The sequence below is a fragment of the Pleurodeles waltl genome, chromosome 1_1 (genome assembly GCF_031143425.1).
Source record: "Pleurodeles waltl isolate 20211129_DDA chromosome 1_1, aPleWal1.hap1.20221129, whole genome shotgun sequence".
In the NCBI taxonomy this organism is placed as follows: domain Eukaryota; kingdom Metazoa; phylum Chordata; class Amphibia; order Caudata; family Salamandridae; genus Pleurodeles; species Pleurodeles waltl.
In genome coordinates this window covers 434,990,459-435,428,507 of record NC_090436.1, presented here as the reverse complement: position 1 = coordinate 435,428,507, position 438,049 = coordinate 434,990,459, and the positions used below count along the sequence as shown (strand labels likewise).

Sequence of the window (438,049 nt, the reverse complement as noted above, 5' to 3'; positions counted from 1 at the left end):
CACTTCTTCTGGATGGCCGCTCATCACAAGAGTGACGGATCTGTCACTTCTGTGAGTTTTGGTTGGGAAAAGGAGAGAGGTCTGTCGCTGACCCAATTGCGCTTCATTATTCACCACTGCAAATCTTTTGCAGGTCCTTCCAAGTTCTGAACCAGAGAGATTCCCCTGATCCTGTGCCCATTGGAACTTCAGGTCCCACTGCAGAGCCCACATATTTCAGCAGGCATGTGTCACTAGCAGGATGCATGAGGCTATGAGCCCCAACAGCCTCAAGGTCTGTCTCACTGAAATCCAGGATAGATGCTGAAACATAAGTATCATAGCCTGAATATCCTGAACTCGCTGTTCAGGAGGATATGCACGAAACTGCATAGTGTCCAGAACAGCTCTGATGAAAGGAAGCGTCTGAGAGGGAGTCAGGTGTGACTTTGGCATGTTGGTAGTGAACCCCAGAGAACAGAGGCGGTCCACTGTAGTCTGGAGATGGGAAACAACAGCCTGATACAAGCCCATATAACATGACCAGTCTTCGAACTAGAGGAAGACTGGCACCCCTGATCTCCACAAATGAGCTGTGCCCCACCATCACTTTGGTGAACACCTGAGGGGCACTGGTAAGGCCAAAGGGGCGCACAGCAAACTGAAAGTGCTCATGGCCTACTGTGAACCGCTGGTAATGTCTGTGGACAGGCAGTAAGAGAATGTGGACATATGTTTCCTGCAAGTGCAATGCTACCATCAAGACTCCTGGGCCCAGGGCAGATAGGACATGAGCATTTTGAACTTCTGCTTCTTGAAGAAGTAGTTGAGGGGCTGTAAGTCTACAATAGGACAAAGGCCTACAGCCTGCTTTGGCACCAGAAAGTCACATGAATAGCAACAATAACCCACTTCTGGCGTCGTGGCTGCTATTTGGGTAGCGTGGTGAGCAAAATAAATGATGGATTAAACCCAGATGTGTGACTGAGGGTGAATGTTTGATTTGGTCAGCGCTCAGTCCATCATCTGTTCATTTTGCTTCTGCCACCCTAAGTGGGAAGGGTATGTCCAGACGTGGGTCCTGTGCTCACTGTGCCACTGGATTCAAGCTAGTCTGGCTGATGAGGGGTGATACCCTGAAACCAGTCCCAGGATGCTTGTTTCCGATCCAGGGATGACCTGGCCTAGCAGTTCAGGGTGGACTAGTCCCATGGGGAACATGGTCAAAACTGATTTGCTTATGGCTGGGTCCAAACAGGGGTGGAATGGTGAGCAAAAAAAAACGTACTCATCTCTACTGCCCTTAAAGCGCTCCAGCACCAAATCCGTCTTCAAAGGGCATGTCCATAAGAGATGATTGGACATCCCCGAAAAGCTAGTCATCCTCAACCAGGCGTGGCACCTCACGGTCACCGTTGATGAAACTGCTTTGCCCAGTGAGTCAGTTGTATCAAGTCCACAACGGATGGTGAACTTTGCTGCATCTCCCCCCATCTGCAGCAGCCTGGGAAAGCATGGCCTGTGCCTCCTCCCGGATAGTTGCCAGCACCTGAAAAACCACATCCCTCAGATCATTGTATTGGCAGCACAAAAGGGATGGAGTGTTCACGGAATGCAATGCCAGGCTAGTGGAAGAAAATATCTTCTTACCGGTTGCAGCACCTCTGTCAAGACATTATTCTTGACTGTCACGAGGGCAACTGAAGGTCAAAGACCTCACCGCCCTCCGCACCACCATTGTAAATGATTTTTCAACTTCCGTAGCCACGGTAGGATGAAAATGCACACCAATCCCTAGAGAAATATCAAGTCCACTGACTTCACCCAGTTCCTCACACAAGGCCATGTTGGGGTCTGGTATTCTTCAACGTCCAGTGACTCCCCCCACTCCTCCCTGAATCCTGGCCTGTAGGAATAGGACTTAGGCTCTGACCTGGAAGGTATGGCTCCAGAAGGTGCCAAAAATGGCATCGATCTACACCCCTCTGGCACCGTATAGGAGTCGGAGAGCAGGATTGGGATGGCGGTGCCAACGAGAGTGTCTGCATCAGGACCTACTTCGGGGAAGGTCGAGGTGGTATAACCTGTGCCAGTCTGGATCCAGAAAAGGATTCTCTGGGCCCGACTGGAGCCAGGGCTGAAGCGTGGAACCAGAAGGGGCCCCTACCAACTCCTCAGGGTCTGAAGGTGCACCAGAGGAGTTGCTTCTCCCAAAAATGAGGTGCACGGCCCATAAAGGTTTTTCATTTGGGCAGGGGTTGCTTGGCTCCTGGAAAATCAGAGAGATGGGGAGCCAACCCAGGTGCAGGCTCAACTATGGAGCCAGTCCTTGATGCACAACGCTCCCTCGTCTCATCGGCCGACAGACCAGATGAAGTTGAACATCTATTTGACTACTTATGTCGGGACTTACCCAAGTGGCCTGATGACTTGGAATGCGATGAGGATCTCAAACTCCATGACCACTCCTGGGACCTTAATCTTGACCAGCACCTCAAACATCACAGCGTTGCACGACAAGCTACCAGGAGTTTGAGGAATTGCTCCCTCAAGGCCTTCGGATTCATGACACGACAGTCGAACCACACCTTGGCGTCATGGTTGCACTCGAGGCACCAAAGGCATACAAGGTGTGAATCTGTCACAGAGATCAGTCAATAACAGGCACCCCATGGCTTGAAGCCGGCCTTTGATGACATCCCTGCCACACCAGGTGGAAAACCTTTAAAAAAAAGACTTGACAGGGCGTGGCCAAGGCATAGACCCGCAAGATGCATCTCCCCTGAGCTCCCGCATGGTACCCCTTCCCCCCCATGACTGCCGTGGCTGGTAGCTGGCATCCATACTCCTCGCCTCCTCCAGGATGGAGCCCAGAGACGGGTGGAACCCCACGGAGGGCTATTGGGGACAAGCAGACCATCGGTGCTGGCCATCTTGGAGCCGCGGCTGAGCCTCGTAGTACAGGCAGCCCTGGCGTGGGTTGACCCAGCTGGGCTTAGCTGGCTGCGGCGCTGAAGCGGTCTGCCGGAGCGGTGGCCAGGCAGTATGGGCCGCTCCTACAAGGGACCGGAGTCGAGTACAGGCTTCTGGGCCGCCAGAGGAGACATCGCAGCCCAGCGGCATAGCGGGGACGAGGAGGCGATGCATGGGCCCGCAGGCCTCGCAGAGGAAGGGCGCCATGGTGCCCGTAGAGATTCGAGGTGTGGCTGTTTCCCGAGGGACCTGTTGTTGCGATCTCTCTGGCTGCCATACGCGACTCAGCCTGCTTGAGGCACTGTGGATGGATGTCGCCCCACTAGGCTGCTGCTTCTAACATTAGGGCTGTAATATTATATCTTGCACCTTTCTCCTTGCTTTAGCCGGAACGGGGCCTTGAAGTTATCTAGGGTCGTATATCCAGTGTCTTCTCGGCCATCCGTGGATGCACTCCTGGGCTCGATTGGTGGCACCCCGGGCCTATCTGCGCTTCTCTTGCATTATTTGGCCCAGTACTATTGCTTCTGGTGACTGCTTGTTGCGACTTTGTTGCTTGCTGTTGTTTGCGCTGAGCTCTTTCACTTACACACGGCCTGATTGGCTTTGATGAAGTATTGACTGGGACTGTCCTAGCTTTCACGAGGGCCACCACATATCTAATTTGACGCTCGAGATCTCCTGGCCCAGCGCAAGGGCTATTCCTGGCTCTTCTCAGCTCTATGAAGGCCACGATGACCAACCACACTGAAACCCCTCGAAGTACTTCCATTAAAGACTTGCTACCAAAGCTGGACCTGAACGTTCGGTCACAGTTGGGGATACTCTTTCCCCCCTAGCCAGCTCTCAAAAACTTCAGCCAACAATCAGACTCCAGCAACCGAAGGAGGTATTCAAGTTTCACTGGCTGAGTTTCGTAACGATATCAACATGCTTTGCCAGGATTTTACAAGTACCCTTTTGGACCTTGAAGAATCAGTCCGACAAATAGACTCATATCTGATAACAGTTTAATCGGCTTCTGCTGACCAGGTCTTGGAGAACGTGGATTGCACAGCACGCATCGAGAAACTTGAGGCAAACTACAACCTCTTGCAAGGCAAACTGGACGACCTGGAGAGCTGGTCCGACGCAACGTTTGCATTAGAGAAATTGATGTGGTTGTCCCCACCACTGGACCTCAAGACCCATGTTCAAGACCTCTTCACCCACCTTCTGGGCCCAGACTTTGATCAGCCGGTGCTTATAAATAGAATACATAGGGTGTTTTCACAGTACCAGCAACAGAAAAACCCTCTTCCTGACTTCTTCACCAGGGTTCATTACTTTCATACAAAAGAGAATATCATGCAAGCGGCCAGGTGACAGGAACCGGTAGTCTTCAGGGGCAATAGCCTCTCTATATAACAGGATGTATCTATCCATACCTTAGCCAGATGTAGAGAGTTTTGAGATGTCACACTCAACCTGCATGAGCACAAGATTGTATATCGTTGGGGTTTTCCTCTGCGTCTACATTTTACTTATCAGGATAAAAGAGTTTTTGTGCGAACTCCGGTGGAAGCTGGCGAGGCACTCAAACTGTTGCCAGGACCTGCTATGCCATCCCTGGTGGATTGGGGGGTTGGGGGGATGGTGATATTCGAACTCAAAGAGTAAAAAGAAAAAAGCTTGCTTGACACCTGCTTGATGTTAGTGTTCGCCTGGTGACTGGAATGGACTGGATCAAGACAGGTGGCGGCGGAGCACACATGAGAGGCTGCTATATGTGTTGTGAACTCCCGCTACATGGTTTTGTGGTGGGGTTGGGTGGCGAGTTTCACAGTGGGACTTGTCCCCATATTTCTGATATCTCTCCTAGTTTGAGGGATTTTTGCTTTATTCCATGACATATTGCTTGTTATTCTCAGGTAGGCCCACATGGTCCCCACTTCTGGTGGGGCGAGTCTAGGCCCTTTACGTTGGTGCATTAGGCAACTTTGTTTGGTTATTGTTTGATGTTACTCATGTGTTTGGTTACATGTTGTTTGACACATTGACATGTCTAGGCCAATCTTATTATGGGAAGACACGCAACGACCCTAGTGTTGGTCTAACTGGGATGGAGCTTTCTATTTTGTTAGCTTATGGCACTTAAGTTGGCTACTTTGAATGTACAGGGCCTAAATTACCCCATTAAACACAGGTCGCTGACTCACTGGCTCCGTCATCGGGAAATTTACCCTGCTTTCTTACAGGAGACACATCTGCTTAGGGCCTACACGAGACGTCTGCGATCATACCGGTACCCTACACAATTTCACTCATCTTACACTTCTAAAACACAGGGGGTGGCTTTGTTGTTTCATAGGGGACTTTCCTTTCAACTTGACGCTATTCATAGGGATGCGGAGGGGTGCCTGGTGGGTGCCAGGGTTTCTCTGGGTCCTCCTATAGTTACCTTAATGTCAATATATGGCCCCACTATCGATGGTGACTTCTTCTACACTACAACCCACCATCTCCCATTTCTCTCGCGGACCGATTATTCTGGTGGGAGATTTAAATGCCACACTCAATCCTTACGTTGCACAGATCTGGAGAGGAAGTGGGTGGGAGACAACTTCCCTCTGCTTTACTTCAGGGAATGACCAATCTCTCCCCGCTTGATGCTTGGAGACATCATCATCCTTGAGAACATTATTACACATTTTACTCCAGTGTTCATAAAACTTTCTCACACATCGATTACTTTTTGGTCTCCAATAATTTGGCTTTGTGGCTCCTCGATTCTGCGATTGGAGTCAGGGCCCTGTCAGACCATGCACCTGTGTATTTAGATCTAGAGGCCGATGCCCCTCATCCTTGGGTGATGAATGAGATGGTGTTTCGAGATAGGATTAAAGACACAGTAGAACATTACTTTAAGGAAAATGACACAGGGAATGTGTCCACCACAACCCCCTGGGACGTGGCAAAGGCTGTTTTCAGAGTAGAGTTGATATCACACACAGCTGTGTTTGAATGCATGGCACAATTGCGAAGGTAGGAATTAGAAACAAATATGGCTGTGGCAGAAACACCTTCCTCCTCCTCCCCCCACCATAAGCGCTTGGGTATGACTCGCACTCTGAAAGACCTCAGAAACATTAGGGGAGAGTTGGAGCACCTCCTCATGAAAGAGTTAGTTAAGAAACTCCTTTACATTGGTCAGACATACTTTGAGCGGGGGGGAAGGCAGATAGATTATTAGCACACAAACTACGTCTCCACTCTACATGTAACCACATACATGAAATCTGGGATGATGAAGACCATCTGTTCTCCTCTCCTCTGGACATAATGAAGGTCTTCCACGACTACTATCCGGTCTTGTACCAGTCTCAGGCTCTGTCCGAGCGGCTGCAGGACGAATACCTGGATGGGTTTGAACCCCCTGATTGCAGGGAAAATTTATTACAACTCGTGTCTGAAATTAACTCAGAAGAGGTCCAATCGGTCATCTCGGGGTCACCTGTGCAGAAGGCACCTGGCCCGGACAGGTTTTCAGCTACGTTCTAAAATGCCTTTGTTCATCTCCAAGCCACACCCCTACTATTTCTTAACTACCGGATCGGTCTCTGACACAATGATGGATTCTCATATCACTGCTTTTAAAGCCGAACAAACCTCCAACTAGATGCACATCATATCGCCACATGGCCCTCCTTAATTGCGATGTTAAAATGTTTGTCTCTTTCTTGGTTCAGCGTCTCATATATATCTTACCCTGCATGATCGCCCCACAACAGTCGGGCTTCATACCGAATCGCCAAGCCAATGACAAGACCAGCTTGGCTACAGCCCTTATGGAAGTGGCAGAACGCACTGGTCAGCCCTTGCTCCTTCTTTCTTTAGACACCGAGAAGGTGTTTGGTAGGGTGGATTGAAGCCACAGTATAGCTCCTAGTAGTGCTTGAGGACCGCCCGTCTGGCAGCTCCTGCTTCCTTCCCTTCGGCAGATAGATACTGACCCATGGCCCTGCTTATTGTTTATTGCTTATCACTGTACTTGGTGCTACCTCACCCATCCAATGTGGTAACATACTGTCATTGATAATGCAAATTGTCTTTCCGTCTTATCTTGATATGCTGCTTTGTCTCCTCAAGGCTGATTGTTTTGATCAATGTGTCATGCTTATTATTGATTGTTAAAATGCGAAAATAAAGCGTTTTTTTTTTCTTTACAAAACCTTGAAAAAAGTTCAGTCAAGATTGTGGCTGCTGGGGTAGCATTTCTTCGGAACAGCACTGGCTTGCGCGGAAAGAAAAGAACATCAGTGTGCTTAGGTGTCACCTATATAGGTGCCTCGGAGGTCACTTCCGGCATGGACAATCAGTTGACGCACGTGGAGCCAAATGACACCACCTACCAGTGTGCTGGAGTACTGCTCACAAAAATCTTTTGGATTCAGCCTCACGCCTGGGAAAATTTGAAGGTAATTCAAGAAGTCTCTAGTAGATACAAGGCATACACTACAAAGTTTGGCTACATTTCGTTAGTCAACCAGAGCAATAATGTACTTGCGGATAAACATAACAGACAGAATCCAAAGGTTGTGTCTGAACTTTTTGGCAAAAGGGGAAAGGGGTGAGAACTAGCTTCAGACAAGACTTCCTGCCCCTGAAACTGGCGGGAGGTGGGATTTAGGGACATCAGATCGTACCACTTTTACAGAGTTCCACTGTGATGATACACATAGGACTGCTGTAGAGCAACAAGAAATAAACAAGGGTCTTTTTTGTTTCTATACAGACCACATGCTTGCGGGGAGGTCCCTACACAAGATTCTAAAGCTTCATCAAGTTGATAGACCCCACTCAGTATGATAGACACTATTTTGGGACACAATACATCTTACAAAACATGCAACTAGCTATCCCTCGCCAATCATCTCATTTTGAAATACAGATTGCCAACAAGGCTTAGGTGAAAAAATGCTTCGTGCTTGGAAAAATAGTAGGCTTATGTGAAAACGTTTTCAGTGCATGGAAAGAAAGGAGATACATAAAGCTAAGTCAAATATTCCAGAAAAGAAACAAAACATTTCAGAAAATCAAATAAGATTTTGAACTAACAAAGGCAGAAAGATTTAGATATGTGCAACTGCGTCACTGGGCTATACATATAACAGCAAGAAAAGAGGCCTTAATAAGTGTCATTGGTTCAATCTTAACGTTTTACTTGAGCACACTTATTTTAGCTCTAGGCCTGCGGCCTGTGCACTTTTACCTGAGTAATTTATTAATTTTATTATATTTCAGCATGGCTTGCTTTTAGCAGGGATGCTTTTATTTTCTAATCAACTGCTTTTCTGCGAAAACATTGTTGTCAGTCACTTTGCACAGCATTTACTCTTCTGCCTCTACTCAAGGCTGTACATGATAGTTTACCTAGTATTGCCAGCCCAAGAGTACGGAGCCAACCTTCTAAAACATAAACAAAGTATCACGTCAGGCTTGTTTTCAGAACATGTTTTAAAAAAAAAAAAAACACACAGGCCAAAGGAGGTGAGAGGGGATTCCAGACAGAACCATTGCATGCTGTCTCCATCTTATCAACAGCTAAACTGGCCCTGGTTTTGTCTTCCAGCTAGTCTGGAGGAATGCCAGCAGAGTATCAGACAGACTCCTCCCACACTCCAGGTATGGGGTCGGGACTGCTCCTTTAGACTGTGATGGGCAGGTGGGCTACATAACAACATGCTCTCGGGTTTAGAGATTAGTGCGTAGGTAGGAATCACTATATTCATGTTTATTCCAGGATGTTGGGACTTTTCATATTTTTCACTCTAATGGTCTAAAGGAGGATAATGAGGATAATGAGACATAACAGAATAAGGACTGTGAAGATCAGTGATGTAAAGATGAATAATCCCAACATATTGCAATAAACATGAATAAATGATTCCTACCTAACAACTAATCTCTAGCCTATAGCGAAAGCAGGGAAGTGTTAGCCCAATCTGTCGTTCACAGTCCATGAGAGGCGCACTCACTCCTGTTACCTTGGCACAAGGGACTGCCGTCAGTCTCCTGATCTGTCTGTAGAGACAAGGCTGAGGTCGACTGTAAAATGGCGTGCAGCATGGATGAAAATTCCTGGCCCAAAGGCCCCCTCTAACAACGGAGACTAGGTAAACATGTTTTGTTCTGAAAATCAGGCCTGGCATGAACATGTGCCCAAGTAATAGATTGTTTACGCAGTCTTGTGGCAGCAATACTAAACATTATCTTGTACTGTTCGCATTCTGTTCTGGTCAACCCTAGGGCAAGGAAAACAATGGAAAATGTCATACACAACAATGATAAAATGCTTTTACTAAATGACAAGTGATAACAAAAATAAAACATCAGAGCTGTAAAGCAGGCCATTCTAAAATGAATAAATGAAAACAGAACAATGTATCTAGGTAAAAGGGCACAGGTCGCAGGCCTCAGCTGAGCTAAAATAAACATGCCCAGCAAAGACTAAAATGGACCCACAACAGTATTCTTCAGATGCAACACAAACGGATAGAATAATTTACTACGAACCACCAATGGATACATGTACAAGTTATCTTTCATCTGCACCGGCTCCAGTTTTTGTACAGACTGCTTATTGTTACTTTGCCAACATAGATGACTTCTCTTCAAACTCTTCAGCATCAGCTACAGTACATGCATCAAAAGCACGTAAACTCTTTAACTGGCTTAAGTGTAACTATCTTATTCGTCCATGGTCCTACCTGTGGATACCTCTAACTTTGTTTGCCTTTGTTTTTTTAATTGGCTTTGTCATTGTTTTCTTTCTGATGATAATTGACCACTATCTTCCTAAGAGCTTTGTTGTTGAACTGGTGGATGAGGTTTTAAAACCTTACCTATACTCATATAAGGTCTGAAGAGACTTGTCCCCTTGTGAACATTTCAGCTGTTCCTGATGGAATTGTTTGGGATAAAGTACCATTTGATATCTTTGGCCCTACGGAAAGGATTCAAATTCCATATGTATTTAAAGTAACAATGAATGATATTATTACACCAAGGGTTTTTTCTGATAACTGGGATGTAAAAACAGTTGATTTTATTCTTTCTGAGCTTGAATATTATTCTGTATTTGAAAGGGAAGATCTATATATGACAACAGTGAAATATGGGGAAATATTTTGTTATCACCATTATGGACATCATTTTCTGCACCAAGCTGGTACCCCAAGAGTAGTTTACAATTCTACACAATGGGAACATTGTCCAAATCCACCAGTGGGGAGTTCCAAAACATATATAATAAAGTTTTCATATTTTACTGGGCATGACGTTAAAAATGCGGAGTTCTATTTTTTAAATTACCCTCCTTCCAGAGCAAGGAAAATATTGCTAACAGATACTAAATTAATGTATTCAATTTCCTTTGTTTCTAGTTGGCTATAGAAGGCTGTGAGTATTGGATGAAATTGATTTAAAAAGTGTGTGGGGAATGAAAGATTGGAAAATACAGGGTAGGGAAACTTTATTTAGTGCATACCTCATTCCATTACAAATTATATTTCCCAATGACACCATTCAGCAGACAAATGACTGCGTCCAGTATTCTTTCGCCCGTTAAATTTGATAATTGGCAAAATATTCTAAATGTCACTGAAAAACAGCTCAAATGGTTGGTTCAGAATGGCACCCTTAATTCAATACTTTTAGGTCCCAACAGGGGGTTATTGTGGCCAGCGGACACAAATGCTGGTCATGCATGTTTTGTTAACTCCACACGGGGTTTTAGAGCGAGAAGACCTGACCCTCGTTACATCACCACACAACACTCAGGTATTGTAAGTACATATAGCGTGGGCAAACTTAGTCAACAATGGTTTAAATCTTCCACATTAGCAGCTGTAAAAGAGCACCTCAGTCTCCATTTGTCAACATCAGCACAGTGCGCGCTCTACGGGCGACAAAAATGCAAAAACCCAGTCTTTATGCAATACCATAATTCATGCATTGTGTTTATATGCAGTATGTTAACCTTTTGCATTGCAGAGTTTAACCTTGAAAAACACTATTAATGATGTTTGCAATAACTTCATTTGCAAGGTATTGCTGTAGGCTTACTGAGTGTGTTAGGGTGTGGTCCCTTTCTAGGACCTTTTAGAAGCTTTCTCTGCAGCATGACTGGGTGTGGTTTGTGGGCTGGGCCAGAGTCTATATAAGAGAGCCAGCCCAGCTCCACGTGCTCACTATTCAGAGGTCCCGGTGCAGAGCAGCAACAACTTTCTGAGCTCCTGTTCCGGCGGCCTACCTTGATGTTCCAGGCCTGCCCTCAATATATTGGTGATCCTTGAGCACGGCGGTAAGGGGGAGGTCAGGCACCGCTGACTCTGTTCTCAAAGACTTTCAAGTTTTGGGCCTACTTGTGAAACTTTCAGTGTGAGCGATCGTTTCCTGGCATTTGCATATTCTTGTTCAAATCGGCAGTGTGCGCGATTCATTCCTAGCATGTAAACCTTAACGTTCAGATCGGCAACAGTGTGCGCGATCATTTCATGGCATTTGCATATTCTTGTTCGAATCAGCAGAGTGCGCGATTCATTTCTCTCATGTAAAACTTGGCATTCAGATCAGCAACAGTGTGCGCGATCAATTCATGGCATGTGCATATTCTTGTTTGAATCGTCAGAGTGCGCGATTCATTTCTCTCACGTAAACCTTGGCATTCAGAACGACAACAGTGTGCGCGATCACTTCATGGCATTTGCATATTTTTGTTTGAATCGGCAAAGTGCGCGATTCATTTCTCTCATGTAAACCTTGGCATTCAGATCGGCAACAGTGTGTGCGATCATTTCATGGCATTTACATATTCTTGTTTGAATCAGCAATAGTGTGCACGATTCAACCCGGGCATAAAGCGCTTGGCTCTTAGTTCAACAGTGTGCGCGATCATTTCATGGCAGTGAAAACTTTGGTGTGTTGTGTTTGTTTAGGTGCACACATTTATCCCGAGCTTTTGGATTTTCTGTGAAGATGCTTAATTCAAAATGCGACATTCTTTGTGCATATTAAGTCCCTAGCATAATTCCTCTTGTTTCCAGGGAATGTTTCAGATAGCCTTTGTCCTCATGTAAAAATGCAATGTTTGTTCTGAAAAAGTATTCTAGAAGGTTCTTGTTTTCTAGACAGTATGTGATATTTCATGAAAAGCTCATATGAAGCATTGTATTAACCCATTCTTGATTTTTTCCAGGTACCTAGATTTCTTGAGGTCTAGTTATAGTAATTTCTTAGATTATCCATGGTTACAGTATGAGAACGCTTAGAACCGTAGTCTATTGAAAGTCAATGTGATTTTATCTTGATATTGTGTTGTCTAACCTCTTGCTTCCTACAGGTCTCCTTCCCAGCTGTTCCCTAGCTAATCCCCTTTTCCCCCACTTGGACTCTCTCAGGCTCTGTGGTATTTCTATCGGAGCTTTGGAGCTGTCTAGTGGTGGACATGTTGGGAGCGTGCGCAGCCCTGAGGATCTGGTCTCGCTGACAGAATAGTGAGCCCACAAATGTAATATCTTCCTGGTTTGCGTGTGTTCTCAGCATGGCCACATTGGACGAGCTAGTCAAAGTTATCACGAAGCTCCAAGCAGAGGTAGTGTCATCTAAGGATATAGCAGCCAGCTTAGCTGAGAGAGTGAGTCAGTTGCAGGAAAGGGTAGAAAAGAAGGAACAAAGTCCTTTGGGTGTGTCTTGGCCTGGTCCTCCTTCTCAAGCTTCTGGAGGTAAGCCTCCTACGAAGATTTCCCTCAACGTTCCCTCAGCTATCCCCCTGGCTCCTCCAGAACATTTTTCAGGCGATCCCCTGAAAGCGCAATCTTTCTTGGTTCAAGTGGAATTACATTTTACCTGCCGACCAAACACTTTCCCTGATGCCCAATCCAGGGTGGCCTTCTTGTTATCTTACCTAATGGAGGACGCAGCCACCTGGGCAATCACTCTTGTGCGTAAAGGCAGTCCCCTGCTTTACAATTGAAGAACTTTTGTCCGTGAGTTTGATTAAGTGTTTGAATGAAGGACAGTGACATTGTCGGCAGATCGTGAACTATTAGACTTGCGACAAGGTAACCAAGATCTAGGGCCAGATGTAGCAAAGTTTTGCGAGTCGCAAATGGCCAGAATCGCTATTTGCGACTGTACAAAATCGGAAATGGGATGCAAAAATCCCATTTCCGACTCGCAAAAAGCGATGCGAGCCGTTACCGACTCGCAAAATGTGCGACCCCATTTTGCGACCCGCAAATAGCAAGTCGCAATTTGCGAATCGCAAACCATATGCAATAGCAACTCGCAAATTGCGACTAGTCGCAAAAAGCCCAGTTTGCATGTCCCATTTACCACTAACTCAGAGCAGGTGGTAACCATTACCAAAGTATAAAAGGAGACCCAGAAGGCATCTGGGTTACTCAAGATGGCGGAGATATACCTGATAGCAGTGAGGAGGAGAGTCCACGCAGCCCAGCAGAGGAGGAGGAGGAGCCAGAGACAGGAGAAGATTTATAGAACAAGGCAGACTCTGTTCCAGCAAACTGAGGAAGAGATATACGATAAATACCGCCTTAGCAGCGCAGCCATACTAGAATTAATTGAATTACTAAAACCACAGCTAGAACACCAGACTCTGCACGGCTGCGCCATCCCTACGCATGTGCAAATGCTATGCTCACTGCACCTCTTGGCCTTAGGGAGCTATCAGGGGGTCATTGCTGTGGCAGGTGGGGTATCTCAAAGTGCAGTGTCAAGGTTCCTCAGGGCCTTCCTAGATGCCATACTCACACACATGTCTCACTTCATAAACCTACCCAGGAATGAGGCAGAAATTAACAGCACCAAGCTGGACTTTTACCGGATTGCCAACTTTCCCCATGTCATAGGATGTGTAGATGGGACACATATTCAAATATGCCCCCCTGCAAACCTGGAACATCTGTTCCGCAACAGAAAGTGTACCCACTCACTCAATATTCAGGTTGTTTGTGATGCCTATTATGTCATCACTGACATTGTTGCAAAATTTCCAGGCAGTACCCATGACTCCTACATTTTTAGGCACAGTGGGATACACCAACGCCTGGAACGTGGGGAGTTTGGAGACGGATACCTCCTAGGTAGAGCTGCATACACCTTGCAGACATACACACAAGTCACTGTGCACACCAACCAGGACTTTCTAACAGTGTAATGTTTGTGCCCAACAGGTGACAGTGCATATGCTCTACGGCCATGGATAATGACTCCGTTCTTAACACCCAGCAATGAATGTGAGAGGCGATACAACAGTGCACATAAGAGGACCAGGAACCTTATTGAACGCACCTTCGGATTACTGAAAGCAAGATTCAGATGCCTCCACCGCAGTGGAGGTGCCCTCCAGTATACCCCCATTACAGCATTCAAAATTGTTGTCGCATGCGCCATCCTGCACAATATTGCCACCCGACGTGGGCTACCTCTCACCCCTGCAGACCCAGATCCTGAGGATGAAGAGCAAGAGCAACCACATCGCCATCATGGGGATCGGAGTATAGCTAATCAAGGCAGACTGAGACGGGAACACATCGCAACCCAATACTTTGGAAGGTACGTGTCAACTTCAACCATACTCACCTACTGACCAAAAACTCCATTTGTTAAGTGGAACAAAAAAACTATTTAATATGTGCAGAAATACTACTATTTACAATTACTAACTGTTCATGGTCATCTAAATGCAAACCATGCATGGGGCACATTGCTGTCATGTGCCATATCATCAGGGACAGTGTTATGTCTATGTCCTACGGCGGCCCCTGCCAGCCTGGCTGGTCCCTGGTGGTTCTGCAGTGCTCTGCCTGGTACTCCCACTCCGGAGCACCCTAGTGTCACTGGCAGAGACACTGCTCACTGTAGAGCCCTCCTCGCTGTCCTGGGGTGTGTCCCCTGTGCCCCTGGACAGATGCCGTGCCTCCATTAAGTCAATCACGTGTGTGATCCGGCCCAGGCCCCTAGCCACATCTCCTGCAAAATGGCCCATTTCGACTTGGAGGCCAACTGTCCTTCTCGACAGGCCAGTGGTGTTCACAGCCAGTCTGCCAATTGATGTGGCCATCCTGTCAAGCCTCTGTAGCAGCTGACGGTCCCTGCGCCGCCCACCCTCACCCTGTGCCAGTAGTCCTGCCACCAGATCCCTCACAGACAGGGCTAGGTCCCCAGTGTTTGTGGCAATAACGTCTATTCGGGAATTTAGCTGCTGCATGCTGGCCTCGTTGTTTCTGACAAAGCGGTGCAGCACACCACTAATCCGCCCTAATATATTGTTTTGCAGCCGCTGACCACGGAGCAGCTGTGCCTCGCTGTTGGTGGTAGATGGACGGCTGGACGCAGCCTGCAGCCCTGCTCTCCTGTACCTGCGTCGCCTGCGCAGCGGTGGCTGACCTGTGTGCTCTACTGTGGCACTCCTGCCTGTTGCTGGCGCAGCCTCCTGAAACACAGTTGCAGCAGGTGTGGACATCACAGGGATGGTGTTGGTCGTGCAGGTGGGAGTGGTGGAAGCTCCTGTGCTGTCCTCATGGGGCTGGCTGCTGTGGGTTGTGGTGGTGTCTTGTGGGAGACCCGTGGGACATGGGGAACAGACTGTCAGTGTCTACTATCTGTTGCACACTTCCTAATAAACAATTGCCTATGAACTGCCTACTTGACTACATTTCCCATAATGCATCATTCTGGTGTTTGCTACCCTGAAATGGAGCTATCTTGGTTGAGCATTCCCCAGTGTACATGGTGGGTGGGGTTATGGCATTGATAGGGGTACAGGCATATCACATGGTACTCACCGGTTGATGTAGTGGGCTCAGAGGTGTCCAGATCTCCAAATCCTGACACTGCCTCCTGCTCCAGGTTCTCCTCCACCCTTTCTTACAGGGGTGTGGGTGGTGGTACAGATGATGGTCCCCCTCCTGTGCCTCTCATCTCCCGGAGCCTTTCAGCCACCCTCTCCTTGGTCCGGGAGCGGAGGTCATACCACCGTTTTTTTATCTCTTCCACACTCCTGTGGCTCACCCCCAGGGAGTTAATTTTTTCTTGGATCTCCTGCCAGAGTTGTTTTTTGGTGGCTTCTGGCACATTGAGGGCTGCCTTTCCGAATAGTTCATCATAGTGCTGACAGCATTCGTCTGTCAGCACCTCCAGCTCCTTCTCTGAGAATTTTAGTTTTCTTTTTCTAGGAGTTTCTTCCATTGTAGCTGCTGTTCCTCCTGTTTGCAGTTCAGCAGTTTAAAATGGGTGTGGTCCTCCCTCCTCCCAGGTGTATTTGTAAACTTCCTGGCTGTGATATCATCATCATGTGCCAGGAAGTGTTTCTAGAGTGTTCTGGAGTGGTTTCTGGAGTGTTCTGCAGCACCTGCAATCAATTTACATGGTACTCGCAATTTGCGACACCCACTCGCAAATTGCGAGTTCGTTTTTTGCGCGGTTGCAAAAAGCGACCTCGCAAACAGCAGACTCGCTATATGCGTTGCGACTCCGGGTGCGAGTCGCAAATTGTACACGGACATTGTACCTGCATTTCTATTAGCGACACGCAATTTGCGAGTCGCACGTACTCGCAAATTGCGAGTCGCTAATTTTTTTGTACCTACATCTGGCCCCTAGTTTCCTACTTAGCTAGCTTTAATCGTCTGGTAGCAGAGACATCCTGGCCTGAAGAAAAGCAAGCAGCCTTGTTTTACAAAGGACTCAAGGATGAGTTAAAGGACATTCTTGCCCAGATAGATCCGCAGCCTACAGATTGTCAAGATCTAATAAACCTTGTTTTGAGACTAGATCATCGTCTTGCAGAACGAAGGGGAACACGCAAAAAGACTGAGAAATATTCCTGGCATGTTCACGATCATAGAGAATCCAGAACTCAGAAAGAGAGAACTCTGGAACCCATGGAAATCAGAGCTATCAGGAGACCTTTGACCAAAGACGAAAAGGACCTACGTAGAAAGAACGGACAATGTCTTTATTGCGGGCACAAGGGTCACTTTGCCAAAGATTGTCCAATCAAACCAAAGAGCAAATGAGGTCCTGTCCAGAAAATTGCAGCCAATGTACAAGTTGAGCCGGAAAACTGGACCACCCAAGATGTAAAGAAGGGTTGCTCTTGGGTGTCACTGTGTACTCTTCACAGTCTAGGCATCTCAAGCTGGGCATTAAAGTTCAAGTAAAGAAAAATAACTATTTCAAGAACGCCCTTGTAGATTCTAAGGCTACCAGGAACTTTGTTGATGCCCAATTGGTTTGCGCATGGGGGATCCCATGCACCAAGAAGAAGACTCCAGAGATAATACAAGCACTAGACGGAAAACTCTTGACTGGAGGCCCAGTAACTCTTCAGACTGTCCCCTTGTGAGTGATCTGTGATGGGGGGATCAAAGAACCAAACATGACGAGAAGCTCATCTTTGACGTTATCCATGCTCCTCAGTATGGAATTATCCTTGGCTTACCATGGTTAACTCATCACAATCCTGAGATTAATTGGGCAGAACGGAAAGTCGTGTTCTCTTCCGCCTTATATAATGAGAAATGCCTCCAGATGTCTTGAGTCACCAAAAATTGCAACTCTCACATAGCCACTGCAGCCCAGAAAGAAGTAAAGTTGCCCAGGCAGTATTCATCCTATGAAGATGTGTTCGATGAAAGAGAAGCAGAAACCTTGCCTCCTCATAGACCCTATGACTGCCAAATTGATCTAACTCCAGGTGCGATTCTCCCTAGCTGTCGTGTGTACGCCTTGTCAGAACATGAAAATCAACACTTACGAAAGTACCTAGATCAATTCTTAGAGAACGGCTTCATCCGCCCTTCCAAGTCTCCTGCAGCCTCTGATTCCTGTCTTGTTGGATCAAGTGAAAAAAGCTAAAATCTACATTAAGCTCGATTTACGAGGTGCTTACCATTTAGTCAGAATGAGAGAAGGTGACGAATGGAAATCTCCGTTCAAGACAAGATATGGTCTCTTTGAATACACCGTCATGCCCTTTGGACTGTGCTCCAGCAGCATTTCAATTTTTCCTGAATTACATCCTTAGAGAGTATCTAGACATATTTGCAATAGTCTATATCGATGATATTTTGATCTACACTGACAATGAAGCCGAACATGTACAACATGTCAAGAAGATTCTCACAGCTCTTCAAAGCATCATTTATATTGCAAACTAACCAAATGTGAATTTCATGTTACCACAGTTGAGTTTTTAGGGGTTATTCTTAACCCTCAAGGTATGGTCATGGCTGAAAAGAAAGTACAAGCAGTATCCGATTGGCCCACTCCAAAGACTGTTTGAGATGTACAGTGCTTCCTGGGTTTTGCAGACTTTATCGCAGGTTTATAAACCAGTTCTCTCAGACAGTGGCGCCAATCACCAAGTTATTGAGAAAGAAAGAAACGTTTGTGTGGTCTCCAGAAGCTGACAGAGCCTTCTCAACTTTGAAAGAAGCTTTTTCCACTGCCCCAGTCTTGACTCACCCTGATGTGGATCCTCCATTCATAGTTGAAGCAGATGCCTCAGATGTGGCAATTGGTGCAGTCTTGTCACAACAAAGTAAAGACACTGGCCAACTTCATACTGTAGCTTACATGTCTCGAAAACTGAACGAAGCTGAACAGAACTATGTCATTGCTGAGAAAGAACTTCTGGCAATCCGTGATGCCTTTAAAGAGTGGAGACATCATTTGTTAGGTGCCAAGTACACTATCACAGTATATACTGATCATCGCAATCTCCAGTTCTTGAGTTCAGCTAGACTTTTGACTCCTCTGCAATTACACTGGATGTTGTTTTTTGTGGTAACTTTTCATCCTGGTAAAGATAATCGCAAAGCAGACGCCTTTTCCCACCAAGAGTCTACCACGTTACTTACAATCCAGCCTTCCAGAGCTATCATTGCTCCAGACAAGGTCCTCTGCATCATAAGGACCGAAGACTTCTTTAAAGACATCCGTAATTCCTTCACCATTGAGAAATGGCAGGCATGGGCTCAAGCAGATCCCAAAAGATCAATCAAGCAAGGACTACCTTTCCATGACGCACGTTTGTTCGTGCCCACTACCAAGCTTCGCAAGTTAGTATTTAATTGGTTGCATGTGATACCAATGGCAGATCACCCAGGCACTCCTAAAACTCTTGAAATAATCCAGCGATACCTTTGGTGGCCTACTCTGACAAAAGACATTAAAACAATGGTCACTAACTGCGAAGTCTGTGCTCGCATCAAGACAAGTCATTCAAAACCGAAAGGTTTGTTGCATCTGCTCCCAACTCCACTTCGACCTTGGGAACACATCTTGTTAGACTTCATTATAGGTCTACCAGTTGTTCAACAGCACTCAGTAATCCTTGTGGTGGTAGATAGTCTCACAAAATATGGACATTTCATTGCCTGTAAGGAATTGCCCACCTCTAGTGAACTGGCAACCATCCTACTGAGTGGTCCGTTATCACGGGCTGCCGAGAATGATTCTCTCTGATTGAGGATCGCAAGTTGCCCCCAACTTCTTGAAAACGTGGTGCAAAATGCTTCAAGTTACATCCACACTATCTACTAGCCATCATCCTCAAACAGATGGCCAAACAGAGACTGAATCAGACATTGAAACAATACCTGCGGGCTTACGCTGAGAAATCACTTAATTCCTGGACATCAATGCTCTGGTTAGCTGAACTAGCCTACAATAACTCGTTTCACACCTCCACTGGTGTCACACCCTTTTTTGGCTTGTTTGGCTACCATCCTGATACCTTGCCCATCACGATTCCTCAAGAAAGTTCTCTTACACCAGCTGTGTCGGAACCATTCAACAACTCCACCAAACCCAGAAACTGATTCAACAGCATCTAGAAAAAGCTAAACAAAAATACAAAAAGCGCTACGACAAGAATCATTGTGAAGGACCTCAGTATCAACCAGGTGATAAAGTGTGGCTTTCTACAAGACATACTGACTTCAAGAAAAAGCACATGTTTAATCCCAAATTCATAGGTCCTTACACTGTCCTCCAGCAAATTAATCCAGTGACCTATAAGCTGCAGTTGCCCCGGTCACTGCGTATTCAACCGGTGTTCCATACTTCCCTCCTGAAAAAAGCAGTCCAGAAGGTACGCTCCCAACCAGCTCCAGTTCTAGTCCAGGGGGAATTGGAATACGAAGTTAAACAGGTGTTGGATTCCAAACTTAGAGGTTGTAACCTGTGGTATCTGATCTCTTGGAAAGGTTACGGTCCTGAAAGCAACTCATGGGTCTCCGCATCTGACATTCATGCTCCACGACTAGTGAGACATTTTCATCGCCTTAACCCCGGCAAACCAGGCCCTAGAGCGCATTTGGGAGAGGGGAGTACTGTCAACATCAGGACAGTGCATGCTCTACGGGTGACAAAAATGCAAAAACCCAGTCTTTATGCAAGAGCATAATTCATGCATTGTGTTTATATGCAGTATATTAACCTTTTGCATTGCAGAGTTTAACCTTGAAAAACATTATTAATAATGTTTGCAATAACTGTTCATTTGCATGGTATTGCTGCAAGCTTACTGAGTGTGTTAGGGTGTGGGCCCTTTCTAGGACCTTCTAGAAGCTTTCCCTGCAGAATGACTGGGTGTGGTTTATGGGCTGGGCCAGACTCTATATAAGGGAGCCAGCCCTGCTCCACGTGCTCACTATTCAGAGGTCCCAGTACAGAGCAGCAGCAACTTTCTGAGTTCCTGTTCCAGAGGCCTACCTTGATGTTCCAGGCCTGCCCTCATTATATTGGTGATCCTTGAGCAGGGCGGTAAGGCGGAGGTTGGGCTGGGCCCCCGACCCCGTTCTCAAAGACTTTCGAGTTTTGGGCCTACTTGTGAAACTTTCAGTGCGCACAATCATTTCCTGGCATTTGCATATTCTTGTTCGAGCAGTAGTGTGCGTGATTCATTCCTAGCATGTAAACCTTGACGTTCAGATCGGCAACAGTGTGCGCAATCATTTCATGGAATTTGCATATTCTTGTTCGAATCAGCAGTGTGCGCGATTCATTCCTAGCATGTAAACCTTGATGTTCAGATCGGCAACAGTGTGCGCGATCATTTCATGACATTTGCATATTCTTGTTCCAAACGGCAGTGTGCGCAATTCATTCCTAGCATGTAAACTTTGCCATTCAGATCGGCAACAGTGTGCGCGATCACTTCATGGCATTTGCATATTCTTGTTTGAATCGGCAGAGTGCGCAATTCATTTCTCTCATGTAAAACTTGGCATTCAGATCAGCAACAGTGTGCGCGATCACTTCATGGCATTTGCATATTCTTGTTCTAATCGGCAGAGTGCGCGATTCATTTCTCTCATGTAAACCTTGCCATTCAGATCGACAACAGTGTGCGCGATCACTTCATGGCATTTGCATATTCTTGTTTGAATCGGCAACAATGTGTGCGATTCAACCCTGGCATAAAGCGCTTGGCTCTTAGTTCAACAGTGTGCGCGATCATTTCATGGCATTGAAAACTTTGGTGTATTTTGTTTGTTTAGGTGCACACATTGATGCTTAATTCAAAGTGCGACATTCTTTGTGCATATTAAGTCCCTAGCATAATTCCTGTTGTTTCCATGGAATGTTTCAGATAGCCTTTGTCCTCATATAAAAATGCAACGTTTGTTCTGAAACATTATTCTAGAAGGTTCTTGTATTCTAGACAGCATTGATATTTCATGAAAAGCTCATATGAAACATTGTATTAACCCATTCTTGATTTTTTCCAGGTACCTAGATTTCTTGAGGTCTAGTTATAGTCATTTCTTAGATTATCCATGGTTACAGTATGAGAACTCTTAGAACCATAGTCTATTGAAAGTCAATGTGATTATATCTTGATATTGTGTTGTTTAACCTCTTGCTTCCTACAGGTCTCCTTCCCAGCTGTTCCCTACCTAATCCTCTTTTTCCCCACTTGGACTCTCTCAGGCTCTGTGGTATTTCTATCGGAGCGTGGAGCTGTCTAGTGGTGGACATGTTGGGAACGTGCACAGGCCTCGAGGATCTGGTCTCCCTGATACCATTAACAAGATGTAGACTTAGATTTCTTGCTAGGTCCTAGAAAACCTCACACAAAACGTTTCTTCTATGCAGTATATAAGGAATTTTGGAACCTTTCCCAAAAGGAGGCACCAGCCCGATTAAGGCAAATAGATCAGGAAAACTTGCAGAAAGCTCCAGCTGTTGTCGATAATGGGATTAAAACACCTTGTCCAACGGCATTTACACTGTAAACAACATTGTGTCACCTGCAATTTACATAATTCAAAATATGTCACTTTTACACCATGAGCAGAGTCAACTTAGGTCCATTATGCAGATGAGTTGGACATTACAGGTTCTTAAAAGGGGTCAAGTGCCCTGGCAGCATGTTAACGCTACAAAATTATCTCCCACATTTAATTCAACATGGAAAAAGCAGATCACGGATAAGAAAGAAGCTAGTTACATCATGCTTAATACTGAAAAGTTGCTTTTTACTGTGGCGGAAATTCCATCTTCAGTGTGCATAATACATGGAGTGATTAATTGGCCCATATCAACATTCCAATTCACTTTGTTTGAAATATTTTCCTGTAGGCAGTTTCGAACAACTAGGAGACAGTTGCATACCTGAGGTGTGAGAGCTGCCCTTCGATTACAGATGTTTCAATGGCATGAAAGAGGTCTTTTTTAGCGGTAGTGAATGCAAGACTTCAGTAAGCCATTAGATGATTTATAAACAGATGTTCTTGCACGGAGCATGCAAAGCTTCAATTGCGAATTTCATTTGTTATCTGAAGGGTACCCCTGTGCCTTTGGTTCGCTCTGTGTTCCAGTTGCTCTTGAATGGGACTTACATGAAGCTGAGTGATCAAGGCTGCTGTAGTATGAGACACAGAATTGCTTGTGTAATTTCAGTCTCTAAAATTGTGACTTATTGTGAAAACATACTTTCACCCCATCCATACATGAGATAAAAGTACCAGACATAGCAGATAACTGGTCTCTGTCATTACATTTCAGCTGGGCCTGTTTTTAGCAAGGATGTTTTTATTTTCTAATCAACTGATTTTCTGCAAAAACACTGTTGTCAGTTCTTTTGACGACATTTCATCTTGTGCCTCTGCTCAAGGTTGTACATGAAAGTTTACCCAGTATTGCCAGCTGGAGAGTACGGAACCAACCTTCTACAACTTAGATATAGTGTCACGTCAGGGCTGTTCCAAGAATACGTTTTGTTATTAAAAAACAAATACCAGACAGGCCAAAGGAGGTTAGAGAGGATTCCAGCCAGAGCCATTGCATGCTGTCTGCCATCTTGTTGACAGCTACACTGACCCGGTTTTTGTCTTCCAGCTAATCAAGAGGATTGCCAGGAGAATAATGGACAGACTCCTGCCACACTCTAGGTATGGGGTCAGGACTCGTCCTGTAGTCTGCAATGGGCAGAAGGGCTACATAACAACATGCTCTCAGGTTTAGAGCTTAGACCGTAGGTAGGAATCACTATATTCATGCTTATTCCACGATGTTGTGATTTTTCATGCTAATGGTCACAATCATCTATGTGCTGTTTCATGCTATCAACTACAGCTCATGCTTCACATATGAAGATGCAGTTACTTCAATAACATTTACTGAAACTTTCCCTGCATCTTTGTATTCACCTTCATGTGTATGAGACCTTGTGCATGTGAGAGAATGGGGTGTAATCGGTCGACCACAAATTCCCTGAGGAGTCAAGAGTATCATCTGTCAGGCTGCCACAAATTACCTTTACTTTCTAGGTTTGGGTGAGGTGCTGCTAGCTAACCAGGAAGGTTAGGCTGACAACTTCCAGATGGTGTGGGACTTACTCTGTCACACACACGTGGTGGTGCTGCTGCCCAAAACCTCAGCAGTCTTAAACCCTTGTTAAGAGTCCTATGACAGCAGTTTGAAAAGTGATGCAATACACAGATTAATGTTTAATATCTAAACTGTACACAATCATACACAATACTATGCACAGAAGAGATATAGTAAAAATGCAGTTTTCAAGTGGTGTGGGAGAAGGAGCTGGTCTCCACCATAAATGATAAACAATGAGTTGACCTTGAGTACTCATCCTACAATGTCTCAATTAATGCTATTAGTAGGGAAGCAACCTTGAAAATATTTTATAGATGGGATTACATTCAAACGAGACTTCATATCTTCAATAAATACTAGTCACACAAATACAGGGGAGAAGGCAGATGACAAGGAAACCTATCCCATATCTTTTGGTTCTACCTAAAACTCAAAAGGGTTTTTGGTGTTCATTGAGATACATGATACTATTGGGACTGAAGTGCCTTTCACAGCATTAGGGTCACTGCTGAGTTGAGTGGCCAAGATAAAATGGTAATCTAACAGGGGTATGAAGAGGCTATCACTCTGAATACTACTTGCAGAGCTAAGCAAACATTTTTGGAAAGATCGAGATGAGCTGCCCATCCCATACAATTACAATGGTACCAAAGACTTTGGCTAGAGCTGTGAATTGTAAAGATTGCTCGTCATATAGCAGGCAGGGAGAAGGAATTCAGTAGTCAGTGAAGTGCATTGCTTGATTTCTTTTCCAGACACATTGGATATCTCTAATGTCCAAAAACATTAATGGCAATCCCAAAACCTATTTGAAGTTTTTGCTCACTTGTCAAGCGACTACTTTTAGCTTCTTTATAAACAGCGAGCATATTAAAATAAAGTCTTATGGAGCATCTTGCGAATGAAAAAGGGGCAGGAAAAGGGATGAAGAGCCAGAGACCGTAGACATACTTGTTCATCTGATTGCTTGAAAAGGAAATGGAAATGAATGAAAGAAAACAGCATTAGGTCTGGGCTGAAAATGAGGATGATAATTAAAAATTGATTTAAAAGAAACAACTTAATTCCTTTTGAGAAAATTTTTTACAGGTGTAGCCCCCTATATGGCTTGCCAGGAGAAAGCGCCTAAATGTTACAAATTCTCCCTACAGAGATTATTGCTACCTAAAAGATAGTCTTTCAAGTTAGCAAATCTAGGTCGCAAAATGCTGTAAGGTTAAAAAATATGAGCATGAATGATGCCAAAACCAAGTTCATATACCACAATAGAAAAGATTGCATCAACATGAAAACCTTAAAAATTATCTTGCACAATTCAATTGGCCAAGAGAAATGTCTCAGGTGTGGTCAAATATGCTGCAAAAGTTCTTAACTAATGTTTACAGGAATCATACTTAAGGAATAGGCCAAAATGGAGAAGAATATGAAATGGCTACTTACCTGGACGAGTAGTTTTGAAGCTTAAAGAATTTCTTCACCATCTTCAGAACCTTTTTCCCAGTTGGTGATTTTTACTAGTCCTTAGGCTTCCTATTTGCAAGTCACCTCATTTTTGGGCAGACGAGAGGGTTGCATGTAAATCAAGAACATTATTTCAGCTGCAAAACTACTCCTACAGGTAAGCAACCATTTTGTTTTGCAGCATAAATCTTTTCTGGATTCAGATGCTGTGCATTGATTTTGAAGAAGTATTCACAGTCCTTGGGAGTCTGGGTTGTAATAAAAGTGCAGTTGCAAACAAGTGTATTAGTACAATCCGTTCCACTTGCGCTTACCCGTTCGCTTGAATGTCCACCCAATGTCTTCTGAAAAGATGTATGGATGGACCCTGCGTCTGTCATGCATGTCATTCATTGAATATTTGGGGATGAATGCTAGTCTGGCTTCCTTTTAACCTTGTAGAACACACATCGTTTCTCTCCCCAATGTTAATACCGCTGTCACATTTGGATTGTTTCCACTATCCACCTTGTAATAATTCAGCTGGTTAATAGCAAGCCCTTACTTGCTGAATCACAGGGAATTAAGAATTGGGTTCCCGTCTTGATTTGTCTTATTTCTTGCAGGAAACACGATTGCCCTTATGACATCCAATATGTTTAGGGCCCTTTCTGCTTAGGTCTTCCGCTATTGGAAAAAGGCTTACAGTTATTGTAAGGAAATGCCTCCTTGGCATGGTTGCCCCCTGACTTTTTGCCTTTGCTGATGCTATGTTTACAATTGAAAGTGTGCTGAGGCCTGCTAACCAGGCCCCAGCACCAGTGTTCTTTCCCTAACCTGTACTTTTGTATCCACAATTGGCAGACCCTGGCATCCAGATAAGTCCCTTGTAACTGGTACTTCTAGTACCAAGGGCCCTGATGCCAAGGAAGGTCTCTAAGGGCTGCAGCATGTCTTATGCCACCCTGGAGACCTCTCACTCAGCACAGACACACTGCTTGCCAGCTTGTGTGTGCTAGTGAGGACAAAACGAGTAAGTCGACATGGCACTCCCCTCAGGGTGCCATGCCAGCCTCTCACTGCCTATGCAGTATAGGTAAGACACCCCTCTAGCAGGCCTTACAGCCCTAAGGCAGGGTGCACTATACCATAGGTGAGGGTACCAGTGCATGAGCATGGTACCCCTACAGTGTCTAAACAAAACCTTAGACATTGTAAGTGCAGGGTAGCCATAAGAGTATATGGTCTGGGAGTCTGTCAAACACGAACTCCACAGCACCATAATGGCTACACTGAAAACTGGGAAGTTTGGTATCAAACTTCTCAGCACAATAAATGCACACTGATGCCAGTGTACATTTTATTGTAAAATACACCACAGAGGGCACCTTAGAGGTGCCCCCTGAAACTTAACCGACTGTCTGTGTAGGCTGACTAGTTCCAGCAGCCTGCCACACTAGAGACATGTTGCTGGCCCCATGGGGAGAGTGCCTTTGTCACTCTGAGGCCAGTAACAAAGCCTGCACTGGGTGGAGATGCTAACACCTCCCCCAGGCAGGAGCTGTGACACCTGGCGGTGAGCCTCAAAGGCTCACCCCTTTGTCACAGCCCAGCAGGGCACTCCAGCTTAGTGGAGTTGCCCGCCCCCTCCGGCCACGGCCCCCACTTTTGGCGGCAAGGCTGGAGGGAACAAAGAAAGCAACAAGGAGGAGTCACTGGCCAGTCAGGACAGCCCCTAAGGTGTCCTGAGCTGAGGTGACTCTGACTTTTAGAAATCCTCCATCTTGCAGATGGAGGATTCCCCCAATAGGGTTAGGATTGTGACCCCCTCCCCTTGGGAGGAGGCACAAAGAGGGTGTACCCACCCTCAGGGCTAGTAGCCATTGGCTACTAACCCCCCAGACCTAAACACGCCCTTAAATTTAGTATTTAAGGGCTACCCTGAACCCTAGAAAATTAGATTCCTGCAACTACAAGAAGAAGGACTGCCTAGCTGAAAACCCCTGCAGCGGAAGACCAGAAGACGACAACTGCCTTGGCTCCAGAACCTCACGGCCTGTCTCCTGCCTTCCAAAGATCCTGCTCCAGCGACGCCTTCCAAAGGGACCAGCGACCTCGACATCCTCTGAGGACTGCCCCTGCTTCGAAAAGACAAGAAACTCCCGAGGACAGCGGACCTGCTCCAAGAAAGGCTGCAACTTTGTTTCCAGCAGCCTTGAGAGAACCCTGCAAGCTCCCCGCAAGAAGCGTGAGACTTGCAACACTGCACCCGGCGACCCCGACTCGGCTGGTGGAGATCCAACACCTCAGGAGGGACCCCAGGACTACTCTGATACTGTGAGTACCAAAACCTGTCCCCCCTGAGCCCCCACAGCGCCGCCTGCAGAGGGAATCCCGAGGCTTCCCCTGACCGCGACTCTTTGAATCCAAAGTCCCGACGCCTGGGAGAGACCCTGCACCCGCAGCCCCCAGGACCCGAAGGACCGGACTTTCACTGGAGAAGTGACCCCCAGGAGTCCCTCTCCCTTGCCCAAGTGGAGGTTTCCCCGAGGAACCCCCCCCTTGCCTGCCTGCAGCGCTGAAGAGATCCCGAGATCTCTCATAGACTAACATTGCGAACCCGACGCTTGTTTCTACACTGCACCCGGCCGCCCCCGCGCTGCTGAGGGTGAAATTTCTGTGTGGGCTTGTGTCCCCCCCGGTGCCCTACAAAACCCCCCTGGTCTGCCCTCCGAAGACGCGGGTACTTACCTGCAAGCAGACCGGAACCGGGGCACCCCCTTCTCTCCATTCTAGCCTATGTGTTTTGGGCACCACTTTGAACTCTGCACCTGACCGGCCCTGAGCTGCTGGTGTGGTGACTTTGGGGTTGCTCTGAACCCCCAACGGTGGGCTACCTTGGACCAAGAACTGAACCCTGTAAGTGTCTTACTTACCTGGTAAAACTAACAAAAACTTACCTCCCCAGGAACTGTGAAAATTGCACTGTGTCCACTTTTAAAACAGCTATTTGTCAATAACTTGAAAAGTATACATGCATTTTTTATGATTTGAAGTTCCTAATGTACTTACCTGAAATACCTTTCAAACAAGATATTACATGTTAAATTTGAACCTGTGGTTCCTAAAATAAACTAAGAAAGGATATTTTTCTATACAAACACCTATTGGCTGGATTTGTCTCTGAGTGTGTGTACCTCATTTATTGTCTATGTGTATGTACAACAAATGCTTAACAGTTATATAGCTTGTCTGACATAAAAGTGTGAAATAACCTTTGGGAGAAAATGCATATTCTTTCTGACGTACCTATGCATCTGCAGGTAAGGTTCTTATATTGCGATTGCATGGAACTCACTGACCTGACACAAAGAAGTGATGGCAATATTCGTTCTCATGTTAGGTTCTTGTATTGTGATTGCTTGGAACTCACTGAACTGACACAGAGAAGTGATGGCAATATTTGTTCTCGCATTCCTATGTATCTGTAGGTAAGGTTCTTGTATTGTGATTGCTTGGAACTCACTGACCTGGTGAAGTGATGGCAATCAAAAAAGCTGTCTTCAGGGTTAAGTATCCCAGTCCTATTTTATGAGTGGGCTCCATGGCCTACTTCATTAGATGTCCAAACACCATGTTCAGTCTCCCCATTAGTGAGGGTGCCCACCTTGGCAGTGGCATTATTTTTCTTCTTCTAAGAATCTTTTGTTGACTAGTGTATTGAATAAACCTCTTAATTATTATTTTACCAATTTACCCCCTACTCTTCCTTGGGACTTTTTAGCAGTCTAGACAAGCTCCTTTGAAGGTGGTTGGGCTGGAACTTCCGACTTCGAGTTATATTACCTTGTGGCCCAACTGAAATGGCTGAGCAAGAGGCTTTCTGGCCTCTCCCTTGATGAGACACATTCAGAATCATGCCCACTCCAGCTCTATGAACTAAATGGTCTCCTGTTCACAAGAGTTCGCCTTCAATCTCATCCTGGCCTCCTTTGTGTCACATTGTAGTATTTTCATGGCTTATGTCTCATCAAACAGATGATCCTATACACGCTAGCAATCCCCCTTTTGGGCCTCGCTTGTACAGGTGGCCCCCTTAGGCAGAGGCACTTAACCCACTGGCACACTGCATGCATGACACTGGGCCGTCTGTTTGGAGATAATTGCCTTTTCGTTCAAATAACTATTAGAGCGATTCAATCTCCATCTGGACCAATTTCTATTGCCCCGCACCATACAACATATTCGTCACCAATACTGGGCCATTTGTGCCACTGATCCTGAATCACACTCCCTCATACATGCCCTCTTCACTATGGGGTGGGGATTAGGCACGTTACTTGGTTTCATAAGCCCCTACTTTCTCATTGCTCAATGTCACTAACGTTTTTACAAGAGAAATGGGAGCCAGACGGAAGCAGGGCGATTCCTGGAAAAAAAGAATTGTAAAAAACTATAGATTTCCCACACTTTGTCTCCCAAAATGCTAAATTCAAGTTCATACAGTACTTTATCCTCCACAGGGCTTACTTATCTCCTGCAGCTATAAATAAATGTTTCCCACAAGCAAGCATCGCTTGCCTTCGCTGCTTGGCGACAACAGCTGACTTCTCTCATGTGCTCTGGACAATGCAGTCTCTAGGACCTTACTAGACCCAAACTAACTATCCACTCTCTCAGATAAACCCATCCCCCAAGGTTAGGCACTAGGAATCTACAAACGGTCTAAGAAAGATAAGACTGCCTCTCGCTTTGCTAACCTTGTCCTCATCATTGCAAAGCACACCATCACCTTATATTATAAGGCTAAGTCCCCTCCTTCATTTGCGGTGTTGTATGACACCTTCCTCAAATGGGCTGAAGCAGAAAGCAGAGCATTACACGGAAAGGGGAGAAGCCTTCATATACGTCCCACAGCCAGGACCACAGAAATACTGCTGAAGACCTCAGACTGGAATTGTTCCAACCCAGCAAATTATACCCCCCATTTCTCCATCCCGCTCACCCCCCCCCCCCCTCCAACCGGGCAAGGGAGCAGGAGACACCTCCACTCAACATCTAACCCCAAGCAATGCATTTCAACCAAGCACAATATAAACTAATAGTTGGGAAATCGATGAGCGCTATCTGAAGCCTGTGGACTACATGTCCCAACAAGCCTGCACTCACGGAAGGGTGCAGGAGGAGAAGCCCTGCGAGGCCATCATAGAGCACTACATAGCGCATTGTGGCCCCGCGGCGCCTGGAAATCAACTGGCACCACCTGAAGCCTGCAGACTACATGTCCCAACAAGCTTGCACTCACTGAAAGGGGGTGGGAGGAGAAGTTCCCGTGACACTGTCATAGAGCACTACATAGGGCATTGTGAGCCCCCACAGCACAGGCCGCACCTGGGCCAAGGGCTGGCCTGTCCTGTACCCGCCAGCACAAGGAAGAGGCAGGGCTACCCCCTTGGCTTTACCCTAAAGCTCCCTTGGACTATCTTCCCATTTGAGAAAGCATTTCAAGAGTAAGGTGAGTGTTGGAGGTCATCTGGTCTCTTTACTTCCTAAATGGGGGAAAGCAGCGAGTCCCTCCCTGGGAAAAGGAAGAAAAGCTCCAGGGTTGTTTCTTGTGAGACGAGACCAAAGCTATCCACATAGCTAGCAAAACGCTGGAGGATATAGACACTCTTATTGAGGCGTTTGAGACTCTTCTACGGGGGACCAAGGCTTCAGAAGGAACCAGGCAAAGAAAGGTGGTGGGGAAACTGTTCCTATGCTTTGGTGCGAAGGTCGGTGCTAATCAGTCGCCTACACTTATAGACCATGGAAGTGTGAATGCCACTCGGACAAGCGAGACTCCGCTCTGGCTGGTGGAAAGGTTGTCACTTCCTTGCCTGACTGTGCATATACCACATTGATAGCAGAATAAAATAGGGGAGAAACCACGTTGTTACATCTGGTTATCCCCCTTCTCATAGCGTTTATCCAGAATGTCAAACAGTCCCCGAGGTATGCTCCACAGGACCACGTTCTCAGACACTCGCTTCCTTCGCATGTTTTATCTGAAGGAACCAAGTGCACACTTGGAAGCAGGAGGGAGTGGCCTAGGGTGGGTTTTCCCCCTTTGCAACCAGTGCATAAGGCCTGGAATGCAAGGGGCCTATATAACTGTGTTGAGAGACTAAACATTGTTTTTTTTGCCTAATATTCCTAAAGTGATCAAGAGAGAATGAGGACTCAATAATTAATAAATATGTCTATTGTATAAGATCTGCTCTGAACTGTTATTCAGTAATCTGTTCTGATATTCTATATCCTAAAATACATCAGGATCCATTCCCCAACGAAGGTTCCACTGAGTGCAGACGAAAGGACCACAAATTGGCAGAAGGGCTTGTGGGACTGGAGTTGCTGAACCAAACCCCTCGGAGGGGCTGCTAATGCAGTTTAAATCAGCCACCCCTCACCCTCACCCCCATAAACGCTACTGGTGATGCATATCCGAATAAGGATCTGGAGCTGTCAGTGGCGGACTGACTTAGAGACAGGCGTTATCCTTCACCAACTAGAGATGAGGAACCCCCGATAAAAGTATATTATTTACTTTATGTAACACCTGATCCACCATACTTACCCCCTTTTAGGTGGGGGGGACTAACATTTCTAAAATCTGGCCAGGCTAAGAAACTATCTAATATAAACATCTTGTCCTGGAATGTTGCAGGATTAGGTTCTAAGATTGGCGATGAAGAATGGAATTTCTTTATTGATCGATTTGATATTTGTCTGCTCAAAGGGACCTGCTGCACAGGCCCCATCCATAGACCAGGTTATGTTAGCTTTTTTGTTCCAGCTGCCTTCACTGGAAGCAGGCGCCCTTCAGGAGGCCTTGTAGTATGGGTACCTCTTTGAATGTAGTATTGAGCCCCATAAATACTTAATCTCCAGACATACAGTGCATAAAAAAATACAGGGGCAACTAATTTTGAGGTGTAGCTGTACAACGTGCACAATCAGGAAGTCAGCGGTGGTGCAGAGACCCTGACCCTAAAGCAATTAAGGGAACATAGGGAACAATTTGATGTGCACAACACTGATTATTGCGGGTGATTTTAATACCACCTCTCAACCCATGGACAATGAAGATCACAAATTAATTTAGGCAGAGGATGAGGAATGGTGAGGGTGGGGGCTTCTCTTCACATTCCGCCAGTGAAAAGATGGACTGAAGCTACATACCAATTGCTTTCTTTTACATTCTTCTATGGTCTGAGGGCGTGTATTGGGCGAGGAAAATCTGATTTGCAGGCCCTACGTACGTATAATCAAACTAACTAACAGCAGGATCGACTATATTCTACTTTCCTTGCCTCTGTGAAAAAATTGTAGTAGTAGATAGAACAGTCATCAATAGGAGCAACAGTGATCACAATGCTGTTTTTTGTAAAATGACAAACTTGATTGGGCACCAGGAGCAAGTTACATTGATGTGCTCTATTATTCCAAATCCAACAAATGACAGGTGTAGGCTTAAATTGGCAAACGGAGTAACTAGGCCAGACATTTGGATGATCATGAATATTGCCCTGCAAGAGGCGATTGACCCTAAAACATGTCTCAGCTATGCAAGCCTCATCCCAGGAGGTTGTGGCAATCCATGAGAACCTTTTTAAAACTCAGGGGAGTGCTTTGTGCAAAGGCGCCCTCGAACTAGACATCAGGAGATTTCAGCCATTGCATGGCATAACAAAGATTGTTGGGCAGCAATGCGGGGGCTATGCTTAGCTTTGAAGGGTGGAGACCCTGTGCATATTAGGTCACAAAGAAAATTATATAAGCAGGCAAAGGCACGTGGTAAATGGGAAAGCCAGATTTGGGATGAGCTAAATGAGGCTGGGAAATCAAGTGACAGTAAGAGATTCTGGAGCCTGGTAGCCAATGGGGGCCAGAGTGCTAGAAGATTCCTGGCAAACTACCCACCTGAGACATGGTATAAACACTTTGCCAAGCTATTTGATCAATCTTCGGGTCTGGATCCAGGGGGCTGTGTGCCAAAGGAGCTGAGTCTACAGGTATGTTCTCCGTCATTAAGTATTAGGCAAGGAGAAGGTATCTCCTGTTAGTTGTGTTGCTTTGGGGAAAGCGGAGGGACCGGATAGGGTCTTGGGTGACCTCTTTCTAGTGGACCCAGAGAACTGGGCAACATATTTAAATATGCTTTCCAATGCAATCCGTAAGGGGCAGAGATCCTATCCAGCTGGAAGGCAGCCGAAATGGTTCCGGTATATAAAACGTATTCCAGGGTCTCAGCCCTAAATTACAGACCTATTAGCCTGATAGATGTCGACCAGAATATATTTTGAAGGCACATTTTAGATAGAATAAAGAGTTGGATAGAAGAGAAGGAGGACTTACAAGGTGGTTTTTGGAGTGCCAGTGGCACTATTGGCCACGTTTTTAGATTTATGACCATATACTGGAAGACGGTGATTCTTCGGAAATTGCATCTATATTTGGTCTTTGTGGATCTTAAGTCCCCTTTTAACCTGGTCCCCAGCAAAAACTCTGGGCAGTGCTACAAGGTAATGGGGTAACTGACGATTTGTTAAGCACCCTGATGAGGCTGCACCAAGACACCTATGCATAAGTTTAATGGGGCTCCTTGGGGGAAACTACGAAGATTCATAGAAACACACAAAGGGGCGAGGCAGGGGTGTGTACTCGCCCCTATCTTATTTTCTCTCTATCTCAATGATGTGGTGGCCTATCTGCAAATCTGTGATAGCGATGCCCTAAAGATTGCAGGGCAGACAATCACCCTACTTTTGCTTGCTAATAATACCCTGTTGGTATCTAAGATACCAATGGGTCTGCAGACATTGGTTGATCGCTTTTGAGGCCTTTTACATGGAGAGGGTTGATAATAAAACACGCAAAAACTAAATTTATGTCTACCTACCCACGTAAGTCCTGTAGAGGAGCCATTACTCTTGAGTGGAGGGATCTTGAAAGAGTGGCAGAGTTTAATTATCTTGGTATTAGGGTGAATAGCAGCATTCTATGATCCTCTCAGGTAAAGAAGAGCAGTATGAACCTGTCTCACCGTGCATCTGGGGTACAGAGACTGTATCAGGCTTCAAAAGTAAACAGATATCCCCTGCACTCAAGAGTATATACTGTAAAGGCTGAAGGTAGTGTCCTATAGGGAGGAGAACTGTGGTGCTTCACAGGGCTGACTAGTCAATGGAGAGCAGACAACAACGTCCTAGAATCCTTGACAGGCCTCACCAAGAGTACACCCCTGCTACCTTTGTGGTGGGACTTGTGTGTTAAATCAATAATTCACAAGGCCAAGCTAAGACCTATACTGCTCTGGAAGAGGCTTAAATCTATCCCAGCCCGAGTACTATTGTGACGCTCCTCATTTAAAAAAATGGAACTTGATAAGAACTCCATTTATTGGATATGCATCATCAGGGACACCCTGTGCCAAACTGTTCTGGAGGATTCCTGGAAAGACAATGGTCATCCTCTGAAGGAAGCGTTTTGGGCGCACAAATGGGCATTAAAGACGAGCAATAAGAATGATGTTACCCTTACTGCAACCTTATTAGATTTAAAATCCCACAGCATGTGCAAACCTTCTCAAGACTACATAATGGTTACGGTAGCAAGGCTACTGTATGTTAGATTCGGCATGGCACACTCCCACTCCAGTCATTCTGTGCAAACTGGAAATCCAAATTAAACTAGACTAGGGCTTGCCCCCTATGTCAGTATGCTGATGAGAATCTGCAGAACTTCTTATTCTTTTGCCCCGAGTATGCCAAGCCTAGGTCGAGCTGGATTTTGCCTATTTGCAGACAGTTGGCAGTTAGGCAGTGGGGGGTAGGCAGTGTATGGTGGCCCGGTGGCTATTGGAAGCAGAGACTAAGAAACTTTGGGCCATATGTACGAACACTTTTTCCCATAGACACATAATGGGTAAAAACCTTTGCTACATCTGGCCCCTACTGTCTGCACAGTTGCAAAAATATTGTCGTTGGGAGTATCAGAGCCAATGGGATAAGAAAGTATATTATCAACACTTAACAGTCATTTGCAGCTGCAGTTTACCCCTAGGTTTTGTTGCTCCGTTTGAAGATAAGCAATAGGTGGGCTAAATGAGGAGCTTAAGTAACAACCCGCACTTTGGTACTCCGGTGTGGTTTTAGTAAACCCTTGGTCTTGCCTAACCCCTAGACTAAATCAATTATATGTGACTGTTATGGACATGGGGGAAGTTTACCAGAAAGATCTTGTGCTGATATAAGCGTGCAGACTCCATGTGCAACGTGCTTAATGAGAATACCTCCCACTAATGCTATCATTTGATCAAGGAGGTTTTTTTTTTATATGGATTGTACTCCATTTCAGGCAATTGTAATGGTTTTATATGATGGTATTTTATATGCAATTTTATATTTTTAACCATTGTATTTATTGTGTGTTATACTTTAATGGTTTATATGCCAAATAAAGTATTTATGAAGTTAGCTACAGTACCAACCCTTCGCTCTTTGCCTTTCCTGTTCACAGAGAAGTGAACATCCTGCCTATAAAATTTGCACCCCATCGGACTCCTATTTTGACCAAGGTCCTGGCACCTTCTCTCAGTCCCAGGTTGGAAATTCATTCTTACATTTTCATTGCATACTACTGAGCAAAATACAAACGGGACAGAAACTTCCAGTATTTTCTTTGAGACAGTAATTTCCCCAACTTTTTGTAGTTGAATAATGTAATTGCAAAATTAGTGATATGTTTCCTCATGACACAACTCTGTTCAAAATGTGACCCTCTGCTCTGGTAATGCTGAAGTAAAAAAAGGACTATTGACTTGGGGTTCTGTGTAGACTCCTAAACCCTCAATGAGGTAATGAGGACAAATGCCCATCCATTCCAGAGAGCAGATGAGCTTGCATATCGGTTAGGTGCTTCGAAGTACTTGAGCACCTCTGGTTTGGGCAGTGGGTTGCAGGAGATCACCTTAGCACCAAATGCCAAGTAGAAAACTGGATTTTCTATGCCCGAGGGGTCATATCAGTTTATGGTAATGCCCTTTGGCTTGAAGAAAGCTCCTGTCACTTTTCAGGACCTTGTGAACCATGTTCTCGCTGGGCTGGAAAAGTCTTGTGGCCAACCTGGATGACACTTGCAGGGCCACCTGAGGCATCTAAAACAGGTGTTGGCTAGGATACAGGAGGCGTAACTGACCATCAAAGTGACTGCCAGGTGTGGCAGCCCTCTGTAGTATACCATGGGTATGAGGTGGTGTATAGGGCAGCTTAATCCACAGGATGCCAAGATAAAGTCTGATTAAGTAGGGGTGTCAGCTACCTAGACTGAGGACTCATGGGGTGTAGGAAGTTGGCTCTGTATGTGCTATTTCAAAGTAAGGAATAGCATGCAGAGTCCAAGGGTTCCCCTTAGAGGTAAGATAGTGGCAAAAAGAGATAATACTAATGCTCTATTTTGTGGTATTGTGGTCGAGCAGTAGGCTTATCAAAGGAGTAGTGTTAAGCATTTGTTGTACATCCACACAGGCAATAAATGAGGAACACACACTCAGACAAATCCAGCCAATAGGTTTTGTTATAGAAAAATATATTTTCTTAGTTTATTTTAAGAACCACAGGTTCAAATTCTACATGTAATATCTCATTTGAAAGGTTTTGCAGGTAAGTACTTTAGGAACTTTGAATAATTACAGTAGCATATATACTTTTCACATAGAACACAAATAGCTGTTTTAAAAGTGGACACAGTGTAATTTTCACAGTTCCTGGGGGAGGTAAAGTATTGTTACTTTTAGCAGGTAAGTAAATAACTTACAGGTCTCAGTTTTGGGTCCAGAGTAGCCCACCGTTGGGGGTTCAGAGCAACCCCAAAGTTACCACACCAGCAGCTCAGGGCCGGTCAGGTGCAGAGGTCAAAGAGGTGCCCAAAACACATAGGCTTCAATGGAGAGAAGGGGGTGCCCCGGTTCCAGTCTGCCAGCAGGTAAGTACCCGCGTCTTCGGAGGGCAGACCAGGGGGGTTTTGTAGGGCACCGGGGGGGACACAAGTCCACACAAAAAGTACACCCTCAGCAGCGCAGGGGCGGCCGGGTGCAGTGTGTAAACACGCGTCGGGTTTCCAATGGTTTTCTATGAGAGACCAAGGGGTCTCTTCAGCGATGCAGGCAGGCAAGGGGGGGGGCTCCTCGGGGTAGCCACCACCTGGGCAAGGGAGAGGGCCTCCTGGGGGGTCACTCCTGCACAGAAGTTCCGTTCCTTCAGGTGCTGGGGGCTGCGGGTGCAGGGTCTTTTCCAGCCGTCGGGATCTTAGAGTCAGGCAGTCGCGGTCAGGGGGAGCCTCGGGATTCCCTCTGCAGGCGTCGCTGTGGGGGCTTAGGGGGGACAACTTTGGTTACTCACGGTCTCGGAGTCGCCGGAGGGTCCTCCCTGAGGTGTTGGTTCTCCACCAGTCGAGTCGGGGTCGCCGGGTGCAGTGTTGCAAGTCTCACGCTTCTTGCGGGGATTTGCAGGGGTCTTTAAATCTGCTCCTCTGTAACAAAGTTGCAGTTCTTTTGGAGCAGTGCCGCTGTCCTCAGGAGTTTCTTGTCTTTCTTGAAGCAGGGCAGTCCTCTGAGGATTCAGAGGTCGCTGGTCCTTGGGAAAGCGTCGCTGGAGCAGGTTTCTTTTGGAAGGCAGGAGACAGGCCGGTAGGACTGGGGCCAAAGCAGTTGGTGTCTTCTTTCTTCCTCTGCAGGGGTTTTCAGCTCAGCAGTCCTCTTCTTGTAAGTTGCAGGAATCTAAAGTTTTAGGTTCAGGGAAGCCCTTAACATGCTGATAAAGGTGGTGCTATTGTAATTGTGCTACTGTAATCATGAATTCTACTGATTACAAGCATGAATGCCTATGCCTGCTAAGTGACTCAACCTATTATGCTAAGATCAGACATGATTCCACTACTAGATTACAGACTCGTATTAGGATTCTTATTGAAGAAGCTAGGAACAACCTCTGGATTTCACCTAAAGAGGCAGAATTTCTTGATAATCCCCATCCCCGTGTTTCTTACTTCTACTGCTTACCAAAGATTCATAAAGGCACTACACCCCCTCCAGGACGTCCCATTGTATCGGGAATTGGTTCACTTTTAGAACCTCTTTCTGTGTTCTGTGATCATTTTCTACAGGAACTTGTAAAAAATTCCTCAACTTACTTGAAAGACACCAAGGATGTCCTGAATTTGATCGAGTCCATCAATGAATCTATCACTGTACAAGGAATAATCACTATGGATGTTGAGGCATTATATACCAACATTCCACAGGAAGCAACATTACAGGTCATTGAATCTGCTCTTCAGGAGTCACCGAATACTCTCTCAACTCCAGTTCCTTTTATTATGCAACTTGCCAGACTGGCGTTAACTGAAAATTTCTTTCAATTTGAGGATCAGTTTTACCATCAAATCCGTGGGACATCTATGGGCAGTACTTTTGCCCCGAGTTTGGCCTGTTTATACATGTTTGATTTTGAAAAGAAATTTATTCTTGCACCATCTAATCCTTTCATGAACCATGTGGCATTATGGCGCCGCTACATTGATGCCATTCTGATCATTTGGAATGGTCCCTTACCTTTAGCTGACCATTTCACTACGTGGATTAATACTCCGGACCCCTTTTTGAAGTTTACTACTACTATATCGTCCACACAATTACCTTTTCCTCACCTAATGATTACGATTCATAATGGTAAATTATCCACCACTGTTTACCATAAACCTACTGACCGCAATTCCCTCTTACTTTATGAGAGCCACCATCCGAAGTCACTACGAGATAATTTACCCGTAGGCCAAGTTTTACGGCTTAGACGAAATTGCAGCTCTTCCCCTGAATTTGATCGTCAGGCTCTCGCCCTTCAAGAAAAACTGTTGGCACGCCACTACCCTTCCAGAATTGTGAATCAAGCACAGAAAAGAGCCAAAAATCATAACAGGGAGACTTTACTAACAAATTCTGATAAAACATCTCAAACAAGGATAACATGTGTTTCCACTTTCACTCCTCTCTCTAACTCTATCAAAAAACTGATCAATAAAAGATGGTCTATTCTCACCAGTGGAGGGTGTGACATTCCTAAACCTCTTTTCTCCTTTAAACGATCAGCTAATATCAAGGACATAGTGATCCACATTCGACCACGCCTACAATCCAACATTCAGACTCAAAAAACATTATGGGACCTTCCCCCCGTTGTGGGCCATCATCCCTGTGGAAACTGTAATGTTTGTTCCCTGACTAAACACTTATCAACTATTACTCTAGACCCAATAGGTATATGGTATCTTAAGAAGCATACCAATTGTAACACAAGGAACTGTGTCTATATGATCACTTGCCCTTGCGTTACATTGGTATGACAACGAGGCCGGTCAAGAACCGCATTAATGAACACCGTAGCAATATTCGATGCCACAGAATCACTACCAAGCTCAGCACACATTTCTTGGCTGTCAAACACTCCCCTGATGACCTCTGGTGGGTGGTATTAGAGACGCCAAATGTCCGATCTCAAGACCCAGGACACCTCTTTAAAACTGAACAAAGATGGGTGTTTAAATTGAGTACCAATACTCAGGGTCTCAATGACGACATCCCTTGGACAAGTCTTACATATTAATCTTTATCTTTAACTAATTGGAATCTCTTAAGTATTATCAAATAATTTTTAAGAATTCTAACAGAAAAAGTTTTGACGCAACCTTTTTTCAATTAATTTTTCAATCATTTTATGAAAAAAGCACTTAAATTAATTTTTTGACCTTGAACTGAATATTTTTATAAATATGTATTTGATTGACATGACTCAAGAGCCCTGTTATCCAAGAGTATGGATAAATATTCCACCAAGTTCAATACCCACACTTATCTTTTTTTTTCTACATTGACGTTTGACACATGAGCCTTTTATTGGCATTTGTTTTTACTAGCACTGGTAATCTCTTGAACCCATAATTTTTGTTTATACACTCGAGTTTGTGAGTGGTTGATCTGCATCGGACTCTACCAATATGGCCGACTTTAGAGTCCTTCTTTGATCTTGATTGATCTTTTTCAGTGCCTTTCACATACTGGTGAACGCGCGCGAGTATTTCGTATCGGGAAGCGTCCTCTTGTAAACGTCGCCATGACCACGGATACACTTCCGGGTCTCAGTGGCCTTGATAACGCTCCGTGTACGCCTACCGCGTTGTCTTTGCGGTTGGGCGTTCACGGAGGGTAGGTCCCGAATCAGGACCGACACGGACACAAGTAAGTGCAATGCCCACGCGCCTTTTTCAGAGCAGGCGATGGGAGGGTGACTGTTCCCCGGCGATTTGGTTCTTACGAAGAGACCATTATTTTGTAACGAAACACCCATGGCACTATGATCGTGCCAGTCTTCCCTTTTTCTGCAAAATGTTTAAAAATGTTTATAAATGCTTGGACCCGTTTTTTGTGACCAACTCTTACACTTTATGATTACAATCACAGCATTTGACAAGAGGTTTGATTACAGTAATTTCCGTTTATGTCGTTTTGGGTAACAGACATTCTCCTTTACAATAGAATGGGTTCTGACATGTGTTCTACTAAAACTATGGATGTTGTGAACTGAACACCTGACTGATTTTCATTTGTGGATGTTTCTTTCCTATTTTTATTTCCTTTGTATATTACATCTAGTAATTGTCCGCGTCCTGTGAACGCACTTACCAAGGAGCCTGATCCTAATTTGGGGGCGGTAAGCTCATGTGCATTGTTGGAAATATTTTTTCCCCCCTCTTCTTTTTTCTTACCACCATAATATATATTTTTATGATACATTCGCTTGCATGTTGACACTTGTGACCACTGTTTGGGTACATTGTGGTGTTATGTTGTATTATCTATTTCTTTTTCCAGGGCGACCGGACCACGACGTAGCTTGTTTACTATAATGTAAGTGACCAGCTGATATCCCTCTCTTTTTTTTTTAGAACTTATGCATTGTCACATGTTTAGGATTTAGGAGAAGAGCTGACTAAATTTTTGGTCCTGATGAAGCGTCACCGGATCCTCTGGGACCACATGACGCGAAACATGTCGACCTAGTTCAGGGGACATCTAGAATGACATCCCCTTGAGTTTATTGTTTGTGAAAGTAATTGAGCATTGATACTCAACTGATGACTTTCCCTTGTTTTTAACCTTGGTTTCATCACTGGCTATTGATTAAAATTATGAAATATGTAGTGATGTAGAACCAATTTTATCTCTATTTCTGTGTTCTCTCCTTCGTGCGTCTGTGCCTGAATATAGACACAGTCGTTGAAGATAGCTGATATTTATCAGTTACCAGTTAGAACAATACGGCTGGCTGCTCCCTGATTGGGGAGCCCGTCAGGCATTGCATTGCCAGTCTGACGTGGAGTATTACCCGATGATGATGCGAGTCATCCATTGTGAAGCTTGAGGGTTTTACTCCTGACTGTTCAGGTCTTCCTATTGTTTCTGACATGGACATGGACCTTTTCGTGTTTACACCCTGAGGGGAGTGCCTTGTCGACGTACTCATTTTTTTCTCACCAGCACACACAAGCTGGCAAGCAGTGTGTCTGTGCTGAGTGAGGGGTCTCCAGGGTGGCATAAGACATGCTGCAGCCCTTAGAGACCTTCCCTGGCATCAGGGCCGTTGGTACCAGAGGTACCAGTTACAAGGGACTTACCTGGATGCCAGGGTGTGCCAATTGTGGATACAAAAGTACAGGTTAGGGAAAGAACACTGGTGCTGGGGCCTGGTTAGCAGGCCTCAGCACACTTTCAATTCAAAACATAGCATCAGCAAAGGCAAAAAAGTCAGGGGGTAACCATGCCAAGGAGGCATTTCCTTACACAACCCGCCCCAAAACAAAAGAGGATGAGACTAACCTTTCGCAAAAGAGACTTCATTTTCTAAGTGGAAGAACCTGGAAAGGCCATCTGCATTGGCATGGGCAGTCCCAGGTCTGTGTTCCACTATAAAGTCCATTCCCTGTAGGGAGATGGACCACCTCAACAGTTTTGGATTTTCACCTTTCATTTGCATCAGCCATCTGAGAGGTCTGTGGTCAGTTTGAACTAAGAAGTGAGTACCAAAGAGGTATGGTCTCAGCTTCTTCAGGGACCAAACCACAGCAAAGGCCTCCCTCTCAATGGCACTCCAACGCTGCTCCCTGGGGAGTAACCTCCTGCTAATGAAAGCAACAGGCTGGTCAAGGCCATCATCATTTGTTTGGGACAAAACTGCCCCTATCCCATGTTCAGAGGCATCTGTTTGCACAATTAATTGCTTGGAGTAATCTGGAGCTTTTAGAACTGGTGCTGTGCACATAGCTTGCTTCAGGGTGTCAAAGGCCTGTTGGCATTCTACAGTCCAGTTTACCTTCTTGGGCATTTTCTTGGAGGTCAGTTCTGTGAGGGCTGTCACTATTGATCCATATCCCTTCACAAACCTCCTATAGTACCCAGTCAAGCCAAGGAATGCCCTGACTTGAGTCTGGGTTTTTGGAGCTGCCCAGTCCAGAATAGTCTGGATCTTAGGCTGGAGTGGCTGAACTTGGCCTCCACCTACAAGGTGTCCCAAGTAAACCACAGTTCCCTGCCCTATCTGGCATTTGGATGCCTTGATAGAGAGGCCTGCTGATTGCAGAGCCTTCAAAACCTTCTTCAGGTGGACCAGGTGATCCTGCCAGTTGGAGCTAAAGACAGCAATATCATCAAGATAAGCTGTAATAAAGGACTCCAAGCCAGAAAGGACTTGATTCACCAACCTTTGTAAGGTGGCAGGGGCATTCTTTAAACCAAAGGGCATAACAGTAAACTGATAATGCCCATCAGGTGTGAAGAATGCTGTTTTCTCTTTTGCTCCAGGTGCCATTTTGATTTGCCAGTACCCTGCTGTTAAGTCAAGGGTACTTAAGAATTTGGCAGCACCTAATTTGTCTATTGGCTCATCAGCTCTAGGAACGGGATGGGCATCTGTCTTGGTGACAGAATTAAGTCCTCTGTAGTCCACACAAAACCTCATCTCTCTCTTTCCATCTTTGGTGTGAGGTTTGGGGACTAAGACCACTGGGCTAGCCCAGGGGCTGTCAGAGTGCTCAATTACTCCCAATTCCAGCATCTTGTGGACTTCCACTTTGCTGCTTTCCTTAACTTGATCAGACTGTCTGAAGATTTTGTTTTTGACAGGCATGCTGTCTCCTGTGTCCACATCATGGGTACACAGGTGTGTCTGACCAGGGGTTAGGGAAAAGAGCTCAGCAAACTGCTGCAGGACCTTCCTACAGTCCGATTGCTGTTGGCTAGAGAGGGTCTCTGAATAGATCACTCCATCCACTGAGCCATCTTTAGGGTCTGGTGAGAGGAGATCAGGGAGAGGCTCACTCTCAGCTTCCTGGTCCTCATCTGTTACCATCAACAGCTTCACATCAGCCCTGTCATGGAAGAGCTTAAGGCGGTTCACATGGATCACCCTCTTGGGGCTCATGCTAGTGCCCAGGTCCACCAGGTAGGTGACCTGACTCTTCCTCTCTAGCACTGGGTAAGGGCCACTCCATTTGTCCTGAAGTTCCCTGGGAGCCACAGGCTCCAAAACCCAGACTTTCTGCCCTGGTTGAAATTCAACCAGTGCAGCCTTTTGTTCATACCAAAACTTCTGGAGCTGTTGGCTGGCCTCAAGGTTTTTACTTGCCTTTTCCATGTACTCTGCCATTCTTGAGCGAAGGCCAAGTACATAGTCCACTATGTCTTGTTTAGGCTCATGAAGAGGTCTCTCCCAGCCTTCTTTAACAAGAGCAAGTGGTCCCCTTACAGGGTGGCCAAACAGAAGTTCAAAGGGTGAGAACCCTACTCCCTTCTGAGGCACCTCTCTGTAAGCGAAAAGCAGACATGGCAGGAGGACATCCCATCTCCTTTTGAGTTTTTCTGGGAGCCCCATGATCATGCCCTTTAATGTCTTGTTGAATCTCTCAACAAGGCCATTAGTTTGTGGATGATATGGTGTAGTGAACTTATAAGTCACTCCACACTCATTCCACATGTGTTTCAGGTATGCTGACAGGAAGTTGGTACCTCTGTCAGACACCACCTCCTTAGGGAAGCCCACTCTGGTAAAGATACCAATGAGGGCCTTGGCTACTGCAGGGGCAGTAGTCAACCTAAGGGGAATAGCTTCAGGATACCTAGTAGCATGATCCACTACTACTAGGATGTAGATATTTCCTGAGGCTGTGGGAGGTTCCAGTGGACCCACTATGTCCACACCCACTCTTTCAAAGGGGACCCCCACCACTGGAAGTGGAATGAGGGGGGCCTTTGGATGTCCACCTGTCTTACCACTGGCTTGACAGGTGGTACAGGAGACACAAAACTCCTTAACTTTCTGGGACATGTTGGGCCAGTAGAAGTGGTTGACTAACCTCTCCCACGCCTTGGTTTGTCCCAAATGCCCAGCAAGGGGAATATCATGGGCTAAGGTCAGAATAAACTCTCTGAACTCCTGAGGCACTACCACTCTCCTAGTGGCACCAGGTTTGGGATCTCTTGCCTCAGTGTACAGGAGTCCATCTTCCCAATAGACCCTATGTGTTCCAGTTTTCTTGCCATTGGACTTTTCAGCAGCTTGCTGCCTAAGGCCTTCAAGAGAGGGACAGGTTTCTTGTCCCTTACACAACTCTTCCCTTGAGGGTCCCCCTGGGCCCAAGAGCTCAACCTGATAAGGTTCCAGCTCCATAGGCTCAGTTCCCTCAGAGGGCAGAACTTCTTCCTGGGAAGAGAGGTTCTCTTTTTGGTGTTGTGTTGCAGCTGGTTTTCCAGCTGACTTTCCTTTTCTCTTGGTAGGCTGGGCCTTTCTTCCAGACTCCAGCTCTACTTTTTCACCATGTGCCTTGCACTGTGCCCTTGTCTTGACACACACCAGTTCAGGGATACCCAGCATGGCTGCATGGGCTTTCAGTTCTACCTCAGCCCATGCTGAGGACTCCAGGTCATTTCCAAGCAAACAGTCTACTGGGATATTTGAGGAGACCACCACCTGTTTCAGGCCATTGACCCCTCCCCACTCTAAAGTTACCATTGCCATGGGATGTACTTTAGTTTGATTGTCAGCATTGGTGACTGGATAGGTTTGTCCAGTCAGGTATTGGCCAGGGGAAACCAGTTTCTCTGTCACCATAGTGACACTGGCACCTGTATCCCTCAGGCCCTCTACACTTGTCCCATTAATTAAGAGCTGCTGCCTGTATTTTTGCATGTTAGGGGGCCAGGCAGCCAGTGTGGCTAAATCCACCCCACCCTCAGAGACTAATGTAGCTTCAGTGTGACACCTGATTTGCTCTGGGCACACTGTTGATCCCACTTGGAGACTAGCCATTCCAGTGTAAGCTGGAGTGGAGTTAGAAGTGGTATTTTTCTTGGGACAGGCCTTGTCTCCAGTTTGGTGTCCAGGCTGATTACAGCTACGACACCAGGCCTTTTTGGGATCAAAGTTTTTACCCTTGTGCCCAAAATTGTTTTGTGAAGAGGCTCTGGGCCCACCCTCCTGTGCAGGTTTTTGGGGGCCTGTAGAAGATTCTTTACTATTTTTGTTTTTGGCTGTCTCACCACCCTTCCCCTGGGGAGGTTTTGTGACCCCTTTCTTTTGGCCACCCCCTGTGGAAGTTTTGGACACCCTAGTCTTGACCCAATGGTCCGCCTTCTTTCCCAATTCTTGGGGAGAAATTGGTCCTAGGTCTACCAGATGCTGATGCAGTTTATCAATGAAACAATTACTTAATAGGTGTTCTTTCACAAATAAATTGTACAGCCCATCATAATTACTTACACCACTGCCTTGAATCCAACCATCTAGTGTTTTTACTGAGTAGTCCACAAAGTCAACCCAGGTTTGGCTCGAGGATTTTTGAGCCCCCCTGAATCTAATCCTATACTCCTCAGTGGAGAATCCAAAGACCTCAATCAGGGTACCCTTCATGAGGTCATAAGATTCTGCATCTTTTCCGGAGAGTGTGAGGAGTCTATCCCTACACTTTCCTGTGAACATTTCCCAAAGGAGAGCACTCCAGTGAGATTTGTTCACTTTTCTGGTTACACAAGCCCTCTCAAAAGCTGTGAACCATTTGGTGATGTCATCACCATCTTCATATTTAGTTACAATCCCTTTAGGGATTTTCAACATGTCAGGAGAATCTCTGACCCTATTTATGTTGCTGCCATCATTGATGGGTCCTAGGCCCATCTCTTGTCTTTCCCTTTCTATGGCTAGGATCTGTCTTTCCAAAGCCAATCTTTTGGCCATCCTGGCTAACTGGATGTCCTCTTCACTGGAGTTATCCTCAGTGATTTCAGAGAGATTGGTCCCTCCTGTGAGGGAGCCAGCATCTCTGACTATTATGCTTGGAGTCAGGGCTTGAGAGGCCCTGTTCTCCCTAGATAGGACTGGTAGGGGGGAATCATCCTCCAAGTCACTATCATCATCCTCTGTGTTGCCATCCTCAGAGGGGTTGGCCTTTTCAAACTCTGCCAACAGCTCCTGGAGCTGTAGTTTGGAAGGTCTGGGGCCCATTGCTATTTTCTTTATTTTACAGAGTGGCCTTAGCTCCCTCATCTTAAGATGGAGGTAAGGTGTGGTGTCGAGTTCCACCACATTCATATCTGTACTAGACATTATGCTTCTAAAAGTTGGAATACTTTTTAAGAATCTAAAACTAGTTCTAGGTTCTAATTCAAACTTTTCACAAACTTTTAAACTCTAAAAGAAATGCTAACAGGGACTAACACAAGGCCCTAGCAGGACTTTAAAGAATTTAGAAAAATTTCAAGTTGCAAAAATCAATTTCTAATGACACTTTTTGGAATTTGTCGTGTGATCAGGTATTGGCTGAGTAGTCCAGCAAATGCAAAGTCTTGTACCCCACCGCTGATCCACCAATGTAGGAAGTTGGCTCTGTATGTGCTATTTCAAAGTAAGGAATAGCATGCACAGAGTCCAAGGGTTCCCCTTAGAGGTAAGATAGTGGCAAAAAGAGATAATACTAATGCTCTATTTTGTGGTAGTGTGGTCGAGCAGTAGGCTTATCAAAGGAGTAGTGTTAAGCATTTGTTGTTCATACACACAGGCAATAAATGAGGAACACACACTCAGAGACAAATCCAGCCAATAGGTTTTGTTATAGAAAAATATATTTTCTTAGTTTATTTTAAGAACCACAGGTTCAAATTCTACATGTAATATCTCATTTGAAAGGTATTGCAGGTAAGTACTTTAGGAACTTTGAATAATTACAGTAGCATATATACTTTTCACATAAAACACAAATAGCTGTTTTAAAAGTGGACACAGTGCAATTTTCACAGTTCCTGGGGGAGGTAAAGTATTGTTACTTTTAGCAGGTAAGTAAATCACTTACAGGTCTCAGTTTTGGGTCCAGAGTAGCCCACCGTTGGGGGTTCAGAGCAACCCCAAAGTTACCACACCAGCAGCTCAGGGCCAGTCAGGTGCAGAGGTCAAAGAGGTGCCCAAAACACATAGGCTTCAATGGAGAGAAGGGGGTGCCCCGGTTCCAGTCTGCCAGCAGGTAAGTACCCGCGTCTTCGGAGGGCAGACCAGGGGGGTTTTGTAGGGCACCGGGGGGGACACAAGTCCACACAAAAAGTACACCCTCAGCAGCGCGGGGGCGGCCGGGTGCAGTGTGTAAACACGCGTCGGGTTTCCGATGGTTTTCTATGAGAGACCAAGGGGTCTCTTCAGCGATGCAGGCAGGCAAGGGGGGGCTCCTCGGGGTAGCCACCACCTGGGCAAGGGAGAGGGCCTCCTGGGGGTCCCTCCTGCACAGAAGTTCCATTCCTTCAGGTGCTGGGGGCTGCGGGTGCAAGGTCTTTTCCAGCCGTCGGGATCTTAGAGTCAGGCAGTCGCGGTCAGGGGGAGCCTCGGGATTCCCTCTGCAGGCGTCGCTGTGGGGGATCAGGGGGGACAACTTTGGTTACTCACGGTCTCGGAGTCGCCGGAGGGTCCTCCCTGAGGTGTTGGTTCTCCACCAGTCGAGTCGGGGTCGCCGGGTGCAGTGTTGCAAGTCTCACGCTTCTTGCGGGGATTTGCAGGGGTCTTTAAATCTGCTCCTCTGTAACAAAGTTGCAGTTCTTTTGGAGCAGTGCCGCTGTCCTCAGGAGTTTCTTGTCTTTCTTGAAGCAGGGCAGTCCTCTGAGGATTCAGAGGTCGCTGGTCCTTGGGAAAGCGTCGCTGGAGCAGGTTTCTTTTGGAAGGCAGGAGACAGGCCAGTAGGACTGGGGCCAAAACAGTTGGTGTCTTTTTTCTTCCTCTGCAGGGGTTTTCAGCTCAGCAGTCCTCTTCTTCTTGTAAGTTGCAGGAATCTAAAGTTTTAGGTTCAGGGAAGCCCTTAAATACTAAATTTAAGGGTGTGTTTAGGTCTGGGGGGTTAGTAGCCAATGGCTACTAGCCCTGAGGGTGGGTACACCCTCTTTGTGCCTCCTCCCAAGGGGAGGGGGTCACAATCCTATCCCTATTGGGGGAATCCTCCATCTGCAAGATGAAGGATTTCTAAAAGTTAGAGTCACTTCAGCTCAGGACACCTTAGGGGCTGCCCTGACTGGGCAGTGACTCCTCCTTGTTATTCTCATTATTTTCTCCGGCCTTGCTGCCAAAAGTGGGGGCCGTGGCCGGAGGGGGCGGGCAACTCCACTAGCTGGAGTGTCCTGCGGTGCTGGAACAAAGGGGTGAGCCTTTGAGGCTCACCGCCAGGTGTTACAGCTCCTGCCTGGGGGAGGTGTTAGCATCTCCACCCAGTGCAGGCTTTGTTACTGGCCTCAGAGTGACAAAGGCACTCTCCCCATGGGGCCAGCAACATGTCTCTAGTGTGGCAGGCTGCTGGAACCAGTCAGCCTACACAGATAGTTGGATGCAGTTTCAGGGGGCACCTCTAAGGTGCCCTTTGGGGTGTGTTTCACAATAAAATGTACACTGGCATCAGTGTGCATTTATTGTGCTGAGAAGTTTGATACCAAACTTCCCAGTTTTCAGTGTAGCCATTATGGTGCTGTGGAGTTCGTGTTTGACAGACTCCCAGACCATATACTCTTTTGGCTACCCTGCACTTACAATGTCTAAGGTTTGGCTTAGACACTGTAGGGGCACAGTGCTCATGCACTGGTGCCCTCACCTATGGTATAGTGCACCCTGCCTTAGGGCTGTAAGGCCTGCTAGAGGGGTGACTTATCTATACTTGCATAGGCAGTGAGAGGCTGGCATAGCACCCTGAGGGGAGTGCCATGTTGACTTACTCATTTTGTTCTCACCAGCACACACAAGCTGGCAAGCAGTGTGTCTGTGCTGAGTGAGGGGTCTCCAGGGTGGCATAAGACATGCTGCAGCCCTTAGAGACCTTCCCTGGCATCAGGGCCCTTGGTACCAGAGGTAGCAGTTACAAGGGACTTACCTGGATGCCAGGGTGTGCCAATTGTGGATACAAAAGTACAGGTTAGGGAAAGAACACTGGTGCTGGGGCCTGGTTATCAGGCCTCAGCACACTTTCAATTCAAAACATAGCATCAGCAAAGGCAAAAAAGGCAGGGGGTAACCATGCCAAGGAGGCATTTCCTTACATGGGGTGTTATAGGAAATGTGTGGCTACCAAGGGGTGTACAGTTGCCCCACTGACAGCACGGACCTCCAAGAAGTAACCCAGGAAAATTATTTGCACTGATGAGTGTCAAAGGGCGTTTGAGGAGCTAGAAGGCCATTTAGGAGTGCCCTGCAGTAGTATGAGCCTTGTTGAAGTTCCACACTTGTTTGGGACTAGGTTTACAATACAAATGGATCATAAGCCATTTAAGTGGTTGGTGGCTTTGAAGGGGCAGAATTCCAAGTTGCTGAGATAGTCTGTTTAACTACAGGGTGAGATTAGGTAGTAGAGCACAATGCTAGATTAAATCACAAGAATGCAGATGGGCTTCCCTGTGTTCCGATGACTCAACCTCTCCAAGTTGGAAGTTTGATTGGGGTAATCAGTTGTGACACAAAAGTCCTGTGCATAGTAACAGGCATGCACCGCTGCCCAGAGCACAACAGCTGCATGGATATCTGCACCACTGGTAACAATTTTTGGTAATGGCCAGACACGGATCATGAATGTGCGCCATGACCTAGGCCTTTCAAGGTAATGCAATCTTGTTAGACAGGAAGGAGCACATAAACTCTACCCTCAGAGTAGAAGACGAATACTGTCCTGACCTGGAGTTTAGTGATACGGGCACAGTGGTGAAAGCACACCAGTTATGTGATCGGCAGTGCGAGCAGGCTTTTTTTCACCTATATCACATGAATGGTACCTACTGGTCTACTCATGTAAAGTTCTGTACTGTGTACCTAACTCACTCTTGGCATACATGGATTGTGTAAAATGCCGGACACCATAAAATACTTGCATGTTCATGGTACAGAACATGGAGGCCTCTGGGCTTGGAAACACTGGGAGAAATGAGATATGCATTACTGATAGTCCTCAGTGCTGGGTTTGGAGCACAAACTGGAGGCAAAGGAGTAGGGTATCCTCTGTGCACGTCTATTTGATTCCAGGAAGTTATTAGTCAGTGTGGCCTTGAATGTCGGGGAGATGGTAAGACTGATAAAGCTGGTACTGTGGACAAGGAAGGCATATTTCAGTGGAGGCTGACAACCAGGCATCATACCCTTGGCCTGTGTTGGGGGTCAATCGTAATGGGACTACTTCTGCTGTGACACATTGTCCCATTGACAAAGGGCAGTGCGGAGGAGAGAAAAAACAAATCAGAGGAGCCGACACCCACAACTTGAATTTCAAACCCTCGGACAGTAAATCATGTGCCTGGATTTGGACTATAAAGGTGGGCATGAGTCTCGCACTTTGTTCAGTAGCACTGTTCAATAGGAAACAAGATCACCACAACCTCTAGCTGCTGGAATCAGGACGAGGGATCAGGGTCTACTAGTCTCCCTGATGGGTGAGTAGCCACCACTGAGGAAACCTACTATTTGCCCTGAGTCTAGAACACCAGCATTCTGCCTGGCAAGACCAAGACCAGTAGACACTTTGAAGAGAAGGAGAGTGCCGGGAATGAAGCGAGGCACAGCAGGAATCCTACAAGTGGACTCCAATGAGCAAAGTGAGATACGCAGTCCAGTTGGGACTGCTGCATGTACAAAGTCAGCATTCACTGCATGCTAGTTGGGGGGGGCCACAGTGATGTAAGGATCTACATCCTTTGTGCAGAACCAGTCGGCGATCCTGTGTGCTAAGTGGGGTACACCATAAAATAAAGGGTGTCGCCCAGTCGTCAACCTCTGTGTGCCAGGAAGGGACCAAGATGAAAGCACAGCAGTTGCCCTGGATCATCACATCAAAACTGGCGTGAGGAACACTTACCAATTGCAGAGTGACGAAGGAGGATGTGTCACACCAACAGGTTTCCAGAGACTGAAGGATACTAGATGCCTCAACGAAGAAAAGCCACAAGAGGTTGAGGACCTCGAGGTTAGCAAGCGTGTTGGGGAATTGCACAAACTTAGCAATTGCTCAAACCCCCTACAGCTGAGATTCAAGTACTAAAAGGAGCAGTATTTGGCCCAGTTATTCAAGACAAATAGTAGTTTGGGTCCCAGGACCTCAGGAGTAATATGCCTCAACCCCAAAGGTTGAGGCTAGTACCTCCTGCTTTCCAGAGACACGCCAAATGGGGTTTTGACATTTAGGAGCATAATGAGTTCCACCAGTGGCAACAGATGCTTACTGACTACAGGTACAGGTTGGGGGTTGCTAGCAGGTTGGATGACGTCAGGGAGGATTGGCTAGTTTGACTACAGTCAAATCTAGGGTGTTAATAAATTAAAAAAAATATTAAGTAGGGCACAGTCATGCAGTTTACAACGTGATGCTCCATTTAGGTATTAATGTTACTAGAGACCCATCTGCTGGATACTAAATGTGGGTTCTTGGGCGGGCATGGGTTCTCAAGAACAATGCTGATGTCATAACCTGTGATGAAGTGGGAGGTGCCTCTACCCCGACTGTAGACTCATGGGGTATAATAGGAAGTGTGTGGCTAACTAGGGATGTATGGTTGCCCTACTGACAGAATTGACCTCCAAGAAGTAGCCCAGGAAAAAGATTTGCTTTTAGGAGTGTCAAAGGGCATTTGAGGAGCTAGGTGGCCACTGAACGGAAGGGCTTTGCAATTGTGTGAGCCTTGCAGAAGTCCCGCCCTTATTTGTCCAGGACTAAATTTGTAGTGGAAATGGATCATAAGCCATTGAGGGGGTTGGTGGCATTCAAGTGGCAGAATCCCAAAATGCTGAGACAGTCTTTCGAGATTTTGTAGTGGAGCACAGATCCAGATTAAACCAAGAGAATGCAGATGGACTTGTTTTGTTTTGTTTTACTGTTCAGACAACCCCACCTCTCCAAGTTAGGAGTTGGCCTGGTGTAATCTGAGGAAGCGTATGTTGTGATGTGATGAAGAAGTCCACTGGCCGCCTGGAGGGAGCAAGGCCCAGTGTGAATCCTTACGAGTGCATCCCAACGAACAAAATGAGATACCCAGTTCAGTTGGGACCACTGCACAGACAGTCAGCACCCACCATATGCCATTTGGGGGCACTGTGAAGTAAGGCTCAATTACTAGTATAATGTGTCAACTATATTCTTCTAATTGCCTATGCAGAATTTTGAATCATCACACAATCCTCATGTGCTTTAAAAGTTACAGCTTTTTTTCTTGGCTCATAAACAAAAATGGAGAACAGAAGATGCAGTTGGTACAATAACTTTCTAGGGGCAGACAACTTTGACAGTTTATGTACAACACATGCAGCCATAAAAATGACCTTACAGTGCTGTAGAGTACTACTGTGTGGTACTAATATGATGGCTGGTTTCACAGAGAAGTTATCACCACTTATGTGAGTATCACTAGTGAGGGGTCTATGCCCCACACACACGTTGGGAGTTAGGAATACATGTTTTCATTGGGCAAAAGTTGTGTTCTTCCACCAAAAAGTGTTTGTCCTTCATGCAGCTTTGATCATTTTATTCATCCTGTTGCCTGAGCTCGAACCTTCAGGGTCACAAACATGATATTTGCATTGATGTAAAAGTGCCTTAGATAACAAGATAATTAATGGTGTTGGAGGGCAGCCATTATGAATGTATTGCAGTACCAGCTCCCCTACCTTCCATTATTAACTTTAGACTTCAAAATGCAGAATTGTGCTCGAGAGCGATATGGGATAGCAAGTGTTAATTAATTCTACATGGATTTTCATGTCTATTATGAAACCAGTTGACCGGAACTACTTATTGTGAAAAGCTTGTGTTAAAGACAACAGGCTTTTAAGAAAAGGATTGTCATTACACTGTGCTTAAGCCTGTAGACCTGTATTTTCTTTTTCACAAAGTACTGTACTAGACAAGGGTTTTGGTGTTTGTGACCCGAAAAAACACATGGCTTAGAAGATATGCACTTCAATAATCAATTTTAGGCTTTTTTTTGGAGATAATGTATTTTACTTTGCCAATTGTAATTTTGTTTACGTTCGCAATTTTATTTTATTTTTTTACAGTATGCCGGATGGTTGTCCTGTAGGAAAGCTTACACTCAGTGTAGTAAACCTCAGTTGGTTATGTAGGCAAGCCAATGAGAACACCTTATAGGCTTGTTTGGTGTGCACAGGATTGTATTCCAGATGTCACAGGTCTGGCCAGTGTATCATTAAAAGTTATTACAATGGCAGTATGCCTGGCTTATATATTGGGAAAAGCATAAGGTAGATCCATTAGAACACCAAATGTCCCTACGTAAATATCTGGTTACAAGTAATCTCACAGCTTACTATAGTTAGCAAGGGTTTTGGTGTTGGACACTCAGTCCAACAAACCCATGGAGCAGAATTTCACTGTGCTGATTCTTGTTAGGCCTTACTGAGAGGGGTTCTTGATTGTTTTGCCAACTGTAATTTTGTAGAGATTTGTAATTTTACCAACGTGTGCATGATGGTTGCCAGCGTATGCACACTTCAGTAGGCCTGTGTTCTATATAGTGTCAAGCCACTGATAAAGGATAGAGGCCTAATAGGTTAATTGGGAAATGTTATTCCAGATTCCTGAGATGTGACCCGTTTATAAGAAAGGTTATGGCAAAGCAAGTAGGCCTCACTTGTGAAGAGGATGTCTTAAAGGCAATAGGCATAAGGGCAAATTATTCTTAAATTGCGTTAAAGCCTGGAGGCAGTTTTATTTTTCCTTTTTTACACAGACTCTCACAGATCACCATAAAAGGCAAGGGAGTTCACGAACGTCAATTCACTGAAATGCCAGGGGTAGCGGAAGTGACACAAGCCCTTTGACCTCCACTTTCACTCACACACTTACATGCACCCTCACTCACATACACATTACTGCCAGCATGCACACAGCATACATTTAAAAGCATTTTTTTTTTTACTTGGCTCAGCTGCCATGGAAGGGCATATTACAGCTAATTGTACTCCATTTTTATTACACTACTAGTGAATAATATATAAAAATTCACTTTTAGTGTAATAACAAAATGACAGAAAAGAAAGACAGTGGGCCCCAACTGATGTCCATGAGGATGAGCTGCCAATGTGTTCCTTGAACTGAATTTGCCACCTCTGAGGCCAGGGGTCGCAAAGGCAGTGCCAGGAGTAGCAAAGGGCAAGCCAGGGGTCGCAGCTGCGACCCCTAAATGACGTCCATGAGGGTGCTGGTGACTCACTTGAACAAGCTATAGACAATTTGCACTATACAAACCATTGGCAATTTGCATTATAGTAATCCTTATTAGGATCTATTAATAAGGATTTTATATTGTTTTGACAACTGCATTTTGAACATATTTGTAATTTTATTATGGTATACCTGAATGGTTGCCTAGCAGGGAGACTTACAACTAGCATAGTAGGTCTGACCTGGCTAGTGAGACAAGCCAATGAGAACAGAGAGAGGCCCGACTGGCTCTATAGGAAAATATTTCCAATGCCACAGATCTGATCTGTTTATTATGAAAAGTTATGATATAAGTGGAGGCCTGAATATGGATTGAGAAACACATATGTTAGAGCCAATTGTTATTTAACGGTGTAATGTTATTTATTTGTATTAAAGCCTACCAACAGGTATTTTATTAAATGAAATGTCACAAATTACCTATGGAGGGAAAGATTTTAAATTTGGTTAACACCTTTCACAAACTCTAAGGGGAGAATATTTCCACTGTAATCATTCTTGCTACAATCTCTTCTTAGCTGCTTGCTAGGATCTTGTAACAAAGAAAAACATGAAATAATAAAAACACACACACACACACACACACACACACACATACATACATATAGTACATAGAAGGCACTTGGGTCAGCTCTGTTCTGCCATTGGTCTGTTCGAATGTCATTTACACAAAAGTTTCATCCATGACAGCATACTGTATGGCATACTGGTTCATTTCACATCTGTCATTGGCTCTCCTGCACCGTGAACAAGGACATTTTCTGATCACATGTACATCCACCTGAAAAGGAGTGTGCTTCAGTGTCAGAACCAGTTGGCCAGTACTTTATTTTCCTCCTTTTATAATTCTCCTTTTATTTTCTTCTCTTTTTATGCTAATATGTCTTAGTATGATACTACAGCTCTCCAGGCAGTGCCAACAAGTCACTTCCTTGCCTCTCATTTCATCTGCAGCTCACATGCCCACTTTAAACAAGAAGACCATGATGGAATGCTGTTGTCCATAGAGTATCACTGTCTTACCATCCAAAGAGGGCCAACACGTTGGTTTTAAATGTGGCAGCCATGCTGGTAGTTTAAAATGATGAGAAACTCTTTATATCCAGCTGCAAGACAGTCACTCGCTGCTATGTTTAGTTTTGTTGTTGCAAACATGTTCCCGCTGTGTTTAAACAGCAGAAGGTTTTTTTCTGCTCGTCTTCATTTAATTTATTGTGCATATGTTAAGTTTGCGGTTGCGATTGTGTAAGAGGGTAAATGCAACAATGAGTCAGTGGTTGAATGAATGGTGGTATGAGTGTAAAGAGGAGTGACAGATTACATCTGAATACAAGTATGATGAGCTACTGAGTGGATAAACCCATTAGTGACACAAGAGGCACTTTCATTCCAGACCCATTGGTATTGCCAATGTTTTTTTTATACAATATTGTTAGCAGTGAGCATAAATCATGTTGATCTCAAATAACTTACCAACTGCACATCAAAACACCATACAATGATGGCACAATAATCCTATACCCAAAATAAATGAATTTATGTGACTAGGTTATTCCTAATCACATTTTTAGATTACAAAAAAGTACTTTATACAGCGCTGATCAACTACCCTTGAGAAAAGATGGTTGATTTGTCAAGATTTTAACTTTTCAACTTAGAGCGAAATATTCTTTTAATATTAGCATCAGTGTTACACATGGAAAGGGAATAATGTTTTAACAGGGACTTAACCAGTGCATTCCAGCAGCAGGCTGTCCCAACCACCCCTCTTTCAATGGAAACCAAGCGAGAATATTATGAAACGATTGCACCTTTAATATTGTGTTTAGGCTTTAAAAAGAACTTGTCATTTTCTGTACAGAATCTGCATACCTTCTACATAACTGCTCTTTTTTCAATGACGCTTTACATGTTTAAGACAACAATGGCATTCAAAATACTGAAATAATTATTAAGTTTGTAATCATCGGTTGCTTATAAAGAAGTATTTTTTTATTTAATGGTTATCTAAAATTTAAAAAGTAAATAAAATTAACATGTTTTATTCACTGCAAATAGAAATATTAGTGAATTGATAGGCTAAATCTCCAGAGAGCCTCTTCCACGTCTTTCTTGTACAGAACGTTCTTTCCTTTGTTAGCCCTGAGCGTACACCTGATTTTTGCCTTAGAACCAACACACAACATGCATCTGCACAACAGTTGCTAAATAAATCATCTTTTGGTCACTACAGCTCAAACATCGAGAAACAGTATGTATCCTGCACAAATACAATTGAAGCTCTTTTATCCTTTGAAACGTTAGGTCTCAGTGGCTCGTCTTACAAAACACAGGTACAAGACACTGCCACCAAATGTGAGCCTATATACCATATCCTTTGAAATATCTGTGTGGACCCTCTTATTAACCGTATAGAAGGTTTTAAGTAAACCACAATATTCAAAGATATTGGAAAGAAGGCTGCATAATGTAATTCTTTACTTTATCCAGTTTACTGGAGGTTGACATTTTACAATACTCTAAAGAAGGTGTCATCGAGGACCAGTATAGTACAACTAATAAACTAATGTAGCTGTTCATTGGTTGTGCTGTCATCAGTTTGCCTTCTTTACAAAATGAAGTCTTCGGTCACATCAGTCACAGCACAAAATATATACCCTCTCCTTGGGAGAGACAGATGCCTGCATTGGTATAGAAAAATAAAAAGAAAGATATAGTTAATTAGGGAATTTGAATTATATATTTTTTATTTACCTAGGTCAAAACTTCATCTCAAAGTTTACATGCAAAAAAAGGTTTCTTCTAGAATCCATAGCGAGGGTACTTTTTTCCACTTAAGTTGGGTCTGTTGCAGAGGGTACACTTCAAGAGCTTAGTGCACAAATCAAGAAATGCAGACATTCTACCCACTATGAATAAAACCAAGTATACAAGCAATACTAACAAAATGTAGCTGTATGTCAGTGAGCAAGTTACAGACAACAACCTTTGAAGCCACAAAATAAAATACAGACTTTCTGCAGAAAAAGGCAGCACACTGGCCATTACCCTAATTATCCGATTCTAATATTCCACATGTATCTAAATCAGTTTATTTTACATTCTCGGAATTCTGAAAGGCTAAGTCAACATTGACCAAAATTTGCAGACTAAATAGTTGTGCATTAACCAAATAACCAATCTAAACTGTTTCTTTAAGGTAAGCAACTATATCCTTTCTAGAACAGTTACTATGGGGGGTCATTATGAACCCCGGCGGTTCAGACCGCCATGCCGGCGTGAGTGCAAAGACCGCCACCGGCATGGCGGTCTGAACGCCATGTAATGAACACAGCGGCCCTTCTCCACCGCCAGGCTGCCGCCGACAGGCAGCCTGACGATGGAGGGAATCATTTTCCGACAGGGCAGCTCCGCCCCCTCAGATAATGATCCCTTCTGCCACCAGCCTTTCCCTGGTGGGTTACCCCGCCAGGGAAAGGCTGGTGGAAGGGGTGCTCAGGGACCCCCTTGGGGGCCCCTTCACTGCCCATGCACTTGGCATGGGCATTGCAGGGGCCCCTGTGCAGTGCCACATTGCGCTGGTCACTGCCTGGTTTATGGGCAGTGAACTGCGCTACAGGTGCAGCTGCACACCAACATTGGCAGCGGCTCCATTTGGAGCCGCTGCTAATGTTACGGCCCAACGGGGAAAACATTATACGCCGGCAGTCGCGCTGGCGGTCTTCTATTGACCGCCAGCGCAGATCTCAGAGGTTAAAACCGCTGAGATCCTAATGAGGGCCTATTTCTGTATTAAAAACATTAATACAAAATGAATTCACAATACGTTCGCATTCTCTGTACAGCACAGACTGCACCAATACATAAAGGAGAAGGTACTTACCTTTGGTAACAGTCTTTATGGTGGATACTTCATTTAGCCACAAAGTATTCACCCTGTCAGTATACGCCAGGGGTCAGACTATATTGAGAAAGTTAAAAGCAAAACCTCTGCATGCCGGGAGGCAGCGTGCAGCTCTGTGCAGACATCATTGTGTTGCGGAGGCGATGAGTGGAGTGACACATAAGTGTCATCCAATTGGGACCTTTTGAGATGGAAAGCAGTAGAGTTCATAGAATGGGGAGGTGTGGCAGTCTGGCTGGGGATGGGGAAAGGTAGGGGAGGGCAGGTCAGTGAGTAACTTGTTCTTCTCATGGATACTTTAACCCAAAAATCCTCATCTTGTGAATAGATACCATTGCAATTCCAGGTGGTGGGTCTGAACCGGCTCAGATCACAAAGTCCTGCAGGACCGAGCAGGCAACATGGCCTTCTCGACAGACCTGACCTTCAAGGCTGTAGTGCTTGGTGAACGTATGTACAAATACCCACATACCTGCCTGACAAATGATCACAACAGGTACTCTGTGTGCTAGTGCAGTGGTGTCAGCTTAGCTCTGGTAGAATGCGCTTGGAAGGTTTCTGTAGCTTGCTTCTTCGCCAATGTGTAGCAGATCTTAAGTGCGATAGGCAATCCATTTTACACCATGTCATTCCTCGCTCCTTTAGGATCTAAATGTTGATACCTCTCTTCCCCGAGGGAGGGGGAGCAAAGAATGCCAGAAGAGTGACAACCTGTCCAACATGAAATGAAGCGACCTCTACTTGCAGAAAGAAAACTAGGGTTCTCAACATCAGCTTTACTTGGAAGAGTGCTGTATTATATAAGGTGGGTTGACAAGAGCATGCAGCTGGCTCACACTTTTAACCAATGTTAAAGAGATTGGGGAGTCTTCACTATCAAAAGTCCTCATCAAAAGAGGTGCACATCAAAAAAAGTGAGGACTAGTTTCATGTCCCACTGTGGCATCACAAAAAGTTTCAGCGGTAAATAAATGCTGCAAACCTTTCACAAATCGCATCACAGGTGATTTAATAAAGAAGGCTGATCTGACAAACGCAAACACGCCACAAGGGCTGACAAAAAAGCAAGTCTTTGCTGGATCACAAAAAAACAAAAAAACATCAGCCAGCTTGGCTTGTAGTGGATCTATAGGACAGGAAAGGCAGGAAGGTATACAGGAATCTCAAGCTCCACTCCAAAAGGAAAATGTCACTTACCCAGTGTACATCTGTTCGTGGCATTAGTCGCTGCAGATTCACATGCTGTGCATAGTCCGCCGTCTGGTGTTGGGCTCGGAGTGTTACAAGTTGTTTTTCTTCGAAGAAGTCTTTTCGAGTCACGAGACCGAGGGACTCCTCCCACTTCGGTTCCATTGCGCATGGGCGTCGACTCCATCTTAGATTGTTTTCCCCGCAGAGGGCGAGGTAGGAGTTGTGTATGCTAGTAATAGTGCCCATGCAAAGGAATGAATACGTATGTACCTAATGAAGGTTAAAGTAATATATTTACAAATGTACAAATGTTGAAGATATACTTCCAAACGGCTACAGGCTCCCAGGCAGGCGGGTGGGCGCATGTGAATCTGCAGCGACTAATGCCACAAACAGATGTTCACTGGGTAAGTGACATTTTCCGTTCGTTGGCATGTGTAGCTGCAGATACACATGCTGTGCATAGACTAGTAAGCAGTTATCTCCCCAAAAGCGGTGGTTCAGCCTGTAGGAGTGGAAGTAGTTTGAAATAAAGTTCTCAGTACGGCTTGCCCTACTGTGGCTTGTTGTGCAGATAGCACATCTACACAGTAGTGCTTAGTAAATGTATGAGGCGTAGACCATGTTGCTGCCTTACATATTTCGTTCATTGGGATATTTCCTAGAAAGGCCATAGTAGCACCTTTCTTTCTGGTTGAGTGTGCTTTTGGTGTAATAGGCAGCTCTCTCTTTGCTTTAAGATAGCATGTTTGGATGCACCTAACTATCCATCTTGCAATACCTTGTTTTGAAATTGGATTTCCTGTATGAGGTTTTTGAAAGGCAATAAATAGTTGTTTTGTCTTTCTAATTACTTTTGTTCTGTCAATGTAGTACATTAGTGCTCTTTTGATGTCTAATGTATGTAGTGCCCTTTCAGCTATTGAATCTGGCTGTGGGAAGAACACTGGTAATTCTACTGTTTGATTTAAGTGGAACGGTGAGATAACCTTTGGTAAGAATTTTGGATTTGTTCTTAGAACTACTTTATTCTTGTGTATTTGAATAAATGGTTCTTGTATGGTAAACGCCTGTATTTCACTTACTCTTCTTAGAGATGTGATGGCAATGAGAAATGCAACTTTCCACGTTAAGTATTGCATTTCACAAGAATGCATGGGTTCGAAAGGTGGACCCATGAGCCTTGTTAAGACAATGTTGAGGTTCCATGAAGGAACAGGTGGTGTCCTTGGTGGTATGATTCTCTTTAGGCCTTCCATAAACGCTTTAATGACAGGTATTCTAAACAGGGAAGTTGAATGAGTAATCTGCAGGTAAGCAGATATTGCGGCGAGATGTATCTTTATGGAAGAGAAAGCTAGATTGGATTTTTGCAAATGTAGTAAATATCCTAGTACATCTTTTGGAGACGCATGCAATGGATGAATTTGATCATTATGGCAGTAATAAACAAATCTTTTCCATTTACTTGCATAGCAGTGTCTAGTGGAAGGTTTTCTAGCTTGTTTTATGACCTCCATACATTCTTGTGTGAGGTCTAAGTGTCCAAATTCTAGGATTTCAGGAGCCAAATTGCTAGATTCAGCGATGCTGGGTTTGGATGCCTGATCTGTTGTTTGTGTTGTGTTAACAGATCTGGCCTGTTTGGTAGTTTGACATGAGGTACTACTGACAGGTCTAGTAGTGTCGTATACCAAGGTTGTCTTGCCCATGTCGGTGCTATTAGTATGAGTTTGAGTTTGTTTTGACTCAATTTGTTTACTAGATATGGAAGGAGAGGGAGAGGGGGTAAAGCGTACGCAAATATCCCTGACCAATTCATCCATAGAGCATTGCCTTGGGAGTACCTGTGTGGGTACCTGGATGGGAAGTTTTGGCATTTTGCGTTTTCTTTTGTTGCAAATAGATCTATTTGAGGTGTTCCCCAAATTTGAAAGTAAGTGTTTAGTATTTGGGGGTGAATTTCCCATTCGTGGACGCGTTGGTGATCCCGAGAGAGATTGTCTGCTAGTTGGTTCTGGATCCCTGGAATAAATTGTGCTATTAGGCGAATATGGTTGTGAATTGCCCAATGCCATATTTTTTGTGTTGGGAGACACAACTGTCTCAAGTGTGTCCCCCCCTGTAGGAAGTTGGCTCTGTATGTGCTATTTCAAAGTAAGGAATAGCATGCACAGAGTCCAAGGGTTCCCCTTAGAGGTAAAATAGTGGTAAAAATAGATAATACTAATGCTCTATTTTGTGGTAGTGTGGTCGAGCAGTAGGCTTATCCAAGGAGTAGTGTTAAGCATTTGTTGTACATACACATAGACAATAAATGAGGTACACACACTCAGAGACAAATCCAGCCAATAGGTTTTGTTATAGAAAAAATATATTTTCTTAGTTTATTTTAAGAACCACAGGTTCAAATTCTACATGTAATATCTCATTCGAAAGGTATTGCAGGTAAGTACTTTAGGAACTTCAAATCATAAAAATTGCATGTATACTTTACAAGTTATTGACAAATAGCTGTTTTAAAAGTGGACACTTAGTGCAATTTTCACAGTTCCTGGGGGAGGTAAGTTTTTGTTAGTTTTACCAGGTAAGTAAGACACTTACAGGGTTCAGTTCTTGGTCCAAGGTAGCCCACCGTTGGGGGTTCAGAGCAACCCCAAAGTCACCACACCAGCAGCTCAGGGCCGGTCAGGTGCAGAGTTCAAAGTGGTGCCCAAAACACATAGGCTAGAATGGAGAGAAGGGGGTGCCCCGGTTCCGGTCTGCTTGCAGGTAAGTACCCGCGTCTTCGGAGGGCAGACCAGGGGGGATTTGTAGGGCACCGGGGGGGGACACAAGCCCACACAGAAATTTCACCCTCAGCGGCGCGGGGGCGGCCGGGTGCAGTGTAGAACCAAGCGTCGGGTTCGCAGTGTTAGTCTATGAGAGATCTCGGGATCTCTTCAGCGCTGCAGGCAGGCAAGGGGGGGGTTCCTCGGGGAAACCTCCACTTGGGCAAGGGAGAGGGACTCCTGGGGGTCACTTCTCCAGTGAAAGTCCGGTCCTTCAGGTCCTGGGGGCTGCGGGTGCAGGGTCTCTCCCAGGCGTCGGGACTTTAGGTTCAAAGAGTCGCGGTCAGGGGAAGCCTCGGGATTCCCTCTGCAGGCGGCGCTGTGGGGGCTCAGGGGGGACAGGTTTTGGTACTCACAGTATCAGAGTAGTCCTGGGGTCCCTCCTGAGGTGTTGGATCGCCACCAGCCGAGTCGGGGTCGCCGGGTGCAGTGTTGCAAGTCTCACGCTTCTTGCGGGGAGCTTGCAGGGTTCTTTCAAGGCTGCTGGAAACAAAGTTGCAGCCTTTCTTGGAGCAGGTCCGCTGTCCTCGGGAGTTTCTTGTCTTTTCGAAGCAGGGGCAGTCCTCAGAGGATGTCGAGGTCACTGGTCCCTTTGGAAGGCGTCGCTGGAGCAGGATCTTTGGAAGGCAGGAGACAGGCCGGTGAGTTTCTGGAGCCAAGGCAGTTGTCGTCTTCTGGTCTTCCTCTGCAGGGGTTTTCAGTTAGGCAGTCCTTCTTCTTGTAGTTGCAGGAATCTAATTTTCTAGGGTTCAGGGTAGCCCTTAAATACTAAATTTAAGGGCGTGTTTAGGTCTGGGGGGTTAGTAGCCAATGGCTACTAGCCCTGAGGGTGGGTACACCCTCTTTGTGCCTCCTCCCAAGGGGAGGGGGTCACAATCCTAACCCTATTGGGGGAATCCTCCATCTGCAAGATGGAGGATTTCTAAAAGTTAGAGTCACTTCAGCTCAGGACACCTTAGGGGCTGTCCTGACTGGCCAGTGACTCCTCCTTGTTTTTCTCATTATTTTCTCCGGCCTTGCCGCCAAAAGTGGGGCCTGGCCGGAGGGGGCGGGCAACTCCACTAGCTGGAGTGTCCTGCTGGGTTGGCACAAAGGAGGTGAGCCTTTGAGGCTCACCGCCAGGTGTGACAATTCCTGCCTGGGGGAGGTGTTAGCATCTCCACCCAGTGCAGGCTTTGTTACTGGCCTCAGAGTGACAAAGGCACTCTCCCCATGGGGCCAGCAACATGTCTCGGTTCGTGGCAGGCTGCTAAAACTAGTCAGCCTACACAGATAGTCGGTTAAGTTTCAGGGGGCACCTCTAAGGTGCCCTCTGTGGTGTATTTTACAATAAAATGTACACTGGCATCAGTGTGCATTTATTGTGCTGAGAAGTTTGATACCAAACTTCCCAGTTTTCAGTGTAGCCATTATGGTGCTGTGGAGTTCGTGTTTGACAGACTCCCAGACCATATACTCTTATGGCTACCCTGCACTTACAATGTCTAAGGTTTTGTTTAGACACTGTAGGGGTACCATGCTCATGCACTGGTACCCTCACCTATGGTATAGTGCACCCTGCCTTAGGGCTGTAAGGCCTGCTAGAGGGGTGTCTTACCTATACTGCATAGGCAGTGAGAGGCTGGCATGGCACCCTGAGGGGAGTGCCATGTCGACTTACTCGTTTTGTCCTCACTAGCACACACAAGCTGGTAGCAGTGTGTCTGTGCTGAGTGAGAGGTCTCCAGGGTGGCATAAGACATGCTGCAGCCCTTAGAGACCTTCCTTGGCATCAGGGCCCTTGGTACTAGAAGTACCAGTTACAAGGGACTTATCTGGATGCCAGGGTCTGCCAATTGTGGATACAAAAGTACAGGTTAGGGAAAGAACACTGGTGCTGGGGCCTGGTTAGCAGGCCTCAGCACACTTTCAATTGTAAACATAGCATCAGCAAAGGCAAAAAGTCAGGGGGCAACCATGCCAAGGAGGCATTTCCTTACACAACCCCCCCCCAAACGAAAGAGGATGAGACTAACCTTTCCCAAGAGAGTCTTCATTTTCTAAGTGGAAGAACCTGGAAAGGCCATCTGCATTGGCATGGGCAGTCCCAGGTCTGTGTTCCACTATAAAGTCCATTCCCTGTAGGGAGATGGACCACCTCAACAGTTTAGGATTTTCACCTTTCATTTGCATCAGCCATTTGAGAGGTCTGTGGTCAGTTTGAACTAGGAAGTGAGTCCCAAAGAGGTATGGTCTCAGCTTCTTCAGGGACCAAACCACAGCAAAGGCCTCCCTCTCAATGGCACTCCAACGCTGCTCCCTGGGGAGTAACCTCCTGCTAATGAAAGCAACAGGCTGGTCAAGGCCATCATCATTTGTTTGGGACAAAACTGCCCCTATCCCATGTTCAGAGGCATCAGTCTGCACAATGAACTGCTTAGAATAATCTGGAGCTTTTAGAACTGGTGCTGAGCACATTGCCTGTTTCAGGGTGTCAAAGGCCTGTTGGCATTCCACAGTCCAGTTCACTTTCTTGGGCATTTTCTTGGAGGTGAGTTCAGTGAGGGCTGTCACAATGGATCCATATCCCTTCACAAACCTCCTGTAATACCCAGTCAAGCCAAGGAATGCCCTGACTTGAGTCTGGGTTTTTGGAGCTACCCAGTCCAGAATAGTCTGGATCTTGGGTTGGAGTGGCTGAACTTGGCCTCCACCTACAAGGTGGCCCAAGTAAACCACAGTTCCCTGCCCTATCTGGCATTTGGATGCCTTGATAGAGAGGCCTGCAGATTGCAGAGCCTTCAAAACCTTCTTCAGGTGGACCAGGTGATCCTGCCAGGTGGAGCTAAAGACAGCAATATCATCAAGATAAGCTGTGCTAAAGGACTCCAAGCCAGCAAGGACTTGATTCACCAACCTTTGGAAGGTGGCAGGGGCATTCTTTAAACCAAAGGGCATAACAGTAAACTGATAATGCCCATCAGGTGTGGAGAATGCTGTCTTTTCTTTTGCTCCAGGTGCCATTTTTATTTGCCAGTACCCTGCTGTCAAGTCAAAGGTACTTAGAAATTTGGCAGCACCTAATTTATCAATGAGCTCATCAGCTCTTGGAATTGGATGGGCATCTGTCTTGGTGACAGAATTGAGCCCTCTGTAGTCCACACAAAACCTCATCTCTTTCTTTCCATCTTTGGTGTGAGGTTTGGGGACTAAGACCACTGGGCTAGCCCAGGGGCTGTCAGAGCGCTCAATTACTCCCAATTCCAGCATCTTGTGGACTTCCACCTTGATGCTTTCCTTAACATGGTCAGACTGTCTAAAGATTTTGTTTTTGACAGGCATGCTGTCTCCTGTGTCCACATCATGGGTACACAGGTGTGTCTGACCAGGGGTTAAGGAGAAGAGTTCAGGAAACTGTTGTAGGACTCTCCTACAATCAGCTTGCTGTTGGCCAGAGAGGGTGTCTGAGTAGATCACTCCATCTACTGTGCCATCTTTTGGGTCTGATGACAGAAGATCAGGGAGAGGTTCACTCTCTGCCTCCTGATCCTCATCTGTTACCATCAACAGATTCACATCAGCCCTGTCATGGAAGAGCTTAAGGCGGTTCACATGGATCACCCTCTTGGGGCTCCTGCTTGTGCCCAGGTCCACCAGGTAGGTGACCTGACTCTTCCTTTCTAGTACTGGGTAAGGGCCACTCCATTTGTCCTGGAGTGCCCTGGGAGCCACAGGCTCCAGAACCCAGACTTTCTGCCCTGGTTGGAACTCAACCAGTGCAGCCTTTTGGTCATACCAAAACTTCTGGAGCTGTTGGCTGGCCTCAAGGTTTTTGGTTGCCTTTTCCATGTACTCTGCCATTCTAGAGCGAAGGCCAAGTACATAGTCCACTATGTCCTGTTTAGGCTCATGGAGAGGTCTCTCCCAGCCTTCTTTAACAAGGGCAAGTGGTCCCCTTACAGGATGACCAAACAGAAGTTCAAAGGGTGAGAATCCTACTCCCTTCTGTGGCACCTCTCTGTAAGCGAAAAGCAGGCATGGCAAGAGGACATCCCATCTCCTTTTGAGTTTTTCTGGGAGCCCCATGATCATGCCCTTTAATGTCTTGTTGAATCTCTCAACCAAGCCATTAGTTTGTGGATGGTATGGTGTAGTGAATTTATAAGTCACTCCACACTCATTCCACATGTGCTTTAGGTATGCTGACATGAAGTTGGTACCTCTGTCAGACACCACCTCCTTAGGGAAACCCACTCTGGTAAAGATACCAATGAGGGCCTTGGCTACTGCAGGGGCAGTAGTCGACCTAAGGGGAATAGCTTCAGGATACCTGGTAGCATGATCCACTACTACCAGGATATACATATTTCCTGAGGCTGTGGGAGGTTCTAGTGGACCAACTATGTCCACACCCACTCTTTCAAAGGGAACCCCCACCACTGGAAGTGGAATGAGGGGGGCCTTTGGATGCCCACCTGTCTTACCACTGGCTTGACAGGTGGGGCAGGAGAGGCAAAACTCCTTAACCATGTTGGACATATTGGGCCAGTAGAAGTGGTTGACTAACCTCTCCCACGTCTTGGTTTGTCCCAAATGTCCAGCAAGGGGAATGTCATGGGCCAATGTTAGGATGAACTTCCTGAACAGCTGAGGCACTACCACTCTCCTAGTGGCACCAGGTTTGGGGTCTCTGGCCTCAGTGTACAGGAGTCCATCTTCCCAATAGACCCTATGCGTTCCATTTTTCTTGCCTTTGGACTCTTCAGCAGCTTGCTGCCTAAGGCCTTCAAGAGAGGGACAGGTTTCTTGTCCCTTACACAGCTCCTCCCTTGAGGGTCCCCCTGGGCCTAAGAGCTCAACCTGATAAGGTTCAAGCTCCAAAGGCTCAGTTCCCTCAGAGGGCAGAACTTCTTCCTGAGAAGAGAGGTTCCCTTTCTTTTGCTGTGTTGCAGTTGGTTTCCCAACTGACTTTCCTGTTCTCTTGGTAGGCTGGGCCATTCTTCCAGACTCCAGCTCTACTTGTTCACCCTGTGCCTTGCACTGTGCTCTTGTTTTCACACACACCAGTTCAGGGATACCCAGCATTGCTGCATGGGTTTTTAGTTCTACCTCAGCCCATGCTGAGGACTCCAGGTCATTTCCAAGCAGACAGTCCACTGGGATATTTGAGGAGACCACCACCTGTTTCAGGCCATTGACCCCTCCCCATTCTAAAGTAACCATTGCCATGGGATGTACTTTTCTCTGATTGTCAGCGTTGGTGACTGTGTAAGTTTTTCCAGTCAGGTATTGGCCAGGGGAAACCAGTTTCTCTGTCACCATGGTGACACTGGCACCTGTATCCCTCAGGCCCTCTATTCTAGTCCCATTAATTAAGAGTTGCTGTCTGTATTTTTGCATGTTAGGCGGCCAGACAGCTAGTGTGGCTAAATCCACCCCACCCTCAGAAACTAGAATAGCTTCAGTGTGGACCCTGATTTGCTCTGGGCACACTGTTGATCCCACTTGGAGACTAGCCATACCAGTGTTACCTGGATGGGAGTTTGGAGTGGAATCTTTCTTGGGACAGGCCTTGTCTCCAGTTTGGTGTCCATGCTGTTTACAGCTATGACACCAGGCCTTTTTGGGATCAAAGTTTTTACCCTTGTACCCATTGTTTTGTGAAGAGGCTCTGGGCCCACCCTCCTGTGCAGGTTTTTGGGGGCCTGTAGAAGACTCTTTACTATTTTTAGTTTTGGTTGTCTCATCACTCTTCCCCTGGGGAGTCTTTGTGACCCCTTTCTTTTGGTCACCCCCTGTTGAAGTCTTGGACACCCTTGTCTTGACCCAATGGTCCGCCTTCTTTCCCAATTCTTGGGGAGAAATTGGTCCTAGGTCTACCAGATGCTGATGCAGTTTATCATTGAAACAATTACTTAACAGGTGTTCTTTCACAAATAAATTGTACAGCCCATCATAATTACTTACACCACTGCCTTGAATCCAACCATCTAGTGTTTTCACTGAGTAGTCAACAAAGTCAACCCAGGTCTGGCTCGAGGATTTTTGAGCCCCCCTGAACCTAATCCTGTACTCCTCAGTGGAGAATCCAAAGCCCTCAATCAGGGTACCCTTCATGAGGTCATAAGATTCTGCATCTGGTCCAGAGAGTGTGAGGAGTCTATCCCTACACTTTCCTGTGAACATTTCCCAAAGGAGAGCACCCCAGTGAGATCTGTTCACTTTTCTGGTTACACAAGCCCTCTCAAAAGCTGTGAACCATTTGGTGATGTCATCACCATCTTCATATTTAGTTACAATCCCTTTAGGGATTTTCAACATGTCAGGAGAATCTCTGACCCTATTTATGTTGCTGCCACCATTGATGGGTCCTAGGCCCATCTCTTGTCTTTCCCTCTCTATGGCTAGGATCTGTCTTTCCAAAGCCAACCTTTTGGCCATCCTGGCTAACTGGATGTCCTCTTCACTGGGGCTATCCTCAGTGATTTCAGAGGTGTTGGTCTCTCCTGTGAGGGAACCAGCATCTCTGACTATTATTTTTGGAGTCAGGGTTTGAGGGACCCTGTTCTCCTTAGATAGGACTGGTAGGGGGGAATTGTCCTCCAAGTCACTATCCTCTTCCTCTGAGTTGCCACCCTCAGAGGGGTTGGCCTTTTCAAACTCTGCCAAAAGCTCCTGGAGCTGTATTTTGGTAGGTTTGGGGCCCATTGTTATTTTCTTTATTTTACAGAGTGACCTTAGCTCCCTCATCTTAAGATGGAGGTAAGGTGTGGTGTCGAGTTCCACCACAGTCACATCTGTGCTAGACATTTTGCTTCTAAAAGTTGGAATACTTTTTAAGAATCTACAACTGGTTCTAGAATCTAATTCAAACTTTTACAAACTTTTAAACTCTAAAAGAAATGCTAAACAGGGACTTAACACACAAGGCCCTAGCAGGACTTTTAAGAATTTAGAAAACTTTTCAAATTGCAAAAATCAATTTCTAATGACAATTTTGGAATTTGTCGTGTGATCAGGTATTGGCTGAGTAGTCCAGCAAATGCAAAGTCTTGTACCCCACCGCTGATCCACCAATGTAGGAAGTTGGCTCTGTATGTGCTATTTCAAAGTAAGGAATAGCATGCACAGAGTCCAAGGGTTCCCCTTAGAGGTAAAATAGTGGTAAAAATAGATAATACTAATGCTCTATTTTGTGGTAGTGTGGTCGAGCAGTAGGCTTATCCAAGGAGTAGTGTTAAGCATTTGTTGTACATACACATAGACAATAAATGAGGTACACACACTCAGAGACAAATCCAGCCAATAGGTTTTGTTATAGAAAAAATATCTTTTCTTAGTTTATTTTAAGAACCACAGGTTCAAATTCTACATGTAATATCTCATTCGAAAGGTATTGCAGGTAAGTACTTTAGGAACTTCAAATCATAAAAATTGCATGTATACTTTACAAGTTATTGACAAATAGCTGTTTTAAAAGTGGACACTTAGTGCAATTTTCACAGTTCCTGGGGGAGGTAAGTTTTTGTTAGTTTTACCAGGTAAGTAAGACACTTACAGGGTTCAGTTCTTGGTCCAAGGTAGCCCACCGTTGGGGGTTCAGAGCAACCCCAAAGTCACCACACCAGCAGCTCAGGGCCGGTCAGGTGCAGAGTTCAAAGTGGTGCCCAAAACACATAGGCTAGAATGGAGAGAAGGGGGTGCCCCGGTTCCGGTCTGCTTGCAGGTAAGTACCCGCGTCTTCGGAGGGCAGACCAGAGGGGTTTTGTAGGGCACCGGGGGGGACACAAGCCCACACAGAAATTTCACCCTCAGCGGCGCGGGGGCGGCCGGGTGCAGTGTAGAACCAAGCGTCGGGTTCGCAGTGTTAGTCTATGAGAGATCTCGGGATCTCTTCAGCGCTGCAGGCAGGCAAGGGGGGGGGGTTCCTCGGGGAAACCTCCACTTGGGCAAGGGAGAGGGACTCCTGGGGGTCACTTCTCCAGTGAAAGTCCGGTCCTTCAGGTCCTGGGGGCTGCGGGTGCAGGGTCTCTCCCAGGCGTCGGGACTTTAGGTTCAAAGAGTCGCGGTCAGGGGAAGCCTCGGGATTCCCTCTGCAGGCGGCGCTGTGGGGGCTCAGGAGGAACAGGTTTTGGTACTCACAGTATCAGAGTAGTCCTGGGGTCCCTCCTGAGGTGTTGGATCGCCACCAGCCGAGTCGGGGTCGCCGGGTGCAGTGTTGCAAGTCTCACGCTTCTTGCGGGGAGCTTGCAGGGTTCTTTCAAGGCTGCTGGAAACAAAGTTGCAGCCTTTCTTGGAGCAGGTCCGCTGTCCTCGGGAGTTTCTTGTCTTTTCGAAGCAGGGGCAGTCCTCAGAGGATGTCGAGGTCGCTGGTCCCTTTGGAAGGCGTCGCTGGAGCAGGATCTTTGGAAGGCAGGAGACAGGCCGGTGAGTTTCTGGAGCCAAGGCAGTTGTCGTCTTCTGGTCTTCCTCTGCAGGGGTTTTCAGCTACTCAGTCCTTCTTCTTGTAGTTGCAGGAATCTAATTTTCTAGGGTTCAGGGTAGCCCTTAAATACTAAATTTAAGGGCGTGTTTAGGTCTGGGGGGTTAGTAGCCAATGGCTACTAGCCCTGAGGGTGGGTACACCCTCTTTGTGCCTCCTCCCAAGGGGAGGGGGTCACAATCCTAACCCTATTGGGGGAATCCTCCATCTGCAAGATGGAGGATTTCTAAAAGTTAGAGTCACTTCAGCTCAGGACACCTTAGGGGCTGTCCTGACTGGCCAGTGACTCCTCCTTGTTTTTCTCATTATTTTCTCCGGCCTTGCCGCCAAAAGTGGGGCCTGGCCGGAGGGGGCGGGCAACTCCACTAGCTGGAGTGTCCTGCTGGGTTGGCACAAAGGAGGTGAGCCTTTGAGGCTCACCGCCAGGTGTGACAATTCCTGCCTGGGGGAGGTGTTAGCATCTCCACCCAGTGCAGGCTTTGTTACTGGCCTCAGAGTGACAAAGGCACTCTCCCCATGGGGCCAGCAACATGTCTCGGTTCGTGGCAGGCTGCTAAAACTAGTCAGCCTACACAGATAGTCGGTTAAGTTTCAGGGGGCACCTCTAAGGTGCCCTCTGTGGTGTATTTTACAATAAAATGTACACTGGCATCAGTGTGCATTTATTGTGCTGAGAAGTTTGATACCAAACTTCCCAGTTTTCAGTGTAGCCATTATGGTGCTGTGGAGTTCGTGTTTGACAGACTCCCACACCATATACTCTTATGGCTACCCTGCACTTACAATGTCTAAGGTTTTGTTTAGACACTGTAGGGGTACCATGCTCATGCACTGGTACCCTCACCTATGGTATAGTGCACCCTGCCTTAGGGCTGTAAGGCCTGCTAGAGGGGTGTCTTACCTATACTGCATAGGCAGTGAGAGGCTGGCATGGCACCCTGAGGGGAGTGCCATGTCGACTTACTCGTTTTGTCCTCACTAGCACACACAAGCTGGTAGCAGTGTGTCTGTGCTGAGTGAGAGGTCTCCAGGGTGGCATAAGACATGCTGCAGCCCTTAGAGACCTTCCTTGGCATCAGGGCCCTTGGTACTAGAAGTACCAGTTACAAGGGACTTATCTGGATGCCAGGGTCTGCCAATTGTGGATACAAAAGTACAGGTTAGGGAAAGAACACTGGTGCTGGGGCCTGGTTAGCAGGCCTCAGCACACTTTCAATTGTAAACATAGCATCAGCAAAGGCAAAAAGTCAGGGGGCAACCATGCCAAGGAGGCATTTCCTTACACCCCCTGTTTGTTTAAATAATACATTGTCGTCATGTTGTCTGTTTTGACAAGAATGTATTTGTGGGTTATCATGGGTTGGAATGCTTTCAACGCTAGAAATACTGCTAACAGTTCTAAGTGATTTATGTGGAACTTTCTTTGATGAATGTCCCATTGTCCTTGGATGCTGTTGATTGAGGTGTGCTCCCCACCCTGTCATGGAAGCATCCGTTGTTATAACGTATGTTGGCACTGGGTCTTGGAAAGGCCGCCCTTTGTTTAAATTTGTATTGTTCCACCATAGAAGCGAGATGTATGTTTGGCGGTCTATCAACACCAGATCTAGAAGTTGACCCTGTGCTTGTGACCATTGTGATGCTAGGCACTGTTGTAAGGGCCGCATGTACAATCTTGCGTATGGGACAATGGCTATGCATGAAGACATCATGCCTAGGAGTTTTAATATTATTTTTGCTTGTATCTTTTGTGTTGGATACATGGCCTGTATTACCTTGTGAAAAAGGTTTGAATTCTTTGTGGACTTGGAGTGGCTATCCCTTTTGTTGTGTTGATTGTCGCTCCTAAGTATTGCTGTGTTTGACACGGCAAAAGGTGTGACTTTGCATAGTTGATGGAGAAACCCAGCTTGTGAAGGGTTTGTATAACATAATTTGTGTGATGTGAACACTTTGTTAGCGTGTTGGTCTTGATTAACCAGTCGTCTAAGTAAGGGAACACGTGTATTTGCTGCCTTCTGATATGTGCAGCTACTAATGCTAGGCATTTTGTAAAGACTCTTGGCGCAGTTGTTATTCCGAATGGCAACACTTTGAATTGGTAATGTATTCCCTTGAATACGAACCTTAGGTATTTCCTGTGCGAAGGATGTATTGGTATATTGAAATACGCATCTTTTAGATCTAATGTTGTCATGTAGTCTTGCTGTTTGAGCAGTGGGATTACGTCTTGTAGTGTGACCATGTGAAAGTGGTCTGATTTGATGTAGGTGTTTAGTGTTCTGAGATCTAGTATAGGTCTTAGAGTTTTGTCTTTTTTCGGTATTAGAAAGTACAGTGAGTAAACTCCTGTGTTCTTTTGTCGACTTGGTACTAATTCTATTGCGTCCTTTTGCCGTAATGCTTGAACTTCTAGTCCTAGAAGGTCTATATGCTGTTTTGACATAGTGTGTTTTCGGTGGGACGTTTGGAGGGAGTTGGAGAAATTCTATGCAATAACCATGTTGGATAATTGCTAAGACCCAAGTGTCTGTTGTTATTCCCTCCCAAGATTTGTAGAACTGGGTCAGTCTTCCCCCCACTGGTGTTGTGTGAAGGGGTTGTGTGACTTGTGAGTCACTGTTTATTTTGAGGTGTTTTGGGACCTTGAAATTTTCCCCGGTTTCTTGGGAATTGTCCCCCTCTGTATTGCCCCCGAAAACCTCCCCTTTGATATTGTCCCTGGTAGGTAGGTGGTCTTGTTTGTGAGGTGCTGGTTTCTGTGGGTTGACCTCGAAACCCTCCCCTAAAAGTTGTTTTACGAAATGTGCCAAATGTGCCTCTGCCCTGCGGGGAGTAGAGTGCGCCCATGGCTTTGGCTGTATCGGTGTCCTTCTTTAATTTTTCAATTGCAGTGTCCACCGCCGGCCCAAACAATTGTTGTTCATTAAACGGCATATTGAGCACAGCCTGTTGGATTTCGTGTTTGAACCCAGATGTGCGCAGCCATGCGTGCCTCCTTATGGTGACTGAAGTATTTATTGTTCTTGCAGCTGTATCCGCTGCATCCATAGAAGACCGTATCTGGTTGTTCGAGATACTTTGTCCCTCTTCCACCACCTGTTGCGCTCGTTTTTGGAACTCTTTGGGGAGGTGTTCGATGAAATGTTGAATCTCATCCCAATGAGCCCTGTCGTATCTCGCTAGAAGTGCTTGCGAGTTGGCGATGCGCCACTGATTTGCCGCTTGTGCTGCAACCCTTTTTCCCGCTGCATCAAATTTGCGGCTCTCCTTGTCTGGAGGTGGTGCGTCGCCTGATGTATGCGAGTTGGCTCTTTTATGAGCTGCTCCCACAACTACTGATTCTGGTGCCAGTTGTGATGTGATAAAAGCAGGGTCTGTGGGCGGTGCCTTGTATTTTTTCTCCACCCTTGGAGTTATGGCTCTGCTTTTAACTGGCTCCTGAAATATCTGTTTAGAGTGCCTTAGCATTCCTGGGAGCATGGGAAGGCTTTGAGTGGAGGACAGGGTGTTGAAGAGGAAGTCATCCTCAATAGGCTCCGAATGTAGCGATACATTATGAAATTCGGCTGCCCTAGCTACCACCTGTGCATATGATGTACTATCCTCAGGTGGTGAGGGTTTAGTTGGGTACGACTCCGGGCTATTGTCCGAAACTGGAGCGTTGTAGAGGTCCCATGCATCCGGATCATCCGGGCTCATTGTGGTATGAGCTGGTGAGTGTGGTGGAGTTTGTGCCGGTGATGCATGAGTTGACTGTGGTGGAGAGGGTGGTGGAGTTACCTTCTTTACCACCTTTGCTTGTGGTTGCTTGTCTCCTTGCTGGAAGTCAAGTTTTCTTTTCCTTTTGATTGGTGGAAGAGTGCTGATCTTGCCTGTATCCTTTTGGATAAAGATCCGCTTTTGCGTGTGATCTGGTTCTATTGTTTGTAATGCCTCCTCAAATCTGTGTTTTTTTTAGTTGAGAGGATAGTCCTTGTTCTTCTGAGTCGGAACCGGTTTTCGGTTCGGTTGCCGGGTGTTTCGTCACCGAAACCGTGTCTCTGGATTTTTCCGGCTCCGACAAGATCTTTCTTCTTTTTGGCGTCGTGCCCTCTCGGTGCCGACCATCTTCGGTGCCGCTGTCTCTGTGCCGAGCAGCTTCGGTGCCGCTGTCTCGGTGTGGACCCCTTTCTGCACCACTCTCTCGGTCCCGAGATTGCTGCGTGCCTGTGTCTCGACCTGAGTCGGACGACTTCGACACCAGCTCGCCCTTTTTCGGTGCCGATGGACGGTCACCTACTTTCCGGGTTAAGCCATGGCCTGTTGGCGGTGGCGTCCCCTGGGCTTTGTCAGTTTTATTGTGTGATTTTTGTTTCGACGTCTTACTCACGGTTGGTTGTTCTTCGACGTCGAATTCTTCGGAATCCGACTCGTGGATGGAGAAAGTCTCTTCTTCCTCCTCCTCGAACCGTTGTTGTCCTGTCGGCGTGGACGCCATCTGCAACCTCCTGGCTCTTCGGTCTCTGAGGGTTTTCCTCGACCGAAACGCGCGACAGGCCTCACACGTATCCTCCTTGTGCTCGGGGGACAGGCACAAGTTACAGACCGAATGTTGATCCGTATAAGGATATTTATTATGGCATTTAGGACAGAATCGGAACGGGGTCCGTTCCATCAGTCTCGATGTTGCACGCGGTCGGGCCGACCAGGCCCCGACAGACGATCGAAATTACCCCGAAGGGCTACCGGAGCTCTTCAAGATTCGGTGTCGACTTGTTCTAACTAACCCGATACCAAACGAAACAATACCGACAAATTTTTCCGTGATTCTGACTAACTTTCCGACTCGAAACACGGAGCGAAAAGGAACACGTCCGAACCCGACGGCGGAAAGAAAACAATCTAAGATGGAGTCGACGCCCATGCGCAATGGAACCGAAGTGGGAGGAGTCCCTCGGTCTCATGACTCGAAAAGACTTCTTCAAAGAAAAACAACTTGTAACACTCCGAGCCCAACACCAGACGGCGGACTATGCACAGCATGTGTATCTGCAGCTACACATGCCAACGAACGGGAATTATCTCCAAGAGAGCCTTCTGGGAAACTCCAACATAAAAAAAGTGCAGACGTATTCCCAGAGGCAGCAAAAAGATTGAGCGAGGACTCATCCTGAGCCAGGATGATGTCCTTTCCCACCTACGAGTGACATTGCCATTTATCATCCCCTAAGCGTCAGTGGCTGGCATCGGTGTTTAAAGATCCTAGCAGGTGACTCACCACCAAAGAAAATTCCTGGTCATCCAGCCACTTCCAAAGGCGCAGAGACTCCTGACACACAGCCCACACCCACCTTGCTCCGCTTGTTGCAATACCACATGGTGGCAGAGTGCTCCGTGAGCACTTGCACCAGCCTTCCTCCCTAGTCAACAGGAAGGCCTTCAGCACCATGCTAATTGCCCTCAACTCCATCAAACTGATGTGGAGTTGAGTCTCTGCCTGACACCAGAGGCCTCTGATCTTCAGCTCTCCCTGATGGACTCCCTAACCCAGAAACAATGCATCCGTCACCACCATCCACTCTGGGTGGGACAGGGAGAGTGGCCTGTCACTGACCCAATTGCAGTCGAGCAGCCACAATTGCAGATCTTTTGCAGTCTTCTCTAAAATCTGGATACTAGATGCCTAATTTCACTGATGCTGTGCCCACTGGGACTTGAGGTCCCTCTCCAGAACAAGCATGTGCCACCTGGTATATTTGGATGTCAGGATGCAGAAAGTCAACAATCCCAGCAGCCTTAGAGTCATACGTACTGAGATCCAAAGGGTGAAACATCAGGATTATAGCACAAATGTCCTGGAATCTTTGAGGGATAGGTACAAAACAGTGCCATATCCAGAATTGCTCTCATGAAATGATGCATCTGCGAAGGAGTCTGGTGTGGCTTTGGCACATCGCCTAACCTCAAAGATGTTAGGTTTGCTGTTGTCTAGAGGTGGTTGACTACTTCCTGGGGCAAGTCTGCCTTAGCAAGCAGTCGCTGAGGTAGGGAAAGACTGGAACTCAAGCCTCCACAGGAGTGCTGGGACCACAACCATCATTTGTACTTGTGAGGCCAAAAGGGAGTACTAAAAGTGAAAATGCTCCTGGGTCCACTGAGAACCAGCCGGTAGAACCTGCTGGTCTGCAGGGCAGGAAATAGGTGTGCTGCAAGCTAACACCACCATCCAGTCCCAGGGGTCTAGGGCTAGTGTGAGCATCTTTTATTTGTCCTGCCTTAGGAAGGCTTTGATAGGGTGAAAATCTAAAATAGGACAAAGACCGCCATTCTTTTTCAGCACAAGAATGTAGTGGGAGTAACAAATAGTTTTGTTTTGCAGCATGAATCTTTTCTGGCCTCACATGCTGTTGTATCGATTTTGTAGCAATTTGTTATTCTTGCAGTGGTTGGGTTGAAGATGGATTTAAATTTGTAAACAGATGTTTTAGCACTTTTTGTCCCACATGAGCTTCTTTGTTCATTTGAATGCTGATACAGTAGTGTTTTGTGCACGTGCGTAGAGGAGACCATGTTGCTGCCATACATATATCTGGTAGTGGTGTGTTTGCTAGAAAGGCAATGGTTTCTCCTTTGTCCCTTGTTGAGTGTGCGTTTAGGGTTGAATTTAATTTCATCCCTACACCTCTGTGGCATAGTTGAAGGGTTTGTGTGATCCATCTGGCAATAGTCCCTTTTATCACAGCCTTCCGTCTGCAAAAGACAAATATAGCTGATTTGTTTTCCTGTTTGTCTTTTCAATGTAGTACATTATTGTAGGAAGTTGGCTCTGTATGTGCTATTTCAAAGTAAGGAATAGCATGCACAGAGTCCAAGGGTTCCCCTTAGAGGTAAGATAGTGGCAAAAAGAGATAATACTAATGCTCTATTTTGTGGTAGTGTGGTCGAGCAGTAGGCTTATCCAAGGAGTAGTGTTAAGCATTTGTTGTACATACACACAGGCAATAAATGAGGAACACACACTCAGAGACAAATCCCGCCAATAGGTTTTGTTATAGAAAAATATATTTTCTTAGTTTATTTTAATAACCACAGGTTCAAATTCTACATGTAATATCTCATTTGAAAGGTATTGCAGGTAAGTACTTTAGGAATCATTACATTAGCATGTATACTTTTTACATAAAACACAATAAGCTGTTTTAAAAGTGGACACTTAGTGCAATTTTCACAGTTCTTGGGGGAGGTAAAGTATTGTTAGGTTTCACAGGTAAGTAAGTCACTTACAGGTTTCAGTTCTTGGTCCAAGGTAGCCCACCGTTGGGGGTTCAGAGCAACCCCAAAGTCACCACACCAGCAGCTCAGGGCCAGTCAGGAGCAGAGGTCAAAGAGGTGCCCAAAACACATAGGCTTCAATGGAGAGAAGGGGGTGCCCTGGTTCCAGTCTGCCAGCAGGTAAGTACCTGCGTCTTCGGAGGGCAGAGCAGGGGGGTTTTGTAGGGCACCGGGGACACACAAGTCAGCACAAAAAGTACACCCTCAGCAACGCGGGGCGGCCGGGTGCAGTGTGCAAACACGCGTCGAGTTTACAATGGTTTTCAATGAGAGACCAAGGGATCTCTTCAGCGTCGCAGGCAGGCGGGGGGGGGGGGGGCTCCTCGGGGTAGCCACCACCTGGACAAGGGAGAGGGCCTCCTGGGGGTCACTCCTGCACAGGAGTTCCGTTCCTTCAGGTGCTGGGGGCTGCGGGTGCAGGGTCTTTTCTAGCCGTCAGCAAATGGAGTTCAGGCAGTCGCGGTCAGGGGGAGCCTCGGGATTCCCTCTGCAGGCGTCGCTGTGGGGGCTCAGGGGGGACAACTTTGGTTACTCACAGTCTTGGAGTCGCCGGAGGGTCCTCCCTGAAGTGTTGGTTCTCCACCAGTCGAGTCGGGGTCGCCGGGTGCAGTGTTGCAAGTCTCATGCTTCTTGCGGGGAGTTGCAGGGGTCTTTAAATCTGCTCCTTGAAACAAAGTTGCAGTTCTTTTGGAGCAGTGCCGCTGTCCTCGGGAGTTTCTTGTCTTTCTTGAAGCAGGGCAGTCCTCAGAGGATTCAGAGGTCGCTGGTCCCTTGGAAAGCGTCGCTGGAGCAGGTTTCTTTGGAAGGCAGGAGACAGGCCGGTAAGTCTGGGGCCAAAGCAGTTGGTGTCTTCTGTTCTTCCTCTGCAGGGGTTTTTCAGCTCAGCAGTCCTCTTCTTCTTGTTAGTTGCAGGAATCTAAATTCTTAGGTTCAGGGAAGCTCTTAAATACTAAATTTAAGGGCGTGTTTAGGTCTGGGGGGTTAGTAGCCAATGGCTACTAGCCCTGAGGGTGGGTACACCCTCTTTGTGCCTCCTCCCTGAGGGGAGGGGGGCACATCCCTAATCCTATTGGGGGAATCCTCCACCTGCAAGATGGAGGATTTCTAAAAGTCAGAGTCACCTCAGCTCAGGACACCTTAGGGGCTGTCCTGACTGGCCAGTGACGACTCCTTGTTTTTCTCATTATGTCTCCTGGATTTGCCGCCAAAAGTGGGGGCTGGGTCCAGGGGGCGGGCATCTCCACTAGCTGGAGTGCCCTTGGGCATTGTAACACGAAGCCTGAGCCTTTGAGGCTCACTGCTAGGTGTTACAGTTCCTGCAGGGGGGAGGTGTGAAGCACCTCCACCCAGAGCAGGCTTTGTTTCTGTCCTCAGAGAGCACAAAGGCTCTCACCGCATGGGGTCAGAAACTCGTCTCTCAGCAGCAGGCTGGCACAGACCAGTCAGTCCTCCACTGAACAATTGGGTAAAATACAGGGGGTATCTCTAAGATGCCCTCTGTGTGCATTTTGTAATAAATCCAACACTGGCACCAGTGTGGGTTTATTATTCTGAGAAGTTTGATACTAAACTTCCCAGTATTCAGTGTAGCCATTATGGAGCTGTGGAGTTCGTTTTTGACAAACTCCCAGCCCATATACTCTTATGGCTACCCTGCACTTACAATGTCTAAGGTTTTGCTTAGACACTGTAGGGGCATAGTGCTCATGCACATATGCCCTCACCTGTGGTATAGTGCACCCTGCCTTAGGGCTGTAAGGCCTACTAGAGGGGTGACCTACCTATGCCACAGGCAGTGGGATGTTGGCATGGCACCCTGAGGGGAGTGCCATGTCGACTTAGTAATTTTCTCCCCATCAGCACACACAAGCTGGTAAGCAGTGTGTCTGTGCTGAGTGAGGTGTCCCTAGGGTGGCATAAGACATGCTGCAGCCCTTAGAGACCTTCCCTGGCATCAGGGCCCTTGGTACCAGGGGTACCAGTTACAAGGGACTTCCCTAGGTGCCAGGGTTGTGCCAATTGTGGGAACAATGGTACATTTTAGGTGAAAAAACACTGGTGCTGGGGCCTGGTTAGCAGAGTCCCAGCACACTTCGCAGTCAAGTCAGCATCAGTATCAGGCAAAAGGTGTGGGGTAACTGCAACAGGGAGCCATTTCTTTACAATTATCGCTCACCTTGTGTCCAGCATATGTAAGCACTCTCTTTGGGTTTTGGAAGAAACTTGGTATTTATATAGTTTGATTTCAGTGGAACTATGATACTATCTTGGGTAGAAACTGTGGATGTGTCCTGATGACTGCTCTGTCTTTGTGAATTTGTAAGTATGGACCTTGGAGTATGACTGCTTGTTTTTCATCCACTCTCTGGAGGGATGTTATGGCCACTAGTAACGCGGTCTGTAGTGCAGTCTTTGGTGTGGCTTTTATGTAGAGATTTAAAGGGCATTATCATTAGTTGAGTTAGTACCACATTCAGGTTCCGTGCGGGTACTTTCCCTGGTGGTGCTATTCTTTTAGCCCCTTCTAAAAATCTTTTGACTACTGGAGCTGTGAAAAAACTTCTTCATATGTGAGCTCTTGTGTAGGCCACCAATTGCCGCTAAGTGTACCTTTAAAGATGCATATGTTAACTTGCAGTGTAGCAAGTGTGTTAGATATTTCAACCTTGTGTTTTTCTTTGAAAAACCCTGTTTTTGATAATATAAGGAGTATCACTTCCATATTGCGATGTAATATTTTCTTGTAGTTGGCCTATATGCCTCTCTGAGGACTGCCGGTGTGTTCTCTGGCAATCTTAGATGACCAAACTCTAGTTCTGTTGTTTCTGAAGACCTTGTCGTGCACTTCCTGAATGATCTCCCATTTGTGAGAGCATGCTACTTGTCTGCTCAAGCTGTCCGCTTGAACATAGTCCATGCCTGGTAGATGAACTGTTGTTATCCCTATTCTCATATGAATTGCCCACTTCCAGATTTTTTGAGGTAGCTTCAACAGCGCAAAGGAATGAGTCCAACACCTTGCTTATTCATATAAAACATTGCTGTTGTATTGTCTGTTTCAATCAATACTTGTAAGGAAATGCCTCCTTGGCATGGTTGCCCCCTGACTTTTTGCCTTTGCTGATGCTATGTTTACAATTGAAAGTGTGCTGAGGCCTGCTAACCAGGCCCCAGCACCAGTGTTCTTTCCCTAACCTGTACTTTTGTATCCACAATTGGCAGACCCTGGCATCCAGATAAGTCCCTTGTAACTGGTACTTCTAGTACCAAGGGCCCTGATGCCAAGGAAGGTCTCTAAGGGCTGCAGCATGTCTTATGCCACCCTGGAGACCTCTCACTCAGCACAGACACACTGCTTGCCAGCTTGTGTGTGCTAGTGAGGACAAAACGAGTAAGTCGACATGGCACTCCCCTCAGGGTGCCATGCCAGCCTCTCACTGCCTATGCAGTATAGGTAAGACACCCCTCTAGCAGGCCTTACAGCCCTAAGGCAGGGTGCACTATACCATAGGTGAGGGTACCAGTGCATGAGCATGGTACCCCTACAGTGTCTAAACAAAACCTTAGACATTGTAAGGGCAGGGTAGCCATAAGAGTATATGGTCTGGGAGTCTGTCAAACACGGACTCCACAGCACCATAATGGCTACACTGAAAACTGGGAAGTTTGGTATCAAACTTCTCAGCACAATAAATGCACACTGATGCCAGTGTACATTTTATTGTAAAATACACCACAGAGGGCACCTTAGAGGTGCCCCCTGAAACTTAACAGACTGTCTGTGTAGGCTGACTAGTTCCAGCAGCCTGCCACACTAGAGACATGTTGCTGGCCCCATGGGGAGAGTGCCTTTGTCACTCTGAGGCCAGTAACAAAGCCTGCACTGGGTGGAGATGCTAACACCTCCCCCAGGCAGGAGCTGTGACACCTGGCGGTGAGCCTCAAAGGCTCACCCCTTTGTCACAGCCCAGCAGGGCACTCCAGCTTAGTGGAGTTGCCCGCTGTAAGGAAATGCCTCCTTGGCATGGTTGCCCCCTGACTTTTTGCCTTTGCTGATGCTATGTTTACAATTGAAAGTGTGCTGAGGCCTGCTAACCAGGCCCCAGCACCAGTGTTCTTTCCCTAACCTGTACTTTTGTATCCACAATTGGCAGACCCTGGCATCCAGATAAGTCCCTTGTAACTGGTACTTCTAGTACCAAGGGCCCTGATGCCAAGGAAGGTCTCTAAGGGCTGCAGCATGTCTTATGCCACCCTGGAGACCTCTCACTCAGCACAGACACACTGCTTGCCAGCTTGTGTGTGCTAGTGAGGACAAAACGAGTAAGTCGACATGGCACTCCCCTCAGGGTGCCATGCCAGCCTCTCACTGCCTATGCAGTATAGGTAAGCCACCCCTCTAGCAGGCCTTACAGCCCTAAGGCAGGGTGCACTATACCATAGGTGAGGGTACCAGTGCATGAGCATGGTACCCCTACAGTGTCTAAACAAAACCTTAGACATTGTAAGTGCAGGGTAGCCATAAGAGTATATGGTCTGGGAGTCTGTCAAACACGAACTCCACAGCACCATAATGGCTACACTGAAAACTGGGAAGTTTGGTATCAAACTTCTCAGCACAATAAATGCACACTGATGCCAGTGTACATTTCATTGTAAAATACACCACAGAGGGCACCTTAGAGGTGCCCCCTGAAACTTAACCGACTGTCTGTGTAGGCTGACTAGTTCCAGCAGCCTGCCACACCAGAGACATGTTGCTGGCCCCATGGGGAGAGTGCCTTTGTCACTCTGAGGCCAGTAACAAAGCCTGCACTGGGTGGAGATGCTAACACCTCCCCCAGGCAGGAGCTGTAACACCTGGCGGTGAGCCTCAAAGGCTCACCCCTTTGTCACAGCCCAGCAGGGCACTCCAACTTAGTGGAGTTGCCCGCCCCCTCCGGCCACGGCCCCCACTTTTGGCGGCAAGGCTGGAGGGAACAAAGAAAGCAACAAGGAGGAGTCACTGGCCAGTCAGGACAGCCCCTAAGGTGTCCTGAGCTGAGGTGACTCTGACTTTTAGAAATCCTCCATCTTGCAGATGGAGGATTCCCCCAATAGGGTTAGGATTGTGACCCCCTCCCCTTGGGAGGAGGCACAAAGAGGGTGTACCCACCCTCAGGGCTAGTAGCCATTGGCTACTAACCCCCCAGACCTAAACACGCCCTTAAATTTAGTATTTAAGGGCTACCCTGAACCCTAGAAAATTAGATTCCTGCAACTACAAGAAGAAGGACTGCCTAGCTGAAAAACCCCTGCAGAGGAAGACCAGAAGACGACAACTGCTTTGGCTCCAGAAACTCACCGGCCTGTCTCCTGCCTTCCAAAGATCCTGCTCCAGCGACGCCTTCCGAAGGGACCAGCGACCTCGACATCCTCTGAGGACTGCCCCTGCTTCGAAAAGACAAGAAACTCCCGAGGACAGCGGACCTGCTCCAAGAAAAGCTGCAACTTTGTTTCCAGCAGCTTTAAAGATCCCTGCAAGCTCCCCGCAAGAAGCGTGAGACTTGCAACACTGCACCCGGCGACCCCGACTCGGCTGGTGGCGATCCAACACCTCAGGAGGGACCCCAGGACTACTCTGATACTGTGAGTACCAAAACCTGTCCCCCCTGAGCCCCCACAGCGCCGCCTGCAGAGGGAATCCCGAGGCTTCCCCTGACCGCGACTCTTTGAACCTAAAGTCCCGACGCCTGGGAGAGACCCTGCACCCGCAGCCCCCAGGACCTGAAGGACCGGACTTTCACTGGAGAAGTGACCCCCAGGAGTCCCTCTCCCTTGCCCAAGTGGAGGTTTCCCCGAGGAACCCCCCCCTTGCCTGCCTGCAGCGCTGAAGAGATCCCGAGATCTCTCATAGACTAACATTGCGAACCCGACGCTTGTTTCTACACTGCACCCGGCCGCCCCCGCGCCGCTGAGGGTGAAATTTCTGTGTGGACTTGTGTCCCCCCCGGTGCCCTACAAAACCCCCCTGGTCTGCCCTCCGAAGACGCGGGTACTTACCTGCAAGCAGACCGGAACCGGGGCACCCCCTTCTCTCCATTCTAGCCTATGTGTTTTGGGCACCACTTTGAACTCTGCACCTGACCGGCCCTGAGCTGCTGGTGTGGTGACTTTGGGGTTGCTCTGAACCCCCAACGGTGGGCTACCTTGGACCAAGAACTGAACCCTGTAAGTGTCTTACTTACCTGGTAAAACTAACAAAAACTTACCTCCCCCAGGAACTGTGAAAATTGCACTAAGTGTCCACTTTTAAAACAGCTATTTATCAATAACTTGAAAAGTATACATGCAATTTTTATGATTTAAAGTTCCTAAAGTACTTACCTGCAATACCTTTCAAATGAGATATTACATGTAGAATCTGAACCTGTGGTTCTTAAAATAAACTAAGAAAAGATATTTTTCTATATAAAAACCTATTGGCTGGATTTGTCTCTGAGTGGGTGTACCTCATTTATTGTCTATGTGTATGTACAACAAATGCTTAACACTACTCCTTGGATAAGCCTACTGCTCGACCACACTACCACAAAATAGAGCATTAGTATTATCTATTTTTACCACTATTTTACCTCTAAGGGGAACCCTTGGACTCTGTGCATGCTATTCCTTACTTTGAAATAGCACATACAGAGCCAACTTCCTACATTGGTGGATCAGCGGTGGGGTACAAGACTTTGCATTTGCTGGACTACTCAGCCAATACCTGATCACACGACAAATTCCAAAATTGTCATTAGAAATTGATTTTTGCAATTTGAAAAGTTTTCTAAATTCTTAAAAGTCCTGCTAGGGCCTTGTGTGTTAAGTCCCTGTTTAGCATTTCTTTTAGAGTTTAAAAGTTTGTAAAAGTTTGAATTAGATTCTAGAACCAGTTGTAGATTCTTAAAAAGTATTCCAACTTTTAGAAGCAAAATGTCTAGCACAGATGTGACTGTGGTGGAACTCGACACCACACCTTACCTCCATCTTAAGATGAGGGAGCTAAGGTCACTCTGTAAAATAAAGAAAATAACAATGGGCCCCAAACCTACCAAAATACAGCTCCAGGAGCTTTTGGCAGAGTTTGAAAAGGCCAACCCCTCTGAGGGTGGCAACTCAGAGGAAGAGGATAGTGACTTGGAGGACAATTCCCCCCTACCAGTCCTATCTAGGGAGAACAGGGTCCCTCAAACCCTGACTCCAAAAATAATAGTCAGAGATGCTGGTTCCCTCACAGGAGAGACCAACACCTCTGAAATCACTGAGGATAGCCCCAGTGAAGAGGACATCCAGTTAGCCAGGATGGCCAAAAGATTGGCTTTGGAAAGACAGATCCTAGCCATAGAGAGGGAAAGACAAGAGATGGGCCTAGGACCCATCAATGGTGGCAGCAACATAAATAGGGTCAGAGATTCTCCTGACATGTTGAAAATCCCTAAAGGGATTGTAACTAAATATGAAGATGGTGATGACATCACCAAATGGTTCACAGCTTTTGAGAGGGCTTGTGTAACCAGAAAAGTGAACAGATCTCACTGGGGTGCTCTCCTTTGGGAAATGTTCACAGGAAAGTGTAGGGATAGACTCCTCACACTCTCTGGACAAGATGCAGAATCTTATGACCTCATGAAGGGTACCCTGATTGAGGGCTTTGGATTCTCCACTGAGGAGTACAGGATTAGGTTCAGGGGGGCTCAAAAATCCTCGAGCCAGACCTGGGTTGACTTTGTTGACTACTCAGTGAAAACACTAGATGGTTGGATTCAAGGCAGTGGTGTAAGTAATTATGATGGGCTGTACAATTTATTTGTGAAAGAACACCTGTTAAGTAATTGTTTCAATGATAAACTGCATCAGCATCTGGTAGACCTAGGACCAATTTCTCCCCAAGAATTGGGAAAGAAGGCGGACCATTGGGTCAAGACAAGGGTGTCCAAGACTTCAACAGGGGGTGACCAAAAGAAAGGGGTCACAAAGACTCCCCAGGGGAAGGGTGATGAGACAACCAAAACTAAAAATAGTAAAGAGTCTTCTACAGGCCCCCAAAAACCTGCACAGGAGGGTGGGCCCAGAGCCTCTTCACAAAACAATGGGTACAAGGGTAAAAACTTTGATCCCAAAAAGGCCTGGTGTCATAGCTGTAAACAGCATGGACACCAAACTGGAGACAAGGCCTGTCCCAAGAAAGATTCCACTCCAAACTCCCATCCAGGTAACACTGGTATGGCTAGTCTCCAAGTGGGATCAACAGTGTGCCCAGAGCAAATCAGGGTCCACACTGAAGCTACTCTAGTTTCTGAGGGTGGGGTGGATTTAGCCACACTAGCTGTCTGGCCGCCTAACATGCAAAAATACAGACAGCAACTCTTGATTAATGGGACTAGAATAGAGGGCCTGAGGGATACAGGTGCCAGTGTCACCATGGTGACAGAGAAACTGGTTTCCCCTGGCCAATACCTAACTGGAAAAGCTTACACAGTCACCAACGCTGACAATCAGAGAAAAGTACATCCCATGGCAATGGTTACTTTAGAATGGGGAGGGGTCAATGGCCTGAAACAGGTGGTGGTCTCCTCAAATATCCCAGTGGACTGTCTGCTTGGAAATGACCTGGAGTCCTCAGCATGGGCTGAGGTAGAACTAAAAACCCATGCAGCAATGCTGGGTATCCCTGAACTGGTGTGTGTGAAAACAAGAGCACAATGCAAGGCACAGGGTGAAAAAGTAGAGCTGGAGTCTGGAAAAATGGCCCAGCCTACCAAGAGAACAGGAAAGTCAGTTGGGAAACCAACTGCAACACAGCAAAAGAAAGGGAACCTCTCTTCTCAGGAAGAAGTTCTGCCCTCTGAGGGAACTGAGCCTTTGGAGCTTGAACCTTACCAGGTTGAGCTCTTAGGCCCAGGGGGACCCTCAAGGGAGGAGCTGTGTAAGGGACAAGAAACCTGTCCCTCTCTTGAAGGCCTTAGGCAGCAAGCTGCTGAAGAGTCCAAAGGCAAGAAAAATGGAACACATAGGGTCTATTGGGAAGATGGACTCCTGTACACTGAGGCCAGAGACCCCAAACCTGGTGCCACTAGGAGAGTGGTAGTGCCTCAGCTGTTCAGGAAGTTCATCCTAACATTGGCCCATGACATTCCCCTTGCTGGACATTTGGGACAAACCAAGACGTGGGAGAGGTTAGTCAACCACTTCTACTGGCCCAATATGTCCAACATGGTTAAGGAGTTTTGCCTCTCCTGCCCCACCTGTCAAGCCAGTGGTAAGACAGGTGGGCATCCAAAGGCCCCCCTCATTCCACTTCCAGTGGTGGGGGTGCCCTTTGAAAGAGTGGGTGTGGACATAGTTGGTCCACTAGAACCTCCCACAGCCTCAGGAAATATGTATATCCTGGTAGTAGTGGATCATGCTACCAGGTATCCTGAAGCTATTCCCCTTAGGTCGACTACTGCCCCTGCAGTAGCCAAGGCCCTCATTGGTATCTTTACCAGAGTGGGTTTCCCTAAGGAGGTGGTGTCTGACAGAGGTACCAACTTCATGTCAGCATATCTAAAGCACATGTGGAATGAGTGTGGAGTGACTTATAAATTCACTACACCTTACCATCCACAAACTAATGGCTTAGTTGAGAGATTCAACAAGACATTAAAGGGCATGATCATGGGGCTCCCAGAAAAACTCAAAAGGAGATGGGATGTCCTCCTGCCATGTCTGCTTTTCGCTTACAGGGAGGTACCACAGAAGGGAGTAGGGTTCTCACCCTTTGAACTTCTGTTTGGTCATCCTGTAAGGGGACCACTTGCCCTTGTTAAAGAAGGCTGGGAGAGACCTCTCCATGAGCCTAAACAGGACATAGTGGACTATGTACTTGGCCTTCGCTCTAGAATGGCAGAGTACATGGAAAAGGCAACCAAAAACCTTGAGGCCAGCCAACAACTCCAGAAGTTTTGGTATGACCAAAAGGCTGCACTGGTTGAGTTCCAACCAGGGCAGAAAGTCTGGGTTCTGGAGCCTGTGGCTCCCAGGGCACTCCAGGACAAATGGAGTGGCCCTTACCCAGTACTAGAAAGGAAGAGTCAGGTCACCTACCTGGTGGACCTGGGCACAAGCAGGAGCCCCAAGAGGGTGATCCATGTGAACCGCCTTAAGCTCTTCCATGACAGGGCTGATGTGAATCTGTTGATGGTAACAGATGAGGATCAGGAGGCAGAGAGTGAACCTCTCCCTGATCTTCTGTCATCAGACCCAAAAGATGGCACAGTAGATGGAGTGATCTACTCAGACACCCTCTCTGGCCAACAGCAGGCTGATTGTAGGAGAGTCCTACAACAGTTTCCTGAGCTTTTCTCCCTAACCCCTGGTCAGACACACCTGTGTACCCATGATGTGGACACAGGAGACAGCATGCCTGTCAAGAACAAAATCTTCAGACAGTCTGACCATGTTAAGGAAAGCATCAAGGTGGAAGTCCACAAGATGCTGGAATTGGGAGTGATTGAGCGCTCTGACAGCCCCTGGGCTAGCCCAGTGGTCTTAGTCCCCAAACCTCACACCAAAGATGGAAAGAAAGAGATGAGGTTTTGTGTGGACTACAGAGGGCTCAATTCTGTCACCAAGACAGATGCCCATCCAATTCCAAGAGCTGATGAGCTCATTGATAAATTAGGTGCTGCCAAATTTCTAAGTACCTTTGACTTGACAGCAGGGTACTGGCAAATAAAAATGGCACCTGGAGCAAAAGAAAAGACAGCATTCTCCACACCTGATGGGCATTATCAGTTTACTGTTATGCCCTTTGGTTTAAAGAATGCCCCTGCCACCTTCCAAAGGTTGGTGAATCAAGTCCTTGCTGGCTTGGAGTCCTTTAGCACAGCTTATCTTGATGATATTGCTGTCTTTAGCTCCACCTGGCAGGATCACCTGGTCCACCTGAGGAAGGTTTTGAAGGCTCTGCAATCTGCAGGCCTCTCTATCAAGGCATCCAAATGCCAGATAGGGCAGGGAACTGTGGTTTACTTGGGCCACCTTGTAGGTGGAGGCCAAGTTCAGCCACTCCAACCCAAGATCCAGACTATTCTGGACTGGGTAGCTCCAAAAACCCAGACTCAAGTCAGGGCATTCCTTGGCTTGACTGGGTACTACAGGAGGTTTGTGAAGGGATATGGATCCATTGTGACAGCCCTCACTGAACTCACCTCCAAGAAAATGCCCAAGAAAGTGAACTGGACTGTGGAATGCCAACAGGCCTTTGACACCCTGAAACAAGCAATGTGCTCAGCACCAGTTCTAAAAGCTCCAGATTATTCTAAGCAGTTCATTGTGCAGACTGATGCCTCTGAACATGGGATAGGGGCAGTTTTGTCCCAAACAAATGATGATGGCCTTGACCAGCCTGTTGCTTTCATTAGCAGGAGGTTACTCCCCAGGGAGCAGCGTTGGAGTGCCATTGAGAGGGAGGCCTTTGCTGTGGTTTGGTCCCTGAAGAAGCTGAGACCATACCTCTTTGGGACTCACTTCCTAGTTCAAACTGACCACAGACCTCTCAAATGGCTGATGCAAATGAAAGGTGAAAATCCTAAACTGTTGAGGTGGTCCATCTCCCTACAGGGAATGGACTTTATAGTGGAACACAGACCTGGGACTGCCCATGCCAATGCAGATGGCCTTTCCAGGTTCTTCCACTTAGAAAATGAAGACTCTCTTGGGAAAGGTTAGTCTCATCCTCTTTCGTTTGGGGGGGGGTTGTGTAAGGAAATGCCTCCTTGGCATGGTTGCCCCCTGACTTTTTGCCTTTGCTGATGCTATGTTTACAATTGAAAGTGTGCTGAGGCCTGCTAACCAGGCCCCAGCACCAGTGTTCTTTCCCTAACCTGTACTTTTGTATCCACAATTGGCAGACCCTGGCATCCAGATAAGTCCCTTGTAACTGGTACTTCTAGTACCAAGGGCCCTGATGCCAAGGAAGGTCTCTAAGGGCTGCAGCATGTCTTATGCCACCCTGGAGACCTCTCACTCAGCACAGACACACTGCTTGCCAGCTTGTGTGTGCTAGTGAGGACAAAACGAGTAAGTCGACATGGCACTCCCCTCAGGGTGCCATGCCAGCCTCTCACTGCCTATGCAGTATAGGTAAGACACCCCTCTAGCAGGCCTTACAGCCCTAAGGCAGGGTGCACTATACCATAGGTGAGGGTACCAGTGCATGAGCATGGTACCCCTACAGTGTCTAAACAAAACCTTAGACATTGTAAGTGCAGGGTAGCCATAAGAGTATATGGTCTGGGAGTCTGTCAAACACGAACTCCACAGCACCATAATGGCTACACTGAAAACTGGGAAGTTTGGTATCAAACTTCTCAGCACAATAAATGCACACTGATGCCAGTGTACATTTTATTGTAAAATACACCACAGAGGGCACCTTAGAGGTGCCCCCTGAAACTTAACCGACTGTCTGTGTAGGCTGACTAGTTCCAGCAGCCTGCCACACCAGAGACATGTTGCTGGCCCCATGGGGAGAGTGCCTTTGTCACTCTGAGGCCAGTAACAAAGCCTGCACTGGGTGGAGATGCTAACACCTCCCCCAGGCAGGAGCTGTAACACCTGGCGGTGAGCCTCAAAGGCTCACCCCTTTGTCACAGCCCAGCAGGGCACTCCAACTTAGTGGAGTTGCCCGCCCCCTCCGGCCACGGCCCCCACTTTTGGCGGCAAGGCTGGAGGGAACAAAGAAAGCAACAAGGAGGAGTCACTGGCCAGTCAGGACAGCCCCTAAGGTGTCCTGAGCTGAGGTGACTCTGACTTTTAGAAATCCTCCATCTTGCAGATGGAGGATTCCCCCAATAGGGTTAGGATTGTGACCCCCTCCCCTTGGGAGGAGGCACAAAGAGGGTGTACCCACCCTCAGGGCTAGTAGCCATTGGCTACTAACCCCCCAGACCTAAACACGCCCTTAAATTTAGTATTTAAGGGCTACCCTGAACCCTAGAAAATTAGATTCCTGCAACTACAAGAAGAAGGACTGCCTAGCTGAAAAACCCCTGCAGAGGAAGACCAGAAGACGACAACTGCCTTGGCTCCAGAAACTCACCGGCCTGTCTCCTGCCTTCCAAAGATCCTGCTCCAGCGACGCCTTCCGAAGGGACCAGCGACCTCGACATCCTCTGAGGACTGCCCCTGCTTCGAAAAGACAAGAAACTCCCGAGGACAGCGGACCTGCTCCAAGAAAAGCTGCAACTTTGTTTCCAGCAGCTTTAAAGATCCCTGCAAGCTCCCCGCAAGAAGCGTGAGACTTGCAACACTGCACCCGGCGACCCCGACTCGGCTGGTGGCGATCCAACTCCTCAGGAGGGACCCCAGGACTACTCTGATACTGTGAGTACCAAAACCTGTCCCCCCTGAGCCCCCACAGCGCCGCCTGCAGAGGGAATCCCGAGGCTTCCCCTGACCGCGACTCTTTGAACCTAAAGTCCCGACGCCTGGGAGAGACCCTGCACCCGCAGCCCCCAGGACCTGAAGGACCGGACTTTCACTGGAGAAGTGACCCCCAGGAGTCCCTCTCCCTTGCCCAAGTGGAGGTTTCCCCGAGGAACCCCCCCCTTGCCTGCCTGCAGCGCTGAAGAGATCCCGAGATCTCTCATAGACTAACATTGCGAACCCGACGCTTGTTTCTACACTGCACCCGGCCGCCCCCGCGCCGCTGAGGGTGAAATTTCTGTGTGGACTTGTGTCCCCCCCGGTGCCCTACAAAACCCCCCTGGTCTGCCCTCCGAAGACGCGGGTACTTACCTGCAAGCAGACCGGAACCGGGGCACCCCCTTCTCTCCATTCTAGCCTATGTGTTTTGGGCACCACTTTGAACTCTGCACCTGACCGGCCCTGAGCTGCTGGTGTGGTGACTTTGGGGTTGCTCTGAACCCCCAACGGTGGGCTACCTTGGACCAAGAACTGAACCCTGTAAGTGTCTTACTTACCTGGTAAAACTAACAAAAACTTACCTCCCCCAGGAACTGTGAAAATTGCACTAAGTGTCCACTTTTAAAACAGCTATTTGTCAATAACTTGAAAAGTATACATGCAATTTTTATGATTTAAAGTTCCTAAAGTACTTACCTGCAATACCTTTCAAATGAGATATTACATGTAGAATCTGAACCTGTGGTTCTTAAAATAAACTAAGAAAAGATATTTTTCTATATAAAAACCTATTGGCTGGATTTGTCTCTGAGTGGGTGTACCTCATTTATTGTCTATGTGTATGTACAACAAATGCTTAACACTACTCCTTGGATAAGCCTACTGCTCGACCACACTACCACAAAATAGAGCATTAGTATTATCTATTTTTACCACTATTTTACCTCTAAGGGGAACCCTTGGACTCTGTGCATGCTATTCCTTACTTTGAAATAGCACATACAGAGCCAACTTCCTACACCCGCCCCCTCCGGCCACGGCCCCCACTTTTGGCGGCAAGGCTGGAGGGAACAAAGAAAGCAACAAGGAAGAGTCACTGGCCAGTCAGGACAGCCCCTAAGGTGTCCTGAGCTGAGGTGACTCTGACTTTTAGAAATCCTCCATCTTGCAGATGGAGGATTCCCCCAATAGGGTTAGGATTGTGACCCCCTCCCCTTGGGAAGAGGCACAAAGAGGGTGTACCCACCCTCAGGGCTAGTAGCCATTGGCTACTAACCCCCCAGACCTAAACACGCCCTTAAATTTAGTATTTAAGGGCTACCCTGAACCCTAGAAAATTAGATTCCTGCAACTACAAGAAGAAGGACTGCCTAGCTGAAAACCCCTGCAGAGGAAGACCAGAAGACGACAACTGCCTTGGCTCCAGAAACTCACCGGCCTGTCTCCTGCCTTCCAAAGATCCTGCTCCAGCGACGCCTTCCAAAGGGACCAGCGACCTCGACATCCTCTGAGGACTGCCCCTGCTTCGAAAAGACAAGAAACTCCCGAGGACAGCGGACCTGCTCCAAGAAAGGCTGCAACTTTGTTTCCAGCAGCCTTGAAAGAACCCTGCAAGCTCCCCGCAAGAAGCGTGAGACTTGCAACACTGCACCCGGCGACCCCGACTCGGCTGGTGGAGATCCAACACCTCAGGAGGGACCCCAGGACTACTCTGATACTGTGAGTACCAAAACCTGTCCCCCCTGAGCACCCACAGCGCCGCCTGCAGAGGGAATCCCGAGGCTTCCCCTGACCGCGACTCTTTGAATCCTAAGTCCCGACGCCTGGGAGAGACCCTGCACCCGCAGCCCCCAGGACCTGAAGGACCGGACTTTCGTTGGAGAAGTGACCCCCAGGAGTCCCTCTCCCTTGCCCAAGTGGAGGTTTCCCCGAGGAACCCCCCCCTTGCCTGCCTGCAGCGCTGAAGAGATCCCGAGATCTCCCGTAGACTAACACTACAAACCCGACGCTTGTTTCTACACTGCACCCGGCCGCCCCCGCGCTGCTGAGGGTGAAATTCCTGTGTGGGCTTGTGTCCCCCCCGGTGCCCTACAAAACCCCCCTGGTCTGCCCTCCGAAGACGCGGGTACTTACCTGCAAGCAGACCGGAACCGGGGCACCCCCTTCTCTCCATTCTAGCCTATGTGTTTTGGGCACCACTTTGAACTCTGCACCTGACCGGCCCTGAGCTGCTGGTGTGGTGACTTTGGGGTTGCTCTGAACCCCCAACGGTGGGCTACCTTGGACCAAGAACTGAACCCTGTAAGTGTCTTACTTACCTGGTAAAACTAACAAAAACTTACCTCCCCCAGGAACTGTGAAAATTGCAATAAGTGTCCACTTTTAAAACAGCTATTTGTCAATAACTTGTAAAGTATACATGCAATTTTTATGATTTAAAGTTCCTAAAGTACTTACCTGCAATACCTTTCGAATGAGATATTACATGTAGAATTTGAACCTGTGGTTCTTAAAATAAACTAAGAAAAGATATTTTTCTATACAAAAACCTATTGGCTGGATTTGTCTCTGAGTGTGTGTACCTCATTTATTGTCTATGTGTATGTACAACAAATGCTTAACACTACTCCTTGGATAAGCCTACTGCTCGACCACACTACCACAAAATAGAGCACTAGTATTATCTCTTTTTACCACTATTTTACCTCTAAGGGGAACCCTTGGACTCTGTGCATGCTATTCCTTACTTTGAAATAGCACATACAGAGCCAACTTCCTACATTGGTGGATCAGCGGTGGGGTACAAGACTTTGCATTTGCTGGACTACTCAGCCAATACCTGATCACACGACAAATTCCAAAATTGTCATTAGAAATTGATTTTTGCAATTTGAAAAGTTTTCTAAATTCTTAAAAGACCTGCTAGGGCCTTGTGTTAGATCCTGTTTAGCATTTCTTTTAGAGTTTAAAAGTTTGTAAAAGTTTGAATTAGATTCTAGAACCAGTTGTAGATTCTTAAAAAGTATTCCAACTTTTAGAAGCAAAATGTCTAGCACAGATGTGACTGTGGTGGAACTCGACACCACACCTTACCTCCATCTTAAGATGAGGGAGCTAAGGTCACTCTGTAAAATAAAGAAAATAACAATGGGCCCCAAACCTACCAAAATACAGCTCCAGGAGCTTTTGGCAGAGTTTGAAAAGGCCAACCCCTCTGAGGGTGGCAACTCAGAGGAAGAGGATAGTGACTTGGAGGAAAATTCCCCCCTACCAGTCCTATCTAGGGAGAACAGGGTCCCTCAAACCCTGACTCCAAAAATAATAGTCAGAGATGCTGGTTCCCTCACAGGAGAGACCAACACCTCTGAAATCACTGAGGATAACCCCAGTGAAGAGGACATCCAGTTAGCCAGGATGGCCAAAAGATTGGCTTTGGAAAGACAGATCCTAGCCATAGAGAGGGAAAGACAAGAGATGGGCCTAGGACCCATCAATGGTGGCAGCAACATAAATAGGGTCAGAGATTCTCCTGACATGTTGAAAATCCCTAAAGGGATTGTAACTAAATATGAAGATGGTGATGACATCACCAAATGGTTCACAGCTTTTGAGAGGGCTTGTGTAACCAGAAAAGTGAACAGATCTCACTGGGGTGCTCTCCTTTGGGAAATGTTCACAGGAAAGTGTAGGGATAGACTCCTCACACTCTCTGGACAAGATGCAGAATCTTATGACCTCATGAAGGGTACCCTGATTGAGGGCTTTGGATTCTCCACTGAGGAGTATAGGATTAGATTCAGGGGGGCTCAAAAATCCTCGAGCCAGACCTGGGTTGACTTTGTAGACTACTCAGTGAAAACACTAGATGGTTGGATTCAAGGCAGTGGTGTAAGTAATTATGATGGGCTGTACAATTTATTTGTGAAAGAACACCTATTGAGTAATTGTTTCAATGATAAACTGCATCAGCATCTGGTAGACCTAGGACCAATTTCTCCCCAAGAATTGGGAAAGAAGGCGGACCATTGGGTCAAGACAAGGGTGTCCAAGACTTCAACAGGGGGTGACCAAAAGAAAGGGGTCACAAAGACTCCCCAGGGGAAGTGTGATGAGACAACCAAAACTAAAAATAGTAAAGAGTCTTCTACAGGCCCCCAAAAACCTGCACAGGAGGGTGGGCCCAGAGGCTCTTCACAAAACAATGGGTACAAGGGTAAAAACTTTGATCCCAAAAAGGCCTGGTGTCATAGCTGTAAACAGCATGGACACCAAACTGGAGACAAGGCCTGTCCCAAGAAAGGTTCCACTCCAAACTCCCATCCAGGTAACACTGGTATGGCTAGTCTCCAAGTGGGATCAACAGTGTGCCCAGAGCAAATCAGGGTCCACACTGAAGCTACTCTAGTTTCTGAGGGTGGGGTGGATTTAGCCACACTAGCTGTCTGGCCGCCTAACATGCAAAAATACAGACAGCAACTCTTAATTAATGGGACTAGAATAGAGGGCCTGAGGGATACAGGTGCCAGTGTCACCATGGTGACAGAGAAACTGGTTTCCCCTGGCCAATACCTGACTGGAAAAACTTACACAGTCACCAACGCTGACAATCAGAGAAACGTACATCCCATGGCAATGGTTACTTTAGAATGGGGAGGGGTCAATGGCCTGAAACAGGTGGTGGTCTCCTCAAATATCCCAGTGGACTGTCTGCTTGGAAATGACCTGGAGTCCTCAGCATGGGCTGAGGTAGAACTAAAAACCCATGCAGCAATGCTGGGTATCCCTGAACTGGTGTGTGTGAAAACAAGAGCACAATGCAAGGCACAGGGTGAACAAGTAGAGCTGGAGTCTGGAAGAATGGCCCAGCCTACCAAGAGGAAAGGAAAGTCAGTTGGGAAACCAACTGCAACACAGCAAAAGAAAGGGAACCTCTCTTCTCAGGAAGAAGTTCTGCCCTCTGAGGGAACTGAGCCTTTGGAGCTTGAACCTTATCAGGTTGAGCTCTTAGGCCCAGGGGGACCCTCAAGGGAGGAGCTGTGTAAGGGACAAGAAACCTGTCCCTCTCTTGAAGGCCTTAGGCAGCAAGCTGCTGAAGAGTCCAAGGGCAAGAAAAATGGAACACATAGGGTCTATTGGGAAGATGGACTCCTGTACACTGAGGCCAGAGACCCCAAACCTGGTGCCACTAGGAGAGTGGTAGTGCCTCAGCTGTTCAGAGAGTTCATCCTAACATTGGCCCATGACATTCCCCTTGCTGGACATTTGGGACAAACCAAGACGTGGGAGAGGCTAGTCAACCACTTCTACTGGCCCAATATGTCCAACATGGTTAAGGAGTTTTGCCTCTCCTGCCCCACCTGTCAAGCCAGTGGTAAGACAGGTGGGCACCCAAAGGCCCCCCTCATTCCACTTCCAGTGGTGGGGGTCCCCTTTGAAAGAGTGGGTGTGGACATAGTTGGTCCACTGGAACCTCCCACAGCCTCAGGAAATATGTATATCCTGGTAGTAGTGGATCATGCTACCAGGTATCCTGAAGCTATTCCCCTTAGGTCGACTACTGCCCCTGCAGTAGCCAAGGCCCTCATTGGTATCTTTACCAGAGTGGGTTTCCCTAAGGAGGTGGTGTCTGACAGAGGTACCAACTTCATGTCAGCATACCTGAAACACATGTGGAATGAGTGTGGAGTGACTTACAAATTCACTACACCATACCATCCACAAACTAATGGCTTGGTTGAGAGATTCAACAAGACATTAAAAGGCATGATCATGGGGCTCCCAGAAAAACTCAAAATGAGATGGGATGTCCTCTTGCCATGTCTGCTTTTCGCTTACAGAGAGGTGCCACAGAAGGGAGTAGGATTCTCACCCTTTGAACTTCTGTTTGGTCATCCTGTAAGGGGACCACTTGCTCTTGTTAAAGAAGGCTGGGAGAGACCTCTTCATGAGCCTAAACAAGACATAGTGGACTATGTACTTGGCCTTCGCTCTAGAATGGCAGAGTACATGGAAAAGGCAACCAAAAACCTTGAGGCCAGCCAACAGCTCCAGAAGTTTTGGTATGACCAAAAGGCTGCACTGGTTGAGTTCCAACCAGGGCAGAAAGTCTGGGTTCTGGAGCCTGTGGCTCCCAGGGCACTTCAGGACAAATGGAGTGGCCCTTACCCAGTGCTAGAAAGGAAGAGTCAGGTCACCTACCTGGTGGACCTGGGCACAAGCAGGAGCCCCAAGAGGGTGATCCATGTGAACCGCCTTAAGCTCTTCCATGACAGGGCTGATGTGAATCTGTTGATGGTAACAGATGAGGATCAGGAGGCAGAGAGTGAACCTCTCCCTGATCTTCTGTCATCAGACCCAAAAGATGGCACAGTAGATGGAGTGATCTACTCAGACACCCTCTCTGGCCAACAGCAAGCTGATTGTAGGAGAGTCCTACAACAGTTTCCTGAACTCTTCTCCTTAACCCCTGGTCAGACACACCTGTGTACCCATGATGTGGACACAGGAGACAGCATGCCTGTCAAGAACAAAATCTTTAGACAGTCTGACCATGTTAAGGAAAGCATCAAGTTGGAAGTCCACAAGATGCTAGAATTGGGAGTAATTGAGCGCTCTGACAGCCCCTGGGCTAGCCCAGTGGTCTTAGTCCCCAAACCTCACACCAAAGATGGAAAGAAAGAGATGAGGTTTTGTGTGGACTACAGAGGGCTCAATTCTGTCACCAAGACAGATGCTCATCCAATTCCAAGAGCTGATGAGCTCATAGATAAATTAGGTGCTGCCAAATTCTTAAGTATCTTTGACTTGACAGCAGGGTACTGGCAAATAAAAATGGCACCTGGAGCAAAAGAGAAAACAGCATTCTCCACACCTGATGGGCATTATCAGTTTACTGTTATGCCCTTTGGTTTAAAGAATGCCCCTGCCACCTTCCAAAGGTTGGTGAATCAAGTCCTTGCTGGCTTGGAGTCCTTTAGCACAGCTTATCTTGATGATATTGCTGTCTTTAGCTCCACCTGGCAGGATCACCTGGTCCACCTGAAGAAGGTTTTGAAAGCTCTGCAATCTGCAGGCCTCTCTATCAAGGCATCCAAATGCCAGATAGGGCAGGGAACTGTGGTTTACTTGGGCCACCTTGTAGGTGGAGGCCAAGTTCAGCCACTCCAACCCAAGATCCAGACTATTCTGGACTGGGTAGCTCCAAAAACCCAGACTCAAGTCAGGGCATTCCTTGGCTTGACTGGGTATTACAGGAGGTTTGTGAAGGGATATGGATCCATTGTGACAGCCCTCACTGAACTCACCTCCAAGAAAATGCCCAAGAAAGTGAACTGGACTGTGGAATGCCAACAGGCCTTTGACACCCTGAAACAAGCAATGTGCTCAGCACCAGTTCTAAAAGCTCCAGATTATTCTAAGCAGTTCATTGTGCAGACTGATGCCTCTGAACATGGGATAGGGGCAGTTTTGTCCCAAACAAATGATGATGGCCTTGACCAGCCTGTTGCTTTCATTAGCAGGAGGTTACTCCCCAGGGAGCAGCGTTGGAGTGCCATTGAGAGGGAGGCCTTTGCTGTGGTTTGGTCCCTGAAGAAGCTGAGACCATACCTCTTTGGGACTCACTTCCTAGTTCAAACTGACCACAGACCTCTCAAATGGCTGATGCAAATGAAAGGTGAAAATCCTAAACTGTTGAGGTGGTCCATCTCCCTACAGGGAATGGACTTTATAGTGGAACACAGACCTGGGACTGCCCATGCCAATGCAGATGGCCTTTCCAGGTTCTTCCACTTAGAAAATGAAGACTCTCTTGGGAAAGGTTAGTCTCATCCTCTTTCGTTTGGGGGGGGGGGGTTGTGTAAGGAAATGCCTCCTTGGCATGGTTGCCCCCTGACTTTTTGCCTTTGCTGATGCTATGTTTACAATTGAAAGTGTGCTGAGGCCTGCTAACCAGGCCCCAGCACCAGTGTTCTTTCCCTAACCTGTACTTTTGTATCCACAATTGGCAGACCCTGGCATCCAGATAAGTCCCTTGTAACTGGTACTTCTAGTACCAAGGGCCCTGATGCCAAGGAAGGTCTCTAAGGGCTGCAGCATGTCTTATGCCACCCTGGAGACCTCTCACTCAGCACAGACACACTGCTTGCCAGCTTGTGTGTGCTAGTGAGGACAAAACGAGTAAGTCGACATGGCACTCCCCTCAGGGTGCCATGCCAGCCTCTCACTGCCTATGCAGTATAGGTAAGACACCCCTCTAGCAGGCCTTACAGCCCTAAGGCAGGGTGCACTATACCATAGGTGAGGGTACCAGTGCATGAGCATGGTACCCCTACAGTGTCTAAACAAAACCTTAGACATTGTAAGGGCAGGGTAGCCATAAGAGTATATGGTCTGGGAGTCTGTCAAACACGGACTCCACAGCACCATAATGGCTACACTGAAAACTGGGAAGTTTGGTATCAAACTTCTCAGCACAATAAATGCACACTGATGCCAGTGTACATTTTATTGCAAAATACACCCCAGAGGGCACCTTAGAGGTGCCCCCTGAAACTTAACCGACTGTCTGTGTAGGCTGACTAGTTCCAGCAGCCTGCCACACCAGAGACATGTTGCTGGCCCCATGGGGAGAGTGCCTTTGTCACTCTGAGGCCAGTAACAAAGCCTGCACTGGGTGGAGATGCTAACACCTCCCCCAGGCAGGAGCTGTAACACCTGGCGGTGAGCCTCAAAGGCTCACCCCTTTGTCACAGCCCAGCAGGGCACTCCAGCTTAGTGGAGTTGCCCGCCCCCTCCGGCCACGGCCCCCACTTTTGGCGGCAAGGCTGGAGGGAACAAAGAAAGCAACAAGGAGGAGTCACTGGCCAGTCAGGACAGCCCCTAAGGTGTCCCGAGCTGAAGTGACTCTAACTTTTAGAAATCCTCCATCTTGCAGATGGAGGATTCCCCCAATAGGGTTAGGATTGTGACCCCCTCCCCTTGGGAGGAGGCACAAAGAGGGTGTACCCACCCTCAGGGCTAGTAGCCATTGGCTACTAACCCCCCAGACCTAAACACGCCCTTAAATTTAGTATTTAAGGGCTACCCTGAACCCTAGAAAATTAGATTCCTGCAACTACAAGAAGAAGGACTGCCTAGCTGAAAACCCCTGCAGAGGAAGACCAGAAGACGACTACTGCCTTGGCTCCAGAAACTCACCGGCCTGTCTCCTGCCTTCCAAAGATCCTGCTCCAGCGACCTCGACATCCTCTGAGGACTGCCCCTGCTTCGAAAAGACAAGAAACTCCCGAGGACAGCGGACCTGCTCCAAGAAAGGCTGCAACTTTGTTTCCAGCAGCTTTGAAAGAACCTTGCAAGCTCCCCGCAAGAAGCGTGAGACTTGCAACACTGCACCCGGCGACCCCGACTCGGCTGGTGGAGATCCAACACCTCAGGAGGGACCCCAGGACTACTCTGATACTGTGAGTACCAAAACCTGTCCCCCCTGAGCACCCACAGCGCCGCCTGCAGAGGGAATCCCGAGGCTTCCCCTGACCGCGACTCTTTGAATCCTAAGTCCCGACGCCTGGGAGAGACCCTGCACCCGCAGCCCCCAGGACCTGAAGGACCGGACTTTCGTTGAAGTGACCCCCAGGAGTCCCTCTCCCTTGCCCAAGTGGAGGTTTCCCCGAGGAACCCCCCCCTTGCCTGCCTGCAGCGCTGAAGAGATCCCGAGATCTCCCGTAGACTAACACTACAAACCCGACGCTTGTTTCTACACTGCACCCGGCCGCCCCCGCGCTGCTGAGGGTGAAATTCCTGTGTGGGCTTGTGTCCCCCCCGGTGCCCTACAAAACCCCCCTGGTCTGCCCTCCGAAGACGCGGGTACTTACCTGCAAGCAGACCGGAACCGGGGCACCCCCTTCTCTCCATTCTAGCCTATGTGTTTTGGGCACCACTTTGAACTCTGCACCTGACCGGCCCTGAGCTGCTGGTGTGGTGACTTTGGGGTTGCTCTGAACCCCCAACGGTGGGCTACCTTGGACCAAGAACTGAACCCTGTAAGTGTCTTACTTACCTGGTAAAACTAACAAAAACTTACCTCCCCCAGGAACTGTGAAAATTGCAATAAGTGTCCACTTTTAAAACAGCTATTTGTCAATAACTTGTAAAGTATACATGCAATTTTTATGATTTAAAGTTCCTAAAGTACTTACCTGCAATACCTTTCGAATGAGATATTACATGTAGAATTTGAACCTGTGGTTCTTAAAATAAACTAAGAAAAGATATTTTTCTATACAAAAACCTATTGGCTGGATTTGTCTCTGAGTGTGTGTACCTCATTTATTGTCTATGTGTATGTACAACAAATGCTTAACACTACTCCTTGGATAAGCCTACTGCTCGACCACACTACCACAAAATAGAGCATTAGTATTATCTATTTTTACCACTATTTTACCTCTAAGGGGAACCCTTGGACTCTGTGCATGCTATTCCTTACTTTGAAATAGCACATACAGAGCCAACTTCCTACAATACTGTTTTGCCCAACAGCTTTTTCTGAAATGCTTTTAAGGCTAGGAACACGGTCTTTAGTTCCAGGATACTGATGTGCTTTGCAGGATCGTGTTCCTTCCAGACTACTCGTACTTTGAGCGTGCTAATGTGTGCTTGCCATCCCATTTGAGAGGCATCTGTTGTAATGGTTACTGTCGGAGATGGTTGTGTAAATATTCTATCTTGTGTTGATGTGTTCCACCACTCCATTTTCTGGTGTGCTGTGTGACAACCGCTAGACACTGTTGCTTGTGACCACTGATTGTGTAGCAATTCTTGAATTGGCCCATGTGCAGCCTCGTATGTGGAATTAAAGGGACGCATGATGCCATTTTCCCTAACAATTTCCCCAGAGTCCTCACTGTCCGAGCTTGTCTCTTGTGGTAAAGGAGAGTTTCTTTCAACAGTGACTGAATTCTCCTGTCGCTTGGCTTTGAGTAGGTGTAACCCAAATATCACAAACTAGGCCAAAAAGGGGGCTTTGGGGGCGGGCGGGGGGGAGGGGTGATAAACACAAAAATAGATATCATCTAGCCCTTAAAATATCCTGGATATTTTCGTTACTAATCATACTTATTACAGCACTCTTCTTTAAAGCAACTGAGTCACAACTGTTCATAAATGAACTCGTATAAAAGCTTCACACTTCAACAAAGAGAATCTACAAGTGTTGCTCCATAGTGCTCACAGTGAACATTATACACTTTGATACCTACATCATCATGTTTAAGTAGAGAGCATGCAAGCTCACTTTCTATTCTTATAATATTGACTATACAAAGACAGTGGCAGATTACTTATTCCTCAAGTAGTGTGTTGGTACTTTAGGCCAATCTGATCAGAATTGATCTTCGTTTGCATAAGGATAATAGTATAGCTATATTTGGATAAAAAAATCTTCCTATTGATATTTAAATATCCTAAATATTTTGAAATACTTACAAAAAACGCACCCAGTCATGTTTTGTGTCCATGTCGATAAACGTAACATTGAAAATTTTATACTTGTGTATGGCCTGCTCTTTCCTGACAGAGGATCTGCTCTTCTACTTTGTTTTGTAAGGATTAGGGATTTGTGAGCTCACTCTATGGCCATGTATCAATACTTTGACTGGTGACAACTCAAAAGTAATAGTGAGTTTTTTTTAAATTATCTAATGGTGATCATGGGTTCTCCGAGTATTGTGTTGAATCGTGGAAGAAGATTGGAATATAACTTGGGATTGAGCCGTGGCTACACTGGCTGAATGGTTTATATAACACTGACGGCAGTGCAGCGCATCTGGGAGATCAATAGATCATGGGCCAAAGCACATGGCACTGGGTGCATGGTTGCTTGCTGCTCAAAAGGTGAGCTTTTTGCTGACTGAGGTTTCACAAATAAAACCAATCTTAGTGATACAGGATAATTAGAGCACATTGGACGGAAGGACTGATCTTCCAGTTGATATATTAATAAATATTACTATATAATTTAGTTTTATTAGCTTTGGGACCCCACTGTTCAACAAGTGAGCGTTGCTTTTAAATATTTTGAATGTTTTTTATTTAGGTATGTTTTTCTTTGCCAAATATACATGGAACTGACACAAATAGTTTTTGTTCACCATAGTTGGGCTTGCTCACCTGCTTTACTTCTTTTGGACGTTTTGGATTAATTTTTGTCACTCTGTTTTTAATTCTTGGTGAAATAAAGGGACCACTCATTAGTTTCGATTAACTCCTTGAGAATATGAATACATGCTTTACAGAGAATTTATTTGGCTGTGATCACTAGGCAGACTAATTTTGTTTCTTGCAATATTGCAGCACTACAAGATGAGTTATCAAAATATACTGCGTTTTTATTATGTCACAATGGGGCTCTGGCGATGGTCAGTTTGATATACAGTATGACAATTAATTGTACGCTTTATAGGCTATTCTAACTCTGAAGAAGTTGAAGCATATTCGCCTGTCTGAAACACATGTTGGTTAGAAATAAATTTGTGGATTTGAGAAAATAAAGAACAACCTATGTATACTTCAACAAAGAAAATCTAAGAGTGTTCCTCCATAGTGCTCACAGTGAACGGAATCCATTTGGACTGTGTTCCAGAATTTCAAAGGGATTTAAAGGTGGCCACTTCTTTCACCAGCTAGAGCACAATAAATACGTTTGTTGGAACAATTTAAATACACTGTTTTTTTTGCGCTGATATACCTGCTCTGGCTACCTTTGGCTTACTGTATCTATCCAAGTGTGTCTAATGTATCAGCTTATCTCTACGTAAATGCTGCTCAACAAACTATGGGGCAGGGCTATGCAGTGTGTACACCAAAATTGTTCAAAACATTTTGATAATTACTTTGTGGACGAAATTCTTAACTTAAAATTAATTCAGTGAGCAAGGAATCATATCCTAGCTATTCAAAACATACACAGTACTGTAATAAGCAACAAATAACTCATTATTTCTACATTCCGGGAGTACTATATGAACATACATCAGGAGGACGAACATGTAATTCATCTCAAATTATTTCTTACATAAAGTTAGCCAAGATAAAAAAAAAAGGGAACACCAGCACAGTAAAATATGTTGGATGCCTTCATTACAAGGCAAGTTAAGGAAAGCAGTAATGTGGCTTCCTTATGTAAAAGTGCCAGGGCTAGATTCAATCCCTGCAGAATTGTATAAGATATTCTTTTAAACTCTGGCCCTTGTATTTTTTTTTTCTTTTTTTGTAAACATTTTAATTTTATTATGTCAAGGTAAACAGCAAAATCAGGCACTAACCCGCACCCTGAATAATTGTATGACGTCAGAGGGAAGCAGGACAGCACAACATCTGCATACATAGACTCAGTATATAGCATTAAGCATCAGAGTTAAGGAAGGATAATAGTTAGGGATAACCTAAATGACATTCCAGTACAAACTTGGAGAGATCTCACAGTGAAGGATTCGACGTATCTAACTCCCCCAAATCCTTAGGAATTTATGTGCCCACCCCCAACTGTTATAGGTAACTTTTTTGGCCCCCCATGTACAGATCTATCCCTTCCTTCCATTACCCCAAGATCGAGACCTCTGGCACCCTCTAGCGACGTGACAAGTCTCTTTTAGCCAGCACCAGGTCCCAGGCTACAAAAGAGGCATTTAGTATTCAGTACATCCACATCGGAAGGGACACAGAGTAGAATATACTTGGGCTTGAAAGGAACATCTGCTTCCACTATGTTGCTGAGTACCCTCACCAACTGTGACCAATACACCTGAATAGCTGGGCAGCCCCAGAGTGTGTGCACAAATGTACCCCTAGCTCCTTTGCATCTCACACAGTACGAAGACATCACTCTCCCTATTTTGTGTAGTTGTTCATGGTCATAGTACACTTGATGTAATAGCTTAAGCCCTATCAGGTGCAACCTGGACTTAATGGTCATCTGCCTGGGGTGCATCAGGGCTGCTTTCCAGTCCACATCATCCATCTCTCCCAAGCCCCTCACCCACCTGTCTCTCAACTTACCCAGTGTATCTGGCATGTTGCTGTTGAGTGTTTTATAGGTGAGGGAGACTCCCTTTGGTTCAAGCTTTTACATGAGCAACCTATCCGCGAGGGGAGCATATTCGGGTACATCTAGTTCTCTCAGCCTATCTGCTTGCCAAGCATGTTGCAGCTGTGTGTATTTTAGGTATTGGTTCGGGTTCAGTTTTTATTCCCTCTGAAGGGAGGAAAAGGGCATTGGGTCTCAATCTTCCATGAGATCCCCGATCTGGGAGATCCTGAGTATATCCCAATGCCCTGAAGCCCTTGAGTCGTCCCAGTTCGCACATCCACGTTCCTTCCCAAATAGGTGTTAATTGGTTTACCTCACTTAGCCAGCCTATACAACTGGTAAGTTTCTTCCAGGCCTCCAATTCCACCTGCACTGCCATGCAGCAACTATCCAAAGCCCTTCCTTCTGTATATATTGTGTAGGTGTGAGGAACTGTGCTTGTTCCAACCTATATGCACGGTGACCCCGAGGTACGAAAATTCAATAGTTTACAGCCATCATTTGTGCAACCCAGTAGTAGGCCCTTACGTCTGGGATACTGATCCCAACATTACGCTGAAGTATCTTAAATGCTATTCAGGGTGCCCCGCGCTCCACAGTAGAATCCTCAAGTCCCCCTCTAGTTTGCCAAATATAACCTCTGGAATTGGAAAGCATGTGTTATGCAGGGCATATAAATGAATGGGGAGCATGATCATTTTAAAGACGGTTGCCCTCCCGAACAACGTCAGGGGCAGTGCATGCTAGAGCCCCGCCTCTTCTTGAAAAGTCAATAGTACCCATCCCAGGTTCCTGGTTAGAGACATCTCTCTATGACGAGTCACATATATGCCCAAGTACTGGAACCCATCTGTTTTCACTTGTAGCCTCCATGGGAGGGTGGTCGAATCAAACGAGTCATATGGGTGGCAAAGCATCGATTTATCCCATTTTTTGTGATAGCCAGGGAGAGTGCCATAAGTCACAGACGCCTGGAGGATGGCCGGAACCATTATCACAGGCTCAGTGACATACAGGAGTATATCATCCATGTAAAGCGAGACCTTTTCCTCCTCCGAGTTGAATGCCCAGGTATCTGGACAGGTGTGGACCATGCAGGGCAAGTGCTCAATAGTGAGGGCAAATAGCGGAGGGGGGTGGGCAGGGGACACCCCTGTAGGTTTCTCCTCCCAATCAGTTATATCGATGAAATAGTGGCGTTCAACATCACCAATGCTGTGGGGGCCTGGTAGAGTAACGCAATCCATTTTCTTTAGTTAGGGCGAAAACCAAACTTCTTCAGTGGCTGGTGAAGGAAGGGCCAGTGAATTGCATTGAATGACTTTTCAGCATCCAATGCAACGCTGTTGCACACCTCTGACATCCAATTATGCAACAGACGTAGGCGGACTCTGGTAGAGCTGCAGGGCATGAAGCCAGACTGATCTCCATGTATGAGCAGGACCACAACCAAAAGAAGCCTAGTGTCAAGTGTTGCTGCCAGCACCTTGGTTTCAATGTTCAACAAGTCAACTGGAAGATATAACTCGCAGCTAGTCACAGGCTACAGTGATGGTAGCGCATTGTACATCAGGTGGTAGTTCTCTCATGTCCTGGGCCTCTCGGAAAAATTTCAAGAAATACGGTCCCTGTAGGCTGGCATACTGCTTAAAGAATTCAGCTGGGAGAACACTGGGCCATGGTGTCTCCCCTAATTTCAGGGTGCAATGGCTGCCTTGACCTCTTCTTCCAGTGCTGTTCAGCCATCAGCAGGCACCACTGACATATCTAGGTATTCCTTAATGCGTTTGGCATCAGCCAGAGTGCGTGCCCTATAGAATGATTCATAGTACTTTGCAAAGGCCTCCGACTATGCCTCTATTTGTCAAATGGGCAGCCCCGGATTCAATAGTGATACACCACACCAAACAGGCCTCTGCTTCTCCCTTGCTCAACCATGCAAGCAAATTGCCCACCTTGTCCCCAGCATCATACAGACAATGTTATAGGTGGCAAACATTTGTTTCTTTGCCTCCCCCCTGCGCCCGATCGTGGTATTCTGTACGGAGCATCACAATTTTGTGGAGGACCTGCAGGTCCATCTGGGGCGGCCATTGTATGTTTAATTCATTTGACAATAATGGTCATGTAGTTCTTTTCTCTTGGAAGGAAAACTACATAACAGTATTCCTCAAAAAATTAGCACAAGCCTTTAAATCGTTTCTCATATCGCCCCATCTAAAAGATCAATTCAGACACCAAAATCCTAGATAATAGGTTGCCTCATGGTTCAGACAGAGAGTAGACTCTATGCAACATATCGTTGTACCCCAAAAGGATAACATGCATCATACTAATCTGGCTACATTGTTGTGACAATTTATCAATCCAGGATAATTCGGCCTGGATTATCCTGCTCAATGCGGAGGAAACACTTAACAGGGTCTCCTGACCATTCTCATGAAATTTTGGCTTTGGATCATTAATGACCAGTAAGTACTGTACAAGGACCTAACAGCCAGAGTGGTCTGCATGGGCACAATGTCTTGTGGCTTTCCAACACCTAACAAGGTGCCCTCTAGCACCACACCTTTTTGCACTATTATCTGGAAACATGTGTAAAATGTAAGCCAATTCTGAGTATTCCTCTGTTAATTTTAAATTGCGAAAGCTACATTTACTTCCCAAGCCCCATCAGACCTACCATCTACTAAAAAGGAAGTTGCATGGTTTTGGGCTCTCTCCTGGTATTTGCTAAATGTTTCTAAAACATTTGCATTATTTATTCAGTCAAAAATGAGGTACCATGCATGCATTCTCATAATGTATAATAGATCACAAAACTAAAGGTTAAAATCTCTACATGTTTGAATGAAATGTTTCAACTTAATTATGAAGCACTGTGGAAATCGACAATAACACAATCTTTCAGAAATGGAGCAGACTCCCATTCCATTAGGGATTCATGGCAGATGCAATGTCATTAAAATGAAAATGTTAACTAAATGAATAAGCTGCTCGCATTTGGTAATGTTCTTGCTGGTAGAGACTATTTAGTTGCAGATTACTCATTTTATGAATGTTACAGTGGCAGACTGGATCAGAAAACTTTTCAGAAGTACCTCTACACATCAGATGGTGCGCTGTACAGCTCCACACGGGCGCCATTCCACTCTGGAAATGACGTGCGGAGCCTACAGAGGCGCCAATACAACACTCATTTGCTTTCAAGAGTGTCTACACCCCGAAACACACAGCCCCAAAAGCAAAATGAATGTGACCAGTGTGCATATTCCTAGATGTGCATCTTATTAATTGATAGAGTCTAACATCTACCCGCAGCTTCCTCACCTTTTGAATAGAAACCAAAGCAGTGCTTATTTGGAGGTGGGCTTACTGGAGGTGGGTCTGTGGATGGACTCATACCATATTGTACTGCAGGGCTATGCAGGCAAAATGCCCCTTTTGGTGAACCTGACTGTCCAGACAATGGTGCTCCATGAATGTATTTAGCAACACTCACAGAGCTACCTGGCAAACGTCCAGGACAGGGACTGTGCAAACCAATGCACTAATAGCAGCTTTGGCCCTGATTAAATGAGCACACAGTCACTCTGGAGACTGCCTTTTAGCCAATGTGAAGCAAAGTACATCCTAGCAGGAGATGGTTCTCTTTTGCACAGCCTTGCCTTTTTCACTCCTGAGAGCTCCACAAAAAGCTGATAGTCTGCCCAGTGTTCACTGGTATGATCCACACAAAAACTCAGCACTCTCTTACAGTCCAAGGAATGGAGTCTCAGCTCCTCCTTAGATGTGCATGGTAGAGCGTAGAACGTTGGTATGTGACAATCTGACCATCATGGATCAGTGTCACAATTTAGGCAAGAAGGAGGCAAGTGTCCTCAAAACCAGCAAGCCTGGGAAGAAAGTGGTATATGGCGGGCTGACACAGAGAGTCTGAAGCAAACTTACAGGCCAGAACAATGTTATGGTGACGTGGAACTCTATTGTGAGGGTGAAAAGTGACAAGGAGCAGCTGTGAAGAAGTGTGCATCAGGAACACAAGGTCCAAGTTAAGGTACTACTGTGACATGACAAAAGGGAGAGCAAGGGAGAGCACATGTGGCCACCAAAACCATCACATACTGGGAAATAAAACCTGGGTGCTGGAGTACAGATTCCCCCAGAGCATTTTGAATTGATTGCTCCCAGATCTGGGTTGGCCCTCAAAGGTATTCAGATTTTAGGGGTGGGTGATTGAAGCATATTACCAAGGAGAAATCAAAGCTATTCTGTTAAATAGTGGAGAAGCTGATTCATTCATACAAATTGGAGACAGAATTCCTCCAACCAGTCATAACTCCAGTGTCTAGAGGATTGGTGAGGAAGGGGACTGCCCCCGCCCTTCTTACTGTAAGTGGGGTGGGAGGTTTTGGTTCAACTGACAAACCCTGGTGCTGAAGTGTGGGTGGAATCCCCAAAGGGCCCACCAGAACCTGCAAAGATTACAGCAAAGGGCCCAAATAATGTCCTGCTGATCATGAAACCAGGAAAGGAAAAATGGCAACATATTCCAGCTGATAAATTTTATTTGCGAGAATGACCATACTTGTTTCTTTTACAGATCAAATTACAGCTTGTTTTTGACATGAGTGTGCTGTGTGCTCTCCTTTTGGGCGTGTGTGTGTGGGGTTGGGAAAGACCTAACACCCCCAATCTCAACTTGATTGATCGACCACGTCAGGCAACACCTTTACTGCATCTGAATGACAACATTTGGATTCATTTGGCGCAGACCGTGCTCAAAAGATTCGACTTTTGTATGAGTGCCATGAAAAGCACTGTGGATGTTTTGTCAATATGTTTGATTGCCATTCCAATACCAACAAGTATTTTGTTAGAAATTTTCAATGCCACTAACCAGGATAAAGAAGTGCAAGAACATGACGTGGAAACCCACTTCAGTCACTATGAGTATTGCAGGGACTGTCAAGAAACAACCAATGAAAAGTGGGACAATCTCACTCAGATAATTACCTACAACATTACTACCAGTGACGTTTCTTTACATGTCCTGCAATTCTCGTGACACCGGAAAATGCATTCAATTGCATTTAGAAAAGAAAACATCAACCTCTCAAAACTTACCGTGGGAAAAGAGTTTTGTGCTTTTACCGAACGGACAGACATTGCAAAAACATGTCAAATCACACAGCTTATCATCTAGTGGTACTGCAAGTCGCATTAAACATGTCAAGTAGCCAGTTGGCTAGCTGTTCTCGTGTGGAAGCCACACCTTTACCTACATTCAAGCTAACATAACAGGCAGTCCGTGTGCTTTCACACGCCTGGGACTCACGATTTTTCCATCTAACTATACATACTCGTTATCCTAGAGACACTATGCAAGTAGATGAAAACTGCGACTCAGATATTCAATTATTATCCCAATCAGTATCTAAGCTTAAGTCTTTCTATTGTAGGCGTGCCTGGTTTAGCTGTATACAATACTAGGATGATAAACAAGTTAGCTTGTCTAATAGTTAAAAACATTAATCACACTTTTATTGCTTTATCAGAATTTTTATTAAATGTGCGCAGTACTAGAAAAGCTGCATTACAAAACAGGGCTGCTATAGACTACCTTTTGCTAAAACATAATCATGGATGCAATGCTTTTGAAGGCATGTTTTTGTTTTAACCTTTCCAACCACTCTAAAGCTATCCAGGCCCACACTGATACACTACATACATTAGTGAAAGGGGTAAAACAGGATATGGATCAGGGATGGCGGGACTGGTTGTTTCAGTGGTTACCTGATTTTGGACAATTTCGCAAAGTCTTGGGTGGAATTTTTGTGGTATTAGCTCTTATTATATCATTATGTTGCTATGTACAATGTATTCCTAATCTGCTTGCAAAATTTAGACCGAAAAAAGTTGATTTTAAACCTTTAGGCTACACAAGTCACTGGTCAAAGGGCGGAATGTAGTGATATTTGTGTTTTGACCACTGACTTTGTGTACCACCACTTTGCACTTGGCTTAGCTGTCCACCATCACAATAGTGATCACCAGTTACAGACTCCAATTTGATTCAGCTTAACCTGAGCTTCACTGCCACGTTAAAGGTACAAGTAGTTTTCTGTACAAACATTGTATGCAACGGGTTTTCTATTCTGCGTGTTCTTTTTTTCACCTAAGAGCTAGGACATAAGGTGGAGGAGTCCGTGAGCGAGATAAGGATGTACTCGACCTATGTTTATGGTACAGCAGGGAACGGTTTAGTTTTGGGAAAGACATCTCAGGATTTTGGCCAAGTCCTGACGTGTTTCTTTCAAAGCTGACCTAAAATAGCCAGCATTTTAAAATACTTTTTAATACTTCTTGCACAGCGGGAGAGGCTTTTCCAGAAAGCTCCTTCCTCATTTGTTTAAAATATATAAGAGACCCAGATCGACAGTGGAAGATTCAGAGACCTCAATCAGGATTTTAAACGTCAAATGCCTGATATATATTTCACGTGAGGGTAGAGTTCTCTCAGTCGAACGGGGTCATCGGCTTGCTGGCAGGAAAAAGACTAAGCTCCTGACAGGCCCTATGGCGATGCCTATTTCCTTTGCATTGTGTATGAATATATATATATATATATATATATATATATATATATATATATATATCACAATGTGAGTGTTTATATCCTTGAATGTATATATTTGCTGTTTATAGATTGAAGATTCTTTGTACATGGTCTTACTTCATTGTTGCACATTTTAAAAGTACACTTTTGGCTATTCAAGCCTTCCATCACAAGCCTTGCGAAAAGCTATAATAAATGTCGTCTTCAGATTAAGAAGTGCTTTCCAGCTAATCTTTGACTCCATTCAATGTGTGAATTTTGGCTCAGTCAAAAGTAAAGCAAAACAGGGTTGTCCGACATCAGGCAGCAAGGAGCTTCAGGTACAGTTCACACAGTGCCTTCAGACTAATTGTGCAGCAGTCCATGCAGGGTGTGGAGTCAAGGTCCTGCTCCAAACACCATAGGCAAACCAAATGAGGGTCGGTCATAGACATCTGCTTGTGACAGGCACCACATGGTTGAAAGACTAATGTCTTTTTAGGGGATGTCTCTGAAACATCAGGAAATAAAAATCTCAAAAAAGTTTTGACAAAATGTAGAGAAAAAAGTACAGCAAAAAACGACTTGCGGTAGCTCTCCTCAGATCTGCACTGACAGGTGAAGAAAGAAACTAACTGAAATCAGCACACTGGGGTGGCACCCATATAGGCAGAGTGCATATCACTTTCAGCGCAGACGCAGCCAAGCCAGAGCCAGGCACACACAGTGGTACTGCTTGAAAATTTCTGGATCAAGTGTGATACCTAGGGAATATTCTAAGGTAAGAAATCTGCTGCTAGACGTTTGTATCAGATAACAGTTGTTTTGTGGAGTGCAGATCACTACAGTGCAACCTACTGACCCACAGAGGTACTGCTGAGATTTTCCACATCCTGTCTGACGCCTTGAAAGATTAGGAATCTGCAGCTCAAAGTCTATTTCAGAATCTGACTTACTAAATTATGTAAAAACACTGTGGTCAGGGCATATCTCAAGCTGTTAGAACTGGGGCTAGGAAGACAGACAAAGATGTAATGGCACACTTCACCTGTTCCTCTAAATAAAACCTGCATGCAAGAGCGATTTTTCAGAAACAAATAATGTGGCTATTACGTGTTTTGACTGTACCCACAAAGAATTTAACTTTTTAAATTTTTAATAATTAAAGAAAAAATACTCACAATTGTCTCGGAGAACAACTCGGGACTGTAGTTATTTATGATGAGGAGGTCTTGATAAAGCAGCTTCCATTCTGCTCTGTTTTAGACCCTGTTAAACAGAGAAGAAAAATAGTTTTCACTTTAGCAGCCTTCCCCTCTGGAGAGGTACAAAGCTCTATAAAAAAAAAAAAAAAAACGAAGTCCAAGGAGTCAACCTAAACTAGCAATTTTCATCTTTGCTGCTGCTTAGCCTCTAAGACCTTAAACAGGGGAACTGTATTAAACGACTCCACTGGGACAGTTAGCAAGCCTCAGTGAAACTCAAATCAATTACTTATCCTTACCCCTTCCGCCAGAGGGCAGTTACTAGCATTTATCTTCCATTTTGAATACTGTATCCTTTGTGAGCTTCCCATGAAAATCTGGTTCCTCATTAACTTTTCTACAGTGTTTATATCCAGTGAGAGCCTTTAGGTTCCTCACACCTTCTCTATCTTCTAACAGCCTACACAGATTCAAGGTATTTAAAGACGATATCTAAGCAGACCTTATATCATCCTGGTAACTATTCTGGACTGGCCATGTTTAAGCCAGCAGTCTTCTTCCCAGACTCATGTTGCTGCAAAATGTTCTCCCTCAGCTGATACATACGCATCCTTGCCAATAAGTGTCGTGGGGTTTGCTCTTACTTAGAACTGAGGACTGTTACTGTTGAATGACTTCTACATGTCCTTCCCAATGGGCCAACTAAGATTTAGTAAATCCTTTTTCTTTGGTAAAAGACTTCCAAGCCCTATATGAGGGCATTTCCTTCAAGACCTACAATTTCATATTCAGGCTTCTATTTTACATGATATAAGAAGCTCTCAGGGAATGTCTCTTTCCTTGGTTGATATCGCCTCTGCGTTGCAAATGTCTTTGTGTAGCCTCTACTGTCCCCATGCACTAGTTCATAGTACGGTGTTGTAGAGGGAGATGTACCTGCCTGACAATGCTTCTGAGAAAAACAGTTGCCTAAAAACTTTAGACACCAATATCGGTTAGGGGTTTGTGAGTTGTTACAGTTGTCCCATAAACAGTCCCGACTGTTTGGTTTCATCTGAGAAGGCACATGGTTCACTATGACCCTATCTGTTGCTGCAGGGCATTCGTGGACAGTTAAGGTACAGCAGAAATGCTAACTAGGTCTGTATGCACCTTATCCGTAATTAAACAATAAAGGAAAGGAAAGCCAGGACAGACAGCCAGCAAGGTGTGAAAGGCGACAGTCGGGTGTTAGCACCAGTTAACAGTAGTTCAAATTGGCATTCATATCAAACAAAAAGGAGAGAAGGAGAAGATTACTGGAAGGGCACCGTAACGTCCCCAAAGGTTAGCATAACAAAATGAGAGGTCTTCAATTGAATCTCTTTCAGGAGATCAAAAATATAGTACTTATTGTTTAGAAGTAATTTCACCCACACTAATATGTGGCATGCTTAATCATGGAGTCCTTGCTTGGTACATCTTACATTAACAGGCAGGCTCCAACTCATTTGTTGAGGGAGCACTTGGGTGTTGATTTTGAGGATTCTGGAGGGATCTGGAAGGAAATTAATATAGCCTGCAGGTAAAACCATATCAAACGTATTCTAAGGGCACTTTTGGCAATTTAAAAACAGAGCAGGATGTATTAGGAGAAACTACTAATTCCAGCTTCCATTGGTCAACATGTTTCAGCTGGTCGGGCTCATCACCAAGGGTCATCCGGCTTTAATCAGTATCACATCAATCCCTATTCCATATGCAGACCCTTTTGTCACACACATTACAAAGGACCGCTCAGCAGAAGAGAACTACGGCCTGTAACTCCTACATGTAGCTTCCGAACACTAGCTACAGCATACAGGAGTTACTGGGCAGCAATTATGTGCTTCTGCTGAGCTATTCTTTGGAGTATGTGTGACCCAAGTGTCTAGCCCATTAGTTAATGTCCTATGGGGCAAAATCTGGACTTTTCCTCAATTCAGTTGCCTGGTAATGCTCAGTCATTCCGTGATGCAACACACCAGAACTTTATAGGGAGGGAGGGGTGGGGGGGGGGCATGTTGGGTGTGTGTGTGTGTAGCTTACCCAGTGTACATCTGTTCGTGGCATGAGGCGCTGCAGATTCACATGCTGTGCACATCCCGCCATCTAGTGTTGGGCCCGGAGTGTTACAAGTTGTTTTTCTTCGAAGAAGTCTTTTTCGAGTCACGAGATCGAGGGACACCTCCCCTTTCGGCTCCATTGCGCATGGGTGTCGACTCCATCTTAGATTGTTTTCCCCGCAGAGGGTGAGGTAGGAGTTGTGTATATAGTAATAGTGCCCATGCAATGGAGTAAAGATGTATGTACATAATGTGTTTTAAAGTAATATATTTACAAATTTACAAATGTACAAGTCAAATTTTTTCTCAACTTAAAACGGCTACAGGCTCCCGGGGAGGTGGGAGGGCGCATGTGAATCTGCAGCGTCTCATGCCACGAACAGATGTACACTGGGTAAGTGACATTTTCCGTTCGATGGCATGTGTAGCTGCAGATACACATGCTGTGCATAGACTAGTAAGCAGTTATCTCCCCAAAAGCGGTGGTTCAGCCTGTAGGAGTTGAAGTTGTTTGAAATAAAGTCCGTAATACTGCTTCTCCTACTATGGCTTGCTGTGTTGTTAACACATCCACGCAGTAATGTTTGGTAAATGTATGAGGCGTAGACCATGTGGCTGCCTTACATATTTCAGTCATTGGTATGTGTAGGAAGTTGGCTTTGTATGCACTATTTCAAAGTAAGGAATAGTATGCACAGAGTCCAAGGGTTCCCCTTAGAGGTAAGATAGTGGCAAAAAGAGATAATACTAATGCTCTATTTTGTGGTAGTGTGGTCGAGCAGTAGGCTTATCAAAGGAGTAGTGTTAAGCATTTGTTGTACATACACACAGGCAATAAATGAGGAACACACACTCAGAGACAAATCCAGCCAATAGGTTTTGTTATAGAAAAATATCTTTTCTTAGTTTATTTTAAGAACCACAGGTTCAAATTCTACATGTAATATCTCATTTAAAAGGTATTGCAGGTAAGTACTTTAGGAACTTTGAATCATTACATTAGCATGTATACTTTTTACATAAAACACAATAAGCTGTTTTAAAAGTGGACAGTGCAATTTTCACAGTTCCTGGGTGTAAAGAAATGGCTCCCTGTTGCAGTTACCCCCCACTTTTTGCCTGATACTGATGCTGACTTGACTGAGAAGTGTGCTGGGACCCTGCTAACCAGGCCCCAGCACCAGTGTTCTTTCACCTAAAATGTACCATTGTTTCCACAATTGGCACAACCCTGGCACCTAGGTAAGTCCCTTGTAACTGGTACCCCTGGTACCAAGGGCCCTGATGCCAGGGAAGGTCTCTAAGGGCTGCAGCATGTCTTATGCCACCCTAGGGACCCCTCACTCAGCACAGACACACTGCTTACCAGCTTGTGTGTGCTGATGGGGAGAAAATGACTAAGTCGACATGGCACTCCCCTCAGGGTGCCATGCCAACCTCCCACTGCCTGTGGCATAGGTAAGTCACCCCTCTAGTAGGCCTTACAGCCCTAAGGCAGGGTGCACTATACCACAGGTGAGGGCATATGTGCATGAGCACTATGCCCCTACAGTGTCTAAGCAAAACTGTAAAGAAATGGCTCCCTGTTGCAGTTACCCCCCACTTTTTGCCTGATACTGATGCTGACTTGACTGAGAAGTGTGCTGGGACCCTGCTAACCAGGCCCCAGCACCAGTGTTCCTTCACCTAAAAGGTACCATTGTATCCACAATTGGCACACCCTGGCATTCAGATAAGTCCCTTGTATCTGGTACTTCTAGTACCAAGGGCCCTGATGCCAAGAAAGGTCTCTAAGGGCTGCAGCATGTCTTATGCCACCCTAGAGACCCCTCACTCAGCACAGACACACTGCTTACAAGCCTGTGTGTGTTAGTGAGAACAAAATGAGTAAGACGACATGGCACTCCCCTCAGGGTGCCATGCCAGCCTCTCACTGCCTATGCAGTATAGGTAAGACACCCCTCTAGCAGGCCTTACAGCCCTAAGGCAGGGTGCACTATACCATAGGTGAGGGTACCAGTGCATGAGCACTGTGCCCCTACAGTGTCTAAACAAAACCTTAGACATTGTAAGTGCAGGGTAGCCATAAGAGTATATGGTCTGGGAGTCTGTTTTACACGAACTCCACAGCACCATAATGGCTACACTGAAAACTGGGAAGTTTGGTATCAAACTTCTCAGCACAATGAATGCACACTGATGCCAGTGTACATTTTATTGTAAAATACACCACAGAGGGCACCTTAGAGGTGCCCCCTGAAACTTAACCAACTATCTGTGTAGGCTGACTGGTTCCAGCAGCCTGCCACACTAGAGACATGTTGCTGGCCCCATGGGGAGAGTGCCTTTGTCACTCTGAGGCCAGTAACAAAGCCTGCACTGGGTGGAGATGCTAACACCTCCCCCAGGCAGGAGCTGTGACACCTGGCGGTGAGCCTCAAAGGCTCACCCCTTTGTCACAGCCCAGCAGGGCACTCCAGCTTAGTGGAGTTGCCCGCCCCCTCCGGCCACGGCCCCCACTTTTGGCGGCAAGGCTGGAGGGAACAAAGAAAGCAACAAGGAGGAGTCACTGGCCAGTCAGGACAGCCCCTAAGGTGTCCTGAGCTGAAGTGACTAACTTTTAGAAATCCTCCATCTTGCAGATGGAGGATTCCCCCAATAGGGTTAGGATTGTGACCCCCTCCCCTTGGGAGGAGGCACAAAGAGGGTGTACCCACCCTCAGGGCTAGTAGCCATTGGCTACTAACCCCCCAGACCTAAACACGCCCTTAAATTTAGTATTTAAGGGCTACCCTGAACCCTAGAAAATTTGATTCCTGCAACTACAAGAAGAAGGACTGCCTAGCTGAAAACCCCTGCAGAGGAAGACCAGAAGACGACAACTGCCTTGGCTCCAGAAACTCACCGGCCTGTCTCCTGCCTTCCAAAGATCCTGCTCCAGCGACGCCTTCCAAAGGGACCAGCGACCTCGACATCCTCTGAGGACTGCCCCTGCTTCGAAAAGACCAGAAACTCCCGAGGACAGCGGACCTGCTCCAAGAAAAGCTGCAACTTTGTTTCCAGCAGCTTTAAAGAACCCTGCAAGCTCCCCGCAAGAAGCGTGAGACTTGCAACACTGCACCCGGCGACCCCGACCCGGCTGGTGGCGATCCAACACCTCAGGAGGGACCCCAGGACTACTCTAAGACTGTGAGTACAAAAACCTGTCCCCCCTGAGCCCCCACAGCGCCGCCTGCAGAGGGAATCCCGAGGCTTCCCCTGACCGCGACTCTTTGAATCCTAAGTCCCGACACCTGGGAGAGACCCTGCACCCGCAGCCCCCAGGACCTGAAGGACCGGACTTTCACTGGAGGAGTGACCCCCAGGAGTCCCTCTCCCTTGATCAAGTGGAGGTTTCCCCGAGGAACCCCCCCCTTGCCTGCCTGCAGCGCTGAAGAGATCCCTAGATCTCCCATTGACTTCCATTACAAACCCGACGCTTGTTTCTACACTGCACCCGGCCGCCCCCGCGCTGCTGAGGGTGAAATTTCTGTGTGGGCTTGTGTCCCCCCCGGTGCCCTACAAAACCCCTCTGGTCTGCCCTCCGAAGACGCGGGTACTTACCTGCAAGCAGACCGGAACCGGGGCACCCCCTTCTCTCCATTCTAGCCTATGTGTTTTGGGCACCACTTTGAACTCTGCACCTGTCCGGCCCTGAGCTGCTGGTGTGGTGACTTTGGGGTTGCTCTGAACCCCCAACGGTGGGCTACCTTGGACCAAGAACTAAGCCCTGTAAGTGTCTTACTTACCTGGTTAACCTAACAAATACTTACCTCCCCTAGGAACTGTGAAAATTGCACTAAGTGTCCACTTTTAAAACAGCTATTTGTGAATAACTTGAAAAGTATACATGCAATTTTGATGATTTGAAGTTCCTAAAGTACTTACCTGCAATACCTTTCGAATGAGATATTACATGTAGAATTGGAACCAGTGGTTCTTAAAATAAACTAAGAAAAGATATTTTTCTATACAAAAACCTATTGGCTGGATTTGTCTCTGAGTGTGTGTACCTCATTTATTGCCTATGTGTATGTACAACAAATGCTTAACACTACTCCTTGGATAAGCCTACTGCTCGACCACACTACCACAAAATAGAGCATTAGTATTATCTCTTTTTTGCCACTATCTTACCTCTAAGGGGAACCCTTGGACTCTGTGCATGCTATTCCTTACTTTGAAATAGCACATACAGAGCCAACTTCCTACAAAAACCTTAGACATTGTAAGTGCAGGGTAGCCATAAGAGTATATGGGCTGGGAGTCTGTCAAAAACGAACTCCACAGCTCCATAATGGCTACACTGAATACTGGGAAGTTTAGTATCAAACTTCTCAGAATAATAAACCCACACTGATGCCAGTGTTGGATTTATTAAAAAATGCACACAGAGGGCATCTTAGAGATACCCCCTGTATTTTACCCAATTGTTCAGTGCAGGACTGACTGGTCTGTGCCAGCCTGCTGCTGAGAGACGAGTGTCTGACCTCATGCGGTGAGAGCCTTTGTGCTCTCTGAGGACAGAAACAAAGCCTGCTCTGGGTGGAGGTGCTTCACACCTCCCCCTGCAGGAACTGTAACACCTAGCAGTGAGCTTCAAAGGCTCAAGCTTCGTGTTACAATGCCCCAGGGCACTCCAGCTAGTGGAGATGCCCGCCTCCTGGACCCAGCCCCCACTTTTGGCGGCAAGTCATGGAGAGATAATGAGAAAAACAAGGAGGAGTCACTGGCCAGTCAGGACAGCCCCTAAGGTGTCCTGAGCTGAGGTGACTCTGACTTTTAGAAATCCTCCATCTTGTAGAAGGAGGATTCCCCCAATAGGGATAGGAATGTGACCCCCTCCCCTTGGGAGGAGGCACAAAGAGGGTGTACCCACCCTCAGGGCTAGTAGCCATTGGCTACTAACCCCCCAGACCTAAACACGCCCTTAAATTTAGTATTTAAGGGCTCTCCCTGAACCTAGAAATTAGATTCCTGCAACAACAAGAAGAAGGACTGCCCAGCTGAAAACCCCTGCAGAGGAAGACCAGAAGACAACAACTGCCTTGGCTCCAGAAACTCACCGGCCTGTCTCCTGCCTTCCAAAGAACTCTGCTCCAGCGACGCCTTCCAAAGGGACCAGCGACCTCTGAATCCTCTGAGGACTGCCCTGCTTCGACGACGACAAGAAACTCCCGAGGACAGCGGACCTGCTCCAAAAAGACTGCAACTTTGTCTCAAGAAGCAGCTTTAAAGAACCCTGCAACTCCCCGCAAGAAGCGTGAGACTTGCAACACTGCACCCGGCGACCCCGACTCGGCTGGTGGAGAACCAACACCTCAGGGAGGACCCCCGGACTACTCTACGACTGTGAGTACCAAAACCTGTCCCCCCTGAGCCCCCACAGTGCCGCCTGCAGAGGGAATCCCGAGGCTTCCCCTGACCGCGACTCTCTGAAACCTAAGTCCCGACGCCTGGAAAAGACCCTGCACCCGCAGCCCCCAGGACCTGAAGGACCGGACTTTCACTGGAGAAGTGACCCCCAGGAGTCCCTCTCCCTTGCCCAAGTGGAGGTTTCCCCGAGGAAGCCCCCCCTTGCCTGCCTGCAGCGCTGAAGAGATCCCTTGATCTCTCATAGACTAACATTGCGAACCCGACGCTTGTTTCTACACTGCACCCGGCCGCCCCCGCGCTGCTGAGGGTGAAATTTCTGTGTGGGCTTGTGTCCCCCCCGGTGCCCTACAAAACCCCCCTGGTCTGCCCTCCGAAGACGCGGGTACTTACCTGCAAGCAGACCGGAACCGGGGCACCCCCTTCTCTCCATTCTAGCCTATGCGTTTTGGGCACCACTTTGAACTCTGCACCTGACCGGCCCTGAGCTGCTGGTGTGGTGACTTTGGGGTTGCTCTGAACCCCCAACGGTGGGCTACCTTGGACCAAGAACTGAACCCTGTAAGTGTCTTACTTACCTGGTAAAACTAACAAAAACTTACCTCCCCCAGGAACTGTGAAAATTGCACTAAGTGTCCACTTTTGAAATAGCTATTTGTCAATAACTTGAAAAGTATACATGCAATTGAAATGATTCAAAGTTCCTAATGTACTTACCTGCAATACCTTTCAAACAAGATATTACATGTTAAATTTGAACCTGTGGTTCTTAAAATAAACTAAGAAAAGATATTTTTCTATAACAAAACCGATTGGCTGGATTTGTCTCTGAGTGTGTGTACCTCATTTATTGTCTATGTGTATGTACAACAAATGCTTAACACTACTCCTTGGATAAGCCTACTGCTCGACCACACTACCACAAAATAGAGCATTAGTATTATCTATTTTTACCACTATTTTACCTCTAAGGGGAATCCTTGGACTCTGTGCATGCTATTCCTTACTTTGAAATAGCACATACAGAGCCAACTACCTACATTGGTGGATCAGCGGTGGGGTACAAGACTTTGCATTTGCTGGACTACTCAGCCAATACCTGATCACACGACAAATTCCAAAAATTGTCATTAGAAATTAATTTTTACAATTTGAAATTTTTCTAAATTCTTAAAAGTCCTGCTAGGGCCTTGTGTTAGTCCCTGTTTAGCATTTCCTTTTAGAGTTTAAAAGTTTTGGGAAAGTTTGAATTAGATTCTAGAACTAGTTTTAGTTTCTTAAAAAGTATTCCAACTTTTAGAAGCATAATGTCTAGCACAGATGTGAATGTGGTGGAACTCGACACCACACCTTACCTCCATCTTAAGATGAGGGAGCTAAGGTCACTCTGTAAAATAAAGAAAATAACAATGGGCCCCAGACCTTCCAAACTACAGCTCCAGGAGCTGTTGGCAGAGTTTGCTAAGGCCAACCCCTCTGAGGATGGCAACACAGAGGATGAAGATAGTGACTTGGAGGAAAATTCCCCCCTACCAGTCCTATTTAGGGAGAGCAGGGCCTCTCAAGCCCTGACTCCACAAATAATAGTCAGAGATGCTGGTTCCCTCACAGGAGGGACCAACCTCTCTGAAATCACTGAGGATAACTCCAGTGAAGAGGACATCCAGTTAGCCAGGATGGCCAAAAGATTGGCTTTGGAAAGACAGATCCTAGCCATAGAAAGGGAAAGAAAAGAGATGGGCCTAGGACCCATCAATGGTGGCAGCAACATAAATAGGGTCAGAGATTCTCCTGACATGTTGAAAATCCCCAAAGGGATTGTAACAAAATATGAAGATGGTGATGACATCACCAAATGGTTCACAGCTTTTGAGAGGGCTTGTGTAACCAGAAAAGTGAACAAATCTCACTGGGGTGCTCTCCTTTGGGAAATGTTCACAGGAAAGTGTAGGGATAGACTCCTCACACTCTCTAAAAAAGATGCAGAATCTTATGACCTCATGAAGGGTACCCTGATTGAGGGCTTTGGATTCTCCACTGAGGAGTATAGGATTAGATTCAGGGGTGCTCAAAAATCCTCGAGCCAGACCTGGGTTGATTATGTTGACTACTCAGTGAAAACACTGGATGGTTGGGTAACTGGAAATGAAGTGTATGACTATGTTGGGCTTTATAATTTGTTTATGAAAGAACACATTTTAAGTAACTGCTTCAATGAAAAGTTGCATCAGTATCTGGTAGACCTAGGTCCAATTTCTCCCCAAGAATTGGGAAAGAAGGCAGACCACTGGGTCAAGACTAGGGTAACCAAAACTTCCACTGGGGGTGACCAAAAGAAAGGGGTTACAAAGCCTCCCAGGAGAAAGTGGGTGACACTAGAAACAAAGAAAAAGAGTCCCCTGAAGGCCCCCAAAAACCAGACCAGGTGGGTGGGCCCAGAGACACAACCCAAAACAAAGGTGGGTACCAGGGTAAGAGCTGGGATGCCACTAAGGCATGGTGCCATAACTGTAAACAGACAGGGCACCACACCAAGGACACTTCTTGTCCCAAAAACAAACCCCCTAGCAAAATCCCAGGGGTGACCAGTGTAGCCATTGGGGATGACTCCTCAGATGAGGTCTTCATAGCCTTCAACTGGAAAAAGGGCCCAACAGGTGAGTTGGAGATTCCAGAGGGAAGTAGACACTTCCACCACCTACAGGTGAATGGAATCCCAGCCACTGCCCTGAGAGACACTTGTGCCAGTCACACTATTGTGCATGACAGGCTGGTGTTCTCAAACCAGTACATCCCAGGTGAGATGGCCAGAGTAAGAGTTAGCCCAGACAGGGTCACTAATAGGCCTGTGGCTTTTGTGCCCATAGAAGTGGGTGGAACTTTTAGCTGGAGAAGGGTGGTAGTCAGTACAGACCTCCCCCTTGATTGTCTCCTTGGAAATGACTACCCAGAGGTTAGTCAGAGCCCAAGAGAGGAACTGGTCCAGTGCCAGTCCTCTCCCAAGGATTCTGGAGTGCCTGCCTCTGCAGTAAATGCAAGTAGGCCCCAGAAGAAAAAGAAAAGGAAACAGAGTAGGAAAGGTGGACAACCTTTAGCCAAGGTTCCAGCAAGCCAAGGAGATTCTGCTCCAGTAGGGGAGAACTCCAAAAGTGGCTCTGATAAAGTCCAACCTGACCCACAAGAAGTCCTGGCTAGTCAGGCAACTGTTAGGCCTGAGTGGGTGGCTCCTCAGCTAACAGAAGAAAGAGTGGAAGAAGGGTGTTTACTACAAGATGTGGTAACCCCCCACTCTAATACAGCAGACAGGCACCCTGAACCCAAAGAAGCCTGTAACTTAGCCCCTTCCCTTGTAGGTGAAGAGCTAAAGGTGTGGTTCTGGGCACTGATAGCTGTCAGTGGCCTCTGCTGGGTGTTAGCCTTTATGGCTGCACTATCCTTGGCATGGTGGTCTGACCCCATGCCAAATAGCAAGTTAGGCCCCCTGACCCTGTTGGTCATGGTGGGGTTACTCCAGCTCTGGGTAACCTCTTTGGGTAAGCTAGGGGTGACCCTGGCTAAGATAAGATTAGCAGAGGTGGATACCTCTAACCCCAAAATAGAGAGAATGGGTGAAGACATAAAAAGCACAGACAAGAGGCAGTTCAGACTAGGTCCTATCACTGTGGAAGTGGGTCAGTTCCCCAGAGGGAATGACCTGAACAGGAGGATGTAAGGCAGAGTAGGCCCTGCAACAAACCAGCCTATTTCATCTACTCTTCCTCGCCTGACAGACTAGGAAGACTCTCCCAGCTTTGGCTGAGTCTCCTGGACTGTGGGCTGGGGGGGGCTTGTGTAAAGAAATGGCTCCCTGTTGCAGTTACCCCCCACTTTTTGCCTGATACTGATGCTGCCTTGACTGAGAAGTGTGCTGGGACCCTGCTAACCAGGCCCCAGCACCAGTGTTCTTTCACCTAAAATGTACCATTGTTTCCACAATTGGCACAACCCTGGCACCTAGGTAAGTCCCTTGTAACTGGTACCCCTGGTACCAAGGGCCCTGATGCCAGGGAAGGTCTCTAAGGGCTGCAGCATGTCTTATGCCACCCTAGGGACCCCTCACTCAGCACAGACACACTGCTTACCAGCTTGTGTGTGCTGATGGGGAGAAAATGACTAAGTCGACATGGCACTCCCCTCAGGGTGCCATGCCAACCTCCCACTGCCTGTGGCATAGGTAAGTCACCCCTCTAGTAGGCCTTACAGCCCTAAGGCAGGGTGCACTATACCACAGGTGAGGGCATATGTGCATATGCCAAGGAGGCATTTCCTTACAAGGAGTCACTTGATCCTGTGACTCCGACAATACTTCTTCGAAGAAAAACAACTTGTAACACTCCGAGCCCAACACTAGATGGTGGATGTAAGGAAATGCCTCCTTGGCATGGTTGCCCCCTGACTTTTTGCCTTTGCTGATGCTATGTTTACAATTGAAAGTGTGCTGAGGCCTGCTAACCAGGCCCCAGCACCAGTGTTCTTTCCCTAACCTGTACTTTTGTATCCACAATTGGCAGACCCTGGCATCCAGATAAGTCCCTTGTAACTGGTACTTCTAGTACCAAGGGCCCTGATGCCAAGGAAGGTCTCTAAGGGCTGCAGCATGTCTTATGCCACCCTGGAGACCTCTCACTCAGCACAGACACACTGCTTGCCAGCTTGTGTGTGCTAGTGAGGACAAAACGAGTAAGTCGACATGGCACTCCCCTCAGGGTGCCATGCCAGCCTCTCACTGCCTATGCAGTATAGGTAAGACACCCCTCTAGCAGGCCTTACAGCCCTAAGGCAGGGTGCACTATACCATAGGTGAGGGTACCAGTGCATGAGCATGGTACCCCTACAGTGTCTAAACAAAACCTTAGACATTGTAAGTGCAGGGTAGCCATAAGAGTATATGGTCTGGGAGTCTGTCAAACACGAACTCCACAGCACCATAATGGCTACACTGAAAACTGGGAAGTTTGGTATCAAACTTCTCAGCACAATAAATGCACACTGATGCCAGTGTACATTTTATTGTAAAATACACCACAGAGGGCACCTTAGAGGTGCCCCCTGAAACTTAACCGACTATCTGTGTAGGCTGACTAGTTTTAGCAGCCTGCCACAAACCGAGACATGTTGCTGGCCCCATGGGGAGAGTGCCTTTGTCACTCTGAGGCCAGTAACAAAGCCTGCACTGGGTGGAGATGCTAACACCTCTCCCAGGCAGGAATTGTCACACCTGGCGGTGAGCCTCAAAGGCTCACCTCCTTTGTGCCAACCCAGCAGGACACTCCAGCTAGTGGAGTTGCCCGCCCCCTCCGGCCAGGCCCCACTTTTGGCGGCAAGGCCGGAGAAAATAATGAGAATAACAAGGCGGAGTCACTGGCCAGTCAGGACAGCCCCTAAGGTGTCCTGAGCTGAGGTGACTCTAACTTTTAGAAATCCTCCATCTTGCAGATGGAGGATTCCCCCAATAGGGTTAGGATTGTGACCCCCTCCCCTTGGGAGGAGGCACAAAGAGGGTGTACCCACCCTCAGGGCTAGTAGCCATTGGCTACTAACCCCCCAGACCTAAACACGCCCTTAAATTTAGTATTTAAGGGCTACCCTGAACCCTAGAAAATTAGATTCCTGCAACTACAAGAAGAAGGACTGCCCAGCTGAAAACCCCTGCAGCGGAAGACCAGAAGACGACAACTGCCTTGGCTCCAGAAACTCACCGGCCTGTCTCCTGCCTTCCAAAGATCCTGCTCCAGCGACGCCTTCCAAAGGGACCAGCGACCTCGACATCCTCTGAGGACTGCCCCTGCTTCGAAAAGACAAGAAACTCCCGAGGACAGCGGACCTGCTCCAAGAAAGGCTGCAACTTTGTTTCCGGCAGCCTTGAAAGAACCCTGCAAGCTCCCCGCAAGAAGCGTGAGACTTGCAACACTGCACCCGGCGACCCCGACTCGGCTGGTGGCGATCCAACACCTCAGGAGGGACCCCAGGACTACTCTGATACTGTGAGTACCAAAACCTGTCCCCCCTGAGCCCCCACAGCGCCGCCTGCAGAGGGAATCCCGAGGCTTCCCCTGACCGCGACTCTTTGAACCTAAAGTCCCGACGCCTGGGAGAGACCCTGCACCCGCAGCCCCCAGGACCTGAAGGACCGGACTTTCACTGGAGAAGTGACCCCCAGGAGTCCCTCTCCCTTGCCCAAGTGGAGGTTTCCCCGAGGAATCCCCCCCTTGCCTGCCTGCAGCGCTGAAGAGATCCCGAGATCTCTCATAGACTAACATTGAAAACCCGACGCTTGTTTCTACACTGCACCCGGCCGCCCCCGCGCTGCTGAGGGTGAAATTTCTGTGTGGACTTGTGTCCCCCCCGGTGCCCTACAAAACCCCCCTGGTCTGCCCTCCGAAGACGCGGGTACTTACCTGCAAGCAGACCGGAACCGGGGCACCCCCTTCTCTCCATTCTAGCCTATGTGTTTTGGGCACCACTTTGAACTCTGCACCTGACCGGCCCTGAGCTGCTGGTGTGGTGACTTTGGGGTTGCTCTGAACCCCCAACGGTGGGCTACCTTGGACCAAGAACTAAGCCCTGTAAGTGTCTTACTTACCTGGTTAACCTAACAAATACTTACCTCCCCTAGGAACTGTGAAAATTGCACTGTGTCCACTTTTGAAACAGCTATTTGTGAATAACTTGAAAAGTATACATGCAATTTTGATGATTTGAAGTTCCTAAAGTACTTACCTGCAATACCTTTCGAACGAGATATTACATGTAGAATTTGAACCTGTGGTTCTCAAAATAAACTAAGAAAAGATATTTTTCTATACAAAAACCTATTGGCTGGATTTGTCTCTGAGTGTGTGTACCTCATTTATTGTCTATGTGTATGTACAACAAATGCTTAACACTACTCCTTGGATAAGCCTACTGCTCGACCACACTACCACAAAATAGAGCATTAGTATTATCTCTTTTTGCCACTATCTTACCTCTAAGGGGAACCCTTGGACTCTGTGCATACTATTCCTTACTTTGAAATAGTGCATACAGAGCCAACTTCCTACAGTGGAATAATGCATAGCATGTGTATCTGCAGCTACACATGCCTTCGAACATAGATACACACTATGTGCATGTGTGCGTAGTAAGTGCAAGTTGGTTATCCACGATTATTAATGAGATTTTCCCATACAATAAGCTTCAATAAACACATATGGAATAGGGATTGGTGTGGTCCAGATGAAAGCCGGATGGCCCTCATGGCTGCGCATAACCAGTTGAAACATGTTGACCAGAGGATGCCAGAAGTACATAGCTGATCCCAATACACCCCTCTCAGTTTTTAACTTGCCAATGGTAAACAAAAGATAAACTTGATAGAGATTTACCTGCAGGCTATTTAAATGAACTTCCAGATCTCTCCAGAATCCTTAAAATCAACATAAAAGTGCCCTCTCCAGTATTGAGGTGGAGTGCGCCCAGTAATAGCAGATGTACCAAGAGACGACTCGTTGAGGAAGAATGAAAAATATTAGTGTGCTGAAAGTGCTTTTATTCATATTTTTCCTCTGCAAAAGGACAGTCAGACAGCTGTCAGTATCACAGAATGACAGGATAGGATGTGAAGTGTTCAAAGACTAGTGCACGTCTGTACATTGTCAGGAGTGATGCAATTATATTGTGCAGGTGTCAGATGAAAAATAATAGCACCAATAACTCTGTTGCAGGCCTGATGGATGAATTTATGCATGCCTTTTAGCAGATACTGAAAATCTACAACATACCATCAACATGATGGTAAGATATAGGATGTAGTATGTTTACTGGCGTGTAAACTTGCTTTAAGCAGCTCCATCAAAACATTTTTCTATGTACTTGGATGACGTAACCAGAAGGCAGAGCAACATCTTACATGGTACAGAATGGCCATTAAAGACCAATTATATTTAATTTAAAGGAATGTGTAAGCAAACCTTGAGGGTGGAAAAAAGGCTCTAGCTGGCACACAGATCCTTGGGACTGCACATGGAGTCAAAAGTTGTTTATCATCTTTGAACCTGATGTATGTCAGCTGCTGCATTATTCTTTCCTAGTTTGGAGGTGGCTCTAACACCTAGACCAAGTATGTCAGGCATTGCTAGGATCAACACAAAGATGTCAAGGAGAAGGATGACTGGTCTTCGCTTCTTGAATGATAAACTAGTGTATATCAATAATCATATAAAAAATAAAATAGCTTTGTGAAATCTGCAGAAATGTATTATCCAATTAATTTACATTACTATGGATGATCATGGAACTGAAATTGATTAAATTCATTAGCACAAAACACATCAAATTATCCATTTCATTTAGATCCCTCTGCGTTATTGTGTTCACTTTCCTAATCTACTGGCATAGGATATTGTTTATATGATTAATGGAAAAACAATGTTTATTGTTCAGGCAATGAAGACCATTATGAAAAAATATTCTAAAATATTGCAATTAAAATAATAATGATAAAAATAAATTACATCAGTTTTCATAAAGAATTGTATGAAAATGCATATTAAGAAAGGCCCATAGGCCACTCTCGATATGGCAGATTTATAGATGCAAAAAGAGACTTTAGAGCAAGTAGAGACTGTAACATCGTGCATTAATGTATAAAAACAAGACTCTGATAAAGTAAAAGAAGACAGTTTATGGAGATTCGGTTTAAGCAAGAAACAGCAAAGTCACATCCTTTACAAACATCAAAGTAGGACATAAAGCATGTGTTATTGGAAAAGGACGATACTCTGGACAAATAGTGGAGTGGTTCTGACTGAGGAGCCGGTAAAGGTCCAGTATTGATAAACTGGTTGGGCAGAAATAAAATTCTAATTATGTTTTAAATAGATTATTTTAAAAATGTGGTTTAGTTTCGATACTACACAAGCCAATTTGGTGAGTCTTACAAGGAGATGAGGTGGGTAGATCTATTATAAATGAAAGTGAGAATTGGGTAAAAGTTACTGTAATGTTTGTGTATATTCTTTTTTGCATGGTGAGATAAAAGGAAGAAATTGAGGAGGGATATTTTTCTCTTGATTACAAACATACAGAATGCACTGGGTATACAAAGATAATAATGATGACCTACATTTAATGAATAATTACAATAATGATCAGATTTAAAGAAGCAGCAATTCTAAAAACAAAATGCTGGTGATGAACTAATGCTAGAGATTCCAAACAGAAATGTACCCAATTTTTTTTAAAGACAGTTTTGCTGAATTTGACAACTTTGGTAGGGTTTGGGATTCTTCCTCTTCTGGTGGGCACCTGAGACACAGACTGGATTATTTCAACCATAATTTGGGAATTTGTATTACAAAAACACCGACTCTATACTAACTACCGATGTAAAACATACACTGACAAAAACAACATTTATAATAATAGATTAATAACATTGTAATAAAGATAATTATAAACAAGTCCTAACAGAGCTGGAGTTAGCTGCCTGCTTTACGGCTTTGTCAATGCTGATTTTGGTTCACTAAAACTTTATTGGTGGACAGGTAGAAATATTTAAGCTAAAATCACACATTGTCATAGTTCCTGGCACTGAGGGGAACAATTTGGTGAGTGGATATGCTCCTTGTGAAAGAGAAGAGTGCCATCACTCACAGTTAGCCAGTGGCTGCAACGGGCTGACCCAATTGCTAGGTGATAAATGCTGAAGCAGGTGGAAGAAATACACAAATGTTAAAAAAAACAGACCAATGGATAAAGGTGGTTTGGCTGAAGCCCCTGATATGTAACTATATTACATACATAATTTTACTAAAATCAAAAGATCTACTTAAAAATGCACTTTACCCACCAGATATGATATATTTCCAACATATTTAAATATAGGAAACCTAAGTTTTAATTACTTAACTTTTAGAAAGTGAGTGCTTTAACAGAGTGTATTTGTGATCCATCGTCCAGAGAATTTTTTTAGTTTCATGAGTACACTGTAAAGGAAAACAGAACTGAAGGACTACCTGCTCCATATCATGGTCTACCCATGACTGCTCCATGATTATGGTGGTCATTATGACTTTGGCTGTCCTCCTTGAAGACCGCCAAAACCACGGGTGCCAGAAGGCCACCAGTGCTGGCGGTCTTTCCCCCACCATATTACGGGTACTGCTGAATTCCTGCCACAATTTGGGCAAAAATCCAGCAGCGGTCGTGCTGCCAGGCGGAGCCGATGGGGCGGATCCACCGCCGCCCGCGCCACCTGAAGGGCACCGCCCGCCGTATTATGTGGAATGATAGGGCCTGGCGGTGTCCTGCTGGCGGGGCGCTAACGGTGGTGGAAGTGCCCAATCCTATTCCCTGCCGGACGACCTCCTCCCTGCACCAGGTAAGTTGATCGTCCGACAAGGGGAGGGGGGGGGGGGGGGGGGGGGGCGATGGTGCGAGGTGTTGTGTGTGAGTGTGTGTTGTCTGCGTATGTGCATGAATGTGTGTATGCATGGTTGTATATGTATCTGAATGTAGAAGTGAGTGCGTGTATGCATTTAAGTGTGTATGCGTGTGTGTATTCAAGTATGAGTGTTGTGGTGAATGCATGTTTGCGTGTGAGTAAGCATGTTTGGATCGGTGCGAGTATGCGTGGTTGAATGCGTGTGAGAGTGCTGAGGTGAATGCGAGTATGGATGCGTGTATGTAAGTGAAGGGGTGTGTGCGTGGTGCGAGAGGGTGTCTCTGCATCTATGTGTGGAGGAGGGTGCTGTGTCTGGATGGGTGGTGGGTGAATTGTCTATCGGTGACCGGGAAGAAATTCCCTGTCACTGGTAGTCTTTCTGCCAGGGTTTTCTTAACGGTGCTACCACTGCAGAAACCCTGGTGGAAAGGCAGCTCCTAATACCGCCAGCAGTCTTCTGTGGTCATGGTGGTATGAGTGGAGACAAGCAGGTTGGCAGAGGCCAACCTGCCACACTCAATGTGGCGGTCTTCACCGCTGACCTGTTGGGTGGTGAAACCGCCACCTTTGCATAATGAACCCCTATATCTTTTAAATTTAATCAGAGAGCTAATGGCTTGTCTTGATCAACTTCTCAGCAACTGTATACTGGCTGTTCAACTGCAGAATAGGCAAAAGGTTTTAAAGAACAATTAAGATAAAACTGGTCACTGGAAGAAATCATTCATTCTGGGAAAAAATCCAGTGGTTCTTTGTTTAAGAACTTTCTCAGGTGCAACCCAAAGGTAAAACTCTCAGAGCAGTCCTAGATCTAGAGCTTTCCCCATATCAAGATGTAACTGACAGGGGTGCTTCGTGTTTTGGTGAACTTCAAATTCTCTGAAAGCTCCTCTTTCAGCTAACAAACAAGGAGCACTGGTCACGGCTTTCTGCATTTAATCAAAAGTGGACTACCACAATGGCCTTTAATTGGGTCTTCCAGAGTAGGCATTAGTCAAGCTTCAGCAAATTCACAACTTCAAGCATGTGGTCTCAGCCAAACACATATCATCAAGCCTGTGAAACTTATAGGTTGCTGCAATGGCTCCTCTTCTGACAACAAATTTGCCTTAAAGGTCTCTGACTCGGCAAGAGAGCCGACTATAAATTTGCTTGCTTTTTTCAGCAAGAACACTCCTAATACAGTCCTGTGAGATTTCTTTGCTCAGAGTCTTCCTCTGTTAAGTCCTCTCTTTTAGGCATGTCTGATGCAAAGGTCAATGCTTGATCCAACCTAGCACCGAATTTCTCTACCCCTTCATCTTCAGCAAATGAGAGACACTCTTGATTAAAAAAAAAACCTTTGCCGGCAAGCTGAGGTCTAGTCCATCTCATCTTCCCAATCTCTGGTTAGAGATTTCAAAGGTGTATGTGCACTTAACTAGTACTTAAATAAATCACTCAACTTGAGCAATGAACATTTAGAAGTAATTGCTCTGAAGACAAAAAAATGTGGGTCCTGGTACTAGACAAAACAAACAACCACTAATGGTTCAATCCCCATAAACATATCAGAATGGAAAAAGGACTGCATCTTCTGTATGTAAAGAATCTTACCAGAAAGCAGTATCAGTCACCTACCAGATAGTAACCAGTGTGATAGCCACTCATGTACCACGCAATTAACATACTTCCCAAAGCATCATCATCTTCACTGGAATCTGGTCCTATTGGAGGCGGAGGAGGTATCATCTACAAAAACACACATTGGTTACATGAAATGTCCATCTTACAGGGTGAAATGTGTCTTAAAATGTGATGAAAAGCGGAGATGAGAAACTGGGTTCCAAAAGTATATTTTGTCTAAATAATGAAAAGGGATACCCAGCAGTCAGAGGACCAAACTGATTCACATTAGCTAGCAAAATCTAGAATATAACAAATTATTAACTTTTTAAGGAACCAACAAAGCAACAGAAAAAATACAGAAAAGGACAATGTATTATAGCTTTTTATAACACTAAAAAACAGCTTGTAAAACTGTGGCCAATTTAAATGAGAATGTCTGTTTTTAAGCTAACAAACTGAAGTGAAGACCTACCTGACGAACATTCTTAACACTTGTCACATGTGTAAAACACACCATTATATTCATGGAGCAGTTCTGCCTTCAGACACATCTGCTGCTATGAACTTTATGGAGATCCTCCAGTCCAGTGTTGGTGCTGGAGACCAAGGCTTGGATGAGGAGGGCCATAAGCAGTATGCAGTGGGTGGGGTGCAGTGAGGATCAACAGATATTGTGGTACCCAAGCATTCCATTAGGACGAAAAAGAGCAAAAGGAGTCGGTACTAGCACAAAGTGAGGCAGAGGATGTGGTTGTGTTTGCCTCATCCTAATTTTTGAAACCCAACACCTACAGCCAGGAGTGCCTTCTTAGTGCTTTTCCGGTCAGGGGCTGCTTACTTGCTGTGTCTGCTGCATCTAGTGCCAATTTTAAGCATGTGTTGGTTATAGTCTTACACGCTTCTATGAACAAGTTTGCTCCTTTTTGGTAGTGCTGTTGCAGGTGTTTCGGTAATTCTCCCACATCTTCCCAGTGTTGCTGGGTATTCCTATTTAGCAGGGTGTTGGAGTTGCAGTGCACCAAAGCTTTGCAGCTCCACATTCAAATAATTTTCACTCCCATCATCTAATTGCTTCTGCTCTCCTTTTCATGAGGTGGACCTGGTGACATTGGAACACTGTCCCTTTTCCTTGAAGTCTCCACAATGATTGAGTTTGTTGTAGCATTATCTTGTATATAGGCAAGGTCCCTTGAATAGTGTTTCTTTTCCACTCTTAACATTACCAGTTTGCACATTACTGGTTCCCAGAGTGCCTCTCTTGCCTGGTCCAAAATAGTAGGGAGCACTGGTAGTTAGTGGCGCTTGCTTTGCGATGAGGGTTTTAAGGAGGGAGCATGTTTTTGTCTTTTCCTCTACCAGCTGGACCCAATACTTGTCTGCTGTTCTCTTAGCCATTTTGTTTATGTCCTGTCATGTTGTATATGACTATGTTGTCCGGAGGTGAAGACCTCCACAAATGTGTCGACTCCCGATCCAGACACTTGATTTTCCATTTCCTCAGTGTCATGCAATAGCCCTGAGCCTCAGGGTTTTCATCATAGAATATTGTGTGCTCTTCTTGGGGCTCTGGTATCATTAGTGGTTCCAGGTCAGATGTATCCATCTCTGTGGTTCTTTTCCATCAACAGTTTCATCAGAATCCAAAATTACCAAAGGAAAGCAGCAAAATCTTTCTTATTCTGAAGAATTGCTAATGTCTCTGCTTTGAGCTGTCTTTTTTTTTTTAAACTCTACCTCAAGAGCGCTCTCTTCAGCGTTGATCCCACTCAACAGCCTTTTCTTCAGCGACTGTGTTTTAGCTGCTCGCTTCTTTGTCATCTCCTGCTCTTGGTCGTCCTCTGATGTTTTTCAGAGGAATGCTCTCCTGCAGTGTCTTTGTTTTGGGACCCAGGAGTTTCTTTTTTCTTGGTCTTGTCTTCGGTAGACTAGTACTTCAGCACCAGGACAGTCTTTGAGGGTTTAGAGTCTCAAAATCCTGGCTCGATTAACCCGTTTATGAATTACTTGTCTGCGTATCTTCATGGTTTTTGCATCTGTTCTTGTCCACGTCGAGGGTCTCCACCTCTGAGTCCAGAGCCTTCTTATTCAGCCCCCTTAGCAACTTCATCCTCTTCGTTGCTTGACCGACTGAACTCCCTAAGTGCTGAGCTGCTCTTTTGGGCCTGCATGGTGTAGTGTGCCTACCTCTGCTTCTCTGATTCAGAGTGTCTTTGGTTTGATTTTGGGCATGCTTCACAGCCCTCGGTGTTGTGACACCCCCTCGGATAGCAGAGATTGCAAACCTGGTGAATGCCTGGGCAAACTTGTGGTGGCACTTGGGGCAAAAACTAAAGGGTGCGTTTCCCATAACCCCAAGTGAAAAAGGCCCCTTGGCTGTGCATTCTCCAACATCCTTGCTCGGCTGCCCATGTGCACCACATATTTCTTGAGTGTTCCTCAGCGGATACCTCCAGTGGATATCTAATATCATCTATTCCGTTGCTTTAAGAGGTTGATCATAGGTTAGACAATCAGTCGCTTTATCCTCTTTTCTTTCGACATTCAAAGAGCCTTGGGCCATGGCTTCCAGACCCAATGGTGGAAAAAAGAATATGAAGGTGGCGACCATGCACAGTGGACTTCTGTCTGACCTCAGGAGAGGGATGGACAAGGCACCAAGTGGTAACAACAAACAACACTCTGCAGAAAAATAAAATTCCAGACCACCCACTAGATGGTGGAATAATGCATGGCATATGAATCCTTCCCAGGCCCAAGACGAAAGGACCAGTCTCAAACAGAATACAGCTCACAGTAAATTTCAAGTGAAGAAGAGACAACTGCATGTGAGAAAAGGGTCTGAGCGCAGAACTTCAGCTGCCAGATATATAGAAGGGCAATAACTATGCACAAAAAGCCCATATAAAGATACCTAAGCAAAATCATGCAGGTAACCCTATTTAAGAAATCACCATGTAAATAAACAGCAGCTTAATTAAAAAAAAGGAGAGGTCTTATCCCCAAAAATCTTCAGGGTGTTTCCCCACTAAAACATTGGTACAATGCTTAATCCACATACTTCTTTCACCAAATTAATGCAGCAAAAGTAACTGAGGAAGCCTATATCCTGGTTAATAACTGATGCTTTTAATTATGCTAGCCTCTACTGAGCCAGTTAAACCTCAGAGCAGGGCATTATGATTATTGTATACAGGTAATTTATTGCAATCCAAAAATTAAAAACATATAAAGACAAAAACAAAAGACAAATATAGCAAACTACTAAATAAGAGCCAACTTATTATGCTGTAGTGCAAATACAGCACTTTATAATTTCTCAATGTTTAATCAAATATATTGCCGATGGGAAGCATGCTTTCAACCACCAACAGTTCGGCCTACAAGCTCAATGACTTAATATTTTAATATTTGATTAAACTGCCCAAGCTGGATATACCTCAAAAGAGAGAAGACCAATAATACACTGATACACGAGGTATTGCAGCATATTATCAACAGTATCAATGCATGTATGATTGTGTCTAAGAGAGCTTGGTGATCAGTGGTGTCAAATCATGCACTGAAAACCAACTTGTTCTTTTGAAAAAGTCACCCTCACTTCTCGTCAGAGGTGGTCATCAAAAACACTTGTGTTGCAGATTCTGATCTATGGCCAGTCCTGAACCAAGACTGGAACATGGCAATAATGTAGGATGTTGGCTCTGTATGTGCTATTTCAAAGTAAGGAATAGCATGCACAGAGTCCAAGGGTTCCCCTTAGAGGTAAGATAGTGGCAAAAAGAGATAATACTAATGCTCTATTTTGTGGTAGTGTGGTCGAGCAGTAGGCTTATCAAAGGAGTAGTGTTAAGCATTTGTTGTACATACACACAGGCAATAAATGAGGAACACACACTCAGAGACAAATCCAGCCAATAGGTTTTGTTATAGAAAAATATCTTTTCTTAGTTTATTTTAAGAACCACAGGTTCAAATTCTACATGTAATATCTCATTTGAAAGGTATTGCAGGTAAGTACTTTAGGAACTTTGAATCATTACATTAGCATGTATACTTTTTACATAAAACACAATAAGCTGTTTTAAAAGTGGACACTTAGTGCAATTTTCACAGTTCCTGGGGGAGGTAAAGTAATGTTAGTTTTAACAGGTAAGTAAGTCACTTACAGGTTTCAGTTTTTGGTCCAAGGTAGCCCACCGTTAGGGGTTCAGAGCAACCTCAAAGTTATCACACCAGCAGCTCAGGGCCGGTCAGGTGCAAAGGTCAAAGAGGTGCCCAAAACACATAGGCTATAATGGAGAGAAGGGGGTGCCCCGGTTCCAGTCTGCCAGCAGGTAAGTACCCGCGTCTTCGGAGGGCAGACCAGGGGGGTTTTGTAGGGCACCGGGGGGGACACAGGTCAGCACAAAAAGTACACCCTCAGCAGCGCGGTGGCGGCCGGGTGCAGTGTGCAAACACGCGTTGGGTTTTCAATGGTTTCCTATGAGAGATCAAGGGATCTCTTCAGCGTTGCAGGCAGGCAAGGGGGGGGCTCCTCGGGGTAGCCACCACCTAGGCAAGGGAGAGGGCCTCCTGGGGGTCACTCCTGCACAGGAGTTCCGTTTCTTTAGGTGCTGGGGCCTGCGGGTGCAGGGTCTTTTCCAGCCGTCGGGAAATGGAGTTTAGGCAGTCGCGGTCAGGGGGAGCCTCGGGATTCCCTCTGCAGGCGTCGCTGTGGGGGCTCAGGGGGGACAACTTTGGTTACTCACAGTCTTGGAGTCGCCGGAGGGTCCTCCCTGAGGTGTTGGTTCTCCACCAGTCGAGTCGGGGTCGCCGGGTGCAGTGTTGCAAGTCTCACGCTTCTTGCGGGGAGTTGTAGGGGTCTTTAAATCTGCTACTTGAAACAAAGTTGCAGTTCTTTTGGAGCAGGGTCGCTGTCCTCTGGAGTTTCTTGTCTTTCTCGAAGCAGGGCAGTCCTCAGAGGATTCAGAGGTCGCTGGTCCCTTGGAAAGCGTCGCTGGAGCAGGTTTCTTTGGAAGGCAGGAGACAGGCCGGTAAGTCTGGGGCCAAAGCAGTTGGTGTCTTCTGTTCTTCCTCTGCAGGGGTTTTTCAGCTCAGCAGTCCTCTTCTTCTTGTAGTTTCAGGAATCTAAATCTTTAGGTTCAGGGAAGCCCTTAAATACTAAATTTAAGGGAGTGTTTAGGTCTGGGGGGTTAGTAGCCAATGGCTACTAGCCCTGAGGGTGAGTACACTCTCTTTGTGCCTCCTCCCAAGTGGAGGGGGTCACATCCCTAATCCTATTGGGGGAATCCTGCAAGATGGAGGATTTCTAAAAGTTAGAGTCACTTCAGCTCAGGACACCTTAGGGGCTGTCCTGACTGGCCAGTGACTCCTCCTCGTTGTTTTCTTTGTTTCCTCCGGCCTTGCCGCCAAAAGTGGGGGCCGTGGCCGGAGGGGCAGGCAACTCCACTAGCTGGAGTGTCCTGCGGTGCTGTGACAAATGGGTGAGCCTTTGAGGCTCACCGCCAGGTGTTACAGCTCCTGCCTGGGGGAGGTGTTAGCATCTCCACCCAGTGCAGGCTTTGTTACTGGCCTCAGAGTGACAAAGGCACTCTCCCCATGGGGCCAGCAACATGTCTCTAGTGCGGCAGGCTGCTGGAACCAGTCAGCCTACACAGATAGTCGGTTAAGGTTTCAGGGGGCACCTCTAAGGTGCCCTCTGGGGTGTAGTTTACAATAAAATGTACACTGGCATCAGTGTGCATTTATTGTGCTGAGAAGTTTGATACCAAACTTCCCAGTTTTCAGTGTAGCCATTATGGTGCTGTGGAGTTCGTGTAAAACAGACTCCCAGACCATATACTCTTATGGCTACCCTGCACTTACAATGTCTAAGGTATTGCTTAGACACTGTAGGGGCACAGTGCTCATGCACTGGTGCCCTCACCTATGGTATAGTGCACCCTGCCTTAGGGCTGTAAGGCCTACTAGAGGGGTGACTTATCTATACCTGCATAGGCAGTGAGAGGCTGGCATGGCACCCTGAGGGGAGTGCCATGTCGACTTACTCGTTTTGTTCTCACCAGCACACACAAGCTGGCAAGCAGTGTGTCTGTGCTGAGTGAGGGGTCTCCAGGGTGGCATAAGACATGTTGCAGCCCTTAGAGACCTTCCTTGGCATCAGGGCCCTTGGTACCAGGGGTACCACTTACAAGGGACTTATCTGGATGCCAGGGTGTGCCAATTGTGGAATCAAAAGTACAGGTTAGGGAAAGAACACTGGTGCTGGGGCCTGGTTAGCAGGCCTCAGCACACTTTCAATTCAAAACATAGCATCAGCAAAGGCAAAAAGTCAGGGGGTAACCATGCCAAGGAGGCATTTCCTTACACTATCCATCTTGATATGGTTCGTTTAGATGCTGCCTCTCCTGTTCTTAAATGACCATCATTTATAAACAAGTGGTTGGAATGTCTAATCAACTTTGTTTTATCCAAATAACATTTTAGCACTCTTTTCAGATCTAGGGAGTGCAACGCTTTCTCCGCCGGAGTCTCCGGATTGGGGAAGAAAGTTGGTAGAGAAATAGTCTGATTGATGTGGAATTCTGACACCACCTTCGGTAGGAATGATGGGTGAGTTCGCAGAACTACTCTATTGTCGTGAAAGACGGTGTACGGTTCTTTGGAGGACAAAGCCTGAATTTCACTGACCCTCCTTGCGGAAGTAATGGCTACCAAAAAAGCCGTCTTCCACGTAAGGTGTTGCAAAGAGGCTTTGTGTATAGGTTCGAAAGGAGGGCCCATAAGTTTTGACAGTACTATGTTCAGCTCCCATGGAGGGGAGGGTTTCCGAATGGGCGGAAAAACCTTTTTCAAACCTTCTAAGAAATCCTTGACTACTGGTTTCGTAAAGAAGGATTCCTGAGAAGGTGATTTACGATAAGCTGTAATGGCAGATAAATGTACCTTAATAGATGATACCTGCAGACTGGATTTTGCCAGATGGAGTAAGAAAGACAGTATGACCTCCTCCTGAGCCCGTATGGGATTCTGACCTTGCTGACAGCACCATATGTAGAACCTCTTCCACTTAAACGCGCAAGAACGCCGCATGGAAGGTCGTCTGGACTCCTTCAAGATGTTCATGCACTCCTGCGAGAGCCCTAGGTGCCCATACTGCATGAATTCAGGAGCCATGCTGTCAAGCTCAGAGAGGGTAGGTTGGGGTGTAGTACCCTGCCCCCCATCCTGCTCAGAAGATCCGGTCTGCACGGCAGCCTCCTGTGAGGTTGTTCCGATAGGTTGAGGAGATCTGTGTACCAGAACTGACGGGCCATTGCTGAGCTATGAGAATCATCCTGGTGCTGGCTCTGTAAAGTTTGTTGATCACTGCCGGTATGAGGTGGATCGGTGGAAAAGCGTAGAGAAATATCCCTGACCAGTCGATCAACAGGGCATTCCCTCGAGATCCCGGACGGTAGAACCTGGACGCGAAGTCTGGGCATTTCTTGTTTACCTCGTCTGTGAAGAGATCCAATTGAGGCCGACCCCATTGAGCGAAGATGTCTTCGACGACTTCGCCATGTAGGACCCAATCGTGGGCGTCCTCTAGGTGTCTGCTCAGGAAATCTGCTTCCACGTTTTGTTGACCTGGTAGGTGAACCGCTATAAGCAACATTCCCCTGGCCAGGAGCCAGTGCCAGATTGTTTGGGACTCCCGAGATAGGGGTAGGGATCTCGTTCCCCCTTGTCTGTTCAAATAATACATTGTGGTTGTATTGTCCGTTTGTATTAGGAGAGATTTCCCCTGAATCGATGGAGCAAAAGACTTGAGAGCCAGATGGACCGATCTGAACTCCAGCACATTGATGTGGTACTTTCTTTCGTTGTCGGGCCACGGGCCCTGAGCTTGAAGGGGACCTAGATGAGCCCCCCATCCCTGAAGAGACGCATCTGTTACCAGAGTGTCGGATGGAATTAGCTGGTGAAACGGAGCCCCTACTGATAGGTGAGGTCTGTGCATCCACCATTGCAATGACTGACGTGCTGCTATCGGCAGCCGCACTCTGTCCTCCCAGCGACCTGTCCTTTGGCTCCAGTTGTTTTCCAACGCCTCTTGGAGGGGCCTCATATGTAGCCTGGCATTCGGGACAATGAAAATGCATGATGCAATGGAGCCTAGCAGAGATGTCACCTGACGGGCCGTATGTGCGTCGGATTTTAACAGGTCTTGACACTTTTTCTTTATTGATAATAGTCATTCCTCCGAAGGATACACTCTTTGGAGCTCTGTATTTAGTATTGCTCCCAGGTTGTGGAGGTTCTGCGTTGGAATCAAGGTGGACTTTTGGTAGTTGACTTGAAGACCTAGAGACTCGAAAACCTTGAGCACAATGTTGTGATGGGTTCTCGCCTGCTCCGGAGAGGAGGCTTTCAGTAGCCCGTCGTCTAGGTATGGGTAAATGAAGATTTTTTGTTTTCGTAGATGTGCCGCTACCACTGCCACGCATTTCGAGAAAACGCGGGGGGCACATTTCAGGCCGAATGGTAGCACTTTGAACTGATAGTGCTGTGAGGCTATCTGGAAGCGCAGGAATTTCCGATGCTTGGGAATTATCGGGATGTGAAAGTATGCATCCTGCAGGTCGATGGAGCACATCCAGTCTTCCCTGATGTAGCTGAGGGAAAATCTGGTGAAGAGCCAGCATCCTGAACTTTTGCTTTCTTATGTACTTGTTCAGAAGCCGTAAGTCCCGAATTGGTCTGAAAACGCCCTCTCGTCCTTTTTTCGCCACCAGAAAATAACGGGCGTAAACCCCCTTCCCTCTGTGCGCGAGTGGAACCTTTTCTATTGCCTTCTTTCGTAAAAGGGCGAGAGCCTCTTTGCGCAATAGGCTGACGTGAGACGGATTGCATTTGGTTGGTGGCAAGTGCGGTGGAGGTTGACGGAAAAGAAGAGAGTAGCAATTCTCGACAATGTTGAGCACCCATTTGTCTTTTGTGATAGAACGCCACTTGTGAATAAAGTCTGATACTTCCCCCCACCGGAGTGGTGCACAGTGTTAAGGGAAGCGAGTCCTCATTGCTTGGCCGGCGCTTTGGGTGTGGACTGTTGTGGTCTACTTGACCCTCGTTCCCTATTGGCCCTACGAGACTGAAAAAGCGGGCGTCCTTGCCTCTGCTGTGGCCTCTGGGACCAGTGAGGGGTTTGAACCCTCTGCTGGAAAGGGCACCTGTCATAAGGTCAATACCTTCGCCGGAAGTCCTTCTTCCTCTCCAGGCCTACTGCCCTCATGGTGTCCGCTTCAGTCTTCATGCGCGCCATTTCTTCGTCCGTATGGGTACCAAACAGCGAGTTCCAGTTGAATGGAAGATTTAGGATGCACTGTTGTGCTTCCTGTTTTAATCCAGTCAGTCTCAACCATGAAGACCTTCTTGCACAGATCCCATGTGCATACCCCATGTGCAGCTAAGTCTGCCCCATCTGCCGCTGCGCTGATGACCTGGTTGGAGACCAGACATCCCTCTTGAAGGATCTCTTGGAAGTCCTGCCTGTCCTCTCTAGGTAATTTTTCTGTGAACCTGTTGAGAGGATCCCACAGTGAACGGTCATATCTGCCTAGGAGTGCAGACGCGCTGGAGACCTTCATCATAGATGCCGCCGTGCCGCACATTTTTCTCCCCAGAGAGTCTAGATGTCTGCTCTCTTTGTCCGGTGGAACCGTGGAGGATGATGCCACTGAGTGAGTTTTTCGGGCTGCGGCCAATATGACCGAGTCCGACGGCGGAACCGTTCTTGGAAATAAAGGATCTTGTTCAGGCGCTTTATATTTTTTCAAAATCCTAGCAGGAGCCGATTTGAGGGTGGCTGGCGCTAAAAAGGTCATGGTGTTCTCCGGAGAAAGGCAGTAGGAGAGTACATCCGTGAATACTGTGAATCCGGGGAGGCCGTTGGTCTGTTAAGGCTCTCCAACCATCTTGGTGACAAATTGATGGGTGAGACATGCCCCGACGATGCCGCTCTCGACCGAGATGAACCACTCCTTATGGAGACCACTGGAGATGGAGTTGTCTTATCTGCTGGCGGAAGCCGATGTTCTGCTCCTTGCAAGACAGGTAAAACCTGTGTCGACGTCGACAGCCGTAATGACGTCGAAGGGAGCGCCGCGGGTTGTTCCCGTCTCGACGTTGAGTGTCTTGACGTCGAACGGCGATCTCTGGACCGCGTCCTGCTTACCGCCGTGTGCTTTGGCGTCGAGCGGTGGGTGGCCGATGGCGGGTGTCCTTGCTCTCGCCGATGGGGCGATTTCGACGTCGTCTCTCTTGACGTCGAGGGGTGCGAGGCCTTCGGCGGCGAATGGGCACGCCGGTGATGGCTCGACGTCGATCGGCGGGTTGCCGTCGACGGAGATATGCCCCTGCGGTGGCCATGTTCTCTCGACGCCGTACCCTTCGACGTCGGTCGGGTCGCCGTTGATCTAGGACGGTGAGATGGTGGCAGCGACGACTTCGACGGGGAACAAACAGGTATCTTCCTACCTGCTGACGTCGATCTAGCCTGTCTCTCCTGAGAGTGGCTTGTTGGCTGCCTGGGAAGCGAAGAGGATGATGTTTTCTGCCTCTCATGAAGCCCAATCTTTTCTCTGTCCTTCAGAGTCCTCTTTGACATGTTCTTGCAGTGTTTGCAAGTGTCAGGGCAGTGACTCTGAGGCAAGCACACAATACATAGAGTGTGTGGATCTGACTGGGCCTTCTTCTTCCCACAGGAAGGGCATTTCACAAAAAGTGAAGGCATTTTTCTGTCAGGAAAAAACTTCCAAACTCAGACAATGATGTTAGATGTCGAGTAAAGTAGGAAAAAACGCAGTTCTAAAGTGTTTTTCTGAGGAAAACTCAGAAAAACTGAGAGCTCAATGCTCCAGGATCCTCTCAGAAGAAGCCGTAAAAAAGTACTGACCTAACTGTGAACCAATTGTCACCTCTCCTTCACCCCTGAGGCATGGTGGGATACTGGAGGTGCTCAGGGTCTTAAAGGCACGGTGCCAAAGTTTTTATGGTTCTCCTGTGTTAACCTGCATGCAGCCTATTGGCTAAGAATGCTCTAGTGTTTTTCAATGTAGTTTTTTTTATCTTTTTTCTCTGATGATTACTACTGCTGATTTCCCTGGGCTCAGTGGTGTGGTTTTTAATAGATATTTTTTCTCTTATTGTAATTTTGAGAACAATAAAAAAATTAAAAAAAACTCCATAGAAATAAAGCATTTTAGCCTGTTTATGATTATAGTCTGCATTGCTGTTTTACATGTGTATATATGAGTTTAGTATGAAAATTTGTCTACTAAAAATGCTATATATATTTTTCGTGCATATTTCATACTGTATATATGTGTATTTTATATATGCTCCGAGGTCCCCGCACAAGGGCGGGAATATTCAATGTTTATGACTATTGATGAGGATCCCCTGGAAGAGAACTTAGTTATATGATACCCAGATCCTGATCTAATCCAGTAGTTGAAGCATTAGAACACCTGGAAACTGGTCAGCAACTGTCAAGGACATGCATAGTTTAAGAGCTTGTCAGATCTCTGGAGAAGGGGTTGGTGGGACATTTTTCTTCACAACATTGTATTGGGATGGGTGTCTTTTAGTGATGTAAGGGTTCATGGGACGATTATTCATAAACATGGAAAGGGTAAGAGTGGGAGTCATGACAACAGTGTGAGGGAGGTGGCGAAGGTAGCTATGAGTGGAGCCCACAGAGGTGAATGGTGGGCTGTTAAGCGTAACCAAGCTTAAAGAGGGTCAGTAATTAGGTGTTTAGTCGGAGCATAGTGGTGTGGATTCAAGAGAATAAAGAGAAAGTGGTATAATGGAAGGTGTAGAAGTTTAAATTTCCAGAAAGTAGGTTTAAGAGTAATGATATATAGTTTGTAATAGGCCGTATGATGGCAGGATGTATGGGGTATAAGATGGCAGGATGTTGAGATGGGAGTCAAGAGAAAGAATAGACATGTCTTGCCTCAAATGCAACTGTGGATTGCCACTTCTTTCATGGTACGGGTTTCTGTAAGATTTTATAATCCAGCCGAAAGTGCAAAAAGAATTCAGAATGAGGGCCTGATTTGACTGTAAAATAGATACTGGACCTGAGACGATGAACAGAGGAGGATAGCATTGTGCAACGCAAAGGCGCCTGGCAGCAGGTCCAATTGTGATGTCCTAGTGTTGTGTGGCTGTAGTTAAATAAGTAAGAGTGCCAACAACGGAGTGTCAAATATTTGACAACGCTCAGTGAAAGAAGAGTGTTACAGCTTCCAATTTGGGACATATTTGCCCAGTTTAAGTTTGGTGACTCTCCACCGAGACTTTGCCTATATGCTGAATTTTCAGCATTACGTGCTTTGTGTATCTAAAACACCACTGAACATCACTAAGCACATCGCAGGACTGTAATTGCTTTTAGAGTTTTGAACATTTAATGGTTCTATAATATGTGGTTTTGGAACATTGCGTCCGAACATCCCCATCCAAATACTAACCAGTTGGCCTCAAGGGGGTTCTTCATCTTCATCAAAAGTCACAGTCCTGAAGATGGTCTCACGGATGTACGACAATAGAGACCAAAACACCGAAGCATAACCCAACTTTCTTTGAAAAATTGTTAACATCTAGGAAGAGTCTTGTATTTTTTTGGGAAAAACAGCCTTTGGTTGTATGTTTGAAAGGAGGCATATACATCAATAAATGTTATATAAGATTTTAAATGCATTATATCAAACATTGTCAATGTACATTGGGATTTACGTTTTGAACCCCTGTGATCATTTGTATAAATATCTGTTATTTCTAAACATACCATTTGACAACATACACACCTGCATTTTAGATACGTTTCTTTCTCCAATTGCTTTATACAAGCCAAATAACTATTCAACACTTGGAATGTCCTTCTTAGACATAAATATATAATACATTTATTGAAAAGACTGTTTTCAAGTAAATCTCTTGTTGGCACGCTTACTTATTTAACTATAGCCACCCAAGCCCACAAGGCTATATTGGGTTGTCTTTTTGTGTCTAACTAGTGTTGTCTTGGGGCACTGTGGATCTGGAAACAGGGTGCAAGTAAAGAACTCCAAAATGTGTCAAGGGTTAGGGTTTCATTCATGGATAAGCCAAACAGATAAAATATATCACTGTGCCAATTTTGCAACTTATAAAAAAGGTTCAACTTCGAGAAATGCCACATGGGGTAGTTGCAACTAAACATAGGTGCTCAAATGTCATCTTTCTCCCAGAACAGAACATTATACTTGGAAGGGTTCACACCTAGAATATCTTGAAATAAAGGTGCCTAGCACAAGAACAAATCCTGAGACTTCCAGATTCTTGGTACCAGCTGTTCAAACGAGCGTTTGCAATGCAACAGGTCTCACATTTTCTTGAGTTAGAGCTATTGGCATTGTAAATTTATAACTGGACTTTTCTTGCCACATAAATTGGTCAAACCAGCCTCATAATTTAGTCTTTTCCTGCCATATTTTTTCCAGTGGCCTAGCATGTAACTAAAGCACTTCCATTTACCTTCTTCCGCTATCTTAAAACATATACAATTATCATCTAAACCTTTATCAGAAATAAACTTTTGGCATAAGAGTGCAATGCTCCAAACACTATAGCAAAAATATAATTTGGGACAGATTGGAGGGCGAAAGGAAAGGGGGAGGCAGGAGTAAAGATGGAGAGGACAACTGGCGTAGTAAGGGTGTCATGGACCCTGGAGTAAGACAGGAAAATGGTTGACTGCAATTGTGGTAGGAAAAGACAGCAGTAATTAGAGTGGAGTGAGGTCCATACGTCTCAGCGCCTCGGTGCCACTGCACTTGCTGCTCCATTGATGAGAAGCCTCAGGACAGAAAGGGGATGGGGCAGAAAGAGAAGCAAAAGGAATACAACAGACAAAAGGAAGAAATAGAAGGGGTCACAAATAAATAAAAGAAAGAAGGGAAGAAAGAATGAGAAAACGAAAACACAACTAAGAAGAAATAGAGCAAATTGTGTGAGAACAGAAAAAGGGAAGCTAACGAACGAAATATAAAGAGGAAAAAAGAACGAAAAGTGTGAAAAGAGAGAAAAATTAATATTAGAGAAAAAAAGAGATGGCGAAAGACACAAGCAGTGAAAGAATCATGGCATGTATGTACTGACACATTTTCCCCAGTCAAAGTGGGAAAACCACTGACACTTCGGGTCCCGGCAAGTAACTTGCGGCTTCCACATACAGAAGGGAAAAAGAGGGATTTATAGTAAAACGTAAATTCACAGATACCAGAGAAAGGAAAGAAGAAAAATCTGAAGAAAACAAAAGTGAAAAGACGCATATCGAGTCAAAGGAATAAGCCAATTAAAAAAAAAAAGACAAAGTGTAGGGAGTTGGCTCTGTATGTGCTATTTCAAAGTAAGGAATAGCATGCACAGAGTCCAAGGGTTCCCCTTAGAGGTAAAATAGTGGTAAAAAGAGATAATACTAATGCTCTATTTTGTGGTAGTGTGGTCGAGCAGTAGGCTTATCCAAGGAGTAGTGTTAAGCATTTGTTGTACACACACATAGACAATAAATGAGGTACACACACTCAGAGACAAATCCAGCCAATAGGTTTTGTATAGAAAAATATCTTTTCTTAGTTTATTTTAAGAACCACAGGTTCAAATTTAACATGTAATGTCTTGTTTGAAAGGTATTGCAGGTAAGTACATTAGGAACTTTGAATCATTTCAATTGCATGTATACTTTTCAAGTTATTCACAAATAGCTATTTTAAAAGTGGACACTTAGTGCAATTTTCACAGTTCCTGGGGGAGGTAAGTTTTTGTTAGTTTTACCAGGTAAGTAAGACACTTACAGGGTTCAGTTCTTGGTCCAAGGTAGCCCACCGTTGGGGGTTCAGAGCAACCCCAAAGTCACCACACCAGCAGCTCAGGGCCGGTCAGGTGCAGAGTTCAAAGTGGTGCCCAAAACGCATAGGCTTCAATGGAGAGAAGGGGGTGCCCCGGTTCCAGTCTGCCAGCAGGTAAGTACCCGCGTCTTCGGAGGGCAGACCAGGGGGGTTTTGTAGGGCACCGGGGGGGGGACACAAGCCCACACAGAAATTTCACCCTCAGCGGCGCGGGGGCGGCCGGGTGCAGTGTTAGAACAAGCGTCTGGTTCGCAATGGAAGTCAATGAGAGATCAAGGGATCTCTTCAGCGCTGCAGGCAGGCGAGGGGGGGCTTCCTCGGGGAAACCTCCACTTGGGCAAGGGAGAGGGACTCCTGGGGGTCACTTCTGCAGTGAAAGTCCGGTCCTTCAGGTCCTGGGGGCTGCGGGTGCAGGGTCTTTTCCAGGCGTCGGGACTTAGGTTTCAGAGAGTCGCGGTCAGGGGAAGCCTCGGGATTCCCTCTGCAGGCGGCGCTGTGGGGGCTCAGGGGGGACAGGTTTTGGTACTCACAGTCGTAGAGTAGTCCGGGGGTCCTCCCTGAGGTGTTGGTTCTCCACCAGCCGAGTCGGGGTCGCCGGGTGCAGTGTTGCAAGTCTCACGCTTCTTGCAGGGAGATTGCAGGGTTCTTTAAAGCTGCTCCTTTGGATAAAGTTGCAGTCTTTTTGGAGCAGGTCCGCTGTCCTCGGGAGTTTCTTGTCGTCGTCGAAGCCGGGCAGTCCTCAGAGGATTCAGACGTCGCTGGTCCCTTTGGAAGGCGTCGCTGGAGCAGAGTTCTTTGGAAGGCAGGAGACAGGCCGGTGAGTTTCTGGAGCCAAGGCAGTTGTTGTCTTCTGGTCTTCCTCTGCAGGGGTTTTCAGCTAGGCAGTCCTTCTTGTTGTTGCAGGAATCTAAAATCTTAGGTTCAGGGAAGCCCTTAAATACTAAATTTAAGGGCGTGTTTAGGTCTGGGGGGTTAGTAGCCAATGGCTACTAGCCCTGAGGGTGAGTACACCCTCTTTGTGCCTCCTCCCAAGGGGAGGGGGTCACATCCCTAATCCTATTGGGGGAATCCTCCATCTGAAAGATGGAGGATTTCTAAAAGTTAGAGTCACCTCAGCTCAGGACACCTTAGGGGCTGTCTTGACTGGCCAGTGACTCCTCCTTGTTATTCTCATTATTTTCTCCGGCCTTGCCGCCAAAAGTGGGGTCCGGGGCCGGAGGGGGCGGGCAACTCCACTAGCTGGAGTGTCCTGCGGTGCTGTGACAAAGGGGTGAGCCTTTGAGGCTCACCGCCAGGTGTTACAGCTCCTGCCTGGGGGTGGTGTTAGCATCTCCACCCAGTGCAGGCTTTGTTACTGGCCTCAGAGTGACAAAGGCACTCTCCCCATGGGGCCAGCAACATGTCTCTAGTGTGGCAGGCTGCTGGAACTAGTCAGCCTACACAGACAGTCGGTTAAGTTTCAGGGGGCACCTCTAAGGTGCCCTCTGGGGTGTATTTTGCAATAAAATGTACACTGGCATCAGTGTGCATTTATTGTGCTGAGAAGTTTGATACCAAACTTCCCAGTTTTCAGTGTAGCCATTATGGTGCTGTGGAGTTCGTGTTTGACAAACTCCCAGACCATATACTCTTATGGCTACCCTGCACTTACAATGTCTAAGGTTTTGTTTAGACACTGTAGGGGTACCATGCTCATGCACTGGTACCCTCACCTATGGTATAGTGCACCCTGCCTTAGGGCTGTAAGGCCTGCTAGAGGGGTGTAAAGAAATGGCTCCCTGTTGCAGTTACCCCCCCACTTTTTGCCTGATACTGATGCTGACTTGACTGAGAAGTGTGCTGGGACCCTGCTAACCAGGCCCCAGCACCAGTGTTCCTTCACCTAAAATGTACCATTGTATCCACAATTGGCACACCCTGGCATTCAGATAAGTCCCTTGTAACTGGTACTTCTAGTACCAAGGGCCCTGATGCCAAGGAAGGTCTCTAAGGGCTGCAGCATGTCTTATGCCACCCTAGAGACCCCTCACTCAGCACAGACACACTGCTTACAAGCCTGTGTGTGCTAGTGAGAACAAAATGAGTAAGTCGACATGGCACTCCCCTCAGGGTGCCATGCCAGCCTCTCACTGCCTATGCAGTATAGGTAAGACACCCCTCTAGCCGGCCTTACAGCCCTAAGGCAGGGTGCACTATACCATAGGTGAGGGTACCAGTGCATGAGCACTGTGCCCCTACAGTGTCTAAACAAAACCTTAGACATTGTAAGTGCAGGGTAGCCATAAGAGTATATGGTCTGGCAGTCTGTTTTACACGAACTCCACAGCACCATAATGGCTACACTGAAAACTGGGAAGTTTGGTATCAAACTTCTCAGCACAATAAATGCACACTGATGCCAGTGTACATTTTATTGTAAAATACACCACAGAGGGCACCTTAGAGGTGCCCCCTGAAACTTAACCGACTATCTGTGTAGGCTGACTAGTTTTAGCAGCCTGCCACAAACCGAGACATGTTGCTGGCCCCATGGGGAGAGTGCCTTTGTCACTCTGAGGCCAGTAACAAAGCCTGCACTGGGTGGAGATGCTAACACCTCCCCCAGGCAGGAATTGTCACACCTGGCGGTGAGCCTCAAAGGCTCACCTCCTTTGTGCCAACCCAGCAGGACACTCCAGCTAGTGGAGTTGCCCGCCCCCTCCGGCCAGGCCCCACTTTTGGCGGCAAGGCCGGAGAAAATAATGAGAAAAACAAGGAGGAGTCACTGGCCAGTCAGGACAGCCCCTAAGGTGTCCTGAGCTGAGGGGACTCTAACTTTTAGAAATCCTCCATCTTGCAGATGGAGGATTCCCCCAATAGGGTTAGGATTGTGTCCCCCTCCCCTTGGGAGGAGGCACAAAGAGGGTGTACCCACCCTCAGGGCTAGTAGCCATTGGCTACTAACCCCCCCAGACCTAAACACGCCCTTAAATTTAGTATTTAAGGGCTTCCCTGAACCTAAGAATTTAGATTCCTGCAACTACAAGAAGAAGGACTGCCTAGCTGAAAACCCCTGCAGCGGAAGACCAGAAGACGACAACTGCCTTGGCTCCAGAAACTCACCGGCCTGTCTCCTGCCTTCCAAAGATCCTGCTCCAGCGACGCTTTCCAAAGGGACCAGCGACCTCGACATCCTCTGAGGACTGCCCCTGCTTCGAAAAGACAAGAAACTCCCGAGGACAGCGGACCTGCTCCAAGAAAAGCTGCAACTTTGTTTCCAGCAGCTCCAAAGAACCCTGCAAGCTCCCCGCAAGAAGCGTGAGACTTGCAACACTGCACCCGGCGACCCCGACTCGGCTGGTGGCGATCCAACACCTCAGGAGGGACCCCAGGACTACTCTGATACTGTGAGTACCAAAACCTGTCCCCCCTGAGCCCCCACAGCGCCGCCTGCAGAGGGAATCCCGAGGCTTCCCCTGACCGCGACTCTTTGAACCTAAAGTCCCGACGCCTGGGAGAGACCCTGCACCCGCAGCCCCCAGGACCTGAAGGACCGGACTTTCACTGGAGGAGTGACCCCCAGGAGTCCCTCTCCCTCGCCCAAGTGGAGGTTTCCCCGAGGAATCCCCCCCTTGCCTGCCTGCAGCGCTGAAGAGATCCCGAGATCTCTCATAGACTAACATTGAAAACCCGACGCTTGTTTCTACACTGCACCCGGCCGCCCCCGCGCCGCTGAGGGTGAAGTTTCTGTGTGGGCTTGTGTCCCCCCCGGTGCCCTACAAAACCCCCCTGGTCTGCCCTCCGAAGACGCGGGTACTTACCTGCAAGCAGACCGGAACCGGGGCACCCCCTTCTCTCCATTCTAGCCTATGTGTTTTGGGCACCACTTTGAACTCTGCACCTGACCGGCCCGGAGCTGCTGGTGTGGTGACTTTGGGGTTGCTCTGAACCCCCAACGGTGGGCTACCTTGGACCAAGAACTGAACCCTGTAAGTGTCTTACTTACCTGGTAAAACTAACAAATACTTACCTCCCCTAGGAACTGTGAAAATTGCACTAAGTGTCCACTTTTAAAACAGCTATTTGTCAATAACTTGAAAAGTATACATGCAATTTTGATGATTTGAAGTTCCTAAAGTACTTACCTGCAATACCTTTCGAATGAGCTATTACATGTAGAACTTGAACCGGTGGTTCTTAAAATAAACTAAGAAAAGATATTTTTTTTATATAAAAACCTATTGGCTGGATTTGTCTCTGAGTGTGTGTACCTCATTTATTGTCTATGGGTATGTACAACAAATGCTTAACACTACTCCTTGGATAAGCCTACTGCTCGACCACACTACCACAAAATAGAGCATTAGTATTATCTATTTTTACCACTATTTTACCTCTAAGGGGAACCCTTGGACTCTGTGCATGCTATTCCTTACTTTGAAATAGCACATACAGAGCCAACTTCCTACATTGGTGGATCAGCGGTGGGGTACAAGACTTTGCATTTGCTGGACTACTCAGCCAATACCTGATCACACGACAAATTCCAAAATTGTCATTAGAAATTGATTTTTGCAATTTGAAAAGTTTTCTAAATTCTTAAAAGACCTGCTAGGGCCTTGTGTTAGATCCTGTTTAGCATTTCTTTTAGAGTTTAAAAGTTTGTAAAAGTTTGAATTAGATTCTAGAACCAGTTTTAGTTTCTTAAAAAGTATTCCAACTTTTAGAAGCATAATGTCTAGCACAGATGTGAATGTGGTGGAACTCGACACCACACCTTACCTCCATCTACAGATGAGAGAGCTAAGGTCACTCTGTAAACTAAAGAAAATAGCAATGGGCCCCAAACCTACCAAAGTACAGCTCCAGGAGCTTTTGGCAGAGTTTGAAAAGGCCAACCCCTCTGAGGATGGCAACTCAGAGGATGAAGATAGTGACTTGGAGGGAAATTCCCCCCCTCCAGTCCTACTTAGGGAGAGCAGGGCTTCTCAAGCCCTGACTCCACAAATAATAGTCAGAGATGCTGGTTCCCTCACAGGAGGGACCAACAACTCTGAAATCACTGAGGATAACTCCAGTGAAGAGGACATCCAGTTAGCCAGGATGGCCAAAAGATTGGCTTTGGAAAGACAGATCCTAGCCATAGAGAGGGAAAGACAAGAGATGGGCCTAGGACCCATCAATGGTGGCAGCAACATAAATAGGGTCAGAGATTCTCCTGACATGTTGAAAATCCCCAAAGGGATTGTAACTAAATATGAAGATGGTGATGACATCACCAAATGGTTCACAGCTTTTGAGAGGGCTTGTGTAACCAGAAAAGTGAACAGATCTCACTGGGGTGCTCTCCTTTGGGAAATGTTCACAGGAAAGTGTAGGGATAGACTCCTCACACTCTCTGGACAAGATGCAGAATCTTATGACCTCATGAAGGGTACCCTGATTGAGGGCTTTGGATTCTCCACTGAGGAGTATAGAATTAGATTCAGGGGGGCTCAAAAATCCTCGAGCCAGACCTGGGTTGATTATGTTGACTACTCAGTGAAAACACTGGATGGTTGGGTAACTGGAAATGAAGTGCATGACTATGTTGGGCTTTATAATTTGTTTATGAAAGAACACATTTTAAGTAACTGCTTCAATGAAAAGTTGCATCAGTATCTGGTAGACCTAGGTCCAATTTCTCCCCAAGAATTGGGAAAGAAGGCAGACCACTGGGTCAAGACTAGGGTAACCAAAACTTCCACTGGGGGTGACCAAAAGAAAGGGGTTACAAAGCCTCCCCAGGAGAAAGTGGGTGACACTAGAAACAAAGAAAAAGAGTCCTCTGTAGGCCCCCAAAAACCAGAACAGGTGGGTGGGTCCCAAGACACAACCCAAAACAAAGGTGGGTACCAGGGTAAGAACTGGGATGCCACTAAGGCATGTTGCCATAACTGTAGACAGACAGGGCACCACACCAAGGACACTTCTTGTCCCAAAAACAAACCCCCTAGCAAAATCCCAGGGGTAACCAGTGTAGCCATGGGAGATGACTCCTCAGATGAGGAGGTCTTCCTAGCCTTCAACTGGAAACAGGGCCCAACAGGTGAGTTGGAGATTCCAGAGGGAAGCAGACACTTCCACCACCTACTGGTGAATGGAATCCCAACCACTGCCCTGAGAGACACTTGTGCCAGTCACACTATTGTGCATGACAGGCTGGTGCTCTCAAACCAGTACATCCCAGGTGAGACTGCCAGGGTAAGAGTTAGCCTAGACAGGGTCACTAAGAGGCCTGTGGCTTTAGTGCCCATAGAAGTGGGTGGCACTCTTAGCTGGAGAAGGGTAGTAGTCAGTACAGACCTCCCCCTTGATTGTCTCCTTGGAAATGACTACCCAGAGGTTAGTCAGAGCTCCAGAGAGGAACTGGTCCAGTGCCAGTCCTCTCCCAAGGATTCTGGAAGTCCTGCCTCTGCAGTAAATGCAAGCAGGCCCCAGAAGAAGAAGAAAAGAAAACAGAGTAGGAAGGGTGGACAACCTTTAGCCAAGGTTACAGCAAGCCAAGGAGATTCTGCTCCAGTAGGGGAGAACTCCAAAAATGGCCCTGATAAAGTCCAACCTGACCCACAAGAAGTCCTGGCTAGTCAGGCAACTGTTAAACCTGAGTGGGTGGCTCCTCAGCTAACAGAAGAAAGAGTGGAAGCAGAGTGTTTACTACAAGATGTGGTAACCCCCCACTCCAATACAGCAGACAGGCAACCTGAACCCAAAGAAGCCTGTAACTTAGCCCCTTCCCTTTTAGGTGAAGAGCTAAAGGTGTGGTTCTGGGCACTGACAGCTGTCAGTGGCCTCTGCTGGGTGTTAGCCTTTGTGGCTGCACTGTCCTTGGCATGGTGGTCAGACCCCATGCCAAATAGCAAGTTAGGCCCCCTGACCCTGTTGGTCATGGTGGGGTTACTCCAGCTCTGGGTAACCTCTTTGGGTAAGCTAGGGATGACCCTGGCTAAGATAAGATTAGCAGAGGTGGATACCTCTAAACCCAAAATAAAAAGAATGGGTGGAGACATTGAAGAAGCAGACAAGAGGCAATTCAGACTAGGTCCTATCACTGTGGAAGTGGGTCAGTTCCCCAAAGGGAATGACCTGAACAGAAGGATGTAAGGCAGAGTAGGCCCTGCAACTAACCAGCCTATTTCTCCTACTCTTCCTCGCCTGACAGACTAGGAAGACTCTCCCAGCTTGGGCTGAGTCTCCTGGCCTGTGGGCTGGGGGGGGCTTGTGTAAAGAAATGGCTCCCTGTTGCAGTTACCCCCCCACTTTTTGCCTGATACTGATGCTGACTTGACTGAGAAGTGTGCTGGGACCCTGCTAACCAGGCCCCAGCACCAGTGTTCCTTCACCTAAAATGTACCATTGTATCCACAATTGGCACACCCTGGCATTCAGATAAGTCCCTTGTAACTGGTACTTCTAGTACCAAGGGCCCTGATGCCAAGGAAGGTCTCTAAGGGCTGCAGCATGTCTTATGCCACCCTAGAGACCCCTCACTCAGCACAGACACACTGCTTACAAGCCTGTGTGTGCTAGTGAGAACAAAATGAGTAAGTCGACATGGCACTCCCCTCAGGGTGCCATGCCAGCCTCTCACTGCCTATGCAGTATAGGTAAGACACCCCTCTAGCAGGCCTTACAGCCCTAAGGCAGGGTGCACTATACCATAGGTGAGGGTACCAGTGCATGAGCACTGTGCCCCTACAGTGTCTAAACAAAACCTTAGACATTGTAAGTGCAGGGTAGCCATAAGAGTATATGGTCTGGGAGTCTGTTTTACACGAACTCCACAGCACCATAATGGCTACACTGAAAACTGGGAAGTTTGGTATCAAACTTCTCAGCACAATAAATGCACACTGATGCCAGTGTACATTTTATTGTAAAATACACCACAGAGGGCACCTTAGAGGTGCCCCCTGAAACTTAACCGACTATCTGTGTAGGCTGACTAGTTTTAGCAGCCTGCCACAAACCGAGACATGTTGCTGGCCCCATGGGGAGAGTGCCTTTGTCACTCTGAGGCCAGTAACAAAGCCTGCACTGGGTGGAGATGCTAACACCTCCCCCAGGCAGGAATTGTCACACCTGGCGGTGAGCCTCAAAGGCTCACCTCCTTTGTGCCAACCCAGCAGGACACTCCAGCTAGTGGAGTTGCCCGCCCCCTCCGGCCAGGCCCCACTTTTGGCGGCAAGGCCGGAGAAAATAATGAGAAAAACAAGGAGGAGTCACTGGCCAGTCAGGACAGCCCCTAAGGTGTCCTGAGCTGAGGGGACTCTAACTTTTAGAAATCCTCCATCTTGCAGATGGAGGATTCCCCCAATAGGGTTAGGATTGTGTCCCCCTCCCCTTGGGAGGAGGCACAAAGAGGGTGTACCCACCCTCAGGGCTAGTAGCCATTGGCTACTAACCCCCCCAGACCTAAACACGCCCTTAAATTTAGTATTTAAGGGCTTCCCTGAACCTAAGAATTTAGATTCCTGCAACTACAAGAAGAAGGACTGCCTAGCTGAAAACCCCTGCAGCGGAAGACCAGAAGACGACAACTGCCTTGGCTCCAGAAACTCACCGGCCTGTCTCCTGCCTTCCAAAGATCCTGCTCCAGCGACGCTTTCCAAAGGGACCAGCGACCTCGACATCCTCTGAGGACTGCCCCTGCTTCGAAAAGACAAGAAACTCCCGAGGACAGCGGACCTGCTCCAAGAAAAGCTGCAACTTTGTTTCCAGCAGCTCCAAAGAACCCTGCAAGCTCCCCGCAAGAAGCGTGAGACTTGCAACACTGCACCCGGCGACCCCGACTCGGCTGGTGGCGATCCAACACCTCAGGAGGGACCCCAGGACTACTCTGATACTGTGAGTACCAAAACCTGTCCCCCCTGAGCCCCCACAGCGCCGCCTGCAGAGGGAATCCCGAGGCTTCCCCTGACCGCGACTCTTTGAACCTAAAGTCCCGACGCCTGGGAGAGACCCTGCACCCGCAGCCCCCAGGACCTGAAGGACCGGACTTTCACTGGAGGAGTGACCCCCAGGAGTCCCTCTCCCTCGCCCAAGTGGAGGTTTCCCCGAGGAATCCCCCCCTTGCCTGCCTGCAGCGCTGAAGAGATCCCGAGATCTCTCATAGACTAACATTGAAAACCCGACGCTTGTTTCTACACTGCACCCGGCCGCCCCCGCGCCGCTGAGGGTGAAGTTTCTGTGTGGGCTTGTGTCCCCCCCGGTGCCCTACAAAACCCCCCTGGTCTGCCCTCCGAAGACGCGGGTACTTACCTGCAAGCAGACCGGAACCGGGGCACCCCCTTCTCTCCATTCTAGCCTATGTGTTTTGGGCACCACTTTGAACTCTGCACCTGACCGGCCCGGAGCTGCTGGTGTGGTGACTTTGGGGTTGCTCTGAACCCCCAACGGTGGGCTACCTTGGACCAAGAACTGAACCCTGTAAGTGTCTTACTTACCTGGTAAAACTAACAAATACTTACCTCCCCTAGGAACTGTGAAAATTGCACTAAGTGTCCACTTTTAAAACAGCTATTTGTCAATAACTTGAAAAGTATACATGCAATTTTGATGATTTGAAGTTCCTAAAGTACTTACCTGCAATACCTTTCGAATGAGCTATTACATGTAGAACTTGAACCGGTGGTTCTTAAAATAAACTAAGAAAAGATATTTTTTTTATATAAAAACCTATTGGCTGGATTTGTCTCTGAGTGTGTGTACCTCATTTATTGTCTATGGGTATGTACAACAAATGCTTAACACTACTCCTTGGATAAGCCTACTGCTCGACCACACTACCACAAAATAGAGCATTAGTATTATCTATTTTTACCACTATTTTACCTCTAAGGGGAACCCTTGGACTCTGTGCATGCTATTCCTTACTTTGAAATAGCACATACAGAGCCAACTTCCTACAAGGGGTGACTGACCTATACTTGCATAGGCAGTGAGAGGCTGGCATGGCACCCTGAGGGGAGTGCCATGTCGACTTACTCGTTTTGTTCTCACTAGCACACACAAGCTGGCAAGCAGTGTGTCTGTGCTGAGTGAGAGGTCTCCAGGGTGGCATAAGACATGCTGCAGCCCTTAGAGACCTTCCTTGGCATCAGGGCCCTTGGTACTAGCAGTACCAGTTACAAGGGACTTATCTGGATGCCAGGGTCTGCCAATTGTGGATACAAAAGTACAGGTTAGGGAAAGAACACTGGTGCTGGGGCCTGGTTAGCAGGCCTCAGCACACTTTCAATTGTAAACATAGCATCAGCAAAGGCAAAAAGTCAGGGGGCAACCATGCCAAGGAGGCATTTCCTTACACAACCCCCCCCCAAACGAAAGAGGATGAGACTAACCTTTCCCAAGAGAGTCTTCATTTTCTAAGTGGAAGAACCTGGAAAGGCCATCTGCATTGGCATGGGCAGTCCCAGGTCTGTGTTCCACTATAAAGTCCATTCCCTGTAGGGAGATGGACCACCTCAACAGTTTTGGATTTTCACCTTTCATTTGCATCAGCCATTTGAGAGGTCTGTGGTCAGTTTGAACTAGGAAGTGAGTCCCAAAGAGGTATGGTCTCAGCTTCTTCAGGGACCAAACCACAGCAAAGGCCTCCCTCTCAATGGCACTCCAACGCTGCTCCCTGGGGAGTAACCTCCTGCTAATGAAAGCAACAGGCTGGTCAAGGCCATCATCATTTGTTTGGGACAAAACTGCCCCTATCCCATGTTCAGAGGCATCAGTCTGCACAATGAACTGCTTAGAATAATCTGGAGCTTTGAGAACTGGTGCTGAGCACATTGCCTGTTTCAGGGTGTCAAAGGCCTGTTGGCATTCCACAGTCCAGTTTACTTTCTTGGGCATTTTCTTGGAGGTGAGTTCAGTGAGGGCTGTCACAATGGATCCATATCCCTTCACAAACCTCCTGTAATACCCAGTTAAGCCAAGGAATGCCCTGACTTGAGTCTGGGTTTTTGGAGCTACCCAGTCCAGAATAGTCTGGATCTTGGGTTGGAGTGGCTGAACTTGGCCTCCACCTACAAGGTGTCCCAAATAAACCACAGTTCCCTGCCCTATCTGGCATTTGGATGCCTTGATAGAGAGGCCTGCCGATTGCAGAGCCTTCAAAACCTTCCTCAGGTGGACCAGGTGATCCTGCCAGGTGGAGCTAAAGACAGCAATATCATCAAGATAAGCTGTGCTAAATGACTCCAAGCCAGCAAGGACTTGATTCACCAACCTTTGGAAGGTGGCAGGGGCATTCTTTAAACCAAAGGGCATAACAGTAAACTGATAATGCCCATCAGGTGTGGAGAATGCTGTCTTTTCTTTTGCTCCAGGTGCCATTTTTATTTGCCAGTACCCTGCTATCAAGTCAAAGGTACTTAGAAATTTGGCAGCACCTAATTTATCAATGAGCTCATCAGCTCTTGGAATTGGATGGGCATCTGTCTTGGTGACAGAATTGAGCCCTCTGTAGTCCACACAAAACCTCATCTCTTTCTTTCCATCTTTGGTGTGAGGTTTGGGGACTAAGACCACTGGGCTAGCCCAGGGGCTGTCAGAGCGCTCAATTACTCCCAATTCCAGCATCTTGTGGACTTCCACCTTGATGCTTTCCTTAACATGGTCAGACTGTCTAAAGATTTTGTTCTTGACAGGCATGCTGTCTCCTGTGTCCACATCATGGGTACACAGGTGTGTCTGACCAGGGGTTAAGGAGAAGAGTTCAGGAAACTGTTGTAGGACTCTCCTACAATCAGCTTGCTGTTGGCCAGAGAGGGTGTCTGAGTAGATCACTCCATCTACTGTACCATCTTTTGGGTCTGATGACAGAAGATCAGGGAGAGGTTCACTCTCTGCCTCCTGATCCTCATCTGTTACCATCAACAGATTGACATCAGCCCTGTCGTGGAAGAGCTTAAGGCGGTTTACATGGATCACCCTCTTGGGGCTCCTGCTTGTGCCCAGGTCCACCAAGTAGGTGACCTGACTCTTCCTCTCTAGTACTGGGTAAGGGCCACTCCATTTGTCCTGGAATGCCCTGGGAGCCACAGGCTCCAGAACCCAGACTTTCTGCCCTGGTTGGAACTCAACCAGTGCAGCCTTTTGGTCATACCAAAACTTCTGGAGCTGTTGGCTGGCCTCAAGGTTTTTGGTTGCCTTTTCCATGTACTCTGCCATTCTAGAGCGAAGGCCAAGTACATAGTCCACTATGTCCTGTTTAGGCTCATGGAGAGGTCTCTCCCAGCCTTCTTTAACAAGGGCAAGTGGTCCCCTTACAGGATGACCAAACAGAAGTTCAAAGGGTGAGAATCCTACTCCCTTCTGTGGCACCTCTCTGTAAGCGAAAAGCAGGCATGGCAAGAGGACATCCCATCTCCTTTTGAGTTTTTCTGGGAGCCCCATGATCATGCCCTTTAATGTCTTGTTGAATCTCTCAACTAAGCCATTAGTTTGTGGATGGTATGGTGTAGTGAATTTATAAGTCACCCCACACTCATTCCACATGTGCTTTAGGTATGCTGACATGAAGTTGGTACCTCTGTCAGACACCACCTCCTTAGGGAAACCCACTCTGGTAAAGATACCAATGAGGGCCTTGGCTACTGCAGGGGCAGTAGTCGACCTAAGGGGAATAGCTTCAGGATACCTGGTAGCATGATCCACTACTACCAGGATATACATATTTCCTGAGGCTGTGGGAGGTTCCAGTGGACCAACTATGTCCACACCCACTCTTTCAAAGGGAACCCCCACCACTGGAAGTGGAATGAGGGGGGCCTTTGGATGCCCACCTGTCTTACCACTGGCTTGACAGGTGGGGCAGGAGAGGCAAAACTCCTTAACCATGTTGGACATATTGGGCCAGTAGAAGTGGTTGACTAACCTCTCCCACGTCTTGGTTTGTCCCAAATGTCCAGCAAGGGGAATGTCATGGGCCAATGTTAGGATGAACTCTCTGAACAGCTGAGGCACTACCACTCTCCTAGTGGCACCAGGTTTGGGGTCTCTGGCCTCAGTGTACAGGAGTCCATCTTCCCAATAGACCCTATGCGTTCCATTTTTCTTGCCTTCGGACTCTTCAGCAGCTTGCTGCCTAAGGCCTTCAAGAGAGGGACAGGTTTCTTGTCCCTTACACAGCTCCTCCCTTGAGGGTCCCCCTGGGCCTAAGAGCTCAACCTGGTAAGGTTCAAGCTCCAAAGGCTCAGTTCCCTCAGAGGGCAGAACTTCTTCCTGAGAAGAGAGGTTCCCTTTCTTTTGCTGTGTTGCAGTTGGTTTCCCAACTGACTTTCCTGTTCTCTTGGTAGGCTGGGCCATTCTTCCAGACTCCAGCTCTACTTGTTCACCCTGTGCCTTGCACTGTGCTCTTGTTTTCACACACACCAGTTCAGGGATACCCAGCATTGCTGCATGGGTTTTTAGTTCTACCTCAGCCCATGCTGAGGACTCCAGGTCATTTCCAAGCAGACAGTCCACTGGGATATTTGAGGAGACCACCACCTGTTTCAGGCCATTGACCCCTCCCCATTCTAAAGTAACCATTGCCATGGGATGTACTTTTCTCTGATTGTCAGCGTTGGTGACTGTGTAAGTTTTTCCAGTCAGGTATTGGCCAGGGGAAACCAGTTTCTCTGTCACCATGGTGACACTGGCACCTGTATCCCTCAGGCCCTCTATTCTAGTCCCATTAATCAAGAGTTGCTGTCTGTATTTTTGCATGTTAGGCGGCCAGACAGCTAGTGTGGCTAAATCCACCCCACCCTCAGAAACTAGAGTAGCTTCAGTGTGGACCCTGATTTGCTCTGGGCACACTGTTGATCCCACTTGGAGACTAGCCATACCAGTGTTACCTGGATGGGAGTTTGGAGTGGAACCTTTCTTGGGACAGGCCTTGTCTCCAGTTTGGTGTCCATGCTGTTTACAGCTATGACACCAGGCCTTTTTGGGATCAAAGTTTTTACCCTTGTACCCATTGTTTTGTGAAGAGGCTCTGGGCCCACCCTCCTGTGCAGGTTTTTGGGGGCCTGTAGAAGACTCTTGACTATTTTTAGTTTTGGTTGTCTCATCACCCTTCCCCTGGGGAGTCTTTGTGACCCCTTTCTTTTGGTCACCCCCTGTTGAAGTCTTGGACACCCTTGTCTTGACCCAATGGTCCGCCTTCTTTCCCAATTCTTGGGGAGAAATTGGTCCTAGGTCTACCAGATGCTGATGCAGTTTATCATTGAAACAATTACTTAACAGGTGTTCTTTCACAAATAAATTGTACAGCCCATCATAATTACTTACACCACTGCCTTGAATCCAACCATCTAGTGTTTTCACTGAGTAGTCAACAAAGTCAACCCAGGTCTGGCTCGAGGATTTTTGAGCCCCCCTGAACCTAATCCTGTACTCCTCAGTGGAGAATCCAAAGCCCTCAATCAGGGTACCCTTCATGAGGTCATAAGATTCTGCACCTTGTCCAGAGAGTGTGAGGAGTTTATCCCTACACTTTCCTGTGAACATTTCCCAAAGGAGGGCACCCCAGTGAGATCTGTTCACTTTTCTGGTTACACAAGCCCTCTCAAAAGCTGTGAACCATTTGGTGATGTCATCACCATCTTCATATTTAGTTACAATCCCTTTAGGGATTTTCAACATGTCAGGAGAATCTCTGACCCTATTTATGTTGCTGCCACCATTGATGGGTCCTAGGCCCATCTCTTGTCTTTCCCTCTCTATGGCTAGGATCTGTCTTTCCAAAGCCAATCTTTTGGCCATCCTGGCTAACTGGATGTCCTCTTCACTGGGGCTATCCTCAGTGATTTCAGAGGTGTTGGTCTCTCCTGTGAGGGAACCAGCATCTCTGACTATTATTTTTGGAGTCAGGGTTTGAGGGACCCTGTTCTCCCTAGATAGGACTGGTAGGGGGGAATTGTCCTCCAAGTCACTATCCTCTTCCTCTGAGTTGCCACCCTCAGAGGGGTTGGCCTTTTCAAACTCTGCCAAAAGCTCCTGGAGCTGTATTTTGGTAGGTTTGGGGCCCATTGTTATTTTCTTTATTTTACAGAGTGACCTTAGCTCCCTCATCTTAAGATGGAGGTAAGGTGTGGTGTCGAGTTCCACCACAGTCACATCTGTGCTAGACATTTTGCTTCTAAAAGTTGGAATACTTTTTAAGAATCTACAACTGGTTCTAGAATCTAATTCAAACTTTTACAAACTTTTAAACTCTAAAAGAAATGCTAAACAGGATCTAACACAAGGCCCTAGCAGGTCTTTTAAGAATTTAGAAAACTTTTCAAATTGCAAAAATCAATTTCTAATGACAATTTTGGAATTTGTCGTGTGATCAGGTATTGGCTGAGTAGTCCAGCAAATGCAAAGTCTTGTACCCCACCGCTGATCCACCAATGTAGGAAGTTGGCTCTGTATGTGCTATTTCAAAGTAAGGAATAGCATGCACAGAGTCCAAGGGTTCCCCTTAGAGGTAAAATAGTGGTAGAAATAGATAATACTAATGCTCTATTTTGTGGTAGTGTGGTCGAGCAGTAGGGTTATCCAAGGAGTAGTGTTAAGCATTTGTTGTACATACACAAGACAATAAATGAGGTACACACACTCAGAGACAAATCCAGCCAATAGGTTTTTATATAGAAAAATATCTTTTCTTAGTTTATTTTAAGAACCACAGGTTCAAATTCTACATGTAATATCTCATTCGAAAGGTATTGCAGGTAAGTACTTTAGGAACTTCAAATCACCAAAATTGCATGTATACTTTTCAAGTTATTGACAAATAGCTGTTTTGAAAGTGGACACTTAGTGCAATTTTCACAGTTCCTGGGGGAGGTAAGTATTTGTTAGGTTAACCAGGTAAGTAAGACACTTACAGGGTTCAGTTCTTGGTCCAAGGTAGCCCACCGTTGGGGGTTCAGAGCAACCCCAAAGTTACCACACCAGCAGCTCAGGGCCGGTCAGGTGCAGAGTTCAAAGTGGTGCCCAAAATGCATAGGCTAGAATGGAGAGAAGGGGGTGCCCCGGTTCCGGTCTGCTTGCAGGTAAGTACCCGCGTCTTTGGAGGGCAGACCAGGGGGGTTTTGTAGGGCACCGGGGGGGACACAAGCCCACACAGAAATTTCACCCTCAGCAGCGCGGGGGCGGCCGGGTGCAGTGTAGAAACAAGCGTCGGGTTTGCAAGGTTAGTCAATGAGAGATCAAGGGATCTCTTCAGCGCTGCAGGCAGGCAAGGGGGGGCTTCCTCGGGGAAACCTCCACTTGGGCAAGGGAGAGGGACTCCTGGGGGTCACTTCTCCAGTGAAAGTCCGGTCCTTCAGGTCCTGGGGGCTGCGGGTGCAGGGTCTTTTCCAGGCGTCGGGACTTAGGTTTCAGAGAGTCGCGGTCAGGGGAAGCCTCGGGATTCCCTCTGCAGGCGGCGCTGTGGGGGCTCAGGGGGGACAGGTTTTGGTACTCACAGTCGTAGAGTAGTCCGGGGGTCCTCCCTGAGGTGTTGGTTCTCCACCAGCCGAGTCGGGGTCGCCGGGTGCAGTGTTGCAAGTCTCACGCTTCTTGCGGGGAGTTGCAGGGTTCTTTAAGGCTGCTTCTGGAAACAAAGTTGCAGTCTTTTTGGAGCAGGTCCGCTGTCCTCGGGAGTTTCTTGTCGTTGTCGAAGCAGGGCAGTCCTCAGAGGATTCAGAGGTCGCTGGTCCCTTTGGAAGGCGTCGCTGGAGCAGAGTTCTTTGGAAGGCAGGAGACAGGCCGGTGAGTTTCTGGAGCCAAGGCAGTTGTTGTCTTCTGGTCTTCCTCTGCAGGGGTTTTCAGCTGGGCAGTCCTTCTTCTTGTTGTTGCAGGAATCTAATTTTCTAGGGTTCAGGGTAGCCCTTAAATACTAAATTTAAGGGCGTGTTTAGGTCTGGGGGGTTAGTAGCCAATGGCTACTAGCCCTGAGGGTGGGTACACCCTCTTTGTGCCTCCTCCCAAGGGGAGGGGGTCACATTCCTAACCCTATTGGGGGAATCCTCCATCTGCAAGATGGAGGATTTCTAAAAGTTAGAGTCACCTCAGCTCAGGACACCTTAGGGGCTGTCCTGACTGGTCAGTGACTCCTCCTTGTTTTTCTCATTATCTTCTCCGGCCTTGCCGCCAAAAAGTGGGGCCTGGCCGGAGGGGGCGGGCAACTCCACTAGCTGGAGTGTCCTGCTGGGTTGGCACAAAGGAGGTGAGTCTTTGAGGCTCACCGCCAGGTGTGACAATTCCTGCCTGGGGGAGGTGTTAGCATCTCCACCCAGTGCAGGCTTTGTTACTGGCCTCAGAGTGACAAAGGCACTCTCCCCATGGGGCCAGCAACATGTCTCAGTTTGTGGCAGGCTGCTAAAACTAGTCAGCCTACACAGATAGTCGGTTAAGTTTCAGGGGGCACCTCTAAGGTGCCCTCTGTGGTGTATTTTACAATAAAATGTACACTGGCATCAGTGTGCATTTATTGTACTGAGAAGTTTGATACCAAACTTCCCAGTTTTCAGTGTAGCCATTATGGTGCTGTGGAGTTCGTGTTTGACAGACTCCCAGACCATATACTCTTATGGCTACCCTGCACTTTACAATGTCTAAGGTTTTATTTAGACACTGTAGGGGTACCATGCTCATGCACTGGTACCCTCACCTATGGTATAGTGCACCCTGCCTTAGGGCTGTAAGGCCTGCTAGAGGGGTGTCTTACCTATACTGCATAGGCAGTGAGAGGCTGGCATGGCACCCTGAGGGGAGTGCCATGTCGACTTACTCGTTTTGTCCTCACTAGCACACACAAGCTGGTAAGCAGTGTGTCTGTGCTGAGTGAGAGGTCTCCAGGGTGGCATAAGACATGCTGCAGCCCTTAGAGACCTTCCTTGGCATCAGGGCCCTTGGTACTAGAAGTACCAGTTACAAGGGACTTATCTGGATGCCAGGGTCTGCCAATTGTGGATACAAAAGTACAGGTTAGGGAAAGAACACTGGTGCTGGGGCCTGGTTAGCAGGCCTCAGCACACTTTCAATTGTAAACATAGCATCAGCAAAGGCAAAAAGTCAGGGGGCAACCATGCCAAGGAGGCATTTCCTTACACTGCCCCTATCCCATGTTCAGAGGCATCTGTCTGCACAATGAACTGCTTAGAATAATCTGGAGTTTTTAGAACTGGTGCTGAGCACATTGCTTGTTTCAGGGTGTCAAAGGCCTGTTGGCATTCTACAGTCCAGTTCACTTTCTTGGGCATTTTCTTGGAGGCGAGTTCAGTGAGGGCTGTCACAATGGATCCAAATCCCTTCACAAACCTCCTGTAATACCCAGTCAAGCCAAGGAATGCCCTGACTTGAGTCTGGGTTTTTGGAGCTACCCAGTCCAGAATAGTCTGGATCTTGGGTTGGAGTGGCTGAACTTGGCCTCCACCTACAAGGTGGCCCAAGTAAACCACAGTTCCCTGCCCTATCTGGCATTTGGATGCCTTGATAGAGAGGCCTGCAGATTGCAGAGCCTTCAAAACCATCTTCAGGTGGACCAGGTGATCCTGCCAGGTGGAGCTAAAGACAGCAATATCATCAAGATAAGCTGTGCTAAAGGACTCCAAACCAGCAAGGACTTGATTCACCAACCTTTGGAAGGTGGCAGGGGCATTCTTTAAACCAAAGGGCATGACAGTAAACTGATAATGCCCATCAGGTGTGGAGAATGCTGTTTTCTCTTTTGCTCCAGGTGCCATTTTTATTTGCCAGTACCCTGCTGTCAAGTCAAAGGTACTTAAGAATTTGGCAGCACCTAATTTGTCTATGAGCTCATCAGCTCTAGGAATTGGATGGGCGTCTGTCTTGGTGACAGAGTTGAGCCCTCTGTAGTCCACACAAAACCTCATCTCTTTCTTTCCATCTTTGGTGTGAGGTTTGGGGACTAAGACCACTGGGCTAGCCCAGGGGCTGTCAGAGCGCTCAATTACTCCCAATTCCAGCATCTTGTGGACTTCCACCTTGATGCTTTCCTTAACATGGTCAGACTGTCTAAAAATTTTGTTTTTGACAGGCATGCTGTCTCCTGTGTCCACATCATGGGTACACAGGTGTGTCTGACCAGGGGTTAGGGAGAAGAGTTCAGGAAACTGTTGTAGGACTCTCCTACAATCAGCTTGCTGTTGGCCAGAGAGGGTGTCTGAGTAGATCACTCCATCTACTGAGCCATCTTTTGGGTCTGATGACAGAAGATCAGGGAGAGGTTCACTCTCTGCCTCCTGATCCTCATCTGTTACCATCAACAGATTTACATCAGCCCTGTCATGGAAGAGCTTAAGGCGGTTCACATGGATCACCCTCTTGGGGCTCCTGCTTGTGCCCAGGTCCACCAGGTAGGTGACCTGACTCTTCCTTTCTAGCACTGGGTAAGGGCCACTCCATTTGTCCTGAAGTGCCCTGGGAGCCACAGGCTCCAGAACCCAGACTTTCTGCCCTGGTTGGAACTCAACCATTGCAGCCTTTTGGTCATACCAAAACTTCTGGAGCTGTTGGCTGGCCTCAAGGTTTTTGCTTGCCTTTTCCATGTACTCTGCCATTCTAGAGCGAAGGCCAAGTACATAGTCCACTATGTCTTGTTTAGGCTCATGAAGAGGTCTCTCCCAGCCTTCTTTAACAAGAGCAAGTGGTCCCCTTACAGGGTGACCAAACAGAAGTTCAAAGGGTGAGAATCCTACTCCCTTCTGTGGCACCTCTCTGTAAGCGAAAAGAAGACATGGCAAGAGGACATCCCATCTCCTTTTGAGCTTTTCTGGGAGCCCCATGATCATGCCTTTTAATGTCTTGTTGAATCTCTCAACTAAGCCATTAGTTTGTGGATGGTATGGTGTAGTGAATTTGTAAGTCACCCCACACTCATTCCACATGTGTTTTAGGTATGCTGACATGAAGTTGGTACCTCTGTCAGACACCACCTCCTTAGGGAAACCCACTCTGGTAAAGATACCAATAAGGGCCTTGGCTACTGCAGGGGCAGTAGTCGACCTAAGGGGAATAGCTTCAGGATACCTAGTAGCATGATCCACTACTACTAGGATATACATATTTCCTGAGGCTGTGGGAGGTTCTAGTGGACCAACTATGTCCACACCCACTCTTTCAAAGGGGACCCCCACCACTGGAAGTGGAATGAGGGGGGCCTTTGGATGCCCACCTGTCTTACCACTAGCTTGACAGGTGGGGCAGGAGAGGCAAAACTCCTTAACCTTGTGGGACATATTGGGCCAGTAGAAGTGGTTGACTAACCTCTCCCACGTCTTGGTTTGTCCCAAATGCCCAGCAAGGGGAATATCATGGGCTAAGGTCAGAATAAACTCTCTGAACGACTGAGGCACTACCACTCTCCTAGTGGCACCAGGTTTGGGGTCTCTGGCCTCAGTGTACAGGAGTCCATCTTCCCAATAGACCCTATGTGTTCCATTTTTCTTGCCCTTGGACTCTTCAGCAGCTTGCTGCCTAAGGCCTTCAAGAGAGGGACAGGTTTCTTGTCCCTTACACAGCTCCTCCCTTGAGGGTCCCCCTGGGCCTAAGAGCTCAACCTGATAAGGTTCAAGCTCCAAAGGCTCAGTTCCCTCAGAAGGCAGAACTTCTTCCTGAGAAGAGAGGTTCTCTTTTTCTGACTGTGTTACAGTTGGTTTCCCAACTGACTTTCCTTTTCTCTTGGTAGGCTGGGCCTTTCTTCCAGACTCCAGCTCTACTTTTTCACCCTGTGCCTTGCACTGTGCTCTTGTTTTTACACACACCAGTTCAGGGATACCCAGCATGGCTGCATGGGTTTTTAGTTCTACCTCAGCCCATGCTGAGGACTCCAGGTCATTTCCAAGCAGACAGTCTACTGGGATGTTTGAGGAGACCACCACCTGTTTCAGGCCATTGACCCCTCCCCATTCTAAAGTTACCATTGCCATGGGATGTGCTTTAGTCTGATTGTCAGCTTTGGTGACTGTATAGGTTTTTCCAGTCAGGTATTGGCCAGGGGAAACCAGTTTCTCTGTCACCATGGTGACACTGGCACCTGTATTCCTCAGGCCCTCTACACTTGTCCCATTAATAAAGAGCTGCTGCCTGTATTTTTGCATGTTAGGCGGCCAGGCAGCTAGTGTGGCTAAATCCACCCCACCCTCAGAGACTAGAGTAGCTTCAGTGTGGACCCTGATTTGCTCTGGGCACACTGTTGATCCCACTTGGAGACTAGCCATTCCAGTGTTACCTGGATTGGAGTGTGGAGTGGAACCTTTCTTGGGACAGGCCTTGTCTCCAGTTTGGTGTCCAGACTGACTACAGTTTCGACACCAGGCCTTTTTGGGATCAAGGTTTTTACCCTTGTGTAAGGAAATGCCTCCTTGGCATGGTTGCCCCCTGACTTTTTGCCTTTGCTGATGCTATGTTTACAATTGAAAGTGTGCTGAGACCTGCTAACCAGGCCCCAGCACCAGTGTTCTTTCCCTAACCTGTACTTTTGTATCCACAATTGGCAGACCCTGGCATCCAGATAAGTCCCTTGTAACTGGTACTTCTAGTACCAAGGGCCCTGATGCCAAGGAAGGTCTCTAAGGGCTGCAGCATGTCTTATGCCACCCTAGAGACCTCTCACTCAGCACAAACACACTGCTTGCCAGCTTGTGTGTGCTAGTGAGAACAAAACGAGTAAGTCGACATGGCACTCCCCTCAGGGTGCCATGCCAGCCTCTCACTGCCTATGCAAGTATAGGTCAGTCACCCCTCTAGCAGGCCTTACAGCCCTAAGGCAGGGTGCACTATACCATAGGTGAGGGTACCAGTGCATGAGCATGGTACCCCTACAGTGTCTAAACAAAACCTTAGTCATTGTAAGTGCAGGGTAGCCATAAGAGTATATGGTCTGGGAGTTTGTCAAACACGAACTCCACAGCACCATAATGGCTACACTGAAAACTGGGAAGTTTGGTATCAAACTTCTCAGCACAATAAATGCACATTGATGCCAGTGTACATTTTATTGCAAAATACACCCCAGAGGGCACCTTAGAGGTGCCCCCTGAAACTTAACCGACTGTCTGTGTAGGCTGACTAGTTCCAGCAGCCTGCCACACTAGAGACATGTTGCTGGCCTCATGGGGAGAGTGCCTTTGTCACTCTGAGGCCAGTAACAAAGCCTGCACTGGGTGGAGATGTTAACACCTCCCCCAGGCAGGAACTGTGACACCTGGCGGTGAGCCTCAAAGGCTCACCCCTTTGTCACAGCCCAGCAGGGCACTCCAGCTTAGTGGAGTTGCCCGCCCCCTCCGGCCACGGCCCCCACTTTTGGCGGCAAGGCTGGAGGGAACAAAGAAAGCAACAAGGAGGAGTCACTGGCCAGTCAGGACAGCCCCTAAGGTGTCCTGAGCTGAGGTGACTAACTTTTAGAAATCCTCCATCTTGCAGATGGAGGATTCCCCCAATAGGATTAGGGATGTGACCCCCTCCCCTTGGGAGGAGGCACAAAGAGGGTGTACCCACCCTCAGGGATAGTAGCCATTGGCTACTAACCCCCCAGACCTAAACACGCCCTTAAATTTAGTATTTAAGGGCTACCCTGAACCCTAGAAAATTAGATTCCTGCAACAACAAGAAGAAGGACTGCCCAGCTGAAAACCCCTGCAGAGGAAGACCAGAAGACAACAACTGCCTTGGCTCCAGAAACTCACCGGCCTGTCTCCTGCCTTCCAAAGAACTCTGCTCCAGCGACGCCTTCCAAAGGGACCAGCGACCTCTGAATCCTCTGAGGACTGCCCTGCTTCGACGACGACAAGAAACTCCCGAGGACAGCGGACCTGCTCCAAAAAGACTGCAACTTTGTTTCCAGAAGCAGCTTTAAAGAACCCTGCAACTCCCCGCAAGAAGCGTGAGACTTGCAACACTGCACCCGGCGACCCCGACTCGGCTGGTGGAGAACCAACACCTCAGGGAGGACCCCCGGACTACTCTACGACTGTGAGTACCAAAACCTGTCCCCCCTGAGCCCCCACAGCGCCGCCTGCAGAGGGAATCCCGAGGCTTCCCCTGACCGCGACTCACTGAAACCTAAGTCCCGACGCCTGGAAAAGACTCTGCACCCGCAGCCCCCAGGACCTGAAGGACCGGACTTTCACTGCAGAAGTGACCCCCAGGAGTCCCTCTCCCTTGCCCAAGTGGAGGTTTCCCCGAGGAAGCCCCCCCTTGCCTGCCTGCAGCGCTGAAGAGATCCCTTGATCTCTCATTGACTAACATTGCGAACCCGACGCTTGTTCTAACACTGCACCCGGCCGCCCCCGCGCCGCTGAGGGTGAAATTTCTGTGTGGGCTTGTGTCCCCCCCGGTGCCCTACAAAACCCCCCTGGTCTGCCCTCCGAAGACGCGGGTACTTACCTGCAAGCAGACCGGAACCGGGGCACCCCCTTCTCTCCATTCTAGCCTATGCGTTTTGGGCACCACTTTGAACTCTGCACCTGACCGGCCCTGAGCTGCTGGTGTGGTAACTTTGGGGTTGCTCTGAACCCCCAACGGTGGGCTACCTTGGACCAAGAACTGAACCCTGTAAGTGTCTTACTTACCTGGTAAAACTAACAAAAACTTACCTCCCCCAGGAACTGTGAAAATTGCACTAAGTGTCCACTTTTGAAATAGCTATTTGTGAATAACTTGAAAAGTATACATGCAATTGAAATGATTCAAAGTTCCTAATGTACTTACCTGCAATACCTTTCAAACAAGATATTACATGTTAAATTTGAACCTGTGGTTCTTAAAATAAACTAAGAAAATATATTTTTCTATACAAAACCTATTGGCTGGATTTGTCTCTGAGTGTGTGTACCTCATTTATTGTCTATGTGTATGTACAACAAATGCTTAACACTACTCCTTGGATAAGCCTACTGCTCGACCACACTACCACAAAAATAGAGCATTAGTATTATCTCTTTTTACCACTATTTTACCTCTAAGGGGAACCCTTGGACTCTGTGCATGCTATTCCTTACTTTGAAATAGCACATACAGAGCCAACTTCCTACATTGGTGGATCAGCGGTGGGGTACAAGACTTTGCATTTGCTGGACTACTCAGCCAATACCTGATCACACGACAAATTCCAAAATTGTCATTAGAAATTGATTTTTGCAATTTGAAAAGTTTTCTAAATTCTTTAAAGTCCTGCTAGGGCCTTGTGTTAGTCCCTGTTAGCATTTCTTTTAGAGTTTAAAAGTTTGTTAAAAGTTTGAATTAGAACCTAGAACTAGCCGGTCAGGTGCAGAGTTCAAAGTGGTGCCCAAAACGCATAGGCTTCAATGGAGAGAAGGGGGTGCCCCGGTTCCAGTCTGCCAGCAGGTAAGTACCCGCGTCTTCGGAGGGCAGACCAGGGGGGTTTTGTAGGGCACCGGGGGGGGGGACACAAGCCCACACAGAAATTTCACCCTCAGCGGCGCGGGGGCGGCCGGGTGCAGTGTTAGAACAAGCGTCGGGTTCGCAATGGAAGTCAATGAGAGATCAAGGGATCTCTTCAGCGCTGCAGGCAGGCAAGGGGGGGCTTCCTCGGGGAAACCTCCACTTGGGCAAGGGAGAGGGACTCCTGGGGGTCACTTCTGCAGTGAAAGTCCGCTCCTTCAGGTCCTGGGGGCTGCGGGTGCAGGGTCTTTTCCAGGCGTCGGGACTTAGGTTTCAGAGAGTCGCGGTCAGGGGAAGCCTCGGGATTCCCTCTGCAGGCGGCGCTGTGGGGGCTCAGGGGGGACAGGTTTTGGTACTCACAGTCGTAGAGTAGTCCGGGGTTCCTCCCTGAGGTGTTGGTTCTCCACCAGCCGAGTCGGGGTCGCCGGGTGCAGTGTTGCAAGTCTCACGCTTCTTGCGGGGAGATTGCAGGGTTCTTTAAAGCTGCTCCTTTGGATAAAGTTGCAGTCTTTTTGGAGCAGGTCCGCTGTCCTCGGGAGTTTCTTGTCGTCGTCGAAGCAGGGCAGTCCTCAGAGGATTCAGAGGTCGCTGGTCCCTTTGGAAGGCGTCGCTGGAGCAGAGTTCTTTGGAAGGCAGGAGACAGGCCGGTGAGTTTCTGGAGCCAAGGCAGTTGTTGTCTTCTGGTCTTCCTCTGCAGGGGTTTTCAGCTAGGCAGTCCTTCTTCTTGTTGTTGCAGGAATCTAAAATCTTAGGTTCAGGGAAGCCCTTAAATACTAAATTTAAGGGCGTGTTTAGGTCTGGGGGGTTAGTAGCCAATGGCTACTAGCCCTGAGGGTGAGTACACCCTCTTTGTGCCTCCTCCCAAGGGGAGGGGGTCACATCCCTAATCCTATTGGGGGAATCCTCCATCTGCAAGATGGAGGATTTCTAAAAGTTAGAGTCACCTCAGCTCAGGACACCTTAGGGGCTGTCCTGACTGGCCAGTGACTCCTCCTTGTTATTCTCATTATTTTCTCCGGCCTTGCCGCCAAAAGTGGGGGCCGGGGCCGGAGGGGGCGGGCAACTCCACTAGCTGGAGTGTCCTGCGGTGCTGTGACAAAGGGGTGAGCGTTTGAGGCTCACCGCAAGGTGTTACAGCTCCTGCCTGGGGGAGGTGTTAGCATCTCCACCCAGTGCAGGCTTTGTTACTGGCCTCAGAGTGACAAAGGCACTCTCCCCATGGGGCCAGCAACATGTCTCTAGTGTGGCAGGCTGCTGGAACTAGTCAGCCTACACAGACAGTCGGTTAAGTTTCAGGGGGCACCTCTAAGGTGCCCTCTGGGGTGTATTTTGCAATAAAATGTACACTGGCATCAGTGTGCATTTATTGTGCTGAGAAGTTTGATACCAAACTTCCCAGTTTTCAGTGTAGCCATTATGGTGCTGTGGAGTTCGTGTTTGACAAACTCCCAGACCATATACTCTTATGGCTACCCTGCACTTACAATGTCTAAGGTTTTGTTTAGACACTGTAGGGGTACCATGCTCATGCACTGGTACCCTCACCTATGGTATAGTGCACCCTGCCTTAGGGCTGTAAGGCCTGCTAGAGGGGTGACTGACCTATACTTGCATAGGCAGTGAGAGGCTGGCATGGCACCCTGAGGGGAGTGCCATGTCGACTTACTCGTTTTGTTCTCACTAGCACACACAAGCTGGCAAGCAGTGTGTCTGTGCTGAGTGAGAGGTCTCCAGGGTGGCATAAGACATGCTGCAGCCCTTAGAGACCTTCCTTGGCATCAGGGCCCTTGGTACTAGCAGTACCAGTTACAAGGGACTTATCTGGATGCCAGGGTCTGCCAATTGTGGATACAAAAGTACAGGTTAGGGAAAGAACACTGGTGCTGGGGCCTGGTTAGCAGGCCTCAGCACACTTTCAATTGTAAACATAGCATCAGCAAAGGCAAAAAGTCAGGGGGCAACCATGCCAAGGAGGCATTTCCTTACACAAAGAATGAAGGGAAGAGAAACAATAGTGAGAGAATTAACGCATGATGAAGAAAAAAAGAGTAACGAAACAAATAACCACGTTTTTCCGAGTTTGAAATAGGAGGTAGCAAGAGGAAGAGGGAAATAAAAAAGGGAGAGGAGTAGAAATAAACAGATGAAAGAAAGACGGTTAACATGTGGATTTTAAGAGCTGGAAAAAGAAAAGTGGGAGAGAAAGAAAACAGAGTAAAGGGTCCTCCCAAATAAAGTTGGCAGCTGTAAGGAAATGCCTCCTTGGCATGGTTACCCCCTAACTTTTTGCCTTTGCTCATGCTAAGTTTTGATTTGAAAGTGTGCTGAGGCCTGCTAACCAGGTCCCAGCACCAGTGTTCTTTCTCTAAACTGTACCTTTGTCTCCATAATTGGCACAACCCTGGCACTCAGTTAAGTCCCTTGTAACTGGTACCCCTGGTACCAAGGGCCCTGATGCCAGGGAAGGTCTGTAAGGGCTGCAGCATGTCTTATGCCACCCTGGAGACCCCTCACTCAGCACATGCACACTGCCTCACAGCTTGTGTGTGCTGGTGGAGAGAAAAAGACTAAGTCGACATGGCACTCCCCTCAGAGTACCATGCCAACCTCATACTGCCTGTGGCATAGTTAAGTCACCCCTCTAGCAGGCCTTACAGCTCTAAGGCAGCGTGCACTATACCACAGGTGAGGGCATATGTGCATGAGCACTATGCCCCTACAGTGTCTAAGCAAAACCTTAAGACATTATAAGTGCAGGGTAGCCATAGGATTATATGGTCTGGGAGTTTGTCAAACACAAACTCCACAGTTCCATAATGGCCACACTGAAATCTGGGAAGTTTGGTATCAAACCTCTCAGCACAATAAATGCACACTGGTGCTAGTGTGCAATTTATTGTAACCTACACCCAGAGGGCATCTTAGAGATGCTCCCTAAATACCAACCGACTTCTAGTGTAGGCTGACCAGTTTTTGCCAGCCTGCCACACACCAGAAATGTTGCTGGCCACATGGGGAGAGTGTCTTTGTCACTCTGTGGCCAGGATCAAAGCCTGTACTGGGTGGAGGTGCTTCTCATCCCCCCCACCCCCCCCAAGCAGGAACTGTAACACTGTAAAGGCTCACCCCTTTTGTTACAGTGCCCCAGGGCATCCCAGCTTGTGGAGATGCCCGCCACTCCAGCCACTGCCCCCACTTTTGGCGGCAAGGCTGGAGGAGATAATGAGAAAAACAAGGAGGAGTCACCCACCAGTCAGGACAGCCCCTAAGGTGTCCTGAGCGGAGGTGACCCCTGCCTTTAGAAATCCTCCATCTTGGGTTTGGAGGATTCCCCCAATAGGATTAGGGATGTGCCCCCCCCCCTCCCCACAGGGAGGAGGCACAAAGAGGGTGTTTCCACCCTCAAGGACAGTAGCCATTGGCTACTGCCCTCCTAGACCTAAACACACCCCTAAATGTAGTATTTAGGTGAACCCCAGATCCCAGGAAATCAAATTTCTGCAACCTGAAGAAACAAGAAGGACTGCTGACCTACAAGCCTGCAGAGAAGGAGGAAGACAACAACTGCTTTGGCCCCAGCCCTACCGGCCTGTCTCCAACTTTGAAAACCTGCAACCAGCGACGCATCCGACAGGGACCAGCGACCTGCCCTGGACTAAAGGACCAAGAAACTCCTGTGAGCAGCGGCCCTGCTCAAAACTAGCTACTTCTTTGCAACAAAGAAGCAACTTCCAAAGACTGCATGTTTCCCGCCGGAAGCGTGAGACTTCACACTCTGCACCCGATGCCCCCGGCTCGAGATTGAGAGAACCAACACCTCAGGGAGGACTCCCTGGCGACTGCGAGCCCATGAGTAACCAGAGACTACCCCCCTGAGCCCCCACAGCAACACCTGCAGAGAGAATCCAGAGGATCCCCCTGACCGCGACTGCCTGTAAGAAGGAACCAGACGCCTGGAACCAGCACTGCACCCGCAGCCCCCAGGACCTTAAGGAACTGAACCTCAGTGCAGGAGTGACCCCCAGGCGACCCTCTGCCTAGCCCAGGTGGTGGCTGTCCAGAGAAGCCCACCCCGCGTGCCTCCCTGCACCGCTAGAGTGACCCCCGGGTCCCTACATTGTTTTCTACCTGAAACCTGACGCCTGCTTTGCACACTGCACCCGGCCGCCCCTGTGCTGCTGAGGGTGTGTTTTGTCTGCCTACTTGTGTCCCCCCCAGTGCTCTACAAAACCCCCCTGGTCTGCCCCCGAGGACGCAGGTACTTACCTACTGGCAGACTGGAACCGGAGCACCCCTGTTCTCCGTAGGCGCCTATGTGTTTTGGGCACCTCTTTGATCTCTGCACCGGACTGTCCCTCAGCTGCTGGTGTGGTAACTTTGGGGTTGCCTTGAACCCCCAACGGTGGGCTGCCTATGCCCTAGAACTGAGACTTGTAAGTGTTTTACTTACCTCCTAATCTAACCTTTACTTACCTCCCCCAGGAACTGTTGATTTTTGCACTGTGTCCACTTTGAAAGTAGCTTATTGCTTTTATTCAAAGTTCCTAAAGTATCTAAGTGAAGTACCTTGCATTTAATGTGTTTACTGCAAATCTTGAACCTGCGGTTCTTAAAATAAACTAAGAAAATATATTTTTCAATATAAAAACCTATTGGCCAGGAGTAAGTCTTTGAGTGTGTGTTCCTCATTTATTGCCTGTGTGTGTACAACAAATTCTTAACACTAACTTCCGACCACACTACCACAAAATAGAGCAATGGAATTATCTACTTTTGCCACTATCTTACCTCTAAGGGGAACCCTTGGACTCTGTGCACACTATTTCTTACTTTGAAATAGTATATACAGAGCCAACTTCCTACAGCAACTAAGAATATATTTAATTGGTTCCCCCATGTCCTCAAACAAGACAGTGTGCAACAGCTGCGGGAATTGCAGAACTGAAGGAGGTGCATTACCAGAGTTGTATGCGAACCCCAATACCGCAATATTGGGGCGCTTCATATCAGGATTGGGGGTATAGACAGAGCTGTGTCCCGGACCAGTGCTGGAATAACAGAAAAGCATCTGGTGAGGAATGAGAAACAGAGCACCGTGTAATGCTTGGTATTGGAATAATGGGGCGTTGCAAGTTAGGGTTAAGGTGCACTGACAGTTGTATGTGGGCTGCAGTACTGGAATAGTAATGGGCACACAAGGTCAGAAGTGAGGTATGTTAATGGAGCTGTGTGTGGAACCTTATACTGGCGTGCCAGTGTTGCCGACCCTGGTGAATCTGCGAGAGGGGCCCAGTATGGGAGTGGCATTGCCTCTGCACCACAGAAGGAAGGAGTCCTGAAGTGTGTGTGTTTTAGCCTTGGTTGTGAGAAGAATAGTGCACTGAATGTTAGACTTGGTGGATTCTGGTGGAGCTGTGGTGGTTCCCATCAACAGTGGCGTTGGATGCTAGACTTGAGGGGCACTGGCTGAGTTGTGTTTTGCTCTTTTGGGTCCTGTATTGGCTTGGCAGTGGAAATAAATATTAGAATTGAGTTGCTGTAATGGAACTGTATGTGAGCAGGGTCCCAGTAAAGGAAAGGAAGTGACCTCACCTGGGTAGAGCTGAGGTGCACTGATGGAGCTGCGCCAAAGGTCCTAGTAGTGGCACCACAGAGTGTACCAACTGTAAGAACTGAGGTGTTCCAGCAGACAATGTGTCTGTCACGGCGAGGACTTGAAGTGTGTGAATTGAAGTGCACTGATGGAGCTGCACCCGAGGCACCAGTACTGGAACAGCAGAGTGTACTGACTAAGAACTGAGGTGCTCTGGCAGACACTGTGTGGGGTTCTGGCACAGCTGAGAGCTTGGAGTGTGTAAACTGAGGTGCACTGATGGAGCTGGGAGTTGGATCACAGTATGGAGCAGAAGTGGGCACTGTCTATAAGGATTGCAGAGCCCTGGTAGAGATGGGTGAGGGGCCCCAACACTGGAAAAGCAGTGGGCACTGAGTGCTTGGAAGGAGGTTGTAAGGAAATGCCTCCTTGGCATGGTTACCCCCTGACTTTTTGCCTTTGCTGATGCTATGTTTTGAATTGAAAGTGTGCTGAGGCCTGCTAACCAGGCCCCAGCACCAGTGTTCTTTCCCTAACCTGTACTTTTGATTCCACAATTGGCACACCCTGGCATCCAGATAAGTCCCTTGTAACTGGTACCTCTGGTACCAAGGGCCCTGATGCCAGGGAAGGTCTCTAAGGGCTGCAGCATGTATTATGCCACCCTAGAGACCCCTCACCCAGCACAGACACACTGCTTACCAGCTTGTGTGGGCTAGTGAGAACAAAATGAGTAAGTCAACATGGCACTCCCCTCAGGGTGCCATGCCAGCCTCTCACTGCCTATGCAGTATAGGTAAGACACCCCTCTAGCAGGCCTTACAGCCCTAAGGCAGGGTGCACTATACCATAGGTGAGGGTACCAGTGCATGAGCACTGTGCCCCTACAGTGTCTAAGCAAAACCTTAGACATTGTAAGTGCAGGGTAGCCATAAGAGTATATGGTCTGGGAGTCTGTCAAACACGAACTCCACAGCACCATAATGGCTACACTGAAAACTGGGAAGTTTGGTATCAAACTTCTCAGCACAATAAATGCACACTGATGCCAGTGTACATTTTATTGTAAAATACACCACAGAGGGCACCTTAGAGGTGCCCCCTGAAACTGAACCGACTATCTGTGTAGGCTGACTGGTTCCAGCAGCCTGCCACACTAGAGACATGTTGCTGGCCCCATGGGGAGAGTGCCTTTGTCACTCTGAGGCCAGTAACAAAGCCTGCACTGGGTGGAGATGCTAACACCTCCCTCAGGCAGGAGCTGTAACACCTGGCGGTGAGCCTCAAAGGCTCACCCCTTTGTCACAGCACCGCAGGACACTCCAGCTAGTGGAGTTGCCCGCCCCCTCCCCCCACTTTTGGCGGCAAGGCCGGAGAAAATAATGAGAATAACAAGGAGGAGTCACAGGCCAGTCAGGACAGCCCCTAAGGTGTCCTGAGCTGAGGTGACTCTAACTTGTAGAAATCCTCCATCTTGCAGATGGAGGATTCCCCCAATAGGATTAGGGATGTGACCCCCTCCCCTTGGGAGGAGGAACAAAGAGGGTGTACTCACCCTCAGGGCTAGTAGCCATTGGCTACTAACCCCCCAGACCTAAACACGCCCTTAAATTTAGTATTTAAGGGCTCTCCCTGAACCTAGAAATTAGATTCCTGCAACTACAAGAAGAAGGACTGCCTAGCTGAAAACCCCTGCAGAGGAAGACCAGAAGACAACAACTGCCTTGGCTCCAGAAACTCACCGGCCTGTCTCCTGCCTTCCAAAGAACTCTGCTCCAGCGACGCCTTCCAAAGGGACCAGCGACCTCTGAATCCTCTGAGGACTGCCCTGCTTCGACGACGACAAGAAACTCCCGAGGACAGCGGACCTGCTCCAAAAAGACTGTAACTTTATCCAAAGGAGTAGCTTTAAAGAACCCTGCAATCTCCCCGCAAGAAGCGTGAGACTTGCAACACTGCACCCGGCGACCCCGACTCGGCTGGTGGAGAACCAACACCTCAGGGAGGACCCCCGGACTACTCTACGACTGTGAGTACCAATACCTGTCCCTCCTGAGCCCCCACAGCGCCGCCTGCAGAGGGAATCCAGAGGCTTCCCCTGACCGCGACTCTCTGAAACCTAAGTCCTGACGCCTGGAAAAGACCCTGCACCCGCAGCCCCCAGGACCTGAAGGAGCGGACTTTCACTGCAGAAGTGACCCCCAGGAGTCCCTCTCCCTTGCCCAAGTGGAGGTTTCCCCGAGGAAGGCCCCCCTTGCCTGCCTGCAGCGCTGAAGAGATCCCTTGATCTCTCATTGACTTCCATTGCGAACCCGACGCTTGTTCTAACACTGCACCCGGCCGCCCCCGCGCCGCTGAGGGTGAAATTTCTGTGTGGGCTTGTGTCCCCCCCGGTGCCCTACAAAACCCCCCTGGTCTGCCCTCCGAAGACGCGGGTACTTACCTGCTGGCAGACTGGAACCGGGGCACCCCCTTCTCTCCATTGGAGCCTATGCGTTTTGGGCACCACTTTGAACTCTGCACCTGACCGGCCCTGAGCTGCTGGTGTGGTAACTTTGGGGTTGCTCTGAACCCCCAACGGTGGGCTACCTTGGACCAAGAACTGAACCCTGTAAGTGTCTTACTTACCTGGTAAAACTAACAAAAACTTACCTCCCCCAGGAACTGTGAAAATTGCACTAAGTGTCCACTTTTGAAATAGCTATTTGTGAATAACTTGAAAAGTATACATGCAATTGAAATGATTCAAAGTTCCTAATGTACTTACCTGCAATACCTTTCAAACAAGATATTACATGTTAAATTTGAACCTGTGGTTCTTAAAATAAACTAAGAAAAGATATTTTTCTATACAAAACCTATTGGCTGGATTGGTCTCTGAGTGTGTGTACCTCATTTATTGTCTATGTGTATGTACAACAAATGCTTAACACTACTCCTTGGATAAGCCTACTGCTCGACCACACTACCACAAAATAGAGCATTAGTATTATCTCTTTTTACCACTATTTTACCTCTAAGGGGAATCCTTGGACTCTGGGCATGCTATTCCTTACTTTGAAATAGCACATACAGAGCCAACTTCCTACATTGGTGGATCAGAGGTGGGGTACAAGACTTTGCATTTGCTGGACTACTCAGCCAATACCTGATCACACGACAAATTCCAAAATTGTCATTAGAAATTGATTTTTGCAATTTGAAAAGTTTTCTAAATTCTTTAAAGTCCTGCTAGGGCCTTGTGTTAGTCCCTGTTAGCAGTGCTTTTAGAGTTTAAAAGGTTGGTAAAAGTTTGAATTAGATTCTAGAACCAGTTTTAGTTTCTTAAAAAGTATTCCAACTTTTAGAAGCACAATGTCTAGTACAGATGTGAATGTGGTGGAACTCGACACCACACCTTACCTCCATCTTAAGATGAGGGATCTAAGGTCACTCTGTAAAATAAAGAAAATAACCATGGGCCCCAGACCTTCCAAACTACAGCTCCAGGAGCTGTTGGCAGAGTTTGAAAAGGCCAACCCCTCTGAGGATGGCAACACAGAGGATGAAGATAGTGACTTGGAGGGTGATTCCCCCCCACCAGTCCTATCTAGGGAGAACAGGGCTTCTCAAGCCCTGACTCCACAAATAATAGTCAGAGATGCTGGTTCCCTCACAGGAGGGACCAACAACTCTGAAATCACTGAGGATAACTCCAGTGAAGAGGACATCCAGTTAGCCAGGATGGCCAAAAGATTGGCTTTGGAAAGACAGATCCTAGCCATAGAAAGGGAAAGACAAGAGATGGGCCTAGGACCCATCAATGGTGGCAGCAACATAACTAGGGTCAGAGATTCTCCTGACATGTTGAAAATCCCCAAAGGGATTGTAACTAAATATGAAGATGGTGATGACATCACCAAATGGTTCACAGCTTTTGAGAGGGCTTGTGAAACCAGAAAAGTGAACAAATCTCACTGGGGTGCTCTCCTTTGGGAAATGTTCACAGGAAAGTGTAGGGATAGACTCCTCACACTCTCTAAAAAAGATGCAGAATCTTATGACCTCATGAAGGGTACCCTGATTGAGGGCTTTGGATTCTCCACTGAGGAGTATAGGATTAGATTCGGGGGGCTCAAAAATCCTCGAGCCAGACCTGGGTTGACTTTGTAGACTACTCAGTAAAAACACTAGATGGTTGGATTCAAGGCAATGGTGTAAATGATTATGATGGGTGTAAAGAAATGGCTCCCTGTTGCAGTTACCCCCCACTTTTTGCCTGATACTGATGCTGACTTCACTGAGAAGTGTGCTGGGACCCTGCTAACCAGGCCCCAGCACCAGTGTTCTTTCACCTAAAATGTACCATTGTTTCCACAATTGGCACACCCTGGCATCCAGATAAGTCCCTTGTAACTGGTACCTCTGGTACCAAGGGCCCTGATGCCAGGGAAGGTCTCTAAGGGCTGCAGCATGTATTATGCCACCCTAGAGACCCCTCACTCAGCACAGACACACTGCTTACAAGCCTGTGTGTGCTAGTGAGAACAAAATGAGTAAGTCGACATGGCACTCCCATCAGGGTGCCATGCCAGCCTCTCACTGCCTATGCAGTATAGGTAAGACACCCCTCTAGCAGGCCTTACAGCCCCAAGGCAGGGTGCACTATACCATAGGTGAGGGTACCAGTGCATGAGCACTGTACCCCTACAGTGTCTAAGCAAAACCTTAGACATTGTAAGTGCAGGGTAGCCATAAGAGTATATGGTCTGGGAGTCTGTTTTACACGAACTCCACAGCACCATAATGGCTACACTGAAAACTGGGAAGTTTGGTATCAAACTTCTCAGCACAATAAATGCACACTGATGCCAGTGTACATTTTATTGTAAAATACACCACAGAGGGCACCTTAGAGGTGCCCCCTGAAACTTAACCGACTGTCTGTGTAGGCTGACTGGTTCCAGCAGCCTGCCACACTAGAGACATGTTGCTGGCCCCATGGGGAGAGTGCCTTTGTCACTCTGAGGCCAGTAACAAAGCCTGCACTGGGTGGAGATGCTAACACCTCCCCCAGGCAGGAGCTGTAACACCTGGCGGTGAGCCTCAAAGGCTCACCCCTTTGTCACAGCCCAGCAGGGCACTCCAGCTTAGTGGAGTTGCCCGCCCCCTCCGGCCACGGCCCCCACTTTTGGCGGCAAGGCTGGAGGGAACAAAGAAAGCAACAAGGAGGAGTCACTGGCCAGTCAGGACAGCCCCTAAGGTGTCCTGAGCTGAGGTGACTAACTTTTAGAAATCCTCCATCTTGCAGATGGAGGATTCCCCCAATAGGATTAGGGATGTGACCCCCTCCCCTTGGGAGGAGGCACAAAGAGGGTGTACCCACCCTCAGGGATAGTAGCCATTGGCTACTAACCCCCCAGACCTAAACACGCCCTTAAATTTAGTATTTAAGGGCTACCCTGAACCCTAGAAAATGAGATTCCTGCAACAACAAGAAGGACTGCCTAGCTGAAAACCCCTGCAGAGGAAGACCAGAAGACAACAACTGCCTTGGCTCCAGAAACTCACCGGCCTGTCTCCTGCCTTCCAAAGAACTCTGCTCCAGCGACGCCTTCCAAAGGGACCAGCGACCTCTGAATCCTCTGAGGACTGCCCTGCTTCGACGACGACAAGAAACTCCCGAGGACAGCGGACCTGCTCCAAAAAGACTGCAACTTTATCCAAAGAAGCAGCTTTAAAGAACCCTGCAATCTCCCCGCAAGAAGCGTGAGACTTGCAACACTGCACCCGGCGACCCCGACTCGGCTGGTGGAGAACCAACACCTCAGGGAGGACCCCCGGACTACTCTACGACTGTGAGTACCAAACCCTGTCCCCCCTGAGCCCCCACAGCGCCGCCTGCAGAGGGAATCCCGAGGCTTCCCCTGACCGCGACTCTCTGAAACCTAAGTCCCGACGCCTGGAAAAGACCCTGCACCCGCAGCCCCCAGGACCTGAAGGACCGGACTTTCACTGCAGAAGTGACCCCCAGGAGTCCCTCTCCCTTGCCCAAGTGGAGGTTTCCCCGAGGAAGCCCCCCCTTGCCTGCCTGCAGCGCTAAAGAGATCCCTTGATCTCTCATTGACTAACATTGCGAACCCGACGCTTGTTCTAACACTGCACCCGGCCGCCCCCGCGCCGCTGAGGGTGAAATTTCTGTGTGGGCTTGTGTCCCCCCCGGTGCCCTACAAAAACCCCCTGGTCTGCCCTCCGAAGACGCGGGTACTTACCTGCTGGCAGACTGGAACCGGGGCACCCCCTTCTCTCCATTGAAGCCTATGCGTTTTGGGCACCACTTTGAACTCTGCACCTGACCGGCCCTGAGCTGCTGGTGTGGTAACTTTGGGGTTGCTCTGAACCCCCAACGGTGGGCTACCTTGGACCAAGAACTGAACCCTGTAAGTGTCTTACTTACCTGGTAAAACTAACAAAAACTTACCTCCCCCAGGAACTGTGAAAATTGCACTAAGTGTCCACTTTTGAAATAGCTATTTGTGAATAACTTGAAAAGTATACATGCAATTGAAATGATCCAAAGTTCCTAATGTACTTACCTGCAATACCTTTCAAACAAGATATTACATGTTAAATTTGAACCTGTGGTTCTTAAAATAAACTAAGAAAAGATCTTTTTCTATAACAAAACCTATTGGCTGGATTTGTCTCTGAGTGTGTGTACCTCATTTATTGTCTATGTGTATGTACAACAAATGCTTAACACTACTCCTTGGATAAGCCTACTGCTCGACCACACTACCACAAAATAGAGCATTAGTATTATCTATTTTTACCACTATTTTACCTCTAAGGGGAACCCTTGGACTCTGTGCATGCTATTCCTTACTTTGAAATAGCACATACAGAGCCAACTTCCTACATTGGTGGATCAGCGGTGGGGTACAAGACTTTGCATTTGCTGGACTACTCAGCCAATACCTGATCACACGACAAATTCCAAAATTGTCATTAGAAATTGATTTTTGCAATTTGAAAAGTTTTCTAAATTCTTTAAAGTCCTGCTAGGGCCTTGTGTTAGTCCCTGTTAGCATTTCTTTTAGAGTTTAAAAGTTTGTTAAAAGTTTGAATTAGATTCTAGAACCAGTTTTAGATTCTTAAAAAGTATTCCAACTTTTAGAAGCAAAATGTCTAGCACAGATGTGAATGTGGTGGAACTCGACACCACACCTTACCTCCATCTACAGATGAGAGAGCTAAGGCCACTCTGTAAACTAAAGAAAATAGCAATGGGCTCCAAACCTACCAAAGTACAGCTCCAGGAGCTTTTGGCAGAGTTTGAAAAAGCCAACCCCTCTGAGGATGGCAACACAGAGGATGAAGATAGTGACTTGGAGGGAAATTCCCCCCCTCCAGTCCTACTTAGGGAGAGCAGGGCTTCTCAAGCCCTGACTCCACAAATAATAGTCAGAGATGCTGGTTCCCTCACAGGAGGGACCAACAACTCTGAAATCACTGAGGATAACTCCAGTGAAGAGGACATCCAGTTAGCCAAAAGATTGGCTTTGGAAAGACAGATCCTAGCCATAGAGAGGGAAAGACAAGAGATGGGCCTAGGACCCATCAATGGTGGCAGCTCCTGACATGTTGAAAATCCCCAAAGGGATTGTAACAAAATATGAAGATGGTGATGACATCACCAAATGGTTCACAGCTTTTGAGAGGGCTTGTGTAACCAGAAAAGTGAACAGATCTCACTGGGGTGCTCTCCTTTGGGAAATGTTCACAGGAAAGTGTAGGGATAGACTCCTCACACTCTCTGGAAAAGATGCAGAATCTTATGACCTCATGAAGGGTACCCTGATTGAGGGCTTTGGATTCTCCACTGAGGAGTATAGAATTAGATTCAGGGGGGCTCAAAAATCCTCGAGCCAGACCTGGGTTGATTATGTTGACTACTCAGTGAAAACACTGGATGGTTGGGTAACTGGAAATGAAGTGTATGACTATGTTGGGCTTTATAATTTGTTTATGAAAGAACACATTTTAAGTAACTGCTTCAATGAAAAGTTGCATCAGTATCTGGTAGACCTAGGTCCAATTTCTCCCCAAGAATTGGGAAAGAAGGCAGACCACTGGGTCAAGACTAGGGTAACGAAAACTTCCACTGGGGGTGACCAAAAGAAAGGGGTTACAAAGCCTCCCCAGGAGAAAGTGGGTGACACTAGAAACAAAGAAAAAGAGTCCCCTGTAGGCCCCCAAAAACCAGACCAGGTGGGTGGGCCCAGAGACACAACCCAAAACAAAGGTGGGTACCAGGGTAAGAGCTGGGATGCCACTAAGGCATGGTGCCATGACTGTAAACAGACAGGGCACCACACCAAGGACACTTCTTGTCCCAAAAACAAACCCCCTAGCAAAATCCCAGGGGTGACCAGTGTAGCCATTGGGGATGACTCCGCAGATGAGGAGGTCTTCATAGCCTTCAACTGGAAAAAGGGCCCAACAGGTGAGTTGGAGATTCCAGAGGGAAGTAGACACTTCCACCACCTACAGGTGAATGGAATCCCAGCCACTGCCCTGAGAGACACTTGTGCCAGTCACACTATTGTGCATGACAGGCTGGTGTTCTCAAACCAGTACATCCCAGGTGAGATGGCCAGAGTAAGAGTTAGCCCAGACAGGGTCACTAATAGGCCTGTGGCTTTTGTGCCCATAGAAGTGGGTGGAACTTTTAGCTGGAGAAGGGTGGTAGTCAGTACAGACCTCACACCTTGATTGTCTCCTTGGAAATGACTACCCAGAGGTTAGTCAGAGCCTAAGAGAAGAACTGGTCCAGGGCCAGTCCTCTCCCAAGGATTCTGGAGTGCCTGCCTCTGCAGTAAATGCAAGTAGGCCCCAGAAGAAAAAGAAAAGGAAACAGAGTAGGAAAGGTGGACAACCTTTAGCCAAGGTTCCAGCAAGCCAAGGAGATTCTGCTCCAGTAGAGGAGAACTCCAAAAGTGGCTCTGATAAAATCCAACCTGACTCACAAGAAGTCCTGGCTAGTCAGGTGTAGGAAGTTGGCTCTGTATGTGCTATTTCAAAGTAAGGAATAGCATGCACAGAGTCCAAGGGTTAGCCTTAGAGGTAAAATAGTGGTAAAAAGAGATAATACTAATGCTCTATTTTGTGGTAGTGTGGTCGAGCAGTAGGCTTATCCAAGGAGTAGTGTTAAGCATTTGTTGTACATACACATAGACAATAAATGAGGTACACACACTCAGAGACAAATCCAGCCAATAGGTTTTGTTATAGAAAAATATCTTTTCTTAGTTTATTTTAAGAACCACAGGTTCAAATTTAACATGTAATATCTTGTTTGAAAGGTATTGCAGGTAAGTACATTAGGAACTTTGAATCATTTCAATTGCATGTATACTTTTCAAGTTATTCACAAATAGCTATTTTAAAAGTGGACACAGTGCAATTTTCACAGTTCCTGGGGGAGGTAAGTTTTTGTTAGTTTTACCAGGTAAGTAAGACACTTACAGGGTTCAGTTCTTGGTCCAAGGTAGCCCACTGTTGGGGGTTCAGAGCAACCCCAAAGTCAACACACCAGCAGCTCAGGGCCGGTCAGGTGCAGAGTTCAAAGTGGTGCCCAAAACGCATAGGCTAGAATGGAGAGAAGGGAGTGCCCCGGTTCCGGTCTGCTTGCAGGTAAGTACCCGCGTCTTCGGAGGGCAGACCAGGGGGGTTTTGTAGGGCACCGGGGGGGACACAAGCCCACACAGAAATTTCACCCTCAGCGGCGCGGGGGCGGCCGGGTGCAGTGTTAGAACAAGCGTCGGGTTCGCAATGGAAGTCAATGAGAGATCAAGGGATCTCTTCAGCGCTGCAGGCAGGCAAGGGGGGGCTTCCTCTGGGAAACCTCCACTTGGGCAAGGGAGAGGGACTCCTGGGGGTCATTTCTGCAGTGAAAGTCCGGTCCTTCAGGTCCTGGGGACTGCGGGTGCAGGGTCTTTTCCAGGCGTCGGGACTTAGGTTTCAGAGAGTCGCGGTCAGGGGAAGCCTCGGGATTCCCTCTGCAGGCGGCGCTGTGGGGGCTCAGGGGGGACAGGTTTTGGTACTCACAGTCGTAGAGTAGTCCGGGGGTCCTCCCTGAGGTGTTGGTTCTCCACCAGCCGAGTCGGGGTCGCCGGGTGCAGTGTTGCAAGTCTCACGCTTCTTGCGGGGAGTTGCAGGGTTCTTTAAAGCTGCTTCTTGAAACAAAGTTGCAGTCTTTTTGGAGCAGGTCCGCTGTCCTCGGGAGTTTCTTGTCGTCGAAGCAGGGCAGTCCTCAGAGGATTCAGAGGTCGCTGGCCCCTTTGGAAGGCGTCGCTGGAGCAGAGTTCTTTGGAAGGCAGGAGACAGGCCGGTGAGTTTCTGGAGCCAAGGCAGTTGTTGTCTTCTGGTCTTCCTCTGCAGGGGTTTTCAGCTAGGCAGTCCTTCTTCTTGTTGTTGCAGGAATCTAATTTTCTAGGGTTCAGGGTAGCCCTTAAATACTAAATTTAAGGGCGTGTTTAGGTCTGGGGGGTTAGTAGCTAATGGCTACTAGCCCTGAGGGTGGGTACACCCTCTTTGTGCCTCCTCCCAAGGGGAGGGGGTCACAATCCTAACCCTATTGGGGGAATCCTCCATCTGAAGATGGAGGATTTCTAAAAGTTAGAGTCACCTCAGCTCAGGACACCTTAGGGGCTGTCCTGACTGGCCAGTGACTCCTCCTTGTTGCTTTCTTTGTTAACTCCAGCCTTGCCGCCAAAAGTGGGGGCCGTGGCCGGAGGGGGCGGGCAACTCCACTAAGCTGGAGTGCCCTGCTGGGCTGTGACAAAGGGGTGAGCCTTTGAGGCTCACCGCCAGGTGTTACAGCTCCTGCCTGGGGGAGGTGTTAGCATCTCCACCCAGTGCAGGCTTTGTTACTGGCCTCAGAGTGACAAAGGCACTCTCCCCATGGGGCCAGCAACATGTCTCTAGTGTGGCAGGCTGCTGGAACTAGTCAGCCTACACAGACAGTCGGTTAAGTTTCAGGGGGCACCTCTAAGGTGCCCTCTGGGGTGTATTTTGCAATAAAATGTACACTGGCATCAGTGTGCATTTATTGTGCTGAGAAGTTTGATACCAAACTTCCCAGTTTTCAGTGTAGCCATTATGGTGCTGTGGAGTTCGTGTTTGACAAACTCCCAGACCATATACTCTTATGGCTACCCTGCACTTACAATGACTAAGGTTTTGTTTAGACACTGTAGGGGTACCATGCTCATGCACTGGTACCCTCACCTATGGTATAGTGCACCCTGCCTTAGGGCTGTAAGGCCTGCTAGAGGGGTGACTGACCTATACTTGCATAGGCAGTGAGAGGCTGGCATGGCACCCTGAGGGGAGTGCCATGTCGACTTACTCGTTTTGTCCTCACTAGTACACACAAGCTGGCAAGCAGTGTGTCTGTGCTGAGTGAGAGGTCTCCAGGGTGGCATAAGACATGCTGCAGCCCTTAGAGGCCTTCCTTGGCATCAGGGCCCTTGGTACTAGAAGTACCAGTTACAAGGGACTTATCTGGATGCCAGTGTCTGCCAATTGTGGATACAAAAGTACAGGTTAGGGAAAGAACACTGGTGCTGGGGCTTGGTTAGCAGGCCTCAGCACACTTTCAATTGTAAACATAGCATCAGCAAAGGCAAAAAGTCAGGGGGCAACCATGCCAAGGAGGCATTTCCTTACACAACCCCCCCCCCCAAACGAAAGAGGATGAGACTAACCTTTCCCAAGAGAGTCTTCATTTTCTAAGTGGAAGAACCTGGAAAGGCCATCTGCATTGGCATGGGCAGTCCCCGGTCTGTGTTCCACTATAAAGTCCATTCCCTGTAGGGAGATGGACCACCTCAACAGTTTAGGATTTTCACCTTTCATTTGCATCAGCCATTTGAGAGGTCTGTGGTCAGTTTGAACTAGGAAGTGAGTCCCAAAGAGGTATGGTCTCAGCTTCTTCAGGGACCAAACCACAGCAAAGGCCTCCCTCTCAATGGCACTCCAACGCTGCTCCCTGGGGAGTAACCTCCTGCTAATGAAAGCAACAGGCTGGTCAAGGCCATCATCATTTGTTTGGGACAAAACTGCCCCTATCCCATGTTCAGAGGCATCTGTCTGCACAATGAACTGCTTAGAATAATCTGGAGCTTTTAGAACTGGTGCTGAGCACATTGCTTGTTTCAGGGTGTCAAAGGCCTGTTGGCATTCCACAGTCCAGTTCACTTTCTTGGGCATTTTCTTGGAGGTGAGTTCAGTGAGGGCTGTCACAATGGATCCATATCCCTTCACAAACCTCCTGTAATACCCAGTCAAGCCAAGGAATGCCCTGACTTGAGTCTGGGTTTTTGGAGCTACCCAGTCCAGAATAGTCTGGATCTTGGGTTGGAGTGGCTGAACTTGGCCTCCACCTACAAGGTGTCCCAAGTAAACCACAGTTCCCTGCCCTATCTGGCATTTGGATGCCTTGATAGAGAGGCCTGCAGATTGCAGAGCCTTCAAAACCTTCTTCAGGTGGACCAGGTGATCCTGCCAGGTGGAGCTAAAGACAGCAATATCATCAAGATAAGCTGTGCTAAAGGACTACAAGCCAGCAAGGACTTGATTCACCAACCTTTGGAAGGTGGCAGGGGCATTCTTTAAACCAAAGGGCATAACAGTAAACTGATAATGCCCATCAGGTGTGGAGAATGCTGTTTTCTCTTTTGCTCCAGGTGCCATTTTTATTTGCCAGTACCCTGCTGTCAAGTCAAGGGTACTTAAGAATTTGGCAGCACCTAATTTATCTATGAGCTCATCAGCTCTAGGAATTGGATGAGCATCTGTCTTGGTGACAGAATTGAGCCCTCTGTAGTCCACACAAAACCTCATCTCTTTCATTCCATCTTTGGTGTGAGGTTTGGGGACTAAGACCACTGGGCTAGCCCAGGGGCTGTCAGAGCGCTCAATTACTCCCAATTCCAGCATCTTGTGGACTTCCACCTTAATGCTTTCCTTAACATGGTCAGACTGTCTAAAGATTTTGTTTTTGACAGGCATGCTGTCTCCTGTGTCCACATCATGGGTACACAGGTGTGTCTGACCAGGGGTTAGGGAGAAGAGTTCAGGAAACTGTTGTAGGACTCTCCTACAATCAGCTTGCTGTTGGCCAGAGAGGGTGTCTGAGTAGATCACTCCATCTACTGAGCCATCTTTTGGGTCTGATGACAGAAGATCAGGGAGAGGTTCACTCTCTGCCTCCTGATCCTCATCTGTTACCATCAACAGATTCACATCAGCCCTGTCATGGAAGAGCTTAAGGCGGTTCACATGGATCACCCTCTTGGGGCTCCTGCTTGTGCCCAGGTCCACCAGGTAGGTGACCTGACTCTTCCTTTCTAGCACTGGGTAAGGGCCACTCAATTTGTCCTGGAGTGCCCTGGGAGCCACAGGCTCCAGAACCCAGACTTTCTGCCCTGGTTGGAACTCAACCAGTGCAGCCTTTTGGTCATACCAAAACTTCTGGAGCTGTTGGCTGGCCTCAAGGTTTTTGGTTGCCTTTTCCATGTACTCTGCCATTCTAGAGCGAAGGCCAAGTACATAGTCCACTATGTCTTGTTTAGGCTCATGAAGAGGTCTCTCCCAGCCTTCTTTAACAAGAGCAAGTGGTCCCCTTACAGGGTGACCAAACAGAAGTTCAAAGGGTGAGAATCCTACTCCCTTCTGTGGCACCTCTCTGTAAGCAAAAAGCAGACATGGCAAGAGGACATCCCATCTCCTTTTGAGTTTTTCTGGGAGCCCCATGATCATGCCTTTTAATGTCTTGTTGAATCTCTCAACTAAGCCATTAGTTTGTGGATGGTATGGTGTAGTGAATTTGTAAGTCACTCCACACTCATTCCACATGTGTTTTAGGTATGCTGACATGAAGTTGGTACCTCTGTCAGACACCACCTCCTTAGGGAAACCCACTCTGGTAAAGATACCAATGAGGGCCTTGGCTACTGCAGGGGCAGTAGTCGACCTAAGGGGAATAGCTTCAGGATACCTAGTAGCATGATCCACTACTACTAGGATGTACATATTTCCTGAGGCTGTGGGAGGTTCCAGTGGACCAACTATGTCCACACCCACTCTCTCAAAGGGGACCCCCACCACTGGAAGTGGAATGAGGGGGGCCTTTGGGTGCCCACCTGTCTTACCACTGGATTGACAGGTGGGGCAGGAGAGGCAAAACTCCTTAACCTTCTGGGACATATTGGGCCAGTAGAAGTGGTTGACTAACCTCTCCCACGTCTTGGTTTGTCCCAAATGCCCAGCAAGGGGAATGTCATGGGCTAAGGTCAGAATAAACTCTCTGAACGACTGAGGCACTACCACTCTCCTAGTGGCACCAGGTTTGGGGTCTCTGGCCTCAGTGTACAGGAGTCCATCTTCCCAATAGACCCTATGTGTTCCATTTTTCTTGCCCTTGGACTCTTCAGCAGCTTGCTGCCTAAGGCCTTCAAGAGAGGGACAGGTTTCTTGTCCCTTACACAGCTCCTCCCTTGAGGGTCCCCCTGGGCCTAAGAGCTCAACCTGATAAGGTTCAAGCTCCAAAGGCTCAGTTCCCTCAGAGGGCAGAACTTCTTCCTGAGAAGAGAGGTTCTCTTTTTTCTGACTGTGTTGCAGTTGGTTTCCCAACTGACTTTCCTTTTCTCTTGGTACGCTGGGCCATTTTTCCAGACTCCAGCTCTACTTTTTCACCCTGTGCCTTGCATTGTGCTCTTGTTTTTACACACACCAGTTCAGGGATACCCAGCATGGCTGCATGGGTTTTTAGTTCTACCTCAGTCCATGCTGAGGACTCCAGGTCATTTCCAAGCAGACAGTCTACTGGGATGTTTGAGGAGACCACCACCTGTTTCAGGCCATTGACCCCTCCCCATTCTAAAGTTACCATTGCCATGGGATGTGCTTTAGTCTGATTGTCAGCGTTGGTGACTGTATAGGTTTTTCCAGTCAGGTATTGGCCAGGGGAAACCAGTTTCTCTGTCACCATGGTGACACTGGCACCTGTATCCCTCAGGCCCTCTACACTTGTCCCATTAATAAAGAGCTGCTGCCTGTATTTTTGCATGTTAGGCGGCCAGGCAGCTAGTGTGGCTAAATCCACCCCACCCTCAGAGACTAGAGTAGCTTCAGTGTGGACCCTGATTTGCTCTGGGCACACTGTTGATCCCACTTGGAGACTAGCCATTCCAGTGTTACCTGGATTGGAGTTTGGAGTGGAACTTTTCTTGGGACAGGCCTTGTCTCCAGTTTGGTGTCCAGACTGACTACAGTTTCGACACCAGGCCTTTTTGAGATCAAAGTTTTTACCCTTGTACCCAGGATTGTTTTGTGAAGAGGCTCTGGGCCCACCCTCCTGTGCAGGTTTTTGGGGGCCTGTAGAAGACTCTTTACTATTTTTATTTTTGGCTGTCTCACCACCTTTCCCCTGGGGAGGTTTTGTGACCCCTTTCTTTTGGTCACCCCCTGTGGAAGTTTTGGACACCCTAGTCTTGACCCAATGGTCCGCCTTCTTTCCCAATTCTTGGGGAGAAATTGGTCCTAGGTCTACCAGATGCTGATGCAGTTTATCATTGAAACAATTACTTAACAGGTGTTCTTTCACAAATAAATTGTACAGCCCATCATAATTACTTACACCACTGCCTTGAATCCAACCATCTAGTGTTTTTACTGAGTAGTCTACAAAGTCAACCCAGGTCTGGCTCGAGGATTTTTGAGCCCCCCTGAATCTAATCCTATACTCCTCAGTGGAGAATCCAAAGCCCTCAATCAGGGTACCCTTCATGAGGTCATAAGATTCTGCATCTTTTCCAGAGAGTGTGAGGAGTCTATCCCTACACTTTCCTGTGAACATTTCCCAAAGGAGAGCACCCCAGTGAGATCTGTTCACTTTTCTGGTTACACAAGCCCTCTCAAAAGCTGTGAACCATTTGGTGATGTCATCACCATCTTCATATTTAGTTACAATCCCTTTAGGGATTTTCAACATGTCAGGAGAATCTCTGACCCTATTTATGTTGCTGCCACCATTGATGGGTCCTAGGCCCATCTCTTGTCTTTCCCTCTCTATGGCTAGTGTAAGGAAATGCCTCCTTGGCATGGTTGCCCCCTGACTTTTTGCCTTTGCTGATGCTATGTTTACAATTGAAAGTGTGCTGAGGCCTGCTAACCAGGCCCCAGCACCAGTGTTCTTTCCCTAACCTGTACTTTTGTATCCACAATTGGCAGACCCTGGCATCCAGATAAGTCCCTTGTAACTGGTACTCCTAGTACCAAGGGCCCTGATGCCAAGGAAGGTCTCTAAGGGCTGCAGCATGTCTTATGCCACCCTAGAGACCCCTCACTCAGCACAGACACACTGCTTACAAGCCTGTGTGTGCTAGTGAGAACAAAATGAGTAAGTCGACATGGCACTCCCCTCAGGGTGCCATGCCAGCCTCTCACTGCCTATGCAGTATAGGTAAGACACCCCTCTAGCAGGCCTTACAGCCCTAAGGCAGGGTGCACTATACCATAGGTGAGGGTACCAGTGCATGAGCACTGTGCCCCTACAGTGTCTAAACAAAACCTTAGACATTGTAAGTGCAGGGTAGCCATAAGAGTATATGGTCTGGGAGTCTGTTTTACACGAACTCCACAGCACCATAATGGCTACACTGAAAACTGGGAAGTTTGGTATCAAACTTCTCAGCACAATAAATGCACACTGATGCCAGTGTACATTTTATTGTAAAATACACCACAGAGGGCACCTTAGAGGTGCCCCCTGAAACTTAACCAACTATCTGTGTAGGCTGACTGGTTCCAGCAGCCTGCCACACTAGAGACCTGTTGCTGGCCCCATGGGGAGAGTGCCTTTGTCACTCTGAGGCCAGTAACAAAGCCTGCACTGGGTGGAGATGCTAACACCTCCCCCAGGCAGGAGCTGTGACACCTGGCGGTGAGCCTCAAAGGCTCACCCCTTTGTCACAGCCCAGCAGGGCACTCCAGCTTAGTGGAGTTGCCCGCCCCCTCCGGCCACGGCCCCCACTTTTGGCGGCAAGGCTGGAGGGAACAAAGAAAGCTACAAGGAGGAGTCACTGACCAGTCAGGACAGCCCCTAAGGTGTCCTGAGCTGAAGTGACTCTAACTTTTAGAAATCCTCCATCTTGCAGATGGAGGATTCCCCCAATAGGGTTAGGATTGTGACCCCCTCCCCTTGGGAGGAGGCACAAAGAGGGTGTACCCACCCTCAGGGCTAGTAGCCATTGGCTACTAACCCCCCAGACCTAAAACACGCCCTTAAATTTAGTATTTAAGGGCTACCCTGAACCCTAGAAAATTAGATTCCTGCAACTACAAGAAGAAGGACTGCCCAGCTGAAAACCCCTGCAGCGGAAGACCAGAAGAGGACAACTGCCTTGGCTCCAGAAACTCACCGGCCTGTCTCCTGCCTTCCAAAGATCCCGCTCCAGCGACGCCTTCCAAAGGGACCAGCGACCTCGACATCCTCTGAGGACTGCCCTTGCTTCGAAAAGACAAGAAACTCCCGAGGACAGCGGACCTGCTCCAAGAAAAGCTGCAACTTTGTTTCCAGCAGCTTTAAAGAACCCTGCAAGCTCCCCGCAAGAAGCGTGAGACTTGCAACACTGCACCCGGCGACCCCGACTCGGCTGGTGGCGATCCAACACCTCAGGAGGGACCCCAGGACTACTCTGATACTGTGAGTACCAAAACCTGTCCCCCCTGAACCCCCACAGCGCCGCCTGCAGAGGGAATCCCGAGGCTTCCCCTGACCGCGACTCTTTGAATCCAAAGTCCCGACACCTGGGAGAGACCCTGCACCCGCAGCCCCCAGGACCTGAAGGACCGGACTTTCACTGGAGAAGTGACCCCCAGGAGTCCCTCTCCCTTGACCAAGTGGAGGTTTCCCCGAGGAACCCCCCCCTTGCCTGCCTGCAGCGCTGAAGAGATCCCTAGATCTCCCATTGACTTCCATTACAAACCCGACGCTTGTTTCTACACTGCACCCGGCCGCCCCCGCGCTGCTGAGGGTGAAATTTCTGTGTGGGCTTGTGTCCCCCCCGGTGCCCTACAAAACCCCCCTGGTCTGCCCTCCGAAGACGCGGGTACTTACCTGCAAGCAGACCGGAACCGGGGCACCCCCTTCTCTCCATTCTAGCCTATGTGTTTTGGGCACCACTTTGAACTCTGCACCTGACCGGCCCTGAGCTGCTGGTGTGGTGACTTTGGGGTTGCTCTGAACCCCCAACGGTGGGCTACCTTGGACCAAGAACTAAGCCCTGTAAGTGTCTTACTTACCTGGTTAACCTAACAAATACTTACCTCCCCTAGGAACTGTGAAAATTGCACTGTGTCCACTTTTAAAACAGCTATTTGTGAATAACTTGAAAAGTATACATGCAATTTTGATGATTTGAAGTTCCTAAAGTACTTACCTGCAATACCTTTCGAATGAGATATTACATGTAGAATTTGAACCTGTGGTTCTTAAAATAAACTAAGAAAAGATATTTTTCTATATAAAAACCTATTGGCTGGATTTGTCTCTGAGTGTGTGTACCTCATTTATTGTCTATGTGTATGTACAACAAATGCTTAACACTACTCCTTGGATAAGCCTACTGCTCGACCACACTACCACAAAATAGAGCATTAGTATTATCTATTTTTACCACTATTTTACCTCTAAGGGGAACCCTTGGACTCTGTGCATGCTATTCCTTACTTTGAAATAGCACATACAGAGCCAACTTCCTACAGCTAGGATCTGTCTTTCCAAAGCCAATCTTTTGGCCATCCTGGCTAACTGGATGTCCTCTTCACTGGAGTTATCCTCAGTGATTTCAGAGTTGTTGGTCCCTCCTGTGAGGGAACCAGCATCTCTGACTATTATTTGTGGAGTCAGGGCTTGAGTAGCCCTGCTCTCCCTAAGTAGGACTGGAGGGGGGGAATTTCCCTCCAAGTCACTATCTTCATCCTCTGAGTTGCCACCCTCAGAGGGGTTGGCCTTTTCAAACTCTGCCAAAAGCTCCTGGAGCTGTACTTTGGTAGGTTTGGGGCCCATTGCTATTTTCTTTAGTTTACAGTGACCTTAGCTCTCTCATCTGTAGATGGAGGTAAGGTGTGGTGTCGAGTTCCACCACAGCCACATCTGTGCTAGACATTTTGCTTCTAAAAGTTGGAATACTTTTTAAGAATCTAAAACTGGTTCTAGAATCTAATTCAAACTTTTACAAACTTTTAAACTCTAAAAGAAATGCTAAACAGGATCTAACACAAGGCCCTAGCAGGTCTTTTAAGAATTTAGAAAACTTTTCAAATTGCAAAAATCAATTTCTAATGACAATTTTGGAATTTGTCGTGTGATCAGGTATTGGCTGAGTAGTCCAGCAAATGCAAAGTCTTGTACCCCACCGCTGATCCACCAATGTAGGAAGTTGGCTCTGTATGTGCTATTTCAAAGTAAGGAATAGCATGCACAGAGTCCAAGGGTTCCCCTTAGAGGTAAAATAGTGGTAAAAAGAGATAATACTAATGCTCTATTTTGTGGTAGTGTGGTCGAGCAGTAGGCTTATCCAAGGAGTAGTGTTAAGCATTTGTTGTACATACACATAGACAATAAATGAGGTACACACACTCAGAGACAAATCCAGCCAATAGGTTTTGTTATAGAAAAATATCTTTTCTTAGTTTATTTTAAGAACCACAGGTTCAAATTTAACATGTAATATCTTGTTTGAAAGGTATTGCAGGTAAGTACATTAGGAACTTTGAATCATTTCAATTGCATGTATACTTTTCAAGTTATTGACAAATAGCTATTTCAAAAGTGGACACTTAGTGCAATTTTCACAGTTCCTGGGGGAGGTAAGTTTTTGTTAGTTTTACCAGGTAAGTAAGACACTTACAGGGTTCAGTTCTTGGTCCAAGGTAGCCCACCGTTGGGGGTTCAGAGCAACCCCAAAGTCAACACACCAGCAGCTCATGGCCGGTCAGGTGCAGAGTTCAAAGTGGTGCCCAAAACGCATAGGCTAGAATGGAGAGAAGGGGGTGCCCCGGTTCCGGTCTGCTTGCAGGTAAGTACCCGCGTCTTCGGAGGGCAGACCAGGGGGGTTTTGTAGGGCACCGGGGGGGACACAAGCCCACAGAAATTTCACCCTCAGCGGCGCGGGGGCGGCCGGGTGCAGTGTTAGAACAAGCGTCGGGTTCGCAATGGAAGTCAATGAGAGATCAAGGGATCTCTTCAGCGCTGCAGGCAGGCAAGGGGGGGCTTCCTCGGGGAAACCTCCACTTGGGCAAGGGAGAGGGACTCCTGGGGGTCACTTCTGCAGTGAAAGTCCGGTCCTTCAGGTCCTGGGGACTGCGGGTGCAGGGTCTTTTCCAGGCGTCGGGACTTAGGTTTCAGAGAGTCGCGGTCAGGGGAAGCCTCGGGATTCCCTCTGCAGGCGGCGCTGTGGGGGCTCAGGGGGGACAGGTTTTGGTACTCACAGTCGTAGAGTAGTCCGGGGGTCCTCCCTGAGGTGTTGGTTCTCCACCAGCCGAGTCGGGGTCGCCGGGTGCAGTGTTGCAAGTCTCACGCTTCTTGCGGGGAGTTGCAGGGTTCTTTAAAGCTGCTTCTTGAAACAAAGTTGCAGTCTTTTTGGAGCAGGTCAGCTGTCCTCGGGAGTGTCTTGTCGTCGTCGAAGCAGGGCAGTCCTCAGAGGATTCAGAGGTCGCTGGCCCCTTTGGAAGGCGTCGCTGGAGCAGAGTTCTTTGGAAGGCAGGAGACAGGCCGGTGAGTTTCTGGAGCCAAGGCAGTTGTTGTCTTCTGGTCTTCCTCTGCAGGGGTTTTCAGCTAGGCAGTCCTTCTTCTTGTTGTTGCAGGAATCTAATTTTCTAGGGTTCAGGGTAGCCCTTAAATACTAAATTTAAGGGCGTGTTTAGGTCTGGGGGGTTAGTAGCCAATGGCTACGAGCCCTGAGGGTGGGTACACCCTCTTTGTGCCTCCTCCCAAGGGGAGGGGGTCACAATCCTAACCCTATTGGGGGAATCCTCCATCTGCAAGATGGAGGATTTCTAAAAGTTAGAGTCACCTCAGCTCAGGACACCTTAGGGGCTGTCCTGACTGGCCAGTGACTCCTCCTTGTTGCTTTCTTTGTTCCCTCCAGCCTTGCCGCCAAAAGTGGGGGCCGTGGCCGGAGGGGGCGGGCAACTCCACTAAGCTGGAGTGCCCTGCTGGGCTGTGACAAAGGGGTGAGCCTTTGAGGCTCACCGCCAGGTGTTACAGCTCCTGCCTGGGGGAGGTGTTAGCATCTCCACCCAGTGCAGGCTTTGTTACTGGCCTCAGAGTGACAAAGGAACTCTCCCCATGAGGCCAGCAACATGTCTCTAGTGTGGCAGGCTGCTGGAACTAGTCAGCCTACACAGACAGTCGGTTAAGTTTCAGGGGGCACCTCTAAGGTGCCCTCTGGGGTGTATTTTGCAATAAAATGTACACTGGCATCAGTGTGCATTTATTGTGCTGAGAAGTTTGATACCAAACTTCCCAGTTTTCAGTGTAGCCATTATGGTGCTGTGGAGTTCGTGTTTGACAAACTCCCAGACCATATACTCTTATGGCTACCCTGCACTTACAATGTCTAAGGTTTTGTTTAGACACTGTAGGGGTACCATGCTCATGCACTGGTACCCTCACCTATGGTATAGTGCACCCTGCCTTAGGGCTGTAAGGCCTGCTAGAGGGGTGACTGACCTATACTTGCATAGGCAGTGAGAGGCTGGCATGGCACCCTGAGGGGAGTGCCATGTCGACTTACTCGTTTTGTCCTCACTAGCACACACAAGCTGGCAAGCAGTGTGTCTGTGCTGAGTGAGAGGTCTCCAGGGTGGCATAAGACATGCTGCAGCCCTTAGAGACCTTCCTTTCCTACTAGAAGTACCAGTTACAAGGGACTTATCTGGATGCCAGGGTCTGCCAATTGTGGATACAAAAGTACAGGTTAGGGAAAGAACACTGGTGCTGGGGCCTGGTTAGCAGGCCTCAGCACACTTTCAATTGTAAACATAGCATCAGCAAAGGCAAAAAGTCAGGGGGCAACCATGCCAAGGAGGCATTTCCTTACATCAGGCAACTGTTAAGCCTGAGTGGGTGGCTCCTCAGCTAACAGAAGAAAGAGTGGAAGAAGGGTGTTTACTACAAGATGTGGTAACCCCCCACTCTAAAACAGCAGACAGGCACCCTGAACCCAAAGAAGCCTGTAACTTAGCCCCTTCCCTTGTAGGTGAAGAGCTAAAGGTGTGGTTCTGGGCACTGACAGCTGTCAGTGGCCTCTGCTGGGTGTTAGCATTTATGGCTGCACTATCCTTGGCATGGTGGTCTGACCCCATGCCAAATAACAAGTTAGGCCCCCTGACCCTGTTGGTCATGGTGGGGTTACTCCAGCTCTGGGTAACCTCTTTGGGTAAGCTAGGGGTGACCCTGGCTAAGATAGGATTAGCAGAGGTGGATACCTCTGAACCCAAAATAGAGAGAATGGGTGAAGACATAAAAAGCACAGACAAGAGGCAGTTCAGACTAGGTCCTATCACTGTGGAAGTGGGTCAGTTCCCCAGAGGGAATGACCTGAACAGGAGGATGTAAGGCAGAGTAGGCCCTGCAACAAACCAGCCTATTTCCTCTACTCTTCCTCGCCTGGCAGACTAGGAAGACTCTCCCAGCTTTGGCTGAGTCTCCTGGCCTGTGGGCTGGGGGGGGCTTGTGTAAAGAAATGGCTCCCTGTTGCAGTTACCCCCCACTTTTTGCTTGATACTGATGCTGACTTGACTGAGAAGTGTGCTGGGACCCTGCTAACCAGGCCCCAGCACCAGTGTTCTTTCACCTAAAATGTACCATTGTTTCCACAATTGGCACACCCTGGCATCCAGATAAGTCCCTTGTAACTGGTACCTCTGGTACCAAGGGCCCTGATGCCAGGGAAGGTCTCTAAGGGCTGCAGCATGTATTATGCCACCCTAGAGACCCCTCACTCAGCACAGACACACTGCTTACAAGCCTGTGTGTGCTAGTGAGAACAAAATGAGTAAGTCGACATGGCACTCCCCTCAGGGTGCCATGCCAGCCTCTCACTGCCTATGCAGTATAGGTAAGACACCCCTCTAGCAGGCCTTACAGCCCCAAGGCAGGGTGCACTATACCATAGGTGAGGGTACCAGTGCATGAGCACTGTACCCCTACAGTGTCTAAGCAAAACCTTAGACATTGTAAGTGCAGGGTAGCCATAAGAGTATATTGTCTGGGAGTCTGTTTTACACGAACTCCACAGCACCATAATGGCTACACTGAAAACTGGGAAGTTTGGTATCAAACTTCTCAGCACAATAAATGCACACTGATGCCAGTGTACATTTTATTGTAAAATACACCACAGAGGGCACCTTAGAGGTGCCCCCTGAAACTTAACCGACTGTCTGTGTAGGCTGACTGGTTCCAGCAGCCTGCCACACTAGAGACATGTTGCTGGCCCCATGGGGAGAGTGCCTTTGTCACTCTGAGGCCAGTAACAAAGCCTGCACTGGGTGGAGATGCTAACACCTCCCCCAGGCAGGAGCTGTAACACCTGGCGGTGAGCCTCAAAGGCTCACCCCTTTGTCACAGCCCAGCAGGGCACTCCAGCTTAGTGGAGTTACCAGCCCCCTCCGGCCACGGCCCCCACTTTTGGCGGCAAGGCTGGAGGGAACAAAGAAAGCAACAAGGAGGAGTCACTGGCCAGTCAGGACAGCCCCTAAGGTGTCCTGAGCTGAGGTGACTAACTTTTAGAAATCCTCCATCTTGTAGATGGAGGATTCCCCCAATAGGATTAGGGATGTGACCCCCTCCCCTTGGGAGGAGGCACAAAGAGGGTGTACCCACCCTCAGGGATAGTAGCCATTGGCTACTAACCCCCCAGACCTAAACACGCCCTTAAATTTAGTATTTAAGGGCTACCCTGAACCCTAGAAAATGAGATTCCTGCAACAACAAGAAGGACTGCCTAGCTGAAAACCCCTGCAGAGGAAGACCAGAAGACAACAACTGCCTTGGCTCCAGAAACTCACCGGCCTGTCTCCTGCCTTCCAAAGAACTCTGCTCCAGCGACGCCTTCCAAAGGGACCAGCGACCTCTGAATCCTCTGAGGACTGCCCTGCTTCGACGACGACAAGAAACTCCCGAGGACAGCGGACCTGCTCCAAAAAGACTGCAACTTTATCCAAAGAAGCAGCTTTAAAGAACCCTGCAATCTCCCCGCAAGAAGCGTGAGACTTGCAACACTGCACCCGGCGACCCCGACTCGGCTGGTGGAGAACAAACACCTCAGGGAGGACCCCCGGACTACTCTACGACTGTGAGTACCAAACCCTGTCCCCCCTGAGCCCCCACAGCGCCGCCTGCAGAGGGAATCCCGAGGCTTCCCCTGACCGCGACTCTCTGAAACCTAAGTCCCGACGCCTGGAAAAGACCCTGCACCCGCAGCCCCCAGGACCTGAAGGACCGGACTTTCACTGCAGAAGTGACCCCCAGGAGTCCCTCTCCCTTGCCCAAGTGGAGGTTTTCCCGAGGAAGCCCCCCCTTGCCTGCCTGCAGCGCTAAAGAGATCCCTTGATCTCTCATTGACTAACATTGCGAACCCAACGCTTGTTCTAACACTGCACCCGGCCGCCCCCGCGCCGCTGAGGGTGAAATTTCTGTGTGGGCTTGTGTCCCCCCCGGTGCCCTACAAAACCCCCCTGGTCTGCCCTCCGAAGACGCGGGTACTTACCTGCTGGCAGACTGGAACCGGGGCACCCCCTTCTCTCCATTGAAGCCTATGTGTTTTGGGCACCACTTTGAACTCTGCACCTGACCGGCCCTGAGCTGCTGGTGTGGTAACTTTGGGGTTGCTCTGAACCCCCAACGGTGGGCTACCTTGGACCAAGAACTGAACCCTGTAAGTGTCTTACTTACCTGGTAAAACTAACAAAAACTTACCTCCCCCAGGAACTGTGAAAATTGCACTGTGTCCACTTTTGAAATAGCTATTTGTGAATAACTTGAAAAGTATACACGCAATTGAAATGATCCAAAGTTCCTAATGTACTTACCTGCAATACCTTTCAAACAAGATATTACATGTTAAATTTGAACCTGTGGTTCTTAAAATAAACTAAGAAAATATATTTTTCTATAACAAAACCTATTGGCTGGATTTGTCTCCGAGTGTGTGTACCTCATTTATTGTCTATGTGTATGTACAAGAAATGCTTAACACTACTCCTTGGATAAGCCTACTGCTCGACCACACTACCACAAAATAGAGCATTAGTATTATCTATTTTTACCACTATTTTACCTCTAAGGGGAACCCTTGGACTCTGTGCATGCTATTCCTTACTTTGAAATAGCACATACAGAGCCAACTTCCTACAATGGGCTGTACAATTTATTTGTGAAAGAACACCTATTAAGTAATTGTTTCAATGATAAACTGCATCAGCATCTGGTGGACCTAGGACCAATTTCTCCCCAAGAATTGGGAAAGAAGGCGGACCATTGGGTCAAGACTAGGGTGTCCAAAACTTCCACAGGGGGTGACCAAAAGAAAGGGGTCACAAAACCTCCCCAGGGGAAAGGTGGTGAGACAGCCAAAAACAAAGATAGTAAAGAGTCTTCTACAGGCCCCCAAAAACCTGCACAGGAGGGTGGGCCCAGAGCCTCTTCACAAAACAATCCTGGGTACAAGGGTAAAAACTTTGATCCCAAAAAGGCCTGGTGTCGAAACTGTAGTCAGTCTGGACACCAAACTGGAGACAAGGCCTGTCCCAAGAAAGATACCACTTCAAACTCCCATCCAGCTAAAACTGGAATGGCCAGTCTCCAAGTGGGATCAACAGTGTGCCCAGAGCAAATCAGGTGTCACACTGAAGCTACATTAGTCTCTGAGGGTGGGGTGGATTTAGCCACACTGGCTGCCTGGCCCCCTAACATGCAAAAATACAGGCAGCAGCTCTTAATTAATGGGACAAGTGTAGAGGGCCTGAGGGATACAGGTGCCAGTGTCACCATGGTGACAGAGAAACTGGTTTCCCCTGGCCAATACCTGACTGGAAAAACCTATCCAGTCACCAATGCTGACAATCAAACTAAAGTACATCCCATGGCAATGGTAACTTTAGAGTGGGGAGGGGTCAATGGCCTGAAACAGGTGGTGGTCTCCTCAAATATCCCAGTAGACTGTTTGCTTGGAAATGACCTGGAGTCCTCAGCATGGGCTGAGGTAGAACTGAAAACCCATGCAGCCATGCTGGGTATCCCTGAACTGGTGTGTGTCAAGACTAGGGCACAGTGCAAGGCACAGGGTGAAAAAGTAGAGCTGGAGTCTGGAAAAATGGCCCAGCCTACCAAGAGAAAAGGAAAGTCAGCTGGGAAACCAGCTGCAACACAACACCAAAAAGAGAACCTCTCTTCTCAGGAAGAAGTTCTGCCCTCTGAGGGAACTGAGCCTATGGAGCTGGAACCTTATCAGGATGAGCTCTTGGGCCCAGGGGGACCCTCAAGGGAAGAGTTGTGTAAGGGACAAGAAACCTGTCCCTCTCTTGAAGGCCTTAGGCAGCAAGCTGCTGAAGAGTCCAAAGGCAAGAAAAATGGAACACATAGGGTCTATTGGGAAGATGGACTCCTGTACACTGAGGCAAGAGATCCCAAACCTGGTGCCACTAGGAGAGTGGTAGTGCCTCAGGGTTTCAGAGAGTTTATTCTGACCTTAGCCCATGATATTCCCCTTGCTGGGCATTTGGGACAAACCAAGACGTGGGAGAGGTTAGTCAACCACTTCTACTGGCCCAATATGTCCCAGAAGGTTAAGGAGTTTTGCCTCTCCTGCCCCACCTGTCAATCCAGTGGTAAGACAGGTGGGCATCCAAAGGCCCCCCTCATTCCACTTCCAGTGGTGGGGGTCCCCTTTGAAAGAGTGGGTGTGGACATAGATGGTCCACTAGAACCTCCCACAGCCTCAGGAAATATGTATATCCTAGTAGTAGTGGATCATGCTACTAGGTATCCTGAAGCTATTCCCCTTAGGTCGACTACTGCCCCTGCAGTAGCCAAGGCCCTCATTGGTATCTTTACCAGAGTGGGTTTCCCTAAGGAGGTGGTGTCTGACAGAGGTACCAACTTCATGTCAGCATACCTAAAACACATGTGGAATGAGTGTGGATTGACTTATAAATTCACTACACCATATCATCCACAAACTAATGGCCTTGTTGAGAGATTCAACAAGACATTAAAGGGCATGACCATGGGGCTCCCAGAAAAACTCAAAAGGAGATGGGATGTCCTCCTGCCATGTCTGCTTTTCGCTTACAGAGAGGTGCCTCAGAAGGGAGTAGGATTCTCACCCTTTGAACTTCTGTTTGGCCACCCTGTAAGGGGACCACTTGCTCTTGTTAAAGAAGGCTGGGAGAGACCTCTTCATGAGCCTAAACAAGACATAGTGGACTATGTACTTGGCATTCGCTCAAGGATGGCAGAGTACATGGAAAAGGCAAGTAAAAACCTTGAGGCCAGCCAACAGCTCCAGAAGTTTTGGTATGACCAAAAGGCTGCACTGGTTGAATTTCAACCAGGGCAGAAAGTCTGGGTTCTGGAGCCTGTGGCTCCCAGGGCACTTCAGGACAAATGGAGTGGCCCTTACCCAGTACTAGAGAGGAAGAGTCAGGTCACCTACCTGGTGGACCTGGGCACAAGCAGGAGCCCCAAGAGGGTGATCCATGTGAACCGCCTTAAGCTCTTCCATGACAGGGCTGATGTAAATCTGTTGATGGTAACAGATGAGGACCAGGAAGCTGAGAGTGAACCTCTCCCTGATCTCCTCTCATCAGACCCTAAAGATGGCTCAGTAGATGGAGTGATCTACTCAGACACCCTCTCTAGCCAACAGAAGTCTGACTGCAGGAAGTTCCTGCAGCAGTTTGCTGAACTCTTTTCCCTAACCCCTGGTCAGACACACCTGTGTACCCATGATGTGGACACAGGAGACAGCATGCCTGTCAAAAACAAAATATTTAGACAGTCTGACCAAGTTAAGGAAAGCATCAAGGTGGAAGTCCACAAGATGCTGGAATTGGGAGTAATTGAGTACTCTGACAGTCCCTGGGCTAGCCCAGTGGTCTTAGTCCCCAAACCTCACACCAAAGAAGGGAAGAGAGAGATGAGGTTTTGTGTGGACTACAGAGGTCTCAACTCTGTCACAAAGACAGATGCTCATCCCATTCCTAGAGATGATGAGCTAATAGACAAATTAGGGGCTGCCAAATTCTTAAGTACCTTTGACTTAACAGCAGGGTACTGGCAAATCAAAATGGCCCCTGGAGCAAAAGAAAAGACAGCATTCTCCACACCTGATGGGCATTATCAGTTCACTGTTATGCCCTTTGGTTTAAAGAATGCCCCTGCCACCTTCCAAAGGTTGGTGAATCAAGTCCTTGCTGGGCTGGAATCCTGTAGTGCAGCTTATCTTTATGATATTGCTGTCTTCAGCTCCACCTGGCAGGATCATCTGGTCCACCTGAAGAAGGTTTTGAAGGCTCTGCAATCTGCAGGCCTCTCTATCAAGGCATCCAAATGCCAGATAGGGCAGGGAACTGTGGTTTACTTGGGACACCTTGTAGGTGGAGGCCAAGTTCAGCCACTCCAGCCTAAGATCCAGACTATTCTGGACTGGGCAGCTCCAAAAACCCAGACTCAAGTCAGGGCATTCCTTGGCTTGACTGGGTACTACAGGAGGTTTGTGAAGGGATATGGATCCATTGTGACAGCCCTCACAGAACTCACCTCCAAGAAAATGCCCAAGAAAGTAAACTGGACTGTAGAATGCCAACAGGCCTTTGACACCCTGAAACAAGCTATGTGCACAGCACCAGTTCTAAAAGCTCCAGATTACTCCAAGCAGTTCATTGTGCAAACAGATGCCTCTGAACATGGGATAGGGGCAGTTTTGTCCCAAACAAATGATGATGGCCTTGACCAGCCTGTTGCTTTCATTAGCAGGAGGTTACTCCCCAGGGAGCAGCGTTGGAGTGCCATTGAGAGGGAGGCCTTTGCTGTGGTTTGGTCCCTGAAGAAGCTGAGACCATACCTCTTTGGTACTCACTTCCTAGTTCAGACTGACCACAGACCTCTCAGATGGCTGATGCAAATGAAAGGTGAAAATCCAAAAAACTGTTGAGGTGGTCCATCTCCCTACAGGGAATGGACTTTATAGTGGAACACAGACCTGGGACTGCCCATGCCAATGCAGATGGCCTCTCCAGGTTCTTCCACTTAGAAAATGAAGACTCTCTTGGGAAAGGTTAGTCTCATCCTCTTTCGTTTGGGGGGGGGGGTTGTGTAAGGAAATGCCTCCTTGGCATGGTTACCCCCTGACTTTTTGCCTTTGCTGATGCTATGTTTTGAATTGAAAGTGTGCTGAGGCCTCCTAACCAGGCCCCAGCACCAGTGTTCTTTCCCTAACCTGTACTTTTGATTCCACAATTGGCACACCCTGGCATCCAGATAAGTCCCTTGTAACTGGTACCTCTGGTACCAAGGGCCCTGATGCCAGGGAAGGTCTCTAAGGGCTGCAGCATGTATTATGCCACCCTAGAGACCCCTCACCCAGCACAGACACACTGCTTACCAGCTTGTGTGTGCTAGTGAGAACAAAATGAGTAAGTCGACATGGCACTCCCCTCAGGGTGCCATGCCAGCCTCTCACTGCCTATGCAGTATAGGTAAGACACCCCTCTAGCAGGCCTTACAGCCCTAAGGCAGGGTGCACTATACCATAGGTGAGGGTACCAGTGCATGAGCACTGTGCCCCTACAGTGTCTAAGCAAAACCTTAGACAATGTAAGTGCAGGGTAGCCATAAGAGTATATGGTCTGGGAGTCTGTTTTACACGAACTCCACAGCACCATAATGGCTACACTGAAAACTGGGAAGTTTGGTATCAAACTTCTCAGCACAATAAATGCACACTGATGCCAGTGTACATTTTATTGTAAAATACATCACAGAGGGCACCTTAGAGGTGCCCCCTGAAACTGAACCGACTATCTGTGTAGGCTGACTGGTTCCAGCAGCCTGCCACACTAGAGACATGTTGCTGGCCCCATGGGGAGAGTGCCTTTGTCACTCTGAGGCCAGTAACAAAGCCTGCACTGGGTGGAGATGCTAACACCTCCCTCAGGCAAGAGCTGTAACACCTGGCGGTGAGCCTCAAAGGCTCACCCCTTTGTCACAGCACCGCAGGACACTCCAGCAAGTGGAGTTGCCCGCCCCCTCCGGCCCGGCCCCCACTTTTGGCGGCAAGGCCGGAGAAAATAATGAGAATAACAAGGAGGAGTCACTGGCCAGTCAGGACAGCCCCTAAGGTGTCCTGAGCTGAGGTGACTAACTTTTAGAAATCCTCCATCTTGCAGATGGAGGATTCCCCCAATAGGATTAGGGATGTGACCCCCTCCCCTTGGGAGGAGGCACAAAGAGGGTGTACTCACCCTCAGGGCTAGTAGCCATTGGCTACTAACCCCCCAGACCTAAACACGCCCTTAAATTTAGTATTTAAGGGCTCTCCCTGAACCTAGAAATTAGATTCCTGCAACTACAAGAAGAAGGACTGCCTAGCTGAAAACCCCTGCAGAGGAAGACCAGAAGACAACAACTGCCTTGGCTCCAGAAACTCACCGGCCTGTCTCCTGCCTTCCAAAGAACTCTGCTCCAGCGACGCCTTCCAAAGGGACCAGCGACCTCTGAATCCTCTGAGGACTGCCCTGCTTCGACGACGACAAGAAACTCCCGAGGACAGCGGACCTGCTCCAAAAAGACTGCAACTTTATCCAAAGGAGCAGCTTTAAAGAACCCTGCAATCTCCCCGCAAGAAGCGTGAGACTTGCAACACTGCACCCGGCGACCCCGACTCGGCTGGTGGAGAACCAACACCTCAGGGAGGACCCCCGGACTACTCTACGACTGTGAGTACCAAACCCTGTCCCCCCTGAGCCCCCACAGCGCCGCCTGCAGAGGGAATCCCGAGGCTTCCCCTGACCGCGACTCTATGAAACCTAAGTCCCGAAGCCTGGAAAAGACCCTGCACCCGCAGCCCCCAGGACCTGAAGGACCGGACTTTCACTGCAGAAGTGACCCCCAGGAGTCCCTCTCCCTTGCCCAAGTGGAGGTTTCCCCGAGGAAGCCCCCCCTTGCCTGCCTGCAGCGCTAAAGAGATCCCTTGATCTCTCATTGACTTCCATTGCGAACCCGACGCTTGTTCTAACACTGCACCCGGCCGCCCCCGCGCCGCTGAGGGTGAAATTTCTGTGTGGGCTTGTGTCCCCCCCGGTGCCCTACAAAACCCCCCTGGTCTGCCCTCCGAAGACGCGGGTACTTACCTGCTGGCAGACTGGAACCGGGGCACCCCCTCCTCTCCATTGGAGCCTATGCGTTTTGGGCACCACTTTGAACTCTGCACCTGACCGGCCCTGAACTGCTGGTGTGGTAACTTTGGGGTTGCTCTGAACCCCCAACGGTGGGCTACCTTGGACCAAGAACTGAACCCTGTAAGTGTCTTACTTACCTGGTAAAACTAACAAAAACTTACCTCCCCCAGGAACTGTGAAAATTGCACTAAGTGTCCACTTTTGAAATAGCTATTTGTGAATAACTTGAAAAGTATACATGCAATTGAAATGATCCAAAGTTCCTAATGTACTTACCTGCAATACCTTTCAAACAAGATATTACATGTTAAATTTGAACCTGTGGTTCTTAAAATAAACTAAGAAAAAATATTTTTCTATACAAAACCTATTGGCTGGATTTGTCTCTGAGTGTGTGTACCTCATTTATTGTCTATGTGTATGTACAACAAATGCTTAACACTACTCCTTGGATAAGCCTACTGCTCGACCACACTACCACAAAATAGAGCATTAGTATTATCTCTTTTTACCACTATTTTACCTCTAAGGGGAATCCTTGGACTCTGGGCATGCTATTCCTTACTTTAAAATAGCACATACAGAGCCAACTTCCTACAGAGGTGCTTTGGCTGAGCTGCATGTGGGTAGCAGAGCTGAAAGAGCAGGGACACCATACAAAAGGTTTCCTAGGTAACATCAGGTTACATCTGGGGGTAGGGGAAAGTTCCTGTATGCTTCTTGGGACAAAAATTGAGGTAGCAGGTTAATTTACAGTGCTGCTGAATTACTTAATTAAGAAAGGTCAGGCACATCTGACTAATAAAGGAGGAAATGTCAAGCAGGCACAGTTTATTCTATCTCATTGTAGGAGGTTGGCTCTGTATGTGCTATTTCAAAGTAAGGAATAGCATGCACAGAGTCCAAGGGTTCCCCTTAGAGGTAAAATAGTGGTAAAAAGAGATAATACTAATGCTCTATTTTGTGGTAGTGTGGTCGAGCAGTAGGCTTATCCAAGGAGTAGTGTTAAGCATTTGTTGTACATACACATAGGCAATAAATGAGGTACACACACTCAGAGACAAATCCAGCCAATAGGTTTTGTATAGAAAAATATCTTTTCTTAGTTTATTTTAAGAACCACAGGTTCAAATTTAACATGTAATATCTTGTTTGAAAGGTATTGCAGGTAAGTACATTAGGAACTTTAAATCATCAAAATTGCATGTATACTTTTCAAGTTATTGACAAATAGCTGTTTTAAAAGTGGACACTTAGTGCAATTTTCACAGTTCCTGGGGGAGGTAAGTTTTTGTTAGTTTTACCAGGTAAGTAGGACACTTACAGGGTTCAGTTCTTGGTCCAAGGTAGCCCACCGTTGGGGGTTCAGAGCAACCCCAAAGTCACCACACCAGCAGCTCAGGGCCGGTCAGGTGCAGAGTTCAAAGTGGTGCCCAAAACACATAGGCTAGAATGGAGAGAAGGGGGTGCCCCGGTTCCGGTCTGCTTGCAGGTAAGTACCCGCGTCTTCGGAGGGCAGACCAGGGGGGTTTTGTAGGGCACCGGGGGGGACACAAGCCCACACAGAAATTTCACCCTCAGCAGCGCGGGGGCGGCCGGGTGCAGTGTAGAAACAGGCGTCGGGTTCGCAATGGAAGTCTATGCGAGATCTCGGGATCTCTTCAGCGCTGCAGGCAGGCAAGGGGGGGGGTTCCTCGGGGAAACCTCCACTTGGGCAAGGGAGAGGGACTCCTGGGGGTCACTTCTCCAGTGAAAGTCCGGTCCTTCAGGTCCTGGGGGCTGCGGGTGCAGGGTCTCTCCCAGGCGTCGGGACTTTGGATTCAAAGAGTCGCGGTCAGGTGAAGCCTCGGGATTCCCTCTGCAGGCGGCGCTGTGGGGGCTCAGGGGGGACAGGTTTTGGTACTCACAGTATCAGAGTAGTCCTGGGGTCCCTCCTGAGGTGTTGGATCTCCACCAGCCGAGTCGGGGTCGCCGGGTGCAGTGTTGCAAGTCTCACGCTTCTTGCGGGGAGCTTGCAGGGTTCTTTCAAGGCTGCTGGAAACAAAGTTGCAGCCTTTCTTGGAGCAGGTCCGCTGTCCTCGGGAGTTTCTTGTCTTTTCGAAGCAGGGGCAGTCCTCAGAGGATGTCTAGGTCGCTGGTCCCTTTGGAAGGCGTCGCTGGAGCAGGATCTTTGGAAGGCAGGAGACAGGCCGGTGAGTTTCTGGAGCCAAGGCAGTTGTCGTCTTCTGGTCTTCCTCTGCAGGGGTTTTTCAGCTAGGCAGTCCTTCTTCTTGTAGTTGCAGGAATCTAATTTTCTAGGGTTCAGGGTAGCCCTTAAATACTAAATTTAAGGGCGTGTTTAGGTCTGGGGGGTTAGTCGCCAATGGCTACTAGCCCTGAGGGTGGGTACACCCTCTTTGTGCCTCCTCCCAAGGGGAGGGGGTCACAATCCTAACCCTATTGGGGGAATCCTCCATCTGCAAGATGGAGGATTTCTAAAAGTTAGAGTCACTTCAGCTCGGGACACCTTAGGGGCTGTCCTGACTGGCCAGTGACTCCTCCTTGTTTTTCTCATTATTTTCTCCGGCCTTGCCGCCAAAAGTGGGGCCTGGCCGGAGGGGGCGGGCAACTCCACTAGCTGGAGTGTCCTGCTGGGTTGGCACAAAGGAGGTGAGCCTTTGAGGCTCACCGCCAGGTGTGACAATTCCTGCCTGGGGGAGGTGTTAGCATCTCCACCCAGTGCAGGCTTTGTTACTGGCCTCAGAGTGACAAAGTGTAGGAAGTTGGCTCTGTATGTGCTATTTCAAAGTAAGGAATAGCATGCACAGAGTCCAAGGGTTCCCCTTAGAGGTAAAATAGTGGTAAAAATAGATAATACTAATGCTCTATTTTGTGGTAGTGTGGTCGAGCAGTAGGCTTATCCAAGGAGTAGTGTTAAGCATTTGTTGTACATACACATAGACAATAAATGAGGTACACACACTCAGAGACAAATCCAGCCAATAGGTTTTTGTATAGAAAAATATCTTTTCTTAGTTTATTTTAAGAACCACAGGTTCAAATTCTACATGTAATATCTCATTTGAAAGGTATTGCAGGTAAGTACTTTAGGAACTTTAAATCATAAAAATTGCATGTATACTTTTCAAGTTATTGACAAATAGCTGTTTCAAAAGTGGACACTTAGTGCAATTTTCACAGTTCCTAGGGGAGGTAAGTATTTGTTAGTTTTACCCGGTAAGTAAGACACTTACAGGGTTCAGTTCTTGGTCCAAGGTAGCCCACCGTTGGGGGTTCAGAGCAACCCCAAAGTCACCACACCAGCAGCTCAGGGCCGGTCAGGTGCAGAGTTCAAAGTGGTGCCCAAAACACATAGGCTAGAATGGAGAGAAGGGGGTGCCCCGGTTCCGGTCTGCTTGCAGGTAAGTACCCGCGTCTTCGGAGGGCAGACCAGGGGGGTTTTGTAGGGCACCGGGGGGGGACACAAGTCCACACAGAAATTTCACCCTCAGCGGCGCGGGGGCGGCCGGGTGCAGTGTAGAAACAAGCGTCGGGTTCGCAATGTTAGTCTATGAGAGATCTCGGGATCTCTTCAGCGCTGCAGGCAGGTAAGGGGGGGATTCCTCGGGGAAACCTCCACTTGGGCAAGGGAGAGGGACTCCTGGGGGTCACTTCTCCAGTGAAAGTCCGGTCCTTCAGGTCCTGGGGGCTGCGGGTGCAGGGTCTCTCCCAGGCGTCGGGACTTTAGGTTCAAAGAGTCGCGGTCAGGGGAAGCCTCGGGATTCCCTCTGCAGGCGGCGCTGTGGGGGCTCAGGGGGGACAGGTTTTGGTACTCACAGTATCAGAGTAGTCCTGGGGTCCCTCCTGAGGTGTTGGATCGCCACCAGCCGAGTCGGGGTCGCCGGGTGCAGTGTTGCAAGTCTCACGCTTCTTGCGGGGAGCTTGCAGGGTTCTTTAAAGCTGCTGGAAACAAAGTTGCAGCTTTTCTTGGAGCAGGTCCGCTGTCCTCGGGAGTTTCTTGTCTTTTCGAAGCAGGGGCAGTCCTCAGAGGATGTCGAGGTCGCTGGTCCCTTTGGAAGGCGTCGCTGGAGCAGGATCTTTGGAAGGCAGGAGACAGGCCGGTGAGTTTCTGGAGCCAAGGCAGTTGTCGTCTTCTGGTCTTCCTCTGCAGGGGTTTTCAGCTAGGCAGTCCTTCTTCTTGTAGTTGCAGGAATCTAATTTTCTAGGGTTCAGGGTAGCCCTTAAATACTAAATTTAAGGGCGTGTTTAGGTCTGGGGGGTTAGTAGCCAATGGCTACTAGCCCTGAGGGTGGGTACACCCTCTTTGTGCCTCCTCCCAAGGGGAGGGGGTCACAATCCTAACCCTATTGGGGGAATCCTCCATCTGCAAGATGGAGGATTTCTAAAAGTTAGAGTCACCTCAGCTCAGGACACCTTAGGGGCTGTCCTGACTGGCCAGTGACTCCTCCTTGTTGCTTTCTTTGTTCCCTCCAACCTTGCCGCCAAAAGTGGGGGCCGTGGCCGGAGGGGGCGGGCAACTCCACTAAGCTGGAGTGCCCTGCTGGGCTGTGACAAAGGGGTGAGCCTTTGAGGCTCACCGCCAGGTGTTACAGCTCCTGCCTGGGGGAGGTGTTAGCATCTCCACCCAGTGCAGGCTTTGTTACTGGCCTCAGAGTGACAAAGGCACTCTCCCCATGGGGCCAGCAACATGTCTCTAGTGTGGCAGGCTGCTGGAACCAGTCAGCCTACACAGATAGTTGGTTAAGTTTCAGGGGGCACCTCTAAGGGGCCCTCTGTGGTGTATTTTACACTAAAATGTACACTGGCATCAGTGTGCATTTATTGTGCTGAGAAGTTTGATACCAAACTTCCCAGTTTTCAGTGTAGCCATTATGGTGCTGTGGAGTTCGTGTTTGACAGACTCCCAGACCATATACTCTTATGGCTACCCTGCACTTACAATGTCTAAGGTTTTGTTTAGACACTGTAGGGGTACCATGCTCATGCACTGGTACCCTCACCTATGGTATAGTGCACCCTGCCTTAGGGCTGTAAGGCCTGCTAGAGGGGTGTCTTACCTATACTGCATAGGCAGTGAGAGGCTGGCATGGCACCCTGAGGGGAGTGCCATGTCGACTTACTCGTTTTGTCCTCACTAGCACACACAAGCTGGCAAGCAGTGTGTCTGTGCTGAGTGAGAGGTCTCCAGGGTGGCATAAGACATGCTGCAGCCCTTAGAGACCTTCCTTGGCATCAGGGCCCTTGGTACTAGAAGTACCAGTTACAAGGGACTTATCTGGATGCCAGGGTCTGCCAATTGTGGATACAAAAGTACAGGTTAGGGAAAGAACACTGGTGCTGGGGCCTGGTTAGCAGGCCTCAGCACACTTTCAATTGTAAACATAGCATCAGCAAAGGCAAAAAGTCAGGGGGCAACCATGCCAAGGAGGCATTTCCTTACACAACCCCCCCCCAAACGAAAGAGGATGAGACTAACCTTTCCCAAGAGAGTCTTCATTTTCTAAGTGGAAGAACCTGGAAAGGCCATCTGCATTGGCATGGGCAGTCCCAGGTCTGTGTTCCACTATAAAGTCCATTCCCTGTAGGGAGATGGACCACCTCAACAGTTTAGGATTTTCACCTTTCATTTGCATCAGCCATTTGAGAGGTCTGTGGTCAGTTTGAACTAGGAAGTGAGTCCCAAAGAGGTATGGTCTCAGCTTCTTCAGGGACCAAACCACAGCAAAGGGCTCCCTCTCAATGGCACTCCAACGCTGCTCCCTGGGGAGTAACCTCCTGCTAATGAAAGCAACAGGCTGGTCAAGGCCATCATCATTTGTTTGGGACAAAACTGCCCCTATCCCATGTTCAGAGGCATCAGTCTGCACAATGAACTGCTTAGAATAATCTGGAGCTTTTAGAACTGGTGCTGAGCACATTGCCTGTTTCAGGGTGTCAAAGGCCTGTTGGCATTCCACAGTCCAGTTTACTTTCTTGGGCATTTTCTTGGAGGTGAGTTCAGTGAGGGCTGTCACAATGGATCCATATCCCTTCACAAACCTCCTGTAATACCCAGTCAAGCCAAGGAATGCCCTGACTTGAGTCTGGGTTTTTGGAGCTACCCAGTCCAGAATAGTCTGGATCTTGGGTTGGAGTGGCTGAACTTGGCCTCCACCTACAAGGTGGCCCAAGTAAACCACAGTTCCCTGCCCTATCTGGCATTTGGATGCCTTGATAGAGAGGCCTGCAGATTGCAGAGCCTTCAAAACCTTCCTCAGGTGGACCAGGTGATCCTGCCAGGTGGAGCTAAAGACAGCAATATCATCAAGATAAGCTGTGCTAAAGGACTCCAAGCCAGCAAGGACTTGATTCACCAACCTTTGGAAGGTGGCAGGGGCATTCTTTAAACCAAAGGGCATAACAGTAAACTGATAATGCCCATCAGGTGTGGAGAATGCTGTTTTCTCTTTTGCTCCAGGTGCCATTTTTATTTGCCAGTACCCTGCTGTCAAGTCAAAGGTACTTAGGAATTTGGCAGCACCTAATTTGTCTATGAGCTCATCAGCTCTTGGAATTGGATGAGCATCTGTCTTGGTGACAGAATTGAGCCCTCTGTAGTCCACACAAAACCTCATCTCTTTCTTTCCATCTTTGGTGTGAGGTTTGGGGACTAAGACCACTGGGCTAGCCCAGGGGCTGTCAGAGCGCTCAATCACTCCCAATTCCAGCATCTTGTGGACTTCCACCTTGATGCTTTCCTTAACATGGTCAGACTGTCTAAAGATTTTGTTCTTGACAGGCATGCTGTCTCCTGTGTCCACATCATGGGTACACAGGTGTGTCTGACCAGGGGTTAAGGAGAAGAGTTCAGGAAACTGTTGTAGGACTCTCCTACAATCAGCTTGCTGTTGGCCAGAGAGGGTGTCTGAGTAGATCACTCCATCTACTGTGCCATCTTTTGGGTCTGATGACAGAAGATCAGGGAGAGGTTCACTCTCTGCCTCCTGATCCTCATCTGTTACCATCAACAGATTCACATCAGCCCTGTCATGGAAGAGCTTAAGGCGGTTCACATGGATCACCCTCTTGGGGCTCCTGCTTGTGCCCAGGTCCACCAGGTAGGTGACCTGACTCTTCCTTTCTAGTACTGGGTAAGGGCCACTCCATTTGTCCTGGAGTGCCCTGGGAGCCACAGGCTCCAGAACCCAGACTTTCTGCCCTGGTTGGAACTCAACCAGTGCAGCCTTTTGGTCATACCAAAACTTCTGGAGCTGTTGGCTGGCCTCAAGGTTTTTGGTTGCCTTTTCCATGTACTCTGCCATTCTAGAGCGAAGGCCAAGTACATAGTCCACTATGTCCTGTTTAGGCTCATGGAGAGGTCTCTCCCAGCCTTCTTTAACAAGGGCAAGTGGTCCCCTTACAGGATGACCAAACAGAAGTTCAAAGGGTGAGAATCCTACTCCCTTCTGTGGCACCTCTCTGTAAGCGAAAAGCAGACATGGCAAGAGGACATCCCATCTCCTTTTGAGTTTTTCTGGGAGCCCCATGATCATGCCCTTTAATGTCTTGTTGAATCTCTCAACTAAGCCATTAGTTTGTGGATGGTATGGTGTAGTGAATTTATAAGTCACCCCACACTCATTCCACATGTGCTTTAGGTATGCTGACATGAAGTTGGTACCTCTGTCAGACACCACCTCCTTAGGGAAACCCACTCTGGTAAAGATACCAATGAGGGCCTTGGCTACTGCAGGGGCAGTAGTCGACCTAAGGGGAATAGCTTCAGGATACCTGGTAGCATGATCCACTACTACCAGGATATACATATTTCCTGAGGCTGTGGGAGGTTCTAGTGGACCAACTATGTCCACACCCACTCTTTCAAAGGGCACCCCCACCACTGGAAGTGGAATGAGGGGGGCCTTTGGATGCCCACCTGTCTTACCACTGGCTTGACAGGTGGGGCAGGAGAGGCAAAACTCCTTAACCATGTTGGACATATTGGGCCAGTAGAAGTGGTTGACTAACCTCTCCCACGTCTTGGTTTGTCCCAAATGTCCAGCAAGGGGAATGTCATGGGCCAATGTTAGGATGAACTTCCTGAACAGCTGAGGCACTACCACTCTCCTAGTGGCACCAGGTTTGGGGTCTCTGGCCTCAGTGTACAGGAGTCCATCTTCCCAATAGACCCTATGCGTTCCATTTTTCTTGCCTTTGGACTCTTCAGCAGCTTGCTGCCTAAGGCCTTCAAGAGAGGGACAGGTTTCTTGTCCCTTACACAGCTCCTCCCTTGAGGGTCCCCATGGGCCTAAGAGCTCAACCTGATAAGGTTCAAGCTCCAAAGGCTCAGTTCCCTCAGAGGGCAGAACTTCTTCCTGAGAAGAGAGGTTCCCTTTCTTTTGCTGTGTTGCAGTTGGTTTCCCAGCTGACTTTCCTGTTCTCTTGGTAGGCTGGGCCATTCTTCCAGACTCCAGCTCTACTTGTTCACCCTGTGCCTTGCACTGTGCTCTTGTTTTCACACACACCAGTTCAGGGATACCCAGCATTGCTGCATGGGTTTTTAGTTCTACCTCAGCCCATGCTGAGGACTCCAGGTCATTTCCAAGCAGACAGTCCACTGGGATATTTGAGGAGACCACCACCTGTTTCAGGCCATTGACCCCTCCCCATTCGAAAGTAACCATTGCCATGGGATGTACTTTTCTCTGATTGTCAGCGTTGGTGACTGTGTAAGTTTTTCCAGTCAGGTATTGGCCAGGGGAAACCAGTTTCTCTGTCACCATGGTGACACTGGCACCTGTATCCCTCAGGCCCTCTATTCTAGTCCCATTAATTAAGAGTTGCTGTCTGTATTTTTGCATGTTAGGCGGCCAGACAGCTAGTGTGGCTAAATCCACCCCACCCTCAGAAACTAGAGTAGCTTCAGTGTGGACCCTGATTTGCTCTGGGCACACTGTTGATCCCACTTGGAGACTAGCCATACCAGTGTTACCTGGATGGGAGTTTGGAGTGGAACCTTTCTTGGGACAGGCCTTGTCTCCAGTTTGGTGTCCATGCTGTTTACAGCTATGACACCAGGCCTTTTTGGGATCAAAGTTTTTACCCTTGTACCCATTGTTTTGTGAAGAGGCTCTGGGCCCACCCTCCTGTGCAGGTTTTTGGGGGCCTGTAGAAGACTCTTTACTATTTTTAGTTTTGGTTGTCTCATCACCCTTCCCCTGGGGAGTCTTTGTGACCCCTTTCTTTTGGTCACCCCCTGTTGAAGTCTTGGACACCCTTGTCTTGACCCAATGGTCCGCCTTCTTTCCCAATTCTTGGGGAGAAATTGGTCCTAGGTCTACCAGATGCTGATGCAGTTTATCATTGAAACAATTACTTAACAGGTGTTCCTTCACAAATAAATTGTACAGCCCATCATAATTACTTACACCACTGCCTTGAATCCAACCATCTAGTGTTTTCACTGAGTAGTCAACAAAGTCAACCCAGGTCTGGCTCGAGGATTTTTGAGCCCCCCTGAACCTAATCCTGTACTCCTCAGTGGAGAATCCAAAGCCCTCAATCAGGGTACCCTTCATGAGGTCATAAGATTCTGCATCTTGTCCAGAGAGTGTGAGGAGTCTATCCCTACACTTTCCTGTGAACATTTCCCAAAGGAGAGCACCCCAGTGAGATCTGTTCACTTTTCTGGTTACACAAGCCCTCTCAAAAGCTGTGAACCATTTGGTGATGTCATCACCATCTTCATATTTAGTTACAATCCCTTTGGGGATTTTCAACATGTCAGGAGAATCTCTGACCCTATTTATGTTGCTGCCACCATTGATGGGTCCTAGGCCCATCTCTTGTCTTTCCCTCTCTATGGCTAGGATCTGTCTTTCCAAAGCCAATCTTTTGGCCATCCTGGCTAACTGGATGTCCTCTTCACTGGGGCTATCCTCAGTGATTTCAGAGGTGTTGGTCTCTCCTGTGAGGGAACCAGCATCTCTGACTATTATTTTAGGAGTCAGGGTTTGAGGGACCCTGTTCTCCCTAGATAGGACTGGTAGGGGGGAATTGTCCTCCAAGTCACTATCCTCTTCCTCTGAGTTGCCACCCTCAGAGGGGTTGGCCTTTTCAAACTCTGCCAAAAGCTCCTGGAGCTGTATTTTGGTAGGTTTGGGGCCCATTGTTATTTTCTTTATTTTACAGAGTGACCTTAGCTCCCTCATCTTAAGATGGAGGTAAGGTGTGGTGTTGAGTTCCACCACAGTCACATCTGTGCTAGACATTTTGCTTCTAAAAGTTGGAATACTTTTTAAGAATCTACAACTGGTTCTAGAATCTAATTCAAACTTTTACAAACTTTTAAACTCTAAAAGAAATGCTAAACAGGATCTAACACAAGGCCCTAGCAGGTCTTTTAAGAATTTAGAAAACTTTTCAAATTGCAAAAATCAATTTCTAATGACAATTTTGGAATTTGTCGTGTGATCAGGTATTGGCTGAGTAGTCCAGCAAATGCAAAGTCTTGTACCCCACCGCTGATCCACCAATGTAGGAAGTTGGCTCTGTATGTGCTATTTCAAAGTAAGGAATAGCATGCACAGAGTCCAAGGGTTCCCCTTAGAGGTAAAATAGTGGTAAAAATAGATAATACTAATGCTCTATTTTGTGGTAGTGTGGTCGAGCAGTAGGCTTATCCAAGGAGTAGTGTTAAGCATTTGTTGTACATACACATAGACAATAAATGAGGTACACACACTCAGAGACAAATCCAGCCAATAGGTTTTTGTATAGAAAAATATCTTTTCTTAGTTTATTTTAAGAACCACAGGTTCAAATTCTACATGTAATATCTCATTTGAAAGGTATTGCAGGTAAGTACTTTAGGAACTTTAAATCATAAAAATTGCATGTATACTTTTCAAGTTATTGACAAATAGCGGTTTCAAAAGTGGACACTTAGTGCAATTTTCACAGTTCCTAGGGGAGGTAAGTATTTGTTAGTTTTACCCGGTAAGTAAGACACTTACAGGGTTCAGTTCTTGGTCCAAGGTAGCCCACCGTTGGGGGTTCAGAGCAACCCCAAAGTCACCACACCAGCAGCTCAGGGCCGGTCAGGTGCAGAGTTCAAAGTGGTGCCCAAAACACATAGGCTAGAATGGAGAGAAGGGGGTGCCCCGGTTCCGGTCTGCTTGCAGGTAAGTACCCGCGTCTTCGGAGGGCAGACCAGGGGGGTTTTGTAGGGCACCGGGGGGGACACAAGTCCACACAGAAATTTCACCCTCAGCGGCGCGGGGGCGGCCGGGTGCAGTGTAGAAACAAGCGTCGGGTTCGCAATGTTAGTCTATGAGAGATCTCGGGATCTCTTCAGCGCTGCAGGCAGGTAAGGGGGGGATTCCTCGGGGAAACCTCCACTTGGGCAAGGGAGAGGGACTCCTGGGGGTCACTTCTCCAGTGAAAGTCCGGTCCTTCAGGTCCTGGGGGCTGCGGGTGCAGGGTCTCTCCCAGGCGTCGGGACTTTAGGTTCAAAGAGTCGCGGTCAGGGGAAGCCTCGGGATTCCCTCTGCAGGCGGCGCTGTGGGGGCTCAGGGGGGACAGGTTTTGGTACTCACAGTATCAGAGTAGTCCTGGGGTCCCTCCTGAGGTGTTGGATCGCCACCAGCCGAGTCGGGGTCGCCGGGTGCAGTGTTGCAAGTCTCACGCTTCTTGCGGGGAGCTTGCAGGGTTCTTTAAAGCTGCTGGAAACAAAGTTGCAGCTTTTCTTGGAGCAGGTCCGCTGTCCTCGGGAGTTTCTTGTCTTTTCGAAGCAGGGGCAGTCCTCAGAGGATGTCGAGGTCGCTGGTCCCTTTGGAAGGCGTCGCTGGAGCAGGATCTTTGGAAGGCAGGAGACAGGCCGGTGAGTTTCTGGAGCCAAGGCAGTTGTCGTCTTCTGGTCTTCCTCTGCAGGGGTTTTCAGCTAGGCAGTCCTCCTTCTTGTAGTTGCAGGAATCTAATTTTCTAGGGTTCAGGGTAGCCCTTAAATACTAAATTTAAGGGCGTGTTTAGGTCTGGGGGGTTAGTAGCCAATGGCTACTAGCCCTGAGGGTGGGTACACCCTCTTTGTGCCTCCTCCCAAGGGGAGGGGGTCACAATCCTAACCCTATTGGGGGAATCCTCCATCTGCAAGATGGAGGATTTCTAAAAGTTAGAGTCACCTCAGCTCAGGACACCTTAGGGGCTGTCCTGACTGGCCAGTGACTCCTCCTTGTTGCTTTCTTTGTTCCCTCCAACCTTGCCGCCAAAAGTGGGGGCCGTGGCCGGAGGGGGCGGGCAACTCCACTAAGCTGGAGTGCCCTGCTGGGCTGTGACAAAGGGGTGAGCCTTTGAGGCTCACCGCCAGGTGTTACAGCTCCTGCCTGGGGGAGGTGTTAGCATCTCCACCCAGTGCAGGCTTTGTTACTGGCCTCAGAGTGACAAAGGCACTCTCCCCATGGGGCCAGCAACATGTCTCTAGTGTGGCAGGCTGCTGGAACCAGTCAGCCTACACAGATAGTTGGTTAAGTTTCAGGGGGCACCTCTAAGGGGCCCTCTGTGGTGTATTTTACACTAAAATGTACACTGGCATCAGTGTGCATTTATTGTGCTGAGAAGTTTGATACCAAACTTCCCAGTTTTCAGTGTAGCCATTATGGTGCTGTGGAGTTCGTGTTTGACAGACTCCCAGACCATATACTCTTATGGCTACCCTGCACTTACAATGTCTAAGGTTTTGTTTAGACACTGTAGGGGTACCATGCTCATGCACTGGTACCCTCACCTATGGTATAGTGCACCCTGCCTTAGGGCTGTAAGGCCTGCTAGAGGGGTGTCTTACCTATACTGCATAGGCAGTGAGAGGCTGGCATGGCACCCTGAGGGGAGTGCCATGTCGACTTACTTGTTTTGTCCTCACTAGCACACACAAGCTGGCAAGCAGTGTGTCTGTGCTGAGTGAGAGGTCTCCAGGGTGGCATAAGACATGCTGCAGCCCTTAGAGACCTTCCTTGGCATCAGGGCCCTTGGTACTAGAAGTACCAGTTACAAGGGACTTATCTGGATGCCAGGGTCTGCCAATTGTGGATACAAAAGTACAGGTTAGGGAAAGAACACTGGTGCTGGGGCCTGGTTAGCAGGCCTCAGCACACTTTCAATTGTAAACATAGCATCAGCAAAGGCAAAAAGTCAGGGGGCAACCATGCCAAGGAGGCATTTCCTTACACAACCCCCCCCCAAACGAAAGAGGATGAGACTAACCTTTCCCAAGAGAGTCTTCATTTTCTAAGTGGAAGAACCTGGAAAGGCCATCTGCATTGGCATGGGCAGTCCCAGGTCTGTGTTCCACTATAAAGTCCATTCCCTGTAGGGAGATGGACCACCTCAACAGTTTAGGATTTTCACCTTTCATTTGCATCAGCCATTTGAGAGGTCTGTGGTCAGTTTGAACTAGGAAGTGAGTCCCAAAGAGGTATGGTCTCAGCTTCTTCAGGGACCAAACCACAGCAAAGGGCTCCCTCTCAATGGCACTCCAACGCTGCTCCCTGGGGAGTAACCTCCTGCTAATGAAAGCAACAGGCTGGTCAAGGCCATCATCATTTGTTTGGGACAAAACTGCCCCTATCCCATGTTCAGAGGCATCAGTCTGCACAATGAACTGCTTAGAATAATCTGGAGCTTTTAGAACTGGTGCTGAGCACATTGCCTGTTTCAGGGTGTCAAAGGCCTGTTGGCATTCCACAGTCCAGTTTACTTTCTTGGGCATTTTCTTGGAGGTGAGTTCAGTGAGGGCTGTCACAATGGATCCATATCCCTTCACAAACCTCCTGTAATACCCAGTCAAGCCAAGGAATGCCCTGACTTGAGTCTGGGTTTTTGGAGCTACCCAGTCCAGAATAGTCTGGATCTTGGGTTGGAGTGGCTGAACTTGGCCTCCACCTACAAGGTGGCCCAAGTAAACCACAGTTCCCTGCCCTATCTGGCATTTGGATGCCTTGATAGAGAGGCCTGCAGATTGCAGAGCCTTCAAAACCTTCCTCAGGTGGACCAGGTGATCCTGCCAGGTGGAGCTAAAGACAGCAATATCATCAAGATAAGCTGTGCTAAAGGACTCCAAGCCAGCAAGGACTTGATTCACCAACCTTTGGAAGGTGGCAGGGGCATTCTTTAAACCAAAGGGCATAACAGTAAACTGATAATGCCCATCAGGTGTGGAGAATGCTGTTTTCTCTTTTGCTCCAGGTGCCATTTTTATTTGCCAGTACCCTGCTGTCAAGTCAAAGGTACTTAGGAATTTGGCAGCACCTAATTTGTCTATGAGCTCATCAGCTCTTGGAATTGGATGAGCATCTGTCTTGGTGACAGAATTGAGCCCTCTGTAGTCCACACAAAACCTCATCTCTTTCTTTCCATCTTTGGTGTGAGGTTTGGGGACTAAGACCACTGGGCTAGCCCAGGGGCTGTCAGAGCGCTCAATCACTCCCAATTCCAGCATCTTGTGGACTTCCACCTTGATGCTTTCCTTAACATGGTCAGACTGTCTAAAGATTTTGTTCTTGACAGGCATGCTGTCTCCTGTGTCCACATCATGGGTACACAGGTGTGTCTAACCAGGGGTTAAGGAGAAGAGTTCAGGAAACTGTTGTAGGACTCTCCTACAATCAGCTTGCTGTTGGCCAGAGAGGGTGTCTGAGTAGATCACTCCATCTACTGTGCCATCTTTTGGGTCTGATGACAGAAGATCAGGGAGAGGTTCACTCTCTGCCTCCTGATCCTCATATGTTACCATCAACAGATTCACATCAGCCCTGTCATGGAAGAGCTTAAGGCGGTTCACATGGATCACCCTCTTGGGGCTCCTGCTTGTGCCCAGGTCCACCAGGTAGGTGACCTGACTCTTCCTTTCTAGTACTGGGTAAGGGCCACTCCATTTGTCCTGGAGTGCCCTGGGAGCCACAGGCTCCAGAACCCAGACTTTCTGCCCTGGTTGGAACTCAACCAGTGCAGCCTTTTGGTCATACCAAAACTTCTGGAGCTGTTGGCTGGCCTCAAGGTTTTTGGTTGCCTTTTCCATGTACTCTGCCATTCTAGAGCGAAGGCCAAGTACATAGTCCACTATGTCCTGTTTAGGCTCATGGAGAGGTCTCTCCCAGCCTTCTTTAACAAGGGCAAGTGGTCCCCTTACAGGATGACCAAACAGAAGTTCAAAGGGTGAGAATCCTACTCCCTTCTGTGGCACCTCTCTGTAAGCGAAAAGCAGACATGGCAAGAGGACATCCCATCTCCTTTTGAGTTTTTCTGGGAGCCCCATGATCATGCCCTTTAATGTCTTGTTGAATCTCTCAACTAAGCCATTAGTTTGTGGATGGTATGGTGTAGTGAATTTATAAGTCACCCCACACTCATTCCACATGTGCTTTAGGTATGCTGACATGAAGTTGGTACCTCTGTCAGACACCACCTCCTTAGGGAAACCCACTCTGGTAAAGATACCAATGAGGGCCTTGGCTACTGCAGGGGCAGTAGTCGACCTAAGGGGAATAGCTTCAGGATACCTGGTAGCATGATCCACTACTACCAGGATATACATATTTCCTGAGGCTGTGGGAGGTTCTAGTGGACCAACTATGTCCACACCCACTCTTTCAAAGGGCACCCCCACCACTGGAAGTGGAATGAGGGGGGCCTTTGGATGCCCACCTGTCTTACCACTGGCTTGACAGGTGGGGCAGGAGAGGCAAAACTCCTTAACCATGTTGGACATATTGGGCCAGTAGAAGTGGTTGACTAACCTCTCCCACGTCTTGGTTTGTCCCAAATGTCCAGCAAGGGGAATGTCATGGGCCAATGTTAGGATGAACTTCCTGAACAGCTGAGGCACTACCACTCTCCTAGTGGCACCAGGTTTGGGGTCTCTGGCCTCAGTGTACAGGAGTCCATCTTCCCAATAGACCCTATGCGTTCCATTTTTCTTGCCTTTGGACTCTTCAGCAGCTTGCTGCCTAAGGCCTTCAAGAGAGGGACAGGTTTCTTGTCCCTTACACAGCTCCTCCCTTGAGGGTCCCCCTGGGCCTAAGAGCTCAACCTGATAAGGTTCAAGCTCCAAAGGCTCAGTTCCCTCAGAGGGCAGAACTTCTTCCTGAGAAGAGAGGTTCCCTTTCTTTTGCTGTGTTGCAGTTGGTTTCCCAGCTGACTTTCCTGTTCTCTTGGTAGGCTGGGCCATTCTTCCAGACTCCAGCTCTACTTGTTCACCCTGTGCCTTGCACTGTGCTCTTGTTTTCACACACACCAGTTCAGGGATACCCAGCATTGCTGCATGGGTTTTTAGTTCTACCTCAGCCCATGCTGAGGACTCCAGGTCATTTCCAAGCAGACAGTCCACTGGGATATTTGAGGAGACCACCACCTGTTTCAGGCCATTGACCCCTCCCCATTCGAAAGTAACCATTGCCATGGGATGTACTTTTCTCTGATTGTCAGCGTTGGTGACTGTGTAAGTTTTTCCAGTCAGGTATTGGCCAGGGGAAACCAGTTTCTCTGTCACCATGGTGACACTGGCACCTGTATCCCTCAGGCCCTCTATTCTAGTCCCATTAATTAAGAGTTGCTGTCTGTATTTTTGCATGTTAGGCGGCCAGACAGCTAGTGTGGCTAAATCCACCCCACCCTCAGAAACTAGAGTAGCTTCAGTGTGGACCCTGATTTGCTCTGGGCACACTGTTGATCCCACTTGGAGACTAGCCATACCAGTGTTACCTGGATGGGAGTTTGGAGTGGAACCTTTCTTGGGACAGGCCTTGTCTCCAGTTTGGTGTCCATGCTGTTTACAGCTATGACACCAGGCCTTTTTGGGATCAAAGTTTTTACCCTTGTACCCATTGTTTTGTGAAGAGGCTCTGGGCCCACCCTCCTGTGCAGGTTTTTGGGGGCCTGTAGAAGACTCTTTACTATTTTTAGTTTTGGTTGTCTCATCACCCTTCCCCTGGGGAGTCTTTGTGACCCCTTTCTTTTGGTCACCCCCTGTTGAAGTCTTGGACACCCTTGTCTTGACCCAATGGTCCGCCTTCTTTCCCAATTCTTGGGGAGAAATTGGTCCTAGGTCTACCAGATGCTGATGCAGTTTATCATTGAAACAATTACTTAACAGGTGTTCCTTCACAAATAAATTGTACAGCCCATCATAATTACTTACACCACTGCCTTGAATCCAACCATCTAGTGTTTTCACTGAGTAGTCAACAAAGTCAACCCAGGTCTGGCTCGAGGATTTTTGAGCCCCCCTGAACCTAATCCTGTACTCCTCAGTGGAGAATCCAAAGCCCTCAATCAGGGTACCCTTCATGAGGTCATAAGATTCTGCATCTTGTCCAGAGAGTGTGAGGAGTCTATCCCTACACTTTCCTGTGAACATTTCCCAAAGGAGAGCACCCCAGTGAGATCTGTTCACTTTTCTGGTTACACAAGCCCTCTCAAAAGCTGTGAACCATTTGGTGATGTCATCACCATCTTCATATTTAGTTACAATCCCTTTGGGGATTTTCAACATGTCAGGAGAATCTCTGACCCTATTTATGTTGCTGCCACCATTGATGGGTCCTAGGCCCATCTCTTGTCTTTCCCTCTCTATGGCTAGGATCTGTCTTTCCAAAGCCAATCTTTTGGCCATCCTGGCTAACTGGATGTCCTCTTCACTGGGGCTATCCTCAGTGATTTCAGAGGTGTTGGTCTCTCCTGTGAGGGAACCAGCATCTCTGACTATTATTTTAGGAGTCAGGGTTTGAGGGACCCTGTTCTCCCTAGATAGGACTGGTAGGGGGGAATTGTCCTCCAAGTCACTATCCTCTTCCTCTGAGTTGCCACCCTCAGAGGGGTTGGCCTTTTCAAACTCTGCCAAAAGCTCCTGGAGCTGTATTTTGGTAGGTTTGGGGCCCATTGTTATTTTCTTTATTTTACAGAGTGACCTTAGCTCCCTCATCTTAAGATGGAGGTAAGGTGTGGTGTTGAGTTCCACCACAGTCACATCTGTGCTAGACATTTTGCTTCTAAAAGTTGGAATACTTTTTAAGAATCTACAACTGGTTCTAGAATCTAATTCAAACTTTTACAAACTTTTAAACTCTAAAAGAAATGCTAAACAGGATCTAACACAAGGCCCTAGCAGGTCTTTTAAGAATTTAGAAAACTTTTCAAATTGCAAAAATCAATTTCTAATGACAATTTTGGAATTTGTCGTGTGATCAGGTATTGGCTGAGTAGTCCAGCAAATGCAAAGTCTTGTACCCCACCGCTGATCCACCAATGTAGGAAGTTGGCTCTGTATGTGCTATTTCAAAGTAAGGAATAGCATGCACAGAGTCCAAGGGTTCCCCTTAGAGGTAAAATAGTGGTAAAAATAGATAATACTAATGCTCTATTTTGTGGTAGTGTGGTCGAGCAGTAGGCTTATCCAAGGAGTAGTGTTAAGCATTTGTTGTACATACACATAGACAATAAATGAGGTACACACACTCAGAGACAAATCCAGCCAATAGGTTTTTGTATAGAAAAATATCTTTTCTTAGTTTATTTTAAGAACCACAGGTTCAAATTCTACATGTAATATCTCATTTGAAAGGTATTGCAGGTAAGTACTTTAGGAACTTTAAATCATAAAAATTGCATGTATACTTTTCAAGTTATTGACAAATAGCTGTTTCAAAAGTGGACACTTAGTGCAATTTTCACAGTTCCTAGGGGAGGTAAGTATTTGTTAGTTTTACCCGGTAAGTAAGACACTTACAGGGTTCAGTTCTTGGTCCAAGGTAGCCCACCGTTGGGGGTTCAGAGCAACCCCAAAGTCACCACCAGCAGCTCAGGGCCGGTCAGGTGCAGAGTTCAAAGTGGTGCCCAAAACACATAGGCTAGAATGGAGAGAAGGGGGTGCCCCGGTTCCGGTCTGCTTGCAGGTAAGTACCCGCGTCTTCGGAGGGCAGACCAGGGGGGTTTTGTAGGGCACCGGGGGGGACACAAGTCCACACAGAAATTTCACCCTCAGCGGCGCGGGGGCGGCCGGGTGCAGTGTAGAAACAAGCGTCGGGTTCGCAATGTTAGTCTATGAGAGATCTCGGGATCTCTTCAGCGCTGCAGGCAGGTAAGGGGGGGATTCCTCGGGGAAACCTCCACTTGGGCAAGGGAGAGGGACTCCTGGGGGTCACTTCTCCAGTGAAAGTCCGGTCCTTCAGGTCCTGGGGGCTGCGGGTGCAGGGTCTCTCCCAGGCGTCGGGACTTTAGGTTCAAAGAGTCGCGGTCAGGGGAAGCCTCGGGATTCCCTCTGCAGGCGGCGCTGTGGGGGCTCAGGGGGGACAGGTTTTGGTACTCACAGTATCAGAGTAGTCCTGGGGTCCCTCCTGAGGTGTTGGATCGCCACCAGCCGAGTCGGGGTCGCCGGGTGCAGTGTTGCAAGTCTCACGCTTCTTGCGGGGAGCTTGCAGGGTTCTTTAAAGCTGCTGGAAACAAAGTTGCAGCTTTTCTTGGAGCAGGTCCGCTGTCCTCGGGAGTTTCTTGTCTTTTCGAAGCAGGGGCAGTCCTCAGAGGATGTCGAGGTCGCTGGTCCCTTTGGAAGGCGTCGCTGGAGCAGGATCTTTGGAAGGCAGGAGACAGGCCGGTGAGTTTCTGGAGCCAAGGCAGTTGTCGTCTTCTGGTCTTCCTCTGCAGGGGTTTTCAGCTAGGCAGTCCTTCTTCTTGTAGTTGCAGGAATCTAATTTTCTAGGGTTCAGGGTAGCCCTTAAATACTAAATTTAAGGGCGTGTTTAGGTCTGGGGGGTTAGTAGCCAATGGCTACTAGCCCTGAGGGTGGGTACACCCTCTTTGTGCCTCCTCCCAAGGGGAGGGGGTCACAATCCTAACCCTATTGGGGGAATCCTCCATCTGCAAGATGGAGGATTTCTAAAAGTTAGTCACCTCAGCTCAGGACACCTTAGGGGCTGTCCTGACTGGCCAGTGACTCCTCCTTGTTGCTTTCTTTGTTCCCTCCAACCTTGCCGCCAAAAGTGGGGGCCGTGGCCGGAGGGGGCGGGCAACTCCACTAAGCTGGAGTGCCCTGCTGGGCTGTGACAAAGGGGTGAGCCTTTGAGGCTCACCGCCAGGTGTTACAGCTCCTGCCTGGGGGAGGTGTTAGCATCTCCACCCAGTGCAGGCTTTGTTACTGGCCTCAGAGTGACAAAGGCACTCTCCCCATGGGGCCAGCAACATGTCTCTAGTGTGGCAGGCTGCTGGAACCAGTCAGCCTACACAGATAGTTGGTTAAGTTTCAGGGGGCACCTCTAAGGGGCCCTCTGTGGTGTATTTTACACTAAAATGTACACTGGCATCAGTGTGCATTTATTGTGCTGAGAAGTTTGATACCAAACTTCCCAGTTTTCAGTGTAGCCATTATGGTGCTGTGGAGTTCGTGTTTGACAGACTCCCAGACCATATACTCTTATGGCTACCCTGCACTTACAATGTCTAAGGTTTTGTTTAGACACTGTAGGGGTACCATGCTCATGCACTGGTACCCTCACCTATGGTATAGTGCACCCTGCCTTAGGGCTGTAAGGCCTGCTAGAGGGGTGTCTTACCTATACTGCATAGGCAGTGAGAGGCTGGCATGGCACCCTGAGGGGAGTGCCATGTCGACTTACTCGTTTTGTCCTCACTAGCACACACAAGCTGGCAAGCAGTGTGTCTGTGCTGAGTGAGAGGTCTCCAGGGTGGCATAAGACATGCTGCAGCCCTTAGAGACCTTCCTTGGCATCAGGGCCCTTGGTACTAGAAGTACCAGTTACAAGGGACTTATCTGGATGCCAGGGTCTGCCAATTGTGGATACAAAAGTACAGGTTAGGGAAAGAACACTGGTGCTGGGGCCTGGTTAGCAGGCCTCAGCACACTTTCAATTGTAAACATAGCATCAGCAAAGGCAAAAAGTCAGGGGGCAACCATGCCAAGGAGGCATTTCCTTACACAAAGGCACTCTCCCCATGGGGCCAGCAACATGTCTCGGTTTGTGGCAGGCTGCTAAAACTAGTCAGCCTACACAGATAGTCGGTTAAGTTTCAGGGGGCACCTCTAAGGTGCCCTCTGGGGTGTATTTTACAATAAAATGTACACTGGCATCAGTGTGCATTTATTGTGCTGAGAAGTTTGATACCAAACTTCCCAGTTTTCAGTGTAGCCATTATGGTGCTGTGGAGTTCGTGTTTGACAAACTCCCAGACCATATACTCTTATGGCTACCCTGCACTTACAATGTCTAAGGTTTTGTTTAGACACTGTAGGGGTACCATGCTCATGCACTGGTACCCTCACCTATGGTATAGGGCACCCTGCCTTAGGGCTGTAAGGCCTGCTAGAGGGGTGTCTTACCTATACTGCATAGGCAGTGAGAGGCTGGCATGGCACCCTGAGGGGAGTGCCATGTCGACTTACTCGTTTTGTCCTCACTAGCACACACAAGCTGGCAAGCAGTGTGTCTGTGCTGAGTGAGAGGTCTCCAGGGTGGCATAAGACATGCTGCAGCCCTTAGAGACCTTCCTTGGCATCAGGGCCCTTGGTACTAGAAGTACCAGTTACAAGGGACTTATCTGGATGCCAGGGTCTGCCAATTGTGGATACAAAAGTACAGGTTAGGGAAAGAACACTGGTGCTGGGGCCTGGTTAGCAGGCCTCAGCACACTTTCAATTGTAAACATAGCATCAGCAAAGGCAAAAAGTCAGGGGGCAACCATGCCAAGGAGGCATTTCCTTACACCCCTCTAGCAGGCCTTACAGCCCTAAGGCAGGGTGCACTATACCACAGGTGAGGGCATAGGTGCATGAGCACTATGCCCCTACAGTGTCTAAGCAAAACCTTAGACATTGTAACTGCAGGGTAGCCATAAGAGTATATGGCCTGGGAGTCTGTCAAAAACAAACTCCACAGCTCCATAATGGCTACACTGAATACTGGGAAGTTTAGTATCAAACTTCTCAGAATAATAAACCCACACTGATGCCAGTGTTGGATTTATTAAAAAATGCACACAGAGGGCATCTTAGAGATACCCCCTGTATTTTACCCAATTGTTCAGTGCAGGACTGACTGGTCTGTGCCAGCCTGCTGCTGAGAGACGAGTTTCTGACCCCATGCGGTGAGAGCCTTTGTGCTCTCTGAGGACAGAAACAAAGCCTGCTCTGGGTGGAGGTGCTTCACACCTCCCCCCTGCAGGAACTGTAACACCTAGCAGTGAGCTTCAAAGGCTCAAGCTTCGTGTTACAATGCCCCAGGGCACTCCAGCTAGTGGAGATGCCCGCCCCCTGGACACAGCCCCCACTTTTGGTGGCAAGTCCAGGAGAGATAATGAGAAAAACAAGGAGGAGTCACTGGCCAGTCAGGACAGCCCCTAAGGTGTCCTGAGCTGAGGTGACTCTGACTTTTAGAAATCCTCCATCTTGCAGATGGAGGATTCCCCCAATAGGGATAGGAATGTGACCCCCTCCCCTTGGGAGGAGGCACAAAGAGGGTGTACCCACCCTCAGGGCTAGTAGCCCTTGGCTACTAACCCCCCAGACCTAAACACGCCCTTAAATTTAGTATTTAAGGGCTCCCCTGAACCTAAGAATTTAGATTCCTGCAACTTACAAGAAGAAGAGGACTGCTGAGCTGAAAACCCCTGCAGAAGAAGAAAGAAGACACCAACTGCTTTGGCCCCAGTCCTACCGGCCTGTCTCCTGCCTTCTAAAGAAACCTGCTCCAGCGACGCTTTCCCCAGGACCAGCGACCTCTGAATCCTCAGAGGACTGCCCTGCTTCAAGAAAGACTAGAAACTCCCGAGGACAGCGGCCCTGTTCCAAAAAGACTGCAACTTTGTTACATAGGAGCAGATTTAAAGACCCCTGCGAATCCCCGCAAGAAGCGTGAGACTTGCAACACTGCACCCGGCGACCCCGACTCGACTGGTGGAGAACCAACACCTCAGGGAGGACCCTCCGGCGACTCCGAGACCGTGAGTAACCAAAGTTGTCCCCCCTGAGCCCCCACAGCGACGCCTGCAGAGGTAATCCCGAGGCTCCCCCTGACCGCGACTGCCGGACTCTAAAATCCCGACGGCTGGAAAAGACCCTGCACCCGCAGCCCCCAGCACCTGAAGGAACGGAACTCCAGTGCAGGAGTGACCCCCAGGAGGCCCTCTCCCTTGCCCAGGTGGTGGCTACCCCGAGGAGCCCCCCCCTTGCCAGCCTGCACGGCTGAAGAGACCCCTTGGTCTCCCATTGACTCCCATTGGAAACCAGACGCTAGTTTGCACACTGCACCCGGCCGCCCCCGCGCATCTGAGGGTGTACTTTTTGTGTGGACTTGTGTCCACCCCAGTGCCCTACAAAACCCCCCTGGTCTGCCCTCCGAAGACGCGGGTACTTACCTGCTGGCAGACTGGAACCGGGGCACCCCCTTCTCTCCATTGAAGCCTATGTGTTTTGGGCACCTCTTTGACCTCTGCACCTGACCGGCCCTGAGCTGCTGGTGTGGTAACTTTGGGGTTGCTCTGAACCCCCAGCGGTGGGCTACCTTGGACCCAAATCTGAACCCTGTAGGTGGGTTACTTACCTGCAAGAATTAACAATACTTTACCTTCCCCAGGAACTGTGAAAATTGCACTGTGTCCACTTTTAAAACAGCGAAATGTGTTTTATGTATAAAGTATATATGCTATTGTGATTATTCAAAGTGCCTAAAGTACTTACCTGCAATACCTTTCAAATGAGATATTACATATAGAATTTGAACCTGTGGTTCTTAAAATAAACTAAGAAAAGATATTTTTCTATAACAAAAACCTATTGGCCTGGAATTGTTTCTGAGTGTGTGTTCCCCATTTATTGCCTGTGTGTATGTACAACAAATGCTTAACACTACTCCTTTGATAAGCCTACTGCTCGACCACACTACCACAAAATAGAGCATTAGTATTATCTCTTTTTGCCACTATCTTACCACTAAGGGGAACCCTTGGACTCTGTGCATGCTATTCCTTACTTTGAAATAGCACATACAGAGCCAACTTCCTACATTGGTGGATCAGCGGTGGGGTACAAGACTTTGCATTTGCTGGACTACTCAGCCAATACCTGATCACACGACAAATTCCAAAAATTGTCATTAGAAATTGATTTTTGCAATTTGAGCTATTTTTCTAAATTTTTAAAAGTCCTGCTAGGGCCTTGTGTTAGTCCCTTTTAGCATTTCTTTTAGACTTAAAAAGTTTTGTGAAAGTTTGAATTAGATTCTAGAACTAGTTTTAGATTCTTAAAAAAGTATTCCAACTTTTAGAAACATAATGCCTGGTGCAGATGTGAATGTAGAGGAACTCGACCTCACACCTTACCTCCATCTTCAGATGAGGGAGCTAAGGTCACTCTGCAAAATAAAGAAAATCACAATTGGCTTAAGACCCTCCAAACAACAACTCCAGGAGCTTTTGGCAGAGTTTGAAAAAGCCAACCCCTCTGAGGATGACAACCCAGAGGATGATGTTAGTGACATGGAGGAGAATTCCCACCTTCCAGTCCTAACTAGGGAACCCAGGGACCCTCAATCCCTGATTCCAACTGTGATAGTCAGAGAGGCTGTTTCCCTCACAGGAGGGGCCAGCACCTCTGAAATCACTGAGGATAGCCTCAGTGAAGAGGACATCCAGCTAGCCAGGATGGCCAAAAGATTGGCTTTGGAAAGACAGATCCTAGCCATAGAAAGGGAAAGACAAGAGATGGGCCTAGGCCCCATCAATGGTGGCAGCAACATAACTAGGGTCGGAGATTCTCCTGACATGTTAAAAATCCCAAAAGGGATTGTAACTAAATATGAAGATGGTGATGACATCACCAAATGGTTCACAGCTTTTGAGAGGGCTTGTGTAACCAGAAAAGTGAACAAATCTCACTGGGGTGCTCTCCTTTGCGAAATGTTCACTGGAAAGTGTAGGGATAGACTCCTCACACTCTCTGGAAAATATGCAGAATCTTATGACCTCATGAAGGGAACCCTGATTGAGGGCTTTGGATTCTCCACTGAGGAGTATAGAATTAGATTCAGGGGGGCTCAAAAATCCTCGAGCCAGACCTCGGTTGATTTTGTAGACTACTCAGTGAAAACACTGGATGGTTGGGTAACTGGAAATGAAGTGCATGACTATGTTGGGCTTTATAATTTGTTTATGAAAGAACACATTTTAAGTAACTGCTTCAATGAAAAGTTGCATCAGTATCGGGTAGACCTAGGTCCAATTTCTCCCCAAGAATTGGGAAAGAAGGCAGACCACTGGGTCAAGACTAGGGTAACCAAAACTTCCACTGGGGGTGACCAAAAGAAAGGGGTTACAAAGACTCCCCAGGAGAAAGTGGGTGACACTAGAAACAAAGAAAAAGATTCCTCTGTAGGCCCCCAAAAACCAGAACAGGTGGGTGAGCCCCAAGACACAACCCAAAACTATGGTGGATACCAGGGTAAGAACTGGGATGCCACTAAGGCATGGTGCCAAAACTGTAGACAGACAGGGCACCACACCAAGGACACTTCTTGTCCCAAAAACAAACCCCCTAGCAAAATCCCAGGGGTAACCAGTGTAGCCATTGGGGATGACTCCTCAGATGAGGAGGTCTTCATAGCCTTCAACTGGAAAAAGGGCCCAACAGGTGAGTTGGAAATTCCAGAGGGGAAGTAGACACTTCCACCACCTATTGGTGAATGGAATCCCAGCCACTGCCCTGAGAGACACTTGTGCCAGTCACACTATTGTGCATGATAGGCTGGTATTCTCAAACCAGTACATCCCAGGTGAGATGGCCAGAGTGAGAGTTAGCCCAGACAGCGTCACTGATAGGCCTGTGGCTTTTGTTCCCATAGAAGTGGGTGGGACTTTTAGCTGGAGAAGGGTGGTAGTCAGTACAGACCTCCCCCTTGATTGTCTCCTTGGAACTGACTACACAGAGGTTAGTCAGAGCCCAAGAGAGGAACTGGTCCAGTGCCAGTCCTCTCCCAAGGATTCCGGAGGTGCTGCCTCTGCAGTAACTGCAAGTAGGCCCCAGAAGAAAAAGAAAAGAAAACAGAGTAGGAAGGGTGGACAACCTTTAGCCAAGGTTCCAGCAAGCCAAGGAGATTCTGCTCCAGTAGGGGAGAACTCCAAATGTGGCACTGGTAAAGTCCAACCTGACCAACAAGAAGTCCTGGCTAGTCAGGCAACTGTTAAACCTGAGTGGGTGGCTCCTCAGTTAACAGAAGAAAGAGTGGAAGAAGGGTGTTTACTACAAGAGGTAGTAACCCCCCACTCTAATACAGCAGACAGGCACCCTGAACCCAAAGAAGCCTGTAACTTAGCCCCTTCCCTTGTAGGTGAAGAGCTCAAGGTGTGGTTCTGGGCACTTACAGCTGTCAGTGGCCTCTGCTGGGTGTTAGCCTTTATGGCTGCACTATCCTTGGCATGGTGGTCTGACCCCATGCCAAATAGCAAGTTAGGCCCCCTGACCTTGTTGGTCATGGTGGGGTTACTCCAGCTCTGGGTAACCTCTTTGGGTAAGCTAGGGGTGACCCTGGCTAAGATAAGATTAGCAGAGGTGGATACCTCTAACCCCAAAATATAGAGAATGGGTGGAGACATTAAAGACACAGACAAGAGGCAATTCAGACTAGGTCCTATCACTGTGGAAGTGGGTCAGTTCCCCAGAGGGAATGACCTGAACAGGAGGATGTAAGGCAGAGTAGGCCCTGCAACAAACCAGCCTATTTCCTCTACTCTTCCTCGCCTGACAGACTAGGAAGACTCTCCCAGCTTTGGCTGAGTCTCCTGGCCTTTGGGCTGGGGGGGGGCTTGTGTAAAGAAATGGCTCCCTGTTGCAGTTACCCCCCACTTTGTGCCTGATACTGATGCTGACTTGACTGAGAAGTGTGCTGGGAACCTGCTAACCAGGCCCCAGCACCAGTGTTCTTTCACCTAAAAATGTACCATTGTCTCCACAATTGGCACAACCCTGGCACCTAGGTACGTCCCTTGTAACTGGTACCCCTGGTACCAAGGGCCCTGATGCCAGGGAAGGTCTCTAAGGGCTGCAGAATGTCTTATGCCACCCTAGGGACCCCTCACTCAGCACAGACACACTGCTTGCCAGCTTGTGTGTGCTGGTGGGGAGAAAATGACTAAGTCGACATGGCACTCCCCTCAGGGTGCTATGCCAACCTCACACTGCCTGTGGCATAGGTAATTCACCCCTCTAGCAGGCCTCACAGCCCTAAGGCAGGGTGCACTATACCACAGGTGAGGGCATAGGTGCATGAGCACTACGCCCCTACAGTGTCTAAGCAAAACCTTAGACATTGTAAGTGCAGGGTAGCCATAAGAGTATATGGCCTGGATGTCTGTCAAAAACGAACTCCACAGCTCCATAATGGCTACACTGAATACTGGGAAGTTTAGTATCAAACTTCTCAGAATAATAAACCCACACTAATGCCAGTGTTGGATTTATTAAAAAATGCACACAGAGGGCATCTTAGAGATAACCCCCTGTATTTTACCCAATTGTTCAGTGCAGGACTGACTGGTCTGTGCCAGCCTGCTGCTGAGAGACGAGTTTCTGACCCCATGCGGTGAGAGCCTTTGTGCTCTCTGAGGACAGAAACAAAGCCTGCTCTGGGTGGAGGTGCTTCACATCTCCCCCCTGCAGGAACTGTAACACCTAGCAGTGAGCTTCAAAGGCTCAAGCTTCGTGTTACAATGTCCCAGGGCACTCCAGCTAGTGGAGATGCCCGCCCCCTGGACACAGCCCCCACTTTTGGCGGCAAGTCCAGGAGAGATAATGAGAAAAACAAGGAGGAGTCACTGGCCAGTCAGGACAGCCCCTAAGGTGTCCTGAGCTGAGGTGACTCTGACTTTTAGAAATCCTCCATCTTGCAGATGGAGGATTCCCCCAATAGGGATAGGAATGTGACCCCCTCCCCTTGGGAGGAGGCACAAAGAGGGTGTACCCACCCTCAGGGCTAGTAGCCATTGGCTACTAACCCCCCAGACCTAAACACGCCCTTAAATTTAGTATTTAAGGGCTCCCCTGAACCTAAGAATTTAGATTCCTGCAACTTACAAGAAGAAGTGGACTGCTGAGCTGAAAACCCCTGCAGAAGAAGAAAGAAGACACCAACTGCTTTGGCCCCAGTACTACCGGCCTGTCTCCTGCCTTCTAAAGAAACCTGCTCCAGCGACGCTTTCCCCAGGACCAGTGACTTCTGAATCCTCAGAGGACTGCCCTGCTTCAAGAAAGACTAGAAACTCCCGAGGACAGCGGCCCTGTTCCAAAAAGACTGCAACTGTGTTACAGAGGAGCAGATTTAAAGACCCCTGCAAATCCCCGCAAGAAGCGTGAGACTTGCAACACTGCACCCGGCGACCCAGACTCGACTGGTGGAGAACCAACACCTAAGGGAGGACCCTCCGGCGACTCCGAGACCGTGAGTAACCAAAGTTGTCCCCCCTGAGCCCCCACAGCGACGCCTGCAGAGGGAATCTCAAGGCTCCCCCTGACTCTAAAATCCCGACGGCTGGAAAAGACCCTGCACCCGCAGCTCCCAGTACCTGAAGGAACGGAACTCCAGTGCAGGAGTGACCCCAGGAGGCCCTCTCCCTTGCCCAGGTGGTGGCTACGCCGAGAAGCCCCCCCCCCTTGCCTGCCTGCACCGCTGAAGAGACCCCTTGGTCTCCCATTGACTCCCATTGGAAACCCGACGCTAGTTTGCACACTGCACCCGGCCGCCCCCGCGCTGCTGAGGGTGTACTTTTTGTGTGGACTTGTGTCCCCCCCGGTGCCCTACAAAACCCCCCTGGTCTGCCCTCCGAAGACGTGGGTACTTACCTGCTGGCAGACTGGAACCGGGGCACCCCATTCTCTCCATTGAAGCCTATGTGTTTTGGGCACCTCTTTGACCTCTGCACCTGACCGGCCCTGAGCTGCTGGTGTGGTAACTTTGGGGTTGCTCTGAACCCCCAACGGTGGGCTACCTTGGACCCAAATCTGAACCCTGTAGGTCAGTTACTTACCTGCAAGATCTAACAATACTTTACCTCCCCCAGGAACTGTGAAAATTGCACAGTGTCCACTTTTAAAACAGCTAAATGTGTTTTATGTAAAAAGTATATATGCTATTGTGATTATTCAAAGTTCCTAAAGTACTTACCTGCAATACCTTTCAAATGAGATATTGCATGTAGAATTTGAACCTGTGGTTCTTAAAATAAACTAAGAAAATATATTTTTCTATAACAAAAACCTATTGGCCTGGAATTGTTTCTGAGTGTGTGTTCCCCATTTATTGCCTGTGTGTATGTACAACAAATGCTTAACACTACTCCTTTGATAAGCCTACTGCTCGACCACACTACCACAAAATAGAGCATTAGTATTATCTCTTTTTGCCACTATCTTACCTCTAAGGGGAACCCTTGGACTCTGTGCATGCTATTCCTTACTTTGAAATAGCACATACAGAGCCAACTTCCTACAAAGGAAAACTATGATGAAAGAAGGTTGCAGTTGTGAATGTTTTTGCACCCATCCCAGGTTGTAAGCATGTCCTCAAAGTACGCCTAAGCAAATAAATAACCCAGATTTAGCTAAATCCATGCAACAGATTCTACCAAAATATAATATTGCAGTTGAGTGTGCGTTGGAGAAGGAAAATGTCACTTACCCAGTGTACATCTGTTCGTGGCATTAGTCGCTGCAGATTCACATGTTGTGCATAGTCCGCCGTCTGGTGTTGGGTCGGAGTGTTACAAGTTGTTTTTCTTCGAAGAAGTCTTTTCGAGTCCCGAGACCGAGGGACTCCTCCTCCTTCGTTCCATTGCGCATGGGCGTCGACTCCATGTTAGATTGTTTTCCCCGCAGAGGGTGAGGTAGGAGTTATGTATGTTAGTAATAGTGCCCATGCAATGGAATGAATAAGTATGTACCAACTAAGGTTTAAGTAATATATTTACAAATGTACAAATGTTGAAGATAACTTCCAAACGGCTACAGGCTCCCGGGGAGGCGGGTGGGCACATGTGAATCTGCAGCGACTAATGCCACGAACAGATGTACACTGGGTAAGTGACATTTTCCGTTCGGTGGCATGTGTAGCTGCAGATACACATGTTGTGCATAGACTAATAAGCAGTTATCTCCCCAAAAGCGGTGGCTCAGCCTGTAGGAGTGGAAGTAGTCTGAAATAAAGTTCTTAGTACGGCTTGACCTACTGTGGCTTGTTGTGCGGATAGCACGTCTACACAGTAGTGCTTAGTAAATGTGTGAGGCGTAGACCATGTGGCTGCCTTACATATTTCGTTCATTGGAATATTTCCTAGGAAGGCCATGGTAGCGCCTTTCTTTGTGGTTGAATGTGCCCTTGGTGTAATGGGCAGTTCTCTCTTTGCTTTAAGGTAGCAGGTTTGGATGCACTTAACTATCCATCTGGCTATACCCTGTTTTGATATTGGGTTTCCTGTATGAGGTTTTTGAAATGCAATAAACAGTTGTTTTGTTTTCCTAATATCTTTTGTTCTGTCAATGTAGTACATTAGTGCTCTTCTGATGTCTAATGTATGTAGTGCCCTTTCAGCTACTGAGTCTGGCTGTGGGAAGAACACTGGTAGTTCTACCGTTTGATTTAAGTGGAACGGCGAAATAACTTTTGGTAAAAGTTTTGGATTGGTTCTTAGGACTACTTTATTTTTGTGCATTTGAATAAAAGGTTCTTGTATAGTAAACGCCTGAATTTCACTTACTCTTCTTAGAGATGTGATGGCAATGAGAAATGCAACCTTCCACGTTAAGAATTGCATTTCGCAAGAGTGCATGGGTTCAAAAGGTGGGCCCATGAGTCTTGTTAAGACGATGTTGAGGTTCCATGAAGGAACAGGTGGTGTTCTTGGTGGTATAATTCTTTTCAGGCCTTCCATAAACGCTTTAATGACAGGTATTCTAAATAGTGAAGTTGAATGGGTAATTTGCAGGTATGCAGATATTGCTGCGAGGTGTATCTTTATGGAAGAGAAGGCTAGATTTGATTTTTGTAAATGTAGCAAGTATCCCACTATATCCTTTGGAGATGCATGTAATGGTTTAACTTGATTATTATGGCAGTAGCAAACAAATCTTTTCCATTTGCTTGCATAGCAGTGTCTAGTGGATGGTCTTCTAGCTTGTTTTATGACTTCCATACATTCTTGGGTGAGGTTTAAATGTCCGAATTCTAGGATCTCAGGAGCCAGATTGCTAGATTCAGCGATGCTGGGTTTGGATGCCTGATCTGTTGTTTGTGTTGTGTTAACAGATCTGGTCTGTTGGGCAACCTGACATGGGGTACTACTGACAGGTCTAGTAGTGTAGTGTACCAAGGTTGTCTTGCCCATGTTGGTGCTATTAGTATGAGTTTGAGTTTGTTTTGACTCAATTTGTTTACTAGATATGGAAGGAGAGGGAGAGGGGGAAAAGCGTACGCAAATATCCCTGACCAGTTCATCCATAGTGCATTGCCTTGAGACTGCCTGTGTGGGTACCTGGATGCGAAGTTTTGGCCTTTTGCGTTCTCCTTTGTTGCAAATAGGTCTATTTGAGGTGTCCCCCAAATTTTGAAGTAAGTGTTTAGAATTTGGGGGTGAATCTCCCATTCGTGGACCTGTTGGTGATCTCGAGAGAGATTGTCTGCTAGTTGATTTTGGATCCCTGGAATAAATTGTGCTATTAGGCGAATGTGGTTGTGAATTGCCCATTGCCATATCTTTTGTGCCAGGAGGCACAGCTGTGTTGAGTGTGTTCCCCCCTGTTTGTTTAGATAATACATTGTTGTCATGTTGTCTGTTTTGACAAGAATGTATTTGTGGGTTATGATGGGTTGAAATGCTTTCAACGCTAGGAATACTGCTAACAATTTGAGGTGATTTATATGCAGTTTTGTTTGATGTACGTCCCATTGTCCTTGGATGCTGTGTTGATTGAGGTGTGCTCCCCACCCTGTCATGGAAGCATCTGTTATCACGTATTGTGGCACTGGGTCTTGGAAAGGCCGCCCTTTGTTTAAATTTATACTGTTCCACCATAGAAGCAAGATGTATGTTTGGCGGTCTATCAACACCAGATCTAGAAGGTGACCCTGTGCATGTGACCACTGTGATGCTAGGCACTGTTGTAAGGGCCTCATGTGCAGTCTTGCGTTTGGGACAATGGCTATGCATGAGGACATCATGCCTAGGAGTTTTAATACCGTTTTTGCCTGTATCTTTTGTGTTGGATACATGGCTTGTATAACCTTGTGAAAATTTTGAACCCTTTGTGGACTTGGAGTGGCTATTCCCTTTGTTGTGTTGATTGTCGCTCCTAAGTATTGCTGTGTTTTGCACGGCAGAATGTGAGATTTTGTGTAGTTGATGGAGAAACCGAGTTTGTAGAGGGTTTGTATGACATAATCTGTGTGTTGTGAACACTTTGTTAGGGAGTTGGTCTTGATTAGCCAATCGTCTAGGTACGGGAATACGTGTATTTGCTGCCTTCTGATGTATGCAGCTACTACTGCTAGGCATTTTGTGAATACTCTTGGTGCGGTTGTTATACCGAACGGCAACACTTTGAATTGGTAATGTATTCCCTTGAATACGAACCTTAGGTATTTCCTGTGCGAGGGATGTATCGGTATGTGGAAATACGCGTCCCTTAGATCTAAGGTTGTCATGTAGTCTTGTTGCTTTAGCAGTGGTAACACGTCTTGTAGCGTGACCATGTGAAAGTGTTCTGATTTGATGTAGGTGTTTAGTGTTCTGAGATCTAGGATTGGTCTCAGTGTTTTGTCCTTTTTTGGTATTAGAAAGTACAGCGAGTAAACTCCTGAGTTTACTTGTGTACATGGTACCAATTCTATTGCGTCCTTTTGTAGTAATGCTTGAACTTCTAGTTCTAGAAGGTCTAAATGTTGTTTTGACATATTCTGTGTTTTTGGTGGGACATTTGGAGGGAGTTGGAGAAATTCTATGCAATAACCATGTCGGATAATTGCTAAGACCCAAGTGTCTGTTGTTATCTCCTCCCAGGATTTGTAAAACTGACTTAGTCTTCCCCCCACTGGTGTTGTGTGAAGGGGTTGGGTGACTTGTGAGTCACTGTTTGGTTGTAGGGGTTTTTGGACTTTGAAATTTTCCCCGGTTTCTAGGGAATTGTCCTCCTCTGTACTGGCCCCGAAAGCCTCCCCTTTGGTACTGTCCCTGGTAGGTAGACGGTGTTGATTGTGAGGTGCTGGCTTGTGTGGCTTGACCCCGAAACCCCCCTCTGAAAGTTGTTTTGCGGAAGGTGCCGAAAGTGCCTCTGCCCTGCGGGGAATAGAGTGCGCCCATGGCCTTGGCTGTGTCAGTGTCCTTTTTCAATTTCTCAATTGCCGTGTCCACTTCGGGTCCAAACAATTGCTGTTCATTGAACGGCATATTGAGCACCGCTTGCTGTATTTCCGGTTTAAAGCCAGATGTGCGCAACCATGCGTGCCTTCTTATGGTTACTGCGGTATTTATTGTTCTTGCAGCTGTGTCCGCTGCGTACATAGAGGAGCGTATTTGGTTATTGGAGATGTTTTGTCCCTCCTCAACCACTTGTTTTGCCCGTTTTTGAAATTCTTTGGGCAGATGCTCGATGAGATGCTGCATCTCGTCCCAATGGGCTCTATCATATCGCGCTAGGAGCGCCTGAGAGTTCGCGATGCGCCACTGGTTTGCAGCTTGTACTGCAACCCTTTTTCCAGCTGCGTCGAACTTGCGGCTCTCTTTATCCGGAGGTGGTGCCTCGCCTGATGTGTGCGAGTTGGCTCTCTTGCGAGCTGCCCCTACCACGACTGAATCTGGTGGCAGTTGTGAGGTGATAAAAGCAGGGTCTGTGGGCGGTGCTTTATATTTTTTCTCCACCCTTGGAGTTATCGCTCTACTCTTGACCGGTTCTTTGAAGATCTGCTTTGCGTGCCTTAGCATTCCTGGAAGCATAGGCAGGCTTTGGTAGGTGCTATGGGTGGAGGAGAGGGTGTTGAAAAGGAAGTCATCCTCGACAGGTTCTGCGTGTAACGACACATTATGGAACTCTGCTGCCCTAGCTACCACCTGTGCATACGCTGTGCTGTCCTCAGGTGGCGAGGGCTTGGTAGGGTACGACTCAGGACTATTGTCTGATACTGGGGCGTCGTATAGGTCCCAAGCGTCTTGGTCATCTTGGCTCATGGTGGTATGAGCCGGTGAATGTGACGGAGTCTGTGCCGGTGATATGTGAGTTACAGGTGGAGGAGAGGGTGGCGGAGTTACCTTCTTCACCATTTTTTGTGGTGTTTGTTCTTGAGTTTGGAACTAGAGTCTCCTTTTTCTCCTGATTGGGGGAAGAGTGCTGATTTTCCCTGTCCCACTTTGTATGAAGATCCGCTTTTGTGTGTGGTCTACATCAGTGGTCTGTAACTCTTCTTCAAATCTGTGTTTGCGCATGAGAGGACAGTGATTGTTCCTCTGTATATGAGCTGGCCGTTGGTTCGGTTGCTGGTCGTTTTGGCACCGAAACTGTGTCTCTGCTTGTTTTCGGCTCCGAGGCGAATTTTTTCTTTTTCGGCGTCGAGCTTTCTCGGCGTCGATCTTCCTCGGTGCCGCTGTCTCTGCGCCGAGCAGCTTCGGTTCCGCTGTCTCGGCGTCGATCTTTTTCGGCAGCACTTTCTCGGTCCCGAGATTGCTGCGTGCCTGTGTCTCGACCCGAGTCGGACGATCTCGGCACCAGTTCGGCCTTTTTCGGCGCCGATGGACGGTCACCTACTTTATGGGTTGAGCCATGGCCTGTTGGCAGTGGCGTCCCCTGGGCCTTGTCTGTTTTCTTGTGTGGTGCTTGCTTCGACGTCTTACTCACGGTTTCTTCGACGTCGAATTCCTCTGAGTCCGATTCATGGATGGAGAAGGCTTCCTCTTCTTCTGATTGTCCCTCGAACTCTCGGTGTCCTGTCGGCGTGGACGCCATCTGCAATCTTCTGGCTCGCCGGTCACGGAGCGTTTTTCGGGACCGAAACGCACGACAGGCCTGACACGTTTCTTCCTTGTGCTCGGGCGACAGGCACAAGTTACAGACCAAATGTTGGTCTGTATATGGGTATTTATTGTGGCATTTAGGACAGAATCGGAACGGGGTCCGTTCCATCAGTGTCGATGTTACACACGGTCGGGCCGACCAGGCCCCGACGGGGGATCGAAATTACCCCGAAGGGCTACCAGAGCTCTTCACGATTCGGTGTCGATTCTATTCTTAGCCGATCCCGAGCGAAACAATACCGACGTAGTTTTCCGAAGTTAAGACTATCTTTCCGTCCCGAAACCCGGAGCGAAAAGGAACACGTCCGAACCCGATGGCGAAAAAAAACAATCTAACATGGAGTCGACGCCCATGCGCAATGGAACGAAGGAGGAGGAGTCCCTCGGTCTCGGGACTCGAAAAGACTTCTTCGAAGAAAAACAACTTGTAACACTCCGACCCAACACCAGACGGCGGACTATGCACAACATGTGAATCTGCAGCTACACATGCCACTGAACAGGTGTTTTCTAGATGGTCCAGTTATGTCACAAACATGTTACAAATGCAATGGTTGCAAAGCTGGTTACTAAACTCCAAAAGTACATAGGGCTGCATAGAACATAAAACTCTAAAAAAAACAAAAAAACAAAAAAAAACACTACAGCAAGGCCAAATGCTACAAAGTCACTCCAGATTTGGCCAGGACATTAGATGCCTAGATCAGACCAGTAGTCCGAGACATCTATAACCTATTTATTTTGGAGACTAATGAAGTGCTGTACCATAAAAGTAATAACTCGGGAACGTCTTGTTTGCTTCTCGTTGGCTCTAAATGTTATGTATGTAGACCACTGCTGCAGCTGCAGAAGTCAGGGCAACAAGGATTTGGGTGTAGGCATTGAGAAACACATTTTTTTTTTTTTTTTTTTTTTTAACTTTCCAGCAGTTAAGGTGGTTGCTAAAAAGTGTGATGGATCCTCCAAATTTCCCCATCTGGTAAGACATGCAGAAGAAAATGGTTAAACTGGATAATTTTGCAACACACCGGAATCCACATGTTTGAGACCCTAGAAAGACCAAACATGGGTATCGCCTATGAAGGTGTGGTTTTTCACCAGGAAGTGTTTTAAGGTATTCATTCATATTTGCAATGAGGACAGGATCCAACAAATAAACCATAACAGATAACCAACAAACATTGTTCAGTCAGAGGTATTAATGGTACTCCCACTTTATTAAATGCACAATCACAACTTACTGGAGGTCCTGAAGGGAATGGTGGTGGCCATCCTGATAAAAAGGGAGGAGCATCGCTCACTTTAGACCCAGGCTGCATTGAAAAACAAAACAGAGTATTCCTGAAAAATCAGTGGTTTCTTGTAGGCCAAAATTAACAAATGACAATCAATGTTCATTTTTAATGTACTATGATTTGCCTCAACCTAGTGAACTGCTTCTTGAGATGTAATGAAGTGGGTCACTTTAATCAGCTCCCACCACCCACACAGATGATCTTATGTAGAGTATGCACTCCACTAATAGTAAAGGGCTTGCAGTCATATTTATTCCAGAGTCGAAAACCTGTTGAATTAAATCAATGTTAATTTACAGAAAAGAGTCTGTTAATCTTTTCCAACTAAGCAGGAAGCATGCCATTCAGCTAATAGACTACAAAGTAATTTACGTGAGAATTGTGCTTCAAAACCCAGCAGTAGCAAAGAAAGAAATGTTCCTTATAATGTAACACTTTCCTAGCGAGGGTATCCTCAGAATTCTTCTATACAGAATGAAAGGGCCCTGGGTAGCGCAACACATATCTATATCTATAGATGTAGATATATATTATTATATATATCTCAGTCTCTAGCTCAACCTCGGTCTCCCAATCTCGCTCTCCCAATCTCAACCTCTCTTAATCTCACTCTCTCTCAATCTCTCAAGCAATCGCTCTCACACACTCTCTCCCTCTCTCACAATCTCTCTTTCTCTCACAATCTCTCCCTCTCACCAGCTCGTTTAGAAGAAGATCTAGCCTTGGTAAAAGCCTGATGAAGTATGAGGCAACAATCCATGAAAACGACTGAACGGTCTGTCCATCAAGCTAGAATGCGACATTCTCGCTATACAAAGACAGCAAGAAGAAACTCCTGTTATGCCTGGACCTAGATCAACATGTGGAGAACCTCACCACATTAAGTGCCAGCCCATCGTCAGGATGCCACTGCCAGCACTTACGAAAAGGTATTGCCCATAGAGTCTATCTTTGAGCTTTAAGATCTGTTTTATTAGTTTTAACAGGGTAACCAAAATAGAATAATAGCCCATCTACAACCAGCCGGTAGGAATGTATACGGTAGACAGCCAAGGGCTAGAAGAAGAGCAAGCTAAATTCAGAAACAGAAACAGGGGTTTGACAAAGCCAGGAAGAGTAAGGGGAGAGGGGAAAGGAGAGAGAAAGAGGGAGGAATATTAGACACCAGTCTAGCTGCCGTGATGGCTGGAATGCGTATGAGGGAGGAGGCCATCAGTTCAAAGGCACAGGGTGCTCTTGGTCTGTGTGGGTCAGGCGGAGGATCCGCATGTTTAGCAGGCATGACAATTCACAGAACTCTTTCGAGAGATAGCTAAGACAGGGGCTCCAAGTCTTATAAAAAATGGTTCGAGTGTGAGTCACCACTGTGGTCAGGTTGTCCATTCCTAGCAACCCCCATAGCTTGTGTATGTGCAGAAGCAAATGAATGTCATCCATATCCCACCTAGACAGAAGAACTCGTTTAGCAGCACCTAACGCACAAGTGATCGCCCACCCCCTGGGGGACTTAAGTGAGTATATCAAGGGATTAGGGAGACCTAATAAAACATAGCTGGGGAATGGTGGAATTTCCATGTCGAACATGTCGTTGACCGTGGCCAGAAACTCATTCCAAAACGGATCAAGTTTGGGGCATTGCCATAGCAGCTGTGTGTGTGCGCCCATTTGTCCACAGTGGCACCAACATGCACCGTTTTTGCTTGCATTCCATTGAACAATCCTGGCTGGTGTGTAATACCAATACTGAGTGATTTAAAAAAAACATCTTTGCTTGTGATATTGCGGGTCGAGGCACAGGCGTGGTGAAGGATGTCATTCCAATCTCCATTCCCAATGGTGCGTTCACAATCCCCCATCCCAGGACGCAGTGCGGGCAGCTTTAGAGGCTTTCGTGGGGCAGTAAGAAAAGCATATATATTGGACAGGAGTCGCTTGTCAGAGGAACGGGTGAGAAACCATTTTTCAAAGGGGGTCAGCCAGCATGAGGGCGAAGCCAGAGTTGCGTTAGCCAGTGGCGAACAGCCAGATATTGCCAGCAGTCTGTTGAGGGGATCCCAAAAGCTGCCTGGAGCTGTGGGAAGTCCATGACACCAGTCTAGTTAAACAGGTCACCTATCTTATGGCCTCCTGCCAGGCCAGGAACAAACAGCCATGGCAGGCTGGTGGGGGGTCCAGATATGTGATCTCTTGAGCAGGCCACTGGAAGGTAAAGTCAGACAGTAGCTGTGTTTGGGTGTCTCCAGAGAGGGTCAAATTCAGGATGGCGGATTTCTGAAGATTAGTCTTAAAACCAGAGGCTTTTCCAAGGCCTCTAACTCCCCCATCACTGCACGATGTACAAGAGTCAGACCGAGTCAAGAGAACGTCATCTGTGTAAAGCATGATTATATGCTCTGCCTCACCTCCGAATGCCTGAAATATGCGGGTAATGACGTGTTGGTTCTGCGAACGGCTACATGTACACAGCAAATAATAAAGGTGACAGGGGGCAAGCACCCATGTGGGGTTCCTTGGGCAATAGGGAAGGGTTGAGACAGGATACCATTGACCCCGTACTCTAGCCTGTGTTGAATTGTAATAACACTGAATCCACTGACAACATTGTGGACCCAGTCCCACCTGCTGCAAAACAGCATGAAGAAAAGGCCAATGGACGGGGCAAAAGGCCTTCTCCGTGCTGATAGATAGGAGAAAGGCCAGACTGCCGGAACATTGCATTTTGTCTAGGAGATGGCACACATGCATTGTGTGGTCACTACATTCCCTTTCCGGGGCAAACCTAGTTTGGTCAGGATCTACCAGGCTCTGTATTTATGGCGCTGGTCTGTGCACCAAGATGGCCTCAAAATATTTTGCATCAACGTTGTAAGGAAATGCCTCCTTGGCATGGTTACCCCCTGACTTTTTGCCTTTGCTGATGCTATGTTTTGAATTGAAAGCGTGCTGAGGCCTGCTAACCAGGCCCCAGCACCAGTGTTCTTTCCCTAACCTGTACTTTTGATTCCACAATTGGCACACCCTGGCACCCAGATAAGTCCCTTGTAACTGGTACCTCTGGTACCAAGGGCCCTGATGCCAGGGAAGGGCTCTAAGGGCTGCAGCATGTATTATGCCACCCTAAGAGACCCCTCACTCAGCACAGACACACTGCTTACCAGCTTGTGTGTGCTAGTGAGAACAAAATGAGTAAGTCGACATGGCACTCCCCTCAGGGTGCCATGCCAGCCTCTCACTGCCTATGCAGTATAGGTAAGACACCCCTCTAGCAGGCCTTACAGCCCTAAGGCAGGGTGCACTATACCATAGGTGAGGGTACCAGTGCATGAGCACTGTGCCCCTACAGTGTCTAAGCAAAACCTTAGACATTGTAAGTGCAGGGTAGCCATAGGAGTATATGGTCTGGGAGTCTGTTTTACACGAACTCCACAGCACCATAATGGCTACACTGAAAACTGGGAAGTTTGGTATCAAACTTCTCAGCACAATAAATGCACACTAATGCCAGTGTACATTTTATTGTAAAATACACTACAGAGGGCACCTTAGAGGTGCCCCCTGAAACTTAACCGACTGTCTGTGTAGGCGGACTGGTTCCAGCAGCCTGCCACACTAGAGACATGTTGCTGGCCCCATGGGGAGAGTGCCTTTGTCACTCTGAGGCCAGTAACAAAGCCTGCACTGGGTGGAGATGCTAACACCTCCCCCAGGCAGGAGCTGTAACACCTGGCGGTGAGCCTCAAAGGCTCACCCCTTTGTCACAGCACAGCAGGGCACTCCAGCTTAGTGGAGTTGCCCGCCCCCTCCGGCCACGGCCCCCACTTTTGGCGGCAAGGCTGGAGGAAACAAAGAAAGCAACAAGGAGGAGTCACTGACCAGTCAGGACAGCCCCTAAGGTGTCCTGAGCTGAAGTGACTCTAACTTTGAGAAATCCTCCATCTTGCAGATGGAGGATTCCCCCAATAGGATTAGGGATGTGCCCCCCTCCCCTTGGGAGGAGGCACAAAGAGGGTGTACCCACCCTCAGAGCTAGTAGCCATTGGCTACTAACCCCCCAGACCTAAACACGCCCTTAAATGAAAATGTCACTTACCCAGTGTACATCTGTTCGTGGCATCAGTCGCAGTAGATTCGCATGTTCTGCAATAGCTCGCCATCTGGTGTTGGGCCGGAGTGTTACAAGTTGTTTTTCTTCGAAGAAGTCTTTCGAGTCACGGGACCGAGTGACTCCTCCTTTTGTCTCCATTGCGCATGGGCGTCGACTCCATCTTCGATTGTTTTTCCCCGCAGAGGGTGAGGTAGGAGTTGAATTGTAGTAATAGTGCCCATGCAATGGAGTGACTAAGTATGCACCTATTTAAGGTTGAGATGATACATATATAAATAATTGAAGGTAACTTCCAAACTGCTACAGGCTCCCGGGGAGGCGGGTGGGCACATGCGAATCTACTGCGACTGATGCCACGAACAGATGTACACTGGGTAAGTGACATTTTCAGTTCGATGGCATCTGTCGCTGTAGATACGCATGTTCTGCAATAGACTAGTAAGCAGTTATTTCCCCAAAAGCGGTGGATCAGCCTGTAGGAGTGGAAGTAGTCTGAAATAATGTCCTTAATACAGCTTGACCTACTGTGGCTTGTTGTGCGGATAACACGTCTACACAGTAGTGCTTGGTGAATGTGTGAGGCGTAGACCATGTGGCTGCCTTACATATTTCTTGCATTGGGATGTTTCCTAGAAAGGCCATGGTAGCACCTTTCTTTCTGGTTGAGTGTGCCCTTGGTGTAATGGGCAGCTGTCGTTTAGCTTTAAGGTAGCAGATTTGGATGCATTTAACTATCCATCTGGCTATACCTTGTTTTGAAATTGGGTTTCCTGCGTGAGGTTTTTGAAATGCAATAAAGAGTTGTTTAGTCTTTCTGATGTTTTTTGTTCTGTCAATGTAATACATTAATGCTCTTTTGACATCTAATGTATGTAGTGCCCTTTCAGCTACGGTATCTGGCTGTGGAAAGAACACTGGAAGTTCCACTGTTTGATTTAGATGGAACGGTGAAATAACCTTTGGCAAAAATTTAGGATTGGTCTTTAGGACGACTTTATTTTTGTGTAGTTGTATAAAAGGTTCCTGTATAGTAAACGCCTGAATCTCGCTTACTCTTCTCAGGGAAGTAATGGCGATGAGAAATGCCACCTTCCAGGTTAGAAACTGTATGTCGCAGGAGTGCATGGGTTCAAAAGGTGGACCCATAAGTCTAGTTAGGACAACATTTAGGTTCCATGAAGGAACAGGTGGTGTTCTTGGTGGTATAATTCTCCTAAGGCCCTCCATGAATGCTTTAATGACTGGTATTTTATATAGGGAAGTTGAATAGGTAGTTTGCAGGTATGCAGATATTGCTGCAAGGTGTATTTTAATGGAAGAGAAAGCCAGGTTAGATTTTTGTAAGTGAAGCAAGTAACCCACTACATGTTCTGGAGTTGTGTGTAATGGTTGTATTTGATTAATATGGCAGTAGCAAACAAACCTCTTCCATTTACTTGCATAGCAGTGCCTGGTGGATGGCCTTCTTGCTTGTTTTATGACTTCCATACATTCTTGGGTAAGTTGTAAGTGCCCGAATTCTAGGATTTCAGGAGCCAGATTGCTAGATTCAGCGATGCTGGATCTGGGTGTCTGATCTTTTGGTTGTGCTGTGTCAACAGATCTGGCCTGTTGGGCAATTTGATGCAGGGTACCACTGATAGGTCTAGCAGCGTTGTGTACCAGGGTTGCCTTGCCCAAGTTGGTGCTATCAATATGAGTTTGAGTTTGCTTTGACTGAGTTTGTTTACCAGGTAAGGAAGGAGAGGGAGAGGAGGAAAAGCGTAAGCAAATATCCCTGACCAGTTTATCCATAGGGCATTGCCTTGGGATTGTTTGTGTGGGTACCTGGATGCGAAGTTTTGGCATTTTGCGTTCTCTTTTGTCGCAAACAAGTCTATCTGAGGTGTTCCCCAGAGTTTGAAATAAGTGTTCAGAATTTGGGGGTGAATTTCCCATTCGTGGACCTGTTGGTGATCTCGAGAGAGATTGTCTGCGAGTTGATTTTGTATCCCTGGTATAAACTGTGCAATTAGGCGAATTTGGTTGTGAATTGCCCAATGCCAAATTTTTTGTGCTAGCAGGCTTAACTGCGTGGAGTGCGTCCCTCCCTGCTTGTTTAGATAATACATTGTTGTCATGTTGTCTGTTTTGACGAGAATGTATTTGTGAACTATTATTGGTTGGAAAGCTTTTAGTGCTTGAAAAACTGCTAGCAGTTCTAGGTGATTGATATGCAGTTTTGTTTGATGTACGTTCCATTGTCCTTGTATGCTGTGTTGATTGAGGTGTGCTCCCCACCCTGTCATGGAAGCATCTGTTGTTATTACGTATTGTGGCACTGGGTCTTGGAAAGGCCGCCCCTTGTTTAAATTTATGTTGTTCCACCATAGAAGCGAGAGGTAAGTTTGGCGGTCTATTAACACCAGATCTAGAAGGTGACCCTGTGCTTGAGACCACTGTGATGCTAGGCATTGTTGTAAGGGCCTCATGTGCAGTCTTGCGTTTGGGACAATGGCTATGCATGATGACATCATGCCTAGGAGTTGTAATACCATCTTTGCCTGTATCTTTTGTGTTGGATACATGCGTTGTATGATGGTGTTGAAATTTTGAATTCTTTGTGGACTTGGAGTGGCTACTCCCTTTGATGTGTCTATTATGGCTCCCAGGTATTGTTGTACCTTGCGTGGCAGAATTTTGGATTTTGTGAAATTGACGGTGAACCCGAGTTTGAAGAGGGTTTGTATGATCTGATTTGTGTGATTTGAGCACTGTATGAACGAATGGGCCTTGATTAGCCAGTCGTCCAAATATGGGAACACATGTATTTGCTGCCTTCTTATGTGTGCAGCGACTACCGCTAGACATTTGGTAAAGACTCTTGGTGCGGTTGTTAATCCGAAAGGCAGTACCTTGAATTGGTAATGTATTCCTTTGAATACGAACCTTAGGTATTTCCTGTGAGATGGGTGTATTGGTATATGGAAATAAGCATCCTTGAGGTCTAAAGTTGCCATGTAGTCGTGTAGTTTTAGCAATGGCAATACTTCTTGTAGTGTGACCATGTGGAAGTGGTCTGATTTGATGAAAGTGTTCACTACTCTGAGGTCTAGGATTGGTCTCAGCGTTTTGTCCTTCTTTGGTATCAGAAAGTACAGTGAGTAAACTCCTGTGTTTATTTGTGTGTTTGGCACTAATTCGATTGCATTCTTTTGCAATAGTGCCTGCACTTCTATCTCCAGGAGATTGGAATGGTGTGTTGTTAAATTTTGTGCTTTTGGTGGTATGTTTGGAGGGAATTGTAGAAATTCTATGCAATAACCATGTTGGATAATTGCTAGAACCCAAGTGTCTGTAGTGATTTCCTCCCATGCTTTGTAATAATGACCTATTCTTCCCCCCACTGGTGTTGTGTGGAGGGGGTGAGTGACATGTGAGTCATTGTTTAGTAGTAGGGGTTTTGGGGCTTTGAAATCTCCCTCTATTTCTAGGGAATTGCCCTCCTCTATATTGTCCCCGAAAACCTCCTCTATACTGTCCCTGGTAAGTGGACGGTGTTGCTTGTGAGGTGCTGGCTTGTGTGCTTTGACCCCGAAACCCCCCTCGAAAGGGCGTTTTACGGAATGTGCTGTAATTCCCTCTGCTCTGCGGGGAGTAGAGTGCGCCCATGGCTTTGGCAGTGTCCGTATCTTTTTTGAGTTTCTCAATCGCTGTGTCCACTTCTGGACCGAACAGTTCTTTTTCATTAAAAGGCATATTGAGAACTGCTTGTTGAATCTCTGGTTTAAATCCAGACGTTCGGAGCCATGCATGCCGTCTGATAGTTACAGATGTATTAATTGTCCGTGCAGCTGTATCTGCAGCGTCCATGGAGGAACGTATCTGGTTGTTGGAGATGGTCTGTCCCTCCTCAACCACTTGTTTCGCCCTATTTTGGAAGTCCTTGGGCAGATGTTCAATGAGATGTTGCATCTCGTCCCAGTGGGCTCTGTCATAGCGCGCAAGTAGTGCCTGGGAGTTCGCGATGCGCCACTGGTTTGCAGCTTGTGCTGCGACTCTTTTACCAGCTGCATCGAACTTGCGGCTTTCTTTATCTGGGGGTGGTGCATCTCCAGATGTGTGAGAGTTGGCCCTTTTCCTAGCTGCTCCTACAACAACAGAGTCTGGTGGCAGCTGTGTAGTGATGAAAACCGGGTCCGTAGGAGGCGGCTTATACTTCTTTTCCACCCGTGGTGTGATTGCCCTACTTTTGACCGGCTCCTTAAATATGTCTTTTGCGTGCCGGAGCATACCAGGGAGCATAGGCAGGCTTTGGTAGGAGCTGTGGGTGGAGGAGAGTGTGTTGAACAAGAAATCATCCTCGACCTGTTCTGAGTGGAGGCTTACGTTATGAAATTGTGCTGCTCTAGCCACCACCTGAGAGTACGCGGTGCTGTCTTCTGGTGGAGATGGCTTTGTAGGGTAGGCCTCCGGGCTGTTATCTGACACTGGGGCGTCGTATAGGTCCCATGCGTCCTGATCTTGGTCACCCTGGCTCATGGTGATGTGAGCTGGGGAGTGAGATGGAGTTTGTGCTGGTGAAACGTTAATCACGGGCGGAGGAGAGGGTGGTGGTGTAATTCTTTTAACCACTTTTGGTTGTGGTGCTAGTTCCGTCTGGAACTCCAACCTTCTCTTTCTCCTAATGGGGGGAAGGGTGCTTATTTTTCCTGTCCCCTGCTGAATGAAGATACGCTTTTGCGTATGGTCCACATCAGTTGCTTGTAGCTCTTCCTCAAACCTATGCTTTTGCATTTGGGAGGTTAGCGAGTGCTCTTCTGTATAAGAGCCTGAAGCTGGGTCGCTTGCAGTTTGTTTCGGCGTCGAAACTTTGTCTGCGTGTTTTTTCGGCTCCGAGGTGACTTTTTTCCTTTTCGGGGCCGAAACCTCTCGGCGTCGATCTGTTTCGGTGCCGCTGTCTCGGCGTCGAGCCGTGTCCACACCGGTATCTCGGTGTCGAGGCTTGTTTCCAGCACTTTCTCGGTCCCGAGAAGGCTGCGTGCCGGTGTCTCGACCGGAGTCGGACGATCTCGGCACTGTTTTGGCCTTTTTCGGTGCCGACGGTCGGTCACCGAATTTATGGGTCGAGCCATGGCCTGGTGGCAGTGGCGTCCCCTGGGCCTTGTAAATGTTTCTCTGTGTGTTTTTCGACGTCTTACTCACGGTTTGTGTATCGTCGAATCCTTCGGAGTCTGAGTCTTGGATCGAGAAGGTACCTTCCTCCTCCTGTTCCTCGAACTCCCGTCGGGCTGTCGGTGCGGACGCCATTTGAAGTCTTCTGGCTCGACGGTCTCGGAGTGTTTTTCGGGACCGGAACGCACGACAGGCCTCGCAGGTGTCTTCGCTGTGCTCAGGTGACAGGCACAGGTTGCAGACCAAGTGTTGGTCTGTGTAGGGGTATTTATTGTGGCATTTGGGGCAGAAACGGAACGGGGTCCGTTCCATCGGCGTTCCTCAGCACGCGGTCGGGCCGACCAGGCCCCGACGGAGGATCGAAAAACTACCCCGAAGGGCACCGGAGCTCTTCGATCTTCGATGCGGTGTTGAATCTAAGTACGCCGATCCCGAACGCAACAATACCGACGAAAATCTTCCGAAATTAACTATTTTGTCCGTTCCGAAACTCGGAGCGACAGGAACACGTCCGAACCCGATGGCGGAAAAAAAACAATCGAAGATGGAGTCGACGCCCATGCGCAATGGAGACAAAAGGAGGAGTCACTCGGTCCCGTGACTCGAAAGACTTCTTCGAAGAAAAACAACTTGTAACACTCCGGCCCAACACCAGATGGCGAGCTATTGCAGAACATGCGTATCTACAGCGACAGATGCCATCGAACTTTAGTATTTAAGGTCTCTCCCTGAACCTAGAAATTAGATTCCTGCAACAACAAGAAGAAGGACTGCCTAGCTGAAAACCCCTGCAGAGGAAGACCAGAAGACAACAACTGCCTTGGCTCCAGAAACTCACCGGCCTGTCTCCTGCCTTCCAAAGAACTCTGCTCCAGCGACGCCTTCCAAAGGGACCAGCGACCTCTGAATCCTCTGAGGACTGCCCTGCTTCGACGACGACAAGAAACTCCCGAGGACAGCGGACCTGCTCCAAAAAGACTGCAACTTTATCCAAAGGAGCAGCTTTAAAGAACCCTGCAAACTCCCCGCAAGAAGCGTGAGACTTGCAACACTGCACCCGGCGACCTCGACTCGGCTGGTGGAGAACCAACACCTCAGGGAGGACCCCCGGACTACTCTACGACTGTGAGTACCAAAACCTGTCCCCCCTGAGCCCCCACAGCGCAGCCTGCAGAGGGAATCCCGAGGCTTCCCCTGACCGCGACTCTCTGAAACCTAAGTCCCGACGCCTGGAAAAGACCCTGCACCCGCAGCCCCCAGGACCTGAAGGACCGGACTTTCACTGCAGAAGTGACCCCCAGGAGTCCCTCTCCCTTGCCCAAGTGGAGGTTTCCCCGAGGAAGCCCCCCCTTGCCTGCCTGCAGCGCTGAAGAGATCCCTTGATCTCTCATTGACTTCCATTGCGAACCCGACGCTTGTTCTAACACTGCACCCGGCCGCCCCCGCGCCGCTGAGGGTGAAATTTCTGTGTGGGCTTGTGTCCCCCCCGGTGCCCTACAAAACCCCCCTGGTCTGCCCTCCGAAGACACGGGTACTTACCTGCTGGCAGACTGGAACCGGGGCACCCCCTTCTCTCCATTGAAGCCTATGCGTTTTGGGCACCACTTTGAACTCTGCACCTGACCGGCCCTGAGCTGCTGGTGTGGTAACTTTGGGGTTGCTCTGAACCCCCAACGGTGGGCTACCTTGGACCAAGAACTGAACCCTGTAAGTGTCGTACTTACCTGGTAAAACTAACAAAAACTTACCTCCCCCAGGAACTGTGAAAATTGCACTAAGTGTCCACTTTTAAAACAGCTATTTGTCAATAACTTGAAAAGTATACATGCAATTTTGATGATTTAAAGTTCCTAATGTACTTACCTGCAATACCTTTCAAACAAGATATTACATGTTAAATTTGAACCTGTGGTTCTTAAAATAAACTAAGAAAAGATATTTTTCTATAACAAAACCTATTGGCTGGATTTGTCTCTGAGTGTGTGTACCTCATTTATTGTCTATGTGTATGTACAACAAATGCTTAACACTACTCCTTGGATAAGCCTACTGCTCGACCACACTACCACAAAATAGAGCATTAGTATTATCTCTTTTTACCACTATTTTACCTCTAAGGGGAACCCTTGGACTCTGTGCATGCTATTCCTTACTTTGAAATAGCACATACAGAGCCAACTTCCTACAAACGTTTAGTAAGGAAATCAGTTGGTACGAGGAACACCGCTTAGGATCCTTACCAGGATCAGGAATCACTGTAAGAGTGGCAAGTAGCACTGAATCTGTCAGGGTACCACCAGCGCCAAAATTGTTGCAGAAACCACTAGACAACAGGGATCTTTATTTTTTTTGCATCAATTTCACGCAAGAAGAGCGACCCCTTAGGCAAGGGTCGTTCCCCTGGGGGTACAAATTTATTATAGGCCATTTCTGCCCCCCTTGGGGGCAGATCAGCCTATTTTTATTAGAAACCACTTAGGCACCAGAGATTGGTGTGTGTGTGTGTGTGTGTGTGTTTTGCTTGGGGGGAGCAGCCTCTTAGGCAAGGGTCGCTCCCCATGGGGGCACATTATTTTTGGCCATATTTTTGGAAGGCCCATCAAAGCCCACCAAAGACCAGGGAAGATTTTTTTTTTCTTCAAATTAAGAGGGTGGAGGTATGGCCATACCCCCACCCCAAATAGATTGGGCCAAAGTTGGTCTGCCCACCAGTGGGCAGATGGGGCAATTACCCCCGATCCACACCTGCAAAGGGGGGGGGGGGGAGGGGGGATGTCAGAAAGTCTACTATGGATGTCAGAAAGTCTACTAGATGCCAGGGAATAAAAAATAAAAAAATAGTGGGGTTTTGGCTACCAACCAGTATGGGCCTGGTTATGCCCCCACCCTGACTGAAGAGGGTAACTGTCTTTCAGCTTTCCCCCAGCACACTAAAACATCTCATCCCACGGCAAGCAAGAGGACATTTGATTATTTTGGGTTTTGGTTTTACATTTGGGCCATGAGAGCTTGGCTAACTCTCAAAATCGTCCCACTTGGAATGGTGAGGGCTGCACTTTGGGACCCTGCCATGTAGAAAAATTCACAAGACCTAGACACATCTGAAAACTAAACATCTGGGCGATGCCAGGGTGCTATGCTTAACATGCACCCCGCACCATTTTCTTACCCACAATGCCCTGCAATCCTCCAACTTTGCAGGAATTCACACATTTTTCCCACACTTTTGTGATGGAACCTTTCGGTATCTGCAAAATTCCTACCACCCAGCATTGTCTCATCTATACCGATGAAAATTCTGCTGCACTTGACAGACTAAAAATGTTTTTTTTCAAACTGTACTTTTGGACCCGCTTTAGTTCCCCCCTCAATTTCTACATATTTCTGGCTCTTCCATGTTACAAGCAGTTGGCCGACCTACACAAGTGAGGTATAATTTTTACAGGGAGACTGAGGGGAACGTTGGATGGTAGGAAATTTGTCCCGGTGCGGTGATCCCATACAGAAATGTGGGAAAATTCGATTTTTTAGCTAAAATTTGAGAATTGCTGAGGATTTTGGGTAAGAAAACATTGGGGGAACCACGCAAGTCACACCTCCATGGACTCCCTCGGTGGTCTAGTGTAAAGAAATGGCTCCCTGTTGCAGTTACCCCCCACTTTTTGCCTGATACTGATGCTGACTTGACTGAGAAGTGTGCTGGGACCCTGCTAACCAGGCCCCAGCACCAGTGTTCTTTCACCTAAAATGTACCATTGTTTCCACAATTGGCACACCCTGGCATCCAGATAAGTCCCTTGTAACTGGTACCTCTGGTACCAAGGGCCCTGATGCCAGGGAAGGTCTCTAAGGGCTGTAGCATGTATTATGCCACCCTAGAGACCCCTCACTCAGCACAGACACACTGCTTACAAGCCTGTGTGTGCTGGTGAGAACAAAATGAGTAAGTCGACATGGCACTCCCCTCAGGGTGCCATGCCAGCCTCTCACTGCCTATGCAGTATAGGTAAGACACCCCTCTAGCAGGCCTTACAGCCCTAAGGCAGGGTGCACTATACCATAGGTGAGGGTACCAGTGCATGAGCACTGTGCCCCTACAGTGTCTAAGCAAAACCTTAGACATTGTAAGTGCAGGGTAGCCATAAGAGTATATGGTCTGGGAGTCTGTTTTACACGAACTCCACAGCACCATAATGGCTACACTGAAAACTGGGAAGTTTGGTATCAAACTTCTCAGCACAATAAATGCACACTGATGCCAGTGTACATTTTATTGTAAAATACACCACAGAGGGCACCTTAGAGGTGCCCCCTGAAACTTAACCGACTGTCTGTGTAGGCTGACTAGTTCCAGCAGCCTGCCACACCAGAGACATGTTGCTGGCCCCATGGGGAGAGTGCCTTTGTCACTCTGAGGCCAGTAACAAAGCCTGCACTGGGTGGAGATGCTAACACCTCCCCCAGGCAGGAGCTGTGACACCTGGCGGTGAGCCTCAAAGGCTCACCCCTTTGTCACAGCCCAGCAGGGCACTCCAGCTTAGTGGAGTTGCCCGCCCCCTCCGGCCACGGCCCCCACTTTTGGCGGCAAGGCTGGAGGGAACAAAGAAAGCAACAAGGAGGAGTCACTGGCCAGTCAGGACAGCCCCTAAGGTGTCCTGAGCTGAGGTGACTCTGACTTTTAGAAATCCTCCATCTTGCAGATGGAGGATTCCCCCAATAGGGTTAGGATTGTGACCCCCTCCCCTTGGGAGGAGGCACAAAGAGGGTGTACCCACCCTCAGGGCTACTAGCCATTGGCTACTGACCCCCCAGACCTAAACACGCCCTTAAAATTTAGTATTTAAGGGCTACCCTGAACCCTAGAAAATTAGATTCCTGCAACTACAAGAAGAAGGACTGCCTAGCTGAAAACCCCTGCAGAGGAAGACCAGAAGACGACAACTGCCTTGGCTCCAGAAACTCACCGGCCTGTCTCCTGCCTTCCAAAGATCCTGCTCCAGCGACGCCTTCCAAAGGGACCAGCGACCTCGACATCCTCTGAGGACTACCCCTGCTTCGAAAAGACAAGAAACTCCAGAGGACAGCGGACCTGCTCCAAGAAAAGCTGCAACTTTGTTTCCAGCAGCTTTAAAGAACCCTGCAAGCTCCCCGCAAGAAGCGTGAGACTTGCAACACTGCACCCGGCGACCCCGACTCGGCTGGTGGAGATCCAACACCTCAGGAGGGACCCCAGGACTACTCTGATACTGTGAGTACCAAAACCTGTCCCCCCTGAGCCCTCACAGCGCCGCCTGCAGAGGGAATCCCGAGGCTTCCCCTGACCGCGACTCTTTGAATCCAAAGTCCCGACGCCTGGGAGAGACCCTGCACCCGCAGCCCCCAGGACCTGAAGGACCGGACTTTCACTGGAGAAGTGACCCCCAGGAGTCCCTCTCCCTTGCCCAAGTGGAGGTTTCCCCGAGGAACCCCCCCCTTGCCTGCCTGCAGCGCTGAAGAGATCCCGAGATCTCTCATAGACTAACATTGAAAACCCGACGCTTGTTTCTACACTGCACCCGGCCGCCCCCGCGCTGCTGAGGGTGAAATTTCTGTGTGGGCTTGTGTCCCCCCCGGTGCCCTACAAAACCCCCCTGGTCTGCCCTCCGAAGACGCGGGTACTTACCTGCAAGCAGACCGGAACCGGGGCACCCCCTTCTCTCCATTCTAGCCTATGTGTTTTGGGCACCACTTTGAACTCTGCACCTGACCGGCCCTGAGCTGCTGGTGTGGTGACTTTGGGGTTGCTCTGAACCCCCAACGGTGGGCTACCTTGGACCAAGAACTGAACCCTGTAAGTGTCGTACTTACCTGGTAAAACTAACAAAAACTTACCTCCCCCAGGAACTGTGAAAATTGCACTAAGTGTCCACTTTTAAAACAGCTATTTGTGAATAACTTGAAAAGTATACATGCAATTTTGATGATTTGAAGTTCCTAAAGTACTTACCTGCAATACCTTTCGAATGAGATATTACATGTAGAATTTGAACCTGTGGTTCTTAAAATAAACTAAGAAAATATATTTTTCTATACAAAAACCTATTGGCTGGATTTGTCTCGGAGTGTGTGTACCTCATTTATTGTCTATGTGTATGTACAACAAATGCTTAACACTACTCCTTGGATAAGCCTACTGCTCGACCACACTACCACAAAATAGAGCATTAGTATTATCTATTTTTACCACTATTTTACCTCTAAGGGGAACCCTTGGACTCTGTGCATGCTATTCCTTACTTTGAAATAGCACATACAGAGCCAACTTCCGACATCTAGTTTTCAGAAATTTCTGGATTTGGTAGGTTTCCCTGGATAGCTGCTGAGCCCAGGACCAAAAACGCAGGTGCCCCCCTGCAAAAACAGGTAGTTTTGTATTTGATCATTTTGATGTGTCCAGATAGTGTTTTGGGGCATTTTCTTTCACGGGCAGTAGGCCTACCCACAAAAGTGAGGTACCATTTTTATTGGGAGACTTGGGGGAACGTTGGGTGGAAGGAAATTTGTGGCTCCTCTCAGATTCCAGAACTTTCTGTCACCGAAATGTGAGGAAAAAATGTTTTTTTTAACCACATTTTGAGGTTTGCCAAGGATTCTATGTAACAGAACCTGGTGAGAGCCCCACAAGTCACCCCATCTTGGATTCCCCTAGGTGTCTAGTTTTCAGAAATGTGCAGGTTTGGTAGGTTTCCCTAGGTGCCGGCTGAGTTAGAGGCCAAAATCCACAGTTAGGCACTTTGAAAGAAACAAGTCAGATTTCAATTTAAAAATGTGATGTGTCTATGCTGCGTTTCCTGACGCGAGCATTAGATCTACCCACGCAAGTGAGGTACCATTTTTATCAGGAGACTTGGGGAAAACACAGAATAGCTTAACAAGTGTTATTGCCTCTTGTTTTTCTCAAAATGTTTTCCTTCCAAATATAAGACAGTGTGTAAAAAAGATGTCCATTTGAGAAATGCCCTGTAATTCACATGCTAGTATGGGCACCCCGGAATTCAGGGATGTGCAAATAACCACTGCTTCTCAACACCTTATCTTGTGCCCATTTTGGAAAAACAAAGGTTTTCTTGATACCTATTGTTCACTCTTTATATTTCACCAAATGAATTGCTGTTTGCCCGGTATACAATGAAAACCCGTTGCAAGGTGCAGCTCCCTTATTGGCTCTGGGTACCAGGAGTTCTTGATGAACCTACAAGCCCTATATATCCCCACAACCAGAACAGTCTAGCAGACATAACAGTATATTGCTTTTGAAAATATGACATTGCAGGAAAAGGTTACAGAGTAAAACGTGGAGAAAAATGGCTGTTTTATTTGACCTCAATTTCAATATTTTTTTTATTTCAGCTGTTATTTTCTGTAGGATGCCCTTGTAGGATCTACACAAATTACCCATAGCTGTATCCAGACTTTTGTCTACTTTTCAGAAATGTTTAGCTTCCTGGGAACAGCATTGGTTTCACACCCATTTCTGTCACTAACTGGAAGGAGGCTCAAAGCACCAAAAATAGAAAAAATGGGGTATGTTCCAGTAAAATGCCAAAATTGTATTGAAAAATGTGGTTTTCTGATTCAAGGCTGCCTGTCTCTGAAAGCTGGTGATTTTAGCACTGCAAACCCTTTGTTGATGCAATTTTCAGGGGGAAAAAACACAATCCCTAGGATCTTGGAAAAAAGGACACAAATTTGGAGTGGATAGCTTATGTGGACAAAAAGTTATGAGGGCCTAAGCACGAACTGCCCCAAATACCCAAAAAAAGGCTTGGCACAGGAGGGAATAAGGCCGGGCAGCGGAGGGGTTAATAAAACTGGAATGCTCGTCTCTCATCATAAAAAACAGACAAAGATTTTGATTGCAAAAGTATGAAAAGGTATACTCTTCAAGCAAGGAAAAATTAAATTCCATCAAAATGGATGGTAGGATTAGGAGGACTATCACGACAATGAAATAGGAATAATAAAGGGCATTTAAAACACAAAATGTCTACTTCCTGAAGGAGACTTTCTACCTCTTTTAAGGTTGAAGACAAATAAGATGTACTTTTTTAGATGAGCACTTAGCAAACCAGAACAGATTGAAGCTCAGGTCTCCGCTACCAATTTCTTTTACAAACATTTATTTTCCACAATATATTTTACAATAACTGTCTTTTTTCTAGATCTTTAACTTTTCTGTATTATATCTTGGTGTTTAAAAAATAAGTTTTTTTATGTATTCCAACAAACTTGAGAACATGAACGTAGTGTAAAAAATACCCAAATCCATTACTCCACCGTACCTTCATTAGGAAATCCTCTATACTTCCCATAACCTTATGGGTTCTCCTGAAGAATCACTCACTAATACTTGTTTTTGTGTTTCTTTCTCTTATCCTTGGAGGACCTCAACAGCAGCACAAAGATCGAAGCAGACCTGGATCATGACTCTGATTGTTGCTACAATCGTGATCTCTTGCCTGGTGATCTCTTGCTTGACCTGCCTCTCCTTGATAGCCTTTGGATTCCTTTGACAGCACAAGTCACACCACAACAACTTGTGCCTCACAGTCATGTGTGTCAGTGATGTGTACCTGCCTTTCACACCCACCGCAGTGTTTAAATCTGGACTTTTTTGGTGGGGGCATATTCGTAAGTGAAATGCATGAAGTAAATTTATGGAGAGCAAAAACAAATCACCTCAACTGAGGAGAGTAGCTCCGGGCCAGAACTGAAAAGCGAGGAATAAAAACTGATGGTAGGGAGCTGAAGGGGGAACTAAATTGCTTCAGTGACATCACTATAGCTCCGCTACCGACACAGACAAGGAGCCAGCATCCCCTTTCAGCTGGGAGAGCCATGCTAGATGTTACTTCAACAAGCTTGGCACCTGCACTATTCAGAAGATGAAGAACCTCCTGGTATCAGTACCCATCAAAAATAAGGTTGTACGTAGGTACAACACAGGTTACTATTTCAGCGGGGACAGCTTGAAATGGTATGAAAAAAATAAATAAAATAAAAAAAATCAGAAAATTGCAAAATAAGTTGTAAAGGAATTCATTTTTCTAGCTGAGAGGAACGGATACTGCAGAAAAGATAACAGCACAGATGCCTGTATATATTACTCTGCACCATTTAAAGACAATATGGGTGAAGGGGATGGAAGGTGTAAGACATATGAGAAAGTAAAAGTATGACCAATTTAGAAAAGCATTGCCAAAGCTGAAAGGTCTTGCCTTTGGGAGCCTACTGGCTTTGTCAACCCTTTTTGAAGATGCTGAACAGCATCAGTAAAAAACAACGCTTTTTGCTGATGCCGTTTAGTGCCAGAAAAAAAGAAAAGTGCAACGATATGGCAGCTATTGACAGCTGTGTCTTTCTGTAAGCACGAGCGTGAACCACCATACCATTTAATTTTATTTACTGAACTAAGATTGTTAAGTGCACAAAAGCGATTTAGTGGAGACTGACTCCCCTACAAAAATTATTTTTTAAAAGAACAGCCGATCTGGACTGGGTTGGGTGGAAGCAATGTGGAATAGGTAGGGGTCTAAGAGGGATAGGAGAGAAGCACACAAAGGAGACCGTCAAAGAGTACGAGGCGAAGAAGAACAAGAGAGTGTGCGAACAGCACGTACGAGAAAGCAAACAGAGAAGGTTGAGATATTTGGTAGAGGTTGGGGCAGTAAAAACAAGAGCTGAAAAAAAAAAAACACATTGTAAGGAAATGCCTCCTTGGCATGGTTACCCCCTGACTTTTTGCCTTTGCTGATGCTATGTTTTGAATTGAAAGTGTGCTGAGGCCTGCTAACCAGGCTTGCCAGCTTGTGTGTGCTGGTGAGAACAAAACAAGTAAGTCGACATGGCACTCCCCTCAGGGTGCCATGCCAACCTCACACTGCCTATGCAGTATAGATAAGTCACACCTCTAGCAGGCCTTACAGCCCTAAGGCAGGGTGCACTATACCATGGGTGAGGGCACCAGTGCATGAGCACTGTGCCCCTACAGTGTCTAAGCAAAACCTTAGACATTGTAAGTGCAGGGTAGCCATAAGAGTATATGGTCTGGGAGTCTGTTTTACACGAACTCCACAGCACCATAATGGCTACACTGAAAACTGAGAAGTTTGGTGTCAAACTTCTCAGCACAATAAATGCACACTGATGCCAGTGTACATTTTATTGTAAAATACACCCCAGAGGGCACCTTAGAGGAGCCCCCTGAAACCTTAACCGACTATCTGTGTAGGCTGACTGGTTCCAGCAGCCTGCCACAACCGAGACATGTTGCTGGCCCCATGGGGAGAGTGCCTTTGTCACTCTGAGGCCAGTAACAAAGCCTGCACTGGGTGGAGATGCTAACACCTCCCCCAGGCAGGAGCTGTAACACCTGGTGGTGAGCCTCAAAGGCTCACCCCTTTGTCACAGCACCGCAGGACACTCCAGCTAGTGGAGTTGCCCGCCCCCTCCGGCCACGGCCCCTACTTTTGGCGGCAAGGCCAGAGAAAATAATGAGGAAAACAAGGAGGAGTCACTGACCAGTCAGGACAGCCCCTAAGGTGTCCTGAGCTGAAGTGACTCTAACTTTTAGAAATCCTCCATCTTGCAGATGGAGGATTCCCCCAATAGGATTAGGGAAGTGACCCCCTCCCCTTGGGAGGAGGCACAAAGAGGGTGTACTCACCCTCAGGGCTAGTAGCCATTGGCTACTAACCCCCCAGACCTAAACACGCCCTTAAATTTAGTATTTAAGGGCTTCCATGAACCTAAGAAATTAGATTCCTGAAACTACAAGAAGAAGAGGACTGCTGAGCTGAAAAACCCCTGCAGAGGAAGAACAGAAGACACCAACTGCTTTGGCCCCAGACTTACCGGCCTGTCTCCTGCCTTCCAAAGAAACCTGCTCCAGCAACGCTTTCGAAGGGACCAGCGACCTCTGAATCCTCCGAGGACTGCCCTGCTTCAAGAAAGACAAGAAACTCCAGAGGACAGCGGCACTGCTCCAAAAGAACTGCAACTTTGTTACAGAGGAGCAGATTTAAAGACCCCTGCAAATCCCCGCAAGAAGCGTGAGACTTGAAACACTGCACCCGGCGACCCCGACTCGACTGGTGGAGAACCAACACCTCAGGGAGGACCCTCTGGCGACTCCGAGACCGTGAGTAACCAAAGTTGTCCCCCCTGAGCCCCCACAGCGACGCCTGCAGAGGGAATCCCGAGGCTCCCCCTGACCGCGACTGCCTGAACCTAAAGTCCCGACGGCTGGAAATGAAAATGTCACTTACCCAGTGTACATCTGTTCGTGGCATTAGTCGCTGCAGATTCACATGTTTGGCACAGTCCGCTGCCTGGTGTTGGGCTCGGAGTATTACAAGTTGTTTTCCTTCGAAGAAGTCTTTTTGGTCACGGGACCGAAGGACTCCTCCCTCCTCGGCTCCATTGCGCATGGGCGTCGACTCCATCTTAGATTGTTTTCCCCGCAGAGGGTGAGGATGGAGTTGTTTGGTATAAATAGTGCCCATGCAATGGAGTGAATATGTATGTACGTTAAGAGTTTCTAATAATTATTTACAAATGTTCAGATGTTTAAGATTTATGATCTACTTCTAAACGGCTACAGGCTTCCCGGGGAGGGTACATGTGAATCTGCAGCGACTAATGCCACGAACAGATGTACACTGGGTAAGTGACATTTTCAGTTCGATGGCATATGTTGCTGCAGATACACATGTGTGGCATAGATTATAAAGCAGTTACCTCCCCTAAAAGCGGTGGTTTAGCCTGTAGGAGTTGAAGTAGTTTGGAATAATGTTCTTAGTACAGCTTGGCCCACTGTAGCTTGTTGTGCATTTAGTACGTCTACAGTGTAGTGTTTAGTAAACGTGTGAGGCGTAGACCAGGTTGCAGCCTTACATATTTCGCTCATAGGAATGTTTCCTAGAAAGGCCATTGTAGCACCTTTCTTTCTGGTTGAGTGTGCCTTTGGTGTAATAGGCAATTCTCTTTTGGCTTTAAGATAGCATGTTTGAATGCATCTGACTATCCATCTAGCAATGCCTTGTTTAGAGATTGGATTTCCTATGTGTGGTTTTTGAAAAGCTATGAACAGTTGTTTTGTTTTCCTGATTAGCTTTGTTCTGTCAATGTAATACATTAGTGCTCTTTTGATGTCTAATGTATGTAGTGCCCTTTCAGCCACAGAATTTGGTTGTGGGAAGAACACTGGCAATTCTACTGTTTGATTTAAATGGAATGGTGAGATTACTTTTGGCAGAAATTTTGGATTTGTTCTTAGAACTATTTTATTGTTGTGTATTTGAATAAATGGTTCTTGTATGGTAAATGCCTGTATTTCACTTACTCTTCTGAGGGATGTGATTGCAATGAGAAATGCGACCTTCCAGGTTAGATATTGCATTTCACAGGAATGCATGGGTTCGAAAGGTGGACCCATGAGTCTTGTTAAGACGATGTTAAGATTCCATGAAGGAACTGGTGGTGTTCTTGGTGGTATAATTCTTTTTAGCCCTTCCATGAATGCTTTAATAACTGGTATTCTAAATAGAGACGATGAATGAGTAGTTTGTAGGTAAGCAGATATTGCTGCGAGGTGTATTTTTATAGATGAAAAAGCGAGATTTGCTTTTTGCAAATGTAGTAAGTATCCTACTATGTCTTTAGTAGAGGCATGTAATGGTTGTATTTGATTGGAATGGCAGTAGTAAACAAATCTTTTCCACTTAGATGCATAGCAGTGTCTAGTGGAAGGTTTTCTAGCTTGTTTTATGACCTCCATGCATTCTTGTGTGAGGTCTAAGTGTCCGAATTCTAGGATTTCAGGAGCCAAATTGCCAGATTCAATGATGCTGGGTTTGGATGCCTGATCTGTTGTTTGTGTTGTGTTAACAGATCTGGCCTGTTGGGTAGTTTGACATGCGGTACTAGTGAAAGGTCTAGTAGAGTTGTATACCAAGGTTGTCTTGCCCATGTGGGTGCTATCAGTATGAGTTTGAGTTGGTTTTGACTCAACTTGTTTACTAGATATGGAAGGAGAGGGAGAGGGGGAAAAGCGTACGCAAATATCCCTGACCAACTCATCCATAGAGCATTGCCTTGTGATTCGCGGTGTGGGTACCTGGATGCGAAGTTTTGGCATTTTGAGTTTTCTTTTGTTGCGAACAAATCTATCTGGGGTGTTCCCCAAATTTGAAAGTACTTGTTCAGAACTTGGGGGTGAATTTCCCATTCGTGGACTTGTTGGTGGTCTCGCGAAAGGTTGTCTGCTAGTTGGTTTTGTATTCCTGGAATAAATTGTGCTATTAGGCGAATGTTGTTGTGAATCGCCCACTGCCAAATTTTTTGTGTTAGGAGGCACAATTGTGTTGAGTGTGTTCCTCCTTGTTTGTTTAAATAATACATTGTTGTCATGTTGTCTGTTTTGACAAGAATGTATTTGTGTGTTATTATGGGTTGGAAGGCTTTTAACGCTAGAAATACTGCTAACAGTTCTAGGTAATTGATATGAAATTTTGTTTCGTGTATATCCCATTGTCCTTGAATGCTGTGGTGATTGAGGTGTGCTCCCCACCCTGTCATGGAAGCATCTGTTGTTATAACGTATTGAGGCACTGGGTCCTGAAATGTCCGCCCTTTGTTTAAATTTTTGCTGTTCCACCATAGAAGCGAGAGGTATGTTTGGCGGTCTACCAACACCAGATTTTGAAGTTGACCCTGTGCTTGTGACCATTGTGATGCTAGACACTGTTGTAAGGGTCGCATGTGTAGTCTTGCGTTTGGGACAATGGCTATGCATGATGACATCATGCCTAGAAGTTTTAGCACAAATTTTGCTTGTATCTTTTGGTTTGGAAACATAGCACTTATTACCTTGTGGAATGCCTGCACTCTTTGTGGACTTGGAGTGGCAATTCCTTTTGATGTGTTGATGGTTGCTCCTAGATATTGTTGTGTTTGACACGGTTCTAGGTGTGATTTGTATAGTTGATGGAAAACCCCAGTTTGTGAAGGGTTTGTATGACAAATGTGGTGTCGTTTGCGCATTTTTTTACTGTGTTGGTCTTGATTAGCCAATCGTCTAGGTAAGGGAACACATGTATCTGTTGTCTCCTGATGTGTGCTGCTACTACTGCTAGACATTTTGTGAACACTCTTGGTGCAGTTGTTATTCCGAATGGCAACACCTTGAATTGGTAATGTATTCCTTTGAATACGAACCGTAGGTACTTTCTGTGAGAAGGGTGTATTGGTATATGAAAGTACGCATCCTTTAGGTCTAATGTGGTCATGTAATCTTGCTGTTTGAGCAGTGGAATGATGTCTTGTAGTGTGACCATGTGAAAATGGTCCGATATGATGTAGGTATTTAGTGTCCTGAGATCTAATATTGGTCTTAATGTTTTGTCTTTTTTTGGAATTAGAAAGTACAGGGAGTAAACTCCTGTGTTTTTTTGTTGTACTGGTACTAACTCTATTGCATCCTTTTGCAGTAGTGCTTGAACTTCTAGTCCTAAAAGTTCTAAATGTTGTGGTGACATTTTGCGTGTTTTGGGGGGGATGTTTGGTGGGAAGTTGTGGAATTCTATGCAATAGCCATGTTGGATTATTGCTAATACCCAATTGTCTGTTGTAACCTGTTGCCAAGATTGGTAGAATTGGCTTAGTCTTCCCCCCACTGGTGTTGAGTGAAGGGGTTGCGTGACTTGAAAGTCACTGTTTAGGTGGAGGTGTTTTTGGAGTCTGGAATCTTCCCCTACTCCTTGGGAATTGACCCCCCCGATATCCCCTGAAACCTCCCCTTTGGAAGGAACCCTGATATGGTGTGGTTCTTGTTTGTTGGCTGGTGGTGTCTGTGGGTTGGCCACGAAACCCCCCTCTAAATGGAGTTTTTCTGAAAGAGCCTCTGCTCTGCGGGGAGTAGAGTGCGCCCATGGCCTTGGCCGTGTCTGTGTCCTTTTTAAGTTTTTCAATGGCTGTATCCACTTCAGAGCCAAAAAGTTGTTTCTCGTTGAAGGGCATATTAAGGACAGCCTGCTGGATTTCAGGTTTGAAGCCTGAAGTGCGTAGCCAAGCGTGTCTCCTTATGGTGACAGCAGTGTTGACTGTTCTTGCTGCAGTATCGGCTGCGTCTAGTGAAGAGCGGATTTGATTGTTTGAGATCGTTTGTCCCTCTTCCACTATTTGCTGCGCCCTTTTTTGGTATTCCTGGGGAAGATGGTCTACGAGAAGTTGCATCTCGTCCCAGTGTGCGCGGTCATATCTGTCCAGCAGCGCTTGTGAATTTGCGATGCGCCACTGGTTGGCTGCCTGTGATGCTACTCTTTTCCCTGCCGCATCAAATTTTCGGCTTTCTTTGTCCGGAGGTGGGGCGTCGCCAGATGTATGTGAATTTGCTCTCTTGCGAGCTGCCCCTACTACCACGGAGTCAGGTGGTAACTGCGAAGTAATAAACACTGGGTCTGTGGGTGGTGGTTTGTATTTCTTATCCACCCTTGGGGTGATGGCTCTTGATTTTACGGGCTCTTCAAAAATTTGTTTTGCGTGCCGTAACATCCCTGGTAGCATTGGGAGACATTGATATTGGCTGTGTGTAGCCGAGAGGGTGTTAAATAAAAAATCATCCTCTATAGGATCGGAATGCAGTTGGACATTGTGGAATTCTGCTGCCCTAGCCACCAGTTGCGAGTATGAGGTACTGTCCTCTGGCGGTGACGGCTTTGTGGGGTATGACTCGGGATCATTGTCCGGCACTGGGGTGTCATACAGGTCCCAAGCGTCTTGATCCTGATCGTCATGACTTATGGTAGTTTGCGCTGGTGAGTGCATTTGTGGCGGTGTTTGTGCCGGCGATGCCTGTGGTGGAGAGGGCGGAGGCGTGACTTTTTTAACCACTTTGGCTTGTGGTTGTGCGTCATCCTTTGGAAGTCCGATCCTTCTTTTCCTCATGATTGGGGGAAGGGTTGATATCTTCCCTGTGTCGTGCTGGATGTACAGTCTCTTTTGTGTGTAGTCCGATTCTACACTTTGGAGCTCTTGTCCAAATCTGTGCATTTGGCCACTTATTCCTTGTTCCTCTGAGTAGGATGAAGGTGTGGTATTTTTCGGCGCCGAGAGAGAATCTTTTTTCGGTTTCGGCACCGACAGAATTTTTGTTCCTTTCGGCATGGATTCTCGGTGCCGATGTTTTTCGGTGCCGGTATCTTGTTTTTGTCTCTCGGAGCCGCTTTCTCGGCTCCGAGGTTGCTCCATGGCGGTCCCTCGACCGGAGTCGGGTGTCTTCGCTATGGGCGTGCCCTTTTTCGGCGCCTTCGACGGGTCGCCTGTTTTATGGGTCGAGCCATGGCCTGTTGGCAGTGGCGTCCCCTGGGCTTTCGGTTTGTCGATGGATTTACTTTTCGACGTCTTACTCACAGTTTGTTGCTGTTGTTCGACGTCGGAGTCTCCGGATTCTGATTCCGGAACCGAGAATGTTTCCTCTTCCTCGTCGAAACGTTGTTTTGTCGACGTGGACGCCATTTGTTGACGCCTGGCTCTTCGGTCCCGGAGTGTTTTTCTGGACCGGAAGGCTCGACAGGCTTCACAGGTATCCTCCTTGTGCTCGGGGGACAAGCACAAGTTACAGACCAAGTGCTGATCTGTATAAGGATACTTACTGTGACATTTTGGGCAGAAACGAAACGGGGTCCGTTCCATCGGCTTCGATGTCGCACGCGGTCGGGCCGACCAGGCCCCGATGGGGGATCGAAACTACCCCAAAGTCTTCCGATGATCGGTGTCGATGTACCTAACTATCCCGATACCGAACGGAACAATACCGACGCTTTCTTCCGAGATTCTGACTAACTTTCCGAACCGAAACACGGAGCGAAAAGGAATACGTCCGAACCCGACAGCGGAAAAAAAACAATCTAAGATGGAGTCGACGCCCATGCGCAATGGAGCCGAGGAGGGAGGAGTCCTTCGGTCCCGTGACCAAAAAGACTTCTTCGAAGAAAAACAACTTGTAATACTCCGAGCCCAACACCAGGCAGCGGACTGTGCCAAACATGTGTATCTGCAGCAACATATGCCATCGAACAGACCCTGCGCACCCGCAGCCCCCAGCACCTGAAGGAACGGAACTTCTGTGCAGGAGTGACCCCCAGGAGGCCCTCTCCCGTGCCCAGGTGGTGGCTACCCCGAGGAGCCCCCCCCCCTTGCCTGCCTGCACCGCTGAAGAGACCCCTTGGTCTCCCATTGACTCCCATTGGAAACCCGACGCCAGTTTACACACTGCACCCGGCCGCCCCCGCGCTGCTGAGGGTGTACTTTCTGTGTGGACTTGTCCCCCCCCCCCGGTGCCCTACAAAACCCCCCTGGTCTGCCCTCCGAAGACGCGGGTACTTACCTGCTGGCAGACTGGAACCGGGGCACCCCCTTCTCTCCATTGAAGCCTATGTGTTTTGGGCACCTCTTTGACCTCTGCACCTGACCGGCCCTGAGCTGCTGGTGTGGTAACTTTGGAGTTGCTCTGAACCCCCAACGGTGGGCTACCTTGGACCCAAAACTGAGACCTGTAAGTGACTTACTTACCTGTTAAAAATAACAATACTTTACCTCCCCCAGGAACTGGGAAAATTGCACTGTGTCCACTTTTAAAACAGCTATTTGTGTTTTAGGTGAAAAGTATATATGCTACTGTAATTATTCAAAGTTCCTAAAGTACTTACCTGCAATACCTTTCAAATGAGATATTACATGTAGAATTTGTGGTTCTTAAAATAAACTAAGAAAATATATTTTTCTATAACAAAACCTATTGGCTGGATTTGTCTCTGAGTGTGTGTTCCTCATTTATTGCCTGTGTGTATGTACAACAAATGCTTAACACTACTCCTTTGATAAGCCTACTGCTCGACCACACTACCACAAAATAGAGCATTAGTATTATCTCTTTTTGCCACTATCCTACCTCTAAGGGGAACCCTTGGACTCTGTGCATGCTATTCCTTACTTTGAAATAGCACATACAGCGCCAACTTCCTACACACATGCACTCTCTAATTGAGTGTTAAACAGAAAATAAATAAGTAGCTCCCTAAATGTAAGCTGTGGAAGGACAAAAGTCCGCCAGTCAAGAGAACTATATAGATGCTATGCTTTAGGGGCGGGACCAACACAAGTTTGGAAAGAAAAGCCATAAAGTAAAAAGTAAGCAAATGAGTGACAGTAAAGCCGGCCAATGGTAAGTAATGGGCAGGATGTGACCCTCTAGAAGTTCTCGGTAAACCCACAATTGGTCTTTTGCAACTAGACTGTTTGAGCTGTCGGGCAGGCTCAACCTAACAAAAACAGGATCCCTGGACAGAATGCTTAAATATACAATGGTGGGAGTTGATGGTTAGATGGCAAACAACAGTGAAGAGAAAGGCTATTGCATAGATCGTGTTTAGACAGAAAATACAACCTCAACGAAGACTTAAACACAGTCAAAAACATGCTGTGAATGAAAATAGGGCAATTATGCCACACTCTATGAACCTTCAGTGAAATAATCAAGATAATCAGAAGGATGAGAAAAGGGGAGCGGAAGCGTAAAACCCTATCAAAATTCAAGGAGCTGAGTGATGCTTTGCCAATAAGTCTTGACAGGGACACCTCTTGTCTAATCTCTCGAAAGTGTGTGGCAGGATGATAATGCAGGCAGCAAATTATACAAAATATTGAGGAGTGCTTCTGAATCCTGTACATGGGTAACAATTTGAGAAAACTGGGATGGAGAAGCCAGATTTTTTTTTTCTTTTTAGAATAAAGAGTCTTCAGCACCTCAATTTCACCACTGTTCTGATGATTTCCTTTAATAGGTCCCATCATACACTGTGTTGAAATAGAAGGATAAATTGCATGGGGCCGGTGGGGGGGGGGGGGGGGGAACGGACGCCAGGGACCGATGGAGTAGGACGCAAGTCACCGACCACATCCCTAATGATCCTGCCTATCTGGGGGCCCTAAAGATATAGGGACCACCAAATCCCCTTATGTAAAATTCCTTGCGTGCTGCTGGCGAACCAAGAAAACTAAAGACCTGGCCAGAAACTGCAATATTGCAAGCATTTGGACGCCGAGCGAGACAAAATGGTGGCTCCTGGGCTGGGGAGTGGAGGGGCCGCCTGAGAGGTGGGCGAAAGCCTACACACCAGCGGGAGGACAGCGAGTGATCCTGGAGGCCCCGGGACGTTGGCGAATGACTTGACAGGCGGGCCGCGGCTGGAAGAGCAATCAAGGAGCCCACATAGAGCATCACCGCCAAGACGAGACAGCAAGATTGAAGTAAGGAGGGGAGGAGGTCGCAGTGTACTTGGGACTTCAGGTGAGGCCTCCGGGCGCTTCCTCCGCGGCCGGCCCGAGCCGTTGCTGTGAGCTGCTGTGAGAAGGGCAGGTGCGGGAATAACTGTCGGAGTCCCTGTAACTGTGGACCCCGGGTGGCTGCGGGGGAATGGAGAGGAAGAACGTCACCCAGGGCACGGCAAAATAATGGAAGGGCCGCAATACAGAGGAGGCCCCCTGATAAGCACGAAGAACTTGGCAAAGAATGGTTCGCCCAAACTAGCACCCAGTGGGCCTGAGCAGCAGCAAAACGAAGGAAGCTGCAGTGTGTACAGCACTAGAGCAGCGATCTTGAAGGGTGTCAAGGCGATCGCATGAGGGCGAGGAGGCGAAAGCGTAGGACAAAAGCACCGGCAGCGCACAGTGCTATAGTGGGCGGCTGAATGTGAGGGCAGCCACGAAATATATAAGGGCCATGTGGCCATCAAACAAGGGACACAAGCAGAACAATACCCAATATCAAGCGATGCTATGCTGTGGCTGGAACAATAGCAGGGCCATCGACCAGGGAGGACCTGATTCCGGCCTTGCCATACACTGAGGCAGATGAATGGGGCGATGGGCACCCAACAGCACCCATAAAACTACAGACAACAACCTACTCACCAACCCCTACACCCGTAGGAAAAAGGGCCCTGCTCCTGAGAAATTAATGACCGGGAAACAATACCAGAGCGCCAAATCCTGCATGGGATGGCAGCAACACGCGCATCAGAAGGCATTTAGCATAGAGTGAAACGGAAGTGACCAGATTCTCCCCCCCCCCCCCCCCCACACTTAAAAAACAAGAAGGGTTTTGCCCAAAGGAAGCGGACATGAATACCGAGGTCTCCAGCAGCAAGGATTCTACCAAACATTCTGATGATGAACTACCTAAAGAACGAGTTACTTACCTTCGGTAACGACTTTTCTGGTGGATACATTAGCTACCTGTGGATTCCTCACCTCATGAATACTCCCATGGCGCCAGCATTCGACGGAAATCTTCTTACTAGTCTCTGCACGTCGACGAGGACGTCACTGTCGCCTACGCGACGCCGTCTGACGTCATACAGGCAATAAGAGGTCCTCGACGACGTGCGGACGTCAGTACCAATCATTTTTTACGTGCATGAGAACAACCAGGCAATGCAATGAAAGAACAAAGCAACATCCATTATATTGTAAAAATACACCACATTGTATGAATAACTGTAAATCTTTTTATGTACATATATATATATATATATATAAAACTCTCTCTTTTAAAATATATACACACACCAAGTATATACATAAAGATATATACACATATACCTATATATATATATAAATATATTATATATATACATCTATTGCACCCTCAAAGACCAAGAGGAGCGCACTCAAGGATTACTTGGCAAGACCATAAAGGCAACGGGGAGGCGGGTGGGACCGCGAGGAATCCACAGGTAGCTAATGTATCCACCAGAAAAGTCGTTACCGAAGGTAAGTAACTCGTTCTTCTGATGGATACAACTACCTGTGGATTCCTCACCTCATGAATAGAGTCCCAAAGCAGTACCACGCCCGGCGGTGGGTGCCTAAATGGTCAAACCAAGAAATCCTGCAGCACTGACCGTGCAAAATGGCCGTCCCTTCTAACCTCAGAATCTAAACAGTAATGTTTTGCAAAAGTGTGAAGGGACGACCAAGTTGCGGCCTTGCAGATGTCGACCACAGGAACACCTCTGGCTAAGGCCGAAGTGGCCGACTTAGCTCTGGTGGAATGAGCTCTAATGCCCTCAGGAGGATCCTTCTTTGCCAAAGAGTAACATATTTTAATGCAAAGAACAACCCACCTGGATAGTGTTCTCTTGTGGACTGCCTTTCCTCTCCTCTTGCCCACGTATCCAATAAACAGCTGATCCTCCAGCCTGAAATCCCTTGTTCTATCGATAAAGAAGCTCAACGCTCTCTTTGGGTCCAGACGGTGCAGTCTTTCTTCCTCTTTGGAAGGATGAGGCGGAGGATAGAACGTGGACAAAGTAATTGCCTGAGCCAAATGGAAGGGTGAAACAACCTTCGGGAGGAAAGCAGCCTTGGTCCTCAACACCACCTTATCCCCATAAAAAGTTGTATAAGGGGGTTTTACTGATAAGGCCTGCAACTCACTCACTCTCCTTGCTGATGTTATAGCTATCAGGAAGACTGTTTTTAAAACCAAATACCTCAAGGGGCAAGAATGCATAGGTTCAAAAGGGGACCCCATAAGGAAAGTCAGGACTAAGGACAAATCCCATTGCGGCATAACGAATGGCTTTGGAGGATATTGATTTAGAAGACCTTTCAAGAATCTAATAACAATAGGGGATTTAAATAAAGATGGTTGGTCTGGAAGACATATGAAGGCTGACAAGGCCGATAAATAACCTTTAATGGTAGCCACTGCACAACCTTTCTGCGCCAGAGATAGAGCAAAAGACAAAACGTCCGATAGATGAGCATGTAAAGGATCAATCTGCCTCTCTCCACACCACGCAACAAATTTAGACCACCTATTAGCGTAGATAGATTTAGTGGAGTGTCGCCTGGCCGCTAATATAACATCCACTACCTCAGGCGGGAGAGAGAAGGAACTCAGGTTGCCCCGTTCAATCTCCAGGCATGTAGGTGCAGACTCTGGAGGTTGGGGTGTAGAACCTGCCCCTGCGACTGTGAGAGGAGGTCTGCCCTGAAAGGGAGACGGAGCGGCGGGCACGTTGAGAGTTGGAGAAGGTCGGAGTACCACACCCTCCTTGGCCAATCCGGAGCTATTAAGATTACTAGAGCCCGGTCTTGGCGAATCTTCCTCAATACTCGAGGAATCAAGGGTATGGGAGGAAACGCGTAAAGCAACTGGCCGCACCAGGTCATTTGAAACGCGTCCCCCAACGCTTCCTGCATCGGATACTGAAGGCTGCAGAACAACGGACAATGCGCGTTCTCTCGAGTGGCGAACAGACCTACCCGAGGAAACCCCCACTTCTGGAAGATTAACCGGACTTGATCTGGATGGAGACGCCACTCGTGGTCTGCCGAGAAGTGGCGACTGAGACTGTCCGCACGCACGTTCAAAACTCCGGCCAGATGGTTTGCTATCAAGCAAATCCGATGGTCCTTTGCCCAGGACCATAGTCGAAGAGCTTCTCTGCAGAGAAGGTACGACCCCACTCCTCCCTGCTTGTTTATGTACCACATCGTGGTAGTATTGTCCGTTAGGACCTGTACCGACTGACCACGAAGGGAAGGGAGGAAGGCCTTGAGAGCCAGACGTACAGCCCGTAACTCTAACAGATTGATGTGAAAAATCTGTTCCTCTGGAGACCAAAGACCTTTGATCTCCAGATCCCCCAGATGAGCTCCCCACCCTAGAGTGGAAGCATCCGTTATGACTGTGGCCACTGGTGGCGACTGCTGGAACGGCTTTACTTGTGAAAGATTGTTGCTTGCAATCCACCACTTCAAATCCACAGCAGCATCTCTGGAGATCTTGACAGTACCCTCTAGATCCCCTCTGTGTTGAGACCACTGCCTTCGGAGGCACCACTGAAGAGCCCTCATGTGCCAGCGAGCATGCGTGACCAACAGAATGCAGGAGGCAAAAAGACCGAGCAGACGAAGGACCTTGAGGACTGGAACTACCGCTCCATTTCGAAACATTGGAACCAAAGCCTGAATATCTTGAATCCGCTGAGGCGGCGGAAAGGCCCGACCCAATGTTGTATCCAGTACTGCCCCTATGAACAGGAGGCGCTGAGAGGGCTCTAGGTGAGATTTGGGCTCGTTCACCGAAAAGCCCAGGTCGAACAACAACTGGGTTGTTGACTGCAGATGACGCAACACAAGCTCCGGGGACTTGGCTTTGATCAACCAATCGTCCAAGTAAGGGAATACTGCTATCCCCTTCCTTCTGAGCTCTGCCGCAACCACCGACATCACCTTCGTGAAGACTCGAGGTGCTGAAGTAAGACCAAACGGAAGGACCGCAAACTGGTAGTGTTGCGATCCCACCACAAACCGGAGATACTTCCTGTGTGACTTGAGTATCGGGATATGAAAGTAAGCATCCTGCAAGTCGACAGACACCATCCAGTCTTCCATGTTCAATGCCAAAAGCACCTGTGCTAGGGTCAGCATCTTGAACTTTTCCTGCTTGAGGAACCAATTCAAGATCCTCAGGTCCAGAATTGGTCTCAAACGACCATCCTTCTTGGGAATCAGGAAATACCTTGAGTAAACTCCTTGACCCCTTTCCTGCTCCGGGACCAACTCCACCGCGCCCTTTAAAAGGAGGACTTCTACCTCCTGTTCTAGCAACAGGAGGTGTTCTTGTGAACAATACGAAGGGCGGGGCGGGATGAGGGGCGGAAACTCCCGAAAGGGAAGGGTGTAGCCTTTTCCCACAACACTGAGAACCCAAGTGTCCGACGTAACAGTCTCCCATTTGGTGAGAAAATGCTGTAATCTTCCCCCTACAGGAGAGGAGTGAGTGGGAAATGGTGGAAGCCTAAGGCTGCTTCCCCTGCTGCACCCCGCCAGAGGATGAGGAAGAGGCAGAGTGCTGCTGAGAGGCTCCCCTGGTGCGGACCCTACCCCTCCCCCTAAAAGATCTATAGGGATGGGAAGAGGCAGGTTTGCTGATATCTTCCCCGAAAGGAAGAGGAGGAAGAGCCACGCCCAAATCCACGAAACCTCCTGAAGAATCTGGAAGAGGCCGTGGAAGAAGGAGCTTGGAGTCCCAACGACTTAGCCGTGGCCCTGCTCTCCTTAAAACGTTCCAAGGCCGAATCAGCCTTAGCCCCAAACAGTTTGTCCCCATCAAACGGGAGATCCAACAATGTGGACTGTACATCTGCCGAAAAGCCCGAGTTATGGAGCCAGGCCTGTCTCCTTTCCACCACAGTTGTGCCCATTGCTCTGGCTACCGAGTCGGTGGTATCCAGTCCCGTCTGGATAATTTGGGTCGCAGCAGCCTGGGCATCAGAGACAAGATCCAAAAGACCCTGGGGAAGCTCTGTAAACGAAGAGGAGATGTCATCCATCAGAGCATGAATATACCTCCCCAGGATACAGGTCGCATTAGTGGCTTTTAACGCCAGACTGCAGGACGAAAAAATCTTCTTCGACTGCGCCTCTAGCTTTTTTGAGTCTCTGTCCCCAGGCACCGTCGGGAAAGAACCAGGCGCTGACTTGGACGAACAGGAGGCCTGCACTACCAAGCTCTCCGGCGTAGGGTGCCTAGATAGGAAACCAGGATCAGTTGGAGCCGTCCGATACCTCCTGGCCACGGCTCTGTGAACTGCTGGGGAAGATGCCGGCCTCTTCCACACCTCTAAAACCGGATCCAGCAGAGCGTCATTAAAAGGTAACAGAGGCTCCGCCGCGGCTGAGGCCGGATGCAACACCTCCGTCAAAAGGTTTTGTTTCGCCTCCACCACCGGCAAAGGCAGGTCCAAAAAACTAGCTGCCTTCCGTACCACTGTATGAAAGGAAGCAGCTTCCTCAGTATATTCCCCCGGGGACGAAAGGTCCCACTCAGGGGAAGTGTCCAGCCCACTGGCCGACTCCAGTCCACGCAGCCCATCACCCGAGTCCTCTAGCTCTCCTTCCTCTAGGGCTCGTTGGTACTCCTGCTCTTCTAGTACCCGGAGAGCACGCCTCCTTGAATGCAGTCGTTGCTCAATCCGCGGAGTCGACAATGCCTCCGCCGAAGTCGGAGATCGGCGCCGATCTTCCGAAGCCACCGACGCCGCATCCGGCGCCACAGGTAACTTCGGCGCCGACTGAAGAGCAGCTGAAACAGATGGACCCACCGGAGTCACAGGCCGAAATCTCGACGTCGACGGGATGGAAATCCCTGGGGCCAATCCCTCCGAAGCCACCGGAGCGGCCACCGGCGCCGAGCCCACGTTCCCAAACGGGAGAAAGGGCATAAAGGGTGCCGGCCGAAGAGGCGCAGGATCACCCAAAGAAAAGGCCAAAGGCCCAGCCGGAGCACCCCCTGGAGCCATCTGTTGGAAGATGGCATACATCGCATTCAAGAATGCAGAACTATCGGCTCCAGGGGTGGGAAAAGCCGGATACTGGGGTGCCTGTCTCGGAGGCGACCCCGACGCCGGCCTCGGAGTCTGCGCCGGAGAAAACACTTGAGGCTCCAATACCTCAATCACCGACGCCTGTCCAGGCGAAGTTGGTGACGCCGGAGAGGGCAACGGCGTCGAAGGATGCGGCGTCACCGTGGGGCTGACCTCCCATGTCTTTCGGCGCCGATCCGGAGACCTGGAACGAGCCTCCCTTGAATGACGCCGAGATTCTCTACGGCGCCGGGAGTCTCGATGACGCCGATGTCTTGGAGAAGACTTCTTGTGATGCTTCTCCTTTGACTTGGCCATAAACAGCTTCGCCTCACGTTCTTTAAGGGCCTTCGGATTCATGTGCTGACATGAATCACAAGTCGAGACGTCGTGGTCGGAGCTCAAACACCAAAGGCAATCGGAATGAGGATCCGTCACCGACATCTTGCCTCCACACTCACGACAAGGCTTAAATCCAGACTTTCTCTGCGACATTATTTCCACAGAGAAAGAGTACGCAGCAAGATATACACTGTAACCGCAAGAGTAACAGTTGCTCCCTCGAAGATAACCGTTTCGAATGCACGGAAAAAAGGGAACTGACGTCCGCACGTCATCGAGGACCTCTTATTGCCTGTATGACGTCAGACGGCGTCGCGTAGGCGACAGTGACGTCCTCGTCGACGTGCAGAGACTAGTAAGAAGATTTCCGTCGAATGCTGGCGCCATGGGAGTATTCATGAGGTGAGGAATCCACAGGTAGTTGTATCCATCAGAAATTACCTCTCACACAGCAGCTGACTTTTTCGGAGTCTGGGTCATATGCATACAGAAAGCCTTGGCACCCACCGGAGGAGGAGAAACACTTTATGCACACTGTGAGCCTCAAACAGGAAATGCCACAAGAACTCAAAACAAATAGTGGGTGAACCTGCCAGACTTGAACCTCGAGGGCCTAGCAATGAGGACGCAAATATTGGCTAGTCGAGTTGAGATGTCCACGAATAGTGGCACGACCATAGGGCACAGACCTTTGATGACCTTGATGGGGGGTGGGGGAGGGGAGTCGGGCAGGACACTGTCTGCTGTTGGCAACCGCCCCACGATGTTGTTTGGTGGACTACTCCACCAATGTTAATTTGCGAAGGGGTACCTATTTGTCCTGGGGATGGGGAGTTTCGGGGATTGTTTACGGTTAGCTTGTGTTGGGGTAAAGGGATTTCGGAGTCTCAGCACCACACTAATCAAACTACAGGTGGGCAAAAAATTACCGGGATGGCGCCAGGCAAGGGTGGGTGGAATTGCTATCCGGGAAAGAAAAGATACACATGGCAGAAACCACAACATATAGGATAATCACTTGGAATATAAGAGGGAAGCTATATTATACAACGTATTCTGCATATTTGCGAGGGGCCCTGATATGGGTTTGGGCGGGGGTACAGTTTCACTGTATGAGGCAACAGATTGACACAGAGGGTAGGTATGTAGTAGTACAAGGAAGATTAGATGGCTGAGATGTGACACTGGGGAGTATCTATGGATACCCAGTATTCCAACATGGCACTTGCGACCCGAGACCTTGGAAGATCCAACATTCTGGACTGAGATAAGTACAGTTATTGATCATTATTTCTACGAAAACACGGGCACAGCAGATTCCCCCTTACCGGAATGGGATTCATTTAAGATAGAGATTAGAGAGAGATGTGTATCAGAAGCCGTAAGGGTCAGGAGAACGTTACTTCAAGAGGTTTTGGACAAGGAGACACTACTCGGGAGCACGAAAGAGAATGACCCGGACACCCGTAGCTCCATCAGGAACTCCTTGTGGCAAAAAATTGGGTAGCCACTACAGTAGAAAATTTAAGTTGTTTTGACTATCAAAACCATATGGTGCAAGCCAATGCGGAAAAAGATCGCACTTGCACACTCCTCGCCTGGCTGGCACATCCCACCAAACGAGGGTCGGTTATTGTAGAACTGGAGATAGAGGATGGTTCAAGACGGTACAGGCAAGAAGGGATTAAACAATATTCAAGGAGTATTACGCCCAGCTATACCGAGCACACGCAGATCTTCCATTGACGCCCATGAGGGAGTTCCTGGACGCCCTACACTTACCACGATTACCACCAGAGCAGGTAGAAGCATTTGAGTGGAGAAATTACGGTTCAAGAAGTACAGGGGGCAATTAAACTCATGGCCCGAAATAAAACCCCAGGTACAGATGGGCTCCCTATTGAGTTTTATGATAATTACAAAGAAACCCTAGCTCCTAGGTTGACCACCATGCTTAATAAGGCTAAGACCCTTGGCACACTACCACAATCTACGAGAGATGCCCTAATTATACCTTTGCTAAAGCCAGGTAAAAAAAAAAACCATGACATGCGAGCGTGTCGACCGTTATTAATGTTAAATACGGACTATAGAATTCTAAGTAGGGTATTAGCAACATGCCTGTTGCCACACATGACTATGTTGATCCACGTAGATCAATCAGGATTTTTCTCAGGAAGAAGCACAGCATATAACATACAGCATCTTTGGGCAATCCTTAGGAGCGTCACAACCGGTAGACAGGAGGCGGCAGTCCTGGCGGTTGACTCTAAGAAGGCCTTTGATAGTCTGGAATGGCCTTTTCTATACACAGTGATGGACTGAATGGGGCTGGGTGAGGAGTTTATTGCCTGGATCCGCTTGCTTTATACAAACCCAACAGCAGGAGTCTGCACAGGGCAACAAATATCACCAGCTTATAGTGTAGAGAGGGGAACCAAGCAGGGGTGTCCCCTATTGCCCCCGCTATTTGCACTAGCCCTAGAACCCTTAGCATGCTTGGCCCGTGGGGGGACGATATTTCAGGGCTTGGAGATAGACGGAAAGGAGCACTGTATAGCATTGTATGCAGATGACATGCTCCTTTTCCTCCGGAATGCTCAGAGAGACCTGCCAGGAGCGCAGAATATGCTGAAGCACTATGGTACCATGTCAGGACTCCAGGTTGACTGGAGCAAATCCAGCCTATACCCCATACAAGCAGATAGTGATCCCACAGATTAGCCAGGGCCATTGCCTTAGCAACCTCGATCTCTTACTTACCTACGAGTACACATATATCACAGCACAGCGGATCTACTAGATGGCAACTTGGGAAGAGCCATAAGAGGTATAAAAGCAGGTGTAAGGAAATGCCTCCTTGGCATGGTTGCCCCCTGACTTTTTGCCTTTGCTGATGCTATGTTTACAATTGAAAGTGTGCTGAGGCCTGCTAACCAGGCCCCAGCACCAGTGTTCTTTCCCTAACCTGTACTTTTGTATCCACAATTGGCAGACCCTGGCATCCAGATAAGTCCCTTGTAACTGGTACTTCTAGTACCAAGGGCCCTGATGCCAAGGAAGGTCTCTAAGGGCTGCAGCATGTCTTATGCCACCCTGGAGACCTCTCACTCAGCACAGACACACTGCTTGCCAGCTTGTGTGTGCTAGTGAGGACAAAACAAGTAAGTCGACATGGCACTCCCCTCAGGGTGCCATGCCAGCCTCTCACTGCCTATGCAGTATAGGTAAGACACCCCTCTAGCAGGCCTTACAGCCCTAAGGCAGGGTGCACTATACCATAGGTGAGGGTACCAGTGCATGAGCATGGTACCCCTACAGTGTCTAAACAAAACCTTAGACATTGTAAGTGCAGGGTAGCCATAAGAGTATATGGTCTGGGAGTTTGTCAAACACGAACTCCACAGCACCATAATGGCTACACTGAAAACTGGGAAGTTTGGTATCAAACTTCTCAGCACAATAAATGCACACTGATGCCAGTGTACATTTTATTGCAAAATACACCACAGAGGGCACCTTAGAGGTGCCCCCTGAAACTTAACCGACTATCTGTGTAGGCTGACTAGTTCCAGCAGCCTGCCACACTAGAGACATGTTGCTGGCCCCATGGGGAGAGTGCCTTTGTCACTCTGAGGCCAGTAACAAAGCCTGCACTGGGTGGAGATGCTAACACCTCCCCCAGGCAGGAGCTGTAACACCTGGCGGTGAGCCTCAAAGGCTCACCCCTTTGTCACAGCACCGCAGGACACTCCAGCTAGTGGAGTTGCCCGCCCCCTCCGGCCCGGCCCCCACTTTTGGCGGCAAGGCCGGAGAAAATAATGAGAATAACAAGGAGGAGTCACTGGCCAGTCAGGACAGCCCCTAAGGTGTCCTGAGCTGAGGTGACTCTAACTTTTAGAAATCCTCCATCTTGCAGATGGAGGATTCCCCCAATAGGGTTAGGATTGTTACCCCCTCCCCTTGGGAGGAGACACAAAGAGGGTGTACCCACCCTCAGGGCTAGTAGCCATTGGCTACTAACCCCCCAGACCTAAACACGCCCTTAAATTTAGTATTTAAGGGCTACCCTGAACCCTAGAAAATTAGATTCCTGCGACAACAAGAAGAAGGACTGCCCAGCTGAAAACCCCTGCAGAGGAAGACCAGAAGACAACAACTGCCTTGGCTCCAGAAACTCACCGGCCTGTCTCCTGCCTTCCAACGAACTCTGCTCCAGCGACGCCTTCCAAGGGACCAGCGACCTCTGAATCCTCTGAGGACTGCCCTGCTTCGAAAAAGACAAGAAACTCCCGAGGACAGCGGACCTGCTCCAAAAAGACTGCAACTTTGTTTCCAGAAGCAGCTTTAAAGAACCCTGCAACTCCCCGCAAGAAGCGTGAGACTTGCAACACTGCACCCGGCGACCCAGACTCGGCTGGTGGGGAACCAACACCTCAGGGAGGACCCCCGGACTACTCTCCGACTGTGAGTACCAAAACCTGTCCCCCCCTGAGCCCCCACAGCGCCGCCTGCAGAGGGAATCCCGAGGCTTCCCCTGACCGCGACTCTCTGAAACCTAAGTCCCGACGCCTGGAAAAGACCCTGCACCCGCAGCCCCCAGGACCTGAAGGACCGGACTTTCACTGGAGAAGTGACCCCCAGGAGTCCCTCTCCCTTGCCCAAGTGGAGGTTTCCCCGAGGAAGCCCCCCCTTGCCTGCCTGCAGCGCTGAAGAGATCCGTTGATCTCTCATAGACTAACATTGCGAACCCGACGCTTGTTTCTACACTGCACCCGGCCGCCCCCGCGCTGCTGAGGGTGAAATTTCTGTGTGGGCTTGTGTCCCCCCCGGTGCCCTACAAAACCCCCCTGGTCTGCCCTCCGAAGACGCGGGTACTTACCTGCAAGCAGACCGGAACCGGGGCACCCCCCTCTCTCCATTCTAGCCTATGCGTTTTGGGCACCCCGTTGAACTCTGCACCTGACCGGCCCTGAGCTGCTGGTGTGGTGACTTTGGGGTTGCTCTGAACCCCCAACGGTGGGCTACCTTGGACCAAGAACTGAACCCTGTAAGTGTCTTACTTACCTGGTAAAACTAACAAAAACTTACCTCCCCCAGGAACTGTGAAAATTGCACTAAGTGTCCACTTTTAAAACAGCTATTTGTGAATAACTTGAAAAGTATACATGCAATTGAAATGATTCAAAGTTCCTAATGTACTTACCTGCAATACCTTTCAAACAAGATATTACATGTTAAATTTGAACCTGTGGTTCTTAAAATAAACTAAGAAAAGATATTTTTCTATAACAAAACCTATTGGCTGGATTTGTCTCTGAGTGTGTGTACCTCATTTATTGTCTATGTGTATGTACAACAAATGCTTAACACTACTCCTTGGATAAGCCTACTGCTCGACCACACTACCACAAAATAGAGCATTAGTATTATCTCTTTTTACCACTATTTTACCTCTAAGGGGAACCCTTGGACTCTGTGCATGCTATTCCTTACTTTGAAATAGCACATACAGAGCCAACTTCCTACATGCAGGTATTGCACTTTGGCCTACACTGCCGCTCTCAGTGGCAGGGAGGGTGGCTCTACTTAAAATGGTGCACTTCCAAGGTTGCTATACTACTTTACGACATTACCCCTCTGGATACCAATGGGCATACTTTAGAGAAATAGATAAGATAATACCGGGATTCATATGGGGGACGGGTCGCAGACAAGTTGCTCTGGCTGTCTTACAAGGACCAACAACCGAAGGAGGAATGGCGGTCCCGGAGTTTGAGGCTTACTACCTAGCAGCTCAGCAGCAATGGCTTACACAACAGACGAACGCCAGGAGCGACACACCCTATATTGACCCCTGACCTACCAGCGTTGAGTAGGGCAATTTTATGACCCCCAGACAAAAGTCGAAAACCTGGACCAGAACTCCTAGTCCTACAGCAGTGCTGGGCACGACACCTCAGGAAGATGCACACGAGGGCTCTGTATTCCCCAGATCTGCAGATGGGGTACTTGGACGAACTTCGACACAGAGTTTCTTGGCAGGGATCTCAGACATAGGTAAAATCAGGGGCGACAGAGGTTGGACCGCTATATGGCAGTGGGGGCGCTCCTCCCTTTTGAGGATTTTGGGGCACAGTATGAACTGCCTAGAAGCCATTTCCTGCTACATAGGGCAGTTACAAATGCCAGGCCAATCAATTAGCTGTTGTAAGGAAATGCCTCCTTGGCATGGTTGCCCCCTGACTTTTTGCCTTTGCTGATGCTATGTTTACAATTGAAAGTGTGCTGAGGCCTGCTAACCAGGCCCCAGCACCAGTGTTCTTTCCCTAACCTGTACTTTTGTATCCACAATTGGCAGACCCTGGCATCCAGATAAGTCCCTTGTAACTGGTACTTCTAGTACCAAGGGCCCTGATGCCAAGGAAGGTCTCTAAGGGCTGCAGCATGTCTTATGCCACCCTGGAGACCTCTCACTCAGCACAGACACACTGCTTGCCAGCTTGTGTGTGCTAGTGAGGACAAAACGAGTAAGTCGACATGGCACTCCCCTCAGGGTGCCATGCCAGCCTCTCACTGCCTATGCAGTATAGGTAAGACACCCCTCTAGCAGGCCTTACAGCCCTAAGGCAGGGTGCACTATACCATAGGTGAGGGTACCAGTGCATGAGCAGGGTACCCCTACAGTGTCTAAACAAAACCTTAGACATTGTAAGTGCAGGGTAGCCATAAGAGTATATGGTCTGGGAGTCTGTCAAACACGAACTCCACAGCACCATAATGGCTACACTGAAAACTGGGAAGTTTGGTATCAAACTTCTCAGCACAATAAATGCACACTGATGCCAGTGTACATTTTATTGTAAAATACACCCCAGAGGGCACCTTAGAGGTGCCCCCTGAAACTTAACCGACTATCTGTGTAGGCTGACTAGTTTTAGCAGCCTGCCACAAACCGAGACATGTTGCTGGCCCCATGGGGAGAGTGCCTTTGTCACTCTGAGGCCAGTAACAAAGCCTGCACTGGGTGGAGATGCTAACACCTCTCCCAGGCAGGAATTGTCACACCTGGCGGTGAGCCTCAAAGGCTCACCTCCTTTGTGCCAACCCAGCAGGACACTCCAGCTAGTGGAGTTGCCCGCCCCCTCCGGCCCGGCCCCCACTTTTGGCGGCAAGGCCGGAGAAAATAATGAGAATAACAAGGAGGAGTCACTGGCCAGTCAGGACAGCCCCTAAGGTGTCCTGAGCTGAGGTGACTCTAACTTTTAGAAATCCTCCATCTTGCAGATGGAGGATTCCCCCAATAGGGTTAGGATTGTGACCCCCTCCCCTTGGGAGGAGGCATAAAGAGGGTGTACCCACCCTCAGGGCTAGTAGCCATTGGCTACTAACCCCCCAGACCTAAACACGCCCTTAAATTTAGTATTTAAGGGCTACCCTGAACCCTAGAAAATTAGATTCCTGCAACTACAAGAAGAAGGACTGCCTAGCTGAAAAACCCCTGCAGAGGAAGACCAGAAGACGACAACTGCCTTGGCTCCAGAAACTCACCGGCCTGTCTCCTGCCTTCCAAAGATCCTGCTCCAGCGACGCCTTCCAAAGGGACCAGCGACCTCGACATCCTCTGAGGACTGCCCCTGCTTCGAAAAGACAAGAAACTCCCGAGGACAGCGGACCTGCTCCAAGAAAAGCTGCAACTTTGTTTCCAGCAGCTTTAAAGAACCCTGCAAGCTCCCCGCAAGAAGCGTGAGACTTGCAACACTGCACCCGGCGACCCCGACGCGGCTGGTGGCGATCCAACACCTCAGGAGGGACCCCAGGACTACTCTGATACTGTGAGTACCAAAACCTGTCCCCCCTGAGCCCCCACAGCGCCGCCTGCAGAGGGAATCCCGAGGCTTCCCCTGACCGCGACTCTTTGAACCTAAAGTCCCGACGCCTGGGAGAGACCCTGCACCCGCAGCCCCCAGGACCTGAAGGACCGGACTTTCACTGGAGAAGTGACCCCCAGGAGTCCCTCTCCCTTGCCCAAGTGGAGGTTTCCCCGAGGAATCCCCCCCTTGCCTGCCTGCAGCGCTGAAGAGATCCCGAGATCTCTCATAGACTAACATTGAAAACCCGACGCTTGCTTCTACACTGCACCCGGCCGCCCCCGCGCTGCTGAGGGTGAAATTTCTGTGTGGACTTGTGTCCCCCCCGGTGCCCTACAAAACCCCCCTGGTCTGCCCTCCGAAGACGCGGGTACTTACCTGCAAGCAGACCGGAACCGGGGCACCCCCTTCTCTCCATTCTAGCCTATGTGTTTTGGGCACCACTTTGAACTCTGCACCTGACCGGCCCTGAGCTGCTGGTGTGGTGACTTTGGGGTTGCTCTGAACCCCCAACGGTGGGCTACCTTGGACCAAGAACTAAGCCCTGTAAGTGTCTTACTTACCTGGTTAACCTAACAAATGCTTACCTCCCCTAGGAACTGTGAAAATTGCACTAAGTGTCCACTTTTAAAACAGCTATTTGTGAATAACTTGAAAAGTATACATGCAATTTTGATGATTTGAAGTTCCTAAAGTACTTACCTGCAATACCTTTCGAATGAGATATTACATGTAGAATTTGAACCTGTGGTTCGTAAAATAAACTAAGAAAAGATATTTTTCTATATAAAAACCTATTGGCTGGATTTGTCTCTGAGTGTGTGTACCTCATTTATTGTCTATGTGTATGTACAACAAATGCTTAACACTACTCCTTGGATAAGCCTACTGCTCGACCACACTACCACAAAATAGAGCATTAGTATTATCTATTTTTACCACTATTTTACCTCTAAGGGGAACCCTTGGACTCTGTGCATGCTATTCCTTACTTTGAAATAGCACATACAGAGCCAACTTCCTACATTGGTGGATCAGCGGTGGGGTACAAGACTTTGCATTTGCTGGACTACTCAGCCAATACCTGATCACACGACAAATTCCAAAATTGTCATTAGAAATTGATTTTTGCAATTTGAAAAGTTTTCTAAATTCTTAAAAGAACTGCTAGGGCCTTGTGTTAGATCCTGTTTAGCATTTCTTTTAGAGTTTAAAAGTTTGTAAAAGTTTGAATTAGATTCTAGAACCAGTTTTAGTTTCTTAAAAAGTATTCCAACTTTTAGAAGCATAATGTCTAGCACAGATGTGAATGTGGTGGAACTCGACACCACACCTTACCTCCATCTACAGATGAGAGAGCTAAGGTCACTCTGTAAACTAAAGAAAATAGCAATGGGCCCCAAACCTACCAAAGTACAGCTCCAGGAGCTTTTGGCAGAGTTTGAAAAGGCCAACCCCTCTGAGGATGGCAACTCAGAGGATGAAGATAGTGACTTGGAGGGAAATTCCCCCCCTCCAGTCCTACTTAGGGAGAGCAGGGCTTCTCAAGCCCTGACTCCACAAATAATAGTCAGAGATGCTGGTTCCCTCACAGGAGGGACCAACAACTCTGAAATCACTGAGGATAACTCCAGTGAAGAGGACATCCAGTTAGCCAGGATGGCCAAAAGATTGGCTTTGGAAAGACAGATCCTAGCCATAGAGAGGGAAAGACAAGAGATGGGCCTAGGACCCATCAATGGTGGCAGCAACATAAATAGGGTCAGAGATTCTCCTGACATGTTGAAAATCCCCAAAGGGATTGTAACTAAATATGAAGATGGTGATGACATCACCAAATGGTTCACAGCTTTTGAGAGGGCTTGTGTAACCAGAAAAGTGAACAGATCTCACTGGGGTGCTCTCCTTTGGGAAATGTTCACTGGAAAGTGTAGGGATAGACTCCTCACACTCTCTGGAAAAGATGCAGAATCTTATGACCTCATGAAGGGTACCCTGATTGAGGGCTTTGGATTCTCCACTGAGGAGTACAGGATTAGGTTCAGGGGGGCTCAAAAATCCTCGAGCCAGACCTGGGTTGACTTTGTTGACTACTCAGTGAAAACACTAGATGGTTGGATTCAAGGCAGTGGTGTAAATAATTATGATGGGCTGTACAATTTATTTGTGAAAGAACACCTGTTAAGTAATTGTTTCAATGATAAACTGCATCAGCATCTGGTAGACCTAGGACCAATTTCTCCCCAAGAATTGGGAAAGAAGGCGGACCATTGGGTCAAGACAAGGGTGTCCAAGACTTCAACAGGGGGTGACCAAAAGAAAGGGGTCACAAAGACTCCCCAGCAGAAGGGTGATGAGACAACCAAAACTAAAAATAGTAAAGAGTCTTCTACAGGCCCCCAAAAACCTGCACAGGAGGGTGGGCCCAGAGCCTCTTCACAAAACAATGGGTACAAGGGTAAAAACTTTGATCCCAAAAAGGCCTGGTGTCATAGCTGTAAACAGCATGGACACCAAACTGGAGACAAGGCCTGTCCCAAGAAAGGTTCCACTCCAAACTCCCATCCAGGTAACACTGGTATGGCTAGTCTCCAAGTGGGATCAACAGTGTGCCCAGAGCAAATCAGGGTCCACACTGAAGCTACTCTAGTTTCTGAGGGTGGGGTGGATTTAGCCACACTAGCTGTCTGGCCGCCTAACATGCAAAAATACAGACAGCAACTCTTAATTAATGGGACTAGAATAGAGGGCCTGAGGGATACAGGTGCCAGTGTCACCATGGTGACAGAGAAACTGGTTTCCCCCGGCCAATACCTGACTGGAAAAACTTACACAGTCACCAACGCTGACAATCAGAGAAAAGTACATCCCATGGCAATGGTTACTTTAGAATGGGGAGGGGTCAATGGCCTGAAACAGGTGGTGGTCTCCTCAAATATCCCAGTGGACTGTCTGCTTGGAAATGACCTGGAGTCCTCAGCATGGGCTGAGGTAGAACTAAAAACCCATGCAGCAATGCTGGGTATCCCTGAACTGGTGTGTGTGAAAACAAGAGCACAATGCAAGGCACAGGGTGAAAAAGTAGAGCTGGAGTCTGGAAAAATGGCCCAGCCTACCAAGAGAACAGGAAAGTCAGTTGGGAAACCAACTGCAACACAGCAAAAGAAAGGGAACCTCTCTTCTCAGGAAGAAGTTCTGCCCTCTGAGGGAACTGAGCCTTTGGAGCTTGAACCTTATCAGGTTGAGCTCTTAGGCCCAGGGGGACCCTCAAGGGAGGAGCTGTGTAAGGGACAAGAAACCTGTCCCTCTCTTGAAGGCCTTAGGCAGCAAGCTGCTGAAGAGTCCAAAGGCAAGAAAAATGGAACACATAGGGTCTATTGGGAAGATGGGCTCCTGTACACTGAGGCCAGAGACCCCAAACCTGGTGCCACTAGGAGAGTGGTAGTGCCTCAGCTGTTCAGAGAGTTCATCCTAACATTGGCCCATGACATTCCCCTTGCTGGACATTTGGGACAAACCAAGACGTGGGAGAGGTTAGTCAACCACTTCTACTGGCCCAATATGTCCAGCATGGTTAAGGAGTTTTGCCTCTCCTGCCCCACCTGTCAAGCCAGTGGTAAGACAGGTGGGCATCCAAAGGCCCCCCTCATTCCACTTCCTGTGGTGGGGGTGCCCTTTGAAAGAGTGGGTGTGGACATAGTTGGTCCACTGGAACCTCCCACAGCCTCAGGAAATATGTATATCCTGGTAGTAGTGGATCATGCTACCAGGTATCCTGAAGCTATTCCCCTTAGGTCGACTACTGCCCCTGCAGTAGCCAAGGCCCTCATTGGTATCTTTACCAGAGTGGGTTTCCCTAAGGAGGTGGTGTCTGACAGAGGTACCAACTTCATGTCAGCATACCTAAAGCACATGTGGAATGAGTGTGGAGTGACTTATAAATTCACTACACCTTACCATCCACAAACTAATGGCTTAGTTGAGAGATTCAACAAGACATTAAAGGGCATGATCATGGGGCTCCCAGAAAAACTCAAAAGGAGATGGGATGTCCTCCTGCCATGTCTGCTTTTCGCTTACAGGGAGGTACCACAGAAGGGAGTAGGGTTCTCACCCTTTGAACTTCTGTTTGGTCATCCTGTAAGGGGACCACTTGCCCTTGTTAAAGAAGGCTGGGAGAGACCTCTCCATGAGCCTAAACAGGACATAGTGGACTATGTACTTGGCCTTCGCTCTAGAATGGCAGAGTACATGGAAAAGGCAACCAAAAACCTTGAGGCCAGCCAACAACTCCAGAAGTTTTGGTATGACCAAAAGGCTGCACTGGTTGAGTTCCAACCAGGGCAGAAAGTCTGGGTTCTGGAGCCTGTGGCTCCCAGGGCACTCCAGGACAAATGGAGTGGCCCTTACCCAGTGCTAGAGAGGAAGAGTCAGGTCACCTACCTGGTGGACCTGGGCACAAGCAGGAGCCCCAAGAGGGTGATCCATGTGAACCGCCTTAAGCTCTTCCATGACAGGGCTGATGTGAATCTGTTAATGGTAACAGATGAGGATCAGGAGGCAGAGAGTGAACCTCTCCCTGATCTTCTGTCATCAGACCCAAAAGATGGCACAGTAGATGGAGTGATCTACTCAGACACCCTCTCTAGCCAACAGCAGGCTGATTGTAGGAGAGTCCTACAACAGTTTCCTGAGCTTTTCTCCCTAACCCCTGGGCAGACACACCTGTGTACCCATGATGTGGACACAGGAGACAGCATGCCTGTCAAGAACAAAATCTTCAGACAGTCTGACCATGTTAAGGAAAGCATCAAGGTGGAAGTCCACAAGATGCTGGAATTGGGAGTCATTGAGCGCTCTGACAGCCCCTGGGCTAGCCCAGTGGTCTTAGTCCCCAAACCTCACACCACAGATGGAAAGAAAGAGATGAGGTTTTGTGTGGACTACAGAGGGCTCAATTCTGTCACCAAGACAGATGCTCATCCAATTCCAAGAGCTGATGAGCTCATTGATAAATTAGGTGCTGCCAAATTTCTAAGTACCTTTGACTTGACAGCAGGGTACTGGCAAATAAAAATGGCACCTGGAGCAAAAGAAAAGACAGCATTCTCCACACCTGATGGGCATTATCAGTTTACTGTTATGCCCTTTGGTTTAAAGAATGCCCCTGCCACCTTCCAAAGGTTGGTGAATCAAGTCCTTGCTGGCTTGGAGTCCTTTAGCACAGCTTATCTTGATGATATTGCTGTCTTTAGCTCCACCTGGCAGGATCACCTGGTCCACCTGAGGAAGGTTTTGAAGGCTCTGCAATCTGCAGGCCTCTCTATCAAGGCATCCAAATGCCAGATAGGGCAGGGAACTGTGGTTTACTTGGGACACCTTGTAGGTGGAGGCCAAGTTCAGCCACTCCAACCCAAGATCCAGACTATTCTGGACTGGGTAGCTCCAAAAACCCAGACTCAAGTCAGGGCATTCCTTGGCTTGACTGGGTATTACAGGAGGTTTGTGAAGGGATATGGATCCATTGTGACAGCCCTCACTGAACTCACCTCCAAGAAAATGCCCAAGAAAGTGAACTGGACTGTGGAATGCCAACAGGCCTTTGACACCCTGAAACAGGCAATGTGCTCAGCACCAGTTCTCAAAGCTCCAGATTATTCTAAGCAGTTCATTGTGCAGACTGATGCCTCTGAACATGGGATAGGGGCAGTTTTGTCCCAAACAAATGATGATGGCCTTGACCAGCCTGTTGCTTTCATTAGCAGGAGGTTACTCCCCAGGGAGCAGCGTTGGAGTGCCATTGAGAGGGAGGCCTTTGCTGTGGTTTGGTCCCTGAAGAAGCTGAGACCATACCTCTTTGGGACTCACTTCCTAGTTCAAACCGACCACAGACCTCTCAAATGGCTGATGCAAATGAAAGGTGAAAATCCTAAACTGTTGAGGTGGTCCATCTCCCTACAGGGAATGGACTTTATAGTGGAACACAGACCTGGGACTGCCCATGCCAATGCAGATGGCCTTTCCAGGTTCTTCCACTTAGAAAATGAAGACTCTCTTGGGAAAGGTTAGTCTCATCCTCTTTCGTTTGGGGGGGGGTTGTGTAAGGAAATGCCTCCTTGGCATGGTTGCCCCCTGACTTTTTGCCTTTGCTGATGCTATGTTTACAATTGAAAGTGTGCTGAGGCCTGCTAACCAGGCCCCAGCACCAGTGTTCTTTCCCTAACCTGTACTTTTGTATCCACAATTGGCAGACCCTGGCATCCAGATAAGTCCCTTGTAACTGGTACTTCTAGTACCAAGGGCCCTGATGCCAAGGAAGGTCTCTAAGGGCTGCAGCATGTCTTATGCCACCCTGGAGACCTCTCACTCAGCACAGACACACTGCTTGCCAGCTTGTGTGTGCTAGTGAGGACAAAACGAGTAAGTCGACATGGCACTCCCCTCAGGGTGCCATGCCAGCCTCTCACTGCCTATGCAGTATAGGTAAGACACCCCTCTAGCAGGCCTTACAGCCCTAAGGCAGGGTGCACTATACCATAGGTGAGGGTACCAGTGCATGAGCAGGGTACCCCTACAGTGTCTAAACAAAACCTTAGACATTGTAAGTGCAGGGTAGCCATAAGAGTATATGGTCTGGGAGTCTGTCAAACACGAACTCCACAGCACCATAATGGCTACACTGAAAACTGGGAAGTTTGGTATCAAACTTCTCAGCACAATAAATGCACACTGATGCCAGTGTACATTTTATTGTAAAATACACCCCAGAGGGCACCTTAGAGGTGCCCCCTGAAACTTAACCGACTATCTGTGTAGGCTGACTAGTTTTAGCAGCCTGCCACAAACCGAGACATGTTGCTGGCCCCATGGGGAGAGTGCCTTTGTCACTCTGAGGCCAGTAACAAAGCCTGCACTGGGTGGAGATGCTAACACCTCTCCCAGGCAGGAATTGTCACACCTGGCGGTGAGCCTCAAAGGCTCACCTCCTTTGTGCCAACCCAGCAGGACACTCCAGCTAGTGGAGTTGCCCGCCCCCTCCGGCCCGGCCCCCACTTTTGGCGGCAAGGCCGGAGAAAATAATGAGAATAACAAGGAGGAGTCACTGGCCAGTCAGGACAGCCCCTAAGGTGTCCTGAGCTGAGGTGACTCTAACTTTTAGAAATCCTCCATCTTGCAGATGGAGGATTCCCCCAATAGGGTTAGGATTGTGACCCCCTCCCCTTGGGAGGAGGCATAAAGAGGGTGTACCCACCCTCAGGGCTAGTAGCCATTGGCTACTAACCCCCCAGACCTAAACACGCCCTTAAATTTAGTATTTAAGGGCTACCCTGAACCCTAGAAAATTAGATTCCTGCAACTACAAGAAGAAGGACTGCCTAGCTGAAAAACCCCTGCAGAGGAAGACCAGAAGACGACAACTGCCTTGGCTCCAGAAACTCACCGGCCTGTCTCCTGCCTTCCAAAGATCCTGCTCCAGCGACGCCTTCCAAAGGGACCAGCGACCTCGACATCCTCTGAGGACTGCCCCTGCTTCGAAAAGACAAGAAACTCCCGAGGACAGCGGACCTGCTCCAAGAAAAGCTGCAACTTTGTTTCCAGCAGCTTTAAAGAACCCTGCAAGCTCCCCGCAAGAAGCGTGAGACTTGCAACACTGCACCCGGCGACCCCGACGCGGCTGGTGGCGATCCAACACCTCAGGAGGGACCCCAGGACTACTCTGATACTGTGAGTACCAAAACCTGTCCCCCCTGAGCCCCCACAGCGCCGCCTGCAGAGGGAATCCCGAGGCTTCCCCTGACCGCGACTCTTTGAACCTAAAGTCCCGACGCCTGGGAGAGACCCTGCACCCGCAGCCCCCAGGACCTGAAGGACCGGACTTTCACTGGAGAAGTGACCCCCAGGAGTCCCTCTCCCTTGCCCAAGTGGAGGTTTCCCCGAGGAATCCCCCCCTTGCCTGCCTGCAGCGCTGAAGAGATCCCGAGATCTCTCATAGACTAACATTGAAAACCCGACGCTTGCTTCTACACTGCACCCGGCCGCCCCCGCGCTGCTGAGGGTGAAATTTCTGTGTGGACTTGTGTCCCCCCCGGTGCCCTACAAAACCCCCCTGGTCTGCCCTCCGAAGACGCGGGTACTTACCTGCAAGCAGACCGGAACCGGGGCACCCCCTTCTCTCCATTCTAGCCTATGTGTTTTGGGCACCACTTTGAACTCTGCACCTGACCGGCCCTGAGCTGCTGGTGTGGTGACTTTGGGGTTGCTCTGAACCCCCAACGGTGGGCTACCTTGGACCAAGAACTAAGCCCTGTAAGTGTCTTACTTACCTGGTTAACCTAACAAATGCTTACCTCCCCTAGGAACTGTGAAAATTGCACTAAGTGTCCACTTTTAAAACAGCTATTTGTGAATAACTTGAAAAGTATACATGCAATTTTGATGATTTGAAGTTCCTAAAGTACTTACCTGCAATACCTTTCGAATGAGATATTACATGTAGAATTTGAACCTGTGGTTCGTAAAATAAACTAAGAAAAGATATTTTTCTATATAAAAACCTATTGGCTGGATTTGTCTCTGAGTGTGTGTACCTCATTTATTGTCTATGTGTATGTACAACAAATGCTTAACACTACTCCTTGGATAAGCCTACTGCTCGACCACACTACCACAAAATAGAGCATTAGTATTATCTATTTTTACCACTATTTTACCTCTAAGGGGAACCCTTGGACTCTGTGCATGCTATTCCTTACTTTGAAATAGCACATACAGAGCCAACTTCCTACAGCTGTCAATACCTGGTGATATCATCAGGGAAGTATAAAGCTGTAACCTGCAGCTACATACATACTGCATACTACATACAGAAGTAATTAAACCACTAGAGAGCCTGAAGAATAAATGGGAGACAGACCTGGGCAAGACGATTTGGGACAAGGACTGGGAGAACATCCAATATAACGCATCAAGGAATGCCCGGTTCAAGTTGATTAATTTCTACATATTGCACAGAGCATATTTAACACCAGAATTAATAGAATATATCACATACAAACAGCTCAATGCAACCTCTGCAATGAAATACATGCTACATTCTTCCACATGATCTGGGAATGCCCTAAGTTAGGGGGTGTCTGAGTGAATCACGAGCACTCTCTCGACAGTGTTCGATAAAGAGGTGCTCACATTGAAAAACAAGATCACTAGCCGCTTCCAAGACTTGGCTTACATGATTGGAAAAAGAGAAATAACCAAAAACTGGGAGAGCAAGCGGGCCCGAGTATAGACACATGAAAATCAGAATTCACCAAATGGCCGGGATACGAATCTGAGGTTAAACTTAGGGTGGCCAAGAGAGGTCGCACTTCGCTAGAAGGAACCGGGGCATGGGAGGCCTTAACAGAGGACCTCGAGGAATAAGCATAACGGGAGGGAGCTTCCTCAAAGAGGCGGAACAGAAAAAGATCCACGAGGGAGGGAACACTGGGGTCCACTTATATGGCTGGGGACACTCCTCAATAGACACTTGAAATATGGCTTTGACCATGAATCAACTATGCACACAGAGTTGCGATGCCACCTGGGCCCAACCAACAAGACCGGGTCACATGTACGCGTGATCTGCAACTTGCAAATCGGTCACAAATAATATTGCGAATGCAAAAATGGCAGTTTGTGATGTACGACAAGCATTCGCAAAACGAGAACAGTGATGCTACTGGTTTGTGATTCGTTATTTTTTAAAACCAGAATCTGCGAAGTGCAATTACAAAATACCTGAGTTGCAAAAGGCATGTACAAGCGAGTAGCAAATTGTGAATAGTCCCAAAATGACCAGCATGCATACATCAGGGGCTTCCACAATGGCTGCCCTGTACGTGATAGCAAGGAGGATGCCCACATTGAGTTCTCACCAGGAGGCAGAGACAGGACAGGGTATCCAGAGTCAGGATGACCATGTTTGAGAAGGAGGAGGAAGAGATCTATGAAGAATACAGGCTGAGTATCAATGTTATCCTGGAGCTAACAGCAACCTTAAAGCTGCACCTTGAAAGCAGCATGCAGCGCAGCAATGTAATCCCCACCCATGTCCAGGTGTTGTGCTCCCTCCACCTATTGGCCAGTGGCACTTAGCAAAACGTGACAGATGTGGACGGAGGGGTATCACAGAGTGAACTTGTGTTTCTTTTGCAATTTCCTAGACGCCATGCTCCTCTACATACACCAACACATTGACCTGCCCAGGAATGATATGGGAATGCAAACAACAAAACTGCAATTCTGCCAGACAGCCAGATTCCCACAGGTCAGAGGGTGTATAGAAGGGGCCCATGTGCCCATATGTCCTCCATCCCACCTGGAATACCTATTCAGGAACCGCAAAAACACCCATTCCTTGAACATCTAAGTTGTCTGTAATGTACACAATATTATCACATATATTGTGTGTGGCACAATTCCAGGGAGCACCCATGACTCCTACATGTTCAGGCAGAGTGAGATTTACCAATGATTAGAAACAGGGGAGTTTGATGACGTTTACCTACTAGGTACTTGAAAGTAATGTTAACACTTAAACGTTATTGCCCAATAATCGTTCCTTGTATGCTGTCTCACACATATTTTTGATTCATCAGGAGACAGTGCAAATGCCCTGAGGCTATAGATTCTCACACTCTAACTTTCTCAACAACCCACATGAAAGGCAGTAATAACATGGCAGATAGGTGACCACCAGGTTGGTGATTGAGTGGACATTTGGGCTCCTCCAATCTCACTTTAGGTGCCTTCACAAGAGTGAAGAGGGGGGGCCTTGCAGTATGCGTCCAAGACTGCTGGAAAAGATTGTAGCAACCTGTGTCATCCTCCACAACATTGCCTGCAGGACAGGCTTACCCATTGAGGTGATCAGATTGGACTCCAAGGATGAGGATCCTGGCTCACATGCCCAGCAGCCAACCAAGGCAAGAAGAGCAGCTGAGGGGAGAAAGCACAGGGACCACATAGCCACATATTACTTTGTACTGTAAGACATGCCCATATACACAATCCTGTCAGAAAACGCCTCAATTAATTGATTGCTCTACATTAAGCTCCCTTTAGTGGCAGGGTTCAACAAACATTGACAGACAACCTGTCAGTCACACAAAAGCATATGCACATGGTGGCCGGTCACATCACTGCCAATTAAAAGGAAAGAACAGTAAAAGTAATGCCCGACTTTCACGCAGCACTCATTATTTTGATCTGCATCCAGTATGCACAATGGTGCCATGAGGAGGTGCTGGAGTGTGGCTGCTGCTTCGTCGTAGCACATGGGCATCAGAGGAAGATAAACTGCTGAGGCTTGACACCTTAATGTCTGGACCCTTAGCACTCACCCCGTTGGCAATGACGGAAGTCTGGATGGCCTCCACAACTGATGTCTCCCGGGCCCTAGCCCAGAGCACATCTCAAACTCTAGGGCCACCGTGCACTTTGACAGGGTAGCTGTAGCCTGTGCAAGCCTAACTATGGCCCTTATCACGGCATCCAACCCGGCACCTCTGCTCCTCTCCCTGCGTCTTTGCTGGCATCTGTCCTCCAACAGCTCAGAGCATAGCTGCCTCACAGCACCTATTGGTGCGTTCATTTCAGAGTACATACAGGCCTGATTCTCTGCCAAGAGCTTTGCCAAACTGTTGAAACCCAGTGTCAGTTTCTGGTTAATCAACTGTATTTGTTTTTGCTGTAAGAACGGAACCTGCAGCATTGCCTGCTTCAGCCCACCATACACCACCTGTTGGTTGGACATGCAGATACCAGGTTTAAGGACAGAAAAGGTGGCATAGTAGAAGTTTCACACTTACTTGGTGGCGGGGCAGACTTGTCGAGGACCACAAATCCTGCTATGGCCTCTGTCCCAGGTGTTATCTCCACCATTGCCTCAGTTGTTAAGGGTGGGGGTACAGTTTAGGGTCCACCTCCTTCTCCCTGGGAATCTCTCAGACATGCTGCCAAACCTTTCTTTGGCACAAGACCACAGGTCCTACCACCTTTTTCTTTTTTTTATTTCCTCCACTGAGCGTTCTGCCACTTCAACAGCATTAATCCTCTGCTGTATGCCCTTCCAGATTTTTCTTTTTTGTGACTCAGGCACAGTGATGGAGGCACGTACAAAAAGCTGGTAATGATTACAGCAGTACTCCTTTGTCAAAATTTCAAGTTGTCTTTCAGAAAACTTTCATTTTCTTCTTATCTGCTCTGCTTCCTGCTCTCCCTGTTTAGCTGGTCATTTTCATTTCTGGTTTTGCTTTTGCAGCTTTTTAGGCTTCTCAGGTAAATTTGGGTGTGCAGCAGTTCTCTCCGCCACACTCTGCCTACTCTCCTGGCTTCTCCTGGGCAGCCCTTCCTGTGTTTGGGCCCTTCCCCTAACCCAGGAAGCAGAAAGGCAATTTTTTATTTACAATGCGGTCGCTAATTGCGATCGCGACCAGATAGCAAATCGCAAAATGTGATTTCCTATTTTGTGATGTGGCTTGTTGTACAGGACAGTACATACGATTTTGTGACTTCCTCATTGCGAGTCACAAAAAGTCGTGATTAGGAAGGCCCAAAATTTGGCGATGGTATAAGAGTCCCTAAGTTACCTGAGCCTTGCTCAACATCTTTACCGATTCCCAAGGTAGAAATGGCTCAAACTTCACTGAGGAATCTTCCTAAATTCACGAAGGATAAACAGTCTCTGTGTAGAGATCTAACGTCCTGGCAGAGGTTATACCACGCATCATTTAATTTCCAAATGGTTTCTTAAGGAATGTGACAAGCCGCTCTCAGGCTGATCTTCTCCCAATACACTAATAAGATTAAGATAAGCATCACAAATAAGAATGACTAAGTGTACATGTATATAGTGCATAATTGTACCAAGGACTCCCATCCCTACAATGGGGGATATTTCAAAAGTATGTAAATATATGAAAGATATAACTGGGAGAAACTAACGCTTAACAGACAAACACAACACCTCTCGATTCCTGGTCACTGTGGCTGCCTTAAGGTCACCAGCAATGACAGTTAAGTGTGAAAAGAAACTATATGTGAAAGGATGATACAACAAATGTAACAGAGCGCTCCTAGTTCACATGACACCTGGGTACCCTCTGCGTATGTCTGAATTTCATTACTTTTCCTCAATTTCTGTTTACAACTCCATATTTTTAGAACATCGAAAAATACCCCAAAGCATCTACAGGAGACATATTGACGGTATATAAAACATACACTAAATGTTTCAAGTAATACACTAGCAGCCACTTGTCCCAGAATTGGTGACTTTTGGTCAAATGCCTCATCTTCACTGGTGAGAGCTCATGCTTTTGTTTTATGAAAATAAATGACACCTTGTAGGAAGTTGGCTCTGTATGTGCTATTTCAAAGTAAGGAATAGCATGCACAGAGTCCAAGGGTTCCCCTTAGAGGTAAAATAGTGGTAAAAAGAGATAATACTAATGCTCTATTTTGTGGTAGTGTGGTCGAGCAGTAGGCTTATCAAAGGAGTAGTGTTAAGCATTTGTTGTATGTAAGGAAATGCCTCCTTGGCATGGTTGCCCCCTGACTTTTTGCCTTTGCTGATGCTATGTTTACAATTGAAAGTGTGCTGAGGCCTGCTAACCAGGCCCCAGCACCAGTGTTCTTTCCCTAACCTGTACTTTTGTATCCACAATTGGCAGACCCTGGCATCCAGATAAGTCCCTTGTAACTGGTACTTCTAGTACCAAGGGCCCTGATGCCAAGGAAGGTCTCTAAGGGCTGCAGCATGTCTTATGCCACCCTGGAGACCTCTCACTCAGCACAGACACACTGCTTGCCAGCTTGTGTGTGCTAGTGAGGACAAAACGAGTAAGTCGACATGGCACTCCCCTCAGGGTGCCATGCCAGCCTCTCACTGCCTATGCAGTATAGGTAAGACACCCCTCTAGCAGGCCTTACAGCCCTAAGGCAGGGTGCACTATACCATAGGTGAGGGTACCAGTGCATGAGCAGGGTACCCCTACAGTGTCTAAACAAAACCTTAGACATTGTAAGTGCAGGGTAGCCATAAGAGTATATGGTCTGGGAGTCTGTCAAACACGAACTCCACAGCACCATAATGGCTACACTGAAAACTGGGAAGTTTGGTATCAAACTTCTCAGCACAATAAATGCACACTGATGCCAGTGTACATTTTATTGTAAAATACACCCCAGAGGGCACCTTAGAGGTGCCCCCTGAAACTTAACCGACTATCTGTGTAGGCTGACTAGTTTTAGCAGCCTGCCACAAACCGAGACATGTTGCTGGCCCCATGGGGAGAGTGCCTTTGTCACTCTGAGGCCAGTAACAAAGCCTGCACTGGGTGGAGATGCTAACACCTCTCCCAGGCAGGAATTGTCACACCTGGCGGTGAGCCTCAAAGGCTCACCTCCTTTGTGCCAACCCAGCAGGACACTCCAGCTAGTGGAGTTGCCCGCCCCCTCCGGCCCGGCCCCCACTTTTGGCGGCAAGGCCGGAGAAAATAATGAGAATAACAAGGAGGAGTCACTGGCCAGTCAGGACAGCCCCTAAGGTGTCCTGAGCTGAGGTGACTCTAACTTTTAGAAATCCTCCATCTTGCAGATGGAGGATTCCCCCAATAGGGTTAGGATTGTGACCCCCTCCCCTTGGGAGGAGGCATAAAGAGGGTGTACCCACCCTCAGGGCTAGTAGCCATTGGCTACTAACCCCCCAGACCTAAACACGCCCTTAAATTTAGTATTTAAGGGCTACCCTGAACCCTAGAAAATTAGATTCCTGCAACTACAAGAAGAAGGACTGCCTAGCTGAAAAACCCCTGCAGAGGAAGACCAGAAGACGACAACTGCCTTGGCTCCAGAAACTCACCGGCCTGTCTCCTGCCTTCCAAAGATCCTGCTCCAGCGACGCCTTCCAAAGGGACCAGCGACCTCGACATCCTCTGAGGACTGCCCCTGCTTCGAAAAGACAAGAAACTCCCGAGGACAGCGGACCTGCTCCAAGAAAAGCTGCAACTTTGTTTCCAGCAGCTTTAAAGAACCCTGCAAGCTCCCCGCAAGAAGCGTGAGACTTGCAACACTGCACCCGGCGACCCCGACGCGGCTGGTGGCGATCCAACACCTCAGGAGGGACCCCAGGACTACTCTGATACTGTGAGTACCAAAACCTGTCCCCCCTGAGCCCCCACAGCGCCGCCTGCAGAGGGAATCCCGAGGCTTCCCCTGACCGCGACTCTTTGAACCTAAAGTCCCGACGCCTGGGAGAGACCCTGCACCCGCAGCCCCCAGGACCTGAAGGACCGGACTTTCACTGGAGAAGTGACCCCCAGGAGTCCCTCTCCCTTGCCCAAGTGGAGGTTTCCCCGAGGAATCCCCCCCTTGCCTGCCTGCAGCGCTGAAGAGATCCCGAGATCTCTCATAGACTAACATTGAAAACCCGACGCTTGCTTCTACACTGCACCCGGCCGCCCCCGCGCTGCTGAGGGTGAAATTTCTGTGTGGACTTGTGTCCCCCCCGGTGCCCTACAAAACCCCCCTGGTCTGCCCTCCGAAGACGCGGGTACTTACCTGCAAGCAGACCGGAACCGGGGCACCCCCTTCTCTCCATTCTAGCCTATGCGTTTTGGGCACCACTTTGAACTCTGCACCTGACCGGCCCTGAGCTGCTGGTGTGGTGACTTTGGGGTTGCTCTGAACCCCCAACGGTGGGCTACCTTGGACCAAGAACTAAGCCCTGTAAGTGTCTTACTTACCTGGTTAACCTAACAAATACTTACCTCCCCTAGGAACTGTGAAAATTGCACTAAGTGTCCACTTTTAAAACAGCTATTTGTCAATAACTTGAAAAGTATACATGCAATTTTGATGATTTGAAGTTCCTAAAGTACTTACCTGCAATACCTTTCGAATGAGATATTACATGTAGAATTTGAACCTGTGGTTCCTAAAATAAACTAAGAAAAGATATTTTTCTATATAAAAACCTATTGGCTGGATTTGTCTCTGAGTGTGTGTACCTCATTTATTGTCTATGTGTATGTACAACAAATGCTTAACACTACTCCTTGGATAAGCCTACTGCTCGACCACACTACCACAAAATAGAGCATTAGTATTATCTATTTTTACCACTATTTTACCTCTAAGGGGAACCCTTGGACTCTGTGCATGCTATTCCTTACTTTGAAATAGCACATACAGAGCCAACTTCCTACATTGGTGGATCAGCGGTGGGGTACAAGACTTTGCATTTGCTGGACTACTCAGCCAATACCTGATCACACGACAAATTCCAAAATTGTCATTAGAAATTGATTTTTGCAATTTGAAAAGTTTTCTAAATTCTTAAAAGAACTGCTAGGGCCTTGTGTTAGATCCTGTTTAGCATTTCTTTTAGAGTTTAAAAGTTTGTAAAAGTTTGAATTAGATTCTAGAACCAGTTTTAGTTTCTTAAAAAGTATTCCAACTTTTAGAAGCATAATGTCTAGCACAGATGTGAATGTGGTGGAACTCGACACCACACCTTACCTCCATCTACAGATGAGAGAGCTAAGGTCACTCTGTAAACTAAAGAAAATAGCAATGGGCCCCAAACCTACCAAAGTACAGCTCCAGGAGCTTTTGGCAGAGTTTGAAAAGGCCAACCCCTCTGAGGATGGCAACTCAGAGGATGAAGATAGTGACTTGGAGGGAAATTCCCCCCCTCCAGTCCTACTTAGGGAGAGCAGGGCTTCTCAAGCCCTGACTCCACAAATAATAGTCAGAGATGCTGGTTCCCTCACAGGAGGGACCAACAACTCTGAAATCACTGAGGATAACTCCAGTGAAGAGGACATCCAGTTAGCCAGGATGGCCAAAAGATTGGCTTTGGAAAGACAGATCCTAGCCATAGAGAGGGAAAGACAAGAGATGGGCCTAGGACCCATCAATGGTGGCAGCAACATAAATAGGGTCAGAGATTCTCCTGACATGTTGAAAATCCCCAAAGGGATTGTAACTAAATATGAAGATGGTGATGACATCACCAAATGGTTCACAGCTTTTGAGAGGGCTTGTGTAACCAGAAAAGTGAACAGATCTCACTGGGGTGCTCTCCTTTGGGAAATGTTCACTGGAAAGTGTAGGGATAGACTCCTCACACTCTCTGGAAAAGATGCAGAATCTTATGACCTCATGAAGGGTACCCTGATTGAGGGCTTTGGATTCTCCACTGAGGAGTACAGGATTAGGTTCAGGGGGGCTCAAAAATCCTCGAGCCAGACCTGGGTTGACTTTGTTGACTACTCAGTGAAAACACTAGATGGTTGGATTCAAGGCAGTGGTGTAAATAATTATGATGGGCTGTACAATTTATTTGTGAAAGAACACCTGTTAAGTAATTGTTTCAATGATAAACTGCATCAGCATCTGGTAGACCTAGGACCAATTTCTCCCCAAGAATTGGGAAAGAAGGCGGACCATTGGGTCAAGACAAGGGTGTCCAAGACTTCAACAGGGGGTGACCAAAAGAAAGGGGTCACAAAGACTCCCCAGCAGAAGGGTGATGAGACAACCAAAACTAAAAATAGTAAAGAGTCTTCTACAGGCCCCCAAAAACCTGCACAGGAGGGTGGGCCCAGAGCCTCTTCACAAAACAATGGGTACAAGGGTAAAAACTTTGATCCCAAAAAGGCCTGGTGTCATAGCTGTAAACAGCATGGACACCAAACTGGAGACAAGGCCTGTCCCAAGAAAGGTTCCACTCCAAACTCCCATCCAGGTAACACTGGTATGGCTAGTCTCCAAGTGGGATCAACAGTGTGCCCAGAGCAAATCAGGGTCCACACTGAAGCTACTCTAGTTTCTGAGGGTGGGGTGGATTTAGCCACACTAGCTGTCTGGCCGCCTAACATGCAAAAATACAGACAGCAACTCTTAATTAATGGGACTAGAATAGAGGGCCTGAGGGATACAGGTGCCAGTGTCACCATGGTGACAGAGAAACTGGTTTCCCCCGGCCAATACCTGACTGGAAAAACTTACACAGTCACCAACGCTGACAATCAGAGAAAAGTACATCCCATGGCAATGGTTACTTTAGAATGGGGAGGGGTCAATGGCCTGAAACAGGTGGTGGTCTCCTCAAATATCCCAGTGGACTGTCTGCTTGGAAATGACCTGGAGTCCTCAGCATGGGCTGAGGTAGAACTAAAAACCCATGCAGCAATGCTGGGTATCCCTGAACTGGTGTGTGTGAAAACAAGAGCACAATGCAAGGCACAGGGTGAAAAAGTAGAGCTGGAGTCTGGAAAAATGGCCCAGCCTACCAAGAGAACAGGAAAGTCAGTTGGGAAACCAACTGCAACACAGCAAAAGAAAGGGAACCTCTCTTCTCAGGAAGAAGTTCTGCCCTCTGAGGGAACTGAGCCTTTGGAGCTTGAACCTTATCAGGTTGAGCTCTTAGGCCCAGGGGGACCCTCAAGGGAGGAGCTGTGTAAGGGACAAGAAACCTGTCCCTCTCTTGAAGGCCTTAGGCAGCAAGCTGCTGAAGAGTCCAAAGGCAAGAAAAATGGAACACATAGGGTCTATTGGGAAGATGGGCTCCTGTACACTGAGGCCAGAGACCCCAAACCTGGTGCCACTAGGAGAGTGGTAGTGCCTCAGCTGTTCAGAGAGTTCATCCTAACATTGGCCCATGACATTCCCCTTGCTGGACATTTGGGACAAACCAAGACGTGGGAGAGGTTAGTCAACCACTTCTACTGGCCCAATATGTCCAGCATGGTTAAGGAGTTTTGCCTCTCCTGCCCCACCTGTCAAGCCAGTGGTAAGACAGGTGGGCATCCAAAGGCCCCCCTCATTCCACTTCCTGTGGTGGGGGTGCCCTTTGAAAGAGTGGGTGTGGACATAGTTGGTCCACTGGAACCTCCCACAGCCTCAGGAAATATGTATATCCTGGTAGTAGTGGATCATGCTACCAGGTATCCTGAAGCTATTCCCCTTAGGTCGACTACTGCCCCTGCAGTAGCCAAGGCCCTCATTGGTATCTTTACCAGAGTGGGTTTCCCTAAGGAGGTGGTGTCTGACAGAGGTACCAACTTCATGTCAGCATACCTAAAGCACATGTGGAATGAGTGTGGAGTGACTTATAAATTCACTACACCTTACCATCCACAAACTAATGGCTTAGTTGAGAGATTCAACAAGACATTAAAGGGCATGATCATGGGGCTCCCAGAAAAACTCAAAAGGAGATGGGATGTCCTCCTGCCATGTCTGCTTTTCGCTTACAGGGAGGTACCACAGAAGGGAGTAGGGTTCTCACCCTTTGAACTTCTGTTTGGTCATCCTGTAAGGGGACCACTTGCCCTTGTTAAAGAAGGCTGGGAGAGACCTCTCCATGAGCCTAAACAGGACATAGTGGACTATGTACTTGGCCTTCGCTCTAGAATGGCAGAGTACATGGAAAAGGCAACCAAAAACCTTGAGGCCAGCCAACAACTCCAGAAGTTTTGGTATGACCAAAAGGCTGCACTGGTTGAGTTCCAACCAGGGCAGAAAGTCTGGGTTCTGGAGCCTGTGGCTCCCAGGGCACTCCAGGACAAATGGAGTGGCCCTTACCCAGTGCTAGAGAGGAAGAGTCAGGTCACCTACCTGGTGGACCTGGGCACAAGCAGGAGCCCCAAGAGGGTGATCCATGTGAACCGCCTTAAGCTCTTCCATGACAGGGCTGATGTGAATCTGTTAATGGTAACAGATGAGGATCAGGAGGCAGAGAGTGAACCTCTCCCTGATCTTCTGTCATCAGACCCAAAAGATGGCACAGTAGATGGAGTGATCTACTCAGACACCCTCTCTAGCCAACAGCAGGCTGATTGTAGGAGAGTCCTACAACAGTTTCCTGAGCTTTTCTCCCTAACCCCTGGTCAGACACACCTGTGTACCCATGATGTGGACACAGGAGACAGCATGCCTGTCAAGAACAAAATCTTCAGACAGTCTGACCATGTTAAGGAAAGCATCAAGGTGGAAGTCCACAAGATGCTGGAATTGGGAGTCATTGAGCGCTCTGACAGCCCCTGGGCTAGCCCAGTGGTCTTAGTCCCCAAACCTCACACCACAGATGGAAAGAAAGAGATGAGGTTTTGTGTGGACTACAGAGGGCTCAATTCTGTCACCAAGACAGATGCTCATCCAATTCCAAGAGCTGATGAGCTCATTGATAAATTAGGTGCTGCCAAATTTCTAAGTACCTTTGACTTGACAGCAGGGTACTGGCAAATAAAAATGGCACCTGGAGCAAAAGAAAAGACAGCATTCTCCACACCTGATGGGCATTATCAGTTTACTGTTATGCCCTTTGGTTTAAAGAATGCCCCTGCCACCTTCCAAAGGTTGGTGAATCAAGTCCTTGCTGGCTTGGAGTCCTTTAGCACAGCTTATCTTGATGATATTGCTGTCTTTAGCTCCACCTGGCAGGATCACCTGGTCCACCTGAGGAAGGTTTTGAAGGCTCTGCAATCTGCAGGCCTCTCTATCAAGGCATCCAAATGCCAGATAGGGCAGGGAACTGTGGTTTACTTGGGACACCTTGTAGGTGGAGGCCAAGTTCAGCCACTCCAACCCAAGATCCAGACTATTCTGGACTGGGTAGCTCCAAAAACCCAGACTCAAGTCAGGGCATTCCTTGGCTTGACTGGGTATTACAGGAGGTTTGTGAAGGGATATGGATCCATTGTGACAGCCCTCACTGAACTCACCTCCAAGAAAATGCCCAAGAAAGTGAACTGGACTGTGGAATGCCAACAGGCCTTTGACACCCTGAAACAGGCAATGTGCTCAGCACCAGTTCTCAAAGCTCCAGATTATTCTAAGCAGTTCATTGTGCAGACTGATGCCTCTGAACATGGGATAGGGGCAGTTTTGTCCCAAACAAATGATGATGGCCTTGACCAGCCTGTTGCTTTCATTAGCAGGAGGTTACTCCCCAGGGAGCAGCGTTGGAGTGCCATTGAGAGGGAGGCCTTTGCTGTGGTTTGGTCCCTGAAGAAGCTGAGACCATACCTCTTTGGGACTCACTTCCTAGTTCAAACCGACCACAGACCTCTCAAATGGCTGATGCAAATGAAAGGTGAAAATCCTAAACTGTTGAGGTGGTCCATCTCCCTACAGGGAATGGACTTTATAGTGGAACACAGACCTGGGACTGCCCATGCCAATGCAGATGGCCTTTCCAGGTTCTTCCACTTAGAAAATGAAGACTCTCTTGGGAAAGGTTAGTCTCATCCTCTTTCGTTTGGGGGGGGGTTGTGTAAGGAAATGCCTCCTTGGCATGGTTGCCCCCTGACTTTTTGCCTTTGCTGATGCTATGTTTACAATTGAAAGTGTGCTGAGGCCTGCTAACCAGGCCCCAGCACCAGTGTTCTTTCCCTAACCTGTACTTTTGTATCCACAATTGGCAGACCCTGGCATCCAGATAAGTCCCTTGTAACTGGTACTTCTAGTACCAAGGGCCCTGATGCCAAGGAAGGTCTCTAAGGGCTGCAGCATGTCTTATGCCACCCTGGAGACCTCTCACTCAGCACAGACACACTGCTTGCCAGCTTGTGTGTGCTAGTGAGGACAAAACGAGTAAGTCGACATGGCACTCCCCTCAGGGTGCCATGCCAGCCTCTCACTGCCTATGCAGTATAGGTAAGACACCCCTCTAGCAGGCCTTACAGCCCTAAGGCAGGGTGCACTATACCATAGGTGAGGGTACCAGTGCATGAGCAGGGTACCCCTACAGTGTCTAAACAAAACCTTAGACATTGTAAGTGCAGGGTAGCCATAAGAGTATATGGTCTGGGAGTCTGTCAAACACGAACTCCACAGCACCATAATGGCTACACTGAAAACTGGGAAGTTTGGTATCAAACTTCTCAGCACAATAAATGCACACTGATGCCAGTGTACATTTTATTGTAAAATACACCCCAGAGGGCACCTTAGAGGTGCCCCCTGAAACTTAACCGACTATCTGTGTAGGCTGACTAGTTTTAGCAGCCTGCCACAAACCGAGACATGTTGCTGGCCCCATGGGGAGAGTGCCTTTGTCACTCTGAGGCCAGTAACAAAGCCTGCACTGGGTGGAGATGCTAACACCTCTCCCAGGCAGGAATTGTCACACCTGGCGGTGAGCCTCAAAGGCTCACCTCCTTTGTGCCAACCCAGCAGGACACTCCAGCTAGTGGAGTTGCCCGCCCCCTCCGGCCCGGCCCCCACTTTTGGCGGCAAGGCCGGAGAAAATAATGAGAATAACAAGGAGGAGTCACTGGCCAGTCAGGACAGCCCCTAAGGTGTCCTGAGCTGAGGTGACTCTAACTTTTAGAAATCCTCCATCTTGCAGATGGAGGATTCCCCCAATAGGGTTAGGATTGTGACCCCCTCCCCTTGGGAGGAGGCATAAAGAGGGTGTACCCACCCTCAGGGCTAGTAGCCATTGGCTACTAACCCCCCAGACCTAAACACGCCCTTAAATTTAGTATTTAAGGGCTACCCTGAACCCTAGAAAATTAGATTCCTGCAACTACAAGAAGAAGGACTGCCTAGCTGAAAAACCCCTGCAGAGGAAGACCAGAAGACGACAACTGCCTTGGCTCCAGAAACTCACCGGCCTGTCTCCTGCCTTCCAAAGATCCTGCTCCAGCGACGCCTTCCAAAGGGACCAGCGACCTCGACATCCTCTGAGGACTGCCCCTGCTTCGAAAAGACAAGAAACTCCCGAGGACAGCGGACCTGCTCCAAGAAAAGCTGCAACTTTGTTTCCAGCAGCTTTAAAGAACCCTGCAAGCTCCCCGCAAGAAGCGTGAGACTTGCAACACTGCACCCGGCGACCCCGACGCGGCTGGTGGCGATCCAACACCTCAGGAGGGACCCCAGGACTACTCTGATACTGTGAGTACCAAAACCTGTCCCCCCTGAGCCCCCACAGCGCCGCCTGCAGAGGGAATCCCGAGGCTTCCCCTGACCGCGACTCTTTGAACCTAAAGTCCCGACGCCTGGGAGAGACCCTGCACCCGCAGCCCCCAGGACCTGAAGGACCGGACTTTCACTGGAGAAGTGACCCCCAGGAGTCCCTCTCCCTTGCCCAAGTGGAGGTTTCCCCGAGGAATCCCCCCCTTGCCTGCCTGCAGCGCTGAAGAGATCCCGAGATCTCTCATAGACTAACATTGAAAACCCGACGCTTGCTTCTACACTGCACCCGGCCGCCCCCGCGCTGCTGAGGGTGAAATTTCTGTGTGGACTTGTGTCCCCCCCGGTGCCCTACAAAACCCCCCTGGTCTGCCCTCCGAAGACGCGGGTACTTACCTGCAAGCAGACCGGAACCGGGGCACCCCCTTCTCTCCATTCTAGCCTATGCGTTTTGGGCACCACTTTGAACTCTGCACCTGACCGGCCCTGAGCTGCTGGTGTGGTGACTTTGGGGTTGCTCTGAACCCCCAACGGTGGGCTACCTTGGACCAAGAACTAAGCCCTGTAAGTGTCTTACTTACCTGGTTAACCTAACAAATACTTACCTCCCCTAGGAACTGTGAAAATTGCACTAAGTGTCCACTTTTAAAACAGCTATTTGTCAATAACTTGAAAAGTATACATGCAATTTTGATGATTTGAAGTTCCTAAAGTACTTACCTGCAATACCTTTCGAATGAGATATTACATGTAGAATTTGAACCTGTGGTTCCTAAAATAAACTAAGAAAAGATATTTTTCTATATAAAAACCTATTGGCTGGATTTGTCTCTGAGTGTGTGTACCTCATTTATTGTCTATGTGTATGTACAACAAATGCTTAACACTACTCCTTGGATAAGCCTACTGCTCGACCACACTACCACAAAATAGAGCATTAGTATTATCTATTTTTACCACTATTTTACCTCTAAGGGGAACCCTTGGACTCTGTGCATGCTATTCCTTACTTTGAAATAGCACATACAGAGCCAACTTCCTACATTGTACATACACAGACAATAAATGAGGTACACACACTGTAAAGAAATGGCTCCCTGTTGCAGTTACCCCCCACTTTTTGCCTGATACTGATGCTGACTTGACTGAGAAGTGTGCTGGGACCCTGCTAACCAGGCCCCAGCACCAGTGTTCTTTCACCTAAAATGTACCATTGTTTCCACAATTGGCACAACCCTGGCACCTAGGTAAGTCCCTTGTAACTGGTACCCCTGGTACCAAGGGCCCTGATGCCAGGGAAGGTCTCTAAGGGCTGCAGCATGTCTTATGCCACCCTAGGGACCCCTCACTCAGCACAGACACACTGCTTGCCAGCTTGTGTGTGCTGGTGGGGAGAAAATGACTAAGTCGACATGGCACTCCCCTCAGGGTGCCATGCCAACCTCCCACTGCCTGTGGCATAGGTAAGTCACCCCTCTAGTAGGCCTTACAGCCCTAAGGCAGGGTGCACTATACCACAGGTGAGGGCATATGTGCATGAGCACTATGCCCCTACAGTGTCTAAGCAAAACCTTAGACATTGTAAGTGCAGGGTAGCCATAAGAGTATATGGGCTGGGAGTCTGTCAAAAACGAACTCCACAGCTCCATAATGGCTACACTGAATACTGGGACGTTTAGTATCAAACTTCTCAGAATAATAAACCCACACTGATGCCAGTGTTGGATTTATTAAAAAATGCACACAGAGGGCATCTTAGAGATACCCCCTGTATTTTACCCAATTGATCAGTGCAGGACTGACTGGTCTGTGCCAGCCTGCTGCTGAGAGACGAGTGTCTGACCTCATGCGGTGAGAGCCTTTGTGCTCTCTGAGGACAGAAACAAAGCCTGCTCTGGGTGGAGGTGCTTCACACCTCCCCCCTACAGGAACTGTAACACCTAGCAGTGAGCTTCAAAGGCTCAAGCTTCGTGTTACAATGCCCCAGGGCACTCCAGCTAGTGGAGATGCCCACCTCCCGGACCCAGCCCCCACTTTTGGCGGCAAGTCCAGGAGAGATAATGAGAAAAACAAGGAGGAGTCACTGACCAGTCAGGACAGCCCCTAAGGTGTCCTGAGCTGAGGTGACTAACTTTTAGAAATCCTCCATCTTGCAGATGGAGGATTCCCCCAATAGGATTAGGGATGTGACCCCCTCCCCTTGGGAGGAGGCACAAAGAGGGTGTACCCACCCTCAGGGCTAGTAGCCATTGGCTACTAACCCCCTAGACCTAAACACGCCATTAAATTTAGTATTTAAGGGCTTCCCTGAACCTAAGAATTTAGATTCCTGCAACTACAAGAAGAAGGACTGCCTAGCTGAAAACCCCTGCAGATGAAGACCAGAAGACAACAACTGCCTTGGCTCCAGAAACTCACCGGCCTGTCTCCTGCCTTCCAAAGAACTCTGCTCCAGCGACGCCTTCCAAAGGGACCAGCGACCTCTGAATCCTCTGAGGACTGCCCTACTTCGACGACAAGAAACTCCCGAGGACAGCGGACCTGCTCCAAAAAGACTGCAACTTTATCCAAAGGAGCAGCTTTAAAGACCCCTGCAATCTCCCCGCAAGAAGCGTGAGACTTGCAACACTGCACCCGGCGACCCCGACTCGGCTGGTGGAGAACCAACACCTCAGGGAGGACCCCCGGACTACTCTACGACTGTGAGTACCAAAACCTGTCCCCCCTGAGCCCCCACAGCGCCGCCTGCAGAGGGAATCCCAAGGCTTCCCCTGACCGCAACTCTCTGAAACCTAAGTCCCGACGCCTGGAAAAGACCCTGCACCCGCAGCCCCCAGGACCTGAAGGACCGGACTTTCACTGCAGAAGTGACCCCCAGGAGTCCCTCTCCCTTGCCCAAGTGGAGGTTTTCCCGAGGAAGCCCCCCCTTGCCTGCCTGCAGCGCTGAAGAGATCCCTTGATCTCTCATTGACTTCCATTGCGAACCCGACGCTTGTTCTAACACTGCACCCGGCCGCCCCCGCGCCGCTGAGGGTGAAATTTCTGTGTGGGCTTGTGTCCCCCCCGGTGCCCTACAAAACCCCCCTGGTCTGCCCTCCGAAGACGCGGGTACTTACCTGCTGGCAGACTGGAACCGGGGCACCCCCTTCTCTCCATTGGAGCCTATGAGTTTTGGGCACCACTTTGAACTCTGCACCTGACCGGCCCTGAGCTGCTGGTGTGGTAACTTTGGGGTTGCTCTGAACCCCCAACGGTGGGCTACCTTGGACCAAGAACTGAACCCTGTAAGTGTCGTACTTACCTGGTAAAACTAACAAAAACTTACCTCCCCCAGGAACTGTGAAAATTGCACTGTGTCCACTTTTGAAATAGCTATTTGTGAATAACTTGAAAAGTATACATGCAATTGAAATGATTCAAAGTTCCTAATGTACTTACCTGCAATACCTTTCAAACAAGATATTACATGTTAAATTTGAACCTGTGGTTCTTAAAATAAACTAAGAAAAGATATTTTTCTGTACAAAACCTATTGGCTGGATTTGTCTCTGAGTGTGTGTACCTCATTTATTGTCTATGTGTATGTACAACAAATGCTTAACACTACTCCTTGGATAAGCCTACTGCTCGACCACACTACCACAAAATAGAGCATTAGTATTATCTCTTTTTACCACTATTTTACCTCTAAGGGGAACCCTTGGACTCTGTGCATGCTATTCCTTACTTTGAAATAGCACATACAGAGCCAACTTCCTACACACACTCAGAGACAAATCCAGCCAATAGGTTTTGTTATAGAAAAATATCTTTTCTTAGTTTATTTTAAGAACCACAGGTTCAAATTTAACATGTAATATCTTGTTTGAAAGGTATTGCAGGTAAGTACATTAGGAACTTTGAATCATTTCAATTGCATGTATACTTTTCAAGTTATTCACAAATAGCTATTTTAAAAGTGGACACTTAGTGCAATTTTCACAGTTCCTGGGGGAGGGAAGTTTTTGTTAGTTTTACCAGGTAAGTAAGACACTTACAGGGTTCAGTTCTTGGTCCAAGGTAGCCCACCGTTGGGGGTTCAGAGCAACCCCAAAGTTACCACACCAGCAGCTCAGGGCCGGTCAGGTGCAGAGTTCAAAGTGGTGCCCAAAACGCATAGGCTTCAATGGAGAGAAGGGGGTGCCCCGGTTCCAGTCTGCCAGCAGGTAAGTACCCGCGTCTTCGGAGGGCAGACCAGGGGGGTTTTGTAGGGCACCGGGGGGGACACAAGCCCACACAGAAATTTCACCCTCAGCGGCGCAGGGGCGGCCGGGTGCAGTGTTAGAACAAGCGTCGGGTTCGCAATGGAAGTCAATGAGAGATCAAGGGATCTCTTCAGCGCTGCAGGCAGGCAAGGGGGGGGCTTCCTCGGGGAAACCTCCACTTGGGCAAGGGAGAGGGACTCCTGGGGGTCACTTCTACAGGGAAAGTCCGGTCCTTCAGGTCCTGGGGGCTGCGGGTGCAGGGTCTTTTCCAGGCGTCGGGACTTAGGTTTCAGAGAGTCGCGGTCAGGGGAAGCCTCGGGATTCCCTCTGCAGGCGGCGCTGTGGGGGCTCAGGGGGGACAGGTTTTGGTACTCACAGTCGTAGAGTGGTCCGGGGGTCCTCCCTGAGGTGTTGGTTCTCCACCAGCCGAGTCGGGGTCGCCGGGTGCAGTGTTGCAAGTCTCACGCTTCTTGCGGGGAGATTGCAGGGTTCTTTAAAGCTGCTCCTTTGGATAAAGTTGCAGTCTTTTTGGAGCAGGTCCGCTGTCCTCAGGAGTTTCTTGTCGTCGTCGAAGCAGGGCAGTCCTCAGAGGATTCAGAGGTCGCTGGTCCCTTTGGAAGGCGTCGCTGGAGCAGAGTTCTTTGGAAGGCAGGAGACAGGCCGGTGAGTTTCTGGAGCCAAGGCAGTTGTTGTCTTCAGGTCTTCCTCTGCAGGGGTTTTCAGCTAGGCAGTCCTTCTTCTTGTTGTTGCAGGAATCTAATTTTTCTAGGGTTCAGGGTAGCCCTTAAATACTAAATTTAAGGGCGTGTTTAGGTCTGGGGGGTTAGTAGCCAATGGCTACTAGCCCTGAGGGTGGGTACACCCTCTTTGTGCCTCCTCCCAAGGGGAGGGGGTCACAATCCTAACCCTATTGGGGGAATCCTCCATCTGCAAGATGGAGGATTTCTAAAAGTTAGAGTCACCTCAGCTCAGGACACCTTAGGGGCTGTCCTGACTGGCCAGTGACTCCTCCTTGTTATTCTCATTATTTTCTCCGGCCTTGCCGCCAAAAGTGGGGGCCGGGGTCGGAGGGGGGCGGGCAACTCCACTAGCTGGAGTGTCCTGCGGTGCTGTGACAAAGGGGTGAGCCTTTGAGGCTCACCGCCAGGTGTTACAGCTCCTGCCTGGGGGAGGTGTTAGCATCTCCACCCAGTGCAGGCTTTGTTACTGGCCTCAGAGTGACAAAGGCACTCTCCCCATGGGGCCAGCAACATGTCTCTAGTGTGGCAGGCTGCTGGAACTAGTCAGCCTACACAGACAGTCGGTTAAGTTTCAGGGGGCACCTCTAAGGTGCCCTCTGGGGTGTATTTTGCAATAAAATGTACACTGGCATCAGTGTGCATTTATTGTGCTGAGAAGTTTGATACCAAACTTCCCAGTTTTCAGTGTAGCCATTATGGTGCTGTGGAGTTCGTGTAAAACAGACTCCCAGACCATATACTCTTATGGCTACCCTGCACTTACAATGTCTAAGGTTTTGCTTAGACACTGTAGGGGCACAGTGCTCATGCACTGGTACCCTCACCTATGGTATAGTGCACCCTGCCTTAGGGCTGTAAGGCCTGCTAGAGGGGTGTCTTACCTATACTGCATAGGCAGTGAGAGGCTGGCATGGCACCCTGAGGGGAGTGCCATGTCGACTTACTCATTTTGTTCTCACCAGCACACACAAGCTGGTCAGCAGTGTGTCTTTGCTGGGTGAGGGGTCTCTAGGGTGGCATAATACATGCTGCAGCCCTTAGAGACCTTCCCTGGCATCAGGGCCCTTGGTACCAGAGGTACCAGTTACAAGGGACTTATCTGGATGCCAGGGTCTGCCAATTGTGGATACAAAAGTACAGGTTAGGGAAAGAACACTGGTGCTGGGGCCTGGTTAGCAGGCCTCAGCACACTTTCAATTGTCAACATAGCATCAGCAAAGGCAAAAAGTCAGGGGGTAACCATGCCAAGGAGGCATTTCCTTACACACCTTATTAAAGTGCATTTGCTTTGATTGTGTGAATCAAACATCAGCTGTCAGGGTTGAGCAGTGAGAGAAGAAGCTGAAGTAAAAACTGTTAAGATTTAGCATGTGTGAATATTTATAGACAATGCTTGTAAGCATCAGAGCAAAATGAAAACGACAAACTACTACAGTTGCCTTCTATAATTCAGATGGCCTCTAGTACAGTGGTTCTTAACCAGCTCTGTGTGTCAGACGGCCAGGACCCATCGGACGTACACTGCACTGGGAATACCTCTGCTGTGGGCCCCAGATGGATTTCCTTTACAAAGAAACCGCCTCTGGAGCTGGGGAGGGCTTCCACATCTCCTGACATTGTTCCTGTGTTTTCAGGGAAATTACATCAGCGTGTTATTTTCCTGAAGACCAACATGAAATGAGTCGATCAGATCATTTCACCTTCTCCGCATCGGTGCTCCGTGGGGTTATCTGAGCCCTCGAAGCACCGATCCAGATGGGAACGGTATAGTTGAAAAGGGGCGAATCTCCACTTTCCAATGGTACCTTCCCCAAGTGGATCCCTACGTAGGGATCACCCAGGGAGGGCAATCCCCAAGTAGGGATCCACTCCACTAGACACCAGGGAGGGATGGCAGACACTTGGGCAAGGGTTTTTGGTCCTCCTGCTTTTTTAATGGCACAGTTCAGACTTTCTGCTCCCCCTGGGGAAGGGGGGGGGGGGAGGAGAGGAGGCAATAGCCCTCAGATCTGCCCCCTCGGTGAGGGTAACAGAAAGCCCACTAGCATATCAGGGAAGTGTATATTCAATTAATTTAGGAGTGACGGCTTCCAGTCAATGCCCCCCAACCCAATAAAAAAAAAACAGGCAGACTTTCTAACCCCCCCCACCCCCCGGGGCAGATGGGTAGGCACTAGGGATTCTGTATTTATTAGTGTAGGGGTGAGCGCTGTCCAGAATGGGCATGACAATGCCTCCCCCCGATACAGGTACAGTCTTTCTGCCAAACGCCTCGCCCCCACCTTCCCTTGACGAAAGGATCTCATCCCAATGCCAGCGACAGGAATGGATACAACAGAGGACAGTAGGAGTCTCAACGCAAGCACTCCCATTGCCCTTGGTTTGATCTTTTCCTGCTGCTGCACTAGGGCTGCAGGAGGGAAGCATTTTTATTGGCACAGGTGGGGCTATGCTGGGTGGTAAGAATTTTGTGGATTCCTGCAGATTCCAGAAGTTACCATCACAGAAATGTAAGGAAAATGTGTGATTTCAGGAAAAGTTTGAGGTTTGCAGGGCGTTGTGGGTAAGAAAATCTAATAGGATCCACGCAAGTCACACCATTCTGGACTTCACTTCATGTTTAGTTTTTAAAAAAATGTACAGTTTGGCAAGTTTTCCCTAGGTGCCAGCTGAGCTAGGGTCCAAAATCTGGAGCTACCCACATCAGAAAAAGAGGGTCAGTTTTCATTGGAAAAATGAGCTGCGTCCATGTTACGTTTTGGGCTATTTCCTGTCACTGGCACTAGGTCTACCCACACAAGTGAGGTACCATTTTCATCAGATTTAGAGGAATGCTTGGTGGAAGGAGGTTTGTGGCTCATAGAAGATTCAAGACATTTCTATCACAGAAATGTGAGGAAAATGTTTTTTTAAGTCAAAGTTTTAGGTTTGCAAGGGATTCTTGGTAAAAAAGAAAAAAAAAAAAAAAAAAAAAAATGGTGGTGAGAGCCACGAAAGTCAGCCCACACTGGATACCCTTAGGTGTCTAGTTTTATGAAATGTACAGGTTGGCTAGGTTCCCTAGGTGACAGCTGAGCTAGAGCCCACGCCGTAGAGCTACCCACATCAGAAAAAGAGGGCCAGTTTTGGGTGGAAAAATGTGCTGCGTCCATGTTCCGTTTTGCACTGTTTCCTATCGCGGGCACTACGCTTACCCACACAAGTGAGCTACTGTTTTTATCAGGAGACTTGTAGGAGCATAGAATAGTACAACATTTGTTATTACCAACTGGATTTCGCTGCATTTGTGCCTTTCAAATGTAAGCCAGTGTATAAGAAAGATGACATTTTGAAAAATACCCTCCAAATTAGACGCTAGTATGGGTACCTACAAATTCAGAGATTCAGAGATGTAGAAATAACCACTGCTCCTAAACTATATGTCTTGTGCCCATTTCAGAAATACATAAGATTCCTTGATACCATTTTTCACTCTGTCTTATTTTGCAATAAGAACTGGTCTATACTCGTTACTCAATAAAAAAGCCTTTGTGTGGTGCAGCTCAGTTGTTTGCTCTGCATAGCTTAGGTTGTTGAACAACCTACAAACCCTATATATCCCTGCAACCAGAAGGATCTAGCCGATATTATGATATATTCCTGTTGTCAATCTGCCATTGTGACAAAAAAATTACAGATGAAAATGTTGTCACAACACCGTTTTTTCCTATTTGTTCTCAATATATATTTTTTCCAACAGTTATTTTCCTTGGGAACGTCATGAGGGATCTATACATAGGACCCCTTGCTGAATTCAGAATTTGTCAATTTTTCAGAAATCTATAGCTTTTCTGGATCGGCCAAGGGTTTTATCCCGGTTTCCACCACAAACTGGAAGTAGGTCAGAGCACAAACAATAGGGAAAATAGGTTACCTCTTAGAAAAATGGCAAAACTGTGGTACAAATGTTTTCTTTTTTTTTAAGCTCCTGTTCCTGAAAGCTGAGAGGACAGTGACTTTAGTACAGCAAACCGTTTGTGGGTACCACTTTTAGAGAAAGAAATAGGCATGTTTATGTTGAGCACTTATTCCTTATTTATTTTTTTAATGCTGCTATATTTTGCCTATTTTCTCAGTTCCCTCCAGGGGACTCCTCTAACCCTCTGCACCTTTAAAATCCCCAAGATGTGGGAAATCAATGACGCAAATTTGGTGTGCATACCTTGTGTGTCCAAAAAGCCCAATCTACCCCCAACAGCCAAAAAAGGGCTCAGCATGGGGAGGTTGTTAGGGGTGAGAAGGCTTATCAGTGTAAGGGTTAACTAGGCCTGTTCAGATTTTCCATTACGTTAGATTAATTTAGATAAGTAAGCATTACTAGTTGATGCAGAATTTGTGGTAATTATGCAATCACTCCTGCTTGTGTAATTGGGGGTACAATGGGGTAAAAAAAAAAAAAAAAAAAAATAATAATAATCATACCCCAAGAGCACACTCAGCGATTGTAAGCGGGGCCTCACACTTCATAATCTGCAGCATTTAGCTCAGTTTCTACGTGCAAAATGTACCCTTGCCTCCATTTTGTGCTAGAAAAATAGCACTAAATGGCAGCTGCAAGTTGGAGACATCCTACCCCAAGAGAACATTTAGCGCCATTTCTTAGGGCAAAATGTTTCCTCACCTTCAATTTGGACACAAGGGTGCATTTTGCGCTAAGAAATAGCAAAAAATGCAGAATTACTCTTCTTTTGTAATTCAAGCATATTATTGTGGAATTCTTCAGTAATTCTGCACGTTAAACCCACACCTATTCTTAACCTGTGGTCCAGGGACACCTGGGGATCCACAAAACCTACCCAGTGGGTCTGCAACTGCTTAGAAAATTAAATATTTATAATGGATTAATACAGGCACAAAATAATGAAACAAAATATAGAACTGAACATTTTAAAACGTTCTGCAAGTGCGAAGGGATTTGAAAATGGAAGCTAAAAATTAAGTTAGTATCAGATTGATTTTTGGGAGCAGTTCAAATGCATCCAATAGAACTTATTATGAACGATGAGTGGCTTTAATTGAATTGAGTAAAGCTCCAACCTTCACACTAAGATTAAAATATTTAAGAATTTAATTAAAGCATATATTTCTATGGTGAATGCTCTTTTCTGTATTTTCCGTACTGTTCTGCAATCCAAATCATGGAGGGGCCCAGAGCATTCCAGTAATGAATCAGTGGGGGTCCCTGGATTCCAATAATGATTCAGGTGGGGGTGTTGTTTCTCAGTAATTATCAAGTTGGGGATCCACAGAAATCAAAAGGTTAAGAGCCACGGCTCTAGTGGAACATAAAAATACCCACTGAATGAGGCATAACTGCTAAAATGATCCCTGTCTGAAATGTTGTTCCGTGCCTATACTGACCTAGAAATAGCAGAGGAAAGAAAAGTAAGATTTTTCTATCTCTGTACTACCATAAAGCACATTAAGAGCCACATGGTTCACAATGTTTTTGGAGAATGGGGCACCAGAGCGGAATACTGGATGGTCAAATGCAGGACAAACTAGGCTAGCTGCCCAGGACAGTGGGGCAAGCCTCCTCCTGGTACATGCATGCAATTGGGGGAGGAGATTGAGAACTGCATATTCCACCTATGTTGTACTAGCTCCAGTGCATCGGCCTTGCAGAGAATATTTGACTATTTGTATAGGGTAGTAAAACATGAGGACAAAAAGCAGCTGACTGCAACAAAATACCTTTTTCACAACACATTCATTTGACTTACGTTTTAACAAGGCAGTAAAAGTGACAGAACATAAGTGTGCTTGTAAATCGCATACCCTTCCTAGGCCTGGCAAAGGAAACGGAGAAAAATGGGAGTTCCAGGTGGTGTTCTTTGGAATGGTACGCGTGGGTGGTTTACTTGCCGGCGATCTCGAAGATTGTTCACTCTCATCCGTTGAATATGAAGTTTCTGCTTCATTCTGGATAAAAATTAAAACACTAGTCAGTGGCCTCAACTAATACACTAAGCCCATCGTTGGTGGAAACGAATTACTTCTTAAGGAATACTGTACAATGTAACCTTTTATTTAGTTATCAAGCAGGTATTCAGAAAGCGTTGTTTATCATGCGGCTAGTGGCAAGGTTATTTCTCACGCCTTGAATTTTAAATTAAACAAAGTTTCTTTTTTTAAGTCATGCATTTTTTTTAGTTTATCTCCGTTACTGACAAGCTCTCTAAAGTCGGACAAAAGTAAATTCTCTTGCAAATGAGGTATCCGTGCACACCTCGTGTAGGTTTCATCATATGTTGGTACAAATTCAATAATTATATTTAAATTTAATGGAAAAACTGCACAGAGAGGGGAGATACTGAAACCGCCTCAACACGTTGTCATCTTTAACGCCCATTAACTATTTATTAACAACACATCGTTTTTCTAACAGCCGCAAGCAACTAGCCTTGCACCACTTGTGCCCCTTGTTCCAGCATCCAAGAATACATAGGATCGTGTCTCCTTCCCTAGGAATGTACAGTTGAAACTTTTTTTGCTTCCAAGCATCAAAAGAGGACCATGCAGGGCCCGACAAGGCCTTGTCGTTCAAGAGAACGAGCACCACAGCAGAATTACTTAGAAATTTATTCTCCACCTACCCTGATTTTGCTCCATGTCTAGGCTTTCAACACTTGGCATTAGGAAGGGATTACAAGCCATTATCCATGGTCCTAAAATTTTTCAACAAGGATGATGCGGGTTCTCACTGAGCCATACAGAGTAATATGACTGAGATCTTGTGATCGGACGCAGCCGTCAAACCAAAGACAAATTAAATGCCTTTTCCTCAATATACACTCCTTTTCCAATTTTAAGAATCCTCCAGATGATGGTGGGTCCCAGTTCTTCAAGAGGTAGGGAACACTGGCATTTTCCCGTTTAGCCTGCTTACTTAATTCCATTCACCCCCACATGCTGATAGGTCCTGGTGAGGTCATGTTGCACATGATACGGTATTCGAAGGCATGTAAAGAGTCTTTTGAACTTGCATTCCCCATTTTGTAATAAAAATATATTTCCAGAGGAGCATTCAGCCTATTTCTTTTCACCTAGTTTAAATTAGAGGGAGCATTCTAAAGACGCTGGTGCAAATCAGAGCAATTTGCAGTGTCAAGAGCTATTTACAATGCTGTATCATTCTTGAAAACAATGCACTTACGTTATTTCCAAATAGGACAATTTAGAAACAACAGAAGTCAGCAGTAGATCAAATAATCTGCCTGTATATTTAGAAAGCTTTGTGTTTATGCAAAGCCATCCCAACATTACTACAGATTACTTCATCATATAGAGATCATCAAAAACACTTCTTGGCATCATACCAAAAAGATAGTCTATATGACGTAATATGTTCACAAATAGTCAAAAATCACTGAATGGATGAATCACTGACCCTAGCCAAGCATCCTTAACTCTTTCAATAATATCAGGGAATTCCCTAAGGAAAAACCCTCAGACATTTTTACTGTACATCTGGATACCCGCTATCATCCAGTAAGAACATACCTAAGGAGTTTGCCTACTTCGGTGTGGATAGACTGCCTATGAAAAGCGTGCCACAATACGTTGTGGGTGAGGCAACCTTTCCAAATATCTTTTTGGGATTCCTGAGGGATTCAGGAGTAAAGGCACTGAGTCCTCCTTGAAAAAAAGACCTAGGAATCTATTGTGGAAATAATATGCCCATTAGTCACTTTGACAAGGCCAATATTTGTTCTTACTAAACTCAGCCTTTCTTATTTGGGCCACTGCTCTGAAAATTCTGACAGAAAAAAACTAAGATTTTGTGACCATGTTCGAGACACCTGAATCGCCATAGCAAAAAATCATATACTGTATCGTAGGATGTCCATGGATATCATGACATAGAATATTCCTGCTTGCATTTGGGGATCCTGGAAAACCTTAAATCCACACAACGGATATCTAGTTGAGGTCTGACATTTTTAAATGCAGTGACAAGCTCCTTAGCCTTTACAGGCTGCGCTTCCCACAGATAGACATAAAACAAAAGTGTACTACAAAACCACATCTTCAAACTTTTGCACAGAGGTATAGTGCGGTCAAAAGGTTAATGTTAAAGCCTAAAGAAATATCCAGTTACACAAGCAGATTGTAAAGAGAAGCTGGAAAAAACATAGTTGCTTCTATGCCTTAGTATGTCTAGTACAGGCAACTGTCAATTTCAGTTCTTTTTTCCGGTTTTGTTGTGACGATCGCAGAACACTTCAATGGCTTTTTCTACCTGTTGAAAGGTATTTTCTGCCCCACAGAAGTTGAAAAGGCTTTGCTTCGTTCAATGTTTAATGAGTTTGAAGCATTTTCAACGTTTTTTCAACAGCTTTTAAAAGGACATATTTTCTCAAAGCCTTCAATCTTCATGAAGTGCCCTTTGTGTGGGAGGAAGGCAGATTCTGACTCCATGCAGAATGGGTGGTATCTTTACTACGCTCATGCTCTGTAGGAAGTTGGCTCTGTATGTGCTATTTCAAAGTAAGGAATAGCATGCACAGAGTCCAAGGGTTCCCCTTAGAGGTAAGATAGTGGCAAAAAGAGATAATACTAATGCTCTATTTTGTGGTAGTGTGGTCGAGCAGTAGGCTTATCCAAGGAGTAGTGTTAAGCATTTGTTGTACATACACATAGACAATAAATGAGGTACACACACTCAGAGACAAATCCAGCCAATAGGTTTTTGTATAGAAAAATATCTTTTCTTAGTTTATTTTAAGAACCACAGGTTCAAATTCTACATGTAATATCTCATTCGAAAGGTATTGCAGGTAAGTACTTTAGGAACTTCAAATCATCAAAATTGCATGTATACTTTTCAAGTTATTCACAAATAGCTGTTTTAAAAGTGGACACTTAGTGCAATTTTCACAGTTCCTAGGGGAGGTAAGTATTTGTTAGGTTAACCAGGTAAGTAAGACACTTACAGGGCTTAGTTCTTGGTCCAAGGTAGCCCACCGTTGGGGGTTCAGAGCAACCCCAAAGTCACCACACCAGCAGCTCAGGGCCGGTCAGGTGCAGAGTTCAAAGTGGTGCCCAAAACACATAGGCTAGAATGGAGAGAAGGGGGTGCCCCAGTTCCGGTCTGCTTGCAGGTAAGTACCCGCGTCTTCGGAGGGCAGACCAGAGGGGTTTTGTAGGGCACCGGGGGGGACACAAGCCCACACAGAAATTTCACCCTCAGCAGCGCGGGGGCGGCCGGGTGCAGTGTAGAAACAAGCGTCGGGTTTGTAATGGAAGTCAATGGGAGATCTAGGGATCTCTTCAGCGCTGCAGGCAGGCAAGGGGGGGGGGGGGTTCCTCGGGGAAACCTCCACTTGATCAAGGGAGAGGGACTCCTGGGGGTCACTCCTCCAGTGAAAGTCCGGTCCTTCAGGTCCTGGGGGCTGCGGGTGCAGGGTCTCTCCCAGGTGTCGGGACTTAGGATTCAAAGAGTCGCGGTCAGGGGAAGCCTCGGGATTCCCTCTGCAGGCGGCGCTGTGGGGGCTCAGGGGGGACAGGTTTTGGTACTCACAGTCTTAGAGTAGTCCTGGGGTCCCTCCTGAGGTGTTGGATCGCCACCAGCCGAGTCGGGGTCGCCGGGTGCAGTGTTGCAAGTCTCACGCTTCTTGCGGGGAGCTTGCAGGGTTCTTTAAAGCTGCTGGAAACAAAGTTGCAGCTTTTCTTGGAGCAGGTCCGCTGTCCTCGGGAGTTTCTTGTCTTTTCGAAGCAGGGGCAGTCCTCAGAGGATGTCGAGGTCGCTGGTCCCTTTGGAAGGCGTCGCTGGAGCAGGATCTTTGGAAGGCAGGAGACAGGCCGGTGAGTTTCTGGAGCCAAGGCAGTTGTCGTCTTCTGGTCTTCCGCTGCAGGGGTTTTCAGCTAGGCAGTCCTTCTTCTTGTAGTTGCAGGAATCTAATTTTCTAGGGTTCAGGGTAGCCCTTAAATACTAAATTTAAGGGCGTGTTTAGGTCTGGGGGGTTAGTAGCCAATGGCTACTAGCCCTGAGGGTGGGTACACCCTCTTTGTGCCTCCTCCCAAGGGGAGGGGGTCACAATCCTAACCCTATTGGGGGAATCCTCCATCTGCAAGATGGAGGATTTCTAAAAGTCAGAGTCACCTCAGCTCAGGACACCTTAGGGGCTGTCCTGACTGGCCAGTGACTCCTCCTTGTTTTTCTCATTATCTTCTCCGGCCTTGCCGCCAAAAGTGGGGCCTGGCCGGAGGGGGCGGGCAACTCCACTAGCTGGAGTGTCCTGCTGGGTTGGCACAAAGGAGGTGAGCCTTTGAGGCTCACCGCCAGGTGTGACAATTCCTGCCTGGGGGAGGTGTTAGCATCTCCACCCAGTGCAGGCTTTGTTACTGGCCTCAGAGTGACGAAGGCACTCTCCCCATGGGGCCAGCAACATGTCTCGGTTTGTGGCAGGCTGCTAAAACTAGTCAGCCTACACAGATAGTCGGTTAAGTTTCAGGGGGCACCTCTAAGGTGCCCTCTGGGGCGTATTTTACAATAAAATGTACACTGGCATCAGTGTGCATTTATTGTGCTGAGAAGTTTGATACCAAACTTCCCAGTTTTCAGTGTAGCCAATATGGTGCTGTGGAGTTCGTGTTTGACGGACTCCCAGACCATATACTCTTATGGCTACCCTGCACTTACAATGTCTAAGGTTTTGTTTAGACACTGTAGGGGTACCATGCTCATGCACTGGTACCCTCACCTATGGTATAGTGCACCCTGCCTTAGGGCTGTAAGGCCTGCTAGAGGGGTGTCTTACCTATACTGCATAGGCAGTGAGAGGCTGGCATGGCACCCTGAGGGGAGTGCCATGTCGACTTACTCGTTTTGTCCTCACTAGCACACACAAGCTGGCAAGCAGTGTGTCTGTGCTGAGTGAGAGGTCTCCAGGGTGGCATAAGACATGCTGCAGCCCTTAGAGACCTTCCTTGGCATCAGGGCCCTTGGTACTAGAAGTACCAGTTACAAGGGACTTATCTGGATGCCAGGGTCTGCCAATTGTGGATACAAAAGTACAGGTTAGGGAAAGAACACTGGTGCTGGGGCCTGGTTAGCAGGCCTCAGCACACTTTCAATTGTAAACATAGCATCAGCAAAGGCAAAAAGTCAGGGGGCAACCATGCCAAGGAGGCATTTCCTTACATGCTCTATCCAGGAATGTGAATTTTGTAATAAAATATCAAAGCGTGCCTAAAAGATCAAGAATGTGGTCTCGGAGGCAAGTTAGCGGACATCAGACTTAAGAGGAAAGAAAACACCACTGCACGATGTCCAGGAAAGATCCTCCTTCCTCTGTGACCTCCTTAAGAAGAATTTCAAATAGAAAGATCTTGAGAGAAAAATAAACATTGACATCTAAGTTTGCTACCCACCACTTCCAATCAACAAAGGTTTAGATGTTGAAGCATGGCTCCATTTAGACATATTTGACATTGAGAACAGACTCCGCCATAAGACCGATGGCGACATCTAAGTATAAACACTGGTTCAGTGATGACACCAACATTTACTCTCAAGAGACGTTCTCGCTCACCATCCTGGTGTGTAATGGCAAAGCATCACTTGACGTCAGAGCACTGGACAGCAAAACAGTTTGTCAAACATCCTCACATTACTCAATATCACATTGCATGATACAGATATGTTTTACATACACAGTGGCTTTTCAAACTGTTCCTGGACACTTGGATCTGACTCCTATGCCACCAAAGCCTCTGCCAAATGAGTATCCCAACTGAAGATCCTTCTCAGAAACTTTATTCACCTTGAGTTTTCCTTCTAAGCTAGTGATGGTCAGAGACATACCTCTGTTTCCAATCAGGTAGATGTCTGTTACAGAACCATATTCTGGCCCACAATATATTCCCTCTCTGCTCACTCTGAAGATTGATTTGCCTGCTTTATAACCTGCTGAACACCCAGAGGAAGCATTTGCACTGCAGCTCAAGAGGACCAGGTAGTCTTCAAATCTTACTCATGATGCATCAGGCTCACACATCTACGCCACAGCTTCACTAACCTACTCCAAATCAAAGTCATTACCAACATATAGTAATCATCTTCCAAGATGTGCTGGTTTGGAGAGCACCAAAACTGAACATTTCTTTTGAAATTACAACAGCATCAGTGTCTGATCATGGAGACGTTCAAGCTGCAATACCTAGACCTTTACTTCCCCTGGCTCCAGGGTTTGCAGAACTTCGGGCAGAAAGGTTTCTCACTCCAGCAGCTGCTGTAAGTCTGCTACTCTAAGGCTCCTTAAAAAATACAAAGCACAGCATCAGTATCCTACCTATTTACACTAAGAATCAAACCCAGATTCTATAAATATACCAGCATCCCAGAAGGAACCTGAATCAATACCCAAGACATCAGTTTCTCTTGACAGGGAAAGTAAATGCGAGTGATGTTTGCTGGGCTGCTGATACGCTAAAGTGGCTAGCTGAACAGCTCTATTAGAGATGTGGAATTCTTATAGCCCGATTCCCACAACATATTGTTTAAGGTCAAGGACAACAAGTATTCATGTCTATTTTGTCCTTTAGACAAGTAGGCCCAACACTCCCTGCAGCACAAATCCTTTGGCTGCCAAGTTACTGTGTATTATAGATAGGGGAAAGGCATGGTCAGCACTTTGATGATTCATTAATGCAAAGCCTTTCCTAGGGTGAGTGCTCTAAAGAAGTGTTGAAAGCCTTGGACTGCACTATTGACAGTGGTTGCAGTATAAAAATGTATATACTTTTGCAAATTTTAACAATATGCGGCTATGAATAATGCTCCCATAATGTTCTCTGATTGGATGCAAATATTTCATGAGAGCAAGATTGAGGATTCTTTGCTTTCGAAATAAATTGTTCACAATATTGCAAATAAGAAAAACGTTTTGCTAAACTACCATAACGTTTTAGGTAACACTTCTGTGAAGCATAATTTAGTAAAATGTGTTGATGCATATGAGTACTTTAAAAACTATTGAGTAACAAGTTTCAACAGGGTTATGGAAAACATGAAAATAAACTAGCATTGTAGCTGTTCTTTAAAGGACTGCAGGGGCCAGGGTAAGAGGGGCTACTTCAATCACAGGGGGAATGAACACTGCATGGTTCATTCATCTAGAGATGGTGGACAATAGGTTTTACTGGAACCAGACCAGGCCCTATTTATCAGAAATACAGACCAGGGCAAAGAGACTGGGTGCAGCTGGGAGCTCTCTGGCACAGTGTGTGGCAAATACGAGGGGCAGATCACCCAAACCCGCACACACATCACCAGCTGTACTGGCAGCAGGAAGAAAGAGAAAGCCAGCCACCTGAGAGAAAAGAATACCAATGTGCCGGCTCCTAGGTTTCCACACATGAAGTCACAAATATGCTACTCTGCACTCTAAGACGTTCTTGCACATGTAAACCTCAAACTTGCCCATAATATGACTGACATGCAAGCTCAACTTTCATACATTGCCACACCTATGGAGACGAGCGTTGACAATGCCAATAGGTGTGGATTATGAATGCACTGTCAAGCAAGACCTCTGTGCTGCTCCCAGAGAAAAAACACCATAAATTATCCAAATATCTAAGACACTTTATGTAAAGAAATGGCTCCCTGTTGCAATTACCCCCCACTTTTTGCCTGATGCTGACGCTGACTTGACTCAGAAGTGTGCTGGGACCCTGCTAACCAGGCCCCAGCACCAGTGTTCTTTCACCTAAAATGTACCATTGTCTCCACAATTGGCACAACCCTGGCACCCAGGTAAGTCCCTTGTAACTGGTACCCCTGGTACCAAGGGCCCTGATGCCAGGGAAGGTCTCTAAGGGCTGCAGCATGACTTATGCCACCCTAGGGACTCCTCACTCAGCACAGACACACTGCTTGCCAGCTTGTGTGCGCTGGTGGGGAGAAAATGACTAAGTCGACATGGCACTCCCCTCAGGGTGCCATGCCAACCTCACACTGCCTGTGGCATAGGTCAGTCACCCCTCTAGCAGGCCTTACAGCCCTAAGGCAGGGTGCACTATACCACAGGTGAGGGCATATGTGCATGAGCACTATGCCCCAACAGTGTCTAAGCAAAACCTTAGACATTGTAAGTGCAGGGTAGCTGTAGGAAGTTGGCTCTGTATGTGCTATTTCAAAGTAAGGAATAGCATGCACAGAGTCCAAGGGTTCCCCCTAGAGGTAAAATAGTGGTAAAAATAGATAATACTAATGCTCTATTTTGTGGTAGTGTGGTCGAGCAGTAGGCTTATCCAAGGAGTAGTGTTAAGCATTTGTTGTACATACACATAGACAATAAATGAGGTACACACACTCCGAGACAAATCCAGCCAATCGGTTTTGTTATAGAAAAATATCTTTTCTTAGTTTATTTTAAGAACCACAGGTTCAAATTTCACATGTAATATCTTGTTTGAAAGGTATTGCAGGTAAGTACATTAGGAACTTTGAATCATTTCAATTGCATGTATACTTTTCAAGTTATTCACAAATAGCGACTTTAAAAGTGGACACAGTGCAATTTTCACAGTTCCTGGGGGAGGTAAGTTTTTGTTAGTTTTACCAGGTAAGTAAGACACTTACAGGGTTAAGTTCTTGGTCCAAGGTAGCCCACCGTTGGGGGTTCAGAGCAACCCCAAAGTTACCACACCAGCAGCTCAGGGCCGGTCAGGTGCAGAGTTCAAAGTGGTGCCCAAAACGCATAGGCTTCAATGGAGAGAAGGGGGTGCCCCGGTTCCAGTCTGCCAGCAGGTAAGTACCCGCGTCTTCGGAGGGCAGACCAGGGGGGTTTTGTAGGGCACCGGGGGGGGGGACACAAGCCCACACAGAAATTTCACCCTCAGCGGCGCGGGGGCGGCCGGGTGCAGTGTTAGAACAAGCGTCGGGTTCGCAATGGAAGTCAATGAGAGATCAAGGGATCTCTTCAGCGCTGCAGGCAGGCAAGGGGGGGCTTCCTCGGGGAAACCTCCACTTGGGCAAGGGAGAGGGACTCCTGGGGGTTACTTCTGCAGTGAAAGTCCGGTCCTTCAGGTCCTGGGGGCTGCGGGTGCAGGGTCTTTTCCAGGCGTCGGGACTTAGGTTTCAGAGAGTCGCGGTCAGGGGAAGCCTTGGGATTCCCTCTGCAGGCGGCGCTGTGGGGGCTCAGGGGGGACAGGTTTTGGTACTCACAGTCGTAGAGTAGTCCGGGGGTCCTCCCTGAGGTGTTGGTTCTCCACCAGCCGAGTCGGGGTCGCCGGGTGCAGTGTTGCAAGTCTCACGCTTCTTGCGGGGAGATTGCAGGGTTTTTTAAAGCTGCTCCTTTGGATAAAGTTGCAGTCTTTTTGGAGCAGGTCCGCTGTCCTCGGGAGTTTCTTGTCGTCGAAGCAGGGCAGTCCTCAGAGGATTCAGAGGTCGCTGGTCCCTTTGGAAGGCGTCGCTGGAGCAGAGTTCTTTGGAAGGCAGGAGACAGGCCGGTGAGTTTCTGGAGCCAAGGCAGTTGTTGTCTTCTGGTCTTCCTCTGCAGGGGTTTTCAGCTAGGCAGTCCTTCTTGTTGTTGCAGGAATCTAATTTTCTAGGGTTCAGGGTAGCCCTTAAATACTAAATTTAAGGGCGTGTTTAGGTCTGGGGGGTTAGTAGCCAATGGCTACTAGCCCTGAGGGTGGGTACACCCTCTTTGTGCCTCCTCCCAAGGGGAGGGGGTCACAATCCTAACCCTATTGGGGGAATCCTCCATCTGCAAGATGGAGGATTTCTAAAAGTTAGAGTCACCTCAGCTCAGGACACCTTAGGGGCTGTCCTGACTGGCCAGTGACTCCTCCTTGTTTTTCTCATTATCTCTCCTGGACTTGCCGCCAAAAGTGGGGGCTGGGTCCAGGAGGCGGGCATCTCCACTAGCTGGAGTGCCCTGGGGCATTGTAACACGAAGCTTGAGCCTTTGAAGCTCACTGCTAGGTGTTACAGTTCCTGCAGGGGGGAGGTGTGAAGCACCTCCACCGAGAGCAGGCTTTGTTTCTGTCCTCAGAGAGCACAAAGGCTCTCACCGCATGAGGTCAGACACTCGTCTCTCAGCAGCAGGCTGGCACAGACCAGTCAGTCCTGCACTGAACAATTGGGTAAAATACAGGGGGTATCTCTAAGATGCCCTCTGTGTGCATTTTTTAATAAATCCAACACTGGCATCAGTGTGGGTTTATTATTCTGAGAAGTTTGATACTAAACTTCCCAGTATTCAGTGTAGCCATTATGGAGCTGTGGAGTTTGTTTTTGACAGACTCCCAGCCCATATACTCTTATGGCTACCCTGCACTTACAATGTCTAAGGTTTTGCTTAGACACTGTAGGGGCATAGTGCTCATGCACATATGCCCTCACCTGTGGTATAGTGCACCCTGCCTTAGGGCTGTAAGGCCTACTAGAGGGGTGACTTACCTATGCCACAGGCAGTGGGAGGTTGGCATGGCACCCTGAGGGGAGTGCCATGTCGACTTAGTCATTTTCTCCCCATCAGCACACACAAGCTGGCAAGCAGTGTGTCTGTGCTGAGTGAGGGGTCCCTAGGGTGGCATAAGACATGCTGCAGCCCTTAGAGACCTTCCCTGGCATCAGGGCCCTTGGTACCAGGGGTACCAGTTACAAGGGACTTACCTGGGTGCCAGGGTTGTGCCAATTGTGGAGACAATGGTACATTTTAGGTGAAAGAACACTGGTGCTGGGGCCTGGTTAGCAGGGTCCCAGCACACTTCTCAGTCAAGTCAGCATCAGTATCAGGCAAAAAGTGGGGGGTAACTGCAACAGGGAGCCATTTCTTTACACCTCCTATCAATCAGATGAAGACTGCAAGCACCACTTACGACAGCCTGTTCATAAACAGTCTGAGATAAAGAAAGAACGTTTAACTTCCCCTAATTTATAACCTATTGAACTGATGTACAGTCAATGAAAGGGATAGTACTCTCCTCATTTTTCAAATAAAACCTTATTTTATAAAGTAAAGCTCATGCTTATGTGGCATAGAATTCTTTTTGACCTTAAAGAACAAGTTACTTACCTTCAGTAAAGCCTTATCTGGTAGCGACAGACTAGCCGCAGATTCCTTATCTTAGAATTCTCCCCCAGGTGTCAGACTGGATCCAGAATTGTTTTTTCCCTAGCAGTACTTCTGCATGTCAATAGAGGGCACTGCGTGACTCAACGTCATCCTCGGATATGATGTAGACAGAGTCCATATAGTTTCCTCACTGAAGTCACTTTCTTCCTAGACTAGAATCCGCATAACAACGCAGAGCCACATAGAAACTGGCAATAGAACAGTGTATACACCAAAGAGGTGGATGTAAATTTGATGTTACAACCACTAAATTGAAAGCATAGCAAAATAATGCCTCGAAGCGGGACTGAAACCAGGTAACATAGTTCGCAGAGCGGGGAGGATGGGTGGGTTGATAAGGAATCTGCAGCTAGTCTGTGTCTCTATCAGATAAGGCAATACCAAAGGTAAGTAACTTGTTCATCTGATAGAGAAAACAGCAGCAGATTCCTTGTCTTAGAATTCAATACCAAAGCAATATCAGCCCAGGAGGGTGGGCTGCAAACATATCACATCTAAGTCCCGCACTAAACAAACGGTCAACTAAAGGTGAAGTAGACCAGATATATGAGAGACAAGGGTGAGGAGAAGTATCCAGCTCACTCAAAAAGAGTGGACGAACCACAGAATATCAAAAGGAGATATGATAAGTCATGGGTGTCTAAAACAGATGGCAATGAAAATGACTCTGTTGGAAGAGAATCATAAGAGGTAAGAACATGAAGTGCCTCAAGGTAGGAGCCAAAAGAATGAGGTGCAAAAGCATCCTAATAGTGACTGTGAAAGAAGAAACCGACCACTCAGCAAGGGGTAACCCAAAGGGTAAGAAAAAAGGAGAGGTACGAATATGAGCCGCTTGCATCAAGATGCCCAGTGAAAACCCGCAAGAAGCAGGAAGCGTAACGCTGGAAGGAAGTGAAACTGAACAATAGATTGTAGGTGTCCAAAAACACCCAAGGGAAAGCATGCAAAGATCTGAAACAGAACTGTGGGGCACATAGAGTCAGTTGACAGAAGACACAAAAGGTATGCCAATGGCAGGTTATAAACGGGTAAAGTTGGAGGACTGAAAAAAAATTCCCACCTAGGGACGCATACAGAGGGGATAGACATGCAAAGACATGGATGTGTCCACATAGAAATTGTCTAGGGACATGCATAGTACCAGGACAATACAGGTGTCATAACAGAAGGCACTAGGATGCCATAGGAGGGATTGGAACCCTTGAACTGTAGGTGGCAGTGACACTAAAGGCTCAAGATCCGCTCCGGGTGCAAGATAAATAGAAAAAAAAAAAAAAGAGTTGCGCAAGAGCAACCACACAGGAGGAAAAGAAAGAGGGGAGAGAGTGCACCCCTCAAGAAAGAAAAACCCAAGCCAAAGATGAAAATGGTGGTCAGTGTAACAAAATAAGTAGAGGGTGTAGAACCACCTGCTGATAGAAACCAACAGAAAACTTACAGTATATGAAAACAGAAACACAGAATAGAGAAATACCCTTTTTGGTCACAGAAAGGGCATAAGCAAGAAAAATGACAATGCAACCAACAAAAGAAATCAGTTGAAGAAAGAACGGAGGTCAAAGAGATAAAATCCGGAAGGGTCAACCAGCATAGAAGAAAGCGATCCAAGTGTGGACCAACAATGAAAATTGTGAAAAAAGGAAGTAGATAAACATTAATCCCCTTTATGTGATAGGCACACCGGACCTTTAGAAGCCTCTAAGGCCAAAAGGGAATGACCAGATCTGCAGATTCCAAACATGAAAACAAGATGTGAAGAATAGGAAAACCTTCACACCGTTGGGCTAGCAAGGATAAAAAAATGCTAGGATTGGAAGACTGCCCCGAAACTTCTTGCATGAGGTGACAAAAAGATGACTGAAAATACATGGGAGGACACCCCATGGCGTGCTACACACATCTCGCATACAAGGAGTGGCGCTAACGGGCAAAAATCAATTGACGAACCAATGGAACGATACAACGGTTACCCTTCCCATGTCCCCCGAATAGCTGATCCAAGCCTGAACGAAGGAAGTACATACACAGATGGAGCTATAAAATTAGATGTATAATGTATATATATATATATATATATATACATATACACACATACACACACACACACACACGTTGAGACACATTACAAGAAAAGAATTACCCTCACAACCATCCCAAAAGGTCAGAAAAGAATGAAAGTGGGGCCCTCTATGGGCAACAGATAAAGCTCCTGTGTTGGAGCAAATAACAACCAGAAGACAGGCATCTGAGTAGAAGCAGTGCCCACATGTCCAACGGAATCAGACCATGGAAAATGGGCAGAAAAAACGTTTCCCATAGTACCAATGGAAAAGGACAAGTGAAAAAAAACAGCAGCAGAATCCATAGTGATACAAGGAACTGCACTGCTCCTACGGGAGCACTGAGCAAGTTCCCAGTAGGGAACAATTAAGCAGGAGGAAGACCCAGGCGAGCTGGGGCTGAACACAATTCCTCTTAGAAAGCACATACGTAGTAGGCAACCTGCCTATGCAGCAAACAAAAAACACCCCATTTGGAGGAATGAGACCTAGACCTGGTCCGAAATAATAATAAAACTTGTCCACCATACGGGGAAAACAGCATACAATGAACGTAAAGGGCATAGGGTGGATTGAAACTGCTGTACATGAGTGGCCTGCTCCATCAGGGGCACTTAACTGTGCCTCCAAATAATATTTCCATGATGTATCAAAACATGACAAGAACAAAAAAACCTGCAATAAGCAGGAACCGCTCACTGGATGTCAAATGACAAGAACACACCACCATAATGGCAATATAAAAATAAAATGTAACCTGAAGAAGGAAGAACACCAGAAAAAGACACTGGGGTATGAAGAGGACATAACATTAAATCCCAACATGGGAATCTCTGAAGCGGCTTAAGGTCGAATCAGTATGCTCGCTAAAAAGGGATGAGGGGGGCGTGTTCAAGATGGCAGCGTGAACAGACGTGTGTCCTGGGGCTCCGCCGCTTGGGCCTCTTCGGTGCCGTTACGGGCCCGGTTTCAACTGGCTGGGGCGTCCCCATAGTCTAGAGTGGCGCCGAGAAGAGCTGGGGACCACTGAGCGGCCAGACAGGAGTGGCTTGGGCCGCCGGAGGCTGGCGCGCGGAGCGCCGGGGGGCCCGGCGCGCGCTTGCCCTTGGAGGGGGTGCGGCGGCCTGGGCCCGTGATTGGGGGAGTGGCCTGGGGAGCGGAGGCAGTGCTCCTGCCCGTGCGCCGCTGAGGAAGGGAGCGGCGGCTCTGGCTGGACTGGCGGCGGCTGTTGGGCCACACGCAGAGCAGGAAGGGGGGCTGCGGCGAAGGTCGGTGCCGTGTGGTCAGGGCCCTCTGGGCTGGAGTAGGCTCCGGCCCCCTTTGAGGAGGCCCGACGGAGATGGTGCAGGCTGGATAGGGGTGAGAAAGAGACCCCCGACACCCTCCCTGGAGACGGCAGAGCCGAAAATTTGAGGTGAGCTGGGAAAGCACAGGTGTTGGACTCGGTGGGACTCTTCGGCCTGCAAGTGTAGAAGGCGGCTGTGGAGGATCATTAGGACTCGGATTGGGGCCTCGGAGGGCCTTACAGTGGAGGCCTAACAGGATGGGAGGGCCCTGAGTGCACAGCAGTGATAGGGCTGGTCGCCCACGATCGGACAGGTCTGAGGGCCCTGAGCAGGAGCTTGGGGATCCAGTGGAGAACGGCGGCAGGCAGCGTGGGTCAGTCCACTGCGAGTTGCTAGTTAGGAGTTGTGCCAACTTTGGTAGCGGCTGATACGAGGGGCACAGATGGCGTCCTCCAAAACGAAAAGGGACCAGTCAGTGAGGGAAATGTTGACGAGATCTCACCCCTCGCAGAGCAAAACGGCCGACGGGGCATATGCAGGTAAAGAGGCCTGACGATCGAGGTGAAGAGGAAGAGGACGGCGGGCGCCAGTGACAAAGGCCTTCCCTACCTCCTTATTTGACTCCTTGAGGATGGACTTGCAGGAGCTGCCGAAGAACCTTTCCAAAGAGCTGCGGGACCTACGTACTGATGTTACCTCACTGGGGGAAAGGGTCTCGAGTATGGAGGATAATGAGATCTTGTAAGGAAATGCCTCCTTGGCATGGTTACCCCCTGACTTTTTGCCTTTGCTGATGCTATGTTTTGAATTGAAAGTGTGCTGAGGCCTGCTAACCAGGCCCCAGCACCAGTGTTCTTTCCCTAACCTGTACTTTTGTATCCACAATTGGCACACCCTGGCATCCAGGTAAGTCCCTTGTAACTGGTACCTCTGGTACCAAGGGCCCTGATGCCAGGGAAGGTCTCTAAGGGCTGCAGCATGTCTTATGCCACCCTGGAGACCCCTCACTCAGCACAGACACACTGCTTGCCAGCTTGTGTGTGCTGGTGAGAACAAAACGAGTAAGTCGACATGGCACTCCCCTCAGGGTGCCATGCCAGCCTCTCACTGCCTATGCAGGTATAGATAAGTCTCCCCTCTAGTAGGCCTTACAGCCCTAAGGCAGGGTGCACTATACCATAGGTGAGGGCACCAGTGCATGAGCACTGTGCCCCTACAGTGTCTAAGCAATACCTTAGACATTGTAAGTGCAGGGTAGCCATAAGAGTATATGGTCTGGGAGTCTGTTTTACACGAACTCCACAGCACCATAATGGCTACACTGAAAACTGGGAAGTTTGGTATCAAACTTCTCAGCACAATAAATGCACACTGATTCCAGTGTACATTTTATTGTAACATACACCCCAGAGGGCACCTTAGAGGTGCCCTCTGAAACCTTAACCAACTACCCGTGTAGGCTGACTGGTTTTAGCAGACTGCCACACTCGAGACATGTTGCTGGCCACATGGGGAGAGTGCCTTTGTCACTCTGCGGCTAGTAACAAAGCCTGTACTGGGTGGAGGTGCTTCACACCTCCCCCTGCAGGAACTGTAACACCTGGCGGTGAGCCTCAAAGACTCACCCCCTTTGTTACAGCACCACAGGGCACTCCAGCTAGTGGAGTTGTGTAAGGAAATGCCTCCTTGGCATGGTTGCCCCCTGACTTTTTGCCTTTGCTGATGCTATGTTTACAATTGAAAGTGTGCTGAGGCCTGCTAACCAGGCCCCAGCACCAGTGTTCTTTCCCTAACCTGTACTTTTGTATCCACAATTGGCAGACCCTGGCATCCAGATAAGTCCCTTGTAACCGGTACTTCTAGTACCAAGGGCCCTGATGCCAAGGAAGGTCTCTAAGGGCTGCAGCATGTCTTATGCCACCCTGGAGACCTCTCACTCAGCACAGACACACTGCTTGCCAGCTTGTGTGTGCTAGTGAGGACAAAACGAGTAAGTCGACATGGCACTCCCCTCAGGGTGCCATGCCAGCCTCTCACTGCCTATGCAGTATAGGTAAGACACCCCTCTAGCAGGCCTTACAGCCCTAAGGCAGGGTGCACTATACCATAGGTGAGGGTACCAGTGCATGAGCATGGTACCCCTACAGTGTCTAAACAAAACCTTAGACATTGTAAGGGCAGGGTAGCCATAAGAGTATATGGTCTGGGAGTCTGTCAAACACGGACTCCACAGCACCATAATGGCTACACTGAAAACTGGGAAGTTTGGTATCAAACTTGTAGGAAGTTGGCTCTGTATGTGCTATTTCAAAGTAAGGAATAGCATGCACAGAGTCCAAGGGTTCCCCTTAGAGGTAAAATAGTGGTAAAAAGAGATAATACTAATGCTCTATTTTGTGGTAGTGTGGTCGAGCAGTAGGCTTATCCAAGGAGTAGTGTTAAGCATTTGTTGTACATACACATAGACAATAAATGAGGTACACACACTCAGAGACAAATCCAGCCAATAGGTTTTTGTATAGAAAAATATCTTTTCTTAGTTTATTTTAAAAACCACAGGTTCAATTTCTACATGTAATATCTCATTCGAAAGGTATTGCAGGTAAGTACTTTAGGAACTTTAAATCATAAAAATTGCATGTATACTTTTCAAGTTATTGACAAATAGCTGTTTTAAAAGTGGACACTTAGTGCAATTTTCACAGTTCCTGGGGGAGGTAAGTTTTTGTTAGTTTTACCAGGTAAGTAAGACACTTACAGGGTTCAGTTCTTGGTCCAAGGTAGCCCACCGTTGGGGGTTCAGAGCAACCCCAAAGTCACCACACCAGCAGCTCAGGGCCGGTCAGGTGCAGAGTTCAAAGTGGTGCCCAAAACACATAGGCTAGAATGGAGAGAAGGGGGTGCCCCGGTTCCGGTCTGCTTGCAGGTAAGTACCCGCGTCTTCGGAGGGCAGACCAGGGGGGTTTTGTAGGGCACCGGGGGGGACACAAGCCCACACAGAAATTTCACCCTCAGCAGCGCGGGGGCGGCCGGGTGCAGTGTAGAAACAAGCGTCGGGTTTTCAATGTTAGTCTATGAGAGATCTCGGGATCTCTTCAGCGCTGCAGGCAGGCAAGGGGGGGGTTCCTCGGGGAAACCTCCACTTGGGCAAGGGAGAGGGACTCCTGGGGGTCACTTCTCCAGTGAAAGTCCGGTCCTTCAGGTCCTGGGGGCTGCGGGTGCAGGGTCTCTCCCAGGCGTCGGGACTTTAGGTTCAAAGAGTCGCGGTCAGGGGAAGCCTCGGGATTCCCTCTGCAGGCGGCGCTGTGGGGGTTCAGGGGGGACAGGTTTTTGTACTCACAGTCGTAGAGTAGTCCTGGGGTCCCTCCTGAGGTGTTGGATCGCCACCAGCCAAGTCGGGGTCGCCGGGTGCAGTGTTGCAAGTCTCACGCTTCTTGCGGGGAGCTTGCAGGGTTCTTTAAAGCTGCTGGAAACAAAGTTGCAGCTTTTCTTGGAGCAGGTCCGCTGTCCTCGGGAGTTTCTTGTCTTTTCGAAGCAGGGGCAGTCCTCAGAGGATGTCGAGGTCGCTGGTCCCTTTGGAAGGCGTCGCTGGAGCAGGATCTTTGGAAGGCAGGAGACAGGCCGGTGAGTTTCTGGAGCCAAGGCAGTTGTCGTCTTCTGGTCTTCCTCTGCAGGGGTTTTCAGCTAGGCAGTCCTTCTTGTAGTTGCAGGAATCTAATTTTCTAGGGTTCAGGGTAGCCCTTAAATACTAAATTTAAGGGCGTGTTTAGGTCTGGGGGGTTAGTAGCCAATGGCTACTAGCCCTGAGGGTGGGTACACCCTCTTTGTGCCTCCTCCCAAGAGGAGGGGGTCACAATCCTAACCCTATTGGGGGAATCCTCCATCTGCAAGATGGAGGATTTCTAAAAGTTAGAGTCACCTCAGCTCAGGACACCTTAGGGGCTGTCCTGACTGGCCAGTGACTCCTCCTTGTTTTTCTCATTATTTTCTCCGGCCTTGCCGCCAAAAGTGGGGCCTGGCCGGAGGGGGCGGGCAACTCCACTAGCTGGAGTGTCCTGCTGGGTTGGCACAAAGGAGGTGAGCCTTTGAGGCTCACCGCCAGGTGTGACAATTCCTGCCTGGGAGAGGTGTTAGCATCTCCGCCCAGTGCAGGCTTTGTTACTGGCCTCAGAGTGACAAAGGCACTCTCCCCATGGGGCCAGCAACATGTCTCGGTTTGTGGCAGGCTGCTAAAACTAGTCAGCCTACACAGATAGTCGGTTAAGTTTCAGGGGGCACCTCTAAGGTGCCCTCTGTGGTGTATTTTACAATAAAATGTACACTGGCATCAGTGTGCATTTATTGTGCTGAGAAGTTTGATACCAAACTTCCCAGTTTTCAGTGTAGCCATTATGGTGCTGTGGAGTTCGTGTTTGACAGACTCCCAGACCATATACTCTTATGGCTACCCTGCACTTACAATGTCTAAGGTTTTGTTTAGACACTGTAGGGGTACCATGCTCATGCACTGGTACCCTCACCTATGGTATAGTGCACCCTGCCTTAGGGCTGTAAGGCCTGCTAGAGGGGTGGCTTACCTATACTGCATAGGCAGTGAGAGGCTGGCATGGCACCCTGAGGGGAGTGCCATGTCGACTTACTCGTTTTGTCCTCACTAGCACACACAAGCTGGCAAGCAGTGTGTCTGTGCTGAGTGAGAGGTCTCCAGGGTGGCATAAGACATGCTGCAGCCCTTAGAGACCTTCCTTGGCATCAGGGCCCTTGGTACTAGAAGTACCGGTTACAAGGGACTTATCTGGATGCCAGGGTCTGCCAATTGTGGATACAAAAGTACAGGTTAGGGAAAGAACACTGGTGCTGGGGCCTGGTTAGCAGGCCTCAGCACACTTTCAATTGTAAACATAGCATCAGCAAAGGCAAAAAGTCAGGGGGCAACCATGCCAAGGAGGCATTTCCTTACACAACCCCCCCCCAAACGAAAGAGGATGAGACTAACCTTTCCCAAGAGAGTCTTCATTTTCTAAGTGGAAGAACCTGGAAAGGCCATCTGCATTGGCATGGGCAGTCCCAGGTCTGTGTTCCACTATAAAGTCCATTCCCTGTAGGGAGATGGACCACCTCAACAGTTTAGGATTTTCACCTTTCATTTGCATCAGCCATTTGAGAGGTCTGTGGTCAGTTTGAACTAGGAAGTGAGTCCCAAAGAGGTATGGTCTCAGCTTCTTCAGGGACCAAACCACAGCAAAGGCCTCCCTCTCAATGGCACTCCAACGCTGCTCCCTGGGGAGTAACCTCCTGCTAATGAAAGCAACAGGCTGGTCAAGGCCATCATCATTTGTTTGGGACAGAACTGCCCCTATCCCATGTTCAGAGGCATCAGTCTGCACAATGAACTGCTTAGAATAATCTGGAGCTTTGAGAACTGGTGCTGAGCACATTGCTTGTTTCAGGGTGTCAAAGGCCTGTTGGCAGTCTACAGTCCAGTTCACTTTCTTGGGCATTTTCTTGGAGGTGAGCTCAGTGAGGGCTGTCACAATGGATCCATATCCCTTCACAAACCTCCTGTAGTACCCAGTCAAGCCAAGGAATGCCCTGACTTGAGTCTGGGTTTTTGGAGCTACCCAGTCCAGAATGGTCTGGATCTTGGGTTGGAGTGGCTGGACTTGGCCTCCACCTACAAGGTGGCCCAAGTAAACCACAGTTCCCTGCCCTATCTGGCATTTGGATGCCTTGATAGAGAGGCCTGCAGATTGCAGAGCCTTCAAAACCTTCTTCAGGTGGACCAGGTGATCCTGCCAGGTGGAGCTAAAGACAGCAATATCATCAAGATAAGCTGTGCTAAAGGACTCCAAGCCAGCAAGGACTTGATTCACCAACCTTTGGAAGGTGGCAGGGGCATTCTTTAAACCAAAGGGCATAACAGTAAACTGATAATGCCCATCAGGTGTGGAGAATGCTGTTTTCTCTTTTGCTCCAGGTGTCATTTTTATTTGCCAGTACCCTGCTGTCAAGTCAAAGGTACTTAAGAATTTGGCAGCACCTAATTTGTCTATGAGCTCATCAGCTCTTGGAATTGGATGAGCATCTGTCTTGGTGACAGAATTGAGCCCTCTGTAGTCCACACAAAACCTCATCTCTTTCTTTCCATCTTTGGTGTGAGGTTTGGGGACTAAGACCACTGGGCTAGCCCAGGGGCTGTCAGAGCGCTCAATTACTCCCAATTCCAGCATCTTGTGGACTTCCACCTTGATGCTTTCCTTAACATGGTCAGATTGTCTAAAGATTTTGTTCTTGACAGGCATGCTGTCTCCTGTGTCCACATCATGGGTGCACAGGGGTGTCTGACCAGGGGTTAGGGAGAAAAGCTCAGGAAACTGTTGTAGGACTCTCCTACAATCAGCCTGCTGTTGGCCAGAGAGGGTGTCTGAGTAGATCACTCCATCTACTGTGCCATCTCTTGGGTCTGATGACAGAAGATCAGGGAGAGGTTCACTCTCTGCCTCCTGATCCTCATCTGTTACCATCAACAGATTCACATCAGCCCTGTCATGGAAGAGCTTAAGGCGGTTCACATGGATTACCCTCTTGGGGCTCCTGCTTGTGCCCAGGTCCACCAGGTAGGTGACCTGACTCTTCCTTTCTAGCACTGGGTAAGGGCCACTCCATTTGTCCTGGAGTGCCCTGGGAGCCACAGGCTCCAGAACCCAGACTTTCTGCCCTGGTTGGAACTCAACCAGTGCAGCCTTTTGGTCATACCAAAACTTCTGGAGCTGTTGGCTGGCCTCAAGGTTTTTGGTTGCCTTTTCCATGTACTCTGCCATTCTAGAGCGAAGGCCAAGTACATAGTCCACTATGTCCTGTTTAGGCTCATGGAGAGGTCTCTCCCAGCCTTCTTTAACAAGGGCAAGTGGTCCCCTTACAGGATGACCAAACAGAAGTTCAAAGGGTGAGAACCCTACTCCCTTCTGTGGTACCTCCCTGTAAGCGAAAAGCAGACATGGCAGGAGGACATCCCATCTCCTTTTGAGTTTTTCTGGGAGCCCCATGATCATGCCCTTTAATGTCTTGTTGAATCTCTCAACCAAGCCATTAGTTTGTGGATGGTATGGTGTAGTGAATTTATAAGTCACTCCACACTCATTCCACATGTGCTTTAGGTATGCTGACATGAAGTTGGTACCTCTGTCAGACACCACCTCCTTAGGGAAACCCACTCTGGTAAAGATACCAATGAGGGCCTTGGCTACTGCAGGGGCAGTAGTCGACCTAAGGGGAATAGCTTCAGGATACCTGGTAGCATGATCCACTACTACCAGGATATACATATTTCCTGAGGCTGTGGGAGGTTCCAGTGGACCAACTATGTCCACACCCACTCTTTCAAAGGGCACCCCCACCACTGGAAGTGGAATGAGGGGGGCCTTTGGATGCCCACCTGTCTTACCACTGGCTTGACAGGTGGGGCAGGAGAGGCAAAACTCCTTAACCATGTTGGACATATTGGGCCAGTAGAAGTGGTTGACTAACCTCTCCCACGTCTTGGTTTGTCCCAAATGTCCAGCAAGGGGAATGTCATGGGCCAATGTTAGGATGAACTCTCTGAACAGCTGAGGCACTACCACTCTCCTAGTGGCACCAGGTTTGGGGTCTCTGGCCTCAGTGTACAGGAGCCCATCTTCCCAATAGACCCTATGTGTTCCATTTTTCTTGCCTTTGGACTCTTCAGCAGCTTGCTGCCTAAGGCCTTCAAGAGAGGGACAGGTTTCTTGTCCCTTACACAGCTCTTCCCTTGAGGGTCCCCCTGGGCCTAAGAGCTCAACCTGATAAGGTTCAAGCTCCAAAGGCTCAGTTCCCTCAGAGGGCAGAACTTCTTCCTGAGAAGAGAGGTTCCCTTTCTTTTGCTGTGTTGCAGTTGGTTTCCCAACTGACTTTCCTGTTCTCTTGGTAGGCTGGGCCATTTTTCCAGCTCTACTTTTTCACCCTGTGCCTTGCATTGTGCTCTTGTTTTCACACACACCAGTTCAGGGATACCCAGCATTGCTGCATGGGTTTTTAGCTCTACCTCAGCCCATGCTGAGGACTCCAGGTCATTTCCAAGCAGACAGTCCACTGGGATATTTGAGGAGACCACCACCTGTTTCAGGCCATTGACCCCTCCCCATTCTAAAGTAACCATTGCCATGGGATGTACTTTTCTCTGATTGTCAGCGTTGGTGACTGTGTAAGTTTTTCCAGTCAGGTATTGGCCAGGGGAAACCAGTTTCTCTGTCACCATGGTGACACTGGCACCTGTATCCCTCAGGCCCTCTATTCTAGTCCCATTAATTAAGAGTTGCTGTCTGTATTTTTGCATGTTAGGCGGCCAGACAGCTAGTGTGGCTAAATCCACCCCACCCTCAGAAACTAGAGTAGCTTCAGTGTGGACCCTGATTTGCTCTGGGCACACTGTTGATCCCACCTGGAGACTAGCCATACCAGTGTTACCTGGATGGGAGTTTGGAGTGGAACCTTTCTTGGGACAGGCCTTGTCTCCAGTTTGGTGTCCATGCTGTTTACAGCTATGACACCAGGCCTTTTTGGGATCAAAGTTTTTACCCTTGTACCCATTGTTTTGTGAAGAGGCTCTGGGCCCACCCTCCTGTGCAGGTTTTTGGGGGCCTGTAGAAGACTCTTTACTATTTTTAGTTTTGGTTGTCTCATCACCCTTCTGCTGGGGAGTCTTTGTGACCCCTTTCTTTTGGTCACCCCCTGTTGAAGTCTTGGACACCCTTGTCTTGACCCAATGGTCCGCCTTCTTTCCCAATTCTTGGGGAGAAATTGGTCCTAGGTCTACCAGATGCTGATGCAGTTTATCATTGAAACAATTACTTAACAGGTGTTCTTTCACAAATAAATTGTACAGCCCATCATAATTACTTACACCACTGCCTTGAATCCAACCATCTAGTGTTTTCACTGAGTAGTCAACAAAGTCAACCCAGGTCTGGCTCGAGGATTTTTGAGCCCCCCTGAACCTAATCCTGTACTCCTCAGTGGAGAATCCAAAGCCCTCAATCAGGGTACCCTTCATGAGGTCATAAGATTCTGCATCTTGTCCAGAGAGTGTGAGGAGTCTATCCCTACACTTTCCTGTGAACATTTCCCAAAGGAGAGCACCCCAGTGAGATCTGTTCACTTTTCTGGTTACACAAGCCCTCTCAAAAGCTGTGAACCATTTGGTGATGTCATCACCATCTTCATATTTAGTTACAATCCCTTTGGGGATTTTCAACATGTCAGGAGAATCTCTGACCCTATTTATGTTGCTGCCACCATTGATGGGTCCTAGGCCCATCTCTTGTCTTTCCCTCTCTATGGCTAGGATCTGTCTTTCCAAAGCCAACCTTTTGGCCATCCTGGCTAACTGGATGTCCTCTTCACTGGAGTTATCCTCAGTGATTTCAGAGTTGTTGGTCCCTCCTGTGAGGGAACCAGCATCTCTGACTATTATTTGTGGAGTCAGGGCTTGAGAAGCCCTGCTCTCCCTAAGTAGGACTGGAGGGGGGGAATTTCCCTCCAAGTCACTATCTTCATCCTCTGAGTTGCCATCCTCAGAGGGGTTGGCCTTTTCAAACTCTGCCAAAAGCTCCTGGAGCTGTACTTTGGTAGGTTTGGGGCCCATTGCTATTTTCTTTAGTTTACAGAGTGACCTTAGCTCTCTCATCTGTAGATGGAGGTAAGGTGTGGTGTCGAGTTCCACCACATTCACATCTGTGCTAGACATTATGCTTCTAAAAGTTGGAATACTTTTTTAAGAAACTAAAACTGGTTCTAGAATCTAATTCAAACTTTTACAAACTTTTAAACTCTAAAAGAAATGCTAAACAGGATCTAACACAAGGCCCTAGCAGGTCTTTTAAGAATTTAGAAAACTTTTCAAATTGCAAAAATCAATTTCTAATGACAATTTTGGAATTTGTCGTGTGATCAGGTATTGGCTGAGTAGTCCAGCAAATGCAAAGTCTTGTACCCCACCGCTGATCCACCAATGTAGGAAGTTGGCTCTGTATGTGCTATTTCAAAGTAAGGAATAGCATGCACAGAGTCCAAGGGTTCCCCTTAGAGGTAAAATAGTGGTAAAAAGAGATAATACTAATGCTCTATTTTGTGGTAGTGTGGTCGAGCAGTAGGCTTATCCAAGGAGTAGTGTTAAGCATTTGTTGTACATACACATAGACAATAAATGAGGTACACACACTCAGAGACAAATCCAGCCAATAGGTTTTTGTATAGAAAAATATCTTTTCTTAGTTTATTTTAAAAACCACAGGTTCAATTTCTACATGTAATATCTCATTCGAAAGGTATTGCAGGTAAGTACTTTAGGAACTTTAAATCATAAAAATTGCATGTATACTTTTCAAGTTATTGACAAATAGCTGTTTTAAAAGTGGACACTTAGTGCAATTTTCACAGTTCCTGGGGGAGGTAAGTTTTTGTTAGTTTTACCAGGTAAGTAAGACACTTACAGGGTTCAGTTCTTGGTCCAAGGTAGCCCACCGTTGGGGGTTCAGAGCAACCCCAAAGTCACCACACCAGCAGCTCAGGGCCGGTCAGGTGCAGAGTTCAAAGTGGTGCCCAAAACACATAGGCTAGAATGGAGAGAAGGGGGTGCCCCGGTTCCGGTCTGCTTGCAGGTAAGTACCCGCGTCTTCGGAGGGCAGACCAGGGGGGTTTTGTAGGGCACCGGGGGGGACACAAGCCCACACAGAAATTTCACCCTCAGCAGCGCGGGGGCGGCCGGGTGCAGTGTAGAAACAAGCGTCGGGTTTTCAATGTTAGTCTATGAGAGATCTCGGGATCTCTTCAGCGCTGCAGGCAGGCAAGGGGGGGGTTCCTCGGGGAAACCTCCACTTGGGCAAGGGAGAGGGACTCCTGGGGGTCACTTCTCCAGTGAAAGTCCGGTCCTTCAGGTCCTGGGGGCTGCGGGTGCAGGGTCTCTCCCAGGCGTCGGGACTTTAGGTTCAAAGAGTCGCGGTCAGGGGAAGCCTCGGGATTCCCTCTGCAGGCGGCGCTGTGGGGGTTCAGGGGGGACAGGTTTTTGTACTCACAGTCGTAGAGTAGTCCTGGGGTCCCTCCTGAGGTGTTGGATCGCCAACAGCCAAGTCGGGGTCGCCGGGTGCAGTGTTGCAAGTCTCACGCTTCTTGCGGGGAGCTTGCAGGGTTCTTTAAAGCTGCTGGAAACAAAGTTGCAGCTTTTCTTGGAGCAGGTCCGCTGTCCTCGGGAGTTTCTTGTCTTTTCGAAGCAGGGGCAGTCCTCAGAGGATGTCGAGGTCGCTGGTCCCTTTGGAAGGCGTCGCTGGAGCAGGATCTTTGGAAGGCAGGAGACAGGCCGGTGAGTTTCTGGAGCCAAGGCAGTTGTCGTCTTCTGGTCTTCCTCTGCAGGGGTTTTCAGCTAGGCAGTCCTTCTTGTAGTTGCAGGAATCTAATTTTCTAGGGTTCAGGGTAGCCCTTAAATACTAAATTTAAGGGCGTGTTTAGGTCTGGGGGGTTAGTAGCCAATGGCTACTAGCCCTGAGGGTGGGTACACCCTCTTTGTGCCTCCTCCCAAGGGGAGGGGGTCACAATCCTAACCCTATTGGGGGAATCCTCCATCTGCAAGATGGAGGATTTCTAAAAGTCAGAGTCACCTCAGCTCAGGACACCTTAGGGGCTGTCCTGACTGGCCAGTGACTCCTCCTTGTTTTTCTCATTATTTTCTCCGGCCTTGCCGCCAAAAGTGGGGCCTGGCCGGAGGGGGCGGGCAACTCCACTAGCTGGAGTGTCCTGCTGGGTTGGCACAAAGGAGGTGAGCCTTTGAGGCTCACCGCCAGGTGTGACAATTCCTGCCTGGGAGAGGTGTTAGCATCTCCACCCAGTGCAGGCTTTGTTACTGGCCTCAGAGTGACAAAGGCACTCTCCCCATGGGGCCAGCAACATGTCTCGGTTTGTGGCAGGCTGCTAAAACTAGTCAGCCTACACAGATAGTCGGTTAAGTTTCAGGGGGCACCTCTAAGGTGCCCTCTGTGGTGTATTTTACAATAAAATGTACACTGGCATCAGTGTGCATTTATTGTGCTGAGAAGTTTGATACCAAACTTCCCAGTTTTCAGTGTAGCCATTATGGTGCTGTGGAGTTCGTGTTTGACAGACTCCCAGACCATATACTCTTATGGCTACCCTGCACTTACAATGTCTAAGGTTTTGTTTAGACACTGTAGGGGTACCATGCTCATGCACTGGTACCCTCACCTATGGTATAGTGCACCCTGCCTTAGGGCTGTAAGGCCTGCTAGAGGGGTGGCTTACCTATACTGCATAGGCAGTGAGAGGCTGGCATGGCACCCTGAGGGGAGTGCCATGTCGACTTACTCGTTTTGTCCTCACTAGCACACACAAGCTGGCAAGCAGTGTGTCTGTGCTGAGTGAGAGGTCTCCAGGGTGGCATAAGACATGCTGCAGCCCTTAGAGACCTTCCTTGGCATCAGGGCCCTTGGTACTAGAAGTACCGGTTACAAGGGACTTATCTGGATGCCAGGGTCTGCCAATTGTGGATACAAAAGTACAGGTTAGGGAAAGAACACTGGTGCTGGGGCCTGGTTAGCAGGCCTCAGCACACTTTCAATTGTAAACATAGCATCAGCAAAGGCAAAAAGTCAGGGGGCAACCATGCCAAGGAGGCATTTCCTTACAAAACTTCTCAGCACAATAAATGCACACTGATGCCAGTGTACATTTAATTGCAAAATACACCCCAGAGGGCACCTTAGAGGTGCCCCCTGAAACTTAACCAACTGTCTGTGTAGGCTGACTAGTTCCAGCAGCCTGCCACACTAGAGACATGTTGCTGGCCCCATGGGGAGAGTGCCTTTGTCACTCTGAGGCCAGTAACAAAGCCTGCACTGGGTGGAGATGCTAACACCTCCCCCAGGCAGGAGCTGTAACACCTGGCGGTGAGCCTCAAAGGCTCACCCCTTTGTCACAGCCCAGCAGGGCACTCCAGCTTAGTGGAGTTGCCCGCCCCCTCCGGCCACGGCCCCCACTTTTGGCGGCAAGGCTGGAGGGAACAAAGAAAGCAACAAGGAGGAGTCACTGGCCAGTCAGGACAGCCCCTAAGGTGTCCTGAGCTGAGGTGACTAACTTTTAGAAATCCTCCATCTTGCAGATGGAGGATTCCCCCAATAGGGTTAGGATTGTGACCCCCTCCCCTTGGGAGGAGGCACAAAGAGGGTGTACCCACCCTCAGGGCTAGTAGCCATTGGCTACTAACCCCCCAGACCTAAACACGCCCTTAAATTTAGTATTTAAGGGCTACCCTGAACCCTAGAGAATTAGATTCCTGCAACAACAAGAAGAAGGACTGCCCAGCTGAAAACCCCTGCAGAGGAAGACCAGAAGACAACAACTGCCTTGGCTCCAGAAACTCACCGGCCTGTCTCCTGCCTTCCAAAGAACTCTGCTCCAGCGACGCCTTCCAAAGGGACCAGCGACCTCTGAATCCTCTGAGGACTGCCCTGCTTCGACGACGACAAGAAACTCCCGAGGACAGCGGACCTGCTCCAAAAAGACTGCAACTTTGTTTCCAGAAGCAGCTTTAAAGAACCCTGCAACTCCCCGCAAGAAGCGTGAGACTTGCAACACTGCACCCGGCGACCCCGACTTGGCTGGTGGAGAACCAACACCTCAGGGAGGACCCCCGGACTACTCTACGACTGTGAGTACCAACACCTGTCCCCCCTGAGCCCCCACAGCGCCGCCTGCAGAGGGAATCCCGAGGCTTCCCCTGACCGCGACTCTCTGAAACCTAAGTCCCGACGCCTGGAAAAGACCCTGCACCCGCAGCCCCCAGGACCTGAAGGACCGGACTTTCACTGCAGAAGTGACCCCCAGGAGTCCCTCTCCCTTGCCCAAGTGGAGGTTTCCCCGAGGAAGCCCCCCCTTGCCTGCCTGCAGCGCTGAAGAGATCCCTTGATCTCTCATTGACTTACATTGCGAACCCGACGCTTGTTCTAACACTGCACCCGGCCGCCCCCGCGCCGCTGAGGGTGAAATTTCTGTGTGGGCTTGTGTCCCCCCCGGTGCCCTACAAAACCCCCCTGGTCTGCCCTCCGAAGACGCGGGTACTTACCTGCAAGCAGACCGGAACCGGGGCACCCCCTTCTCTCCATTGAAGCCTATGCGTTTTGGGCACCACTTTGAACTCTGCACCTGACCGGCCCTGAGCTGCTGGTGTGGTGACTTTGGGGTTGCTCTGAACCCCCAACGGTGGGCTACCTTGGACCAAGAACTGAACCCTGTAAGTGTCTTACTTACCTGGTAAAACTAACAAAAACTTACCTCCCCCAGGAACTGTGAAAATTGCACTAAGTCTCCACTTTGGAAATAGCGATTTGTGAATAACTTGAAAAGTATACATGCAATTGAAATGATTCAAAGTTCCTAATGTACTTACCTGCAATACCTTTCAAACAAGATATTACATGTTAAATTTGAACCTGTGGTTCTTAAAATAAACTAAGAAAAGATATTTTTCTATAACAAAACCTATTGGCTGGATTTGTCTCGGAGCGTGTGTACCTCATTTATTGTCTATGTGTATGTACAACAAATGCTTAACACTACTCCTTGGATAAGCCTACTGCTCGACCACACTACCACAAAATAGAGCATTAGTATTATCTATTTTTACCACTATTTTACCTCTAAGGGGAACCCTTGGACTCTGTGCATGCTATTCCTTACTTTGAAATAGCACATACAGAGCCAACTTCCTACATTGGTGGATCAGCGGTGGGGTACAAGACTTTGCATTTGCTGGACTACTCAGCCAATACCTGATCACACGACAAATTCCAAAATTGTCATTAGAAATTGATTTTTGCAATTTGAAAAGTTTTCTAAATTCTTAAAAGACCTGCTAGGGCCTTGTGTTAGATCCTGTTTAGCATTTCTTTTAGAGTTTAAAAGTTTGTAAAAGTTTGAATTAGATTCTAGAACCAGTTTTAGATTCTTAAAAAGTATTCCAACTTTTAGAAGCAAAATGTCTACCACAGATGTGGCTGTGGTGGAACTCGACACCACACCTTACCTCCATCTACAGATGAGAGAGCTAAGGTCACTCTGTAAACTAAAGAAAATAGCAATGGGCCCCAAACCTACCAAAGTACAGCTCCAGGAGCTTTTGGCAGAGTTTGAAAAGGCCAACCCCTCTGAGGGTGGCAACTCAGAGGATGAAGATAGTGACTTGGAGGGAAATTCCCCCCCTCCACTCCTACTTAGGGAGAGCAGGGCTACTCAAGCCCTGACTCCACAAATAATAGTCAGAGATGCTGGTTCCCTCACAGGAGGGACCAACAACTCTGAAATCACTGAGGATAACCCCAGTGAAGAGGACATCCAGTTAGCCAGGATGGCCAAAAGATTGGCTTTGGAAAGACAGATCCTAGCCATAGAGAGGGAAAGACAAGAGATGGGCCTAGGACCCATCAATGGTGGCAGCAACATAAATAGGGTCAGAGATTCTCCTGACATGTTGAAAATCCCTAAAGGGATTGTAACTAAATATGAAGATGGTGATGACATCACCAAATGGTTCACAGCTTTTGAGAGGGCTTGTGTAACCAGAAAAGTGAACAGATCTCACTGGGGTGCTCTCCTTTGGGAAATGTTCACAGGAAAGTGTAGGGATAGACTCCTCACACTCTCTGGAAAAGATGCAGAATCTTATGACCTCATGAAGGGTACCCTGATTGAGGGCTTTGGATTCTCCACTGAGGAGTATAGGATTAGATTCAGGGGGGCTCAAAAATCCTCGAGCCAGACCTGGGTTGACTTTGTAGACTACTCAGTAAAAACACTAGATGGTTGGATTCAAGGCAGTGGTGTAAGTAATTATGATGGGCTGTACAATTTATTTGTGAAAGAACACCTGTTAAGTAATTGTTTCAATGATAAACTGCATCAGCATCTGGTAGACCTAGGACCAATTTCTCCCCAAGAATTCGGAAAGAAGGCGGACCATTGGGTCAAGACTAGGGTGTCCAAAACTTCCACAGGGGGTGACCAAAAGAAAGGGGTCACAAAACCTCCCCAGGGGAAAGGTGGTGAGACAGCCAAAAATAAAAATAGTAAAGAGTCTTCTACAGGCCCCCAAAAACCTGCACAGGAGGGTGGGCCCAGAGCCTCTTCACAAAACAATCCTGGGTACAAGGGTAAAAACTTTGATCCCAAAAAGGCCTGGTGTCGAAACTGTAGTCAGTCTGGACACCAAACTGGAGACAAGGCCTGTCCCAAGAAAAGTTCCACTCCAAACTCCAATCCAGGTAACACTGGAATGGCTAGTCTCCAAGTGGGATCAACAGTGTGCCCAGAGCAAATCAGGGTCCACACTGAAGCTACTCTAGTCTCTGAGGGTGGGGTGGATTTAGCCACACTAGCTGCCTGGCCGCCTAACATGCAAAAATACAGGCAGCAGCTCTTTATTAATGGGACAAGTGTAGAGGGCCTGAGGGATACAGTTGCCAGTGTCACCATGGTGACAGAGAAACTGGTTTCCCCTGGCCAATACCTGACTGGAAAAACTTATACAGTCACCAATGCTGACAATCAAACTAAAGCACATCCCATGGCAATGGTAACTTTAGAATGGGGAGGGGTCAATGGCCTGAAACAGGTGGTGGTCTCCTCAAACATCCCAGTAGACTGTCTGCTTGGAAATGACCTGGAGTCCTCAGCATGGGCTGAGGTAGAACTAAAAACCCATGCAGCCATGCTGGGTATCCCTGAACTGGTGTGTGTAAAAACAAGAGCACAATGCAAGGCACAGGGTGAAAAAGTAGAGCTGGAGTCTGGAAAAAGGGCCCAGCCTACCAAGAGAAAAGGAAAGTCAGTTGGGAAACCAATTGCAACACAGTCAGAAAAAGAGAACCTCTCTTCTCAGGAAGAAGTTCTGCCCTCTGAGGGAACTGAGCCTTTGGAGCTTGAACCTTATCAGGTTGAGCTCTTAGGCCCAGGGGGACCCTCAAGGGAGGAGCTGTGTAAGGGACAAGAAACCTGTCCCTCTCTTGAAGGCCTTAGGCAGCAAGCTGCTGAAGAGTCCAAGGGCAAGAAAAATGGAACACATAGGGTCTATTGGGAAGATGGACTCCTGTACACTGAGGCCAGAGACCCCAAACCTGGTGCCACTAGGAGAGTGGTAGTGCCTCAGCTGTTCAGAGAGTTCATCCTAACATTGGCCCATGACATTCCCCTTGCTGGACATTTGGGACAAACCAAGACGTGGGAGAGGTTAGTCAACCACTTCTACTGGCCCAATATGTCCAACATGGTTAAGGAGTTTTGCCTCTCCTGCCCCACCTGTCAATCCAGTGGTAAGACAGGTGGGCACCCAAAGGCCCCCCTCATTCCACTTCCAGTGGTGGAGGTCCCCTTTGAAAGAGTGGGTGTGGACATAGTTGGTCCACTGGAACCTCCCACAGCCTCAGGAAATATGTACATCCTAGTAGTAGTGGATCATGCTACTAGGTATCCTGAAGCTATTCCCCTTAGGTCGACTACTGCCCCTGCAGTAGCCAAGGCCCTCATTGGTATCTTTACCAGAGTGGGTTTCCCTAAGGAGGTGGTGTCTGACAGAGGTACCAACTTCATGTCAGCATACCTAAAACACATGTGGAATGAGTGTGGAGTGACTTACAAATTCACTACACCATACCATCCACAAACTAATGGCTTGGTTGAGAGATTCAACAAGACATTAAAAGGCATGATCATGGGGCTCCCAGAAAAACTCAAAAGGAGATGGGATGTCCTCTTGCCATGTCTGCTTTTTGCTTACAGAGAGGTGCCACAGAAGGGAGTAGGATTCTCACCCTTTGAACTTCTGTTTGGTCATCCTGTAAGGGGACCACTTGCTCTTGTTAAAGAAGGCTGGGAGAGACCTCTTCATGAGCCTAAACAAGACATAGTGGACTATGTACTTGGCCTTCGCTCTAGAATGGCAGAGTACATGGAAAAGGCAACCAAAAACCTTGAGGCCAGCCAACAGCTCCAGAAGTTTTGGTATGACCAAAAGGCTGCACTGGTTGAGTTCCAACCAGGGCAGAAAGTCTGGGTTCTGGAGCCTGTGGCTCCCAGGGCACTCCAGGACAAATGGAGTGGCCCTTACCCAGTGCTAGAAAGGAAGAGTCAGGTCACCTACCTGGTGGACCTGGGCACAAGCAGGAGCCCCAAGAGGGTGATCCATGTGAACCGCCTTAAGCTCTTCCATGACAGGGCTGATGTGAATCTGTTGATGGTAACAGATGAGGATCAGGAGGCAGAGAGTGAACCTCTCCCTGATCTTCTGTCATCAGACCCAAAAGATGGCTCAGTAGATGGAGTGATCTACTCAGACACCCTCTCTGGCCAACAGCAAGCTGATTGTAGGAGAGTCCTACAACAGTTTCCTGAACTCTTCTCCCTAACCCCTGGTCAGACACACTTGTGTACCCATGATGTGGACACAGGAGACAGCATGCCTGTCAAAAACAAAATCTTTAGACAGTCTGACCATGTTAAGGAAAGCATTAAGGTGGAAGTCCACAAGATGCTGGAATTGGGAGTAATTGAGCGCTCTGACAGCCCCTGGGCTAGCCCAGTGGTCTTAGTCCCCAAACCTCACACCAAAGATGGAAAGAAAGAGATGAGGTTTTGTGTGGACTACAGAGGGCTCAATTATGTCACCAAGACAGATGCTCATCCAATTCCTAGAGCTGATGAGCTCATAGACAAATTAGGTGCTGCCAAATTCTTAAGTACCTTTGACTTGACAGCAGGGTACTGGCAAATAAAAATGGCACCTGGAGCAAAAGAGAAAACAGCATTCTCCACACCTGATGGGCATTATCAGTTTACTGTTATGCCCTTTGGTTTAAAGAATGCCCCTGCCACCTTCCAAAGGTTGGTGAATCAAGTCCTTGCTGGCTTGGAGTCCTTTAGCACAGCTTATCTTGATGATATTGCTGTCTTTAGCTCCACCTGGCAGGATCACCTGGTCCACCTGAAGAAGGTTTTGAAGGCTCTGCAATCTGCAGGCCTCTCTATCAAGGCATCCAAATGCCAGATAGGGCAGGGAACTGTGGTTTACTTGGGCCACCTTGTAGGTGGAGGCCAAGTTCAGCCACTCCAACCCAAGATCCAGACTATTCTGGACTGGGTAGCTCCAAAAACCCAGACTCAAGTCAGGGCATTCCTTGGCTTGACTGGGTATTACAGGAGGTTTGTGAAGGGATATGGATCCATTGTGACAGCCCTCACTGAACTCACCTCCAAGAAAATGCCCAAGAAAGTGAACTGGACTGTGGAATGCCAACAGGCCTTTGACACCCTGAAACAAGCAATGTGCTCAGCACCAGTTCTAAAAGCTCCAGATTATTCTAAGCAGTTCATTGTGCAGACAGATGCCTCTGAACATGGGATAGGGGCAGTTTTGTCCCAAACAAATGATGATGGCCTTGACCAGCCTGTTGCTTTCATTAGCAGGAGGTTACTCCCCAGGGAGCAGCGTTGGAGTGCCATTGAGAGGGAGGCCTTTCCTGTGGTTTGGTCCCTGAAGAAGCTGAGACCATACCTCTTTGGGACTCACTTCCTAGTTCAAACTGACCACAGACCTCTCAAATGGCTGATGCAAATGAAAGGTGAAAATCCTAAACTGTTGAGGTGGTCCATCTCCCTACAGGGAATGGACTTTATAGTGGAACACAGACCTGGGACTGCCCATGCCAATGCAGATGGCCTTTCCAGGTTCTTCCACTTAGAAAATGAAGACTCTCTTGGGAAAGGTTAGTCTCATCCTCTTTCGTTTGGGGGGGGGGTTGTGTAAGGAAATGCCTCCTTGGCATGGTTGCCCCCTGACTTTTTGCCTTTGCTGATGCTATGTTTACAATTGAAAGTGTGCTGAGGCCTGCTAACCAGGCCCCAGCACCAGTGTTCTTTCCCTAACCTGTACTTTTGTATCCACAATTGGCAGACCCTGGCATCCAGATAAGTCCCTTGTAACTGCTCTGTATGTGCTATTTCAAAGTAAGGAATAGCATGCACAGAGTCCAAGGGTTCCCCTTAGAGGTAAAATAGTGGTAAAAATAGATAATACTAATGCTCTATTTTGTGGTAGTGTGGTCGAGCAGTAGGCTTATCCAAGGAGTAGTGTTAAGCATTTGTTGTACATACACATAGACAATAAATGAGGTACACACACTCCGAGACAAATCCAGCCAATAGGTTTTGTTATAGAAAAATATATTTTCTTAGTTTATTTTAAGAACCACAGGTTCAAATTTAACATGTAATATCTTGTTTGAAAGGTATTGCAGGTAAGTACATTAGGAACTTTGAATCATTTCAATTGCATGTATACTTTTCAAGTTATTCACAAATAGCTATTTTAAAAGTGGACACTTAGTGCAATTTTCACAGTTCCTGCGGGAGGTAAGTTTTTGTTAGTTTTACCAGGTAAGTAAGACACTTACAGGGTTCAGTTCTTGGTCCAAGGTAGCCCACCGTTGGGGGTTCAGAGCAACCCCAAAGTTACCACACCAGCAGCTCAGGGCCGGTCAGGTGCAGAGTTCAAAGTGGTGCCCAAAACGCATAGGCTTCAATGGAGAGAAGGGGGTGCCCCGGTTCCGGTCTGCTTGCAGGTAAGTACCCGCGTCTTCGGAGGGCAGACCAGGGGGGCTTTATAGGGCACCGGGGGGGGACACAAGTCCACGCAGAAATTTCACCCTCAGCGGCGCGGGGGTGGCCGGGTGCAGTGTTAGAACAAGCGTCGGGTTCGCAATATAAGTCAATGAGAGATCAAGGGATCTCTTCAGCGCTGAAGGCAGGCAAGGGGGGGCTTCCTCAGGGAAACCTCCACTTGGGCAAGGGAGAGGGACTCCTGGGGGTCACTTCTGCAGTGAAAGTCCGGTCCTTCAGGTCCTGGGGGCTGCGGGTGCAGGGTCTTTTCCAGGCGTCGGGACTTAGGTTTCAGAGAGTCGCGGTCAGGGGAAGCCTCGGGATTCCCTCTGCAGGCGGCGCTGTGGGGGCTCAGGGGGGACAGGTTTTGGTACTCACAGTCGTAGAGTAGTCCGGGGGTCCTCCCTGAGGTGTTGGTTCTCCACCAGCCGAGTCGGGGTCGCCGGGTGCAGTGTTGCAAGTCTCACGCTTCTTGCGGGGAGATTGCAGGGTTCTTTAAAGCTGCTTCTTGGAACAAAGTTGCAGTCTTTTTGGAGCAGGTCCGCTGTCCTCGGGAGTTTCTTGTCGTCGTCGAAGCAGGGCAGTCCTCAGAGGATGCACAGGTCGCTGGTCCCTTTGGAAGGCGTCGCTGGAGCAGAGTTATTTGGAAGGCAGGAGACAGGCCGGTGAGTTTCTGGAGCCAAGGCAGTTGTTGTCTTCTGGTCTTCCTCTGCAGGGGTTTTCAGCTAGGCAGTCCTTCTTCTTGTTGTTGCAGGAATCTAGTTTCTAGGTTCAGGGAGAGCCGTTAAATACTAAATTTAAGGGCGTGTTTAGGTCTGGGGGGTTAGTAGCCAATGGCTACTAGCCCGGAGGGTGGGTACACCCTCTTTGTGCCTCCTCCCAAGGGGAGGGGGTCACATTCCTATCCCTATTGGGGGAATCCTCCTTCTTCAAGATGGAGGATTTCTAAAAGTCAGAGGCACCTCAGCTCAGGACACCTTAGGGGCTGTCCTGACTGGCCAGTGACTCCTCCTTGTTTTTCTCATTATCTCTCCTGGACTTGCCGCCAAAAGTGGGGGCTGGGTCCAGGAGGCGGGCATCTCCACTAGCTGGAGTGCCCTGGGGCATTGTAACACGAAGCTTGAGCCTTTGAAGCTCACTGCTAGGTGTTACAGTTCCTGCAGGGGGGAGGTGTGAAGCACCTACACCCAGAGCAGGCTTTGTTTCTGTCCTCAGAGAGCACAAAGGCTCTCACCGCATGAGGTCAGACACTCGTCTCTCAGCAGCAGGCTGGCACAGACCAGTCAGTCCTGCACTGAACAATTGGGTAAAATACAGGGGGTATCTCTAAGATGCCCTCTGTGTGCATTTTTTAATAAATCCAACACTGGCATCAGTGTGGGTTTATTATTCTGAGAAGTTTGATACTAAACTTCCCAGTATTCAGTGTAGCCATTATGGAGCTGTGGAGTTCGTTTTTGACAGACTCCCAGCCCATATACTCTTATGGCTACCCTGCACTTACAATGTCTAAGGTTTTGCTTAGACACTGTAGGGGCATAGTGCTCATGCACATATGCCTTCACCTGTGGTATAGTGCACCCTGCCTTAGGGCTGTAAGGCCTACTAGAGGGGTGACTTACCTATGCCACAGGCAGTGGGAGGTTGGCATGGCACCCTGAGGGGAGTGCCATGTCGACTTAGTCATTTTCTCCCCACCAGCACACACAAGCTGGCAAGCAGTGTGTCTGTGCTGAGTGAGGGGTCCCTAGGGTGGCATAAGACATGCTGCAGCCCTTAGAGACCTTCCCTGGCATCAGGGCCCTTGGTACCAGGGGTACCAGTTACAAGGGACTTACCTAGGTGCCAGGGTTGTGCCAATTGTGGAAACAATGGTACATTTTAGGTGAAAGAACACTGGTGCTGGGGCCTGGTTAGCAGGGTCCCAGCACACTTCTCAGTCAAGTCAGCATCAGTATCAGGCAAAAAGTGGGGGGTAACTGCAACAGGGAGCCATTTCTTTACATGGTACTTCTAGTACCAAGGGCCCTGATGCCAAGGAAGGTCTCTAAGGGCTGCAGCATGTCTTATGCCACCCTGGAGACCTCTCACTCAGCACAGACACACTGCTTGCCAGCTTGTGTGTGCTAGTGAAAACAAAACGAGTAAGTCGACATGGCACTCCCCTCAGGGTGCCATGCCAGCCTCTCACTGCCTATGCAAGTATAGGTCAACCACCCCTCTAGCAGGCCTTACAGCCCTAAGGCAGGGTGCACTATACCATAGGTGAGGGTACCAGTGCATGAGCATGGTACCCCTACAGTGTACCCCTTAGTCATTGTAAGTGCAGGGTAGCCATAAGAGTATATGGTCTGGGAGTTTGTCAAACACGAACTCCACAGCACCATAATGGCTACACTGAAAACTGGGAAGTTTGGTATCAAACTTCTCAGCACAATAAATGCACACTGATGCCAGTGTACATTTAATTGCAAAATACACCCCAGAGGGCACCTTAGAGGTGCCCCCTGAAACTTAACCAACTGTCTGTGTAGGCTGACTAGTTCCAGCAGCCTGCCACACTAGAGACATGTTGCTGGCCCCATGGGGAGAGTGCCTTTGTCACTCTGAGGCCAGTAACAAAGCCTGCACTGGGTGGAGATGCTAACACCTCCCTCAGGCAAGAGCTGTAACACCTGGCGGTGAGCCTCAAAGGCTCACCCCTTTGTCACAGCCCAGCAGGGCACTCCAGCTTAGTGGAGTTGCCCGCCCCCTCCGGCCACGGCCCCCACTTTTGGCGGCAAGGCTGGAGGGAACAAAGAAAGCAACAAGGAGGAGTCACTGGCCAGTCAGGACAGCCCCTAAGGTGTCCTGAGCTGAGGTGACTAACTTTTAGAAATCCTCCATCTTGCAGATGGAGGATTCCCCCAATAGGGTTAGGATTGTGACCCCCTCCCCTTGGGAGGAGGCACAAAGAGGGTGTACCCACCCTCAGGGCTAGTAGCCATTGGCTACTAACCCCCCAGACCTAAACACGCCCTTAAATTTAGTATTTAAGGGCTACCCTGAACCCTAGAGAATTAGATTCCTGCAACAACAAGAAGGACTGCCCAGCTGAAAACCCCTGCAGAGGAAGACCAGAAGACAACAACTGCCTTGGCTCCAGAAACTCACCGGCCTGTCTCCTGCCTTCCAAAGAACTCTGCTCCAGCGACGCCTTCCAAAGGGACCAGCGACCTCTGAATCCTCTGAGGACTGCCCTGCTTCGACGACGACAAGAAACTCCCGAGGACAGCGGACCTGCTCCAAAAAGACTGCAACTTTGTTTCCAGAAGCAGCTTTAAAGAACCCTGCAACTCCCCGCAAGAAGCGTGAGACTTGCAACACTGCACCCGGCGACCCCGACTTGGCTGGTGGAGAACCAACACCTCAGGGAGGACCCCCGGACTACTCTACGACTGTGAGTACCAACACCTGTCCCCCCTGAGCCCCCACAGCGCCGCCTGCAGAGGGAATCCCGAGGCTTCCCCTGACCGCGACTCTCTGAAACCTAAGTCCCGACGCCTGGAAAAGACCCTGCACCCGCAGCCCCCAGGACCTGAAGGACCGGACTTTCACTGCAGAAGTGACCCCCAGGAGTCCCTCTCCCTTGCCCAAGTGGAGGTTTCCCTGAGGAAGCCCCCCCTTGCCTGCCTGCAGCGCTGAAGAGATCCCTTGATCTCTCATTGACTTACATTGCGAACCCGACGCTTGTTCTAACACTGCACCCGGCCGCCCCCGCGCCGCTGAGGGTGAAATTTCTGTGTGGGCTTGTGTCCCCCCCGGTGCCCTACAAAACCCCCCTGGTCTGCCCTCCGAAGACGCGGGTACTTACCTGCAAGCAGACCGGAACCGGGGCACCCCCTTCTCTCCATTGAAGCCTATGCGTTTTGGGCACCACTTTGAACTCTGCACCTGACCGGCCCTGAGCTGCTGGTGTGGTGACTTTGGGGTTGCTCTGAACCCCCAACGGTGGGCTACCTTGGACCAAGAACTGAACCCTGTAAGTGTCTTACTTACCTGGTAAAACTAACAAAAACTTACCTCCCCCAGGAACTGTGAAAATTGCACTGTGTCCACTTTTAAAATAGCTATTTGTGAATAACTTGAAAAGTATACATGCAATTGAAATGATTCAAAGTTCCTAATGTACTTACCTGCAATACCTTTCGAATGAGATATTACATGTAGAATTTGAACCTGTGGTTCTTAAAATAAACTAAGAAAATATATTTTTCTATACAAAAACCTATTGGCTGGATTTGTCTCTGAGTGTGTGTACCTCATTTATTGTCTATGTGTATGTACAACAAATGCTTAACACTACTCCTTGGATAAGCCTACTGCTCGACCACACTACCACAAAATAGAGCATTAGTATTATCTATTTTTACCACTATTTTACCTCTAAGGGGAACCCTTGGACTCTGTGCATGCTATTCCTTACTTTGAAATAGCACATACAGAGCCAACTTCCTACAAGTTGCCCGCCCCCCTCCGGCCACGGCCCCACTTTTGGCGGCAAGGCCGGAGGAGATAATGAGAATAACAAGGAGGAGTCACTGGCCAGTCAGGACAGCCCCCAAGGTGTCCTGAGCTGAGGTGACTAACTCTTAGAAATCCTCCATCTTGCAGATGGAGGATTCCCCCAATAGGGATAGGAATGTGACCCCTTCCCTTGGGAGGAGGCACAAAGAGGGTGTACCCACCCTCAGGGCTAGTAGCCATTGGCTACTAACCCCCCGGACCTAAACACACCCTTAAATTTAGTATTTAAGGGCTCCCCAGAACCTAGGAACTCAGATTCCTGCAACCTAAGAAAAAGAGGACTGCTAAGCTGAAAAACCATGCAGAGAAGACGGAGACACCAACTGCTTTGGCCCCAGCTCTACTGGCCTGTCTCCCTCCCTTCTAAAGACACTGCTCCAGCGACGCTTTCCCCAGGGACCAGCGACCTCTGAATCCTCAGAGGACTGCCCTGCTCTAGAAGGACCAAGAACTCCAGAGGACAGCGGCTCTGTTCACCCAAGACTGCAACTTTGTTTCCAAAGGAGCAACTTTAAAACAACTGCGTTTCCCGCCGGAAGCGTGAGACTTGCTACTCTGCACCCGATGCCCCCGGCTCGACTTGTGGAGAACAAGCACTTCAGGGAGGACTCCCCGGCGACTGGGAGACCGTGAGTAGCCAGAGTTGCCCCCCCTGAGCCCCCACACCGGCGCCTGCAGAGGGAATCCCGAGGCTCCCCCTGACCGTGACTGCCTCGCTCCCAGATCCCGACGCCTGGTAAAGACTCTGCACCCGCAGCCCCCAGGACCTGAAAGATCCGACCTCTAGTGCAGGAGCGACCCCCAGGTGGCCCTCTCCCTTGCCCAGGTGGTGGCTACCCCGAGGAGCCCCCCTCCGTTGCCTGCACGCATCGCTGAAGAGACCCCTTGGTCTCCCATTGATTTCCATTGGAAACCCGACGTGTGTTTGCACACTGCACCCGGCCGCCCCGTGCTGCTGAGGGTGTACTTTCTGTGCTAACTTGTGTCCCCCCCCCAGGTGCCCTACAAAACCCCCCTGGTCTGCCCTCCGAAGACACGGGTACTTACCTGCTGGCAGACTGGAACCGGGGCACCCCCTTCTCCATTGAAGCCTATGCGTTTTGGGCACCACTTTGAACTCTGCACCTGAGCTGCTGGTGTGGTAACTTTGGGGTTGCTCTGAACCCCCAACGGTGGGCTACCTTGGACCCAAACTTTAACCCTGTAGGTGGTTTACTTACCTGCAAAAACTAACTAATTCTTACTCCCCCCAGGAACTGTTGAAAATTGCACTAATTGCACTGTCTAGTTTTAAAATAGCTATATGTGATTTATTTGAAAACTGTGTATGCTATTTTGATTATTCAAAGTTCCTAAAGTACCTACCTGCAATACCTTTCATTTAAAGTATTACATGTAAAATTTGAACCTGTGGTTCTTAAAATAAACTAAGAAAATATATTTTTCTATACAAAAACCTATTGTCCTGGAATTGTCTCTGAGTGTGTGTTCCTCATTTATTGCCTGTGTGTACAACAAATGCTTAACACTACTCCTTTGATAAGCCTACTGCTCAACCACAAAATAGAGCATTAGTATTATCTCTTTGTGCCACTACCTTACCTCTAAGGGGAACCCTTGGACTCTGTGCATACTATTCCTTACTTTGAAATAGTGCATACAGAGCCACCTTCCTACACTCCCCTTGACCGCAACTGCCTGTAACAAGGGACCCGACGCCTAGAACCAACACTGCACCCGCAGCCCCCAGGACCTGAAGGAACCGAACTTCAATGCAGGAGTGACCCCCAGGCGACCCTCTGCCTAGCCCAGGTGGTGGCTGTCCCGAGAAGCCCCCCCCCCTGTGCCTGCCTGCACCGCTAGAGTGCCCCCTGGGTCCCACCATTGTTTCCTACCTAAAACCAGATGCCTGCTTTGCACACTACACCTGGCCGCCCCTGTGCCGCTAAGGGTGTGTTTTGTGTGCCTACCTGTGTCCCCCCCTAGTGCTCTACAAAACCCCCCTGGTCTGCCCCCCCCCCGAGGACGCAGGTACTTACCTGCTGGCAGACTGGAACTGGAGAACCCCTGTTCTCCATAGGTGCCTGTGTGTTTTGGGCACCTCTTTGACCTCTGCACCTGATCGGTCCTGAGCTGCTGGTGCGGTAACTTTGGGGTTGCCTTGAACCCCCAACGGTGGGCTGGCTATGCCCCAGGACTGAGACTTGTAAGTGTTTTATTTACCTCCTAATCTAGCCTTTACTTACCTCCCCCAGGAACTGTTGATTTTTGCAGTGTCCACTTTCAAAATAGCTTATTGCCATTTTTACAAGGACTGTATGTGATATTGCTTTCATTCAAAGTTCCTAAAGTATCTAAGTGAAGTACCTTACATTTAAAGTATTAACTGTAAATCTTGAACCTGTGGTTCTTGAAATAAAATAAGAAAATATATTTTTCAATATAAAAACCTATTGGCCTGGAGTAAGTCTTTGAGTGTTTGTTCCTCATTTATTGCCTGTGTGTGTACAACAAATGCTTAACACTACCCTATGATAAGCCTACTGCTCAACCACACTGCCACAAAATAGAGCATTAGAATTATCTACTTTTGCCACTATCTTACCTCTAAGGTGAACCCTTGGACTCTGTGCACGCTATTTCTTACTTTGAAATAGTATATACAGAGCCAAACTTCCTACACATATACAGTTTAATTATGTTTCATTCACATAATGTGATGCACTAAACTGCACCCATATTCAAATTCAGATTGTAGTGTATTACGCATCTGTGTCCGTACATGTTGAAGGAGGAGGAGGAATTTAGTTTTTCAGATTTTTCATATACGTAAGTAAAAAAACATGCCACAAGTCAAGATACACCACTTGGATGCCACGTGGCATCCACTTTCCAAAACTGACAGAACTGAGAGTGTAATCAGCTGTGCTCAAACACCATAGGGCTCAGAACAAATGAAACTAAGCCTGTGAGTGACAAGTTCTGGTAAGTAGCTACAAATTAGAAACAACATTTGATTAGATTAATGCTACTTTGCCTTTCATTTATCAAATTTCTTTTGGAGATATGCGCAACGTGGAATTGCCAGCGTCGCTATTGGCTAAGCATTAGAAGGAATCAGCTGCAGTGTTTCTGAAATGAAATTTTTTTCTCACCACAACAAGATAATTTACTGTTTTGATTGTTGTTACAAGTAGAGCGTAATTTGTTTTAACGTCAAAGTTGTCAATACTCTAAGTGATTATATTGGGGCCTCACAAAACTATATTGCGTTTAGCAGCGAACAGATCCTTATCCCTAAGAAAGACAATCATTCAACAGCATTCATAATTCCTAAAAAAAGACGTCGTTTTTTTCTGAATTGTTCTCTTCTGAATTGTTCTCAAATTCTCCCATGTCGAGAGAGGAGAGTAGTTTGTCCTGATTTTTTTTAAATCTGCACTGGTAATTGTAGTCCTGAATCTATATTGAGGAAATTCTTCAAAAGTGCCAAACTGTATTTGAAAAAGAGATTATGTACTTGTAACCCTTCTGACCCCACTCAATACAAACCAACTTGAGCACCTGCTGTACATCACCACCTGCCCTAAAATGATCAAGATCCCACAGGTCATCCAGTACAGCAGCTCACTGACCACCAATGGACAAAGCAGTATGCCCCCACAACTATAAATCAAGTACTCCCTTCATGCACCGCATTGAGTGCATTCCCGACCCTCATACAGAAAACAGCTCGCTGCTGTAGCCCTTCGAACCACCCTGTGCCCCTTCACCCTTAAGCTTATTTGCATGGATGTCTGTAGTTGTACTGATCTAGATGCACAAGGGCATGTATGTCTTTTCTGCACGAATGGCTGGCTGTAGACAACTGGGCTTCTGTGAATAATTCAAATGTGTCTGCATGCAGTCTGCCTATGGTTGCAATCGATATGAAAAAAGCCAAATATGGTGTCCTAAGATTTCATTTGTTTTGTACTGTCTTACTGTTATTTCTTTTTTTAGAACACATTTTATTTGACAACAAAATCAAAATGAACACTGAGCTGAGGCTAACGGGGGCTAGAAAAAAGAACCCTTCATGTATATGCGATACAAGCAGAGATATACACAACAAAAATTATAATGTATGTCTCTGGAGCAGTAGCAATCATGTCACTTTACAATGGAGAATGGAAATACATTTGGCATTTATCCGTGATCTCAACCAGTTTGTACCTTGCCCCTGGTCCACACCCCCCATATTCGTTCATCGCCATGCAGGAGTCCATACCTCTGACCTACTCGTGTATTGGCGGGACCTGCCCATCCCTCCAATTTTTTTATAGCTATTAATATTCTCAGGTACTCAGATACCCCTCTGCAGCAATTATGCAGTTCAAGAACATTACAAAAAGTACTATGTTGATCTAAACAATATTCAGAGCCAAAACACAGTAACTCACCTCTTTTGGGTCAGCCCTAGTACTCTCTGACTCAGAGGTACTGGGTGGCAGAAGGTCAGCCAGATTTTGTTCTTCTCGGTTTCCATATCCAGTGTAAACAACAATGCACGTGCCTCGCTTTGCATCAATGGAAACAATGGTGGCTGGATAGACACTGCTATCCTCAGACCAAACAGCATTACAGGCATCCCCAACTCTCCACTAAAACAAATAAATAAAACATTGCTCATGCAACTGTACTTAAGAAGACTAAGTTAGCTGTGGGATTCTACACCATGCTCAAAAACGAATGGAAAGACACTACTAGGATGTCGAAACACCCAAGTTTAAAAACATGAATATTCATTCAATAAAAATCACTGCAACATACATGATAAGATCAGGACACACTAACTCCCATATTTCCAGAATAATGGCTCAGACTTCATTCAGTAGTTGGTGTATAACTTGAAAAAGAAACTGAATTGTTATGCTTACTGTAATGCACAAAACCTTCCTGGAGTCCAAATTTTAGACCTTCTGGACGATGTCACATAGCTTTACATCTCTGAAAGCAGATACACGGTCATCTGTACCACTTTCAACAGCTACACATTCCATCAATAATTACAATCAAGGAGTAATACACTCCAGAACATACTTCTCCAATAAAATGTTGATGTTTTAAAATGGTTTCCTATAGACGACAGACTTAGGAAACAATTTCAGAATTTTTTACATGAACAATTTTCTCTGTTAAGCAAATTATGATAACCAGCTGCCTAGACATAATTACATTGCGAAAAATATTTATAATTGACAATGTGTAAACTAATTTTCAATACAAAAATAAATGCAAATACATAATATTTCTATCCTAAGTCCTGTGAATCTTTCTTGAGGAAATGCAATTCGTAGCATGTGACCCTCCAGATTATCAGTAAATCTGCTTTCTTCCAAAAATTTATCTCCATGAATCGATATGTAAATTTTACAAGAAAAGGCTCACACTAGGTATAGAAAAAGGACAGAATCAGCGTGGATATGCATAGCCAAGCCTATACGACTTAAGTGATATAAGAGCCTCCGTACATAGTTACCCAAAACCTTCATTGGGTTCTTCATCGAGAGGGAGCGGGAGAGCACCAAAGATGTACTGCAGGAAGTGGTGAAAGATTTGGAACTCAATACTATACGATAGGAAGTGATTAAAAACATTGTAAACATAATTTCAAGCAGTTTATATGCTTTAACAGAAAAAGTAAGTTTCTTTTTATTTTTTATAAAAAGGTAGAGACGGAGCCCAGCTCAAAATATGGAAGAAAAAAAAAATTGGCCAATGCTATGGCAGTTTTAGTATGTATGTAGTAAGGTACTATTTATATAAAAAAAAAAAAAAAAAAAACAACATTGGGGTCTATGGTCAACGTTATCCTATGGCGTAAAGTCTGGCTGTCTGCAGTTAATTTCGAGACCTCACGGATATGAAGTCTAATACCAACAGGTATGTTCAGGAGTACAATTTCTAATCAATCACTCATTCTGCACCACTCTGGCTTCAAGTGATGTTTTCAGCATAATCTCTCAAAAATGTAAACTTGGGGCTGACCAGGCACAAGCAGTAGGCAGGCTCTGTGTGCTCTGAACCAGCTGAAACAAGCATTTGGACCACTGCCTACCAATTTAATGAGGCAACAGTATGCTAGGAGGAGTGACAGGGATGGGGGAAGCGTTTTCTAGTGAGCCGTGCTGAGCCACAGAGGCCCGACGAAGAGCATGGGAACACCCCAGAACTATACAGCATGGCCTGGTGGCATCTTAGAGCACAGGGATTGGTGGCAGAAGAAGCTGCTGGACATCACAGCTGCTTCTGACAGCCTCACTGGTGAAGCAGCAGGAAGACGAGCAGTGATTGAGTAACTGGTGACCTCTTCTGGATTGAGGTGCAGCTAGGTGCCATCATGGGATTCGAGGACCAGGACAAATGAGGGTGAAAAACACTGCGGGGGGGCACCACTGGGCCCGACTACATAGAAGTGATTGGATAATATACAAGCATTTCCAATGCAATGGGTCTCATGTTTGCTCAAGTTAGAGCTGTCTGCGTTGTAAATTCCTAACTGGACTTTTCTTGCCACATAAATTGAAAATAAAAAGTAAAACAGTTGACATAAGCGAGCCGATTCAAAGTGCAATGGCCGCCATGAGCGTGAGCGCGAAGGAGAGACACAAAAGGAAAAAGAAGTTCACTCACAGTGAAAGATATCGGCAATCATGCAATTATCCATGTGGCCAAGGCAGTAACAAAACTGCCCCAAGGAGGGACAAACGTAACGCATTTATCAATAACAAAGGATTATTGAAAGGCAAGCCCATGAACGAGCGATAGTGATTGGAGTGTGGTGGGCGTAGTCAAAGGGCCACAGATAGATTACAACAAGTCAATGCAGTCGTGCGCTCGACCTAATAAAACGAGAACAAAGTGTCCTGACACTAAATGGAAAGTAGTATACAAGCTTCAGGGAGCCAGCTGGAAAGCTCTCAAGAAAGTGGAACACTGGCCTCCATAGTTGTAGCAGAGGGATCGGCAAATTAGGATATTAAGGATATTATTGGAAAATAGGAAGGTCTTAAGATTTTTTTCCAAAGGACAAAGGATTCTGGTGGGAACGAAGATCTAGAGCGATCACATTTCAGGCTTTTGGGTCTACTACAGACAGAGACCCCCAATTCCAGCTTTTTAAGATTAGGAAATGGACACCAGAAAGGCATGTTGATTTCTTAAATTACATGTTACCAAGTACATAGGGGTACGAGTGCTGGATGTGTTCATGATGAATTTTGTGGCACAGAGTTTCAAACTGACACCTCTTTGGAAAAGGGAGCCAATGAAACTTCTCCAGTTCCTTGGATATGGGAGATACTCATTTCAGACCCAGATTGTTCTGCCACATTCTGGAGCAGCTGAAGTTGTGCAGGAGGTACTTTGGAAGGCCTACAAAGAGGGAGTTACAGTACTCGATCCTGAACAAGATTAAGGCATGCATCTATCCTTTCTTACTGAGGACAGGATGAATAGGAGTTTTTTCCCCCAAATAATGTTCGGGAGCATAAAGCCTGTTTTGCACATGGTGGGAATATGCTCTATGATGGACAAGTCGGAGTCTATCCAAATCCCTAAGTGTCAAGCATGAACAACAGATGGTGTAGGTAAAGGGCCAAATTAATCTGGCCACAATTCTTGGGTCCACTATGACACAGACACAAAGACCACCACCTCAGTTTTGTCGTTGATCAGGATCAAGGAGTTGTCTCTCATCCAACTAGAGACATCTATCAGGCAGTTCCTAAAATTCCTAGCTGTCTCATGCACATATTTTGGTAATCTAATCACCATTTAAGTGTCCTCAAAATAAAAATAACAAACAACGCCAAAAGATTTGATCAGTTTAGCAAGTGAAGAAAAACAAAAAAGAATCTAGCTCAATATTAAAATTTGTGGAACTCCAGTAGAGAGGTACAATGCTGCAGAGAGGGATGATGGCAGACATTCTTGGGTGAATGTAGAGGCACTATTATAAAGTGGTGGTGCAATGTCACTGGACGTAGTCAGGCCCCTAGTGGACCTGGAGGGGAGGAGTGGAGCAACAAGCTGTGGATGTGTCTTTGAATGGGTTTTCGAAACCCCATCTGACCTGCTGTAGGAAGCGGGAGGCCCCGATGTCAGAAGAGATGGCAGCCCTGACATGTAATGCATCATGGAAGGTGGTAGTTCTCTAAACCCCTTCTTTGTCTAAATAGAGACCCTGGCAGACAACCAGAAACCGAGAGAAAAGCAAGACGTAGTAAGTAGGACAAGCCCTGCTATGCTGAACAGGGCTATAAGAGAACTGATACAATGATGAAATACCTTTTACACAAAAACATGAAATGATTTACAAGGAGGCAGGGGGCTTACAATTATATATATATTTTTTTTAAAGGTGGGGTTGCAGTGCATTTTTTTTCATGACTACTGATGGTTAAGGGAGGTAGACAACACCAGGAACAACAAGAAGGCAAGGCTAAAAAGGAAATAAGGGGAGTGAGAACTGAGGATGGCAGGTGGCATGTACAGAGCAAGGACTAGCTAGGACAGAATTAAAAAGATTTTTAAAAAAGAACACTCTGGGCTGGAGATGGAGTGGCTCGAGAGGGTTCAATGCAGGAGAGGGTGTATGATTTGTTCTCCAAGAAGAGCTTTTACCAGGTTGGTTTTGACAAAAAACATTTGTTGAAATCAGTTTCTTGAGGTAGGATTTTCGCTTAATACACACAGAACCACCCAATAGTAGATTGTAGAAATCGTGAGAAGTACATCAACTTAGTAAAGGAGATCAGTGGAGGCATAAACCAGATAAAATTGAGGAGACTGATAAAATGGCCTTGCATAAGAGGATGAAACAGTTTAAGTAGAGTTTTACTCTTTAAGGTGGGAGCAATGTCAGAGGGGTGGGATAAGACTGTGCTAGGCTTAGGTTCTAGGTAGGCTTAGGTTCTAGGGACAAAAGGCATTGAATACAGCAGTACCTGTCGGAAGGAGATGAACCCGTTACAAAATTAAATTAATTTGGGGGGGTGGGGGGGGGGGGGGGGGGTGTTGAATCTTCCTTGAAAGTGGGCAATCTCAACTCTTGCTAAGGTAAACCCACAAAGTCACAAAATTACCATGAACTTGTTCCTCTAGTAGCTATGGCACAGAACAGACAGACTTTACTTTTGGCTTGTCAATAATACTTTATACATTGCCATAACAGTAAAGTCAAAAGACTAAATAATAAAATTTGCAAAACAAATTATAAAAAGAGATTAAAATTTACACAACTAAGTGACACCAAAATGACAAAAATCCAAATAGGGGATCCGCCGATATGATTTTTTGCAAACCTTTTAAGTAAAATTAGCACCAAAATGGGGACGTGGCTTACCAGAGCAAGATGGTTGACGCACTTTGAGCATGCTCCCAGCCATCCATATTAACCAACATCATCCTTGCCATTGTGTGCCGCTCGGTGGCAGGGAGACCTTTGCTGTGGTTTCAAGGATCTGCTGGCCAGAGTTGGAGCCCTCCAGGCTTTGCTGGGAAGCATACAGAGGGCCCGACAGCCTGGCATCTGGGCGTGGCTCACAGACAAACACGCCACCTTCTTCTTGGCTCACGGTGTGTGTTGGAGCTGAGTGAGCGCTGCCGGGACTGGAGCAAGTTCTGCTCTGGGTTCACGTGGCTCAGAGGAATTTAAGGGGCCTGGTGCTGGCTCAGGTCCCCCATCCAGTGGACAGAAGGTGAGAGTGGTGGAGGGAGTGATAGGACTGAAACACCCCACCCCCAACCTGCCACAACCCACCCCTCCAACGGACCGGTGGACCTCACTGGGCCTTGGTGACCTGGTGCAGCCAGGAGACAAGACGAGGGAGCTTTCCTGAAGAGGAGTCTGTGCATTGCCCCTTCCCTGTGGATGTGGACTTGAAAATGGCCAGGGGTGGCCTGAGTCCCCCACCCAGTAGACAGCAATACTGGCAGGAGTGACTGACCAAGTATTAGCTCGGGTGGGCTTGCTGATTAGCAGTCTGGAGGTTGAGGAAGGTTCAGAGAAGGATATAGCTCAAGGAATCAATTACTGACTGGCCTGCCGATGACCCAGGAGGGCCACTCATAGGTCATACATAGCCGAGCAGCACTTGGGCATTATATAGACATCAGCCCAACTCAGGAAAGCCACACTTAGGGACAGCCCGAACAGCTTTGACTGTGAGTTAAATGCTCGATTTGTTTGGGGGTGGGGGGGTGGGGTGAGTATTGGGTGGAAGATGTTGGGGTGGTGGAAATTTGGTTGCATGGCAGAGGATTCCTTATTTTTCTCTGCCTCTTTCTTATGACTGTCTTGCTAAATGACAGTCTGCCACACGTGTGCTGCTCTTACATCGATAGTTGCAATGGGTCATCTCCGAGGATCTCTACCCTCCCCTCATATTGTAGACTGCACTTGCAGAGAGAAACCCAATGGTGCGCAATATGGTTTACCCTACAATGGTCAATAAGGCATTGAACTGGAATGTAAATGGACTCCTAGACCGCATGAGCACACAGCAGTCCTCCTATACGCCAAACACCTCCACCCCCCCCTTCCACCCCCTGTTCCTACTTTGCAATAAGCACACCTTTCCTGAAGTGATTCGAATACAATAGAGTCAACCATGTGGTCTTTGCTAAAGGCTCTAGAGGTGTGGCCATCCTTCTTAACTAATCCTATCCTCTACTGATAACCCGACCCGTATGGTTATGGACGCCCTAGGGCAGATAATTGGCAGTGGAAGGTCTACTTGAAGGGCGCACATACAGTGTCCTGAGCATCTATTTTCCCCCCTCATATGTCCAGCCAAACATACGCACCTCTCACAGAGGTGGTCTTGGCCTCCCCGTACCACCGGTAGGAACCACTGTTATAGGAGGTGAGTTTACTGCCACACTCCATCTAGAGATAGAAACTACCAGTACCCCAACACACTATGAAACACAAGTGCGACAACATCAGGGTTGGATGGACTCCCTAGGCCTTTACAGTGTATGGCAGGTCTAGCACCCCGTGACAGAAATTATACACATATGTCCGCGGCACACAAGACATTTTCATGGATAGGTTTCTTCTTACCAGTCACTGGTGTGCAACACGTTACTAACGTAGATATCCTAATCAAAGGCACATCTGACACTCGCATAGCTCCCCAAGTGGCGTCTCAAAGCCTGGTTTCTCCAGGATAAGTGATGCTCAACACTTCGATACAGCACTACAGGCCTATTTTGCAGCTAAAATAGGGTCCGCTGAGTTCGCCAGCATGTTTGGGGCTGCCAGGAAGGCTACAATGGACGGGATAGCAAAGGATTACGTTTGGAGTCTAGAAAAAGACAAATGAAAGCACTGGCCCGAACTGGAGCACAGTAAACTTATGTTAGAATAACCTCTCTGAACCAACTGGAATTGGAACTAACTAGCTCTACCTTTAGATAGACAGCCATAGAAGAGGCTCTGTAGTTTTGGAGGGTCTCTACCTGGCGAGTCTAGGAGAGGGGCAACAAATCAGGTAAACTACTCTACTACCTGACCATGGACGGAGCGGCCGCCAGAGCAATTCCAGAAATCCTTGATCAGACTAGGGACCTGTACACTGACACAAAGTAGAACAACACTAACCCCTTTTGGCAGATATGCCACTCCCCTGACTCTCCTTTCCAGACCAGGAGGACCTTGAAGAACCCAATATAAGAAGCCATTACTGGGTTTCAGCCCAGGAAAACTCCTGGGTCGGATGGATGCCCCCTGGAATACTACAGTAAGTTCCGGGACCTCCTCTCTCCACATCTACTCACTTTGTACATGGAGGCAGCTCGAACAGGCAACTTGCTACTGGAGTTACACGCAGCCACGATTGTAGCAATTCTTAAATCTGGCTAGTCCTTGCCACACTGCGGCTTATATAGACCAATATATCTAATAAACATAGTAGTTAAGATCTTTGAGAAGATCACTGTGGCTAGGTTTGGACAGGTGATCTCTACGTTGGTTCCCCCCAGATCAGTGTGGGTTCATGCCCAACTGAAAGCACCCAATACTGTATACTTAAATTGTGGGTTGCCCTGGTCCAGGCTCATGACTTACAGGGCCTTGCATACTCTTGCTCCTTGATTTTGAGAAGGCCTTCGATTTGGTCTTGATAAGTCCCTGGCTTTCACCCCTGTGATTAGTGGCGGCAGGAGCCGGAATACATGGGTATCCGCTCCCTGAGCCCTCCCCGCTGAGTGGAAGACGTGTGTAGCAGTAAGCGTCCCTGAAGCAATCTGGGATATTGATTGGGCATCCCATATAGAGGACACATCAGAGATTGGCCGGGGGAGGTGTCCACAAACAGTTCTGACCTAGGAACTGGGTTCACAAGGTTGAACGCAACCAAGAAGAGGTGCTGGGGAGGGAAACAATGGAGACGCTGCCCAGATCCTTGAGGTTTCTAAAAAGGCAGAAGAAGTGGCTGGTGAGAACTGGGACGAGGGGTTACCCCTCAGAAGGATGCCTGCTGCTTAAGAAGTGTGAGGCAAGTAGGACATATCTGGACCCTGGCGGTAGCCCTCTGGAGTGAAGGTGATCGGACTTAGATCCATCCTTGCAGGCCCGGCCTCAGTCAGTCAATCAATCAGTGCTTGTAAAGCGCAGCTACTCACCTGTTAGGGTCTCAAAGCGATTGGGGGGGATTTTGGGAGTGTAGAGTATACCTGTGAGGTGGTTTAAAAAAGCCATGTCTTCAGTTCCTTTGTGAAGCTGGTGAGGGAGGTGGTTTGTCTGATGTGGATGGGTAGGGCGGTGACTGCAAGGTAGGAGAAGGAGCATCCTCCTGTTCTGGCTTCCTGATGCGGGGTACTTCTGCAAGAGGGAGCTGGGCTGAGCGTTGTGCCCTGTGAGAGTGTTTTGCTTTAGTCTAGTCTGCTGGTGATGAGGGCGTGTGTGACATATATATGTGTACATGGGGGATCCATTTAAAGGTCTTGCGTAAGCGGCAGAGGGTGCGGAAGCAGGTGGAGGGGACTGAGTTGATTTGATGGTTCATGCTGAGGTCGGGGTCCAGGATGATTCAGAGGTTGCGGGCTTGGCTGGAAGTAGTGGGCAGGTTTTCCGAGGGTGGGTGGCCACTAGGAGTCGCTCCATGAGTTGGGTTGAGGGCCCATGATAAGTCTTGTTTGTGTTGAGTTGAAAGCAGCTGTTTCTCATCCATTTTGCGACTGCTTTCATGCCTTTGTGGAAGTTGTGTCTGTCCTTGTCGGGATCAATGGAGAGGGAGAGGATGAGTTGGGTGTTGTCGGCGTAGATGTTTATTCCGTAGCTTCTGACGAGAGTCGCTAGCAGGGCCATGTAGACGTTGAACAGCGTGGGGCCGAGGGAGGATCCCTGGGGCAATCATGGTGGGTGTGGGGTCTGCGATGAAGGGGGCGAGTCTCACTCATTGCATTCTGCCAGAGTGGAAGGATTGGATCCAGTTGAGGGCCCGGTCTCGGATGCTGGCTTCGTGGAGTATTCTTATCAGGGTGTGATGGGAGACTGTGTCAAAAGCCGCCGAGAGGTCTAATAAGATGATGCCGCTGTCTCTCTCTTGTCCAGTGGGGAGCAGATGAAGTCTGTTGCGGTGCTATGGTTTGACCTGAATCCCGATTGGGAGATGAACCCCTGGGTGGTTTCACTTGTCTTGGGGCCCATTGTGTACTAGTCCTGATCCCCCTGCCTGCCAGGCATGTCCTGCATGGTCAACTGTTACCAGTCTCTCTGTCCCCTGGCTTGCCCGAGCTTTGGTGCCTGCTTGATGGACTTCGTGCCTTACCCTACTGGCCCGCTCCTGCCTTTGGCACCCCCGCTGATGGGTTGCTGGCCCTGTGGCCTGGAGTCTATATGGAGCTTGTGATCCTGCTCGACCCACACCCTGCTCCCTTGAGACTACCTGCCATCCCGTGATCTCTGGATTGGAGACCACAGATGCCTTCCTGCGGACTGCTCCATCCGCTGGGCTACTCGTGCTGTGTAGTGCTACATCGTCTCTTGGTGTTTGAAATCGGGCCCTTCCCTGCTGATGTGCTCCTGGAGGATGTGGGGAGATAATGAGACCATGAACTGGCAATTATCTACACCCACGAAACAAATGAGTTTCAAATATTTGGGCATTCACATAGCTCTGATTCCGGAACTGATCCGCAGCACCAACATAACACGCCTCCTGAACCGGATGAAAGTAGATCTCCAACATTTGTAAACCCTTCTTCTTAAGATACGGGGCCGGGTGGCCCTCTTTAAAATGATGGTCCTCCCACGATATCTCTATATACTTCAAAACTTCCCACTGTTGATTCCCGACCAGTGGTTCAGAGACTTTACCTCCATAATACACAACTTTCTTTTGGTAGGCAAGCCATCCTGTATAGCGTGGATTAAGTGAAGGCTTTCGATATATGACGGCAGTAGGGCAATGGCCGACCTCCAAATATATTCTAGAGCCACACAATTATTGTGATTAACGATAGGCAGACTGATGGCTGGGATGATCCTGCATATCAATCTAAGCTCACCCTCTTAAACATGGATAGGTTCACGATACATGGGGAGACCCTATCCCAAACACCTTTCTGAGATAACCCGGGTAGTCTTTCAGACCTTGAGAACGGACCAGCGCTTCATCAGATGGCACAACACACCCAGGTTGCTGCCTCTCACACCTCCAGTCTGCAGGACTTTCAAGGGTGGGACAACGTTAGTATCACAAACCTAGTGGTCATCTGGAAAGCAAGCAATATTAAAGCCTTCCAAGATACATACACACAAATCAACTTCACTAAGACAATTTCATAAATATCTGCAACTAACACACGCTGTACAGAGAGCACCAGACCACACTCTCAGAACATAACCCATGAGAAGCTACATTACTAATGGACAAGCTGAGGAAGGTGGTTTTTTTTTGGGTGGGGTAGGAGGGGTAGGTCGGGTAATCTCCTGCATTTACTGCACACTGATTAACAATGCTCCCCCATGTACTCATGCCCCTGAGACGAAAACGGAAGGCCTGGATCGCTAGAAGATGTGGAGTGGTGTAAGGAAATGGCTCCCTGTTGCAGTTACCCCCCACTTTTTGCCTGATACTGATGCTGACTTGACTGAGAAGTGTGCTGGGACCCTGCTAACCAGGCCCCAGCACCAGTGTTTTTTCACCTAAAATGTACCATTGTTTCCACAATTGGCACAACCCTGGCACCTAGGCAAGTCCCTTGTAACTGGTACCAAGGGCCCTGATGCCAGGGAAGGTCTCTAAGGGCTGCAGCATGTCTTATGCCACCCTAGGGACCCCTCACTCAGCACAGACACACTGCTTGCCAGCTTGTGTGTGCTGGTGGGGAGAAAATGACTAAGTCGACATGGCACTCCCCTCAGGGTGCCATGCCAACCTCACACTGCTTGTGGCATAGGTAAGTCACCCCTCTAGCAGGCCTTACAGCCCTAAGGCAGGGTGCACTATACCACAGGTGAGGGCACAGGTGCATGAGCACTATGCCCCTACAGTGTCTAAGCAAAACCTTAGACATTGTAAGCGCAGGGTAGCCATAAGAGTATATGGGCTGGGAGTCTGTCAAAAACGAACTCCACAGCTCCATAATGGCTACACTGAATACTGGGGAGTTTAGTATCAAACTTCTCAGAATAATAAACCCACACTGATGCCAGTGTAGGATTTATTAAAAAATGCACTGTAGGAAGTTGGCTCTGTATGTGCTATTTCAAAGTAAGGAATAGTGTAAGGAAATGCCTCCTTGGCATGGTTGCCCCCTGACTTTTTGCCTTTGCTGATGCTATGTTTACAATTGAAAGTGTGCTGAGGCCTGCTAACCAGGCCCCAGCACCAGTGTTCTTTCCCTAACCTGTACTTTTGTATCCACAATTGGCAGACCCTGGCATCCAGATAAGTCCCTTGTAACTGGTACTTCTAGTACCAAGGGCCCTGATGCCAAGGAAGGTCTCTAAGGGCTGCAGCATGTCTTATGCCACCCTGGAGACCCCTCACTCAGCACAGACACACTGCTTGCCAGCTTGTGTGTGCTAGTGAGGACAAAACGAGTAAGTCGACATGGCACTCCCCTCAGGGTTCCATGCCAGCCTCTCACTGCCTATGCAGTATAGGTAAGACACCCCTCTAGCAGGCCTTACAGCCCTAAGGCAGGGTGCACTATACCATAGGTGAGGGTACCAGTGCATGAGCATGGTACCCCTACAGTGTCTAAACAAAACCTTAGACATGTAAGTGCAGGGTAGCCATAAGAGTATATGGTCTGGGAGTCTGTCAAACACGAACTCCGCAGCACCATAATGGCTACACTGAAAACTGGGAAGTTTGGTATCAAACTTCTCAGCACAATAAATGCACACTGATGCCAGTGTACATTTTAGTGCAAAATACACCCCAGAGGGCACCTTAGAGGTGCCCCCTGAAACTTAACCGACTGTCTGTGTAGGCTGACTAGTTCCAGCAGCCTGCCACACTAGAGACATGTTGCTGGCCCCATGGGGAGAGTGCCTTTGTCACTCTGAGGCCAGTAACAAAGCCTGCACTGGGTGGAGATGCTAACACCTCCCCCAGGCAGGAGCTGTGACACCTGGCGGTGAGCCTCAAAGGCTCACCCCTTTGTCACAGCCCAGCAGGGCACTCCAGCTTAGTGGAGTTGCCCGCCCCCTCCGGCCACGGCCCCCACTTTTGGCGGCAAGGCTGGAGGGAACAAAGAAAGCAACAAGGAGGAGTCACTGGCCAGTCAGGACAGCCCCTAAGGTGTCCTGAGCTGAAGTGACTCTAACTTTTAGAAATCCTCCATCTTGCAGATGGAGGATTCCCCCAATAGGGTTAGGATTGTGACCCCCTCCCCTTGGGAGGAGGCACAAAGAGGGTGTACCCACCCTCAGGGCTAGTAGCCATTGGCTACTAACCCCCCAGACCTAAAACACGCCCTTAAATTTAATATTTAAGGGCTACCCTGAACCCTAGAAAATTAGATTCCTGCAACAACGAGAAGAAGGACTGCCCAGCTGAAAACCCCTGCAGAGGAAGACCAGAAGACGACAACTGCCTTGGCTCCAGAAACTCACCGGCCTGTCTCCTGCCTTCCAAAGAACTCTGCTCCAGCGACGCCTTCCAAGGGACCAGCGACCTCTGAATCCTCTGAGTACTGCCCTGCTTCGAAAAAGACAAGAAACTCCCGAGGACAGCGGACCTGCTCCAAAAAGACTGCAACTTTGTTTCAAGGAGCAGCTTTAAAGACCCTGCAATCTCCCCGCAAGAAGCGTGAGACTTGCAACACTGCACCCGGCGACCCCGACTCGGCTGGTGGAGAACCAACACCTCAGGGAGGACCCCCGGACTACTCTACGACTGTGAGTACCAAAACCTGTCCCCCCTGAGCCCCCACAGCGCCGCCTGCAGAGGGAATCCCGAGGCTTCCCCTGACCGCGACTCTCTGAAACCTAAGTCCCGACGCCTGGAAAAGACCCTGCACCCGCAGCCCCCAGGACCTGAAGGACCGGACTTTCACTGGAGAAGTGACCCCCAGGAGTCCCTCTCCCTTGCCCAAGTGGAGGTTTCCCCGAGGAAGCCCCCCCTTGCCTGCCTGCAGCGCTGAAGAGATCCGTTGATCTCTCATAGACTAACATTGCAAACCCGACGCTTGTTTCTACACTGCACCCGGCCGCCCCCACGCTGCTGAGGGTGAAATTTCTGTGTGGGCTTGTGTCCCCCCCGGTGCCCTACAAAACCCCCCTGGTCTGCCCTCCGAAGACGCGGGTACTTACCTGCAAGCCGACCGGAACCGGGGCACCCCCTTCTCTCCATTCTAGCCTATGCGTTTTGGGCACCACTTTGAACTCTGCACCTGACCGGCCCTGAGCTGCTGGTGTGGTGACTTTGGGGTTGCTCTGAACCCCCAACGGTGGGCTACCTTGGACCAAGAACTGAACCCTGTAAGTGTCTTACTTACCTGGTAAAACTAACAAAAACTTACCTCCCCCAGGAACTGTGAAAATTGCACTAAGTGTCCACTTTTGAAATAGCTATTTGTCAATAACTTGAAAAGTATACATGCAATTGAAATGATTCAAAGTTCCTAATGTACTTACCTGCAATACCTTTCAAACAAGATATTACATGTTAAATTTGAACCTGCGGTTCTTAAAATAAACAAAGAAAATATATTTTTCTATAACAAAACCTATTGGCTGGATTTGTCTCTGAGTGTGTGTACCTCATTTATTGTCTATGTGTATGTACAACAAATGCTTAACACTACTCCTTGGATAAGCCTACTGCTCGACCACACTACCACAAAATAGAGCATTAGTATTATCTCTTTTTACCACTATTTTACCTCTAAGGGGAACCCTTGGACTCTGTGCATGCTATTCCTTACTTTGAAGTAGCACATACAGAGCCAACTTCCTACAAATAGCATGCACAGAGTCCAAGGGTTCCCCTTAGAGGTAAGATAGTGGCAAAAAGAGATAATACCAATGCTCTATTTTGTGGTAGTGTGGTCGAGCAGTAGGCTTATCAAAGGAGTAGTGTTAAGCACTTGTTGTACATACACACAGGCAATAAATGAGGAACACACACTCAGAGACAAATCCAGCCAATAGGTTTTGTTATAGAAAAATATCTTTTCTTAGTTTATTTTAAGAACCCCAGGTTCAAATTCTACATGTAATATCTCATTTGAAAGGTATTGCAGGTAAGTACTTTAGGAACTTTAAATCATTACATTAGCATGTATACTTTTTACATAAAACACAATAAGCTGTTTTAAAAGTGGACACAGTGCAATTTTCACAGTTCCTGGGGGAGGTAAAGTTTTGTTAGGTTTCACAGGTAAGTAAGTCACTTACAGGTTTCAGTTCTTGGTCCAAGGTAGCCCACCGTTGGGGGTTCAGAGCCACCCCAAAGTCACCACACCAGCAGCTCAGGGCCGGTCAGGTGCAGAGGTCAAAACACATAGGCTATAATGGAGAGAAGGGGGTGCCCCGGTTCCAGTCTGCCAGCAGGTAAGTACCCGCGTCTTCGGAGGGCAGACCAGGGGGGGTTTTGTAGGGCACCGGGGGGGGGGGACACGAGTCAGCACAAAAAGTACACCCTCAGCAGCGCGGGGGCGGCCGGGTGCAGTGTGGGAACACGTGTCGGGTTTCCAATAGTTTCCTATGGGAGACCAAGGGGTCTCTTCAGCGATGCAGGCAGGCAAGGGGGGGGCTCCTCGGGGTAGCCACCACCTGGGCAAGGGAGAGGGCCTCCTGGGGGTCACTCCTGCACAGGAGTTCCGTTCCTTCAGGTGCTGGGGGCTGCGGGTGCAGGGTCTTTTCCAGCAGTTGGGAAATGGAGTTCAGGCAGTCGCGGTCAGGGGGAGCCTCGGGATTCCCTCTGCAGGCGTCGCTGTGGGGGCTCAGGGGGGACAACTTTGGTTACTCACAGTCTTGGAGTCGCCGGAGGGTCCTCCCTGAGGTGTTGGTTCTCCACCAGTCGAGTCGGGGTCGCCGGGTGCAGTGTTGCAAGTCTCACGCTTCTTGCGGGGAGTTGCAGGGGTCTTTAAATCTGCTCCTCTGTAACAAAGTTGCAGTTCTTTTGGAGCAGTGCCGCTGTCCTCGGGAGTTTCTTGTCTTTCTTGAAGCAGGGCAGTCCTCAGAGGATTCAGAGGTCGCTGGTCCTTTGGAAAGCGTCGCTGGAGCAGGTTTCTTTGGAAGGCAGGAGACAGGCCGGTAAGTCTGGGGCCAAAGCAGTTGGTGTCTTCTGTTCTTCCTCTGCAGGGGTTTTTCAGCTCAGCAGTCCTCTTCTTCTTGTTAGTTGCAGGAATCTAAAGTTTTAGGTTCAGGGGAGCCCTTAAATACTAAATTTAAGGGCGTGTTTAGGTCTGGGGGGTTAGTAGCCAATGGCTACTAGCCCTGAGGGTGGGTACACCCTCTTTGTGCCTCCTCCCAAGGGGAGGGGGTCACATCCCTAATCCTATTGGGGGAATCCTCCATCTGCAAGATGGAGGATTTCTAAAAGTTAGAGTCACTTCAGCTCAGGACACCTTATGGGCTGTCCTGACTGGCCAGTGACTCCTCCTTGTTATTCTCATTATTTTCTCCGGCCTTGCCGCCAAAAGTGGGGGCCGTGGCCGGAGGGGGCGGGCAACTCCACTAGCTGGAGTGTCCTGCTGTGCTGTGACAAAGGGGTGAGCCTTTGAGGCTCACCGCCAGGTGTGACAGCTCCTGCCTGGGGGAGGTGTTAGCATCTCCACCCAGTGCAGGCTTTGTTACTGGCCTCAGAGTGACAAAGGCACTCTCCCCATGGGGCCAGCAACATGTCTCGGATGTGGCAGGCTGCTGGAACCAGTCAGCCTACACAGATAGTCGGTTATGGTTTCAGGGGGCACCTCTAAGGTGCCCTCTGTGGTGTATTTTACAATAAAATGTACACTGGCATCAGTGTGCATTTATTGTGCTGAGAAGTTTGATACCAAACTTCTCAGTTTTCAGTGTAGCCATTATGGTGCTGTGGAGTTCGTGTAAAACAGACTCCCAGACCATTTACTCTTATGGCTACCCTGCACTTACAATGTCTAAGGTATTGCTTAGACACCGTAGGGGCACAGTGCTCATGCACTGGTGCCCTCACCTATGGTATAGTGCACCCTGCCTTAGGGCTGTAAGGCCTACTAGAGGGGTGACTTATCTATACCTGCATAGGCAGTGAGAGGTTGGCATGGCACCCTGAGGGGAGTGCCATGTCGACTTACTCGTTTTGTTCTCACCAGCCCACACAAGCTGGCAAGCAGTGTGTCTGTGCTGAGTGAGGGGTCTCCAGGGTGGCATAAGACATGCTGCAGCCCTTAGAGACCTTCCTTGGCATCAGGGCCCTTGGTACCAGGGGTACCACTTACAAGGGACTTATCTGGATGCCAGGGTGTGCCAATTGTGGATACAAAAGTACAGGTTAGGGAAAGAACACTGGTGCTGGGGCCTGGTTAGCAGGCCTCAGCACACTTTCAATTCAAAACATAGCATCAGCAAAGGCAAAAAGTCAGGGGGTAACCATGCCAAGGAGGCATTTCCTTACATGCACACAAAGGGCATCTTAGAGATGCCCCCTGTATTTTACCCAATTGTTCAGTGCAGGACTGACTGGTCTGTGCCAGCCTGCTGCTGAGAGACGAGTTTCTGACCCCATGCGGTGAGAGCCTTTGTGCTCTCTGAGGACAGAAACAAAGCCTGCTCTGGGTGGAGGTGCTTCACACCTCCCCCCTGCAGGAACTGTAACACCTAGCAGTGAGCTTCAAAGGCTCAAGCTTCATGTTACAATGCCCCAGGGCACTCCAGCTAGTGGAGATGCCCGCCCCCTGGATCCAGCCCCCACTTTTGGCGGCAAGTCTAGGAGAGATAATGAGAAAAACAAGGAGGAGTCACTGGCCAGTCAGGACAGCCCCTAAGGTGTCCTGAGCTGAGGTGACTGACTTTTAGAAATCCTCCATCTTGTAGAAAGAGGATTCCCCCAATAGGAATAGGGATGTGCCCGCCTCCCCTCAGGGAGGCGGCACAAAGAGGGTGTACCCACCCTCAAGGACAGTAGCCATTGGCTACTGCCCTCCCAGACCTAAACACACCCCTAAATTCAGTATTTAGGGGCTCCCCAGAACCTAGGAAACTAGATTCCTGCAACTTAAGAAGAAGAGGACTGCTGAGTTGAAAAACCCTGCACAGAAGACGGAGACAACAACTGCTTTGGCCCCAGCCCTACCGGCCTGTCTCCCCCCTTCGGAAGAAAACTGCTCCAGCGACGCTTTCCCCAGGACCAGTGACCTCTGAATCCTCAGAGGACTGCCCTGCTTCCAAAAGACCAAGAAACTCCCGAGAACAGCGGCCCTGTTCAACAAAGACTGCAACTTTGTTTCCAGAGGAGCAGATTTAAAGACCCCTGCAATTCCCGCCAGAAGCGTGAGACTTGCAACACTGCACCCGGCGACTCCGAGACTGTGAGTAACCCAAGTTGTCCCCCCTGAGCCCCCACAACGACGCCTGCAGAGGGAATCCCGAGGCTCCCCCTGACCGCGACTGCCTGACTCTAAAATCCCGACGACTGGAAAAGACCCTGCACCCGCAGCCCCCAGGACCTGAAGGATCGGAACTCCAGTGCAGGAGTGACCCCCAGGAGGCCCTCTCCCTTGCCCAGGTGGTGGCTACCCCGAGGAGCCCCCCCTTGCCTGCCTGCATCGCTGAAGAGACCCCTTGGTCTCTCATTGAAACCTATTGAAAACCCGACGCGCGGCTGCCCCCGTGCTGCTGAGGGTGTACTTTCTGTGCTGACTTGTGTCTCCCCCGATGCCCTACAAAACCCCCCTGGTCTGCCCTCCGAAGACGCAGGTACTTACCTGCTGGCAGATTGAAACCGGGGCACCCCCTTCTCCATTGAAGCCTATGTGTTTTGGGCACCACTTTGAACTCTGCACCTGACCGGCCCTGAGCTGCTGGTGTGGTAACTTTGGGGTTGCTCTGAACCCCCAACAGTGGGCTACCTTGGACCCCAATTTTAACCCCGTAGGTGGTTTACTTACCTGCAAGAACTAACAATAACTTACCTCCCCCAGGAACTGTTGAAAATTGCACTGTGTCCACTTTTAAAATAGCTATATGTGTTTTATGTAAAAAGTATATATGCTATTGTGATTATTCAAAGTTCCTAAAGTACTTACCTGCAATACCTTTCAAATGAGATATTACATGTAGAATTTGAACCTGTGGTTCTTAAAATAAACTAAGACAAGATATTTTTCTATACAAAAACCTATTGGCCTGGAATTGTCTCTTGAGTGTGTGTTCCTCATTTATTGCCTGTGTGTATGTACAACAAATGCTTAACACTACTCCTTTGATAAGCCTACTGCTCGACCACACTACCACAAAATAGAGCATAAGTATTATCTCTTTTTGCCACTATCTTACCTCTAAGGGGAACCCTTGGACTCTGTGCATACTATTCCTTACTTTGAAATAGTGCATACAGAGCCAACTTCCTACAGAAGTCATTTTGAGAAACACCCTGTAATTCACATGCGATTATGGTTACCTCGAATTCAGAGATGTGCAAATAACCACTGCTTCTAAACTCCATAAACCCATAGGTTTCCTTGATACCTATTTTTCACACTCTATATTTTACCAAATGAAGATGGGGATTTTAGCACCGTAAACCCCTTGTTGATGCCATTTGCAGGGAAAAAACAGATGCTTTCTTCTGCAGCATTTTTCCCCATTTTGCCTAGAAAAAAAACCCAAACACACTTTAGCTGTATTTTGGCTAGTTTATTGACCTGCTCCAGGGGAGCCCACAAACTCTGGGTACCTTTAGAATCCCCAGGATGTTGGAAAAAAAGAACGCAAATTTGGTGTGGGTAGCTTATGTGGACAAAACGTTATGGGAGCCTAAGCACGAACTACCCCAAATTGCTTTAAAAAAAAAAAAAAAAACACATTTGTTTTTTTTTCTTAAATAGAGGCTTGGAACAGGAGTGGGAAACGGTTTGGCAGCGAATGGGTTAATGCTTTGCATGTATGTTGTATGGTCTGTCAGTTGCCACAAAAGTACTACAGAGCAGTTGTAACAGAAAACATTAAGAAAAACATTTCAAGCTAAACATGTACATTGCTTGAATTTATTTTCAGCAAAATAAAACACTGTGGTGCAGACAAAAAAGAAAACATTCAGTAAGTACTGCTTTTCCAGAGAATTACTCTGGAACTTCATGTTACCAATGGACATCGAAGGAGTCCGGATACAATATTTACTGCAGAAAAAAAAATATTAAAAAAATACTGGTCTTTTTAAATTGGAATTGAGGCACAGGGTTTTAAGAGTTGGCTAACTCACACACTGCCCAATTTGTATGAAGTGTGCATCACTGCTTTAACTGTACATTTCACTGCTGTATTTGCCAGCAGCAAACTGCTTTACTGATTTCTATCCAACAAATTAAAAAAGACTTCTACACAGTCATCTAATTGGTATCATTTTCAATACAATTCCATAAAACAGACAGAGGCGGAATCATTCGATTTCACTCATCTCTAGCTAAATAACATTAACACTTTCTCTACAACTACTTGGCAATATTATCATTATCCAAATCACCAGCATAATGAGAGAGGCATAAAAGCTTCATAACATCCATGCCTGGACAACTTGAGATGTTAAATTATTTAATGTTTCTCAAGTAAACTTTATACTCATATTACAATAAGGTGTTACCTTTTTCAAAAGTGCGGCATTACTTTTCTTCCGACACTTGTTCTTTTTATTATTCTTTCTTTTTGTTCCAACAGGTTTCTCCGATTTAGTTGATAGCTCAGAACTTTCCCCATTCTTAAGAGCATTCTAAAAATCACAAACACAAGGACAACATTTTGTACTTTTGATAATATACACATATACCTTAAAGGAAAATGAAATGCCATGGTCCGAGAGCATACCAGAGCCAAAGAGTTTCTATTATTATAGATATATCTGGAATCCTAATAGTGCGCCATTATAACAGGGCATGCCTCTTACAGCAGTAATAACAGATTTAGGTTTTGGGCCCAGTAGCATCATTAGCATCACTAAAACAGATAGGCTTTTGCGCACATGTAACAATAATAAAAAACCTACACTAACATCAAGAATCCAGGCACACCAACATGTTACTTTTCTACACCTTATACAGCAGTGCACATTACATCATCCTCTCAACATGTTGATTCATGATTGGTTTAAGTGTAAATTTAGAAGGTGGAATGATGTGCAAAATAACAACGGACTGGGATGTGGCCTCCAAATAATTACAGTGGCTGACATTAATTAATTCAAGCAATCCACCCATCACTTCATTGTATACTTCAGTATCTCACTCTAAATGGGAAGGGTATGCCCAGACGGTCCAGGCAAATTTGTGTCAGTGGAACCAAGCTGTTCCTGGCTGATGAGCCCTAATAAGGGTGAACTTGGTCATAAAAGTTGCTTTGTGTTACAGTTCACGGAGATCCCATTCTGACAGCTCAAGCTGGACCATTCCCACTGGAGCAGGGTCAAGACTGATTTGCATACTGCTAGGTCCATATTGAGTTTCCAAGGTGTGCAAAATAATGGACTGTATTCAGCCTGAGCAGTAACCAGTGGCTGAGATTAACAAAAGCACTCCATCCATCACTTTTGTTTGTATACTGCAGACATGTAAGGGGTTTGTTGGCTGAACACAGCTTAAATATGCTGTTCCAGCCAGCATGACTATTGTCAAAGCAAGTAAGCAAAGAAACTGAGGAGCACACATGGAAGAGATGCAGGTTGTAGAAGCAGCAGTCAGACAGCGGCAGTGATTAAAAAAGGGACCCTGAAAGTATAACATGCATAGAAAATGACAATGAAAACAGCTTCAGTCACGTTAAGGACTGATTGGGGAAACAGCAGCCATTAGCAAAAAGCAGTCAAGTCAGTCATCTCATGAGGATATTTTTTTCTTGCCACTAAAGGATTAGGCTGAAAACAGTCTGCAAAGCAGTTATATACATGTTGTGGCATGTATCCAATTAAGTGAGGGGTGCCTTGATCAAAGAGAGGCTATGATCATCACACAAACTTCTCAAAGCCCAGTTATATTCACCAAAAATCATACTAAAATTATCACGACTACCAAAACAGTAAGGATAAAGACTCAAAGCATTTCTACCCATACCAGCTTCAGAGTAAGTGGGTGAAACCTGCTGGACAACTGGCACCCAGGCTACCAAGCTAAAGGAAAAGCATACACTGCATAGGTAGCTGTAAGGAAATGCCTCCTTGGCATGGTTACCCCCTGACTTTTTGCCTTTGCTGATGCTATGTTTTGAATTGAAAGTGTGCTGAGGCCTGCTAACCAGGCCCCAGCACCAGTGTTCTTTCCCTAACCTGTACTTTTGATTCCACAATTGGCACACCCTGGCATCCAGATAAGTCCCTTGTAAGTGGTACTCCTGGTACCAAGGGCCCTGATGCCAAGGAAGGTCTCTAAGGGCTGCAGCATGTCTTATGCCACCCTGGAGACCCCTCACTCAGCACAGACACACTGCTTGCCAGCTTGTGTGTGCTGGTGAGAACAAAACGAGTAAGTCGACATGGCACTCCCCTCAGGGTGCCATGCCAGCCTCTCACTGCCTATGCAGGTATAGATAAGTCACCCCTCTAGTAGGCCTTAATGCCCTAAGGCAGGGTGCACTATACCATAGGTGAGGGCACCAGTGCATGAGCACTGTGCCCCTACAGTGTCTAAGCAATACCTTAGACCATGTAAGTGCAGGGTAGCCATAAGAGTATATGGTCTGGGAGTCTGTTTTACACGAACTCCACAGCACCATAATGGCTACACTGAAAACTGGGAAGTTTGGTATCAAACTTCTCAGCACAATAAATGCACACTGATGCCAGTGTACATTTTATTGTAAACTACACCCCAGAGGGCACCTTGGAGGTGCCCCCTGAAACCTTAACCGACTATCTGTGTAGGCTGACTGGTTCCAGCAGCCTGCCACACTAGAGACATGTTTCTGGCCCCATGGGGAGAGTGCCTTTGTCACTCTGAGGCCAGTAACAAAGCCTGCACTGGGTGGAGATGCTAACACCTCCCTCAGGCAGGAGCTGTAACACCTGGCGGTGAGCCTGAAAGGCTCACCCCTTTGTCACAGCACCGCAGGACACTCCAGCTAGTGGAGTTGCCCGCCCCCTCCGGCCACGTCCCCCACTTTTGGCGGCAAGGCCGGAGGAAACAAAGAAAACAACAAGGAGGAGTCACTGGCTAGTCAGGACAGCCCCTAAGGTGTCCTGAGCTGAGGTGACTCTAACTTTTAGAAATCCTCCATCTTGCAGATGGAGGATTCCCCCAATAGGATTAGGGATGTGACCCCCTCCCCTTGGGAGGAGGCACAAAGAGGGTGTACTCACCCTCAGGGCTAGTAGCCATTGGCTACTAACCCCCCAGACCTAAACACGCCCTTAAATTTAGTATTTAAGGGCTTCCCTGAACCTAGGAACACAGATTCCTGAAACTACAAGAAGAAGAGGACTGCTGAGCTGAAAAACCCCTGCAGAGGAAGAACAGAAGACACCAACTGCTTTGGCCCCAGACTTACCGGCCTGTCTCCTGCCTTCCAAAGAAACCTGCTCCAGCGACGCTTTCCAAGGGACCAGCGACCTCTGAATCCTCTGAGGACTGCCCTGCTTCAAGAAAGACAAGAAACTCCCGAGGACAGCGGCACTGCTCCAAAAGAACTGCAACTTTGTTTCAAGGAGCAGATTTAAACACCCCTGCAACTCCCCGCAAGAAGCGTGAGACTTGCAACACTGCACTGGCGACCCCGACTCGACTGGTGGAGAACCAACACCTCAGGGAGGACCCTCCGGCGACTCCAAGACTGGGAGTAACCAAAGTTGTCCCCCCTGAGCCCCCGCAGCGACGCCTGCAGAGGGAATCCCGAGGTTCCCCCTGACCGCGACTGCCTGAACTCTATTTCCCGACGGCTGGAAAAGACCCTGCACCCGCAGCCCCCAGCACCTGAAGGAACGGAACTCCTGTGCAGGAGTGACCCCCAGGAGGCCCTCTCCCTTGCCCAGGTGGTGGCTACCCCGAGGAGCCCCCCCCTTGCCTGACTGCAACGCTGAAGAGATCCCTTGGTCTCTCATAGGAAACTATTGAAAACCCGACGCGTGTTTGCACACTGCACCCGGCCGCCCCCGCGCTGCTGAGGGTGTACTTTTTGTGCTGACTTGTGTCCCCCCCGGTGCCCTACAAAACCCCCCTAGTCTGCCCTTCGAAGACGTGGGTACTTACCTGCTGGCAGACCGGAACCGGGGCACCCCCTTCTCTCCATTGAAGCCTATGTGTTTTGGGCACCTCTTTGACCTCTGCACCTGACCGGCCCTGAGCTGCTGGTGTGGTGACTTTGGGGTTGCTCTGAACCCCCAACGGTGGGCTACCTTGGACCAAGAACTGAAACCTGTAAGTGACTTACTTACCTGTGAAACCTAACAAAACTTTACCTCCCCCAGGAACTGTGAAAATTGCACTAAGTGTCCACTTTTAAAACAGCTTGTTGTGTTTTATGTAAAAAGTATACATGCTAATGTAATGATTCAAAGTTCCTAAAGTACTTACCTGCAATACCTTTCAAATGAGATATTACATGTAGAATTTGAACCTGTGGTTCTTAAAATAAACTAAGAAAATATATTTTTCTATAACAAAACCTATTGGCTGGATTTGTCTCTGAGTGTGTGTTCCTCATTTATTGCCTGTGTGTATGTACAACAAATGCTTAACACTACTCCTTTGATAAGCCTACTGCTCGACCACACTACCACAAAATAGAGCATTGGTATTATCTCTTTTTGCCACTATCTTACCTCTAAGGGGAACCCTTGGACTCTGTGCATATTATTCCTTACTTTGAAATAGTGCATACAGAGCCAACTTCCTACAGTAGCTAACAGTAAGTCAGTAGGCCTCCAAAACAATATCAACAAAGGAGTGGAAAGCCAGTGGCATCATAGGAAATGCAGTGGGTGATGAAGTACAGCAGTGTATAGGGATGACAGTGAAGAAGCCGACCTAAGTCAGGTAAGAAAATCAAGGTAAGTAACCCCACCCACACCCCCTGTAACTGTGAGGCTCTGCTCAGAGAACCTGATGTAAGAGATGCCAGAGTAAATCCAAGATATATTACCAAAGTTCTTTGCTCTCTAGGTAAGGAGGAGGTAAAAATATCTGGATCAGAAGAACCTGGATTTATTTTAAATAATCCAATTCTCCATGAAGGGGACACTGGACACATTGGATGGCCATATGCTGCAGGAGACTTGGGGGAAACTTAATAGCAGGCCTTGACCTAAATATGTTACTGGTGCCAGAAAAGGTGCAATCAGGTTGTGAAATGAAGTTGTTATTTATTCAATATTCTGACTCGCTCTCATGGCACACTTAGCCACTTAAAACAGTCTGTTGCTAAACCATTAAAATTCTCTTTCCATCTAACAGGTAAATATATTTTCTGGTGCAAGAACTGTGTTATTTCTTTACAAGGAATCTTCAGACATGAAATAAGATGATTGACAAAGACGGCTAAACACTTCTAGTGTGTGCATTTCCCAGTTTCCTTTAAGAGCAGTGACATTCTTTGATCATAAGATTAATTAAAGTAAGTAAAATAAATTACAGAAAGAAACTTTACAGAACTTCACAGATGAGATACCAACAATGAACATTTTAAACACTGAGGTAAGAAGCAAAAGTAGATAAAATAAAGAAAACTAATTTTTAATTACCTTGAAAGAAGCCACTGCCTTATCGTAAGCCTTTATCAAAGCTGTATCATCCCAGATGTCAGAGTCATCACTCTAAGGAAGAAAAAAACATACATTTTACAGTCTGTATAGGTATCAGTACACAAAAAAAGCATTTTCACAAAAAAGCAAACGTATTAAACTACATAGCATGCTACTGCCAGTTGCCTCAGTTTCTGGGAGCAAAAACATCTACAGGACAAAACGTTAGCAATGTGCAACTCTTCATATTCCTTTCAGTAATAATATTTTGATTGATAAATTAAAGTATTAAACTACATTTCGCCACTTTAGCAAACAGGAAGATAATCACAGGACCTGAGCGCTCACAGTAAATCCACACAGTAACATTTGAATCATAATCTTTGGCACGGTGCTCCTGGCAAGAGGATTTTCCTTGCTCCTCTAATGTTTCCAAGGAAATTAAATAGTGATAAACCAGATGTCAGTGCACTCATGAATCAATAAAATTGTTTTGGGTCCAAAATGTAGTATATAGTGCTAATAAAAAGACAATAAAATTCGCTGTAGGACCGGGATTCATGAAAGAAATAGAACCCAATTTATTTTTGGGATATAAAGTTCATCACAGCGATAAGAAGCCGCCCTTGAAATCAATATTCATGTAGCAACAACAGCCGAAACAAATATTCATTTGACGAAACACGTGTTGGCTGTTGTCGCTACATGAATATTTGTTTCGGCTGTTGTTGCTACATGAATACTGATTTCAAGGACGGCTTCTTATCGCTGTGATGAACTGTATATCCCAAGAATAAATTGAGTTCTATTTCTTTCATGAATCCCGGTCCTACAGCGAATTTTATTGTCTTGTTATTAGCACTATATACTACATTTTGGTCCCAAAACAATGTTATTGATTCATGAGTGCTCTGACATCTGGTTTATTACATTTCGCCACTTAGTAGGATCACCACACCATATGAATATCACTGGGCCTCAATTAAGATGGATAAAACAAACCATCAACAAGCAGTAGGAAAGCCAATAGGTGTTGTCTTTAAAAAGTAAATTCCAAGCTACTAGCTTTGCCAATGCTCGTTTTCACTGGCACTAAAGAAAAAAAATTAAAATGGCCACTGGTGAGTCAACACAAGGGTAGGCATCAGAAGTCATTGTGGAATGTAATTTCAGGATAGACGCTAATGCATCACTGTGTCTTCTTGGGAGGTTTTTCTAATAAAGAAAAAGATGCCAGATGATAATTCATACCCAATAAAAATACGCTTCAGCAAAAGTATAAGGCCATTGAATAAGCAGAAGCCAGGCACTCGGGTCCTCTATGCTCTACCAAACATCCATAAGAGCCCTGACTCTCCTCCAGGTAGATTCATACACACGGGATGGGACTCCATTTTAGAGTCACTCAGTAGTACTCCTCTATGATCAGGAATTACAGCTTAACAGGATATTAAGGAACTCCCAATGGTAGCCTTGGGGAGGAGCAGGCCTCCGCAGTGAAAAACAAAATAGGCCGTTTGCCACTACTAGGACATGTAAAACATAAAAGGTACATACCCTGCCTTTTACTTACGTAGCACCCTGTCCTTGGGGTTACGTAGGGCCTACCTTAGGGGTGACATATGTAATACGATGAGAATGTAAGTTGTTTCAAGAGGTTTTAAATTCCAAGTCAAAGTAGCAGTGAAACTGCACACATGGGCTCTACAATGGCAGGCATGAGACATGTTTAAGGGTTATTGAAGTGGGTGGCACAATCAGTGCTGCGGGCCCACTAGAGCATTTAATTTATAGGCACTGGGTACATGGTATATCACGCTACAAAGCACTTACGAGTAAATCAAATATGATAATTGTGAATACACCATTGCCACCATGGTTAGGGGAGAAGCACATGCACTTTAGCACTGGTCAGCAACTGGTAAGGCCAGCAAAACGATACAGCAAAAACAGGAGGAGAAAGGCAAAAGGGCTGAGGTAAGACCACTCTAAGGATGCCAGGTCTAGCAGCTTCCCTATGGTTACTTTTTGAGCATCTGTCGCAATAGTAAACTCAAGGAAGACTACTTTAGAGAAGTTGCGATACTTTCCAACAAACTTATGGAAAGAGGCTACCTCGAAAGGTTTGAAAAAAGCTCACTCAAACAAGCTTGGTACTCACACAGGGAAGTACGTTTACAATGGAAAGACAGGCCTCCTCTGAACAGAATTACAAGTGTCACTACTTTTTGCCCTATTAGTAATAAACTCACTAAAATCATTAAAAAGCATTGGAAAGTTCTGTCCACAACAAATCTTTCATTAGAAAAGAGGACGTAACATCATGGACCAACTCGTCAGGGCATACAAATCCAAACATAGCAATAATATCACACACTTCTTTTTTAATTTTCCTCCAGTAACAGGTTACTACAAATGTGGCAAATGTGTAGCATGCAATTTGAATATTATTACTAAAATGTTTCATCATGGAAATATTCATCAAGACCATAAGTTCTTCTAAAACTCTAATTCTACGAATGCAGTTTACTGTTTTTGTTGCCCTTGTGATATGTGTTACATAGGACAGAGTTCTCAAAAAATCTAAATGACAATTTGCCAGCTTAAGAGCAGAATTTGTTGTAAAGTCACTACAGCACCTCTTGCGTGAATGATTCTTCCTGGCAAGTAACTGATGTCACACTACAAACCAAAGGAGGTGACAACCAACAGCTATTTAATAGACTGGATTGCAAATAGATCTTCAAATGTCAGTCCATTTCGAAGGGTCTGAATAAACAGGATGAGTGGAACGTCATCCTTTACATTTCTGTCTCTTCCTGTCTGGGGCTACTTTCAGAGCCTAAATTGGACATTCGTATTTTAACTCTAGGCCCGCAGCCTTTGCCCTTTTACACACATATTTTACTTGGTTGTTTTTATATTTTCTACTTGGTTGTTTTATATTTTTATCAGCTGCCTTTCCAAGAAAGAATTGTTGTTTGTGTTTTACATTTACCAGTCCTTTGCAGACATTTCACTCTGTGCCCTGCTCGAGGTTGTCCCATTTGTAAATGATAATTTACCCAGTATTGTCACTCCAAGAGTTAGGGAGTCAAAGCTCAACACGTCAGGCCTGTTCTTATAACATAACATGTTTTGTTATATAAACACCGCATATGCCAAAGGAGGGTAGAGGGAATTCCAGCCATGGCAGTTTGGGAGTGTACATCTCTCCACTGACAGCTCTGCTCATCCTGGCCTTGACAAACAGGAAGATGGCCAGGAGACAGCAGGCAAACCCTTGCCCATCTTTTAGGTATGGGGGTCGGGCTCCTTCCATAGACAGGACAGGCAGAATGGCTTACACTATGCTCTCATGTTTAGATAATAGGCTGTAGGTAGTAATCACTACATCTTATGATGAGTAGATCAGGATGGTGGGACGGTTTATATGTCTTACTCCAATGGTCACAATCATCACTGTGTTATGTTCCATCTTCCTAATAATCGCAGCTCATGCTTTTCTCACCGGATGGAATTGCTTCCATAAATGTACTGAAACTTATCCTCCATCTCTGTCTGCCTTTCCATGTGTGAGACCTTGAGTAACTGGGAGAGGCATGATCTGTTCCACAACTTCCTTCAGAGTGTCATGCTTCTAGGCTGCCACAAATCACCTTTACTTTCTAGGTTTGGGTGAGCTGCTGCTAGCTAGCCGAAGAAAAATGTCAGGCTGACAGCTTCCAGTCCTTGTGGGACTGACAGCCACCCACACTCTGTGGTGCTGCTGACTTAAACGTAGCAGTCTTAACCCCCTGAAAGAGTCCTACGACATCCCCAGGACATTTCAGAAATGTAAATTTGATTGAGATACTTTGAGAAGTAGTAATTGTGTGTTGTTATATATATTTGTCATCGATGTCTGTTAGTGTCCTGTCAACCACCTGAAATAAATGGATGTTGCTTTATCAGATGTTGTGTATTTTTTGTTTGGTAATTTTTATGTAGTTTCCATTTTATGTACAAGGAGGGCAATTCAATAGTAACTGGGTGAACTTCGCCTCAATTAGCTGTTACGATATTGACTTTCGTGCAGTGTGGGACTGAGTCTCAAAATTAGTTCTTTTGCACGTTACTGTAGCAAAAATCCCATAAAGAGGCTTTAATTACCCCCCACCGCCCGAGTCAGCCTTTAACACTGGCAAACAAGGTTGATTCCTGTATTTCCGGTGTGCAAGTGTGCACATCTGAAATTAAGCGGTCTTACTTCCGGCTATTTGTTCTACGCATCGGTGAATAAATTGAACTTTTCCATTTAAAAACATTCTGTTAGTGGCAGCATTACGCCCCATAATTTTTTCCTAGCTGCTTGTTTGTACTGCCAGCCATTCAGTGGCGTGTGTCACCCAAAGACTGGCTGGTTACAGGTACTCTTATCAACAAGACGAGTGCCTCACACACAAATATTTCCTCCTTGTAGAAACAAATGTGTGTAAACCTAGAGTATTTGTTGCGGCTGTCCCGAGTTTGTCCCAGGCTGGGTATCCCAGCTGTTTTCCTCTTTTACTGCTCATCCAGAGCCTCACTGAAGAAGTGAATACTCGTTAGTCTGTAAAGGTAAGCTTGCTGTGGCCTTGAAATAACTGCACTTATCTTGGGGCATAAGTATACTACTGCACTATATGTCCTTAGACATTTGTTGCAGCATATCTTTGTTGGGTATGGAATTATTATTCAGTGAATCGATCTAACCATTCTGAGGAACTCATGCTTTTCACTAAGCCTTGGTTTAAAGATTTAGTCATTGATGTGTGGTGAATTAGTCTGAGTAATTAATTGTTCCTTTGTTAAACAGGGCCAAGTTACACGCCCTCATTTTCTTTCAAATTTTTAACAGTCTAACAACATTGAATCCTCCACTACCCACTGAGGCAATCTCAAATTCCATATCTTTCTATTTAGTTCTTGGGCTCTTGTTTCACATCATTTTAGATTCTTATACAAATGCTTTTAAATATTAGATACTGGGTGATCACGCCCTATCCTGATGATGACCTCATATTATCAGAGGTCGAAACGCTATTGACAATAGACTTATACTGAAAATGTATATTAGGCAAAATACCTCTAGGAGTCATGTGTCTTTTTGTGTGTGATACACGTCTTCTTTATATTTTTGCATCACTTATCACTGCACCCTTACTCACTTCAGCGTGAGTAATGGATCTCAACTATAATTACTAAAATTCTGAAAGTATTCAATGGCTTAATGAATTGCTATAAAATAGTGTTTTCTTCGGCAGTTCTGTACTTGCCTAAGTAAAACTTATAACTATAGTTCACATTTTGCTCCTTTAGGATTATAGCATACGAGAACCACTGTTTATTCTTACAGATTGTATCGCCCGGGGTCTGTAAAGTGTTGGGGTTACCCTGATATTTTACATACACATACAAAAAAGATGGCCGTGCTTTGAGAAGCACTAACAGCCACTTTGGAAAATTATGGGCAACTTTGAGTAAGATGGCAGCTGTTGTACACTCACCGAAGCGATATCATTTAAAAAAAAAATTAAAAAAAAAATAAGTGAGACAAGAAAGGAATGGGTTGAGGGAACAATGGGCAAGCTGAGGGGGTGATGGAGTTTCAGAGACGTGAAGGAGAGCAAGCAAATGATGTAGAGAACAAGGAAAGACATGCGCTCCAATATGGAGAATAACTGAAAAATTAGAAAAGCAGTTCCTTCATGTCACCACTGGAAGCATACAATTCATCCAATCAAATGGATGTTGAATGTATGCTCCAGGGAAGGGACAAAAAAAACAAGAAAAGGAAGAAAAGTCATTGAATCAAAAGCAGGGATCTGATATAGACAAGAAAACCATCCAATCACAAACAAGAGACTGACCCAAAGCCCATTCTACGTACTGTATTATTCACAATAAGTCATTTGACATCAGACAGCCAAAGCTGTCTATAGGAAAAACATAATGAGCATTAGCAAAGCCAATATGTCTTGCCTATGCGAGCTCTACTGGATTTGTTGATGTTTTTTACCCATGTTGTATAACAGGATTATTATATTATATAGTATTACAAGATTGTTCGATCATTTTTGCATGTGATGGCCTTTCATATGGTGCGACCTGTCATTGTATAGTACACTATAGTATGGAAAGGTATGCCTGTCATTGTATAGTATGGTCTGTTATTGGTCTGACATCCCATAAATAACGAAGTATGTACCAAAAAATCACTGTGTTACAATCTAAACGCATCATTAATTAATAGCGATAGCGCAAAATTATTATGTATTTTGGAATCATTGTTAAAAGTGATGCCAACAACCTGTGGCCTGCTAATATTATGCTTCACCAAAGAGTAGAATGGGAGAGAATGTTAAGCAAAGGGAAACAAGCAGTGAATGCAACAGTGCAGAGCAATACCTGAAGCAAGACAATCTAAAACCTCAAACACTCGCACAAAGTGCTGCACGTAGAAGAAATAAAGTTGAAACAAAGTGGAAGCAGCAGAAGGACACACAAAAAGAAAGTAAGGACAGCATGCGCTGATCAAACAGAAGTTAGCAAATTAGACTGACAATTAAGTCAATGAGTACTAAGCAATGAGAGAGCACTAAGCTCTCTGTGTGGAAACAAAATGTCTTGCAAGGGGCAGTTCCTGCACTGTGTGTCAGGCAAGACCTAACAAAGACAACACCCTTCCAGCCACAACCCCTAAACAGCACAACATGGTGCCCATATAGGCAATCACATCAGTGCCCCACAAAGGGTTAGCAAGTGCTATATAAATATTGCAATAGAGTCCAGTACCATACAAATGGTGGGAATGCACTTAGTATAATGTTATACATGTACATAGCTTGTGTGCATCCTGTAACATGGAAAATATATACAATAAAGAACTTTAACAGGGACTTCGATTTTTGTTTCCTGCCAGTGCAACTGTTTTTTTCTATTGAGGTAAGATACTCCAGTTTGCGGGCTCCTAGTAGTTCCAGACCCCGTGACCACCCTTTATGTTTATTTCATTGTGGAATATCATTACATGTGCTCTTTGTGTCATCAAGATACAAAGATCCAGTCCTGTGATGTCCTCCCACAAAACATTGTTTGCAGGAGTATTCATCTTATCAAACTGAGTCAACACTACAACTCCTATAATGCTCCAATTTGTTAAATTAAAGTCCAGAGTGGTAAACAAGATGTCCTGGCTACATGTGGTCATCAGCTAAACTTCCCTCCACCCTTCTTACACAACTTAACCTATTCTCCTTTTCCTTACTAACAGTTAACAAGGAATGGTCATTAAAATCCACCTCGGTTTTGCAAATTCAAACCTAATGAATTTTGGGAATGGCTGTCTGCGAGTCTAGTGCACCAGAATAGTTGTGCATCCTGCTATACAGTGGAATTACAATTGGAAAGAGCACCTTAAATTCAGAGGAATTGCTCAGCACTGGGGATAATGAGTGAAAAACCACTATTCCAACAGATTTAGAGCATAGCTCACATTCTTGAGGACACTGGGCTAGCAAGTACACAAAGAGAGCATGCTTGAGATACAGGATGCACATTCATATTTGAAAGTTCATAAAATAAAAATTCAGATTTGAGAACATGTGTTCAGTGACCATGCTAAAACAGCACCCTACCCACCTGAGTGAGTGATATTTTGGGGATCCATGCCTGCTGAAGGTAGCTATACTAGACAAGTTGTTACCCCTTTCATTTTGGTAGCTGTAGTCTTGTGTTGGGGAAAACAAGGTACCAGAAGGGAATCCACCCAATAAATAAAGCAATTATGTACAGAGTCATGGTCTCCTTTAAAGACCATTTTTCCACTAATAATAACATTGCACTTTCATGACACCATGGGTTTGTCAATGGTCCTTCAGAAGCTAGACTATACTGCATGTTTGCATTGTGTTTAGTTCTTCTTTTGGGATGAAGATTACAAATAATTACCTGGATTATAATAGTAAATCTGTCTTTGAGGCAGAATATGGTGAATTCCTTCCCTCATCTGCCGCTGGAGTGTTCACCCTACGTCTTACTCAAAGATGGGTCACTGCTCACATCTCAACACAAGCAAAAGTTATCCTGCCCTAAGTAACAAAGTGACTCACTTGTTTAACAGCAAAAGGAGCAGGTCAATAGACTTTCCTAGGGAGATTATAATTAGGGTTTCCGGCTTTATGGTATTTATTTTTTTAACATTTCCGTCTGTGTTTATCCATTTTTATTTTTTGCCCGTTTTATTGGTTTTTATGCACAATTAGTTTGTGTTCTGACAAGGAATGGAGTTGAAAACGTGTATATTTCCACATTTACTTACCTCTTAGACTTGCACTCATGCATGGATGTCTGTAGCATTTTAACAAATTACGCAGCCACATATAACAAAGTTCTACACCCAGAGGTACATATGAGTGTAGAACTACATCTACCGTATATTCAACATATGCCTGCATTTAAGGAAATCTCCTCATGCTTTTTAACTTCCCATTTATGCTATCTGCTCAGCTTTTGCCTGGAAGTCATGAAAGACAGCATGGGGTGTCTCTCACAAGAAGCACAATTTTCAGTATGTTACTGCTTTAAAAAATAAATACAGAGAGGAAACACGTTGTTTACTGTCTATATTTATTGGTAAAAAAGGAAAACTGCAAGCCTTAATTATAATGATCAGGAGAACACCATGGATTGGGCAGGTCAAAAATGAATCTGCATGGGACTGCTCTATTGTTACTTTTAAATCTTGCAGTTTGGTAAAATAACTGTTTAAGATTTTTTTTAGTTTTTTTTAACCACAGCAGGGCCACAAGACCCATCCAAGTTGTACCTCTGGGTTACTTTTTTCTGAACTAAAGGCTTCCCCGCTCTACCCTTCCTACCCCCTCAAGATGCCACCTACCAGCCAAAGGCAGTAAACCAAAAGTTCAATATAGATGTCCGGAACTCTTCTGAACCATTAGTCATCGTAGTAGAGCTAAATTTACTTTCTGATATCCGGAGAGGGGTCATGCAGTCTAGTCCTCTAGCGGCCATAGTAAGGCCAGGGTCATCTGGGGAGCTGGATGGTGTTTTGGTGGGACCCCTGTGCCCTAATGCTGTTGAGATACCGGAGTCTCCCACAGCCCCTTCAGGCAGCATAGGTTGTCTTGGGGGAGGAAGTGGTGGTTTAAGAATATTGTCTTGGAACATAGATAGCATTCAAAATAAGCTGACAAAACCAGACAAGACTCAAGAATCTGGCAACGCTGATATTATTATCCTGGGGAAACACAGTCTCGGGATGACTTTAGTGTGGATAGGTATCATTCTTTCTGCAGCAGAGCTTTCCTTTAGAGCTCGGGCGAGCGAAGGGAGCGTTAGTCATGCTGATTCTGGCAAAATGACAGGCATCTTATAGATAATTGTTAGCCATTCAGACCATTTCCAGCTGATCCTATTACAGATTCCTTACTCATATACTGTTGCCTTGACAAATCTGAATAATAATGTTTTTGATACAAGGAAAGTGGATGTACATGAGGGAGTGGAGTCCGCCATGAAAACCCTGGCAGTAACGACCACCTGCCGTGTGGAGCTAATAAAAAAGACTGGGAAAGGTCCATTATTTTTCAACACACATAAGTTTGGGATGCTAAGAGTAGAATTATGGTGGCTAAGCACTTTGTCTTTGGGAAAGAATATAGCAAGGAGGGGTGTCCACTGCTCCCCACATTTATGGGGGCCATAAAGGGAAGTGAAATAGATTTCTTCAACCTTTCCCCAGTCCTTGACAACACGATTTTGGGCTATGAAGTTGCTGCCTCTTGCTTAAGTGTTCACGCCCTACTTTTGCTATTAGATTTACATATAGGAAATAATGTGGAGACCCGCAAGTCTAATCCACTAACCAACTGTCGCAAAAAGGTTTAAGTACTAAATGGGAGTCAGTCGAGAAACAGGCTTTCTTAGCTAATTTGGTTAAGAGTTATTGGAAATTGTTCTTTGTCTTGATCTTGATGGCGGAACCCCCTGAGGCTATCCTAAATACATTTAGTGCCCTCTGTGTCGAAGTTGATAAAGTTCTGGGGTGTAATAGAACAGCTAAGCCCCTGCTTAGTTGGTTTAACCGTGCATGCACAGCATTCCATAAAAGGTTAAAAGCAGCCTTATCTAAATCACACCATCTCAGGGAAGATGTCTTGGGATGCAAGGCGGTCCTACAAAAGCACCTTAGAGATTAGGAAATCAGAGGTGAGAAATGCTACCTGGGAAGAACTGGATAAAGCCGTTAGGTTGAAGGATAGTATCTCCTTTTGGAAAGTCGTCAATAAATAATTTTTTACGGGTTATACTTCATTATACACGAAAATTCCAGCAGATATTGGGTGGACCATTTTAGTTAAATTTTGAATCCAGAGAAAATAATGACGGCTAGACAATGAAGCCAACCAATGGTAAGGAATGGACGTGCTCAAAGACCCTTTTATGTAAAGAAAGTTTCTCTCAAGCAATAGTGTATACACTGCCTCAGTTAAGGCCTACAAATAGGTGGAATTAGTGCGGATAGTCTTCAATAGGCCTATAGCGGATCAGTCATCAACCAGAGCAATACCGGAGATAACTGAGCGGTGATTTCAACTGTGGCTGCCACCGCCCTGCAAAGCTCAGGAAGAACTTCTAGATGGATCATCATCCCTCCTCAGAGGGACTACTGCAGATGCTGACTGACAGCGCCAAAAGGTAGAGCTGTGGCTCGAACTAAGAAATGGGAACGGTTTTAAACTCACTGACAGCATGAACTATAACCAGGTGTAATCTGCAACAGTGTTCCTACTTGCCCTTGAACTCGAGAGCAAATGGCAGAGGTTGAACCTGCTAAGTAAAAAGAAGGGAGTACACCCGAGAGAATGTGGAGGAAAGGTAGCAGGAAACGAGGCACAGTAGTCCAACGGCAAGTAAAGTAATTGCACCTGTAGTCAGTTGTGTGTCGTATTAAGTTTTAAATGTGTCTTGAAGTACTTGTATTTATCAAAGTAAAACACCTTGTTTGGACAATCAGTTACTGCACTGCTAAGTGACCTCTTGGGATCTAAGGAGGAGTCCCACATAACAGGGGGCTGAATGCCCCCCCTCAAAGTAACGCAGAATCACTATCAGAGCGTAAAGGAAGCTGACCTATGATGTACAACAAAAGGGAAACACGGATACAGACACATAGCTGAAGGAAGTACGAAAGAGCAATGTACATTCGGTTTATACACAAATTAAGGTCCAAAGAACTGAATCAGTTTGCCCAGAACTAGAAGATATATATTGCTGGCGAAATGCCAAAGCCGTGATTAGAAAGAATGTCAGGGATAACAAACTTGCCACCGTAACGCATCACTTGGGTCTTTGTGTTTTAGAAAGTAGTAGCAAAAGAAGCTCTGAAAAAAAAGATGATGTGGAGGTGATGTATGAGCATTGCATGCCGCAATCTGCCTGAAACTACGAGGAATTTAAGCAGTAAGAGGCCTTAAAAAGGGTGATGATTGTAAGGGGAAGGGGCAGCAGTCACGGCGCGATGAGCTGTAGGGCAAACTTTGCAGCATAGACCAGCACAAAGAAAGCACAGATAATTTAGGAGTTAACCGTGTCTGGGAGCTGTGTTTGATATCCACAATAACTGACTTCAACGGAGGACCTGGTAATCAGATGGGCATAGTGGGGCAGAAAGCAAGAATAAAAGGACAAGGGAACAGAAGAGATACATTGATATAACAGCCTCAGTGAGCAACTAGTGAAAAATTAAAATGAACAAAGGTCCACCTATGGGTACAATAAAAGAGATACGCTAACAAAAAGATCTAGGGCAGGGACAAGTGCAGTAGTGTGCTTGACAGCCTGTGTCACCCACCAACGTTAAATGCTGCTAACCTACTGTATTTTGGCAGGTGTACCCTGCCTCGTACAAATTCAACAAACGGTACTAAACCGATTAGCCGGTGAAAATAATTTCCTAAAAATGTGATTACACGAACACGATCTTCCTACTGACAGGGACATTTTTAGGTAACCCTATAACAGAACTCCGGCGAGGCGCACTCAGGTAGGGCCACCACCAACGGTGTAAGATAGTGGCTAGAAACTGCTTTACCTGTCCGCCGCCTCGTCTAAATAGCGTGGGCCCTGCTCCGTCCGCCATGATGCTCACGCAAGACGCGCGCGCACAACTACAGTATCCATCAGCTGCCTCTGCACCAATTACAATCAGCGCGTCATCAGAGAGCGACCGCCAATAACCGGGAGCGTGGTCTCATAAACCTTCCTGTTACGCGCTACACATCCTAGCAGGGGACGTAAATACCGAAAAGGCTAGACCGGTTAAACGCAATATCTCTCGGAAATAAATTCCAGAATTGTGCAATTAGAGTCGCGTTGGCTTAGTACAGCGCTGCTACTTTTTCACCATGAGTTACTTCTCTATGTTTTCGGAATGTGAGTGACATTTACACTCGCCATGTGTGCTCTTTGAGTGGCACTTTATTGCCAAGTGTTGAAAAAATATATATGAAATATACAAAAAAGCAGCTTTTCATACGGAGTGCAGTACCTGGGTTATATGAACCTCACACCTGACATTGGCAGTTAAAAACATTCTGAAGTTGTCTTGTGTGGCGTCCAAGTGACGTCTCTTCCTATACGTTAAATTTGTAGTTTATTGTTGATGTTTTATTTACCGCAACAACGCGCTTGTGGTGTTCACAATACTTTATTTTTTTTGCAGTATCTGAGATATCCTGTCACAGTTTTCAATAGGCAAAGTCTCACCCAATTTCAAATCCCGAGCAGGTACACTAAAGGACATGTATCTCCACTGTGGGTCCGAATGCACCCCTTCACCTGTGATGTAGAAATTATTTTTGTTGCAAACTATGTTATGTTGTTGTTAACGTTTTTTTAAATGTACAATTTTATGTTACAAATTATTTTAAGTACTTGTAATTTCTATGAAGAATTCTCGTCGTTACTGATGAATTAATAATATTGCTCTTGGAATAACTTCACTGTGCTAATTGAAAGTGTGTTCTTAAAGCTCTCTAGATGTACCACCTTTTCTGTTGGTGCACCATTTTATTTCAAATGGATGGTGTTTCTGATGAATTGTGAAGCTGTTCCTGCTCATCGCCTTTCCTAATCATGCCCCTCTATTGTCTTCTCACCTTATGCTATCTGCGGAACACTGTGACATAACTGGTTATTTCCTGTATAGTGTCTTTCTCAAATGTCCTTCCGTTGTAACTTACTGACCAGAGCCTAGTTGACATTCTTATTGTTTAGCAAATGAAACATAATGCATAGTTAATCTCGGAACAGCAACATGAGACAATGGGATTTAGCACCTAAGGAGGGGTGAGAGGTATTGCATTAGAATTTGTGATGTTTTTATTTGTAATTAGTTAATGTTGTGCTATCTGTGATCATGCCATGCTGAATTTGCTGTTTCTGCTTATTACTCAGGTTAGAAATGAGAGTTAACCTTTGAGATTTTCTTTTTCCTTCAGAAATGCTGTTGGTTTTCTTTGTGATACTATTATAATTTAATGAAGACTTTTTGAGTCCTTCTAGGGACTCTGTCGAATTTGCTCGAGAGTCTTCCTCTCTACCAGGGGTGCTGTCATTTTCCTCTGTGATTCTGGCAATTAAAATGTAAAGACTTTAATATTCTTCACAAAACTTAGTCCATGTTCTATTAATTTTGCTGTTCATTTGAACTGGGTTGATTCTGATTAATTATTTCTGTGTGTCTTCATTGTATTCAACAATTATTCAGTACAGCTTATTTTTAAGATTATGTAATAAATCCTTTTAACTTCCCATTGGACTGGAACTCGACTATTGAGTGGTCTCAGTTACTTTTTAATTTGCTAATGTTATTTTCTTGAATCTGATGGGAAAAAGGGTGTGGCCTCTTTGTTAGATCAAGGGTGCTGGAGCAGAACTCCTGAGGTAACATTTGGGTGTTCCAAAATTTGGGGTGCAACAGAATATCGGGGTTCTACTCTCACATCGTGATTTTCCAATTTGGTGTTCCGAAATGCTGTAAGCAGCAGGCGCTACTATTGCCCAAATTAATGACCATCACTCAACTGAGAGATCTTAGAAAGATGGAAGGCCGATAAAGTCTTGATGAGGTTTGTTTATGTGAATCTTTGGTGACAAGAGACACCAAAAGTGAGTATTTAACTAACTTGAACACGCCAAATGTAGTTCATTGACAGGCTGTCCATTCAAGACTAGTCCTTATATACAGTGGCTGTTTAATGTAAAGTCTATTACTTCAAATCTTAATTTCCCAGTTACATTTGTTAATCGCCAAGCCACTCCAAGAATTTTCTTTGCATTCTGGGACTTGTGGTCCTAGCTATTTTATAATTCAGTTGGGACTACGAGTCCTTGAATGCAACAAAGAAACTTTAACTGATTATCTCATTACTAATGGAACTAAAAAACTTGAGAGGTCTGTTGCAGGTGCAGTGAAAGTATGGTTAGTTATGTTTTAAACGTTTCTAAATAAACTCCAATGTTTGGTGGCAATGAAACATCCCCTTCCTCTTTACGAGGTGTTTTTCCAAACAGAACCGGCAATGTTAATACATTTCTTTAGTGAGGCAACAAGTGTGGCAATGATTCTAAAGAGCTGACAAACTATTATTGTTTTCCCATTTTATTGCCATATGGCAGCTGGAAAGTATTGCTCTTCCATTGGCTCGTAGAAAGAAGGCACTTGATGACAGGACCTGTCACGAATAAAGCAGTGTGCTCCTGTCAGGTTTCTGCTATTGAGTGCGTTAGTACTCTGTGGCAGTGCGTGTCTTGCACTGCCACCTCTGCACATGCACAGCCCCGAAGAGCAACTTAGTTTTCGGCGGGCCAGGGTGTGTCATTGTCACACAGCAGAATTGTGGTGACTTGATGCAAGGCCAGATTTGTGCTGCACTGCAACTGGGGTCTCTGCCAGGGTACACTCCTTGGCAGCAGGATAGGAGTCATTGCAATAGAGTTCCCAGGCTCTATGCCCTGCGTGTCCTGGGGCACATTCTTATAAGACTGAAGTGTTTGCAGTACCCAGTGGACAGAACCTGCTGATTGACAGTGCACTTACTGAGTACAGTGTACAATACCGGAAAAAGACTCGGGAGGGAATCTAGGGGTCTCACCACATATACAAGAATGTCATTAGAGTATAAAGAAATGTGTTCCTCCTCTATCTCCCCCTCTCTCAGCATGAACCCATGTAACTCAGGATGGACACGGATCCTACACGCCAGGGATTCTACTGTGGGGGCAAATAACAAGAGGGACAAGGGACATCTCTGTCTAGTGCCCCTTTCAATAGGAAACTCAGATGAAAGGGTCCCATTTACCCTAACCGCCTCCACCAGATTACAGTAGAGCAGCGTCATCCACTCCCGATATCTGGGCCCTGCTCCAAATCTCTCCTAGGTACCCCCCAAGAAGGACCAATGCACTGTGTCGAATGCTTTTTCAGCATCCAGAGCCAAAAATATGTGTGGATCCAGGAGTTGCAGGGCGGCATGTATCCAGTTGTGTGTGTGCCTCAAATTATATCTTGTGGACCGTTCTGGCATGAAGCCGGATTATAACTGGCTATTTTTTTTAATACATCAGGGTTCAAACTGTGGAGGAAAACAGGCTGGATGCGTTCTTGAAGCCTGAACTATGCAAAGAGACGCAAAATAGCAACATCACAGCTCACATATACAAAGCTTCTCTCTCCACACCCAAGTAGTTGAGCATCTAATTTTTGCTCTACCCCAAATTTCCACAACATTTATACATTTTCTTCACATAGGCATTGGAAGAAGGATGCATTTGGCAGAAACAGTTATGTCAGGTAGAGGTGTTAGCAAATGCTTGACATTCTCATGAGAAGAGTGCAAAAAGACCTTGAAAAAGTGATACCGACTTTTCCAGACGTTAACTGACTTTTCCAGGTGTTAACCTAGCTAGATTAAGAATTCTCGGTTAGCAGTGCTAAGCAGGAAAGCAAAACTATATAAAACAGAAGAAGAGAGAAGGCCCAAGTAGCTTAGTTTAACGTAGACTGCAAGCTTATGTTTTTAACAGATGGATGCAAACTAAGCAGCAGGGCATTCAGCAAATACATTATATGTCAACAAATATTGCATGAATTCACAGTTTGAGATGCACAAAGAAAATGCCACCATTACAAATATGCTGTTCAGTTGTTCATGACCATGGTCTGAAGGACTAAGACCATAAGAATCAGAACATGGAATACAAGATGGATTAAGACTGTGATGAACAGGACCACGGGCACCAGCATCAGGATCATTAAGACCAGGAGAAGCAAGTGGAGAAGGACTAGGATGGTCAGGACTAAGGCCAGAAGGACACAAAGGAGGACCATAACAAGGAGGATTAAGACCAGGGCACATAGTGTAAGACCACTGGCAGACTCGGCTTCCACAGACTACTTCCTGGACGCTGTGACCTTTCCCACAGTCCCAGCTGAAGACCGGCAGTCCCTGAGAAAACTGAAAACTGAGAGGACTCTGGGGCCCAACCTCCTGCCAGCTGAATTCTGCTGGGCCTCTTCAGGGAGGCTCAAGACAGGGGTGAATTCCCAACTGACCTGCAGGGTGCCACTATCACCGTAATACACAAGTAGGGCAAACTGGAGATGATTTGTGGCTCTTATCACCCCATCTTCCTCTTAATTTTCGAGACGAAGATATTGACCACTATTCTGGCCATCAGACTCTTAATAGTAATAGTCCAGCTAATCCATAGGGACCAGTCTGGCTTCATGCTGGGTAGGTCTACCAGACTGGCTTTATGCTGGGTAGATCCACCAGACTCAATCTTCGCCATCTCCATAATTGGTTGTCAGAGGCAAGCCGCAGGACAGAACACCATGTCTTCCTAGCGTTGGATGCCTAAAAGGTGTTCTATGCAGTTCACTTGCCCTACCTTCATCAGACACTACGGAGATTTGGATTTGGCCTCAGCTGCCAACATTGGATTAAATTGCTCAAAAAAGCTCCTACCACAATAGTGAGGATAAACGGGGGTGTTTTCCTCAACCTTCCTGATCGGGAGGGGTACCCGACAGGGATGCCCCTTGTCCCCGTTGCTTTTTGCCCTATCAAACCACTGGCTGCCATGATTCGTTCCTGTTTCGATATTTGCAGATTCCAGGTCTCCGAGGCACATGGGGTGAAGAGAAAGTCTCCTTATATGCAGATGACATTTTTGCTTTATGTCACCAAATTGGATACCAGAATTCTGGCTATCCTTCTGGTGTTTGAGTCATACGGCACATATTCTGTATACAATATAAACTGGAGCAAACCTGTGCTCTGTCACACCTTTGGTCCCCTGAATTCGATCATTCTTCCCTTCATGCTCCAGATGGAGACTGCTAAGTTCCAGTATTTCGGTACATTTGTGACTCCCTATAGGGAGGCGTGTTTGGCCAGGAACCTGGGCCAGGTGGTGTCCACATTTCAAGAAGAGGTACAGAGATGGTGTACACTGCCCCTCACTCTGCTGGGAAGTGCTGCTGTCTTTAAAATGATAACAGTCCCTAAATTGCTCCACACCTTACAAAATACATACTACCCAGTTCCCGAAGCGACGTACCCCAAGATACAGGGAGACTTGCGGGCCTTGTTGTGAGGTGGCGGTAATCCTCAGGTGATGCTCAGAACCTTACAACGCAACCCATACAACGGTGGAATTGCACTCCAGGACGTAAGGGCCTATTAATGAGCGTCCCATCTGGTGGCTATCAATGACTGGTCATTTGCATCGTAGGCCCACTCTCTTAACAGCTGGAGGGAACACAGGTCACTATTTAGTTCTACTTCCACTACTTGTATGATGGAAGGGTGTCCTGAAGCTGCTACTAGAGATGCAGGTGGTGAGGCCCGAGGGAGAGCCACTAAATATATGGGTTGGAATGGGAACTTGACGCAGGAGATTCCACTCTGGGATGGGACATGGCTGTGCGAATTGAGGAAACTCAGAGGGTTTCGGTCCTGAGACTTACTGGAAATCTCCCTGGTTGGAGACCTCCTGGAGAACGGTGGTCTAATGCCCTTCTCCCCCCTTCAAAGAGAGAATAGCATGAGTTCCAACCAATAATTAAAATATGCCCAGTTGCATCATGCTTAGCAGGGAGAAGATATGGGAGAGTTAGATCTGCCTTAGTTCGCCCCCCCCTTGAGGACAGACTGCTCCTTGAGGAGCTACCTTTGAAGGCCTATCTCCCTTACCTACAAAACTCTCAATAACAATATTCCAGACACACTGGTTAAGCGCAGGGTTCACTCAAGGGAGGACTTGGTGAGGGGGAGTTGGCCTTGAGGGCGTGGATTGGCGGAGGTGGGCATGGAGGTGGCTCTCATGCACCCAAGGGAGGTTGCTATAAAGTCCTGGTTGCGCTTGATCCTACTTAAGGTACTGCATTGGGTCTATTATGACAGGGGCTGTACTTTTCGCCCACCTGAGTGTGGGGAAGCTGAAGGAAGGATCGCGAGAGGAGGGGCGGGCCCTCTGACCAAGTGCTTAAAGCGCTCAGCTGCCTCCTGCTGCTGCCTCCGGGGACCTGTACTTTTCGCCTACCTGAGTGTGAGGAAGCCGAAGGAAGCATTGCGAGAGGAGGGGCGGGGCACTCTGACCAAGCGCGTAAAGCGCTCAGCTGCCTCCCGCTGCTGCTGCCGGGGACCTGTACTTTTCGTCCACCTGAGTGTGGGGAAGCCGAAGGAAGGATCGCGAGAGGAGGGGCGGGGCCCTCTGACCAAGCGCATAAAGCGCTCAGCTGCCTCCCGCTGCTGCTGCCGGGGACCTGTACTTTCCGCCCACCTGAGTGTGGGGAAGCCAAAGGAAGGATCGCGAGAGGAGGGGCGGGGCACCCTGACCAAGCGCGTAAAGTGCTCAGCTGCCTCCGGCTGCGCGGGTGCGCCCGGGCAAGGCCAGGGCCAAGGGCAGGCCCGTCGGGGGACCGGAGGAGGCAGGGCTGGGCCCCCGTCTTACGCCTGCAGCAAAATAGACCTGTCTGTCATTTATGAGGCCCCAGACCCCTTCTACATTGAAGCACAGCATATAGCCATTCATGGATATCATTTAACCTGAGCAGTATTGTTCATCCTCTTACGGTTGCTATTAATAACAGGCTGCTCCCACAAGCCCCCCTGCTGTTTTACCTTGTGGCTGTTATCTGAGGGCTGTATTCAAACACGCATCTCGCTGACGAGTGGGACGCTTGCTATCATCCAGAAGATGCTTGGCAGACAGGGCCAGATATTTCAGTCACAGGACAATCAACATACAAGTAAGGGAACCTTTTCTTTTCCTTGTATTCTGATTTATTGACTCTACAATTACCTGCTTATTATGGGGAAAAGAAAGGCTGTAGACATACCTGTGCAAACCAAGGGAACCAAAATAGCGAAAAATCACCCATGTAGATCTCTGAATCCGGGACCCCTGAACAGGTCAAACCCACTTGATGAAATAGACTTTCTACTTGAAGAAGTTGAGTCTATATTAGATACACAATCGACGGGGGTAAACAATCCGAAGAAAGGTCCTCCTAAGGATAGGAAAATCCCGGAGATATTTAATAAGAAGGGGAAGAGGAACTCTCCAGATGTAACAACAGAGGTCGATGGAAATGGGGGCCTGCATACTTATAGGAACCCCACTTCAAGCCTTACACGTAGTACAATAAGTCTTCCGGTATCTCAGAGGGTTCCCCACTTGCGTTACACACACCGCCTTTCCTTCCATTAAGTCCGGTGATTAAGGTGGTTCCAAGTTTATTGTGTACCATTCGTTTCGAACCACTGTTGGCAATAGAGGAATTGCCCGCGCCTATGAGTGCGCCCAAGCCTGTAGCCGGAATATCTAATCCTAGTGTTACCCCACTGATCCCCCAGCTTGACCCGGAAGGCATTGAACCTGCAGTCAGTAGAGACAACCTGGCTACAGTCCTCCAGAGAGTAGATGAAGTCAAGGGGTTGGTCCTAGTACTAATAGATCTCATGAAGAGTAATCTTGTGCACCAGTGTGGAAGCAATTGCACATGTCAAGGGGCTTGTGGGGCTTGTGGGGAGGCCAGCGGAAAAGAAGCATTTTCCTCTACTGTCCCAACTATGGGGGCTGGGACAAGGGGTAATCTTGATCTCCCCAATAGAGGGGGGTCAACTTTATCAGGGAGAGAGGACCACCGCTTTGACCTCACAAAAGATAATCTGAGACACAAAGGGAAGCCTGAAAATGTACCCAGATGCAGAGATCGTCAAAAAAATTGGGCAAGCAATTCAAATGATGACAAAGCCAGAGGTAGGATTAGCAGATCTGACCTCCCGGAAATTGATCATGAGGATAGCTCCACGCAATCCTCTAATAGGCCATATAAAACCTCTTATAACAATAAATTCTCCTCCCGTAACAACACTGGGAATATAGCTAATAAAGAACAGGATTTGGGCACGAGTTGTGGGACAAATAAAATCTACTTGACTGATGTTCCAAAATTGTCGCCAAGGTCGGTTGAGAACTTAGGGCCAGATGTAGCAAGGGTTTAGCGAGTCGCAAACAGCGAAAATCGCCGTTTGCGAGTCGCTAAAGCCTCATTGCTATGTAGAAATGCCTTTTGCGAGTCGGATCCGACTCGCAAAATGCATTTCCGACTCGCAAATAGGAAGGGGTGTTCCCTTCCTATTTGCGACTCGCAATGCTATGCATTTTCATTTGCGACCGCGATTGCGGTCGCAAATGAAAGCGCAGTTACCATCCACTTGAAGTGGATGGTAACCCAGGCGCAAACGGGAAGGGGTCCCCAAGGGACCCCTTCCCCTCTGTGTCTGGCAAAAAATAATAATTTTTCAGGGCAGGCAGTGGTCCATTGGACCACTACCTGCCCTGAAAAATACCGAAACTAAAGGTTTCGTTTTTTTTCCGAAGTGCAGCTTGTTTTCCTTTAAGGAAAATGGGTTGCACTTTGAAAAAAAAACTGCTTTATTTAAAAGCAGTCACGGACATGGTGGTCTGCTGTCTCCAGCAGGCCACCATCCCCGTGAGTGCCCTGAATCGCTATGGGGTCGCAAATTGCGACCCACCTCATTAATATTAATGAGGTGGGTCTTTGCGACCCCATAGCGACTCGCAGAAGGTGTCTGAGACACCTTTCTGCATTCCAAATTGCGAGTTGCAATTTGCGAGTCGCTGGGACTCAGAAATTGCAACTCGCAATTTGGAAGTTTGCTACATCTGGCCCCAAGTCTCCCTGACTAACAAAGTTATACACTGGATACGCTCCTGACGAAATTGCCTATATGTTATTCACTCTGATATAATATCGGCCGAGAGAAGTAGCATCCCAGGAACCAATCTTGATACAATTACCATTTACTTTGAAGATAAGACCTTGGTGACTCAACTAATGGACTTTGACTCTCGTACCTGCTTGAACAATGGATCCATTCAATCTTAGACCAGATGTGGGATAAGATGGATTAGATGGCTTAACTAGCTCCCGTGGAGGTGCCTCATGTTTGGCAGCTACCGACCTCCGGTTGTTGCCCGATCCTGTATGACTGGTTACTGAACCAGTGACACATGTGGTGGCCTGCTCCAAGGTCCAACATTCTGAGGGGTGTGAAAACGTACCATCATTAGACACCTGTTGTAACGATCTGGCTCTGGTGGATGCAGGCTGTTTAACTTTGGCGATTAATCAAGGCAAATGTACGCTGGAACTTATGTCCTGGAACATTGCAGGTTTGGCTAAGAAATTGGATGATAGTGAATGGGCTATTTTTATTAAAGATATAGACATCTGCCTGTTCCAGGAAACCTGGGTAGAGGATGTTATCAATATAGATGGATTTCTCTCATTTAGTGTTCCTGCTATACTTCCAGAGAAGGGGCTGGGCCGGGCTAAAGGCGGGCTGCTACTGCTTTTAAATAAGAACCTGCAGTGTGACTATAAGCTTTTGGAAATTGATTATGTTGATGTAAAAGCTATGTGTATCACGTTCAAACGGGGTTTATCAATTGTTATTGTTAATGCTTATATACGATCGGTTTCATGCAGTTCTGAGTCCCACACTCTGGCTATTTTGTCAGAATTTGTAGGAAGCCTCCACCCTTCGACTATTTTAATTATAGCTGGAGATTTTAATTGTACATTTGAACCCTCTACCCTTATTAGTGGCTTAACTGACGAAGAAGACGAGCTGTGGGGGATCCCACAGTTATCTACCACTCGGCCCTGTAAAAATTCTCATGTGGCCATGCAACTAGCTACACTATGTTTAAAACACGGCCTCAGGGCTTGTAATGGCAGAACACTATCTGATTTGAACATTGCACCAATGTTTAAAAGGGGTATGTCCATAAGTACTATTGATTATTTTTTGGTTGACGTTTGGTTGCGGTCTTACTTGGAAGATATGAAAGTAGAAGTGAGATGTGATAGTGATCACTTCCCCCTGCTTCTTACCTTGTCTGGGGAAATGTTTAGGAGAAAACTAAATAATTATGTCACAACGGTTCCGCCACCATGCTGGAACAATAATTTTACCAAGATTACCTGGCCAAAAGTGATGTCCAACCCATATTTGATTAGAGCAATATATCAAACATTTTTAGACAGCTTGGCTGAGTATGAAGACCAGGTTGTGGGAAATATTCTCAAAATACATGACAGCCTGGCTATTCAGCTACAGGGTTTTTTCTACAAAGTGGGCCGGTCAAAGCCCTGCGAAGGGAAAAGGGCACGTAAGGGATGGTTTGGTGAGAGATGCTCCAGGGCAAAGTCTGGGCTAAAAGCAGCAGTAATGTCTGGTTCTCAGGAGGAGGTCAAACAAGCCAGGTATACATACAAAGGAACCCTGTCCAATGCGAAAAAGCGGTGGGAGTATTCCCTGTCCAGAGAGAAGAACAACAAGCATTTTTGGTAACTTTTGTCCAAAAGAGAAAATGGAGGCAGGAACTGCCCTAGCAACCATACACAGCCTGAAAGCTGGGTAGAGCATTTTTCCAGCCTTTATGCCCTACCAGAGGGCCTAACGGACACTAATGTAGTCCATCCTCCACCAACGCTATTGCATCTGAACCCTAGCCTGCCCCCCAAAGAGGGGGTCCAGTGTGCCTTCAAGGGTCGTCTTATTTTTAAAATAGAAGAAACCCTCGAGGCTATAAATAGTTTAAAACCTGGCAAAGCACCCGGACCGGACAAACTCACTGGAGATCTTTACAGATCGGAACCAAATATTTGGTCCTGGTACATTAATGCCATCTCAAACAGTATTGCTGCAGGGGGACAAATTCCAGGTACATGGAAGGGGGCTGAAATCATACCAATCTATAAAAAAGGAAATGCTAATCTTCCAGCTAATTACAGGCCAATTAGCCTTATAGATAACTTACAAAAGATCTTTGCTAAACAAATTTTACAGAGGCTAACTAGCTGGGTTGAGGATCACCAAATTCTCTCCTCACTATAGGCAGATTTCCGTGTGAAAACCAGCACGGTAGACCAGGTCTTCAGATTGGCCATATTGCATTGGAAATACGTACTTATCGCTAAGCAGCGTTTATGTGTAGTATTTATAGATCTGCAATCCGCTTTTGACCTGGTCCCGAGAGCTAAATTATGGGAAGTGTTGGGTAGATTGGGAGTTCCAGAGGACTTACTACTCTTGTTAAAACGATTACATGAAAATACCTATGCCCAAGTGAGGTGGGGTGAACAAGGCGAACTGACTGAACAGATCTCAATTAGAAGGGGAGTTGTCCAAGGTTGTGTGCTAGCCCCCTTACTATTTACTTTATTTATTAATGAAGTGGTGAAGGCCGTGACCACTTGTCAGAATGATGCCCCTTCTTTGAATGCACAAAAAATTCCCATTCTGCTCTTCGCAAACGACTCGCTCCTCATTTCAAAGACACCAATGGGGCTGCAAATCCTTGTTGACCGATTTAATCTATTCTGTAGCGATCATGGGTTGGAGGTCAACATCAATAAAACTAAACTGATGGTGCTATCCAAAGGTCCTAGCAAAAGATGTTCTATCCATATTGATGGAATTCCCCTGAAGGAAGTTATCTCCATAGACTACCTGGGAGTCAGGCTAACTAGTAAACTATCATGGGAAGAGAATATCATAAAGAGCGCAGGGCTGCTACAACATAGAGCTTCATCTATACTGCGCTTTTACCAAAGTTCCTTTACAAAAGTTGTATCCCCAGCAATTAAAATCTATATAGCCAAGGCACAAGGAGCAGCCTTGTATGGAGCGGAAGTATGGGTTTTTTCCAATTGTAACAAGATATCAAGGGGGGAAAATAATTTTGCAAGGGCCTTGATTGCGTGTCCACGTACCACACCCCTGTTCCCATTATTCTCAGATTTGGGGTTTAGTAGCAGATTTAGTTATCCTAAGACCCCTTCTTTATTGGATCAGGACATGGACTACTCCTGAATTAGATATATATGACTTCACTACTCGACTTACTAAAATGCTAAAATGTTAATACCCTCCCCTGGATCCGACACGTATCTCACTGGTTTCGTTTGTTGGGTCTGGGTGATTACTGGGAAAATCCCCATAACCTAGAGAGACGTCATAAAATTTTTTTAAAGTCAACTTATTGGTCTTATGTCAGGGATAACTATATAACCTGTAAAACACATGGTCGTTTAACCAATTATTTTATCGATTTTAAATGGTTTCCAAAGTTCGAACCCTATCTGGACATCTTACCGGATTTGCAGGGTAAAAGTTTATACGCAAGGTTTCGGTTTGGTTCTCTGCCCCTGATGTCATTGATCCATAGCTGGGGGCCGATTAGTCTCCCTGACATATGCCCTGCTTGTGGTGGTACTTCTGAAACAGTCGAACACTTCATGTTCTTCTGTCCAGCATATGTGATCCCGCGATCAAAATGGATCCGCAATACTTGTAGGGCTATGGGATTTAAAAACGGCACCTCGGCTATACGGGTGTTAAAAAGTCATAATTCAGCTGATGTAACTCTTGCAGTAAGCAAGTACTTAGTGGCAGCATGGCGCATACGTTGCTGTTTCTCAAAAGCAATATAAGGTCCCATACAATCAATTTAGATAAGTTTTTAGAGTTTTATGTGTAAATTTGATCTTACCATCTGTTTTAATGATTTCAAACTAATTTATAGATGATATAGATGTTGTAATTAAAAGTGACTATTCATTTATCTACCATTTATTGTTTTGTTGCTTTTATGGTCAGTTGATCAAATAAAGCTGATGATGATGATGACAGGGACTGTCTGCACCGCTTGGGGAAGACCGCGTCCCATGACTGTCTGAAATGTGGGGTGACACAGGGTAAATTTGGTCTTAGGCTGGGGAGCTGCCCTACCATCCAGATATACTAATCACAGGTGGTTAGGGAGGTCAGTGTAGTGTTGGGGAATAGATTCCTCCTGATCCCAAATATGTTCTGCCGGGGGCCCAGGGAGATGTGTACAATCCCAGGGCAAATGTCCTTTTTTTAAATTTGGGGCTTGTGGTAACCAAGCGTGATTTAGCGCATCATTGGGGTGCTCATTGGTTCCTGACTATGGGAGAATAGAGGTCGGGGATGGACCTCTACATGGCGGCAGAAAAGGTTACATATAAAGGTTGCCATGTACGTTCTTCAAGGTCTGACTTGCAATTAAGAAGTCTTACCATAGCTCCAGCACATAATCAATAATCAATGCACAATAATCACCAATTATTAGTTAATCAATAATCAATGGAGTCAGTAAATGTCACGCACCATGATCTTTCAGCCATGAATAACCACACCTTTAGCAAACGTTTAGTAAGTTTATTCCCCTATATTAACAATGCTAAGGTCATGTAGATTAATCTCGAAATCAAATGAAACACATATAAAAACAACACTGGTTGTCCAAAGCCGTGGAAGAAACGCAATCAATCAAATCTTGAACTACGACACATTCTAGAGTTACAGTGCAAATCAACAGCAGAGTCAGCTGCGACAAAGATATAACATACATGGAACTCATCACGGTAATTTATCAATCATTAGTCCCTGTGATCGTCAGTCATTTTTGAGGGTCCTTAACTAACGTCAGATTAGCATCAGCATGTTGGGCTTCATGCAAAACAATTTAGAAACACAAATTTGGAAAACATCTAGCTATGGATCTACCAAAACACAGCGCAGTTGGTACCTAGAAAGAAAAAGCATAAGATGCATAACAGTCACAGTTATGATTGTATACCTATCCTTGGTATGGGTCAGCAAAGCAGAATCAGTCTTCGTCATCAGTCGATCAGCAAGGCATCAGGCTCTCAGTCAAGGAATATGAGCCCAATGTAGGAATGAATCTCGAATCTCTCCTAAAATGTCTCTTCTTCTCTCAAGTCTGCTCAAGTCTCACGTCTTTTCCCTCTGCGGCGTTGTTATATTAAAGTCACCTAAACTATCCCCTAATTCCCTATTGGTCAGGTAATTGTATGTTCATACTTTACCGAATAATATTTCTATACTAAATCTATGAATTCTAATATTTCACTATTCACATGCAGTTGATTGGTCCACTTTATGATGTTCTCATCATCCGGCTCGTCAGGTAACAATATTGTTGCAGCTTCAGCTCCAGTCAGTATCTTCATTTTTCTTGTCCTGGGAAAGTCAGTCTCACACACATTACACATAAAATGTTACATTAGCAGGAATGTCATCTCTTAGCAGTCGGTTCTCACAAAAAGCTTCTGTTAAGCACTTTTGACAAGACAATGGACATTTCACAGTTTAAAATACAGCTTTTGCATGAGGCCTGGCAAAATAGGCCAAGACACTCGCTAAGTTAAGGCCTACAATTAATAAAGCATACTTCATAACCCTTAATATAACTTATTACTGCATTATTCTAACATATACTCAATATTTCATAAGTATTAATCATTGATTAGTACATTTTGTTAACATTGGTGGACAGTCTTCGAGGTCACATTTTCAAATGTGCGCATTATTTTCCTACGTTAATTCATTTTCTACATAAACCCATTATTCAAAATACATTAACACTCATTAATACATTTTATTAAAACACCTGCGCTAGCAATCCCTCCTCTGATGACTAAATGTGTCATCACACTATCACCCACAAAATCTGCATCAGCTAAGACTCTTACAATTCAATTTCATTATGATTTTGTCTTCCCCTTGCATTTTCCCTGTAAAATTTTTCCCTTTTCTTTTCTTCCATCCTCTGATTATTCTTAGACCGTTTCAATTTAACCCTTTTACATAATTTGCTCAATCCCCATATACCAATTAGACAAACCACGTCAATTAATATCCCTTGCAATATTTTCAATAAAACCCCATTCCAAATGTTGCTGAGCCAATTTCCCACTGAAGCAAACCCTTTCCAACCTTTTCCCAAACACCTAGTTCTTTCAGTTCTTTCAAATCAGCATTTGCATTAGTCAGATTAGTAAGTAAGGGCCATATGTACTAAACCTTTTTCCCATAGATACAGAATGGGTAAAATCCTTTGATACATCTGGCCCTAAGTCTCTTATCTCTTTACTGTTATCAGCTATATACGAACAACAATGCCTAGAATTAATTATTCTACAGACTCCACAATCCTTTGCTAAAAGAATGTCTAAAGCAAGACGATTCATAGCTCTATCCGCAGCTAATTCAGTATCTATCAGGAGTATAGCCCCTGAAAAGTTTGTCAGCATGTTATCCACAATAGTAGACAACTTTCGAATTTTGATTAAATTCAGGATGACTCCCACTGAAGGAATCACTGCTCCAAATATATCTCCCACTATTGCAGAAGAGGACTCCGCCTCTATCTTTTATGATGTAATTCAATCACTTTCTGAAACTTTTTCAAATCCTCCATCTGATAAATCTTTAGGAAAACTATCCCCAAATAACATGCCCCATACCATCTTCTTGGAAGATGGTAATAAGCATTAAGTCCACAAATATAGTATATCCCTGGAATTGCAGGGCCCTGCCCATTCAACACAAACGTCCATTTACTCTGAAACAAAAACACATGTCTACATTCACTCGTACCCACAAATAAAGTGTCAGTGCGCGATTTAGGCCTACACATACAGAGCTTCCATACGTGTTGTGCATCTAAAGCTAAATTCCCTTGCGTTTTAATTGCACTATAAGCATAATCATTCTTGTAAGTTCTTTTCTCTAAGCCTTTTTCTAATTTCTCTTTTACCACTTTTCTCCTATCATCAGTGTGACCTAAAAAGCTCTTCTCTAAAGGTGTAAGCAAGCATGTCAGATTGTTGTGATGCGCATAAGCTGTGCCAAAAGTTAATGTAGGTTATAAGAATCCTATAACTAATACTACGTCATTATCCTTAGCTACTTTACACAAATACCTAATTATAGGAACAAACGAAAACACTATATCATGATTTGAATAGAAATAGTGAATATACTCCTGTTTATAAAATCAGGTTAGTAACAGACTACAACTTATCCCATAGGTTAGGGGCAAACCATGATATGTGACTCCTTCCTCGACTGATGAAGGAATCTGCTTACAAACAAAACAATTCTTCGCATCCATTGTCTCAACATACTCACTAAATAAGCGATTGAAAACATTAGAAGAAAGTTCTCCCTGCGCATTAGTATAATCATGCAAATATTTCTCATCTAACTTAAACATCTCTAATGCCGTTAGTGCAGTAGTTGTCTCAAAAGCAGAAGTATGGTTGGTTCCTCTCATATGAAGAACAGACATACCCACAATCACCACCACAAACAATGTTCCACACATACCCATAACAGCCAAACCATTGCTCCTATATTTACGGCGCCTACCATCTCTACCTTGTTGACTAAAGTCAGCCATGATCTGTAAAGAATCAGAAAGCAGAAGAAATTTGGAAAACTTGCAGCAAAAATAAAAAATAGACAACTCTTCTTTCAGCAGTTCAGTTTGGCTTCCAGGAACCCTTATCCTTGCAAAATCGGTTATCAGCTTTGTCAAAATCAGATTTCAAAAATCAAATCAGGTCATCAATGTCTCTTCCAGTTACTTTCAACAGTCTCTTTCTCAAAAATCTTCTCTCCGATTGTTTCAACAGTTCAGTTCATTAGCTTCCTTCACGTCACTTCAAAATACTGACCTGGAACTTCTCTATCAAAACAAAAAGACAAACTCTTGATGCCATTCGTTGGTAGTTACATACGCCCATTCAGACCTGCGCATCTTCGACTTTGCTATTCTCTTTCTCTTCAGTTTTCGATCACCATTAAGCTCTCCTTCACTTAAATCTTCTTTCTTTGTGATACTTACTTCTTCTTCTATTGTTGGTTCGACAACCACCTCTTTCCTTTCCTCCACTTGCGATTCCAGCCACTTATCTCCTTTCTGTGGACCTTTTGTCAGTATTCTTTTCAATATTGAACTTGAACCTTTTTCTTGCTCTGTAGTGTTTTCTCTTGAAGACCTGCAACTGGTTCAGGAGAAGTCAGATCACTTTGACTTTGATCCACCTCAACTCCTTCCCTTCTGGGTCTGGCAATTGCTCTGCTTGTCTCTCAGGATCGGCTGCTTCTGGGAAAGCCCTCTTCTGACTAGGCTCTCCAATTGCTTCAGTTGAGATATGCTCTCCGATACTCTACTGGAGGTCTCCACCCACATCTCTCACAGGAATGACTGATCCGTCCTCAACAAGCTCAGATCCGGTCTCAGTTCATCTTTGCTCTTCTTCCGGCCCTGAGACTTGTCTCACTGTTGTTGGCACTCTCAACACAACTCGTCTTCATGATCCAGTGGACATGCCACTTTCTTCGTGTGACTTGCGTGAATCCAGTTCAGGATCCCAGCACACTTCACAGCTGTAGTAGTCGTCAGGACCACTTGGTAGGGTCCCTTCCAACGAGGCTCCAAACACGTCTTTCTCACATGCTTGTGGATGACAACCTAATCCCCAGCTCTCAGGTTGTGCCCTGGGTCATGGATCGGTGGCAGTGTGGTGGCCTCCACCTGCTGTGAAAAAGAGCAGACTACATCAGCCAGACCCTTGCAGTAATCCAACACCATATCATCTGTAATGTTGACAAGTGCATTTGCTGGCATCGCTGGTAACCTCATTGCTCTGCCCATGAAGATCTCATGAGGCGACAGTCATGTCTTTTCCTGTCAGGTGTGTTTCTCATTGACATCAATACTAAAGGCAATGCATCGGGCCATTTCAAATTCGTAGCTGCACATAATTTTGCAACTCTTGACTTCAAGGTACCATTCATCTGTTCCACTAGTCCTGATGCTTCAGGGCAGTAACTACAATGCTGCACACAGTAATATAATTACTTTGTTATTGAAGTGACTTTCCCTATCTGATTCTAAAGAGATTGGAAACCCGAAACGCAGTATCAGTTCCCTAAGCCGTAGTTTTGCTACTGTGAGACTATCATTTCTTCGTGTGGGGTACGCTTCAATCCAGTGACTAAAGATGGAAACAATCACCAAAACATATCTCAAACCTCCATGCACAGGCATCTCAATAAAATCCATTTTCATTCTGCTGAATGGACCACCTGCTCTTCCAATGTGGCTCAAGTTAACCACTGTAACTTTAACTGTTTGCAAATGACACAACAATGGCAAACTGCGTCAGCAACTTGTCTAAACTTTGGGTTGAACCAATCATTTCTGAACAGACGAACCATGGCATCCCTCCCAATATGTGCCTGACGATGGCAGTATCTTGCCATTTGACACAACAGGCTGTTTGGCAAAATCAATTGACCCTCCTCAGAAACCCACAATTCATCTTGTCTTTTAACATATTTCAGTTTGCTCCATGAACGTTTTTTCTCCCTGTCAACATTATTCTGCAAAGATTTTAATTCTTCCAAAGTGTCAATTACTTTTAATGCATAACTTGTACACGCCTCTTCTTCTTTAGGTAACAGTTCCCACTTGTCTAACGATATACAGTTCAATGCGCAAACCTTGCGACTTGATCCGCATACCCATTTCCCAATGACACATAGTCCTGCATTTCACCGCGGCAATCTTTTCATGCAATTGTATTGCATATAACAGCTCTTTGATTCTTTCACCATTTCTCACTGGTGAACCAGAAGAGGTCAGTAAACCTCTCTGTGACCACAATTGACCAAAATCATGAACTATTTCAAATCCGTACTGGCTATCCCTATAGATAGTAACTCTCAATTGAGCAGAAACATGGCACGCTCTAGTAAGGGCGAGCAGTTCCGCTACTTGGGCAGAATACACTCCTCGAAGCCAGGAAGCTTCCAAGGTACCTGTAATTGTGCACACAGCATATCCTGCTCTCAGTGTCCTTGTATTGTCTCTCAGACAAGAACCATCAACAAAGATAATTTGATAATTTTCTTCCAGTCGGGGATCTCTAATGTCAAGTCTCAGTTTTGTGCACAACTCAGTTACTTCGAGACAGTCATGTGCAACATCTTCCTCTTTTTTGATTTTAACACTTTCACCCGGAATTAAGGTTGCCGGGTTCAGCACCATACATCTTTTCAGTGTCACGTTTGGTGACATACTCGTTTCATATCTAGTCAACCTCGCACCAGTCAAGTATTGGGTTTCGTCCTTGTCAATAAAATCTCAATCGAGGGAGAGACCATTACAGTCAGGGGATATCCCATCACCACGCCTTCACACTGTGAAAGACTTTGACCAACTGTGGCAACTGAATGCAAACAACCTGGTAAGGCTGCTGCAACTGGGTCCAAGGTAGCTGAAAAATATGCTACTGGGCGATGTGCGCCTCCATGGACTTGCATCAAGACAGACAATGAACATGCATCACTCTCATGGCAAAACAATGTGAAAGGCTTTGTGTACTCAGGCAAAAACAACGCTGGAGCTCTGCACAAACTCTCCCTCAAATCAGTGAACACTCTCATTTCATCCTGGTCTAACACTATGGGATCAGTGACTTCCTTATGAGTCAGCTTCTGCAATGGTTTTGAAATGACTCAAAAATTTGGGATCCATTGACGACAATAGCCCACCATTCCCAGGAACATCCTGAAATCTCTCTGTGTGGTTGGGGGACTTATCTGCAATATCATTGTAATCCTTTCTCTGGATATATTCCTCGACCCTTTCTCAATCTGGTGACCCAAATACTTCACTATCTTCTGACAGTACTGCAATTTCAGTGGAGACACTTTTTGGCCATTTTTCCCCAAATGGTTCAACAGGGCAATCATATCATACTTGCACTCGTCCTTTGTCTTGGACGCAGTCAGCAAGTCATCAATGTACTGCACCAAGGTCGATTGGAAAGGCAATTCCAACAACTCCAAATTCTTTCTCAAGATCTGGTTGAATAAGGAAGGTGACTCTGTATACCCTTGAGGAATTCTGCACCAGCAATAGACTCAATCCAGGAATTTGAAACAAAAGAGAAATTGGCTATCCTCATGAAGGGGCACAGAAAAGAACGCTTGTGACAAATCAGTGACAGTGAACCACTCTGCATCACATGGAATCTGGAATAGTATCACAGCTGGATTGGGCACTACGGGACAACATTTGACCACAATCTAATTTATTTTTCTCAAATCCTGAACAATCTGGACCTTCCCACAGGGCTTCTTCAAACCCATTATCGGCGAGCTACATGGACTGTTCAACACTTCTTTCAGAACCCCTTGTTTTACAAAATCTGCAATTATCTGAGCCACTTTCATCAGCACATTTTGTGGCATGTGGTACTTGGGAAAAACTGCATTCGGTTTTATGGTAACTCTGATTGGCTACACTCCTTTAATCAGACCTACTTCCTTTCCTGGCAAATCCCACACGTTCTCTTGTACTGTTCCCTGCAAATCAGAATGGATCTCTTTCACTGTGAACATCGGGAAAAACTCAATCAAAGGGTCCTCCTCACTTGTAATTTCACACTGTTTCTGGGGCTTGGTAGGGATACCGGACTTGAGTCGCAGACTGCACATTTATGCAGTCCCTAAAAAGATTGCCAATCTCAACTTGAACTGGATCTGTAATTGGGTTTGTCAGATACTGGTTTGCTACCCCCACAACCTGAACTGTTCTACCTGAAATGGGCAAATTCAGAACCTCTGCACTTCTCACAGTAGAGCGTGTAGCTCCTGTGTCCACCAAGAATGAAACTCTGTGACCCATAACCTTTCCCCTCACGTAGGGTCCTCTCTGATCTACCTCTAAAGAAGTTGTAAGCACACATGGCTCCTCATCTGAACTACCACTCGTTCATTCATCATTTTTTCCATCCTCACTGTGTAATGGGAATTGGTGCACTGTGTTACTACTTCTGTCTTGTCTCTGACCTCTGACCTATTGAGAAAGCATCATCTGTTGCTGCTCCATCGGGGATTGATCTATTTGCATTTGCTGCCATGGGAACCTGCTGTTGCATCGGCTACAACTGTGACACTTGTGCACGGGGCATTTGCACCTGCTGCATGGGCTGAATATTTTGCACTTGATTCACATTATTCTGAAAATGTTGATTATGACCCCTTAGTCCTTTCACATTCTGAAATGAATTGATGTCATTACTCTGCTGAACAAAACCTTCCTGCACCATCATCGGACACTCCTGCTTCCAAATGTCCCACGGCTCCGCAAATGTGACACAACAATAGCTTCTTCATTCCCTGCACATCATTCTGACCCACTACAGTATTCAAACCCGGACCGCAATTCATATTGCCTCCACGACCTCTATCTCTCATCTGAGGCTGAAACATGACATTTCCTTGATGCTGCGGCATCTGCTGCACAACATTTCCTTGCACTCCTGTTTGAGCTGCTCTAATCTACATCACCATCGCTTTCTCTTTCAAGTTTTTCTGCTTCAGTTCCATCTCATCACTACAGTATTTTGCATACTGCAACATCTCATCTAATCAGCTTCGCCTGCCAGCAGATCAAATGACTCTTAATCATCTGGCCAATTTCAGGTCTCAATCCTTCCACAAATCTGAACACAAAATATAGCATGTCTTTCGCCTCAATTATTTCTGTTCCACTGTAATGCTTGAATGCCTGCAACAGTCTCTCATAGTATGCATGTATTGACTCTTTTGCTTACTGTGCTGTCCTGTCAGTCCTCTGACAATCACTACTCTTGGGTGAAATACTCGATTTCAGAAACTCAGTCACCTTATAGTGTAGTGTGGTCATTTTTATGTATCCTTTGCACGTTTGCTTCAGGCCTTTGTGCACTTTGCCCTGGATGTATTTTATTCCTTTGCTTGCAGCATAGAGCCTCTGTGCACTTTGTTCTAAATGCATTTTATTCAGCTTTGTACTGTTATTTTACAAATAGCCAGTTCTACGGTTTTGTTTTATTTTTTATATCACACTCTTTAGCCTACTTCCGCACTGGAGTTCTCAATAACACATTCTTGTTCACTCTGTGCTTCAGTCAAGGATACAGTCTGGTACATTGCCGATAGACGTGGTAGGAGTTTAGTCTTTGGATTACTTGCATAGGGACATTTTGTAATCACACTGACATGTGAGTTATAAAAACACTTCCTTGTCCTAATACACGCAAGAGGGAGATTCCGACCAGGGGAACCACAACTAGACGCTGACTGCCTTGTTGCAGGTGCTGAACCAGATCACAGGCCTTTGCTCAGGTATGAGGGTTGATGTCTTCCCAGGGAATCTGAAAGGCAAGTTAGTAGCTTAACATGCTGTGCTTGAAATATAACTTACTGAGAGGGAATAGAATCTATTAACACCATGATAGCGTTGTTTTTATGTTTCACTCTCATCGTGACTATTTCAATCCTACTGTGTTGTATGGTTCTGGTTATTGCGGCTCACGCCTTATTATCTAAAATGCAGTTGTTTTATTAAAAACAATCTATAAAACTTAAACTGCCTTTGTCATTTGTATATGAGATCATACTGTAAATGAGAGAAATGAGAGAGCTGGTTGGGACCTGAGTGACCACGACTTCCCTGAGAAGTTCTAAAGATGTCATGCGCTCGGCTGCCCAATCATCCCTTCCCCTTGGGAGAGATGAAGCACTGCTAGTTAGCCGGAGCAAAACCGGATTTAAGGTGACAGAGGTCCTTCCAAGTGGGTAAGACTTAGTCCCCCACACCAGGAACGACCCTGCTACCTAGAAATCCAGTAGTCTCATTTAGGATAATGAGAGCCCACGCGACAATAGTAGCATTTCATTACCTCAGAAGTCGGCGCACCTGTATTCTTATTTCTCTCTGGTACACTTGTTGGCCAGTCTACACTCCTCTTACACTCGACCAACAAGTCAGCTGGATCCACTATCTCTAGTAAGGTATTCAAGTCCTCCCACAAACACTTTGTAAGTTTCACAAACCTGTCTGTCTGCTGATACCACTCTACGGGCTTTTCTCTCAATTTTGTGTAATCATTTGTAAATGATAGAATGTCACTTCTGCTCCTAGGGACGTGTACACAATCTCCCCCTGGAATCTCCCTCATTGGTAAAATCTTTACTAGGAAGCTCATTTGCAGCCAGCTCCAAAGAATCTCTTTTTCTCTTGTCTCTTTTCTTTACGCCGCTGCCTTCCCATTTGTCTAATGCTCCCCAGATCTGAGCAAGCTGCAGTAATTCTTTAAGGTGTACCTTCATTCCGGCCGACCTCATGTGTTCAAAATCTGATCTGTAACTTCTCTTCAAATGCTTTGTTTTCTCCATATCTATGCCGTACTTCTCTGCTACATCTGCTAATCTCTGATGCACCCTGCTCACCTCTCTCATAATATTTGGGCACAAATATCTCAACTGCCTCTGTGTAGGATTCTAACCTATTCACCTCCATTGTTCCCTCAATGAGTTCACCCGCTTCCATGCTTAGTCTGGCACAGTTCAAGGTCCATTCTTCTTCTTCTCTAGGGTCATTTTGTGGGGTGTTCAGCTTGTCTAACCATTCAGTCAACTGCTGAGCTGTCAGTCATTGTAACAAAATGTTACTCGCTTGGATCGGGAGCACCTGCTGTGCAACTACATTCGAAGTCTGCGGTGTCAATAATTTCAGGTTCTGGCGTAAATTTGATCCCGTCGTGGCATCTGGAAGTGCAACAAGTGGACTAAAGTCTAACAATGATCTTGATCCGTCAAAAGTCTGACCCACAGGAGAAACTAACTGAACATGTTCATTATGTCCTCCCCTCATTAGACTCTAGGCCATTGCTCCCTGTTCACTCACAGTCGGTTTCTTTTGTGGAAATAATGGTACCTCTGGACAAACAGTAATCAGTAGCAATATTGCATCCGGGGCTGCTCTGGCACCTACACTCTGTGGGAGAGTAACTCCCATATTCTGATTCATCATTGGAGTCAGGTCTGACTGTATCCCTGTCATTGGCGTAAATCTCTGATTATCTGTGGCTGCACTTGGGGCAACAAAATCAGAATCGGCTCAGTCTGGACCAGCATTGGTCTCGGAACCACCTGCTCCGTGGGCACCACTGAGTTCAAAGTCATCTCTAAAATGGGCACATCAGGGTATATTCTCTGTATCTGTAGCGGCTGCATCTGTGTCTGCACTACAGGAGTAATTGGCACATTAGGACCACTTTGCACCGCATTCGGTATCAGGTTAGCATTCACCTGCACCAGACTCACTGTCCCATTCACCTGTGTCGGGCTGTAGTATCAGCACTAGTACTCGGACCACTCTCGAGTACTGTGTATGGTGGTGGTCGATCTCTCAATAACTGTGTAAGGAACTCATCATGATCCGATTCCTCCTCTACTGTTGAAGACTTTCTAGCTCCCTTACTTTCGCATGGACTTTTATTAGTCTTCCTAGTTGCTTTCTTTCCTTCCTTCTCATCCTCCTGTGTAATCGCCGGAAACAACTTAACTCCCTGCAGTCTCTGTTCTCCATATCTTCTCATCCCAATCCCATTTAGCCTCTGCTAAAGTATTTTCTGCCTTTCTCATTCTTCTCCAATTTCAATTGCTGTTGCGGTCTAGCTACCAACTCCCAGACCGCTAATTCCTCAAACTGTGCTGGTCTCGGAAGGGGCTTCGATTCATATAGCGCCAGCCGCAAATGCTCCAGAACCCTCAAACTGAACGTCCCATTTGTAGGAAACACTAAGCTCCCATCTTTCTCTGTCAAGTTGCACCATTTCTTTAGCCAAGACATGGCGCGACACCTCTCTCTTCCATTACAATGAAAGCCGGTGTACCTTCTCCTTAGGGCACTTCTCAAGGCTTTGAAAAACGTCATATTTTTTTTACTTTTTTTTAACTCAAAATCAAATCAAGAAATTACTTTTAATCCCAAGATTCCTTTCACCCATGTTCTCAACCAATTGCTCACTCACTATTTGGGTAGATGTAATGGTCATGAGAAAGGCTGTTTTAATCGTGAGGAGCTGAGAGGCCAATTATTGAGTTTCTTGAAAGGAGCACACATCAAAAAAGCTAGAACACGATTAAGGTCCCACTGATGCATGATAAATGGTGAAGAAGGAAAAAGAAGAACAAGACATTTTAGAAATGTACATACAATAGAGGACTTGAAAAGGGGAGGCTGGTCAGCCAGCCACAAGAAATCAGAGATAGAGGAAAGATAGCCTTTAAGACTGATCAGAGCAGAACCCTGCTAGGGAAGAGATGGAATGAGAAGCATAACTTGAATAAATAGGGATCAATTTGTTGTTCTGCATACCATGCCACAATTGTTTTCCGATAGCAGACGTATACCATCTTGGTGAAGGGACACCTGACTGACAAGATAATATCACAGACTGCAGCTGCGACAGAAGATCCTCCCGACTGGGCAGCCTAAACAGAGGATAGACGGTCATGCTCGGGATACCAGACTATTTGTGCCCAGTCCAGAGCCATAAGGATGACTTGGGCCCAGTGGTTCTTGATCTTCTTGAAGAACTCTGGGTATGAGTGGTATTGGCAAAACGGTGTACAGGAAGCCTGAGCTCTACTTGAGATGAAAAGCATATCCGAGCCAGAGCTGCCTTGGAAACTCCAGCATGCTAAACTCCTGACATTACGTGCTCTCGGCCGAGGCAAACAGATTTAACCAAACCTGCTGAAAGAGACTTTGCGCCACCCCCAGGTGGGGACACCATTTGTGATCCGCTAGGCATCTTAGGTGGCGTTTGTTCACTCTGGATTTCAGAGAGCCCACTAGGTGTTGAACCACCAGAGATTATGCCTTTAGGTTCCAGCCATGTCTAAAGACGCAGGGCCTCTTGACAAATAGTCTTCAACCCCAATCCGCCCTGTTTGTTGAAGTACCACATGGCAGTGGTTTTCCCTGTGAACACCTGCACTAGCCTGATGGAATGTAAAAAAGCTTTCAATGCCAATCGTATCGCTCAGAACTCCAGGAGGTTGATGTGGAGTCCAGATTCCACAAGAGTACTATGATCTCCGCCTCTCCAAGATGGCTGCCCCATCCCAGGAGTGACGCATCTGTCACTAGTGTGGGATCTTGTTGGGGAAAGGAGGGGTCTTTGGCTGACTGAATCGTGGTTCGTTAGCCACCATTGCAGCTCTTTTGTAGTTTCCTCAGATCTGGACTATGTTGGTAAGATTACCCTGATGCTCTATCCATTAGAACTTCAGGTTTCACTGCAGGGCCCACATATGCTAGCGGGTATGCATCACCAGCAGAATGCACGAGGCCCAACAGCCTCAGAATCTCTCTCACTGAATTCCAGGATAGAGGATGAAACATGGATATCACAGGTTGAATATCATGGACTCGCCGTTTAGGAGGATAGGCCCGAAAATGTACCATGTCCAGAACAGATCTGAAGAAAGGGAGCGTCTGAAAGGGAGACAGGTGTGACTTCACTACCCCAGTGAATGCAATGTGAATGCAAGAAGCTCACCGTAGTCTGGAGATAACAGCCTGGGGGGGGGGGGGGGGGGGGGGAGGACCCTGCCTTTAGCAGCCAGCCATCAAGATAGGGGAACCTGGCACCCAGGAGCAGCTCCTGCATTAGAGTGGCTGGCTGGGCTCTCCCAGCCAATCTTAACGCTGCTCTGAGCACCATCAGGATTGGCAACAGTGCAGGCTGGGAGCCCATCGCTGCAGGGACGAAGCAGGAAGACGGAGGAGTGGTGTGACGTGGAGTCGTTCATGTAAGTAGTTTAAAAAAAATAATTCCATGTTTAACGCCCCCCCCCCCCCAAGCATCCTGCCCTGCGACTGCTGGCACCCCTGATGTCCGCAGATGAGCTGCGACAACCACCATCACCTTAGTGTACCCCAGAGGGTGCCAAACGGGAGTAGAGTGAACTTAAAATGCTCTTGGCCTACCATAACTCACAGGTAACACTTGTGGGCAGGCAGGATGGGGATGTGGAAGTATGCATTCTGCAAGGTCGCCACTACCATCCAGTCTCCTGGGTCCAGGGAAGACCGAACCTGAGCTAATGTGAGCATTCTGAACTTCTACTTGAGGTGGCGTAGGTCTAGGATAGGACAAAGGCCTCCAGCCTTTTTCAGTATCAGAAAGTAGCAGCCACAACCCACTTCTGGCATCCGCACCCTCTCTACGACTCCCTCGGCTAACAGAGCTTTGACTTCCTGGCAGAGAAGGATTAGGTGAACCTCCATCGGCCTGTCATAAGATTGTGGCATTGGTGGTGGGGGGGGGGGGGGGGGGGGGGGGGCCGGGAAGGGGTCACGAAGGGGATGAGGTACCTCTTCAGACAATCTGAAAAACCCACCTGTCCAATGTTATGGACTACTAGTGGGGCAGGTGATAGGGAATCCTGCTGCAAACTGGATGCCCATGCTAGTATGAGGGCAGATTAGGAGGGTTTGGAGGCTGCAGGTGGGATGGTAAACTTAGCCAGGCCTCAAAAAATCCTAAAAATGCTACTAGACCTGCAGGTCGAGTAGCTTGAATTATCTACTCGACCTAACAGTAATGTACTTGACCCGGAAACAGGTCTCAAATTGTGTGATCATAAGCAAATATTGTATTTTACAATCGCCTTTCTCCTTCATTCTCACATATGAGGGCATCTTCAAATATGGGAGTTCAACATTTCAGCTGTAAAAAAAAAAAAGAATCCTCTTTTGTTTGGTTAAATACACAAATGTTTGCTCCACATATAGGGTGCACATGATCCATGCACAACTTGCCTCTTAGTTTATTAATAGCTTTGCCATCAGGGCACAATTGTTTCTCAGTTTGTTTTAACACTCACTTTTAATAAATATATTACTAAAGCCTGATGTGGTAGCGCACTGTCATTTACAGACAGTAACTTTCCAAAAAATGTAACCTTCCCACTAACTTGCAGCTTTACTGATAAAACTATAGAGTGTATTAACAATCTGAAAATTGGGTTTCAGAAAACATTTATCATCTGTACACCACCAAGTAAAGTGTTCTGACTATTTTTCATCCTATTAAATATTTTTTTCATCACACAGAAGTAGAAAAATGTTTTTGAAACCTGATACCAAAAGCATTTAATTTCACATAGGTCAGACAGTTCACCCTACAAAATCCTGGAACTTTGTAGTCACAAGGAAAAGTATTTGCATTGCAAGAAGACAAACTGACTTTAAACCTCTGTCTCTGAACAAAGAGCAAATGTGACAAGCATAAGATTTAAAGGCATCTTAATTGCTAATTCAGTTTCTGATTTAACAGAACACCTGTTCTTTGTCCACTTGCCAGAAGGGTCAAGCGTAATCAAAAAATAGATCGACCTCATAAAATAAAACTCGCCATAGCGAGTGGTCGAGTAGATTTTTTGAGCCCTGACTTACCTAACCTCTGGCTGCTTGACCCAGGAGGGCTTTGGGTGCTGTGCCCTTAGCTACACAAAAGCTGAGTAGCATGCACGGCTCAGTGGCTGCACAACGTGTCGTACAAAGCATGGGAGTGTCAACCCAAAATGCACGCGGTGTTCACAGATCACATAGTCAGGCTGGTAGAAGAAAACATCATCTTTCCCAAAGTGTCCAGCCTCCTGGATTCCTTCTGGGGGTGCGGTAGGTAATGCACCAGGATTTACATGGACGTAGAGGCTTGTACCAGCAAGCTCTCTGGGGTAGGGTGTTGGGTGAGGAAGTCTGGATCCCTTGGAGCGGGGCAGTGGCGACAGGCAATCTTCCTGTTCACAGGAGCACCTGTGCTGGGTTTGGACCCCCAGTATGATGTCAGTGAGGATCTCGTTAAACAAGAATAGCAGTTCTGAAGGGGAAACTCCTGGTTGCAGCACCTCCGTCCAGACATTAGTCTTGATTGCTATCAAGGGGAAGCTAATGTCGAGGACTTCAGCTACCCTCTGCACCACCATCGCAAAGGATGCTCCCTCCTTCATAGCCATGGTAGGGGGAGAAAGCATACCAATATCTGGAGAAGCATTCAGTCTGCTGGCTTTACCCGGTTCCTCACACCAGTCCATGTAGGGCTTTCTTCATAGTGCTGGTATTCTTCTGGAGGGATTGCTGCTGGTGGGCACATCAGGACCAGAGACTGGGAAGGATCCAGAAATGGATCTTCTAGGCACTGGCAGAGCTGCTGGCACAGAACCAGAAGGGGCCGCTGCGGACCCCTCGGAGCCCAAAGGCACTCCAGAGGGGTCAGTAGTTGAAAAAAATAGAAGCGCATGGCTTAAGATTCTTTCAATTGGGCTGGGGTCGCTCTGGCTCCTGGAAAATCGATGAGGCACAGAAAGTGAAGGCGCAGGCTGTATCACAGAGCCAGGCCTCAAATGCCAACACTCCTGTGTCTTGTTGGTCGACGGACACGGAGAAGTCGAAGACCTCTTCGACAACTTCTTGTTTGGGGACTTATCTGAGTGGCCTGATAACGAAGATCTCGGACTCACTGACCGCCCCCAGGACCTTCCTCTTAAACGGGATCTTGATTGTCGCAGCCTTGCATGCCAAGCCGCCAAGAACTTCAGGGAACTCTCTCTCAAGGCCTTTGGGATCATTGCACTGCATATGGAACAGGCTTCGGGGTCATGGTCACGTGTGTGACACCAAAGGCATACACGATGTGGTCAGTCAACCACATCGATCGATGATATGCGCTGCAAAGCTTGAAGCCAGCCTTCTTTGATGACATCCCTTCCACACCAGGAGGAACGCCTCAAAAAGAACTTGACAAATCATTTAAATAAGTTACTCAAAAATTGTCTAGGTTTAGCTCTTCTCTGGATCTGAGCTTGCTGGCGCAGAAAGAAAAGAACATGAGTGCACCACCACAAATGTCACTTCATGCGCAGATGACACCACGCGGAGCCAAATGACACCACCTACTGGCACGCAGGGGTACTGCTCATGAAAAATATTCTGGATCCAGTGCGACACCTGGGATAATTCTAAGGTGAGGAATCTGAAGCTAGAAGTCTCCATCAGATTTGGAATTATTCCTGAAGTTGCTCCAAGAGTTACACTTTCAGAATGGGACCCCTCAGAATTCTCAGGTGCAAACCTCAAAGTGAACCTTTCTCAGGTGCATGGAAGGTGGATAGCTACTGTGATATAGGCATGGTCTGAGGCAGCTATATCACACTGATTGCTGCAGAATGAGCTAGAGGGACAAGTACACCTCTCAGTAGTATGTGAAGAGGACACTGAAGAAAAAGGTGTAGTCCTTCCCCTTTGGGTAGAAGCCTACCTCATGACCTGTATGCCCAGACACCTTAGTGCAGATCTTAACTTCTGTGACAATGCTTTATGTTAGGGGTCTACCTCCCAGACCATCCAGAAGAATGATATACTTCCCATTCTTATCCAATTTAATCTCAGGGGATAGCCCCACTTAATGAAGACAGAACCTCCATTTCATAAAAGGCAGAGGAGCGATAAGCTAACATGTAGTCCCTATGTTTCACTTTGCGTTGATCTTTTCTGGTCATATCTTTATTGGCAGCAAAATATCCAACTGGGTGCCTTTAATGGATCGCCATACAGCTCTGTGCTTTGTGGAGAGTTCAGCCCCTCCATATTAAATGAAAGGGTCTTCACCAACGTCATGGCTGGGGGGAAAATGAAAATGTCACTTACCCAGTGTACATCTGTTCGTGGCATTAGTCGCTGCAGATTCACATGCTGTGCATAGTCCGCCGTCTGGTGTTGGGTCGGAGTGTTACAAGTTGTTTTTCTTCGAAGAAGTCTTTTCGAGTCACGAGACCGAGGGACTCCTCCTCCTTTGTTTCCATTGCGCATGGGCGTCAACTCCATCTTAGATTGTTTTCCCTGCAGAGGGTGAGGTAGGAGTTGTGTATGTTAGTAATAGTGCCCATGCAATGGAATGAATAAGTATGTACAAAATAAAGTTTAAGTAATATATTTACAAATGTTGAAGATTACTTCCAAACGGCTACAGGCTCCCGGGGAGGCGCATGTGAATCTGCAGCGACTAATGCCACGAACAGATGTACACTGGGTAAGTGACATTTTCAGTTCGGTGGCATGTGTAGCTGCAGATACACATGCTGTGCATAGACTAGTAAGCAGTTATCTCCCCAAAAGCGGTGGCTCAGCCTGTAGGAGTGGAAGTAGTTTGAAATAAAGTTCTTAGTACGGCTTGACCTACTGTGGCTTGTTGTGCGGATAGCACGTCTACACAGTAGTGCTTAGTAAATGTGTGAGGCGTAGACCATGTGGCTGCCTTACATATTTCGTTCATTGGAATATTTCCTAGGAAGGCCATGGTAGCGCCTTTCTTTCTGGTTGAGTGTGCCTTTGGTGTAATGGGCAGCTCTCTCTTTGCTTTAAGGTAGCAGGTTTGGATACACTTAACTATCCATCTGGCTATACCCTGTTTTGATATTGGGTTTCCTGTATGAGGTTTTTGAAATGCAATAAACAGTTGTTTTGTTTTCCTAATTAGTTTTGTTCTGTCAATGTAGTACATTAGTGCTCTTCTGATGTCTAATGTATGTAGTGCCCTTTCAGCTACTGAGTCTGGCTGTGGAAAGAACACTGGTAGTTCTACTGTTTGATTTAAGTGGAACGGTGAAATAACTTTTGGTAAAAAGTTAGGATTAGTTCTTAGAACTACCTTATTTTTGTGTATTTGAATAAAAGATTCCTGTATAGTAAACGCTTGAATTTCGCTTACTCTTCTTAGAGATGTAATGGCAAAGAGAAATGCAACCTTCCACGTTAAGAATTGCATTTCGCAAGAATGCATGGGTTCGAAAGGTGGACCCATGAGTCTTGTTAAGACGATGTTGAGGTTCCATGAAGGAACAGGTGGTGTTCTTGGTGGTATAATTCTTTTTAGGCCTTCCATAAACGCTTTAATGACAGGTATCCTAAATAGTGAAGTTGAATGGGTAATCTGCAGGTATGCAGAAATTGCCGCGAGGTGTATCTTTATGGAAGAGAAGGCCAGATTTGATTTCTGCAAATGTAGTAAGTATCCTACTACATCCTTTGGAGATGCATTTAATGGTTGAACTTGATTACTGTGGCAGTAGCAAACAAACCTTTTCCATTTACTTGCATAGCAGTGTCTAGTGGATGGCCTTCTAGCCTGTTTTATGACCTCCATACATTCTTGGGTGAGGTTTAAATGTCCGAATTCTAGGATTTCAGGAGCCAGATTGCTAGATTCAGCGATGCTGGGTTTGGATGCCTGATCTGTTGTTTGTGTTGTGTTAGCAGATCTGGCCTGTTGGGTAGCTTGACATGGGGTACTACTGACATGTCTAGTAGTGTTGTGTACCAGGGTTGTCTTGCCCATGTTGGTGCTATTAGTATGAGTTTGTTTTGACTCAATTTGTTTACTAGATATGGAGGGAGAGGGGGAAAAGCGTATGCAAATATCCCTGACCAATTCATCCATAGAGCATTGCCTTGAGACTGCCTGTGTGGGTACCTGGATGCGAAGTTTTGGCATTTTGCGTTCTCCTTTGTTGCAAATAGGTCTATTTGAGGTGTTCCCCAAATGTGGAAGTAAGTGTTTAGAATTTGGGGGTGAATCTCCCATTCGTGGACTTGTTGGTGATCTCGAGAGAGGTTGTCTGCTAGTTGATTCTGGATCCCTGGAATAAACTGTGCTATTAGGCGAATGTGGTTGTGAATTGCTCATTGCCATATCTTTTGTGCCAGGAGGCACAGCTGTGTCGAGTGTGTTCCCCCGTTTGTTTAGATAATACATTGTTGTCATGTTGTCTGTTTTGACAAGAATGTATTTGTGGGTTATGATGGGTTGAAATGCTTTCGACGCTAGGAATACTGCTAACAATTCGAGGTGATTTATATGCAGCTTCGTTTGATGTACGTCCCATTGTCCTTGGATGCGGTGTTGATTGAGGTGTGCTCCCCACCCTGTCATGGAAGCATCTGTTGTTAT

The 438,049-nt window shown here is 47.4% G+C and overlaps 1 protein-coding gene across 2 annotated transcripts; it reads right to left on the bottom strand.

Moving 5' to 3' along the window:
- Positions 1 to 56,974: 56,974 nt before the first annotated feature.
- On the bottom strand, positions 56,975 to 404,906 carry LOC138284934 (survival of motor neuron protein-like). Of its 2 annotated transcripts, XM_069224276.1 has the most exons (9): positions 404,774 to 404,906; positions 392,638 to 392,709; positions 387,562 to 387,687; positions 367,714 to 367,914; positions 323,315 to 323,458; positions 246,545 to 246,616; positions 133,788 to 133,898; positions 114,183 to 114,270; positions 56,975 to 57,863 (listed from the first exon to the last, which is right to left on the bottom strand). In XM_069224276.1, exons 1-8 carry the CDS (start codon positions 404,819 to 404,821, stop codon positions 114,214 to 114,216), a joined length of 831 nt encoding a protein of 276 aa, XP_069080377.1. In that variant the 5' UTR covers positions 404,822 to 404,906; the 3' UTR covers positions 56,975 to 57,863; positions 114,183 to 114,213. The 2 variants fall into 2 exon arrangements, with proteins under 2 accessions (XP_069080377.1, XP_069080386.1); XM_069224285.1 differs by lacking the exon at positions 133,788 to 133,898 and having other exon boundaries at positions 57,724 to 57,863.
- Between the last annotated feature and the right edge of the window lie 33,143 nt (positions 404,907 to 438,049).

What these genes read in the sequence shown, in the direction of transcription:
- LOC138284934 (XM_069224276.1), bottom strand. Translation starts at nt 404,821, where the DNA reads ATGGCGGACGGAGCAGGGCCCACGCTATTTAGACGAGGCGGCGGACAG. An exon ending in CATTCCCTTCAGGACCTCCA is followed by an intron (nt 133,899 to 246,544) that starts GTAAGTTGTGAT and finishes GTGTTTTTGTAG; the next exon opens with ATGATACCTCCTCCGCCTCC. An exon ending in ATCACACTGGTTACTATCTG is followed by an intron (nt 114,271 to 133,787) that starts GTAGGTGACTGA and finishes TCTGTTTAACAG; the next exon opens with GGTCTAAAACAGAGCAGAAT.